The following is a 576716-nucleotide window of genomic DNA, read 5'->3' as shown; positions in this document are numbered from 1 at the left end:
GTTCCTTCGGTTAGAGACAACTTATATCAATACTAGCTCATAGATTTTGAGCAAAACGGAGCCGCATATCTCACTTATATGAAGGTTCAATCAAAGCTCTCCAAAATGCCATTTTTTGCCGTTTTTTCGAAAATATGTTTAAGTCTCCAATGACCCAGGTATGAACCAATTCTATCATTTGATATGGGCGTATGCTGGACACAAGGTCTGTGAAGTATCTCACGCCATCGTTGATGTTTTAGAAGCTTTCATCACATAGATATTGAACTTAACGTCCGCATGATAAAATTTAAAGGGATGTTTCCAATTCCTCTCTGGTAAGGTGAAAGTAACAGATAAAAATCATGTCCAAAGTGAAAAACTGAGTCTAAATAGATTATACAATACACGTAATGAATAATATTTATGTTTTATTCACATTTTCTATGTAAAAACTACCATAAAACATGATATAACGATTTTCGCATTTTTTTATGGGCCATACTGTAGTTTTACTATTATCGTTTTTCGCTTGAAGCGAATTGACCACGTATACCAATTGTTAAAAAAAATAATCGTTAGAAAGGACTTTTCGAGAAGTTCGGTAATCATTGTTTTACTTTTTACTTTTTATGTTTTTTCTTCCAAAAAATATTCTAAGAACTGACCAAAATTTTAAAAGTGTTCGAATATTTTTACAGAAATTTTCTCTAACGATACTTTTAAGCATTTCCCTGAGGATTTCCCATTGAGTTGCTTCAAGTAGTTCAGTATTCTATCTTGACCAAATTCTAAGGCAACATTACATATAGTTTCGTTGATTTATTCAAGAATTCGTTCAAGCTTTGCTCCTGAGATTTCTACAGTAGTTCTTTTTCCAACTTGATATATTTGTACGAGTTCTTCCAAGTTTTTTTTTTCTGGATTTCTCCGAAAATTCAGCTTGTAACTACCCAAACGACATATCTTCGAATTACTTGAGCAATTCAACCAGTGATTAGCCCCTCTATTAACAATATAATTCTGTGTCTAAAAGAAATCAAATCGCTGTAAAGCTTTTGTTTTTGGATTATATACTTTTGTTATATATTTTATTAAGTAAACTCTGTAAGAATTTCAGAAAAAAAATGATCTAAAGGTTTTATGATTCATCTCTAAAAGAATATCCATAATTTATGGAAATTTCTTAAGGATGGATAGAGTGGATGGAGTCATTCAAAAGTTTATATAAAAATCATTAAGTTATACTCGCTATATTAAAAAAAAGTCCTGATGGAATTATTCTCAAATTAATGTAGAAACTTGTCTAATAGAATCCACCGAAGTATTCTCAAATGTTTTCATGATAAATTACTGCGAAAATTGCGATTATCATGAAGTTCCTCAATAAATCTTTGGAAGAATTGCTAGCGAAGGATCTCTAAATAAATTCTGGTGATATCTTTAGAGGTTTTGTATTTTTCAGAGGAAAATATCTGGATGGATCAATGGAAAATTTTATTAAATGAATCCTGGAGATTTTCATTGAATAAGTTCTTCATAAAACCTCGAAGAAACCCGCAATTTTGTAGAAATTTACAAGCATATGATTTGTAAATAAATATTTGGAAAAATCGTTGTACTTTTTGAGAAGCCCTTAAAGTAGTTTGTAAAGTAATATTTGAAATAAATTATGTAATTTGAAAAATAAGCTCTAAGGAAGTATTTTTTGTATATTTCTTATTATTTTTCCAAGAACTACTTGTATCATTTCTAAATTGATGGGACTACTGAGAATGTTAAATACTTGTACCATCTTTTTGAAATAGAGGAGGATAAATTCCCGTAAGAGTTTATGAAGATTACTGAGAAAATCTTAGAAAATCGTTGGAAATCTCCCTGTTTCCGGTACAACTTATAACAGTCATAATGCTAAAGAGACTTTCGGCGAAATATCAATCGAATTTTTCGAAGTTTTGACAAACACACCCTTTTTAGAAATTTTCACGATTGTTTTTACATTTTAGTTTATATTTTTTTTCTTATGTTCTAGATCCGAGAAAGATCCTCCAGCACCGGACACCATCCGTAGGGATCTCGATCATCTTCTTGCGCCAATGTAGCCCGATGAAGATTTTAACAGCCATCGCAGGAACAACACTGACCGCAACACGTTAGTTTTCTGTGTTGACCGTGGCATGTTCACACTGGTGCCCTTCCGTTCATTGTGCGGTGGGTCTCATGATGGAAATGGTTTTCGTTGGTGTCGAACGGAATTTCCCTCGTTTAGCTCATTCTGAAGATCTTGCTGCCGTTATTCATTCTGCTGGTGCTTTGACTAGCACTTCGGTACCGATTCCACTGGAGGCCTAGCTACCGTGGGTCACCGATTGCTATTTAGAAAGGATAAAAAATAAACATATTATAGAATAATACTAGTGCAAAACACTTACCTTTACGAAAAGACCGATCACGGTCATCGATATCCCAGGAGGGAGTGAAGCTGGCGATTGAGTTCCCCCGGGTTTTGTGGCTCCGTCATCAGCCGGCAAAAGACGACACGGTTTTTTCAAGTTGGTACGGCAAAAAGCGGATGAGATCCGCAAAGGCACTTCCATAGAAAAACACCACTTTGTGCATCGCAGCTTTCTTCTTCGTGGCAAAATCAGATAACCAAAACAAAACAATAATTTAGACGGAGTAAATGCTATGTTCGAAATTCGAACTTACTCTGAGTAAAGTATCGTTTTATTCATATGGTTTTGAGTAAATGCTCAGAGACTTTACTTTGCTTAAATCGTGTTGAGCATGAGAAAGTACTCGGTTTTATTCATATGACTTCTTATTGTATACAACAATGCACATCGAGAATATTCTATGCAAGTAAACAAGGGTAGAGGACTATATATAGGGCGAAATTCTAAGTATCAAATCAGCGGATCGTATCCGCGGGAACAGCTACTTTTCCCCGAATGTCGGTTCCCCGAACGCCAGTTCCCCGAATGACCCGTTTCCCCGAAAAGTGTAGCAGTTCAATTAGGTGCTATAATAGTTTTCGGTGGCAGGATGGTGAATTAGAAAGAATGATAAGCAATCAAAAGAAGGAGGTATTTGCTAATTCTTGACTATTCACATGTTGCCAAAAATGCTGAGGACGGTAAAACTCGTAAGAACTGCCAATCAAAAATATAAGGGTGCATATCAGATGACCAGTACGTTCACCCCCTTGAAATGTTATGACAAATATGAGTGCCAAAATCTTTTCGGGAAAGTGGGCTATTCGAGGAAACAGGATATTCGGGGAACTGGCATTCGGGGAACTGGCGTTCGAGGAAACGACATTCTGGGAAAAGTAGCACAACCGTTATTTTTATATTGCAGTAAAACATCAGCAGGTTAATGTACAGCTGAAATGATGGTCATTCCTGGTGAACACTTCACGCATTGAACTGTGAACTTGATCAGCAAAAGGACACAAAGGGTGCAACTTGGTGCGCTTTGGCAGAGCAAATTCGTGGTTTTCTTCGATCATTAGAATCTATATATGGACACGTGAGGACCTTGATTCGATACGTACGAATCCTTCCCAATCATAGTACATAAACACTTGTGACATGGATTCCAACATACCTGGTGATGATAAATACCTTTGTCTCCAATTTTACTTGTGTTTTTGAAAACAATGAAACACATCCAACCATACCGAAACAAGAACCACATTTTTCAATTTTTGTTCAACCAGAGTGAACTGAGTGGTCCATAGTTTTTAATAAAATCTAATTGCATCGATAATTTATTATGATTTACTTGTGTATTTAATTTCGGTTCACTTATTGGAAATTGTTAATCATGTGAGCGATACAAAATTAACATTAATCGTCCGTGATAAACTAGAACACGATAAGGCTTTAAAGTTAAATATTTCGGAATAAAGTTTTGGCACTTGGTGCGGTTTAGCAGAACCTCGAGTATATTACAACAATACTTCAAAGTGACACGGAAGACCGTGTTGTAACAATCCGTTCCGTTCCACCAAGCTAACGGCTTTAGCGCCACCTTCAGATTGAAGGACCGTTACCTCTGTTCATAACCCGGTATGAGAACTCCTGCTCAGGGCAGGCCAAACAGTTTAGTAGGAACTTCTTATCCACACTTTGACCCAAACGACGCGACGCAAATTAACCAAACCAAAATTCTAAAAAACAAATAATAATAATAATAGGAGGGAATTTTTAAAATTATGTTGAACTATTAAACTCTCTACAATACTCAGCGACAGTCTTACGATGAATTAGAGCTCGAACAAATTCGTAAGAAATTGAAAAAAAAATAATCGAACACGGTCTGATAGAGTGGATTACCAAACTCGAAGTAATTATTAAACTTTATTAAAAATTCTACGGACCGAAAAAGTATTGTTTCTAAATAGTAAATTTAATGAGCTTTACAATTTGTATTTCGATTCATTTCAATTTTCAAATTATTGGGATTTTGAATCAAATAAAACTGGCTACGGACCGTGTGACGTCACATTTGAGCTATCTATATTCGCTTTCAAAAACTTCTTCATACGTTGCGCAATCGTATTTAATTAAAAAGGTCTGACCTTAATACTTATGACAGACATGTGATACCAAAACCACTGTACACCGTGATATCATATGTCTGTCACCCAGTATCACGGTGGTATCACGCAAGCATTTTAGTACCGTATCATGGTCTGCGGGCGTTGTACTGTACCAACGTACAGCAAATGGAAGTGCCATCAGCGCTTTTTCCAACCAGTAGCGAAACCGTGAACTAAAAATTTCCATTCGCTTGACGTTTATGAAATGTAAACATAAACAAAAATACAAAACAATCTAGCACTAGCGAGATGGTAAATGACGGATTTCACGCCAACTCGACAAAGGGATTGGCCGCACCCCTTCAGAATTCGATGAAGCTTTCTGGGTGTGAAGACTATGTGAAACTTAAATACTTTGCATATTTTGTTTTTCAAAATCGATCTAGACTAACATTTGGAAAGGGTCAAAGTTTTTAAACTTTTTTTTATAAACCCGTATAACTCGAAATCGGTAAGACCTACAAAAAAGTGTTGTATGGGGGATTGTCGTGAAATTTCCTGAAGTTTAAGAAAAAAATATTTGAAAAATAAAAAAAAAACATTTTTTACACTTTAAAAAAATATGATTTAAAACTTTAAAGTCGATTTAAAAAACGGCCATTTCAGATTTTGATCATCCTTAAGCAAAAAGTTCCGTAATTAAATTTACTAAAAGTCGTCCATACATTGCAAATTAGGCATATTTTAGGGAAAAAAGTTTTTCTTGCATCGAATTTTTTAAGTCCAAAATGAATTTATTATTTTTTTTTTATTTCGCTTTAAATAGTCTAGTAGAGTAAAGTGGGGCAAAAGTTCGAGTGGGTTCACTACACGTGCGTTTTACCGATATATGAAGCATCCGATGCATCGTTTGTCGTGGGACAAAGAGTTTGTCGGATAATGTTACAAGTTGCGATCAACTCGAATCATGCCGCATTCGCGTTATTATTTTTCGTGCAGACCATGTGCAAATGATTTCAGAATCATAAATAGCATGTAGAGTAAGGTGGGGCAAAAGTTCGACCTTAGTGGTATAATCAAAGTTTCCAGGAAAACAATAGCAGTTAAAACAAAACAAATACCATACAGTGAACCTTCAACATATTGGCTATAATTTTGCTGAACAAACTTGTGTCAAAATATTTACCCATTTTTAGTTATAACAGTCTTAAAATTGATTGTCTTATTCGAACTTTTGCCCCACCGGTGGGGCAAGAGTTCGAATCTAGTGTGGGGCAAAAGTTCGCTGGCTAAAACACAAAATATCGATCCTTTTATGACAGGCATACTTTACACAAGCCGTAAACTTAAGTTTGATGAAAAATACACACTAAATGTTCATCGAAAAATTGCCCAAAACCGGGTTAATTGTAATATACTCAAAAATAGCAGTTTTTCGCAAAACTAAGTGGAAATGTAAAATATTGTTGACAATTTTCACACGATCAGACAAATTTAACTAAATTTGAAAATAATATGTGGATTTTAGGCAATTTGCAAATTTTTCCGTGAGTTTATACATGGGTCGAACTTTTGCCCCGCTGATTCGAACTTTTGCCCCTCTATGGGCCAAAAATTGTTTTCAAGCATTTATGCAAAAACTAATACACCTCAAAGCAACCTTATGATAGGCCAAAAAACGCCCTTACATAAAATACTGAAAAAGATTTTATCTTCAATTGGTTCAATGCAACGAAAGTTTGACCAAAAATTACAATATTCACGTCGAAAAACAACAAACAGCCATAACTTTTCCAAATCTCAATCGATTTTTATGATATTTGGATTGAAAGTCTCTTACTTGAATAGCATTCGAACCACCATGACATTTATAAGATTTGTTTTAAATTGAGCTAGAAATTTTTTAAAAGAAACTCTTACCCCACTCGAACTTTTGCCCCACTTTACTCTACAAAGACAAATCACAAAGGAAAAACGAAAAAATCCTCAAAATAATAAAACTTTGACCCGCGAACGATTAATCGCTAGTGCACATACTGAACGATGCATTATTCGGCGAGCGCAGTTTGTTGTGATTACTTAACGACAAAAGGTTAATCGTTGTTGCTATGATCGCACGATAAAGAACATCCGCGATGCATCATGGATTTTGTCATGATCACTAGATTTCCATCCTTGGTTATAACTGAAAATGGGTAAATATTTTGACACAAGTTTGTTCAGCAAAATTATAGCCAATATGTTGAAGGTTCACTGAATGGTATTTGTTTTGTTTCAACTGCTATTGTTTTCCTGGAAACTTTGATTATTCCACTAAGGTCGAACTTTTGCCACACATTCAGGGCTGGTAGCAAAAGGTGGTACCGAAAAAAGTTATTTTAGTGACCAGATTTGAGAAATAAGTGACTAAATAGTGACTTTCGATTCTCGAAAAAGTGACTTAAAGTGACTTGAAAATCAGACCGTATTCAGTTTTATTTCAATTCTATTATACTGTTTTACGATCAATATCCAATATGATAGGGAACATTCAATATGATCTACTGTAGGTAATAGCTCTAGGTGAGTACCATATTTGGAAATTTGTATTGTACTTCCAAAATTTAAAGTTATCGCCTACATTTTTTTCAAACAGAAAAGTTAACATTTACGTAAATAATCCTTCATTAAGCAGATTTTTTTATTATTTTTTTAATATTTGTCTCATTTATCACCAAAGAATTTTATTTTGTAATTTTTAATAAAAATTTGGAACCTTTGTAAAATTAAAATTTTTCTCAATTCACAATTCCATCCAAACGCCCAAAAAATGACCTTCCTAAAACCGTAGGAATTGAATTCATTGTAAACTGTCTAGATCCCAAAACTTTCAGGATTCAGTCTAGAAAAATTATATACTTTAACGATTTTACCTAATAAAACCAATATTTTGTGTAACTAGATCAAGATTACGGAAAATGTAATACTTGGGCATTGATCAATATTTCAATATAATAAATGATCATAGAAGATCGAATATGATTGAAGTACTGCATAAAACCGCGTTCTTCAAACGCCGACTAAGGAAGAACAAATGGTTGACATAAGTCTTAGAGACAGTGAAATTTTCCACCAATAAGTTTAATGGGAGGTACTTTTGGTTGAATGAACATTTAGCATAAAGACGATAGGCTTAACAGGCTGTTCTTCTGAGTTATGCTGTTTAGGTAGCACTAAGCTTCTAATATTTCAATCACACTTTCATGATTCACTTCACATTGGGGGTTATAGTTAGTCGAATTGCAGTAAACTATGCAATAAAAAATATTTTCATGCCGCGCATATTATTGTCAAATATAAACTCTGTGGCTTTCAAAAAACCTCCTGCCGAAGTGAAACGAAAGCACCGAGAAGAGCATCCGACACCCCACATTTCTTTGAAGAAAGCATGCATAATTTCATGAACAATTCACTGAAATCTACAAATTCCTCTAACGCGTGAGAAAACAATCGTTATAAAAAAAACGACTTAAAAAGCCTGAGCCATTTTTTTTTCATATAAAACAATGTTCTGTTATGATTTGTATGGTCATGAAACGTCGAAAAATACATGGTTTTGTTTTTTACGCCGTTTATTCAAATAACGCGAATTTTACGTCGTTTTTTAAATAACACGTTTTTTTTTACGCGGAAGGTCGACCGACCTTAGAGTATACTCTAGCTAAGACCTATCCGGCCATTTTTAAAGGTCTGGTTTGCAAATAAAGTCTATCCTAAGAAGTATAATAAGTTTTTACTCTCAAATAGAATATTCAATAATTATTTTTTTGTTTTGCGTTTTAGTGTTAAATACATATATTATAAATTTTGTAAAATTTTAAGGAATCTATGTGCTTTATACCAGGATGGTTTGTTTAATAAAACGAGTTTTGAAGACAAAGAGAATAATTAGGATGCATATTTTAAAACGTAGTGTTGAAAAATAGAAGATAAACATCTAATTATCCACCACAAGATATAAAAATTCCTATTAAATGAGAATTCACGAGATGTTAAAAAAAGAATACCTTTAGTTTCATAACAATGAACTTACACCGTACTAATAATAATAACTATCAGACACGAATGCCATATGTTTGGTAAAGTGTTGTTAATAAAAAAAAATGAAAATAATACTAATAATAGCTTAGATACTATAACAAATTACGTGAAATTCAACGAAAGATTAACTTTTTTCCAAGCTTTTTTCGCAAGAAAACGATGGCCTAACTTAAAACAGCCTAGATTAAAAAAGTCCGATTCATAATTTTCTCACGAAAATTTAGTTCAAAATAGTTGAAAAAAGTGACTTTTTGACGAAAAAAGTGACTTTAGTTGAAATGGCTTTAAAAAAGAGACTTTAAAGTGACTGGCTTCAAAAAAGTGACCAAGTCACTGAAAAGTGACTCGCTACCAGCCTTGCACCTTACTCTATGATCATATTTTCAAGTGATAAATGAGCTTATGAGAAAATCAACTCTGTCTAACAATACGATGGGGTTTTTTTATGGTTGGAAAGATATCACAATAATATTTCATTTCTTATTTGGTCAAAGCCAATCTTAACAGCTGTTCTGCAATCCATGACTTGTTAATCTTATCATTTCGATCGTTGCACAGGTAATGCAGGATGCAGCATGCCTTTATGATCCGATTAACATTGTTAACATCTACTTCGAGTCCACACCCAATCTTTCGGAAGCGTGCTTTAAGATGACCGAAGACGTTTTCTATCACTCTCCGGCATATTTGGGTACTCCCACCTCCCAATATGACGATTTCTCAACCTGGAACATCAATAAATTGCCAATCATCGCTGCAGATGAATGAATTTAAATAATAAAAAACACTTACCATTGACCAAATTCTACGTGTTTTTGTTGGTGCTCCACAGGCTGCCATTTGAGCATAGAAATTTGATTTTCTTTTGAAGCGCATAGCCATTATTTTGCTTTTATTCCGCTTTTTCAGCAACATTTGTAATTTTAGATTATTTTCCTGAATGATATTCAGTATCTTGATATTTCTGAGTAGCATTTTGAAAAATAATCTGACTTGTTTATCTCAAATAAACAGAACTACAGTTTGTTTAGGTCAGAGCTGTCAAACGCAATACAATGTACGAGAGCAAAATACGTGTGTCACCCTCCCACTGTACGCGTACAGCATGGTATGAAAATCATTGTACTGGTATCACATGTCTGTCAGTGGTATAATATTCGCTGCGGCGCTGCTCCCACGTCGAACGATGTCGAGCAGTTCGAAGCCAGGATCCAATCCGATGAACCAGGCGTTTGCTAACGGTGTCACATGGGCCTACTCGTGCGTGGGTAATAGTGAGGTGAATGCGTCCTCACGCTTGGTGGAGATTCGAGCTGGGTTTGCGGAGCTCGCTACCACACGCCTTGGCGCTACGAGTTCGAGTTCCTTGGCTCACCGTACTCACCACTGTCGTCGAGCACGTGGTTGATTCGGGAAAACGGATGCTCGACTATTTGAACGCTGGTTCCGGTCTCGGCTTCACTAGGGGAAACTAGGAAGAATCCCAGATAAACCGCCCACGTTGGATGGGCTAGGCCTGTTCAACGCGGTCATAATTATTAGCACATGGCTTCGGTCAATTGGCTCACCAGCTTACCTGATTTGTATTCACTAAACTTTCTCAAATTTCAAACTTCCTCAAACGTTCCTAATAACTCACTAAATTCACTAAAAACATTCAAACACAAATTAAAAAGCTTAAAAATTATAAAACGTATCGCGCACTTACTTCGAATTTAGTCTAACTATTGTTCACAATCAACTTGTAGTTCACTAAGCTTTTCCAAAAATACACGTCTTAACGACTTGAACACTCCACCAGAAATGGGCGTTTAATCGCGAGTCGAATTGGCTTGAGCTCAAAATCCAAGGCGCAATAACTATCTTCTATTGTGCTTTTGTGTTCTTTTTAAACTCAGTTTTGTAGAGAGAGAGGCAGTAATTTTCCATTAGTCATTTAATTGCAATGGGGATTCACCTGTATTGAAAAACGTCACACCTTTCATTTTTCAAAATGGTTTGGTGAATTCGCCTAAATGTATGCATCAATAGCACATTGCTCGAAACCCGATATTGCTAAAGCTTCTCATATCGAAATATTTCAGAGAGGTTGATGACTTCAGATATAGGTGGCTTATTGTCACTATGAAAAGCTTTGGGTACACACAAAACATAAATCACGGAAACGGATAAATATTTAAGGTTACAATTTGCACAAACACATTTTTAAAAATTTTGAAAATTAAAAATTTTCAAAATTTTTAAGTCATATTTTACTATTTTAAATAATTATTTGTTATATTTATTGAAACTTGATGGGTCAACAAATTCGAACAGCGGGCTCTCAACAACTATGAAGACTTGCTTTCCTGTATTCTTATCTTCTAGTCCCTTCTTATCTACTCACTCATTCTAACTGACTCATTCCGATTTATCTAGATAAAATTATTTACAATAACCGATATTTTTACTCCAAAAATATTTGGAAATTGTGCTTACATCTAACCAAATTAACTTCCTTAGAAGTCCCAATTTACTCCAAAAATGTTTGGAAACTTAATAACCGATAATCCTAAGTTACTTCAGAAATTGTCTGAAAATATAAATTGCCTTATACAACTAAACCTTAAAACCTATCCTACCAATTTCACTCATTCTGCTCAACCTAATCACTCAAAACCATAAGCGCCCGATTTTTACTCTTTCCTGTCAACATAGCGTTTCAAACCATTACACTCTAACCGACTGATTTGACCCTACACATACATAAACAGCTAATGCAAAGAGAACTGTCAGAGGTGTAAAAAAAATGGAAAATAAAAACAAAAACAGCGATTATTAAAAGTGAGTTGAAATATATTTAAGTTAAAACGGAAATTAAGGCGAAAAAACTATTGGGAAACTATTGTAACTGTGCGATTGAAGTGGAATAAACTGTGGTGCTGTAGTTGAAAGCTTTAATTGAGAAAAATAACCGGATTGAGAATGAAGCTAGTTCGAATGATTTGATGATATGAATGGTACGACAAATTCTCTCGCGTAGTGGACGAACAACTAACTAATTGTTGATATACTATTTTAGGAGGACACAAACATTCAACATATCTTCTACGGATAGCAATGCTACTCTGAAAGTTAGGAGGTCGTAGGCGTTTCGAGGCTGTGATTAGACACTCGACTAACTTTCATTTCGCTGCGAAGGATTACTCAATGAGTGTTTTCCGAGTGTGGTCTGGGCATTAATCGAGCACCGTACATAGCTGTGTCTTCGAGCAGATCTATTTTTACCTGCTTATATTGCTGGAAACACCTCCGAAGAGTATTTTCTACTGCTGTAGGCACTTTGTTTATATGGGACCCACGTCCCATAGTCATAGCTGATTCTTCATGCTGATCATGTCAGCTACGAGTGGCCAACGTACGAGGAAACCAAAAGGACATCTCAGTACGTGACGATGAGCCGTAACACCGCTATGAAGCGTATTTTGATGAACGTTTTGGTGTATGCACTAGCCGGTACTAGAGCAGTCATAGCTGGATTTTATAATGTAAGGCTTATGCTTTCTGAATGAAAGAGCCATGATACGTTCCTGGTAACCGTTGCCCTAATAAATCTTCTAAAACGTAAGTGTTGGTCCCGATTCTTTCTTTTACTCGAGCTTTGGAAAATTTGTTTCCGAATTTTCCTACGTAGTCCTTAGACTTATCGGACAGGTGCATATTTTTACGATAAACTATATCTCCTTTATTGAACTGATGTCGCGCATTAGAACGGAGGTTGTATGGACGTGAGTATCGTTCGTATGCACGATGAAGATTAAGTCGGACAACCTCGTAGAGTTTCTTCATTTCCTCGCTCATTTTGGTAGGGTCGGGCTCCTTATCCGGACCTAGTTTCCTAAGGTGATCATATTCGCTACCATTGCTCACCATGTGCCGACCAAAATTAATGAAGTATGGACTAAATCCAGTACTCTCGTGCACACTCGTTCTAATTGCCATTGCGATGTTCGGAATAGACTCATCCCAGTTTTTATGAGAGAGTTGCTTATTCAAAGCACATCTAATTGCGGTGACAATTACGCGATTTACGCGTTCTGTTGGGTTCGGAGCTGGGTGGTATACCGGAAGAAGCCAATGAGTGACTTGGTATTTTTCAAGAAGCTTGAGAAAGGAGCTAGACTTGAACACCTGGGCATTGTCGGATATTAGTACAGAGGGTGCCCCGAACAACGTAAACACCATAGTTTCGAGAAATAAGCAAACTGCGGGAGCGGTTGCATTTCTCATGCACTGAGTAAGAACAAACTTTGAGAAGAAATCGCTCACAACCAAAACCCATACATTTCCATGCTTTGACCTTGGATAAGGACCAAGAAAGTCTAGCGAAATTACTTCCCATGGTCGAGAACATTCCTTAGGCTTTCCACACGGTGGTCGTACATTCAGGTTTGGCGTTTTTGACTCTCGACAAACTTCACAGGTATGACAAAATCTCTTGATAAAGCTGGACATTCTAGGCCAGTAGAACCGTTCTTTGACTTTACAAAGTGTTTTGAAGTATCCCAAATGTGCTTCTCCATGAATATCTCGAACGACCTTTTGACGTTCACACAATGGCACAACATATTTCCACCGAAACACTGGATCTTCAGGAGTCGTACTATTGGTAACAAACTTGTATACTTTCCCTTCAACGATCTTGAAGTCTTTGAATTTATCTGGAAATCGCTCAATTTGCGATTTGAGGCCATCAACATAAGGATCCAATCCAAGAACATCTAGTGCTTGAACACCTCGCGAAAGACAATCTGCGGGTATATTTTCGGTACCTTTTTTGTACTGTAACGTAAGGTCATACTTAGCGAGTTTTAATGCCCATCGGGCAATACGAGGGGACTTCGATTCAATGGACATTGTGCGTAAGAACGTTAAGCTCATCGCGTCGGTCTGTATTATGAACTTTGAGCCTTCAACAAAATGTTTGAAGTTTTCTATGCTCAGTAATACAGCCAGGCACTCTCGTTCCGTTGCGCTGTAACGGCGCTGAGTGCTTGATAGCTTTTTTGAAAAATAGGCTATCGTTCGTCGTTCTCCTCGCTGAATTTGTACCAAGACGGCCCCAATTGCTATGTCTGAACTATCCGTCTCGATGATAAAGGGTACGTCAAAATCGGGATTAGCCAGGATGGGCGCGGATATTAAGGCTTCTTTTAACTTTCGAAAAGCCACTTCGGCTTCCTCCGTCCATATAAACTGTTTGCGTCCTTTTTTCAGCAAGTTAGTGATCGGTGTTGTTATTTCGGAGTAATTTCGAATGAATTTCTGGTAGAAACCAGCAAGCCCTAAGAGGCGTCTTATATCCTTGACCGTTTTTGGTTGCGCATAATCTACGATGGGTTGGATTTTGGACGCATCCATCGAAAGTCCATCCTCAGACAAAACATATCCTAGATATCGAATTTGGCGTTGACAAAACTTCGATTTCTGGATATTAATAGTGAGTCCTGCTTGTTTAAGGCGCTGAGCGACTATCCGAATAAGTTGACAGTGATGCTCAAATGATCTGGACGTAATAATGATATCGTCCAGATATACATACACGAACGGTTCAAGATCACTTCCCAAAACTTTCCTCATGAGCCGTGCCATCGTCGCTGGAGCGTTTGTTAACCCGAACGGCATCACCACGAATTTATACAATCCTTTGTTTGTGCGAAAGGCCGTTTTTTCAGTCGAGGCTTTCTCTAACCCAACTTGGTAATAAGACTCCGAAAGGTCTATTACAGAGAAATAAGTGGAACGCTGAATCCTTTGGAGTATTCCGAGCATATTAGGGAAAGGAAAATCATCACGTTTGGTGCATGAATTTAACCTACGTGAATCAAGGCATATTCTCCATTTGCCATTGGATTTTTTTACGGGCAGTATAGGATTCAGGAAGTCTACGGGTCCTGTGCATTCCTCAATTACACCAAGTCGTAGCATACGATCAACCTCGTCGTCAATAACTTTTTCAACGACTGGCGACCATCTGTAGGTTGCCATTTTCCTAGGCGTACTTCCAGGAAGAAGTTCTATCGTATGTTCTAAAAGATGAGTGCGTCCTAATTTGCCATCAGTGGTTGCTGGAAGCTTATGAACTGCCTCAAACAGTTCCTGTTTTTCGACGTCTGAAAGCTGATGTTCAGTATCTATATCTGCGGGATTTTCATACGGGTTTTTCAAGACTTCAATAGTCGGCATGTCCAAACTTTCGTCCATTTCCGTAGGTATAGGTACAACTTCAGTTTCTGGTTCAATTTGAAAACAAATTGTACGGTCGTCGTCTCCAAAATAATTTTCGACCCACATAATCTCAAATAAAGAACACTCTTCAACAGATTCAACACCTTCACTGTCTTTTTGACTATGTTCTTGAGGGATCATTAAACGAAAATTGAACGCTTCCAAAAAGTCGATCCCGAGAATAAGTATTTTTGAAACTTCTGGTACAATGATTGTAGGGATTACTCGGGTTTTTGAATTGTATGTGAATGGTACGTTCACATAACCTAGGCAAGAATATTCGGTACTATCTGCCGTCTTGATTTTAACGTTGCATTTGTTTATGGGTAACCCCAGTTTCTTAATCAGGTCTACAGAGCTGATTATCGAAACTCCGGCGCCAGTATCGGCTAAACCTTGAATTTCTTCATCAAGAATCTTCACTGATAAATGAGGACATCTACGAAAACAAGTATTAATGTTATAGTTTTGCGAAAAGTACTTAAAATTGGACATGGGAACACTATCCTGATCTTTTTCGGTAATTTGGTTCCCCGAAACTACCGTTTTTACTCGTTTTTTGAATCTGCCGGTTCACGTGGTTTGAGATTATTTTTCTGAGGGCATTGATAGGCCGTTGTATTATTGTGACCACAAATGTGACAGAAAAGAGTTTTCCGTTGGCTACACTCTCTCCACATATGACCAAAGTTTTTGCAATTCCAACATAAAGGTTGGCCAGCTTCTTGACTTTCTGAGGTTATGCTGGATCCCGAGCTTTTATTTGCCTCCTTACGAGACATTTTAGGTCGAACAGCCATCACAGTTGCATCATCTTCCTCTGATACTTCCTCATAATCTTCAAGTTCCTCTTCAGCCAAGATTTGATTAAGTACCGCAGGTTTCATTGCGGGTTTGGTAAGAAACATGTTATTTTCCAACGAATCAAACTGATAACACAGTTGAGCTAGATGGTCAAGAGACTGTATTGGCTGTAAAGCTAATCTCCGTCTATACGACATCTTCATATTTTCCACTACCAAATCAAATTTTTCTTCGGCAGACATTTTACGAACCAACCTTTGCGACATGGCCTCGATGTCGGTTAAATAGGCGCTAAAAAGTTCGTTGGGTTTCTGCTTCCTGTTTCTCATATCTTCTCGAATCGCTCTATCCCTGTTGGGATTATCATACCGCATTTTCAACATCGCGGTCAGTGTGGGCCACGAATCTAACTTGTCATCGTACGCCGTAAACCATACATATGCATCCCCTTTGAACAACATGTGAGCATGCATACGTAATTCCTCTTGAGTCACTTGATAAGACCGGCTAAGGATCTCTATCTGCCGCAGAAAATCTACTACGGGCACGGCATTGCTATCCCCGGAGAATTTCGGCCATTTTTCAATTATATTGCACGTCTGATGCGGTAAACGCTGACGTAAATAATGATTTGGAACGAAGTTGTTACTCAAAGGATTTCCTGTACCTAGCGGTCCTAAAAAAGTCGAGGAATTCGGCGGTAGATGTACTTGTTGATTTAGAAGGTCATTTCGACGATAAGGGTTCGGAAACGGCTCAGGAGTAGTTGTCGGATACAACGGAGGTACCATAGAACTTGAAGAGACATTTGGAATTGGAGGTCTCCATTCCGTAGACGGATTCCCAACCTTTTGACCAGTATATGATGGAAATCCATGCACGTTCTTGATTGGGATTGATGGTTTGGGTTGAGCGAAGGAATGTGTTATAGGAGATTCTGCTTCCCTCGGCCTTCCAGACCAAGCGTACGGAATCTCTAACCCATTTTGTTCCTTCAAACCAACGGTTTTCAATCGACCTGCCAAATTGTCAACTACATCACTCGTCAGAATTTGGCTAATACAACTTTTGATATACGTTTCTATCTCCGAGACATGGACATACTCATTTAACGATATTTTCTTTCCAGTTTGTTCTTGAGGACTCAAAGATGAACTATCTCGTGACCCATCCACCGAAAAGCAGTCTTGCAACACGGGAGAAATGTTGGAAAGCGGCGGATTCTGACGAAGACTGGCTTGACCCATATCAGTTACAACGTTTGGTCGCTCGAAGGGATTGACTTCAAACGCATTCTCATCCTTCGGAATCGGAGTGGCCGACTTAGCTGGATCTCGACGATTCAACTGCACCTGAATCGAACTTTTGAAATGCGGTGATTCACATTCACCTCCCACGTCATCTTCAACCTGTGGATCGAACGCCTGTGGCTGTGGAACTAAAATAGGTTGAATCGCTTGACCCCTGAAAGCCTGCGGACCCGCCACCGGAAACGTGTGCCGTCTCGGATCCACTCTCGAACCGTCCATCGGCATGGGTGAGAATAGGATCAGATCCTCATTCAACGACTGCTGCTTTGGAAAGAAACCAAGTCTCTTTCCCTCAGCCAAGTCATCCCGACTTTCAGGCACCGAAGAAATCACGTTCGTCTCCTCAGGGCCGGTAACGAGAGTCATCAGAGGTACTGCCTGCCCAAGATTGTCCAGGTTGACACCGAAGTAGTTCAAGGCCATCTGAGACACCGCGTTCAATAGCATCCTCTGCTTCTCTCGTTGGTCGAAACTGATGACCCTATATCGACGAACTCGTTTGTGCAGATGTACCAATAGCGACAAACAGCCTGCACCAACTCGATTCTTAATCGCCAGCTCAATTTGCTGTAACTTTATCGGAATGCCCACATACTCGTCCTCAATGGAGTACCAAGTTTGCTTCACCTCCATGCCTTCGCTTTCTCGCAACAAACGACGCAATGTTCGACGTCGGGTTTCCAACGAACCATCAGTCGAATAGCCCCGAATACGTAGCTCGTAGTTAATCTCATCTTCTTCTAGACACTGTTCGTTAATATGATAGTAATTCATTTTAAGTTCAAATTCAAATTCAAAGTTCGCAAAAAAAAATCACGTATGACAGAAATAAACACGTACTCTACACCAAATACACACTAGCTTCTAATTCACTACCGATTCGTACGAGAGAAAATTCAAATGAAATTATAGTAAATGAAATTCAAGGAGATGTAATAACCAATTAAACTTAAGAATTCAAAAAAAAAATGTAACGAGATATACTAGAAGGCTTATGAAAATAAAACTATCAAATGGAAAGCTGTAAGCACAATACCAAACCTAGATTCCGACACCAATACCTAAACTAAGAACTAAAGAAAACTCAATGCAAACTAAACTTATAAGACCAATAAAATTAAACCTAAACTAGACCCAATTAGTATTCACAATCAAGTATGAATCGTGCTTCAACCAACTCCAATTTGAAATTCTATTAAAAGTTTTTCGGACAAAATCCAATTGAAAATTCTACTAACTGTTTTTCGAGCCCCACGTTGGGCGCCAAATTGTAACAATCCGTTCCGTTCCACCAAGCTAACGGCTTTAGCGCCACCTTCAGATTGAAGGACCGTTACCTCTGTTCATAACCCGGTATGAGAACTCCTGCTCAGGGCAGGCCAAACAGTTTAGTAGGAACTTCTTATCCACACTTTGACCCAAACGACGCGACGCAAATTAACCAAACCAAAATTCTAAAAAACAAATAATAATAATAATAGGAGGGAATTTTTAAAATTATGTTGAACTATTAAACTCTCTACAATACTCAGCGACAGTCTTACGATGAATTAGAGCTCGAACAAATTCGTAAGAAATTGAAAAAAAAATAATCGAACACGGTCTGATAGAGTGGATTACCAAACTCGAAGTAATTATTAAACTTTATTAAAAATTCTACGGACCGAAAAAGTATTGTTTCTAAATAGTAAATTTAATGAGCTTTACAATTTGTATTTCGATTCATTTCAATTTTCAAATTATTGGGATTTTGAATCAAATAAAACTGGCTACGGACCGTGTGACGTCACATTTGAGCTATCTATATTCGCTTTCAAAAACTTCTTCATACGTTGCGCAATCGTATTTAATTAAAAAGGTCTGACCTTAATATTCGCTGCGGCGCTGCTCCCACGTCGAACGATGTCGAGCAGTTCGAAGCCAGGATCCAATCCGATGAACCAGGCGTTTGCTAACGGTGTCACATGGGCCTACTCGTGCGTGGGTAATAGTGAGGTGAATGCGTCCTCACGCTTGGTGGAGATTCGAGCTGGGTTTGCGGAGCTCGCTACCACACGCCTTGGCGCTACGAGTTCGAGTTCCTTGGCTCACCGTACTCACCACTGTCGTCGAGCACGTGGTTGATTCGGGAAAACGGATGCTCGACTATTTGAACGCTGGTTCCGGTCTCGGCTTCACTAGGGGAAACTAGGAAGAATCCCAGATAAACCGCCCACGTTGGATGGGCTAGGCCTGTTCAACGCGGTCATAATTATTAGCACATGGCTTCGGTCAATTGGCTCACCAGCTTACCTGATTTGTATTCACTAAACTTTCTCAAATTTCAAACTTCCTCAAACGTTCCTAATAACTCACTAAATTCACTAAAAACATTCAAACACAAATTAAAAAGCTTAAAAATTATAAAACGTATCGCGCACTTACTTCGAATTTAGTCTAACTATTGTTCACAATCAACTTGTAGTTCACTAAGCTTTTCCAAAAATACACGTCTTAACGACTTGAACACTCCACCAGAAATGGGCGTTTAATCGCGAGTCGAATTGGCTTGAGCTCAAAATCCAAGGCGCAATAACTATCTTCTATTGTGCTTTTGTGTTCTTTTTAAACTCAGTTTTGTAGAGAGAGAGGCAGTAATTTTCCATTAGTCATTTAATTGCAATGGGGATTCACCTGTATTGAAAAACGTCACACCTTTCATTTTTCAAAATGGTTTGGTGAATTCGCCTAAATGTATGCATCAATAGCACATTGCTCGAAACCCGATATTGCTAAAGCTTCTCATATCGAAATATTTCAGAGAGGTTGATGACTTCAGATATAGGTGGCTTATTGTCACTATGAAAAGCTTTGGGTACACACAAAACATAAATCACGGAAACGGATAAATATTTAAGGTTACAGTGTTATTTTCCCTATCATTTGTCTCACTCTAACAATTTTCATCAAAACTTTGCAGAAGCAAATCTCGAGTTTTAGTTAACCGATGAAGCTGAAAATTGTATGGGTTATACACTACATATAGGGAAAGTGTACCAGTTATGGCCATAATGATTCCCTTTTTGGCCATATGGGAAATTTTGTCAACTTTCACATTTTAAATCTTTTTGAATGTTTTAACATCAAGATATATCTTTAATCTAACTTCTACAACACACAAAAATTTTCAAAATTTGAAGGAATTAAAGTAATCACCTATGGCGAAATAGGCAACCACTATGTCCATAACTGGTACACCTACCCTATAGAATATAGTGATAAATTCTTGGCATGGAGTAGTTCTTTAGATTTGCTTCTTCAACTGGATAGGGTGATTATAATGACGTCCAGTGCGGCCCTAATGGCAGTAATATTGCGAACAAATCGTCCAAGTGATAGTGATAGTGGATTTTTTACTTTGACTTTGTGCACTAGCAGAATGTTTAACATAGGAAGACCAGGAACGTTGGTCTGCTATTTTTTAAGTCTATTACATTTGATAACGTGAGTAGGGGGACAAGTCGTACTATTGTGGTGGTCATCTTTGGATTCGCAGATGTTCACTTTAATTTAAGATTGAAGCAAAACTGGAAAAATCAAAAAAGGAATAGAACGATAATGTATCTCATTTTTAAAGAAAACTGTATTATACTTAAAAATAAGAGAGTTAGATCTTTTTAATCAAAATTCCGCAATTGAATGAAATTTTCCAAATGATTTCACCAAAAAATTAAGCCACAGTAGTTGATTCACGTTACTCGCAAAGTATTTTATTGTTATTTTTACTTTCTGCCAATCTCGTGGAAAATCCTTACCATGGCTACGTGTTCGCTCGCTGAATCACAATGACTATAATTACACATACATATATCTGCGCTTAAATTAATCAATTTTAATTAGTCGGTATTAATGAAGGTGTGGGTTAAAAATTGATGTCCCACCCGGACGTCTCATCCGGTGGCTCGTCCTGATCCTTCGGGTACTCGTCGAAGTTGGACAGATCGGTGTCGGATTGGATTGGGCGCACCAGAGGAGCCGGTAGGGTGCGCTCCTTCAACCGCTGCCATTCAAAGCCCGAGAACCACCTGCAGAATGGAAAATGAGGAAAAATGGACGATTTTCGTTCGGCACTTCTATATGATTGATCCGTTTGTTGAAATAACGTTGGAATTAAATATACTCACGGATGGTTTTTAATATCGGCAATTCCGTTTTTGCCGTACCCGAGCCTCTCGGCTGGAATTTGTCGACAAAGTCTTTTAATCAACACTTGGGCTTTTTTCGGAATCCTCGACGGTAGCTCAATAATATCAATTCCTCGCAGAATGGCGTTATAGGTTTTCATGTGATTTTTTCCCCGAAACGGTGGTTTGCCAACCAATAGTTCGTGGATGAAAACGCCCAGTGCCCAGTAATCCACAGCTCTGTCGTGGCCTTTGTTAAGGATAATTTCCGGCGAAACGTATTCGGGAGTGCCCGCAAAAGTCCAGGTTTTTTGATTGGCACCGATGCGCTTTGCGAAACCGAAATCCACCTGAAACGGAAGTTGGTAGTAAGTTAGGGTTGTATTTACTATAAACAATGCAAACAGTTTTACCAATTTGATGTAGCCTTGCTCGTCCAGCATCAGATTTTCCGGTTTCAAGTCCCGGTAGATCATATTGCGGCTGTGCAGGTACTCGAAGGCCTCCACCACGCATCCGGCCATGAAGCGTGCCGTCCGTTCGTCGAAATGTTTACTCTTCTGTAGAATGGTCCAAACGTCGCCTCCCAGGCAGGCTTCCATGAGGAAGTATAAATACTTTTTATCACGATACGTTTTGTACAATCTGTGGGGAATTTTAAATGTAACATAGTAATATTTTGTAAAACACTATCTATTGAACATGTATATTATATTGTATTTTAAAGATTGATAATGTACATACAAGGTTGAATGGTTTTCGCATCATGTATTCTTTTAATTTCTTGCTTAATAATTCATTATAAGAATCACGTTTTTTTCATAGATTTTTTTTCCACTTGTAATTTTTATTGAATGAGATGGAAAAACTACTAATAAATTGTTCAAAAATTGCTGCAGAGTCAGTAATGCCACAAACTTCTCTAAACATTCTCAAAGCTATTATCTAAGATTCATTTAGGATTTTTTCAAAAGATTTCTAAGCAAAGTTAAGAAGTAAACCTTGTAGAATTTCTTTTAAAAATAAGCCCAGGATTCTAACAGACGTTGTGTTTGAAAATGCTCTGTTATGTGGTAGTTCCAATTATTGTTATAGTACCGAACATGGCAATCAGAGTGTCGTGTTTCTCATGTATACCTAAATGAGCTAGTGTGCCATGCGATATTTCATATCGCAGCTCACAGATTATGTGAGACACGAGATGCAGATACGTACAAAATATATCTTAGTGAGCGAGTCTCATGAGACATCTCGTGAGGCTCGTCACATGCGCTTACTAGGAGTATTTTTATGCAGTTATGTTTGCCCAGTACAATAACTCCACGGAAGCATACGACTTCGGTCTATACCTATGCTTCTTCGTTGGCCAGCCCAAGTTTTTCGATTCAAATTCTAGAATCTCAACCGCGTTGAACCACATCAGTCCTTTGCAAACTGCCTACGGGCAGTTTAATCCCTTTTCCTTGCTTCTGAAACCTTCGCCTGCGAGGCTCAAATGTACTGTCACATTGAGATTTTCTCATGAGACGGCGCATGAGCCAGTGCATATGTGATCGTTTGAGCTAGTACATTGCTACATGAGATCTAAAAAAATGTGTCTCACCATAGCACGTGCTCAAGCGCGCGATTATTTTTGTGCGCTCATGGCAAGCTGATCTCAAGCTCTTTATATGAAGCGCGTATACATGATGTCTGATGGCAATAGAAGAAAAAAAAGTGATTTATGTAATTGTTTAACTACAATATAACGTCTGATATTCACAGGAATGATGAAACTATTCATTTCTGATGTAAATTAGGTATTAATTAGAACATTAGATTCTTCCCCATTACCCCGAACGACATTACCCCGAATTCCAACTCCCCGAACGACCCATTACCCCGAAAGACATAACCCCAAATTCCAATATTATGAAAAATGTCATCAATACAATCATGTCAAGATAATTGTAAATTCGGGGAAATGACATTCGGGGTGATGGAATTTGGGGTAATGGTGCATTGGGGGTAATGGAATTCGGGGTAATGGGGTAGTATTGAACATTCTTACAATACTCTTCGAAAAAACAACATTTCGAAACATTGCATCACGCATAAGACTCCTTTTTAGCAGTTTACTGAGGACACCCATACCTTAATTTATGTTTTCATCCGGCAACACTACTTCAACCAATGAATGGTAGGTGTCTAGTGGGAACAAATGAACAAATTTAGCTGGTGAGCAATCATATTTACCGTTATGATTAGTAAACCATGTTATATAAACTATGGCGATAACTGATACTAAGTGTGTATGAGGGCTCAATTATGGCGATATTCTGGAGGCGATGTAACAGACCACATTTTTATGTCCAGTGAAATAGAAGTACAGCTATTTAACTGGTAACTTTCATGACGAGACGGTTAGGCAATATCTTCAAGTTTTGTGCTTAATTGCTAGGTTTTTAAAATTATACGGTCAAAAATGCCCGCAAGCAGCAGCGTTACTTTCATGAAAGAGAGAGTAGTTTCAGCTATAATCAAGTTTTGAAAGTTTGATCTTTTTTTTTAAACATCGCGAACTGGGAAGGCAATGTGTGCTTATTAACCGACAGTTTCTTTTTTCACCGCTAAAAAAAATCAAATTCAAATTGCGATAACTTTTTTGTTTCTCGATATGTTTGCACCATTTTTTCACAAGATCTCAAACAATTCTTCTAGTTTAAGAATCCGTGACGATATAATTCATTGGTGATCTAGTTTTGAAGATATTCCGATGTTCCTTGGGGGACCGACATTTTTCATAAAAAATATCTTTGGCGGCCATTTTGTTTTTGATCAATTTATCAAAAAAATAAAATGTGTACTATGAAATACCAGGTAATAAGGAGCTCTGAAAAAATCATACAAATCGGTTCTGGAGTCTTGGAGAAATCTGATAATTACGATATGTGGTTTTTTAAAGTTTTTAAGATCTTTATTTGGCCAGTGTGGTACTAGAAACATAAATGCTCATTACTCAAAGACGGCTGCATCAAATTGCTTCATTTTTTCACAGCATACTTGCATTAATATACAATTCCGAAGAGTTAATATCCGGAAACGGTAAAAGTGCTGTAGTCTGAGATATTTACGTGGGTTATGGCTACGCGTCGGTCCCCCAAGCAATTTTGGAATATCTCCGGATCCAGATGACCAGTTATCAATATCAACACATATTCCAAAACTAGAAGAGTTTTTTGAGACCATGTAAAAAAATGGTGCAAAGATATTGAGAAACGAAAAAGTTATCGCGATTTGAACATTTTTCTAGTGGTAAAAATTGAAGCTACCGGTAGAGGGGTTAATACTGTTTTGTAACATATTTTTAATTTGCACAACATCTCGACTACTTTTCGAAAATGTATTTGCTCCCATCAATGCAATGCGATTAATTGACTTAATATTAATTTAACATTTCTGGAAAATGTTATAAGCAATTACTGCATTACTATTTAGCGTTGTATTATCAATCGCACTGGATGGCATTTCAGATCATTTCGTATAAATAATCGATAGTTCATAATTGGTAAACTTTTATTGCGAATGCCAATAGTGTTCCTATTGTCATAATTATTAGAAAGACAACGATTTTATATTTTATATTCATATATATTTATAAACTAGTGGTCCCGGCAAACTTCGTCTTGCCATCAAGTAGGCTGTTAAAAAATGTCATGGAAGCTCCCATACAAAATGATGTATTAATACTCTCCCGTTTTACCAAATTTCCCGGGAACTTTCCTGATTTTTCCGTCACACGAACACGTCGGAACCCTTCAAGAACACAGCAGTGAAAGAATCGTGCAAACCGGTTGTCTTATTCTTAAGTCATTTCGTGACATACAAACACCACTCCATTTTTATTTATATAGATATATGTTATATTTTATTTTATATTTTATATAAATTGTTTCGCAAGGCTTCAAGTTAGAAATTAACATGAACAAGTCATGCAACGCTTTATTAAAGCGGCTAGAAATTTATTTTTATTCATGCTGGCATATTGCATCCATTATTGGTACACCTACCCGACATTTTTTATTGATCCATCTAAGAATTCTTCCATGAGTTTATCGTGATAAAATACTATAATACATTTTAAAATGAATTTACTTCAAATATGAATAAGGTTTCCGAAAATTTGCAGTAGTTACATGGAATTGCCAGTAATTTGCAAGGGCTTTGCGGGAATTTGTTTGCAGTTCGAGATTCGATAGCATCTAATAAGGAATTTTTGGGACAATCATGGGAACTCATTGAGCGCTCTTGGCAATGCTTTAAGATAATGTGTAGCCGCAAGACAACTCTGAGCCTCTATAGTTCACTGGGATGTCTTGAACATGTGTTCGTTGTATGTTGTTCTTGCCATATCACGTCAAAAAATGTACCAATAAGTTTGAATGGTGGTAGGTCATTTGGCATAAAGTCGTTTGGCATAAAGTCGTTTGGCATAATGGTCATTTGGCATAAAGTCGTTTGGCATAATGGTCGTTTGGCATAATGAGTCTGAAACCAAGAACTTCTTAAGATGACATTCGTTTTACGTTTCAATTGAATCTTTCTGATGACATCAGGCTTGTTGTCGGGTCAATTGATACAAAATGTCACTTTTTTTCAACAATCATCTTCTTCTTCTTTTTGGCGTTACGTCCCAACTGGGACAAAGCCTGCTTCTCAGATTAGTGTTCTTATGAGCACTTCCACAGTTATTAACTAAGAGCTTTCTTTTCCGAATGACCATTTTTGCATGCGTATATCGTGTGGCAGGTACGAAGATACTCTTTGCCCTGGGAATCGAGAAAATTTCCAACCCGAAAAGATCCTCGACCAGCGGAATTCTAACCCATGACCGTCAGCATGGTCATGCTGAATGGCTGCGCGTTTACCGCTACGGCTATCTGGGCCTCATTCAACAATCATTTGCTCTTGAATTAACTAAAGCATATTAGGCAAGTTATTGCCGATAGTATTTTATTATTTATCCAGAAATTACCCTTCTTTCAAATAATAATCCTTTTTTTGAATTCCGCTTTTGGAGTAGATTTTTGCACAGAAGATTTTGATATATATAGCACAAATTTACCCTTCTTTTATTTAAGCACAAAATTACCATTTTTTTCTTAATATGATGTAACCATAATTATAGGTATAAAACTGATTTGAAATTTAAATATATTTCGCCTTCTTTTATACATGGGCTGTTCTTTAAAGCTATATTTTAAGGATATTTTTTTGCTGACAACTGGTTGTGCTACGGTTCACCGAATGTCGTTACCCCGAACGCCAGTTTCTCGGATATCCCGCCTTCCCGAATAGCCTACTTCTCCGAAATGTTTGTGGCACTCATAATTGTCGTAACATTATACATTTCAGGGTGGTGAACGAACTGGCCATCTGATATGCACCCTTCTTTGTTTAATTGGCGATTCTTTTGAGTTTTACCTTCCTCAGCATTTTTGGCAACATGTGTATAGCCGAAAATGACAGAATACCTCCTTCTTTGAATTGCTTATCGTTTTTTCTCGTTCACCATCCAGCCACTGAAGGCTATAGGGCTCTTCACTGTTTTGATTTTGTATGAGATTTTGACTTTTACTGGTCTTGTTGTTTACAAATTTCACGGAAGAGTAAAAGGGAGAGGTACATTTTTGTGCAGAGCCCCATTATAGCACCTATTTAAACTGCACCACTTTTTGGGGAAAAGGGTCATTCGGGGAACCGGCATTCGGAGAAACGACATTCAGGGAAAAGTAGCAAAATCACTTCGATGATTCTGAACGCAATTATAATTCATTCGATTATGCCGCAATAATTTTTGGCGTCCAATTTTCTATTGGTTTAATCGTTAATTTTGCCTTCTTTTAATAATAGGCTGTTCTTTATATTAATACTGTTTTAAATGTTATTTTTTAGTTAAGCTAAATGTTAACCATTTTTATTTTTTGTTATTTATCAATTCTTGCAAGACGTGCTATTGAAATGATAGTTACTTTAGAACCTGCCAATATTCATCATCTTTTTTTTTTTTGCAAACACAAGATCTCTTTTTGAGATATGCTGGAAAAAAAATCTTTCACAAATTTTTTCTTCTTTCGATAATAGCAGTGTTTTTTATGTACCGTCGTTGGGGGTGACAATGGGTCAAAAAGGGATGTGTACGAATTATTTATTGAATAACTATCGGAATTTAACTCCAATCAACTTCAATTTTGGTGTGTATGTACTTTGATGGTACATTAACAACTGTTCAAAACATTGAAGAAAAATATTTATTCACAGCGGCACCACAAGTGAATGAAAAATGACACAATCTCACCCCATAGAGGGGGTGACATTGGGTCACTGTAATTGAAATAACTTGTTTTTGATAATATGGTTGCAAAACCATTCACAGCTGAAGAATATTGATGAAATACGATGCAAACAAGATGAAAAGATATCTAAGATGTTTCACAAGTATGATAAACGAACTTAAAAGAACGATTATACCAAAAAATTGAAGAGCTATGAGAAAAAATATGTAAACACAACATTCATCGTCAAGTTTACATAAATTTTCTATTTCTTTTCCTCGAATTGTCTTCAAAGTCTCATTCCCATTGCCATGAAGCCTATTCAGTTTCCCCAAAGGTTTTCAGTACACCAGTGATTATTTTAATTCTTCGCAAATAGTTAAATTTCGGAGCGACATTCCACGATCAATACATTTCAGGCAGATGTTGACGTCATAATCACGATATTTCAGTGTTCCAACACATTTGTACTTCCAGAAGATGTTTCTATAATATGAAAACACTGATAAATAATTAAATTAAAAAAAAAACAATCCATTTGATAAAATTTTACGATGTTGCTGCGCACGAAACACAGTTGCTGGATTGAGAAGTTGTCAAAATGCGTTGCATTGTTATTCAATGTACGGAATCCTCAAGTCGACTAGTTTGATGTTTCAGAGATGCTGTATTTAGAAAGAATAAACACGTTAATGAAAAAGAGAACTACAGGCACCGTAAAATGTCAAAACAGTGGAGTTTCAATTTCATTTACTGTCGTTCTTGCTTGACCCAATCTCACCCCCATTTTTGATGTTTTAGACACCGTACCGAAAAAAAATAAAATTTTTGTTGAAAAATCAAATAGATTCCGGAAAATACGTGTGAAGTGTAATGAAAAGACTTTAAACCTTCTACTAATATAACGGTAGAGGTTAAAGTACATGCGTGATACTTTGCACAGGAGAAATTTAATGTTGTAAATTTTATCTAATTTCAACATACAAGTTTATTGATATAGTAAACAAAAACTACTATTTCTAAAAATGTATATTGTGATGAATTATTGTTAATAATATGTTCCCTAACATATAAATTATTAATTTTAGTAATATCACCGTTATTAGCTGAAATATTTCATAAATCATATTTTTCCGTTTTGACCCAATCTCACCCCCAGACCCATTGTCACCCCCATCGACGGTACACTTTCAAAACTAAAATTAATGTTGAATCGTTCAAAAGTTTTGCCACATTTTTTTGAATGTGTTGTTCGTTTGAGCTATGTTGCATTAGAGCCTTAAATATTTTAAACGAAAAATAACCTGCTCTCGTACTAAGGCTATTTTTACAGTATGCTGTAAAAATAGATCTATGGATAAGAGCTTTTAATATTTTGAAAATAAATTTTCCCTTCTTTTACCAAGTAATCTTCATCAAGTGTTACGTACAAACTGGGAAAGAGCAGAGAAATATTCTATGCGCGTTCCCTTTATTAATAACTGCGAACTTTCTTTCAAACATGTATATCGCCACAAGCTCAACGATACTCTATGTTCTGGGATGTTGAGAAAATTATTACTTCGAAAAAATCTTTCACCAGATCCGTCACGAGCTTTATTTAGTTATGCTCTCTGCAATGTTTGACATTCATAGCTTGGGATATCCCTGAACGACCACGCTTATTGAGAGCCTACAAAAAATGTTTACTATGGGGTCGGTGATGTTGATCTCGGTAAAAACTTCGAAAATGCCGATATTCATTCTAAGTCAATCATTATGCCAAACGGCCATTATGCCAAATTGCCATTATGCCAAACGACCATTATGCCAAACGACTTTATGCCAAACGGCTTTATGCCAAACGACCTTATGCCAAACGACTTTATGCCAAATGGGGTACAATCGTTTGAATCAGCTTAAACCTCCGAAGACCTTTGTTTCAAGGAGTATAGCCCGAGCAGGACATGTGATGTGTTAAAAGTTAGCCATACAAACTAAGTTATTTCCAGATTAGAACATACATATGTTGCTTCGACTAAGTTATAACTTAAACTAAATTCGAATTTATTCTTAAGTTTAGTTGATTGAGGGTTAGAGTGTGTTAAAAAAGAGATAAAGTTAATCAGATAGATTAAAAAAAAAAACAAGGAGGCTTAATTTTCCTATTTTGTCGGTAGCTGTGATTAACAGCCATGCCTTCGTTTGTGAAACCTGATGGTTTTTCATACATTACAGATTTTTTATATTTCAGAAACCCAAATATGGCAGTTGATGTTTGCCTGACGAGTGCAATATTTATAACATTTTAGGCAGGTTTGTTGCTAAGACTGTCAAAACCACGTTTTATATATTAAAAATCACTAGTATTCACCTGAGACGAGACTCGTGAAGACGGTCATCTTTTTCTGGGATTGCTGAGTTTTTTTCTTATTCCACTTTGTGTTTATACTAATCTGGCGCAAACCGTTCAAACCCTCACATGAACCTCTCAGCAAAAAATGATTGCGTTTTCATCACACCGAATCATAAATAGCCTTTTGAGTGAAATTTCATGCCAGCAAACGTAGCAGACTTTAGAAATAGCTAATATTGTGTTCAATCTATCAGCAACTTTCGAAAAAACTGCTCCACCGACTGAGGTTTTTAATAACAGTTTATTTTGAATACAATACTTTACACTTTTGTAGCCGTTAAAACGGTGGGTTGCATTTGACGTTTCGTGACAGCGGATTCTGGGCTGCATATGACGTTGATATTTTTCCTCTTCGCGAGTCTCTCTCAGGTATTCACCATGAGCTTTTATTTAGGATTTCTACAAGAACTTGTATTTCTTAGTTTGGAGTAAATTCAACAGCTGAACTTATATCACATAGTTCCACAATCATAAATTGTTAACCCGTATAGGCCTGAGTGAAAGCAAAAATACTGAAACCCTCACCGCTCAGCGAATTCTTAACGGATTCAAATGATTTTTGTCAGTTTACTGGCCCACATATCTAGTTTCTGAAAGTGGCCAGAGGAACTCGGAAATATTTCTGAGGCCGGAGTTATTCCGGCGAGTCACTGGGTCAGGTCGGGTAAAAAAGGCTATTTTTGGTACATGTCAAGTTATCTTTATTTATTTACAATGACAATCATTTTAATTTGCATAAATCATTAAGATCTGATATTCAACATTATAAATGAAGAGTATTGCACCGTTTAAAATATACCTGATGTGGCCATTCGGATGTAATGCCCGGAAGAACCGGCTGTAGATTTGTTGGATACTAAACCGTTTCAACTCTCGAAAAGTAGGAATCAAACATAATTGTGCACTAAAATGCGTTCCCATAAGCTTAGCACAGATGTTCAGATACAAATTGGTCACTTTATTGTAAGTTTGAGGCGTCCCGGGACCCGAAAATGGCCGTTTGTAGGATAAATCAAATGCAGGACTCATAGTTATCCAATTCAATCGTTTCTCAAAAGGTTTACACTGATGTAATTTTCTTAAAATCCCGTCAAGTAGTGGCCACATTATAGCCAATTCCGGAAATTATCTGTGACTTGAAATTTGCCTACCTTCAGGGGCACAAACGCACAGTACCCTTCTCACCCGACCTGACCCAGTGATCCACCGGAATAACTCCGCCACGAGAATATTTCCGAGTTTCTCTGGCCACTTCCAAAAACTAGATATGTGGGCCAGTGAACTGACAAAAAATCATTTGAATCCGTTAAGAATTCGCTGAGCGGTGAGGGTTTTAATTTTTTTTCTGTCACTCAGGTCTATACGGGTTAAAAAGATTCCTCAGAATATGTGAAGCCAACAAGATATCCTTGGAAATTAAATTCTTTTAAAACAGTTGGAACCTTTTACAGCCATGTGGAAACGTTCATTCTAAGGAAATCTGGCATTTGGTCAACCTACCTCACGATAAACGGGCTATTGCAGCTCAGCATGATATCCTTTTCGCTGTAGGCATGTTCCTGTTGCTGTTGACGTACCATCTCAATCTTCTTTAGATACTTGAGAGCAAACGTTTTCTGCTTTTGGTACCGCACCAATTCGACCCGCCCGAAACCTCCGATACCCAAAGTGCCGATGTAGGTCAAATCGTGCAGCTGAATGTGGTCGTACTCTGAAAAGTTACATAACAAGTGTAAAATAAGGGAATATTGATTGTGTGTAACATATGTGATTTAGTGGACATTTGAAAATTATCTCGTGTGTATAAGAATCTAGTACAGTCGACTCTTAATAATTCGATATTGAAGGTACCATTGAGTAAGGGAAGTATTGAGCTATAGAACACAAAATTAGTCCAACTACGGATAAAGAGACCATCAAGGTAATCATGAAAATTTCTAATTTCTGCTGTGGTTCTCTGGCTATGAAATTCGATTTAAGGAGAGATGAATGTAAAAATCCTTCTAGATGCAAGTTTGATCATTAAGTTTGTCTGTTATTGCTAATAGTAACTTACCAGAAGATGTATTTTTATCACCGGAAATTCTGGGTAGGTCGTCCGACAGCTTTATCTCCCTCAGTTGCTCCAATCCACCAAGAAATTCATTAAAAGCTCTAGATTAACCAGGACAATTAGTTCAAGTTACATCAATGATTAAATAATAAAAACATACATCCTATTCAACGTCAAACATTCTGTTCCAGGGGGATTTGCAATAATACTGGCCAGTCGTCGATCTTCGTGAAGTAGGGCCTGTTCACCAAAGTATGCTCCCCGCTGCAGAGTACCGACCAGTTTATCCACTCCGTGCCGATCGGTTTTTATCACATTTACACTTCCTCCCCGGATGATATAAAACTTATCACCCGGATCACCCTGCTGAATGATCGTAGATCCGGTTGCATAGAACTCCTATGAAAAGTTTAGATGAATTTAGTATTTCTATCGTAGCTAACAAACAACCCCGACTTACCCTTTTCAGCAGATCCGATATTTTGTGCAACTTCTCTGTTTGAAGGTCCTTCAATATGGACACCGTACTCAAGAACTTGACATTCTCTTCTCGCTCCTTCCTTCCACTTTTCATCATAATTTTCTGGAACACCTTCCGTTCCAGCATCCAAACTTTGGCCTCCGTAGTGACTCGAATACTGGCGAAGCGCTTAGCTTTGTACAGAATAGCCAACTCGCCGAAGACGACACCCCGTCCGAAAGACTTGATGACCTTGTTCTCAGCCACTACCTCGTAGGTTCCATCTGCCGATACGAAGAAATGTGCCCCAATGTCACCTTCCTTGATGATGTAGCTGTTGGGTGGAAAGGCCATCGGGCTCATAGCGTCCGTAACCGCCTTTAACCGTTCCTCGTCCATCAGGTTGTTTAGAAATTCGTTAGCCGTAATAGCCTTCCGTATCAACAGTTCGTCTTCTGTTCGCTTCGGATGACTAGGAATGACAATTTCACGGGAACCCTTTACTTCGGTTTTGTCAGACAGAACACCTTCCTTGCGTACCTTTTTAAGAATCCCTGCCGTGCGACTGCTGTTCAGTTCTTCAATTTTTGGTGGAGGTAGCGAGTCCTCCGAATCTCTCTGAGTCGGAGTACCAAGAGTAACTTCTTTCTCTGGAGTTGGTGGAGGCATTCGTTTTGGTGGTGGTCCTGATGGGACCGGAGGTGCTTGCTGTGCTTTCTCGATTTCGTTGCTAACCATACTCAAAGGAACGGAAAGGTTTATCATGTCGTCTACCATGGAGGGTACTCTCGGTGGTGGCAACTTGGGAGGAGTTGGTTCCTCATCTTGAGAGGTGTCATCCTGAGTGTCAGGAATTTCTTCATCTTCGTCTTCTTCTTCGGAGCTGGTGACTTCTGGGACGGATTGAACCTTTGATTTCGACGGTGGTATCGTGTCGTAGTCATCGGATGTTTCACTCGCTTCCCAGGCTTGCGTTGGGATCGTCGAAATTTGCCTACTGAGTGACGATTTTGGTGGCGGGAGATTCGAACGGGGCGGACCATGTGAAGGTTGTGGACTAGCCCGAGCGGTTGGATGTGCATTTTGTCTAACGATAACTGATTCCTGTACTGGTTCAGGCACGATAGTACTTTTGCTGATACGGTTCTGAAGTTCTTTGATTTCTTTCTCCAGCTTAACCAGCTGATGGCGGTCATCATTGTTCGGGTGCTCTCGAAGCTTTGATTCAAGCGCCAGCTGGAGGAGTATTTTAGTTTGCTGAATTTCCTTGAGTAGCTCGAGATTAACGTTCCGGTCTGGTTCTTGGGAACTGGCACTAATGCGGTCTTTCACGGTTGGCAATGGAGTTTTTCGTTCGAATTGTGGCTGTGGAACTGACACAGGCCTTGCCTCCCATGGAGTTCCGTTAGGCACATTCAATCGCTCGTCTAAACTGCCCAAACCAGATTCTCGCTCTGTACCTTTCGGTGAAAATTTTCCTACGGATCTGGATGTACCATTGGCGATGGGATTGAACTCCTGCTCGTAGATTCTCCGACTCAATCGAACGGGCTAGAAACATAAAGCAATGTTGATTATTGTCAGCCAAATTATCTTCTAAGCTCTGAATAGCAAAACTGTAATTCAAAGAACGTAAATTATTCTAACAATCAAAATTCCATAGATTGCGAACACATTTCATTAATTTGTAAGCTCTGACGTCATAAGCTGATGGTTTTGGCGGATTTTAAAATCGCGTGCAGTGCAGCAGCGTGGTTCATTATCGCAGGCTTATCTCTCTTACGTCAAACCAATGCGCCACTATGTAGCTTCCAGGAACCAACCTATCAATCAAATGCATTGCGCGTTCTTTTGGGGGTGTGTGTGGGTGAGGAAAGGGAGTCAAGCGACGAACCAGCAAAGTTTAATTACTAATTGAAAACAATGAACCACAAAAACAAACCAACTCTTCTACTGGTGATCATCACAACATTTTAATTTAAGTCTTTTAACCACAGAGGAATTAGGCGTTTTGAATTAGAACTGACAATACTGTGACGTTCTTTTGCATGATGCGAAGCATTAGTAGATAAAACATAGGCTTCTTATTTTTTTAGGTGAAAATTTTGATTGATTTGTTTTTTTTTTTGTAAAAGAACTTCGAAAATTGTTTCGATTTTTTATCGTTTTGGAATCAAAATCATTCCAAACATTGAATTTATTTCATATTCTGCGTAAGGTGACATCAAAATCGTAATTTGATTATGTAATTATAAACATTTTAATAACAACAAATGATATTTAAGAAGCCGTAGAGGTTCGTAATTTTAGCAGGTGAATCAGATTAATCTGCTTATATCCCTTTCGGGAAGGACGATTGTTCAGCTTTATAAAAAAACTTTCTCGTGCTAAGTTGTGACAATCCAGAATGAATTGTGCACTTCATGAGGTGTTAATGTACCTCATTGGCAATGTATAATTGAAGAAGGGAAAAAACTATATGTGAATCCGAATCTGTACAAGTCATTTCAAAAAATGATGTCCAGCACAATCGTGCTGCTTCGTCCTGAAAGGGATATGTAGGAAAAATGCTTCCTAACAGATTTTATTCAATCAGGGGTTGGGTGGCTCCTGACTCATTTCAATTCTTAATTTCTAATTTTAATTTTATGGATGTTTTGCAGCTGGATTTTAGGCACCATCAAATGGAATTTCAATAACGGTTAAAATTGTTCTACACATAAATCTGTGAGTTTCATTACAACAAACGGTTTTAGATCAATCTTGCATGGATTACAACATCTTTTTTTTCTAGCATGGCTTTCTTCAATACTCGATTTATGAAGAAAACCAAAAATAATTACTTAATGGCTAAGTTCACTGAATTATATCGCACAAAATTGTGCAAATGAGTTTTATTAACTCCAGTGAGTGATTTACGCTGAACCCTTGGCAGGATAATGATGAGATAATATTTTAGACCGAATTTTCAATGAATTCTTGACACGATCTTCACCAATAGTATGACAGCATTCTCACAGAATATTCAACTGGGGTCCATAGACTTTAAGCCAGGATTTTATTTGAATAGAGTACAATAACTTTTGATAAAACTTTATTTTATTGAATAAAATTGTAAAGCGTGTTCTTGCTACTACTTTGACAAACTTCCCCGCCCAAAAAACGGGTATACAATATTTGAACTTTACTTTTAAAATTGGATCCAAATTTGAACCACGACACTCAGAGCGTTGCCTCATGGAGTCCCTGGCAAACCTCCATTTGTGCACCCCATAAACAAAATCATAGCTTAACTTTGTTTTATTTTGCATTAAACTAGTTTATCAAAACACCAAAAAATCAAAAGTATTCTTTTTGAAACTCTATACCTATCTCATTAGGCAGCTGTGCCCCGAATTCTAAAAAAAAAAACAAAAAAAAAAAAAAAAAAAAAATATATATATATATATATATATATATATATATATATATATATATATATATATATATATATATATATATATATATATATATATATATATATATATATATATATATATATATATATATATATATATATATATATATATATATATATATATATATATATATATATATATATATATATATATATATATATATATATATATACATATATATATATATATATATATATATATATATATATATATATATATATCACGGCGTGTATATGGGAAAGGTTTATCACAAAAAAATAGGCATCGCTAAATCTTTCACCATTCGAAAATATAGGTTTTTAGCTTTCATTCGACCCCAAAAAAATCCACCAATTTGAAATTTTTGTTCTTAAGAGTACATTATTTTTAAATGTAATCATTGCAAAAGACAGCTTCGTTGGATAAAAGTTTTATTTCCATATAAAATTTCCATATAAAATTTCATAAAATAAATATATATACATATCTATTGAGTTTCATTTTGTAAAAAACAAAACTGTCCTATGTGATTTTGAGGATTTATTGAGCTATAGGACACTTATTCGATCACATTTGTTGTAAGTTCGACTGTTCACTTATTCATACTGTGGAAGTATATCTAACCGAGCATTGTTTCTTTTCATGGTTAGAATACATTAAATTTATTCTTCTTTCTGGCATTACACCTCTGCTGGGACATAGCCTGTTTTCCATCTTAGAATTCGTTGAGTACTTAGTTATTGATTGAGAATTTTCTTTGCCAATCACCCATCAAGATTAAAAGTAGAATGGATCAACATTACAACGGCCTACGAAAGTAAATGGAACATGCTTAAACGCCCTGTTACCCAAGCCTTAGCAAAAAGCTTAAAAAAATCTCATTAAAAATATTATCCAGGCACCCGGAGTAAGTGACACTACACAGGTTTTTTAATAGTATTGAAGTTATTTTGATGTTTTTAGCTTGGAATTTCAAAATTTAATAAGAATATAGTGGAAGATATTTCCTGTTAAATCAAATCATAAAAATAATTCCACCGTGAAAGTGGTTTTCTGACAAGCAGAACAACAATAATACAATTTTCACAATTACTGCAGTAATTGAAACACGCAAGTAGCTTACAAACAAGAAAGTTTTACCATTTTATACTCCTTTTAGATTGATATCATATTCATATAATATATGTTTTCAACGTGAAATATGGTTAATTATGTGATTATTAGCAACGGTAAGTATTATGAGGAAGAATAAAAAGTTAAATTTCATGTGCCCACTTGCCCCGTAGAGTGAGTAACTGCAATTTACAGTAGATTTTTATGACTTTGTCCAAGGGTTTCAATATCTCGAAAAGATACCATCCAATTCGTGCAGACATCAGCGAATACAGGGTGCAACTTTTGCAATTTTTTTGGGCTATTTCATGAAAGCAACATCAATCAAGTGGCTGCATTAATTGGTCGTAGCAAAATGAGCTCCATACAGCATGCATTTTACATTACCTTTTAGAGCTTTTTCGGGGGTTTTGCGATGATAGCGACTGAAGAGTCTGCCTTGAGCTCTGCCTCTGTTTTTACAGTAGCTCCATAAACTTAAGTCAGGAGGAGTCAAATAAGGATCTCCAAATTCAAATCATGTGTCACTTTTTTATGTCAGATGTCCATGGAATTTCCGTTGCAGAGACATAATGAACAAACTTCCAAAGATATCGAATTTATCGACTGTTTCGTACTGTTTGAAAAAAAAAAATGTTTCAATGATTCTTTTGGTCTGGTCCAAACTGTTAGTACTTATTTGATCATGGAATGGCGTTTCTTGAATCTTGAACAGATTTTCTGTTCCTCAGATGTGGCATTTTTGCTTATTTATGAAGCCAGATTGTGCCTGTTGACCACGATATTTTCAAGGATATAACAGTTGAGTTAACACAACTGCAAGACTATTTTCAATTCAAAGAGTCACTATTTTGGCATGTTGTTTTTTTATATCATATTAATTGTGGAAAATATGGCAATATTAACCCAGCAGCAAGTGATATTGATTTGTAAAAATGGTTCAAAAGAGCTCTATTTCTTATCAATCGTTTGGCAGCGTCCATTTATTACGTAACGCTAAAATCGGAAATTTTTGACCACCTCACCCCATTCCCCTCCGTAACGTTTTTTGTATGGAAAAATTAAACGCTATTCCCCCCTCCCCCTAGAGCGTTACGTAGTTTGTGGAATTTTCAGGATGGTTGATTAGATATCATCGGTCGAGTATATTTTTCTTACACACAATATAAAAAAAAAACAATCATGATAGGCGAATCAAATTCTCAGTTAATGAGTTACCGAAGAACTCTTGTTTGAGAACCTGGCTTTGTTTCAATAGGGATGTAATTCCAGAAAGAAGGAAAAGAAAATAAATCTTTTCTAAATATGAACAGAAACAGTTATACACTAATACACAAATACACATTTAAATCCGAATGCCGATCTCAGCTGTGCAAATCTCGGTAACAGGTCGTTTGTTGACATCTAAGTAAAAGTGACGTTTGGTAACGGCACCCAAAGGTGCTGTTTTAAGTAAACTTGATGTTAGGCTGACATATCAGTTAAAATTAAATTGCTTACCGCTCAGCTGTGCGGATCTTGGTAAAAGAATGAAAATTAGTTGAACTCAACTGAGTGTGTCCTCCACTGTACGAGTCAGTGTCGTATCCCCAAGATCACATAGGACAGTTTGTCTATTAAAATATGTAATCTTATATATCTATGTTAAATCAACTTTCATTTCAAATTTGGGCTACCATCGAGCTTGAGAGATAAAAAAACTGTCTTTTACCATGATTATATTTGAAAATATTGTACTTCAAGGAACACTGTTGTATAGTTGATACTTGTCTTACTGTTAAGATTTTTTTATTTTGAGTTTAAAGAGTGTAAATCACGTAAAAAATTCCAAGTAATATTGTATATTGATAGTAAATAGTACCATTTCCATGTTTTTAAAAACAGTAGTATGAATATTGTGCTTCATTTATGTTTATAAGCCAAACATTTTGCGGCATTCATAGTGCTATTGAGAGGATCATATCTGTGTTATTGGTGGGCTGCTGAATGTTGCTGCTGACTGCTGCTGTTGTTGTTACTGCTGGTGGTTCTGGTGTTTTTTTTTTTTTTATTCAAGCGATAACTATAAGTATAATTGACCCTGATTTGTTGCTTATTATCTCAAACCGTGCACACAATTAGGTTCTGGTTTACTACGGCTATTGCGAATTGCATGATTGAGTAGTTCAGTACTGGATTAGCAGATTTAGTGAAATTAGAGCGAACGGGCGTCGTACACAATCTTGCCGTTGGTTCGTGCTTGGTGTATGGGTGCTGAAGTAGCTCTGTGAGTAGCACTTTGCGTGGTTCTGTCGATACTACCGAGACAAAAACTTTTTTGCGAATTTGTATGCAAGTTTGTTGAGTTTCGGTGGGTGATGGATTTAGTATTGATTGAGTAAATAGGCGTCATTCAAAGCTGGGCGATACTTGTTTCGGTTATTATCATTCAATTTTTGTTTCCATAAACGGAGTAACAATGGCAAAAAAGCAGTCTTATGGCACGTTCTAGCTTACAAAACCAGTTGTGATATATTATTTATGTTTAAAATTATTTATTTAATCGTTATTTATATATACTTGTAGTACACTATTTATTGTCTCACTGTTTTTGTACTCATTTTTTTTTATTTAAATTTTATTAGCAGTATAGTTTTTTGTTTGTAGTACTTACAGGTGAGTTAAGCGAATTTAATCCAACATAGTTTTTTTTTTGTTTATATTGGTGTGTTGTTATAATTTGGTGAATATGAACGATAAACAAAGTGTTTGTGTTGAATGTAATGAAGTAGAGAAAGATGTGAGTAAAATTATAACCTGTATGTATTGCTTCTCGGAAGCGCATTACAGATGTCGAAACATTATGGGAAAAGCGATCCGACGCATTAAAGAGAGGATTTACTTTTGCTCTACCAAGTGCTCTTGTCTCTATCAAAAGATTGTTGAGGTACAAAAAAACAAATCATTATTATTGGAATCACTGGTGACTGAGCTTAAGGGAACAGTTTCTGAGATTGTCTCCCATGAACTGAAGAATTTTAGGTATGATATAAAACAAATTACTAGCGCGATTGAAAGATCTCAATAGTTTCTCTCATCCAAATTCGATGCAATTGTACATGACTTCTATGAGTTGAAAAATGAAAACGAAACTTTGAAGCAGGAACTAGTTAAAATGAAAGAAATACAACAAACCTTGTCTACCACAGTTCATAACCTTGAGCATCAAACCGATAAAAGTAATCGAGATGCACGCTGCAACAATGCAGTAATTTTGGGTGTTCCTTTCAATCCAGATGATAATGTTTATGAAGTTGTGCATAAAGTTTTTGCTGGTTTTGGTGCAAACATTGAGCCTGATTCAATTACGTCAGTCTCAAGACTGTCATCAAAGAGTCTTGCTCCTATTCGTGTGGTTTTTAGGAGTCAAGCAGATAGAGAAGCTGTTTTATGTAAGTCGAAGGAACATGGGAAACTGTTATCATCCTCAATCGATCCAAAATTTGTGATTAACGGAAAATCGACAAATGTAACAATCCGAAATGAATTGACACCGTTAGCGATGGGACTTTTGAATGAGATGAAAGGATACAAGGACAAATTGGAAATTAAATATGTTTGGTCTAGTCGAGGAGGGAATGTCTTAGTAAAAAAATGTGAGAATTCAAAGCTGGAAATTATTAAAACTAGAAATGATTTGCTCAATATTGTGGACCGATATTCAGAAGGAAGAAACATCATGGTAAATGTTCATTCAGCTCCAAAACCATAAACCTTTTTTACATATTTATTGTTTTTCTTTGTTTTTTTTTGTGTTACTTTATGTTTAACAATGGCTAACACAATAAATTTATATCACGATAATGTCGATGATTTTAACTCAAATTTTTCAATGAATAATCAAAATTTTATTTGTATAGCACAGTGGAATGTCAGAGGATTGAACAACATGCAAAAATTTGATGACATACTATTATTTCTAGATAATTTACATGTTGCTATTGATATTTTAATTTTAGGGGAAACATGACTCAAAGCAGATAATTGTTCATTATTTCAAATACCTAACTACAATTCAGTATTTTCTTGTCGAGAATCGTCTTCTGGTGGTCTTGTTATGTATATTAGAAGTGGATTAAGTTTTAATGTCGTTAAAAAAATTAATATTGATGGAATGCATTTGATTCATAGTGAGATAAAAATCAATAGACAGGTATATGATGTTGTAGGTGTGTATAGACCTCCATCGTTTGATTTCATGAAGTTTCATGATGAGCTTGAGAATTTATTTTCATCTTTTGGTTCACGTCCCTTTTATTTAGTTGGAGATGTCAACATTCCAATGAATATGACGAACAATAATGTTGTCCTGAGATACAAAAGTCTACTAGAATCGTATGATTCTATTTGCTCAAACACATGCATCACTCGTCCAGCAAGTAAAAATACACTAGATCACTTTGTATGTAAAAAAGAAGAACTTTCAAAAGTAAGAAATGATACTTTTTTTTTCGGATGTTAGTGATCACTTAATCGTTGTCTCGTCTGTCAAGATAGATTGCTCTAGAGAATGTGTATTACTTACCAGAAGAATTATAAACAAAAGAAAACTGAATGAAATGTTTACCAATGCTTTGAACAATTTTATCTGCTGCGAGGACATCAATGAATCGATTGAAACTCTAACAACTTCTTATCAACAAATTTTACAGGAATGCACAAAACTTAAAAGTGAAAACGTTAACATTAAAGGTAAACACTGTCCATGGCTTGATCTGTATGTTTGGCAGTGGATAAAACTTAAGAACAAATACTTGAAAAAAGTTAAAAGCAATCCGTTTGATAATCACTTGAAAGAAATGTTTCAATATATTTCCAAAAAGACTGATATTGCCAAGAAAAGGTGTAAGCATAATTATTTTGAGAGACTTTTGAGTGACACTTGCCACGCCAAGCTTTGGAAAAATTTAAATGAAATTATGGGACGTAAAAAACAATCAGTCAAAATCGAACTTAATTATGAAGGACTCAGAACTTCGAACAATGAAGAAATTTGTGAAATCTTCAATAATTATTTTTCAAATATTGGAGAAAATTTGGCGAAATCCATCAAAAGAAATAATAGAAATCCAATGACAACAGTAGCTCGTATAGAACAAACCATTTTCTTAAAACCAACAAATATCCGCGAGGTAACAACTGTAATACATGAACTGGACGTGAAAAAGAGCTGCGGACCGGACAATTTTCCGTCAAGTATAATTAAATCCAATGAGAACAAATTTGCTGAAATCTTTTCAAATCTTTTTAATCAAATGCTCAATCAAGGAACTTATCCCAAATGCCTCAAAGTAGCAAGAGTTACACCAGTTTTTAAGTCTGGTGATGCAACTGATCCATGCAGTTATCGACCCATTTCTACCTTATCCGTATTCAGTAAAATATTTGAAAAACTGCTTGTGACACGGCTTCTAAATTTTTTGAACAAACATAATATTTTGTACAAATACCAATACGGTTTTCGTAAAGGATGAAACACTTCAACGGCTATTGTGGAACTTGTAAATTTCTTGATTGAAGGTATTGATAAAAAATGCACAATTGGGGGCCTTTTTATTGACCTTAAAAAGGCATTCGATACGCTGAATCATCAGATATTATTAGAAAAATTAGAAAGCTATGGCATACGTGGATTAGCCTATGATATTATTCATAGTTATCTCAATGATAGAAAACAGTTTGTAGCGGTACAAAATGCACATAGTTCTACGCGATTCATCAAAGTTGGAGTGCCACAAGGCAGTAATATTGGTCCTCTTTTATTCTTAATATACATTAATGATCTAGGTAAATTACCACTTAAAGGAATCCCTAAATTGTTCGCTGATGATACAGCGTTGTTCTATCCGAGCGTTAGCACATCGTCAATTATTAATTGCATAAATGATGACTTACAGCTGCTCAAAAGGTTTTTTGATTCAAATTTGCTCTCACTTAATCTGTCTAAGACCAAATACATGTTATTTCACTCGCCTAGGAAAAAAATTTTACCACACGTCAATCCAAAAATCTCAAACACAGAAGTTGAGGAAGTGTCAAGCTACAAGTACCTTGGACTGAGATTAGATCCTATACTTTCATAGAGGGAACACATAGAATCTACTACAAGGAAGGTCTCTTCCCTTTGCGGGTTGATGTACCGTGTAAGGAAGTTTGTGCCGAGGAATGCACTCCTAAGTTACTATTATGGATGTATTCACTCTCATTTGCAGTACTTAATCATCGTTTGGGGTCATGCAAGTAAATCCAATTTGCATAAAATACAAGTGCTACAGAACAGATGTTTGAAAATTGTTTATAATTTACCAAGGCTACATTCTACTGTACAATTATATGCCAATACATCACACAGTATTTTGCCACTGCGTGGTTTGTGCAAGCTGCAAACATGTTTGTTTATGTTTGATAAGCTTAAAAATCCAGATTTTAATTGTAACCTTACATTTTCAACCAGTAGTCATGTACATAATACTCGTTACGCAAGCAACATATTGCGCTCAAGAGCATCCACTTGTTTGGGTCAAATGCGAATCACTTTTTATGGTCCGTCTGTGTATAACGTCGTACCCGAACACTTAAAAACAATAAACAATCGTATACTATTAAAACATCACTTCAAATCAAATATCAACGAATTTTTATAAAATGCTGCCAGAACTGTTATTTGATTTGTTGTCAATTTTCTTTATTGCTCATCTTGTTTTAGATTTACACTCTAGTTAAATTATCTGTTTCATTTATTTATCAACTAATTAGCTTTTGTCGTTCAAGGGATCCCTTCAAAGGAATACTATTCCACTGGGAAATCCCATAGTCATATTTGTTGAACGTCGTTCTTCGCTCTCACCTTAGCATTGAAAGTTTACTTTTTAATTATGTTTATTATGTATAAAAAGATGCGTCCACTACCAGGGGGCTCATACTGAGCTTTTTGGTGTGGGGGTTAAGTGGAGGGTCGCACAAAAAAAAAAAAAAAAAAATCGGGATCCCTCGGTGGATTTTTTTGGAGAACCCGTCAAATGAAAGCTTAAAACCTATATTTTCGAATGCTGAGAGATTTAGCGATGCCTATTTTTTTGTGATAATATTGTTCTACCAGACACGCCGTGATATATATGACAAAGTGGTTTTGAAAAATTCTAATAAAATATACTATAGGTTAAACACTACCCGGACAACCAGAAATCGCATGAAAGTTCACGTTATAACTCGTTTATTCATACTAATTATATCAAACCCGCATAACACCGTGCAGCTGATCTGGCGATACTGGAGTAGCATCCACGGGCGGCCAATCAAGCTCAAGCTCAAGCAAGCCCAATACATGAGAATATGTAAAATAATTGTTTAATGATAATTAGCTCTTAAATCATTCTCAGGTATCTACAATGTTCTATCCCAGCAATCTCCTGTGACACTTCCAGCTTAAATTGCTTGGAGCGATTTAGAAATTTTATGCACTCTATACAGTTAAGGTACCGTGGGGTAAGTGGATACAGAAAAATCAATCGTTAACTTCATTGTTATGTACAGCTAACGTGAATAATGTAACTCAAACTTTTTTCTGTGGATAATAAATAAGAGACTATTATACTTCAAATCGTCATTTATTTCGATTTTTCTGATTGTTATGTATTGAGTATGGGAGACTTAAAAATTTGTGCCAAATGAACCACTTGCCCCACCATGGTGGGGTAAGTGGATCACCATTAATTAAAAATCTGTTCTCGAAACAAATGTAGTGTGATTATGTTTAATAAGAATGATATTACCCTCGTTCTTGTTATTAGTGCTAGTAATGTTACATTCTAATACTTTAAAATTAAAAAGTATCTTTATTTAATCAAGATATAATGAAAAGTATGTATGTATTAGTTTATACTAATTTGAACAAAAAAAAACATTGTAACTAGAAAAATTTGGAGAAAATTCATCCATTTATACGCATAAGATATACAGGAGTATTGTAGGATTATTCCTAACGATATTTTCGAAAAACACTCTTGGTTTAAAATATTAGTCTCATTTATATTTGAATACCAAACTGAAATCCTTCTATTTTATTTATGAATATATGTTTATCATCTGTCTAGAACAATTTATATGGTCAAATAAGGTACGATACTATGCTTTCGATTGGAAAATTAGTATATTTTGCTCTTTTACAACAAAGCTTAGATAAACCACGGAAAGTTTCGTGTAAATTTTGAAATTATTATTCTTTTTATATTTTTTTTTATACCAGAAAGGTTAAAAAAGCTTTTAGGTGGATTAATTCAAATTTTCTATGGTCAATTTGGCAAATTCAAGCTGGGAATGGAACTAAATAAAGGAAAACAACATTGTCGGATATTGAAGCTTATTAAAATTCATGTAAGCAGTCTGCCAATAGATGATAATTATTCTTGATCCACTTACCCCACCCCATTAAAAAGTAGGGGTAAGTGTACCATGTCCAATATATTTGTTTTTATTTACATAAATTACATATTTTTCATTGTGAATCATTCAATTAGAACTGAAATACCATGTGTCGAAAAAAATAATAGAATTCGATTTTAGACAGAGATACAATAGATTTTTGATTGATGGAAAACAATTTTCCAATTAATTACTTTTTGCAGCTAACAAGTTTGCTGGTGTTAGTGTACGTATAGTACCAGTTTTGCAATAGTATCAGTGTGGGCGTAAGAATATAACCTAAAAAGAAGCAATGGTGCGAAAACTTTCAACATATTCAAGTATTTATGCTTTATATTGACAAATGATCCACTTACCCCACTGATACACTTCCCCCACTGTACCTTATGCTAACGAATATCTGTGAAACATTGAAGAGGCGCCTTCTCATAATCTGTTTAAAAATTTCGCCAAAACGTCACTCATTTTGGCGCCCCCTGAAGGCTGGCGCCCTTAACGGGAGCCAACCTGGCCAACCGCACGCTACGGCACTGATAACACTATTAATTATGTTTGACATTCACTTGGTCGGCAAAGACCCCTTCAGGGGTTCATCTTTTCAACACTAAGGTTGTTCTCATCTAGCATTCCTAAAGGGACACGGAAAACAAACTACACCCAAAATTTGAGTTTAAACCAAGTGGTTTAACAAAATCTCAATAACCAGAAACCATTTTTTTAGGTCTAAAAACAAATTAAAACGTTCAAAAAATGAGTAAATATGTGTTTCTAGCCTTAACTTAAGCATTTGGTACTGAAATTTAAAAAGCGCTTTAGGACCCAAGTAACCCTCTAATACATTTTTTTTTATATTTTTTATTTAAATATAATTTTTCACTATCTAAAATCAACCTGAACTCAACTGAAAAGTATGAGCAAGATTCTTTTGAAATTCTGGACTACATTCTTAAAGATTCCAATGTAGGTTTTCGAAATGAGTATTGTGTGGGATTCTGGTTCTTACAATAGCTTGATCAGTATTTTTATACATTAAGTTGAGTTTTGGAAGTATAAGAAGAAATGTTTCATTTTTGTAAGCACGAAGAAAAATGTCCAAACCTTTTTTGAAATCGACTACCTATGACACGCAGGCTTCGCTGTTGGAGTGGCTAGTGTTCAAGATTTTAAACATTTTTCGGAAAAAAAAAATTGCAAACTGAAAACATTTGGTAAATTTATTAACGAAGGACGATAAGATGTAGGTCCTAGGTATATTTTGACTAACATGTAAAAACTTTCGTCATCGACAGAAGCATTTATATTTTTTATGTTTTTATAGTAATTCTCTCTTTTTCTCAATAAACCTTGAAGTATTGTCTAAAACTTTCTCTTTGTTGAGAATCATGTAGATATCAAGACTAATATGACTTTCAACAGCAGGAACGGAAAAAGCGTGGACAAGAGGTGTAAAAAATTGGCATTACACGGATATCTAAAGATCCCGATGAGCTTGGAGGATGGTGTCTTCGATAGAGTTGTTCAGCAGATTACGAGCTATATGGCGATGATAATACTAATTGAGAATTTATCCGCTAGGTGGCGCTACTGACAATTTTATTCAATCATCTGTATCTCAACAACCTTATCAGCTAGAAGGTTGGTGTCTTTAGCAAAGATGTTCAGCAGATCGAGGGCAAGACGGCGGCAATAACAAATATTTTTCTTTCTATACCAAAACCCTTATTAGCAAGAAGGTTGGTGTCTTGGGCAAAGCTGTACAGCAGATCAAGGGCTACCGCTAGGTGGCGCTAGTAATAAATTTTCTCCAATTTTCTATATCTGAAGATTCTGATTATCTAGCAGGTTGGTGTCTTCGGCAAAGGTGCTTTACAGGTGAAGCACTATCTGATGGTAAAGAGTTTAATTGAGATTTCGTACGACAAGCCGCGCTGGTAAAAACAATCTATGTTATGTATCTCAAGATCTTTATAAGGCAGAATGTTGGTGTCTTCGACAAAGATATTCAACTAGTTAAGGGCTATTTGGCGATGAAGATTTAATTATTTGGAATTGAACCGCTAGGTGGCGCTAATAACATTTTTTTTTAAATCTTCACTATCTCAATATACTCAATATACTGAAAAGCTAAAAGGTTCGTGTCTTCAGCAAAGTTATTCTGTCACTTGGCAATGGAATCTGAATGGAGATGGATTGATGGATGGATTTCTCAATATGTTTGCACCATTTCCTGACAAGTTCTCAAAAACTCTTCTAGTATAAGAATCTGTGTCAATATGTATCATTGGTCATCTGGATCTGAAAATATTCCAAACTTCCTTGGGAGCCCGACGAGTAACCATAATTCAATTTAATTTCTCTGGCTACAGCATTTTTATCGTAGTCAGAACAATACATTATGGAGAGCATGTTGTGATAAAATGATGCAATTTAGTACACCCGTCTTTGAGTTATGAGCATTTAGGTTTCTGGTACTACGATGGCCAAACTACAAGAAACATCATATCGCAATTTTTAGACATCTCCAAGAAAACTTGACCGATTTGTATATTTTTTCAGAGTAGGTCCTTATAACCTGGCATTGTATAGTTCGCATTTTATTTTTATTTTTTCATAAATTCACATAAACAAAAACGGCCACAAAAGTCTTTTTATGTGGAGAATGTATATCTTTAAAACCAGATCATTAATGATTAATATCGACACGGATGCTTAAACTAGAAGAGTTTTTTGAGAACTTGTGAAAAAAATGGCGCAATAAAATTGGAAAATTAGGGGGGTCTGTAGCCTTGAGGTTACGCTTTCGCTTCATAAGCGGAAGGTCATGGGTTCGATTCCCAGCCCCTCCACAAAAAACCCGTCCAGAGCAGAGCTCTCTCCTACCTGCTCGGTGTGAGAGTAAAAGAGTAGGAGAGAGTGAAACTAGATGTAAATATAGATAAGTTAAAAAATAGATCTGTATCGATAAAGGAGCTACATTTCAACTGAGTCCGGCACAGTAGTGGCCACAAGCACGGAGTGCCTATAAAAAACAAATAAAAAATTGAAAAACAAAAACATTATTACGATTAGAACTTTTTTTTGTGGAAAAAATGGAGCTGCTGGTCGAGGGGTAATTAACATAAATAAAAATTTCACTCTAAAATTAGTTGTCAACCTTCATTTGAACGTTTTTACTGTAGATACCAACATTTTTAGTTCATCAGGATCTTGATATATAGAATTCTGAAAAAAAATATTATTAGAGCTACTTAAAAGATGCATTTTAAAATAAATGTCTCCCTGTCACAACCCTTGATTTTTGCCGAATAACTTTGTCGACGACCTAGTTTTTTTTTTTTTCATTTATTATAGACATTTTACATCTAATGGTGCATTCGTGTCTTTGAATAAAAAAAAAACATTCATAATTCAAAACAATTTCAATTCACTTCACTAGCATTCTTCTTTCTTGATCGCGTTTGGTAAACTTTCCAATCCGAATCAACTTTCTGGCTACCCTGGTTGCAAGATCGCTTCGGTTCGTTTTCTTTCTTTGTACCATTTGGAGCCTCAGTTGACAACCGTCTCTTCCCGGTGGGCTCTGTTACCGTTGTAGTATCGATACCGCTATTGTGTCCGTTGTTGTTATCATCGTCGCTGTCGTCGTCGTCGTCGTCGTCGTCACCACTTGAATCCGTATGGGCCGACGGTAGTTCGCACTCGTTGTCATCGTTTGTGTTTTGCTCTTTACCAGAGCTGCGTGGTGCTTGAGATTGGGTCGATTTTTCGGCAACGCTCCATGATGTTCGTTGTTGATTCGCATCCTTCGGGTAACTTACGTAGCTACGCAAATTTTCTACGACAATGTATGACGGTAACGGCTTCTCTATCTTCATACGAACAACTCTAACACCATTAGGTACGCCCGAAAAATAATTCTTCCAAACGTCGTTTTGCACAGAAAGTACCTTGCCGTACTGTTGTAGATGATTGACGATGAGGGTGTTGAACATCTGTGGTGGCAGATCGTGGACCTTTACCGTAGTGGTAGGGCCATCCACATATACCGGGACGTAATAATCGACTCCTTGGTAAATGAACGAGTGTTGCAGATGGTGTAGCTTGTGTAGCCTTGGAGCTACGCTTGCGTTGTTCATCTCTATGAACACGCAGTTCTCAAGATGATGCAACTGGATGCTTTTTACGTCGGCCATGTCGAGTTTTAGTTTCTTTTTAAGGAATTCCTCGACCTGATCCAAAACTGGTCGCTTTGGCAGGACGCTGAAATCCACAACAAGTGAGTTTCTTCTGTGTGCAGACATTTTGCATAAAATGCAAAATTCTACAGTACAAGATACGCGAAATAACGTGAAAAACGGGAGCTCCAAAAAAAAAAAAAAAAACGTTTATCGCGTGTGATGAACGGTTGCCAACTGGACGACCTAGTGGATGAACACCAAAATAAAATATCTTGATTTACTGAATATCTTTGTCGAAGACATGAACCTTCTAGCTCATCGGGATCTTTAGGTATCCATGTAATGCTAATTTTTCACCCCTCGTGTCTACGCTTATTCCGTTTACCAGAATTACATTTAGTTATATTATTCAGATTTACAAAGTTAAATTTTGCAATTAAATGACCAAATACACGAGTAATAAGAATATTGACATCATTTTAAGATTCATCAGACCCTAATTTAGTAGATAAGGAAAATTTTTATTGTTTCATCTGCTTTGTAATATGATGATCAACTTCACTCCATTGAGTCATTTTAAATTTTTAGTATTAAATCTAATTTAATAAATTGTTAAATGTTTTTCATATGGAGATGAACCAGCCGCGGGCTGAAAATCTCCCTAATAAAGCTAATAATAATAATAATTGTTAAATGTTATTTTAAAAAACACATTGATTACATATACTGATGAAGATCAATAAAGTACAGATTTCAACGAAAGTTATTTAAGTATATTTGCATTCCAAAGCGTAACATACCAAGGTAAAATAATAATAAAGTTGTACCTGCATTACGGTTACATCAAGCTTCCTGAAATATTCCAATGTCTTATGGATATAAAAGTTTTTTTTTCTGTTCCTAAAACTTACCTACAGTGAGTCACAGTCAAAATCGTCCACCTTGAACATTGCCAGAAAAGTAATTCGTACTATTCATGTATAAAACAAGAATAAGAATTCAATGACTCGTTACGCTAGTTCGACAAGGGTCTTGATAATTGTATGCAATTCACGCAATTGAATATTAAAAGAATTAATTAAGCTCTAAATTTGTCAAAATAATTAATAACAAGGTCACAGTGAAAATCGTCCACCCAGCCGTAATGCATGAATTTTGGTGCAATATTATAAAGTTTTCATTCAAATCATTTCTTTAAGTCGTGCACACACATACACTCCCGTGCAAAAGTTTGGGTTCACCTCCTCAAAAACATACAAAAGTATTCTGTCCATATCTCTGTGATTACGCGTCTAATTGAAACTCTTTAAGCCGCATTCGAAAGGCAAAGAGTTATTCTTACTTCATATGTATTTTTCTCAATTTTTTTTTTGAATTTTGCATACTAAATTTTATTTTAAAGTTATGACATCTAAAAAAAAACACTGAAAAAACATTTGTAATTTCCTCAGCATTGGATCAACCAAAATTTTAAAAGAAGGTGTCATTAGAATCGCTATCTTATATTCTTTGAAGAGCACTCACGAATTTTTTGCGGAAAAATCTGAGAACTATTCAAAGTCATTGAAACTGTCATTCAAGTCATCGTGCAAAAGTTTCAAGCACGATCTGCTATGCAAGAATAAGAAAGGTTTAGTTTTTTAGAGTATTTCCATTAAAATGGCACGAAATACACATCAGACATCGTCAGATATAAGAAAACTTGTTATAAAACTACACAAAAATGGCAAAAATCAACTGAAAATCACCAAATTTGTTGGAAAAGGGCGTACTACAGCGTAGAGTATAATAAATCGCTACAAAATTGACCATTGAAGTAAAAACAAACCCAAAACATCGTTGAAGAAAATTTTCAATGAAGCGGTTGAGTGTTAGCTTCTTGGCCAGGTTAATGCTGACCCCAAGATAAGTGCACCGAAACACGCAATTGAAGCGAAAAAGTATCTCAGAAAGCATGTATCTCAGAAAAAATAAAAAATAAGCCAGGCTTCATGCCAGCATCTGATGTTAGTTACTTGCACTTTATCGACGGAATCATGGCTCAATACGTCTATCTTGATTTACTGAAGAAAAATCTAAAGCCTAGCGTAAAAATGGCTTTTAATTTACCTATCTACCTTACAAAAAAAAAGGGGGAATAGGGTAGAAGTACCAATTATGGCTATAGTACCAATTATGGCAATAGTGGGAACAAAAAGAGATTTTTCTTATTGTTTCACTAGACTATAATGATTATAATGACTATAATGAGGAATGATTAAACTATTTGTTTTTGATGGTAACTAAACCTTGAAAAGAACATTCGTGCAATAAGCTTCGAAAAAATGAACATTTGAAAATTTTGCCTCACATATATGTCACCTTCTTAGCAGTTGGCTAAGAGACCTCCGTTACGAAATGTATGTTTTCATCCGGATAAACTGTTTCAACCGATGAATGTATGTTACCTAGTGAGAACAAATGAATAAATTTAGCTGGTATGCAATCAATTCTACTGTTTTAAGTTGGAAATCGTGTTATTTCCACTATGTCAATAACTGGTACAAAGAGTGTATGAGAGCCCAATTATGGCAATACTCTGGAGGCGGTTTGTTTACATTTTTTGATCAGTAAAATAAAAGAAGTAAAGCTATTTTACTGGTGACTTCCACGACGGGACGGTTCGGTAAGGCATTATCTTCATGTTTTGTACTCAATTACTAAGATTTTTCAATCACACGTTCGAAAACGTTCGCGAGCGGAAGATGCTAATTTCATGATAGAGAGGGATTTTCAGCGACACTCGATTTTTGAATTTTCCCTCATTTTTCGTTAAAAATTGGCACTGGAAAGGTAATATGAGATCATTAATGCTGTTTTGTATCATAATTTGCATTTACACTACATTTTGACTTCTTTTTCGCAAATCAATTTTCTCCCATGAACCCATTGCAAAAAATTGATTTAACATCTATTTAACCCAAAATTTTTGGAAAATTTTATGAGCGATATCTTCATTACATATAAGCGTTGCATTATCATTCGCTCTTCATGGCGTTTGAGTTCATTTCGTGCAAATATTCGATAGTCCATAATTGGTACACTTTTATGTCGAATGCTAGGAACGCTATTGCCATAATTGGTACAAAGACAACGCTTTTTAAAATCCATTTTTAGAAGCTTAAAGTCAATTTAGTACTAAAACTGTTTAAATCAACAAATTCGCAAGACTTTAAACTAGTAATTGACACCAACAAGTCATGCTTGCGTTTTAGAAACGCGGTTACAACTTGATTTGTATTACTACTGTTGACATATTGCATCCATAATTGGTACACCTACCCTACATCTACCAGGATAAAAACCGAAAAATTGGTTAAAAAATGCCTATCAATCATCAATCTGCCGAGGCAATCTCCAAATCTCGACGTTATCGTGAAGTTTGGCTGGGATTGGCCATAATCTTCTTCAGTGTGCATAATTCAGTGCTTCTATTTATACATGGTCAATAACGGCGCCGGCCACGTCCTTGCAGTCAGGTGGGATTGGGGGAAGGAATGTTAGTGTGTAACCTTTGCTATTAGGAGACCGTGTTTGCCTCTGCATCTCCACAAAGGTTACTGGGATAGATGTTTGTTAATGGGGAGGATCGTTGGGCAGTGATGCATTTGAACGCGTTTAGTTCGCGTTCCAGTTCAATTTTTAGAACGGAGTGATCAAGTAGGCTTGCTCATTGTTCAGTTCAAAAATTTGAACGCTAGAGAGCAGAAAATTGAACGCAGATGGTTTTGTCAAATTTCACAGCATCTGAACGTGTCAAAGTTGTTTTGCAGGTGCTTAAAGCTAAAAATGCTATATTTATTATAATTGAATTGTACTTATCATCAATTCAAGAGATATATTCCAGATATAAACCTAAACCCATGCTTTGAATACCGTTGTAATGCATTGCGATCTGAACGGGCCGTTCGAGAGCAGCGACAGGCTCTGGCTCGAGAGTTCAATGTTTACTACGTTCTCGTTCAAAATTTGAACGCCCTCCGTTCATTTTTGGCTCGCGTTCTGTTCAAAATGCATCACTGTCGTTGGGTCACAGGATTCAATTTGATAAGCGATTAGACCATGATAAATAATTATTTGTGAGATATAAACATTAGAGTGGTTCAAAAAATCGTTTTTGCTCCACACCGCTCATTCGATTCTAGATCAAATTCTGAGTGTCCTCCCAAAAATTGGGCTCATTCGGATGAAAACTGAGACTGCACAAACCATTCAAAGTTTATATGGGAATTACTATGGGAAAAGCAAACAATTCATTCAATCGGTCATAGTGTTTGCCCATGTGCTGTTGGGGATTGGAACTACATTGATACTGTGAGGTACAATAATCAGCTACAACTTTGCCGAAGACAGTTTTAAAATCGGACGCCTCAGTAATTAGTTATTGATTTAAATCCAGTCACAAATTCTTCAGCAGTGCTCATTTAACTTCTGAACAGGCAACATTGCTGCACCTGGCGCGAAAGATAGCACGCACAAATCATGGCTACTATGTTTTACTGCATATATCCAGTGATGCCTGCAGAACAGTCCAATAATTATACCCAAAGTTTTACAACTCATTCAAAAATCAAAAACTAATTATTGGGGCGTCCGATTAAAAAACGGTCTTCGGCAAAGTTGTAGCTGATTATTGTATCACAGTATCAACGTAGTTCAAATCCCCAAGAGCACATGGGCAAACACTATGATCGATTGAATGAATTGCTTGCTTTTCCCATAGTAATTCCCATATAATCTTAAAATGGCTTGCGCAGTCTCAGTTTTCATCCGAATGAGCTCAAATTTTGGGAGGACACTCAGAATTTGATCTGGAATCGAATGAGCGGTGTGGAGCAAAAACGATTTTTTGAACCACTCTAATAAACATGCTTGTATGTAAATATAATATTTTAATTTGATATGAACAATATCTATGTAGAGAAAAATTATGCCGACACTTGAGGTGACGAACCTTTCAAAGTGTGTTGAATAAAGTGAACCTTTCACAAGTCTATACTTGTAGTGTCGAACCATTCAAAGTTTTTTTTGATAATAAAAATAAAGGTAAAAAGAAAAAGGAGTTTTGAAAAAAATAGACATAAATGGCCGGGGTTCTGCTAAACCGCACCAAGTGCCAAAAGCATTATTTTGAGATATTTAGCTTTAAAGTTTACTCATCTGCGAGTAAATCGCAAATGACTTTTTTGAAAATTTCACCGTTCACAAATGATTAACAGGGTCCAATAAATAACTCAAGACAAAATATTCAAAAAAATCTTCAAATATTTTCCTTTCATTAGATTTGATTTCAAATCAAGAGGTACTCAGTTCACTCTGGCTGAACAAAATTTGAAGAAAATGGTTTTCAGTTCGGTATGGCTGGATGTGTTTCATGATTTTCAGGAACACAGGAGAAAAAAAGAAAAATAAGGGTTCATATCATCGCCATGCATGTTGGAAAGCTTGACACAAATGTTTATGCACTATGAACGGAAAAGATTTGTAATTTTCCATAGAACTGGCCACAATGTCGTGGTATGAATTGGTACAAGCCAATTCGTATTCTAACGTATTCTATCGACTTTCTCTTGATGGATTATCTATTTCAACAGAAGAGTTATTGAACCAAGTCCCTCACGCATTCAAAGATTCGAAAAAGACAATAATGATGTAGTTAAAGAATGTGACGATCGAAGAAAACCATGAATTTGTTCTGCCAGAGCGCACCAAGTTACTCGCATTTAGCACACTTTGTCTGAACAAGTTCACGATAATTTATGTGAAGTGGATACCAGGAATGGCATGCATTTCATCATTCCCGTTGTACATGAAACTGCTTGTGCTTTATTGTTCAAAAATAGTCATGAAAGCTGAAAGTTGATTGATTTTATATGACTCCCTGTTAGGGACAACGTACAAAAATATTAATCGGGATTCGAACTCGTGTCCTTCGAGTGGTGATTAGGCGTGCTACCTCTCGGTCATTTTGAACTGTTGAATTGAGAGCGAATAAGTCTAAACAAGCTGTGCGTGATCTGATCAAGGAGGCTTGATGATGAAAACAGGTGAAAATGTCATTTTCTGAACAGCTAAAGCGCACCAAATGCTTCCAAATTATTCAGACAACATCAAATTTAAATGTCTTGTTATTTCATCACGGCTCCTGCATTAGGGTGGGGCTTATTTCCAAAAATCTTCCGTAGTCAGGATTTACAAAGTGGAAAATGATCATCGGTCCCAAAATAACATCCTTTGAAAAAATGAGAATTTTCGGTGAAGGTTTAGAGGTGGCGCAAAGGGCGTAAGTGCAGTTTTCCCATTTTAGAGAACTCTGAAAAATTTTGGTGTGCTTTTCAGCTTGTTTTGGTGATTTTAGGGCCCTCAAGGGCAAAAAATCACCTCAAAATTGCGATATCTCCACTCCTTTAGATGATATTTGACGAAATATATTTTATGCATGCGATTTCTGGCCCTTGAATAGGTTACGCTAACTGATTACTATGAACCCGAATAAGCATATGAATAGCTGAGGAGGATTCCTAGTAGAATGGAACAAAGAGCAAAGAAGAATGAGAGAAAGAACAAATAACACAGATACACTCTTCTGTGGGATGTGTTAAACAGGTGGAAGGGTGAAACTAGTGATATCTTGAGTGTAACTGAGAAATCTTGAAAAATCTCGATTTTACGCAATGGAGAAAAGTTCCAGTAGAAAACAATGATTATATTGACTTCTTTTTAATATTACTTACTTCTGAAATATTTCGAAATATTTTTTTCTTCAAGTTGGGGAAGAGCACCAATTTTTTACCCATCTCTAGTTTTCGACCCATGCATACGATTTTAGATTACTCTTTATGGAAGAATTGTAGTAACGGTTAAAATGTCCTCAACTCCATGGGAAGATTCAACATTATTCTGTTGGTAGATATAGATAAATGCATGTCCATAAATACACTCTACTGCTTTAGTTCAATGATCGATCGGTTGTTTTTTTTTTTCCTGAATGTTGATAGCAATTTATCGAAAGAGACCGTTGTAAAATATACATCCTGGAAATTCAGCCTCACGCAGTATTTATTAAATTCATAACAAATTTATGTAAGCCTTTATATATACATAGGACATCCTGTAAATATTCTTTCATGTAGCTCTGCCGCAATTCCTAAAAAACATATATCAGAACTGTGAAGACTTAATTTTGGTTTTATTCGAGAGGTTTTCTATCTGAAGTGCTTTATCTCTTGCATCTATAGAAGCTCGTGCACTAATTTAAATTTTGACTACTGATTTTTTTTCTTCTGATGTTGTTTATATACATCGATTTCAAATACAGGTGTAGAACAATGTATTGAACTTCTACTGCATTTTCGTTTGTCCGAAGTTATGTTGAAGGTGTTGTGGCGAAAGTGAAGTATTGGAAGCCCAAACGTAATTAATTGCTGAAATGGCATCATAATCAAGAAATTCCTGTGGGAATTCTAAAAGGAAGTGTTATTACTAGAGAGCAGAAATCGTTTATGGATTTACCTAATAACGATAAGCGGGATCTAAATCCGTATACCTAAGAAATGAATCTAAACCCTTCCACTTCATATAAAACGCCTTCTATTTGTATGAAGTGTTAGGATTTTGAGCCTGTATGGATTTAGGACACCCTCTGCAATTTCTTTCGGATTACAGAAGCAATTGCTGGAGTTATATCAACCGAATATTCTAAAATGCTAAATTAGTGTTAAACTTGCATATAGTCACATCTCATACATCCAACCGAGGTTCTGCAAGTCATTTTAATTTTAATATCATTAGTTACACCCTCCCACCTGTTTAACCCACTCCACCTTACATTCTTCTGTGTTCTTTGTTCTTTCTCTCATTCTTCTTTGCTCTTTGTTCCATTCTTCTAGCATACGAATCCTCCCCAGCTATTCATATGCTTATTCGGGTCTATAGTAATCAGTCAGCGTAACCTATTCAAGGGTCAAAAATTGCATGCATAAAATATATATCGTCAAATATTATCTAAAGGAGTGGAGATATCGCAATTTTGAGGTGATTTTTTGCCCATAAGGGTCCTAAAATCACCAAAACAAGCTGAAAAGCATACCAAAATTTTTCAGAGTACACTAAAATGAGAAAACTGCACTTACGCCCTTTGCGCCACCTCTAAACCTTCACCGAAAATTCTCATTTTTTCACAGGATGTTATTTTGGGACCGATGATCATTTTCCAATTTGTAAATCCTGGCTACGGAAGATTTTTGGAAATAAGCCCCACCCTACTCCTGCATGGACCCATCGATATATTATATATAAAGCGAAGGCAAGCGTTTAGCGAATGTTGATATCTTTTCTTCATACAAAAACACGATTTTTATATAAATGGTACTTGGTGCGGTGTGGTTGAACAAAACTTCAATGATATTAGATCAGCAACACTGTATTTACAAAGCCGTTAACTTACATGACATACTAAAATCCGTTGGTGTTGTTAGTGTATGTTGTCCGGAATGGCCACTTAGCAATATTTGAGGAAGAATTAAAAAAAATGCCGTCTTTAATCCAAATTCTAAATTACCTCCAATGACAAGCTAAGGTGTATGGTTCGCTCTGGTTGAATACAATTTAAGTTTTACATATCCTGCTAGAGAAAAAAATTGAATTTACTCAACGAGGGATGGTTCAAATTATTCGTTATCTTAAATGAAGATAGGTAATGATAATCTGAATCCTCTAGTGTAAATAACTCATTTTCGAAAAAAAATTGCGTTTGGTGCGGTTTAGCAGAACCCCGACAAAATAATGTATGAATCAGAGTTTATGTCGACACTCACAGTGACGAACCTTTCAAAGTTTATTGAAAAATCATATTTACGTCTCACCGTTGTAACGATTAAAGGTGCAGTCATACATATTTTATAGATTAGAAATAGTAGCATGAAACGAGCTCACCAATTGATCCGTCATCCTTGAGCAGCAACAATCCACTTTCAGCTTCACACGTTTGCTCGGCTATATAAAAGCACTCAGAGAAACTAGGCGCGCGACCCGAGAGGGAAAGCAACTGACGACTGCTCGGGCTTTCTTGACGCACTGCCCAGGAGCAAGCGTTAACGTCGAAAGATCAAAAAGAACTAATCGAACGCGACACTTTTTCACTTTAAAGCTCCCCCAAATCTACGCGACTTTTTACGGCGACAGCGACAAAAAATCGTCGCGATTTCGCTGTTGTGTCGCTGCAAGCACTCTTCTATGGAAACATCTTGACTAAAACGACGCGAATCGCTGCGAAATCGCGTCGCTGTGGCTTAGACGCGCTCATCGAACAGTGCGTGCAGCGAAACATCAGCGAAATCGCGACGATTTTTTGTCGCTGTCGCCGTAAAAGTCGCTAAGATCTGGGGGAGCCTTTACTCGACCGACGCGCGACATGTTTGATCCTGCCCTCATCACCGGCCCCCGCAGGAGCAAGCGTCAAGGTCAAAGAATCAAACACAACTAAGCGATCACGCCACTTTTTCACTTTCACTCGACCGACGCGCGACATGTTTGATCCTGCCCAGGGATGGGAAATGTACTGTAGCAAACATTAACCACCTCGACATTCACATTTTTCTACACGACCATCAAAATCCAAAGCAAACCATGACCGTTCAAAACAAAAAAATGTCACGGCTCTTCAAAACTGTAATCTTCTTCTTCGCAACGTTTTTTCAAACCCGAATGCGAAATAACTCGAGCACAGTAGTGACACGATATTTCCGGTTTTCAGGGTTTTGCATTTTTGCTCGATAAAGGCAGCATGAAATTGCTCTTGTTTATTAGTATCGCAACGGAATGATTGTGCTCTTGCTGTTAGCGCTAATAAATTTCAAATAGTTGAAAACACAAGCGAAATATTAGCGATTGAATTACACTGCGGAACACGTTTTAGTCTAAAGCACCAAAATACCCCTATTAACTTAATTAAAGATTGCTGAATCCATTGCCATTTTCAGAAATATCATAGCACGTCTAGTTTTTGAGATATTGGCTGATGAAAATGCTAAATTTGACTATTTCAATCAACTTGCATGCAAGTTTGCCAGCTTGTATGGCAATTTATTTGCTTAATTTGCCTCAGAACTCAAACTTTATGTATATAACAATACTTATCAACAAAGTTTTTAATAATTCCGATGCTCAAAATTTATTTTTTGTTGATTTAGAAATGTATTGTATTTTGCCATATAAGAAAAACGAAGATTTTCGAATGGAAACTGCAAGCATGTTGAGAAAATCGATTAAACCTCAATTTAATCGTGCAATTTCAACTAAATATCTGAAATGAAAGTTCAAGTCCTATTTGGCATGCTTGGTAGATTGGATGATAATATTTTTTGATAAATCATTATTTAAATTTGATGTAAACATTAATGAGACCAGTGTTTTATCCAACTTTGGCGACCTGTAGCTAAAAATTGTGACGTGCTGGAACATTTCTGAGAACGGCATTAGATTCAGAAAACCCAAATCTACCAGAGACACATCATTTGGTTCATGAGACACGCAAAAATGTCATTTTTGTTTCAATCATTCATCTCGAGATGGCTGCCCGAAAACGGTCATAGTGGAGAGACAAAAACAGTCAAGCAGTGTGTGAACCGTTGGCAGCGCAACACCTGATGGTATTGATGCTGCTGCTGCTTTGTGTTTTGGTTGACTGGCAGAATCGATGAACAAATTGTGATCACAGTTCCCAATCCTGCCCGCAGGAGCAAGCGTCAAGGTCAAAGGATCAAACACAACTCTCGAGAACTTGTGGCATCAGTTGGACGTTTAATCCAGGAAACATCAAATAACGAGCAGACATACTTTGAAAAGTGCGCTTACTATTGAATGGAATCAACTATAAATTGATATCGGTGGACGATTTTCATTGTGACTTAAATTTGAGGTTTAAATATACTTTATTATTTATGCATTTATAGCAAACAATCCTTATACAAGTTTAGGAAAATACTATCAACAAATTTATATGGCTTGCACGATTCATTGCTGATACAATTGTGTTGGCAGTAAGCCAGCCATTGAATTGCGTCAGATACTTATTGTTAATCTAAAGGGCAAAATAAACAGTATTTACTTAAGTACCTGCTTAAGATAGCAGGTACATAGGAACACTAAGACAGGGGATCATTAGGTTAGGATTCCCCTGTTTGAAGTGCTTCGGTGCCGTCAAGAGGAAAACATATGGGTATGGCTGATTCAATAAAAATGTGTTAACAATGGGGTTCACCCAATTATGTGACATACATGTTGGAAATCCAAAGGTAGAAAGAATCGAACAGAATAAAGATTGTAAAGTATGTTTTTCCTAATTTGCTGAACCACTCCATTCCATGATTGTTTGCTTGCTGTGATATATCAATCAATTAAATGTGTTACTGTTGCACTCAATCTGTAATCGCCTGATAGTTGCACTGTTCACATTTTTAAGGGTCACTGACAATTATGGTTCATTTGAATTGCATGTTTAGTAGGCTGACTAATAATTGTTAATGGGGAGTCGGATCCTATTATTTGAATCACTTTTCGAAGGCTATTGAGCTAATACTTGGCCACAATATGCGTCCCATTGAAGTCCTTATTCTTTCCAAGTTTCAGATATTTTTTGGCCGGTAATAACCCTGCATGCCAAAAAGAATCATGGAAGTATTCTAGTAGTTCTGCACCCTAGGTGATCCATAATAGAATGTGCAGATATAATATGTAAAAACTTGCACAATTAACATTTTAAAACTTGTGTCAATTTTAAAATTTAACGAAACTTTAACCTCAATTTTGATTTCAATGTGATTTAAAATTATGTTATGCTACATTCAGCCTCACGGACTTCGACCTAATGGTAACAATGGTTTTTCCAAAAATCATAAGGGTTTTGTCATCTGTTTTTCAACGTTAATTTCAACCATTTAACATTTTGAAGGTTGTTATACGTTAAAAAGAAAATTTAACCAATGATGAGCAAAATCTCATAATGCATCGTCCACAAATTACGCAACTCCTTAGGGAGAGGGAAGGAATAGGCTCAAGCGATACGACTCATACAAAATTTCTTGTATAAATGTATGGATCACTGTGATTATAATCAAAAATGTCTGTCATTCATGTGTCAACAACAAGTAAAAGATCCTGCATTTTCATATCTTATGCTATGTATAGTAGGAGTTGGCTGGCAATGTTTTCAATGGGAAGTAAAGTCCATATGAAGAAAAAAAACCCTAAGGAGATAAGGGAAATAAATTAATGCATCTGTGAGCAGTTTCGCCGATTCGTTCATTTCAATATAATTACTACTATTGCACATCAATCCCGCATGTGACTGTTACATGAATTTGTTTATTAATGCTTCATTCAGAAAAAAAATCGTGAGGAAGTTGGGCTTTAATTCTTGAACCATTCAACCCACCCGATGCAATTCCATTGACCATATCATGTCATCGTGACATGAAGGTGTCAATTCACGGTGTCAGATAAGATCAAAACCAGTGTACTTACAATTCAATAGCTTTGAGTGATTTTCGTGGTATTTACCGTTCACAACAATCCGAACTTCATTTTGTTTTTTAAAATAAACCATATCTGATGCAATGTATGTATAAGTGTACACGGAAAAAAAATCCGTTGCCGGATTCATGAACAAAAAGTCATGATTTTAAAAATTTTATGTTTCATGATATCATGATAAGAGTCATGAAATCGTGACTATGCAAGAATTCGTATGCTCAGGGCGTTACACAAATCTAACTGTCACTTTCTTCAACTTAGTCAACGTGTCTCGTGGAGATCGGTGATCTTTTCTAGTGAAATTTTGAAAAAGTTTAAATTCTTTGGAACCTTGTCATCATATCGATGACGTTCTTGGTGAAATTCTCGTAAGTTCCCACATTGTTTCACGACACAATCAATGTACTTACTTAATCCTGACTTTGCAGAACCGGGCAATGTTTGACTTTGAGCGAAGATTTTGCTGGACAAGCTCGTCGGCGATTTTAACTGTTCGGAAGTGATGCATACCCCACGTCCAATAACAGATCAGGTCACAAAAGGACTTCGGCAGTCGGATGTTCCAGTCCCACTTTCCACATCCGCAGAGTTGTTTAGGAGTGTTCCATGATTCATGCAATCCACAAGCCCAAGGGCCATTTACCAGTTCAATTGATTAACAACGTTTTGCGTACAAACCTAACCACCGAATGTTTGCGTTCCTGCTAAAGATGTCACACTCGTTAGGTTGACATTTGTGGAATGTTTTCACGGTTTATTACGAAACTATCGGCACAAAAGCAGTAACAATTTTAATCATTATTTTATTCGTTTACCAATGGCAAATATAAACTGGGATCTAAATTGACGTATAAAGTTTCGTTTTCATGAACTGAGTTCATGATTCAGGGATCCTGCTTCATGATTTCATGACTCAACTTGCCACTTTTCGTATCAAAAATAGGAATCATAAATGACAGATGACTAAATCCATGAATAGTGCTTATGTTTCGATGAATTTTATTCATGGTTCCAGCATACATGCTTCATGATTTGAGAATTTTAATTTCCATGTTTCTTCGCTAAAAATTGAAAACATAACGTACAGCCGGCGTTACGGTAAAATGTTTCATGATTTCAAGAATTTTGGTCATGGTGTATTTTCATAACATGAAAACACACTTTCCTCCCGAAATCATGACTCTCTCCTATTTTAGAGTGCCGCATTTTTACCAGTGTATAAGTGAAATTAAGTAAATTTAATCAGTCAACTATTTCTTGTGAATTTTCTTGTCTTTACAATGTCACGGGTTTTCTTATCCTTTACTTTAATGTAGCTCTTGAAAACAACACCTGGAGAAAATAAAAAAACTTCCTAAGTTCTATCATAAATTTCTGTGAGGTATGTACTTTAAATGAATTTTCATTAGTTTTTTTTCTGATGAATTACTTGAAAGATGACGAGTGTGGAAAAATTACTTGTGTAATCGCTGAAAATTATTGCAGGATTTTTTTTTGGAACTTAAATGGATATTTAGTGAATACTGGGTAGACCAAATCCCCAGGCAGACTTGATCGTAGTTTATTTTTTTTAATCTAAAACTATGTCAAAGAAGGACTTTCAATGCTATTTAGTACCATTAAGTAATATGAGATCAACTTTTTAATAAATTTCCCGTCTATTAAATAGCAAATTATTAATAAATAAACAAATTGTTTAAAAAAAATAGCCGTTTGCTAATTACTATGGTTGCATTCGATTTTGCTTGTCTGATCCAAACAATTTTGCTGTATTCAAAACAATTACTAATAAGTCTAAAATTTTAGACGAAACGTTAACTTATTAACGATTTTTAAACATCTCTACTTTTTCAAGAAGGCATGCATATTTTAAGTTCAGGTCGGACTCGATTATCCGGAGTATCGTTTTTTTTTCACTCCGGATAATCGAATCACTAAAAGAAAAATTAAAATCAACGATAAACGAACTTAAAGATGACTTTTTATCGTTGTTTTATTTATATCAGTGTTTCCCAAACTTTTTTTGACTTTCGCCCCCTTAAGGCCAACAAATTTCAGAATCGCCCCCCTAATTGAATATATATATGTATAAAACACCATTCTGCGTTGAATTTTTGAAGTTGGTCAATTTATCAGGTTTACTAGTGTAGTAATTTGATCGTGACTCGCAAATCAGTCCGATGCATTTTTGTCAAAATTGAGTTGATGTCATTTTTCAACGTATTGTCCATTGATGTTCCAGCTGCACTCACAATAACACAATATTTGTTAAGTAAGATTAGGAAAATCACTAAATCAAATTGTCCCGTAACGAAACGTATGCGCATATCAATCAGCGCAATTTAACGCAACGTGTTAAAAATAATTAAGGAACTAAAATTGAAAGAAAAAAAACTAATTCACCGAGATTTTATTTTAAATTCTACGGAACAAAAGCCATGAGCGTTTTTATTTGCACATTTTTCATCGTCGTTTTACCGGGCTTGGTGACTTAAAAACTTTAAAAAACTGATAAGACCATGTGTAACCAAACCATGTGTTCTAAAATGAATAATGTCCATTTTTTTGGTGAAAAACCAGATTCCACTAATAAAAACTTAAGCTGCCTAAACTTAAGTATTCCTACAAAAAAGTTACTAAATATTTTTTTTCTGATTTTGATATAAGTTCCAAAAATTCAACAGCTCCCACAAATATCTCACTTCAAAAACACCTCCAATAAAAGTGTGACTAAGAACTATTAAAATTTACGTTATCTTTTGATAAAATGTCAGTGTTTGATTCTTCTTTTAAAAACATTTTGTTTTTGACATTCATTCAATCTCATTACTAGTACTTTCGCCCCCTTTCTATGCGTTTTCGCCCCCCAAATTCAGTTTTACAAATTTTCGCCCCCCTAGAACCAAAAATCGCCCCCAGGGGGGCGAATTCGCCCACTTTGGGAATAACTGATTTATATGATGCAGTGGCGTCGCCAGAAATTATTTCTAGGAACGTTGGGGGGCTTGAGAAGCAAAAAAATGTTTCGACCGGCATACACAAAAAAACCTTTTTAAGGCGAAGTAGGCGTCGTTAATGATTGTTACTAATTGATCTCACAGGTTTCGAAATAATCAAAATCAGTTGGTTTTGCTCCGACACAGCTGAAAAAGTATCAGCATACTTTCTGCATGTACGTGTACGTGCACTTTATGAAAACAATATGAACTATGTGTGATAAGTTTTAATACTTTGAAATTGACAGCTGGAAAGTCATCATGGCTGCCAAAATGAATGACGGGCTACTGATCCTAAAGCCCCCTTTTTCTTACCTACATCCAAAACTGCAAAATCATTCATATTGTATATTGCAATACCAATTTATCTCAAATTTATGCATAAAAACTGAAAAACATGAATATCAAAACCCAAATTCCGGATAATCGAGTCTAAAATTCCGGATAATCGAATCCCGAATAATCTAGTCTCCGGATAATCGAGTCCGACCTGTATTCTTTATTCTTTATTTGTATAATTCAACGGACTATTATTTGTCTGATTGAATATTATCTCTAACAATACATGTTCTCTTAAGTTTAATATAACATTTATACAAAAGGCGACATAGACACGAACCTTAATCAAAGCACAACATCTCAAACGTAAATTAAATCATTACACGGAACGAAAACAAGCTACTGAATATCGGGCTTCCATGTACATTGTCTTTTTTGAAACTCCCGGAATTTGACATTTCGTGGCCATGTAGAAGACGGCAGTGGTTCTCCATTTACTGCTTAGTTCAATTTTGAAGGACACGTAATCCAGGCTAATGCAATCGACCCATCGCGAAACCAATGTTTTCACATTTTTGCATTCGTCGTTACAGGCACCTAAACATTGAGCAACCATCAACTGGACATCTTCCTCCGTTACGCTTCCATCGATATTAGTGAGCAATAGAGCGAAGTTCTCGTTTACGTCTGTTGATTCCGATAGCCGTTGTGAAGTATTCGGTGTATGTGACGTTTCGCAGCTTGTGTTCGGCACTGGTCCACTGTTGAAATGCATGGATGACTTTGGAGTCGAGTGTCGCATGATTGTATCCGGAGAACATTTTGCATTTGAAGTTGGAATGTGCATTATTGATTCCACTTTTGCTTTCAACTCATCAACATCACGATGAAGTACGCATGGTTCACTAGGTGGCTGTTGATCGATATGGACGCATGATCCAGATTGCTGCTCCTCTTCCCGTTCTTTTCTCCATTGTACGAACTCGTTGAGACATTCATCGCACAGCCAAAAACTGTTTTTGTTTGGAGGCGATACGGCAGCAAGTTGATCTTTGCTTAGACCAACACAAACAGCATGATACCTAAACTCTGGCGCACAATCCATTGCAGTGAATGAACGATCGGTCTTCCATTGCGTTTGGAACAAGGCACTTTTTGCAGTCCATGATGGTACTAGTTTTTTTGCGATTTTTTACCGGCGACGTCGACAACTACGTGGTTTTTTATATGCAAGATCCAAAATCGATTGATATCCGATGCTATACAGCACTAAAGAGAATTTTACTACAGCAATTACAACAGCAAATTAAACTGATTTCGGAAAGCAATTCAGAAACACCGACTACTACTCACGAAGCCGAAAGAATGTGTTGTTTCATCCAAACATTACTCTCCATAATAGCTTTCTTTTCTTCTGATACACCGTCTTAATCGGATCATAGCTTCTCGACCGGACAAAGTGGGCGCTGTCCAGTACTAGGGGATCTTCCCCTATGTGAATAACAGTAAAACATTACCGATATTCTTGAAACCTTAAATAACCAGCAAATATTTGCAATGCCCAAGAAACTCATAGACTTCTTCCCAAAATAGCATAAACTCATTACTGTAGATGTTGCTTGATGGGTTCATTTTTAAACAGGGTTAAGGCTTTTATCTAAAAATATTTTGTTTATTTATTTAGCGATGGAAGCGTTCAACCTTGCACACATTTCCTACACCTTATCATGACGACACCGGTAGCGACGCTTTACATGTTTAAAATTTTGAAAAGATAAGCCGACAACTGGTACCGATAATCAGAATGACACCGTGCTTTTCTCTCTAGGAGTAAAAGTCTTTAAATTTTTACAAAGCATGCATCTGGGTCATCAATTGTACTTTCGTCCTGATGACTGAATTACATAGCAAAGATAATTTAAATGACGTATTGTTCTTCTTTTCATTGTCATTACGTTCCCATTGAGACAAAGCCTGCTTTTCATCTATAATTTTCAACTGAGAGCTTTCTTTTCCAAAATGACCATTTTCGCATTCGTATACTGTGTTACAAGCACGTTGTTACTTCATGCCCAGGGAAGCCAAGAAAGTTTTCATTATGAAAAGATGCTGGACTGATCGGGAATTGAACCCAGACACATTCAGCATGGCTTTGCTTTGTAGCCGCGAGCTTTTCTCTTTTACAACGGATGTTACCACTAGCTAGACCACAAGACTAAAGCAAGCTCCGTTTTGGAATCGTTCTGAATATGTATGCATTTTTAGTAATATATGGAATTAAACTTGTTCATACGAACTCGTACGTTATTTTCAGTCGAAAATTTGACGAACATTGAATTAATTCCAATTCCCATCACCTCCGTATCTTCTACGCAACATTTGTGATAAAGATAGGTGGTTTCATAATTCCCTCCGTTGGGGAGAAATTCAACTCGAACGCCTGTACCGAACTATATGTTCTGTTTAACTCACCACAATGCCATCATCTGTCTTGCCAACGTCTGGTAGATTAAACGAACCGTGCTTTCTGGAGAAAAATTTCGCGAAGCACGCCATTAGAGCTTGCCTCCTCAGGCTCCTCAGCAGAGCTCTCCGATGACGATACAGGCTTCCAGTGGGATGCTGCTCTCGAATTACCTTGCGATTCCGTACGGCAATGTCCCCACCCCTCTTGTCAGAGATTGATTTTATTTATTCGCTCGTGAACGAGCACACGCCCGGTGGTTCATAAATTTTAATTTATTTACTCTGCTACCGGCTGACTGCTTCTTGTCGCCCACAGAGGAATACGCATATCATCAACGATGCACTAATGCAGGTACCGACCCATCATCATCACAAATTCACCGTAATTTTCCTGGCGATTTTTTTCTTTTCTTTGATTTTTCGCTCTCCAGTAGCGAACCAAAGGAACGGAAAAAATGAAATTCAAACAAAAAAAATCCCGCTAGAACGTACGTTCGACGCGACTCTTCGGGAGCAACTGTCCATCTATGGGTACAGGTGAAACACAACACTTCTTACACAACGCGGTACTTCACAGGCCGTTATTATCAGAAAAAAAAACTGTTATCAAATCTGTGCTCACCTTACGTTTCCTATGGCTGTACGCCCGGGATTTTTTTTTAATATCGAAGAACTCGTTTTGTGGTTACGCCCTTTGAATGGTATAAGTAAAAAGAAATCAATAGATATAAGAGATGTTTAAACGATTTTTCATTTAATGTGATTATCAGAAGAAACATACTACAGTGGGATTCCGTTTTTTGGCAACAAAGTCGAAATTTTCAGTTGCCAAAAACGGAACCCAATATTTTGATTTCAAGAATATCATTTGGACGTTGCCGAATAGTTTATTTCGAAGCAGATTTCCGTAGGATAGGACTATGCTATAAACCTAAAAACCCTTCATATATCGCCTGTCACTATAGGCGATCCATGCACATTTTATTGTCGAAATATCTTCAATGATGTCTTATAAGCTTTATGCATACTACTTGTACGCATAGGCCATGTGAAAACAATAATCGCATAACTGATCTTTATTCCTGAAATATACAAATCCTCAAAATAGTGCTAGAATACAGAAAAACAATACGTTTTCTTAGAAACGTACTTACACAAAAATTCAAGATGTTACAAAACTGAATTCATGGAACTTAACGAAACAGTATAGCATTTAAGCCCATGGGTCAAATATAACAATGTTCGGTAATTAGAAAACGGCTCTTTAATTTTTTTGTTTTGAACAGTTAGGCATCTTATTCTCTTATTGACTACAGACAAAAAGGCAGACAGAAACATCTGATATCAATAGGGTAACGACTGTTTATTCCGTTCATAACCGCTAACAGTTGGCGCCAGCGGCAAAAAGTACAGGCAACAACCTTTCGAACATTCAGTTTCTCTTACCGGCCGCCGAGCGGCGACACTGATGTTTGTATTCCTCTCACTGATCGAGCTACTCTAGATTCTCAAATTTCTCAAACTTTCAACACAAGCGCATAGAAGAATGGTAGTCGGAGAACTGTCAAAACGTATGGAAAATAATGAAAATCGTAAGGTACCCCGGGGCAAGTGGGACATAAAAAACGATAGTTCAAACACACGCTATGTCTGAACCAGACAATTATAAAAATCGAATGTACATCAGGTTTTTTCTCGCAAGGGATCAGTATTTGGTCTCTATTTTCATAATCGGAAGGTTTAAAAATATTCTATCGGTGAAATTTTTTCCATACATTTCGTATGGGCTGTAATGCAGTGAAAATGGGGTTTTCATCGGTTTTAGTATGAAAAATAGCTTAAAAGTGGAAAAAAATCAAAATTTCACCGATGGAATATTTTAAAACCTTCCGATTATGAAAATATAACCAAAATACTAAACTCTAGCGAGGAAAAACCCGATGTACATTTGATTTTTATAATCGTCTGGTTCAGACATAGCGTGAACAGATTGTTCAATATAATTTAAAAATGTCAATATTTTGCAAATCCAACAACACGGTTACATTTTGGCAACATATTTGCTTGGGTGTGCATGAATTTGATCGCATAATTTCGAAATTGTGAAAACCTCAGAAGAAAGATGGACAATGAGCCATTAGAGGCAGTTACCTCGCTAAACGGGGCAAGTGGGACACATCCAGTTTCATGTGTCAAACCACATCTGTAAGTCAACCATTGCAATAATAGGATTGATAAATCATAGATTTTCTTTTTTGAGTACATATTTGATGTACATAAGGGATCAACCATTAAATACATAACGTTTTAGGAAGAAAACGTAAATGTAAGGTTATGTCATATCACATTCAATTTTAACTGAAAATTCTTCACTTAAAGCGTAAAGAGGTATAAAACATGTTCAAATTATTTTATTTATAAGTTATCAATCAAAATGCAGCACGGTAACTTTCAATAATTGACGAATTTTTAAATACTTTATAATTATTTGTTATCACTGTTACGCATGGTGGAAAACCACTTAATGAGATGGAACTGTTTTCCACAACTACTGCACTTGGTAGAAATATCAAATATAGTTTAATAAAAATAGTAAAGTAATCGTTCTTATGATGTATTTTAAATTTTATCTCTGTATTCGTTCAATTTAAAATTCATATTTCAAAAATAAAAATAAATTTGAAAAATTAGTAATTTTTCCTCCCCATTCAAAGTAACGTAATATAGGATTGATTTTTTTTATGAAAATCATTCGTTTGAATGTTTCAGTGCCACTCTCTAGGAAAATGTTTGAAACGTGTAGGAACAATTTTGATAGGTCCCACTTACCCCGGGTATAAAGATATTTTGGGGTAAGTTAGACTATAGAAATTTTCATATGAAATGAAAACAAATTACCTGTTTATCGTAAGCAGCTTGTAACAATACTTAAAGTTGTAGCTTACCGATGGTTATTCGATTTATAGCACAATTATTTTTTGCGAGCCAATGCAGAACGTGAAGCGTGTTACAATTTATCAAACAAGTTGAAAATGTTGCTGAACTGACAACTGTTATATGGAGCACATGGTATCAAAAATAACAATATTTTTTGTACTAAATACTTTCCTCACAGATAACAGATATTTATGTCCGATTGTAAAACTGTGTAAGACAATTAATGGAGATTTTAAGTGGCAACACAAGTAGCAACATCGTGGTGGCGCTGTTATCGCTAAGTTCCCATGGTGATGTCTGTGGTGAATATGAAACATTTCAATATACCTATATTCACCACTGATTGCAGCGATACGTTGTGTGGCGGCGCTAGTGTTTTCAACGTGTTTAAGTTTCAATATTTACACAAGTTTCCAGAAGATTTTTGTTCTAGCATAAACATCTGTTATCTGTGCTTTCCTTATTATTGTATCTTCAACTTTCTAGAAGAATACCCCCTTCAAAAGCTTTTCCTAAACGAGCTATGACGGAGTGTCCCACTTACCCCGGATTCTCACTTGCCCCGGGGTACCTTAAATTGCTTGCAATTAGGAAACTGACTCAAAAAAGTAGTGATTAGAAATCAAGTGTAAAGTGAATACATAACCTTTTGTGTTTAGTTCATCTTCCGTGGTGCTTTCTTTGCTTCAGGATTTCGTTTTTAATACCACTGAAAAAGAGCCATCTATTGGCTTTTCAGTTTTGAATATCGCCCTATTGCTGTACATAAAAAACTATGACATTTTCCGTTGAAATGTGGATAAAAAATCATTGTAGATTTTTTTTTCTTTATTTACGAGATTTTCAGCCCTGGGCTAGTTTATCCCGGGGCTAATGGTTTGACTTCATTTCTGATGGAAGTCGGCACTATAACTTTTACGTTATAGTGTCCGTATCTCAGGAATGGAATTCGATCCCAAGTTCCCGGCGTGACTCTAGAAATAATTATAAAATGGTATAGAACGGTGATTCTCAACAAGGGCCGCATATGCACCCTAATATCCATAACTGTGGCCAAAAATTTCACATAAAACAAATTTCGATCAAAATCATAGTCACGCGGTCATGTACGCTCAATGCTGAAATCGGTGTAATTGGCCTGCGAGCCAACAGATGGTGGTAGTGTGTAAACGTCAAACACGAACAAAAACGATGCAAGCGCTGCTGGTGGCGGATTGTACACCTACCATATTTTTGAATCGACAGTTTAAATGGTGGCCGATGGACAATGATTAGAGTGTTACAAACAGTGGTTAGTAGTTAAAATACAAAATTTACACCAAATAAATAAAGACTACCGTTTTGTCTCAAATTCCGAACAGACTCATATTCCGAACACTCGGTTTTTGTATGGCGATTTGGATGAAATGTTTCGCTGAAATATGTCACCAAATAACAAGGAAATGGCAGTCAATTGCAATTCAATTTTAACGTCTCCAATATAATTTTTACCACGGGAGTAGTGGTGATTCTCTAGTTTGAGACCAGTAAAACAAGCTCAGATAAATTTATTTGCGAAATTATTTATTTGAATACGATTTAATCGTGCTGTTCGGAATTTGAATCAAGGTGTTCGGAATATGAGTCAGAATAAACACAGTGTTCGGCATTTGAGTCAAAATGTTGTTCCATACTTTTATGTTAAAACAATACAAAAAATAATCAAATCAACATTATTATTGGTACACCCAACAGCTAACAGTTAGACTTTACGAAGAAATTAAAATTTACACAAATATCAGCTAATTTATGCCAATCAGATGCATTTGAAGTCACCGTTGTTCTTAAGTGTTCGGAATATGAGTCAAAACGGTATAACAAATCCTAATATAACCAAAATTATTACAGAATGTGCTACTTTGGATGATGTTCACATCCAACTCACAAATGTTATGTCAAAAATATAAACAAAAACAATGTAACAAGTCAAGAACAAAGCCATCTGTTATTTTCAACTTTTCAAAAGAATTTATGTTACAATTTAGAGATTACCTTTTCTTTCGATTATAACAGTGCGATACTGAAGCCTTTGGGAAATTTTCCCCTATAGATTCTTGACAATGTTCTTGGGTAGCGTTTTCTGCACAAAACACAACAGAAGAGGTTAATATGGCTTAGTTATTGATTGAAGATATAAAAAACAGAGTCTCTCAATGTAAGATAGCCCCTTTTTAAAAGTAACTCGATGTTTGGAATGTCGCCTGGTGTTGTCTCTTACGAATGCGATACTCAATCTCTCTCTCTCTAAATTTGGACACTGAGATTGACTCTTGTCAGCCCTGTTGAAAATAACTATATCAAGAGAGAATTTAATATCAAATGCAGTTGTTATCTGTTGAAATCTTGTTTAAATTAGATTGTCGAAATACTTCTTGTATAATTTTCTTTTATTTCATTCACTACTTACACTGAATTCCCAATGATAATAATATTTGATTTTGCGATAGGACTTAAACATTAAATTGAATAGCAACATCATCATAGCAACCAATGGTGAAACATCGACGCTGGAACTAATGAACGATATCAATAATTAGAATGACCAAGAAGTGTGGAAATTTACTTAAATATTCATTTTACATATTTTTTGGGTTACATGGTACGGAAATCAGTAGTGGAACTGACATGCGGTTACTTTTTATTATGGAACAATAGGCCTTTTCATGTTACAGATCCGTCTATGCATTTGTTTACATCGGTGGAGGACCGGTGCTAAAACGGGCCTGTCATTTTCATAGAAGAAATGTCAAAGAGCTTCCCGATCAGCTGATTTGAGACGTCATTTGAATAGGCCTATCCGACATCTGCGGGCAGTCAATCATGCCCATACTCTTGTTCAAACATGCAGCATAGCATTTTAACACGATGGTGAGCGTAGAACTGATTGAGTTTTTTTTACTGATAATAACAGTCTAAGGAGCACTGTAACACACCTTTCATCTATCGCGGGATTCCGTGGGGGAGGGACACGGAAGGGCGGTTGAACGCGGGATATTTTACACTCGGTCTTGGTCACCGCCAGGTCTATTATCAGTTGTTTCAACAGCACACGATGACAACAGCAGCGGCGACCGACGTATATCACTGCAGCGCTGATAAGAGGGGACGCGACCAACCGAAGCAAGGTGTAACAACATCCCCCGTAGACTGGCTTACTTGAATGGTGCTCACTGGTGGGTAGTTAATTAGGAGCACGAAATTGCTGAACCAGTTCATTAATGATACCAACCAGCAGTCAGAAGGTGTTCGTTCAACGATCTTCACCGGGAGATAGCGTTCGACTCAACTTCGAACAGTTTGGCTACTATTCCTACCACACTTAAGGGGCCCTGGGGTAATATGCACCGTAGGGGATAAATAACTATCGGGTTGAAAATACTAGGCAGATTTATGAAACACTGTAAATGATTGACACACTGAAAGTTTGACACATTTTGAAAAAGTAAACAGGGTGCTGTAAGCAATGCACTCTTATTTATTATTCAAAAGCCTACTATAAATAGCATGAAAATTCGCATGAGGGTAGACAATAGAAATATTAGTAGTAGAACGCTAATGACGTGGTTGTCATCAAACTGATTTCAATTTTTGTTACCTTGAATTATGGTTTTTCATTGTTTGCTCTATACCATGATGTTGTTTTATTTCTTAAAATTAATCTGACATTTTGAGGCCCGGTACTCACGCTGTCAGTTCGTGGCAAACTAGATGTTGGTAACACGAACAGCAGCGACATTAGCATTCTTGGGTTAATGCTTCTACTGGGTAGACACCTATGACACTGAGCGTGCAGCGGCACAAGAAGCATGCATATTATTGATTGTACGAGAGTACTGATCTAAGCCTAACTTTCAACAACTGAAAGGGTAATGGAAATGAGATTAAATCCAGATACAACCTTCTGCAATTATGTTCATTAGGGTATCAATAAGTGTATTTGTCATTCTGGGCTCAATTGAACGCGATCAACTAGTATTGGGAACGAAACAGTGATATAAGGTCAATTTTCAATATATTTGAGACGAATATTCCATACAAACTTCAAATTGAATGCGCCAGCTAGCGGAGCAACCAATTGAGTTGAAATTTTGTGACAGCTTTTTTCTTACCCTAAGACTCATATCTAGGGGATGCCCCGTTTAGTTTTACAACTTTTTTGTTTAAGGGCCAGTCTAGTAGACATTAACCATCTAGTCTAGATTCGCGCATTGAAACTCTACATACACGTTGTTTCTTCATTTTGACCAATTTTCCTTAACTGGTGCATTGTACCCCAGGTTCCCCTTCCTCTTAGAAAGGTGAGTGGTATGGAAGGCATACTACCGGGAGTGGATTGCCATTTGGAAAATTAAATTCCAATCTATACGTACCGTCCTTTGCTTCGCTACAACGTGATGCGCTTTCTTACACGAGTAGCTCTTTTGATCTTATGTTCTGCTGATAAGAGATGGGTTGCTGACTGACAGCTGGTTCCTGTTTGAGGAGTTAATGTCGTCACTAAGGCCGAACACGAATGTAATTCAGGGGCTGGATGTAAACCCAGTTGAATCATTTTATTTAGGAATTTCAGGGCCCACAGATATGAACTTTTACCAACGTTTGGGTAGCTATGTCTACAAACAATGCGACCTTGGGAATCTACAAGGTACATTTAAGGGGCCTTCATTAGCCGAGTGGTTGGAGTCCGCAGCTAGAAAGCAAAGCCATGCTGAAGGTGCCTGGGATCGATTCCCGGTCGGTGCAAGGTCTTTTTGTGATGGCAATTTCCTTGACTTCGCTGGGCATAAAGTATCATCGTACCTGTTACACGATATACGAATGCGAAAATGGCAATTTAGGCAAAGACAGCTCTCAGTTAATAACTGAGCGGGCATAGGCGCTTAAACTAAGGCTCTAGGGCCAGGACATGAGGAGGAAATGCCTATGTCCCAACCCAGGAGAACAACAGGAGAACTAACTTTCTTAGCAACGCCACTCCCAACGACTTTACCTATAACCCTAAATTGAAACGGTTGGTACGGTTGTCCCCGTTTCATCCTTTAATGAATTGAAAATATTTTGGCTATCAGTTTATTCATGCGTGAATAACCTGATCGTCATGATTTTTTTCAATTATCTTCAACCCCAAAGTCTGCACAGTGGGCCTGGCCATTTTAATATTTGTATCATATCGCTGATATTCTGCAAATATTAATGCTGACAAGAAAATACCTGAATAATTTTAGGTATTTCCAGGATGCTTTTCAATATTGGCTGTGTAAGTGCTTAGATTAGATTAGATTAGCTTAGACAGCTCTCAGTTAATAACTGTGGAAATGCTTTTAAAACACTACGCTGAGAAGTCGGTTCTATCCCAGTGGGGACGTTAATGCCAAGAAGAAGAAGAAGAAAATCAATAAGCACACTCATAAGGTAACGGAAACATTTTGCTGAAGAATTATAGGTGAAAAAATTAACGACATATCGTGTAAACCCAAAAAAGATACTGGTGGGTCATCAATGTGTCCCGCTTCTGTTAAAGTTATAGATGTTGGCAAGACGCGAATGACCTATAAGGTTAAAGCGTCTATAATGAAAAAAAAAAATATATGGCCAACATCCACTTCTGAATTTACTTGAGTAACTCAGTTTATTTCATGAAATTCCATAAAAGTTAAGAGACACGACATTTTGATGCATTTCTTTCCACTATTGCGATATACTGTTACAAGCGCAAAGCATGTCATTCCAATCTAGACAAAATTTGTGCTTTGTGGTTAGACAATGCTTGTGCTTTGTTCATTAAACTTGTAGTAACCAGTAGTGTTCTTTAAACTAGTAATCACTTTTTATTATGGTTACACTAGTATAATGTGTTTTCAGCTTTATTGGCCCCATCCAAAATTAGAAATATTTGTGGTTTATAAAAAAAAATGTCTATTAGCTGTCTGGACAATGGAAGTTTCTTCATTGTTCGCCATCTGAAAAAGTTAGTACGGGGAATAACTGCATTAGAGTAACAAGCACTCAAAACAAAACTTGGCTCACTCCATCGCATAGCTCCTTGGGGCTTAAACTTTTCTAGATGAGGTGCCCCCCTCAGATTTATTTACTACTCTGAAGAAAAAGTAACATTATTCTATGCTTGAAGGGTACAGTTACTGGCTGCAGTATTTGGAGGAGCGAAATGAAAGTAATATACTTTTGTTCTGTAATATTATAACGGAATGCACACCAGCCCAACAATATCCCGGCTCGAAACCATTTCAAATTGCCGGAGTGGAAATTCGGTCCCAAAGTTCAAGCTTCACGATTCAATACATTTGAAGAATGACACTTTGACAAAGATTTCCGTTAGCATCTGCCAGTTTGCATCAGCGGCACGGAGTGCTTTTTCGTCAGCAAAACCAAAACGCATCCCGCGGAAAGACCTGTGCTCGGATGGAACAATCTATGCTCCCATCAGCAAAGTGTACATGTTCCAAAGCTCCCAGCTAGTGGTTTTCTATCCAACACACCGCCATTCATCGCAAGTCGTCGTCGGATGGAAGCTTGGTTCGGTGCCCTACTTGTTACAACAAATTTCAACCAGTGCAAATAGTTCCACCCGGAATTAGATTGCTACGAATTCTATTTCGCGATTCCGGCCACGATTACTCCATCCTTTGATGAACGTTTTTTGTTGCACCCGCAGCAATACGTCCGACGTCGGGATTTACCGAGGAGTCCTTGAAGATAGTTTCCGTAAAACGGGGTAGCTTCGATAGTTTTTAGGCAAAATTCTGATTAATTCTGTACTCTGTCTTAAATATGAAACCTTTATATGTTTAAAACAAGCTCTTGGTATATTAGCTGTCGATTGCGATTGAACAATGCACAGTGCACAGTGGTCCAGGAATCAGTTTTACACGGAAAGATGCATTTTGAGCTTTAGAATGAAACATTAGACAAAAACGGTCTTCTACAAAGTTGTTTGTATTAGTTAAGCCCTTTGTTTGGTGTTATTGAAAATTAGGGTGGACCACATTTTCATAGAAATTGTGTAACTAACTTTCTTATTTGTAGAAATTATATTATACATGCTTCAGCAAAGTTATAGACCATTCAATTTCAAGCAACTTTGCCAAAAATAGTTTTTTTGTATCTCTTAAATTGACTGATTTAGAGCTTTTTTCCAGCAGTGACATAGGGTGGTCCGAACAAAACTGGTTTTCTGGCTCTAGAGTTTTCAATTCAAATTTCTCATCAAAGTAGTCTATGAAACACTTTTAGAGCTTTGAAAAATGCGTAATTTGGTGAGTGAAGAAACTCGCTATCTCCTTCCGTTTAGGAGTTATTGTTGTTTTTCTCTCAAAAACATGCCTACTTTGATTGTGAAGTTTTCTGATTGGGGCAAACCTAAAAAGTATCTTTTGACGGCATTCAAAAGACAAAATAAAATTGTATATTATATCAAAAAATTACAGATGTGTTATTTTTGTAACTCTAATAAAATGCCTTGAAAAACAAAGGATTTCAAGCAGAAAAACTTCAATAACTTTTGAACTAAAATAGATATCATCAATATTTTTGCATGAAAATTTGCGTTTTGTTAAGTTCTTAAAGTTGTTTATAGACTGCTTTGACGAGAAATCTGAAATAAGAAAGATAGGGCTCTAAAACTATTTTGAAGATTTTTATAGTATGTATTTCTTTATTATTTGGCATTTTGAGCATGAAAATGAAATTTTAGACAAAAATGATCTTCTACAAAATTGTTTCTAAAAATGTAAGCTTTCATACTGTGTCATTTGAAACTAGGGTGGTCCACAATATCACACATATCATATAATCAACTTTTTTATTTGCAAAAATACTAGTATACGCTCTAAGGCAAAGCGGTAGAACTTGAAATTTTGATCAACTTTGCCAAAAAAAGTTTTTATGTAGCTCAAAATTTGACCAATCTAGAGCATTTTTTCCTAATCATCACAGGGTGGTCCAACAAAAATAAGTTTTTCAACTCTAGTTTTTTTAATATTATTTTCTCGTCAAAGTCGTCTATGAACGACTTTTAGAACTTAACAAAACGCAAATTTTCATGCAAAAATATTGTTGATATCTATTTTAGTTCAAAAGTTATTGAAGTTTTTGTGATAAAAAATATTTGACTTTCAAGACGTTTTATTAGAGTTACAAAAATAACACATCTGTAATTTTTTGATATAATACACAATTTTATTTTGTCTTTTGAATGCCGTCAAAAGATATTTTTTATGTTTGCCCCAATCAGAGAAATTCACAATCAAAGTAGGCATGTTTTTGAGAGAAAAACAACAATAACTCCTAAACGGAAGGAGATAGCGAGTTTCTTCACTCACCAAATTACGCATTTTTCAAAGTTCTAAAAGTGTTTCATAGACTACTTTGATGAGAAACTTGAATTGAAAACTCTAGAGCCAGAAAACCAGTTTTGTTCGGACCACCCTATGTCACCGTAGGAAAAAAGCTCTAAATCGGTCAATTTAAGAGATACAAAAAAACTATTTTTGGCAAAGTTGCTTGAAATTGAATGGTCTACAACTTTGCTGAAGCATGTATAATATAATTTCTACAAATAAGAAAGTTAGTTACACAATTTCTAGGAAAATGTGGTCCACCCTAATTTTCAATAAAACCAAACAAAGGACTCAAATAATACAAACAACTTTGTAGAAGACCGTTTTTGTCTAATGTTTCATTCTAAAGCTCAAAATGCATCTTTCCGCTTAAAACTGATTCCTGGACCATAGTGCAGTGGTCCAGGAATCAGTTTTACGCGGAAAGATGCATTTTGAGCTTTAGAATGAAACATTAGACATAAACGGTCTTCTACAAAGTTGTTTGTATTAGTTAAGCCCTTTGTTTGGTGTTATTGAAAATTAGGGTGGACCACATTTTCATAGAAATTGTGTAACTAACTTTCTTATTTGTAGAAATTATATTATACATGCTTCAGCAAAGTTATAGACCATTCAATTTCAAGCAACTTTGCCAAAAAAAGTTTTTTTGTATCTCTTAAATTGACCGATTTAGAGCTTTTTTCCTGCAGTGACATAGGGTGGTCCGAACAAAACTGGTTTTCTGGCTCTAGAGTTTTCAATTCAAATTTCTCATCTAAGTAGTCTATGAAACACTTTTAGAACTTTGAAAAATGCGTAATTTGGTGAGTGAAGAAACTCGCTGTCTCTTTCCGTTAAGGAGTTATTGTTGTTTTTCTCTTAAAAACATGCCTACTTTGATTGTGAAGTTTTCTGATTGGGGCAAACCTAAAAAGTATCTTTTGACGGCATTCAAAAGACAAAATAAAATTGTATATTATATCAAAAAATTACAGATGTGTTATTTTTGTAACTCTAATAAAATGCCTTGAAAAACAAAGGATTTTAAGCAGAAAAACTTTAATAACTTTTGAACTAAAATAGATATCAATATTTTTGCATGTAAGTTTGCGTTTTGTTAAGTTCTTAAAGTCGTTCATAGACCGCTTTGACGAGAAATCTGAAATAAGAAAGATAGGGCTCTAAAACTATTTTAGAGATTTTCATGGTATAATTTTTGTTATTATTTTGCATTTTGAGCATGAAAATGAAATTTTAGACAAAAATGATCTTCTACAAAATTGTTTCTAAAAATGTAAGCTTTCATACTGTGTCATTTGATACTAGGGTGGTCCACAATATCACATATATCATATAATCAACTTTTTTATTTGCAAAAATACTGATATATGCTCTTAGGCAAAGCGGTAGAACTTTAAATTTTGATCAACTTTGCCAAAAAAAGTTTTCCTGTAGCTCAAAATTTGACCAATCTAGAGCATTTTTTCCAAATCATCGCAGGGTGGTCCAACAAAAATAAGTTTTTCAACTCTAATTTTTTTAATATTATTTTCTCGTCAAAGTCGTCTATGAACGACTTTTAGAACTTAACAAAACGCAAATTTTCATGCAAAAATATTGTTGATATCTATTTTAGTTCAAAAGTTATTAAAGTTTTTGTGATGAAAAAGGTTTGATTTTCAAGACGTTTTATTAGAGTTACAAAAATAACACATCTGTATTTTTTTATATAATATACAGTTTTATTTTGTCTTTTGAACGCCGTCAAAAGATATTTTTTATGTTTGCCCCAATCAGAGAAATTCACAATCAAAGTAGCCGTTTTTTTGAGAGAAAAACAACAATAACTCCTAAACGGAAGGAGATAGCGAGTTTCTTTACTCACCAAATTTCGCATTTTTCAAAGCTCTAAAAGTGTTTCATAGACTACTTTGATGAGAAATTCGAATTGAAAACTCTAGAGCCAGAAAACCAGTTTTGTTCTGACCACCCTATGTCACCGTAGGAAAAAAGCTCTAAATCGGTCCATTTAAGAGATACAAAAAAACTTTTTTTGGCAAAGTTGCTTGAAATTGAATGGTCTACAACTTTGCTGAAGCATGTATAATATAATTTCTACAAATAAGAAAGTTAGTTTAATCATTTCTATGAAAATGTGGTCCACCCTAATTTTCAATAACACCAAACAAAGGGCTTAACTAATACAAACAACTTTGTAGAATACCGTTTTTGTCTAATGTTTCATTCTAAAGCTCAAAATGCATCTTTCCGCGTAAAACTGATTCCTGGACCATAGTGCAATGGTTTAACTCCTCTACCAACAGCTTCATTTTTTATCGTTGAAAAAATATTCAATTCGCAATAACTTTTTTGTTCTTCAATATTTTTGCAGCATTTTTCATAAGCTTTCAAAAAACTCTTCTATTTTAGAATATGTGTCGATATTGATCAATGGTCATCTATATTCGGAGATATTCCAAAATTCCTTGGGGGACCGACGCTTAGCCATAACCCACGTAAATATCTCAGGCTACAGAATTTGTATCGTTTTGGGATATTCACTCCTCGGAATGATACATTAATTCGAGTACTTACTTGATACTTGATGGGCAACAATTCCTTGCTATTGCATTGAATCTACGCCGAATGAAGAAACATTCTCCATTGAATCCGGTCCTGGGCCAATCTCTTCCAGACGCCTTGAACGTTAAGCGACCTTAAATCCTCCTCAACTGCAAAAAGCCATCTGGTGCGCGGCCTTCTACGGAGGCGACGGCCTCTTCCTGGTTCTCTGCTGAATATTAGTTTAGCTTGACGTTCCTCCGACATGCGAGCTACATGCCCAGCCCACCACAGCCTGCCGTGTTTTATAAGCTTAACAATATCCATTTCATTATAGACTTGGTATAACTCGTGATTCATGCGACGTCGCCAGATGCCATTGTCCAATTTACCGCCGAGTATTGTTCGCAGCACTTAACGTTCAACGACCCCAAAAGCTCTCCTGTCGACCTCTTTCAACGTCCAGGATTCGTGGCCGTACAGAGCAGAGGAAGAATTAGAGTCTTGTACAACGCGAGTTTGGTCTTTGTCTGTAAGCTGCGGGACTTTAGCTGGTCACAAAGTCCGTAAAAAGCCCGACTCGCAGCTGCAATACGCCATTTTACCTCGCGGGTAACATCATTATCGCAAGTTACTAGAGTTCCAAGGTACACAAATTCTTCAACTACTTCAAAAATATCACCAACCGTCACCACCTCACTACCAACATCACCTATGGGCCCACGATGTCTACCAGCGACCATGTAATTTGACTTTGTAATATTAATAATGAGCCCAATTCGCGTTGTCTCCCTTTTAAAAGGCACGTATGCCTTTTCCACGGCTCGGCGATCAATCCCGATTATGTCGATATCGTCTACAAAACCAAGGAGTATATACGAACGTGTGATAATAGTGCCATTCCTATCTATGCACGCAAGCTCTCCTTATTGCTCCTTCTAGCGCTATGTTGAACAATAGGTTTCAAAGTGCATCGCCCTGCTTCAATCCGTCTAAGGTTACGAAGGATGTTGAAATCTCATCCGCAACCCGTATACTTGATTTCGATCCTTCCAACGTTGCACGAATCAGTCTTATCAGCTTCGTCGGAAAACCATGTTCCATCATTATTTCCCACAACTCGTTTCTTTTAACTGAATCGTACGCCGCCTTGAAATCAATGAACAGATGCAGCCCTGTCGTCGTAAATTTTGAGCTTCTTAGTCGTCCCTTTTAGAGGGGGGCGTAACTATAACCCATAGGGCGCTTCTACTTCCAAGAGTTAATGGGGCGTTTCATAAGAAAATTTTCGCAGATACTCCAATATTTGGAACCTTCACAAGAGAATCAGTGTGCATTTAGACGATTGTGTTCCAATCCAATTAAAATAGGGATCGAAGAGATCTCCTAAGCTTCAACATTGTTTAGTTCAAAAACTAGGTCTGAGAATTTACCACAAATTATTTTAACAGATGTACGACATCTCTATATGTCAATGTTATACAAGAAATACTCAAATTCAGAAAAAGAATAATAGTTTCTTAATGAATTGAATTTAGTAGAAATTATCGAATTATTTTACAGGAAAAACATTAAATAACTCGCTGGAACTGTTTCATACAACAGACAACAAAACTTACCGGCATCATCTTTCTTTCTGGTGTAACGTTCCTACAAAAACAGAGCCAGGTTTTTATCTTCTCATGATAAGGAAATTGTGAAACGCAAATTATGAGCGTAAGATTTAGAAGAATCGACGTGTTGTATTTTTTTTTTGGAACTTTTGGTTCCAAAAATAGTTCGATAATTTTTAGAAGACTGATACATGACCGATATTTACTGATATTATCGTTTCATTTGTTAAACACAGCTCAAATTGATAAGAACATCATTCATTACTGAAAAATTAAGAACCGATTTGTATGAACATTTTTGCCACCACCTGACGTTTTAAAAAACGATCATGAGCATGATTGACCGCCCGCAGATGCTTCTCCGTTATTGCAAGAACAGCTGTAGGGGAAGTGGTGGTAAAATGAATAGGGGTGGTAAAATGAACACCATGCCTTTTACGGAGAAAAAACAAATTTCGATGAATTTTTATCACGCACGGACGATTTAGAGCATAAATATAAACGTTTGAGTTGAAACGGAGGTCAATTGAAGTGAAAATATCAACAAAAACTATGATTTTAGAAAACCACGTTTGAAAATTAGAACTGACGTAACTTTTAGGTCGGAAGACTTGAGGTTTTTCAGTGAGGTGAATATCGTTATGATATGATGTCAAATCTGATACCATTAGAATTCTTTTTGAATGGGTTACAATCATTATTGGATGTATTTTTGGTGGGGCAATGAAAATTTTCAGAAATATTTGTTTTGCCCACGTATTTTGCATGGTGTTCATTTTACCACCAATTGCTGTTCATTTTACCCACACAGTGCAGGTAAAGCGAACATTTGCATCGCTTTTTGATAGCGATGAAAATATGTGAAAATTTAGCTATTTCAGTCTGAATCCATGTAGCTGCTATATATTACATCCCTGTTTTTGATGTTGTGCGTTTGAACTATACAAATTCCTCGTTTTTCTATCAGAAATAAGATGATTTCCTTAAGGTGTTCATTTTACCACCCCTTCCCCTACTTACACGCTCCAGACGCTATTCGAGATCAGTAGCATCCTCAATGTGTAAGTACTGGTGCTCTCATTATTATAATAAACAATAGCGGCGCCGGATGCGTGCGAATGCAGGTCAATTTGGGATGAGAGAGATATGTTGACGTGTTACTTGCTTTATGGAAGCCGAAGAGTCCTCTGCACTTCCACAAGTAAACACTGGGAGTTTGGATATGGGGAAGGTATTCGTTTTGGTAAACGATAAAGATATAATTTTAAATGAATGCGTCTAATCGGATTTGCGGATTTGCTACGCGACCGACGCGCGTTATTTTTGATCCTGCCTTCATCGCCCGCCCCCGCAGGAGCAAGCGTCAAGGTCGAAGGATCAAACACAACTCCCACCTGACGTTTTAATAAATAGCGATAAGATATGATTAGAGAAATATTGAGTAAGGTCAGATCTCTAAACATTTTTTCTTAATTCTAGAATCATTACAACAACATTCATGATTTACGACTTCATCATTTTCAGGCATGATTGAAATATTATAAGCGACTGAAAACAAATTCTCAACGGGGTTACCCAGTAAACACAAACTCGTATACGATAGCGCATAAGAGTACAACTGTGGAGGCGATATACGTCCATGCGCCATAAGGCTGCATGCAAAATGTACGTATATCGCCTCCACATTTGTACTCTTATATCCCATCATATACGATGGTGTGTTTATTGGGTAGTGCTGAGATTCATGCACAATTTTTTACAAGGACAAATTGCATTAGTGTATCTTACACACTTAAAATATACAGATCACTGTAAAATTAAACCGCAATCGCAACAGCTGAAGGCTTGGTGAAAAAATCACCGAACGATCTGTAAAATCACTGAACAAAATCATTAAGAAAAACTGGGAGACGGCTCGACCGGGAATCGAACTACTGACCTACCAATCAGAAAGCAGGCTTGCTACCACTAAACCTGCTTTCACTGCTTATAAGTGATGTGCAAAAACTGAAACAAAAAGAGCTTGTACCTGCCAGAGCGGCTGTCGAACGATTTGACAGAAGGTGGGTAAAAATAATGCTGTTACCGAACTGTTCGTTAGTATTTCACAGGGTTATAGTAAATTTGTTTGTTTCACGGCTTTTTTCCGGTAAACTAGTAGATTTCACGGATGCTGTCGGTAAGATAAATGACTTCACAGAAAAATCTGTAATTTTGTTGTTTACAGTTAAAATTCGGTGATTTATTTGACAGGATACTGCGATTTATTCCAAGTGTGCACAATTGCCCCATACACTAATATTTCAGTACGTCAGTTGATGTACCGCGTAGAAAACCGCGTTATTCGAAAAAACGACGTAAACAAGTTTTAATGTTCTTCGAAGTTTTATGTTATTAAGTTTTAATGTAGAATATTGTTATGCATAGAAAAAAAATCTGGCGCAGGTTTTTCACATCGTTTTTCGTAAAACAACCGCTCAAAAATAAACATCGTGAAAAATATAACTGTATTCATAACTAAATTTTCTAGTTTTTAAACTGGTTTCATTAAATTCAGAAATAACGCAAATGCTGCTTCAAAATTTCAATATTCTTTTAACAACTCGTGCAGTTATTTGCATGTGGATCAACGAGGACTCCTGCGTTTCTACAAAGCAATTAACGGTTATCCTTAAACCACATTGAAGGAATAGTAGTCAAACAAGTTCATCAAAGAAAGGACATTTTCTTCTATTACTCATTAAGAAGGAATTCGCGCTTGAATTCGCCTACAGGTGCATACCATAATCGCCCTGCAGGACAACGATTTTGAACTTATCAGCATCATGAAATAATATAACCTTACGTAGATCCTTGTGGAACGAAATGCAACAATATATCCACAAAATTTTGAACTGTATTAAGACGTTAACATGTTCATGACCTCAGAAAAAACTCCGTGAGATAAGAACAAATTAATCCACAGCGCTGCAGCGCGTTGGTATAGTTTGTACATTTTTAATTAATACTCTGCAGGGTAATGAGATTAGAGGGTCTTGTTTCCCGGACTCGAAAAAATCCCGGGATTCGGGATTTTATTTTTAAAAATCCCGGGATTTCCCGGGATCCCGGGACAAAAATCAAATGCTTCCAAAACGACTATAGTAAAGTCAGAGCGGGATTTGAAGCAATGTTTACCTTTATAAAGTAGTTTCATAGTAACCGAACCTGTTTTTGAAGGTTAAATTGAATTCTAAAGCAAAAAACAATGCTATCTTAGATTTCATTCATCAATATTTCATATATCTGCAGTCGAAGTTAATGGTCATTTATTAAATATTTGTTTTTAATTATGAATCGTGGTTTACGGCTAACCAGCCGAGTGGAAGTTTAACAACTACCGAAAGCTAAACATAACATATATTTTGCAATTGGATTAAATGGACAAATTGATGTCGCAAAACTTCACATCAATTTGTCCATTTAATCCAATTGCAAAATATATGTAATGTTTAGCTTTCGGTAGTTGTCATTTATTAAAGTTAATTTGACACGATAATCAATTTTGATGCATAAAGTATATATCGGTATAGGTAAGGTACCGTGGGGTAAGTGGATACAGAAAAATCAAAAGTCAACTTCATGTTTATGTATAGCTAACGTGAATAATGTAATTCAAATTTTTTTTCTGTGGATAACAAATGAGGGACTAATATACTTCAAATCATCGATTATTTCGATTTTTCTGATTGTTATGTATTGAGTATGAGGGACTTAAAAAATTGCGCCAAATGATCCACTTGTCCCATCATGGTGGGGTAAGTGGATCACCAATAGAAAAAAATCTGTTCTCAAAACAAATGTGATGTAAATATGTATAGTAAGAATGCTATTACCCTCGTTCTTATTATTAGTGCTAGTAATGGTACATTTTAATACTTTAAAATTAAAAAGTATTTTTATTTAATCAAAATATATTTAAAAATATGTTTACATTAGTTTACACTAATTCGCACAACAAAAAATATTGTAACTAGAATAATTTGGAGAAAATTCATCCATTTATACACATAAATTATACAGAAGCATTGTAGGATTATTTCTTACGATGTTTTCGATAAACACTCGTAGTTTGAAAATATTAATCACATTTATTTTTGAATAGCAAACTGAAATCTTTTTATTCTATTTATGAATATGTTTGTATCATCTGTCTAGAATAATTTATATGGTCAAATAAGGTACGACAATATGTTTTCAATTGGAGAATTAGTATATTTTGCTCTTTTGCAACTCAGCTTAGATAAACCACGAAAAGTTTCGTGAGAGTTTTGATATTATTATCATTTTATTTTTTTTATACCAGAAAGGTTAAAAAAACTTTTAGGTGGATTTATTGAAATTCTCTATGGTCAATTTGACAAATTTAAACTGGGAATTAAAAAATAAAGGAAAACAACATTTGCGAATAATAAAACTTATTAAAATTCTCGTAAACAGTTTGCCAATAAATGATAGTAATACTTGATCCACTTATGCTTAAAATTGACGAATGATCCACTTACCCCACTGATACACTTCCCCCACTGTACCTTAAAGGTGATAACAATCACTCTTAAATTTTACCAAGAAGTCTTTTAAAATCTACTCTGATTTTGCAACTTATTTACATTGTTATATCATATGTAAACTTCATGCTTTTAAATTATTGGCATAATAGCCACGTTAGACGTTATAGCCACGTTGGGCATGTTAGATCACGAAAAGTGTAAGGTACACTGGGCAAATTAAAACGGTTAGGGTAAATCGCCAATTGTTGAACGGTCAAAATGCTCGCTAACTGTTGAACAGGCCATAAGGAATACATGGATTGTTCAACAATAGGCGACGTTTTAAGTCGTTCAACATTATGCGAATTGCCTGGAAGATGAACAAAATCAACCACCAAATCAATTGTTGACAAATAGAACAATCCGTAGAGAACCGTAGTTTATTGGAAATTACGTAACTAACATACCAGAGAAACACACAATTACGCATAAGTGACTTTAAATCTCAACAAAAACTCTTTTTGAGTAAGCTAAATGCAATATATAAAATACATTCTTGCATCAACAGTCATCAAAGGAACATGCCACTTGTTTTGTGCCATTATTTGAAAATAATATAACAGCACTTTCTAGTTAAACATGCAATTCCGGGAAATCCCGGGATTTTGGAAAATTTCCCGGGATTCGGGATTTTTTAGATCCCGGTATTTCCCGGGATTTTTGTCCCGGGATTCCCGGGACAAGACCCTCTAGTTGAGATGCACTTGGTTTCACCAAAATCTACGTAAGATAATACTATATTATTGGAGGGCGCTGATACAGCTCAGACATTTCAATTGTTGTGCAATAGGGCGTTAAGATGCACCTTATCTACATGAGACAAGGTCAATTTATATCGGGGCGTTGATGTAGCTTGACAAATTTGATTGATATCATACTGTGCGTTAAGATGCAGCTGATCTAAATAGGATAACATATTATTGCTCTAGGGTTCTGGAACAGCATAGATTTTTCTATTGTTAAAGGGCGTTAAGGTTCATTTAGAATCGGTGTTTACAAAGTTGAAACAGAAATTTTCTCACGAACAGACAAAAATTGTAAAACAACAAAAACGTCTGTTTATCATAGGTATTTTTTGTTTTTCTTGATTTGTTGATCATTAGAATGAAAACTGCTTATTCAGTTTTAACAAATGATCGATTCTTACTGGAGCCTCAAGATGACCTGATATGTGTGAAACAAGGTCAAATTACTCCAGTGCGTTGATAAAGCTTGGAAATTTTAATTGATGTCATAGAGGGTGTCAATACGCAACTGATCTACATGAGAAAATATCAAATTACTCCAGTACGTTGATACAGCCTAAGGTTGTGCCTGATGTCATACAGGGCTTTCAAATGCACCTGATATTATTAGGATAAGGTAAAATTTCTTTAGGGCGTTGATATAGCTTATAATTTTCATTTAATGTCCTAGAGGGCGTTGAGATGCAGCTGATCAACATGTGGCATAGTCAAATTACTCCAGGGCGTTGATACATATTGCTTATTTCTTTCAACACCCTACAGAACATTGAGATATACCTAATAAAAATGTGATAAAGTTTATTTTTTTAGGGCGTTAATACAGGTTGTAATTCTTAATTGATGTTCTAAAGGACATTGAGACGGCCTAATCTACGAAATATAAGATCAATTTATTTCAGGGCGTTGATACAGTTTGAATCATTCAATTGATATGTTAGAGGGCTATAATATACATCTGACTTACATGGGAAAAGGTCAAATTACCCCAGGGCGTTGATACAGCTTGACAATTTCTTTTGATATCATACAAGGCATTCAGATGCACCTGATTTAAATAAGATAAGGTTGAATTTGTTCAGGGCGTTGAAAAAGATTGGAATTTAAAATTGATGTCCGAAAGGGCGTTAATATGTCTGGATCTACGTGAAATAAATCAAATTACTCGACAGCGTTGGTACATGTTATTACATTTCTTTTGCTGTCATACAAGACAATACAATACAAGACAAGACAAATACAAGTTCATATGCACCTGATATTGATAGGTAAAGTGAAATAACTCCAGGGCGTTGATACCACTAAAAATTTTCTATTGATGTCCTACGAGGCGGTAAGATGCACCTCATCATACATAAGATAAGATCAATTACTTCAGGACGTTGATACAGCTTATAATTTTCAATTGATGTCCTAGAGGGCGTTAAGATGCACCTGATCCAAATGGGATATGGTAAAATTTCTTCGGGACGTTGATAGAGTTTGAAATTGTCAAATGTGAAAAAGTTAAATTACTCCTGGTAGTTGGTAGATCATGGCAATGTCTATTGATGTCATACAGGGTGTTCAAATGTATATGATCTTAGTAGGATAAAGTCACATTTCAAAATGCACTTAATCTTAATGAGATCGGGTTAATATTCTCCTGGAAGTTGATACAGCTTGGAATTTTAAATTTATGTCATAAAGGGCGTAACAATTACCGGATCTACGTGAAACAAGGTAAAAATACTCCAGGGCGTTGATATATCTTGACAATTTCATTGATGTCGTACAGGGCGTTAAGATGCACCTGATTTAAAAAGGATAAGGACAAATTATTCCAGGGCGTTGATAGATTTTTAAATTTTATATTGATGTCCTACAGGGCGTTAAGATGACACTGATTTGCATGCAAAAGGTCATAAAACTCCAGGGCGTTGATACAGGCATGATTTTTTTTTATTGACATCTTAAAGAGCGTCTGATTGTATCTGATTTCGCAAAACTCTGTCACATTGCTTACATTTTTTATTGATTTGGATGAAAATTGTAAAAAAAAATCTAAGAAAAGCTTCTTAGTCGTCGACTAAGCAGAACGACAAGGCTGAACAGATGATGAGTCTGCAAGTTGTACTCCCGAAATTTATCGAGGATCTGTCGCAGGGTAAACATTTGATCCGACGTCGATCGGCCCTCGCGAAAACCGGCTTGGTATTCGCCGACGAAGGACTCTTCAAGCGGTCTCAATCTGTTGAACAGAATACATGACATTATTTTGTACGCCGAATTGAGGAGCGTTATTCCTCGGTAATTGGCGCACTCCAATCTATGCCCTTTTTTGAAGAGAGGGCAAATGAGGCCATCCATCCAGCTAGCAGGCAGTTCTTCTTCCTCCCATATTCTTAGTAGTATATGGTGAATTATTCTATACAGCTGCTCACTACTGTGCTTGAGAAGTTCGGCCGGGTGCTCATCCTTCCCAGCAGCCTTGTTGTTCTTCAGCTCTTTTATTTATTTATTTATTGTCGTCAATCATGTTTGTAGACCGTTACAGAGAGTTTCTTATGCGCTAGTTACACTTCTACATTCAATTACCTAATTTTTCTTCTTAAGATAATGTGCGGAAGTATTGTTTTAGCTTCGCTTTGGACCAAGTTAAGTCTATTGAATTGTAATGTTTATTATAAGTAGTCATCATTTGGTTCATTGGCCCAAATTATGCATAATTAGTACGGTGATAGTTGATTGCAAATAGTTCTCGATGGCGTAAACGTCTGGATGGTACATAAAAGTTTAATTTAGATAATAATTCTGGTGAATCAACTTTATGGGATACAATATCGTTTATGAATGAAATCATTGCATATTCACGACGCTCTCTTAGTGTTTGAATATTAATCAACATACATCTAGCTTTGTAAGTTGGTAATGGAAATTCTGTCCAACCTAATTTGCGAAGAGCATATAATAAAAATTGTTTTTGCACCGACTCTATCCTTTCATCATGTACTGTTGAAAAAGGTGACCAAATTATGCTGCAATATTCAAGTATTGATCTAACATAGGCAATGAACAATGTTTTTATTGTGTATGGATCATTGAAGTTATAAGCGAAGCGTTTAATGAAGCCTAACATATTATTAGCTTTATTTATCATAGTGTTATAGTGATCAATGAAAGTAAGTTTTGAGTCTAAAATTATGCCTAAGTCTCTGATTCTATTACATTTTTCAACATTTTGATTGCCTAAAGTTATTGTTACATTGGGAATGTCTCTTTTCCTGTTAAAAGATATCAGGTTACATTTTTTTACATTCAGTTGTAGTAGGCTTTTCTGACACCACGTGTGGAAGATTTGTACTTCGTGTTTAAAAGTATGTATGTCCTGTGCAGTTTTTATTTCCAAATAAAGTTTCATATCTTCAGCATAGATTAATACTTTTATTTTGTCAAGAATAAACGACAAATCGTTCACAAACAGTATAAACAAAAGCGGACCTAAATGAGAGCCTTGTGGAACCCCTGAAGTGGCATGTATTGGAGTTGACTTTTTTCCTTTGAATTTCACTATTAGCTCGCGAGTGGTTAAATATGATTCAATCCATTTCAGCAATTTGGCTTCAATACCAATTTTTTGCAGTTTAAATATAAGCATGGGTATATCAACACGGTCAAATGCTTTACTAAAATCTGTGTATAAAGCTTCTACATGATTTCCATTCTCCATAGCACTCAATGAATAGTTTACAAATTCGAGCAAATTAGTGGCTGTCGATCGCCCTTTAAAAAAGCCGTGCTGCGCTGTAGTTATTCTGTTTTTGATTTGGATGAATACTTTTTCATTTATGATGGCCTCAAAGAGCTTCGGGATGCACGAAATAAGGGCAATGCCACGATAGTTAATAATATCAGATTTTTTGCCAGATTTGAAAATGGGAACAAGGTATGAGCTTTTCCACATCTTTGGAAAGACTCCAGACTCCAGTGACATATTAAAGAGCCAAAATAAGGGAGTAGTTAATTCAATTGCTAAAGTCTTCATGAAGATTGGTGGAACTCCATCTGGTCCATTTCCTTTGGTTACATCCAAGTTTTTCAAACCATTCAATATTTCATGCACATTTATATGACTGATACCAACATCGTTAGGAAATTCAGGATGGAAATCGAAATATTCATAATCACGATCAGCTTCAGAGTATGTTGTGTATACTTCTTGAAAAAAATTTGAAAATAAGTTGCATATATCTTGTGAGGTATGGCCAACCTTTTCATTAAAATACATTGTAGAAGGAAAGTTATTGGATTTTAGTTTAGATTTAACATAGTTGAAGAAATTCTTTGGACAGGTTTTGATTTCTTGCTCAGTTTTGGAGTTGTAGCTTTCATATGCCAATCGCATTGCTGAGTTGAGTTGTACGCTCATATTCAAATATACTTGTAAATTCTCTTGACTTTTATGCTTTTTGTAAATTTTATGTAGTTTCTGTTTACGATTCTTCAAATTTATTATTTCTTTATTGAACCAAACAGGATGTTTTGAAAAACCATTACACCTTCTTTTAATGATTGGTACTTCTTCTAATATTATTTTGAACAAACAGTTGTAGAAAACTTCTGTTGAATTATTTACATCATCTTTGCTTCTCAAAATCGATTGCCAGTTAATGTTATTTAATTTATTTCTAATGTTGTCATAGTTAGCTGAATTAAAGTCGAATATTTCCTCAAATTCATTGTCAATATAGAAATCTGTATTAGAAATAAACTGAGAAAATTCTATTGCCGTATGAAACACTTCATTTTTCCAAAGTGGAGTCAATGCCTCATTAACACAAAAGTCATCAGAGACGTTTGTCAGCAAGATATCAAGATAACAGTTTTGTTGATTTTTTACATGATTGATTTGATTAAGACCTAAGTTTGCAATTTTGTCAAATATAAACTGTAGCAATTCACTTTCTCCAATGACTGGGAGTAATATATAATCATTGTCCATATCTGGTATAAAATCAATGTTGCGTTGATTAAAATCACCGTAAATATGAATCTTAACTTCAGGGGGTAAACTAGACATAACATTTTCCGCTACACTAAAAAAATTATCGTATGTTTCTTTGCACGCATTGTTAGGAGGAAAGTATACGGAGACAAAAATATGTGTCTCGCCAGACAACTGCACTTTCGCCCACACGTGCTCAAATTCTTTAAATTTAGTGGTAACGATAATTTCAGAGTTCAATTTTGCTGAAACTGCGATTAAAACTCCGCCACCCGACTTTTTTTCAGACCATTGATAATCACGATCAGCTCTATAAACATTGTAATTATTTCCAAAAATTTCTTCACTCCGTATACTCTCATCCCAACTCGTTTCAGTTCCCAGAATAACAGAGTATGCGCAACCTGATACTTTACGATGAATTTCAGTCAATTTGGCTGCGCTTCTCATCCTGTTAAAATTTTGACAATAAGTTATAATTTCATTTGAAGTACCTGATGAGTTAACTGAAGAACTCGATGAGTTAATTTCATTAAAACTATCTAATGCTATCTGGGTCGTTTGCTTATACTCTACCTCTGAAGAACGCGTCAAGTTGTCATCTACTTCCTCTGAAGAGAGCGTCAAGTCCGACGAAAACACGAATGTTGGCATGCGCATGCTTCGCAAGGTGGTGAAGGTGGACTTTTCTGTGCTATGATGTGTTGTGGATTCGTGGGGCCGTCCGGTTGATAAGGGTTGAGTGTTTCCCGTTTTTCAAATCGAATAGTTGGACGATAATTAGATGGTGATCGAGAAAATTGATTTTTTGCCGCCGCAAGGAGTTCACGATCGGGTGGAAGATAATTTGCGTTCATATTTGATCTATTGCTGTTGTCGTTATCGTATCTACGACTGCCGAAAACTGTGCGGCGCGGGGCATTGGTGTAATTGTTGTTGCAATCGTTGTTTACATTATTTTCCAAACGGCTGTTTCTGTTGGTTGTAGAATTTCGAGTTGCGTTCCGCTTACGTCGCCTTCGAGCCTTCCCGGCCTGCTTTTGCTGATCCAAGCGGTGGAGTTGGCGTTTGTCGTATTCCTCCCAATTCGCTTTCCATACTTTCCTCGTACCTAAAAGTCGCCAGCCAGAGTTGTCCTCTTTTTTTGCATTCAATTCAGCATTTAAACTGGGAGGTGAATCCAATGTGGGGTCTAGTGATTCAACTTCGGTGCTGGAGTTCGTCATAATATTTGCTGATGTGGCTTTCAGCTCATTCAAAATATCTATTTCCAGTAATGGGTTGTTTCTCATAGGCTCCAACGAAGTTATGTCTAAGGTCAAAGATGCTAATTCTCTTACATCTTTGCTAAGACCTTTCACCTCGTCAGTGATATTGTTTGCTATTGACTGCACTGCCGTTGATATGCTTGATTTGGACGACTCAAGCGCAACATCAAACATCGCAGTGATGTGGTTTTTAACACCATTTACATTGCCAGCAAAACAACTGCTTTTTGCCGTCGCGAGCTGATTTTTGACATCGGTCACTAGAGCTTCCAACCGGTCAATGGCTTCATCGATCACGCCCAAACTGTTCGGTTGAATCGAACGATGGATCACCTCCGTGTTCTTGTTAATTTGTTCTGCTAGTTGCGCCTGTTGATCAGCAAGCGACTTAAACTCAAAGCTTGCAGTAACCATGGTTTGACATGAACTGCAGCATGGTAACACAAAGGATGAAGTGTCCATTCTTCTTTCCTTCTTCCGGAGCGATCCTCTTTGAATATTGACTCCCACGCAAGCAGGGTGGAATTTACGGGAGCACCCAATGCACGACCACATAATTGAGTCGGTAACGGAGTCCAACAAGCAAATTTCACAATTCATTTTCACAAAAACACTTTACACCGGTATCTGGCACGTACAAAAAAAAAAAGAAAAACGAAACGTTAGCAATAACAATTTAAATTAAAAGTGCGCGACCGGGAGCGATTAAAAACGCGTCCGAACTGATTGACGATCAATATGTATTAATCGTCTTCTTAACCCGTATAAGCCTGAGTGAAAAAAAAAATACTAAAACTCTCACCGCTCAGCGAATCCTTAACGGATTTCAATGATTTTTTGTCAGTATACTCGTTACATATCTAGTTTCTAAAAGTGGATATCGGGAATGTTCATGTGACCGGAGTTATTGCGGTGGATCACAGGTTCAGGTCGGGTAAAAAAAGACGATATTTTGGTACATGCCAAGTTATTTTTATTTATTTCCAATTGCAATCATTTTATTTGCATAAATTATTAAGATCTGATATTCAACATTGAAAATTAATAGTTTTGCACCGTTTAGAGTGCACCAGATGTGGTCACTCGGACTTGATGCCCTGAAGAACCGGCTCTAGATTTGTTAGGTACTAAACCGTTTCACCAGTTCGTCTGGCCACTTCTAGAAAGTAGATATGTGGGCCAGTATACTGACAAAAACTTATTTGAATCCGTTTATTATTCGCTGAGTGGTAAGGGTTTTAGTATTTTTGCTTTCACTCAGGCCTATACGGGTTAACCTCATCTAGGGATGGAGGCTCCACAGTTTGACCGTCGTTGTCGAAGTTCATTCTGTTCTCCGATGCTCTATCGTTCCCTCCATTCAGCACCATCCACCATCGTTTTATCTGTCAGCAAATCACCTTCACGGTCGTTGCACATGACGGGAGACGGCGCTGACTTTCTCCGCACGCCATTGGCAGTTTCATAGAATCGTCGCATATCATCCTGTTCCATACAGTTTTGCTCCTCGGCTATCACGTTCTCATCAAACTCTTTTTTCTTCCTGCGATGGATTCGCTTTTCGGCTGATCTTGCTTCCCTGTACCGCTCTCTGTTCAGTCTGGTACCAGACACTAACATCCGACGTCTGGCCACGTTCTTCTCATCCGTCACCCTTTGGTACTCCTCGTTGAGCCATCCGCTTCTGGGGCGTCTTCGAGCAGTACCTATCATTTCTAGCGCTGTTTCACTCACTACTCCATGGATTGCATCCCATAGATTGTTGAGGTTTTCGCTCACATTGACCTCACTTATCCGCTCGTCCAGCTTTTCGTGGTATTCAGCTGTAACACCGTCTGCTGAGAAGCGCTGGATATTGAATCGCATTGTTTGCTGTGGTCTTGAATTCACTACACTTGATAACCACGCTCAAATTTTACTGACAACGAGGTAGTGATCCGAGTCAATGTTAGGACCCCTGAAACTCCTAACATCAATAACATCTGAGAATTGTCGGCCATCCACCAGAATATGGTCTATCTGGTTGCAAATTTCACCATTTGGATGCCTCCAGGTGTGCTTTCGAATATCCTTGCGTGTAAAGTAGGTGCTGCTGACGGCCATCCTCCTGGCAGCAGCAAAAGTCACTAGTTGTAGGCCGTTTCCATTGGTAACGGAGTGAAGACTCTCCTCACCGACCTGCACGTTCGCATCTCCGATGACGATTTTCACGTCGTGTTTTGGGCACTCTCCATAGGCCTTATCAAGGCTTTTTGGAAAAATTTTCTGGCTTTTCAGTCTATTTTAACAATTTAAAACAACTGTATGGTTTCTTTCTCCAACGTTTCGGTCCTTATTGGACCTTTATCAAGGACTCGAAGTTTTATGTTATTTTTCGTCTATATGTTTGTTTGAACAATTAATCGTCATTGATGTTATTGGGTGTTCACGGTTCTATTACTACCCGGAAACAATTTTATTTTTAAAGAATTCTTTTCGTTATTTTTTTCGTTCTTTTTTTTCGATCTATCAGTAAAACTTATCAAGGCCTTCATAGAATGCGTCCTTCACGTCATCAGGTTTGTCGTTCGTCTGTGCATAGATGTTGATCAGGCTGTAGCTGAAGAATTTGCCCCGTATCCTCAGTACACAGATTCGTTCGCTTATCGGTTTCCACTTCATAACGCGTTTCATCTGCTTCGCGATCACTATGAAACCGACTCCATGTTCTGCCTTATCGCCGCCGCTGTAGTAGATGTTATGTTTGAACGTAGTGTTGGCGATGGGATCAACCGCCCGGAATTCACGTTCTCTAGATCTAGGCCACCACACTTTTTGAATGGCGGCCACGTCCACTCCAACCTTCTGCAGTTCACGAGCCAAAAGGCTCGCTCGTCCGGGTTCATTTAACGTCCTGACAATTCAGGTACCAAGTTTCCATTCATAATCCTTATTTTGTTGCCAGGTAGGGACTTGCGAGGACCAGAGTTATGTTGGACGCTCCTTCCTGGTTGTCGACTCACCATTTTACACCCATTAATTCGAGTATGTTGTGAAAAAATGAAGCAGTTTAGTGCAGCCTTCGTTGATTAAGGAGCATTTATGTTACTGGTACCACACTGGACAAATGAAGATCTTGAAAGCTCTGAAAACCTCATATCGTAATTTTGAGATGTCTCCAAGATTACTGAACCAATTAGTATGATTTTTTCAAAGTAGCTCCTTATTATCTTGCATTGTATAGTAAACATTTTATGTTTTTAATCATTTTATCAAAAACAAAATGGCCGCCAGAGACATTTTATATGGAGAATGTCGGTCTCCTAAGGAACATCGGAATACCTTCAAAACTAGATCACTAGATGATTAATATCGACACGAATTCTTAAACTAAAAGAGTTTTTTTGAAGTCTTGTGAAAAAATGATGCAAAAATATCAAAAAAAAAAGAAAAGTTATCGCGATTTTAATATATTTTTGGCGGTAAAAATGAAACTGCCGTTAGATGGGATAATGATGAGTTTTTAATGGACCAATAACACTGCGGAACACGTTTTTGTCTTAGGTACCAAAATACCGTTATTTACTTAAATAAGGGTTGCTGAATACAATGTTGTTCTCAAAATTATCATAACACGTCTAGTTTTTGAGGCGTTTCCTGTTGAAAAGGCAAAATTTGACTATTTCAGTCAACTTACATGCAAGTATGTCAGCTTGATACAATAAGAATCTTGAAATGATATTGAACCTTAATGATTATACGGATAATTTCTCTAGAGGTAGCCATTTTCGAATTATATCGAGTTTAATTCAAAAAATATCATTTGGCATTTTTTATTAGTTATTCGCGATTCTCCATCAAGGAAAATAAGTGAGTGGAAAGAAATATGGTATTTACTCTAGAAAACGGATTATTATTGATGGAGAATCGCGAATAACTAATGAAAATGGCCAATTTTAATATTTTTTGTATTAAACTCGATATAATTCTTCTAGAGAAATTATTCATATATTCATTATGGTTTAAAATCATTTCAAGATTCTTATTGTATCATCAGAACGTATTTAGTTTGACAAAAAAAGAACAAAATTTTGAAAATCGACCAAAAGTTTTTCTTAGAAAAAATTTTATATTAAAAAATTCTCCATCATGAACCTTTGTCCCAAACATCTGTTTACTATCAAGAACCTATGCTGGAAATAAAAAAAAATAAAATGAGGTTTTTGTGTCATTTAAAATTTTGTTGTAATTTTTGAATTTTTCATGAAAAAACATAAAAAAATATTTTTTCAGTGTATAATTTTTACTTGTAGGCCAAATGGTTCACTACAATGTCTTCATAGAACATTTTTCTCCTAAATCAACGGTTTCGGAGTTAGAATTTTTCAAATAAGTTGCATGCAAAGATTTATAGGCCATTTTCAAAAGATATTCTTGAGTCATAATTATCGATTTTTCTATGTAAAACACTAATTGTACCATACCAAAAACATGTGCAAAATTTGCTGCAAATCGAAGATGGTCGAGTTCTGCGACTGATCGATTTGGCATGGAATTCGTCACATGTCCGTTAGTGTCTCCGGTCATTACTTCCTCGGTGAGCGCATTCTGACGATGATCAGAAACTTTGGTACGATTACCATTGTCGAGCTTCCTGAGTTGATGTCATTTTCATCAATTGGACTCAATTGGACTGCTTGGAAAACATCATATCATTATGAAGTAGTCTCGTCAGGAAGGATGCTTCTCTGCTTGATAGGAAGACGTAGCTCGATGAACCTCTTTCGACGTGTAATCTTCCCCAGGCCAGGTGGACATTTCACTGCAAATTTCAGTTTAGCCTTTGCTCGACCTGAACAGAGCTTGGATGGCTTTCAAATGTCGCAGGTGGTGGTTTGACTGGTTTTTTTGTGCCATTTCTTCGTTGTCATTGGGTGATATAGACCTGGAGCACCGTCCGCCATGTTGTAAGTTCTTTCCAAGAACTCCACATATTCCGAAGTAGGCCAATCCTTTCTGGTTCGACGAATACAGGTCTCTACATAGAATCCCGGGTAAGTGAAGCGCATCAGACCATTTTTCTATGTCTTCACGTTCGCTGGTTACTTGGAAGGCTCCTTCTGAGCGAGCTTCATTTTGTTGGTAGCTGTTGTTACACACAACGACTTAGCAAACGATAGCCTGCCGTGCTTCTCTGTAATGGGTTCCACCTGGTTGGCCACAGTTAGATCTCTAATATTTCCACAGGATGCCAGGTAACGCTTCTTCTTCTTATTGGCATAACGTCCTCACTGGGACAGATCCTGCTTCTCAGCTTAGTGTTTTTATGAACATTTCCACTGTTATTAACTGAGAGCTTTCTATGCCTAAGTTGCCATTTTCGCATTTATATATCATGTGACAGGCACGATACACTATGCCCAGCAAAGTCAAGGAAATTTACATTACGAATAAATCCTGGACCGACCGGGAATCCAGAACCTTCAGCATGGCTTTGCTTTGTAGCCGCGGACTCTAACCACTCGGCTAAGGAAGGCTCTGAACTCCGTTTGTACAGCAGATGTCACCTCGTCAAGAAGTTGGGCCACACATGATTGGTCAGAAAGTTCCTTTCGAAAAATCTCTGATACTTCCTTGGCAGCCGGAGACTCGTTGGTAATCATATCAGAATACAGTGACACCATTTCGTACTGCTTAGGTCTACTTAGGGTGAAGTCCAGTTTATCGACGGAAGTCACAGTCACAGTGGTTCCATTTGTTTTACGACGCGGTCATAAATCATTTCACTCAATACACGGGTAAAAATGCGGCACTCGGAATAAGGAGAATGAGTCATGATTTAGGGAGGAAAGTGTGTTTTTATGTTATGAAAATACACCATGACCAAAAGTCATGAAATCATGAAGCATTTTACCGTAACGCCGGCTGTAGGTTACGTTTTCAATTATTAGCGAAGAAAAATGTCAGCTGGAATCCTCAAATCATGAAGTATGTATGCTGGAACCATGAATAAAACTCATGGAAACATGAGCACTATTCATGGATTTAGTCATCTGTCATATATGATTCCGATTTTTGTGCTGAAAAGTGGAAAGTTAAGTCATGAAATCATGAAGCAGGATCACTGAATCATGAACTCAGTTCATAAAACAGACATTATACGTCAATTTAGATCCCAGTTTATATTTTCTATTGGTAAACAAATGAAATGGTTAAAATCGTTGCGGCTTTTTTGTGGATGGTTTCGTAATAAACCGTGAAAACATTCCACTATTGTCAACCAAACGAGTGCCAAATCTTTAGCAGGAACTCGAACATTCGGTAGTCAGGTTTGTACGCAAAATATTGTTTCGCACATCAATTGATTTGGCAAATGGTCTCTGGGCTCACAAACTGCTGGTGAGTTGCATAACAAATGGTACACTCCTTAACGATACTGTGGATGTGGATAGTGAACTGGAACATCCGGCTGCCTTTTGTGAGCTGCTCTGCTATATGACGTGGGGAATGCATCATATCCGAACAGTTCGCCGACGAGCTTGTCAAGCGAAATCTTCGCTCAAAGCCAAACATTGCCCGGTTCTGCATAATCAGGATGATTATCAGGCTTGCAAGTATATTTTAGAACATTTAACAGCTCCGGCAGATTGATTGTGTCGTGATTGCTCACGGTAATTTCGCCAAAAATGGCATTGTCTTCAATTTAAACTCTAAAAAAACAAACATTTTTTTTTATAATTTCTCTAGAAAAAATCACCGATCGCCATGACACGCGTTGACTAAAGTGAAGAAAGTGACAGTTAGATTTGTGTAACGCCCTGAGCGTACAAATTCTTGCATAATAGTCACGATTTCATGACGTTTAGTCATGATATCATGAAACATAAAATTTTATGAATTCATGACATTTTATTCATGAATCCGAAAACGGAATTTTTTCCGTGTACCCGGTGGCAAATACCATTAGAAATTGACAAATTATTTATTTCTGACTGTTAAAACTCCGTCGAGGTTGATGTCGTAATTCATATCACTTCATAAATTCTTATTAGGATGCGGAGATCATAATGCGAAGGCTCTGTTATATGAATGATTATATGTGCATAAAACCGACTTAGCAATTATCTCTCCTTCCGTGTCCAAAATTAACTAAAGTAAGGTACCGCGGGGCAAGTGGGAACGAAAAAAAACGATAGTTCAAACAAATTGTTCAATAAAATTTTCAAATGTCAATATTTTTCAAATCCAACAACACAATCACGTTTTGGCAACATATTTGCTGGTGTGTGCATGAAACTAATCGAATAATTTCGAAATTGTGAAAACCTTGGAAGAAAGTTTTAGAATGAGCCAATGGACGCAGTTATCTCGCTAAGCGGGGCAAGTGGGACACATCCAGTTTCATGCGTCAATCCACATCAGTGAGTCAACCATTACAATAATAGGATTGGTAAGCCATAGATTTTATATTTTAGGTACATATTTGATGTACATAAGGGATCAACCATAAAATACGTTACGTTTTAGGAAGAAACCCTTTATTTAATAGTATGTCACCTCACATTTAATATTAACTGAAAATTCCTCAATAAAAGCGTAAAGAGGAATTAAAAATGTTCAAAATATATCATTTATAAGTTGTTAATTAAAATGTAGCACATAAACAATCAATAATTGACGAAATTATAAATATGTTTTGATTATTTATATGCATAGCAGAAAACCACCTTATGTGATGGAATTCTTTTCCATCACTACTTAATTTGGTAGAAATAACAAATAAAGTTCAAATAACATAGAAAAGTAATCGTTCTCATGATGCATTTCAAATTTCAGCTGTGTGTTTATTCAATTTTGAAGTCGTATTTCAAAAATAAAATAATATTTAAAAAATAAAGAATAACAACACTTTTCTCCTCCCTCTTATGCAATTACGTAATTTGAGGTTGATCTTTTTTAAAAAAAAATCATTTGTTTGAATGTTTTAGTGCTACTCTCTAGCAAAATGTATAAAACGTGTACGAAAAGTTTTGATTCTGTTTTTTTTTTTTTTTTTTTTTTTGATAGGTCCCACTTACCCCAGGTACAAATATATTTTGGGGTAAGATAGACCATCGAAAATTTCATATGAAATGAAAACAAAATACTGGTTTATCGTTAGCAGATTGTAATAATACTAAAAATTATAGCTTACTGATGGAAACTCGATTTAAAACACATTTATTTTTCGCGAGTCAATGCAAGACGTGAAACGTGTCACAATTTGTCATGCAAGTTGAAAATAGCGCTGAACTGACAACTGTTACATGAACCACATGGTAATAAAAATAACAATATGTTTAGTACTAAATACATTCCTTGTCATTGCATCTTCAACTTTCTAGAAGAATACCCCCATGAAAAACTTTGCCTAGTTGAGCTATGACGAAACGCCCCACTTACCCCGGATTCTCACTTGCCCCGGGGTACCTTATTTAATATCTTGAAAAGGATCATGAAATCTATACATTGAAAGCAATACATCAGAATTATGTTCTTACAACTTGAGAAGATTCCCTGCTCAGAGTTGCTTCACATGCTCAAAAGACTACGTTTTAGTATGTGGATATAGAAAGCTATTGAACACTTTTCTAAGTAGTGGAAATGTATATACCAAATAAATACTTGAAATATTTATTAATTGGTAAAGCCAATTTCACATCCAATCTATATCAAAACCAAATAACGAATATGTCACCTAATGTAATTAACCTTATGTTAACATTTTCATGTTGCTCCTCTCACACTTTGGCAAGTCATGTCATACATATTGAAATGGCTGTTGTACCATAACTAATATATTAGGATTTTATTGTCTCAGCGCCCTCACTAAAGCTACTCATAAAAATAAAGTACAATGTTGCAAGTGTATTCAAATTGAATTGAAGTATTAGTAGTGAAAATTTTGTTTTTTTATGCATTCATTCCAGTTAGCTACAATTATACTGGTATGTAGTAAATTGTATGAATATTTTTATCATTGCCTTTATTGGTAAAAACTAACAACTTTGAAGGCACGCTGCTAACTTATTTGCAAATATTTGCAGCTAGAACCTTCACAGGTTCATTTTCCTACTCGAACCTGATCATATGGTGGTAGAAGTATGATTGAATGTGATTAAGAACATATTCAAAAACGTACTGCAAAAAAAGTTATGTAGTTACCAAGTTAGTACATTTATATCCTCATTACTCACATCAATACTGACTGATAGATGTCACATAACACTCTTAAATGTATTGGAAGTGATAGATATACATCTGTATTAGGGTTCTGTAATCTAAACTGATTGAAAAATCAATTGATTTTGGTTTGCGAAGACAATAAACAAAGTGCTGAAATCGCTCAATTTTCAACGAATTTTTAACACATGAAAAATATACTCCATCATTTATAGCCCTACTATGAATATTATACAGGAACGCCATTAATGTTTATGTTTTTACAATCTTGAGATCATAATTGATCCATGAAAAGGTAAAGGAGTGACAAACAAGACATTTTGATTTTTGATTTATGGCCTATGGGCGGTACCACTGTGCAGTGTGGAAGGGCTGGTTCAAACTGGACGGGCCAGAAAACTGATCTTCTCTAGAACATGTAAACTGATCCTTCGTAGCAGGATCAACTTGATCGGCACATATCATTTCTCGGCTCGACGCCTTCACACCTTGCTGTTCGGACGACTTCTCCTGAGCCAACTCCATTGGCGTAGCTAGGATTTTTTTCTGGAGGGGGCCTAGGGGGGGCCTAGCAAGTTCTTGTTCAATAGACGTAATTTTGGTCAAAATAATCGCGATTTTCACAAATTTCGTAGTTTGCATAGATTTGTGTTGATTTACTTGCTTGTGATTTTGTCTCATGTCGTTGCCATTAATGATATTTGCAAATCTCAACTCTAACTATAAAAACTATCAATTCTTTGTCTAATCTAGTGAAAAAATCCTTCAAGAACTCTTTCAAAGAGCTCAGGAGAAATATTCCTTGTGATTCTTCATTGAAATATTCAGTTATTCAACCATGTGCTTTCAAGATATTCCTCTGAGAAATCATAAATTTTTTCCGAACCTTTGCAGTGCTTTCTCCAAGAACTCCTTTACCAGTTTTCACCGAGTTCCTCCTGAGATTCCCATAATAAAATCATTCCCGGGATCAGTAGGTATTATTCAAAAGATTTTTCCTGGAGTTTCCTAAGGCTTTCTGATCTTACTAAAAAAATCTCAAATAAGGCAATGAAACACCTTAGAAAAATATGTTAAAGAATCCCACCAGAGAATGATTTAAAAATTCTTTCATACATTTTTCCAAGAAGATCTTCTACGAACTATAACATATAAGTTCATATTGTCAGTTTAAAACTACTGGATGAGTTGTTCATTAATAATTTGTTTAAGATTTTCCGGAATTACTGAAGGTTTGTCCAAAAAATAATCAACAAAATTCTAGTATTGTTACATAAATTGTCATTAAGAACACCAAGCATGGAATTTTTCCACAAATTCTTCAGCGTATTTGCCTTTGTGCCTCTAAATCTTTTAGAAAATCTAACGAAAACTTTTCAGGGATTGCATGAAAAATTCACAGCAAAAAATATCCAGGACTTCATGCCAGAAAGAAAACATTAAATGATAGTTCTAAGGATACCTTCTAATATCTCACAAGAATTTCATACGCAATCGGACAGAATTCAAGTGGGAAAATGTTCCTAGCGATTTCGCAGAAATGTTCTCCGCAGATCTTTTTTTCTTCATTTTTTTTTTTTGCACATATATTACTTCAAGTGTTTCTTTAGTTTACCTTAAAACCATTTAGACTTTTCTCTCCGCATTCCTTCAAAACTTTATCGTAAGTGATGAAAATTTCTCCAAATATACCTACACAGGAAAATTTTAAAACATTCAAACATTCGTATAAAGTTTCTAGTGGACGATCATCTGCTCTTTCAAAAACCCTTCCGCAAAAATACTCAACAGTTTCCCAAGCAATTTTTCTAGGGGTTTCTTCAAAGAATTACGTAATTATTTCCTCTGAGAAGTCTTCCAAAGATTCTTTCGAAAAATTCACCAGAGATTCTTCCAAGTATTTTCAAGGGATTTTTTGAATAACACTAGCTATTCCTCTTGGGATTTGAAAATATCGTTAGATTTGCTAACAAATTTTGCAATTCATTTTTGAGTTTCTCAAACAATCTCATCAGAAATTCCATTCTTTTTGGTACTAGAAATTACTCCATATTTTTTTTCGAATGTCAATCCCGGGATGTATCCATAAATATTTAGAAATCTATACTCTATCCATTTTCATTCAAAACCCAATCCAGGAACACCTCACATTTTATTTGGGGATTTTCTTACAAATTACTTTACGAATAGTTCCAAACCGTATCAATTCACATCAGATTTTAAAAGTAACACATACCAAAAAGAAATTTACCAAGAAAAAATTGTTGGATAATTGTAGCTTAATCTGAATTTGGAAAAATTGCTAAATTCTTGTCTGAAAATTTGGAAATTCACTGAAGAATTTCTGAACCTTTTTGGCAAAATTTCTGACGCTATACCTCATAGAAAAGCTTTGTTTTGTTTTTGTAGGATTGACTACAAAAAATCTTATTCTTTCGTCTTTTGTAATGGACAATAGTATACGTCAAAACGGATATTATTTCCAATGAAAGTATTTGTATCGAACATCTAAAAAATGTTTTTCATGAACTCCGAAGATACTATGGCGAAAAAATTGATGTAGAAACCATTTTTTTTCTTACTCAAATAAATTCCAAACAAATTTCGTTAGAGAAACTATTTGTACTGGTATTATAATAACTGTAGAAGTATAACTAACAAATATTGTCGGTAAAATTCGGAAAGTAATATTTTACTGAATTTAAATCTTAAAAGAAAATTTGTTGAGGAATCCCTGATGGACTTTTATATATTATACGTATAAGAATTGCCGTTTACAAAACTCCTAGAAATTACCTTTATTTTAGATTCTTAGAAGTGTTATTTGGAGTATAAACAGATTGTTTACGGAAGTTCTCAAGAAAGCGTCATGCGAAGTAAGGAGAAACAACTAAATGTTGAAACAGGTAGAAACCATAGATGGAGAACGGAAGAACGAAAGATAAGTTATTATGTATAATCTTTTCGCTAGAGTTGAATCAATTCAGTTTAATTAACATTTATCTAAACATTACAAAAAAAATCGCAAGTATTCAGAATCTTTTCTAGGAAATCTAGCTGAGTTCCTTCTTTGGCTCCTGGATTCCCCCGAATCCTGCCCAGAGAGTTTCTTAAAACTCCGACCTTGTTTAGCACAATAATTCAATCCAAGACTCTGACTTTAATTGATAAAACAATGTTCAAATAAATTTTGCAGGGAAGATCTTTATAAATTTTTTAATGAATATTTTAACAAATCCCAGATGTTTAGCAAAATGTTTTCCACATATTCTTTTACCACTATGCTAATTCAGGAATCAAAATCATTCCTGTGGGTTTTCAACAAATTTCCTATTAAGATTCGAAGGCATGAAACATTTCAAAATCCTTTAGTAGATAACTCTTGTATAATTCGGGGTTCCGAACAATAATTTCCAGAAAAAAAAAACATTTAAGAACTTCTGACGCAATTTTGCGAAGTTCATCAAAAGTCTCCTATAAAAATAGTTCCTAAACATATATTTAGGAAATATTTGTAAAAAAAAAAATTGTAATTTGAACAAATTCGCAAAGGAATTTGTAGGAGAACGAAATATTTCAGTTAAAGATTTGACATAATCCATGTTTTTTGTTGGAGGAATTGCGAGGGAAAACTTTGAACTTTTGAAAGATATTAATCTTTTTTTTCAGCTCTATCTGAAGACATATTCCGGAATCCATTTGTGGATAAAAGTTAGACATGGAAGGAATTCACGTTGAAAATATGAACAAACAAACAAATATTGTCGACTAATTTTCAAAAGATAAGTAGCAAAAGTTTTGAAGTCATCCTTCAATTTTCCTTGAGGTATTTGATTAAACTAAAATTCTTCAAGCGAAATCGAATGATGGCTACAAAAAAAATTGCTACAAATCTTTTAGAAAGGTGTCAATTATTCTTTTTGTTTTATTTCTTATGAATTTGAAACATTACAAGTTTTCTTGGAGAAATGTAGTTTAGGGTTTAAGCAATAAGTTTACTCATACGAACTTTCTTTAAAAAATTGAAGCAAAATCAAAGAAATAATTTATTGTTGCAATAATAAACTGAGGTAGATTTTATTGGACTTTTTTATACCAGTAGGCGAATTCCGGCGCGTATTTTCTTCGAAGAAAAGAAAATTTTCTTGCTGGTGCGTAATGGAAGAAATTGTTCGGTGAATTCCGACCTACAGGTTAAATTTCTGCCATACATCTGAAAAAAACATAGTCAGGTTGAAAATTCTTGAAAAAATGTATTATGAATTAAGCTTTACTTTTGGCTAATTTTTTTATTTAAAAAATTCCAGCAGTATTTTATTATTTTTATTTTTTAATAAATTTTGTCGTACATTATACGAGTTGTAGTTAATACATAGATTTCTTAAGTGAATTTTAATAAGGGAAATCATTATCACCGGACACCTAGAGTTGCACATGGGCAATCATAACGCACTGAATGTGCAGCTTCATGCTATAACATTTAAACAGCATTGTTTGCATTATTCGAAATTACGATATTGGATATTGGCGATTTTTGTTACCACGGTATCTTTTATTTAAGCGGTAACCAAACGAGCGACAGCCGGACCTTTAATGTTTAAATTGTAGCGCGATTCAGACCTGCCACGCTGATGCTGTGAATGATAAGCGAGGTTTTCTCAATGTTGTTGCACAAAATAAAAAACCCTAACTACCGTTGATCTTTTTTTGTCTATAATAGAAGTCATGTAAATTAATTCAGAAGATTTTCCTTTATGTTATAATCATGCAAATTGTTTGTTTTTTTTTAAAGTTTTTTTTATTATCATCCAAAATTCTGGAGGGGGCCTGGATGTCTCTGGGGGGGGGGGGGCCTGGCCCCCCTGCCCCCCCCCCCTGTTCCTACGCCAATGGCCAACTCATGACGGTGTTTCGGACAATCACGCTAAGCCTGCTCAACGCAGCGCATGTGTTAAAACTACACAGAATGAGGCAACCAATGCAGGACTCTCTGGCTGAGTGAAAATTCTGTGTAAGACGCACTCATGCTATGTGTAAACGATGTGTTGGCCATTGACTGTGCGCGAATCGATTGAAATGGAGCTGTCAGTCATCTCCCACGCGGCAGCAAACAGTTGGCCATTGGAAGGATGCGAAGTTTTCCGGGATTTTTTCAGGCGAAAAGGCTGAAGATGGTCGCAAATGCGGAAGTTTTTTCCCCATTTGCTTCCGCTTCGGCTATTTGAATGAAAAAATCTCTGAAAATTTTAAAATTTGAATGTATTTTCAATGTTTTCAGAGGCAAAAACAAAAATGGAAGCATAGGTATTCCGCATTCCAAGCGTTCCTCCTCTGTGCGCATTTCACTCATTCGGTTTGTTTACCACCGTTTGCACAAAACTGTGTACAGCCCCCTTTGCACAGAATCTGTGCTGCATGAAGAGAGGCCGACTTTGAGTAGTCGGCACTCATTTTTGAGCGGATGAAGTTTAGCGTGTTGCTTCCTGCAGGAAGGATGGAAGCGTATTCCGCATTCCAAGGGGGGGGGCGCTCTATCTGATTTTCAGCCGTCACAACGCCTTTTCACGCTGGACATGTCAGAGCGCTTCTCATAGCCGTACGCTGACCGCTGTCTATTTTGGAAACTTTCTAAAGATACGCGTTCATTCTCACCCATTATCAACTTGCCAGCAAGGTGCGCGGATAGCTGATCAGTCATCATCAGTGCTTCGGTGTGAAGCTGGTCGAGCCGTATTTGCAGCTCATCATGGTCCTTGAACTTCGTCGTTGGAATCTGTTCCAGAATCTCCTGATGAAGGTTGATATAATATCGATAGTACATATCCAGCTTCTTCTCGTACGCTCGTCGGGATGATCTCGTCTTGGATAGGTCATCCTTGCCTCCTCCAGGTTACTGCTGATGTACGTAACCTTGCGGGCGACTTGGTCGCGTAGATGGATATGTTTCTGTATCTCGTCCATGTGACATGTCAAAGCTCTTGGTGAGTAGTAGCTCTTGGGGTAGATTGACCGGAATTGCTCACTGTCAGTCGGCTCACTGATCCAACACCTTGTTGATCACGGGACAGGACTACGGCCGTATCTTCTGCAAGTCTTGTTATCCAGGGAAATGAGGTCTACTTCTACTGATACCCTCGTTGATCAGCAGACGGCTTCGCTGTGGCAAGAATGTCACGCTTCGTACCGTTCTCTCGCAGATCTTCGACTGGTCGCCTGTTTGACCAGTAAAAAGCTGCGATACTACCAATCGACTCTTTGATCGGCGGGAAATTCTCTACCGGTCACCTGGATGGTCAAGGAAACGGATGCTTCTACTATGCGCCCCGTTACCCAGTAGCCTTTGATAGTACCGATCCGCTCGAAGATCAGCAAGAATCTCACACGCTCGGTTGTGACAGAGATTCCACACTATTTGGTATCCTCGCCGGCGGCAAGGATGTCACCATTGGCACCGATCGACTCGTTGATCGGCTGGTTTTCTTGTCTGGTCGCTTCGTTGACCAGAGTGAAAGGATCTACTTCAACTGATCGCCTCGTTGACTAGCAGAAGCCTAGGATAGCGAACCAGGGGCTGTAAGCCGGTTTCACTCCACGGACGGACCAAATGTTGAGGCGTCGCAGTGCCTCAAGTGGGAATTTCTTTCTTCGGTGAAAGAAACACGGGGTGGAATTACTTTTCCACTTATCACTTTATTCTCTTCACTTAACACTATTAACACTTGAGCTTTAGCCAGCTCACATTGTAGGTACATTTTAGATATTAAAATATCCCTTAAAATACTGACTAAAAATCTCGAAACTCGCCTGTAAATCACGAGATTTTTAACTTATTGGCGTGCTGCCTTCAGCAAAGTTGTAGGTTTTAGCAAGACCTACAGCTTTCTCATACACCACTTTTTGGAGAAATCCAAATCCAACCCAATTCCAATTCCAATCCAAACAGAATACATTTTTTAATACCTTTTCCTCACCATCACTTTTGTTTTCAATTCTTCTTTTTTAACCATATTTTGTTTACTTCTCTTCACTATTAGCCATACATTTATCCATGGTCATTCCTTGTTTTCCTTTAAATTTTCTATTTTTATATTTTTTCTCTGAAGCATATCTCTCTATATAAACGCATCTTTTTGTTTCTTTTTTAAAAGCATTTTTTTTAGCTCAATTCTTTCATCCACTCTGAGGATGCGATGCCATCCATGCATCTTTTTATGCTTTCCGTTTTCCCCAAAACTGTCAATCACAACTTATGGTATTCCTATTGCAATCAACATCAGTTATTTCACTTATTCAAATTCCTACAATCGGTTCCGAAATTAAAACTTCTTTTGCTACCGGCTGTGCTATTGTAGTGAACAAAAGATGATTGAATAAAAATCACATCTGATCGCTTCTACAATTGTCAGTAGAATTACGATAATCGTCTCTCTTTGTACGCGCTACCGGTTGAAGCTACGATGCAATTTCTCCTAATGCAACAACCATCTTCGCATCCGACGTCAACGACGCGTTGCCAACCAGTTTTCTTTTCGTTCAGTAATATTTTTCAGTGCAGAAACTCAAACCAGAGATAAAATGTTAATTTCCTTTTAGTATGTTTAGTGAATTTCAAACGATTTATGAAACAGGATGCTAATTTGAATGAGAAATTCGTTGTAGTATGATAAAACAAGTAATACTGTTTAATATGGCATGCCCTCTTCAACATCTAATCCTATTTCTCTCGCCGTTCCCTCACAGTACCTAGTACCCATCTAGTATTCATTGCTATCTTCTCCACGCATTTGCCATTCTTCGAGCAAAATAGACCGGCATATCGGTAAACAAATTAAATAATAAAATATGAAAATCAAATTTTCTTTGATAAAAATAACAAGTTAACATGCTATCGTCAAATCGAAGGTTAAGTTTTCGAATAAAGTCAAGCGATCACAAATCAGGTATGATTTGGTTGACATAGAGCTGTATAAACATTGCTAGATGAACAACAGTTGATGAATTTGAAGCCAATTTTGCAGTTTTTGCCTCTTTTAAGATGAAAAACGGAAACAAAACTGATCAATTTTTAATTTTGGGATACTATCAATTGATAACATTGAAAACTACATAACCCAGTGTTGCCAGGGTTTTTGGTTTTTCATGTGCTGAAAATGACCCACTACGAAATTTTGCCGTGGATTATTCTTTGGGACCCGCTCTACAAAAGTTACATGCATTATCAAAGACACTCCGTTTTACGGTACCTACCTACCGGTCCCAGTGCTTCATCCAGTCAGAAAACTGCACACGACCCATTCGCTGTCGTTTCCGAATTCCTCTCGTGGGGAAGTCAGTTCATTTTTCGTATTTTGAATGCAACAGAGAAGTTCAACCATTCGTTCGCGTGCCGAATGGAACCAATTCGATTATCGCGATGAAGTTCTTTCTATCCAGAGATGCTCGTTCTTAGCTGAGTCTCGATTATTTGCAATCGTTCAAGCTTCGCACGCTGGTCCAACTATAACTGCCTTCATTTTTCGCGAGGAAGCAGTTGGGTCAAAATGCCATTGGCAAACTGCTGCAATGATAAAATATTTAACATTTCCCGTTTGTTCACCACATGATGACACTAGCGGTGATAACGGCAGCCACGATGACGACGAATGGTGGTTGCGATTTTTCCGCAGGCGTGTGCCATTTGCGAATGATTGGAAAAATAGCGACCTGAACGTGATTTCCACTTGCATTCGATTGAAGATATTTGCTTTGTGCTGAACATTACTTGCCGCTGAGCAGGAAAACGACTTTTCTCCTCGCGATAGAGCAGCAGTGTCATACAGCATTGTCATGCTGGCATTGTCAGCTTTTTTTCGGATTTACTTCCAAATACTTGCTGATGGTGTGATATGTCATAAAATGTCAATTGATTTAGTTTTTGTAAGTTTTCTGTGAAGTTGAGTATTGAAATGGTGAAAATCTTTTTAAATTTGACATTCAATAAAATATTTTATATAACATAAGGAAGATGTATCAATCACTATGACTGTACCAATTATGTCACTAGTGAGACCATTTTTTTTTTGTTCAAATAAAATCTTCTTCTACTTCATGACCTTACGTTTCAATAATGAAACATAGCCTGTTTCCTTCCAAATATCAAAGAAAGGAAACCGTCACGTTTTGCCGGAAACTCTTAAAAATTGCGAACTTCTTTTCAAATGAAGAGAAGAAGCAAGTGTATTTTATTTATGACGACAAAACTGAACTTTTGTTCAAGGCCGTCTTAAAAGGTCTTTTAAGTGGTTATAGGTTATTACGCGTTGCAAGAAAAATTGAGATTCCTGGAAAATCGAAGGCAACTCATTGGAAAATTTTCCACCATATCGATCATAGTCACCCGCGACGTCAAATGTTGAATTATGTTTGTTTATGTTGCATGCTGTCAACGGATAGTTTTGCCCTGCGGTACCAAATTGATTATGTTGAATTTTTTTATCTCATAATTATGTTTAGAGATAACTAGAAATTCAAATATGAGATCCTGTGTATTCATGTTCTCTAATCCAGATCATTTGAATGAACGAAATAGCTTAAAGAAAGAAAGATGAGATGAGGTAAGGAGAGTAGTAAAAGTCATTTTTAGGCAAAAGAAAGTAAGGGAGAACAAGCAACTTATTTCTTTATGAGACGTAGGAGAAAATGCTCGATGAGTGATTAGTTTCCCCATAACAAAAAAGCCCGGGCCGTCTATTGACTTAAACTTCTCCAGATTGCAAAATCTCCTTTCTAAATCTAGTGAAAAGGCATGAATTGATTAGGTTTAACTGATTAGGATCATCTACTCCTATCCCGGTTAGAAACGGTAACTCAAACAAATGAAAAGGATTTAAATATCCACGCATTGGTTCACGAGGAGAAATTGCAGCAGTTGGACTTAAGTTTGACATGGAATTCAATCTAGGTACTCATCAGAGTAGCAATGCTTGCTGTAGTTCATTTGTTCTCTGCGGAAATTGCTCACTGCGCGTTATTTCCGCGAAGCAATCCAAATTTTTAAATTTCCCCGCAATATCTGAAGAAAACAAAAATGTGTATGTATGTGAATAAAGTAGTGACTAGCAGAATCAGTGGTGTTGATTCCCTTCATCCGAAAAATACAGTCCACCCCGACCCGACCGGAGTTGGCCACGGTTGATGCGTCAACATGATTTACTTGAATTGTCTGTAGTCCAAGTAAATGCAATGAAAAAGACAACTTAATCTCGCACTCGTTAGAAATGGTTGTCTCAGGAAAGTTACAAAATCAAATTCAGTTTTTCATTCATTTATTGGTTGTAAAATTACGCTGTGTACGATCTGATAGATAACTTTGGATTATTCTAATAATTAAAGATTTTTATTCTACAATCAATTCTGCCAAACACTATCTTTGTCTAGAAGTGTGTAGTGACGACTCAACATTTACCATTTAATATTATAAACCATTCAAACTGTCGTAAAAGTCCATCAGCCACTAAGCTTCGTCAAACACAATCCTGATTCATTGATCCCTGACTACCATTATGCAGGCATTAGAGCGAATACTGAGCCACCAACAATAAAACACACATCACGCGAGTAAAATCTCCAGCTTCAACCGGGCAAGAATCTTCCCGCAAAATGGGACCCGAGGCGGCTCCAAACCTGACGCGGAAACAAATTGAATCTAGAGCATCCATTACCCGGCTCTGCCACCGCCTAGATGGTTTATGGAGATCATTAAAATGGACGCGTGATTTTTTGCCCGAATGCGATAAAAATGACAGATGAGGTAAGTAAATGGTGCAAAGTGGTCGGGTGTGTTCCGGATGCGAGAAAGTTCCATCGCAGGTTCCGGGTGTAATTTTCCCCGTTATTGTTTCTTAATGCTGCTGAGCCGGAAGCAGACAGTATAACTGCCGGAATGATGACTAACTGCACACACACTGCCACTTAGTCGGAACTCGGTGATGTAAATGGCAAACATTTGTCACATCAATGGTCAATGGTTCTGGAACAGGATCAACTTAGTGTGAGTGATTAATTTCAATTTGATTTTAATGTAGGAAAATATAACAGGTCAAAGTACCGTTGCACGTTCTACGAATTTTAGTATAAACCTGCAAACAAGTTACATGCATTGGTCTAACTAAAGTAAATCTATATTGCAATCTAAGAGAAAACTTTCCGGTTCAACGAAAAGCTACCGCAGCTGTCACAACACTGATTTGCACTGCTAAATCTTCAGTAGGCTTCAATGATACCTTGGATACCGCCTTGATGATTGTTGTTTGTTGCTTTTGTTCATAGCGTTTTCTCTTTCAAGCATACTATGATTGACTAGAGCTTAGTCACATTTGAACACACGTAGACTAGCATACGCTCGTCATACACAGTTTGTTTTTGTTTTCCTAAAAGAAACTTGCACACGCTTTCCAGACTCATCAAAATGCATATGGAAATATTACCCAATTTGCAAAAAATATACCCGGATTCTGAGTGTTTTTCGAGACAGAGTGCATATTGTTTTCCTCTAAGGTTCACAACTACATCTACACTAAGGCACCCATACCATTGAGCGTGATAACCACTATTGTTTGCTTCATTGATGGAATGATTTCGAAGCCTGCGGTAAAAGTTTGACAGCTGCGGTAAAAGTTTGATAGCTGCGGTAGAACTCTGCGGCTACCGCAAACCGGAAAATTTTCTTAACAGCCCTAATATATAGGGTGATTAACGGCTTCGGCACCATCCGACTATTATCGGCAACCAAATTTTAAACGCCAAATACACAGTATTTTTCTATCAAAACACACCAGTGATAACATTCAGATGATTCTTTGTTCTGTTGCTTTCCGCCGACGATATTTCCGAGACTTCACAAACAATTTCGCCAGAGATGTCATAAATTCAAAGGAATACGCCTCAACCAAAATGCGACTGATTTGAAGCTGCCGAAGGGATTTGCCTGCAGTTCTTATGGAAAAGCTGCCGAAGTGAATGAGACTTCCGACTATAGTCACACTGACATGAGATGTTCGAAGCGTTGTAAAAACGTTCCCAGGTCTGTCGGTGTGAATCGATGGAGGATTGAGCTGCGCATAAATCTGAACAAGCTCTCTTCGTAATGGGGGTTTTGTCGGCCAAATCTGTTGAAAGTCGTCAGTCAGATGTGCTTATAATGCTTAAAATATTTCGAGCCCAATATGTTCTAGAAAACCACACAAAAAGAACAAAGCTGCCAAAACTACAACAAGTCACCCTACGCAGAACTATTTCTCTTCTGAGAATTTACGCACCCCAACTTTCTTTAATTCTTCGGATTGTGGACAGCTGACTATGACTGAATAACTGGAGCTAACACAATACAAAAAAATCATCGTCATTATATTGGAAATGAATGCAATCGAAGGAATTTACAAACCATATCAAACTTTATAGAACTACGATTGTGCATAATTATAAATATAAAATAATTTTAATTATTTGAAACTTATGATCAATGATATTACAGTCGCCTCTACACATCTCGATATCGAAGGGACCATCGAGATAGGGAGAGATCGAGATAAAGAACACAAATTTCTTTTCAGTGCAACAGCAACAGTACTTTTTAGTGCTAATATAAAAAACGGTACTTTTCAGTGCTTCTGAAATAGTACTTTCCCAGTGAACCACGTATCGTATAAGTATGTGCATCCAAAATCACATATTCGTACGTCAAAAATCAGAATCGCACAAGATGACAAATTGATCGCTATCAATCAAATCCCCAATACGATTCATAATCGACAATCTGTGTTGACAACAAAACATGTCGTAAATAGTGCAACTTAGAATCGCGTTAAGTTGTATAAACTGACAGATCATATATCAATCCAGAAAGCATCGTATGAAATCGCAATAACTTAGCAAAAATTGACACCCATACTTGGTATCTGCTGACGATGGGCATCAAAGAACAACACAGTATGTGTAGTAGACTGGACCACCTTAGTATGGGAGAAAAATAAAGTTGTATAATTCCACGGGGCACCCGCCAGGATTAGTCTTTAGGGTTACAGGAAGACTTCCTGAAAGTTTCAGCTCATTTGGTCGTTCCATGAGCTGGCGCAATTGAATTGAAGTTAATATGGGATTTTCAACTCCAACATATAGGAAACAGCACATCATCTCCTGTTTGAGTCAGGAAAATTGTTGATCGTGTTCAATTGAACCCAGAATGTAAAAAACACTACTTGATACTATAGCAAACAATATTGTAGAAGATTGTATGATGATTAAAATTGATAAAGTTGGTATTTTAACTATCTGAAATAGATTTGCAATATTGCTTAGTATTCCTTCAGCTTAGCTGGGTGGTAGCCACTAAGCGCATCATAGCCACCTATGACGCTGGGCGAGCTGAGGCACATGTCGCATGCATATAAGTGACTGTACGGGAGTGCTGATCTAAGCCTAACTTTCAACAACTGAAAGCTTAATGAAAATGAGCTTAAATCCAGATACAACCTTCGTCAACTATGTTCATTAGAGTATCAACTAGTGAATTTGTCATTCTGGGCTCAATTGAACGCGATTAACTAGTGTACGAGACGAAACAGTTGCATAGGGTCAATTTTCAATATATTTGAGACGAATATTCCATACAAACTTTAAATTGAATGCGCCAGCTGGGGGAGCAACCAAATGAGTTGAAATTTTGAGAGAGCTTTTTTCTTACCCTAAGGCACATATCTAGGGGGTGCCCCGTTGAATTTTACAACTTTTTTGTTTAAGGGCCAGTCTAATGTGTAGCTGTACATGAAACATGTATTAATATTGGCAAATAATGACCCATCTAACATGAAACCCTTGGTGGTTCAATGGTAAGATGTCCGATTCCTAATCCAGAGGTTTTTGGCTTGCTGGAAACTTTTTTTTTTATTTTTATCCAAATTTTGAGGCATCGTATTTCCGGTCGCAGAAAGTCTGAAAAAGTCGTGCCAAGTACGCATATAGCCTCCACTTTGGTATGTATATAGCTTTTTCATGCATTCTATACGATTGAATTGATTCATATAGAATGATGTATAACAAAAGTTATACCAACCAAAATGTTGACTGGGTTTCAGTACTATTGTTCTCTACTATTGATCCCTTTACGATCCTTGGTAAGACCCGTGCCTTCGATTTTTCGTTGGACCCGTTGGCGAAAGCTAGCGGTGTAATCCTTCTTGGACATCGTCTTGTAAAAAAAAACCTCTCGAAGTTCACGTCTTCTTTTGTTTATTCACTAAACATGGTTGCAACAACAAACAAAAGGAAGGGTGAATCTCTGAATTCACAACTTCCTTCCCAAAAGTGGGGTTTAAAACTGTCACTAAATGTGGGAAGAATGGTAGATAGGTCATTTCTCCGGAATGCGAACTGAATAATGTTGATAATTGCAAAATGAGCAATCAGTTTGATGCTCTAGACAAATTTTCCGAACACCAAATCGAAGCAGTCTCTAGCCCAGGCTCTTTGATTCAAGTGAAGCAAAGAGTGCCGCCTATCGTGGTCAGTTGTTCCGAATTTGGGGGATTTAGGCAGGAGATCTTGAACTCCATTAGGGGAATCAAGGTTTCCTTCCAAATCACAAAGAAAGGAAACTGTCGCGTTTTGCCGGCAACTCTTAAAGATCGCGAACTTCTTCTCAAACATCTTGAAGAGAAGAAGCAAAAATTGTTTACTCATGACGACAAAACTGAACGTTTGTTCAAAGTCGTCTTGAAAGGTCTCTCAAGTGACTATAAGTCACCTGAAGAGATCAAAAATGTAATAAATTATTTACTTGGATTTACCCCAGTCCAAGTAATTATTATGAAAAAGAGATCTTAATATGCCTTTCGTCGGAAATAGCTGTCTCAAGAAAAGTATTTAGTTCACTTTAACAAAAGTAATCTTAATAATATAGAAGCTTTGGAAAAAATAAGACTTATGTTCGATTTCCGTATGACATGGGAACAATTCCAGAAACCTGGAGGAAATTTTCAAAACTCCACTCAGTGCCGTCGGTGCCAAAAGTGGGTCATGGACCATGGTACAAAACGTTGCCGCACGGATGCTAAATGCGTGATTTGCGGAGATTCTTCTTACGTTTAGGACGTCTGTCCTGCGAAGGAAGATTCCAAAAATTTTGTATGCGCGAATTGCGGAACCATCAGTCTACCGATCGTCGAGACTCGTGTTTTTCGTTCCTGGAAGTCCCCAGTCAGAACAATGCTCATTTTTCAGTTAACGGTCGCTTGCAAATGAATCATACCCATCAGGTATATTATATTCAAGCTCATTCACAAGCTAATTTTATTCGGTCGGGTAGCCGTTTGAATCATTTTACTTCGAATAGATTTACCTAAGCAAGCTCCTTCGCCGATATTGCAGCAGACGGTTTCAGCATCAGATAATTTGAATCTTCCTACGGATTATCGTTCTAATTGTTTCAAACCATATGGAAAGACCCCTGTCGCCGCAGGTAACTCAAATTCCGTCTCTTCATTGACGGATAAACCCAACAAAAAATCATCAGAAAATGTACCTTCTTCTGGTAAAATGTCTTCCCCAGATTCGGATTTTTTTACTGAACAATGGCTTGTTGCTTTAAAGCAAATGAATCGACATATTATCTTTGTTATAAAGGAATCTATTACCACTATGAGATTGAGGAGAACCTTCTGTCAATCGCAGCATTGTTAATCATCTTGTAAATTATTTTATGTGCTCACTTACAACAAGCTACTTGGTTACCAATGGCTATTAGTGCGAGATCATGAATCAAGCGAGAAATTATTGACGCTATATTCAAAACTACCAGAATGGCTAAGGCAGCAAGTCCAATAGAGTAAAATTTACTAATAAAATTGATATCGGATTACGGTTCTCTAAATGGATTAAAATTAAATAAATGTTCTAAGTTGGAATGCTTTTTCTTTGAATGGTAGAGAGGACGAATTGATTAATTTTCTTACAGCTAATAACAAACATATGTTAGTTATTACTGGAACTCACTTGAAACCTGGGTTCAAACTCAAAAGAGATCCAAACTTTTTTGTTTATCGTACAGTCACCCCACAGTTATGGATCAACTAAGGGTAACTTTTCAGAATAAAATATGATTACAAATCATGGTGACGTTGTGCAAAACAAAACTACCTCTCTGGCAATGCAGAATATAGTTGTTTTCGAGAAAACACATCAAAATTCGTGGTTATTCACGTAGGTAAAATGTGTTCTGCGTAATTGCAACACTATTTGATGTTATATTCTCGGTTTAATCCAACTCTGATCCATATCTGTGTGCCATCCATAATTGTGGGGAAACTGTAATGATCGACTTGATTGGAGAGAGCGAGGGATTATTCAAGCAATCATCATTCATAGACATATAAAACATCATTTTTTTTCGTCATTTGAAGCCAAAGTTTTTGAAACTTCAGGTGTTTCTGTTGAAACGCAGCTCGGTAAACATACTTTTTATGGCTGCCAATTTGCCATTTCAATGCACTGGGCAGCAAGCAAATTTGCTTCAAACCGACTTGCGGAAATTGACTTGTAATAAGTCCAATTTTCGTAATTGGTGATTTTGATGCCAAACATCGCTTAGGCAACAATTCGCAAAGTAATTCCAACAGCAGATTTTTTTTTTTTGACGGGTGCTAAGTTAGTGGACTTATAAATGGTTTCTTTATCACCGCTTAAGCCTTTTCGAATTCGAACCAAATCTTAAAATGAGACTGAAGACAAAGCTGGGACTAAAAACAAGCTGAAACTGAGACCTTGGATCTTTCCTCGAGTAGCGAAGGATCCAAATCCTCCGGGTTGATGTTAGCCGTTCTCGGCCAGGAAGATTTGTCTGGCCAAGTTGGTCATGGCCACCACATTTCGAAGTTCTTCAGCAAATCAGGGTAGGGTTACCATCCGTCCTGATTTAGCAGGACATGTCCTTATTTTCAGCTTTTTAGGCTAAAATTGTTTAACAAATGAATCCGGTGAGTTTTGCAGATTTTTCTGAAAATACATTAAATGACCTGATTTTCTCAACTGATCAGATGGTATCCCTAAATCAGGAGTCATTCCCCTTGACAAGATGTCTGCTGGATTCTCCAGCCCAGCGACATGGTTTCAAATTCCTCCTCGAGCAAGGATGGAAAAGAATCGGCTCTAGTGACAAACAACACAGTATTTGAATGGTCCAAGACGGCCGTCGCTCTTGCAGCAACATGATATCATGATATCAAAACCTCACTAGGCGCGCGTGTCATAGATATATGGAGCATCCGATGAACTGTTTTCGTAGGACAATGGGTTTGTCGGATATTGTAACATGTTGTGTTTAATGTGAATCAATTTGAAATTCACGGAATAACTTTCTTACATACCATGCCCGATTGATAGGAGACAAATCGTGGAGTGAAATCAGAAAAATCCTCCAAAATTATGACTTTGGTTCGCAAACAATGGATCGTCAGCTCACAGGCCGACCGATTCATTTTTCGCGGAGCGAATTTTGTTGTGATGGCTTGACGACTAAGGGTTTATCGTTGTTGCTATGCTCACATGATAAAGAACGACCACGATGCATCATTTGTTTTATCATGATCATTAGATTTCCATCCTTGTCCTCGAGTGATGTGCTAAATTTCGGACACTATTGGCAACGAACATGTTCCACCGTGATGAAGGAGCAGCAATCTAGCACTTAACGATTGTTGAGTCAGTTCAAAATTACGGTTGAGCAGTGATTTTGATACCTCAAACGAGCATAAGCCTTCGTGGAAACGTCGCAGAACATGGAGCTCCACGGAAATTGTATCGCTTCCGGAAGCGATCCAACGAGGAACTTGAAGATGAGTAAGCCTTCCAAACTTCTTCGGAATTCTCTCCACCATTTCTGAAGCTCGTCGGGAAGAATATCGTTCCAGGAACACTTTGATCCCCAAAGATCCTGTTAGCTGAAACTAGACTAGGTTCAACTAGACCAAACGGATCGAAGAGCTCCGCAAAATCGGACAGGATGATTCTCTTGGTGAGCTCAGTAGCAGGATTCCACTGAGGCACAGTGAATCGGAATATATCTGATCTACATTGTTTGTTTTTTGTTTGTTGTTTGATCCCAAGAGATTTGACAGTGGGATTCGAAAGTTCGAGGTCCAAAGACGAGCGTTCATCTCGCAGATAGGGTGGGATTAGATCTAGCAATGTGCAATTCTTAATGTGAATCTAGCAGTACCCAGAACATGAACAAGGTCTTTCAAGAATTGGACTGCTTCCTCGATGCTGTCGACGCTCTTCAGCATATCGTCAACGTAAACGTCAACGTAGATGATCTTAATTGTAGCGGCGGGAAAATTGGCTTCCTCATCCTTCTCCAGCTTCTTCAGGCAACGTGATGCCAAATATAGCGCTGAGGATGTGCCGTACGTGACTGTTGCCAGGACGAAGAATCGAAGCGGCTTGGTTTAATCTTCTCTCCACAAAATGCACTGGAGTGGGTGGTCGATGGGCATCTTGATCATTCTATACATTTTCTTGATGTCAGCTGTCATTGCGTACTATCGTGAACGAAATCGAAGCATGAGAAAGGTGAGATCCTCCTGGGCTACAGGGCCCACCATAAGAGCATCGTTTAACGAAACTTCAGAGGTGCTTGCGCATGACGCGCAGTTTGGTTGTTGTGCTGTCGGGCTTAACTATCGCATGGCTGTGGCAAGAAATACGTGACCGGAGAGGTGCTCAACACTAGTGGTGAAATATCTTGCATGTGCTGCATCCGGAGGTACTCTACGTTGAACTCCATGACAGGATCGGCATCCAATTTTCGCTCTAGTGCCATGGAGCGACAAGTGGCAATGGCTTGGGTGTCTCCTAGGCGATCAAGCATGAACTGTTTCTTGGGTAGCTGAACGACGAATCTGCCACTTGAATCCCGTATCGTCGTTTTCTCGAAATGTGTTTCACACGCTGACTCCTCCAACAATAACGTGCTGGTGGTACGACACGTTTTCAGCTCAACATTAATGCTGGAACATTAATGCAAGGGTAAATGGTCTGTTTCTCAATATTTTTGCACCATATTTTCACAAGCTCTCAAAAAATTCGTTTAGTTTTAGAATATGTGTTGATATTGATAATTGGTCATCTGGATCTGCAGATATTCCGAAATTCTTTGGGGGACCGCCGCGTAGCCACGTGAATATCTCAGGCTACAGAATTTTTATCGTATTCCGATATTCACTCCTCGAAATGATACATCAATGCGAGTATGTTGTGAAAAAATGAAGCAATTTGGTGCATCCATCTTTAAGTAATGAGCATTTACGTTTCTGGTACCTCACTGGACAAATAAAGATCTTGAAAACTCTAAAAAACCTCATATCGTAATTATCAGATTTTGCCAAGAATACTGGACCGATTTGTATGGTTTTTTCAGAGTAGCTCCTTATTACATGGCATTGTATAGTACACGTTTTATTTTTTTGATAAATTGACCATAAACAAAATGGCCACCAAAGACATTTTATATGAAGAACGTCGGTCCCCCAAGAAACATCGGAATATCTTCAAAACTAGATCACCAATGACTAATATCGGCACGGGTTCTTAAACTGGAAGAGTTTTTTGAGGTTTTGTGAAAAAATGGTGCAAAAATATCGAGAAACAAAAAAGTTATCGCGATTTGAATATTTTTTTAGCGGTAAGAAATGAAGCTGCCGGTAGAGGAGTTCATAACTTTTTTCACACGCACCGGATTGCTTTGTGGTTTTTGACAAAGTTGTTTATCGTAAAAATACCTATCGGGATCTGTGTTCGGAATTTTTATAGAGGACAATGGGTGACCTCTGGCGATTTCTCTTTGTAAAATTAAGTTTTCCCATAGTAAATCCCATACAAACTTTGAACGGCTGGCGCTAATATATAGTTTCAACGATCGAGCTAAAATTTTGCACAGTTGTTATGGGAGCTAAATGCAATTCAAAAAGTGGACTGGAAAGAGATTTTTTATAAAGGGTGATGATCGTTTTTAGCTTTGATCAATGAGAACCTGCAATTTTCCCAGCATTGCAGTGAACGATGCTGATACAAAGCGATGCCAAACAACTGTTTTTCCCAAAGCGGCTTTCTCATTGTACAATAGGATTTTGATAAATCTTGTTCATTTATTGAAAATAATGCAATAAAATTGCATCTCACCGTATTCCCAATTCGTCGTATTGTTTTCATTTCTGTCGCAATCAGTTTCCAGATTCGACTCACAACTAACTGCTCACTGTGATATAGTGCGTGGTCAAAATACAACATGTCAACCCTATAATAATTTTTTTTACAAGAATATAAAGATCTACGGGCATCTCCCTCCATTCCTTCGGCATGATGAAATATATTAATTTCCTTTAAAATTTATTGTTCGCCATCAAAACTCAGCCCAAACATATAAACACAAATCCTTTTGATCGAACAATAATGACAGCTGCTCACAGTGCAGCGAAAGCAACACAATAAAAGGAACCGTTCTCTACGCCAAGCATTGCGCACACATTGATGCGCACAAGTTTTTGTTCTCAGTACGACGGATTGAACTTTGTTTACATTCCAAATTATTAAAATTTCGTGAATTGTAGAAGTTTTACGGCGTGTGATTGGAATGAAATCCTTCAGTGAAAAAGTACGAAGGTTCTCCATAGTGAAAATAAGTGCCCGGCGAAGTAAGTTACACATGGGGGCGGGAAGAAACTTGTATACCGTGTGGGACCGAAATCCGTACACTTTCATTATTTTTATATCGAAATGGATAAATATACAGATTCAGAATTATACATCTAATTACAATAAGTTATAAATTGTTGTTCATGCTAATTTGATATAAGTATGCCATGATTTGAAAATTATGAAAATCAAAATGTGATCGCTTATTATTGTGATGATTGGTTTGTGTGCCTTCTTAGTGATTTGCTAAGAAGAATAAGAATAGATTCCAACATATTGATAGTCGAATTTGTACTTTTTCTGATCCAACTGTTGATCACGATGAATTCTTATGGTGAGTATTTGTAATTTCGCTGGCATTTAACCATTTCTGAACACTACAATAACTAGTTTGGAGGATTATTGTGCTGTACGGATTTTGATTCATAATTTTAAATTGAATCTTAATCTGTACAGTGCAAAACTTTAACATATTTCATCACGTTTTAGCCAACAAATTGTATTGTATGAAGTTAAAATATAATGTTGATGATTTAAGAAGAAGCGTTGAAGCAGTGTAGAATAGCCAATTATTCCCGAAAGCTGCGAATTGTTCAGGTATTTTGAAAATCACCGTCACAGATGCGGATATACAGGGAATAGGCAAAATTTTGCCTAATCTCAAATGCTTATAACTTTACGAAACATTGATGAAGTTGGATGCATTCAGAATCAGTCGACGGAAAATTTGGTCTAGTTTCTGGAACTTGTTAGGCCATGCAAATTGGCCTTCGGACACCGGATATGTTCCGAATATTCCGAGATGCTGTATAGTAGGCCCTGGGGGAAGTGGCCAATTAGGAGCATGTCTTTAACCATATAAATGTGGGTGTCAAACTTCAAGATTATTGAAGGTAGAGCTCCCGGGAGCATTTTCAGAACCAGCGGCTGCTAGACCACTTTATGACAGGTAACAAGTGCCCCGGGAGATGTGGTCATGTTCCGAATTGGCCACTTCTCTAAGGGGCCCCTGGATTCTACTACACAGAAAAAAATCCGTTCTCGTATCCGTGAACAGCAGACGTGAACTCGTCAACAACAAAAATACACCGTGAACTAGATCATGTTTATGTGACCATTTGTGGTAGTTCATGGTGTATTTTTGACAGTTCACGTTTTTCAGAATTCTTTTTTGAGCGTGTAAATAGAGGTTTATTACTTCTTGTGGTTCGGAAAATGCTCCACATCCTCTAAGGCACATGGAACCTACTGTCTATGATAGACGGTGGCTCTAAAACTGCTTCCGGAAGAATGAATTTTATAAACTTTAAACTTTGTTTCCCAAATTGATATGATTCCATACATGTGTGAAATTGGCTACTTCCATCGGGGTACCTCGTACCTACTACAGTAATACCTCGATATAACGTAACTCGATTTTTATTTCCGTTACGTTATATCGAGGTTACGTTATATCTAAGCAAAATATTTTTTTTCCAAATTTAGTTCAACATGTATTGTTTGATAAGAAAATTGATCTTAATTTGATGTTATTGAAATAGCAGGCATTTTCAATATTCTCACATATTTTTTTTGATTTTTTTTTATTTTCATTCTTTTATTTTTACGTCTCTATTGCAGTAATCCTTAAAGAAATGTATTCCAGAAAAATCTTTGGAGGAATCCTTGAACACTCAGAAATACTAAATGAAATTCATGAATGAGATCTGTCTTTGATATCTTTGAAAAAAAAGTTGAGCGGTCCATGAACATTTCTACACACTTAAAAAAAGTACGGATTACAGTGAAATTTCATCGTAATCTCAACAGCTGAAGGTTCTGTGAAAACTCACCGAATAATCTGTGAAATCGTTGAACAAAATCATAAAGAAAAACAAGAAAATGGTTCGACCGAGAATCGAACTCTTGGAATCTGGAGAGCTTGACCAGTTTTTGAACGAAATCCTGAATATAGTTTGAAAAATAAAAAAATCCGTAGAAATATGCCTAGATGAATACTTCAAGAATTACTTGGACAACCCACTAAAAAAACAGAGAACTTTATTAAGAAATTATTGATAGAATCAATGAAATATTTCGTTTCACATAGAATCCTTGAAGAAACTTATGTAGTTCATAGAATGGATCTTGTATTAATATTTGGAGAAAACCCTGCAGAAACTCATAATGAAATTGCTGGAGATATTTCGAGAAGATTGTTTTTCAGGTTTCTAGAGAATTCCAAGAATAATTATTGGGTTGTTTTTAAAAGGGCCGCTACAAGAATTGATGAAAAATTGCTGGAATAATTATGAACCTCTAGACTCAGATAAGTCCACTTTATATCTTGGAGAAATAACTTGGTGCAAAAACACTAGATTTTGAAAATATATTGAAAAAAAAAACTATTGGACAAATTCGTAATCTTTAGAAAAAGTTATTGGATATATTCTGGAGAAATTCCTGGAGGAATAATTGAACCATCCATTGATGGAATTCAATGAGATCCCTGTCGGGAATATTAAAAAAAAATGTTTAAGTTTGATTCATGACTATCAGAAGGGTTTAAGATGAGTGGATGGAGAAATCCGTAACGAAATTACAGGAAAAAGATCAATTTTTTTGAGAAACCTTTCAAAGAACATCTGTTAGGAACTCCTAAAGCACTGACCAAATATTTCCTTATGAATTATAAGAAAAAAATATTATCAGATATACGTTAGGGTAGAAGCACCGGTTTTGGCCATACGCCAGTTGTAGCCATAGTGATATATACACCGTTTTACATATCCAATCAGCATGAAACCTTTTGTGTTCAGTAGATACCATTCACACGATAAAGCTACAATCATTTACCCGTCCGAATTGATTCAAAACATAAGAAAAACAAACCATGTTCCTTATAATTTTAACTCCCATACACTTAATTTGGCCAGAGCACTCCTAATTTGGCCACTCTCATGATAAATCAATGTGATTTAGGAAGCGAAGTTAAGTCGCTAGCCGAAACTGGTTCTGGTGGCCTATATTGACCAACGATATTTTCGAAGCGAAACGATGGTTTTAGCTCAAATCCGATATTTTACACACATAATATGAATTGAAAGCTTGCATTTCACATATTTGTAGTATAAATACGGCTTGCTCTTAGGCTGGCCAAAACCGGTGCTTCTCCCCTTCATGGATTGGCCCGTCAACACACAAGTCCAATCCGAGTTTGATCTAGTCTTTTTTGAATGCAAAGTCTAAATCAATAACTATCAATGTTTTCATAGAAAATTGCAATGAGTAGCAGGCTTGGCTTTAGAAGGAGCGTAAATGCAACAAAAATAAAAAAAGAATGATGCATACAAATGTACAACAATGACAAAATGTTGTTTTTTTTTTTAATTGAGCTTATATCTCACTCGTTATCGATATATGACTGTATTCAGTGATAGTATACGCTTGCATTACTCTGATTAAGTATTGGTTGGTGTTTGAATCTTGAAGAATGTTTATTGTAGTTTAAAATTCATGTTTATAATTTAAAAAAATGAAAAATAAAAAGGAGTTAAAAAAAGTTACGTTATATCGAGGTAAAAGTTACGTTATATCGAGTTACGTTATAAAGAGGTTACGTTATATCGAGGTTACGTTATATCGAAGTATTACTGTATATAGAGTTCATGGCAGCCGGTGGTTCTGGAAGTGCTTTCGGAAGCATCACCCTCGAAAATCTTAATATTTGATACCCATATTGAAGTGACTCCGGGCATATTTTGATTTGGCCACATCCCCCGGAGCACCTGGAACCTACTATAGAGTGGTCATGGCAATCGGTGGTTCTGGAAATGCTTCCGGAATTATCACTTTAAAAATCTTGAAGTTTGATGCCCATATTGATATGGTTCCAAATATGTTCCTAATTGGCAACTTCCCCCAGGAAACCTGGAACCTTCTATAGAGTGATCAGTGCGTCTAATGGTTCTGAATATGCTGCTGGAAGCATCATTTTGAAGTTTGATGCTCACTTGGAACAAGTGTACGGATTTTGATCCAAGACAAGTGAATTTACTTCCTGTTTTTTTAAGGTTTCTACTCATTTTCAGGCTCATTTTGGAATTAATTATGTCTTAAAAGATGTGGAAGTCATAGAAAAAGAGTAATCACTCTCTCAATTGCCTTTCACAAATCCAAATATTTTCAACAGGGGTTTTTTTATTTAGCTTAGTGCTTAGGTGTACGGATATTGGTTCCAAACGGTAATAAAGTGGTGTGACGGGTGTCGATAACTAAGCATTTCTCTCAAATCGTGTTCGTCCATGCGATTTCGGTGAAAAAGTGCAAAGTGGATAATTTAACGGAAGTTATTCATCGAAATACAGTAGTTTTGCTGCATTTTTGGTGTACAATTGTACGAACCATAACGCACGGTGTGTTTCGTACAGCAATTTCAAAACAAAAAATTCGGCATGTCTGAAATTTTGACACAAGAAAGCCATGATTTGCCCCTTTCATTTGCAACCAAAACGAAAATAATTGGTCGGGGGGTCTGGAACAATATTTTTTTTTCAATTTTTTACGGAGTTTGGGATATAACTGAACCTTAGTAAGGACCTTGGGTCGTTTTCGACCCATTTCAAAATTCAAATCATTGTAACTTTTGATTAAAATAACCTAGCAATTTGACGTTTTCTGACAATTAGGTATTTTTTTGTGGGATCATTTATTTTTGCGGAAACAAAAGTTGTGTACGTCCTCTTAGGGAGCTTCCATAAAATAAAAGTTACAAATTGTGACTTAGGGTCGTTTTCGACCCGAGAATTCAAACAGCTCGAAAAAATCAGTGTGTTGACTGAATTTAGTGTGTTCAGAATTTAGTTGGGCTGAAATGAAACACATGTCGATTTTCGGAAACCCATCCGGAGATCTGGAGTTGCGTCATTGTGGCCACCGGGAACCTGCTACATCTGAAAAAAAGTCCCTTTAGAGACCCTTACTTTGACAACCTGTAGTTTCGTAACTAAACAAGTAATCTGAAGCGTCCTCATATTGTTGAATAGGTATTTACGTGGACTGTAAATAGAGATTCTCAAATCATTCAGTTATTCATACCCGGTTCCGGAAACCCGGAAAATCCGAAAAGTAAGTTTCCATCACAGCTTTCACAAAATTACACTTGGAAAATGAATCTATTTTGCAGGTAAATTTGACTATCTGCCGTAGTGGAATATTTTAAGTTTGAAACGATGAATAATAACGCTAATGACGAAGAAGAACGAAACCCTAACCGTATCCCAAGCTAGTTCACAGAGTCAGAGCCAAATGTAATTCAGGTTATTCCTAAAAAAAACTTTATATTAGAGCATACAATCTAATCCGCGTGCTCTGTTATTATTCTACAATCAAGTTTCACCTGAAATGATGTCAACAACTGATTTAGTTCGAATTTTCATGTGTTTTCATACTCATTATCAAAGTTACCCCTATGCTGAAAATCACCAGTCTCCATTATGCCAGTCCTTGTTTTAAAATATAAATATAAAAACTTTAAGACAGAGTGACAACATAATCAGATTTTGTTCCAGAAAACTATTAATGTAACCCCGTTTGATGGTATCTGTTCATGGTTTTAAAGGTCCACTCAAGAAAACAACCAGGCGTTTTTCAAACCATTCGTAGATATTGCTATGTTATCCGATTGTTATTCGACTTTATTAGGCTGGTATAATCATAGATTTAACAAAGGTGTATAACATTTGCTTTTTAATTTTAGATCGTCTCATTGTTGACAACTTACCTCTGGTATTTAACAATGTGATGCATAAAGCACACTCGAGAAGAATTTAAAAAATGATTCATCACCATACCTCTAAAGGCAAATCTCGGTCATCAAATATACATTTTACAACTTTTGAATTATCCGGAACCGACAACAATTCCCCATAAAGGTTTTTATTTACTCTCTCAATTGTGCTTTATTGATGAACCAACGGAACACATAACGTTAACCTGCCTATTATGAAAATACCCGTTGCCTTGTTCACGTCCAGTGTGATACCGCCCCACGGATTGCATCGTAAAGTAAAATGATAAGTTCATGGAATCAAGCATGCTTGGTGCAAATATTTGCTCAAACGTTATTCCTACAGGTGGAATACAAGCAACAGCTTAATACCTACACTGCACGCTATCGATTACGATTTCCGTTGTATAGAGTGTGTTTCCCGGATGGCGAGTTGGTTAGATTACTATCAGTTAAGTGACAGCCACTCGCTCACAAGAATAGTGCTGATAAAGATCAATTGAATTCAAGTGTGGTTATCAAAAATCATGCGGTAATTATTTGTCTGATTTCGATGGATTAGTACGTAATATATCGATGTGGCATTTTAATGAACGAAGAGTTGAAGTTTATGGCTCAATTCAGATAACCGATACGTGGTATAACTCTTCACAATTATTGTTGGATGGATAATATCAATTTTGTTGAACACTGAGCCAATAAAGAAAAGTGATTAAAATGAGAAATTCAACGAACTTGAAACGAATAAATGAAACAATGCAATGTATCGGGATGCGAGGTAATGATTGCTGATTTTATTTGAAACGTTTCGTTAGTCGATTGGCGTAGCGGACCTTCGAGATTTTTCACATCAACGAATTTCATATCAAATCGTTCACTTACAGAAATCGATCATCTTTGATTTACAGGAAATTTTAAGCAAGTTTTCAGTATGGTAGACAAAGTGTTTTCCATAGATGGATCGATCATTTTGACTTGAGAATAACTTCTGAACATTTGCATGCAATTTATTTGAAAAATTGAAACTGTTGATTTTGTTGGATGTTGAATATGGAGAAATTATCGTAAACCACATGGACTACAAAAAAAATATACACTGAAAAATATTTTCAATTTTTATCATAAAAACTTCAAACATAAAACATAAACTTCACATGACACAAAATACCAGTACTAATAATTTTGAAATATAAACCATAGCATCCTAATCCAGATCTTAAAACAGATGTTTGAGACAAAGTTTGACGATAAAAGCATTTTTTAATAAACAACTTTTGTTCGATTTCCTAAACTTTTTTTTATTCAAATCAATATGTTTTTATACATCAGTTGATCATACAAATCTTGATTTTTTTTACCATAGTTGTAATCATGATCATTTCTCCGAAAGTAGTCATTTCCATGTTATTTCCAGTTCAAATGAACAGGTTGTTTCTACCGAGCGAATTCCTGATTACGCCACTCGTGGCATGATAACTCTTCACAATTATTGATGGAAGGATAATACCAGTTTTTGTTGAGACCAGAGTAAATAAAGATGATTGGATTATATTAAAAATCAAACAAACTTTATATGAATGAATGAAACAGTGCTGAATGCCTGGATGAGAGTGACTGACTGTTAGCTCTATTTCCAGCCATTCTCCAGTCACTACCAGTCCCAAGACAAACAATGAATAAATTATTCTGACACACCGAGAACCCTGTATTCGGTATTCTACTGGCACGGGGAAATAGCCAACGGATTACTGCATAATTCCCTGACAAATCCAATTGCTTTTCGCTGGCTCGCAGAGCCACCGAACCGACGAAAATCATCCAACCGACAAAGACACTGCTTCTCTGCAGTGTGTAGCACAATAATAGCACTGGGTGCTTGCGTGCGAAGAAAATTCTTGGCAGTTTTCAAAAATTCTGCCACTTTCAGGACGAGTAAAGATCTTACCGTCAAACGGGGTAACTTGCAACATATTTGTAGGCTGCTTGGGCACGTCACGTCAGGAGCACGACCATTAAAGTTGACTTCCTTTTCCCGATCAGCCTAGATAGCCGTGTAGTATCGGTAGCCTTTATTTCAACTGGCTAAGAATCAACACTACGGACTGTCTGTTCCGATGGTAAAAGTCCACCTCACAGGTGACCCCTAATTCATGGTGTAATGCGTACCGTGCCTAGGAATGAATAGTTAGGGTGTCTAAATAAATCTGTGGGGTAACAAGGCGCCCTCCACAGTATTGAGCCCTTCCTGTGCTACCTGTAGCAATGGTGCAGGCGACCTTGTGTTTCTCCGAGATGATCGGCTACCCTTCTTCAGTCTCAAGCCTGAGGGTAAGAATTGGGTTATGAATATGTTGTTATTTAGTTTTAATTATCACATATATGGATCCACATTATGCGTTTTACACAGTGTATTATGTGCTATTTCGCTTTTGGCGACTTTTAATAGATACCGAGCTGATTTTTGCGTACTAAGATAGCAAAAAGCTTAATACTGCCTAGTTTGGGTAGTGACTATGGTTAGGATAGCTAAGATCAATCTCCAGCATAACAGAACAGCAATGATCAATGCAGACTGATGCAAAATGGTACAGCCGAAGTGGTGTTAGTTCATGAACCTTCCTTTTGTAAGGAGAACGTCTATCTAGCTAACATTGTGGACCCAGTTTTTATATTCCTCCGGTGGGATGCTATCCATCGGAGTAGGCTAGCTTCACCGTCGGGAACTACGCCGAGTAGGCTCTGGATCGTCGGGGCGCTTGCAAACCGGAAGTCACCCCTCATCCGGAATCGCAAGACCGACTCGGCATCCTATCGGTCCACCCGTAGAGCATAACGAGCAGAGTAATTGAGTCAAGCGCACCAACGAACACAGTAACATCTATCGAACAAGTCTCACATGCAGGGTTGCCACATTTAAATTTGTATTTTTTCCTTGAATTATCTGTATTTCTGTATCCTTGAGAAAAATATCTGTATTTTAAATCTGTATCCCTAAAAATTGAGATAGTTGTGCATTTTTAACAAGGAATTGAAGAAAACACCAATCGTTTGGATCTACAATTCTGAATTGTCACATCTCAGCTTTAATGTACATGTTTATCAGAAATATATTTTCAATTTTGTTCAAAAATCGGTATAAATCCGTATAATTTTGGCAAAATTGTGTATACAGAATCTGCATATCTGTATTTTTTCCAAATTATCTGTAATCTGTAAATACAGATTCTTGGTCACATCATATTCGAGAAAATCTGTAAAATACAAATAAATCTGTATATGTGGCAACCCTGGTCACATGGTCCAGACCAGGGTTGCCACATATACAGATTCATCTGTATATTACAGATTTTCTCGAATATTTTGTGACCAAGAATCTGTATTTACAGATTACAGATGATTTGGAATAATACAGATATGCAGATTCTATATACAAAATTTGTGTATACAGATTACAGATTTTGTGGAAATATGCAGATATACAGATTCTGTATACAACATTTGGCCAAAATTATACAGATTTATACAGATTTTTGAGAAATATGAAAATTTGTATTTTTGAAAACCTTAAAATTTTATCTTTATTTGTCGATTCCGCAAAGTTACAAATGGTTGGTATTTTAATGAATTTCTTGCATAATGTTAACTTCTTTTTCAATTTTAATGCATACAGATTAGACAGTTTCACAAAAATTAAAATTTCTTGGATTCAACCAGTCACCCCCAAGTCCTAGTTTCAATACTAAAATAAACTACCAGACAAATTTTCATCCAATTTGGAGAAGATTAGGAGGTGCCTCAAGTCGAATTTGTGTTTTTTGGCTATATTTTACATTCAAAAATTTTTAACAAGAATTTGGAAAAATGAAAATCAGAGTGAATACCACTAGTTGAACGTATAATTAGTACTTTACAACTTTTGAGAACACTGTATGCTGATTAGAAATGGTTTTGACCTCATAAAATTGATTTCTGTTCATTAAAGTACCTGTAAAACATACATTTCTCTACAGTTTTTGTTCTACGAGTTTCTAAACCTCATGCCTAATCATAAAAGTTCAATCGTAGTATCATTCCTTTGTCATTTCTGAACATTATTGTAGTACAACATTTTTGTCTCCGAATTACAGATAAATTGTAAAAAATCGTCGGAAATACGACATTCCTCATTCCCCTGCATTTAGAGCTGCTGTCAAATGGCGCAATTGCTGACATGTTACATAATTGAACATAGTAGCTTTGCTTTTTCAATGATGGATGATGATTGAAGAAAACATCTAGCAAATGTCATCAACGCAGTCGTGTTTCAAACAACATTCTCATTTGATGCCAAGCAATTACATATGTGATATAGCCCCGAAGTCAAGCTTCTCGACTACCGATCTTGAGAATCGAAGTTCAATTATGATTCTTTTTTTCGAGTGAAAGCAATGTTTATTACCGTTTTGACTCATATTCCGAACACTTAAGGCCAACAGTGACTTCAAATTCATCTGATTGGCAAAAATTAGCTGATATTTGTGTAAATTTTAATTTCTTCGCAAAGTATATCTGTTAGCTGTTGCATGTGCCGATAATAATGTTGATTTAATTAGTTTTAATATTGTTTTTACGTAAAAGAATGGAACAACATATTGATTAAAATGCCGAACACTGTGTTAATTCTGTCTCATATTCCGAACACCTTGATTCAAATTCCGAACAGCATGAATAAATCGTTTTCAAATGAATAATTTCGCAAACAAATTTATCTGAGTTTGTTCTACTGGTCTCAAACTAGAGAATTATAACTACTCTGGCAGTATAAATTATATTGGAGACGGTTAAATTTAACTGCATTTGGCTGCCATTTCCTTGTTATTTGGTGACATATTTCAACGAAATATTTAAACCAAATCGCCATACAAAAACCGAGTGTTCGGAATATGAGTCTGTTCGGAATTTGAGACAAAACGGTATATGCAGCATAGAAAAAGGACTAAAGGCGCAAATCACTACTTGAGCATTTCTCTTCATTCACTTAGGAGTGGAAGATTTTTGTGAGTTCTATTGATTAAGACTCAGCCTGAAGATGCACTTTTGAACAATGAATCGTGATGGAATTCGTTGGCCTCAAGTCATTTGGTCCATTGGAAAAAAAGAACACTCTAAATGAACTTCCGTAATCAAACTCTGATCCTCAAAATCAGTAGTCGAGAAGCTTGACCTCGGGGCTATATCACATATGTAATTGCTTGGCATCAAATGAGAATGTTGTTTGAAACACGACTGCGTTGATGACATTTGCTAGATGTTTTCTTCAATCATCATCCATCATTGAAAAAGCAAAGCTACTATGTTCAATTTTGTAACATGTCTGCAATTGCGCCATTTGGCAGCAGCTCTAAATGCAGGGGAATGAGGAATGTCGTATTTCCGACGATTTTTTACAATTTATCTGTAATTCGGAGACAAAAATGTTGTACTACAATAATGTTCAGAAATGACAAAGGAATGATACTACGATTGAACTTTTATGATTAGGCATGAGGTTTAGAAACTCGTAGAACAAAAACTGTAGAGAAATGTATGTTTTACAGGTACTTTAATGAACAGAAATCAATTTTATGAGGTCAAAACCATTTCTAATCAGCATACAGTGTTCTCAAAAGTTGTAAAATACTAATAATACGTTCAACTAGTGGTATTCATTCTGATTTACATTTTTCCAAATTCTTGTTAGAATTTTATGAATGTAGAAAATAGCCAAAAAACAAAAATTCGACTTGAGGCACCTCCTAATCTTCTCCAAATTGGATGAAAATTTGTCTGGTAGTTTGTTTTAGTATTGCAACTAAGACTTGGGGGTGACTGGTTGAATCCAAGAAATTTTGATTTTTGTGAAACTGTCTAATACAGATTTAATATACAGATATTTTGTTCTAGGATACAGAAATACAGATAATTGAAATAAAATAAACAGATTTAAATGTGGCAACCCTGGTCCAGACGTGTGGCCGGCCCCAAAATGTGAGTGACGTTGAAGAGGCAAATTGGATCCAGATCTAATGAAGCAAGAGCGTCGCATAACGCAAAAGGTGAGTTGGTTATACGTGGTTGTCTGGGCAGATAGGTTAGGTGAAACTTTCTAACTTTGCTAGAAGTGCAAAAATTCTATAAAAAAAAACAGTGACTCTTTTACACAAATTTGTATACAATATCGAGAAATCATTAACCCAAAAGTACTCCTTCTTGGATATTGAGGGTGCCTTTGATAACGTGTTTTTCGATGACATATCGGAAGCTGCACGAAACCATGGGCTACCTATAATGATTACCTATTGAATTTATCAAATGCTCAAAAACTGACATCACTCTTGAAATTGCGACAAGCTGTTATTCGGAATTTGAGTGTTTGCGGATGCCCTCCAAGGGGAAGTCTTGTCACCTTTTTTGTGGAATCTCGTGGCAGATACGCTTTTGAGGCAACTCAATAATAGCGGTTTACAAGATCATTGATTTGCCTAGTCCTAGTCACCTCACTTTGAAGTCAGAGTCAAGAAAGCTTGCATGGCTTTCGCTCAGTACCGGCAAATGGTTGGTAGAATTTGGGGCCTCAAACCCAATTATATCAAATGGATTTACAAAACAGGTGTTCGACCAGTATTGGCATATGGATGTCTTGTGGGGTGGCAAAAAGGCAAAGTGAGAACAATCCAATCCAATTAGGCCCTCTCTAGAGATGTGCTTGATGGCGATGTCTGGTGCGTTCTCTATGACTCCCATGGCAGCGCTCGAGGCTCTTTTCGACGTTGTACCACTACAAATACATCTTGAACAAGAAACACTTTCTCGCTCTCATCGTTTATAGCTATTGGATTTACTGAAGAAAAATCCAGTGAATCGTAGATCTACACACATTTTTGTTTTCACTTTTAGTGAATACGGACAAAATTGTCCTTGCTCCAAGTGTTCTCACAATTGCTTGTAACATTCCTTACAGGACATTTACCGCACAATTTCCTTTACGGGAAGACGTATGGGTATTTGGGAGGAAGTATATCAAACAATATAGTATGTTATACTGATGGTCCCTTCTCAAAGGTACAGCTGGTGCTGGTGTATACTTCTCGTGAGCAAAGTTGGATCAGTTTAATTTACTTGGTAGACACTATACCGTTTCGCGGGCGGACATATTTTCTCTTAAATATTCATAGTGCTGACTCAATTGTGTGTGAAAGTTGTGATTCCAATTATAAAACTTCTTCTGATATGTAACTGTTCAGATTTCGTGCAACTGCGACTTCGATTAGTTGGTAAACAATTACTAAGTGAAAATGATTTCATAAATCTTAATCTTCAAGACATTATTTTATTCTGCTGTGGTAATGAGCTATAGGTTCTTTTTACGCTCATACGTTTTTTTTTTATAAAAGGTCAAATAGTATTTTGCTAAACAATTGTTCCTAGTTTTTTGTGCATTTTTAAACATTTACTGAACGTGGTAGTATGAACAAACAATTGCTTTAAGAGGAAAATAACCATCATCGTTTTACAAATTTTCAAAACCAGTTTTTTTGCTTAAAATAGAAGCAAAGTTCAAGAAAAATCTATCATTACATTGTCCTTGCTATCAGTAATGCAATGATAGATTTTCATGAGAATTTCTTTTGATTTGAGCGAAAAAACTGGTTTTCAATTTTCGATGATTGCTGATGATTGAATGATGGATTCTTGAGCCTTAAATTAACTTAAAACTTTCAAACTGTCATCTTTAGAGTTCTGAAGTTCGAAAGTGTTGCAAGTCACCCCATTTGACGGTATATAAACATCGGCAAATACACACACGCACATACAGTTACGATATCAACCATACACTTCCGGTCGTACGTATATACCATGAGTCTTAGTTAGGTCTGGTGAACGAACCTGGTGTGGCTGCCATCATTGTTTGTTCACACCCCTGACATAGTTTCTTCCTAGCCCAGCAGAGTTCAAGCTCTGTCTCGTTTCCATTCGGAGACGCTGGAATTGGGCTGCTCTAGACAAGGTGGAAGGAATTGCTTATCTGCAGCGACGACGTCGGTTGGGGTGTGGCATGCTTCCAGTTTCCAGTTAGCGTTCTATGTAGCAATGGAAGAAGAATATTCATATTGCAAATGAAAATGGGTGTCATTATCATTCGAAAATGGCATTCTATGAATTTTACTAGGAAATGGAAGAACGGCAATACAGCGGTAATATAACAGCTGGATGATTTTTTTTTTTATTTCAATTATTTTTTGAAGGGTGAAGAACCTTCTTATACTATAATTGAAGCGTATGCTAGGATAGGAACGAAAAATCACCATGGATCAATGTTTCTTCTTCGATCATCTTTTCTATGAATCAAGGTGACAAGAACCAAGTTTGTAAGATTTTTTTTACTCTAGAACGCTTGGCAGCGAGGCAAAAATGCATTCCGAGATGTCATATCTATTCGCAGAAAAAAAAAAACGTTAAGGCGCCGTCCACAAATTACATGAAGGGAATATTGGGATCAACTCGAGCGTTATGAACCATACAAACATTTTAAGACTTTTATACAAAAAAAAATACGTTACGGAGGGGTGGGGAGTTTGAAAATTTTCAATTTTGGCGTTTAGCTATGAAAATAAACCGCTGTCAAAGAACTCTGTCGGAGTAGTGTAAACGAGTTTCTGTTTGTATTAATAACCATGTTAATTCGAATTGGATTTGGAAATGTTTTTTAAATTTATAAATATCAATCAATAATGACAAAAAGCGGTTTTTTGCAGCATGTCTGCTGCATATAATTAAATCAAGAGAAATGCTTATTATTTCAGAACATTGCAACAAATTAAATTAATTATGGAAGAGATCCAGGCTAGACCTGTTCATATTTAAATAAATGTCTGGAAATCTACCGGTCAAGCAGTATTCGGAATTCTCATGCCAAGAACAATATCTGGTCAAATTTTCAGCTCATTTGATAAAGATTTCAGTATGCTTCAAGTTGAAAATGTGTTTTTGGGGTTATCAAAGGTTTGAAAAATCATAACTAGCATGTGGAAAATCAAAACCACTTGCTATTACCACTATTTGAAAGCTAATTCTGTTCTGTAAAAGTTTGTAGAACATGCTAATGAGATTAAATTGAGTTTTAACATTGTTTGATCCAAATTTGTTCTCAACAGTACCCAGAAATTACAGTTTTCTCAATATACATGGTATATAAATCACCCATTGACATTATTTTTTCAGGCCCTAGTCAACGGAAATCAAACATAATACATATATGAATACATTGCACATCAACAGCTTACATCTTGCTTAAGGCAATAAATTACAATAAATGCCCAAAGATCGAACACCGCATCGCAACCTGATGATAGTTAAATCATGCATGACACATGTACCGAAAACGAATGAATTGAACAAGTTAGCATTGCTTTTTCTTTCCGGGTGATGATTGTTTTGATCGCATTTCACTGATCATTTGGAACGATTTGAAAACAATCATCATCATCGACTGAGAAAAGGCAGTGCTAACGTGTTCATTTTTTGTATTCTTTGAAGCCCACGGTGGTGCTCTTGGCTCACCCACAGTGGATTTGCAAATATGCTTCATAATTACCTATTTTTTACAATTTATTTTCGTAAGATAAATGGTAACTTTGAACGGGATTGACTTTAAGATATGCATAGTCATCATGTCTGGAAATTCAAAATCCGAAAATTTCATGCAGGCATGCTTTTCAGTGAAAACACTTCCCGAAAAAAGAGATTTTCAAGAACCTCGAGATACAAACCTCAACCAAACTATGTTGAAACTTGCTCCAATTTTAGAATCGTGTTCGGCAAAACTTCATAGAATTGGATAAACTACTGTGTAGAGGTATTTTCGATAAATTTTGATTTTTTGCTCGGTAGTTATGATTTGTTAAAGCTTGAAAACAGCCCAAAAACACATAATTGATTTGAAGCACACCTAAATTGACTCTAAATTGAGTTAAATTTTGGCCAGAAGTTCATTACGCAATGGAAAATGAAAGTATTGGTTGACTGGGGAGTTTCTAGACATTTTTGAAAATATGAATAGGTCTAATCCAGGCACATGTTCCGAGTATAACCCATTGATCCAACTAAACACTTGTTTCTCCCTCATCGCACTGCGTTTCCCCTTTTTCTTCGATAAAAGATTTGTGCTGTCGCTTCTGCTCAGGTTTCGGTCCCAACGGCTGTTTGCGATTCTCGATTGAAGAGGCCTTCAGCATGGTAGCAAACTTGGAGTCTACCTTTCTCCGTAGTATCCGGGGACAACCGTCTTCGATGATCTTGCCATGCTCCAGAACGATGACCCGGTCGTAATCGAACAACGAGTGTAATCGATGCTACAGGATGAAATAGGGGAAAAGAAAAATCACAAATCATATAGAAATAACATAACAATGTATAACACCGGAACCTCTATTTGCGCAATGTGTCGGGGTTACGCGAAGGAAACCATTACGTGAATGGAATTTTTGTTACATAAATGGAATTCTTGCCTTTGAAATTCAATGTGTATGAAATTAAGTAGCTTGATATGAATTAAATTACAAACAAGACTTGTTTGGCAAAGCTTGTGAAAAGCTATGTCAGCCGTATGGTAATTTGCCTTGGTCCTTTTTGGTCAGTCACAAATTCCGTGGGAACCAGACTTTCAGATCAACAAGCGTAACTAGATCACTGGTTATGAACAACGTTTATACTCATTTAACTACATGAGAATATATTTTTTCAAGTTTAGAGTTCAACTACCATTTGTTTGTTTTGTTTTTTTATCTGTTATTTTTAGCCCTTTACGCTTCACTTCCCTTACGCTTCCTTAAACGCTTTACTTCCCTTACGAAGGAAGTCTTCATTATAACTTTTTTTAAGGTCATAAGTCATCTTGGTGATGGGATTCGATCACAGGTCCTCGGCGTGCAAGGCGTAAGTTCTAACTACTACACCAAGCCCATCCCTTTACCGTTTGTGGTTATACACAGAGAAAACGTTTGAATTTTTCCGATAGATGCTTTTACATGTCTGAATTCAATAGCTACAAGCATTCCATTGTAGCTATTGAATTCAGACATTAACAGAATGTTTCACTCAATCACTTTCTCTTTTGTTTATGTCTTGCATCGCATGAATAATTCCATTATTTTATTGTTGAAACGACTCTATATACATTATTACCTTGAAATGTTATAAACAGCTGTTACCAACAAGCGGATTTTAAATTTGATGCAAGGTATGGCTCTTAAATTTTAGGTAAACGTTGTGATTTTCTGCTCGTTTATACAGCGTATCCATTTCGACGATACTGACATTCAAAGATTTCAAAAATTCGCGACAGAAGATGAAAGCAAACTGATTATTTTGATTAAATTAAATTATTTCGTAAAGTTCAATCAACCATAGAAAATATTTGAACCAGTCCTTAATTAAATTGAATCGATTGAAATAGGTATGTGATTGAACAAAATTCAATATGATAATGATGATTGATCGACCAGCATATATGATAAATTAGCCATTTATTTTTTCCTCATGTAGAAACGAGAACTTATTTGAGTACACGACTTCAGATCGACAAGCGTAGCCGGGTGTTTTTTCGGGAGATTTTGAACAAGCTTGTAACGGGCTTATTTGACTATACTTTACCAAGTTTTAGGTTCATTCATGACTATCCAAGTAAGGTACACTAAGAGAAGTTAAAACGGGTGGGGTAAAATGAAATGCAAAGTCTTGAATATGATGCCAATAAATGATAGCAGATTTTTCTTCTTGAAAAGTGTGTTCCATCTGTTAGTTTTATGTTTCCCTAATTAAATTACTCATCATTAATAAATTTCATTATGATACCTTACAGTAATTTACTTGAAATACAGATCATCTGATTTACAAGCATGAAGGTCAGATTTCTGAATCTTGCAAATTAGGATAATAATCATACATGCTCATATATTAACCTTCGAGCTGTCGCGCTGTTGTAATTATATGCTATCATTTTATAATAAACAAGACATCTACCTACTCCAACCCAAAATGTATTCCTCAAGAATCTTCTTAAGAACAATACACGACAGTTTTTGTTTACAGTATGGCTCTTTATAATGCGGTGAAATAAACAAAGGTACATAGAAGTCGCACAACAATAAACGCACTATATACGGTTCGAGTAGACCACAATTTGAAATCGGTATGTCTCAAAATCCAGATAATTTTGAAACGTGGGATTTTCAGTAATGTTGTTCTGCAGGTGGAGCGCTATCTGATGGTACTTCATTTAATTCAGAATTTGACCGCTAGGTGGCACTAGTGCGCATGGAACTTTTACTCTTTTTCTGCAGATATTTCAAGATTCTGACCATTTAGAAGGATGGCATCTTCGGCAAAGTTGTTAAGTAAGTTAAGGACTATCATTGTTCGAGCAAGTTGACTCAAAATGTTTCCACCAGGCGGCGCTAGTGAGCATGAAACACTTTCTTTGCGAATACTTCAGGATCTTGACCTTTTAGAAAGATGGCATCTTCGACTAAGTTGATGCGTAGCTCGAAGGCTATCATTGTTTTAGCTAATTTCGAGCTTCAAGGATTGAACAAAGAAAGCATTTGAGCTACTGAACAATTTTTCCAAAGATGCCATCTTTCTAAGTAGTCAGGCTCCTGGATTATTCGCAAAACCAAGGGTAAAATCCCCTGATATTTCAAGGTTTGCTTTGGGTTTTACAAAATAGTTCCTGGTTCCAAAAATACTTAAATTTCAGATGGATTAAAATGTATAATCAAATAGTTTTGATTCAATAATGTTTCAAGCTACCTTTTTTTCTCAAATGCATACTGAAGCTATTTAAAGGTTGAACAATATCAAAGCTTAAGTTATAATCAATTGAATTGCATTTGATAATAAGATGTCGTCATTTTCATATCGTTTGTAAGAGCTCTGATCATCATTGTGAACTGAAAGGAGCTTTCAAGTGCATTCAGTATGCTTCACCCTTGATTTTTATTGTTAACTGCGTACTCGTGCGAAAACAGATCATGCAATATTCATTTTTGGCCCGCATTCGGTGAAGTAACCTCCAATGGTAAGGGCCATTTCGATACTTACAAACAGCTCAATGAGTGCAAGAAGAAAAAAAATGGCTTATGTTTGTGACAATATTTTACAATAAAAATTACGTTTACTTATGTTCTCAAAATTGCTACATATTTGAATAGGTTTATTCCTATCAGAGTGAACACAATTATTCGATAATATTCGGGATTCAACCAAGATGATTGATTTGTTTTTGTCTGGATAATTGAACCACCATATTTGCCTATAATAGAACCACAGCACTGGTTGAGATCCCGGTTAATCGAAAACTTGTCGACCTGTTGTTGTATTTGTATTTTTAATGTATGATGATTAAAAATAATTAGCTCTTATGCAAATAGGAACGTCCAAATAGGAACGATTAGATTATTACCGGCTATATTATAGTGGTTTTACGCCCGAAGAAATACTTTCAGAAATTATTGGAAAACTGCGTGGTGGCAATGCTTAGAGTTTCTACATGAAAGCGCTAGAAAAAGTTCCCTGGATTTGTTGTTATTGTTGATTTTGAAGAAATTCAGTTAGAATTTCTGCAAAAAATTCTGAAAGATTTCCTGAGCGAATTCTTGGAAGTATTTTGAATATTTTCAACAAAATATTGGAAGAATCTCTGGAATAGGAAAAAAAATGATGGTAAAATCCTTGCCATAACTCGATATACCGTTTTGTCTCAAATTCCGAACAGATTCATATTCCAAACACTCGGTTTTTTTATGACGATTTGGTTGAAATGTTTCGCTGAAATATGTCACCACATAATAAGTAAAGGCAGTCTATTGCAATTCAATTTTAACGCTTCCAATATAATTTATACCGCGGGAGTAGTGATGACTCTCGAGTTTGAGACCAGTAGAACACGCTCAGATAAATTATTTGCGAAATTATTCATTTTAATACGATTTATTAGTGCTGTTCGAAATTTGAATCAAGGTGTTCGGCATATGAGACAGAATAAGCACAGTGTTCGGCATTTGAATCAAAATGTTGTTACATACTTTTACGTTAAAACAATACTAAAACTAATAAAACCAACATTATTATTAGTACACCTACCAGCTAACAGTTAGCCTTTGCGAAGAAATTGAAATTTACACAAATATCATCCAATTTATGCCAATCAGAGGCATTTGAAGTCACTGTTGGCCTTAAGTGTTCGGAATATGAGTCAAAACGGTAAATTACCAGAATTTTTTTTTCAAGAAATAGCCTGATGAATTAATTAAGATTAACCAAGAATTAATTTTGATGATTATGTTCAGCAACACTCGTCTAAGAATCAGCTAAATATTTCCTAAACAATATCAACAAATCATTATTGATATGAAATACTTGTAATTAACTTCAAGGATTGATTTTGAGAATTTTGTAAATTGATTGAATTCATGTGACTCGTCTATAGTCATTGCACGCTCAAAAAAAGTTCTGGAAAACGTGAACTGTCAAAAATACACCGTGAACTACCATCATGTTTTTGAAGCATGGACCATGCTGGAAGAGGCCCTGCAAGCACTTGGAGTGTTCGAACGAAGGGTGCTTAGGACGATCTTTGGCGGAGTGCAGGAAAACGGTGTGTGGCGGCGGAGAATGAACCACGAGCTCGCTAGGCTCTACGGCGAACCAAGTATCCAGAAAGTTGCGAAATCCGGAAGAATGCGCTGGGCAGGGCATGTTGCAAGACTACCGGACAACAATCCTGCAAAGATGGTGTTCGCGTCGAATCCGGTTGGCACAAGAAGGCGGGGAGCACAGCGAGCGAGGTGGCTTGATCAGGTGCAACAAGATCTGGAGAACGTGGGCCAAAATCGAGGTTGGAGAGACACAGCCATGGACCGAGTAAATTGGCGTAACATCGTCAACGAGGTTTTATCAAACTAATTGATGTAACACTAACTAAATAAATAACCATCATGTTTACACATAAACATGATCTAGCTCACGGTGTATTTTTGCTTGTTTACGAGTTCACGATTTCTGTTCACGGATAAGAGAACGGATTTTTTTCTGTGTGTCGATCAAAGTAAGCATTAGACCGTCCCTTATTTTTTCAAAAATGCGAAATGTTTTAAGTTTGTAATTATAAAGTGCTCGTTTTGGTAAGAAAAAAAATCTGGTAAAAATTTGAAGTCTATACGTGGACGCAAAGTGATCCCCCAACGACTCTGGAAGTATTAGGAGTGGATGAACCCGTGCGCAAAATCGAGCTCGCTGCTCTAGTACACACAGCATGAGTACCATAAACCACCAGTAACAAATTTCCAGCGCGCGTTAATAATCGGCATAGAAGTCTGTTGTTTTTGGGATGATGCAAATATTACGTAACACAAAATTTGCCAATTATAGACCCCCTCCCTCCCGTTACCTGGGGGAGCTTTTTTATGAAAAATTTAAAATATTTGTATGGACCGCATTGTTTGAATTTCGATCAGAATAAGCCGATCGAACCATATTCGGAGAGAGTAACAGTTCGCGAACCCTAGAAGTTCGCAGGGTGTCCATCCATCCGGGAAATCCGGGAAAAGCGGGAAAAACCCGGGAATTACAAATGACCGGGAAAAATACGGGAAATATCCGGGAAATTGTAGAATACACCGGGAAAAGCACTAGAAAATTTTGCCAAGGGATACACGATTCAGTTGCTAGAGATAGATAACATATTTTTGACCGAAAATCGACGGTTTCAAGGAGAGATCTTTGGTATATTTTTGTTTTCACAACTTATATGATTCATTGTGAATTGCTTTGCGAATTTCTTGTTAAATAATATAACATTCTTTTAGAGAACATCAATGAGATCCTTGACACGTGTTTAGAAAGATTCTTAGGGATTCCTGACATAATTCTTGATGAGCTGCTTTATAAATTTCTATAAGGATTCATGAAACTTTTTTGATGACATGTTTTCAGGGATCCTAAATGGACCCTAGGCAAAAACCACTGAGAAAAAATAGTGCATTGCTAATAAGGTTTTAATTGTATGGTATAAAAGAGTTTTGGCGGATTTTCTTGAATTTTTGAGCTCAGCTAACATATTTTTGTGAAATGTTTTGAGACATCTAAGCGGTTTCCTAATGTCTGAATACGTTCATTAAAAATTTCTTTTCGGTACATTAATGGAGGAATTGATAAGGATTCTTAAAAATCCTTGTTTGTATTATTAACTTGCCTAAGCAATCCGTGACTTACGACCAGTTCTATAAACAGCACTGGTCAGCAGTCAAATGATTTATCTACACTCACCCGCTACCGTCACCTCTCACATAACGCTCGAGCGGTAGAATGAACATCGAGAAACATAAAAAACTGTGCAATGATTTTGAGTTTTTGCAATTGATCATGAATTTTGCATAGCTTTCAGAAATGTTTAATCATCAATAACAAGAGTATTTTAATTGCTTGTTATGTCGAATGAGACGCATAGATATAAACAAAACCGTACCGTTTTCTAGTGGACGCCATCGTGGTCAGCTGCATTCAAATGACATTTTTGTTTAGTACGTTCGTTTGATCGCTCGTGTTTCGAATGCTGAAGGCAAACGCCATCGAATGTCAACAAAAACGTATCGACTACCGTAATTTCTGGTGAAATCGATTATTTTCACGTTTTTTTCTGGCCTGCCCTTAAAAAATGTTTTCAATATCATATAATTAAATGCAAGAAAACAAGTACGACGGTGAACCTCAAAGACTCATGTACCGAAATTTTCTAACAAATGTGATGTTAATGCTCAAAATCATCTCTAAAAAATCATAGGATCCTATTTCGGGATGAAATTGATCACTTGTCAATCTGATTATTGTCAATGGTGACATCAACTCTACAGACTTAGTTTGGGGTTCCTGAATACGAGTATGCTTGCCAAATTTTTAACAAGACAATATTTATGGAAATAATAAATTATTAAATTTTAATGAGATACCACGGAAAACGTCTAAATGTAGGCAATTTCCAAAGGATTTTCCAAAGAAATTATTTTTTTCAGTAAAACGAGCAACCTGGTACGAATTTTCATGGTAAACTCTGACACCGTGCTTAAATCCTTGTTTAGAATTAGAAGTGTACGAATGTCTTTCACTACCACAAAGGTGATTCTTTAGTTTCACACTATTTTCATACAAACAAACATTCCCTAATGCAAGAAAAACTTCACTACACACAATTCGACAATTTTTAGAACAAATAACATATACGAGAAGTTGCATTGATTTCGGTGGACTATTACTACCGTGAATCGCAAGTCAGTCCCATCTGCATTTTCGTCAAAATTGAGTTGAGTTCAGTTTTCAACATATCTTCTAATGCTCTTTCAGCTACCCTAATTAGATAACAAGATTTCTTCGGAAAAAGTAGGAAAACAGCAAGTCAAATTGTCCCATAATGAAAAGTAACCGCATGTCAGTCCCACTACAGATTTCCTCACCATGTAGTACAAAAATGAACCGTGTTTTGGTCATCTTTATATTTTTCTCAGAAAGTTATCGTTGTGAATAGCAAATTGAGAAAGTTTCATTAACATTTGAACATGTTCCAATCCTCTGGAATTTTTTGAATATTCGTATAGAAGACGAGTTTGGAAACTTCACAGCCCATTTTCTCAATGCCTACTTTTTACAGATGGGACTGACTTGCGACTCACGGCAGATTAGTAACAAATAAAATTGCGTGACATGGTGATCAATTTCATCCGAATTTACGGTACAGCGATTGCTAACAACACTGCCTATGATAAAATCCTTATGAAGTCCATGACGAGATTTTATATGGATTTCAGCAGATTTACAGTAAAATACTCTTGCCTTTCTCAGTGTATTGTTTGTGAGATCCTTAATAAAATCATGAAGAGCTTTGATTCGATAAATAAATGGTATTCTTGGGCAGATTTTTGTTTATTTTTTGATGATATTCCGGGAAAAATCTTTGATATACTCCTGGGAAGATGCTTGTTTATGGTTCTTTTATTATTTTCTGCAAAACAATCAATTGATTTTTTTTTGTGAGTTCATGACTTAAAGATCTCTGTTGGATTTAACGAGACTTGATTCAGATTAAGATTATCTACAGGAATCTGCTATGGAGCATGATTCACGCATAATTGTGAAGACATTCTCAGTAGAGGATGGGCTGGCCATTATTAACATTGCTGATTTGTGAAATAATGATCTAAATTTAAGGCAGTTTATTTTTTTTTTATTTTTTCTGGATTTCCTATGAGTTCTATTGGGTGCACGGCGTTGTAGTAGGCTTTGGTGAATACATCTAAATTGAAGTAGGCATCGACTTAGACCATTGACTGACAATGACCATTACGCAATAAACTTGAAAAGAGAACACCTCAATCTTATTATTTCCTGCAGGCATACTCCGTATTTTGGCCCCTTCAGCAAACTTTCAGTTCTGACAACTCATGGAAGTTTGCGTAAATGCCCTTAGTCTTGGTCTTTTAGATTATTCAAAAACTATGTTTAATATGTTTGTTCAAAACCATTTCATAATTCACTCACTTTCAGATCAAATATCAAAACTTTGTTTTAAAAATGCCTAAACATATGAAGTTGTAGAACCATGATGTCATCCGGTTTTGAACTTTTGGGCATCCGGGAAAAATCCGGGAATTGAGTTCGTGGCACATCGCATTCGGAGAGCACTATGAATGTAAACATTCACTCTTCCGGTTGGGTCGTGGCACGAGAGCGTTCAAGAGCAGCAACTCTCACAGACTGCAACAGTATCGAGCCATTCGGGTAATTTATGTTTTACATAAAATTGGTAATAACTTTCATAATTTCTGGTGATGCAGCCTTTTACAACCTAACTATAATCTATTGGACCATTGAACACCCCTTTGGTTGCAAACATAGCACAGAAAATAACAAGTATTCGCCTCTGTTTCTTGATCAGAATGAGTGTGGGTCAGCGAATGTTACAAGTGTTGACACACAGTGATCGGAGCCAAACAGTGGGTGGTGTGTGTCTGTCTTGTTTTAGTTCATGGCTCTTTATCTTCCACGAACGTTAAATGTCATGTGTGTTGTATGAATGCAGGCGTATAAATGGGCTGAAATTATGTTCACTATTTGACGTTTTAGCGGTGCCGTGTTATTTAGATGTCCATGGAAACTAGTGAATTCGGCACCGCTCAAACGTCAAATTAGTGAACTCGTGCATCGGTCCATAGTAATCCAGTCACATAGAGTGACACCTGTTGATAAGCTCGAGTGACAGAGCCGAGTCGAGCAAAACTTTTGGTCGACAGTGACTCCAGTCGAGTAGTTATTGGTCGACTCGACTTATAAAATAAATCCGCAATCAGATTCAACATTTTCAAAATAGGTATCTAAGCCGCTTTTAACTGTAAAAAGACTCAGTTCTCGCATGCGTGCAATCGATTGAACAACAACGAGGAAAACAAATTACAAAACAAATATCTGTGAAGACCCCAGGGGCCCAAAGCCACGGTCTCCCGGGCTCCTCTGCCCACTTTAAAGCCCTAAAGTATCAAAAATAATGGATTTCAAAACTTTCAAAACATGCTCATTTTCTTTTTTGGGATCTTCAAATTTTCAGTTTCTTACAAAGCTCTGTGTGTTTTTAAGGCTATGAGGAATTCGATCGGCGGTTTTGGGGCTCCTAGGAGTTCGGGTCCCAGTGCGGACCGCACCCACCGCACCCCCTATCTCCGCTAATGCTGATACACTTCCCCCACTGTGTCATTATGCTGTTCATATATGCGAAATAAAGCAAAGACTATATAGCCGTCACACTAGCATCGAATTTGATAGAAATAAGTGAAAAGTTCGAAAGTCTGTTAGATCTTTAATTCATTATAGTAAATAAGAAACAAAATAACCTGCAAGGGATCCTCCATAAACCACGGAGGTATTATTTTTTGTATTTTTTATCCTCCTTCCCCTTGTGGTCATTAGCATTAGCATTGAGCATTTCGCACAAATTCGTAGGTGGTACAGTCCTAGACCATGAGGGTTGCCTCCTTCCCGTCCGTTACCAAAGTCAGAAATTTGGGATCAATTTCTATCTCTTAAACAAGATTGACGCATTCTCCAACGGTCGAGAGCTCTCCTTGCGAAAGCTGGGGAATGGGAAATGATGATTGATTGAACACCTACTTAAGAAAGATGCAGAGAACTCTACGACCTCTCATAGGTGTTACGGGATGTTGCGGAATATTGATGGAAAGGGTAGTGCCAAAGAATACATTCGGTAGACGTTCTGGCCGACAAATAGTTAATATTTACGCATTGTGATCATGCGCTGCTGATCATAACAAACTCACCAAATGCCTTTATCGAAACTCCTGCAATCCGTCGCACCTCTAATAATGAACAAAAGTGTAAGCCGTAACTTAGCACTGCCTATCCAATTGCACGCATCGCACGAAAAATCGACAAAAAAAACTTAAATGTTTGAATCAACACGCGTAACACACACCGAAGATAAAAAAACCGAGCCGCGCGAAACGAATTCAATGCTGAAGCCATCACAGAACACTCTCGAGCAAAACACAAGCTAATCGAATAAAAGTAAAGAAAAAGACAATACTCCACAAATCATCTTCAGATATGAACAAAAAAAAACACTTTTATCACTTTGAAAAACATTTTTCCACAGAACATTTGCACGTGGCATAGCACCATACGCCAAATCTTATTTTCACCAGCCGAATTCAGAACCTCCTCCTTCATCTCTTCAAATTTTAATTTTCATTTCTATGAACCGTAACCGTAACCTTTGAACAGACCCCCCCTAAACTGCCCATAAAGGCATAACTGTCCCATATGGAAAAAGTAGGCATTGAGAAAATAACGCTCAAAGTTTAAAGTTTGTCTTTTCATACAAATGTTCATCATTTTATAGTACATTTCTATAAGCCATATTCTTATTGAAATACCGCATAGATTACTTATTTTGCTTCTATTGATCAGCGAAAAATAAAAACTTGAACACAATTCACGTTTTGTTGTTGTTATTTGGGTTGAAAGTTCATAAAGTGACTGTTATGCCTTTATGTTTTTAATATGGGACTCCATCCACTTCATATTTTTCCACAACATTTTCAAACAAAGCGTGTCAATTTCTATATGCATAGTAAAATGTGTACTAAATCATGGATGATGCGACAAAAAAGGAGTTAGCTCAAAAATCAATATGGGACAGTTATGCTTTTATGGGCAGTAAACTTAACATGCAATTTATGGACGGCTCCACAGTATGGTCAAGGAATTGTTCATAAACTACGATGTTTCTGAAGAGATATCTTGTGGATTCTAGTATCACTAAAATCGCTTATTTCAACCATTTATATCACATATTCCATCATTTGCGATACTTTAAAAATTAGGAGGGTACAAAAAGGGGTGTCCATGCAAATCTTAGTACAACTTTTCATATTGAATTAAAAGATTAAAATATAATATGAGAAACCTTATAAGAGAAACGAAGAATTTTGTGGAGACAGCAAACATGTAGAAAAATCGGTTCAATCTAAATTTAATCGCGCAATTTCAACCAAATTTATTTCAAAATGAAAGTTTAAGACCAACATAGCATGCTTAGGGATGGTCCATTAATTACGTAAGACAATTTTCGAGGTTTTTCAATACCCCCTCCCCCCATGATAAGATTTTTTGTATGAAAATTAAAATTAAATTGTATGGCGCGTAAGAAATCTACTATCCTGTTTGGATGTAAACCTTATTCATAAACGTCAGATAGGTCAATAGGTGAAAGTCGTTATCTAATAGAGTTCAAAGGTAACCTAAAAACATTGAACTTAATTCACCATTATTGAATTAGTCCACATGAGTTTAAACCTTTTCGATTACTGATTACGTGTTTTGATCATTCACCCTGTACTGAACAGAATTCTTGGATAATTTAAAAAGCCATTGGACTCCAATCTTGATGAAAAATTGGTTACGCAAGTAGATTTGAAGTCCTGAACTCAAAGGAGTACTTGGATAACCGGAAATAGATATTGAACTTAAAGCATAATATAACCTATGTCGTTTTTGTTTTTAGGAACAGGATAGGTAATAAACAAACCAATGTCAAGCAAATTGTAGTTTGGTCGAACCTGAATCGGGTTGGGGTTGAAGGCTTGAAAATAAAATTTCGAATTCCAAAACGAAGAATTCTAAAACGTCGAATGCAAAACATGCATGAACACTAAGATGATCGTTTGGCTTAGTACAAGCTTCAATGTTCCGAGTATATAAAACATTTATAAGTATGTGCTAAACTAACGTTGCGTTACCTCAAATGCATACAAATTGTATTAACGTAATATAACCTAAATGGAATTTACGTGAACAGAATTTACGTAAATGGAGTTTTCAGTGTACTCAAATATCACAAAAACTAGTTACAGATAGTTTCATATATAAGTTCACTAAACGAGAACAAATAATGTCTCAATTGAATTACCGCAATCGTGAGCACCGTTCTTCCTTTGAAGGCTTTCCCAGCAGCATCCAGGACCAGTTTCTCCGTTTCCGTATCGAGGGAAGATGTAGCCTCATCCAGCACCAAGCAAACTGACCCTCGCAGGACGGACCGTGCCAGGCAGAACAATTGCCGCTGGCCAGCACTGAAAGTGGACGATTCTTCGCCCAGCCTGGTATCTGCAATTGAATTAATAAACGCTAGCTCTGGCGTTTATCTCGAAAAGTCAAAAATCGCAAATACCCACCCAATCCGTCCGGCAGTGCCACCACGACGTCCTTCAGCTGTGCCATCTCCAGACTGTTCCACAGGTCCAAGTCGCTAAAGTGCCCCCGTGGGTCCAGATTTTCCCGCAATGTTCCCCCGAACAGCATCGCATCCTGCGGAATGATGGAGAGTCGACAGCGTAATTCATCGCTGTGAATGGTACCGATGTCCACGTCGTCGATCAATATCCGCCCACCGACGATTTCCAGCACGCCGAACAGTGCCAGGGCCAGCGAGGATTTGCCGCTGCCGGTTCGACCGCATATGCCAATCTGAGTAAGGGAAATGGAGAAGAAAAAGAACACGCCCCGGAAATGAAAAACCGTCTCTTACGAACAAGTGCACTCTAAAACTGAATGGCGCTCTGTCGTCGTCGTTGCCGTTGTATCTTATTGGTTGGTCACTATAGAATAAAGTCAGTTCCGTATATCCAGCAACCTAACTGTTGCTTTTGAGTGCTTCAACCAATTTTTCAGTTGGTTTCTGTTTCTTTTTTAAATCTAAAAGCTAATTTTGGATCATCAATCAGAGGAAATAAAAATTAATGAATGGATGCCAAGCACAAACTATTTCAACTCTAAATTTAAAATATATGTATATATCAGCTCTCAATCCAGTCCAAACTCCACTCTAAATTCTATTTTATTGTTGTTTCAGATTTGTGCCAGTGAAACTTGTAGTATCGGTGACGGGTAGTCGTTACATGTGTATAGAGGGATTACGATTATTCAAATTGTTTCAATCAAAGCAGTCGGGAAATATATTCGGTCTCTTCTTGGATTGTGATTCTGGAAAACGGTTGTGTTTTATTTTACTCTCCGACAGTACATTTTGGCGACGATCGAAAAAAAAAATTGAAGAAAAGTTAATAGTGGATTGGTATTATATCGAGCGATTTCGTACTTAAAAGTTTAATTAAAGTATTGCTGAAAAACTGTGCCTAGTGAATAAAGTTAGGAGTTCGTCAAGCGTTGTTTCTGGAAATTGTATTTGGAAGTGAGAACAGTAAAGTGAGTATTTGTCGTTGTAAATGGATGGAAAAAGCTAGTTTGGACAAATTCAATAAAAATAAGGTAAGCGAAATGATATTATTTGCTAATGCCTGTAATAAAGTATTCTTTTAAAGTTCGAGATTTTTCTCGACTGAAAAAAATTTTTTTTGCTTGAGATTCTCACACGCTTGCTTACACATTCGTTACCATGGCAACTCTGTTCGGTAGCAACGAAGAAGGTAGCACTCAAATTATTTTCACTGGGTTCGATGAAACTGACATTCTAACAGGCCTTTTCGCGAGACAACTGATTTTGAACCTCTTTGATAGTTCTTCTATAGGAATGACAGTTCCGTGTGTGCATAGCTCCTCCACACCGATATAAACATGTATATACAAACCTGTTACATGAAAAGGTCTATGAGAAGGCAGTTGGCAGTTCTAAGTTGAGAATTGGTTGTGAAGTAAACAATCTATACTAGGCAAGTTATTGTTATTGTCTGAAATTTATAACAAATAAGAAAAGTGTCCAAAATTAAGATTGAGTAATTAATTAAATGAGTAGCAAGTAAGTGTTTACGGAAGAGCAGGAACAATAATGGAGAACATCGTGTGTGTGTGTGTGTGTGTTTTTTTTTTTTTTTTTTTTTTTTTTCATGCATCTCTAGGAGTTAAAAAATCTTCTCAAGACTGGCCTGTATTTGTTCATGCTCATGCCACAGTGTATGGTTTGGCACTGTGTGGGATTCGCAATGGGGCGCCTACCCACTAAAAAACAGTCTCCTAGGTACACCGTCACCGTAAAGAATTCTTCTCCGGCACCACCTTGCGGTATTACTTCGAAGAAGAGGCGACACATGCTACGCGCACCCTTCATTAAGCCCTTCGGCTCCATCATTAATTTGTTAGTTCCTAATCCATGCCATGCTGAGCCCTTCGGCTCCCATTAATAATTTGTTAGTATTCCTAGTTTGTGATCTAAATATGCCATATTCAGCCATTCGGCTCACGATACCATGGGTGCCAGAAACTCCCTGACGAAGGAAGTTCTCTCGGTGCTGGACGCATGCCATTTAGCACTCCAGGTTCTCGCGCACTATTCGGATAGTCCCCGGCGGTGAATCTACCCTACCCCGACGAAGACTTCCCCGGAGGTGGAAGTTCTTCCGGTACCGATGCTGCCCGGATAGGTGCCAAGGTCGATCCTGCGATTCCGGTTGGTGGATGACTTCCGGTTCACAGGTACCCTGACGACCAATTTGGCAAGACAATTTACACCGTCTTCAGCTCAAGGCTGCACAGACTGAACAATCACAAACATTAGGCAACGGACAACACGAAACACCCAGTAGCCCAATGATGAATTTTTCGTTTGACGAAAAGTTTCCACCGACTGGAGTGGGAATCGAACCCACACTTCATGGCACAATATGCCTAAACGACTGACGCCGCTAACCGCACGGCCACGAAGCCTACAATTTCCGGGGCTTTTCCACGATCTACTCGGTCTTGTCCCCGACGGTGGATCAAGCTTACCTACCGGTTGGGTGCCGAGGTCGGTTCGGCGATTTCGGTTGGAGACTGACTTCCGGTTCACCGGCTTGTTCCTCCCTCCACTTCCGCTGAAGCAATGACATTATTTTCGTCACCGCCATGTTCACCGCGTTCCACATCACCTCATCGCTACACATTCTATCCACTACGTTGTCTACGGTTACGTCAGCACCGCAGACCGCTGTCATCTCGCTACGTTCCGTAGCAAAACGTGGACACTCGAAAATGACGTGTTCCGGCGACTCCTCTACGACTGGGCACTCAGCGCAGAGCGGCGACTCTGCGTGGCCGAACCTGTGCAGATATTTCTTGAAGCAGCCGTGACCTGACAAGAACTGCGTCAAGTGGAAGTTGACTTCTCCATGGGATCTGCTCACCCATTTCGCCAGATTTGGAATAAGGCGATAAGTCCACCTTCCCTTCTCAGCGGTATCCCACTCGCGTTGCCATTTCACCATCGTGTCGGCTCGGGCAATCTTCCGGGCTCCTCTAGTACTACTAGCTTCGTAGCACTCCTTATCCTCTTCCAAAACGTAGCCGATAGGGACCATTCCGGCAATCACGCATACTGCCTCCGAAGATATGGTTCGGTAGGCACTCGCTACCCGCATGGCCATAAGCCTATACGTGCTGCTAAGCTTGACTCGGTTCCTCTTCGTCTTCATTGCGGTTCCCCACGCCGGGCTAGCGTACCTCAGGATCGACGTAGCCACGCTAGACAATAGCCTCCGCTTACTGCTGCAAATCGCCGAGTTATTCGGCATGATCCTGGACAGCGCCGTGACTGCCCTTGCTGCTTTCTCGCACGCGTAATCGACATGGCAGTTGAAGTTCAGCCGATCGTCGATCATTACGCCGAGGTGTTTTAGCTCCCGCTTTGAGGCTATGGTGTGTTCTCCCACTGTAATCTCAGCCTTCTGCACCACTTTTCGATTGCTGATAAGCAACAGCTCCGTTTTTTGGTGGGCTATAACCAGTTTCTTCTCGTACATCCAGTTTTCGACTGCGTCCACTGCTTCTGTAGCGAGAACCTCCACCCTTTCCAGTGAGTCACCAATGACCACAAGCGTGATGTCGTCTGCAAATCCAACGATTTTGACGCCTGTTGGCAGCCTAAGCGTCAGCACTCCGTCGTACATAGCATTCCACAACGTTGGACCCAGGATAGAGCCCTGTGGAACTCCCGCATTTACCGACCTCGTCTTCTGTCCTTCGCTAGTGCTGTAGCTCAAGACCCGGTTTTCAAAGTAGCTTCCTAGTATCTTGCACAGATAATCCGGAACCTTCATTTTATGTAACGCCACAGCAATGGCTTCCCAGCTTGCACTGTTAAAGGCGTTTCTCACATCTATCGTCACGACAGCACAGTAACGGTTACCTCTACGTTTTTTTGTCCTTGCTTTGTCGGCTGTGTCAATCACTGTTTTGATGGCATCTACCGTTGACTTTCCTTTCCGGAATCCATACTGCCACTCCGACAGTCCACGCTCTCCCTCAGTGAACGCCATCAGTCTATTGAGGATGATCCTCTCCAACAGCTTTCCGAGTGTGTCAAGCAAACATATCGGCCGAAACGAGCCTGGTTCACCGGGGGGCTTACCCGGTTTCGGTAGCAGAACCAGTTTTTGCCTTTTCCACTGTGCTGGGAAATGTCCCTCATCCAAGCAGATCTGGAGTGATGTCCGGAACATATCTGGGTTGGCCGTGATAGCTGCTTTCAACGCTACGTTGGGGATACCATCAGGGCCAGGCGCTTTCTTCGGCTTCATTTTCTTGGCCGCCTCTATGAGCTCCTCATTGGTAATGATTGCTCTTTCTTCACCTTCCTGGCCATACGGTGTCGGTGGCCAGACCGTTGGCGCGTGTTGTGGGAACAACCGGTCGACGATAATCTGCAACTTCTCTGGGCATGTTTCAGCGGGTACGGCTGGACCACTGATCTTGGCCATCGCTACCCTGTATGCATCTCCCCACGGATTTGCATTGGCATCGCGACACAACTCCTTGAAGCACGTTCTCTTGCTCAGCGAAATTTCTCTTTTCAGATCGGCTTTCGCCGCCCTCAGTGTTACTCTACGCTCTTCCCTCTCACCATCGGTTTTGGCTCTTTGCATCCGTCTCCTGGCGTGGAGGCATCTTTTGCGGAGGTTGCCAAGTCTCTCATTCCACCAGTATACCGGACGACGTCTGTATTTCGGCTCGACCTTCCGTGGCATGGTAATGTCGCATGCTCGTACCAGCGCAGCCGTTAACTCCTCCGATCTCAAGTTCAGAACCTGCTCTTCTCTTCTGAGGGCTTCCACGAAAAGCTCTTCGTTGAAACGTTGCGTTTTCCACATCTGCTCGTGAGGTGTACTCGCTCTCTGTGAGCATTGTGTTCTTCCACCAATTCTATACCGGACCTCCTGATGATCGCTATGAGTGTACCCATCGCAGACTCTCCAGTTCAGGCCTCCCGTCAACACAGGACTACAGAAAGTGATGTCGATTATTGATTCCCGGCCATCTCTACGGTAGGTGCTGGTTGTTCCTTCGTTACCCAAGTCTACGTCCAGCCTTGCCAGCGCTTCTAGTAGACTACGCCCTCTTGGGTTGGTGAAACGGCTGCCCCACTCAACTGCCCAAGCATTGAAGTCGCCAGCGATGACGACTGGTCTCCGGTCGGCTAGCTTATCGTTTAGCTCGTCCAGCATCTCGTTGAACTGGTCCAATGTCCAGCGGGGGGGTGCGTAGCAGCTACACACGTACACATCGTTAAGCTTTGCAATAACGAAGCCTTCGTCCGCCTGGAACACTATTTCCTGGATAGGATATTTCCCCATCGTCCAGATTGCCGCTGTCTTCGCCTTATCAGCGATCCAGTTACCGTTTCCAGCTGGTACTCGATACGGCTCGGCAAGGATAGCTACGTCACACTTCGATTCCGATACGGACTTCCACAGCAGCTGTTGCGCTGTGTCACAGTGGTTGAGGTTTAGCTGAGTTACCTCCACTGCGGTTTAGAATTTCTCGCTTGCTTGAAGGCCGGACACTTAGGGCCTCCCGTCGCGTGTCTGTTGCGACTTTTGTCCTTGCAGATCAGGCACCTTTGCTTATTGTTGCAATCTTGCGCCTTGTGACCTTCGTCGCCACACCATCTACAGAGCTTACTTCTGTCTGGTCCTTCGCAGTTCCGTGCCAGGTGGCCGTATTCCAGGCACCTGTAGCATCCCTCCGGTCTCTGGGAGATCTTCAGTGGACATACTGAACAACCGACTCGAATTTTCCCGACTTCCAGCGCTTTGTTGGCTGCGTCTACTGGGAGCTTTATGGACGCCGCCTGTGTACCAAGCGGTGCTCTTCTTAGCCGTACTGTCATCTGCACCGTTTCCAGATCGCACTGCTCCTTTATGGCGGTCCTCACTTCCTCTTCGGTGGTGATCCAATCCAGATCCCGCAATTGGAGTGTCACTTCAGGGCACATGGCTTTCACCTGCACCTTGTGTGTGTGTGTGTGTGTGTGTGTGTGTGTGTGTGTGTGTGTGTGTGTGTGTGTGTGTGTGTGTGTGTGTGTGTGTGTGTGTGTGTGTGTGTGTGTGTGTGTGTGTGTGTGTGTGTGTGTGTGTGTGTGTGTGTTTTTTTTTTTTAGTTTTAGAAGGTGGTAAATTACATTTACGAACTAACCCAGCGTTTCACGTTCGATATGGAGGCTAGTCATATCGAATTCGTCCATCGTGCGCCAGAGTGTCGGACTCCTTTATACCGACTAAAGTCCACCTTCGCCCACGAGCCATTCCCCCCGGAACTGCCTCTTGGCATTACTTCATGGGGGAGGCTATTGTGCTAAGCACTGCACTGCTCCTTCTTACGCTCCTGTACTTCCCTTGCTCTCTTCGTACTGCTGGCATCGCGCCAGGGCCATGTTTCTACTACCGCTTCTGTCATTGCTACGCTTCGTTGCTCTGCTGCGACGTGTTTGGGGCTGACATCTCGCCAGAGCCCTGCGCAACTGTTGCGCCTGCTGTTAATCCGCCGATTCTCGAGTTCTCCAGGTTGGACCAGTTGGATGCCGAGGTCGGTCCAGCGATTCCGGTTGGAGGGTAGCTTCCGGTTCACTGGCGCCCCGACGACCCAAAACTGGTGGTTGTCACGATCGCTACTCGGCATAGTCCCCGACGGTGGAGCTAGCCTACTCCAGCGGAGAGTTCCTAACGTAGGAATGTCTCCCGAAACCGATAACGTTACGCGTTTGTTCCCGCATCACTGCTGCTGACCGGTGAAGTGCCGAGGTCGATCCAGCGATTCCGGTTGGAAGATGGCTTCCGGTTCACTGGTGCCCCGACGACTTAAGCCGGTGACTCGCTACGGACTACTCAGAATAGTCCCCGACGGTGGATCTATCCTACTCCGACGAAGATTTCCCCGACGGCGGAAGATCTCCCGAACCGATGCTTTCCGGGCTGATGCCGAGGTCGGTCCTGCGATTCCGGTGGTGGGAAACTTCCAGTTCACAGGCGCCCCGACTACCATTTGCCGGAGCTGTTTCGCGATCTACTCGGCTAGTCCCCGGCGGAAGGACATAGCCTACTCCGACGCGATGTTGGTCGGTAAGTGCCGAGGTCGGTCCTGCAATTCCGGTTGGAGGATGACTTCCGGTTTGCAGGCGCCTTGACGACTTATTACCGATATTACGCTACGCCCGCTCTACTCGGTCTAGTCCCCGGCGGAGGATCTAGCCTACTCCGGTCGCGCCCGTTGGTCTCCTTCATATGCTCTCTTCAACAGGCTGACTTGTCAAGCGCCAAGGTCGGTCCGACGATTCCGGCTGCCCCAACGATTCAGAGCCATGTGCTGTCCGCTGTGTAGAGTGCCGCTGCTCCTCTCGCCATCTTCGTTGTAAAAGAGACATCATCTGAACGATAGTTCTGTTTACCGCGTCCCATTTCTCTTCGTCGGCACACATTCGTTGGACGATATTGTGCACATTAACGTCATTGCCGACGACGGATGTCATCTCGGCTCGCTCATGCTCGAAGCGCGGACATTCGAAGACCACGTGCTCAGGGGTTTCGTCAACATCGCCGCACCCGGTGCATAACGGCGATCTTGCGTGTCCAAACCTATTGAGGTATTTCTTGAAACAGCCATGGCCAGACAAAAACTGCGTCAAGTGGAAATTCACTTCTCCGTGTTTTCTGTTTACCCACGTCGACAGGCACGGAATTAGACGGTGGGTCCATCTACCGTTCTCAGCGCTATCCCATTGCTGTTGCCATTTCCTCATGGTTTCATCCCGGGCTCTTTTCCGAATTCCCCGCGTGCGTCGGTCCCTGTAGCACTCGCTGTCCTCTTCGAGTTGAAGGCTTATAGGGATCAATCCTGCAATCACACAGGCTGCCTCAGATGATATCGTACGATACGCGCTCGCCACACGCATGGCCATCAGTCTGAACGTACTGTTCAGCCGGGAGCGGTTCCTCTTCGTCTGCAGTGCTGTCACCCACACGGGACCAGCGTATCTGAGTACCGACGTCGACACGCTCGCCAGTAGTCGCTTCTTGCTGCTGCTGATCGCTGAGTTGTTGGGCATGATCCGGGATAGAGCTGATATCACCTTCACGGCCCTCTCACATGCATAATCGACATGGCTGTTGAAGCTCAGCCGATCATCGATCATCACTCCCAGGTGTCTGACTTCCCGCTTTGAGTCGATGGTACACTGTCCAACCGAGATTCTCGCCTTCTGCACTGCCTTTCGGTTGCTTATCATCACAACTTCGGTTTTGTGATGGGCTAACACAAGCTTCTTCCCTCGCATCCATTCTTCCACGGCGTCTACTGCTTCGGTAGCAAGTATCTCTACTTCCTCTAGTGATTCGCCGATGACTACGAGCACCACGTCATCCGCGAAGCCGACGATCTTCACACCCCGGGGGAAGCTCAGCTTCAACACTCCATCATACATAGCGTTCCAGAGAGTCGGGCCAAGAATAGAACCCTGTGGGACGCCCGCTGTGACTGTGTGTGTGTGTGTGTGTGTGTGTGTGTGTGTGTGTGTGTGTGTGTGTGTGTGTGTGTGTGTGTATGTGGAAATAGTGGCTTAACACTACACGGAGAGGCAACTGTGTGCCAATAAGGACAGAAACCTTATGTTTATTTTGAAGGCAACTGTGTGCCAATGGAAAAACTAGTTTTGTACTTTACGGGAAGGCAACTGTGTGCCAATAATGTTTATTTTGACGGCAACTTTGTGGTAGTGGAAACAATAATTTCACACTGTACGGAAAGGCAACTGTGTGCCAATGTGAATCAAGTGTATGATGCTATTGACGGCAACTGTGTGCCAAAAGACGGTAATTTTGAGTGGGCAACTGTGTGCCAGCGATAAGCTACAAACAAGTGTGAGTTGTTTGTGTGCCAAAGGAAGTGCTACATTTGAGGAAGATTGGAAAAATCGGTGGCAAATTTGAAGAGAAAACTGATGGGTAAGTAAAAGGGAAATAATTGCAATATATGAATTTTAAAAGAACAGAAAGATATGTTTTTACTTACACACCTTTTTATTGAGACAAATGATAAAACAATATTCTCATTGGGAATACTTAAAGTTATATAACGTGTGTATACAATCGACGTGTGAGAATTTCAAGTGAAGTGACTTTATTCAATGCAAATCTAATGCGAAAATTACGGAAAATAAATGAATTGAACTACTTAATGTTATATAAAACAGTAGTTATTTGGCAAAGCTGATTCCATCCATTTGCTAATTTCATTAAAGTGGATCAGATTAATTATTTGGAAATGAATTATTCATCCAGGATGGATACGATGCAGCGCATTCGACCATTTAATTTCGTTGCGGATAGGTCACAGTTACCTACAGCTTGGCAAAAGTGGAAGCGTGAGTTGGAGAGATATTTTGATGCAAGCGGAATAGTCTCGCAATGGGAGAAGCGATCTCAAATGCTACATTTGGCCGGTTCAGAGGTTCAGGAAGTGTTTGATCATTTGCCTGGTGTTGATGAATTCCCTCTTGTCTTGGCCGACCCACCGTATTATGATGTTGCGATTCGGCGCCTCGATGAGCACTTCGAGCCGATGCGTCGGAAGAACTATGAGCGTCATTTGTTCCGCCAGATAGTTCAAAAGTCCGATGAAAGATTTGCTGATTTCATTTTGCGATTACGTATTCAAGCAAAACGATGTGAGTTTGATCGTTATGATGCTCGAGAGGGTGATGAAAGAATCATCGAGCAAGTCGTAGAAGGGTGTAAATCGTCGGAGTTGCGACGACAGATCTTGGTGAAGGATATGTCTTTGGAGGAGATAGTGACACTCGGATCTACTTTGGCTGACGTACAACAGCAGGTGAAAGAAATTGATCGGGCTCCTACTATGTTTGAATCGCCAAATTTGAACAAGGTTTCATCGCGTATGGTAACAACGAATTTTACTCCAAGAAATAATCGTTTGGAGAAAGATTTCGGTAGATCAGCTCGAGGAACCATTGGATCCTGCTTTGCATGTGGTTTGAAAGGTCACTGGAAAGGAGACGTTAGCTGTCGAGCAAGGAACGCGAAGTGTGTTAAATGCAAAGGAATAGGTCACTTTGCCAATCGGTGTTTGAAGCGTCCGAACAGTAGCCAGGTTGACTATAAGCCCAAGAGAGTCAGAATGCTCGAAGAAGATAAGTCCGATCAAACCACGGAGGAAATTTTCTATGCGATGGGGAAAAATACGTTTGAGTTTGTAGTAGGTGGTGTGAAAATTCCTATGATCATTGACTCTGGGGCCGATGCAAATGTTATCACGGAAGACACATGGAGACAGGTGAATCGCGATGGTCTTAAGATATTGGCATACACACAGTCAGTCGATCGTAGGTTAACTGCTTATGCTACTAATAAGCCAATGGAGGTTACGGGAATGTTTCGAGCGTATATTCGTGCCGGTAAAAATCAAGTTGATGCTAAATTCTACATTGTAAAGAAAGGGCAGCGCAATCTTCTCGGTGATAAAACGGCAAAACAGTTGGAGGTTTTAAAGGTCAGATTTGACATCGCATCGGTGGCTGTTCCTGAGTCAACACATTTTCCGAAAATCAAAGGAATCGTCGTTGAGATTCCTATTGATGAATCTGTTCAACCGGCACAGCAAGGATACAGACGAGCTCCGATTGCTTTAGAGGGAAAGATACACGATAAACTCAAATCATTACTGGACAAGGATATAATTGAAAAGGTGCACGGTCCATCGGCGTGGGTTTCGCCGATGGTTGCAATTTTGAAAGGATCCGGCGAAGTAAGAATTTGCGTGGATATGAGACGGGCTAATCAAGCGGTTCTTCGCGAATCACATCCGTTGCCGTTGATTGAAGAGATTTTGGGGAGTCTTGGAGGTGCCACAAGGTTTTCGAAACTAGACATCAAAGAAGCGTATCATCAACTTGAATTGTCAGAAAAGTCACGAGGGATTACAACTTTCATTACAAAGTATGGCCTGTTCAGGTAAATGTTTCTTGTACTTAAGGTTGTTGGATGTAGAATTTAAAAATATAAACAGTTGAACTCATTTTGTTATTATATTTCCATAACTTTTTAGATACAAGAGACTTATGTTCGGAATTTGTTGTGCTCCTGAACTTTTTCAAAAAGTAATGGACACGATTGTAGCAGGTTTAGAAGGTGTAATAGTCTACCTAGATGACATTTTGGTTTTTGGTTCCTCGCAAAAAGAACACGATGCACGCCTAGAAGCTTTGATGAACCGTTTAAGAGAGTATGGGGTTCTTTTGAACTTGGAGAAGTGTTTATTTAGCGTTGATCATTTGGAATTTCTTGGCCATGAACTATCACCTGCAGGGATAAAGCCAATGAAAAGTCGTGTGCTGGCAATTCAACAGTTTCGAGAACCAACAAATGCAGCAGAACTGAGAAGTTTTCTTGGTCTAGTCACTTATGTGGGTCGATTCATTCCTCACTTAGCGACAAAATCTGAACCACTCAGATCTTTACTAAGAACCGGTAATAAATTTGTATGGGAAGATCAACAAAAACTGGCATTTGAAGAGATAAAGCAATCTATCTGTGACATAAGCCATCTTGGATTTTTTGATGTACGAGACAAAACCATTTTGATTGCAGATGCAAGCCCTACAGGACTTGGCGCAATTTTACTGCAAGAAGATGTCAAAGGCATGAGACGAATAATTGCTTATGCAAGCAAATCGTTAACAGATTTAGAAAGGAAATATTTTCAAACCGAAAAAGAGGCGCTTGCGTTGGTTTGGGCAGGAACCCGTTTCAAACTGATCACTGATTGCAAGCCGTTACAGTTTTTGTTTAGCCCTAGATCCAAACCATGTGCACGTCTAGAACGTTGGGTTCTGAAACTACAATCGTATAGCTATGATGTGTTGCACGAGCCAGGAAACACCAATTTAGCTGATTCGCTGTCCCGGTTGTCACAGGCAGACCATAATCCGTTTGATAGCGCAAATGAAAGTTATGTTCAGTTAGTCACAAAAATGTCCTCCCCGCTTGCCGTCAACATTGAAGATATCAAAGTATTATCAGCAGAAGATGAAACAATGCGTGAGGTTAGAGAAGCTCTGAACGGAAATTTTTGGTCAGAACGTGCTAAATTATTCAAGCCGTACTCCTCGGAAATTTGCGAGTCGGAAGGAGTGTTACTTCGGGGAGAGAGAATCGTTATTCCACACACGGTGTGCCCGAAACCGTTATTAACACAAAAAAATGTCCAAGAATTTAGCACCTACCATTCGAAAGATATAACATTCAAGCATCTTCTCCGTAAATTTAAAAATATTCTAACGAGGGAATCGAAAGTTATCGTTATTTGAAGATTTTGAACTATTTTGCAAAGGATATTCACATGCTACAAAATATTCCCCAACGGTGCATAATTATCAATTTGTGAACCAGCCAAGTAACCATCAGCTTTGCATTAAGCATTCAAAACATGTGATATCCAAGCATCTTATCTGTTAATTTCAAATCATTTCGACGAGAAAATCAAAAGCTACAGTGAATTGTATATTTGCGATTTTTTCTATGAAGTTTAAATAAGAGATTATTTATATGGCTTTGTTATATTAATTGACACAATTTGCGAATGAAAATGTCCATAGGACTGACACTCGGAATTCAAATGATATAGTAGTCAAGCATCTCCTCAGCTAGTTTGAGTATACTTTATCAGGAGACAACATAACTAAAGTACTTTGAAGTTTTGGGCCTATTATAAAGTCAATTTCGAGTATTGAATTGGCACGTTCAATATTTATATCACTACTGAATGCAACAAATTCTTATCAATATGTTAATCGCTATGATTTTGGAGCGTGATTGACTGCCCGCTTCTGCTTCTCCGTTATTACAAGAGCAACTATACTTGCACAAGGAGCCAACGAATGTTACTTAGGACTAGTTGCACCGCCTCAGTGTGTAAGTAATGGAATTCTCATTCCTTGTACTAAGCAATACCGGTGTCGGATGCGTTCGAATACAGGTCAATTGAGGTTATGGAAGAAATATTTACGTGTTACTATCTTTGAGGAAGCCGTTGGAGTCCTCTGCACTTCCACGGGAAATCACTGGGAGTTTGGAAAGTGGGTTATGTTACAAGATTCGTCTTGGTATACAAAACGCTTAATTACAATAGTCCTAGGGATCATCACATCATTTTCACTGATTATACCACCCTTGAAACATAATGAAGTCAACAACATATTCATTATATTTTTTTATATATTTATTATAAATAAAATAAAAAGTAATCCTTTCATATGTATAAGACTCTACTGAAGAATCAATATGACGATACCTTTCATGACGTACCATTCAAAGATTTTGCATGATACAAATCATGCAACATCAATCTAAGAAGTGATGTATCAGTATCTAAAGGAAAACTCGACACTTATAGTATCAAACAATTCAAGGAACTGAACCAAATATAAAAATTATTCTTTTTATATATTTTGAAAAAAAATGAAACAATGTTCATTTCGACAATAATTGACTACTAACTATTAATTAAACAAATACAAATATAAACGTATTCCCTTCGCTGTCATGAATAAAATGTGAATCATCATATTAATCCTATTTGAAATAGTAGCATAAAACGACTTACCAGTTGATAATCCAACCTTGACTAAGCAACAAGGAGCCATTTTAAAATTATTCGGGTTTACCAAAACGCTTATTTGGACAATAACGAAACCTTGACCAACAAAACGCGTGAAAACAAAATTTCGAAAAACTAGTTCATTTGCTTATGGTTTAACGATGAAAGGCAGTGTTCTTCAATGAAAGATACCGTAAGTTCGGGTGAAATTGATCACTTTTCAAGGTTTTTCTTGTCTGATTTCTATAATGTTGACAATGCCAAACAACTGAATGCAGGAAAACAAGTATGAAGGTAAGCCTCATTGACTCAAGTACCGAAATTTTCTAACAAATGTAATTTAAGTGCTAAAAAATATGTCTAAAATAAAAAATCGGGAGATCTCATTTCGGGGTGAAATTGATCACTTATCAATGCCATTATTATTAGTTTTCAAAACAACTTTACATAATAAATTTGAGCTCCCTGAATCCGAATATGCTTGCTAAATTCTTAACAATACAATATTTATAGAAATAATGAATGTTTAAATTTCAAGAATAACGCAAAAAACGCCTAAATGTATGCAATTTCCTAAGAAATTTCTTGATATATTACATAAATTCAATTATTTCAACCAAATCAACGAATTGGCACGAGTTTCGGTTATGAAATCTAGTTTGGGGATATATCTTTAGTATCCTCACAAACTTTCAGGATTATACCATGTCCAAATCTTTGTCTAGAACTAGAAGTTTATTGATGTTTGTCAACACTGCACCGTACAAGATTTTGAACTTTTACATTATTTTCATATAAATAAACATTTTTGAACGCAAAAAAACTTCACAGCACACAATTTGGACATACTTACGACAAACAACGTTCATTCACTGTAGGTTACATTGATATTTGTGCTCCATTAGGAAGAAATAAAATCGAGTGACACAGTGATCAATTTCACCCTACTGATCAATTTCACCCGAATTTACGGTACATTAAACTTGTATCTAATTTGTAGACTTAATTTGTATAGCAATGAGATAAAATGTACGTTGTAAACACTATTTTAGACGATTAAAAAAATCCTAATGGCTCCAAAATTTCAAAGTATTCTAGTTATGTTGTCTTTTGATAAAGTATTCTCAAACTAGCTGCGAAGATATTTGACTACTATATCTTTTGAATACCGAGTGTCAGTCCTATAGACATTTTTATTTGTAAATTATGTACACTTTTAAAACAAAGGTATACAAATGAGCTTTAATTTAAACTTCATAGAAATAATGGTAAATATACAAATCACCGTAACTTCTGATTTTCTCGACGAAATTATTTCAAATTTCCAGGAAATATGATTGGATATCACATGTTTTGAATACTTAATGCAAAGCTGATGGTTACTTGGCTGGTTCACAAATTAATAATTATCCACCATTGGAGAATATTTTGAAGCAGGTGAATATCCCTTGCAAAATAGCTCAAAATCTTCAAATCACGATAACTTTCGATACCCTCGTTAGAATATTTTCAAATTCACGGAGAAGATGCTTGAATGTTATATCTTTTGAATGGTAGGTGCCAAATTCTTGGACATTTTTTTGTGTTAATAACGGTTTCTGGCCCACCGTGCACATGTTCTACAGGGTCGAGTTTTGGAACTAGCCCATGAAGGACACCCAGGTATTGTTGTAATGAAACGGCGACTGCGTCAAAAAGTTTGGTGGCCAAACATGGACAAAGAGGTTGAGCGTTTTGTCAAGAGCTGTAAGGAATGCACATTAGTATCATCTGTTTCAGCACCGGAACCATTAGTTCGGACACAAATGCCAGACAAGCCCTGGGCTCATATCGCTGTTGATTTTATGGGACCGCTTCCGTCCGGCCATAACCTGTTAGTCCTTGTGGATGATTTCAGTCGATTTATTGAAGTTATTATAATGAGAGAAATTACGGCGAAACTAACGATTCAGGCGCTCCATGAAACTTTCTGTCGATACGGAATACCAGAGACTATGAAAACAGATAATGGTCCACAATTTGTTAGTGAAGCTATGGTTGAGTTTAGCAGAGAATTTGGAATTGATCTCATCAAAACAACTCCATATTGGCCTCAAGCTAATGGAGAAGTCGAGAGAGCAAACAGGGCACTTAAGAAGCGGCTTCAGATAAGTCAAGAAACCTTGAACAGTGATTGGAAGTGGGATTTACGAATGTACCTTTTAATGTACAATTCCACACCACACTCGACAACGGGAGTGGCACCATCAGCATTGATGTTTGGAAGGGTATTAAGGGACAAACTACCTGCACTTCCTTCGTTGACAAACAGATTAATCGAAGATATCAAAGACCGTGATAGAGAGAAAAGGATGAAGGAAGCTGAGTACGCGAATAAACGTCGTCGTGCTGAACCGAGCCACATCAGAGCAGGAGATACGGTGATTGCTAAACGCACAATCAAGGACAATAAATTATCTAGCAACTTCAACCCTGAAGAGCTAGAAGTTCTCTCAAGAAAAGGTTCCGATGTAACATTAAGGTCAAATGAAACAGGAAGAATCTTACAACGAAATGTTTCACATCTAAAACCAATCATACCCGGAAAGTCAACTAAATCGCAGGAAAAACATACTGAACCTCAAGAACAATCAGTAATGTCGAAGACAAAGGAAACTACTGAATCAAGAAGTGTACGGCCACAACGAGATCCTAGAAGACCAGAATATTTGAATGATTATATTTAAGTTAGATTTAAATTATAATATTAATGCAAGGGAGGAAATGTAGTATCGGTGACGGGTAGTCGTTACATGTGTATAGAGGGATTACGATTATTCAAATTGTTTCAATCAAAGCAGTCGGGAAATATATTCGGTCTCTTCTTGGATTGTGATTCTGGAAAACGGTTGTGTTTTATTTTACTCTCCGACAGTACAAAACTGTCCTGAGTTTATAAAAAAAAACTCCCGTAATTTAGATTACCAATTGATTTGATACCTTCAAACTTTTTGATTTATTCGTTTTGTTTATTTTCACAAAGTGTAACTCCATGGCGTAAACGAATTCATCGTTCCCTAATTATGCTTGCACTTCTTCCAGCACAGTGCAAAAGGGCAGAAGCCAGTCCCAATTTTGTCGTCCGGGTTTGACTGCACTTTATTTCACACTCGACAACGACCATCGTTGTAAACAGACGCCCCATTTACAACAAAGTACAAACTATATATTTTAAGGCACTTGTAAGCTCTGGCTGCAGGAGAAACAAACTGGTTGACGAAATAGATTGGGATGAGATAAGCAAAGTATGTAGTCATTTGCGCTGTTTTTCATCTCTCTTCTCATTCCCAGATGCCCAGCAAGCACCAAGCAAAGTAATTTGAATAATTAATTTTACCCTGTTTTGCGCAAACGCTAGACAGGAGTAAGCAAGAGCAAAAATGGGAAATGTGTTTTTGGGCAAGGATACAATCAACTTACCCTCTGTCCAGCCGGGATAGTCAAATTCAAGTTTGTGATTACGTTGTCCTTTTGACTCTCATATCGAAGCGAAACGTTCTCAAACACGATGTCTCCCTTCTGGGGCCATGATATCGGAACAGGTTTGTCTATGGGAAAAAAAAAAGCATGAGAATAAAGGTAATCTTACTTTGAGCAATGATTGACAATATTCAGAGACATTTGTTTGAATTAGGTGCACTGAAAGATTTATACGTTTGGAGTTGCTCGTGTACTTACATTTCCGTTTGTTTTTCTCTCTGATTCGCTCCTGGCTACTTTCTATATAGAACTGTATCCGTTCAACTGCTCCGATGTACATCTCCATCTCGGCAGCCAGTTTGACGACCCAGTTCAGGTAGATTGGAACCCACAATGCATAGTTGATGGCCAGCCCAATAAGGGACGAACTTGTCGATTCCGGACTCAAGCTCGCCGTTATCAGTGCACTCAGAACGGCAATGAACACAATTAATGCCCCCAGGTAATCGAGAGCAATTCCCAGCCATCGGTTGCTACAGTTCAGGATGACCTGGGCAACGTTATTGGCTTCCATGCGATGGAACAAGGTATCGGTGAAACGCGACTCCTGCTGGTAGGCACGAATCGTTGTCACACCGTCGATTGTTTCCGAGAAGTGCGAAATGATAGGCGAGTAGGTGATGCTTTCGATGCGTTGGAGTTCTCTAATTGGATTCGAAATAAAAGTGAAAGATGCAGTAAATTCAACACGGTCGTAATGAATTCAGGAGGGCCGATCAACACACATATATGGGTTTGATACATGAGAAGATGCCTCGAGATACACATGAAGGTATTCCAGCTGGATCTTTTAAATGAAACTGTTTGAAGGAAAACTACAGGAAAAATTTCAAGAGGAACTTCCGAAGTAATGAGACGAAAAATAATAAGGAAATTCTAGTAGAAACTCAAAAAAAATAAGAGAAGTATTTGTTCAAACTTTTGGATGAATTTAAAAAAAATGAGAAAAAAAATATTATAGTTTTATCATTATTGTTATTATTTCCCATATTAAATCACAACACTTCGCCTTAGTATAGTAATAAATCTTTGGGGAATTCAAAGAGATAAATAAAAAATTCTAATAACTAATTCGTGTTGATCTTAGATATTTGACTGAAAGTAATTCAACTGTGATTTTATGGAGTTCGCAGGCTAGGGAAATGGCGTAATCCTCCAGCGTATAACAGCTCTACAGCAATCTGTGGAGATCTTGATTTGTGGCGGAGCTGCACATGTGGTGCCTGATGATTCCTTCTTCTTCTACATTTTCACCACCGATTTGTCCAGATCGCATAGATGTTGCCATTGTCGTGGGAACAGGGGGGTCAGGCCACCTCTAGAGTCAAAAGTTCAAAGTTTCTCCTCGTGTTTCTCGCAAAAAACCATTGTTCCTGTCAAATCTCATCCTAATATATTTCACTGATTGGAAAGAATTCATTGAGAAATTTTTAATCAAATAAGAAATTTCTCAATGAATTCTTTCAAATGGTTTTCCCAAAATATTTACTTTAAATTCTTTCGCGAAGTTCATCGAAAGTTTTCCAGAAATGTCATCAAAATATATTACAAATTGCGTTTATGTTTTTTTTATGGAAATTTTGCTTCCCCCAAATTACGCAAGAATAATCTACGTTTTGAAGAAAAGTGTTTCGAAATGTCTCATGTCTTCGAATCTTCAGAGGAAATTAGTTGAAGAACCCCAGGAATACTTTTGCTTCCGAGATCAACATAGCGGTTGAAAAATTTGTGAAGCAACATTTAGCAAAATAGTTGGGAAGGGAGATGTGAAATATTAAGATAGTCAAAAATAAAAAAAGAATATTAATCTACCTCAAAACTTTTCTTTAGAAATAGTTTTATCGATTATAGGCAGAATCTACATTCTGAGATTGAACTATTGTGCAATTCCAGGGCGGAAGTCTTAGGGGATTCCGGAAGAATTCTGGGGAGTCGAGAAGTTAAGGACGGAATTCTGATAGATTTCTAGGATATTTTCTAAAGAATATTCTGATGAAGGAGAAACAAACAAAATGTTGAAGCAGGTAGGAACAACAGACGGAAAACAAAAAAATATTGATTATTTTTAATATTTTCTCTATAGGTGAAATCTAATTTATAAAAAAAAAAAATTTTCGAGAAGCTCCATCAGAATACTCTTGACCTTCGGGCTGTCGCGCTGTTGTACTTTGTACAACAGTTGTGATTTATATGCTATCATTTTGCAACAAAGATATCTATCTACACCAAACCAACATGTATTCCTCAAGAATCTTCTTAAGAACAATACTTGATAGTTGTTATTGACAGTATGGCCCTTTATAATACGGTAAAATCAACAAATGTACATGGAAGTCACATAATAACGAACGCACTATATACGGTTCAAGGAAACCACAGTTTCAAATCGTTATATCTCAAAATCCAGATAATATAGAATCTTGGGGTCTTTAGTAAAATTGTTCTGAAGTTGAAGCGCTATCTGATGGTACCTCTTTAATTAGGAATTTGACCGCTAGGTGGCACTAGTGGGCATGGAAGTTTTACTTTGTTTTGCAGATATCTCATGAGCCTGTCCATTCAGAAAGATGGTGTCTTCGGCAAAGTTGCATAGTATGTTAAGGACTATCATTGTTCAAGCTAGTTAATTCAAAATTTTGCCACCAGGCGGCGTTAATGAGTATGAAACTTTTGTTTGCAGCTATCTCAAGAACCTGACCACTTAGAAAGATAGTGTCTTCGGCAAAGTAGTTCAGTGGCTCAAGGGCTATCATTATTTGAACCAAAAATATGATATTTTGCCACCAGGCGACGCTAGTGAGCATGAAATGTTTGTTTTGCGGATACTGCAGGATCTTGACTTTTTAGACAGGCACCTTCGGCAAAGTTTCTCATAAGTTTAGGGACTATCATTATTTTACAAAATCTCGAACTTTAAGGGTTAAACAAAGAAAGAATTTGAGCTACTGAACAACTCTGCCGAAGAAGCCATCTTTCTAAGTGATCAGGCCAGGAGATATTTGCGAAACAAATAGTTTATGCTCACTAGCGCTGCCTGGTGGCAAAATTTTGAATCAATTAGCTCAAACAATGATAGTCCTTGAGTTACCGAACAACTTTGCCGAAGACGCCATCTTTCTAAGTGGTCAGGATCCTGGGAACTGCGAAACAAAAGTTTCATGCTCACTAGCGCCGCCTAGCGGTAAAATCCCGAATTTCATGGCTCAAATAATGATAGCCCTTGAGCTACTGAACAATTTTGCCGAAGACGTCATCTTTCTAAATGTTCACACTCCTGGGATATTCGCAAAACCAAGGGTGTTGTACAAAGTACAACGCGTGACTACTCGCGTTACAAAAATTCGCGCGACGACCGAAAGGTTAAGAAATTACCCTAGATATCTATCAGAATTCTGTCCTTGACTTCTGGACTCCCCAGAATTCTGGCAGAAAGCCTCTAAGAATTCCACCCTGGAATCGTACAAACCAATTACAACAAAATAAACGTTAATAGGGCGATATTCAAAACTGAAAAGGCAATAGATGGCTCAGTGGTAGTAAAATCGAAATCCTGTAGCAAAGAAAGCACAACAGAAGATGAACGAAACACAAAAAGTTATATATTCACTTTACACTTGATTCGTAATCACTACTTTTTTGATCCAGTTTCCTAATTTCAATTAATTTACGTTTTTCATTATTTTCCATACGTTTTGACAGTTCTCTGACTACCATTCTTCCATGCGCTTGTGTTGAAAGTTTGAGAAATTGGAGAATCCAGCGTAGCGTGATCAGTGGGTGGAATACAAACAACAGTGTCGTCGCTCGGCGGCCAGTAAAAGAAACTGAATGTTCTAAAGGTTGTTGTCTGTACTTTTTGCCACTGGCGCCAACTGTTAGCGTTTAAGAACGAAATAAACAGTCGTTACCCTATTGTAGAAGTTTCGAAAAATTGCAAAATTCTTTTACATAAGTACGGCTGAAAATCCATAAAGAATTAATTTGCAAAATAATGCAGAAAATTCCTTCAAATTTTGAATTCAGTTAAAACTTACGTTACGAATTATACCATAAAACATCTTTGGCAATGTTAAATACCGTCAATATTTTCGCGTTCAACTTTTACAGTTCTACCACAAAAAATAAAAAGTATTATCAAAATAGTTTGTTTTGGATTTCTGTAAGAAGGTAAAAATTTATATCTACATCAATCTGTTCGCCATGAAACTTCGGAGCTTATGATAAACATTTTCTAAGATGTTAAGAACAAATATCGTCAGTATTCCATCCGTTTTAACGCCAATGGTTGTCTTTCAGAAAAGGCGAAGAAAGAGAACAACAATTTTTGTATAAAATCCTAAAAAAAATTACTAACGCTTTTCTGTGAGGTATACAGTAATGACCCGATTTTGCCAGCCCCCGATTTTGTCTACCCCCGATTTTATCACCCTTTTTGACCCAATTTTATCTACCCCCGATTTTAGCATCCTTTGTTGCCGATTTTGTCAGCCTAAAATTTATATTCTTTTTAATTAAACTAAACACGTCTATACTGGTAATATTGGGTGCATAAATTCAATTATGACCTTGGCCACGTCTATACAATAATATAAAGGTCGAATTTTTGAAATTTAAAATTCTTAAAAATTATTCAAGAAACTTATCAATGTTACTTGGATTACGGTTAATAGAAAATTAAAGTAAAAAAACAATGTTTATATTAACAAAATTATTAAACTAAGTCCTTAAGTTAAAATAAAACTTGAAACCAGTCGAAAAAATTTATCCCGATTTTAGCTTTATCCCGATTTTGTCAACCCTAAATGCAACATGGGGCTGACAAAATCGGAACATTACTGTATATGTATTCAGGAATTTCGTCAAAAAGTATCAGAAATTCTACAGTGAGTTCTTGAATTTTTCGACAGGAAATTAGCAAACATGCGTTTCTCTAGAAATCTAAAATAAATTGGATATTGATATGAAGTGATTCGTAGAGTAATTTTCAAAGAGAAATAAAATTAAATTAAATGTTGAGGTATTCCTAGAGTAGATTTTGAACCAAAAATAGAGAGTGGATGGATTTATAGAAACTGAAAGATTGGCATTTCTTCAAAAATACCCAGATGAATCGCATGTGTTATTTGAAGAAAAAACTCTCAAAAATAATCTATAGTGAAGAAATCCTTGGACAAGCAATAATATAATTCTCTGAAGAAATGCTTGAACAAATTGCTAAAGAAACTCTTGAGATTTTTTAGCGGAAGAGCTATTGAAGGAACTGTTGGAAGTATTCTGCAATAAATTAATTTAATTTAATTTAATTTTTCTTAGGAAGGCATTTTTTAAGAAATTTTAAAGTATTATTAGAGAGAGAGAGTTTTGAAGAAATGAAGGAAGCAATATCAAAATGATTTCAAGAGAAATCTAAACAATTTTCTGCGACAAAAATTCAGATGGGCCTAGGGAGAACTTCTCTGAGAAATTGGTAAGAACATTTATACTATTGAATCATTTTTAATTGCTTATAAAAATCTTGTGGTATCTTTGAATAACATCTAGAAGAATCATTTAATGTTGTTTTACAAGAAAACCTGCAAAATTTCTGCAGCGAATTTCCGAGAGATTTTCGGGAAAAAATGCCAAATGCAGCTGCAGAAAGCCTAAAGCAAGAACCTCAAAATAAAAGTTTTAAAAAATTGTTAGTGAACTGAAGAAATGTTCAAAATAATTTCATATCAGAAAAGTTTAGAGAAACTTCAGTAAAAATCAGTTAAATAATAACTACTAATCCCGAGAATGATTTTCTGTGGAACTCCCAGGAGGAACTCAGTTAACACTGGTAAATAAGTTTATGTTAAGCACCCAATAAGTACGGAAATAACTATTAAAGAAATCTCTGAGAAGCACATGTTTCAAAATGTACCTGAAAATTCGTAGAAGATGACATGGGATTTTCATCGTGAATTCTTTGGAAGCATGTTCTTGAATGAGATTTTTACTGGAGTAGACAAAAAAAAATATTTTTCACAGTAAAAAGAGAAATTTACAAATCTGGAACCGTTTGAAGCTTTTGCAGTTCCGGACTCGGTGGTCCACTTTGCCGCAAATCCGGCACGGCATCCTTTTCTTCACCGGTGGACTCCAACTTCAACTTTCGGCGGTTATTTTTCTGTACTAAAAAAAACGCACCAAAAATATCGTTTTACACAAATTTGTTTTGTTTATTTTTTTAAATAATTTATTTTTTATCCAAAAATATTCCGTTTTGAGGCATTGTGCAAGAATTACAAACAATATGCTGCAAAACATATCCAAAAATTAAAAACATCAATGTTGCGGTTTTTAAGAACTTTTAGCTTAAAATTGTCATTTGAAAATATCGTTTATATTTTTTACCGTGCACTCTTTTTTCAATACTTAAGCATAAATGTTTTGATCAAACGATAAACGATTTAGCTACGATTCGCTCAATCAAAATATTTTTTTTCTGGAATGGAGAAACACGAAATATGCTTGAAAAGGGCCTATTTTTCTTTTTTTATTTGAAAATTTTATATAAATATGAGTATATCTCGAAATTTATGCAACCTAGAAAAAATTTACTTAAGAACTTTTCGATTGCAATTTTTCTGTACTTTCAAATAATCACATAAAAAATTATTGTTTTCCTCTATTTCGATTGTTTTTCAAAATCTGTAATTTTTTCAAATATCATAACTTTTTTGTCCATAATTCGAAAAATTCGGCAATAAATCACATAAGTTGTCCCCTAAAACATATCCAAAAATAAAAAAATCTTAACTGCGTTTCTGGAGAAAATCGATTTGAAAATTTTGTTTTTGAAATAAAAAATAAGCTGTAACTTTTTTTTACCGTGCATATTTTTCTCCATATAGTCCTAAGCTAAACTAACAACTTTGTAGAAGATCTCAAATCGATCGGACAAACCGTTTTCGGGTTACAGTTTTTTAAAGATTTACCATGCATTTTCCGATACGCCCTTCTAAAATATAAGGCGAGGTTCAAAATGGCAGTCTGAAAGTGCATAATGGCATTTTTGGTCATAAAGAATGTGTATGCAAATTTTCAGGCGATTCAAAAAATACAAAAATAATCGGGTTTGCGAAACGGCGTGGAACCGCTCAGTCTTCGAAATAATCCATCTTTTCTTTTTCTTCCAGGAAAGATGACCCTTGTGTCCTCGTCGGTTTTCAATATCTCATATGGAACACTCATCAATCTAATCTTATTTTGATTAATAGTTATAGATTTCCAAACCTCGATAAAGTTCTGAGATCTGAGATGTTAAAAAACCGGTGTTTATTCTTTGCGCACTTATGCACTTCACAGAATTGGCTAATCTTTAATTTGGTACTCTAACTAGACACAAAATCAACTTTAATTCTGAATACTATGTCTACTACTGTTCCTATGTTGACCATTTTATATTTAAGGCTGTGGACCATTTTATATTTAAGGCTGACAAGAAAAGGAATCGCCTATCTCGATGCGTGGAAAATTTCTTCCAAGAAATGGTCAAGAAAATCACATTTTTCTGATCGCAGTACGCAGTTGAAAAGAAATGTCACTTCAAAGGGGGCTCTCAGTAGGAAATTTCCATTCAGTCAAGGAATTTCTTTACTTTTCTTGAGCGAAACAGCATAGGGGAAGGGGTGGTAAAATGAACACCTTAAGGAAATCATCTTGTTTCTGATAGAAAAAACGAAAAATTTGTATAGTTTAATCGCACAGCATCAAAAATAGGGATGTAATCTATAGCAGCGACATGGATTCAGACTGAAATAGCTAAATTTTCACATATTTTCATCGCTATCAAAAAGCGATGCAAATGTTCATTTTACCTGCACTATGTGGGTAAAATGAACAGCGATTGGTGGTAAAACGAACACCATGCAAAAAACGTGAGCAAGACAAATATTTCGGAAAATTGTTATTGCCCCACCGAAAATACATTCATTAATGATTGTAACCCATTCTAAAAGAATTCTAAAGGTATCAGATTTGACATCATATTATAACGATATTCACCTCACTGAAAAATCTCAAGTCTTCCGAGCTAAAAGCTACGTCAGTTCTAACTTTCGAACGTGGTTTTCTAAAATCTTAGTTTTCGTTGATATTTTCACTTCAATTGACCTCCGTATCAACTCGTACACTCAGATTTATGTTTTAAATCGTCCGTGCATGGTAAAAATTCATCGAAATTTGTTTTTTCTCGGAAAAAGGTACGGTGTTCATTTTACCACCCCTGTTCATTTTACCACCACTTCCCCTACTTAGCTTTAAGATATATGTATTTCTCGCGTAACATTACTAAAGGACCTATGTACAAATGATAGATTCTCTCCTCTCTCGCTCTCTTTCAATTATAACAGTGGAATACTAAAGTTTTTGGGAAGTTTTTCACTATAGATCGAAAGTCAATTTCCTTGACTAGCGTTTCATACAAAAAACGCAACAGAAGTGGTTAATGTGACTCAGTTATTAATGAAAGAGAAAGTAAACAAAGAGAGCCTCTCAATGTTAGATAGGTCCTTTAGTAATGTTCCGCGAGATTTCGAAGTGTCTCTTTGTTTATTTACCTCTCTTTCTAACACAACATACTCAACTGGCAGTTCCTACGTCACTGGAAGGTGCGCAGCCAGATACAAAGCATCTAAAAGGGAGGTAGTTCAATCAGCCAGAATACTGCATCCGCCATGTTGAAATACCAGGTGACAGCTGGCGAACTTGTTTTGGTGAGATGATGCTGGTGATGCTAGAAGCTATGTCTCACACACTTTGGCTGAATGTTTGGATTGTTTTAAATCACTTATTATTGAATTAAGTTGAGGTCTTCCTTAGCCGAGTGGTAAGAGTTCACGGCTACAAAGCAAATTAGGCATAGATTATCATCGTACTTGTCACACAATATACGAATGCGAAAAAGGCAACTTTGGCAAAAATAGCTCTCAGTTAATAACTGTGGAAGGGCTCATAAGAACACTAAGTTGAGAAGCAGGCTCTGTCCCAGTGAGGACATAATGCCAAAAAAAAAGAAGAATTAAATTCTTCCAACAGGCTTGTATTCAAGATTAAAAGTTCAAAATCGCTCATAACATCATCTCAAACACAAAAGGAAACACAAATTGCGCTAGAAATGCGGAAAAAAAAATTCACTTCACCGTTAGGATTTGTTTTCTGTAGTAAACAGTAGCCTGGGACACGAATATATGAAAAATTAGATTCTCGCTCCAGTCCACTTTTTGGATTGCATTTATGTCCCATAACAACTGTGCAAAATTTCAGCTCGATCGGAAAAACTATATTTTAGCGCCAGCCGTTCAAAGTTTGTATGGGATTTACTATGGGAAAACTTACTTTTGCAAAGAAAAATCGCCAGAGGTCGCCCGTTGACCTCTATAAAAATTCTGAACACAGATCTCGATAGGCATTTCTACGATGAACAACATTGCCGAAGACCGCAAAGCAATTCGATGCTTGTGAAAAAAGTTATTAAGCATAGACTATTCGGGAATTTTGCCCGATTTTCTTATTATTGTTATTCCTTTACGTGTTAATCAACGTCGTCTTGCCAAAAGGTTTTAATTGAATAACTTTTCTCACAGGTGTCGGATTGTTTCGCGATCTTCGGCATTATTTTTCATCTTAAAAATACCTATCGAGGTCTGTGTTCAGAATTTTTATAGAGGTCAATGGGCTGATGGAATATGCAATGCTGTTTCCTCTCCGTGCAGTATTCGGTGAGTGGTAACCAAGGTGGCAACCCTGAATGCTACCCACTGCACCGTCGAACGAGCGCGCCAAAAGCGCATCATTGAGAAAGAGAAGACGAAGCAACAGCGCAAAGTACAGTTGATTTTTTTCATTCATCCGTTTATATTCAACCCGAGCAGACGTGCATTAAAGTTTATCTCGTTTCATTCACACAAGTGTTTCATTCCTTGTCCGGTTTCCTTTTCTTCGGTGTTTCGCTTCCGTTGTGCCGTGTCCACCTCTGCCCAACAGGTAATGGTCCCAGAGGAAATCCGAAATCTAATTTCCGGATAGTTTAGGAAGAAAGTGTGAGAAACTGTTTTCCTGTTTCGGGTGTTCGCGCCGCGTGTGATTGGATTTTGTTTCCTGCTGTGGTGATTCAGTTCGGAAAACAAAATGGCGGAGCAGAACAAGTTCGCGTTTGCCAGGCTGAGCAACCACAACTGGCAGATCTGGAAGTTCCGGATGGAGATGCTCCTGACCAGGGAGGAGCTCTGGTATGTGGTCGGCGATGTGAAGCCGGAACCTGTTACCGATCAGTGGACGAAAGACGACCGGAAAGCTCGTGCCACAATCGGTTTATGTATCGAGGACAATCAGTTCGGTTTAGTGAAAAACGCGAACAGTGCGAAAGCTTTCTGGGAACAGTTGAAAGCATACCACGAGAAGAACACGGTCACGTCGCGTGTGTCTTTATTGAAAAAGCTTTGCAGTGTGAATCTCGCGGAAAGTGGTGATCTCGAGTGCCATTTGGTAGTGCTGGAAGATTTATTCGACCGTTTGTCGAATGCGGGGCAACCGCTGGAAGAGTCGCTGCGGATCGCGATGATCCTGCGCAGCTTGCCCGACTCCTACGGAACATTGGTGACGGCCCTAGAGAGTCGTGCCGATGCCGATATCACCATGCAACTGGTAAAATCGAAGCTACTGGATGAATTCGAGAGGCGGAAAGAGCGATCTGGTGATTCGTTTGATATGAAAGCGATGAAAAGTGCAATGCAAAGTGTGGGTGGTGTTTCACAACGAGTGTGCTATTTCTGCAACAAGCCTGGCCATGTGCGTCGGAATTGCCGGCTTTATCTGGCGAAGCAGAAAAGCGGCGAAGACGAGAATAAGCCAGAAGAAAAATCGAGCGGCAGGCAAAATGCGAAGAAAGTGAAAAATGAAACCTGCAGTGCCGGTGTGTGCTTCATGGTGGCGGATGATGGACAGCGTGAATGCTGGTTTATAGACAGTGGAGCGAGCTGCCACATGACAAGTGACAAGAAATTTTTCACGACGTTCGAGGAGAAGGCTGGTCCAAATGTGATTTTGGCCGACGGCAAAGTTGCTGCCACAGCTGGATGCGGTGATGGTGTAGTGTTGTGTGTAGGTGGAGATGGAAATACAATCGAAGTAAAGCTGCGCGATGTGTTGTATGTTCCCTCCCTCACAAGTGGACTTGTATCTGTGGACAAGTTAACCGCGAAAGGATTTGTGGTGAAATTTCGAAAGGATGGCTGTTCCATTTGCGACGTCAGCGGTAAGGTGGTTGTTGCCGGAGAGCAGGCTGGATCCCTGTACAAGCTGAAGCTGGCGGAAGTCGCAAGGAAAGTGGAAGGTAAGGTGCACAATCATAACTGCCAACATCAGTGGCATAAGCGTTTCGGGCACAGAGACCCGGCAGTATTGTCGAAGATTGTCGATGGCAAATTGGGCGTAGGCGTGAAGATCACGGATTGCGGCATCAGACAAACTTGCGAGCCATGTTTGGAGGGTGAGTTGTCGCGGAATCCGATTCCGAAAGTAGCGGAAAGAAAGTCAAAGCGTGTTTTGGAGTTGGTCCACACAGATCTCTGTGGTCCAATGCGAACGACGACGCCTGGTGGAAAACGATTTCTGATGACGATGATCGACGATTTCAGTCGGTACACGGTCGTTTATCTACTGGAAAAGAAATCGGAGGCTACTGGTAAGATAAAGGAATATGTGAGGTACGTGGAGAACTTGTTTGGACGAAAACCACAAGTTATCCGATCCGACGGCGGTGGCGAGTACGCCAACGAAGAGTTGCGGCGATTCTTTGCTGACGAAGGTATAAAGGCACAGTATACGACTGCGTATACGCCTCAGCAAAACGGAGTGGCGGAAAGGAAAAATAGATCGCTACAGGAGATGGCTACAACGATGCTGATGGATGCTGGTTTGGACAAGCGTTACTGGGGAGAAGCTTGCGTTTCTGCTGCATACTTGCAGAACAGGCTTCCGTCCCGGTCAGTGGATACGACACCGTACGAAAAGTGGTGTGGTCGCAAGCCTGAGCTGGGGCATCTGAAGGCATACGGGTGTCCGGCATATGTTCATGTTCCAGGAGTGAAACGTGGCAAGTTCGAGAGCAAAGCGAGAAAGTTGACGTTCATCGGTTATTCGGAGCAGCATAAAGGCTACCGGTTCGTGGATACCGGAACGGATATGGTGACGATAAGTCGAGATGCGAAATTCTTGGAAATGCAGGATCCGAAGTGTTCATCACGGGAGAAAGTGAATGAAGGTAGTGAAGTTGAGTGGTTCTCGGGGGCACAACCTACCGAAGTAGACAATTTCGAAGGATCCGAGTTGGACAAAACTGAAGAAGAAGACTATTTTGATTTGGACAATACGGCAGGAGAACAAGATCCGTTGCAAGTGAAAGAAGAAATTCAAGATTCTAGTGCGGACGAAAATCCTGAAGACATGCGTCGATCCAGGAGGAGTAATCGAGGTGTCCCGCCTAGTCATCTGTCGGAATACGTTGTAGGCATAGCAAGAGCTGACGGCAGGAGCGCAAGAAGTCAGGAGGAGATATTCCGAGGAATGCAGCGAGGATCAGCATTGAGGAGGAGTGATGGAATATGCAATGCTGTTTCCTCTCCGTGCAGTATTCGGTGAGTGGTAACCAAGGTGGCAACCCTGAATGCTACCCACTGCACCGTCGAACGAGCGCGCCAAAAGCGCATCATTGAGAAAGAGAAGACGAAGCAACAGCGCAAAGTACAGTTGATTTTTTTCATTCATCCGTTTATATTCAACCCGAGCAGACGTGCATTAAAGTTTATCTCGTTTCATTCACACAAGTGTTTCATTCCTTGTCCGGTTTCCTTTTCTTCGGTGTTTCGCTTCCGTTGTGCCGTGTCCACCTCTGCCCAACATGGGCGACCTCTGGCGATTTTTCTTTGCAAAAATAAGTTTTACCATAGTAAATCCCATACAAACTTTGAACGGCTGGCGCTAAAATATAGTTTCTCCGATCGAGCTAAAATTTTGCACAGTTGTTATGGGACCTAAATGCAATCCAAAAAGTGGACTGGAGCGAGAATCTAAATCTTGTCCCACACTAGTAAACAGTACTATAAAAACGATGCATGCAAACAGCTCACCTGCTGTCACTTCCACCTTTCCCGCAGCTGACTTCACCTCGCACCAATTGACTGCTTAGATTGATGAACCTCCCTTCAAGAAACCTTGGCCAGATACGGAGTCGTCATACCGCCACAAGGTTGTGAGGCGCGTTGTGAACAATGGGGCTCTGTAATGTTTTGGTTTTGTATGGCATTTTGACGTTTACTGGCCTTGTTGTTTACAAATTGCATGGAGAAGTGAAAGAGAGAGATTGATTTTTGTGTAGAGCCCCATGGTAAAATTTCTCGCGTAACTTTTCAAAACGTCCTAAGTATCAAATGTAACCAAATCGAGATTATCATTGCAAATCGTTCATTTTGCACCACTTAGCAGCACACTAGAACATTCGTTCTGATATATTAGCAACTAGTGGTCCCGGCAAACTTTGTCTTCCCATCAAGTAGGCAATAGAAAGACCCTATGAAAACTCCCATACAAAGTGACAGATAAGTTTTCTCTAGTTTTTTTTTTTTTTTCAACTATTCCCGACAGTAATCCCAAACTTTTGCTCACACGAACACGCCGGAACCCTTGATGATCGCAACGGTGAAAGAATAAAGTAAATCGGCTGACTCGTTCTCAAGCCATTTCGTGACATACAAACACCATTCCATTTTTATTTATATAGAAGATAGATAGATAAATTAATCTACTGAAAGCTTAACAAAGTGATTAATGATTAAATCTGCATCGCTTTTAACCAATTGTAACATTTGACATTTGATCAGAAAACCAACCACATGCACTATATGTGTGTAGCTTAGTGTAATAGCTATCAACTGGTGGTTGAAGTTTTAAAAATGAGTCATCCAAAAATTAGGTACCGTCGATGGGGGTGACAATGGGTCTTCTAGGGGTGAGATTGGATCAGAACGGAAAAATATGATTTATGAAATATTGCAGCTAATAACGCTAATATTACTAAAATTGATTATTCATATGTTAGGGAACATATTATTACACCTAATTCATCACAATATACATTTTTAGAAATAGTAGTTTTTGTTTACTATATCAATAAACTTGTATGTTGAAACTCGATAAAATTTACAACATTGAATTTCCCCTGTGCAAAGTATCACACATATACTTTAACCTTTATCGTTATATTAGTAGAAGTTTGAAAATCTTTTCATTATACTTCACACATATCTGTTTGATTTCTCCACAAAAATTTCTTTTTTTTCGGTACGGTGTCTAAAACATTAAAAATGGGGGTGAGATTGGGTCAAGCATGAACGATAGTAAATGAAATTGCAAGTCCACTTGCTTGATATTTTACGGTGCCGGGTGTTCTCTGTTTTTATTAAGTTGTGTTTATTCGTTCTAAATATTGTCGCACCGTCACCAAACCGAATCGCGCCAGTGAGACTCGCGACGCGCCTCAACTCGTCACATTTTGAAATCGATTTTGTAGTGTGGCGCTGCGTAAATGTTGATCTTGATTTCTACCGGATGCATAATACAGCATCTCTGGAACATCAAACAAGTTTACTTGAGGATTCCGGTATTAAATAACAATGCAACGCATTTTGATAACTTCTGAAAACAAGGAACTGTGATTCGTGCGCAGCAACTTCGTAATGTTTTATCAAATATTTTTTTTTTTTTTTAATTCAATTATTTATCAGTGTTTTCATATCATAGAAACATCTAATGAAACTACAAATGAGCAATCCAGCTGAAAAACCGGGATTATGACGTCAACATTTTTCTCATAGCTCTTAAATTTTTTGGTTTAATCGTTCTTTTAAGTGGGTGTGTGAAACTGCGTTAAGTGTTAAGTTTAAGTGTGAAACATCTTAGGTATCTTTTCGTCTTGTTTGCATCGCATTTCATCAATATTTTGCAGCTGTGAATGGTTTTGCAATCATATTCTCAAAAACAAGTTATTTCAATTACAGTGACCCAATGTCACCCCCTCTATGCGGTGAGATTGGGTCATTTTTCATTCACTTGTGATGCCACTGTGAATAAATATTTTTCTATATTTTTTCGCACAGTTATTAATGTACCATCAAAGTACATACACACCAAATTTGAAGTTTATTGGAATTAAATTGCGATAGTTATTCAACAAATAAATCGTGCATAACCCTTTTTGACCCATTCTCACTCCCAACGATGGTATTGATTTTTCTTTAAAGTTGAAAAGTTCAACCATGATCTTTGAGATTTATAAAAGGATCCCATTGACAGAATATTTCTATTTAAATAACGTAATACAAAAGTCAACTTGGACATATCCGTCTTTATCCCATTCCCATCCCCAACGGCGCACAATGGTTCAGATTTTCAAAATAACTGGCGTATACTCAATTTCCAAACTAAATTTTAGATGAAAAACAAAATCATACATCGACTATTGCAGATAGTTAAGAACATATACTAGAATTTAAAAAGAAAAATATTTTTCTGCATGTTCGGACCTTAATTTTTGCTTCAAAACTCAACTAATTCATTTTTGCCAAAACCCGTGCAAATTTGAGTCGCAGCATATTTTTTTCTCGTCGATAATTCATTATTATAAAGATTCAGCATCTTCGTATGCAAATTCATATTTAAGTGTCATTAAACTTATTAAATTAATACTCATTGTTGTAGGAACTTCAAACAATTAGAGAAGAGTTTCTTTATACCGTACATATCACTCCCCGTCACTTCCCGCGAAGATATCTTGCCCAAAACTACTATCAAGACTAAGGAATCGATTGATGAAGATTCTTCTTGCCTAAGTTTGCCTAAACGATAGTTTTTTGAAAAAGTTGAGAGCCAATATATGTATGAAAAACAGCATTCTTGTTAGAATTTTTCTCTATGAGAACCAAAACATTGTGACTATGACCAAAATAGAGTCTTCATCCCTAAATCATGTTCAAAAATACTTTTAGTGGTTAAAAAAAAGAACATATTGCCATCTGCCATGATTTTTTTAAATCTAGACTTCGGTAATACTTATACCATTTAAATGGTTAAATTGTACACACATTTCCAATCGAATTATTCTAACTATAACGTTGGTTAAATAGTTTTAACAGTCATGAAACCTTTAGGTTTCGTCAGTTGTTTTAAACAACATTTACTATTTCAATCAACAACATTTTATTTTGATTCGATCTAGTATGGCAATGGTTTGGAACTGTATAAAAATAGTTGTAATTCATTGAATAATTTATGTCTTACATTTGAAAACTCAAAGCTAGCATTTCAATTTAACTTCTGAAGCAGTAACACCAAATGTTATTGAAAATACCCATCTATTGGTTTCTTTTTGGTGATTGATTAAAACAGGAAAAAAGTTAATGTACCGTCGTTGGGAGTGACAATGGGTCAAAAAGGGATGTGTACGATTTATTTATTGAATAACTATCGCAATTTAACTCAAATAAACTTCACATTTGGTGTGTATGTACTTTGATGGTACATAAACAAATGTTCAAAACATTGAAGAAAAATATTTATTCACAGCGGCACCACAAGTGAATGAAAAATGACCCAATCTCACCCCATAGAGGGGGTGACATTGGGTCACTGTAATTGAAATAACTTGTTTTTGATAATATGGTTGCAAAACCATTCACAGCTGAAGAATATTGATGAAATACGATGCAAACAAGATGAAAAGATATCTAAGATGTTTCACAAGTATGATAAACCCACTTAAAAGAACGATTATTCCAAAAAATTGAAGATCTATGAGAAAAAATATGTAAACACATCATTCATCGTCAAGTTTACATAAATTTTCTATTTTTTTCCCCTCGAATTGTTTTCAAAATATCATCCCCATTGCCATGAAGCCTATTCAGTTTCCCCAAAGGCGTACTGAAACAGTGATTTTTTTAATTCTTCGCAAATAGTTGAATTTCGGAGCGACATTCCACGATCAATACATTTCAGGCAGATGTTGACGTCATAATCACGATATTTCAGTGTTCCAACTCATTTGTACTTCCAGTAGATGTTTCTTTAATATGAAAACACTGATAAATAAATAAATGTTGACGTCATAATCACGATATTTCAGTGTTCCAACTCATTTGTACTTCCAGTAGATGTTTCTTTAATATGAAAACACTGATAAATAAATAAATTAAAAACAAAACAATCCATTTGATAAAATTTTACGATGTTGCTGCGCACGAAACACAGTTGCTGGATTGAGAAGTTGTCAAAATGCGTCGCATTTTTATTTAATGCACGGAATCCTCAAGAAGCCTAGTTTGATGTTTCAGAGATGCTGTATTTTGAAAGAATAAACACGTTAATGAAAAAGAGAACTACCGGCACCGTAAAATGTCAAAAAAATGGACTTGCAATTTCATTTACTGTCGTTCTTGCTTGACCCAATCTCACCCCCATTTTTGATGTTTTAGACACCGTACCGAAAAAAATGATTTTTTTGTTGAAAAATCAAATAGATTCCGGAAAATACGTGTGACGTGTAATGAAAAGACTTTAAACCTTCTACTAATATAATGATAGAGGTGAAAGTACATACGTAATACTTTGCACAGGACAAATTTAATGTTGTAAATTTTATCTAATTTCAACATACAAGTTTATAGGTATAGTGAACAAAAACTACTATTTCTTAAAATGTACATTGTGATGAATTATGTGTAAAAATATGTTCCCTAACATATGAATTATTAATTTCAGTAATATCAGTGTTATTAGCTGAAATATTTCATAAATCATATTTTTCCGTATTGACCCAATCTCACCCCCCAGACCCATTGTCACCCCCATCGACGGTAATGATAAACTCTGACGCAATAAACTGTCACTAACACCAAGTAAAACTGCTACTCGAAAATGTAATTATGAAATTCTGTACTCCACTCATCACTTCAACTTAGCATTGGTCGCTTTGTACACAAACAAGTATATCAAACTTTACATCAATTAGGAATAAATTTGACCAGAATCCTCTATTCGCATCCCTTCGGATGATTCAACCCTCCTGGGTACTGAATACCTAACATTTCTTCCAACCCTCTGTCATGTTTCAGAGCAAGAAATGAATAGTAATGTGCATATACATTCCTGGAAAGGAATCGTATCAAGTTCAATTTATTATATTGAGTAACAGCACATCTTCCGATGGACCTGGATTGCGTCTTCCCTCCTTCCCGAGCAAACATCAAACAGTTTTCCAAAGTTTTACACACGGCACCCACACTTCCGCTCAAAAGACGCGGTGTGTATCTGGCAGAGGTTTATCACAAAAATATTTTGTTTTAAGCATTTGTACTCAATTGGAGTGGTGCATTTCAAATTAACAATTCAAGTGGGCATGTAATAGTTATGTTTCCATGGTACCGCCGTGCAGGGTGACATTGGGCCTAGGGGGTAACATTGACCGCCTCTTTCGATGCATCTCATGGTTAGCAGGAACGCCAAAAAACTAATCTATGACCATCTATTGGCTATTTATAAAGCATTCTTTAAGCTTTTCACAATGTTTTCATTGTTCTGGCATTATCTTGCTGTAAAATATTGACCCAAAGTCACCCTTATGGACCAATGTCACCCCGCGTTACGGTAACTGATCCGTTTCCGTGAGTGTTATACAAGAATTATTGTGCAAGTCACGGAAATTTTACAACGAGTTTTGCTTTCCAGCTGTCGATTCAAAGAAGCGCAGTTTTGACATTGGGCTATTTGGGATATAGATGAATTCCACGTTAAATCGGTCAATCACCGAACTCGACCATCTTCGATTTGCAGTAAATTTTGCACATGTTTACGTTATGTTTATGATTGATCACCCGCAGTTGCTATTCCGTTATTGAAAGAACAGCTTGCACAGTGAACCAACAGACGCTACTCAGCACACTAAAAAAATCGTAGATTTACACGTAATGTATATTTAGAACAAAAAAAGTAGTATAGTCATGCAAACAGCATTACGAGGGTGACTGGGAGAACTTATTTTAGCGTTATGAAATTTGTTAATGAACTCTTATTATTATTACAGTTCCCAATACTTCAGGGAATACAAACTTAATTCTAAAAGTAATTTAAGGAACTCTCGCTGATTTTTTAGAGAAACTCTTAATTCAATCCTATATTTTCGAGTTGCGAAAGATTTTTCGATGTTTTTATATGTGATAATATTGTTGTACCAGACACGCCGTGAAGGCATACCAGTTCGAAGTTCGTTACTTGTAGTCGACCCACCCAAGTCTTGGGGAGCTTTCATCCCAGCCAGCAAGCATTCAGCAGGCGACAAAAAGTGGCGTGCAATCAGAAACACTCATGTATAAATAATGCCCGGGAAGTGGATCGTCTGTCGAAAGGAAAGCAAGCACCTCCCGGAAGAACACACCGGGACATGTAAACTTTTTGTTTCTGGGTAGGAGTGCTGAGTAGCCCTTGGTTAGGTTACTTCCATGTAGGAACATTGACTACACCTGGGCGAACACGCTTGTAGGAGGAGGAGAAAAAAAAGTTGCTATCGATGCAAAGAAACCAACCGACAAAAGTTCAATACCTGTTCATATATTCAGTGCACACAGAGGACTAATAGACTCATAAAATTAAAATAGCACCGAAGCAGAGTCTTCTCATGGAGGCAAACCCAGTTCAGGTGTACATCGATTCGACGATGGGTGGTCGATTGTAACAAATTGATTTATGTGGTTTTATTGGATTTTAATATTTTCGGAATGAATAATTGGACCAACCGAAAACGTTGCACAGTATGTCTCCAACCGAAATGCAGTGTACAGTGAATGAATAATAAATGAAAGTGGTGAGACCCGAAAAACACCGGTAGATTTACGATTATGAAGAACAATACCAACAACAGTAGTAGAAGAAGTAGTTGAGAGCGTTGGAGGTTCCCATTCTCCATGTATGCATTTTGGGAGATTTACTTTCATTACTTCAGCCAAGTCCATACCATGCCACTATGAGCAGTTTTAATATAGACTGGTGACCAAACATATTTTTCATATCATGTCTAATAGGTATATGAGTTTTATGATGAAAATTTGATATTTTGTTTAAAAAAAACAAGTTTTCGAGACAAACTACTGAAAAGGGCCTACTGTGAAATGTTAGGTTTTGTTACTAAAGATGCATGTAGGCCATTTGTGCGATGAACGCTGCTCTACCATTAAAAATAGTGTTTTCATTTAGTGCTTTTTGATCTCTACACGGGTAGAAATCAGAATCCAAAAACAAGATTATGACTCATGATATCATGATTCCAGCATGTTTTCGTCTTATGAAAATACACCATGATTTGGACTCATGATATCATGACTCAGATTGCCGTAACGCAACACACGCGTTAGGCTTTTGTAGCTGATTGCTCGGAATCATGATTCAAGCGCCAAAAATGCTGAGTCGCGCATCCGTTTATGATCGACAAAATAAAAAAAAAAGTTAAAAATAGCATACATTGAGATACGAGCCAAGAACCTTCCGATTGTAAACCACGTACTCTACCACTCAACCACTTCGTCATATTGAATTTAGAGTGATCGATACGAATGAGATGAAGCGAAGTGCGCCGCTTAGTGTTTTCACACTGGATGTTACGCTTATGAGGAATCATGATTACGACTCCAGGAACCACGATTTGTGATCCTGATATTATGACCTAACCTATTTATGAATTTCATGATTTGTAAATCATGGTGTGGGGATCAGATTTTTATCCGTGTATCCTTCAGTTTATATCTCATAGTACCTTTGTAAATAAACTTTAACCTGGGACAACTTTAGACAAAAAAAAAAAAGAAGAATGTCATGAAAACACTACACTTTCGATAAAAAAAAATCATAGAGTGGATGGAACAAAAGTTCTACCTGAGGGGAATAATCAATTTTTCCAGAAAAGAAATAAATACCACACAGGTAACCTTCAACATGTTGGCTACAGTTATGCTGAAAAACTTGTGGCAAAATATTTATCAATGTTTAGTTATAAAAGCTTTAAAATTGATTGTTTTAAACGAACTTTTGTCCCACCGATGGGGCCAGAGCTCTAATCTAGTGTGGGGCAAAAGTTCGCTCTCTGAAACACAAAATATCGATATGTTTATGACAAACATACTTTATACCAGCTTGAAACTTATTTTTGCAGAAAATACACACTAAATTTTCATCACAAAAATTGCCGAAAACAGAGCTAATTGAGTAGACTCTCCACATCTCGATATCTCTCCCTATGCCGACGATTGCTTCGGTCCCTGCATTCTGCATACGATTTCTCGATATCCTTCTTATCTCGATATCTCCATATCTCGATGTGTTCCTGTTGATTTTTGGTTCCCAATTTTCTCTCTACAACGGGGATTCGCTGGTCGGAACACGAATGCCTTCAATCTAGCGAATCCGACCCTTTAGTTGGACCGACTGACGGCTGGTGAAAATGCTCCAGACTAACGCATCTGGAGCGCAAATCGTCACGAAACGCACATATACATTCACATTTGTTCTGTATATGGAGACTTCAATGCGACGGTAGTCAGACGTAAAAACCAGTTTGACATCTTCCCTTGACATTTGAGTGCTTTTTATATGGCATTTTTTCCAACCAGCGGACATCCAACAATCGAGTCATTCCATGTAGCGGACCCCCAACGAGCGAATCCACACTGTATATGTCGATATGAACATTATCAAAGGTTACTAGCAATGTGAAGTTGAAGAAAGTGGGTGTTTGATTGTATTAGTGTAGTATAAAATCAAAACAAACATGGAGGGGAAGAGGGTTGACGTCATACTGTTTCAATGATATTCTGTGAGAGGGTGCAAAAGTAACAAAATGCTTCATATCGTGGAACGAGACAAAATTAGAACGAAAAAACTACAGTTAACACTTAAAAGTAAAAATCGTTCAAGTAGATTCCATGAAAAACGTTTTTAGGCAATGAATTCGCGGATGCAACCACTTTTCCCACTTTTCTTAGCCACATTAGATTGCATCACAACATTCAAGATGCATCCATGTATGACGCGAAATATTGGTAAAATCCATGTGCATCCATGAACTACCAATTGGTCGGCGTTAAGTCAGAGTGGACCAAGTGACATTTTTGATATTTCGAGAAAAACGGGTTCAAAGTCTTACGCTCTGTAATTTTTGAACTCGTTTAAATTTTGGTTCAATATTTCTACACGCCTTTATGTTACTTTCAAACAATATAATGTGAAGTGTTAATCATGAAAAATCATAATTCAAACCTCTAATAGAACGATTTTTTGATGGACTATGTGTACTTGGTCCACTCTGACTGAACATTTTCTTGGAAAATAACAATCATTTAATGCCTGCATGGTCAAATTGGGTGCATATCTCTAAGATAAACAGATTATCGAAACCCTTCGACACCAGTATCGTAAATTCTTAAATAATCCATATAGTAAATACCAAAATCAGTGGAATAACGATAGCTTGAAAATTAAGGTTTCGCAGGGTCAGGGCATTGAAGACCAGAAATATTCATATATGCGTTCAGTCAGGGTGGACCAAGTGAAAATCTTGAGTACCGACCGAAATATGCTGGCTGAATAAGCGGGTCCTAGGACATGCCATACATACACCATAGAACTACCGTAAACTTCTATCGGACTCTGAAATTGACTCAACAAAATGCAGTAATCAATCATTTTATTGCTTTTCAACACTTGGTCCGCTCTGTCTGCACAGATTTTGTTGTAATTTCTGACCACCCATCCGAATATAGTAAATGATCAAAAATCAAATTCAAATGCATGGAATTAAGTAATATTCATAAATTTCTATTGATGGATAAGTAGAAGAATGATTCGATGTCGGAAAATCAGTCAAATCTCATGAAATGTTTTTCATTTCCTCACATTTCTCAGCGCGCTGATGTTTTTCGCTGTACTGGTAATAAGCACTTGGTCCATTCTGACTGCACACTTTTATCGATTTTTGTTGATCATCCAAAGTAAATTTATTACATATCTCTCGCAGTTTACAGCATTCTTCATATCTGATCAAAGTGTAACGGAGGTAAGATAATTTCGCATCTAATGAGAGAATAATCCAATTTTCCCAAGTTTTGTACTTGGTCCACTCTGACTTAACGGCGACCAATTGTAGTTCAGTATTCATGGTTCTAGCTCCTGCGGCGTAGATTTCATCCTAAAATAAAACAAAAGTTAGAAATAAATTATATGAAGCACCTCCAGTGCCATCTTCCCGTGCAGATTTTTCATGTTTTTGTTTGAATAACAACTCACACAACAACCTTGGTTACGAAAGGGTTGCTAGTAACGAAGCCCCAGATACATTCGATAACAAACTGTATGGCGTCACACATAGTCACAATGCAATGGGTTGCTGTGTGAAAACACAAGCGGTGCACTAATACATGCAAACAGTTGTGTATTACATAGAATCATCTCCTCACCTCTATTATATCACATTGGTGTATTATACAGAATCATCTCCTCACCTTTATTAAAGCACATTGGTCTTTGAAGTGTCTTGTGATTTCGTGTGAATTTGAGGAGAGTGATGTGAACCGTATAGTAAAACATGCCGAAAACCACAAATCAGCAGGCCAGCCGGTATACTGCCCTTTCGGATATCGTACCCGGAAGCCTATTGCTACTAAAAACAGTTTACGAATCCACCGCATGTATGTTTATAGGATGAATCAAGTGCCTAAGTTGCCTTTGCCTGTTCCTAAACATTCCGACACTCTCAGATACGGAGATGGCAATTCAGAGCTCCATTGTGAATTTCGAGACATCGGGGAAGACAATGCAAATGCGGGAAGTGAAAGCCCTGGAATGGCTGCGGAAATTGTGCTCGGAAGTCTATTTTTCAAGCTATTTTCGAAATACCATGTACCAGATACAGCAATCCAGGAAATCGTGGAATCTCTCAGTGATCTTGGAAATCTTCAAGAAAAGGATTTGAGGGAAAAATGTGATGAAGTGTTTGATCAGTTAATCATTGGTGTGGATCAGAAACAGTATTTTGTAGAGCCGATCATTAATAGCTTAATGCTGAAAAAAATGTTCGGTGCCATTTTTCATATGTTCGTCCCGTGGAAGTGCCACTCCAAAAGGATAATGAGCATAACGAATGCTTTTTAGTATGTGCCAATACTGGACACCCTGAAAGCCCTTTTGTGTGATCCGCACATTTATAATGCAGCTTTCCGTGATAAACATGGTGTTCCTGGACTACACCGATGGCTTGAAATTCAATAACAGTTCCTTTTTTTTTTTCTAAGAAAACAGTGAACATTTTTATCTACCAGGATGCTGCTGAAGTTGTCGTGAATGCTATGGGGAATGCTACATCAAGATACAAAATGATTTGTGTTTATTTAGTGATTGGTAATCTTGATCCCCATTTTCGTGTGTTAACCGACAACGTGCGTCTTGTTCTTCTGAGTAAAACCAAAAATTTCGCGTATTTTGGTGAAAGTGTCAACGAAACCGTTTATGGATCGGTTTTTACAATGCTTAACGACAACTTGGGTGCTCACCAGATAGCCGGAATAACTAAAAACTTTTCCAGGTGCTCCTATTTCTGTCGGTTTTGTTATATGGATCATAATTCATTTACAAAAGACCCTCTATGCACTTCAGTTAGTAGGACCCCAGACTTAAAGATTTAGAAGCTATTATCAGCGATTCATCTAAAATTCCTTACCGAGGAATAAAGTCGGAATGTGTTTTCAATTAATTGAGGCATTTTAACATTTTTGATTTTGGCACAGCTCCATGTATGGCCCATGATCTATTTGAGGGGTGGGCAAATGTAGATTTGTGCTTTATTTTCAAAAGAATGATTTCAACTCCACTCATTTCTTTAACCTACTTGCCAGGCAGAGTTAAGAGCATTTTCAAATCTCTGAATGTAAGTACGCAAATCACGTTTAATTTTACTCGGAAAACGAAAAATATAAAAGGAAAGGCCTGTGACATATGGCACCTTATACAAATTCTACCATTCATCCTCAAAGATAAGCCACTTGATCACGATGACCCTCTTTATAAAATGCTACTTTTAATCTATAAAATTACCAACACAATAACATCACCGATCATATCAAAAACACAAGTTCGCTTGAAAGAAGATCTACCGCTTCGTCCAAAGCATCACTTCACCCTACACTATCCCCGTTTTATTTTATGGATGGGACCACCTATGATGTACTGTACTCTATTCTGCGAGAGGAAGCATTGTTTTTTCAAAAGATGTCTACGAACCACAATAAACTTTAAAAATGTCTTGAAGTTTTGTTCTGAACAACACCAGTATTTCCAAGGCCTTCTAAATCAATAAAATTTAAATTAAAATTTTTAATGCTAGTTTTATAGATTGTAATATATACATCGACTGTTGTAGGTTTCACTTTAGATCAAAGGTGACCAAAAAAGTAACTCAGCGTATTCCATTGCATTAGGTACACTGCCCACACTATTGTGGATCACCTTGTCACAATTATTAGTCACTCTAATCTACATACAATTTAAACGGGAATGACCCATAATAGTGGGTGACCTATGATAGTATAACCACTGTACTCATCAACACACTATTATTAGTCACCCACTATTATGGGCCATTTGCCTTTGAATTACATGTAACATGTAGAATAACAGACTCATAATCGTGAGAAGGTTATCCACAATAGTGTGGACAGTGTACACACTACTCAGACTGTTTTACAGACATCATTCCTTACACAAAAAATCTTCACTTCCTATCAGTAATAGCATCAATCGGTATTGGTATCGTGAATCTATCCTTGACATATTTGTATAGTATTATATTGTATACTATAGTATTGAACTGAGCTAGCAATCTCTAAAATAAACTCCTATTCCACTCGAACTTTTGCCCCACTTTACCCTATGGATTTGTTTCAGTGTTGTGCTCCAACATACCCAAACAGAAGTACAGTCAAGTCTCCTGTTAAACGCATTCTTATAACACACATTCATATTACGCGCACTTCTATAAGACACACTAGAGCGTTATAGCGTTATAGGAGACCCAGGGCTTATTGGATTTCATCACTTTGGGGGTGTTGTTGAATATCTCGCATGACGAAAGAGATAGCACAGTACTGTCTTCGGCGAAGTTTAGGTGCTAAGTACGTTCTACCTTTAAGATTTGAGAATCATTCTTTTAGTTGAGAACTTGTCCGGTAGGGGCGCTTTTTCTGACTTTTTTAGAAGGTTGGTGTCTTCGGAAAAGTTGTTAAGTAGTTCACGGGCTGACATGCGGTGGTCGTTTTGATACAGAACTACGCCACCAGGCGGTGCTAGTATTTAGTAACACAAGGGCTAACATTATTTGAGACGAAAGTTTCGAGAATTTGCTACCAGGAGGCGCTAGTGAGCAATGAATTTTTGTTTTGCGTGTAGCTCAGTAGCCTGACCACTAAGAAAGGTGGCGTCTACGGCAAAGTTGTTCATTAGCACAAGGGCCAACATTATTTGAGCCAAATGTTTCGAAATTTTTCCACCATGCAGTGCTAGTGAGCATGGAAATTTTGGTTTTGTTGGTAGCTCAGTAGTCTGACCACTTAGAAAGATGACTTATACGGCAACGTTTTTCAGTGTTTCAAGGGCTATCATTTTTCCTTGCATTGTCACGTTGATTTAAAAGTGTCTACAGAAAAATATATGCGGTGAATTATTTTTTACACTGGGATAAAAGTGTGGCTAGTATCCTAGTATATTCCTCCTTATTGGAAGTATTTTGGATCAATTATTTGATATGAGAAAGAGTAAGGATCCATTTACTACTCAAATCTATGTTCGTTAGCTATTTATACGAACCAAAGAAAATATATATATTTAATTTTATTACGTCATTGTATGAACGTCACATTTTCCAAGATATGGATTAGATAGTAATGAAGTTAGGTTGGAATGTCATTAATTACTAATAAATTTGGGAATCCATTCGCTAACAATATTTATGAGATTACTAGGACTGGCCTTATCTTTTTAGTTACACTCCAGTGATCCTCAGCCCTGTTTTTTCAACCATTTTTATTCCTGATAGTGGATAGTTTTCGTAATGGTTTTATTTGATGTTCTTAATAACTTTGGGAGTAGAACAGCTTCCTGAAGAAAAAAATGTACGGAACTTATCAGATTTAAGAGATAGGGGAACTGGGGGTAATATGCCCATAGGGGGGAAAACGCGCCACCCTCGATTTGGACGAACGGTGTGGTATAGAATACTTATATTCACCCTATGTTATAGAAAATGAATAAAAATGCTTCTCTTAATATATTTTATATGTTTTCTCAAGTAAATCGTAGAAAACGTATAAAAAAGGTTTTTCGCTATTTTTGTTGCAATTTTATGCGATCTTCAAAGTCATATTTTAGGTCGATAAATAACTAAATTTCTGAAACTATCACCGAGAGCCAACTTGTGCACTGCAATAGTTTGTATAACATGCAAAAAATATGTTGAATTTGTCCTTAAAAAGCTTATTGAAGGACCTAAACCTCCTTCCATACTGCCATAAAATGCAATCTTGGTGTTCCATTTGCTCAATGCCTACTTTCGTCGAATGTTACAAATATGCAGTTATGATAATAAATCTTCGAGCTGTTTAGTAGAATACCTATAAGTAGATGAAGAAAACCGAATTTAGTACTATACCATTTAATTCCACTAGAGTTTGTATCCTTTGACAGATACGCGTATTTCGACCTCAACTGTAAGGCCGTCTTCAGTGTCGTGTACTAGACTCGACTTGTCTAGTACACGACACTGAAGACGGCCTTACAGTTGAGGTCGAAATACGCGTATCTGTCAAAGGATACAAACTCTAGTGGAATTAAATGGTATAGTACTAAATTCGGTTTTCTTCATCTACTTATGCAGTTATGGGCAGTATACTCTTGTTTGAATATTTTAATAATATAAATACCCTTTTTCATAACGATAATTCAATACTATAAAAAAAACTTCTTCTCCCAAAATTTGTAGTCAATAGAGGCTTTTTTCTTTTTTTTTTTTTTTATCAGTATCGTTCCCAACATTACATTCATTTCTTAACTTTAGGTGTTCTGTGACCACAAAGAAATAAAACTAAATTAATCTTCTAGCAACATTTCATTTGCCGCAGCAGTACACGGGTAGAAATCAGAATCACATAATCATGATTATGCACCCAGATATCTTGATTCCAGTGTGTTTTCAATTTATCATGAGCTTGAAAGTCGTAACGCAACACAATTTTATGTTTTTGTAGCTGAGTACTCGAAATCATGCATCGAATGCTCGAAAATCACGACTAGCGCATCCATTCCTAATCTATTTATAGTTCTATCAGTCAACCCGATAAAATAAAAATAAAAAAACAACACACTACCAATTTAATAAGTTGAATTTTGAAGTTTGAGGGTTTTAAATTGAATCATTGTTTTATTTATATAGTTATTTCTGAAATAAACCATAAATATAGTTAATTTGCCATTATAACAAACCATGCATTTCGTTTTTCGTGTTTCTGAGATATATGTAAAATCGATGTTTTATGCTAACTAGTGCCACCTGGTGGTAAAATTTCGAAACTTTACATTCAAATAATGTTAGCCCTTGTGCTACTGAACAATTTTGCCGAATACGCCATCTTTCTAAGTGGTCAGGCTACTGAGCTATCCACGAAACAAAAAATCCCATACTCACTAGCGCCGCCTGGTGGCGTAATTCCGTATCACCAACTCTGAAACTGAAAGGAGCGCAGTAGGCCTTACCGCGAGCGGTCGTGTTTTGCACTGTTCGTCAAGTTTTGTTTTCGGGTTCTGTGTATCAGATTTTTTCGAAATTTTGCTGGTGGTTGAACTGATTTTCGTTTTTGCTTAAAAGTGCTGTGTGATTTCACTGGATCTTGACTGAATAACGGAGGAAGCATCAATCTGGTGAGTTTGATGTGACGATTAGTAGGATTTTCTGGATATGGAACGTCACGCGGTTTAGTTCACCTCTTAAACGGCTTTTGTGAAACACCACGCGGCTTTTGTCAGAGAGTATTGTTTGATCCTTGCTTACGCTTGCTCCTGCGGGGGCGGGCGATGAGGGCAGGATCAATCGTGTTGCGCGCCGCTCGCATAGCATGGTGGAATAGTATCGTGGGTCGCGGAACGCGTTAGTAGTGTTTGATCCTTTGACCTTATCGCTTGCTCCTATGGGGTCGAGTGACGAACATTTGTACGGCGTTCAATGCGTTTATCGAGTAATATCGCGAATCCGGTTAGCCGCATGCATTTCAAATTATATATTTATCGTTTACCAAAACGAATCCCTACCCCATATCCAAAATACCAGTGTTTACTTGTGGAAGTGCAGAGGACTCCTCGGCTTCCATAAAGCAAGTAACACGTCAACATTTCCCTCCCATTGACTAAATTGACATGCATTCGGACGCAGCCGGCGCCGTTATTTTTTATTATATTAATGAGAGCACCAGTACTTACACATTGAGTATGCTACTGATCCCGAGTAGCATCTGTTGGTTCCCTGTGTAAGTACAGCAGTTCTTGCAATAACGGAGTAGCATCTGCGGGTGGTCAATCATGCCCATGCTCATGCTCATGAACAACCCTCTGAAACTCTATGTAAAACAACTGCACTGTAATAATTCCCATACACGAGAAACTTCAAGCTATTTGTAGTTCGTCATCCAAATTTCAGCCAATTCGGACTACCAGAAGCTGATATACAGTACCCCAAACTTGGGCATTTTGTATGGAAAAACAGCATTTGGTTACTAACTTATGTCACTGACTGTATATTCGCTATCTGTCTGACAGAAGTAAGTACATGAAGTTCATGGAATCTGACAAAAATCAGTGAATGAAGCAAATTTCATTTGTAGAAATCGAAAAACAGATAAAAGCTGATAAGCATCCTAGGGGATAGTGTAAGAATCCCTTTCAAAATTATGTGATATTCTAGTCCAGAGACCAGAATATTTTGAAGAATCTACTCCAGAAATGTTGGACCATGTGAGAATAATGCCAAGGATTTTATAAAAATCATGCTCCTAATGCTGTCAGAATCTAACCACGTATTACTAGAATGACTTGGTATATTTCGAAATCCTTATCTTGTTTTAACAATATCTTGGTCAGAATATCCAGGATTTTGCAAGAATCGTGATTCTTCAGAATCAACCCGATAATCATTTCAAAATCCTACCTTGAAACCTTTGAAAATGCTAACCAGTATTCAAAAAGCACCTAGCTCAAAATTCTTTTAAGATTGTTTAAGATTATGTTAAAATTTACCATAGAGTTATATTGTAATTTTGCCCAGGATTTTAGGAAATAAGTGTTAGGAATTTTTCAAAAATCCGGTTCACTGTTTTATGAAATGCCAGTCGATTTCATAATTCTGCCTAAGATTCTGAGCAGAGTTGGGAAAAGTTCTGAGATTCACACTACAGTAGGTAAGCGTAGCGAATCACAGTCACCGGAGCCAGTGAAACTCACGCGTATCGCTACTGTAGGCAAAATGCCTTGAAAATAGCAAAACACCCGTTGCTAAGGGCAACCCAAAACTACTGTAGAAAAATGTTCTATTTCCCGTTGCATTTCCCGCATTTGCAGCCTTCAATGACACTCCAGATTTAGAAAATTCATGTACCCAACATAGGCTACTTGATGAGATTCACAATTTTGAACTACTGTATTAGGAGAGCCACGTGATTTTCGCAAAAATTCAAGCCTACTACTATTACCATTCCCAGCACTGATTCTGAGTGAATCACGCTTTCTGCTTTCCAGGATTCTGTGAGAGTATTTGCCTAGGATTCAGTGAAATTATGATTGACAACTTAGTCTTTTGGCAATGGGCTTTGTTCAGGATTCATTTATTGTTTAATGTTGAAGAAAGTCGTTGTGGAAAAATCTCAATAATATTAATCATATGAGGTACAGTGGGGTAAGTGGATCATTTGTCTATATTGAGCATGAATACTTGAATATGTTGAATGTTTTCGCAGCATTGCTTCGTTTTAGGTTATGTTGTTACGTCCACACTGATACTTATGCAAAACTGATACTACACCAACACTAACACAAGCAAACTTGTTGGCTGCATAAATCAATTAATTTCAAAATTGTTTTCCGTCAATCAAAAATTCATTGTATCTCTGCCTTAAATCAAATTCTACTAGTTTTTTCAACGCATTGTGAACATTTCAGTTCTAATTGTATGAATCAAAATGAAAAATATGTGAATTTTATAAATAAATATAGATATATTGCACATGTTACACTTACCCCCATTTTTTAATGGGGTGGGGAAAGTGGATCGAGTATTATTACCATTTATTGGCAGACTGCTTACGATAATTTGAATAAGTTTGAATACTCGCAAATATTGTTTTGTTTTTACTGTTTCTCATTACTAGCTTAAATTTGTCTAATTGACTATAGAAAATTTGAATTAATCCACCCAAAATTTATTTTAATCTTTCTGATATAAGAAAATATAAAAGAATGAATAATGCAAAATTCTAATAAAACTTTTCGTGGTTTAATGAAGCTGAGTTGCAAAAGAGCAAAATATACAAATTTTCCAATTGAAAACATACTATCGTACCTTATTTGACCATATAAATTGTTCTAGACAGATGATACAAATACATTCAAAAACAGAATAAGAAGATTTCAGTTTGTTAAACAAAAATAAATGTATCTAATATTTTTAAACTACAAATGTTTTTCGAAAACATCGTAAGGAATAATCCTACAATACTTCTTTATAACTTATGTGATTATATTAAAGAATTTTCTCCAAATAATTCTAGCTACAATGTTTTATTTTTGTTTGAATTAATGTGAACTAATGTATAAATATTTTTAATAATATTTTGATAAAATGAAGACAATTTCAATTTGTATGGTATCAAAACATAACATAACTAGCACTAATAACAAGAACGAGAATAATATCATTCTTAGTATACATGATTACACCATATATGTTTTGAGAAAAGATTTTTTTTAGTGGTGATCCACTTACCCCACCATAGTGAGGCAAGTGGATCATTTGGCGCAAATTTTCAAGTCCCTCATACTCAATACATAAAAATCATAAAAATCTAAATAAATGACGATTTGAAGTATATTAGTCCCTCATTTGTTATCCACAGAAAAAAGTTTGATTTACATTATTAACGTAAGCTGTACGTAATAATGAAGTTGACTAATGATTTTTCTGTATCCACTTACCCCACGGTACCTTATTCATAGCTTGTTTTTTCTTCCATAATGAACCTCAAATCATCTTATCAAGTCAAATTTATGCGTAGAACAATTTTAATCGTCTTAAAACTGAAGTCGACAATGCTTAAAAACTAGCTGTAGGGGGAGATCCCCCAGTACCGGACACTTAAGCCACTAAATTCAAAATTCGAAAAATATTGATTTTATGGGCTCGTGTTACCCATTTATGATAAATATTATCATTTTTATAGTGTACAAAAATAAATTAGGAAATTTAAATATGAATTTTCACATTGTATTTTGATGATGTATTTTAGTACCAAATTGATCGATCTTGAAAGGTGGCACCCAATACCGGACACGATCTAGAAATGCCTCGAATTCTGTAAATTTGAACATCATTGAATGTGTACACTATAGGAATAGTTTATAATTACCAATTCAATGCATTTGCAACATTTACAAGAATAATTTGAGTTTTTTCCTAGTTTGCAAGATGCCTATTAAAAACCTCTTTCATATATGATGAAAAATAGAACATTTTACGATGTTGTTCTGAATGTTCATTCTTCTTAATTTTATTGCATGTTTGATACCACGATCGACGGAACCCATGAAAAATGAAAGTATTTTGAGACACTGATGCAATTATTACAAAGATATCATATAACAAATCAAGCTGTCCGAAACTGAGGGACAGGAGGTGCTTAACCAAAACTGTAATTTGTCAATATTTAGTTCAATTATGGTACAAAATACATTCATACTATCAAATTAGGATTATGTTCGATCATGCTTGTGGGATCCAAAGTATTTTTTCACATTCAAAATAATTACTAAATAGGCTCAAAATTAAGAAGATTCGTCAATTTTTTAAAGATTTTCAAACTTTTCTACTTTTTTTAAAAGGCATGCATATTTCAAGGATGTGTTATTCTACGCAAACATTAGTCTACATAATAGCTTTCTTTTCTACTAATACATCATCTTGATTGGACCATGATTTCTCAATGTTCCGACTTTGTCCGGTATTGGGTGCTGTCCGGCACTGGGGGATCTCCCCCTAAATGCCTTAGATTTGAGATGAATAATTTGAATCATTCATAATTTCACGTAGTTAGAGATTCAAAAACAAAAATAATTTGAATAATTACCGAGTAAAAATATTAGCCTGGAACTTACATTGAAAACTAAAACAGTTAGTCTGGGTATGTTCTAACTGAATTGCTGTGATACTCAAATATGAGAAGAATCTTCGAACCTTTCGCGGGCCACACAAAATGCCCAAACCGTTGTGTTTGGATAGGCATCTAATTCTTCCGAAAGAGGTGCACTTTGCGAAAAAGGACCACGTGATTATTGAGCTGAAATCGAATTCAGGTTAACTTCTGCGTCCATGAGTCCTCTCGTGGCGTAGGGGTAACGCGCCCTAACTAGAAATCAGGGAGTCGTGAGTTCGATTCTCACTGAGACAACGTGTAACTTCTTCGCAAAACTTCACATCAATTTGTCTATTTAATCCAATTGCAAAGTATATGTAATGTTTGGCTTTTCTGTAGTTGTTATTTTTTGTTTTTTCTACAAAGTTGTTTTCCACGGAAAAACTCATGATTTTGCTGACATAGCATCAAGATATCTTTTAAAGTAACAAAGTTATCCATGAATTGCTCTTTTCTCAAGGGGTAGTTTAGGCCCCTATAATGGTCATCGGCACAAAAAGGCGTAGATAACTCTTACAAATCATGAAAGTACCATATTTCTTTATTCGGCAGTTGATAAAAACTTTTGTCTTTATGCGTCTTTTCATCGGTTTTAACTATCAAACAAATAAGCCTTTTTAAAAAGAATTCGACCGATAATTCAGTTACTTTAAGAGATAGAGAAGTGCGATATTCAGCAAAAACACTCGTTTTAAGTTATCTAACAACTTTGTATAAGACATGAAAAATGTAAAAAAGTCTTGTGGAAGAGTTACGACAACACAATGTACACAAAATTGTATGAAAAACTCGTTTAAATTATTTATATTCATAACTTTTTACTAATATTTTAACATCTTTCATGTACTCAACAAAATTGTTAGATATCTTAAAACGCGTGTTTTTGCTGAACATCGCCAACAGTTTTTTTAAAGGCACAAAACCGTAAATCCGTTTTGAGCATAATAGACTAAAATCCATTACCTAGAACATAATAAGGACTGTTCATTTTATAAAGTGGACACCTTATGCATGCTGTATCTTTCTTATTAATCAATGAAATTTCAATCGGTTTTTTGCACATCGTTCGACTAGTACTGTACAATGTTGTGATAATAAAAATTCTTCAAAATAATTAAATTTCACACGAATATGGAACAACGATTAGATCGGTCGATTTTTTGAGGTTATCAAAATCAATGATTGTAAGAAATTGGATGGAAAATTCGATAATTTATATTTTCTATTTTCAAAAAAGGCTTGTTCTTCGAAAGCATCATCAATCAGAAGCCTGATGGAAAAAATCAAGTTATTTTTGGAGCAACAATTTTACAGATATAATAAAATCAATTTTCCCGTATATTTTTAAAGAATTTTTTTTTAAATTTGATGGGAATTGATATGAGTAGAATTTTTTGTGTAAAAGTACGTCCTGACGGAAGTCCTAATATAGTATTAATATGAAAAATAACTTACGCCTTCATAGAGTTACTTAGTAAGTCCCCACGTCACATTCAAAGCACAACAGAAACACAATTGTTTTATTCTTAGAAGACCTATCAAAGTACATTGACAATCATAAAAATTGGCAACACTGCTGTAATAAAATCGATTTTATTTTCCACATATTATTTTCATAATATGTTATTCTGAGATTACCAATTGAAAAATTCGGAGAAAACTGTTTACAATTTGCTGTAGATCGATAAATATGCGTACATGATTTTAAAAGTATGAGACTTTTTAGTAAAACTACCATAAACAGTAAAATTTATACTTAAGACTGTAGTTTAATCTCACGATTTAGCTTTCGTTTATACTATTATACTAATATAGTTTCTTTAGTAATCCAAACTAGTTTTGAACACGCTTTTTACTTTTCTCTTTTGCTGGGAGTGAAAGGATGGTGTATCAGCAAATTTGGCCATAAATAGGTAAATCACTAAAGTTACCTAATGTCATAGAATGGTGGAATATAATTGATATTTTTAAAGCTTTACCTTTAGTAGAATAGTAAAGGATACAAACATACAATTTGTTCATAAAAATAAGGATTTTTGTTTTGCGAAAAATAATGTTAAACTTTGACGGACAGCTTTTTTTAAGAGTTTTTGGAAAAACTATTTAGCTCTTCAACCAAAAGCATTTTCAAAGATTTTATATTTTCATAGCATTTTAGAATAATAGGTCAACGATACACAGAAAACCAATTACGATTTTATCAATAAATAAAAAAGATATAGCATAAACAAAGTGTCCACTTTATAAAATGAACAGTCCTTAATCACAGTCGTATCCCCGAGAAAGTTTGCTTTCTACGGTAATATTTACTGAGAGTTTGCTTTGCCAACTGAACATTTTTGGAGTCGTATATCGTGTGACAAAAACAACGGGTGGATGTTTCATTAACCCTTCTACCGGCAGCTTAATTTTTCACTGCTGAAAAAATATTCAAATCGCGATAACTTTTTTGTTTCTTGATATTTTGGCTCCATTTTTTCGCAAGCCTTCAAAAAACTCTTCTAGTTTAAGAATATGTGTCGGTATTGATAATTGGTCATCTGGATCCAGAGATATTCCAAAATTCCTTGGGGGACCGACGCGTAGTCATAACCCATGTAAATATCTCAGACTACAGAATTTTTATCGTATTCGGATATTCACTCCACGGAATTATACATCAATGCGAGTATACTGTGAAAAAATGACGCAATTTGGTGTAGCCGTCTTTGAATAACGAGCATTTATGTTTCGGGTACCACGCTGGACAAATAAAGATCTTGATAACTCTAAAAAACCTCATATCGTAATTTTCAAATTTCTCCAAGAATACTGAACCGATTTATATGATTTTTTCCGAGTAGCTCTTTATTACTTCGCTTTGTATAGTACATATTTTATTTTTTTGATAAGTTGACCAAAAACAAAATAACAGCCAAAAACATTTTATATGGAGAATGTCGGTCCCCCAAGGAATATCGGAATATCTTCAAAACTAGATCACTAATGATTAATATCGACACGGAGTCTTAAACTAGAAGAGTTTTTTGAGATCTTGTGAAACAATGGTGCAAAAATATAGAGAAACAAAAAAGTTATCGCGATTTGAATATATTTTTAGCGGTAAAAATTGAAGCTGCCGGTAGAGGGGTTAAGATTTGAATATGTTCCAATCCTCTGGAATTTTTTGAATATTCATATGAAAACGATTTTGGAAACTTCACAGTCCATTTTCTCAATGCCTCCTTTTTGCAAATGGGACTGACTTGCGATTCACGGCAGTAAAGTGAGTCAAAATTTAATTGATAAGGTACCAACAATCACTGGTTACATTTGTAAATCTGGAGACCTTTAATTCAAGCAGTTCAAGAAGATATATTCTATATCATCTCAAATTCTATAAATATTGTCTACTAATATGGTTTGACTTAAACTATAATGTATTTATACTTTACAAAAAAAATATATGCACTAAGCGGCTGCGGCTAGACTTGAACGCATACAAATTTAATTATAACTCCTGCTTGATGGCCTTACCGCTAGTTGTCCAATATTGTGCTCCAACGTCGATGTGATTAGAGGTCGATATCCTCAGAAATTCAGATATAAAATTGGAGGTGGATCAATAATATTCCAAGGACGGAAACGAAGAATGATTGGTAAACATATTGAATTTTAGATAGTTTAGCTTAAAAACAATTCTAAGAAAATGTGAAGGATTCAATTCTAGCTTAGCACCTCAGAAAATGAAGCTCAATTGAGCTATCTTCCTTCAAAGCATCTCAAAGACGCTTCGTAGGATAATTTACTGCACATAACGTATGCCTATTCAGGGCAAACCAAATCCCATAGCAACAAACTTTACGTACAAATCTTACAATCCCATCAATGCTTTGCTCATCCCCAAGGTAACCCCCATTTGCAATAGATTTAAGCCTTCATTCTTACTGCCAAACGATACATTAACGCAAAGCTTGGGAGAATGTGACCGGTATGCACTCAACCGTTGGAGCTAACCTTTCCCATCTCACGGACGTATCGCCCACAATCCGGAAGCATCCCGAAGAACGCTGACTGCACAAAGCATAAATCTTGTTTTCTCACCTGGAGGAGCACCGGTAAAACTTCTGCACGACGTAGTAAATGCCACAAATTGGTATTGTTAACAGGATGAAATACGGCGTTACGACACTATTTATGAGCACGGCACAAAGGCACAGTAGGATAAACTGCAGCAGCTTTTGACTTGTTGCAGCGATTTTCTGTGGAATAGAGATAAGACAGCCGATATTGAACGATGCGGAATTGGAAACGAACGCACCCACTCACCTTGTCCACTACGGAGACGTCTATGCTCAACCTATTCATGATACGCCCAAGTGGAACAGTTTGGAAGAAATGGATCGGATTTTTAAGAACCGCTCCAATCAACTGCTGGTGTAGTCGCCTTCGGGCATTGCTTCCTGCTTTCTGCCCAGCAGGGAAACACACCACAGACAGAAGAATGCAGATGACCGACAGTACTGCATACACCCGGAAGTTATAGTCAACCTGGAAGTAGAGCAAAGAAAACGACACATTTTGACATTGCTATAATGCAGCGGTAGTTTGAATTTCAAAAAATGAAAATGCATTCCCCGATTGCGCGAATAGAAGATGCATGCCATTCAGATTCCAGACTAATGGGAAACATAGACCACGCTGCATTTGCATCTCATACATTTTGGAATGTCGCTTTATCGTCGTCATCTGAGAAAGACCGACACAAATACCTAATGCATGCTTGATTATGCTACACCAAAAAAGAAAACCGGAACCGAATGGAACGCATTTACACTGGTAAAGGAAACTTACTTCTGCCGGATCAACCCTATTCCGGTTGTCGAACGATTGCTGTTGGGTCCGTTCGGTCCAGCTCTGTAGCCAGAAATCAGTGTACACTCGGAGCCCTTGCTGGGCCAGGGCACTAAGGAAGAACGTGGTCACAATGTCCATTCCGCATGACTTCAAGTACAGCCAATATATCCGAGCTGGAATCTTTCCATATTTGCGCTCCTCGTCGTAGATCAGCCGATTGGAGACTTGCTCGCCATTGTTGAGTTCTGTATAGACGTAATGGAAATGAGTTTTAAGAATCGAAGAAAAAGACAGATGGGCAATGACAGGACCGTTTTTACTTTAATGTTTGTGATTTGGAAAGGATGTATGCGAAGGTTAAAACAAGCTTATGTGTCATTGGCCAAGGGTGAAAATTGCATCTAATTTCTCTGACTTTGACATGACGTGTAGCATACCATACCAAAAAAAAGATAATCGGCAGTTTGTACCCAGTAAACACACGATCGTATATGGTAGGATATAAGAGGACAAATGTGAAGGCGATATACGTACATTTTGCATGCAGTCTAATGGCGCATGTACGTATATCGCCTCCACAATTGTACTCTTATGCGCTATCGTATACGAGTTTGTGTTTACTGGGTAGGCACCATAGGTTGTTTTCTCAGAAAGTTCTTTTATATAGGATTTTCTAAGGAATCATCTTTTGAAGTTTTGATCTTTCACTTACACCAAGGAGTACCGAAAGACTATATGTTCGCTCTATAAATGGATTGCCGAGGGCTCATTCCCACCCAAAGGTCGTTGCCCCAGGGGAACCAGGTATCCGGAATAATCCAGCCTGTGGTGAACCATATACTCTTCAGACCAGTGATGCATATTGAACTGAACGCGAGCCAAAAGTGAACTGAACGCGTTCTAATTTTGCTCGAGAACCTAGCAAGCTTTGAACTCTCGTGCCAGATTCTGCACCTGCTCAAGAACGGCCCGTTCACTTCAAAATGCACAACGAAGCTTAAAACCGTACAAAACTACATCAGAACATATTGCGTTCATGACATTACAAATATATTGAACCATTTAAGTTTCCTAACATGTTTGCTAAACTTCCGCATTCAAATATGTCGTGTATCTGCCATGGAGACAGTTTCCATTTCACGTTCAGTTTTTAGCTCGCACGGGTTCAAATTTTTGAACTGCTCATTGTTCAAGCCTACTTGATCCCTCGTTCAAAGGTTTGAACTGGAACGCAAACTGAACGCGTTCAAATGCAACACTGCTTCAGACTAGCAAATTCATTAAGTTTGATATATTGCATGTACCAGAGCTACAAATTCAAAGCCACGATAAAGCTGGATAGCTGTGATGATTGTTTATTTATTATTATTAATGAACGGGCTAAGTAAAGCCCCAAAGATAAAATTCAAAATCTAATAGTACACGTTTTAAACATTTAACAAATGAAAATGTCAACACTAATAGCTTTCGCAAACAATAACATACAAAAATTGTCAAACTAGGAAGCATTTGAAAAAAAAAACGAACTAAATCGCCTACGGAGCAAACGGCGGGACAAATTTTAGACAAACAAAGTAGCAACTCTGTTGAAAACGCACTGCATGCCATTGATAGCACCGTGGGTGCTGTTGTTTGTTCGCTGTAGCGGTAGACCTGTTCCTGAGTTGGACATTTATGTTAATTTTATTCAAAATATACGGACATTCTATACGCCCCTGAAGTATGTCCGATAACAGTAACGCTCTTGTCGTACCTCTACGAACCAATAGTGACTCCAGATCGATCAATTGGCAACGAGTTTCGTAGCTAGGCATACGAAAAGGATCCGACCAAGATAATCGTTGCAGAGTATATCTCAAGAACCGTCGTTGAACAGACTCGATCCTTAAGATGCCGTTGTTAAAATGCGGAGCAAAACCAACCGAACAGTATTCTAGAATGGAGCGTGATAGAAAACAGTACAAAGATTTTAGACAGTAAATGTCCGTAAACAATTAGGCTGTTTTGAAGATTAATCCAAGTACTCGGAAGGCTTTACAAACGGCGTAGTCCACATGTTGTTTGAACGATAGCTGTACATCCAGGATAACTTCGAAATCCTTGACTTGGCTGACACGTTTAATTTTTTCTCCTGACAATGTACCGTTTTGACTCATATTCCGAACACTTAAGGCCAACAGTGACTTCAAATGCATCTGATAAATTGGCTGATATTTGTGTGAATTTTAATTTCTTCTCAAAGTCGTAACTGTTAGCTGTTGGGTGTACCGATAATAATGTTGATTTAATTAGTTTTAGTATTGTTTTTACGTAAAAGTATGGAACAACATTTTGATTCAAATGCCGAACACTGTGCTTATTCTGTCTCATATTCCGAACACCTTGATTCAAAATCCGAACAGCACGAATAAATCGAATTCAAGTGAATAATTTCGCAAATAAATTTATCTGAGCTTGTTCTACTGGTGTCAAACTCGAGAGTCATCACTACTACCGCGGTAAAAATTATATTGGAAAGGTTAAATTTGAATTGCAATTGACTGACATTTCCTTGTTATGTGGTGACATATTTCAGCGAAACATTTCAACCAAATCGCCATACAAAACCGAGTGTTCGGAATATGAGTCTGTTCGGAATTTGAGACAAAACGGTATATTTGTGCAATATGTGCTGTTTTTTACGCGAAAACGAAATAATTAAACACTTTGACGGGTCAATTCCATCCGATTCAGATTACACCAAAGCGCAAAGGCATTCTGATGTTAGTGGAGAAAATGGCAGTCGTCATTGGAACGAATACGGAGGTGCAGTTTGAGGTCATCCGCGTACGATAATCTTGGTCCTTCAATTACCAGGTTCACATCATTGAAATAAATCAAGAAAATCAATAGTCGTAAATGACTATCTTCCGGGATTCCCGATGTAGCCGCAAACAAAGAGAAATGTCGACATGAACGTGGCAGCTATCCTAGAAATACGTTGGATGAAAATCGAAGAACGTGAAACGTGTAAGTGACCGAATCTCTGTGTTGAGAATGTAGAGCAAGTTCTTCAACTATAGCCTTATCGGCCTACAGGAAACAACGAACCATAAGCCAAATGAAATCAATTCTATGAGAGGGTAGAAAAGGCCTAGAGAGAGTGCCTTAACATAAGATGTCAAGATAGTCATTGGCAACGCAAATGCGCAGATCGGAAAAGAACAAATCTTCCATAATGGCCTGCGGCTTGTAACCGTCAATGCTGCTAGAGGGATGGCAATCAGCAGTACCTACTTTGCTCGCAAGAATATCCGCAAATACACTTGGCGACACCCGAGTGGTGATGCTATTAAATAGACCACTGTGCTGTTTGGTAGGCGACATTTATCATATGTCATGGATGCCAGGACCTTTCGAGGCCCTAATCTCGACTCGGACCATTATCTCGTTGTAGCTATAATTTGGGCGCGGTTATCCAGCGTCACTAGTTCCAGAACTAACAGAATGCTATGCTTCAATATCCAACGCTTATCGACCGATGTGGAAGCTGCACAGTACCGCCAGCAGCTAGACGAGCAGTTGGGAGAAATCAACGTTTCTGGAGTTGTCAACATCCTGTGGGACCCTATCCATGAAGCTGCGACAACAATGGCGCTGGTTAACGACAAAGACGAAACGACTGATTTGATGAAAAGTGACAGACGTGAAAAATATAGTTAGAAGCCGTATGCTTTTGACCGGTACCCGGCAAACAGAGAGCCAAAAAAAAGCAAATTCACCGCAGAAAGAAAAGTCAGCACTAATAAAATGTGGTAGCTGAAGCCCAAGATAGCATGAACCGGAACGATATGCGAAGATTTTATGAAACGATGGTGATGGTGGCTGCTAGGTGGATGGAGCACTTTCAGCAGTTTTTGAACGGTGAAAATGGAAATGTTGCGACAAACAGGATGAACATTGTTGATGATGATGTCAATCCAGCTTTGGAGGAGAGGTTAAAGAGGCTATCAACGAGCTGAGAACTGTTAGGCTGCTGGGAAGAACGAGATCCCGGTCGAGTTTCTCAAGGGAGGACGAAGAAAAACCCATCGGTTGGCAGGGTGGACTTATATGCCCAATAACAAGAAAGGACACAGACTGGAGTGCCCATAGGATTTATCCTGCTAAATTTGGCGTACAAAATACTGTCACGCATCCTGTTTAAAAGACTGAGACTGCTCGAAGAGTTCTTCGTCGGCGAATACAAAGCTGGTATCGAACGAATCACGAGTTACATCAAGTGTATAAAGATGCGAATATTATTAAACGTGTAAAATACGGCATAATTCAGTGGGCCGGTCACTAAGTGCGAGTGTCGGAAGAAAAAAATATGAAATTAATATTCAGCAGGGAACCAGGTAGGAATACGCTGGCTGTACGCAGTGGAAGAGGACCTGGGCACCCTAAACTTTTTAAGAAACTAGAAAAGTATCGCCCAATACCGATGAAGCAATGGCGTGACGCTACGCTACAATACGCCCGACAATGACGTGACACTACGCTGTAGCCATCAAGGTACAAGGTAGATATATCACAAGCTGGGTACTCTCAATATAATGGCCCATTCAGTGGATTGCAACAGAGTTGTAACAGATTTTATTACTCAGTTAGCGAATTTCTTCTAACAAAATAATGTTATAGTTTTGGCTGGTTAGTAGTCAAAATTATTGAGCAGATGCGTGATAACACAGGAAATCAAACCAGCTTGTTCGGTAATTCAAAACGTATTAAAAGTATTTTTCTCTCCTCCTCTTAACAACTGTCAACGAACTTAACAAATGCCTACTTGATCTTGTTCATGATAATATACTTCCAACGCTCCTCCTCAAGATAAAGTTAGTCATTTTTTTCTACTTGTTCTTCCTTGCCTTACTAATATCAATGAATCATTGAAGGTAGTTTTTCTCAGTGCTCACCGCATCAAAACAAAGGCGCCACTGTATATGGAATTTAACATTGTGACAGCATTGCTGTTCTGTCAAACACACAAGGCTACGGTGGTGCCATATGGGGTCATGCACAAATTACGTCACGCTCCAAGGGGGGGAGGGGGTCGAGCCAAGCGTGACAAGCCTTACAAAATTTTCGGAGAACTCATACAAAAAGTGTGACAAAGGGGAGGGGGAGTGGGTCGAAAAAGTGGAAATTTAGCGTGACATAATTTGTGTACCATCCCTATATGCTTTCCATAGCGGACGTTTTGGTTATTTTAATGATCCATTGAATTTCATTACATGTTCAATCGGTACCAGGGTTGGGAAAAAATCTGAAATTCACTCTACAGTAGCCAAGCAAAGCCAATCACAGTCAGCGAAGCCAGTGAAACTCACGCCCATCGCTGCTGTAGGCAAAATACCTTGAAAATAGCAAAACACCCGTTGCTAAGGGCAACCCAAAACTACTGTAGAAAAATGTTCTATTTCCCGCTGCATTTCCCGCATTTAGAGCCTTCAATGACACTCATGATTTAGAAAATTCGTGCACCCAACATAGGCTACTTGATGAGATTCACGTTTTTGAACTACTGTACTGGGAGAGCCACGTGATTTTCGCGAAAATTCAAGCCTACTACTATTACCATTCCCAGCACTGATCGGTACAGCTCCCCAACTTTCTGGCCTACTTTGACCATTCTACCATACTTCATCCGTCTTAGCAACCATTGCTTTCGATTCACCTGTTCCATTTCTTTGAAGTCGACGATCATATTCTTCAAGCAGCTTTGTCTTCACAAAATTCATCATGAAAACTTCCATTCTCCCTTGTATCGCAGCAACGGTTTTCTCGTAGGATTCCGGAAGACTCGCTAGTACAAAAGCTACTTTCATATCTTCATCCATACGACATCCCGCGTTTTCAATCTTCTCGAATAACTGTTCCAAATCCACCAGATGCTGCCGCAAATCGCCTGCCTCAGACAGTTCTGTTTTGGACAGTTTCTTGATAAGAGTAATCTTACCCACCGATGAATCCTTGATGTAGTTCCGTAGTGTATTCCTAGCATCTTTAGCGGTCACAGTTTTTTTTTTCTGTTCGGAACATAAACCACTGCGACCAATATTTGATCTATTGTAGTATATCCCGTGTCCTTTGTGTAGTGCATGTCGTGTTACTTTGTCACTATCGAGAAGTGATAAAGTATTCGGTTTTTTTACAGTTGTCATTCTTAACTTGATCACAGGAAAGGATTCTAATTGAAAGGTTCCGCTTTTTAAGCCCTTCGAAGGGTGCGGTGGGTACACTCTCCGCAGGCGCGCCCCTTTATCAGTCAAAATCGGATCCCTTGATAAAGTCGGTCACAGTTTCCTGTATCAGCCTCAACTGTACTTCTTCTACTAGAATCCCGATGGTCTGTAAGGCCAAGTCGTCCTTTGTTTCCCATTCCGGCGATTTTTCCTTCACATCCGGCAAGTCATCCTCGACGTATCTACACAGTCCTTCACGTGTCAAAACTTGTCGTGCACGCAATATCCGGGTTTTGTAGTTATCGTAACCTAGCCTCTGGAAACCTATTTTCGTAAATTCCGTGCTATTGCTCCAAAAAACTGGTGAAAATGTACTACACACGCACTATCTTTTTAAATAATTTCCTGCAACTCTGGGCCCATAGCCTATCAGGTAGATGCGTGATAACACAGGAAATCAAACCAGCCTGTTCGGTGATTCAAAACGTATTTAATGTATTTTTCTCTCCTCCTCTTAACAACTGTCAACTAACTAAACAAATGCCAACTTGATCTTGCACAAGATAATATGGTTCCAACAAGAATAACAAAAATTATAACACAATTTATTCCACACTAAACAAACCGTTACCGAGACAAAATATGTTATGATTTAAACAAATATATTACACATTATGTTTCAAATCAAACAAAAATGTAACTAATATTGTTATTTTCCATAATTTAACTATAACAAAATTTGTTATTTTCGTTCCTATCAGATTTTTTTATAACAATTTGTGGGTTTAATTAAGTTTTGAATCAAAACAAATTTGAAACATATTTTGTTATTATAACTGATTTTGTTTTAATTGTGTTATAATTTCCTCCATCAAATCAAAGTGCTTATAAAAAAAATGAAACAAAATTTGTTATTTGTAGCAAACCTTGATGTCAACACCTCCGTTGGGGACTCGAAATTGAAGTGGTTCGGAAGATGTGGTAGCCAATTCCGATGGGTACTTTGAACAGGCAAAGAGATTTTGCTTCTGCAAACCTGTAGCGTCTTTTTTATTTGTATTTGTACTTCGTCTTCAATTATAAAAATTGTTCAGACTGTTCTTATTCTAATCTCCTTATCCTAGATTTAAAATGCGTCTTCGACATGCCAAAGTAATGTAATCTGCTTACTTCATTGTATGCTCTTAAACAAGAACTGTAGCTACTGTGTTGTCCATAGTTAGTTCCATGGAATGGTACACTAATCGCGGGATAGCTGCGCAGGTTTCGTGATGGAACAAACTGAAAGTTTGTTTGTTCCAAAAGCTCTGGACAATCGGTGTTTCCCTCAAGAACGTCAAAAACGAACAATCGTTGGCTGTTTTTCCGTCGATCTGACAAAGTCTCCAGCCCAATAAGCCTGCAACGCGCTTGATAGTCCGGTAAATTTACAGGGTCATTCCACGGAAGTTGGCGCAAGGCGAATCGAATAAATTTCCGCTGAACTCGCTCTATGCGGATGATGTGCGTTGCTTGGTAAGGAGCCCATATTGGTACTGCATACTCGAGAATGCTTCGAACCAACGAACAGAAGAGCGTTTTCAATGTGTAAACATCAATGAAATTTGATGTGTGTCTCCGAATGAATCCAAGAACCGAAAATGCTTTTTATATTTATATTTATAGTGGGGTACAAAAAAGCTTTAAAAACCTGGCCTGTTATGTGTGGGATTCACGTTAGGCGTGCTTACCCACTAAAAATTTTCCCTACTGCTCCGTGGCCTTCATCTTCCCTGGAACTATAACACGCTACTTCACTTCTGTGCTCATGCATTTTGTCAGTCTCAGTCTCTAGCTGTTCGCTGTTGGAGCTCAATGTCGTCAAAAACGCTACTCACTACGACATTTCTACGGTGTCTCTGTGACTACTTGTTTTGCTCAATAAGTCTTGGGCTGGCCTCGCGTCAGAGCCCTGTTGAGCTTCTACTGGACGCTCATGTGCATTTCGTTGCTCTACGACGACTCGCTTTCCACTGCTGCTTTTCGAGTTCTCCTGGTTGACCAGTTGTATGCCGATGTCGGTCCAGCAATTCCGGTTGGAGTATGACTTCCAGATTAACTGGCGCCCCGGCTTTGGGTCGCCGGGTCGCCAGTTTTGGACGATCAATGCTACTCGGCCTAAACCCCGATGGTGGTGCTAGCCTACTCCGGCAACACGCATCATTCGGTTCACGTCCCAAATATATCTGGAAACGCCAATATTGCTGCCCTTAGCGTTACATTGGGGATACCATCTGGACCGTCCACTATCAATTTTAATTTGTCGGAGCACATTTCAGCCGTTCTTACTGGGCCCTTTATCTTTGCCATAACTACTTGAAGGCGTTGCACAAGGATTTGCGTCAGCTTCCCGGCACAACTTCTTGTAACAGTTCGATTTACTCGTCACTATCTACCGTTTGAATGCGGTTCTGGCCAGCTGGTATAATCACGAAACCCTCGTTTGAGCGTTCGACTGATTCTTGGAATTTGCCTTCTGATATTTGGGGGATTTGAAGCCACCCGTCGTATGGGCGTTACAATCCTCCGCTTTGCACAGCATGCACCTAGGTGTCTTCAGACAGTCCTTGCCACCGTGAACTTATTCATCCCATTTCCTGCAGTGTTCAGACCTGTCCGGGCCTTTGCAGTTGATTGTCCGGTGGCCGAAATCCATGCATCTGAAGCATCTCTCCACCGAAATTGTCGCCCGAGGGATTAGTTTCAGCGGGTAGACCGACCATCCCACCTTGACTTTACCAGCCGTATGGACTGCGGTGCTCTTCTAGGTTGCATTGCACTATGGTCCAGGAATCAGTTTTACGCGGAAAGATGCATTTTAAGCTTTAGAATGAAACATTAGACAAAAACGGTCTTCTACAAAGTTGTTTGTATTAGTTAAGCCCTATGTTTGGTGTTATTAAAAATTAGGGTGGACCACATTTTCATAGAAATTGTGTAACTAACTTTCTTATTTGTAGAAATTATATTATACATGCTTCAGCAAAGTTGTAGACCATTCAATTTCAAGCAACTTTGCTTAAAAAAGTTTTTTTGTATCTCTTAAATTGACCGATTTAGAGCTTTTTTCCTACGGTGACATAGGGTGGTCCGAACAAAACTGGTTTTCTGGCTCTAGAGTTTTCAATTCAAATTTCTCATCAAAGTAGTCTATGAAACACTTTCAGAGCTTTAAAAAATGCGTAATTTGGTGAGTGAAGGAACTCGCTATCTCCTTCCGTTTAGGAGTTATTGTTGTTTTTCTCTCAAAAACATGCCTACTTTGATTGTGAATATCTCTGATTGGGGCAAACATAAAAAATATCTTCTGACGGCATTCAAAAGACAAAATAAAATTGTATATTATATCAAAAAATTAAAGATGTGTTATTTTTGTAACTCTAATAAAATGCCTTGAAAAACAAAGGATTTTAAGTAGAAAAACTTTAATAACTTTTGAACCAAAATAGATATCATCAATATTTTTGCATGAAAATGTGTGTTTTGTTAAGTTCTTAAAGTCGTTCATAGACGACTTTGACGAGAAAATAATATTAAAAAAACTAGAGTTGAAAATTTTTTTTTGTTGGACCACCCTGCGATGATAAGGAAAAAATGCTCTAGATTGGTCAAATTTTGAGCTACAGAAAAACTTTTTTGGCAAAGTTGATCAAAATTTCAAGTTCTACCGCTTTGCCTAAGAGCATATACCAGTATTTTTGCAAATAAAAAAGTTGATTGTATGATATGTGTGATATTGTGGACCACCCTAGTTTCAAATGACACAGTATGTAAGCTTACATTTTAAGAAACAATTTTGTAGAAGACCATTTTTGTCTAAAATTTCATTTTCATGCTCAAAATGCAAAATAATAAAGAAATACATTCAATGAAAATGGGGACGGACCTGGTGTAGTGGTTAGAACACTCGCCTCTCACGCCGAGGACCTGGGATCGAATCCCATCCCCGACATAGTCACTTATAACGTGAAAAGTTATAGTGACGACTTCCTTCGGAAGGGAAGTAAAGCCGTTGGTCCCGAGATGAACTAGCCCAGGGCTAAAAATCTCGTTAAAAAAAAAAAAAAAACATTCAATGAAAATCTTCAAAATAGTTTTAGAGCCCTATGTTTCTTATTTTAGATTTCTCGTCAAAGTCGTCTATGAACGACTTTAAGAACTTAATAAAACGCAAATTTTCATGCAAAAATATTGATGATATCTATTTTGGTTCAAAAGTTATTAAAGTTTTTCTACTTAAAATCCTTTGTTTTTCAAGGCATTTTATTAGAGTTACAAAAATAACACATCTTTAATTTTTTGATATAATATACAATTTTATTTTGTCTTTTGAATGCCATCAAAAGATATTTTTTATGTTTGCCCCAATCAGAGATATTCACAATCAAAGTAGGCATGTTTTTGAGAGAAAAACAACAATAACTCCTAAACGGAATGAGATAGCGAGTTTCTTCACTCACCAAATTACGCATTTTTTAAAGCTCGGAAAGTGTTTCATAGACTACTTTGATGAGAAATTTGAATTGAAGACTCTAGAGCCAGAAAACCAGTTTTGTTCGGACCACCCTATGTCACCGTAGGAAAAAAGCTCTAAATCGGTCAATTTAAGAGATACAAAAAAACTTTTTTAAGCAAAGTTGCTTGAAATTGAATGGTCTACAACTTTGCTGAAGCATGTATAATATAATTTCTACAAATAAGAAAGTTAGTTACACAATTTCTATGAAAATGTGGTCCACCCTAATTTTCAATAACACCAAACAAAGGGCTTAACTAATACAAACAACTTTGTAGAAGACCGTTTTTGTCTAATGTTTCATTCTAAAGCTCAAAATGCATCTTTCCGCGTAAAACTGATTCCTGGACCACTGTGCATTGGAGACAACAGTGCACCTCTCTCGTCGTCTTCAGTTGTGTCTCGTCCAGTTCTCTACATTCGATCACTGCCTCCTAGGATAAGGATAAGGCAACTTTTGATCGTCGGATCTTTTTTTAGCTCAAAGACCATATCTCCTTTCTGGGTGCGCCTGGTTCTTACCACGTTGGTTCAATGACAAAAGCATCGCCCTTGAACCTCTTACGAGGTGACCATCATTTTTTTTCTCCTTCAGTTCCTTTTTTCCTCTCCTTACGTGCTGCATTCTTCTCCTTTTGGACTTTCACGGTGCGCCATTCACTGCCGTTAATCTGCTCGATGATGCACTCATTGTCGCTTCTCTGCTTTTTAGGAGCTTCCTGTTCCCCTGGTGTATCCCTCGTCATTTTCTCCGAACGAGTTGGACTGCATTTAGGCGTCTCCTGTGAACCGTGCTGTTGCGTTCACCGGGATCAATACATTTTCGTCTTTTTCCGCTCTAATCCGTAATTTCTTCTGTCCGCGTTATGTGGCTGTATCGGCGGACTTGATGCTCGTGATCAGCTGTTTTATCCTAAGAGGGACATTGTTTTAAGTCTTGACGAATTCATAGAGTCCGTTGCCCTTCCCTCCTCCGATAACTCTGACTTCTCATGCTGCCGGTCATCTTCAACAGAGCTACTCCCCGACTTTGGTGTGAACAGTTGACTCATGAAGTCTGCATCTCGCTGGTTTGCCGGTGGTTCACTCGTTGGGCTGCATTTGCTAGTGCTGGCTGCTACCGTCCGTGGTATCACTGACAATCTCTGCATCTTTCCGCTCTTTGCAAATACTATCACGGCTTCGTTTCCTCCGCTAGATTGTCCATCCAAATCGATTATTTGCTCCATTTGATTGGGTCCCCCTTCAGGCCGCTATCTCCACTCGTTGTATATAGTCGCCTCTCGTGATGCCATGGTTGTCTTGCAAGCAGGGAGGCCATGTGTGCATACGATGGTTTTCTTCAAGTCGAGTCTAGTACACGACACTGAAGACGGCCTTACAGTTGAGGTCGAAATGCGCGTATCTGTCAAAGGATACAAATTCTAGTGGAATTAAATGGTGTAGTACTAAATTCGGTTTTTTTTTCATCTACTTAAAGGTATTCTACTAAACAGCTCGAAGATTTATTAGGAATGTTACTTCTGAGCATACTACTCACCGAGGTTGGTGACAAGTTTCGAACGTACATGAAGGCCTGCCAAGGTTTTATCAAGACGGAGGCAGTCTCCTCATAGTCCTATTCACTGTTTCAAGTTGGTGTCACCCTTCTGCATCCAGAGAGCAGTAGAGTATACTGCCAGCCTTCGACTGTTAGTCGACGTATCCAATCCGTAATTTGTGTCTTGTCCGTTGTTCTCCGCTGTGACCAGTATACCATAATCAGGATTTTACTGGCATCCATCCTAATGTTCCGGTTGGCACTCCAGAGGGCTAAGCCTCTTTGAAAGCGGTACCACTTGTTCAGGGCTACTTACAGATATGTGTTTTTTGTAGATATTCAACAAAGCCCACTGTTGAACACCCGCCTCATTCTAGGTAGACCATGCTTGAGCCCCTGGTCAGAAGGACCAGAAACTCAATTAATAGAAACTCTTTGTCTTAAGAACAAGCTTTTGATCTCCAAACAATGCGTCAATTTTCAGCCCAGCAATGTTATGTGCTGTACCAATATGGATTAGCTGTCGTAATACTAGAAAGAGAGCTCTGCAGAGGATTCAAAACAAAGTTTTGAAAATGATTCTGAAGTTTCCTCCCTGGTATAGTACCAATGAGTTACAAAGAATATCCAATATTGAAACATTGGAACAAATTTCGAATAAAATTATCGACAAAATCTTGCAATCTTCTATTGCCGCGATAAATGCGTTATATTGCTGTTTGCATTTGAGGTGCAAATCTTGACTAAATATCCCCCAAATGCGGTAACACAAACCAATCAAAGGACTCTTAGCAACGATTATCTAAATCACCGCTGACCTAGATAGAAAAACCAAACTTTGACATCGCATTTCTTGTGGAAAATCTTAACGCGTTTGGTGTTCCCGCATTTGATATTTGCGTTTCAAACGCACACAGCAATATATCTAGGTCCAGTTAGGTTAAGTGAATTGAAAGCGTTTTTTTTTCTCGAATAAGCAGCAACTCATCTGTAAACATTCTGAACTGCTACGACAAATGAAATGTAATATGTTGTTAACAAATGTTAATAAATGCCTAATTTAGTTTTACCAAATAAGGATGTCAGTGTTTTCTAACACAGAACATCTAGTTATAAGAAAAGAATGTAATGCTTGGAATAATACTAATAAAGAAATTAAAAAAATGATACACTGACAACATCTCTTCGAGTTTTATCCAAAATCCATTTCGTAGAACAAGATTTCGTACATATAACGCTGTTTTCATTAATTGTACGAATTATTTGTACTCGACAGAATTTCGCGATTCAATGACTTTACGAAATAATCGTAAAATGCACGATACACAATTCGTAGAAGTGTGTTTTCGTATTTTTTGTGTTTGTCTTTTACCTACGTTTCTCGCACTGGATGAAAATTCTCGAATACTTTTTCGTACAACCGTATTCCAGAAGAGTAAACAAACTTAGATTCAACTCTGAACCAATTCCACTTTTTGGTATAACATTGATATTTCGGAATCACGACGTAACCACGAATTTAAGCAAAATACTACTTGAGACAATCTTACACTGCACAGTGGTTCTGATACACGCTAAAGAAGCAAAGATGTAAAGAGCTTTGAAATAAAAACTGTCTTCTACAAAGTTGTTTATATTAGTTAGGCCATTTGTTTGGTGTTATTCAAAATTAGAGTGGTTCATAGAAATGAAGTGGCCGCTTCAATAAAGTTGCAGATCATTCAATTCAAAAATTAAAAAGGATTCTTTTCAACTTTTTCATTAACCGATTCATAGCTTTTCATTACGTTTTAATGTTATCCATGGAAAACTGGCGTCCTAACTCCAGTGTTTTCCAGTATAATATCTCATCAAAGTAGTCTATACACTCATAAAAAATCATGTAATTTACGTCTTTTGGGATGCACATAAAAGAAGCGAGCCGAATGACGTAAAGTTGTGTTGAATTTTAAATACATTAGTTTCAGTTTCGGGTAATCTCGAGCACAGTTCCATCGTTTTCGTGTCCTTTAACATGTAAAATTAGATTTTTTGTTCAATACATCTTCAAGGACACGTTTTTGTTTCGTTCAATCACTTACACCATGTGTCATTCAGTCATTACAGGAATAACGTCCATAGTAATTTTCATTATTTTTAAAAGTGTGATTTTTACAAAGCATCATCGAACATCTGTGATGGTATCTTGGAAACCATGATAATGACTGTTGTTTTCCGCTGTTTTTCAAAGCTTTGGGTTCTACAAGTATACTTTGCTACATTGGTTTCGTTCAATGATTCAATGGTTTTCAAGCCTGCGCGCAGCTGTGGTAGAACTTTGACAGCGGTACAACTTGGCGGCTACTGCAGATCAAAAAACTTTCAAAAGAACCACAATACATAAAAAATATAGATGTGTAATTTAGATAAGAGTTCAATAAAATTAACTGAAAACATTCAGAAAAACATTATTAAATTTATAGTAAATATAAAAATTGTAATACTAAAAGACTGTTTATATATACAGCCATTCCATGAAAAATCGATCTAGTGGGTCACCGAATTCTGTGAAAATTTGCTATTTTGTGCTTTATCCGAAATAACGATACACGTGTTTTTGGATTTTTTTTATTGGGGTGACCATTTCCAAAATAAAGTGACCAGAAGAATTTCGATTTTGTGAATTTTATTAAAAAAAAAATCATAACTTTTGAACCGCTTGACCGATTTTTAATTTTCTTGGACGGCGGCATGAAAGCTAATGATTTTGACTTTTCAAGTAAACTATAAAATTCACAAATAATGGTATTTTACATAAAAAAATCAATATTTTCCGTTTTTCCGTGTTTTGAAAGCCTTGGGAAAGAGGGTTTCTGTTCTCATTTTTTTATAAATAATATTTTTTTACATGAAAATATGTAAAAATTTCCTAAAAAACTGAATTTTCTTGATATTTTCATGTAAAATTTTTTTTCGGAGTTTTATATATTTTTTTAAAAGTTATCCTAATCTTAAGCTTTCATTCCATAAAAAAAAGATTGGAAATCGGTTGAGCTGTTCAAAAGTTATGATTTAAAAAAAAATCTATTCCGCTGAAACCTACAGTGTATACCAATGAAAAATGACTGAAATCTTATTTTCAAAACAATATATCTCAAGAAATAAAAAAAACATACATCGCTAAAAATTTAACAGTAAACGTAAAATTTACTAAACTTTCAAGAAATGAGAATGAGAACAGCAATAGCCCCTTTGGTCCCAAGGCCTTAAAAACACGAAAAAACGGAAATTATTAATCTTTTTTATGTAAAAAAAATTGTGAAATTTTATATTTTCCTTGAAAAGTTAAAATCTTTTGCTTTCATTTCGTCCAAGAAATTTGAAAATAGGTCAGACGGTTCAAAAGTTATGATTATTTTTTAAATAAAAAAAATGCATAATCGCGACTTTTATGGTCACCCTATTTTGGAAATGGCCACCCTAATAAAAATCCAAAAACACGTGTATCCTTATTTCGGATAAGGAATAAAATAGCAAAATTTCACGGAATTCGGTGACCCACTAGATCGATTTTTTCATGGAATGGCTGTATAACAAATTTTCTCACTCATCAAATTAAGCATTTTTCGATGCTCTAATAGTGATTCAAAGACGACTTTGATGAGATATCAGAATTCAAATGGCTGGAACCAGAAAACCAGTTTTCTAGAGACTACCCTATGCGAACATAGGAAAAAATCTATAAATCATTCAAACTAAGCCAAAAAACTTTATTGACAGAGTTTCTCGAAATTGAATGGTCTACCACTTTGCTGAAGCATATTATAGAATAATTTTCACAAATAAGATTGCTATTATATTTCTATGAAAATGAGGCCCACCCTAATTTTGAATAACATTAAAAAATGAGAGATAGGAATCATATTGCATTAATTCCTAATTACTTTTTTCTTCTCCCAATGGTGTGAAAGTAGTCTACGTTCATTTGAAAAAGTAATCGAGAATTGTTTAATATTACGAAACTGATCATTTAATCTACGAAAACATTCGTTGTTTTCTGCAACGAAAGGTTTCGTAGACACATTTCGTAAAATACAACATGACACACATGACACGACCGAAGCCGAGGGAGGTAAGAAGAAGCGCGCGTTCTGCAAATTCAACTACCGCTGGGTGGATCTGAACTAGCTTTTGGACGTGAAGCGTGATTTGCTGATGCACAACTGTGCCAATCGTCGCCTAAATCGTGGAACCCGCAGGAAGCCCGTGGCCCTGATGAAGAAGCTTTGTAAGGCCAAGAAGAACGCCCAAGTAGACTGAAATTTAGGTGGAGAAGATACGAAAATGATTCAAACACATATTCGTACAGTGCAATGTTTTCACAAGTTGGTTAAGAGCAATCAAATGATACTTCGACTTCGATCGAGACTTTGATGATATGATCAACTTCGAAATATTTCATCAATAATGAACCTCCATTATTGAGAAAGTATTTAAAATATATCTTTTGATCAAAATTTACTAACTTGATTCGAAGTACCCTGTACAAATATGAAGTCGAGTCACTGTAAACAAAAAGTAAACACAGCAAATCGTATCTTTTGTGGAATGCACGAACTCATTTCGTACAATGCACTAAAGCTCCAGCTATGTTTACGAAGATTCGTACTTTGCGTTTAATTGTTCGTTCTCAATACGAAACAAAAGAATTTCGATTACAAAATATTTAGTACAATATACCAATCATTGTTTGTTTTGATATGGAGCTTGATTTTTATTACGAAGCTGATTACATACATTTTACGAAACTGTTTCGTTGCAGAAAACAACGAATAATTTCGTAGATCACACGAATGATTTTGTTATATAAAACGATTCTATACCATTACCCGGAATGCAATTTACCGGAAGACCATTTACCGGAATGTACCATTTACCGGAATGCACCATTACCCGGAAAGCCAAATCTTCCATTTTAGACGACCTTTCATTGATGCGCAGTACAAATTATGTCACGCTAACCATGGACATTCTCGACTCCCTCGGTTTCATAAACACTATTTCAATATACATCTCCATACAGCTATGGTCCAAATATGTTTTTCTTCTTGCCGACGTTACGACTCAACTGGGACAAAACCTGCTTCTCAGCTATTCTAGGAGCATTTCTACAGTTATTAGCTGAGAGCCTATGCAACCGACCATTTTTGTATTCGTTCATAGTTTGAAAAGTATGTTAGCTCACGCTCTGAAACGTTATCAAATATGTCAACCAGAAATAATTTTGAACCGGCGGTATTCAATTCTACCAACCTCAGCTTGATTTTTCTGAATAACTTCACTTTGTCGCAACGTAAGCCTTAAACTATTAACGAATATCACGATACCAAAATTTGATTGACCATGTAATTTTGTTGGCGACCCAATTAGAAAAGAATCACCTGATATAGATCGGAAAACTATGTCTTCAAATTTAGGCTATAAAACTAAACATTACAGGCAAGGACAGAGAGAATGAAAAGATTTTTTTATTTTCTTTTATATCTGAGACCACTTGGAAGGTACCATAATTATAAATCGAAATCAAAAAAAGCCTAACAAATAAGGTAGGTTGCGTTTGAGTAAATGGAACATCCCAGCATTTAAAAATGTTTGGCGTTTTGATGGGTTTCTTATTTCCTTACGTTAAAACAGATCAGAATCCAATTTCAATATTGTATCAAAATTTAAAAAAAAACACACTTATCTTGCGAGGGAAGCAACATACAACAGTTCAATTCTCATGTCAGCTTCATGGTTTGGGGAAAGCTAAAAAAAATCAAGACGCAAACTAGGAGTGCCTTGGTGATTTAGAGTAGGGACACTATTCGCCATTGTCACGTCCATCTTTGGAACCTCAATAGATCTACATTTTCTTTGATTCTGATTGATTGTGCTATTTTTCTCCGAATGTCATAACTCTGAATGTCTGCACCCCGAATTCAATGTCAGTGTAATAAACAAGAAATAACAATAAGCAATCAAAATAATAAGATAGTTGGTCATTTTCGACTAAACACATTTTGCAAAAAAAATCGAGATCGGTGGAACTCGAAAGAACCGCCAACCAAATAAAGAAGGGTGAATAACAGATGATTCGAAATAGGTCATTCTAGAAAAAGGGATATACGGGGGATTTACAATCGGTTGATTGTCGTTTGCGGAAACGACATTCGGCGAATTGACACTTGGCGAAAAGTATAAAAAATTCTAATCATTGCTTATTTATTAACATTTGGACACTTTGAGAATCGACGGTGGAATATTAAACGTAAAGCTACATAGTTGTAGCCAAATTTAGCCAGTTCAGCCAAGACAAGCTGAAAATATAAGTTGAAAGAACAGCTTATTTTTAAAAGAAGGGCTAATCATTTATGAATATGGTACATATTGACATGATCAAGTATGAAGATATCTTAGACTCCTCTCTGGTGCTTATCGTTGGTAGTCATTTTAAATATTTTTAAGTTAACATACTAACCTGAATAACCGTAAAACGGTTACAAGGACGGTAATGAAACAAGTAGAGAAATGGTGATATAATTTTCCGTAAATGGTCCTTCCGGGTAATGGTTTTCCGGTAAATGGTTCATTCCGGTACATAGTTTTCCGGGTAATGGTCTTCCGGTGAATTGCATTCCGGGTAATGGTTTTCCGGGTAATGTCGGAGAACCATATAAAACAATATATATATTCAGTGTACTAATGTTTAAAAAAAAAAACAAAAATAACTTAACACCGCCTACCTTCCCAGTCATCATCATCCGTTTCCTCACTGTATCGTGAAATATTCGAGAAGAGCCTCTTCAGAGAATTGTGCATTCCATGGAGCGATTGATTGGGCTGTGATAAACTTCTTTCGAGGTCGGCATCAGTTTTCTTTGCTGGACTCCTGCAATAAATTGCATCCAATTAGCCTGAGAGTAGACGTCGGCCCTGCCGTCCCAGGCACCGACAGGGTCGAGAAACTGCTTCACCAGAGGGTGAGAAACCGATACAAACTTCACGGAGCCGATGGCGGTGGATAATTCCCTGGTAGGAGAGCAAGATCGCCGCCACCGATGACGATGTCGATGGCGAGCACGTCCGATGGTGCTCATTCTTCGGAGAAATTGCCGAAAGCCAAATTTGTGCAAATCTTCACAAGTGTCGGAGTAACGGAATCTGCAAACAAGAACACAAATATGCTATTGAGAGGGGAACCAGTAGGGTGAACCCGAGCAAAGTCGAATAACAACCGCGTTACTTAGGAAAAGCAGGAAACCATTATGTTTTTTTTTGTTATCAATGAGGAGAATCTTGGTATCAAAAAATATTTAGCTGTCCGATCGAGGATGTCATCGACTGTTGAATGACGTCAAATATTTGTGATCGTTATTCAATCTTTTTAACTAAAAGATAACAGAATGAGTCATCAAAGGAAGAAATTGAATATTTAACAGAACTAACTATCAACTTGTTTCAAATGATAACAAAATGATGTATGTTTATAGAATCATTAGTATGCGTTGTTGTTAACGCAACGTGTTATCTTTTTGTTATTCAACTTTGCTCGGGAATTGCAACATAATCCATGGGTGGTGGTGGAAGTGTGGGATTAACTTCTGCTACAAATTGGTCATAAAAATAATCTTCTTGAACCTTTCGCTGCTAGGTTTGTCGCTGGCTGTAACCGCTGAGGTTGGTTCCAATGGACTAGGATGGTCCAGTTCGGTGGGTGACTGCGGTGGATGGGCGCTGCATGCTGGGAGCAATCGACCATCGACAGTATGGTTGGGACTGTAAATGCCCCGCTTTGTTTGGAGAGACCGGGATCGAACGATATTGTTGCTGTAGGAAGTAGTAGAGGAGAATTAACGAAAATTTGCTAAGAAAAGTAAATATTGTAGTAAATTGGGTTTTGGTTTACTGAGTACTTTCATTTCCATTACACTGAAACCTCCATTTACGTGATTCCATTAACGTAATATTGAGTAACACAGGATCACAGGATCTTTTTTCTGGCTAAATTACGGGTGATTGATCTAATATTCGGTGCCCCAGGTATCTTGATCCTGGGTGTTGATTTGGAAACGATTTATTACGAGCCGTATTCTGGACTGAACCAGTTCCAATAGTATTCGGGGACCAAACGAAACCAATCTTATTCCGGACAGCTGAAAGTTTATACATATCCTTTCCACACACATTCCTTCGTACAAAACTTTCGTACCATACTGGAGTCTCAAACAAGTATTCGTGAAAACATCAAATTAATAATTCGGTGATATAATGAAACTATTTCGTATATTAGACTGAAACAGAGTTACTGTTGAAAAATTAAACACAAGATTTGAGTTTTATGATATCTTGGCGCGGTAAATGGCTGGGCATGGCGTACCATTGGTACCTCGCGTACCTGCAGGAATAAAATAGACCCCTTTGTGCGGTCCTTAGCCTCTTGCCCAGCAACTCCTATCCCTACCTCCTCGTGGTACTGGCCGGGGTACGAGTAACCTTGGGGAAGATCGGGTAACCAACCCCCGGTGGGAACTTTGGTCGTATGCTGACAGGGAAGGGGGGGTTTGCTTTTGCAAACCTGGAGCGTCTGTACTCCACGTTAGGAGCGGCTCACAACAGCGTCTGTTCCCCATGTCAGGGGCGGCTGATCATCGTCCGAGTGCCAGAGAAGGACTCTAAGCTAAACTGCGCACTATGGCCCTCCGAACATTTAGGGGGAATGGTCCTCCGGAAATCTAGGGGGTTGGTGTCAGGCCCTGCGAGCCAGCCGTAAAAACACATCAGCACAGGAACGTCAACGAGAGAATACGGACCGGAACAATCGGCAAAGACCACAGCGACGAAAATGGACTAGCGATTGGAAACTCGGTACGTGGAACTGCAAATCTCTCAACTTCATTGGAAGTACTCGCATACTCTCCGATGTACTGAAGACCCGCGGTTTCGACATCGTAGCGCTGCAGGAGGTATGCTGGACAGGAGCATTGGTGCGAACGTTTAGAGGTAATCATACCATCTACCAGAGCTGCGGCAACACACGCGAGCTGGGAACAGCTTTTATAGTGATGGGTGATATGCAAAGGCGCGTGATCGGGTGGTGGCCGATCAATGAACGAATGTGCAAGTTAAGAATCAAAGGCCGATTCTTTAACTTCAGCATAATCAACGTGCATAGCCCACACTCCGGAAGCACTGATGATGACAAGGACGCATTTTACGCGCAGCTCGAACGCGAGTACGACCGCTGCCCAAGCCACGACGTCAAGATCATCATAGGAGATTTGAATGCTCAGGTTGGCCAGGAGGAGGAGTTCAGACCGACGATTGGAAAGTTCAGCGCCCACCGGCTGACGAACGAAAACGGCCTACGACTGATAGATTTTGCCGCCTCCAAGAACATGGCCATTCGTAGCACCTATTTCCAGCACAGCCTCCCGTATCGGTACACCTGGAGATCACCTCAGCAGACAGAATCGCAAATCGACCACGTTTTGATCGATGGACGGCACTTCTCCGACATAACCGACGTCAGAACCTATCGTGGCGCCAACATTGACTCCGACCACTACCTGGTGATGGTGAAACTGCGCTCAAAACTATCCGTCATCAACAATGTACGGTACCGACGCCCGCCCCGGTACAATCTCGAGCGGCTGAAACAACCGGATGTCGCCAATGCGTACGCGCAGCATCTTGAGGCAGCGTTGCCGGATGAGGGCGAGCTCGATAGGGCCCCTCTTGAGGACTGCTGGAGGACAGTCAAAGCAGCCATTAACGACGCTGCCGAAAGCGTTGTCGGATATGTGGAACGGAGCTCAAGAAACGATTGGTTCGACGAGGAGTGCCAAGAGGTTTTAGAGGAGAAGAATGCAGCGCGGGCTGCAATGCTGCAGCATGGTACGCGGCAGAACGTGGAACGATACAGACTGAAGCGGAAACAGCAAACCCGCCTATTCCGGGACAAAAAGCGCCGCCTGGAAGAGGTGGAATGCCAAGAGATGGAGTTGCTGTACCGTTCTCAAGAAACGCGGAAGTTCTATCAGAAGCTCAACACATCCCGCAAAGGCTTCGTGCCGCGAGCTGAGATGTGCCGGGATAAGGATGGGAGCATCTTGACGGACGGACGCGAGGTGATCGAAAGGTGGAAGCAGCACTACGATGAACACCTGAATGGCGCAGAGAACACAGGCACAGAAGGTCAGGACAGCGAAGGCGATGGCTACGTCAGCACAGCGGATAGCGGAAATCAACCAGCTCCCACGATGGGGGAAGTTAAGGATGCCATTCAACAGCTCAAGAACAACAAAGCCGCTGGCAAGGATGGTATCGGAGCCGAACTCATCAAGATGGGCCCGGACAGGTTGGCCGCTTGTCTGCATCGGCTGATAGTCAGAATCTGGGAAACGGAACAGCTACCGGAGGAGTGGAAGCAAGGCGTTATATGCCCTATCTACAAAAAGGGCGACAAACTGGAGTGTGAAAATTATCGTGCAATCACCATCCTAAACGCCGCCTATAAAGTGCTATCCCAGATTCTCTTCCGTCGTCTATCACCTATAGCAAACGAGTTCGTGGGAAGTTATCAGGCAGGTTTCATCGACGGCCGCTCGACAACGGACCAGATCTTTTCCGTGCGGCAAATCCTCCAGAAATGCCGTGAGTACCAGGTCCCTACGCACCATTTGTTCATCGATTTCAAGGCGGCATACGATAGTATCGACCGCATAGAGCTATGGAAAATCATGGACGAGAACAGCTTTCCCGGGAAGCTCACAAGATTGATCAGAGCAACGATGGACGGTGTGCAAAACTGCGTGAAGATCTCGGGCGAACACTCCAGTTCGTTCGAGTCTCGGCGGGGACTACGACAGGGCGATGGACTTTCGTGCCTGTTGTTCAATATTGCGCTTGAAGGTGTCATGCGGAGAGCCGGACTTAACAGTCGAGGCACGATTTTCACGAGATCCGGACAATTTGTTTGCTTCGCGGACGACATGGATATTATTGGGAGAAAATTTGAAACGGTGGCAGATTTGTTCACCCGCCTGAAACGCGAATCAACAAGAGTCGGGCTAATGGTAAATGCGTCGAAAACAAAGTACATGCTGGTTGGCGGAACTGAGCGCGACAGGACCCGCCTAGGAAGCAGTGTTACGATAGACGGGGATACCTTCGAGGTGGTGGACGAGTTCGTCTACCTCGGATCCTTGTTGACGGCTGACAACAATGTTAGTCGGGAAATACGAAGGCGCATCATCAGCGGAAGTCGTGCCTACTATGGGCTCCAGAAGAAACTGCGGTCAAGAAAGATTCACCCCCGCACCAAATGCACGATGTACAAAACGCTCATAAGACCGGTAGTCCTCTATGGGCATGAGGCGTGGACTATGCTCGAGGAGGACTTGCAAGCTCTTGGGGTTTTCGAACGCCGAGTGCTAAGGACGATCTTCGGCGGCGTGCAGGAGAACGGCGTGTGGCGGCGAAGGATGAACCACGAGCTCGCTCAACTCTACGGCGAACCCAGTATCGTGAAGGTAGCTAAAGCTGGAAGGATACGCTGGGCAGGGCATGTTGCAAGAATGCCGGACAACAACCCTGTAAAGATGGTGTTCGCCACGAATCCGGTCGGAACAAGAAGGCGTGGGGCGCAGCGAGCTAGGTGGATTGATCAGGTACACCAGGACCTGGAGAGCGTGGGTCACAGGCGAGGATGGAGAGAAGCGGCCATGAACCGAGGGAATTGGCGAAATATTGTTGGCGAGGCTTTATCAAGATAATTGATGTAAAGCCAAATAAGTAAGTAAGTAAGATATCTTGTCTTTATGTTGTTCTTTTATAAAAATCTATTGAATGCTCGATTGTCGCTGAAACCAGGCCGCCATCGGCACACATCCTTAGCATTCCAATTATATATCACTGATCGCTAGTATATGCTTAAACTAAAGGATGGTCCTCTCGGTTTTCTCAAATTGATGGACCCCTCGTACGCCAGCTAGCCGAACAGTTTGCGAAAAAGTTCGTTTTTCGATAAATCTTAGGTATTTCTTCACGCGATATGTCTCATATTTCCCTAAGAGCAAGCTTAGTGGCATCGTATAGAGCAGTGATTCCCAAAGTGGGCGAATTCGCCCCCATAGGGCGATTTTCAGGCTCAAGGGGCAAAATTTTGGGGGGCGAAATTTTGGGGGGCGAAATATCCAGAAAGGGGGCGAAAAGGCTAACACGAGAGCATTTGAAAACAATTACTCGTAATCTTTTAAGGATTCACATCTGAAGGTTAATCAATTTTAAACTTTACTAATTCCAGGAATATTGTACCTTGGGTCGATATATCTACAATTAGGGTAATTTTAAAATGATGATAGACTACACTTGATAATTGTCAAACACATGTTAAGCATTCAGGTTTTTTAATATCATGTGAATTTTAAGAATGGTCGGTATTTGAAATTTTCACAAGGTCGGATGATTAGTCACAGATAACATTTGAAACACAACATAATTTGGATGTACAAAACATGTATCTGAAAATTTGCAAATGTCCAATATTTTATATAAGGATTTTTTAATGTGGGAACTTTAAGGTTAGGATGTTAATATTTCTTTCATTGATATCCAGCTTTTTGACCGAAAAAAAATCTACAATACCCATTTTGAAGGTTCGGTTGCACTCATTCTTATCATTTCTTATGGTACAAATCTTTAAGAGACAATTTTATTGGCGTTATAAAAAATACCCTTTTTATGTATAGCAATGAAATATGAGTTCTAACATTCTAGATTTTCATATATTTGTTCAGCGTTTTTGGATAGAATGAAAGAAAAAAATCGTATCCAGAAACGTCAAACATTTATTATTCACAATTTCTGAAAATTATTACAGTTATTTTAGAAATAAAAGATAAATCAGTATGAAATCACCATTAACGAATCATCCCCCAACTACGTCGAGAGTTGGTGCCTATGCGTATATTACATTAAAATAGTTTAAACTGGGCCAAACTTGAATCGAAAACTGATTCAGTAGCCTGTAATGCACGGAAAATATTGTTTAAATTGCTATTTTAAATTTTAATCTAGTAAATCATACCTAATAATTTTGGAACATCGATATTTAAGAAAATATGTTTAAATGTACCTAATAGTTATTGTGTCATGATTCTGTGGATATGCGAATCGAAGACATTTGTTTACGTACAGCACTTAATCAAAAAATAAATATATTGAAATCATATATCAGGGGGGCGATTCCAGATAAATGTTGGCCTCAAGGGGGCGAAAGCTGAAAAAGTTTGGGAAGCACTGGTATAGAGGAAGGATGTAGCTTTCATTTGAATTTAAAAAAAAAATAATCTCGTAAGAAAAATCGTTTTTTCACCATTATCGCACAGCTCGTTTTGAGTTCTTAGATCATCATCAGGTAGCTGAGAAAAAACTGAATAAGATAGGCTACAAAAACTAGGTGAGCAATGGTTTTTACCCTATGAAATGAATAATAAGAAAATGTTCAACGTATATGGCGATTAATTGTTTGATATTTGCTAAAGCGAAAAAAAACCTTATAAATAAATAAAACTTCATTATATGAGCCGAGCCCTGAAAGTGGTCTCTTTATAGACCAGATAATAATATTTTATGATCACAAAGACTGTTGTAAATTTGGTTTGAAAATTCTCTTATTTCATGATGTCACCAAGAACTCATATAATCATTTTAAGAAACCTGTCTAGAAAGATATGATTTGCTTCAGATCAGAGATTTTCAGCCTCGTGGAGGTTTGTCTTTTGTCAAAGATTATCGTTTTTCACATGGTATTCGATATTTGTCTCGATATATTACTTAGAATCTTGCATGAATTTGTACTCTCAGATTGCCGAAATGCTAAAATTCTCTCTGAACGTATACGAATTGATACACGAATGTACACGAATCATTAGTTTCCAGAACTCCTTTAAAGTTATTCCATATTCACAGATATTTTTAACTTGCTTCAACTTGCTAATCCTGCTTACTTTATATGTTATAATTAGGACCAAATAAGAGGGGCTTGTGGTTATCATACAGTCACTTTGTTTATTTTTTTGTGATACATTGACATTTCTAAGTGTCATATATATTCTGATCGGCATATTATTCTAAGTTGATTATATTTTTAGAGAGCTTCCTCCAGCGATTTCGCAAGGCGTTTCTGAAGGACATTGTTCTGCCTCCAATGATTCTGGGATTTCTCCAAGAGTCAGGAAAATTTTCCAGGAATTATTGCAGAGATTACTTCAATGACTCCACCAGAGATTCCTCCAAAGATTCTTTGAGCAATTTCTCCTTATATTCTTAGAAAATTCTTCCAAAGACCCCTCTAAAGATTTCTACAGGATTTTTTGCAGAGATGTGTAAAGGTTTTCTCTCTGGATTACACTACTACAATTCATTCATGGATTATTTCAGATCTTTCTCCATTGATTTCTCCAAAAATCCCTCAGGTAGTCCTTTCGAGATTCTCTAGGAATAATTCCTAAAATTTCCGTCAGAGATCGCTCGAGGGATCTATCATGAGTTTTACAGGAGATTCTACCAGAAATTCATTTAGGGATTCTACAAGAAAAAACTTTATAAATTCCTATTGGGATTTTTTAAGAGTTTCGTTCAGGACTTCTAGTGATTTACCTCGCTATATGAATTATTCAAAGGATTTTTTCAGATAATCCTTTCAGAGATTCGATTTGGGCCTCCAAAATTCGTCCTCCAAGAATTCATCTAGATATTCACTCATACATAAAAAATAATAATTTTTTTAGAGGTTCCTCCAGGAACTCCATTCCTGAAGTAGTTTTTTGACAAATCTCTGTATAAGTTCCTGGAGGGTTTTCTGACGCAGTCCCTGAAAAAAACATCTAGAAAAAAAATAAAGAGTAATCCCTAGAGAAATCCCCGGTTGAATTCTTGAACAACCCCTGGAGAAATTCTTGCAGGAGTATTTATTTTTTCAACGGCTTTTTTTATAATAAAGACTACGTAGATCGAAAGCTTATTTCATTAAAATATATACACACTCCGAAAAAATAATGTGATTTTACGTCTTCTGGATGCACATAATAGAAGCGATCCGAATGATGTGAATTTATGTCACATTTCAAATACCATAACATCTGATTCGGGAAATGCCGATCATAGTGCCATCGTTTTCGTGTCCATTAACGTGTAAAATTACATTTTTTGTTCAATACATCTACAAGGGCACATTTTTGTGTCGTTTTATCATTTACATCATGTGTCATTCAGTCATACTATGAATTACGTCCACAGTAATTTCCATTATTTTAAAGGGTGCAGTCAATTCTCTGCCAGCTTATCCCTGGAACAATTTCTAAAGAAAACCATGTACAGATTTTTATAGAGCAATCCTTGGAGAAATTTCTCAAGAAAAGGCTGGGGAAATCTTTGCAGGCATCCCTGTGGAGATTTTCCTAGAGAAATCCCTGGAGGAATCTTAAAAGAAACTACTACTAATTAATAAAAAAAAGAAAACCTGGACGCGTCTCTGGACTCTGGAGCAGTGTTGATAGACTCAAATCTCAATCAATACGCTCTCCCGTGAGAGCAAACTCATTAGAAATCTGCTTCGCAAATGCAAAATGATTTCAATTTTGATGCAAAATCTTTCAATCAACTCAAACCGTAAAAAATATTCAGTCGCAAAACCCGTCAAAAACTCGTGAAACCCGAATGTTGTTGTTTACGTTAGAAAGGATTACTATAATTTTACCAGACTAACAAGAAATTATTGCCGTGTGTGAGTAAACTGTGGAAATGCGAGACAATGAGTCAAAAGGGTGAGCCAACTCATCCATGATTTTTTGACAGCTGAGTTGCGTGATTGACAACTCACGCATGAAAAATCTCAAGCGTGAGTTATGAGAAATTGAGTTTTTCACAACTGTGGGGGAATCCTTGGAAAATCCTTGGGAGTATCTCTAATGAAATTCCGGGGAAATCCTTGAAGAGATAGTCCTTGTGTAACTCCTGGAGAAAGCCTTGAAGATATTTCTGTAAGAATCCTTGTAGTGATATTCCTGGAAGAATCCTTGGAGAAGTCTCCCGAAGATTTTCTTAAGGAATACCAGAAGAGAGCGCTTGACAAATCTCTGGAGAAGAGTCCGGAGAAAATTCGAGGTATTCCAATAAGAAACCCTGCAATAGATCCTGGATGAATCCTTAGAGAAATTCCTGGAAGAATACCAGTAAATATTTAACTGGAGGAATCCATGAAGGAACCACTGGAGACATTCCTGCGAGAACTCCTTGTGAAATCTCTAAGGGAATACCTGTTGATATTTTCTTGCTGGAATCCTTGGAAGAATCCCTTGTCTAATCCCTGCAGGAACTTCTGAGTGAATTACCGAAGGTATTCCTGGAGCTCTATCAGAACAAGTCTAAAATGTCTCCTAGCGAACAAAAGTTCTTTCTGGAGTAATCTCGGGCAAAAGCCTTAGTGGAATCCCTGGAGAAATCGCTGTGAGGATTACGGTAGAGATTGTCTTAGTGGAATTTCAGTTAAAACCCCTGGTGGAGTCTTTAAAAGAATTCCTGCAGGCTTCTCCTTTTTCTTCTTGGCATTACGTCTTCACTGGTACACAGCCTGCTTCTCAGCTTAGTGTTCTTAGGAGCACTTCCACAGTTATTAACTGAGAGCTTTCTTTGCCATAGTTGCCTTTTTCGCATTCGTATGTCATGTGGCAGGTAAGATGATACTCTCTGCCCAGGGAAGTCAAGAAAATTTCCATTTCTAAAAGATCCTGGACGGATAGAAAATCGAACCCAAGCACCTTCACCATGGCTTTGCTTTGTAGGCACGGACACTAACCACTCGGCTAAGGAAGGCCCCATTGCAAAAGACTAGGGTGCCCCAAAATTTCATTTTGTCGGAAAACTTGAGGGCTTAACCTCCAAACGGTAGGTAAAGGTGTAAGGGACCGTCCATAAATGACGTAGCATTTTAGGGGGGAGGGGGAGTCTACGATTTTGCTACGAACCATGTATTAGGTATGGGAAAATAGGCTACGATGGGGGAGGGAGGTTTCAAAAATTGGCCAAAGTATGCTACGTCATTTATGGACGCTGCCTAATAATCAAACTTGTGCATGGAGCGAACTCTGAGAAATGAAATTTAGAGGTTGCCCCGTTGAAAAAGTTTCTGAAAAAGTCCTGTTTTCAAGAATAATATCAATAAAAAATATTAGTTCATCAAAATTCAGTAAAATCCATTATTTTTATATTTTTTTTTTTGCAGATCCCTTGGAGTCTGAATTTTCAGGCAAAAATCATTCACTATATGTTTTGCACAAAGATTTTACGCACTGATTTTTTAAATATGTGAAAACTATGCTTTTTTTAGTACATTGATATTCCATATTATCAAAAATGGTCATCAAACTTAACGCTAGTATTATTTAAAACCCATGAAAATGGGAAGTTTTGTAAGAAAAGGCTTTGCCGAAGATATCATACCACTAATATTTGGCGTTTCAAAGTTATTCAAGTTTTGCTGAGGGCAGATATGTGACTTTTTTGTATGTTTTCAGAATATCATACTTATATGGTCCAATTTCGAACATGCATTCCTATAAACTGAAGAAAATCAAGTGACGCATCGTATCTGACATATAATCGTTGTTAAGGCTGGGTTTATCATTTGAAGGATAGGGTTAGGCAATTTTTATAGCATTTAAATTATTGGGTTCTATATATTCCTCCGCATGGCACTCATAATATTATGCAATTTAGTTTTAACAATTTTGTTGAAAACCATAACAGCTCATTATGGATCCAACAAAATCAAGGGTTACCTAGTTACGCCTGCAAATCTGACGACCTGGTTCGCACAGATTTTGTGGTACCGAGCAAACTAACATATAGCTGATATAGCTTTACACACTTTAGTATTTTAGCCCAATTTTTTGGTCTATTTGGCATTAGTTCATGAATTTGCATGTAAATAATATTTCGAGGCAGGGCTGGGAATGGCAAAAGCAGCAAGCTTGCATTTCGTGAAACTCATTTGGCACTCCTAACTACAGTAGTTTAAAAACGTGAGTCGCATCATGTAGCCTAAGTTAGGTGTATACATTTTCAAATCAGTATTATCATCACAGGCTGAAAATGGGGGAAATGAAACATTTTTCTATAGTAATTTAGGGGTGCCATTAGCATCGGATGTTTTGGTACTTTCAAGGCATTTCCCTAAGGGAGCGATATGCGTGAGCTTCAATGGCTCCGCTACTTGACTAATATAGTGTGAATCTCATGATGTTTCCCAATTCCATTTCGAAGGCGAGTATTCCATTTACTCAATAGAGTAAAGTGGGCAAAAGTTCGAGTGGGGTAAGAGTTTCTTTTTAAGATTTCTAGCTCAATTCAAAACAAATCTTATAAATGTCATGGTGGTTTGAATGCTATTCAAGTAAGAGAGTTTCAATCCAAAAATCATAAAAATTGATTGAGATTTGACAAAATTATGGCTATTTGTAGTTTTTCGACGTGACTATTGTAATTTTTGGTCAAACTTTCGTTGCATGGAACCAATTGAAGATAAAATCTTTGTCAATATTTTATGTTAGGGCGTTTCTAGGCCTATCATAAGGTTGCTTTGAGGTGTATTAGTTTTTGCATAAATGCTTGAAAACAATGTTTGGCCCATAGAGGGGCAAAAGTTCGAATCAGCGGGGCAAAAGTTCGGCCCATGTATAAAATCACGGTAAAATTTGCAAATTGCCTAAAATCCACATATTATCTTCAAATTTATATAAATTTCAAATTTATATAAATTTGTCTGATCGTGTGAAAACTGCCACCAAAATTTTACATTTCCACATAGTTTTGCTAAGTGCTATTTTTGAGTATATTACAATATTACCCGGTTTTGGGCAATTTTTTTATGAAAATTTAGTGTGTATTTTTCGTAAAACTTAAGTTTACGGCTGGTGTAAAGTATGTCTGTCATAAAAGGATCGATATTTTGTGTTTTAGCCAGCGAACTTTTGCCCCACACTAGATTCGAACTCTTGCCCCACCGGTGGGGCAAAAGTTCGAATAAGACAATCAATTTTGAAACTGTTATAACTAAAAATGAGTAAATATTTTGACGCAAGTTTGTTCAGCACAATTATAGCCAATATGTTGAAGGTTCACTGTATGGTATTTGTTTTGTTTTAACTGCTATTGTTTTCCTGGAAATTTTGATTATACCGCTAAGGTCGAACTTTTGCCCCACCTTACTCTACTCGTTTTAGTTACCATTCTATAAATAGAGGTTTCGGTGTGTTATTTCAGATAGGAGAATAACAATATGTTTATAAATTTCATCATGAAAATATTCATAGGGCACGTGTACCTGTTATGGACATAATGGTTCCCTATTTCGTCATACGTGAAGTTTTAATTGTTTTTTTTTTATATTTTTAATCATTTTGTTTGTCTATGTCTATTTGATATGACATATCTCGATGTTAAAACATTCAAAAATGTTCAAAATGTGAAAGTCTTCACGGATTCACATATAATTAAATAGCCACTGGTACTCTCTCCCTAGATAATTACACCAAAACCATTAAATTTCCTACCCTAATGCATCACGCTCCGCCGATTGGGAGTTGTCCTTCGCTGCGGCTGCCGCTGTTGCAACTCCATCGCTGAACCCCCGGACCACTCGATTACTTTCACCACCACCACTCCGGTACCGTTTCGAGTAGTGACGTCGCAGTTGGACATTCTCACCGTGGCAGCACTCATCGATGGGAAGTGGCAAATCGTGTGTGTGAAAACGTGATCCAAATAAGCTGCTGGAGCTGTGGCGCTGCTTAGCACTCGGTCGATAAAGCAGTGGCGCGTCCGGAGGCTGAAAAAAATGAAAGGCAAAAGAACAAACCAAGAAACATGTGAATGAGACGGTGAAAATCTTTACGAGCAAGCGGTCGTGAGAAAGTCGCCAAACAGAAAAATAAGGAAAAGGGTGTGTAAGGCTAGGGTGATTCAAATAAAAAAAATGGAAGTTCCATCTTTCTTACTACTTTTATGATGAAAACAGAGTCCTGTCAAACTTTATGCCATTTTTGTGAGGAGTTAAAGGTAGCATCGAAGGTTTATGTAAAAGTTTATATGAATATAACATTGAATTATAATTGGTAAACTGTCGTATTACACAAAACCTTATTACTCCGGCTTTCATGAGGAAAATTGCTGAACAAACAAAATAATCCTAACAGCTAATCCTAAACCCGATTCATGAAATCTCTGTGCAACTTCGATTGATCTGGTCAATCACGGAGTAGCAACTACGGATTGCAAGGTCGTCTTTGCTCATTTCTCATGCAATTTGAACCACCCTAGTGTAAGGCCGGAGCAGGGAAACAATAAAACATACCCAAAAGGACAAAAGTGGCACGAGTTCGATTCGAGTCTAGAGTGTGTGCCAACTGAATAAATGTTCCAAGCGCATGGTGGATAAAATTTCCCGACAGTCTGTAAGCGTGCCGGTGGTGCTATTGAAGCCGGGCATAGACCCGAGAGTCCGCAAGGAACCAAAGATCATTTGTTCCAATAAATTTGATACAGAAAGCAGCCCTTTGGTTGAAACCCCATTGTTGCAATCTTGGAACGATAACGGGTCTGCTTCTGCAACGAAAGAATGTGCGATTCGGAGTGGCTACTAGAGCTATCGATATCGCTTCTGAAGAATGGAAGGCAGATGTACTTCAAGAATCATAATTTTGTTCTCACTATGCGACAAACCTGCAACTGTCATCATACAATTATTGATATCATTATTATTATTATGAATCATTATGGCGATATGGGTTACTTAAAATGAATAGAATGATCTCACTTTTATTTTCTGTCAAATCGTTTCTTTGGATTCTGAATGATTATTATGGTTTGAACAATCAATATGAATGGTTTGGTTGGCATAATTTGTATTCAGATATGGGGTAAAGGGCTCTTAGATGATTCGTTTTATCATAAAACATTTGGTCCTTTGGGTTATGTGCTATTTGGTTAGTTTTTAAACTAAAGATTTGAAAGTAAATTTTGAGCTCAAAGAGCATTCAAAGGTCCCATGACGAAGCATTTAAGGCGAATAAACTCGGAATCCAAAGATGACCGTCACAATGGCCGAGTTGTACCCTGCTCACGTGTTTATAGACACTGCACAGGCAAACATTCCTGTTTTCTTATTTTAAGTTTTCCGCTAGTGCACAAATCAGAAATAGCAAGTTGGATGCTTGCTTTGTGAGATTGGATTCCAAGCTATGTCACCTTGAGAAAGCGATACTTTATTGGATTCTGAGTGTCCTCCTAAAATATTCGCTCATTTGATTCTTATATCTAGGTGTTCTGTGTTATTAGACAACACTATTATCCTAATTTCTCTACGGGCATGAGACGTGGATAATGCTCGAAGAGGACCTGCAAGCGCTAGGAGTTTTTGAACGACGTGTGCTTAGGACGATCTTCGGCGGAGTATGTGAGAACGGCGTATGGAGGAGAATGATGAACCATGAGCTTCCGCAACTCTACAATGAACCCAGTATCCAGAAGTTCGCCAAAGCTGGAAGGGTACGATGGGTGGGACACGTTGTGAGAATGCCGGACAACAATCCCGCAAAAATGGTGTTTACCTAAAATCCGGCCGGTAAAAGACGAAGGGGAGCGCAACGAGCTAGGTGGTTTGACCAAGTGGAGCAGGATCTTGAAAGTGTGGGGCGATCGAGAAACTGGAGGTTAGTAGCCAATGATCGAGTTAATTGGCGTAACATTGTGGCGCAGGTCATGTCTTGAAGGACGTAGAGCCAGCAAAAGTAAGTAAAGTATCATCCTTATTTGGTAACACAAATCTAAGATTTTATTAACATTTTGTTAACAACATGTTTATTTCATTTGCCGTAGCAGTTCAGATTTTTACAGGTGAGTTGATTTCACCTGCTTATAGGAGAAAAAAAACGCTTTGAATATACTTAACCTAACTTAACCTAAACATATAACGCATTAATCGTGGCAATAGAAGATTGTAACGATTTTTGTCTGAAATTATTGATTATTTTATTTGGCATTTGTTCCAATGTTTCAACATTGGATATTCTATGTAACTCATTGGTACTATACCAGGGAGGAAGCCTCAGAATCATTTTCAAAATTTTATTTTGGATTCTCTGCAGAGCTTTTTTCCTGGTTTTACAACAGCTAGTCCATATTGGTACAGCATACAACATGGCTGGCCTGAAAATTTGTTTGAATATCAACAGCTTGTTATTAAGACAAAGTTTTGATTTTCTATTAATAAGGGGATAACATTTTACATATTTATTACATTTGGCTTGAATGCCCTCAATGTGATTTTTTTAAGTTAAATTCTTATCTAGCATGAGCCCTAGATACTTAACTTCATCTGACCAATTTATTGGAACCCCTCTCATCGTGACAACATGTCTACTTGAAGGTTTCAAATAAAGAGGTTTTGGTTTATGTGGGAATATTATTAGTTGAGTTTTGGAACCATAAGGAGAAATCTTCCATTTTTGCAAGTATGAAGAAAAAATATCCAAACTTTTTTGCAATCGACTACAGATGACACGCAGGCTTCGTCCTTTGGCGGAGAGGCCTGTGTCATCCGTAAACAAGGATTTTTGACATCCCTGAGGCAACTCAGGTAAGTCAGATGTGAAAATATTGTATAATATTGGTCCCAAAATGCTGCCTTGAGGAACATCAGCTCTTACAGGAAGTCTTTCAGATTTGGTGTTCTGATAATTAACCTGAAGTTGATGTGGGCCATCATTTTGTTTAAAATGACCTTTTTAAAAAGATTACTGATGGAGGAAAGCAAATTGATTGGACGATAGCTAGAAGCTTCAGCAGGATTTTTGTCTGGTTTTAAAATTGGAACAATCTTAGCATTTTTCCATTTGTCAGGAAAATATGCTAATTGAAAACATTTGTTAAATATATCAACTAAAAATGATAAGCTACTTTCTGGATGAGGATGTAGAAAATTCCATCATCGCCAGGAGCTTTAATATTTTTGATTTTTTTAATAATAGTTCTCACTTCTTCCAAATCAGTCTCCCAGGAATTTTCGAAAACGTTCTCTTGATTGGGTATATTTTCGAAGTCCTGAGTAACTTGATTTTCAATTGGACTAATGAGTCCTAAATTAAAATTCTGCGCACTTTCAAACTGCATAGCAAGTTTTTGAGCTTTTTCGCAATTAGTTAGTAATAATTTGTTTTCCTCTTTCAATGCCGGTATTGGCTTCTAAGGTTTTTATTTTAAATTTTAGATAATTTCCAAAAGAGCTTAGAGCCAGGGTCCAATTGAGTAATCTTATTTTCAAAATTTTTGTTTTTTAATTGTGCGAAACGTTTCTTGATGTCTTTCTGCAAATCCTGCCATATAATTTTCATAGCAGTATCGCGAGTGCTTTGGAATCGCCTTCTCCTCGCGTTTTTAAGACGGATCAAGTGTTTAAGATCATCGTCTATAATCACGGATTCAAATTTTACTTCACATTTTGGAATTGCAATTCTCCTGGCTTCAACAATGGAATTTGTTAAAGTTTCAAGAGCATTGTCAATACTAAGTTTTGTTTGTAAGGGAATATTAACATCAAGATTAGAGTCAATAAATGTTTCATATATATTCCTGTCTGCACGAAAATAATTGAAAGCGGAGCTGATAAGATTGAGAATCGCTTCATAGGATATTTGAAATGTAACAGGGACATGATCAGAATCAAAATCAGCATGAATAACTAATTGACTACAAAGATCACTAGAGTCGGTTAAGACCAAATCAATCGTAAATGGATTTCTAGAAGAGGAAAAATATGTAGGGCCATCAGGGTATTGAATTGAGAAATATCCTGAAGAGCACTCATCAAATAAAATTCTGCCGTTGGAATTACTTTGAGAGTTATTCCATGACCGATGTTTGGCATTAAAGTCACCAATGACAAAAAAATTTTGACTTATTGCGAGTCAATTTTCGCAAGTCAGTTTGGAGCAAATTAACTTGCTGTCCAGAGCATTGAAAAGGCAAATAGGCAGCTATGAAAGTATATTTACCAGACTGTGTTTCAACAGAAACACCTAAAGTTTCAAAAACTTTAGTTTCAAATGATGAAAACAGTTCATGTTTTATACGCCTATGAATGATGATGGCAACTCCCCCACATGCCCCATCAAGTCGATCATTACGATAAACAAAAAAGTTAGGATCTTTTTTTAGTTTGGATTCAGGTTTTAAATAAGTTTCGGTAATAACTGCTATATGCACGTTATTAGCTGTAAGAAAATTAAACAGCTCGTCCTCTTTACCATTCAAAGAACGAGCATTCCAATTTAAAATATTTAAATTATTATTTGGATCCATTAGAAAAACGTAATCCAATAACAATTTGATTTGTAAATTTTACACCAACTTGGACTGCTTCAGTCATAGTGGTGGCTTTGAACATTGCATCAATCATTAGATTCAATTGTTCAGTTAGAAAATTAAAATCAGAGGCAGAAATATCACTTGAAGTGGGTACATTATCTGATGATTTCCCATTAGAATTTTCGGTAGACGAAGAAGCGGAGTAGGAGTTACCTGTGGCGGTAGGGTTTTTTTTTTCATTTGTTTTGAAACAAGTAGAATGGGTACTCATAGGGGAGGAGTTCAAATTACCTGCTACGATATCGGCAACAGATTTTCCGTGGGTAGATACATTCGAAATTGATAGATTCGAACGGCTACCCGACGGATTAAAATTTGTTTGTGAATGAGCATGATTATGATCTTCCTGATGGGTATGATTCCTAATCAAGCGATCGTTAACTGAAAAATGAGTATTGTTCGATACTCTACCAGGCAAATTCCGGAAACGACCGATATCGTAACGGATATTATCTTTCATCTGCCTGGCACGAGCCTCAACGACTCTTTTGCAAGAAGGACAATCCCATAAAAAAATGACTTATGATTAGCCCCGCAATCAGAGCATATGAACTTGGTGGTATCTTCCTTCACTGGACAGACGTCCTTGGCGTGAGAAGAACTTCCACAAATCATGCATTTAGCATCCATGCGACATTTTTTTGTGCCATGACCCCACTTTTGGCACCGACGGCACTGAGTGGGGTTCTGGTAACTTCCTCCAGGTTTCTGAAAAGGTTCCCATGTCACACGGACATCGAACAAAAGTTTTGCTTTTTCTAAAGCTTTAATACTATTTAGTTCTTTTTTGTTAAAGTGAACTAAATAAAAAATGCAATCAATAGCTTGGATGCCAGTACTTGTTTTAAAATTAAATTCTTTGAAACAGCATGCATAGATATTCCAATTTTCTTCGAAAAAACTATCAAAGTTACCCCGTTCTACGGTATATCGAAGCAATTCCTGAAGGAGTTCTGGAACAACTCCGCAGAAATTCCCAAAGTATTTCCGTGGAGGAACTGCGTAGTAATTCCAGAAGAAACGCAGGAATTTGTGGAGAAACCTAGAGGAATTCTTAAAATAGTTTCTTGGAGAGTTCTGTAGGGTAGTTTTTGCGGAATTTCTGAAGTAAGTTGAAGAGAACTTCTATAGAATGTATAGAGAAATCACTCACTGTATTCTTTTTGGATTTTTTTGTTTTTCAGGGATTTAACTAACAATGTCTCAAAAATATCTTAAGTTTTCGATTTCTTCCAAGATTGTTTTCAAGAAGAATAAAGATTCAATCAATGATAACTCTAGGTATTCCTACAGCAATTGTTTCAGAAATTCTTCAAACACTTAGATTCAAATAGTTTCAAGAATTATAAATCTTATAAGGAATTCGTATAAAAATCATTAAATAAAAAGTTATGTAATTTTACTACTGTTCAAAAAAACTCTGGGATAAATCAATTATGGATTGAGCATTGAGGAATTGAGGAACAACTGGAGACTCGCAGGTTTCTAGAGGAATCTCCAAAAGAGACATTTTCGAAAAACTGCCAAGCTCACAGCGTTCCAAAAACTTAAAATCTAAAATCTAGCAGCATAATCGTAGCAGAATTTCTTTATTGATTGGTCGTCAAGATTTAGTGCTTTGTTTAATCGCACTTAAGCACCAAACCGTCATTTTTTTTTTTCTTTATTTTTCTCCGTGCATATATATAATTTTTTACATCACCTGTACCACGAATTAATTATCGCCTGCTGTCACCTGCAGAAGTTAGTTCAAAAGTTCCGAACCGACGAGCTTATAGCTTCACTCTGCAGTGAACTGCTTAGGAGGATATCGAGGTGAAACCGAATAAAAATAAGTTTCTAAGAAAACATCTCAACCGACAGGTTTCAACTGGCGTTAGTAACAAAAAGCACCCTGTAACTATTTGGAGCCAAACGATGGAAAGTTTGTTTTAAGTTTCCACTGAGACGGGATGGGAGATGGTTGTAGGCTAGGGGGAAGTAGAGAGAGAAAAAAAACATACAGCAGAGTAAAGCTTCCTTTGCGGAAAACCTTTCCAATTTTTCTCGCTCCGGTGGACACGAGGAACTTGACATCGCTTTTGGTAGTTCATCATCCACTTCTCGCCGGCACACAGTGGCGGAAAGGTGGATCAAACATAAAAAATTTATATCGAAATTTCATATTCAAAACATTTTTCTTGTGTCTTGAATACTATAACTAAGAAAAAGCTAAATTTTCTACTCGATTGAACGTAAAATTGAGTTGTCTGGAATTTAGGAAGTTTGGACATATAAAAACAGTGCTTTTAATTTTATCACCTTTATGAATGAATGGAATGAAAAATTTTCAACCATGTGTCCTGTTCTGTATGACAGAGCTCAGCTCTATTGGATGATGACTTCATGAATGAGATTCAAGGTTTTATATGAAAACTATTAATAAATCATTCTATGATTTAAAATATGCTTCTTCTTCTTCTTGGCATTTACGTCCTCACTGGGACAGAGCCTGCTTCTCAGCATTTTTATGAGCACTTCCACAGTTAATAACTGAGAGCTTTCTTTGCCCAAGTTGCCATTTTCGCATTCGTTTATCATGTGGCAAGTACGATGACTATGCCCATGGAATTCGAGGAAATTTTCTTAACGAAAAGATCCTGGACCAACCGGGATTAGAACCCAGACATCTTAAGCATGGCTTTGCTTTGTAGCCGTGGACTCTAACCTCTCGGCTAAGGAAGCCCCCACGCATGGTATGTTAAAGTTAAATGAAATCAGTATACAAAAATTAGCAATTTTGGATACTTTTAGATATTTCGAGATTTTGTCAGAATTTTGTATAAACGATAGCCACTGTGCGGCATCGAGATGTCTTACCCGGTGGATGACACTGTACAAACAGGGAGGCGGTCGGCTTTCAGAGTTCTTCTTATTTACGGTTCTGCAACTCTTCCGAAATAAGAAACTTCTATCTGGGATTGTGTCGGCCGGTTTGTGTAGAGTGGCAAAGGTGCCCACACCAACCAGCACCGAGGGCCCAACTCCGGGGAGTTTATATTTATCTGCTGATAAATTTCATCGAGCATGAACAATTTTGAGGGAAAACTTTTTCATCTTTTCCACTTTGCGCGTTTGTTGGGTGCCAAAGTTGTTCTGTTAATTGCTCGTGGAAGAATTCGGGTCACTTTCAACTCCCGGCTCCTGATTCAGCTTTCGGCGACTTTGGAACTTAATCTTCGGCCCTAATTTTGCGGTTGAGTAGCATCAAGGCGGATTTGTTTTCCTGTGGCTGGTACAGAGCAAAGAGGATTTTGCGCGAGTTATAATATTCTGTTGAATTTTATATGGAGGTAGGTCCGACAATCCCTCTCTTGGTTGAGCAGAACTTTTCACAACGTTTGGGATCTCTGAGCTGATGCTAATAACATTTTCTGCGGTCAAATTAACTAAGGTACACCGGGGCAAGTTGAAACGGCTGGTGTAAGATGAAATGGCAAGGTATCATAGTGAAATTTAATAATAATGAGAAGTTCAATTACAGAAACATTAAGTTAACAGATGAGAGCAACTTATCAGAAAAAAATGGGATAAAATTTATAGGCATCATATTCAAAACATTGCATTTCATTTTGCCAAAGTGAGACTTAAAACAGTGCTGTGCACAATGTCCTCCGGCGAGACAGGGGGTTGGTGCAGGCCTTCCAAGCCAGTCGTAAAAATCATCAGTACAGGAAGCATACAATGTTAATTCGCACCGGAACAATCGGCATAGACCCAGGCATCGAAAACGGACTAACGATCGAAAACTCGGATCATGGAACTGTAAGTCTCTTGCATCGAGAAATTTTTATATTATCTAGGAGTAACTATAGATGAATTTCACGAAAAAATTCATGAAATTTTTAGGCCGAGTTTTTGAATATTTTTTTGTAAGCATCCCTACAAAAAAATCTGGTACATGGTACAAAACATATTATATATGATAAATTTCTGTGTCCCTACAAAAAATCCTGGTGTAACTCCTACAGAAACTTCTTTTCTGTGTCGAGATTACAATAGGAATCCTACCGCAGGTCCCCTAAAATCCTTCCTGATTTTCCTTGATTAAAATCTGAAGGATTCTTTTTCTGCGATTACGCAACAGATATTTTACGATTTCATCATAAATCACTTCATTGGGTCCTTAAAAAAATGTCAATAAAATGCCTCCCAATTTTCCAGCAAATAAATTTCCACAAGGATTGCCCCTAAAAACTGTCACGAATTTTTCAAGAATTTTCTCCAAGATTTCATCGGCAATGCGTTTAACGATTTCTCCAGTAATTAATTCTGCAATATTGTACGAAGATCTTCTAGAGGTGTTTACAAGATGAACTTCAAGAAAACCCACGACATATCTTCCAGAATTTTCAAATGATTGCAATCAAAGATTCCTATAAAACTTCCTTCAAAGGAATGTAACAAAATTTCCTTCAAGTATTCGTCTAGGAACTTCTACAGGAAATAATTCCGACAATTACCTCCAGAGAACGATGGAGTTAATGGTTAAGCGTTTCTTTCAAAAAATCTCACAGATCTACATTAGATGGTGTTTTTTCTGTGATAACTTCCTTTGATTCTTCCAATGCTTATTTCAGTGTTATCCACAGCGATTTAAGCAAATATTTTGTCATTGGGACTCGAACAGCAACTCTAACATCAACTCTTGGTAATTATAAAACTGTGTCCAAATCTATTAATCCATCATATTTCCTAATTGTATCATAAGAAGAACACAAATAATGAAGGAAACTCTGAAGGTATGATAACCATACATATGGTCCTGTTAAATTTACTTCAACAAAAAAAAAAAAAAAAACATTACAGAAACCCATATTGCGTGAAAATATTTAGTTTTTTTATTAGTATCATTTTAAACATTACATTCATTTCTTATATCTAGGTGTTCTGTGTTAGACAACACTATCATCCTAAATTAGTAAAAAAAGAGATTAAGATTTTATCAACACTTTTCATTTAAGTAGATGAAAAACCGAATTTAGTACTATACCATTTAATTCCACTATAGTATGTATCTTTTGACATATACGCGTATTTCGACCTCAACCGTAAGGCCGTCTTCAGTGTCGTGTACTAGACTCTTGTCTACTACACAACACTGAAGACGGCCTTACAGTTGAGGTCAAAATACGCGTATGGGATGGTACACAAATTATGTCACGCTAAATTTCAACTTTTTTGACCACCTCCCCCCCCCCCTTTGTCACGTTTTTTGTATGAGTCTTCCGAAATTTTTGTAAGACTTGTCATGCTTGGCTTAACCCCCTTCCCCCCCCCCACGGAGCGTGACGTAATTTGTGCATGACCCCTATCTGTCAAAAGATACAAACTATAGAGGAATTAAATGGTTAAGTACTAAATTCGGCTTTTCATCTACTTATAGATATTCCACTAAACAGCTCCAAGATTTATTATCATTTTTCATTTGCCGTAGCAGTTCAGATTTTTTACAGGTGAATTGATTTCACCTGCTCATAAGAGAAAAAAAGTTTTCAATTTACTTAACCTAACTTAATATAAATATATAACGCATTAATCGTGGCAATAGAAGATTGTAACGATTTTCGCCTGAAATTATTAATTATTTTATTTGACATTTGTTCCAATGTTTCAACATTGGATAGTCTATGTAACTCATTAGTACTATACCAGGGAGGAAACTTCAGAATCATTTTCAAAATTTTATTTTGAATTCTCTGCAGAGCTTTCTTCGTGGTATTACCACAGCTAGTCCATATTGGTACAGCATACAACATGGCTGGCCTGAAAATTTGTTTGAATATCATAAGATTGTTCTTAAGACAAAGTTCTGATTTTCTATTTATAAGGGAATATTTTTTTAAAATTTAAGATTGTACTTTGCACTGGTAGATAATAACTTAAGTTGACTTTGTTTTTTTTTTCAATACCACTTAGAAAAGTTTATCTTTTCGGCAGAATTATACATCATGCGTGGTCATCAAACTTCAGATGTTTTGACTGACAATGGAGAGAACTGAACTGCTAAACATAAAACAAGCTGGTCTATTCCAGTAGTCCTCAGCTTAACCGACTATACGGGTTGTGATGACCATAGAGATTTTACTACACTTAAATCTCTATAAGTACAACAACATATGTTTAAAGGTTCCAAGAATTGGCAAACATCATGACCTAAAACAACCCAGCAAGCATTCAAGAGGTCTAATATGGATATCAATAAATTTCAGAGACTCTATGGAATATATATCTTTATTTGAGAGATTTGCAGTTTTTTCGAGACCTCTGAGACCTTGTCAAAAAGTGTTCTCAGGGCTGCTCAAAACTGTTATCCTTTGAACTTTCGAAATCTCTTTTTTTATATGTAAGGAATTGAGTTTTTATATTTAAGGCTAAGTAGCCCGTCATTCGTTTTGGCAACAATGATGACTTTTCAGCTTGCATTTCAAAGTGATAAAACTCAGTCCTTGATAGTTTATATTGACTTGAAAAAGGATCACTGTACGCGCTAACGTGCATAAAGTATGCTGATACTTTTTCAACTGTGTTAGTGCAAAACCAATTGATTTTCTTTGATTCGAAATTGTGAGATGAATTAGCAACAATCATTAACGACGCGTACAAATTTCAATGACGGCCCACTTCGCCTTAAGGTATATCAAAGTTATAAGGGGTCGAAATGATATATTGTCCCTCAGTAATATTTTTGGGGGTCAAAAAGTACGTAGCCCCTCAAAGTTAGCGCCTAAACTATTTTTCTTGCAAGATTCCATGCAGCGACTTCTGCAAAACGGTTTTCTAAAAATCCAACTGTCCTGATTATGGTGATGTTTAACAACAAATTTTGGTACTTATTTAACCGATACCAAATTTTTTAACAGAGATCACGGCGGATGTGACCGAAATTTTGGAAACGTTTTAACGAGATCTCAATGAAAGGTTTATCGAGATTCAGCTAATAGTTACCAATATATCAGTTACAGAATGCTAGGCAATCTGTTTACCAAAGTATTTTTTTCAAATTTGAGTGTACATGTAGAAACATCATATTTTTGTGAAAACCTTGCATGTTATTTAAAGTGTTTCTGATAAAAATTGAAGATGATCTTTGGCAAGATCTTCAGCAGATGTCTGGAAATTCATCATGACGGAACTTTTTGTTATTATGAATGCTGTAGCCAAATTAAACATCAAATATTCTTCATCACAAAACAGGTTTATGGGAAAACTGTTCTTTAACCAATTTTATGTGTTGATGTATGGAATGTTAAAAATATCGTTAATTTTAGAGAGGGTGGGATGATTATTGTTCTTATCAAAATTAAATGTTATCAATTGACAAACGCTGGATTACCTCATAGAACTCCTCAGTGGCATGACTTCTCAAGAAACTTATTCGTGACACATTTTTGAACAACTTCCATCGCTCCCGAGCTGTTCTCCCCGGACTGCAATTAAAAAAGAAAAAACAAAATGTTCAAAAAACACACGAAATTACAGGTTTCGTCTAATATCCATGTGACCAATAGTTAAATACATAATGACAGACAAAACCAATCACATAGGTTTGGTCTTCCCATTACAGAGAGCAACAAAGTCGAACAACATAGCACCCAAACTAATTACCTTAATTGCGTCTCCTTGGACTGCTGCTCCTTGGCGATAATTGCATCCCACTTCTGCAGAATGTGTGAGTAATTGTTTTCGATTTCCGATAATGTACCTGTTGCTTCCACGGCGAAGGCCTCCACTGCAATTATCTGGAATTAGAACGAGAAAGCATGTCGCGGACACTCATTAGTAGTCAACTTGGGGAGAACAGCCGACGGATGGTCATCATTGTATCCTGTCACAATCGTCTTCCGATTGTGGCTAGAAGCAGTTCTCTGATAGAAATTGACGATTCAGTGTCAGACCCTCTGTAATTAATTTCGTCGTGGATTGAAACGCTTATCGCGTAATATAATCTAAGGCCATGGATGACAGCAGCCATTGCGATGTCAACTCGAGATTTGAAGTGATAGCGGAATTTTTGTACAGCATGTCATGCTTATTGTACTCTTCCAGCCTTAGCGGCTTTCTGAACACCGGGTCTGCTAAAAAGTTGCACCAGCTAGTATATTGTCATTAATACCAACTGCGCCAAATTGAGACATTACTTAATTTTCGATAACTAAAGATATTTTCTGACAAGAACGAAGGGTTCAATCAATCTTCCCATTATCATCGATGAACTGTATAATAATAGTGGGATGAAATATGTGCACCTTTGGATATATTTACTTCAAGTAATCACAGCTGTTCTCGAGAGAACACTATCGATCGACCAGGTTCACCAGAGAAAATGATAAATAAACAATGTTCATATTTATATTTACTCGACCAAGAAAAATAAAAATACTCACATTGTCCGCGCTGTACACCAGCTGCAACATCTGTGTCACCATCACGACGGTTCGCCTTTGCCGGGTCAGCATCCGGCGAATCCCATGGTCAAACACAAACTTGGCGACCTCGTTGTCCAGCGATGAAAGTGGATCGTCCTGTGGAAAACCGAAAAGAATTATTGCGGCACTCATCTAATCGTTCGATCTGTCCCAAATTTCCACACTTGCTCCGCATCGGTTACATTCTATTCGACAGGGTTTCTCAATCTCGTTTATGGTCTTGTGAGTTGGAAAAAACACAATCATCGAAATATAAACAGGATTTCACTAAATAAGTGCATGTGAATGTAAGCTTGTTAACCAATACAAAAAACTTGTATGTACCGAGTAACCACTAGCCCGTTAATTCACCGTTTTGGACTTACACTCCCGTGCATAAGTTTGGGTTCACCCCCTAAAAACCATACAAAAGTGTTCTGTCCATATCTCTGTGATTACAAGTCCAATTGAAACTCTTTAAGCCGCATTCGAAAGGCAAAGAGTTATTCTAACTTCGTATGTATTTTTTCAAAAACATTTTTTGATTTTTTATACTAAATTTTTACTTATTTTTACTTGCATGCTAGCGCGTACAGTGATACTTTTTCAAGTCAATATAAACTATCAAGACTGAGTTTTATCACATTGAAATGCAAGCTGAAAAGTCATCATTGTTGCCAAAACGAATGACGGGTTACTTAACCTTAGAGTCTTCTGAGAATTCATTGGGGATATATACTTTCTTCAAATTCAGCAATTAATTAAACACCGCAGGATTTTATTCAGAAAGTCTTTGAAGAAATTTCTCTTGGAACATTCAACAAATATTTCTTGATATTTCTATAGACTTCTACAGAAATATCAAGAAATATTGGATTATCTTCATGGTTTGATCAAATGCCCTGATATTGACCTCCAGGTTTTTTCTTGTTGATTCCTCTATGAATTTCCACAGGAAACATGATCAAAGCGGAAACCAGCTGTGCCAACATGTTTTGAAGATATTTGGAATTTTCAATGGAACTTATGGAGACCATTTTTAATTTTTTTGGGTATTAATATTTCATAGGAATCCCGGAGCATCATAAATATGAGTTTTCAAAAAATCCCTTACGAAATTTCGTGAAGAAATATTTTTATGAAATTTCCGACAACTTTATTGGCTATACATTTTGCAAAACTTTGGCGATATTTCATCAGATCTGTTTTTCGCTGGCATTATTTTCGACCCAATTACTGTTGAATTTCAGGAAGGCATATGAATTGCAAACATGTATTTTAGTAGAATACATTTTCACCACTATTACACTACATATTTATTCTGAATTTGAAAAGAATTTCTGCAAAAACTTTCGGAAAATTCGCGAAATTGTTGGCGATGCCAATGCACATTGCAGTTAGGGTGGTACTGAAAAATCAGTTTATCCTTGATAACTTTAATTACATAAATTTCTCGCAAAAACTTTGTTTCGAGCATTTTTAAATCTTTTAAATGCGCAGCTTTTTGCCGAAGAAACTACTGTTCTAGTTTCTGTAGAGCGTAAGAACTCAGTATCCCTAAAAAATTCACTCTCTCTTGCGATCGGGAGACCAATGTGCAATGGCCTAATTTTTGAAGGCATTAATTTTTCATCTTCTTTTGGGAATTCCAGGCGGTTTCTTTGGTAATCTATTTTGCGAAATGTATGAAGATGCCTCAAATTAAGAATCATCTATAGGTATTTTGTCCATTTGGTTTTATCGAAAAGTTTTCAAAATAATACTTGACAACATTCTAGTAGTTTTTGTGATAAACTCTCGTATCAATTTTTTGTTACAAGCTTCGAAAAAAAAAATTAGGAAAGACTCCAATCCAAGAGTTTTAGATAGTATAACCAAATAAAGATTAAGAAAATCTCCCCGAAAAAGTATAAGATATCTGATTTTATTTTCTGGAATTAGCTAAAAGTATGCCTTTATGGATGCTAGAGTTTATATGAAGAGTGTTTCCTTCAGAAATTCTATCAAAAATTTCTACAATAATAACATCTAAAATTACTGTCAGAAAAATGGCAGTAATTATTACTTTCTCAAATTTAATCAACAAATTCAGGAGTTCTGTAAGGCAAAACTCTTCCCAATTCTCAGCGAAATTCAAAATGAAATTTTAAACGAAGAAATTCATTCAAAATAATGAGATAAAAATTGGATCCATTGTAAACATTTTTGACACAACTAGAGTATTTTTGGTGGTGGAATTTCTTGAACAATTTTGCAGTGAAAATCCCAGAAGATTTCAACGGGATTCATTTGTAAAAAAATACCTGGCAAATTTATCGATCAAATACATCAGTAACTTTGGATGCTTTTTTAGAATTTATGAAATGAGAATATTTTGTGAGATTTATGGAAAATATTCGAAAAAATACAGAGCGAAATTTCTGGCAAAAATGCCGGTAAAAAACTCTAAAGTATACTTACTAGCTTTGGGTGGCGCTACGTCCTTGAAGACTTGAGCTGCGCCACAATATTACGCTAACAAACTCGGTCCATGGCTGCTAGCCTCCAGTTTCTTAAGCGCCCCACACTTCCAAGATCCTGCTTCACTTGGTCGAACTTCCTAGCTCGTTGCGCCCCTATTCGTTTTGTACCGGTCAAATTCGAGGTGAACACCTTTTTTGCGGTATTGTTATCCGGCATCGCCCATCGTACCCTTCCAGCTTTGGTGACTTTCTAGATACTGGGCTTATCGTTGAGTTGCGCAAGCTCGTGGTTCATTCTTCTCCTCCATACGTCGTTCTCACATACTCCGCCAAAGATTGTCCTAAGCACAAGACGTTCGAAAACTCCTAGCGCTTGCAAGTCCTCTTCGAGCATTGTCCGTAGAGGACAACTAATCTCCGTCGATCATCACCCGTCTGCCAATGCGAGCTCTACGTCGCTCGGTTCCTCCAGCCAGCAGATATTTCGTCTTCGATGTATTTACCTTCAATCCAACCCATTCTGCTCCACGTTTCAGCCTGGTATACTGTTAACCAGCTACCACCTGAAACGTAATTCCGACTATGTCCACATCGTCAGCGAAACAGTTGAACTGACTGAAGTTATTAAAGCACGTGACCCGCATGTTAAAGCCCACCCGTTTCACACACACACACAAACCTTCTAGCGCAATATTGAACATGAGGCAGGAAAGGCCATCGCGAAGTCCTTTGCGTGTTTCAAACAGGTCCGATAAGGCACCCGATATCTTCACACAGCACTGTACACTATCCATCGTTTTCTGGTTTAGTCTAGTCAGTTTCCCGGAAAAATCATTCTCGTCCATAATTTTTCATAGCTCTTCACGGTCGATGGAATTATAGACCGCTTTAAAAACGATTTGCTTTTGGAGGATGTGCCGCTATATAAAGATTTGGTCTGTTGTCGATCGCCCGTCTACAGAACCAGCTTAATAACTTCCCACAAATCTGCTTGCTAGCGGCGATAGACGGCGGAAGATGATCTGGGAAAGCACTTTATAGGCTGCGTTAAGAATGGTGATCGCACGATAGTTCTCAAATTCTAACGTTAACCTTTTTCCTTCCACTCCTCCAGTAGCTGTTCTGTAACCCGGATCCTGGCTATCAATCGATACATACAAGTTGCCAACCTGTCCGGTCCCATTTTAAAAAGTTCCGCTCCGATACCATCCTTCCCGGCTGATGTGTTTTTCTTGAGTTGTTCGATAGCATCCTTAACTTCACCTATTGTGGAAGTTGGCACGTCTTCCTTATCCGCCGTACTGCTGAAGCCATTCTTCTCGCTGCCTTGGTCTTCTGCCTCTGCATAATTCAGGTGTTCATCGTAGTGTTGCTTCTACATTTCAATCACCTCACGTTTGTCCGTGAAGATACCTCCATCCTTATCCCGGGACATTTCGGCTCGCGGCACAAAGCTTGATGCATTGATTGTCTTGTAGAACTTACGCGTTTCTTGAGTACAATAAAGCTGCTCCATCTCTTCGCACTCCAACTCTTCCAGGCGGCGCTTTTTATCCCGAAATAGAAGGGTTTGCTGTCTTCGCTTTTGTTTGTATCGTTCCATATTTCGACGGGTACTTTGCTGCAACATTATTCACCGCGCTGCATTCGTCTCGTCCAAAACCGTCTGACACACTTCAACCGTTCCGTCGATTTCCTTCCACGAACCCAAGTGCACCTTCCGCTGTTTTGATAATGGCTGCTTTGACACTACTCCAGCATTCCTCAAGAGGGTTTTCGGCGATCTCCCCCTAATCCCGCAATGCTGCTTTAAGGTTTCACGCGTAATAAGCTACGACTTCGAGTAGCTTCAGTAGTGCCAGGTTGTACCGTGGCGGGCGTCGGAACCGAATGTTGTTCACAACGGAAAGTCTTTTGCGCACTTCAGCCATTACAAGGTAGTTGTCCATATCGATTTTTGCGCCGCGAAAGGTGCTGACGTCGATAATGGCCGAGAAGTGTCTTTTATCAATCGAAACGTGGTCGATTTGCGATTCAGTCTGTTGGGGTGATCTCCAGGTGTACCAATACGGGAAACTGTGCAGGAATTATGTACTACGTATGGCCATGTTCCTTGAGGTGGCGATATCAATCAGTCTAAGGCCGTTTTCGTTCGTAAGCTGGTGAGCGCCCTATAAACTTCCCTATAATCGATCTGAATTCCTACTCCTGGCCAACCTGAGCGTTGACGATTTTGACTGGGCTGCTCTCGTATTCACGTCCCAGCTGCGCGTACAAAGCGTTCCTATCGTCATCGTCACTAGATGAGAGCTGTGCATGTTAATTATGGTAATATTGATGAAACGGCCTTTGATCCTCAACTTGCACATTCTGTTGTCAATTGACCACCAGACTATCACGTGCCACTGCATTTCGCCCATCACGATTTGCTGTGCTCGTGTCTATTGCCGCAGTTTTGGTAGACGGTATAATCATCCCTATACGTATGTATCGTCGACCTTTTCCAGCAAACCTCCTACTGCGCTACGATGTCGAACTTGCGGAATTAATTCGGAAAAAATCGGGTACTTCCCTAAAAATTGATAGACTTACAGTTTCATGATCCGAGTTTCCAATCGTTAGTCTTGGGTCTCCCAGACAACCAAAATGTACGTATAACGAAATCACCTGGAGGCTTTGCATGTGCAAAATCTCACTTATAAGATGTCGTGAAAAGGCCTTATACATACAAAAGTGGAGGCGATATACGTGCACTGCATATATTATGTGATTATTAAAAGCATACTATGCGAGTGTATAAATTTTCTACCGAAGTAACCTGTGATTTTATGCCACTTAACGTATGATAACAAATGTTGATTAGACAGCTGCTACGGATTGATTCGATTTACTTTGTACGAGTGTACGGGACAAAACAAAATGTACAAATGAACTCAGAAAAAGCGTTTTTTTGCGAGAAAGCTCATCAACCTGACGATGTTATCCAACGTGATTTGTGGATTTGATGTTATTTGTATGAATAAACGAGTTATTATGTGAACTTTTATGCGACTTCTGGTTGTCTGGGCTATACCGATTGTTCCGATGTGCATTTACATTGTATGCTTCCAGTACTGATGACTTTTATGACTGGGGTGTAAGGCCTGCGCCAACCCCCTGTCTCGCCGGAGGACCATCGTGAACAGCACTGTTTAGAGTCCCACACCGGCACTAGGATGATGATCAGCCGCCCCTAACATGGAAAACAGATGAGCTACACCCTTTCGAAGCAGGCTATCGATTAGATATAGGAAAAGTTCCGATAAATGCTATAATTAGGGAAAAAACAAGACTTGTTTGTGGTTAATTTGATACCCCAAAAATATGCATGAAAATTGTGGGTGAAAATCTCACCGTCTACACAATCTGTGCATAATGTTACCACAAATACACTTAATGTTGACTAACATATCGATGCCTGTCGATATTGAATATATTCTTTTATTTTTTTCATTTCATATTCATTTCTGGAGGATTCAAGGTTTCGGGGGCCTGCATCCCTACCTCTCCAGTTTCTACGTCAATGATTTTAAGATATCTTAGAGACAACTCAGTCGATATGTATGATTATTTTAGAGAAGCTCCTGATTGCCTGCAATTGTACAGCATACATTTTGCTTATAAATTGGCAAAACATAAAATTTTCATTTTCATTTTCATTTTGTAGCGTTTGGTGGGGCAACGAGAGCGCAAGTCAATCCAAAGCCAATGATAGGAAGGGTAATAGCTGAATAGTCTCCCGAGCAGAAGAAAATAACTACTGAATACCAAATTGAGGTATTCCATACCAGATAATTTCCAATACTTACAACCTAAATGAGCCCTGCATAAGAGGTAAAATAACTCAAATAATACCTTCTGCATGTTCTTCAAATACCTAGCTGATAATAAGATCAAGTATTGTAATACCTAAACAATATTTGATGGATTTTCATATAAAAGTGAAATTTTTCAATAGTAGTTCAATACCTCCAGCAGACTTCAATAGCTGTTCAATACCTCAATGAAGTATTTTTAATTGTTTTAAAGATTTTTTTTAATACCATTATAATACCAAATTGAGGTATTGTCAACTGAACAATAGCTAATTTTGGTATGATACCAAAATATGGTATGCATAAGTTATTGGGGAGTTATTTGTTCCTGCTCGGGCTATGCTGACCACGCAAACGCCATGGGAGAAGGAAAATAAGATTGGCTTGGGTGTTAGGTAAATAGGTAGACTTGACACAATAATGCTAATAATGCTGCAAAATGTAATGAATCTGTAGGTCAAACAATTCTATTGATTATTTTAGAGCCTACGAGCAAAGTGATTAAATATTGAAATAGTATTTTTAACATATACAAATCTATATGTAAGGCAAAAACAATATTTGAAAAAATATAAGAAAACTACTGATCAAATTTAATAAATTTGAAAAATAAACTTAGAATAGCAACATGATAAATGTTTAATTAAAAATATCAACTTATGTAGCGAAACAAGTAGTAAAGCAATCAATCAATCATTACGTAACTTCTCATCGAGACTAAGTGTATTGAAGTTTTGTTGAATGTCGTTGTTGTACTCTGTCATGTCATTTGTATGATAATCCCAAAATAAAAATTTATTTGTCAGCTTATTGTTTTTTTTCTTAATTGTTATTTGTGGTTACAGAAATTAGAATCCTCAATGTCTTCCAAATGCCTAAAAAATCAATTAAATTACCTGCATAACTATTGTTGGACCCCAGAAATGTTTCGTGTCTCCCAAGGTCTTTGAAGTCAATTTAGATGAACTGAGATCAAGTCTCAATCCTACAAGAGCACAAACCTAAAGAAACAGACAACCACTCACGTCGAAACCCTGATGGACTACTCACCAGCGAGTGACCAACCGACCAAGCCTACAGCCTGAGTGGCTGTTCGACTCTCCAGATCTGTGTTACCACAAAACTGAAGCCCGGCTTCGGTTCATCTTGACCCTAATGTCCCCATTGTCAAACGCGAACAATGAATGTAAAGCAGAGCCCAACCACACCCACTCTTGCGTTACGTTTTTTACATGACGGTACTAATGAGTATTTTCTAAGGAATTGTTTTACAGCATAGCTGAGCCGTTCGGTTAATAACGAAAACCTCGTAGAAGATTACAAACCGTCAATGGCATTTCCCATATACTAACCCACATTGCACATTCAAGGGTCTGATTGTGCTCCTAACCAGCTTCTCACCAGCTTGAAATTATATGTTCCTGGAGCATAAATGATTTCAATGAATGATAACCGTATTACGCAGTAGTTTGAATACGATCACTAAATCAGAATACAAAAAAAAAATCTGATTGCAATAAAAACTTTGCCATTGTTTTCAAATTCATGCAACCTCTAATCAACACTACAAACCACAGCGATCAAGTATCTAAAATCATCGCACCCTGGAAAATATAATTCCCCCAGGGATAAATTGGCAAAACATGAAATTGCAATCAAAACAATGTTATATGGAGAATGTCAGTTCTCCAAGTAATATCGAAATAATTTCAACACCAAGTGATTAATGATCAATATCAACACAGATTAATGAATGAATGAATGAAATGATGAATGAAAAAAGATGAGTTTTTGAGATATGTACAAAAACACAAAAAAAAGTTCTAACAAATAATATAAGTTTTGCAATAAAAACGATGTTTCCGTCAAAGGAGTCAACACCTTCAATAGTTTGAGAACCGCTGAGCGCGCGGTGCAAAAGCGCCCATCCATCCCAGTTCCGTTTCGATAGTTGTGCTTACTTACCATAATGACCACGCAGGCCGGCGAGTAGAGTGCCCTGGCAATCACGATCCGCTGGCGTTGACCTCCGGACAGCTTAATTCCCCGTTCGCCAATCTCGCTCATATCGCCATCCGGCATCAGTTCGATATCGGGCTTGAGTGCGCAGGCTTTCAGCACCCGGTTGTAGCGTTTTGGCCGAAAAGGCTCACCAAACAGGATGTTTTCTCGCACGTTGGCATTCAGAAGCCAGGGCCGTTGGGGGACGTAGGCAATTGTTGAATATCTGCAAATAATGATGCACACTAGATTTTCTCCCCGGATGCACAGTAAAAAAATGATTAATTTCGGCCGACGTTATTTTTTGGCTATGAATTATATAACTCTCATTTTTATCATTGGTGCTTTGCTATTGCATGATATATTTTGATAATTTTAAAACAATTTGTTTATCAAAATAATCATACTTGTCCGAATTGTATAGCTACAATAGGTCCAACTCGAAAATATTATCCCTAGTAAATGATTAATCCTTCTTTTAATGAGCATTTTTACGAAATCATATACATGTATCCTGTGTAATCCTGTGCAGAAGTTGCAGGAGCTAGAGATCACATAATCTTGAGTACAGTTATCATAGAATCTTCTGTTAGGTGCTCAGCAGCAAGTATCCTTGTTTTTTATTTCTTCAAAAAAGCTATGTTAAAATTTGTTCGATTTTATGAAAAAGAGTTTATTTGGTGAACTTTAAGAATTGGCCCCCATCAAAACCGTTTCTGTTCTGATATTTGGCAAGCACTTCAAAAAAAAAATTGGGCAGGCCTTTGTACACCATATGTGTGACGAATTTACAGCATGTAAATGCAGCTAAAATTACGTGATATTACAATTTATTTTTTGCTGTGCAGTAGGTATACGGAGAAGAACACACAACGAAAAACAAACGTCCAAGCAGGGCCATAAATTAGATGGGGCTTCTTGTTCGTACCGTGCGGAACTGATGGGACATTCCCAAACCGGTCGTAATCAATGACATAATGGGCTAGTGGTGTGATAGGATCTTGCGAAGATTGTCAAACGAGAGCAGCCCCGGTGGAATTTCCACCGTTGATTGAAGCAATTTATCAACGATTGGGGATGAGCTCCGTGCGATGACATTATTTAGTTTCGAAGCAAAGTGATCAAACGGTGATTGATGGTTTTAAGTTGTAATTATGTATGTATGAATAGTATGGTATAATTCCTACATATTATCTTTAAATATGAGTTTATATGCTTAGTAGAGCTAAAAAAGTAATCACAAATTTTATGTTTCACCTTAGTTTTGCAAAAACAAAACTGCTATTTAAGGGTATATAAGAATTACCCAATTTTGCTAAAATTTGTGATCTAAATGTTTTGTGAATGTTTATGCGAAGGGCTTGTTCTCAAAACGCTTAAATTGGAAACTTTGGACACCCACTCATCCCCTCGTGACAGTTTTTGTAGTGATACTCTACAAATGTTGTATGAGCCGTATCAATTGATTATTCTGTATCCTTTAAGGTGAAACTGTTTGGAATCAACTTCTAAGAGTACACTACAACTTCAAAGGTACAAATCTCACGAAGAAAGGATCCAACAACAGTGCACTTTTTATTTTTTGTGCACTGACAGAAAGCTTAAAATCAGAAGATCAGAATCGTTTTCCAAGGGGCTCAAGTCGGCCATTGTGCCGGCCATCTTTGTATTCCGAGATGTTTCACCTTAATCAAATTGAGATATCAAGTATTTTGTATCCTTTAATACATCCCTCTCAAGGCACAAATCCTGTTAAAAAATTAAGATGAGAAAATATGCTAAGCGTCAGGTTCTGATATTCTGAGATGAAGCAGCAAAAGCGTTGCAAAGCACACTAGCTTAGAACGATGAAAGATGTACATTGTATACTCACTGACTCCAAATTACTTCTCCGGACAGATGATTTATTTCCCTCAATAAAGCTGCCAGTAATGATGATTTACCACTGCCACTGCGGCCTACCACAACGGTGAGTTTTCCTAAGGGAGGCCAAAACGTGTCATGTGAATGTCCGTGGTGGATGTTTGTTTAAGAGCAATTATATGTATTTTAATGAAATAAAAATGAAGAAAAAGAATATTTTGTTTCCGTATTTCTGTTATTCGCAAACCATGACACAATGGGTGAAATCCGAACCGTAATAGAGCTGATGTAGAAGCCGCTGAGTTAAAATTTTGCAATGATTTATTTTCGATACAAAAATGCTCGTTTAATCAATGGGTGCAGCTTTCAACCTGTGCAATCCTCAGGATATAGTACATTTCTCATATTTTCCCCTAAAGTTGTGCCTTTTCCAGCTTGTGTTTGTATGTTTAAAATCATGCAAGATTACTGTTTTGTGTTATAAAAACTGGTAAACAACTGTAGAATTATTCATCTTCAGACGGATTTATCTATTCAACACAATTATAGGTACACTGTAACCTCAATTGACGTACTAGATCGGAAGTTCGTATATGTAATTGGTTCGTCAATTGAATCAGTTTGAAAAACGAGGAAGTTTAAGCCGTAAAATGAGATCTTGCCTTATGGAGTTGTAATAAATTAATCGTAAAAGTTTAAAGAACTTCGCTTCCTGAGAAAAAAAAAATTATGCTCAATAATATGACATTGAGTTTTTATGGATCTTAGTTAGCCAAAATGTTTGCAAATCTTCCAATAATTCCTTGATATTTGGGACTCTACCTGAGCAAATCGAGATCTACTCAATATAACTAAGCATCAGAACAGCTCTAAACACCAATTGTTTCATTGAGTACAACAGAAATTCTAGTTCATCCAAAAACTTCCTGGAATATGTACCTGTAGTGTACTGGCTTGTTTAGCGATCCTTCAATGTTCTTTTTATTTGGCACAGGTCCTTAATCATCCATAGAATAAAACTGAGTATTTTTATAAGTTGTACCGATGTACCCGGTCCTCCAAGGACTTCATCGAATATAGGCCTTAGGATCTACAAGCGTGATCAATATTTATAGTTTTTGAATATGGCACAGTTTCATCACCATTATTTTAATCATCGGAACACTATATTGGTTTGTACGGAAGCTTTTGGTCCTCCAAGGACTCCATTGAATATAGGCCTTGGTATCTACAACCGTTGTTGGTAAATGGCTGGGCATGGCGTACCATTGGTACCTCGCGTACCTGGAGGAATAAAAAAGACCCCTCGGTGCGGTCCTTTTCCTACTGCCCAGCAAATCCTATCCCTACCTCCTCGTGGTACTGGCCGGGGTACGAGTAATCTTAGGGAAGATCGAGTAACCAATCCCGGTGGGAAATCTGGTCGTATGCTGACAGGGAAGAAGGGGTTTGCTTTTGCATCTGCAAACCTGGAGCGTCTGTACTCCATATTAGAAGCGGCTCACAACAGCGTCTGTTCCCCATGTCAGGGGCAGCTGATCATCGTCCGAGTACCACAGAAAGACTCTAAGCTAAACTGCGCACTATGGTCCTCCGAACATTTATTTTATTTATTTTATTTGTCACTGTCTCGAATTATTGTAATCCCACAGACTGTTGCTTAATCTAAATCCTTAATCCTATTCTTAAAAACATACTTAGACACATTAAAATCGAACAAAGCACTAACACTATTAAACAGACGAAGGCACTCGGACAGCGGGTTGTTGAATCCATAAGACGTTCTATGCCGCCTGATGAGTAGCAAGTCCCGTTCTCGCAAATGGCGATTGGGCGCGTAGAATGGAACATTGTCGAGAAGCGATGAACAATCTAAATTCCCCTTTAAAAGGTCGAATACGAAAAGTCGCTGTAAATTGTTGCATCTGGAAGCAAGTGTCTCGATATCTATCAGTCTACAGCGGGCTGGTTATTCTGGCAGTTGACGAAGAGCATATCGAATAAAACTGCGCTGGACTCTCTCCAACCGGACGATTTGTGTCGTGACCACACACAAACTGCGTATTCTAAAATACTACGAACTAATGAGCAGTAGAGCGACGCTTAGGGGGAATAGTCCTCCGGAAATCTAGGTGGTTGGTGTCAGGCCCTGCAAGCCAGTCTTAAAAAAAATCAAGCAACGGATAATCAACGAGAGAATACGAACCAGGACAATCGGCGAAGACCACAGCGACGTAAAGGGACTAGCGATTGGAAGCTTGATACACACTTAATTGTGGAATTTCGTCTCGGTAAAACTTAATGACGAAATCAGTCGGTGAAACATATTTTTACTGAAATCTTGTTTGATTTTGACAGATGAACGATATTGACAGATTCAAATTGACGAAAATCGGTTATTTAGGTGAATAACTGAGGTTCGGTCAGCCATTCCATGAAAAACCGATCTAGTGGGTCTCCGAATTCCGTGAAAATTTGCTATGATGTTCCTTATCCGAAATAAAGATACACGTATTTTTCGGTTTTTTTATTAGGGTGACCATTTCCGAAATAGGGTGACCAGAAAAATCGCGATTTTGCAAAATTTTTATTTATAAAAAAATTATAACTTTTGAACCGTTCGACCGATTTTCAATCTTTTTGGACGAAATGAAGGCTAAAGATTTTGACTTTTCAGGAACAATATAAAATTTCATAAAAATTGTATTTTTTACATGAAAAAACTCAATAGTTTCCGTTTTTTCGTGTTTTGAAGGCCTCGGGACCAAATGGGCTATCGCTGTTCTCATTTTTTCTTGAAAGTTCAGAAAATTTTACGTATACTGTCAAATTTTCAGCGATGTATGTTTTTTAGTTTTTGAAATATATTTTTTTGAAGATAAAAAATCAGTCATTTTTCATCGGTTTCACTGTAGGTCTCAGCGCATTAGACTTGTAATGTTTAAAAATATTTAAACTTTTGAACAGCTTAACCGAATTCCAATCTTTTTGTATGGAATGAAAGCTTAAAATTTCAACTATTCAGACAAAATTGAAAAATCTGTTAAAAATATGTTTAAACGTGAAAAAATTTAAAAATTTCTAGCTTTTTTAGAAGTTTTCATATATTTTGATGTAAATTTTTTTTTTCAAAGTTTCCTTTTTTTCTATTTTTTTTCTGAAAAGTTGAGACCTCAAGCTTTCATTCCATAAAAAAAGATTGGAAATCGGTTGAGCTGTTCAAAAGTTATGATTTTTTTAAACATTACAAATCTAATGCGCTGAGATCTACAGTGTGTGCCGATGAAAAATGACTGATTTTTTATTTTCAAAAAAATATATCTCAAAAACTAAAAAACATACATCGCTGAAAATTTGACAGTTTTCGTAAAATTTTCTGAACTTTTAAGAAAAAATGAGAGCAGCAATAGCCCCTTTGGTCCCGAGGCCTTCAAAACACGAAAAAACGGAAACTATTGAGTTTTTTTTTATTGAAAAAACACAATTTTTGTGAAATTTTATATTTTTCCCGAAAAGTCAATATTTTTAGCCTTCATTTTGTCCAAAAAGATTGAAAATCGGTCAAACGGTTCAAAAGTAAATTTTTTTTTCAAAAATAAAAATTTTGCAAAATCGCGATTTTTCTGGTCACCCTATTTTAGAAATTGTCCCCTAATCAAAAAATCCAAAAATACGTGTATCCTTATTTCGGATAAGGAACAAAATAGCAAATTTGCACGGAATTCGGAGACCCACTAGAACGGTTTTTCATGGAATGGCTGCGGTAATCTATTTTGCCATAACCATCGGCAAACAAACATTTTCACGGCAAACCGCATCTGTCAAGATGGAAAACTCAGAACTGCGAAAGCCCACATGTGCTTGAAATGTTTATGACGTGAAAAAGACCATTTTAGGAGACGCCTGCATGTCAGTATTTATGTAATTCACTAAAAATTGTAATTATGTCGTAAAAATGATTCCATAACTGATCTCTTAAGTCTAGTCAGCAATTATTGACGTTAGTTTTATTATATTTGCAGGAAATTGTTCTTATCGGCATTGAGGTACGGCGGAAATTGCAGTGAGCAGAATCCACTTCACTCGGAAAAGGACTATTCCGGATAGAGAAAAGTGTTCACAATAATGTACTCCATGTATTTATTACTCCTATACAATATCTTTACAATAGATAATACATTTGTTTACCGTAAATTCGGGTGAAATTGATCAATAGGGTGAAATTGATCACCGTGTCACTCGATTTTATTTTTTCCTAATGGAGCATAAATATCAATATAACCTGCAATGAATGAACGTTGTTTGTCGTAAGCATTGTCAAATTGTGTGTTGTGAAGTTTTTTGCGTTAAAGAATGTGTATTTCTATGAAAATTATGCAAAATTCCAAAATCATGTATGGTGCAGTATTGACAAACATCAATAAACTTCTAGTTCTAGACAAGGATTTGAACATGGTATAATCCTAAAAGTTTGTGAGGATACTTACGATATATCCTCAAACCAGATTTCATAATCAAAATTCGTATCAATTCCGCTCATTTAGTTGAAATAATTGAATTTCTGTTAGATATCATGAAATTCCTTAGGAAATTGCTTACATATAGGCGTTTTCTGCGTTATTCTTAAAATTTAACTATTGATTAATTCTATAAATGTTGTATTGTTAAGAATTTGGCCAGCATATTCAGATTCAGGGAGCTCAAATTCATTATGTAGAGTTGTTTTGAAAACTAACAATAATCGTATTGATAAGTGATCAATTTCACCCCGAAATGACAACACCCGATTTTTTATTATAGAGATATTTTTTAGCACTAGAATTATTTTTGTTAGAAAATTTCGGTATTTGAGCCAATGAGGCTCACCTTCGTACTTGTTTTTCTGCATTCAGTTATTTGGCATTGCCAACATTATAGAAATCAGACAAGAAAAACCGTGAAAAATGATCAATTTCACCCGAAATTACGGTACTTATTAAAATTTATAATGTGTATTTATTCTTCTTATTCATAAAAAAACAATAATCCTTCACCGAATTTCGGTAATGGTGTGCCGAGATTTTCAACAATGGATTACCGATCTCTTCGTCACATTTTGACAGTTGGGTTGATTTTACATTTTACAGCATGTGATCGGGTGCTGGCCGATCAATGAGAGAATATGCAAGTTGAGGTTCAAAGGCCGGTTCTTCAACTTCAGCATAATAAACGTGCATAGCGCTAACTCTGGAAGCACTGATGATGGTAAAGACGCTTTTACGCACAGTTCGAACGCGAGCTGCCCAAGCCATGACGTCAAAATTATCATAGGAGATCTGAAGTGCTCAGGTTGGCCAGGAGGAGAAGTTCAAACCGACTATTGAAAAGTTCAGCGCCCACCGGCTGACGAACGGAAACGGCTTACGACTAATTGATTTCGTCGCCTCCAAGAATATGACCATTCGTAGTAGGGGAACTGGGTTTAAAATGCGCCGTTGGGGTAAAACGCGCCACCCTTGTTTTGAACGAACGACATACTTTGGGACGCTGTTTTTCACCCGAGATAATAGAAAATTTATTAAAATGCTTCTCTACATATATATTTTTAAGTGTTTTCCTGGCAAGAATCGTGAAAAACTCGAAAAAAAGTTTTTCGCAGTTTTCGTTGTAATTTTGTGTTATTTTCTAGGTCATTTTCCAGGTCGATAAACAACAAAACTTTTGAAACTATCACCGAGAATCGACTTGTGCACTCCCATAGTTTGTATTCCATGCGAAAAAAATGTTGAATTTATCCTTAAAAAGCGTATTGAAGGACTTAAACTTTAATCAACTCGTGGCTCAAAACGGCCACACCTATTTCATAACACCAAAACAGCCGTTTGAATTCAAATTCCAGCAAACGTAATGCCAAGCTGTAGTTACGTGCCAATTTGAACCTTACAAATGCACATTTTTCGAATCAGCATGTATACTAAAATCGAACAATAACATGTGATCAAACGCCCTTATGTATGCAACCTATTTGCAAGCATGATTGCGCATGCGTGCACGCGAACGACTAACGCCGAGATCAGGTGGCGCGTTTTACCCCGCAAAAAATAAAGATGCAGATAAGCAAGCATTTTAGAAAAATTGATTTATTAACTCCAGTAAAAATAAAATGGATCGCTGTTTCTACTATTTGATAGAAAACATGTTTGTCTATGAGATAGAATAAAAAGAGGCTTATAATAATGTTCTTCATAGCTAAAAACGCTTCCTTAGAGGGCGCGTTTTACCTCCAGTTACCCTACTAACTTCCAGCACTGCCTTCCATACAGATACATCTGGAGATCATCACAGCAGACAGAATCAAAAATCGACCACGTTCTGATTGATGGACGGTACTTCTCCAACATTATCGACGTCAGGGCTTATCGTGGCGCTAACATAGACTCTGACCAGTATCTGGGGATGTTTAAACTGGGCCCAAAACTCTCCGTCGTTAACAACGTACGGTACCGACGGCCGCCCCGGTATGACCTAGAGCGGCTCAATTAACCGGATGTCGCAGCTGCATACGCACAGCACCTCGATGCTGCATTATCGGATGAAGCTGGAAGAAGCCCCTCTTGAGGACTGCTGGGGAACAGTGAAGGTAGCCATCAACAATGCAACTGAGAACAACGTACCTGAGTGGGACGGAATCGACGGAACGATTGGTTAGTAGAAGCATTAACCTAAGAATGCTAATGTCGCTACTGTTTGTGTTACCAACATCTAGTTTGCCACGCACTGACAGCTTGAGTACCGGTCCTCAAAGTGTCAAATAAATTTTGAAATCATTCACTACAACATGGCATCGAACAAACAATGAGTAGATACATTTAAAGGTGATAATAAACTAATTCAGTTTTGTGAGAACAGCGCCATTAGCGTTCTACTATTTCTATTGATTGGTTCGACGAGGAATGTTGGCAGGTTCTGGAGGAGGAAAATGCAGCGCGGGCGGTCATGCTGCAGCAAAGGACCCAGCAGAACGTGGAACGTTATAGTCGGAAACGGCAACAGCAGACCCGTTTCTTTCGGGGAAAAAACGCCGCCTGGAGGAGACGGAGTGCAAGGAGATGGAACAGCTGTGCCGGTCTCGAGAAACACGTAAGTTCTATCAGAAGCTCAACGCATCCCGCAACGGCTTCGCGCCACGAGCTAAGATGTGCAGGGATAAGGATGAGAGCATTTTGACGGACGAGCGTATGGTGATCGAAAGGTGGAAGCAGCACTTCGACAAGTACCTGAATGGCGCTGAGAGCACAGGCAATGAAGGACGGGACAACGGAGGAAACGCCATCGTCAGCACTCCGGAGGATGGGAACCAACCAGCCCTCACTTTGAGGGAGGTTATGGATGTCATTCATTAGCTCAAGAACAATAAAGCTGCTGGTAAGGATGGTATCGGAGCTGAACTCATAAAGATGGGCCTGGATTTTTCTGCATCGGCTGATAGGCACAATCTGGAAAACGGAACAGCTACCGGAGGTATGGAAGCAAGGGGGAGTATGCCCCATCTACAAGAAAGGCGACAAGTTAGATTGTGAGAACTTTCGAGCGATCACCATTCTAAATGCGGCCTACAAAGTATTATCCCAGATCATCTTCCGTCATCTGTCACCTGAAATAAACGAGCTCGTGGGAAATTATCAAGCTGGCTTAGCTGACGGACGAACGACAATGGACCAGATTTTTACTGTTCGGCAAATCCTCCAAAAATGTCGTGAATATCAGGTCCCAACGCATCACATTTTCATCGATTTCAAGGCAGCATACGAAGGTATCGACAGCATAGAGCTATGGAAATCATGGACGAGAACAGCTCTCCCGGGAAGTTCACGAGACTGATAAGAGCAACGATGGAAAGTGTGCAAAATTGTGAGAAGGTTTCGGGCGAACATTCCAGTTCGTTTGGGTCCCGCCGGGGACTACGAAAAGGTGATGGACTTTCGTGCCTATTGTTCAATATTGCGCTAGAAGGTGTTATGCGGAGAGCCGGGCTCAACAGCCGGGGTACGACTTTTACGAGATCCAGTCAATTTGTTTGCTTCGTGGATGATATGGATATTGTCGGCCAAACATTTGAAAAGGTGACAGACCTGTACACCCGCCTGAAACAAACTGGATCTCTAATGCTGAGCTCCATCGTCGGTGCATCCGATACAAACTGAAATTCGACAACGAAAGTGGGGGTGAGTCGGCCACACTCTACTTCGGGCGGAAACGAAATCTGCAAACAAGCGCTGGATTGGAATCCAGCAGAACATCGCTGCCGAGGCAGACCCAGAGGTTCATGGCGGCGCAGCCTTAACAAAGAAATAATAGAAGTCGACGTTAATTTGACCTGATCGGTGTAAATTGTATTGAGTTGCGTCGATGTTCAGGACTTCCAAGGATTCCACGGAATAAAGGTCTTAGGATAAGCGTAAGCAGTTGTGTATTGATGATATTTATTAATGGTATAAATCTTATCTCTCTATATAAGTAAATGGATCAATATATTTATCTGCACTGTATTCTTGGTTCTTCAAGGACTCCATGTAATACATGGCTTAGGCTCTACAAGCGTAATCAGTGCTCTAGCAATAGTTTTTAGTTGTGGTATTTAATCTTAACCCTTCAAAAAAGTTATGTAAATTGAATTTACGTAAAAAATTTCTTCGTTTTAAGTAAGGTTTCAGTGTAATGCAAGTCGGGAATAGCACCCGTTGAACTGCGCAATAGTATGAATCTACTGGAATTGTATTATTAATCAAACAATCAGGTAATTTGCTGGTTGATCTTGTAGATCTTAAAGGCCTACCCTTCGAGATGTTTTTGATGACTTAAAACTATTTCTGTGATTTTCAATACTCACGGTTGAATCCTTCAAACATTTCTGAACGTGTACCAAATTTAAAACTCTTCAATATGTAACAAACTATGCTCATAGATTTGAAGATCTATATTTCAAAAAAATGTTGCATTACCCAGATTGTGGAATCATTCAAAAATTACATTCATCGTTCGGTGAAGGGGGGAGGGGGTCTATGTAAATGTGACAGTACATGTATTATGCATTGGAAAAAGCGTGACAGAGAGGGAGGGGAGTCTAGAAATCCCGAAGAACGATGGACATCGTATTTAAATCATCCCTATCCACAATTTATTTTAATAAGTGCATTGCAATTTAGATTTCATGAAACTTACTCTTTTGAAATACCAAGAGCATTTACTACATTAATAATCGTCCACTATGTTACTTATTACATATGTAGATTCACAACATTCATATATTGTAACACAATAATACAACCATAAAATCAGAGCAACATATTGCTCTGCACTTAATTGAACATACAAAAAAAATCAAAAGTTCATAAATCACGCTTGAAGATTTGGAAACTGTATTCCAGAGGTTTCTGGAGTTCAAGGCAGGTTTGAACAAAAATATGAATGATTATTTCAAGATTAAAGATTAAACACGTTTAAACCATAAAGATGAAGTTGAACATACTTCACATTATTTCAGCGAATCTTACCATTCTAATATATAATGTTCCAATCAATCGTTCTAAATTCGTAAATTGAGAACTTACAATTCATGTAAAAAAAGACTTCGTAAACTGAGGTTTTCGTGTACAGTAATGCTGGGCCAAAAGGGTAACTTTGGGCCACTATATATTTTTTTCAGCAATCTAATATAATAGAATAATGGAAACACTATCACAAGCTTCAAGAAAACGTTATAAATATCTACTAGGTTGTCATAGATTAACTTTTAAACGTTCATATTAGCCATGAGCTGCATTGAAAAAAGCGTTCAAAGCCACCCCCTAGGCCCAATGTCACATTCTACCCTATATCTGCTATTTTATTGTTTTATTTTTATAAAACCATAGAAAGTTCAGCAAAAACCGGATTTATCTGTTCATCAATAACGTATTTTACCTAATTATATTGGTGTCGTGCACTACTTAGACAATGAAGTGGTGCATTTTGTAATATTTAACCTTTTTTTTCAGCATTTGTATGCTTATTTCGTTGCATGTTCAATTATCGTAGAATCCTTCAACTGCAAACGAGATTATTCGTTTAACAAAATTGAACTTTCATTATATATCTGTTGCACAGTTTTAAATCTAGTAAGTGGTCCTGTTCAACGTTTTTCATCCGTACACGTTGATTCGTGTAGATTTTTTGGGAGGCGAAAATTATATTATTATAACTTAGCGTTCAATGTTCAAGAGACCATCGACTTATAGCATTATCGAGTTTTAGAATATATCGACCGATAAAAATCTTAATATAGAAGGAACAAACTTTACCTTTGTTCGAAATTTCTCTGAAAACTTCTGTAAGCTATCAACAATATTTTGGAAAGTATTATCCTTTTAAGATCACTCCTAAACTAATCACTTCAACTATCTATATAAATAAAAATGGAATGATGTTTGTATGTCACGAAATGGCTCACAAACGGGCTAACGGATTTTGAAAATTCTTCCATAGTTATGTTCCTGAAGTGTTCCGACGTGTTTGTGTATATAAAAAGCAAAGGATATTTAACGGGAAAGTTGAAAAAAACAGGATTGAACGGAACTTCCAGTTTGCACGGGGCTTTCCATGGCGTTTTTCAACAGCCTACTTGATGGCAAGACGAAGTTTGCCGGGACCACTAGTGATAAATAAAAAAGATAATAATAAAGTTTTCTCATTTTTTTCCAACGGATAAATCAATTTGCAGCTGTACGGCATTTGAACAAACCTGCTTCTCAGTAAAGTGCTCAATGAGCACTTACACAGTTATTAAAACAGAGAGTTTTCTTTTCCAAAGTTGCCATTTTCGTATTCGTATATCGTGTGACAGGTACGATAATAATCTATGCCTAGGTAAGTTAAGGAAATTTCCATTACGGAAAGATCCTGGACTAGCTGGGAATCGAACCAGGAAACATTCAACATGGCTTTGCTTTGTAGCCACGGACTCTAACCACTTGGCTAAGGAAGACCCTGTACACATATAGGGGAAAATGTTAAAAATGAACCGCTTTCTGAGGTCTGCACAGGGTAAAATCAGCACCAATCGATTTATTGAAAACATTATCATCATAAATTTACTATTTCAAGATTTTAATTCAGCTTTAAAAAAATCTGATTTCACCCATTGTGGCATCGGAGATACGTACCTTTGGGAATACTAAGCTGGTTAACTACAAGGACACTTCCAGAGTTCTGGGAATTTTCACTTCGGTCATTATTGCAACCCCACTGGAAGTGGCCATCACGCACGATAACAACCGGAGCACAATTATTGGGTTCCTCTGCACCGTCGTCGTTTTTCGGAACCGGCTCGTATCTCTCATCATCATTCCTTGTCAACTCGGCATGATGCGATTTTCGTCGTAAGCGTTTTTCCCTCAATCGTGGACAGGTAAACAATTGGCTTTTATTCGTTCGGGGAACCTTCGTTTGTGAATTCATTCTGCGGTTCATTTCAGAGCTATCATCAGTGTCATCGATAATCGTCTGTGAATTTTCACTTCGCCTTGCAGAAGGGACACCGGTGTATCTGAATGCCGTTTTACCTGTTGACACTGTGCCATCCATGCCGGGGAAAGTTTCAGTTCCCCGTAATTGCTCATCTGGCTCAATCTCACTTTCCCATTCCGATGATTCCGAACACTCGTTGTCAGCTTTTGGAGTTTCTGACTGGATGGTTGCTAGTTGGTGGAGAACGAGATACAGTATAGAAACGTGGTTGATTATAAATTATGGATTTAAATCTTCAGAACGTTTGTGGAATTTTGTAACATGTTCAGGACATTTTCAATACCACCAAGTGCGAATATATTGATCAGTAGCTTATATAAATCAATAGTTACGTTATCAAAATAAATAGAACTTATTTCTCTTCTATTGATCCCATTACGATCCTTGTTGGGACTCGTGCCTTCGATTTTTCGTTAGACCCATTAGTGTAAGCTAGTACTGGTAATCCTTCTTGGACACCGTCCTGGGAAAGCCCTTTTAGAAAGGCTCTTCTTTCGTTTGTTTACTAAACATGGTTACAACCATAAACAAAGACGTTTCTCCGGAATGCGGGCTTTCTTCCAAGGGTGAAATGGTTTATGTTGGTAATTGCATCGAAATGAACGAACAATCAGTTCGATACTCTAGACAAATTTTTCAAACACCAAATCGAAGCAGCCTCTAGCCCAGGCTTTTCAATTCAAGTGAGGAAGCAAAGTGTGCCGCCTATCGTGGTCAGTTGTTCCGAATTTGGAGGATTGAGGCAGGAGATCTTGAACTCCATTAGGGGAATCAATGTTCCCTTCCAAATCGCAAAGAAAGAAGACTATCGCGTTTTACCTGAAACTCTTAGAGTAAAGATGAATCGAAGCCAAACCTCAAATTTTCAAGAGCACAATTGTGGAGAACCGAACATCCGTTTGAGCTGAGGTTTGGCTTCAATTCATTTTCACCTTAAAGATCGCGAAGTTCTTCTCAAACATCTTGAAGAGAAGAAGCATTTTTTTTACTTATGACGACAAAACTGAACGTTTGTTCAAAGTCGTCTTGAAAGATCTCTCAAGTGACTATAAGTCATCTGAAGAGATCAAAAATGGATTATCCCCAGTCCAAGTAATTATTATGGAAAAGAGAACCTAATCTGTCAATCTTGAGAAAGGGCTTTCTCAAGAATATTATTTAGTTCACTTTAACAAAAAAAGATCTAAATAATATTAAGGCATGGGAACATTTCCAGAAACCTGGAGGAAATTACCAGAACCCCACTTAGTGCCGTCCGTGCCAAAAATGGGGTCATGATTAGCGTTGGGCAAATTTGACCAGAAAATCGATGTTACTAAATCGATTTGAATTCGATATGTCGAATCTATTCAACGATTTAATCGAAACAATTGAATCGATGTGTTGGAATTGATTCGATTTTCAAGCTTATATGAAAAAGTGCAAAAACAAGCTCTCAAAATAAAACGAAATTCAATTATTAAATTCCATCAATATAATAACGTTTGAAATTGGAAATTATACATTGAACGCTTCAAGGCCAGTTCATAACTGGGTTCATGGTTCATCAACTCATTAACAATTCTTATCAAATTAATCCTTTTGAATCGAAACAAAAAATCGAATGAAGAAAATCGATTAACTCGATTTTGAATACTCCTAACATCGATTCAAAAAATCGATTAATCGGAACGAAAAAATCGATGTTCGGAACATCGAACGTGCATATAGCAGTTATAGCATATAGCATATTTAAAACCTGGATCCAAACTTAAAAAAGATCCTAACTCTTTTGTTTTTCGTAATGATTGACTTGATGGGGCATGAGGGGGAGTTGCAATCATCATTCATAGGCGTATAAAACATCAACTGTTTTCGTCATTTGAAACTAACATTTTTGAAACTTTAGGTGTTTCTGTTGAAATATAGCTTGGTAAATATACTTTCATAGCTGCCTATTTGCCTTTTCAATGCGCTGGACAACAAGTTAATTTGCTTCAAACTGACTTGCGAAAATGTACTCGCAATAAGTCAAAATTGTTTGTCATTGGTGACTTTAATGCCAAACATTGGTCATGGAATAATTCACAAGGTAATTCCAATGGCAGAATTTTATTTGATGAGTGCTCTTCAGGATATTTCTCAATTCAATACCCTGATAGCACTACATGTTTTTCCTCTTCTAGAAATCCATCTACGATTGATTTGGTCTTAACCGACTCTAGTCATCTTTGTAGCCAATTAGTTACTTATGCTGATTTTGATTCTGATCATGTCCCTGTTACATTTCTAATATCTCATGAAGCGATTCTCGATCATATCTGCTCCACTTTCAATTATTTTCGAGCCAACTGGAATATATATATATATATGAATCATATATCGATAATCATTTTGATGTTAACATTCCTTTACAAAAAAAACTTGATATTGACAATGCTCTTGCAACTTTAAAAAATTCCATTGTTAAAGCCAGGGGCATTGCAATCCCAAAATGTGAAGTGAAATTTGAATCCCTGATTATAGACCACGATCTTAAGCTCTTGACCAGTCTTAAAAACGTGAGAAGAAGGCGATTTCAACGCACTCGCGATCCTGCTATGAAAATTATATGGCGGGATTTGCAGAAAGAAATCAAGAAACGTTTTGCACAATTAAGTAACAAAACTTTTGAAAATAAAATTTCTCAATTACTAGGGTCTAAGCCCTTTTGCAAATTATCCAAAAAAATTTAAAAATATCAGAAGCCAATACCAGCATTGAAAAAGGAAAACAAATTATTACTAACTAATTGCATAAAAGCTCAAAAACTAGATATACAGTGTGAAAGCGCGCAAAATTTAAATTAAGGACTTACTAGTCTATTAAAAAATCAAATTACTCAGGACTTCGAAAATATTCTCAATCAAGACAACGTTTTCGAAAATTCCTGGGAGACTGATTTGGAAGAAATAAGAACTATTATGAACAAAAAAAATCAAAAATATGAAAGCTCCTGGTGATGATGGAATTTTTAACATCCTTATCAAGAAACTTGGATTCAAAAAATTCCAGAAAATTAGAACATGTTCCAATTTTAATGAAACTTTCACAACTTGCTTATCATTATGATCTCTTACTGAGAAAAATATAAAGATGATCAAAACAAGTTGCATTTTTTCGAACAAATCATATTATTCCATTAATGCAGTTGAAAGAGCATTGGATGCTGAAAACATTGAAATGTTTAACAACTACCGAAAAGCTAAACATTACATATAATTTGCAATTGGATTAGATGGACAAATTGATGTGAAGATTTGCGAAAAAGTTACACGTCTTCTCAGTGAGAATCGAACTCACGACTCCCCGATCTCTAGTTGGGGCGCGTTAACCACTACGCCATGAGAGGACTCATGAACGCAGAAGTTAACCTGAATTCGATTTCAGCTCAATAATCACGTGGTCCTCTTTCGCAAAGTGCACCTCTTTCGGAAGAATTAGATGCCCATCCAAACACAACGCTTTCTATATATATCCAATGCCTAGCCCGAGAGCGCATTGTTTTTTAGATATAGGAATAGCACACTACACTAGCCAGCAACTGCGCTGGCTGAGGTTTCTATTGTGTGGGCTTCCAATGGGTCGCGACGTTCTCAAACGACCGGTTACGGAACATGAGTCCGTTGCTCGATAAATACTTGTTTTAATTATGAATCGTGGTTTACGGCCAACCAGCCGAGTGGAAGTTTAACAACTACCGAAAAGCTAAACATTACATATAATTTGCAATTGGATTAGATGGACAAATTGATGTGAAGATTTGCGAAAAAGTTACACGTCTTCTCAGTGAGAATCGAACTCACGACTCCCCGATCTCTAGTTGGGGCGCGTTAACCACTACGCCATGAGAGGACTCATGAACGCAGAAGTTAACCTGAATTCGATTTCAGCTCAATAATCACGTGGTCCTCTTTCGCAAAGTGCACCTCTTTCGGAAGAATTAGATGCCCATCCAAACACAACGCTTTCTATATATATCCAATGCCTAGCCCGAGAGCGCATTGTTTTTTAGATATAGGAATAGCACACTACACTAGCCAGCAACTGCGCTGGCTGAGGTTTCTATTGTGTGGGCTTCCAATGGGTCGCGACGTTCTCAAACGACCGGTTACGGAACATGAGTCCGTTGCTCGATAAATACTTGTTTTAATTATGAATCGTGGTTTACGGCCAACCAGCCGAGTGGAAGTTTAACAACTACCGAAAAGCTAAACATTACATATAATTTGCAATTGGATTAGATGGACAAATTGATGTGAAGATTTGCGAAAAAGTTACACGTCTTCTCAGTGAGAATCGAACTCACGACTCCCCGATCTCTAGTTGGGGCGCGTTAACCACTACGCCATGAGAGGACTCATGAACGCAGAAGTTAACCTGAATTCGATTTCAGCTCAATAATCACGTGGTCCTCTTTCGCAAAGTGCACCTCTTTCGGAAGAATTAGATGCCCATCCAAACACAACGCTTTCTATATATATCCAATGCCTAGCCCGAGAGCGCATTGTTTTTTAGATATAGGAATAGCACACTACACTAGCCAGCAACTGCGCTGGCTGAGGTTTCTATTGTGTGGGCTTCCAATGGGTCGCGACGTTCTCAAACTTCGGACTCATGTTCCGTAACCGGTCGTTTGAGAACGTCGCGACCCATTGGAAGCCCACACAATAGAAACCTCAGCCAGCGCAGTTGCTGGCTAGTGTAGTGTGCTATTCCTATATCTAAAAAACAATGCGCTCTCGGGCTAGGCATTGGATATATATAGAAAGCGTTGTGTTTGGATGGGCATCTAATTCTTCCGAAAGAGGTGCACTTTGCGAAAGAGGACCACGTGATTATTGAGCTGAAATCGAATTCAGGTTAACTTCTGCGTTCATGAGTCCTCTCATGGCGTAGTGGTTAACGCGCCCCAACTAGAGATCGGGGAGTCGTGAGTTCGATTCTCACTGAGAAGACGTGTAACTTTTTCGCAAATCTTCACATCAATTTGTCCATCTAATCCAATTGCAAATTATATGTAATGTTTAGCTTTTCGGTAGTTGTTAAACTTCCACTCGGCTGGTTGGCCGTAAACCACGATTCATAATTAAAACAAGTATTTATCGAGCAACGGACTCATGTTCCGTAACCGGTCGTTTGAGAACGTCGCGACCCATTGGAAGCCCACACAATAGAAACCTCAGCCAGCGCAGTTGCTGGCTAGTGTAGTGTGCTATTCCTATATCTAAAAAACAATGCGCTCTCGGGCTAGGCATTGGATATATATAGAAAGCGTTGTGTTTGGATGGGCATCTAATTCTTCCGAAAGAGGTGCACTTTGCGAAAGAGGACCACGTGATTATTGAGCTGAAATCGAATTCAGGTTAACTTCTGCGTTCATGAGTCCTCTCATGGCGTAGTGGTTAACGCGCCCCAACTAGAGATCGGGGAGTCGTGAGTTCGATTCTCACTGAGAAGACGTGTAACTTTTTCGCAAATCTTCACATCAATTTGTCCATCTAATCCAATTGCAAATTATATGTAATGTTTAGCTTTTCGGTAGTTGTTAAACTTCCACTCGGCTGGTTGGCCGTAAACCACGATTCATAATTAAAACAAGTATTTATCGAGCAACGGACTCATGTTCCGTAACCGGTCGTTTGAGAACGTCGCGACCCATTGGAAGCCCACACAATAGAAACCTCAGCCAGCGCAGTTGCTGGCTAGTGTAGTGTGCTATTCCTATATCTAAAAAACAATGCGCTCTCGGGCTAGGCATTGGATATATATAGAAAGCGTTGTGTTTGGATGGGCATCTAATTCTTCCGAAAGAGGTGCACTTTGCGAAAGAGGACCACGTGATTATTGAGCTGAAATCGAATTCAGGTTAACTTCTGCGTTCATGAGTCCTCTCATGGCGTAGTGGTTAACGCGCCCCAACTAGAGATCGGGGAGTCGTGAGTTCGATTCTCACTGAGAAGACGTGTAACTTTTTCGCAAATCTTCACATCAATTTGTCCATCTAATCCAATTGCAAATTATATGTAATGTTTAGCTTTTCGGTAGTTGTTAAACTTCCACTCGGCTGGTTGGCCGTAAACCACGATTCATAATTAAAACAAGTATTTATCGAGCAACGGACTCATGTTCCGTAACCGGTCGTTTGAGAACGTCGCGACCCATTGGAAGCCCACACAATAGAAACCTCAGCCAGCGCAGTTGCTGGCTAGTGTAGTGTGCTATTCCTATATCTAAAAAACAATGCGCTCTCGGGCTAGGCATTGGATATATATAGAAAGCGTTGTGTTTGGATGGGCATCTAATTCTTCCGAAAGAGGTGCACTTTGCGAAAGAGGACCACGTGATTATTGAGCTGAAATCGAATTCAGGTTAACTTCTGCGTTCATGAGTCCTCTCATGGCGTAGTGGTTAACGCGCCCCAACTAGAGATCGGGGAGTCGTGAGTTCGATTCTCACTGAGAAGACGTGTAACTTTTTCGCAAATCTTCACATCAATTTGTCCATCTAATCCAATTGCAAATTATATGTAATGTTTAGCTTTTCGGTAGTTGTTAAACTTCCACTCGGCTGGTTGGCCGTAAACCACGATTCATAATTAAAACAAGTATTGAAATGTTGAAAACTGAACTCAACTCAATTTTGACAAAAATGCAGATGGGACTGACTTGCGATTCACAGCAATGTCAAGTCGTTACAATCTTCTATTGCCACGATTAATGTGTTATATATTTAGGTTAAGTTAGGTTAAGTAAATTGAAAGCATTTTTTATTTGTTATAAGCAGATGAAAACAACTCACCTATAAAAAAAAAATCTGAACTGAAATCTGAATGTAATATTAATGAAAGCTTAAATTAGTTTTACCAAATTAGGATGACCAATATATACCACAGAACACCTAGATATAGGAAATGAATGTAATGTTTTGAATGATACTAATAAAGAATTTTTAATTAAAAAAAAACAACATATTTTTCAGTTATTATGCCATACAAACCGAGATTTTCTTATATTATTTTAGTTTTTTATTTATATCTACCTTAAATCATGCAAATAACATATTTGGACATTGAAACATTCTGTTTCAATTACATTCATTTGCAATTCTCCTCTACCCAGATACCTACCTACGTTTCATTTCGTTCGTGTACCCCATACTCACCACATTCCGGTAGATCAAAGCACTCGAAGTGCATAGCACCTTCCTGCTCCCATTTGGTGTCTTCTTCCTCCTCCTCCACCACCTCCTCCTCCTCGTCGAGCACCACATCCTTCGCAAAGCTCTCATCACCATTATCCTCCCGGTCGCGGATTACGGCAACTTTGCCCAGTAGTGGTTGTTTGCCCCTCCGGTTCAAATTTCGCCTCCCGCTGCTTTCCCTTCGAACCACATCCAGCGAAGGACGACCGGACGGCCGCGCAAGGATCGTTCGTACTTCCGGCCTGCGAAGAAACACCTCCAGACGCCCGGTGCTTACCACCGCCGATAGGATAATCGGAATCGTGATTGGAAAGATAAACAGTGGCACCGTCAGTTGGTTAAACAGTGCCAACGAAGCAAACAAACGGGCAGCGGTAAATTCGATCCTTCCGTCTCCGGCTGAAGACTCCGCCGAACTTCCGCCGTGCTCCAAGTGGATGAAAACGGCCACCGTCACGAACGTTATCAACACCGAGGATATATGCGTGAGCAGCACTGAAATCGGATTTACGGCGGTGGGTGGTTGAGAGAGAGTGGAAAAAAAATCGGAAAATATGAGAACACGGCTTGTTATGGCTTTCCAGTCACGGGTAACTTTTTAATTAGACTTTTGGGATTTATGCGGGGGTGTTTAAGAGGATGCCATTTTTTATTCAATAACGGTTTGGGAGGCGGAAAAATGGACCATGAATAAGGTGGCTTTAATCAATTAGATGGATGCAAATTGAATATTGACGTTCGGCAACAAGAGGGCAGGAGAATGAAGGCTTTAAACCTAGTTAGTTATACATTGTGTGAATACGGTAGATTTCATCAAGTCGAATCTACACGGAGAAATATTTTTACCTAATTTTTGAGTTTACTTTACCCAAAATTAAGTATATCGATTATAGTTTCAACCCAAAATCTCTCGGTTTTCTCTTTCTCCCACACGAATGTTGTCAAAAATAGAGAGAGCTGCATCTACCCACTGGGGGTACTTTGGCCCAATAAGCCAAATTTGGGTAAATGCAACTTTTCTTATGTTTGGGTCGAAAGAACTCAATTTTGCGTTAAATCAACCCAAAATTGAGTATATTTTTATAATGGAATTAAAGCCAAACTACCTAGTGGGGACCTTGGAAATATAGCCAAAATTGAGTTATTGGGCTCAACTATGGAATTGCGTTGAAACAACCAAAAATTGAGTTGAATTCCGTCTCCGTGTAGTACACGACACTGAAGACAGCCTTACCAGGTCCGTCCCACTCGGGCTCAGATTGAGTACCACTTCTAGTACTGCATTTGGTCCCTCGGTAGTGCAAAAGGTACCCAAGTTTGACAGATCGCAGTACACTTTTCACGGCATTCTAGATTATCTTATGAGCCACAAAATTTTAGGCAACTGCAAGGGACATGGGGGTCTTTAATTTGTCTTTGGCCTTACTACTGAGATCGACATACGCGTATCTGTGAAAGGATACAAACTCTAGTGGAAATACAGTCGCCTCTCCACATCTCGATATCGAAGGGACCATCGAGATAGGGAGAGATCGAGACATAGAACAAATTTTTAATGAATACTAGATTGAAAATCACTCCGTTACCAGGAAAATCAAAAACAAACAGACGTAATTTCGTCTTCGCAAATTGGTTTGAATCCCTAAAATCTAGTCTAGTAACCATTGATAATGGGCATATTGACATACGGAGAGAAAATCGGGAATGAAAATTACATCGAGATAGGGAGATATCGAAGATAAGGAGGATATCGAGATATGGAGAGTGAAAACAGGTCCGTCGCACTCGGGCTCAGATTGGGTACCACTTCTAGTACTGCATTTGGTCCCTCGTGCATCCGTAATAGACTGTTTAGCGAGAACCACAGAGCCTAAACCCCATTAGCATCCCTAATAGCCAGGGTAAGTGAAAGTTTCTAGCTTTCCAAGAAGTGCGATGAAAAAAGAAGATAGTCAGGCTACTTAAGAAACTCATGCTTCGGTCAACTCAAGGTCGAGGCTTGTTATCGCACATCAAATTCAAAATGAAGAACAGAATTCAGTCAATTCTGTTAACCTTGTATGGGTACCTGGCCGTCCTTCCATCGCAAGATATGAAATGCTTGATGAGTTAGCTCGCAATGTAGCATCGCATAACTTGCAGTTATTACAATTTCCAAGTGCTGGATGAAGCTCCAGATCAATTAATGGGCGACAACTCAGCATAAGTAGTACAGGAATAGTTTGGAGCCGGGTCGTCAAGCATAATTGTACATTTTAGCCATCTCCGAAGGTGGCAACGTATTTAACAAAAACGTTAAAGCAGATCTTGGTCAGAGCATTGACTGATCACTGCCGACACAGCTTGACAAGTATTTAGCGTATTAATTAAATTGCGCAAATGTTTACCGTTCTGATTCATTTGAGTACGATAGCTATTGAACTGCATAACAAAATCTTATACGATTAAACATCAATTTACGATTTTTGACAAAACGTGTCATCTACAAAAACTGAGGTCCATATCTATCTTGTATCTATATAAATAAAAATGGAGTGCTGTTTGTATGTCACGAAATGGCTTGAGAACGGGATGTCGGATTTTGAAAATTCTTCCATAGTTATGTTCCTGAAGTGTTCCGACGTGTTTGTGTATATAAAAAGCAAATGATATTTAACGGGAAAGTTGAAAAAAAAAACAGAATTGAACGGAACCTCAATTTTTCACGGGGCGTTTCAAGGCGTTTTTCAACAGCCTACTTGATGGCAAGACGAAGTTTGCCGGGACCACTAGTTTTCATATAAATAAGAGAAACAACTTTTTATTTTGAAAAATAATGACATTGATGTATGATTTTTATTCAATGATTATACTATTTAAGTTTTGCTTTCCGTGAGCTATCCAGAATTCGAATCAAATTGTCCGTAATATTATGCAAATATGAGGTTCGTCCGGAATAAGAATCATGTAAAGGCTTACTAATTTCTGTTAATTCTAGGTAAATCAAGCTGTGGAATCTGCATATTCACCTACCATTTAAATGATAACTTATTTAAGCTTGGAATCATTCAAAACGTTTGAATTTATATGCTGTTCAATCGATTCAACATCCTGAGGACTTAAGTGTCCATAATATGAGTCAAAGGGGTCATGCACAAATTATGTCACGCTCCAAGGGGGGGAGGGGGTCGAGCCAAGTGTAACAAGCCTTACAAAATTTTCAGAGGACTCATACAAAAAGTGTGACAAAGGGGGGGGGGGGAGGGGGTCAAAAAAGTTGAAATTTAGCGTGACATAATTTGTGTACCATCCCAAAACGGTAATCTTTTGATTCATATTCCGAGAACTTAAGTCCAACAGTGACCTCAAATGCATCTGATGAACATTAATTAGCTGATATTGTCTGTTTCATTCACAACAAAACGCGCCGCCAACTTTCGAACAGACTGAAAAAAATCATCGCCAGCAAACCAATCAAAGGAGGTGCTTTGCTTTTGTGTTGGCAAGACTGGGGAAACGTCAAATGCCAGAAAATAAATCAAAGGAGGTGATTTGCCATTGTGTTGGTAAGACTGGTGTAACGTCAAATTCACAGCGGTTGCTTGGCTGGCGACGATTTTGGCGACGGTTTCACCGGCGACGATTACAAATCATCGCGTCCGATAGGGTGCAAAATTTACAATATTTGTGAAAATTTCAATTTCTTTGCAAAACTTAAATAATATATATTTGGTGTACCGATAATAATATTGATTCAAATAGACCATTTCCGTGAAAAAATTTTATTGGCTCATATGCTTCCTGTCAATTTACTGAACAAACTTTCTTAAGGAACCGATATGTTTTGGAGCCTTTAACTATTAGAAAACAATGAAAAACTTGCGGTCCGGTAGTTCACCCCTCGGTCCCCTACAATTTGTTTCACCTCGAAAAAATGCAAACCCCTTTTTCCCCTATAGTTTTGACACCACGATGTGATGAATTTATGATTAGCTTTCCAACATGAATTAAAAAAAAATGTTAGCATGTTTAGAAAGATCTACCTTCATTTCTTCCTCGGCCTTATTCAAATCAGAAAAATAAGCTAATCAAAAGCAATATGGGTGTCTCAGCACAGTATTTATAATATAAAATAATAAAGAACAATCTTTATTCATTATTGTAGTTCGAAAAAGTAAGCTACTTCCAATCAAGTATACCAATATAGAAAGAAACCTTTCGCCCCCGTACAACAATAAAAAACGATCCGAGTTCATCACTTACTCATCATTGTCCAATAGCACGAGTCCCAGTCCAGATGCTTAAGCTCCTTCCGACGGGCTTTGGAAATCTTCTCCCGGAACACCCCCTCCCAGGCACTGAGTTTAATTAATTTTATTCCCAGCAATACTTCATTGATCCGTCTGAGCCGCTCGTCCGTACATTCCTGCAACGAGATTCGTAGGGTTAGTTGGGCAGAGCTAGTGTAGGCCTAAGACAAGACGTGACAGGTCAAAGTACAAAAACGAAACCAATTGCCTGTCAAAAAAGACCACTTCTCATTGGTTGTTTTGGCAAAAGCCTACTTTCACATCGTTGAGTTGGATTGCAACAGGGCACTTTGTTGCTAGCCCGGCCGTGTTGCTAGTTCATGGATTAAAGTTTGCATCAAATGTTTGGGAATTTTTCATGGAATCATTTTGTTTTTTAATCTACTTATATTCGATATCAAGTTCAAATCATGTGGTCATACAATACCAAAACATATAAAAAATACCTAATTTAGACCAATATAATGGATTTTGTGTAAATTTTCTCTAAAAATATCGCCAGTTTTGAATTTTAACCTGAATTTTAAAAAATATAAAATCCTCTATTGTAGTAAATGAATGAAACGTGCAAGAAACAATCAAATTACGCACAATGATATTTGAATTTGTTCACAAGATTTGCTTAAAAAGGATACTGGTAGCACTGGCAATTGTATCGTCAAGGTTATCGGCTGAAAAACAACGGGGCAGTCTTAGTTGAGCTATCACGTCCTGTCCTAGGTGTAGGCGGAAGGTTCGTAGGATTCAGTAAAATGCAATTAATGATTGTCACCCGAAAGAGTGGAAAAGACTATCAATGGAAGTAAATGTAAAGAAGGGAAATAATGTCAGAGATGCTTTATGCAACGTGAAAGTGAATACCTCTTAGGATCGTTCATTGTGAAAGGTATGTATATGAGACCATTTGTTATAACTTTTCACATACAGCGGGTGAGCTTTCGTTGATGTGAAAAATTTTTCCTTTAATGATGGGTAGTTGGAAAGTTTTTAATACAATGGGTGGCTTGTTAAGAGCTTAATTGCACAGTACCTTACCGAGGTTTTCTTTGAGTTGGCCGACATATATTTTCCAATTACAAATTGCAGAGGAGTCATCGTGATGATGCATACGAAAGATCCAATAATGGTGCTGACACCCAGCAAGCGATAGAGAAGGTACATCACTACGCCAATCTGTGAAAAGATAAAATTATCATGCTTGTAAATTTGGTAATTTAAAGTTTTATAGGTAGTTAAAAATGAATAATTAAGGGGGCAGGATCCGTCATTGATTTCGGAATTTTCAAAAGCAGTTTTTTCGTTCAAAATCAAAATAAAATACAGGAAAATGTGTTCACTGTATTCAATTCTCCAACCGAAACACATTGAACACATTTTCATCGAATAATTTTTAGTTTTGAACAGAAAAAATGCTTTTGAAGTTTCGATGATGACGATGATTACGATGACGGAGCGTTGATCGTTAAGCCGTATCTGCCTAGCAAATGTAATACAAAAATTGGTTTCAGCAATTCTTGACTGACTAACTTCGTTTTAGGTTCGAATGGAATCGTCTATGGATGTCTTGTTTTTCGAGGGTTATTGGTATTTCAGGAAATGTATATAGGTTCAACCTGTTTGTATATTTTCCAATACAGAAGTCATGTTAAAACTAAATTAAACACTGAGACCAGCTTTGGCCGTGAGTATTTCTTCGATTATTTATAGTACCTTCTTAGAGTGGTACGTTTCGTTTAACTTTTAGTTGAAATTTGACAGCGGGATAGTTATTTCTTCTCCGGTAAAAAATAACCCTGCTCTGGAGCATGGTTAAACTTGACAGTTTGAAAGTTATTTTCTGCTCCAGTGAATTTGAGAATAACTAATCATCTGTCAACGTTGTTCTGAAATAACTATTCGACTATAAAAGCTAAAATGGGTCGACCACGAAGTCCAGTTTAACCATTTGAGGGGGGAATAACTATCGAAATGTCAAATTTTAACTAATAGTTCAACAAATTGGTGAAACGGTTCACAACCTTAGAACCGGCCTAGTTTATTTTTCTTCTAAACTGTCGAATTTTGAGTGTAAAAACTCATCATCTTCAAAAGCCTACTCAGACATGGTCGTGAGAAATCATTTGTAGGATATTGTCCATTTAGGCCCAGTGACTTTGATGTGAACCAGATTTTTTTGATCTTCTGTGGTATACCCGTGTTCTTCCTTCAATGCATGTTGGTCAACTGTATTATTGTTCGTTTTGTTGACGAATAGATTGTCCTGCAAATTTTCAAAGTGGGGAAATAAATACTCACACGTCTGTTTATATGGCAATTTAGTAGAAGCACGCACCTTGCATGCAATGCACAATCCAACAGTGTACGTTACATGTGCGTTACGTGTTGGTTTAGTTAGCTATGACGCCATCCAATATATGGCAAACATGGTGGGAGAATATTTTGATGGGACAAAATTTTTTAGGTGTGAGTCTATTGGAGGGCAAAATCTCCAATACTATGGACCAATGCATGAGTTCACTATTCGACGTTTTAGCGGTACCGCATTATTTATGTGACCATGGAAACCAGTGAATTCGGCACCGCTCATACGTCAAATTAGTGAACTCGTGCATCGGTCCATTGAGAAATAATGAAGTAATGGTTTTTTAAACAATCATTGGGGATTTTGCCCTCCAATAGACTCACACCTAAAAAATGTGGTCCCACTAAAATATTCTCTCACCATTTTTGCCACATATTGGATGGCGTCGTAGCTAACAAAACCAACACGTAACGTACATTGTTGGATTGTGTATTGAATGCAAGGTGCGTGCTTCTGCTAAATTGCCATATAAACAGACGTGTGAGTATTTATTTCCCCACGTTGAAAATTTGCAGGACAATCTATTCGTCAACAAAACGAACAATATCATTCTTAAGTATTTTGCATAGAGCCTCTTCAGGAAAAGATACCACTATTTATACCTTTTGTAGAAAGCAGTTTGTCACCATCAAGCTCTCAAAAGCGGCATCAGGTTTGTCCACTAAGCTGGTAAAATGATACTGATTTTGACCATGCATCGGCACTCTATTGAACTATTGCTTCTACTTATACGGTCCAAAGCCATTTTTTGTTACTATGAACAGGTTTCATCACATTAGACATTCCTTAAACAAGAAGCTTGAACTCGGAAAGAACTCGTCTCATGAATTGAAACCAGCCTCAGATGCTGATTTAATCATTTTTCCACTTCGACCTCCTCATCTTCTAGGACAAATAGGTGGGGCTTAGTGGCTTGTTACTCTCTTATACTCTTCCAACCTAACTTATAATTATTAATAAGAACAGATACAGCAAGATCTTACCAGGTGATCTACCCGCGTTAAGGATTGTCTATTAATTACTAAGGGGTTATGGGGGGTTCAAAAGTAACATAGAGGTTGAATATTGACAAAAAAAGCACCAAGACAAAAAATGATGTAGCAGATAAACTACACGTCGACTCTTGTTGGTGTCTTCAGCGCATTTGGTCCTTTCGCTGAAAACGATTCTACCCCGTTTGGCATAAGGTCGTTTGGCATAAGGTCATTAGCGTTAGCAATTATACGGTACACTTCGCGATACACTAGATAACACTAACACACGGAAGAGGACAGTATCGTTGCTGAAGTAAATTGCCGCGTCTTATTCGCTTCTACAATAGGATAACGACTGTTTATTTCGTTCTTAAACGCTAACAGTTGGCGCTAGCGGCAAAAAGTACAGACAACAACCTTTCGAACATTCAGTTTCTCTCACTGGCCACCACGCAAAGACACTGATGTTTTTATTCCATTCACTGATCGCGCTACGCTGGATTCTCAAAATTCTGAAAAAGAGCCATCTATTGCCTTTTCAGTTTTGAATATCGCCTTATTCTATGAATTGAAAACGAGTGAAATAGTCACACTATTATTGTTCAAATAACTGTTAATTTACTTGCACCAGCCGATTTGCAATAGCATTAGCCGAATTGAAATGATGCGCGGAACCGAAAAAACGTGACAGTAGGTTTCAAGGCCATTTGGCTTAAGGTTATTTGGATTTTTACCAAGCTTGGCACCATTGAGCACATAGCAAAAAATTTCTGATTAGTTCTCAGCAGACTAGGAAGAGTACAAGACATTGACCATAAATGCAGAACGCAATTTTGATTGCGTTTTTATCTTAATGTTTTAACCTAAGTAAACTGAAAAAAGTCTAATATACAGAAAACTTTAAAATAAAACAAATGAAATCCTGTGTAAAGATTTCAATTGAATTAAATTAAAGTTTTGCGAAAAATTTACACGTCTTCTCAGTGAGAATCTAGGCTAGGCATGGGTATACATAGATAGCGTTGTGTTTGGATGGGCATCTAATTCTTCCGAAAGAGGTGCACTTTGCGAAAAAGGACCACGTGATTATTGAGATGAAAATCGAATTCAGGTTAACTTCTGCGTTCATGAGTCCTCTCATGGCGTAGGGGTAACGCGCCCTAACTAGAGATCAGGGAGTCGTGAGTTCGATTCTCACTGAGAAGACGTGTAACTTTTTCGCAAAACTTCACATCAATTTGTCCATTTAATCCAATTGCAAAGTATATGTAATGTTTAGCTTTTCGGTAGTTGATAGAATAACTAGATTATTTTTAGATTTCAGTACTGAGATTCTGATGTAAAATTCAAAAGTCTCAGAGATTCTTACAGAAATACACCTTCTCAAAGATACCAAAATAATTTCAAAAGATCAATAACCTAATCAAATACCGAATTTTTATTAGTTTTACAAGAATCCCAAAATTATCATAACAGATCTTGAATGTCTATCGGAATCCCAGAATTTCTTCACGAATTTCGGAATTCCAAAGGAAATCCGAAAATCTTGGATATCACAAGCCTCAGGTGAAGTTCAATATTATTTTATAAATACCGTAATCCGGGGTAACATTGATCATTTTTTTATTTTTGGATATTTATTGAAATTTTCAGTTGAAAATTCAATTGTTGCAAGTTTTACATTTTTAAAACAAGTACTGGCACCCATCGTTTGTCTATATACCGTTTTAGTTTACTGAAAGTTTTAAGCATGTTTAAAAAAAATATTGTATGTATCTTTTTTTTTTTGGTGATAAAGCCGGATTTGAATGCCAAACGATTACAAATCATCTAAGAAGGTAAAATTTATTAAAAATAACGGTTATAACATCTACAATTATTGTTGCATCATATTTTGAAAGAACAATCCATATTCGAACGAAGGGTAAATTTGTGATAAATATATCGAAAATCGAAATATGTGACTATTAACTGAAATCGATTTCAGGGTAATTTCCGCGTCCACGAGTTCCTCGTAGTGTAGAGGTAACGCACCTTATCTAGTGAACAGGGAGTCGTGAGTTCGATTCTCATCGAGAAGGCGTGTAACTTTTTTGCAAATTTCACATCAATTTGTCCACCTTATCTAATTGCAAAGTGTATGTAATATTTAGTGTTTTGGTAGTTGTTAAACTACCACTCGGTTGGTTAGCCGTAAACCTCGAATCATGATTTGAAAGCATACAACAGTGTTTTGTCCATATATCTGTGATTACACGCACAATTCAAACGGCGCTTTCGAAAGGCAATGTTCTTACTTCGTAGGTATTTTATCCAAAACCAAAACTTCAAGTCTATTCGTATTTTACATAATTTATGACATAAAGACAACTTTGATTTTTTTTCTGGAATTGAAAATTTTGAAAAATATTTGAAGGTACGTGAAAATCATATTTGTCAGTTCATTTCATTTTCAGCAGAAAGCGATAAAAATCTTAGGTACCCGTAAAACGCTAAACATAAGTTTTCTATCTATCTTTCGATTGGAACTAGAATACTACTTTTGGATGGCTTTCTCAGTCTGGAAGTCGAAAAACGATGTTTTTTACATTACATTTTTACATTCCCGACGTTTCGGCCGATGCGTTTTGGCCTTTTTCAAGGGGTGTAAGGTCTATCGTCTCCCATTATAAAAAGATTTTGAAAAAGTCGTTGCAGTGTTGTGTTGTGTTGTGTTGTAATATAAAATCCGTTGTCAAACCTAAAAATTAAAACGCAGACATGATAGAGCGCTCTCCGTCGCCAATCAGGCGACACTCTTTTTATAACGGAAGACGATAGATCTTACACCCCTTGAAAAAGGCCAAAACCCATCGGACGAAACGTCGGGAATGTAAAAAAACATCGTTTTTCGACTTCCAGACTAAGAAAGCCATCCGAAAGTAGAATTTAAAAAAAAAGTGCAAGACATTTCTGACGTCACGTCCCAACTGAGACAGGATCTTTCTCTCAGCTTACTGTTAATATGAGCATCAACAGTTATTAACTAAGAGCTGACTTTGCCAATTGACCATTTATGCATGTGTATTAGAGTGATGCAAATTTTGAAATTTTGGCTCCCCTATGCTCAAACGATTTATATTATGGTAGATAGCATCCTCCCAAAGTTTGAAATGTTTTTTTATACGGGTTTCCATATAGTTTCTTGTCGTGTTCTCTGAGACAATACAGGTTCTCGTACTCTAAAGGGCAAAGCATCTTCTGCTGTGGTAGATTACAGTCACCCCACAGTTATGGATAGCACACAGATATGGATCAAAGTTGCATTAAAACTGGAATATCTTCTCAAATATTGTTGGAATTACCCAAAACACATTTTACCTACGTGAACCATAAATCTATATAGCATCGCAATCAATTATAATATGCTTAAGCATATTTTTTCCATCCGTAGGAAATAAAATGTTTACCGTATTCCCAGAAGCATTGATTCATAACTGTGGGGCAATAAAAATATACCACAGTTATGAATCAACGATAAGACGATTCCGAAACAAACGCCAAAACGTATGCTTTCACTAACACACCATTCGTTTTCCTCGCAGATAAATTGCTGTTATAGTGTTTTGATCCATAATATGAGTCGATTTGATCCATAATAAGGATCCTCCTCTCCCACTGATCCACATCTGTGGGGTGGATATCGTTTGAAATTTCTAGCAAAATTGATACTTTTTCGTAAATAATCGGGAATTTTAAGGTGTATTCCCAAAAACAAATATACTCTGCAGTGCCAGGAAGGTAATTTTATTTTGTAAAGCGTCACCATGATTATTAATCACATATTGTTCTGAAAAATGACCCTTAGTTGATCCATAACTGTGGGGTGACTGTATGTAACGTCATCATAGAGTGTGTGAATTTGTTTAGAAATCATTTTCAGTATCCCTCCGGGGGTGCAGTAGTGAATTTTGATGCTCATCAATTCTTACAAGCATCCTTCCAGGGTGTTTGTATGAATCTTATCATCCTTACATGTTTCCTTTCCTTTCTCCTTGTTTGCCTAGTCCCTTTCCCATCGGGTAAGTGATGATTGGCTATGATGTGCGAGGCACAAATCTCCCATTTGTAGGGGAACGTGCCGCCTGAGCCCAAATTCTGATATCCCTATGTTCTACAGCAAAAAAGCAGTGTTGCTCTGAAGGTATTTAAATGATCATCTCAGCATGATTTAGACTTTGTTATCAATTATAACAAATTATCCTTACGTCCAATCAACATCTGGTCTTCGCAAAGTTGTAGCTGTGAAAAAATCGCATGAGCGGAGTATATTCACTTTTCCATAGATAATTATTACGAGCAGTTAGACGACTGAACACAAACGTTTGCTTTTTAAATAGTAATTTCCATATAAACTTCAAATGGCGTGTGCACAGCCTAATTTCTTTCAAATCTTCAAATTTTGGGAGAATGATTTCTATTATAATTGACACCGTTTAAGCATAAGGGAGCAAAAATTTCAAAATTTGCTCTATGCGCTGTGAAGTCGAGAAAATTTCTTTAACGAAAAGGTCCTCGACCAGCGGGATTCGAACTCACGACTCTCAGCTTGGGCTTGCTGAATAGCTGCTCGTTAATCGCTACGGATATCAGGGCCCCCTAAGCACTAAGTTATCTTACCACAGCTTAACTACCATGAGGCTAATTTCTAAAAATAAACTCAAGTTTGGACCATAGCTACCACTAACCCCCTCCCTCTCATTCACGTCTATGTTCATATTCTCTTTTTGAATCAATTCTCCCAAAATTTCATACCAACATATTGAGTAACCCTTCAAGCTTCTCCTAATCTCAATAAATGCCGAACTCATTTAATTACCCACTCATAACCCAATTAAAAAGGCTAGTCAGACCCTCAAATTCCCCATCATTTTACTACCTTATCCCATCCATCGTCGGACCGTGAAAGATCACATTAAACACCTCATTTCCCGAGGGACTAAATGCCGCTCGTCATGGAAGCATAAAATTGCTTTTGGAGGATTACGCCCCCAATATGCTTTTTACTAGGAACCCGCAATGCAGCGTACCTTATGTAGTATAGGTTGGTTTCCTATCGCTACCGGAAAAAGGGATGTCGTAATTTGCCTCATACATAGTGAGAGGGATCAGAAGTGTGCCAAAAGTGCACAATCTCCTTCCGAACGTCAGACGGTTGCCAGCCACACCTGCCTTTTCCAAGACGACGATAGCATCGAAAAGACCTAACCCAACCCAAACCTTAGCTGTTTACACTCTCAAATTAGCATCGTAAATGTTTACACATAGCAACATCGGATAGGATCTGCGTGTTTTAGCAGGAACCCAGATGGGAGAAAATGGAAGCACCACGCCGAAGATGAAAACTGCTTGCCACTTCGGTATCACATTTCTTAAATTCTCAGAATTTGAAGCTTTTAAGAGCATCAGAATTTCATGCAACTCTATACCACTCTGAACACAAATCTTCTGATTGAATACTGAAGTAGGTACCTACGTTTAAATGTATAGCCAACTGCCCCTAACCTGATATTCGGTATCTCTGTACAATATTGAGTTAGAGAAGCATAGTAACAATTAGTTTTCATAGCTCCCTTGACGGTATCTTGAACCACAGTTGTAATGATTTTATATTCTATAGCCTGATTTGCTGCTGACTAGTAATTTATTGGCCTTTATTGATGCATGGGAAATACTTGCTAGGAATCGATCAAGGAAGCCCTTTTTCTGTTTGCAATACGCAGTTCAAAAGAAATATCAATTCAAACGGGAGTCGCCGTAAGTCAGCAGCAAATCAGGTCGAAAACTCGATACCTCCCTAAGTTGAAAATCCCTTTATTATCAGTTTCAAAATTCGTCTCACAACTAACGGCTCACTGTGGTATAGTGATGAGTCAAAATACAACACTTCAACGTTATGAGAAAATGTTATGTAAAAATGCATACTAGAATATATGGATCTACGGTAATCTCGCACCATTCATTCAGCATGATGAAATATATTAATTTCCTTTAAAATGCATTGTTCGCCATCAAAAAACAGTTCATACATTAAAGCACAATTATTTTGACCGAACAATCATGACAGCTGCTCACAGTGCAGCGACAATAACAGGGTTTTCTGTGCCGAACATCGCGCACACATTGAAGCCCACAAGTTTTTTTCCCAGTATGACGAATTGAACTTTGTTTACGTTCACAATTTTATGCGGTCGTTGCGGGAATTTCAAAAAGTTTCACGAATTGAAGAAGTTTTACGGCGTTTGACGGGAAGAAAACCCTTCAATGAAGAAGTACGAAGGTTTTCCATAGCGTAAATGAGTGCTGGGTGAAGTAGGAAGCGGAAAGAAGTTTGTTTCGTAAAATAGTGTGGCTCAGTTGATCGCTAAGCATTTTGCTCGGATCGTGCTCCCATGCGATTTTGGTGAAAAAGTGCAAGGTTGCGTTTTTGAATTCATTACACGTTTTGTTTCGGCTCCGCGTTTTCCTCAATTCGGCCGATGAAGCTATGAAAAGACAGATAGTGCTATGCCACCCGTCAAGTACCGTAAAACGGGGTAACTTTGATAATGCCAGACTCTCAACATACTAAACGAAATATTATGCTTCTCGAGAATTTTTAGCATTTTGATCACTTTCTCTTTACTTCTTGTGTTACGCGTCAGGGTCTGGTACTAGTTGGGCACTTTGCGAATCTTTCCTAAAAACCGCAGACCCTCGAAAATGTTGCGTGCCGATCGATCATGCGCCGAGTTGTGATCAGTCAAAACGATTTAAAACGCCTGCAACTTGAAAACAAGAAGGTACGAACATTTATATTCCATATGTTTTTTATCGATTAAACAATTATGCTCGCTGTCCACCCAAGTAACCAGTAAGCACGATAATGCGGCACGGTAACAGCATTATATGCGCATATAGGGTAATCATATATAAAACCACGTGCGAATCGTCAGTTGTTTTCGCCAGGTTTTTAGGGCGAATATTTTGTGCTTTCGCGTACGCAGCCAGAGAGCTTTCGCGTATGCAGCCAAGCAACTTGTACACGGGGTAAATAAATGAATGAATGAAAACGGAAACCTCTAATAGTATGCAAAAAATGTAATAAAATGATACAGAAAGTACTTCTCCGTATCAGACATATTCGTTTTGGTAGTTTTCATCCTTTTGAGGACTTGCAATTGCCACATTTTGATCCTCGTTTTATGATGATGAAATTCCTCATTTTGCGTCTCGAACCTGCGACACTCGTATTGTTGAGTTGTTGTCCTGCTCATTTGCTCCTACGGCCACATAAGATGAAAAGTATTGGAAAGAAAAGTGACCAATTTAAACCATCACTTTTACCCGTCATAAAACCTGCAATTGTAGTAGTGAGAAGATTTATGTTTCACTCCCTCTTACCACTATATGCACACACAAAGCACGTGGTATATCTGTCAAAAAATGGATGGCATTTAAACATGCCCTGTATTCGAATATAAAGCCAATATAGTGATTATTTAATGCCTGTATGCATCAGGCTTAGAAGCATTAATGATGCTGTAATAGGGTTTCTATGCAGCGGAAGTGCTGTTATAAGGTGTGTAAGCATTTGTGGTGCTATTATAATGCATGTACGCATCTATGATGCTGATTAAGGGCTTATTATTAGTGCTTATGGTTACTTGGGCAGTTTAGGACTGGAGCCTTAAAAGTGATTCACTTCCTCGGAGAGATATTTTTACATTTCTTTATTTACTTTTTGGCTGGCGCACAATTCGGCGCAGTGGCCACCGGCGCGCAACTTGTTGGACAGTCTGCGGTTTAAAGTAAAGATTCGCAATAACAAAGTTCCTGTTAATCTGTTAAGCAAATCGATTGCAAAAGTAAAGAGTATAAATATAACACTTCATGTTAAAGCTATTTCCGTTGGAATCAAGTACATTTGAGGATTTATATGCAAATATGAAAAATTTATAAGATTTTAGCAATTTCGAAATGCTCTCAAACAATCTGTTCTACGATCACTATTTGATGAAGTCATAATGAATTCGTCACTTATACTTGACAGCCTAGTTATAGTAGAACTCGGTCTCAAAACTCTTAGCGAATACTATTTTTACAAACTGGGGCCATTTTTGTAATCTAAGTCAGAAATTTCCATATAGCGTTAAACGCCTGAAGATATGCAACGCCCTACAAATGTTCTGTAATTCATTCAATTTTGTTCGAGTGATGCTCCATTATCAAAGTTACCCCAAAACAGAAAACCGACTTTCGATTATATGAAAAATTATATATCCATTAAGAATAAATCTTTTGGAAATCTATCAACTGGAATCGATAGTTAGGATACTTGTTTTAAAAATATGAATTAAAATTCTTTGAAACAGCATGCATAAATATTCAAGTTTTCTTCGAAAAAACTATCAAAGTTACCCCGCTTTACGGTAATTAAGAAAAGTATTACTACCGTCGATGGGGATGACAATAGGTCTAGGGGTGATGAATTAGGTCAAAACGGAAAAACATGATTTATGAATGAAATGTTTTAGCTAATAACGCTGACATTAATAATTCATATGTTAGGGAACATATTATTACACGTAATTCATCACACTTTACTTCTTTGGAAATAATAGTTTTTGTTTACTATATCAATAAACTTGTATGTTGAAACTAGATAAAATTTACAACAATAAATTTCTCCTGTGCAAAGTACTAGTACGCATGTACTTCAACCTCTATCGTTATATTAGTAGAAGGTTGATGAAAGTCTTTTCATTACACTTCACACGTATTTTCCGGAATCTATTTGATTTTTCCACAAAAAAATATTTTTTTTTTCGGTGCGGTTTCTATAACATCAAACAAGTCCACTTGAGTATGCCGCGCATTAAATAACAATGCAACGCATTTTGACCAGTGCTGGGAATGGTAATAGTAGTAGGCTTGAATTTCGCGAAAATCACGTGGCTCTTCCCAGTACAGTAGTTCAAAACTGTGAATCTCACCAAGTAGCCTATGTTGGGTTAATGAATTTTCTAAATCGTTAGTGTCATTGAAGGCTCTAAATGCGGGAAATAAAAGTAAGAGGTTGTTTCCGAGATACGACCGTTAAGTTGACGTTGGATAACGTTAGCCTCTTCTATTTCCTGATTTGAGACTGTCACAAACTTATGAAACATTTCTACTGCAAAAAATCCAATTAATTTTCACACTATTTGTTGCATGTCAATTCTGATTTATTATAGACATTGTGTGTTATTATTTTGTGTTAATACAAAATAATCACTTTACATGTATTCAGAAGCTTAGGCGATTATATTGAAGAATTGTTTTTTAAGTGTATACTTCATCATTGCTAATTTGGTGCGAATAATTCAAAATAACTCTTTTGCATTGATTTTGTGGCCCTGAAAAGGGCCGTTTGGTTTGTTTGTTGGTTGGTTAACATTTCAACACTGATAGAACCGGTCGATGGAAGAAGAAGCCAGAGCGGTAAATCTTGCTCTCCAAACAAATATTCCGGGTGAACGTTAGATCCACGCATGATCCACTAAGATTGGTTGCTTTAGTGGGATCCGAAGCCAGTTTGAGGTTGAGGTACTTCTCCATGAAGTCCGCAAACTCCATGTTCTTCTCTTTGCTCATATCGATGTTGAAGTTGCCTGTCACGATGATTGGCATAGTCTCCTTGTGATACTTGAACAAGTTCCGCGCCATGAAGAACTTCTTCTGCTTCTTCGTTGTATCCGGGGAAATGTAGAGACAAACCAGTAGTGTCCGACAATTCATTGTAGTGATCTCAGCAGCGCAGATGTCACCATAATCATCTGACAAGCCCAGCTCTACATTATAACTGGTGCAGAGTTTGCGGATCGTGTGCGGCACAGCCATCGTTGTTGCTGAGTTGTTTTGATATATAGCGACACCTGCAACTCTAACGTTATTACGCTTAGCAGTTGTGATACAGGTGAATCCATTCAATACCGTGTGGCTTTGAGCACCATCCCATGCCTCGGAAAAGGCCAGGATATCCACCATCATCAGCACAGGATCGGCAGAGATATCGGATGCGTGTTCCACGAGGTTTTGAACGTTTAAGCTCATCAATCTGCAAGCAGACTTGCAGCGTTCGATGGCTTCAACGATTTCCAGGATGTCAAAGACCTCAGAAGGGCACGGTTCCTTCTCCCAAACTTCGGACATGATTGTTCACAAGTACAGAATGCAGTACACAAGCCACTTGATTTTAGATGTTGGTTCATTAATTGGCTGGATATATTGATTTGATGTCTGTGTTAGGGAAACCAATGGTATAAAGAGTGTAAAACTTGTCCAACCCTGTGTATGTTGACAATTCTCACAAGCCGAAATTTGACGATCTTTTCTTTAAATTGAGTGCATATATAGATTTAGCCACAGGTACCTATTTTCAATTTTACCAAAACCATTCTCCACGTCGAAGTGGAGGATTAAAGTGATATTTGTGATACATATAATAGGAAATATCGTTTAAGCTAACTCTTTATCAAAATGTTGGTGGCCTTGAAAAAGGCCGTTTGTTGTGAAAGATGATGTTGACGGTGTGACTGAAGGAAGGTCGAGGCCCATCAGATGACTCGACAGGACGGATTCGTTGTTGACTCTGAAAGAGTGGGAGAAAAGAGTTATATATTTCATAAAGTTTTGCGTTAAATTATATTTACCAGATGGTTGAGCCTTATATCACGGGTTGCAAAACATCCATGATATTTTGAAGAATGCATCAACAAAAGAATCAAGCATAATATTGCGATAGGTTGGTAGCCATGATCTGATATCCAAAATTAATCGGTACTTCGTCACAGAAACAGACTGTGCACTGGGAAGAGCTCAACTGCAGTTTATGAAACCTTCGAATAGACGATGTTCCACTGTTGGTGCTGAACGATTTGGAAGAGAACGACACGAATCACATATTATGCAAACCTTACATCATCAAATTACATTTACCAGATTATCGAGCCTTGAATCGCGGGTTACGAAACGTCTTCTCTCACGATGCAAGGATTTGCCAAAGAAAGCATATCGATGGACGGGTTGGAGATTTCAAAACCAGGCACAGCAAAACGGGAGGAAAGCCGACACTCTACCGTCATGAATGCACTGGCTGCAGGAATAGTTGTCGATGGGAACCATTTACTGGACAATGTTTCACTGTTAACGCTGAACGATGTAGAAGAGAACGAAAATAATTAGTTATTTTGTACATCTTAGCCTAAAAGACTATTTACCAGATAGTTGAGCCTTGTATCGCGGGTCACGAAACATCATGAAGAAAGCGCATTGATGGACGGAGTGAGAACGAAGTCAACGACGGGAGTAGAACTCAGAATAAGGCAGAGCTCAACTGGAGGCAGGCCGAGATTCTCAATTTGCAGACCGTTCAAATCTCAAGCACTGAGAGTATCGGTCGGTGGTATGAGAAATACGCACAGTATCTCTTGCACTGTATGCGAATGTTCCGGGTGAACGTCAGATCCAGACATGACCCTCCCATGGTAGTCGCTTGAGATCGATCTGAGGCCAAATCTAGGTGCAGGTATGTCCTCATGAAATCGATGAACTCAAGGTTTTCCGGCTTCAACACGTCGATGTTGAAATCCCCCGTTACGATGATTGGCATGGACGTTTTGCTGTACAGGACCAGATTACGCGCCAAGAAAAATTTCTTTTGCTTGATCGTGGTGCCTGTAAAAGAAAAGAATTTATTATGAAAATGAGAAACACAAACTCCGTTTTAGTCATACCTGGTGAAATGTACAACGAAAACAGTAACGTGCGAGTACCCATAACCGAGATTTCGGCGGCGCAGATATCACCGTACTTGTCTGCTTCACCCAACATTGCATCGTAGCTAGCACTGAGCTTGTCGATGGCGTGAGAAACGGCCGCGGTGGATGCTGCTGTGTTCTGGTAAATGGCCACACCGCCAGCTCTTGTTTCGTCACGTTTCTCCTGGGTGATGCAGTCAAATTCAGCCAGGACCGCCTGTGTGCCATTGTCCATCCATGTTTCACTCAGTGCAAGCAAGTCCACGGCACTGAGAACACGGTCTGTTGTAATGTCTAATGAGTGTGCGTTCAGGCTTTGCACATTTATACTCATCAACATAACAGCAGACGTGTTTGATGCTATTGTTGCCATAACATCCTCGCCGATGGTACGCAGACGGTGGTTATTTAAACGTCCAAGCTCTGTTCGGAGATCTCTGATTCTTGGCGTTACAGCGGCTTTTCCGTGGTGAAACTTGAAATCGTTGCTCTGGTTCGTCAGGTACAGTCCTTCGATGGAAGTAACCCTTGAAAGGCCAACGTAAACCAGTTGCTGCTCCTGGCTTTTCTCGTAGTTGTACACAACTTCTGAGAATGTGCCTCCTTGCGATTTGTGTACCGTAAGGGCACAAGCGCTCACAACCGGAAATTGAACCCTCTTGCACTTAACTCCACCATTGAGGCTAATGTTCGCTGATCGCTTGGCGATTGGGGTCCACTCAGCTTTCAGAACACCAGGCTTGGAGTATACCAGTGGTCTGGCCTTCACTCTCAACATTCTTCCAATGGAGTCGTTCTCAAATTTTATCCACAACCTAGTAATCTGCTGCTGAGTATCGTCTTCGTCGCGTTCGACGAACATTAGTTCTCCGATCGCACCGTTAACGATTCCGTCTTCAACGTCGACATTGGTCGTCAACATGTACGGAGTACCCACAGCAAGCCGCAGTAGGTACGGCAGGCAACCAGTCTCTGCTACACTCATCTTATGCACCTTTGTGCGAGCACCAGCCAGCTGAGAGTTGTCCTTGAAACCGGAATAAATGTCATCCGCCGTACATTCAGCTGCCTCCCGATCCACTAATGCGATGGAATTGTATCGCTCCACGTCGACGTTTCGATGGAACAAGCGGATTGCACGCGGCACGTGTTGCTGACACCACTCCGCTGTACGGAATCTGCTCTCAATGATGACGACTTCGTCCGGAGACAACTGCTCTCCATTACCGATTTTGGTAAGGATGGTGGAGAATTGCTCATTGGTTTGTCGCATAACCTGGACCAACGGGTAGAACTCGAGAGACTGCCATAAGACGGCACCGTGCATTGAGTTGACACTCGGCTTGAAGACTGGGCGTGCGTTTACTGGAGGTAGCTGACGAAGATCACCGCAAAATACAATCTGCATTCCACCAAACGGATCATCATAATTCCCGGTGATTTCCTGGAGTCGAACGTGGACGGTGTTCAAAACATCAGCACCAAGCATGCTGGTTTCGTCGATGATGATAGCTTTCACGTTTGCGAAAGCGTTGCGGTACAACTGCAATGCCTCAAAGCTTAGCTTCGAACTTTGCCTCCGAGACATGGTGATCCGAAAGGCGGAATGCACTGTAGTTCCTCCGATAGCCACAGCTGCTTTCCCAGTTGATGCGCAAGCAACATACGCATTATTCTGGGAATTGTGTGCTTGGCTAAAGCGATTCACGGTCTCCATGAGTATTCGCAAAGTGAACGTCTTGCCACAACCTGCCGGGCCTGTGAAGAATATCTGCACGGGTTTGATACTGTCATCGAAGCTGTGCAAACTGTGAATGATGTGCAAAATCAAATCACGTTGCTCCGCATTTGTTGCACGTACCATCTCACAGTACTCCTGCTTGGACATGACGTTTGCACGCTGCTTGACGACTGCCGCCATGGGTCCATTGGGCAAGTTATTTATGTCGTCATCGTTCGGTTCCATGCTGATGGTGCGAACGTACTCATCGCGCTTCTTGTTAGCAACCTCTTGCTGTACGTCATCTTCATCAGACAGACGGATATACTCGGCTACGACCTGGTCCAAGTTCAGCTCGCAGTCGTACTCCTTGTGTTTGGCGAGTATAGCAGCCTCGTTGTCTTCATACAACATGAGGAACTTATTGCGATCGAGTACATCGCAGACTTCATTTCTGAATGGCAGAAAGAGCAGCACCATCTCCCGTTTGTACTCAACTAGTTCCGACATGTTGTATCCACACCAACGCAATATACGGGGAAATCTGCGTATCTTGTACGTATTCTTCGCCCTTCTTTCCTCCGTATAAAGTGCTGCAAAATCCGCCAAGCACACCTCGTCCATGCCTTCACGTGCCTCATAGCGTTGTATAATGTTGAGGGTCCAAACATCGGTGGAGTCTTCTTCGAGTTCTTCTTCGTCCATTTGCTTCGTCCGTTTCCGCGACTTGATCCGCTCGTGTGGCCACATCGTCGGAATGAATTCCACCTATAAGATAAAATAAGTGAGAATTATCATGACCTGCACCAATATGTAACAAACAAAATAGTACCTTACGGCTAGCTTCCGACATCGGTTGCCTGAGCAAATACCACGCAGCTTCCTGGGCGGACATTTCCACGCTGTTGAGCATTTTGATGCTAACTTTCTTCAGCAATCCATTATAGTCGTGATCGGGATGCTCTTCCTGAAGCTTTATCAGCTCGCGGTGTAAACTGCTTATGCCCCTGTTTGTTTTGTTGACATACTCAACAACATAAGCAGCACACGAGAACTCCTCCAAGACAAACTGCAGGTCCATGTTGGAGCGCAGAATCTTACCAATCCAGGGATTGAAAGGGTTGGTCCAGAGTTCTGACATGGAGCGTTTCAGCATGACTGTCGGTCGCCGAATCGAGGAACGGATCACGTCAAGGTAGTACTCGTACGTGCAGTTGCGGTCAACAAGGAACGCTTCCATGCTATCGTATGCCTTGGTTTCGAGAGCATCCCGCATGCTCACAGCAGCTCTGCGCAACTGATCAAGTCGGCCATCTCCTGTTGTGATCGGGAGTAGTACCCTGGTCTGATCCATCGGCCAATATGGTATATTGAACCGGCACCGCTTATCATTGCGTTTGAAGCAAGTAAACGTATGCTTATGGACCTAGAAAACATTATACTCATAAGTAATAACTCATCACACTATACATACTTTCAATTTACCTGATTGCCATAAGTTTCAGTTAGGTCATCTGCACGGACGGAGCAGAGCATGTCGATCAGTTGAACAGTGGCAGGCATATTCTCTGACATGTCTTCCCGAGGATCGTTAGCCAACCAGAGAAGAATGTGAGCGTGCGGACTGCCACGGTGCTGGAATTCTATGCGTTTGAAATAATCAACAACATAGTACTTCCCAAACGGACTGTATCGTGTGGACGAGAGCAGCTGCATGATCACATTCACCAGTTTGTTGAAATATACACAACAGGTCACGGGATCCTCGCTTACGAGGGTAGCACGCTGTAGCGCAGTCAGCTGCTGCATGATATCTGCTACACCGGCGTCACTGGATCCGTTTGACAGCTTATGCAGTACGGTGAGCAAATGCGGCCATCGAATTTCATTTGCGCTCAATGTGAGGAACATGGTTGGCTTCCCCAACTGGCGGATCATGGCAAAGACATCCCGCTTCCTTTGCTGCCAGTACTGGATCGAGTTAGGGATGGATTTAAGGAAGGACAGATTACGCTCGATACATGTCTCCAAAAACTCCCGGTCTTGCAGCTGAGCGCGAGTTATGTTGGCCGTACCCATGCATTTGAAAGTGTTCTTCAATCCCTCGGAAACTCGCAAGCGCATGATCTTCATCGCCATGAAGAGGATATGCTCCGGCTTTGCTCCTCGTCGATCACGGCGTCTTATTTCGCTAGTAGCCATCATGAATGGCGTTACGCGAACTTCAGGATTGAAGGATCTTGGATATCCCAGATATATGTCCGGGAAGGACAACTCTTCCGCAAATTCATCATAGATGATGGATAGTGGAGTTCTGTTCTGGCCTGGCGCAATTTCGAGACATTTGTCCTCATTCCACAACAGGGTATGCTGTTGACCAATGAGAAGCTCAACCTCGTTCGATGCGTCGATAACCTCCAAATCGAAAGATGTATTTGCCGTTTGGGGTATTCCAAGTTGCTGTACTGGCTCGATGGCCGCCAAATGTTCTTCACTAAACGTAATGCCGTTTCGCCTATACAGCGGTGTGGCGACAAGGTAGTTAAGCCAGGCCTTAACCGTACCTTTCTTGACGTACCCGGACAAATAGCTTGACTTGTGTATCATGTGCTTCTTGATGCACACATTGAATGCACAGTCGTCGTCAAGCTGCCGTGGAAGCTCCTTCACCATCGCAGACACATCCACCGGAACGTTGATAATTTGACCAATAATGGCCAAACTACCTATTTAACAAAAATTATACAGGAAAATGAATAAAATATATCTATAAATAAAAATACCACTATAAACTACAAACCTGCTGCATGCCGCAGACGGCGCAGCTGCATAAAGCAGATTCTTGGTGAAACCAGTCTGGTGGTGATTGGATCAAGTGGAGGCAGATTTGACGGAAATTTTGGATATGTAAAGCCATTCGTCTGGGACAGTGTAGGGATCAGGCCACGTTTTAAGCTGCTTCGACAAGTAAGACACGCTGAGAATCCATCAACAGTTTCGAAATAGTTCGCTGCCATCAACACGGCACCATCGGCATTACTAAGTGGTTTGAGATCATTCTGAAACCAAATTCGTGCACACACGTCACAGGCATAGCCGAACTCGTTTTCGATGAAACGTTTCTCGAATTCTCGATCAGCACGATCCAAGTTGGGTTCTCCCTGAGTTAAATACAGCGAAGGATCCTCATCTTCATAGCGATCATCGCCATCGTCTTCTTCCGGGATAACAGGAACATCATTGGCTTCTTCTTCCATGGGATACGATGAGGAATCACGAAATGCGTCAAGCACCACTGGAATATCACCGACGTTTGATTGTTCTCGAACATAACGTGGTGATGGGGTGCGTACCGGAATCGTACGAGTGGTGTTGAATTCTCCTCGAGTAGAACGTGATAGGAGAATAACTTTTAGACACAGTTTTTGACAGCACAATAAAAATGATAAAATTTAAAGCAATTGTTAAGAAACGATGTTATACGATGCAGACAAAACAAGCCGCATCTTCTTGAATATTTTATTTCAAAATTACTCGAATAGCTGATTAACTGAAAGTATTCAACGGCTAATGGGAGTAAGTGGTATAATCCGTGTTGTAAGCAATCACTGTATTCGCCACGTTTTCACTGATATTCGGCAGCGCTTTCCTTAAACATTCACGACACAAGCGATTAAACGGATGTCGGAAAGAAAAATGTCAATTGAATGCACCGACCCCGACCATTTCGCTAGGAAATGTTAAGGTTTAGTTTGTTTCTGACATTTTTCGTAATAGGCTGTCGTGTGTTTCTCGATGTTCATTCTACCGCTCGTGCTGTGTGTAAGAGGTGACGGTAGCGGATGAAAGTAGCAAAATAAAATGACTGCTAATCATGGCAACGAAACGAACGTCGCGCAAAGTGTCGAATGTTTGCAGCACTGGTAGGGTACAATTCAATTGATAAATTAAACAGATATAACTTTAAGAATTTATTCAGCTCTGACCCCAAATATTAATAAAATATAATTGGATTAATACAATATTTCCAAATCATTTATTCAGTATTTATATAATATTTATTCAATAAACTTATTATCCTTTACCTTTTATTACATCAGAGTGAAAACTGTGGATTGATTAGAAAGACGTGTAAATGTGAAAAGCTTTTTAATCGATTGCAGCAACTAAAACAACACCTAATCGGTTGTTCCAGTATATGGGTTTCGTGATCAAGCCTCTCACTCTTCATTAACCACCCATAAGTATGTGTTCCGAAAATAGAAACGTCAAATCAATCAAAATCAAAATAAATATTTGAAAATAGAAAATATGATTGAAATTATCGCAAGTAAAGCACTTACAGACCGTTACCAGACACAGGAAAGAAAGTAACAAATAATATCGAATTACAGGGTCCTACAGTAAACAAAAAATTACTTAAAAGAAAATCCTTCAAAAATGTGTATTCTTATATCATAATTTCAGCGATTAGACTTTTAACGCTTTGAATGAAACGCAAAAGCCGGAAACCCAGATTTACAGAATAACATTACACTTCAATTCAGTGAAACGAACATAAGATATATCCTTATTTATTTCTATATAATTATTAATTATACTTTTGAATATTATATGCTAGATAGAACTAGTCGGGAATTCTCAACTACCTTTTAGCGGTACGAATTATTAATAACAATTAATGATAAATAACACTGCGGAACACGATTTTGTCTCAAGCATCAAAATACCGCTATTAACTTAACTAAGAGTTGCTCAGTCTATTGCCGTTTTCAAAAATATCACAGCACGTCTAGTTTTTGAGACATTGGCTGTTGAAAATGCAAATTTTCCTATATCAGCCAACTTGCATGCAAGTTTGACAGCTTGTATGGAAATTTATTTGCTTAATTTGCCACAGAATTCAAACTTCATGTGTTAAACAATACTTATCATAAAAAATCATAATATTGTCGGCGCTCAAAAATTATTTTTTGATGGTTCTGAAAATAATTGTATTGTGCCGTTTCAGAGAAACGAAGAATTTTGTATGGTGACTGCAAACATGGCTTTACATGTTGAAAAAATCAATTTAATCTAAAATTAACCGTGCAATTTCAACCAAATTATATCTTAAATGAAAGTGAAAGTCCTATTTTGCATGCTTGGTGGATAAGATCACAAAAAAGTTTGATAAATCATACTTTAAATTTTATGTAAACATCAATAAAACCAGTGTTTTATTCATCTTTGGCGACCTGTAGCTAAAAATTGTGACGTGCTGGAAAATTTCTGAGAACGGCATCAGATTCACCAACCACAAATCAACAAGAGACACACAATTTGGTTCTCTTGACAAGCCTAAATGTCATTTTTGTTACGCTGTGTAATCAGAGTAACAAGCGAATTCCCTACCTTGTCGCGAAGTCCCTTCACCAGCATCCCAAGCAGCAGATGAAGCAGCGTCGTCCTTGGCCATTCTCATTCTGGCTCGATAACACCGAGCCCTTTCTGCATCAGTTTTCGGTTGTTTCTTCGGTGCTTCGTCCGGTTGCTGCTCCTTTATACGCTTCCGCGAACTGCGCATATACTTCGCAGCCAAATGATCAGACATAGTATTCTGAATTCATTACTCACAGTTTCACAAAACTACACTTGAAAAAATATCACGCAACTTTGAATGATACTATCACGAGAACATTCGCAACAGAGTGCTTCGAGAAGCCCAAGCAGGACGGTTCGGTTTTGCGTCGTCCGATAGAGTTTGTTGACGGTTTCGCGCGTGTTTTCGTCGCCGGAGATTTTTTTTTTTCCCTTTGTTTTGGAGCGTCTTGCTGGGTACGTATTTGGGAAGGCCCAAGCAAGACGGTTTATTTTCGGGACGCCAAGAAGTTTTGCTGTCAGTGTCAGTTTTGTGTTCAGTCGAGAATGGATGGCCAACTGGTGAGTTCGTTTCATGCTTATGATAACACATATTTTCTTGAAAGCGTAACTTTTATGTAATATTAAAACAAACTTTGTATGGTTTGTCACTATAGGTGTCGGCATTATGCTTTTTTCTTATACAATTTGAATATACATATATTTTTCTCTTTTTGACATTATTAAAAATTATCCTTTGAATTGTTCGACATTGTGAATGTTGACGTATTTTCTAAAACTTCTACCATATCGAGACAAAATGCACAGTAATACTCATATGTAATTTTCAAACAAACTATGTATGGTTCGTCACTACAAGTGTCGGCATTATTCCTGTTTCATATAAGTTAAAATATATACATGTAATTTTCAGTTTTCGTCATTAATAAAAACGTCTTTTGAATTGTTCGACATTATAGATGTTGACGTAATTTTTCCAAAAACTTCTCGAGACAAAAATACAAAACTAGCTTTAAATACAAGTCGTATATTTCCCCCTTGTCCATGGATCGCATCACCGACCAGAGGTGACTCCCAGATCTTTTCCTTCCTCACTAATAAACACCCTTCCCGTGGTGATTGTGGAGATGCAGAGGTATTCTCGGTCTCTAGAAGCAACAATCATTACACCCTAACATTCCTTCCCCATCCCAACTGACTGTAAGGACTTGGCCGGCGCCGTTATTGATCAATAATATTAGATCTGCTAAAATTGCACTTCGAGAGTAAGCGGAAACTCCCATCCCTTATTCATTTGGATCGTAGTGCAATTCTTACCAGTTCCGATCAATCACGGAGTAGCAACCATTGACATGTACAGTCAGTTTATGCTATGCTACTATCACGAGAACATTCGCAACAAATTGTACGAAATAAGGTGAAATACAAATCCTTTATTGATATGGTATGTGAATTTGATGTCTGTGATAGGGAATATGCCTTTTGCGTGCAATAGATTATGGTGAAATAGTTCTACTTTTATGTTATTTATTGTTCAAGAGAGGCAGATTTGGGAGCTGTTAATAATCACATTGAACTTTTAGGCAAGAAGAGGAATGTATGACATTTTTATGATTCGATCCACTACGAATTTTATGAATGATATCAATATTTATTCAGTAATTTGATAAATGCACCATTTACACTGGCTCTGAGTGAAAAGCAGCCAAATTGGCGCTTCGCGCTAGGGGAAGATTCAAATTTGACGGCCATCGTTTTTCGGGGTTTCACCCTCCCTCCCCCAAATGATTGACATCATTTTTGAATGACCCCTAGTGAAATTATTAAATTTTATGGTCGCATAAACCAAATTGTATTTGTATTGTACGCCATGTAAAAATTCCATCAATGATCACTATTACCAAAATTTTAGCAATTTTCAATAGTGTACCTATAACAAGTAATCCATAGTTTTTTGCATTGGCATTGACACGTAGATAAATATGCAATCAATTTGAAGGATTAGTTTTCTAATTAACAAGGTAACAAATGCATTTGATATTTTTTTTCAAAATACAAATAAATCGCACTACCAAAAATTCAAACTGGAGCAGTGTTATGTAATCAGAATTCTCAGTTATGTCAATAGTAGAGAGAAATTTGCAGTAAAATTGGCTTCCCCGTTTTTGCCCGTGTGCCTTAATGCTAGCGGATGAGTTAAATCTGCTTCTCCGGCAATTGATTGTCTGCTGGTTCGCGCCGGACCGCAATTTAGTCAGTTTCTCGTCGTCGCGATTGGCCAACTCAAGATGCGAAGAGTGATGCTGGTTTTCTTGTCCACACACTAAGGGTGAGTCACGAATTTCGATAATAACTCAGCAGCGGAACATTCGGTAAACAAAATTTGTAGATATTGTTGGAATTTTACTGATTTTGGTAAAATGTTTACCGCAAATCACTAAAAATTTCACCAAAACTATTATTTTTGATTCACCGACAGTTCTGTTGCTGTGACTATTGCCAATAATGTTGCGTGAAATATTTTCGAAACTCTTTCAAAATTAAATTGTCGTCCTGAAAAGGACGGTTGGGTCGGGTTGGGTTGGTTTATCGTCGATCGCCATTTCATGCTCAGGTTTTGTGAATTCAGTGGTAGTTTTGCTGTCGGTGATGGGGACGATTGAGCTTCCAAATCTGTACAGCGTATGGCCCTGCCACTTCAGAGCGTAGCCGACAGAATTCTGGATGACTTCAGCACACCGCGGGTTTCCTCGTAGATGAGACCGGAGGTACGATTGACGTCGCCACGGCGAGCCAGACGGCGGATGGCGATGATGCAATGGATGTTGTCACGCTTGGCGCTTCCTTTTCCGAGGCCGGTCTAACTTCGGCAACGATTGTAACAAAACTGATGCTCGGCCGCCGGCTCGGCTGCTTTTATGCGGTACGCGATGGATGAATTCTTCTTGCTCGCTCGCTGTTCGCTGTTCGTCTCGCTCGCTCGCAAGAGAAGGTCATAAAAGGGACCGGCAGCCGCGCAAATTCAATCATTCGTTTGTTTCAATCCGTCCAGAGAACACCACTACGACGATGGCTGGAAAGCAGCCCCTCGCAAGCAGCCGGTCACGAAAGTCGCTCGCAAGAGCGCCCCAGCCACCGGAGGAGTCAAGAAGCCGTTTCGCTATCGGCCAGGAACGGTCGCTCTGCGTGAGATCCGTCGCTACCAGAATTCTACGGAGCTGCTGATCGACAAGTTGTATTTCCAGCGCCTGGTTCGTGAAATCGCTCAGGACTTCAAGAGCGATTTGCGATTACACAGCTTGGCGTCATGGCCCAGCAGGAAGCGAGCGAGGCCTATCTTTGAGGGTACTAACATGTGCGCGATCCACGCCAAGCGTGTCACCATCATGCCGAAGGCCTTCTAGCTGGCTCGTCGTATCCGTGGCGAACGAGTTTAAATTGAATTAGGACGCAATTTCAAGCAAAACGGCCCTTTTCAGAGCCACAACAATGTATTCCACGTAAAAGAGTTACGGCTTAAGATATTTCACCTATTATTAATTAATTAATTTATTTAATTGCCAATTTAAATTTCGGATGATTAGTTTTTCAACGGCAAACAAAGTTTTAGCTAGGTTCCCGTCGGGCGGCGGTAGCATTTTGCAGTTTTCTCTGTGCGCTTATTTGGTTTCGATCGACAATTTATTACCAAATCAAATCATCAACAAAGCTGTTGCTGATAAGTTTTAGCTTTCAATTTGACAAGTTTATACTGATCGCTTTGGCATGCATGTGACAAATGACTGACCAAAATATGAATCCATTCACCAGTAATGTCGCTCTTCACGGTGTAAAATTCTCATAACTCTCTTTCAAAATTAAATTGTCGTCCTGATAAGGACGGTTGGTGGTAGTCACAATCCATCGAACTGGGTTTTCATTCCATTCTTAGACAGAAACACACCAAAAGATTACCGAAGACGATTGAATTAAAATGCGGTCGTGCGCGTGCGCGTGAAGTGGAATTTGATTGGCTTCGACTGAACACGAGATAATAAAGAGAAGTAAGAAGAAGATCGAAAGGGGCGTTTCCCTTTGAATGACGAAAGTGGTTAAGATATCGCGCAATGATGTCTGTGTCAGGAATACACGAGAAAAATGTGCTTTTCTAGGAAAAATAAGACATGCTTCGATATTTCTCAATTTTTCAATAGTTTAGCCATGAGAATCAATAGTTTTCATTGTTGGAGTAGATTCGAAGAAAGATTTTCAATCGATTGATGCAAGAATCTAGAAAATCTATCCGGGCGTTAGTAAGTCATAAACAGTCAAAATCTAACACTTTTCGCGACACGAGCGATTTTCGCCTTTCGGAATTGTACCCCAGTATGTTTCCGTGAGACGTCATCCTACGTCAAAAGATATAGCTTAAACAAAGTGTCCGCTTTAAAACGTGAACAGTCCTTAACTGATTAATAATATAATCACTGAAATCTGTCCAAAACAACTCTTTAATCGTAATTTTGGCCCTGAAAAGGGCCGTTTTTGAAAGCTCTTCTTAGACTCTTCCGTACGTGATAGTAACAAGGATGTTACTACCGCGTCGGAAGACTGTCCTGTCGATACTTACAAATTGCATTTGTAAGTATTTCTTCCTTTTCCGTTGGCGTGCCTTCCTTTTGATCGTAGAAAGATTTCTACGATCAAAAGTCACGCGCTTCTTACGGACGGGACCTCCAGGTTGCGTCATCTCGGACGCTTGAAACGAAACTGATGGCAAACAGATGATGTCTGTATCTTTTATACACCCAAAATTTGGACCTAGGCTCCTCCCCTTCTATAGCCAATCATAGACATCATTAAAGAAGATTAATTGGCGAGATGGACCGTGATCGGTCTTAGCCGTCTAACTAGACATCCCAATGAAAAAAAAAGAAGATAACTTTTGCATCTGGCGGTACTGAGGAAAATTTTATCTTGGCTTTGGCAATGACGGCGCATCACAACGGAGATTGGAAAACATGCGAACGCAGTGACGACATCAGGCCTTATCGTTCAAATATATCGTTCCGTCACAGGGGGAGGGAGAGGGTCTTCCATAGTGTTACAGCCCTTATACACAATTTAAATCTTCCATACAAAAGTTGTTACATGGGGAAGGAGGGGGTCTAGAACTGGCACATTTTGGGTTATGTAATATTTGAATCATTCCTTAACAATAGAAAATATATTTATTGCATTCCGCCAGCACGACTCGGAAACATTCTCGATTTGTCGTTTTGTCAATTATTCATAACTAATCAGATATTGTATGATGCTACGAGATGAATAAATGTAAGAATATGGTAAACACATTAGCAAATATTACACAAATAACTCTTTAGGACACATTTGTTGGCACTGAAAAGGGCCGATTGAACTGTGAGAATCGAGTAACGCGGACACATTTTGCCAGCGAACAGGTTGAAATCCTCCTCGCCCGATAAGATTTGCGGTGGCGATGATGATGGGCGCTTGAACAAGCGGCTTGAGCTGATTTTCTTCAGCCATCTCGTAGCCAGCGATTTCACAAACCGGACACTGGATTTGCAGCAGCTTAAGGTGAAGATGAATCGAAGCCAAACCTCAAATTTTCAATACATACGTTTAAGCTGAAAACTTAATCGATTGGTCACTCGCTGGTGGTGACCAATCGATTAAGTTTTCAGCTCAAACGGGTTTTCGGTTCTCCAGATCCGTGCTCTTGAAAATTTGAGGTTTGGCTTCGATTATTCTTCACCTTAATGATTGTAAATTATTGATGCTGGTTTTCTTGTCTACACACTAAGGGTGAGTTACGAATTTTGATAATAACTCAGCAGTGGAACATTCGGTAAACAAAATTTGTAGATATTGTTGGAATTTTACTGATTTTGGTAAAATGTTTACCGCAAATCACTAAAAATTTCACCAAAACTATTATTTTTGATTCACCGACAGTTCTGTTGCTGTGACTATTGCCAATAATGTTGCGTGAAATATTTTCGAAACTCTTTCAAAATTAAATTGTCGTCCTGAAAAGGACGGTTGGGTGAGGATATCGTCGATCGCCATTTCATGCTCAGGTTTGTGAATTCAGTGGTAGTTTTGCTGTCGGTGATGGGGACGATTTAGCTTCCAAATCTGTACAGCGTATGGCCCTGCCACTTCAGAGCGTAGCCGACAGAATTCTGGATGACTTCAGCACACCGCGGGTTTCCTCATAGATGAGACCGGAGGTACGATTGACGTCGCCACGGCGAGCCAGACGGCGGATGGCGGGCTTGGTGATGATGCACTGGATGTTGTCACGCTTGGCGCTTTCTTTTCCGAGGCCGGTCTAACTTCGGCAACGATTGTAACAAAACTGATGCTCGGCCGCCGGCTCGGCTGCTTTTATGCGGTACGCGATGGATGAATTCTTCTTGCTCGCTCGCTGTTCACTGTTCGTCTCGCTCGCTCGCAAGAGAAGGTCATAAAAGGGACCGGCAGCCGCGCAAATTCAATCATTCGTTTGTTTCAATCCGTCCAGAGAACACCACTACGACGATGGCTGGAAAGCAGCCCCTCGCAAGCAGCCGGTCACGAAAGTCGCTCGCAAGAGCGCCCCAGCCACCGGAGGAGTCAAGAAGCCGTATCGCTATCGGCCAGGAACGGTCGCTCTGCGTGAGATCCGTCGCTACCAGAATTCTACGGAGCTGCTGATCGACAAGTTGTATTTCCAGCGCCTGGTCGCTCAGGACTTCAAGAGCGATTTGCGATTACACAGCTTGGCGTCATGGCCCAGCAGGAAGCGAGCGAGGCCTATCTTTGAGGGTACTAACATGTGCGCGATCCACGCCAAGCGTGTCACCATCATGCCGAAGGCCTTCTAGCTGGCTCGTCGTATCCGTGGCGAACGAGTTTAAATTGAATTAGGACGCAATTTCAAGCAAAACGGCCCTTTTCAGAGCCACAACAATGTATTCCACGTAAAAGAGTTACGGCTTAAGATATTTCACCTATTATTAATTAATTAATTTATTTAATTGCCAATTTAAATTTCGGATGATTAGTTTTTCAACGGCAAACAAAGTTTTAGCTAGGTTCCCGTCGGGCGGCGGTAGCATTTTTGCAGTTTTCTCTGTGCGCTTATTTGGTTTCGATCGACAATTTATTACCAAATCAAATCATCAACAAAGCTGTTGCTGATAAGTTTTAGCTTTCAATTTGACAAGTTTATACTGATCGCTTTGGCATGCATGTGACAAATGACTGACCGAAATATGAATCCATTCACCAGTAATGTCGCTCTTCACGGTGTAAAATTCTCATAACTCTCTTTCAAAATTAAATTGTCGTCCTGATAAGGACGGTTGGTGGTAGTCACAATCCATGGAACTGGGTTTTCATTCCATTCTTAGACAGAAACACACCAAAAGATTACCGAAGACGATTGAATTAAAATGCGGTCGTGCGCGTGCGCGTGAAGTGGAATTTGATTGGCTTTGACTGAACACGAGATAATAGAGAGAAGTAAGAAGAAGACCGAAAGGGGCGTTTCCCTTCGAAAGACGAAAGTGGCTAAGATATCTCTCAATGATGTCTGTGTCAGGAATACACAGGAAAAATGTGCTTTTCTTCGAAAAATAAGACATGCTTCGATATTTCTCAATTTTTCAATAGTTTAGCCATGAGAATCAATAGTTTTCATTGTTGGAGTAGATTCGTAGAAAGATTTCCAATCGATTGGTGCAAGAATCTAGAAAATCTATCCGGGCATTAGTAAGTTATTAACAGTCAAAATCTAACCACTTTTCGTGACGCGAGCGATTTTTCGTTTTTCGAAATTGTACCCCAGTATGTTGCCGTAAGACGTTATCCAACGTCAAAACATTTTTCTACAGTAATTTTGGGTTGCCCAGAGCAACAGGTGTTTTGCAATTTTCAAGGCTTTTTGCCTACAGCAGCGATGGGCGTGAGTTTCACTGGCTTCGCTGACAGTGATTGGCTTTGTTTGGCTACTGTAGAGTAAATTTCAGATTTTTTCCCAACCCTGATTTTGACAACTTCTCAAACCAGCAACTGTGTTTCGTGCGCAGCAACATCGTAAAATTTTATCAAATGTATTTTTTTTGGATTTAATTATTTATCAGTGTTTTCATATTATAGAAACATCTCACGGAAGTACAAATGAGTTGGATCGCTGAAATACCGGGATTATGTCGTCAACATCTGCCTGAAATGTATTGATCGTGGTATGTCGCACCGAAATTTAACTAATTGTGAAGGTTTAAAATAATTATTGTTTCTTTTCACCTTTGGGGAAACTGAATAGGATTCTTGGCAATGGGGATGAGACTTTGAAGACAATTTGAGGGAAAAATGTGAATAAATATTTTTCTTTAATTTTTTGAACAGTTGTTAATGTACCATCAAAGTACATACACACCAAATTTGAAGTTTATTGGAGTTAAATTGCGATAGTTATTCAATAAATAAATCGTACATATCCCTTTTTGACCCATTCTCACCCCCAACGACTGTATGTGTATGTATAGTGGAGGAATGATTTGTTTAGTATAAAGTTTAATTAGTGATGATTGAACGTGCGGTTGGAACCAATAGATAGTACTTCTTTTTTTCAAGGTCAATTTTTCACGATTGGGTCAGCAATTTGGCTGATGATCTGCCAGCCGGATTGATGTGTAGTAATGACCCGATGCTGCGATCGGAAAAATTAATCGATGTTATTGAAACCACGATGTTTAAAATGTGATTGGATTGATCCCTTAATTTAAATATGTACGCATATGATGTGTGGTCTTGTGATGACGATTGTTTGAAAGAAAAGGATAATAAGTGGCAAGATATTTGTTTCCATGGTGCAGACAGCGCCGAAGCCGCCTTGGATGAATTGGAACTGGAACAAAGAAACAAATACAGGAAACGATGATGGTTCAATGGAGTAAACTGGTAGGGCAAGTGTTCCCTTAGTTGTGGGTGTTCCTATAGTTGCGGTAGTGCCGTTTTCACTGATTTAATTAAATTAGCCACAGAACCGACACTGCCAATCGACATATTGGCTTGTTGATACACGAAATAGTTGAAAAGAGCGTTCAAATTGATTGAAACTGATGAAATATCACTAAAATTGCTAAAACTGTTATTGCTTGTACCAATAGTTGCGGTAAAGTGTTCCTATAGTGGAGAATCCCATAAGAAAACCACGGATACCGCAACTATAGGAACACAAATTAAAAATATACCACAACTAAAGGAACAGTGAACCAATAGTGGAGGTATTATTTTTCACTGACATGCCGTGGATTACTGCGATGAAACATTTTTTCTCATTAAGCCAATGGTCGTTACTTCCCGTTACAACACTAACATGTACATTAATTGCGCTTCTTAAATTTAGGTGGTTAAATGAAGTTCAATAGTGCTTAGTACCTCCACTATTGGTACATCTACCCTATATGCTACAAAATCTAGAATCACGAAACTTTGGTGAGAGATTTCTATTTTTATATTCGGGGTTGATTGGGATATTAACCCCTCTACCGACAGCTTCATTTTTTACCGCTAAAAGAATATTAAAATCGCGATAACATTTTTGTTTCTAGATTTTTTTGCACAATTTTATCACAAGATTTCAAAAAACTCCTCTAGTTTGAGAATCTGTGTCGATATTAATCTTTGGTGATCTACTTTTGAAGATATTCTCCATATAAAATGTCTTTGGCGGCCATTTTGTTTTGAGTCAATTTAACTAAAAAATAAAATGTGCACTATACAATGCCAGGTAATAAGGCGCTACTCTGAAAAAATCATACAAATCGGTTCAGTATTCTTGAAGAAATCTGAAAATTATGATATGAGGTTTTTAAGAGTTTTTAAGATATTTATTTGGCCAGCGTGGTACTAGAAACATAAATGCTCATAACTCAAGAACGGCTGCACCAAATTGCTTAATTTTTTACAACATACTCGCATTAATGTATAATTCCGTGGAATGAATATCCGAACACGATAAAAAAAAATTGTAGTTTGAGATTTTTACGAGGGTTATGGCTACGCGTATGTCCCCCAAGGAATTTTGGAATATCTCCGGATCCAGACACATTATCAATATCGACACATATTCCTTAACTAGAAGAGTTATTCGAGAGCATGTGAAAAAAGATTGTGCTACTTTTCCCCGAATGACCCGTTTCCCCGAATGCCATTTCCCCGAATGACCCGTTTCCCCGAAAAGTGTAGCAGTTCAAATAGGTGCTATCATAGTTTTCAGTGGCAGGATAGTGAATTAGAAACAACGATAAGCAATCAAAAGAAGGAGGTGTTTCGTCGTTTTCGGCTAGACGCGTGTTGCCAAAAATGCTGAGGACGGTAAAACTAGTAAGAACCGGCAATCAAATAAAGAAGGGTGCATATTAGATGACCAGTACGTTCACCACCCTAAAATGTATAAAGCTATGACAAATATGAGTGCCGAAAACTTTTCGGGGAAGTGGGCTATTCGGGGAAACGGGATATTCGGGAAACTGGCATTCGGGGAACTGGCGTTCGGGGAAACGACATTCGGGGAAAAGTAGCACAACCGTGAAAAAAATGTGCAAAAATATCAAGAAACAAACAAGTTATCGCGATTTGAATATTTTTTTAAGCGGTAACAAATGAAGCTGCCGGTAGAGGGGTGAAACTAAATACGCGTCAAGATCGAAGCGTTAAGGTGAAACATCTCAGAATCCAAAGATGGCCGGCACAATGGCCGACTTGTGCCCCTACTCACGATTTCAAAGGCACAAAACTGGAGAAATAGTTGGCAAACGTTTCTGATCTTCTTATTTTAAGCTTTCTGCTACTGCACAAAGACAAAATAAAAAGTGCACGGTTGTTGGATGCTTTCTTTGCGAGATTTGTGCCTTTGAAGTTTTAGTGCAATCTTAGAAGTTGATTCAAATCTGTTTCACCTTAAGCGAATTTGGGAAGTATTACGCATATCAGATATCCATTTGATATCAGGAATACCTTAATGCGTGGCTTATTGTATCCGACAACGTCCTTGGGATGTACGTGTATGTACAGGCATCTTTGAAATGGGTCACTGTTGGGTGAGTAGAGCTATAAACCTTCCATTTCCAGGGCTGAATTTATTTGAAACTATGAATAAAACTCCATGAACAGTTGGAAAAAAGTTTCTTCCATAAAAGCACTGCCGGCTCAGTGGCGATGGATTGTACAAACACACACACAATAATCAATTAGGGTGCCGGTGCCATTAGTAGACTACCTAAGCTATGAAAAATCATAACAAAATAACGAAAAGCCTTAACAGAGATCTTTTTGCGTTATCCGAAAGATTTCAACCTCTACTATATGGGAAAAATATAAAAAGAGTGATAAAACTATTTTTTTTAACATAAAATTACATGAGCCACTACTGGTACACGTGTTCCAGTAGTTGCGCTAGGGTTCCAGTATTAGACGTTTGGGAATGATACATGGAATTTTAAACAAAATGGTAAATTTTTACAAATGTTTTACATTTTTTCTTCGGAACAGCAACTAATATCTTTCGAATGAAGCATAAAGATCATCTCTGGGACTTTTCTTCATTTTTATACATCCATTTTAAAAACTGCTTCCATCCGTTGATCCACTACTGGAACACGACGGCAACTATTGATGCAAGGGAGCAAATTTTTTGCGTAAACTTAATTATTTATATGACTTTTTGATAGTATAAAAAGCTGACATTTGGCAAATCAACTAAACTTGAGGCGATCCATCCACGAAAAAAAAATCGTTTTATTCCATATCCATCGAAAAATGTACCGTAAAACGAGGTAACTTTGATAGTTTTTTGGAAGAAAATTGAATATTTTTGCATGCTGTTTCAAAGATTTACAATTAATATTTTTAAAACAAGTACTGGCATCCTAGCTATCGATTACAGTCGATAAATTGGCAAAAGATTTATTTTGAATGGATATATAATTTTTCATATAATCGAAAATTGGTTTTCTGTTTTGGGGTAACTTTGATAATGGAGTATGAATCGAACAAAATTGAATGAATAACGAGCATTTGTAGGACATTGCATACCTCTAGGCGTTTAACGTTATATGGAAATTTCTGACTTAGATTACAAAAATGGTCCCAGTTTGTGAATATGCTTTCGCTAAGAGATCTGAGACCGTATTCAAGTTCTATGATAACTAGGCTATCAAAGATAAGTGGCCAACTATTCAAAACTACATCAAACAGTGATCGTAGAACAGATTGTTTGTAAGCGTTTTGAAAATGCTAAAATTGTATAAATTTTTAAAATTCGTATACAGTCACCCCACAGTTATGGATAGCACACAGATATGGATCAGAGTTGGATTGAAACAGTAATATCTCATCAAATATAGTTGCAATTATGGAGAACACATTTTACCTTTGTGAACCATAAATCTGTACAGCATTGCAATAAATTACAATATGCTTAAGCATATTTTTTCCGACCGTAGGAAATAAATTGTCAACCGTATTCCCCGAAGCGTTGATTCATAACTGTGGGGCATTGACCACCATACCACAGTTATGAATCAAAGATAAGACGATTCCGAAACAAACGCCAAAACTTATGCTTTCACTAACACACCATTCGTTTCCCTCGCAGATAAATTGCTTTTATAGTGTTCTGATCCATAATATGAGTCGATTTGATCCATAATAGGGATCCTCCTCTCCCACTGATTCACATCTGTGGGGTGGACATCGTTTGAAATTTCTGTCAAAATGGACACTTTTTCGTAAAGAACCGCGAATTTTGAGGTGTATTCTCAAAAACAACTATATTCTGCAGTGTCAGTGAGGTAATTTTGTTTTGTACAGCGTCACCATGATTTTTAATCATATGTTGTTCTGAAAAATGACCCTTAGTTGATCCATAACTGTGGGGTGACTGTAAAAGCCTAAAATGTTCTTGATTAAGATGCAAAACGCTCTTACATGAAGTGTCATACTAATATTCTTTAGTCTTGCATTCGTTTTGCTTAACTGATTAACAGAAATTATGATATTTCATTTAGTATGCGGTGGGTTACGCACTATCAAAGTTACCCGCATTATCAAAGTTACCCCGTTTTACGGTACGTTTTATTCCATAGCCCAATCTTCTGGTACATTACTACCATTGGTACTGGCACCCTACAAAAGGCTATTCTTTTAAGGATTCCTAGTTAAAAAATTACGTACAGGACAATTAATTTGCAACTCTTTTGATTTACCACAAAAAAAAGGCTCTATTTTGGACGGCTTGATCTGAGTTATCAATTATCCACAAAGTACGTAACGCTCAAGGGGGAGGGAGGAGTAGGCTCAAGCATTATGGCTCATATAAAAATTTGAAATTTTCCATACAAAAAGCGTTACTGACGGGGCGAGGGGGTCAAAAATTCCCAATTTTAGCGTTACGTAATAAATGGACGCTGACGAAAAGGAATTTCAACAAAGGTGAAGTGGTGGAAAAATTATTTAGAGCATAAATTAGAGTGTTTGGGTTGATACGGAGCTCAATCAAAGTGAAAACATCTACGAAAATTAGATTTTAGAAAATTGTAATGTAATTTTAAGCCGAGGTCTAAAGGTTTTTCAGTGAGGTGAATGACGTTATGATATGATGTCAAATCTGACAGTTTAGGATTTTTTTGAATATGATACAATCATTTATGGATATTTTTTCTCAAATGAAACGGAAATTTTCAAAAATATTCATTTTGCTTACATATTCCCTATGGTTTTCATTTTACCACCAACAGCTGTTCATTGTAACCCACATAGTTCAGGTAAAATTAACATTTACACCTGTTTTTGCTAACGATTAAAATAAGTGACAATTTAGCTATCCCAGTTTGAATTCGTGTCGCTGCTTAAAATCCTTTTCTTGATGAGTGATAGAAATATACAAATTCATCGTTTTTCTATTAGAAACAAGATTATATCCTTAAACTGTTCATTTTATAACCCCTTCCCTTATATTTTCCACTGTCGTTTTCTATTACCGTAAAACGGGGTAACTTTGATAGTTTTTACGAAGAAAACTTGAATATATTTGCATGCTGTTTCAAAGATTTACATTTTATATTTTTAAAACAAGTACTGGCATCCTAGCTATCAATTACAGTCGATAAATTGGCAAAAGATTTATTTTGAATGGATATATAATTTTTCATATAATCGAAAGTTGGTTTTCTGTTTTGGGGTAACTTTGATAATGGAGTATGATTCGAACAAAATTGAATGAATAACGAACATTTGTAGGGCATTGCATACCTCTAGGCGTTTAACGTTATATGGAAATTCTTGACTTAGATTACAAAAATGGTCCCAGTTTGTGAAAATGCTTTTCGCTAAGAGATTTGAGACCGTATTCAAGTTCTATGATAACTAGGCTGTCGAAGATAAGTGGCCAACTATTCAAAACTGCATCAAATAGTGATCGTAGAACAGATTGTTTGTAAGCGTTTCAAAAATGCTAAAATTGTGTAAATTTTTTAAATTCGTATAAAAAGCCTAAAATGGTCTTGATTCGCATGAAAACCGCTCTTACATGAAGTGTCATACTAATATTCTTTAGTTTTGCATTCGTTTTGCTTAACTGATTAACAGAAACTTCGTTATTTCGTTTAGTATGTGGTGGGTTACGCACTATCAAAGTTACCCGCATTATCAAAGTTACCCCGTTTTACGGTACTGATTCAAAAGCGATAATGCTTTAAATAAAGTATCATAATTAATTACAACTCAGAAATGTGGACCTACGATTTCTGAATAACTACAGTCAATCACATGAGATGGACTTGACTCATCCGCCTTCTGTCCCCAAGCCAAAGATAAGTTAGTTAAATTCGCAAAGAAAGTTCAAATCCGTCAGAATTTGTTACCGTAAAACGGGGTATCTTTGATAATGCGGGTAACTTTGATAGTGCGTAACCCACTACATACTAAACGAAATATCATAATTTCTGTTAATCGGTTAAGCAAAACGAATGCATAACTAAAGAATATTAGTATGACACTTCATTTAAAAGCTGTTTTTATTTGAATCGAAAACAATTGAGACTTTTTTATACGAATATTGAAAATTGACACAATTTTAGCATTTTTGAAACGCTTACAAACAATCTGTTCTACGATCACTATTTGATGTAGTTTTGAATAGTTGGCCACTTATGTTTGACATCCTAGTTATCATAGAACATGAATACGGTCTCAAATCTTCTAGCAAAAAGCAAAGAAAGAAATGGAAAGAAATGGATGTTTTTGCCATCCTCTAGATTGATACACATGTGAACCATCAACGATACTTTAATCACAGACAAATAGACGTAACTCTCAGAACATTTTTTGTTTTTTCAAATCCGTCACACAGCCCAAGCTTACATCATCTGGTGAGCATTCTTCAAGAAATAAGGACAAGACCCGCAGAAGGTGCAAGTCATCTTATTTTTGGCATTACATCCTCTCTGGGACAATGCCTGCGTCTCAGCTTAGTATTCAATTCGGGCTTCCTCAGTTATCAAATGAGAGCTTTCTTTGCAATTTCGCATTCAAATATCATGTAACAGGCACAATTATACTCTATGCCCAGGAAAGCCAAGGAAATTTCCTTCAAAAAAAAATCCTGGACCGATCGGGAATCAAACCCATCAGAATTCGTCTGTTTGTCTGTGTTTCAACGTTGTTTTAAATTGAATACTGTAGCAGACGTTTTCTATTTGTTTGATACACTAAGTTGACAGTATATTAATTCATTCATTCCATTATCAGTTCTTCAAAACAGGGTGTGTGTTTTTATCTATAGAATACATATTACGCTGTAAGAGTTTATTATAGCTACATCAAATATCCGGGATCAACGATTCTTTCCTGAACTATTTTGATGAGGGATCGATAATTTTTAGGATTCTGTTTTGTTGGTAAAGAGGTTTCGTGGTGAAAATAATAACAAAAGGATGAAGTACAAAACAATCAAGATTTAAGCTCATTCCATTTATGCTTATTATAAGTCATTTTCATTTGAATCGCATTCAAAATAGAGTGACTAGGCGACCCATAATCGAGTGATCAGTGTGCTTTACTTTTTCTGATTTTGCCTACTTTCGTAGGACCTAATCTAACCAATCACTTTTCCTTTTACCTTTCACTTATGTTGTAGGTATTTCCTCTTTGCTTACGTACCACACTCTCGCTCTTCTGTGCACCGAAGAGTCGTTAAAAATCTACTTAGAATCCCATGAAAATTCCTCACGAATCTCTAGAAGCATCCTAGGATTCCTTTGAGAAAAAAAACTGGAAGCCTATAGAACCCCCTAGGGGTTCCTTGGAATACTTAGAATTTTGAAAATCGTTTAAAAACCTGAGACAATCAATCAACTAAAAACCTGTTGTAGTCTCTTGGAAGAAATCGGTAAATCACGATTAAACGGACTTTTATACGCTTCTTGGACCGGTATAGCCAATCAACCGAAGAAATATATTTGTATAAGCTCTAATAACAAACCCAGCTATAGGGTAGGTGTACCAGCTATGGACATAATGGTTCCCTATTTCGCCTTACGTGATAATTTGATTATTTCCAAATTTTTAATCATTCTGTGTGTTTTAGTAGTTTAATATCAAATGAATCTTGATGTTAAAACATTCAAAAATATTCAAAATATGAAAGTTTTCGAGAAAACACGTATGGCCAAATAAGGAACCAATACCAGACCTGGTACACTTTCCTTAGTTATGTCATTTTTTTTTTCATTTCGGTTTTGTTAAAAGAATAAAATGTACTTTTTTATTTTTATTTATGTTTGTATAGAACCACTGGTTTCACGACACAGGCGGTACTCAAATCATAATCGTATTTTTGCATAGCTTTTATATTATTTCCAATGGAGAAGAGACCAACAGTATTCGATTGAAAAAAAAAAAATTATTCGACATATTGAATAACTTGTCGCTGATTTACGATTCCAAGTTTATCAACTATCATCCATCTGCCATAAATAAAGAAAATTCAAAATCATGACGATATACGTTAGAATAGACAACTATTTCCGCCGTACATTTGAATGCAGTGAAAGCGAAGAAAAACACAGAAACCGATTTCCATCATAAGTAATCATGATCTATGCCAAATGCTAACAAACAAGTTTATAGCGGACGATATCTGCGATGGATGTCAAAATTGGAATTGATTTTCTTCTACAATGTTATCACGATTCAGTAAAGCTCGAAATGTTGGCATCATGGGAAAGCGGTCAAAAAGTGAATAACATAGATGGAATATTTTTTTCCGAATGATTGAATCCCACAAGCTAAATGCAGAGTCATCCACCGTATAATGAAAAAAATGTTCACATGCTGACACAGAAATACTCAACCCAGCTTACAATGTATTAACTCTTTACCTTCAGCGGGATAGCCCACACGTAATGTGCAATCTTCACGAATGCCATCACGTTAAAGGCATCATCGGACATTAAATTTGTTATGGTACCGGCATCGGTGGTCGCTGCAGAATTACCACCATCGCTGCCACCACAACCCTGTCGATTATCCGGAGCTCCCTTGCCGGGATGCCTCGCCGAGTTCTTCCGTTTTCCGTCGTCCTGTTCTGGTTGTTCCTGTTTTTGGTTTGCGGCTTCCGATGCAACGGCATTCGCCTGCTTTCCGATGCAGCCTAGAAATAGATCACTAAAAAAACATGAATTATATTTTTAGTGTTTCTCTTAAGATGGCTTATATTTCAATAAATGATCACTAAAACCATTATTAACGTAACTTATATAACCGTTAATTCGGTTTACGTAATCCCATTTACATAGTATAACGTAATTGGAATTTGAGACAATACTACACTTATTTGGCACATACTTATGAACGTTTTGTAAATTCGCAACATTGAAGCTTACATTAAACAAAAAAATCGTCTCAGTGCGCATCATACCTTCGTGCTATGCGTACACGAATTCTCTCTGCTCTTGGAAGCTTTTCAAAAACTACCTAAAGCATATAAACAGTACTTTTCAGTGCTACAAAAACCTGTTAGCGAAAGCTAGCGGTGGTAATCCTTCTTGGACACCGTCTTGGGTCTTTTTTCGTTTATTCACTGAACATTATTGCAACTACAAGCAAAAGGAAAGGTGAATCTCTGAATTCACATTTTCCTTCTAAAAAAGTGGGATTTAAAACTGTCACTACACGTGGCAAAAATGGAAGGAAGAACGTTCCTCCAGAATACGCGCTTTCTTCCAAGGGTAAAATGGTTAATGTTGATAATTGCATCGTAATGAGCAATCAGATCGATGCTCTAGACAAATTTTCCGAACACCAAATCGAAGCAGTCTCTAGCCCAAGCTCTTTGATTCAAGTGAGGAAGCAAGGAGTGCCGCCTATCGTGGTCAGTTGTTCCGAATTTGGGAGATTTAGGCAGGAGATCTTGAACTCCATTAGGGGAGTCAAGGTTTCCTTCCAAATCGCAAGGAAAGGGGACTGCCGCGTTTTGCCGGAAACTCTTGAAGATCGCGAACTTCTTCTCAAACATCTTGAAGAGAAGAAGCACTTTTTTTTTGCTTTTGACGACAAAACTGAACGTTAGTTCAAAGTCGTCTTGAAAATCTCTCAAGTGACTATAACTTATAACTTATATAGTCTATAAGTCACCTGAAGAGATAAAAAATGGAATAAATGATTTACTTGGATTTTCCCCAGCCCAAGTAATCATTATGAAAAAGAGAACCCAATCTGGCATAGTTCGGAAAGGGCTTTCTCAAGAATATTATTTAGTTTACTTTAACAAAAAAAAACTAAATAATATTAAAGCTTCAGAAAAAGCAAGACTTACGTTCGATGTCCGTGTGACATGGGAACATTTCCAGAAACCTGGAAGAAATTTTCAGAACCCCACTCAGTGCCGTCAGTGCCAAAAGTGGGGTCATGGAACAAAACATTGCCGCATGATTTGCGGGGGTTCTTTTCACGCTAAGGACGTCTGTCCTGTGAAGGATGAAATCACAATGTTTGTATGCGCTAATTGTCAATTTTCTTTTGATTGCCTTCGCGTATGCGAGTCGTCGAGGCTCGTGCCAGGCATATGAACGGTAATGTCCATTACGGTAACGGTCGTTTCCGGAATTCCGATGGTAGAGTATCAAACAATGCTCATTTTTTCATTTAACGATCGCTTAAACTCCTCCACTTCTCCTTTTTTATACTACGAGTAACCGTTCTAATTGTTTCAAATCAGATCGAAAAAACCCTGCCGTCACAGGAAACTTTTACTCCGCCTTTTCGTTACCAAAAATCCTAGCGGAAAATCATCAGGCACAGTATACCTACAGGGGATAGGCAAAATGATTGAGATAGGCAAAATTTTGCCTAAATTCAAATGCTTATAACTTTATGAAAAATCCTCCTGCTACGTGCTCCATTTACCGGAAAAAATCACTTATTTTATATATGTTCCTTTGTTTAAAATGTAATATTTTAATTTACTGATAAAAATCTTCAATGCTAAATATATTTATTTGTTTTGTAATATTAGAGCTAGTGCTAGAAGTTGATCCGCCATCGTAACATCACGACTTGACCGAATAGCTTGTTTAAATTTCTCTTCATTTTGCTGTAGTTTCTTCGTCGAGTAGTGTTTGATCTTTCGACCTTGACGCTTGCTCCTGCGGGGGCGAGTGATGAGGGCAGAATCAAACATGTCGCGCGTCGGTAGCGAAGTGTGATAAAGTGATCGGTTCGTTAGTAGTGTTTGATCCTTCGACCTTTTCGCTTGCTCCTGCAGGGGCGGGCAATGAGGGCAGGATCAAACTTGTCGCGCGTCGTTCGCTCAGAGAAATGTAAAAGCGCCGCGGATGGTTAACAGTGTTTGATCTTTTGATCGTGTCGCTTGCTTTTGCGTGGGCGAGTGACGAACACTTTTTTGGCGTACAATGCGATTATCGAATTATTTCGCGAATCCGGTTAGGCGTGATTATATCATGGATCGCATCACCAAACATTGGTGACTCCCAGATCTCACCTTATCCCACTAACCCAATGTCCTTTCCATGACAACCGTGGAGATGCAGAGGTGATCTCGGTCTCTAGTAACAACGGTAGTCACACTAACATTCCTTCCCTTCCCCGATGACCGTAAGGACGTGGCCGGCGCCGTTATTGACTTTGAAATTTGAGCTCTCGATTTGTGTACATTGAAGAATGGTAAGCTAATCCCAAGCCCCATTCATTAATTCCCTGTGCAACTTCGATTGTTCTGGTCAATCACGGAGTAGCAACTACGAATTGTACGGTCATCTATGCTTATGCTATGCTTATGCTATTTTGCTGTAGTTTCTTCGTCCGACGATTGTTGATTGGCACATCGCCTTGCAAGTACCTCCGAAACTCCGCAGATGTCGATTGTTCTTCCTCCTTAAACGCCTTTAAGACAGCATAGAATTTCAGTTCACTTCCGCCCTTCAGGAGTGAATTAAATTTATTGTGGTATCCCCCAATGGCATTCGTAGTACCGTAAAACGGGGTAACTTTGATAATGCGGGTAACTTTGATAGTGCGAGACCCACAACATATTAAACGAAATAACGAAGTTTCTGTTAATCAGTTAAGCAAAACGAATGCAAAAGTAAAGAGTATTAGTATGACACTTCATGCCAAAGCTATTTTCATTGGAATCAAGTGCATTTGAGGCTTTTTATACGTATATTAAAAATTGCCACAATTTTAGCATTTTCGAAACGCTTACAAACAATCTGTTCTACGATCACTATTTGATGTAGTTTTCAATAGTTGGCCACTTATCTTTGACAGCCTAGTTATCATAGAACTTGAATACGGTCTCAAATCTCTTAGCGAATAGCATTTTCACAAACTGGGACTATTTTTGTAATCTAAGTCAGAAATTTCCATATAACGTTAAACGCCTAGATGTATGCAATGCCCTACAAATGTTCGTTATTCATTCAATTTTGTTCGAATCATACTCCATTATCAAAGTTACCCCAAAACAGAAAACCAACTTTCGATTATATGAAAAATTATACATCCATTCATAATAAATCTTTTGGAAATCTATCGACTGCAATCGATAGCTAGGATGCCAGTACTTGTTTTAAAAATATAAATTATTATTCTTTGAAACAGCATGCACAAATATTCAAGTATTCTTCGAAAAAACTATCAAAGTTACCCCGTTTTACGGTACGTGAGATGTCTTTAACTAGAAGGTTTCGCATCGACCAAAATTTTGGAGGAAACCGTGGTACCGTCGTACTGGAGTGCTTCGTGAAGCCCAAGCAGGACAGTTCGGTTTTGCGTCGTCCGATTGATTTTTCTGACGGATTCGCGCGTATTTTCGTTGCTGGATTTTTTTTTTTCCCTGTTTTGGAGCGCCTTGCTGGGTAGTGCTTCGTGAAGCCCAAGCAGGACAGTTCGGTTTTGCGTCGTCCGATTGATTTTTCTGACGGATTCGCGCGTATTTTCGTTGCCGGAGAATTTTTTCCCCTGTTTTGCAGTAGTGTGTGTTCCTTTGACTGCGACGCTTGCTCCTGCGGGGCGGGTGATGCGGTCAGGATCGAACGTGTTACGCGTGGAGTGCAGTGAAAATGTGTATAGTGTTTTACGGAAACCCCAGTGCAGCGACGGAGAAAAACTGCTTCACATCCTGGTAAAATCGTTCTTTATTATTGTTTACTTTACTCACTTATTACCAATTCAAACTAAATACGTGCCAGGGTCGAAAATATAATTTTCGATTCGGGAAGTGTAAAAACATTGCATATATCCATTTGATATCTGGATGTTTTTATGCGGGGCTTACTGTAAATAAAAATGACCTCAGAATGTGTGTGTATTTACTGCCATTCTTGAAATGGGTCGTTGGAATTTCAGTAGAGCTATCACCTTTCATCTCCTGGGCTAAAATTGTCTGCAGATATAAAGATATCGAAGGGTATCATTAAATACATGCATACAATTTTCTTCCATAAAAGCACTGCCGGCCAGTGGGAGGTGGATTGTATCACACACACACACACACACACACAAACCGTGGTACCGTCGTACTGCTCTTATTTTTCCCAGCACATATTTTTTCTCGACATAATCGAGAAACGGCTGCATTGATTGAAGTGCACATACTCGAATAGCTGCCAAACCTTCAAGAACATTTTTGGGGTTTAAAAATGCCAAGGCTTCAGTTTGTTTGAATGTAAGGTGCATTCGAATACTCTTACAATATGTCCCATTCAAACCCAGCTTTTGCATACGCCGCCACCAGCTTGTAGTGAAGTGATAGCAGCCATATTTTGTTTGGAACATAATTATTTAAGAGGTTATGTAAACTGCATACTAACAGATAACCAATGGGATTATCTCAACGGAAAAATAAGCTGCAGTAGGACGAATTATTTTTTCTGGTTTTTCTTCGCCTTCTGATGCTTTCTTTTTCAATGCTTCTCTGTAACGGCTTGTTTCCAGTCTCAGAGGATGTGGAACATGGTTATGTTCTTTTGTTTCGATTACCATGTGGGTTCCATTAATTACTTCTGTCCGCGCTCTACCTCTGCATCGTTCTACGCCATCTTGACGACAACGTGCTCATAAGTTTCTCAAATCTTCGATTATATTTTCGAAATAAATACCTGATTAGTCTTGTGATACACAAATCCGCAATAGAGTAGTTGGAATCTTTTCCGACTAGTTTTAATCAACTCGCCCACATTATTATCCATTTCGACACCATCACTGCCACATTTTAAGATAATATTGGCTAAGCATAGGCAATTCACCATTCTTCTAAAAACCTGCTGTTCTTTTGAGTTTTATTTTACGCCAGCACATTGGGTGCCGGTGCCAATAATGGATTACCTAAGCAATAAATAATCATAACTAAATAACGAAAAGCCTTAACATAGATCTAAAATCATGGCATTAACAGATACATTTCAACCTCTAGAAAAAGAGTGATAAAATTATTTTTTGAGCATGAAATAGCTTGAGCCACTATTGGTACACGTGTTCCAGTAGTTGCGCTAGTGTTCCAGTACTAGGCGTTCGGGAATAGTTCAAGGAATTTGAAACAAAACAGTTGATTTTTTCATAGGTTTAACATTTTTCCCTCAGAGCAGCAACTGAAATATTTCGAATGTAGCATAACGATCATCTCTGTGTGTTCTTTATTTTTATGTATCTATTTAAAACACTGCCTCTGTCAGTTGATCCACTACTGGAACACGATGGCAACTACTGGTGTAAATGACCTTTTTTTAGTGAAAACTTAATTATTTATATGACTTTTTGATAAAACAAAAAGCTTTTGGAAAATCGACTATACTAGAGGCGATCCATCCACCAAAAATAGCGCATGTCGTTTTCATCGAAAATTATACGTTTATTCCATAGTACATTCTTCTGGTACCGGTACCCCAATTGGCCTCAAAAGGAACTCCCCAGTTGAGTTTAATTTTTCAATCTAAGACTTATAATTTCCGGTAAATGGTACATTCTGGTAAATGGTTCATTTCGGTAAAAAAAAATCCGGTAAATGGTCTTCCGGTAAATTGTATTCCGGGCAGTGAATCAATTGTCACCCAACACGCAGCAACAAAGACATTGTTATCTCCTATTCTTGTTGCAACAATTTTATTCCGCAACATCAGTTTATCACCACTTGAACAGAATATGACAATGATCGATCACCACGTTGATTTTCTGGGCTTCGCTTTGCAATTTTCGATAACTTTCTCTGTGTTAAATTTGGTGTTGTGTTTAAAATAACTGATTATTCGTATGTTCAAAAAGTTGCAACAATGTTGCGCCCTGTGATTGTCATGACAATTTTGCTTTCATTTGTATCCTAATCCGCAAAAGTTGGGATAAACGGTAGTCAGCGTGGTTGCATTTTTGTTTGTTTTTCGTCTCCTTTGATGACAATTTGATTAACTGATTCCGGGTAATGATATAGAATCCGATTAAACTACCAGCATCCGAGCGAAAAAAAACATGCCACTCATTTTTAGGGAGTCCAGAGAGCAATTCTATTAGAGAGAAGAAAAATACGCTCTTTTTTTAATTACAGGAAGGTATTGAAATTATTCTCATTTTTACTGAATACCCGTTACATTCATAAGTACAGTGCTGTTCTGAATAATAGCAGCGCATGTCGATTTTCATACAAAATGCTCAACTTTGACATGCTGTAGTTTTGTTCCCTTTCAAGCAATCGAGTTGAAATTTTCTCCACAGAACTACAAATATGCCCAATTTTGTAAACACAAAATTTCAAAATTTTCTAAGCCCCTGCCGGAAAGTGAGATACTAGGTGAAATTGTTCGAAAAAATAGCAGTTTTAAAAATTTGAACTTCGGCTTGACATTATAGTTTTAAATTGTATATCACTTACCATTGGAACAATCTCCTCCTACTTATCAAACCTACACCTACACCGAAAATATTTAAAATATTTGTAGAAGAAAAATTTTAAAATGAAAAACTGCTATTTTTTCGAAAAATTTCACCTAGTGTTTCACTTTTCGGCAGGGACTCAGAAAAAACTGAAATTTTGTAGTTACAAAATTGATCATATTTGTAGTTCTGTGGAGAAAATTTCAGCTCGATTGCTTGAAAGGGAACAAAACTACAGCATGTCAAAGTTGAGCATTTTGTATGAAAATCGACATGCGCTGCTATTATTCAGAACAGCACTGTATGTTATGTGTCAAACTCAATCTGCGTTGCATAATATTGCGTAAATGGAATTTTGGTAAAAATAAATTTTAGTGTTCAAATTTCCTCCAAATGGTCATATCAAAGGCACCGTTTACATTCTTACCGCTTACGCATCCTTGACGCCGATGCCCAGCAAGGACGATGCTGCGATGCACCAGAGGCACTGTCAAACTGTTGCTGATCATCGGTATCATCGATGGCATCAGGTATTTCATGTTTTATCTTTGGTTCTTTGGTCTTTTCCGTTGTGCGCTGTTTCTCCTCCTGTCGGTGCTGGATGAATAGCGTCGATTCCGGTGCCGATACCGGCGGTGTTGCGGTAGAAACATCTGTTTCGGGTGCAAAAGCATTCCCGCTGCTGCTGTCCTTGGTATCGATGTCAGTATCAGGCAGATTTACGTCAGCGGTACGATACATGTTGGTATCGATTTCAGGAGGCACGGAATGGGAGATGCGGTTGGGTCCTGTGAGATGAAAACATCGTAGATAAGTCAATCATTTTGTATGTACATTTTTCTGCATTTCAAATCTTATCTGATTTGGACTGCAGTCCCAAAACGTGGATTAATGTAATTAGAATTATAAAGCTAAACTATAGAACTTCATTTAATCTACATATGCCAAGAATTGGAATTTGAAATTGTCAGTCGAAAACTGCAATTTGTACTAAGGGGCTGACCATTAATTACGTAAGGGTTTATTGGTGGTGGGGGTTTGAGATTTGTTATGTGTCATATAAAGATATTTGATTTCCATACAAAAATCTTACCATTGAGGTTGAAAAATCACCAAAAATACAAATGCGCAAATCTCAATATAGGCAAAGAAAACTCTCAAATAATAACTGTTGAAGAGCTCATAAAAAAATAGACTGAGATGCAGACTCTATCCCAGTAGGGACATAAAGCCCAGAAGAATAAGAAGCCCAATTGTTTGTTATCTCAAGTACGTATAAGTTTTTTGTTTCCAAACGTAAATACCGTAAAATGGGGTGAAGTTGATTACTTTCGAGCGATTCTGTTCAATAACATCTGGTGGGATGCATGTACTATTACCCCAATATTTTTTAAACCAGTACTGCTTGGATGTTTATCGATTTTTTTAATCGTAATTTTGACAAAATTATATAATCACAAAAAAAAAACAATTTTAGAAATCAAAAAGTGATTTTTTTGATCCCGGGGTGAAGTTGATCAATTACTACGATAGGTTTTCAAGAGTAGAGATATGCTACTCAGTAAATTTGAGGTCACTGAATCTGAATCAAGTCTCAACTAATAGATTGGTTAAATTCATAATTAAACTTTGTGAATTACAGAACTACCCACGTTAAACGCCTAAAGGTAGGCAATTTCCTAGTAATTAGCAACCCGTTCACGAAAAGTACAATTTTTCCTCTGAACATTTTTATCTTCAATACTAATTCGCGACTGGGCTTAGAAAACAAATCTGGATATCCTATAATGCGACACTACAGAAATTTTGACAATTGCAATCAAATTATAGCTCTCTTGACAGAATATACACTCAGAAACACGGGTAGTCACAGAATGACTAAATTTTAATAATTCTCGATTACTTTTTCAAATCGACGTAAGTGACTTCCATACTGTTTTGAGAAAATTAATTCAGAAGAATCATTACCTGTCTTCTAAAACTGTTTTAAAATGAATCACCTTTTTGACATTTTTTCGCCGTGTACATTGCTTAAATTTTGCATACAATAAGCTCGCATTCAAAAACTAGAGACTTCCTGTTATTTCCCACAAAAATTGTATTACAAAATGATAAGCCTATTTATTCAGTTACTGTCGACGTTTTTGTACCAGTGTAAAATTGACTCAAGTAGTGTTTTGTTTTGATTCGTGGTTAAGTCACTTTGTCTCTCCATACAGCGGAGCGGCGAAAGTAGTGGTTAGGTAGCGAAAGTTGAAAATCTTACTTTCGTCGTTTTGTAAATCCGGAAAGTAAACGTTCTAAAAGTGAAAAATCGAGTTGGTTTAGAGCAAAATGTGTAGAATTTCGTCTGCGAAACACGTAGAATCGATAAAGTAAGTTTGTATACTTTTTTGACTTGAGTCTGTTTGAATAAGTTTTCGAAAATTTTTGACTATTTTCTATTTGCCTCTCTTTCATCCTGCAGGGAATTTTATTCCTATTTGTCAATTCACCTGGGTTGAAGCATCGCTAAGCTTCAACCCAGTCGAAATGACAGTTAGTATGAAAATTCACAGCAAAATGAAAGAGAGGCAACTAGAAAATAGTCACTAATGCATAAACTTTAGTAATTCTGTGACTATTTTTATTTCTGAGTGTACATGTAGTTTCAAGAATGAGCAACTTCTCCCAACTGATCAACTACACCCCGAATTGCGGTACCGTAAAACGGGGTAACTTTGATAGTTTTTTCGAAGAAAACTTGAATATTTATGCATGCTGTTTCAAAGAATAATAATTTATATTTTTAAAACAAGTACTGGCATCCTAGCTATCGATTGCAGTCGATAGATTTCCAAAAGATTTATTATGAATGGATATATAATTTTTCATATAATCGAAAATTGGTTTTCTGTTTTGGGGTAACTTTGATAATGGAGTATGAATCGAACAAAATTGAATGAATAACCAACATTTGTAGGGCATTGCATACCTCTAGGCGTTTAACGTTATTTGGAAATTTCTGACTTAGATTACAAAAATGATCCCAGTTTGTGAAAATGCTATTCGCTAAGAGATTTGAGACCGTATTCAAGTTCTATGATAACTAGGCTGTCAAAGATAAGTGGCCAACTATTCAAAACTACATCAAATAGTGATCGTAGAACAGATTGTTTGTAAGCGTTTCGAAAATGCTAAAATTGTGTCACTTTTAATATTCGTATAAGGGGCGGTCCATTTATTACGTAAGGCAATTTTCGGTATTTTTCAACCCCCCCTCCCCCCATGATAAGATTTTTTGTATGAAAATTAAAAATAAATTGTATGCCGCGTAAGAAATCTCAAACCCCCCCTACCCCATAAACCCTTACATAATTAATGGATCGCCCCTAAAAAGCCTCAAATGTTCTTGATTTAAATGAAAACCACAATTACATGAAGTGTCATACTAATATTATTTAGTTTTGCATTTGTTTTGCTTAACTGATTAACAGAAACTTCGTTATTTCGTTTAATATGTTGTGGGTCCGCACTATCAAAGTTACCCGCATTATCAAAGTTACCCCGTTTTACGGTACCTACTTTGTTTGTCCATTCTCTGTTGATTGTAGGTCTACGAAGTCATCTACTAAAGAAATTTAGAAACAATAGCGACACAAATGGTCAAAAATGTAATTAAAACATACATATTTGTGGCCGATTTTCTTATACAAACTTCAAGCTAGTTAATTAATGTAATTCACTCAAACTTCACAGTACCCTTGATTATTTGTAAAGGGTGTAATTTATAATGTTTGTAGTTTGATCATTGTCCGTCCATAATCTTCATGTTAGTTGCTAGTTGCTAAAACTACCCTTTTCTGAATGCCACACCAAATAATTCAATCGGTATTCAAATGAAGCATACCATCTCGAAATATTTCCATCATTATGATACTTAATTTAAAATATTTTCGCCTAGACTCACCTTGCTGGCTTCCACCGCTTGTTGAATCATCAATCTCGCCTTTATTAGTATTCGAAGCCACCTTTCCATCATCGGCGGTGTTCTGGTCAGAAACTTTTCGTGATTCGCGGGCGCCGTCGGAATAGAAACAGCTTGTACTGAGCAGCAAAGTTTTCCTATACACTAATCCCTGTAGGGCATTTTTGAGCTTGATGCCCTCCATATCCATAATATGGGTGCTCGCCTGGGAAAAGGTTCCTTGCGCTAACGAGGCCACCAGGACCACCACTGCGACAAACCATCCATTGGCTAGCAATTCGCTCCAGGTCAGAGGACCCAATTGAACCTTCTCACCCAGTATGGTGGTGCCATCTGTCAAAAGTGATTGATTCCCAAGATTAAACTCCGCCGGTAACGAAGAGTCATCCTTTGGAATTACACCGTTTCCCGGTCCTTCTCCGCCCCCTCTGCCAACGGTCAATGTCAACGATGAAGATGTCACGGGTTTTGCGATGTAATCGACGATATTGGATATGCAAAGTGGTCCCACCAGAGCACATAGATCGCCCAGCAGCTTAAAAACGCCACCAGCCAGAAACATTTGCCAGCAGTTGAACACGTAACAGCGCCAGAGGGCGTGGGTCGAAGTCTGTAAGAGAGAAAAACCGAGAGTCACATCAAAGGATTAGTGCGATTTCATGTTTTTGAGCGATGGTGACCAAGGAGGCGCAGTGGTGATGGGTGGAATCGGCGGAGGAAAGGACGAATTTTGGAAATAAATTGATTATGAGCACAGCAGCTGGTGAGTTACTGCCTTGTCTGTGTGTCTGTGATTAATCAATCGCACGTGCCTTCGGGAAGCTCACCGAGGGAATGATTGACATGGCGATACCAAGAAAATAGATTTTTTGCGTTTTCAATCCTTTGAATCTTAAGTTAGCCTTTCCTACCATCTGTATCATAGACATTCGATAAAAAAAATAGCAGTGAATTCGATTTTATATTAACAATTTCATGCACATTTTCAAGATATTTAGATTATTGCGAAGAATACGTTAATCGCCAATCCTAGCGATGCCAATGTGTTTATGAAGTAAAACCATTTGGGATTAGTTGTGCTTCAAATGCACAGTAAACTTCATCATTAATTTTCCTTCCAATTCACCCTTAGGTATATGTTGAAACGACAAGAAAATTTTCTTCAAGTTGCTGTTTTTTTCTTCCAGGCGCAAAAAGCCTACCAGGTCATTGTGTGGTTCTGAGAGCACGTATGCCGAAAGCACCGCTCAGTGGTAACCCTCTCTTAGCGATAATGAAATAGAGGCGGTAAGCTCCAAAATGAAAAATGATAACTGACCCAAAACGCTGCTGACCTCCTGAATAACGTGGCCGTGGACGTATACGACAGTCAAGCCAAACCAGCCTAGCCTTACCAACCGAAAACGAGAGGTATGAGTATGAGCAGAAAAGTTGTGTGGTTTTTCCGTGCTGACTACTGAATATGATTTATGTCGTTGGAAAACAGAGATTTTCCTTTCGGAAGCATCGAGATACAGAGGGACACAACCGACGGACGGCGTGAGGGGACAACATAAAAGCTAAAACTGGGCCACTATTCTACTGACCGGTTGGGAGATCTTGATAAACCAACAGTGGAGAAAGGGATTGAGTAGATACGGAAGTGCTGAGAAAGCAAAATGAACTGGATTTTTCAAAATTGCTATCAGATTCATACATACATAGAGCGAAGGGATGAAGGTGGATTCGTGTTGGATCTGATTCACACAGTAGATTATTGTGAAAGAGTAACTTTTGGGGTTTCTTATAAGATGCGATTTTATTACCTATTTTATTTTAATCCTCACAAACACTTTGAAAAATAATCATTGAAACAAAATCTCCTTAATAAAGCTATAATAATAATAATAATCATTGAAAACACAAAAAATCATGACGGATTCGCCCCCTTAAGGTCAAAAGCAAACTCACATTTTTTTTTAAATTACGAGATGTAAGTGTTAAAAATATTCTAAAGTGTCAAGGAAGAAATTTCGACCAATCAAAAAATAAAATTTTTAGAGGGTTGAGCTAGTGTAGTCGCAATTACATGCTCAAACGTATTACAGATAATTCTCCCTTACTCGATATTCCGTATCTCGATATCGAGTTAGAGAACCATAGTAAAAGTTGGTTTTCATGGCTAACTCGATGGTCCCTTGGATCGCAGTTGCATTGGTTTTGTGTTCTGTAACTCGATACCTACCTAACTCGATGGTCCCTTCTATTTATTTTATTATATTTCGAGTAAGGGAGAGTTAACTGTATTAAAAAAATAATAATAATAATTTACTGAAAAATTGGGGACTATATTGAAAGTTCAAATAGCGAATACTAAATCATCTTCACTAGACTGCCGTGAATCGCAAGTCAGTCCCATCTGCATTTTCGTCAAAATTGAGTTGAGTTCAGTTTTCAACATCTCTTCCAATACTCTTTCAGCTACACTAATGAAATAATATAATTTGTTCGGAAAAATTAGAAAAAAACAGCAAGTCAAATTGTCCCATAATGAAAAGTAACCACATATCAGTCTCACTACAGACTTTCACACCGTGGAACACAAAAATGTAACTTGTTTTGATCATCTTTATATTTTTCTCCGAAAGATATCGTAGTGAAAAGCAAGTTGTGAAAGTTTCATTAAGATCCTCTAGAATTTTTTGAATATTCGTATGGAAAACGAGTTTGAAAACTTCACAGCCCATTTTCTCAATGCCTACTTTTAACAGATGGGACTGACTTGCGATTCACGGCAGTAGAATTCACCAAATTTTTAATTTTTGGTCTCGAGCTCGCCACCTATATAGATTTATTTGTGCCTATGTAAATGTTGTTAATATACAAACATCATGATAAGTAGAAAGGATAGATTATTATAAATTATAGAAAAAAACACAACATCTTCCTAGTCTTCTGTCACATTATTTCAAAGTGATTTGATAAACACTTGATTCAACATTTTTTCATCTTGCAACATTGTATAAATTAGGGCAGCGATTAATCGATTGTTATCAAGTAAGATTTTCCAATTTTCATTTCGGTTTTAATTTTAAACTTTGAACATGCTCAAGACACAACCCCGTAGCAACACCCATCATCAGATCACAAAAACCACAAACAAAATTTACCAGCGGACAAGCCTCGTAATTAAGCTCCTCACAGAATCCAAGCCAGAGGTATTATGAATCCCACTCAGTGGACACCGTCGCTCCATTTCCCTGTGGATATCCGCCACCCCTAGTATTACAATTAAAACCCGTTATCTTTCCGGAAATGACTTCCTGTCTCCTAGAAAGGAAAAAGTCATTCCTTATGCCTTTGTCTGCGCAATTTTGTGTCTTTCCTCTTCGCAAAAGAAATTCCAAAAAGACGCGCACAATGAAGCCCCTCCTGTAGCTGGCTGAATCCAGAGCGGACGGTTGGTCGCCCCGTTTTCTACGAGTCTTGTGTCTCTAACGCACAACCCGTGCAGCTCAAGGATCAGCAGCGGAAGAAATCCTAAGAAGACGGTTAAATTATTACACGACAGTGTAATTAAAATTGTACGACACGAGAACGTGAGTCAGTTTTTCATATTTGAGCGAAGAAGGTCCGACCCGCGGTAGGGTTGACTAACTAACGGTGAACCCTCTGGTTGCCATATAAAACATCGCTAAAATAACTATCTTTTTGTTGTAATTTCCGTATGGATATTATAAAGGTAAGTAAATGATAGCTTTAAACACAAATGTAGCAAGAATCCAAAGATGGTCGTGTTGCTTTAAATTCTCATTTTAAAGGGCTCGGATCTCGTCATTCAGAAGACAGCTGATTTTTTCAGTTCGATACATTTGACGTGTTTCATAGGGACGCGCGTTTCGTTCTGGAGTTAAATGGATAACGTTGAAAATTGTATTGAAAAGAGCAAACCGATGCATAAGACAAATTTCACGAGCAGCAAATCAAAACAGATTATACGCTCTTCGATTCAAGTAACAAAGCAAAGGTTGTGGACAGTATTTTCAAAAATAATGGATTATTATTTAAACCTAACAACGATGAAAAGTTGTATTCGAACTTATTGAACACCCTGTATATATAAAACACACATCGATAGTAATCTTGCCATCATCATCATCGAAACTAGATATTAACAATGCTCTTGAAAATGTTTTACATTGTTGAAAGTATGGACATTACAATGCGGAAATGTGAATTGGAATTCGAATTTGTTGTTATTGATGATGATCCCAAGCTCTTGAACCATTTCAAAACGTAAAAAGAAGGCAATTTCAACGTACACGTGAACCTGATATGGAAACTATTTTTTTTGACGTTGGATAACGTCTTACGGCAACATACTGGGGTACAATTTCGAAAAACGAAAAATCGCTCGCGTCACGAAAAGTGGTTAGATTTTGACTGTTAATAACTTACTAATGCCCGGATAGATTTTCTAGATTCTTGCACCAATCGATTGGAAATCTTTCTACGAATCTACTCCAACAATGAAAACTATTGATTCTCATGGCTAAACTATTGAAAAATTGAGAAATATCGAAGCATGTCTTATTTTTCGAAGAAAAGCACATTTTTCCTGTGTATTCCTGACACAGACATCATTGAGAGATATCTTAGCCACTTTCGTCTTTCGAAGGGAAACGCCCCTTTCGGTCTTCTTCTTACTTCTCTCTATTATCTCGTGTTCAGTCAAAGCCAATCAAATTCCACTTCACGCGCACGCGCACGACCGCATTTTAATTCAATCGTCTTCGGTAATCTTTTGGTGTGTTTCTGTCTAAGAATGGAATGAAAACCCAGTTCCATGGATTGTGACTACCACCAACCGTCCTTATCAGGACGACAATTTAATTTTGAAAGAGAGTTATGAGAATTTTACACCGTGAAGAGCGACATTACTGGTGAATGGATTCATATTTCGGTCAGTCATTTGTCACATGCATGCCAAAGCGATCAGTATAAACTTGTCAAATTGAAAGCTAAAACTTATCAGCAACAGCTTTGTTGATGATTTGATTTGGTAATAAATTGTCGATCGAAACCAAATAAGCGCACAGAGAAAACTGCAAAAATGCTACCGCCGCCCGACGGGAACCTAGCTAAAACTTTGTTTGCCGTTGAAAAACTAATCATCCGAAATTTAAATTGGCAATTAAATAAATTAATTAATTAATAATAGGTGAAATATCTTAAGCCGTAACTCTTTTACGTGGAATACATTGTTGTGGCTCTGAAAAGGGCCGTTTTGCTTGAAATTGCGTCCTAATTCAATTTAAACTCGTTCGCCACGGATACGACGAGCCAGCTAGAAGGCCTTCGGCATGATGGTGACACGCTTGGCGTGGATCGCGCACATGTTAGTACCCTCAAAGATAGGCCTCGCTCGCTTCCTGCTGGGCCATGACGCCAAGCTGTGTAATCGCAAATCGCTCTTGAAGTCCTGAGCGATTTCACGGACCAGGCGCTGGAAATACAACTTGTCGATCAGCAGCTCCGTAGAATTCTGGTAGCGACGGATCTCACGCAGAGCGACCGTTCCTGGCCGATAGCGATACGGCTTCTTGACTCCTCCGGTGGCTGGGGCGCTCTTGCGAGCGACTTTCGTGACCGGCTGCTTGCGAGGGGCTGCTTTCCAGCCATCGTCGTAGTGGTGTTCTCTGGACGGATTGAAACAAACGAATGATTGAATTTGCGCGGCTGCCGGTCCCTTTTATGACCTTCTCTTGCGAGCGAGCGAGACGAACAGTGAACAGCGAGCGAGCAAGAAGAATTCATCCATCGCGTACCGCATAAAAGCAGCCGAGCCGGCGGCCGAGCATCAGTTTTGTTACAATCGTTGCCGAAGTTAGACCGGCCTCGGAAAAGAAAGCGCCAAGCGTGACAACATCCAGTGCATCATCACCAAGCCCGCCATCCGCCGTCTGGCTCGCCGTGGCGACGTCAATCGTACCTCCGGTCTCATCTATGAGGAAACCCGCGGTGTGCTGAAGTCATCCAGAATTCTGTCGGCTACGCTCTGAAGTGGCAGGGCCATACGCTGTACAGATTTGGAAGCTAAATCGTCCCCATCACCGACAGCAAAACTACCACTGAATTCACAAACCTGAGCATGAAATGGCGATCGACGATATCCTCACCCAACCGTCCTTTTCAGGACGACAATTTAATTTTGAAAGAGTTTCGAAAATATTTCACGCAACATTATTGGCAATAGTCACAGCAACAGAACTGTCGGTGAATCAAAAATAATAGTTTTGGTGAAATTTTTAGTGATTTGCGGTAAACATTTTACCAAAATCAGTAAAATTCCAACAATATCTACAAATTTTGTTTACCGAATGTTCCACTGCTGAGTTATTATCAAAATTCGTAACTCACCCTTAGTGTGTAGACAAGAAAACCAGCATCAATAATTTACAATCATTAAGGTGAAGAATAATCGAAGCCAAACCTCAAATTTTCAAGAGCACGGATCTGGAGAACCGAAAACCCGTTTGAGCTGAAAACTTAATCGATTGGTCACCACCAGCGAGTGACCAATCGATTAAGTTTTCAGCTTAAACGTATGTATTGAAAATTTGAGGTTTGGCTTCGATTCATCTTCACCTTAAGCTGCTGCAAATCCAGTGTCCGGTTTGTGAAATCGCTGGCTACGAGATGGCTGAAGAAAATCAGCTCAAGCCGCTTGTTCAAGCGCCCATCATCATCGCCACCGCAAATCTTATCGGGCGAGGAGGATTTCAACCTGTTCGCTGGCAAAATGTGTCCGCGTTACTCGATTCTCACAGTTCAATCGGCCCTTTTCAGTGCCAACAAATGTGTCCTAAAGAGTTATTTGTGTAATATTTGCTAATGTGTTTACCATATTCTTACATTTATTCATCTCGTAGCATCATACAATATCTGATTAGTTATGAATAATTGACAAAACGACAAATCGAGAATGTTTCCGAGTCGTGCTGGCGGAATGCAATAAATATATTTTCTATTGTTAAGGAATGATTCAAATATTACATAACCCAAAATGTGCCAGTTCTAGACCCCCTCCTTCCCCATGTAACAACTTTTGTATGGAAGATTTAAATTGTGTATAAGGGCTGTAACACTATGGAAGACCCTCTCCCTCCCCCTGTGACGGAACGATATATTTGAACGATAAGGCCTGATGTCGTCACTGCGTTCGCATGTTTTCCAATCTCCGTTGTGATGCGCCGTCATTGCCAAAGCCAAGATAAAATTTTCCTCAGTACCGCCAGATGCAAAAGTTATCTTCTTTTTTGACGTTGGATAACGTCTTACGGCAACATACTGGGGTACAATTTCGAAAAACGAAAAATCGCTCGCGTCACGAAAAGTGGTTAGATTTTGACTGTTAATAACTTACTAATGCCCGGATAGATTTTCTAGATTCTTGCACCAATCGATTGGAAATCTTTCTACGAATCTACTCCAACAATGAAAACTATTGATTCTCATGGCTAAACTATTGAAAAATTGAGAAATATCGAAGCATGTCTTATTTTTCGAAGAAAAGCACATTTTTCCTGTGTATTCCTGACACAGACATCATTGAGAGATATCTTAGCCACTTTCGTCTTTCGAAGGGAAACGCCCCTTTCGGTCTTCTTCTTACTTCTCTCTATTATCTCGTGTTCAGTCAAAGCCAATCAAATTCCACTTCACGCGCACGCGCACGACCGCATTTTAATTCAATCGTCTTCGGTAATCTTTTGGTGTGTTTCTGTCTAAGAATGGAATGAAAACCCAGTTCCATGGATTGTGACTACCACCAACCGTCCTTATCAGGACGACAATTTAATTTTGAAAGAGAGTTATGAGAATTTTACACCGTGAAGAGCGACATTACTGGTGAATGGATTCATATTTCGGTCAGTCATTTGTCACATGCATGCCAAAGCGATCAGTATAAACTTGTCAAATTGAAAGCTAAAACTTATCAGCAACAGCTTTGTTGATGATTTGATTTGGTAATAAATTGTCGATCGAAACCAAATAAGCGCACAGAGAAAACTGCAAAAATGCTACCGCCGCCCGACGGGAACCTAGCTAAAACTTTGTTTGCCGTTGAAAAACTAATCATCCGAAATTTAAATTGGCAATTAAATAAATTAATTAATTAATAATAGGTGAAATATCTTAAGCCGTAACTCTTTTACGTGGAATACATTGTTGTGGCTCTGAAAAGGGCCGTTTTGCTTGAAATTGCGTCCTAATTCAATTTAAACTCGTTCGCCACGGATACGACGAGCCAGCTAGAAGGCCTTCGGCATGATGGTGACACGCTTGGCGTGGATCGCGCACATGTTAGTACCCTCAAAGATAGGCCTCGCTCGCTTCCTGCTGGGCCATGACGCCAAGCTGTGTAATCGCAAATCGCTCTTGAAGTCCTGAGCGACCAGGCGCTGGAAATACAACTTGTCGATCAGCAGCTCCGTAGAATTCTGGTAGCGACGGATCTCACGCAGAGCGACCGTTCCTGGCCGATAGCGATACGGCTTCTTGACTCCTCCGGTGGCTGGGGCGCTCTTGCGAGCGACTTTCGTGACCGGCTGCTTGCGAGGGGCTGCTTTCCAGCCATCGTCGTAGTGGTGTTCTCTGGACGGATTGAAACAAACGAATGATTGAATTTGCGCGGCTGCCGGTCCCTTTTATGACCTTCTCTTGCGAGCGAGCGAGACGAACAGTGAACAGCGAGCGAGCAAGAAGAATTCATCCATCGCGTACCGCATAAAAGCAGCCGAGCCGGCGGCCGAGCATCAGTTTTGTTACAATCGTTGCCGAAGTTAGACCGGCCTCGGAAAAGAAAGCGCCAAGCGTGACAACATCCAGTGCATCATCACCAAGCCCGCCATCCGCCGTCTGGCTCGCCGTGGCGACGTCAATCGTACCTCCGGTCTCATCTATGAGGAAACCCGCGGTGTGCTGAAGTCATCCAGAATTCTGTCGGCTACGCTCTGAAGTGGCAGGGCCATACGCTGTACAGATTTGGAAGCTAAATCGTCCCCATCACCGACAGCAAAACTACCACTGAATTCACAAACCTGAGCATGAAATGGCGATCGACGATATCCTCACCCAACCGTCCTTTTCAGGACGACAATTTAATTTTGAAAGAGTTTCGAAAATATTTCACGCAACATTATTGGCAATAGTCACAGCAACAGAACTGTCGGTGAATCAAAAATAATAGTTTTGGTGAAATTTTTAGTGATTTGCGGTAAACATTTTACCAAAATCAGTAAAATTCCAACAATATCTACAAATTTTGTTTACCGAATGTTCCACTGCTGAGTTATTATCAAAATTCGTAACTCACCCTTAGTGTGTAGACAAGAAAACCAGCATCAATAATTTACAATCATTAAGGTGAAGAATAATCGAAGCCAAACCTCAAATTTTCAAGAGCACGGATCTGGAGAACCGAAAACCCGTTTGAGCTGAAAACTTAATCGATTGGTCACCACCAGCGAGTGACCAATCGATTAAGTTTTCAGCTTAAACGTATGTATTGAAAATTTGAGGTTTGGCTTCGATTCATCTTCACCTTAAGCTGCTGCAAATCCAGTGTCCGGTTTGTGAAATCGCTGGCTACGAGATGGCTGAAGAAAATCAGCTCAAGCCGCTTGTTCAAGCGCCCATCATCATCGCCACCGCAAATCTTATCGGGCGAGGAGGATTTCAACCTGTTCGCTGGCAAAATGTGTCCGCGTTACTCGATTCTCACAGTTCAATCGGCCCTTTTCAGTGCCAACAAATGTGTCCTAAAGAGTTATTTGTGTAATATTTGCTAATGTGTTTACCATATTCTTACATTTATTCATCTCGTAGCATCATACAATATCTGATTAGTTATGAATAATTGACAAAACGACAAATCGAGAATGTTTCCGAGTCGTGCTGGCGGAATGCAATAAATATATTTTCTATTGTTAAGGAATGATTCAAATATTACATAACCCAAAATGTGCCAGTTCTAGACCCCCTCCTTCCCCATGTAACAACTTTTGTATGGAAGATTTAAATTGTGTATAAGGGCTGTAACACTATGGAAGACCCTCTCCCTCCCCCTGTGACGGAACGATATATTTGAACGATAAGGCCTGATGTCGTCACTGCGTTCGCATGTTTTCCAATCTCCGTTGTGATGCGCCGTCATTGCCAAAGCCAAGATAAAATTTTCCTCAGTACCGCCAGATGCAAAAGTTATCTTCTTTTTTTTTCATTGGGATGTCTAGTTAGACGGCTAAGACCGATCACGGTCCATCTCGCCAATTAATCTTCTTTAATGATGTCTATGATTGGCTATAGAAGGGGAGGAGCCTAGGTCCAAATTTTGGGTGTATAAAAGATACAGACATCATCTGTTTGCCATCAGTTTCGTTTCAAGCGTCCGAGATGACGCAACCTGGAGGTCCCGTCCGTAAGAAGCGCGTGACTTTTGATCGTAGAAATCTTTCTACGATCAAAAGGAAGGCACGCCAACGGAAAAGGAAGAAATACTTACAAATGCAATTTGTAAGTATCGACAGGACAGTCTTCCGACGCGGTAGTAACATCCTTGTTACTATCACGTACGGAAGAGTCTAAGAAGAGCTTTCAAAAACGGCCCTTTTCAGGGCCAAAATTACGATTAAAGAGTTGTTTTGGACAGATTTCAGTGATTATATTATTAATCAGTTAAGGACTGTTCACGTTTTAAAGCGGACACTTTGTTTAAGCTATATCTTTTGACGTAGGATGACGTCTCACGGAAACATACTGGGGTACAATTCCGAAAGGCGAAAATCGCTCGTGTCGCGAAAAGTGTTAGATTTTGACTGTTTATGACTTACTAACGCCCGGATAGATTTTCTAGATTCTTGCATCAATCGATTGAAAATCTTTCTTCGAATCTACTCCAACAATGAAAACTATTGATTCTCATGGCTAAACTATTGAAAAATTGAGAAATATCGAAGCATGTCTTATTTTTCCTAGAAAAGCACATTTTTCTCGTGTATTCCTGACACAGACATCATTGCGCGATATCTTAACCACTTTCGTCATTCAAAGGGAAACGCCCCTTTCGATCTTCTTCTTACTTCTCTTTATTATCTCGTGTTCAGTCGAAGCCAATCAAATTCCACTTCACGCGCACGCGCACGACCGCATTTTAATTCAATCGTCTTCGGTAATCTTTTGGTGTGTTTCTGTCTAAGAATGGAATGAAAACCCAGTTCGATGGATTGTGACTACCACCAACCGTCCTTATCAGGACGACAATTTAATTTTGAAAGAGAGTTATGAGAATTTTACACCGTGAAGAGCGACATTACTGGTGAATGGATTCATATTTTGGTCAGTCATTTGTCACATGCATGCCAAAGCGATCAGTATAAACTTGTCAAATTGAAAGCTAAAACTTATCAGCAACAGCTTTGTTGATGATTTGATTTGGTAATAAATTGTCGATCGAAACCAAATAAGCGCACAGAGAAAACTGCAAAATGCTACCGCCGCCCGACGGGAACCTAGCTAAAACTTTGTTTGCCGTTGAAAAACTAATCATCCGAAATTTAAATTGGCAATTAAATAAATTAATTAATTAATAATAGGTGAAATATCTTAAGCCGTAACTCTTTTACGTGGAATACATTGTTGTGGCTCTGAAAAGGGCCGTTTTGCTTGAAATTGCGTCCTAATTCAATTTAAACTCGTTCGCCACGGATACGACGAGCCAGCTAGAAGGCCTTCGGCATGATGGTGACACGCTTGGCGTGGATCGCGCACATGTTAGTACCCTCAAAGATAGGCCTCGCTCGCTTCCTGCTGGGCCATGACGCCAAGCTGTGTAATCGCAAATCGCTCTTGAAGTCCTGAGCGATTTCACGAACCAGGCGCTGGAAATACAACTTGTCGATCAGCAGCTCCGTAGAATTCTGGTAGCGACGGATCTCACGCAGAGCGACCGTTCCTGGCCGATAGCGAAACGGCTTCTTGACTCCTCCGGTGGCTGGGGCGCTCTTGCGAGCGACTTTCGTGACCGGCTGCTTGCGAGGGGCTGCTTTCCAGCCATCGTCGTAGTGGTGTTCTCTGGACGGATTGAAACAAACGAATGATTGAATTTGCGCGGCTGCCGGTCCCTTTTATGACCTTCTCTTGCGAGCGAGCGAGACGAACAGCGAACAGCGAGCGAGCAAGAAGAATTCATCCATCGCGTACCGCATAAAAGCAGCCGAGCCGGCGGCCGAGCATCAGTTTTGTTACAATCGTTGCCGAAGTTAGACCGGCCTCGGAAAAGGAAGCGCCAAGCGTGACAACATCCATTGCATCATCGCCATCCGCCGTCTGGCTCGCCGTGGCGACGTCAATCGTACCTCCGGTCTCATCTACGAGGAAACCCGCGGTGTGCTGAAGTCATCCAGAATTCTGTCGGCTACGCTCTGAAGTGGCAGGGCCATACGCTGTACAGATTTGGAAGCTCAATCGTCCCCATCACCGACAGCAAAACTACCACTGAATTCACAAAACCTGAGCATGAAATGGCGATCGACGATAAACCAACCCAACCCGACCCAACCGTCCTTTTCAGGACGACAATTTAATTTTGAAAGAGTTTCGAAAATATTTCACGCAACATTATTGGCAATAGTCACAGCAACAGAACTGTCGGTGAATCAAAAATAATAGTTTTGGTGAAATTTTTAGTGATTTGCGGTAAACATTTTACCAAAATCAGTAAAATTCCAACAATATCTACAAATTTTGTTTACCGAATGTTCCGCTGCTGAGTTATTATCGAAATTCGTGACTCACCCTTAGTGTGTGGACAAGAAAACCAGCATCACTCTTCGCATCTTGAGTTGGCCAATCGCGACGACGAGAAACTGACTAAATTGCGGTCCGGCGCGAACCAGCAGACAATCAATTGCCGGAGAAGCAGATTTAACTCATCCGCTAGCATTAAGGCACACGGGCAAAAACGGGGAAGCCAATTTTACTGCAAATTTCTCTCTACTATTGACATAACTGAGAATTCTGATTACATAACACTGCTCCAGTTTGAATTTTTGGTAGTGCGATTTATTTGTATTTTGAAAAAAAATATCAAATGCATTTGTTACCTTGTTAATTAGAAAACTAATCCTTCAAATTGATTGCATATTTATCTACGTGTCAATGCCAATGCAAAAAACTATGGATTACTTGTTATAGGTACACTATTGAAAATTGCTAAAATTTTGGTAATAGTGATCATTGATGGAATTTTTACATGGCGTACAATACAAATACAATTTGGTTTATGCGACCATAAAATTTAATAATTTCACTAGGGGTCATTCAAAAATGATGTCAATCATTTGGGGGAGGGAGGGTGAAACCCCGAAAAACGATGGCCGTCAAATTTGAATCTTCCCCTAGCGCGAAGCGCCAATTTGGCTGCTTTTCACTCAGAGCCAGTGTAAATGGTGCATTTATCAAATTACTGAATAAATATTGATATCATTCATAAAATTCGTAGTGGATCGAATCATAAAAATGTCATACATTCCTCTTCTTGCCTAAAAGTTCAATGTGATTATTAACAGCTCCCAAATCTGCCTCTCTTGAACAATAAATAACATAAAAGTAGAACTATTTCACCATAATCTATTGCACGCAAAAGGCATATTCCCTATCACAGACATCAAATTCACATACCATATCAATAAAGGATTTGTATTTCACCTTATTTCGTACAATTTGTTGCGAATGTTCTCGTGATAGTATCATTCAAAGTTGCGTGATATTTTTTCAAGTGTAGTTTTGTGAAACTGTGAGTAATGAATTCAGAATACTATGTCTGATCATTTGGCTGCGAAGTATATGCGCAGTTCGCGGAAGCGTATAAAGGAGCAGCAACCGGACGAAGCACCGAAGAAACAACCGAAAACTGATGCAGAAAGGGCTCGGTGTTATCGAGCCAGAATGAGAATGGCCAAGGACGACGCTGCTTCATCTGCTGCTTGGGATGCTGGTGAAGGGACTTCGCGACAAGGTAGGGAATTCGCTTGTTACTCTGATTACACAGCGTAACAAAAATGACATTTAGGCTTGTCAAGAGAACCAAATTGTGTGTCTCTTGTTGATTTGTGGTTGGTGAATCTGATGCCGTTCTCAGAAATTTTCCAGCACGTCACAATTTTTAGCTACAGGTCGCCAAAGATGAATAAAACACTGGTTTTATTGATGTTTACATAAAATTTAAAGTATGATTTATCAAACTTTTTTGTGATCTTATCCACCAAGCATGCAAAATAGGACTTTCACTTTCATTTAAGATATAATTTGGTTGAAATTGCACGGTTAATTTTAGATTAAATTGATTTTTTCAACATGTAAAGCCATGTTTGCAGTCACCATACAAAATTCTTCGTTTCTCTGAAACGGCACAATACAATTATTTTCAGAACCATCAAAAAATAATTTTTGAGCGCCGACAATATTATGATTTTTTATGATAAGTATTGTTTAACACATGAAGTTTGAATTCTGTGGCAAATTAAGCAAATAAATTTCCATACAAGCTGTCAAACTTGCATGCAAGTTGGCTGATATAGGAAAATTTGCATTTTCAACAGCCAATGTCTCAAAAACTAGACGTGCTGTGATATTTTTGAAAACGGCAATAGACTGAGCAACTCTTAGTTAAGTTAATAGCGGTATTTTGATGCTTGAGACAAAATCGTGTTCCGCAGTGTTATTTATCATTAATTGTTATTAATAATTCGTACCGCTAAAAGGTAGTTGAGAATTCCCGACTAGTTCTATCTAGCATATAATATTCAAAAGTATAATTAATAATTATATAGAAATAAATAAGGATATATCTTATGTTCGTTTCACTGAATTGAAGTGTAATGTTATTCTGTAAATCTGGGTTTCCGGCTTTTGCGTTTCATTCAAAGCGTTAAAAGTCTAATCGCTGAAATTATGATATAAGAATACACATTTTTGAAGGATTTTCTTTTAAGTAATTTTTTGTTTACTGTAGGACCCTGTAATTCGATATTATTTGTTACTTTCTTTCCTGTGTCTGGTAACGGTCTGTAAGTGCTTTACTTGCGATAATTTCAATCATATTTTCTATTTTCAAATATTTATTTTGATTTTGATTGATTTGACGTTTCTATTTTCGGAACACATACTTATGGGTGGTTAATGAAGAGTGAGAGGCTTGATCACGAAACCCATATACTGGAACAACCGATTAGGTGTTGTTTTAGTTGCTGCAATCGATTAAAAAGCTTTTCACATTTACACGTCTTTCTAATCAATCCACAGTTTTCACTCTGATGTAATAAAAGGTAAAGGATAATAAGTTTATTGAATAAATATTATATAAATACTGAATAAATGATTTGGAAATATTGTATTAATCCAATTATATTTTATTAATATTTGGGGTCAGAGCTGAATAAATTCTTAAAGTTATATCTGTTTAATTTATCAATTGAATTGTACCCTACCAGTGCTGCAAACATTCGACACTTTGCGCGACGTTCGTTTCGTTGCCATGATTAGCAGTCATTTTATTTTGCTACTTTCATCCGCTACCGTCACCTCTTACACACAGCACGAGCGGTAGAATGAACATCGAGAAACACACGACAGCCTATTACGAAAAATGTCAGAAACAAACTAAACCTTAACATTTCCTAGCGAAATGGTCGGGGTCGGTGCATTCAATTGACATTTTTCTTTCCGACATCCGTTTAATCGCTTGTGTCGTGAATGTTTAAGGAAAGCGCTGCCGAATATCAGTGAAAACGTGGCGAATACAGTGATTGCTTACAACACGGATTATACCACTTACTCCCATTAGCCGTTGAATACTTTCAGTTAATCAGCTATTCGAGTAATTTTGAAATAAAATATTCAAGAAGATGCGGCTTGTTTTGTCTGCATCGTATAACATCGTTTCTTAACAATTGCTTTAAATTTTATCATTTTTATTGTGCTGTCAAAAACTGTGTCTAAAAGTTATTCTCCTATCACGTTCTACTCGAGGAGAATTCAACACCACTCGTACGATTCCGGTACGCACCCCATCACCACGTTATGTTCGAGAACAATCAAACGTCGGTGATATTCCAGTGGTGCTTGACGCATTTCGTGATTCCTCATCGTATCCCATGGAAGAAGAAGCCAATGATGTTCCTGTTATCCCGGAAGAAGACGATGGCGATGATCGCTATGAAGATGAGGATCCTTCGCTGTATTTAACTCAGGGAGAACCCAACTTGGATCGTGCTGATCGAGAATTCGAGAAACGTTTCATCGAAAACGAGTTCGGCTATGCCTGTGACGTGTGTGCACGAATTTGGTTTCAGAATGATCTCAAACCACTTAGTAATGCCGATGGTGCCGTGTTGATGGCAGCGAACTATTTCGAAACTGTTGATGGATTCTCAGCGTGTCTTACTTGTCGAAGCAGCTTAAAACGTGGCCTGATCCCTACACTGTCCCAGACGAATGGCTTTACATATCCAAAATTTCCGTCAAATCTGCCTCCACTTGATCCAATCACCACCAGACTGGTTTCACCAAGAATCTGCTTTATGCAGCTGCGCCGTCTGCGGCATGCAGCAGGTTTGTAGTTTATAGTGGTATTTTTATTTATAGATATATTTTATTCATTTTCCTGTATAATTTTTGTTAAATAGGTAGTTTGGCCATTATTGGTCAAATTATCAACGTTCCGGTGGATGTGTCTGCGATGGTGAAGGAGCTTCCACGGCAGCTTGACGACGACTGTGCATTCAATGTGTGCATCAAGAAGCACATGATACACAAGTCAAGCTATTTGTCCGGGTACGTCAAGAAAGGTACGGTTAAGGCCTGGCTTAACTACCTTGTCGCCACACCGCTGTATAGGCGAAACGGCATTACGTTTAGTGAAGAACATTTGGCGGCCATCGAGCCAGTACAGCAACTTGGAATACCCCAAACGGCAAATACATCTTTCGATTTGGAGGTTATCGACGCATCGAACGAGGTTGAGCTTCTCATTGGTCAACAGCATACCCTGTTGTGGAATGAGGACAAATGTCTCGAAATTGCGCCAGGCCAGAACAGAACTCCACTATCCATCATCTATGATGAATTTGCGGAAGAGTTGTCCTTCCCGGACATATATCTGGGATATCCAAGATCCTTCAATCCTGAAGTTCGCGTAACGCCATTCATGATGGCTACTAGCGAAATAAGACGCCGTGATCGACGAGGAGCAAAGCCGGAGCATATCCTCTTCATGGCGATGAAGATCATGCGCTTGCGAGTTTCCGAGGGATTGAAGAACACTTTCAAATGCATGGGTACGGCCAACATAACTCGCGCTCAGCTGCAAGACCGGGAGTTTTTGGAGACATGTATCGAGCGTAATCTGTCCTTCCTTAAATCCATCCCTAACTCGATCCAGTACTGGCAGCAAAGGAAGCGGGATGTCTTTGCCATGATCCGCCAGTTGGGGAAGCCAACCATGTTCCTCACATTGAGCGCAAATGAAATTCGATGGCCGCATTTGCTCACCGTACTGCATAAGCTGTCAAACGGATCCAGTGACGCCGGTGTAGCAGATATCATGCAGCAGCTGACTGCGCTACAGCGTGCTACCCTCGTAAGCGAGGATCCCGTGACCTGTTGTGTATATTTCAACAAACTGGTGAATGTGATCATGCAGCTGCTCTCGTCCACACGATACAGTCCGTTTGGGAAGTACTATGTTGTTGATTATTTCAAACGCATAGAATTCCAGCACCGTGGCAGTCCGCACGCTCACATTCTTCTCTGGTTGGCTAACGATCCTCGGGAAGACATGTCAGAGAATATGCCTGCCACTGTTCAACTGATCGACATGCTCTGCTCCGTCCGTGCAGATGACCTAACTGAAACTTATGGCAATCAGGTAAATTGAAAGTATGTATAGTGTGATGAGTTATTACTTATGAGTATAATGTTTTCTAGGTCCATAAGCATACGTTTACTTGCTTCAAACGCAATGATAAGCGGTGCCGGTTCAATATACCATATTGGCCGATGGATCAGACCAGGGTACTACTCCCGATCACAACAGGAGATGGCCGACTTGATCAGTTGCGCAGAGCTGCTGTGAGCATGCGGGATGCTCTCGAAACCAAGGCATACGATAGCATGGAAGCGTTCCTTGTTGACCGCAACTGCACGTACGAGTACTACCTTGACGTGATCCGTTCCTCGATTCGGCGACCGACAGTCATGCTGAAACGCTCCATGTCAGAACTCTGGACCAACCCTTTCAATCCCTGGATTGGTAAGATTCTGCGCTCCAACATGGACCTGCAGTTTGTCTTGGAGGAGTTCTCGTGTGCTGCTTATGTTGTTGAGTATGTCAACAAAACAAACAGGGGCATAAGCAGTTTACACCGCGAGCTGATAAAGCTTCAGGAAGAGCATCCCGATCACGACTATAATGGATTGCTGAAGAAAGTTAGCATCAAAATGCTCAACAGCGTGGAAATGTCCGCCCAGGAAGCTGCGTGGTATTTGCTCAGGCAACCGATGTCGGAAGCTAGCCGTAAGGTACTATTTTGTTTGTTACATATTGGTGCAGGTCATGATAATTCTCACTTATTTTATCTTATAGGTGGAATTCATTCCGACGATGTGGCCACACGAGCGGATCAAGTCGCGGAAACGGACGAAGCAAATGGACGAAGAAGAACTCGAAGAAGACTCCACCGATGTTTGGACCCTCAACATTATACAACGCTATGAGGCACGTGAAGGCATGGACGAGGTGTGCTTGGCGGATTTTGCAGCACTTTATACGGAGGAAAGAAGGGCGAAGAATACGTACAAGATACGCAGATTTCCCCGTATATTGCGTTGGTGTGGATACAACATGTCGGAACTAGTTGAGTACAAACGGGAGATGGTGCTGCTCTTTCTGCCATTCAGAAATGAAGTCTGCGATGTACTCGATCGCAATAAGTTCCTCATGTTGTATGAAGACAACGAGGCTGCTATACTCGCCAAACACAAGGAGTACGACTGCGAGCTGAACTTGGACCAGGTCGTAGCCGAGTATATCCGTCTGTCTGATGAAGATGACGTACAGCAAGAGGTTGCTAACAAGAAGCGCGATGAGTACGTTCGCACCATCAGCATGGAACCGAACGATGACGACATAAATAACTTGCCCAATGGACCCATGGCGGCAGTCGTCAAGCAGCGTGCAAACGTCATGTCCAAGCAGGAGTACTGTGAGATGGTACGTGCAACAAATGCGGAGCAACGTGATTTGATTTTGCACATCATTCACAGTTTGCACAGCTTCGATGACAGTATCAAACCCGTGCAGATATTCTTCACAGGCCCGGCAGGTTGTGGCAAGACGTTCACTTTGCGAATACTCATGGAGACCGTGAATCGCTTTAGCCAAGCACACAATTCCCAGAATAATGCGTATGTTGCTTGCGCATCAACTGGGAAAGCAGCTGTGGCTATCGGAGGAACTACAGTGCATTCCGCCTTTCGGATCACCATGTCTCGGAGGCAAAGTTCGAAGCTAAGCTTTGAGGCATTGCAGTTGTACCGCAACGCTTTCGCAAACGTGAAAGCTATCATCATCGACGAAACCAGCATGCTTGGTGCTGATGTTTTGAACACCGTCCACGTTCGACTCCAGGAAATCACCGGGAATTATGATGATCCGTTTGGTGGAATGCAGATTGTATTTTGCGGTGATCTTCGTCAGCTACCTCCAGTAAACGCACGCCCAGTCTTCAAGCCGAGTGTCAACTCAATGCACGGTGCCGTCTTATGGCAGTCTCTCGAGTTCTACCCGTTGGTCCAGGTTATGCGACAAACCAATGAGCAATTCTCCACCATCCTTACCAAAATCGGTAATGGAGAGCAGTTGTCTCCGGACGAAGTCGTCATCATTGAGAGCAGATTCCGTACAGCGGAGTGGTGTCAGCAACACGTGCCGCGTGCAATCCGCTTGTTCCATCGAAACGTCGACGTGGAGCGATACAATTCCATCGCATTAGTGGATCGGGAGGCAGCTGAATGTACGGCGGATGACATTTATTCCGGTTTCAAGGACAACTCTCAGCTGGCTGGTGCTCGCACAAAGGTGCATAAGATGAGTGTAGCAGAGACTGGTTGCCTGCCGTACCTACTGCGGCTTGCTGTGGGTACTCCGTACATGTTGACGACCAATGTCGACGTTGAAGACGGAATCGTTAACGGTGCGATCGGAGAACTAATGTTCGTCGAACGCGACGAAGACGATACTCAGCAGCAGATTACTAGGTTGTGGATAAAATTTGAGAACGACTCCATTGGAAGAATGTTGAGAGTGAAGGCCAGACCACTGGTATACTCCAAGCCTGGTGTTCTGAAAGCTGAGTGGACCCCAATCGCCAAGCGATCAGCGAACATTAGCCTCAATGGTGGAGTTAAGTGCAAGAGGGTTCAATTTCCGGTTGTGAGCGCTTGTGCCCTTACGGTACACAAATCGCAAGGAGGCACATTCTCAGAAGTTGTGTACAACTACGAGAAAAGCCAGGAGCAGCAACTGGTTTACGTTGGCCTTTCAAGGGTTACTTCCATCGAAGGACTGTACCTGACGAACCAGAGCAACGATTTCAAGTTTCACCACGGAAAAGCCGCTGTAACGCCAAGAATCAGAGATCTCCGAACAGAGCTTGGACGTTTAAATAACCACCGTCTGCGTACCATCGGCGAGGATGTTATGGCAACAATAGCATCAAACACGTCTGCTGTTATGTTGATGAGTATAAATGTGCAAAGCCTGAACGCACACTCATTAGACATTACAACAGACCGTGTTCTCAGTGCCGTGGACTTGCTTGCACTGAGTGAAACATGGATGGACAATGGCACACAGGCGGTCCTGGCTGAATTTGACTGCATCACCCAGGAGAAACGTGACGAAACAAGAGCTGGCGGTGTGGCCATTTACCAGAACACAGCAGCATCCACCGCGGCCGTTTCTCACGCCATCGACAAGCTCAGTGCTAGCTACGATGCAATGTTGGGTGAAGCAGACAAGTACGGTGATATCTGCGCCGCCGAAATCTCGGTTATGGGTACTCGCACGTTACTGTTTTCGTTGTACATTTCACCAGGTATGACTAAAACGGAGTTTGTGTTTCTCATTTTCATAATAAATTCTTTTCTTTTACAGGCACCACGATCAAGCAAAAGAAATTTTTCTTGGCGCGTAATCTGGTCCTGTACAGCAAAACGTCCATGCCAATCATCGTAACGGGGGATTTCAACATCGACGTGTTGAAGCCGGAAAACCTTGAGTTCATCGATTTCATGAGGACATACCTGCACCTAGATTTGGCCTCAGATCGATCTCAAGCGACTACCATGGGAGGGTCATGTCTGGATCTGACGTTCACCCGGAACATTCGCATACAGTGCAAGAGATACTGTGCGTATTTCTCATACCACCGACCGATACTCTCAGTGCTTGAGATTTGAACGGTCTGCAAATTGAGAATCTCGGCCTGCCTCCAGTTGAGCTCTGCCTTATTCTGAGTTCTACTCCCGTCGTTGACTTCGTTCTCACTCCGTCCATCAATGCGCTTTCTTCATGATGTTTCGTGACCCGCGATACAAGGCTCAACTATCTGGTAAATAGTCTTTTAGGCTAAGATGTACAAAATAACTAATTATTTTCGTTCTCTTCTACATCGTTCAGCGTTAACAGTGAAACATTGTCCAGTAAATGGTTCCCATCGACAACTATTCCTGCAGCCAGTGCATTCATGACGGTAGAGTGTCGGCTTTCCTCCCGTTTTGCTGTGCCTGGTTTTGAAATCTCCAACCCGTCCATCGATATGCTTTCTTTGGCAAATCCTTGCATCGTGAGAGAAGACGTTTCGTAACCCGCGATTCAAGGCTCGATAATCTGGTAAATGTAATTTGATGATGTAAGGTTTGCATAATATGTGATTCGTGTCGTTCTCTTCCAAATCGTTCAGCACCAACAGTGGAACATCGTCTATTCGAAGGTTTCATAAACTGCAGTTGAGCTCTTCCCAGTGCACAGTCTGTTTCTGTGACGAAGTACCGATTAATTTTGGATATCAGATCATGGCTACCAACCTATCGCAATATTATGCTTGATTCTTTTGTTGATGCATTCTTCAAAATATCATGGATGTTTTGCAACCCGTGATATAAGGCTCAACCATCTGGTAAATATAATTTAACGCAAAACTTTATGAAATATATAACTCTTTTCTCCCACTCTTTCAGAGTCAACAACGAATCCGTCCTGTCGAGTCATCTGATGGGCCTCGACCTTCCTTCAGTCACACCGTCAACATCATCTTTCACAACAAACGGCCTTTTTCAAGGCCACCAACATTTTGATAAAGAGTTAGCTTAAACGATATTTCCTATTATATGTATCACAAATATCACTTTAATCCTCCACTTCGACGTGGAGAATGGTTTTGGTAAAATTGAAAATAGGTACCTGTGGCTAAATCTATATATGCACTCAATTTAAAGAAAAGATCGTCAAATTTCGGCTTGTGAGAATTGTCAACATACACAGGGTTGGACAAGTTTTACACTCTTTATACCATTGGTTTCCCTAACACAGACATCAAATCAATATATCCAGCCAATTAATGAACCAACATCTAAAATCAAGTGGCTTGTGTACTGCATTCTGTACTTGTGAACAATCATGTCCGAAGTTTGGGAGAAGGAACCGTGCCCTTCTGAGGTCTTTGACATCCTGGAAATCGTTGAAGCCATCGAACGCTGCAAGTCTGCTTGCAGATTGATGAGCTTAAACGTTCAAAACCTCGTGGAACACGCATCCGATATCTCTGCCGATCCTGTGCTGATGATGGTGGATATCCTGGCCTTTTCCGAGGCATGGGATGGTGCTCAAAGCCACACGGTATTGAATGGATTCACCTGTATCACAACTGCTAAGCGTCATAACGTTAGAGTTGCAGGTGTCGCTATATATCAAAACAACTCAGCAACAACGATGGCTGTGCCGCACACGATCCGCAAACTCTGCACCAGTTATAATGTAGAGCTGGGCTTGTCAGATGATTATGGTGACATCTGCGCTGCTGAGATCACTACAATGAATTGTCGGACACTACTGGTTTGTCTCTACATTTCCCCGGATACAACGAAGAAGCAGAAGAAGTTCTTCATGGCGCGGAACTTGTTCAAGTATCACAAGGAGACTATGCCAATCATCGTGACAGGCAACTTCAACATCGATATGAGCAAAGAGAAGAACATGGAGTTTGCGGACTTCATGGAGAAGTACCTCAACCTCAAACTGGCTTCGGATCCCACTAAAGCAACCAATCTTAGTGGATCATGCGTGGATCTAACGTTCACCCGGAATATTTGTTTGGAGAGCAAGATTTACCGCTCTGGCTTCTTCTTCCATCGACCGGTTCTATCAGTGTTGAAATGTTAACCAACCAACAAACAAACCAAACGGCCCTTTTCAGGGCCACAAAATCAATGCAAAAGAGTTATTTTGAATTATTCGCACCAAATTAGCAATGATGAAGTATACACTTAAAAAACAATTCTTCAATATAATCGCCTAAGCTTCTGAATACATGTAAAGTGATTATTTTGTATTAACACAAAATAATAACACACAATGTCTATAATAAATCAGAATTGACATGCAACAAATAGTGTGAAAATTAATTGGATTTTTTGCAGTAGAAATGTTTCATAAGTTTGTGACAGTCTCAAATCAGGAAATAGAAGAGGCTAACGTTATCCAACGTCAACTTAACGGTCGTATCTCGGAAACAACCTCTTACTTTTTTTACTATTTAAGTTTTGCTGAATTGAAAGATATTCCCCTTCTAGCACTTAACCGAATAGCGCCTTGCGCTTTTTTACTAGCGCTGCCTTTCCTGTACGTTAAATTTAATGTCGGAAGTAGTGCACTGTATAGATCACACAGCAAAACAAAAATTACATTTTTGCGTGTCTCAAGAATTAAAATTATGAGTCTCTAGTAGATTTTGAGTCGCTGAATCGCTGATTCGCCGTGAGTGCGCTCTCCACAGGCGCGCCCCTTCATCAGTCAAAATCGGATCCCTTGATAAAGCCAAGAAATTACACCGATATTGTCCATGCATCAGAATCCTAGTCCTTACTTCTTCAAACTAGAGAACTAAATAAATATAAGATTTTTTGCATTCGGGTAATTTTTTCCATTGTCTCAAGATCATTCTCGGCAACTGGGAAAACCGAGACTTGTTCTCTTCGTTTGAAGCAGTCAGGATAGGGTTCACTGGTATATCTTTACCCCATAACGCACCATGAAAAGGTGATCTACCCGCGTTATGGGTCACACTTGTAACATTCGCTGACCCTCTCTCATTCTGATCAAGAAAGAGTGGCGAATATTTTCAATTTTCTTTGCTATGTTTGCAACCAAAGGGATGTTCAAAGATCCAATAGATTATAATTAGGTTGTTAAATGTTGCATTGCTAGAAAATATGAAATTTATTACCAATATTATGCAAAACATACGTCACCCGAATGGCTCGATACTGTTGCAATCTGTGAGAGTTGCTGCTCTTGAACGCTCTCGTGCTACGTACCAAACAAAAGAGTGAATATTTACATCCATAGGACTCTCCGATTTCGATGTGCCACGAACTGTTATGGTTCGCGAACTGTTACACTCTCCGAATATGATTCGATCCGCTTATTCTGATCAAAATCCAAACACTGGTCACAATTTTCAGCTACAGGTCGCCAAAGTTGGATAAAACATTGATATCATTGATGTATCTCATGTATAAAGTATAATTTATCAAACTTTTTTGTGATCAAATCCACCAAGCATGCAGAAAAAGACCTAAATTTTCAATTTAGATATAATTTAGTTCAAATTGCACGATAAAATTTAGATTCAATCGATTTTTTCAACATGCTTGCAGTCTCAAAATTCTTCGTTTCCCTTATATGGCAAACTACAATACTTTTTTGAATCACCAAAAAATACGTTTTACCATCGAAAATATTATAAACTTTGTTGCTCAGTATTGTTTTTCACATGAAGTATGAATGGTTTGGCAAATTAAGCAAACAAATTGCCGTACAAGCTGGCCAACTTGCATGCAAGTTTGTTGAAATAGTCAAATTTTACATTTTAAACAGTCAATATCTCAATCTCGACTTCAAATTTTACATTTTAAACAGGCAATATCTCAAAAACTAGACGTGCTATGATATTTTTGAAAACGGCATTAGATTCAGCAACCCTTTATTGAATAAATAGCGGTATTTTGGTGCTTGAGACAAAAACGTGTTCCGCAGTGTCATCTTACGATCAACGCAGCGCACTACTTCCGACATTATGTTTAACGTACAGGGGAGACAGCGCTAGTAAAAACGCGGACGACGCTATTCAGTTCAGTGCTAGTAGGGGTATAATTATTTTGAAAGTAAAATCTCTCAAATAGAATCTGGTTCTTGTCCAAAATTTTGCAAAAACGTTTAAAGACGATTCCGGCTGAGAGAGACTAGAATGAAATATTATTAATCAACACCAAAACTAATAACTTGCTGTGCAATTTGAAAGCGCAAACAATTTCAATTTAGATCGTACTAATTGAAAACACAATTATTCAGGATTTCAAAAGCATCCTCATTCAAGAGAACATTTTCGACAATCATTGGGGAGCCTGATTTGGAAGCCGTCAGAACAGTATGACTTTTAACGATGATGGAAGTTTTTTCCACAACCTCATCAAGAAGCTTCCAAAAAGAAACTTATCGTTTTGGGATGATATACAGTGAATCCACAATTAAGAATCACCCACAATTTATGAATCAGCTGCCTTTAAAAGACAAAATAACAGTAAAAAATAGCACAAAACATCACGGCAACATTTTCGCTTATAATTTATTTTGAGTAAAATTGTTTATGTGATATTTTGTGTTGATTTTTGGTGTTATTTTGTCATTTAAAGTAAGCTGATTCATAAATTGTGGACGATTCTTAATTGTGGATCCACTGTACTTAACAAATGTTTTCGGATGATATATTTTCCTGAAACATCAATCAGTTTGCTCTCCTCTGTTGATAAAATGTTTTAACAAAGAGATTAGACCCATATCACATAAATGTTTATTTCATTTTGAACAGGCCACAATAGGTAAACCTACCCCATGCGATACTCTCAGACTCTCAATGTGCAAGAAAAGCGACTCAGAGCTCTGTCAAGAAATTTCCCGTTCGAAGTCGAATCAGCATTTTGTTACACTTCTCTGTAATTAATCATGTCATCATTTCGCACTTTGTGTCACCAATAACAGCAGAAAAATAGTGCGATCCAGAAGCACTCTATTGGGTCGGGAGTGGATGAATTGGCATTCAAATCATATTATTATACAAAATTTAAATAGTCAATTTTAAAGAAGAATGAACGCTTCAAAACAAAGCAAAATGGATGATTTAAATGAAAAAGTCACGCACGGGGGGCCTTCATTTGCCGAGGGGTTAGAGTCCACGGCTTCAAAGTAAAGCCATGCTGAAGGTGTCTGGGTTCAATTCCCGGTCAGTCCAGGATCTTTTCGTAATGGAAATTTCCTTGACTTCCCTGGGCATAAAGTATAATCGTACCTGCCACACGATGTACGAATGCAAAAATGGCAAGTTTGACAAAGAAAGTTCTCAGTAATTAACTGTGGAAGTGCTCATAAGAACTCTAAGCTGAAAAGCAGGCTCTGTCCCAGTGAAGACGTAATGTCAAGAAGAAGAAGGCACGCACGATTAGCCAATTTAATATTCATTTTTCTTCAATTAAAAGTAATTTGTGGAGGCACTTCCGGTAAATCATTTATAATGAAATTTTAAAGGAGGAATATTTTGTCCCAAGCTATTATTCAAAAGTGTAAGCTTTTGATTTAGTGGTTCCATGCATTATGGGCCAGTCAAAACCTGCACACTTGTGACACCACGTTGTTTCAACGTATCCATTCACTCTTGATGATCACGGCACTATAGCGTGGGACATCAATTATAACAAAACATTGAAGTCCCTAATCGCACAAACGCCACGCACTCTCCCATTCCCGGAACGTACCTCGCTCAGCTTTGATTTATAATGGTCATCTCTGGAATCACACCTCAGCTGTCCCGATTAAAACAGATGATAAATTTCAGAGATGAACCTATTAAAACACCATTATATCTATGGAGAATAGTATATATAGTGTGAGTAGGGCGGTACAAAATTTATAAAGTTTGGAAATCCAATCTCCTATATACTTACCATCCTCACCAAAAAAAATACGGTTTTGTGAAATTTTCAGCTTTCTAGGTGGTGATTTAAAGTTGACAAAGACGATGTAGGTGTATATGGAAATTAGTAAGGAATTTTGAAAAAAATGTTCCGGGTTAGTACTGAAATGGAAGTTTACAATTATAATCCTATAGTGAAAACACATTCTTTAAACCATAATAAAGATATTTGCTGAAGAGAGCAGTTCAATCTTACGGATAAGAGAAGAGATATTCATGAGTTTGTTTGCTATTATTTAGCTTCATATGGGATAATGTCCCTGCAAACATCTACAAAAATCATAAACAAAATAAGCTCAAAAGGGGATTTGTTTCTTCAGCGACATCCTTCATTAAAGTTTTAAGAAGGGTTGATAAGTTTATTCTTACATTACAGTACTAACCTGTTTGGAACATTTTTCAATATTTCCTCGTAGTAATTTCCATATAAATCTACATTGTCTTTGGGCCACCTTTAAATCTCCACCGAAACAGCTGAAAATTTCACTCAACACTATTTTTATGGTAAGGATGGTAAGAAAGATATAAGAGATTGATCTTTCAAATATTTTTAAATTTTGAATCACTCTAATAATAGAGTCTAAATTTTATTTAGATTTTATGTCTTCGGCAGAGTTGTTCAATAGCACAATGGCTAACAGTTTGACAGTTTGAATTTTATTTGACAGCACTTTCACTTTGACAGTTCTTCTATAGAGATGACAATCCCGTCCTCCACCGACGTTACCAAATGCATAGACGGACCTGCCACATGAAAAGGCCTATTATAATATGTAAATGTAACAATAGAAGGCGTTGTGTTTTTATAGCCTTCTACCGTTTTGATTCATATTACGGACAGCTTCAAATTCCGGACACTCTACTTTGTATGGGAAACATTTCACACGAAATGTTTCAATTTTCGCCGTTCAAAAGTTCTCACTTTCAAGGCTCGTATTAACAAGCAGTTTCCATAGATATCTATTAAAATTTATAATACCCAACTTCCTCAGGCGTCTCTTTAACGATTTCATTTGATAATTTGACTTTTCTACATATGATTTGTTTGACCTGTCCGGAATTCGAATCGAAGTGTCCGGAATATGAGGCAAAAGTAAGTAAGCGTCCGGAATAAGAATCATGTATAGTCCACACATTTCTAGTTATTTAAAATTATTCATGTTTTGGAATCGAAATCTTCACTCACCATTCGAAAGTTAAGGGGCTTGAAAGTTCGATAACGCGGAGGAATTATGCGGAGTGATTTATTTTACATGCTTTTTTGTGAGTTATACTTCACCGAGGCCTTAAGTGTCCGTACTATGAATCAAAACGGTATTTCTTTCGAAAGAGGCCGCTTTGTGAAAGAGGACAACGTGATTACCGTTTTGATTAATATTACGGACACTTAAGGCCTTGGTGAAGTATAACTTAGCATAGAGCACACAAAATCAATCATTCTGTATGATTTCTCAGAGTTATCGAGCGTCGGAAACCCTTAACTATCGAATGGTAGGTAAAGAATACGCTTCCGCAACTTGAATAATTTTAAATAAATCGAAATGTGTGACCTTTTCATGATTCTTATTCCGGACGCTTCCTCACTTTTGACCCATATTCCGGACACTTTGATTCATATTCCGAACAGCTCACAGAAATCATTACTAGAAAAGTCGAACCAGCAGTTGAAGTCGTCAAGCCACTAAAGAGACGTCTAAGGTAGTTGGACATTATAAGTTTGCATAGATTTTTATGGAAAAAAGCTTATTTAAACGAGCCTCGAACGTGGAAACTTTTGAACAGAAAAAATTAAAACATTTCATGTGAAATGTTTCCTATACAAAGTAGAGTGTCCGGAATTAGAAGCTGTCCGTAATATGATTCGAAACGTTAACTTGTGTATCCATGAGTCCTCTCGTTTTTGACGCACCCTGTCTAGTGAGCAGGGAGTCGTGAGTTCGATTCTCACTGAGAAGAACTTTTTTTTGAAAATTGCACTTTGATTTGTCCATTGAATCCAATTGCAAAGTATATGAAGTAGTTGTTAACCTGTTGGAAATTATGGTATTGTTACAATAAAATCTATTGTATTTCAATAATATTTTTAATCGGGGGTAACAGTCAACCACACCCAAACCACCCGGCAAACATAGAAACCTATTAACCACTCACTCACCTTGAAGCGCTGATAAATGGATAGAAACTGATCGTAATGGAACCGACTGGTGTCCCCATCGGGGAGTTTTCCAAGATTTTCCAGCTCCAGTGGCTCGACGAAGCCCCGCCAAAGCAGCGGTGTTATCCACCAGAAAGTGATCCGTGACAGGAACGGCACCGAAGAGGACTTGTGGCCCTTACCCGTCATCGGCGCTGTCGCCGTATCTTTTGACATTATCAACGATATGTGCCGTCGACCGGAAGAGTTTCGCTGGAACGAGAAGAGAGGGCGGTGAAATTTGAAAACGAGCTTGCTAACTCATGGGATCTCAGTTAAATGCGATGGCAAAAGCAATTGACGAAAAGATTAATCGCTTTTGAGCGATTAAGTCGTTGTGGGGGATCTGACTTGGCAAAATGGATTTCAATGTGATAAGTGATTCTTGTAGAGCTTTTAAAGCTGAATTTATGATGATGAATGAGTAGCGCTTTCAAAAATTAAATTATATATAATTCAAAATTAAACCGTTACACATTATAAATTTTCACACGTATTAATGGTTATTGGCTTTTCAAATTAAATTTTTATTATTATCATTTATCTTTATTAGGTAGATTTTCAACCCTTGGCTGGTTCATCTCCGCGATTAAATTTTTATCTAATTTTTCCCATACGAAACGTCCTTGAGCTTTGATTTATTTCGCACGGCTTTTTTATACATTGTTGTTCCATAGAAATTCTTCATATATCTGTATTTTTTGGTCATATCTTATTTAAAAGCAAAATACAAATCTTATATATTCTCTTTAGGGCAATGAATACCACAATTCTAATGAAAGATCAGTGTTGTACTCAACAAGAAACTTTACTAATTCGATAATTCCTTCCGCATAACATATCACCTCTACGCTCTACCTTCGGTGCAATAAACTTTCTGAAATTTTCACGCTAATTACATTCCACCGGTATATTTTCAGCAAATACCAACTATGCTTACTAATGGCGATACCCCGACATAGTTGAGGACATTATACACTTAACCCGTATAGGCCTGAGTGGAAGCAAAAATTCTAAAACTCTCACCGCTCAGCGAATTCTTAATGGATTCAAATGATTTTTTGTCAGTATACTGGCACACATATCTAGTTTCTGGAAGTGGACACAGGAACGCGGAAATATTCCTGTGGTCGGAGTTATTCCGTTGGATCACTGGGTCAGGTCGGGTGAGAAGGGTATTGTGCGTTTGTGCCCCTGGAGGTAGGCAAATTTCAAGTCACAGATAATTTCCGGAATCGGTTATAATGTGGCCACTACATGACGGAATTTTAAGAAAATTGCATCAGTGTAAACCTTTTGAGAAACGATTGAACTGGATAACTATGAGTTTTGTATTTGGTTAATCTCACAAATGATCATTTTCGAGTCCTGGAACGCCTCAAACTTATATCAAAGTGGCCAATTTGTATCTTAACATATGTGCCAAGCTTGTGGGAACGCATTTTTATGCACAATTACGTTTGAATTCTACTTTTCGAGAATTGAAACGGTTTAGTATCCAAAAAATCTATAGCCGGTTCTTCCGGGCATTACGTCCGAATGGCCACATCTGGTATATTTTAAACGGTGCAAAACTCTTCATGTATAATGGTAAATATCAGATCTTAATAATTTATGCAAATTAAAATGATTGTCATTGCTAATAAATAAAGGTAACTTGGCATGTCCCAAAAAATAACCCTTTTTTACCCGACTTGACCCAGTGACCCACCGGAATAACTCCGGCCACAGGAATATTTCCGAGTTCCTCTGGCCACTTCTAGAAACAAGATATGTGGGCCAGTGAACTGACAAAAAATCATTTGAATCCGTTAAGAATTTTCTGAGCGGTGAGGGTTTCAGTATTTTTGCTTTCACTCAGGCCTATACGGGTTAAACCTCCATGAGTCGATGTTCCATTACTCGATATCGACTCATGGAACCATACTAAAAATCAAATTTCACGGTTACTATGATGGTCCTCTCAAACAGCTTTTCATAGCATTGCTGATCCATGACTCGATATTTCCATGAGTCGATGGTCCCTTCAATATCGACTCATGGAGGGATGACTGTAGGTGCAAACAGTGTTCAAAACATTTATATACGCCAGCACTAAATTATACAGTGCCACCATTTATGCTCTACATCTTATTAATGTACCCCGGAATAACGCCAACGGGAGCGATTGTGGTTGGGTGCATTATGATGCAGACAGGAACGCCGCACAGTGGCTAATAGCTGGCCAAAAATAAAAAAAAAAGTAAGAGGTTGTTTCCGAGATACGACCGTTAAGTTGACGTTGGATAACGTTAGCCTCTTCTATTTCCTGATTTGAGACTGTCACAAACTTATGAAACATTTCTACTGCAAAAAATCCAATTAATTTTCACACTATTTGTTGCATGTCAATTCTGATTTATTATAGACATTGTGTGTTATTATTTTGTGTTAATACAAAATAATCACTTTACATGTATTCAGAAGCTTAGGCGATTATATTGAAGAATTGTTTTTTAAGTGTATACTTCATCATTGCTAATTTGGTGCGAATAATTCAAAATAACTCTTTTGCATTGATTTTGTGGCCCTGAAAAGGGCCGTTTGGTTTGTTTGTTGGTTGGTTAACATTTCAACACTGATAGAACCGGTCGATGGAAGAAGAAGCCAGAGCGGTAAATCTTGCTCTCCAAACAAATATTCCGGGTGAACGTTAGATCCACGCATGATCCACTAAGATTGGTTGCTTTAGTGGGATCCGAAGCCAGTTTGAGGTTGAGGTACTTCTCCATGAAGTCCGCAAACTCCATGTTCTTCTCTTTGCTCATATCGATGTTGAAGTTGCCTGTCACGATGATTGGCATAGTCTCCTTGTGATACTTGAACAAGTTCCGCGCCATGAAGAACTTCTTCTGCTTCTTCGTTGTATCCGGGGAAATGTAGAGACAAACCAGTAGTGTCCGACAATTCATTGTAGTGATCTCAGCAGCGCAGATGTCACCATAATCATCTGACAAGCCCAGCTCTACATTATAACTGGTGCAGAGTTTGCGGATCGTGTGCGGCACAGCCATCGTTGTTGCTGAGTTGTTTTGATATATAGCGACACCTGCAACTCTAACGTTATTACGCTTAGCAGTTGTGATACAGGTGAATCCATTCAATACCGTGTGGCTTTGAGCACCATCCCATGCCTCGGAAAAGGCCAGGATATCCACCATCATCAGCACAGGATCGGCAGAGATATCGGATGCGTGTTCCACGAGGTTTTGAACGTTTAAGCTCATCAATCTGCAAGCAGACTTGCAGCGTTCGATGGCTTCAACGATTTCCAGGATGTCAAAGACCTCAGAAGGGCACGGTTCCTTCTCCCAAACTTCGGACATGATTGTTCACAAGTACAGAATGCAGTACACAAGCCACTTGATTTTAGATGTTGGTTCATTAATTGGCTGGATATATTGATTTGATGTCTGTGTTAGGGAAACCAATGGTATAAAGAGTGTAAAACTTGTCCAACCCTGTGTATGTTGACAATTCTCACAAGCCGAAATTTGACGATCTTTTCTTTAAATTGAGTGCATATATAGATTTAGCCACAGGTACCTATTTTCAATTTTACCAAAACCATTCTCCACGTCGAAGTGGAGGATTAAAGTGATATTTGTGATACATATAATAGGAAATATCGTTTAAGCTAACTCTTTATCAAAATGTTGGTGGCCTTGAAAAAGGCCGTTTGTTGTGAAAGATGATGTTGACGGTGTGACTGAAGGAAGGTCGAGGCCCATCAGATGACTCGACAGGACGGATTCGTTGTTGACTCTGAAAGAGTGGGAGAAAAGAGTTATATATTTCATAAAGTTTTGCGTTAAATTATATTTACCAGATGGTTGAGCCTTATATCACGGGTTGCAAAACATCCATGATATTTTGAAGAATGCATCAACAAAAGAATCAAGCATAATATTGCGATAGGTTGGTAGCCATGATCTGATATCCAAAATTAATCGGTACTTCGTCACAGAAACAGACTGTGCACTGGGAAGAGCTCAACTGCAGTTTATGAAACCTTCGAATAGACGATGTTCCACTGTTGGTGCTGAACGATTTGGAAGAGAACGACACGAATCACATATTATGCAAACCTTACATCATCAAATTACATTTACCAGATTATCGAGCCTTGAATCGCGGGTTACGAAACGTCTTCTCTCACGATGCAAGGATTTGCCAAAGAAAGCATATCGATGGACGGGTTGGAGATTTCAAAACCAGGCACAGCAAAACGGGAGGAAAGCCGACACTCTACCGTCATGAATGCACTGGCTGCAGGAATAGTTGTCGATGGGAACCATTTACTGGACAATGTTTCACTGTTAACGCTGAACGATGTAGAAGAGAACGAAAATAATTAGTTATTTTGTACATCTTAGCCTAAAAGACTATTTACCAGATAGTTGAGCCTTGTATCGCGGGTCACGAAACATCATGAAGAAAGCGCATTGATGGACGGAGTGAGAACGAAGTCAACGACGGGAGTAGAACTCAGAATAAGGCAGAGCTCAACTGGAGGCAGGCCGAGATTCTCAATTTGCAGACCGTTCAAATCTCAAGCACTGAGAGTATCGGTCGGTGGTATGAGAAATACGCACAGTATCTCTTGCACTGTATGCGAATGTTCCGGGTGAACGTCAGATCCAGACATGACCCTCCCATGGTAGTCGCTTGAGATCGATCTGAGGCCAAATCTAGGTGCAGGTATGTCCTCATGAAATCGATGAACTCAAGGTTTTCCGGCTTCAACACGTCGATGTTGAAATCCCCCGTTACGATGATTGGCATGGACGTTTTGCTGTACAGGACCAGATTACGCGCCAAGAAAAATTTCTTTTGCTTGATCGTGGTGCCTGTAAAAGAAAAGAATTTATTATGAAAATGAGAAACACAAACTCCGTTTTAGTCATACCTGGTGAAATGTACAACGAAAACAGTAACGTGCGAGTACCCATAACCGAGATTTCGGCGGCGCAGATATCACCGTACTTGTCTGCTTCACCCAACATTGCATCGTAGCTAGCACTGAGCTTGTCGATGGCGTGAGAAACGGCCGCGGTGGATGCTGCTGTGTTCTGGTAAATGGCCACACCGCCAGCTCTTGTTTCGTCACGTTTCTCCTGGGTGATGCAGTCAAATTCAGCCAGGACCGCCTGTGTGCCATTGTCCATCCATGTTTCACTCAGTGCAAGCAAGTCCACGGCACTGAGAACACGGTCTGTTGTAATGTCTAATGAGTGTGCGTTCAGGCTTTGCACATTTATACTCATCAACATAACAGCAGACGTGTTTGATGCTATTGTTGCCATAACATCCTCGCCGATGGTACGCAGACGGTGGTTATTTAAACGTCCAAGCTCTGTTCGGAGATCTCTGATTCTTGGCGTTACAGCGGCTTTTCCGTGGTGAAACTTGAAATCGTTGCTCTGGTTCGTCAGGTACAGTCCTTCGATGGAAGTAACCCTTGAAAGGCCAACGTAAACCAGTTGCTGCTCCTGGCTTTTCTCGTAGTTGTACACAACTTCTGAGAATGTGCCTCCTTGCGATTTGTGTACCGTAAGGGCACAAGCGCTCACAACCGGAAATTGAACCCTCTTGCACTTAACTCCACCATTGAGGCTAATGTTCGCTGATCGCTTGGCGATTGGGGTCCACTCAGCTTTCAGAACACCAGGCTTGGAGTATACCAGTGGTCTGGCCTTCACTCTCAACATTCTTCCAATGGAGTCGTTCTCAAATTTTATCCACAACCTAGTAATCTGCTGCTGAGTATCGTCTTCGTCGCGTTCGACGAACATTAGTTCTCCGATCGCACCGTTAACGATTCCGTCTTCAACGTCGACATTGGTCGTCAACATGTACGGAGTACCCACAGCAAGCCGCAGTAGGTACGGCAGGCAACCAGTCTCTGCTACACTCATCTTATGCACCTTTGTGCGAGCACCAGCCAGCTGAGAGTTGTCCTTGAAACCGGAATAAATGTCATCCGCCGTACATTCAGCTGCCTCCCGATCCACTAATGCGATGGAATTGTATCGCTCCACGTCGACGTTTCGATGGAACAAGCGGATTGCACGCGGCACGTGTTGCTGACACCACTCCGCTGTACGGAATCTGCTCTCAATGATGACGACTTCGTCCGGAGACAACTGCTCTCCATTACCGATTTTGGTAAGGATGGTGGAGAATTGCTCATTGGTTTGTCGCATAACCTGGACCAACGGGTAGAACTCGAGAGACTGCCATAAGACGGCACCGTGCATTGAGTTGACACTCGGCTTGAAGACTGGGCGTGCGTTTACTGGAGGTAGCTGACGAAGATCACCGCAAAATACAATCTGCATTCCACCAAACGGATCATCATAATTCCCGGTGATTTCCTGGAGTCGAACGTGGACGGTGTTCAAAACATCAGCACCAAGCATGCTGGTTTCGTCGATGATGATAGCTTTCACGTTTGCGAAAGCGTTGCGGTACAACTGCAATGCCTCAAAGCTTAGCTTCGAACTTTGCCTCCGAGACATGGTGATCCGAAAGGCGGAATGCACTGTAGTTCCTCCGATAGCCACAGCTGCTTTCCCAGTTGATGCGCAAGCAACATACGCATTATTCTGGGAATTGTGTGCTTGGCTAAAGCGATTCACGGTCTCCATGAGTATTCGCAAAGTGAACGTCTTGCCACAACCTGCCGGGCCTGTGAAGAATATCTGCACGGGTTTGATACTGTCATCGAAGCTGTGCAAACTGTGAATGATGTGCAAAATCAAATCACGTTGCTCCGCATTTGTTGCACGTACCATCTCACAGTACTCCTGCTTGGACATGACGTTTGCACGCTGCTTGACGACTGCCGCCATGGGTCCATTGGGCAAGTTATTTATGTCGTCATCGTTCGGTTCCATGCTGATGGTGCGAACGTACTCATCGCGCTTCTTGTTAGCAACCTCTTGCTGTACGTCATCTTCATCAGACAGACGGATATACTCGGCTACGACCTGGTCCAAGTTCAGCTCGCAGTCGTACTCCTTGTGTTTGGCGAGTATAGCAGCCTCGTTGTCTTCATACAACATGAGGAACTTATTGCGATCGAGTACATCGCAGACTTCATTTCTGAATGGCAGAAAGAGCAGCACCATCTCCCGTTTGTACTCAACTAGTTCCGACATGTTGTATCCACACCAACGCAATATACGGGGAAATCTGCGTATCTTGTACGTATTCTTCGCCCTTCTTTCCTCCGTATAAAGTGCTGCAAAATCCGCCAAGCACACCTCGTCCATGCCTTCACGTGCCTCATAGCGTTGTATAATGTTGAGGGTCCAAACATCGGTGGAGTCTTCTTCGAGTTCTTCTTCGTCCATTTGCTTCGTCCGTTTCCGCGACTTGATCCGCTCGTGTGGCCACATCGTCGGAATGAATTCCACCTATAAGATAAAATAAGTGAGAATTATCATGACCTGCACCAATATGTAACAAACAAAATAGTACCTTACGGCTAGCTTCCGACATCGGTTGCCTGAGCAAATACCACGCAGCTTCCTGGGCGGACATTTCCACGCTGTTGAGCATTTTGATGCTAACTTTCTTCAGCAATCCATTATAGTCGTGATCGGGATGCTCTTCCTGAAGCTTTATCAGCTCGCGGTGTAAACTGCTTATGCCCCTGTTTGTTTTGTTGACATACTCAACAACATAAGCAGCACACGAGAACTCCTCCAAGACAAACTGCAGGTCCATGTTGGAGCGCAGAATCTTACCAATCCAGGGATTGAAAGGGTTGGTCCAGAGTTCTGACATGGAGCGTTTCAGCATGACTGTCGGTCGCCGAATCGAGGAACGGATCACGTCAAGGTAGTACTCGTACGTGCAGTTGCGGTCAACAAGGAACGCTTCCATGCTATCGTATGCCTTGGTTTCGAGAGCATCCCGCATGCTCACAGCAGCTCTGCGCAACTGATCAAGTCGGCCATCTCCTGTTGTGATCGGGGAGTAGTACCCTGGTCTGATCCATCGGCCAATATGGTATATTGAACCGGCACCGCTTATCATTGCGTTTGAAGCAAGTAAACGTATGCTTATGGACCTAGAAAACATTATACTCATAAGTAATAACTCATCACACTATACATACTTTCAATTTACCTGATTGCCATAAGTTTCAGTTAGGTCATCTGCACGGACGGAGCAGAGCATGTCGATCAGTTGAACAGTGGCAGGCATATTCTCTGACATGTCTTCCCGAGGATCGTTAGCCAACCAGAGAAGAATGTGAGCGTGCGGACTGCCACGGTGCTGGAATTCTATGCGTTTGAAATAATCAACAACATAGTACTTCCCAAACGGACTGTATCGTGTGGACGAGAGCAGCTGCATGATCACATTCACCAGTTTGTTGAAATATACACAACAGGTCACGGGATCCTCGCTTACGAGGGTAGCACGCTGTAGCGCAGTCAGCTGCTGCATGATATCTGCTACACCGGCGTCACTGGATCCGTTTGACAGCTTATGCAGTACGGTGAGCAAATGCGGCCATCGAATTTCATTTGCGCTCAATGTGAGGAACATGGTTGGCTTCCCCAACTGGCGGATCATGGCAAAGACATCCCGCTTCCTTTGCTGCCAGTACTGGATCGAGTTAGGGATGGATTTAAGGAAGGACAGATTACGCTCGATACATGTCTCCAAAAACTCCCGGTCTTGCAGCTGAGCGCGAGTTATGTTGGCCGTACCCATGCATTTGAAAGTGTTCTTCAATCCCTCGGAAACTCGCAAGCGCATGATCTTCATCGCCATGAAGAGGATATGCTCCGGCTTTGCTCCTCGTCGATCACGGCGTCTTATTTCGCTAGTAGCCATCATGAATGGCGTTACGCGAACTTCAGGATTGAAGGATCTTGGATATCCCAGATATATGTCCGGGAAGGACAACTCTTCCGCAAATTCATCATAGATGATGGATAGTGGAGTTCTGTTCTGGCCTGGCGCAATTTCGAGACATTTGTCCTCATTCCACAACAGGGTATGCTGTTGACCAATGAGAAGCTCAACCTCGTTCGATGCGTCGATAACCTCCAAATCGAAAGATGTATTTGCCGTTTGGGGTATTCCAAGTTGCTGTACTGGCTCGATGGCCGCCAAATGTTCTTCACTAAACGTAATGCCGTTTCGCCTATACAGCGGTGTGGCGACAAGGTAGTTAAGCCAGGCCTTAACCGTACCTTTCTTGACGTACCCGGACAAATAGCTTGACTTGTGTATCATGTGCTTCTTGATGCACACATTGAATGCACAGTCGTCGTCAAGCTGCCGTGGAAGCTCCTTCACCATCGCAGACACATCCACCGGAACGTTGATAATTTGACCAATAATGGCCAAACTACCTATTTAACAAAAATTATACAGGAAAATGAATAAAATATATCTATAAATAAAAATACCACTATAAACTACAAACCTGCTGCATGCCGCAGACGGCGCAGCTGCATAAAGCAGATTCTTGGTGAAACCAGTCTGGTGGTGATTGGATCAAGTGGAGGCAGATTTGACGGAAATTTTGGATATGTAAAGCCATTCGTCTGGGACAGTGTAGGGATCAGGCCACGTTTTAAGCTGCTTCGACAAGTAAGACACGCTGAGAATCCATCAACAGTTTCGAAATAGTTCGCTGCCATCAACACGGCACCATCGGCATTACTAAGTGGTTTGAGATCATTCTGAAACCAAATTCGTGCACACACGTCACAGGCATAGCCGAACTCGTTTTCGATGAAACGTTTCTCGAATTCTCGATCAGCACGATCCAAGTTGGGTTCTCCCTGAGTTAAATACAGCGAAGGATCCTCATCTTCATAGCGATCATCGCCATCGTCTTCTTCCGGGATAACAGGAACATCATTGGCTTCTTCTTCCATGGGATACGATGAGGAATCACGAAATGCGTCAAGCACCACTGGAATATCACCGACGTTTGATTGTTCTCGAACATAACGTGGTGATGGGGTGCGTACCGGAATCGTACGAGTGGTGTTGAATTCTCCTCGAGTAGAACGTGATAGGAGAATAACTTTTAGACACAGTTTTTGACAGCACAATAAAAATGATAAAATTTAAAGCAATTGTTAAGAAACGATGTTATACGATGCAGACAAAACAAGCCGCATCTTCTTGAATATTTTATTTCAAAATTACTCGAATAGCTGATTAACTGAAAGTATTCAACGGCTAATGGGAGTAAGTGGTATAATCCGTGTTGTAAGCAATCACTGTATTCGCCACGTTTTCACTGATATTCGGCAGCGCTTTCCTTAAACATTCACGACACAAGCGATTAAACGGATGTCGGAAAGAAAAATGTCAATTGAATGCACCGACCCCGACCATTTCGCTAGGAAATGTTAAGGTTTAGTTTGTTTCTGACATTTTTCGTAATAGGCTGTCGTGTGTTTCTCGATGTTCATTCTACCGCTCGTGCTGTGTGTAAGAGGTGACGGTAGCGGATGAAAGTAGCAAAATAAAATGACTGCTAATCATGGCAACGAAACGAACGTCGCGCAAAGTGTCGAATGTTTGCAGCACTGGTAGGGTACAATTCAATTGATAAATTAAACAGATATAACTTTAAGAATTTATTCAGCTCTGACCCCAAATATTAATAAAATATAATTGGATTAATACAATATTTCCAAATCATTTATTCAGTATTTATATAATATTTATTCAATAAACTTATTATCCTTTACCTTTTATTACATCAGAGTGAAAACTGTGGATTGATTAGAAAGACGTGTAAATGTGAAAAGCTTTTTAATCGATTGCAGCAACTAAAACAACACCTAATCGGTTGTTCCAGTATATGGGTTTCGTGATCAAGCCTCTCACTCTTCATTAACCACCCATAAGTATGTGTTCCGAAAAATAGAAACGTCAAATCAATCAAAATCAAAATAAATATTTGAAAATAGAAAATATGATTGAAATTATCGCAAGTAAAGCACTTACAGACCGTTACCAGACACAGGAAAGAAAGTAACAAATAATATCGAATTACAGGGTCCTACAGTAAACAAAAAATTACTTAAAAGAAAATCCTTCAAAAATGTGTATTCTTATATCATAATTTCAGCGATTAGACTTTTAACGCTTTGAATGAAACGCAAAAGCCGGAAACCCAGATTTACAGAATAACATTACACTTCAATTCAGTGAAACGAACATAAGATATATCCTTATTTATTTCTATATAATTATTAATTATACTTTTGAATATTATATGCTAGATAGAACTAGTCGGGAATTCTCAACTACCTTTTAGCGGTACGAATTATTAATAACAATTAATGATAAATAACACTGCGGAACACGATTTTGTCTCAAGCATCAAAATACCGCTATTAACTTAACTAAGAGTTGCTCAGTCTATTGCCGTTTTCAAAAATATCACAGCACGTATTTTTACCAAAATCAGTAAAATTCCAACAATATCTACAAATTTTGTTTACCGAATGTTCCACTGCTGAGTTATTATCAAAATTCGTAACTCACCCTTAGTGTGTAGACAAGAAAACCAGCATCAATAATTTACAATCATTAAGGTGAAGAATAATCGAAGCCAAACCTCAAATTTTCAAGAGCACGGATCTGGAGAACCGAAAACCCGTTTGAGCTGAAAACTTAATCGATTGGTCACCACCAGCGAGTGACCAATCGATTAAGTTTTCAGCTTAAACGTATGTATTGAAAATTTGAGGTTTGGCTTCGATTCATCTTCACCTTAAGCTGCTGCAAATCCAGTGTCCGGTTTGTGAAATCGCTGGCTACGAGATGGCTGAAGAAAATCAGCTCAAGCCGCTTGTTCAAGCGCCCATCATCATCGCCACCGCAAATCTTATCGGGCGAGGAGGATTTCAACCTGTTCGCTGGCAAAATGTGTCCGCGTTACTCGATTCTCACAGTTCAATCGGCCCTTTTCAGTGCCAACAAATGTGTCCTAAAGAGTTATTTGTGTAATATTTGCTAATGTGTTTACCATATTCTTACATTTATTCATCTCGTAGCATCATACAATATCTGATTAGTTATGAATAATTGACAAAACGACAAATCGAGAATGTTTCCGAGTCGTGCTGGCGGAATGCAATAAATATATTTTCTATTGTTAAGGAATGATTCAAATATTACATAACCCAAAATGTGCCAGTTCTAGACCCCCTCCTTCCCCATGTAACAACTTTTGTATGGAAGATTTAAATTGTGTATAAGGGCTGTAACACTATGGAAGACCCTCTCCTCCCCCTGTGACGGAACGATATATTTGAACGATAAGGCCTGATGTCGTCACTGCGTTCGCATGTTTTCCAATCTCCGTTGTGATGCGCCGTCATTGCCAAAGCCAAGATAAAATTTTCCTCAGTACCGCCAGATGCAAAAGTTATCTTCTTTTTTTTTCATTGGGATGTCTAGTTAGACGGCTAAGACCGATCACGGTCCATCTCGCCAATTAATCTTCTTTAATGATGTCTATGATTGGCTATAGAAGGGGAGGAGCCTAGGTCCAAATTTTGGGTGTATAAAAGATACAGACATCATCTGTTTGCCATCAGTTTCGTTTCAAGCGTCCGAGATGACGCAACCTGGAGGTCCCGTCCGTAAGAAGCGCGTGACTTTTGATCGTAGAAATCTTTCTACGATCAAAAGGAAGGCACGCCAACGGAAAAGGAAGAAATACTTACAAATGCAATTTGTAAGTATCGACAGGACAGTCTTCCGACGCGGTAGTAACATCCTTGTTACTATCACGTACGGAAGAGTCTAAGAAGAGCTTTCAAAAACGGCCCTTTTCAGGGCCAAAATTACGATTAAAGAGTTGTTTTGGACAGATTTCAGTGATTATATTATTAATCAGTTAAGGACTGTTCACGTTTTAAAGCGGACACTTTGTTTAAGCTATATCTTTTGACGTAGGATGACGTCTCACGGAAACATACTGGGGTACAATTCCGAAAGGCGAAAATCGCTCGTGTCGCGAAAAGTGTTAGATTTTGACTGTTTATGACTTACTAACGCCCGGATATAGATTTTCTAGATTCTTGCATCAATCGAGTGAAAATCTTTCTTCGAATCTACTCCAACAATGAAAACTATTGATTCTCATGGCTAAACTATTGAAAAATTGAGAAATATCGAAGCATGTCTTATTTTTCCTAGAAAAGCACATTTTTCTCGTGTATTCCTGACACAGACATCATTGCGCGATATCTTAACCACTTTCGTCATTCAAAGGGAAACGCCCCTTTCGATCTTCTTCTTACTTCTCTTTATTATCTCGTGTTCAGTCGAAGCCAATCAAATTCCACTTCACGCGCACGCGCACGACCGCATTTTAATTCAATCGTCTTCGGTAATCTTTTGGTGTGTTTCTGTCTAAGAATGGAATGAAAACCCAGTTCGATGGATTGTGACTACCACCAACCGTCCTTATCAGGACGACAATTTAATTTGAAAGAGAGTTATGAAATTTTACACCGTGAAGAGCGACATTACTGGTGAATGGATTCATATTTGGTCAGTCATTTGTCACATGCATGCCAAGCGATCAGTATAAACTTGTCAAATTGAAAGCTAAAACTTATCAGCAACAGCTTTGTTGATGATTTGATTTGGTATAAATTGTCGATCGAAACCAAATAAGCGCACAGAGAAAACGCAAAATGCTACCGCCGCCGACGGGAACCTAGCTAAAACTTGTTTGCCGTTGAAAAACTAATCATCCGAAATTTAAATTGGCAATTAAATAAATTAATTAATTAATAATAGGTGAAATATCTTAAGCCGTAACTCTTTACGTGGAATACATTGTTGTGGCTCTGAAAAAGGGCCGTTTTGCTTGGAAATTGCGTCCTAATTCAATTTAAACTCGTTCGCCACGGATACGACGAGCCAGCTAGAAGGCCTTCGGCATGATGGTGACACGCTTGGCGTGGATCGCGCACATGTTAGTACCCTCAAAGATAGGCCTCGCTCGGCTTCCTGCTGGGCATGACGCCAAGCTGTGTAATCGCAAATCGCTCTTGAAGTCCTGAGCGATTTCACGAACCAGGCGCTGGAAATACAACTTGTCGATCAGCAGCTCCGTAGAATTCTGGTAGCGACGGATCTCACGCAGAGCGACCGTTCCTGGCCGATAGCGAAACGGCTTCTTGACTCCTCCGGTGGCTGGGGCGCTCTTGCGAGCGACTTTCGTGACCGGCTGCTTGCGAGGGGCTGCTTTCCAGCCATCGTCGTAGTGGTGTTCCTGGACGGATGAAACAAACGAATGATTGAATTGCGCGGCTGCCGGTCCCTTTTATGACCTTCTCTGCGAGCGAGCGAGACGAACAGCGAACAGCGAGCGAGCAAGAAGAATTCATCCTCGCGTACCGCATAAAAGCAGCCGAGCCGGCGGCCGAGCATCAGTTTTGTTACAATCGTTGCCGAAGTTAGACCGGCCTCGGAAAAGGAAGCGCCAAGCGTGACAACATCCATTGCATCATCGCCATCCGCCGTCTGGCTCGCCGTGGCGACGTCAATCGTACCTCCGGTCTCATCTACGAGGAAACCCGCGGTGTGCTGAAGTCATCCAGAATTCTGTCGGCTACGCTCTGAATGGCAGGGCCATACGCTGTACAGATTTGGAAGCTCAATCGTCCCCATCACCGACAGCAAAACTACCACTGAATTCACAAAACCTGAGCATGAAATGGCGATCGACGATAAACCACCCAACCCGACCCAACCGTCCTTTTCAGGACGACAATTTAATTTTGAAAGAGTTTCGAAAATATTTCACGCAACATTATTGGCAATAGTCACAGCAACAGAACTGTCGGTGAATCAAAAATAATAGTTTTGGTGAAATTTTTAGTGATTTGCGGTAAACATTTTACCAAAATCAGTAAAATTCCAACAATATCTACAAATTTTGTTTACCGAATGTTCCGCTGCTGAGTTATTATCGAAATTCGTGACTCACCCTTAGTGTGTGGACAAGAAAACCAGCATCACTCTTCGCATCTTGAGTTGGCCAATCGCGACGACGAGAAACTGACTAAATTGCGGTCCGGCGCGAACCAGCAGACAATCAATTGCCGGAGAAGCAGATTTAACTCATCCGCTAGCATTAAGGCACACGGGCAAAACGGGGAAGCCAATTTTACTGCAAATTTCTCTCTACTATTGACATAACTGAGAATTCTGATTACATAACACTGCTCCAGTTTGAATTTTTGGTAGTGCGATTTATTTGTATTTTGAAAAAAAATATCAAATGCATTTGTTACCTTGTTAATTAGAAAACTAATCCTTCAAATTGATTGCATATTTATCTACGTGTCAATGCCAATGCAAAAAACTATGGATTACTTGTTATAGGTACACTATTGAAAATTGCTAAATTTTTGGTAATAGTGATCATTGATGGAATTTTACATGGCGTACAATACAAATACAATTTGGTTTATGCGACCATAAAATTTAATAATTTCACTAGGGGTCATTCAAAAATGATGTCAATCATTTGGGGAGGGAGGGTGAAACCCCGAAAAACGATGGCCGTCAAATTTGAATCTTCCCCTAGCGCGAAGCGCCAATTTGGCTGCTTTTCACTCAGAGCCAGTGTAAATGGTGCATTTATCAAATTACTGAATAAATATTGATATCATTCATAAAATTCGTAGTGGATCGAATCATAAAAATGTCATACATTCCTCTTCTTGCCTAAAAGTTCAATGTGATATTAACAGCTCCCAAATCTGCCTCTCTGAACAATAAATAACATAAAAGTAGAACTATTTCACCATAATCTATTGCACGCAAAAGGCATATTCCCTATCACAGACATCAAATTCACATACCATATCAATAAAGGATTTGTATTTCACCTTATTTCGTACAATTTGTTGCGAATGTTCTCGTGATAGTAGCATAGCATAAACTGACGTACATTTCAATGGTTGCTACTCCGTGATTGATCGGAACTGGTAAGAATTGCACTACGATCCAAATGATAAGGGATGGGTTTCGCTTACTCTCGAAGTGCAATTTTAGCAGATCTAATATTATGATCAATAACGGCGCCGGCCAAGTCCTTACAGTCAGTTGGATGGGAAGAATGTTAGGGTGTAATGATTTGTTGCTTCTAGAGACCGAGAATACCTCTGCATCTCCACAATCACCACGGGAAGGTGTTTTAGTGAGGAAGGAAAAGATCTGGGAGTCACCTCTGGTCGGTGATGCGATCCATGGACAAGGGGGAAATATACGATTGTATTTAAAGCTAGTTTGTATTTTTGTCTCGAGAAGTTTTTGGAAAAATTACGTTCACATCTATAATGTCGAACATTCAAAAACGTTTTTATTAATGACGAAAACTGAAATTACATGTATATATTTAACTTATATAAACAGGAATATGCGAATTGTAGTGACGAACCATCTATTTGTTTGAATTACATATGAGTATTACTGTGCTTTTGTCTCGATATGTAGAAGTTTTAGAAATACGTCAACATTCACAATTCGAACAATTCAAAGATAATTTTTAATAATTCAAAAGAGAAAAATATATGTATATTCAAATTGTATAAGAAAAAGCATAATGCGAACCTAAGTGACAAACCATACAAGTTTGTTTTATATTACATAGTTACGCTTTCAGAAAATATGTTTATCAAAGCATGAAACAACTCACAGTTGGCCATCCATTCTCGACTGACACAAACTGACATGACAGCACTTTTGGCGTCCAATAAACCGTCTTGCTTGGGCCTTCCCAAATACTACCCAGCAACGCTCCAAACAAAGGGAAAAAAAAATCTCCGGCGCGAAACACGCGCAAGTCATTTCGAACCAAAAAGTTGCACTGTGAATGTTTCAGTATCATTCAAAGTTGCGTGATATTTTTCAGTGTAGTTTTGTGAAACTGTGAGTATGAATTCAGAATACTATGTCTGATCATTTGGCTGCGAAGTATATGCGCAGTTCGCGGAAGCGTATAAAGGAGCAGCAACCGGACGAAGCACCGAAGAAACAACCGAAAACTGATGCAGAAAGGGCTCGGTGTTATCGAGCCAGAATGAGAATGGCCAAGGACGACGCTGCTTCATCTGCTGCTTGGGATGCTGGTGAAGGGACTTCGCGACAAGGTAGGGAATCGCTTGTTACTCTGATTACACAGCGTAACAAAAATGACATTTAGGCTTGTCAAGAGAACCAAATTGTGTGTCTCTTGTTGATTTGTGGTTGGTGAATCTGATGCCGTTCTCAGAAATTTCCAGCACGTCACAATTTTTAGCTACAGGTCGCCAAAGATGAATAAAACACTGGTTTTATTGATGTTTACATAAAATTTAAAGTATGATTTATCAAACTTTTTTGTGATCTTATCCACCAAGCATGCAAATAGGACTTTCACTTTCATTTAAGATATAATTTGGTTGAAATTGCACGGTTAATTTTAGATTAAATTGATTTTTTCAACATGTAAAGCCATGTTTGCAGTCACCATACAAAATTCTTCGTTTCTCTGAAACGGCACAATACAATTATTTTCAGAACCATCAAAAAATAATTTTTGAGCGCCGACAATATTATGATTTTTTATGATAAGTATTGTTTAACACATGAAGTTTGAATTCTGTGGCAAATTAAGCAAATAAATTTCCATACAAGCTGTCAAACTTGCATGCAAGTTGGCTGATATAGGAAAATTTGCATTTTCAACAGCCAATGTCTCAAAAACTAGACGTGCTGTGATATTTTGAAAACGGCAATAGACTGAGCAACTCTTAGTTAAGTTAATAGCGGTATTTTGATGCTTGAGACAAAATCGTGTTCCGCAGTGTTATTTATCATTAATTGTTATTAATAATTCGTACCGCTAAAAGGTAGTTGAGAATTCCCGACTAGTTCTATCTAGCATATAATATTCAAAGTATAATTAATAATTATATAGAAATAAATAAGGATATATCTTATGTTCGTTTCACTGAATTGCAGTGTAATGTTATTCTGTAAATCTGGGTTTCCGGCTTTTGCGTTTCATTCAAAGCGTTAAAAGTCTAATCGCTGAAATTATGATATAAGAATATACATTTTGAAGAATTTTCTTTTAAGTAATTTTTTGTTTACTGTAGGACCCTGTAATTCGATATTATTTGTTACTTTCTTTCCTGTGTCTGGTAACGGTCTGTAAGTGCTTTACTTGCGATAATTTCAATCATATTTCTATTTTCAAATATTTATTTTGATTTTGATTGATTTGACGTTTCTATTTTCGGAACACATACTTATGGGTGGTTAATGAAGAGTGAGAGGCTTGATCACGAAATCCATATACTGGAACAACCGATTAGGTGTTGTTTTAGTTGCTGCAATCGATTAAAAAGCTTTTCACATTTACACGTCTTTCTGATCAATCCACAGTTTTCACTCTGATGTAATAAAAGGTAAAGGATAATAAGTTTATTGAATAAATATTATATAAATACTGAATAAATGATTTAGAAATATTGTATTAATCCAATTATATTTTATTAATATTTGGGGTCAGAGCTGAATAAATTCTTAAAGTTATATCTGTTTAATTTATCAATTGAATTGTACCCTACCAGTGCTGCAAACATTCGACACTTTGCGCGACGTTCGTTTCGTTGCCATGATTAGCAGTCATTTTATTTTGCTACTTTCATCCGCTACCGTCACCTCTTACACACAGCACGAGCGGTAGAATGAACATCGAGAAAACACATGACAGCCTATTACGAAAAATGTCAGAAACAAACTAAACCTTAACATTTCCTAGCGAAATGGTCGGGGTCGGTGCATTCAATTGACATTTTTCTTTCCGACATCCGTTTAATCGCTTGTGTCGTGAATGTTTAAGGAAAGCGCTGCCGAATATCAGTGAAAACGTGGCGAATACAGTGATTGCTTACAACACGGATTATACCACTTACTCCCATTAGCCGTTGAATACTTTCAGTTAATCAGCTATTCGAGTAATTTGAAATAAAATATTCAAGAAGATGCGGCTTGTTTTGTCTGCATCGTATAACATCGTTTCTTAACAATTGCTTTAAATTTTATCATTTTTATTGTGCTGTCAAAAACTGTGTCTAAAAGTTATTCTCCTATCACGTTCTACTCGAGGAGAATTCAACACCACTCGTACGATTCCGGTACGCACCCCATCACCACGTTATGTTCGAGAACAATCAAACGTCGGTGATATTCCAGTGGTGCTTGACGCATTTCGTGATTCCTCATCGTATCCCATGGAAGAAGAAGCCAATGATGTTCCTGTTATCCCGGAAGAAGACGATGGCGATGATCGCTATGAAGATGAGGATCCTTCGCTGTATTTAACTCAGGGAGAACCCAACTTGGATCGTGCTGATCGAGAATTCGAGAAACGTTTCATCGAAAACGAGTTCGGCTATGCCTGTGACGTGTGTGCACGAATTTGGTTTCAGAATGATCTCAAACCACTTAGTAATGCCGATGGTGCCGTGTTGATGGCAGCGAACTATTCGAAACTGTTGATGGATTCTCAGCGTGTCTTAACTTGTCGAAGCAGCTTAAAAACGTGGCCTGATCCCTACACTGTCCAGACGAATGGCTTTACATATCCAAAATTTCCGTCAAATCTGCCCTCCACTTGATCCAATCACCACCAGACTGGTTTCACCAAGAATCTGCTTTATGCAGCTGCGCCGTCTGCGGGCATGCAGCAGGTTTGTAGTTTATAGTGGTATTTTTATTTATAGATATATTTTATTCATTTTCCTGTATTAATTTTTGTTAAATAGGTAGTTGGCCATTATTGGTCAAATTATCAAACGTTCCGGTGGATGTGTCTGCGATGGTGAAGGAGCTTTCCACGGCAGCTTGACGACGACTGTGGCATTCAATGTGTGCATCAAGAAGCACATGATACACAAGTCAAGCTATTTGTCCGGGTACGTCAAGAAAGGTACGGTTAATGCCTGGCTTAACTACCTTGTCGCCACACCGCTGTATAGGCGAAACGGCATTACGTTTAGTGAAGAACATTTGGCGGCCATCGAGCCAGTACAGCAACTTGGAATACCCCAAACGGCAAATACATCTTTCGATTTGGAGGTTATCGACGCATCGAACGAGGTTGAGCTTCTCATTGGTCAACAGCATACCCTGTTGTGGAATGAGGACAAATGTCTCGAAATTGCGCCAGGCCAGAACAGAACTCCACTATCCATCATCTATGATGAATTTGCGGAAGAGTTGTCCTTCCCGGACATATATCTGGGATATCCAAGATCCTTCAATCCTGAAGTTCGCGTAACGCCATTCATGATGGCTACTAGCGAAATAAGACGCCGTGATCGACGAGGAGCAAAGCCGGAGCATATCCTCTTCATGGCGATGAAGATCATGCGCTTGCGAGTTTCCGAGGGATTGAAGAACACTTTCAAATGCATGGGTACGGCCAACATAACTCGCGCTCAGCTGCAAGACCGGGAGTTTTTGGAGACATGTATCGAGCGTAATCTGTCCTTCCTTAAAATCCATCCCTAACTCGATCCAGTACTGGCAGCAAAGGAAGCGGGATGTCTTTGCCATGATCCGCCAGTTGGGGAAGCCAACCATGTTCCTCACATTGAGCGCAAATGAAATTCGATGGCCGCATTTGCTCACCGTACTGCATAAGCTGTCAAACGGATCCAGTGACGCCGGTTGTAGCAGATATCATGCAGCAGCTGACTGCGCTACAGCGTGCTACCCTCGTAAGCGAGGATCCCGTGACCTGTTGTGTATATTTCAACAAACTGGTGAATGTGATCATGCAGCTGCTCTCGTCCACACGATACAGTCCGTTTGGGAAGTACTATGTTGTTGATTATTTCAAACGCATAGAATTCCAGCACCGTGGCAGTCCGCACGCTCACATTCTTCTCTGGTTGGCTAACGATCCTCGGGAAGACATGTCAGAGAATATGCCTGCCACTGTTCAACTGATCGACATGCTCTGCTCCGTCCGTGCAGATGACCTAACTGAAACTTATGGCAATCAGGTAAATTGAAAGTATGTATAGTGTGATGAGTTATTACTTATGAGTATAATGTTTTCTAGGTCCATAAGCATACGTTTACTTGCTTCAAACGCAATGATAAGCGGTGCCGGTTCAATATACCATATTGGCCGATGGATCAGACCAGGGTACTACTCCCGATCACAAACAGGAGATGGCCGACTTGATCAGTTGCGCAGAGCTGCTGTGAGCATGCGGGATGCTCTCGAAACCAAGGCATACGATAGCATGGAAGCGTTCCTTGTTGACCGCAACTGCACGTACGAGTACTACCTTGACGTGATCCGTTCCTCGATTCGGCGACCGACAGTCATGCTGAAACGCTCCATGTCAGAACTCTGGACCAACCCTTTCAATCCCTGGATTGGTAAGATTCTGCGCTCCAACATGGACCTGCAGTTTGTCTTGGAGGAGTTCTCGTGTGCTGCTTATGTTGTTGAGTATGTCAACAAAACAAACAGGGGCATAAGCAGTTTACACCGCGAGCTGATAAAGCTTCAGGAAGAGCATCCCGATCACGACTATAATGGATTGCTGAAGAAAGTTAGCATCAAAATGCTCAACAGCGTGGAAATGTCCGCCCAGGAAGCTGCGTGGTATTTGCTCAGGCAACCGATGTCGGAAGCTAGGCCGTAAGGTACTATTTTGTTTGTTACATATTGGTGCAGGTCATGATAATTCTCACTTATTTTATCTTATAGGTGGAATTCATTCCGACGATGTGGCCACACGAGCGGATCAAGTCGCGGAAACGGACGAAGCAAATGGACGAAGAAGAACTCGAAGAAGACTCCACCGATGTTTGGACCCTCAACATTATACAACGCTATGAGGCACGTGAAGGCATGGACGAGGTGTGCTTGGCGGATTTTGCAGCACTTTATACGGAGGAAAGAAGGGCGAAGAATACGTACAAGATACGCAGATTTCCCCGTATATTGCGTTGGTGTGGATACAACATGTCGGAACTAGTTGAGTACAAACGGGAGATGGTGCTGCTCTTTCTGCCATTCAGAAATGAAGTCTGCGATGTACTCGATCGCAATAAGTTCCTCATGTTGTATGAAGACAACGAGGCTGCTATACTCGCCAAACACAAGGAGTACGACTGCGAGCTGAACTTGGACCAGGTCGTAGCCGAGTATATCCGTCTGTCTGATGAAGATGACGTACAGCAAGAGGTTGCTAACAAGAAGCGCGATGAGTACGTTCGCACCATCAGCATGGAACCGAACGATGACGACATAAATAACTTGCCCAATGGACCCATGGCGGCAGTCGTCAAGCAGCGTGCAAACGTCATGTCCAAGCAGGAGTACTGTGAGATGGTACGTGCAACAAATGCGGAGCAACGTGATTTGATTTTGCACATCATTCACAGTTTGCACAGCTTCGATGACAGTATCAAACCCGTGCAGATATTCTTCACAGGCCCGGCAGGTTGTGGCAAGACGTTCACTTTGCGAATACTCATGGAGACCGTGAATCGCTTTAGCCAAGCACACAATTCCCAGAATAATGCGTATGTTGCTTGCGCATCAACTGGGAAAGCAGCTGTGGCTATCGGAGGAACTACAGTGCATTCCGCCTTTCGGATCACCATGTCTCGGAGGCAAAGTTCGAAGCTAAGCTTTGAGGCATTGCAGTTGTACCGCAACGCTTTCGCAAACGTGAAAGCTATCATCATCGACGAAAACCAGCATGCTTGGTGCTGATGTTTTGAACACCGTCCACGTTCGACTCCAGGAAATCACCGGGAATTATGATGATCCGTTTGGTGGAATGCAGATTGTATTTTGCGGTGATCTTCGTCAGCTACCTCCAGTAAACGCACGCCCAGTCTTCAAGCCGAGTGTCAACTCAATGCACGGTGCCGTCTTATGGCAGTCTCTCGAGTTCTACCCGTTGGTCCAGGTTATGCGACAAACCAATGAGCAATTCTCCACCATCCTTACCAAAATCCGGTAATGGAGAGCAGGTTGTCTCCGGACGAAGTCGTCATCATTGAGAGCAGATTCCGTACAGCGGAGTGGTGTCAGCAACACGTGCCGCGTTGCAATTCCGCTTGTTCCATTCGAAACGTCGACGTGGAGCGATACAATTCCATCGCCATTAGTGGATCGGGGGCAGCTGAATGTACGGCGGATGACATTTATTCCGGTTTCAAGGACAACTCTCAGCTGGCTGGTGCTCGCACAAAGGTGCATTAAGATGAGTGTAGCAGAGACTGGTTGCCTGCCGTACCTACTGCGGCTTTGCTGTGGGTACTCCGTACATGTTGACGACCAATGTCGACGTTGAAGACGGAATCGTTAACGGTGCGATCGGAGAACTAATGTTCGTCGAACGCGACGAAGACGATACTCAGCAGCAGATTACTAGGTTGTGGATAAATTTGAGACGACTCCATTGGAAGAATGTTGAGAGTGAAGGCCAGACCACTGGGTATACTCCAAGCCTGGTGTTCTGAAAGCTGAGTGGACCCCAATCGCCAAGCGATCAGCGAACATTAGCCTCAATGGTGGAGTTTAAGTGCAAGAGGGTTCAATTTCCGGTTGTGAGCGCTTGTGCCCTTACGGTACACAAATCGCAAGGAGGCACATTCTCAGAAGTTGTGTACAACTACGAGAAAAGCCAGGAGCAGCAACTGGTTTACGTTGGCCTTTCAAGGGTTACTTCCATCGAAGGACTGTACCTGACGAACCAGAGCAACGATTTCAAGTTTCACCACGGAAAAGCCGCTGTAACGCCAAGAATCAGAGATCTCCGAACAGAGCTTGGACGTTTAAATAACCACCGTCTGCGTACCATCGGCGAGGATGTTATGGCAACAATAGCATCAAACACGTCTGCTGTTATGTTGATGAGTATAAATGTGCAAAGCCTGAACGCACACTCATTAGACATTACAACAGAACCGTGTTCTCAGTGCCGTGGACTTGCTTGCACTGAGTGAAACATGGATGGACAATGGCACACAGGCGGTCCTGGCTGAATTTGACTGCATCACCAGGAGAAAACGTGACGAAACAAAGAGCTGGCGGTGTGGCCATTTACCAGAACACAGCAGCATCCACCGCGGGCCGTTTCTCACGCCATCGACAAGCTCAGTGCTAGCTACGATGCAATGTTGGGTGAAGCAGACAAGTACGGTGATATCTGCGCCGCCGAAATCTCGGTTATGGGTACTCGCACGTTACTGTTTTCGTTGTACATTTCACCAGGTATGACTAAAACGGAGTTTGTGTTTCTCATTTTCATAATAAATTCTTTTCTTTTACAGGCACCACGATCAAGCAAAAGAAATTTTTCTTGGCGCGTAATCTGGTCCTGTACAGCAAAACGTCCATGCCAATCATCGTAACGGGGGATTTCAACATCGACGTGTTGAAGCCGGAAAACCTTGAGTTCATCGATTTCATGAGGACATACCTGCACCTAGATTTGGCCCTCAGATCGATCTCAAGCGACTACCATGGGAGGGTCATGTCTGGATCTGACGTTCACCCGGAAACATTCGCATACAGTGCAAGAGATACTGTGCGTATTTCTCATACCACCGACCGATACTCTCAGTGCTTGAGATTTGAACGGTCTGCAAATTGAGAATCTCGGCCTGCCTCCAGTTGAGCTCTGCCTTATTCTGAGTTCTACTCCCGTCGTTGACTTCGTTCTCACTCCGTCCATCAATGCGCTTTCTTCATGATGTTTCGTGACCCGCGATACAAGGCTCAACTATCTGGTAAATAGTCTTTTAGGCTAGATGTACAAAATAACTAATTATTTTCGTTCTCTTCTACATCGTTCAGCGTTAACAGTGAAACATTGTCCAGTAAATGGTTCCCATCGACAACTATTCCTGCAGCCAGTGCATTCATGACGGTAGAGTGTCGGCTTTCCTCCCGTTTTGCTGTGCCTGGTTTTGAAATCTCCAACCCGTCCATCGATATGCTTTCTTTGGCAAATCCTTGCATCGTGAGAGAAGACGTTTCGTAACCCGCGATTCAAGGCTCGATAATCTGGTAAATGTAATTGATGATGTAAGGTTTGCATAATATGTGATTCGTGTCGTTCTCTTCCAAATCGTTCAGCACCAACAGTGGAACATCGTCTATTCGAAGGTTCATAAACTGCAGTTGAGCTCTTCCCAGTGCACAGTCTGTTTCTGTGACGAAGTACCGATTAATTTTGGATATCAGATCATGGCTACCAACCTATCGCAATATTATGCTTGATTCTTTGTTGATGCATTTCTTCAAAATATCATGGATGTTTTGCAACCCGTGATATAAGGCTCAACCATCTGGTAAATATAATTTAACGCAAAACTTTATGAAATATATAACTCTTTTCTCCCACTCTTTCAGAGTCAACAACGAATCCGTCCTGTCGAGTCATCTGATGGGCCTCGACCTTCCTTCAGTCACACCGTCAACATCATTCTTTCACAACAAACGGCCTTTTTCAAGGCACCAACATTTTTTGATAAAGAGTTAGCTTAAACGATATTCCTATTATATGTATCACAAATATCACTTTAATCCTCCACTTCGACGTGGAGAATGGTTTTGGTAAAATGAAAATAGGTACCTGTGGCTAAATCTATATATGCACTCAATTTAAAGAAAAGATCGTCAAATTTCGGCTTGTGAGAATTGTCAACATACACAGGGTTGGACAAGTTTTTACACTCTTTATACCATTGGTTTCCCTAACACAGACATCAAATCAATATATCCAGCCAATTAATGAACCAACATCTAAAATCAAGTGGCTTGTGTACTGCATTCTGTACTTGTGAACAATCATGTCCGAAGTTTGGGAGAAGGAACCGTGCCCTTCTGAGGTCTTTGACATCCTGGAAATCGTTGAAGCCATCGAACGCTGCAAGTCTGCTTGCAGATTGATGAGCTTAAACGTTCAAAACCTCGTGGAACACGCATCCGATATCTCTGCCGATCCTGTGCTGATGATGGTGGATATCCTGGCCTTTTCCGAGGCATGGGATGGTGCTCAAAGCCACACGGTATTGAATGGATTCACCTGTATCACAACTGCTAAGCGTCATAACGTTAGAGTTGCAGGTGTCGCTATATATCAAAACAACTCAGCAACAACGATGGCTGTGCCGCACACGATCCGCAAACTCTGCACCAGTTATAATGTAGAGCTGGGCTTGTCAGATGATTATGGTGACATCTGCGCTGCTGAGATCACTACAATGAATTGTCGGACACTACTGGTTTGTCTCTACATTTCCCCGGATACAACGAAGAAGCAGAAGAAGTTCTTCATGGCGCGGAACTTGTTCAAGTATCACAAGGAGACTATGCCAATCATCGTGACAGGCAACTTCAACATCGATATGAGCAAAGAGAAGAACATGGAGTTTGCGGACTTCATGGAGAAGTACCTCAACCTCAAACTGGCTTCGGATCCCACTAAAGCAACCAATCTTAGTGGATCATGCGTGGATCTAACGTTCACCCGGAATATTTGTTTGGAGAGCAAGATTTACCGCTCTGGCTTCTTCTTCCATCGACCGGTTCTATCAGTGTTGAAATGTTAACCAACCAACAAACAAACCAAACGGCCCTTTTCAGGGCCACAAAATCAATGCAAAAGAGTTATTTTGAATTATTCGCACCAAATTAGCAATGATGAAGTATACACTTAAAAAACAATTCTTCAATATAATCGCCTAAGCTTCTGAATACATGTAAAGTGATTATTTTGTATTAACACAAAATAATAACACACAATGTCTATAATAAATCAGAATTGACATGCAACAAATAGTGTGAAAATTAATTGGATTTTTTGCAGTAGAAATGTTTCATAAGTTTGTGACAGTCTCAAATCAGGAAATAGAAGAGGCTAACGTTATCCAACGTCAACTTAACGGTCGTATCTCGGAAACAACCTCTTACTTTTTTTTTTCATTTTCGCATTGCATGCTTGTTTGCTAAATGTTGCTAATAAGCCTTTGGCTGGCCAGCTACCAGCAACGTCCATACACTAATCTAATTACTACAAATTGAGCGGTTCAGGTGCGTTAGGAAAAATATGAAATTAGATACCACCGTCAGTCGATAGCAAGAAGTGCATTCGTTTCGTTCGAAGCATTCCGTCCGAAAATCGTCGCGAGTGGTCGAATTAGCCTTAGTTTTGTTATTTTAAGGGGAATGGATCTAACAAGTAGAATACCCGGTTTAGCGAAAATTCAATTGTGAAAGAAAAATAATTGAAGTCATGTCGGTGGTTTGGTGGGATGTGAGAAAATTTCGTTCAGAAGTGAGATACAGAGCGAAGCGTGATAAAGTGCAACGTTTATGATGAACAGCTCGTTTGGAATAATCAAGGAGTAATAGAAGTACCTAGCTACATACGTACATACATTTAAAATGTACATATACATCGAAGTTGCAAAGTATCAGCTGATATTAAATTAACTGTTGCCTCCAATCCATTAAATAGTTCAGATGTGCGAAAAATTTTTGCAGTGTTGTACTTACTGCTATTAGTATTAAACTCAAAAACTTTTTTTTATGGATTGAACGAAATAATACTAAAAAAACAACTTCACAAGAAAACTGATTTATTTAGATTTATTTTAAAGGAAATTTTCCAAAACTGGTAATACAGTAATGACCAGATTTTGTCAGCCCCCGATTTTGTCTGTCACCGATTTTATCTACCCCCGATTTTAGCACCCTTTTTGACCCGATCCCCCCCCGATTTTGGCATTCTTTTTTCCCGATTTTGTCAGCCTAAATTTTGAAATTATTTTAAATCAGAGTAAAAACGTCTATACTGGCAATATTGAGTGCATAAAGTCAATTATGACCTTCACCACGTCTTTACAATCATCTGAAGACCGAAATTTTGAAATTTGAAATTTTTAATAATTATTCAAGAAACTGATTTATACTAACAAAATCGTAAAACTAAGTCCTTAAGTTAAAATAAAACTTGAAACCTGTCGAACTTTTGACGTTGGATAACGTCTTACGGCAACATACTGGGGTACAATTTCGAAAAACGAAAAATCGCTCGCGTCACGAAAAGTGGTTAGATTTTGACTGTTAATAACTTACTAATGCCCGGATAGATTTTCTAGATTCTTGCACCAATCGATTGGAAATCTTTCTACGAATCTACTCCAACAATGAAAACTATTGATTCTCATGGCTAAACTATTGAAAAATTGAGAAATATCGAAGCATGTCTTATTTTTCGAAGAAAAGCACATTTTTCCTGTGTATTCCTGACACAGACATCATTGAGAGATATCTTAGCCACTTTCGTCTTTCGAAGGGAAACGCCCCTTTCGGTCTTCTTCTTACTTCTCTCTATTATCTCGTGTTCAGTCAAAGCCAATCAAATTCCACTTCACGCGCACGCGCACGACCGCATTTTAATTCAATCGTCTTCGGTAATCTTTTGGTGTGTTTCTGTCTAAGAATGGAATGAAAACCCAGTTCCATGGATTGTGACTACCACCAACCGTCCTTATCAGGACGACAATTTAATTTTGAAAGAGAGTTATGAGAATTTTACACCGTGAAGAGCGACATTACTGGTGAATGGATTCATATTTCGGTCAGTCATTTGTCACATGCATGCCAAAGCGATCAGTATAAACTTGTCAAATTGAAAGCTAAAACTTATCAGCAACAGCTTTGTTGATGATTTGATTTGGTAATAAATTGTCGATCGAAACCAAATAAGCGCACAGAGAAAACTGCAAAAATGCTACCGCCGCCCGACGGGAACCTAGCTAAAACTTTGTTTGCCGTTGAAAAACTAATCATCCGAAATTTAAATTGGCAATTAAATAAATTAATTAATTAATAATAGGTGAAATATCTTAAGCCGTAACTCTTTTACGTGGAATACATTGTTGTGGCTCTGAAAAGGGCCGTTTTGCTTGAAATTGCGTCCTAATTCAATTTAAACTCGTTCGCCACGGATACGACGAGCCAGCTAGAAGGCCTTCGGCATGATGGTGACACGCTTGGCGTGGATCGCGCACATGTTAGTACCCTCAAAGATAGGCCTCGCTCGCTTCCTGCTGGGCCATGACGCCAAGCTGTGTAATCGCAAATCGCTCTTGAAGTCCTGAGCGATTTCACGGACCAGGCGCTGGAAATACAACTTGTCGATCAGCAGCTCCGTAGAATTCTGGTAGCGACGGATCTCACGCAGAGCGACCGTTCCTGGCCGATAGCGATACGGCTTCTTGACTCCTCCGGTGGCTGGGGCGCTCTTGCGAGCGACTTTCGTGACCGGCTGCTTGCGAGGGGCTGCTTTCCAGCCATCGTCGTAGTGGTGTTCTCTGGACGGATTGAAACAAACGAATGATTGAATTTGCGCGGCTGCCGGTCCCTTTTATGACCTTCTCTTGCGAGCGAGCGAGACGAACAGTGAACAGCGAGCGAGCAAGAAGAATTCATCCATCGCGTACCGCATAAAAGCAGCCGAGCCGGCGGCCGAGCATCAGTTTTGTTACAATCGTTGCCGAAGTTAGACCGGCCTCGGAAAAGAAAGCGCCAAGCGTGACAACATCCAGTGCATCATCACCAAGCCCGCCATCCGCCGTCTGGCTCGCCGTGGCGACGTCAATCGTACCTCCGGTCTCATCTATGAGGAAACCCGCGGTGTGCTGAAGTCATCCAGAATTCTGTCGGCTACGCTCTGAAGTGGCAGGGCCATACGCTGTACAGATTTGGAAGCTAAATCGTCCCCATCACCGACAGCAAAACTACCACTGAATTCACAAACCTGAGCATGAAATGGCGATCGACGATATCCTCACCCAACCGTCCTTTTCAGGACGACAATTTAATTTTGAAAGAGTTTCGAAAATATTTCACGCAACATTATTGGCAATAGTCACAGCAACAGAACTGTCGGTGAATCAAAAATAATAGTTTTGGTGAAATTTTTAGTGATTTGCGGTAAACATTTTACCAAAATCAGTAAAATTCCAACAATATCTACAAATTTTGTTTACCGAATGTTCCACTGCTGAGTTATTATCAAAATTCGTAACTCACCCTTAGTGTGTAGACAAGAAAACCAGCATCAATAATTTACAATCATTAAGGTGAAGAATAATCGAAGCCAAACCTCAAATTTTCAAGAGCACGGATCTGGAGAACCGAAAACCCGTTTGAGCTGAAAACTTAATCGATTGGTCACCACCAGCGAGTGACCAATCGATTAAGTTTTCAGCTTAAACGTATGTATTGAAAATTTGAGGTTTGGCTTCGATTCATCTTCACCTTAAGCTGCTGCAAATCCAGTGTCCGGTTTGTGAAATCGCTGGCTACGAGATGGCTGAAGAAAATCAGCTCAAGCCGCTTGTTCAAGCGCCCATCATCATCGCCACCGCAAATCTTATCGGGCGAGGAGGATTTCAACCTGTTCGCTGGCAAAATGTGTCCGCGTTACTCGATTCTCACAGTTCAATCGGCCCTTTTCAGTGCCAACAAATGTGTCCTAAAGAGTTATTTGTGTAATATTTGCTAATGTGTTTACCATATTCTTACATTTATTCATCTCGTAGCATCATACAATATCTGATTAGTTATGAATAATTGACAAAACGACAAATCGAGAATGTTTCCGAGTCGTGCTGGCGGAATGCAATAAATATATTTTCTATTGTTAAGGAATGATTCAAATATTACATAACCCAAAATGTGCCAGTTCTAGACCCCCTCCTTCCCCATGTAACAACTTTTGTATGGAAGATTTAAATTGTGTATAAGGGCTGTAACACTATGGAAGACCCTCTCCCTCCCCCTGTGACGGAACGATATATTTGAACGATAAGGCCTGATGTCGTCACTGCGTTCGCATGTTTTCCAATCTCCGTTGTGATGCGCCGTCATTGCCAAAGCCAAGATAAAATTTTCCTCAGTACCGCCAGATGCAAAAGTTATCTTCTTTTTTGACGTTGGATAACGTCTTACGGCAACATACTGGGGTACAATTTCGAAAAACGAAAAATCGCTCGCGTCACGAAAAGTGGTTAGATTTTGACTGTTAATAACTTACTAATGCCCGGATAGATTTTCTAGATTCTTGCACCAATCGATTGGAAATCTTTCTACGAATCTACTCCAACAATGAAAACTATTGATTCTCATGGCTAAACTATTGAAAAATTGAGAAATATCGAAGCATGTCTTATTTTTCGAAGAAAAGCACATTTTTCCTGTGTATTCCTGACACAGACATCATTGAGAGATATCTTAGCCACTTTCGTCTTTCGAAGGGAAACGCCCCTTTCGGTCTTCTTCTTACTTCTCTCTATTATCTCGTGTTCAGTCAAAGCCAATCAAATTCCACTTCACGCGCACGCGCACGACCGCATTTTAATTCAATCGTCTTCGGTAATCTTTTGGTGTGTTTCTGTCTAAGAATGGAATGAAAACCCAGTTCCATGGATTGTGACTACCACCAACCGTCCTTATCAGGACGACAATTTAATTTTGAAAGAGAGTTATGAGAATTTTACACCGTGAAGAGCGACATTACTGGTGAATGGATTCATATTTCGGTCAGTCATTTGTCACATGCATGCCAAAGCGATCAGTATAAACTTGTCAAATTGAAAGCTAAAACTTATCAGCAACAGCTTTGTTGATGATTTGATTTGGTAATAAATTGTCGATCGAAACCAAATAAGCGCACAGAGAAAACTGCAAAAATGCTACCGCCGCCCGACGGGAACCTAGCTAAAACTTTGTTTGCCGTTGAAAAACTAATCATCCGAAATTTAAATTGGCAATTAAATAAATTAATTAATTAATAATAGGTGAAATATCTTAAGCCGTAACTCTTTTACGTGGAATACATTGTTGTGGCTCTGAAAAGGGCCGTTTTGCTTGAAATTGCGTCCTAATTCAATTTAAACTCGTTCGCCACGGATACGACGAGCCAGCTAGAAGGCCTTCGGCATGATGGTGACACGCTTGGCGTGGATCGCGCACATGTTAGTACCCTCAAAGATAGGCCTCGCTCGCTTCCTGCTGGGCCATGACGCCAAGCTGTGTAATCGCAAATCGCTCTTGAAGTCCTGAGCGACCAGGCGCTGGAAATACAACTTGTCGATCAGCAGCTCCGTAGAATTCTGGTAGCGACGGATCTCACGCAGAGCGACCGTTCCTGGCCGATAGCGATACGGCTTCTTGACTCCTCCGGTGGCTGGGGCGCTCTTGCGAGCGACTTTCGTGACCGGCTGCTTGCGAGGGGCTGCTTTCCAGCCATCGTCGTAGTGGTGTTCTCTGGACGGATTGAAACAAACGAATGATTGAATTTGCGCGGCTGCCGGTCCCTTTTATGACCTTCTCTTGCGAGCGAGCGAGACGAACAGTGAACAGCGAGCGAGCAAGAAGAATTCATCCATCGCGTACCGCATAAAAGCAGCCGAGCCGGCGGCCGAGCATCAGTTTTGTTACAATCGTTGCCGAAGTTAGACCGGCCTCGGAAAAGAAAGCGCCAAGCGTGACAACATCCAGTGCATCATCACCAAGCCCGCCATCCGCCGTCTGGCTCGCCGTGGCGACGTCAATCGTACCTCCGGTCTCATCTATGAGGAAACCCGCGGTGTGCTGAAGTCATCCAGAATTCTGTCGGCTACGCTCTGAAGTGGCAGGGCCATACGCTGTACAGATTTGGAAGCTAAATCGTCCCCATCACCGACAGCAAAACTACCACTGAATTCACAAACCTGAGCATGAAATGGCGATCGACGATATCCTCACCCAACCGTCCTTTTCAGGACGACAATTTAATTTTGAAAGAGTTTCGAAAATATTTCACGCAACATTATTGGCAATAGTCACAGCAACAGAACTGTCGGTGAATCAAAAATAATAGTTTTGGTGAAATTTTTAGTGATTTGCGGTAAACATTTTACCAAAATCAGTAAAATTCCAACAATATCTACAAATTTTGTTTACCGAATGTTCCACTGCTGAGTTATTATCAAAATTCGTAACTCACCCTTAGTGTGTAGACAAGAAAACCAGCATCAATAATTTACAATCATTAAGGTGAAGAATAATCGAAGCCAAACCTCAAATTTTCAAGAGCACGGATCTGGAGAACCGAAAACCCGTTTGAGCTGAAAACTTAATCGATTGGTCACCACCAGCGAGTGACCAATCGATTAAGTTTTCAGCTTAAACGTATGTATTGAAAATTTGAGGTTTGGCTTCGATTCATCTTCACCTTAAGCTGCTGCAAATCCAGTGTCCGGTTTGTGAAATCGCTGGCTACGAGATGGCTGAAGAAAATCAGCTCAAGCCGCTTGTTCAAGCGCCCATCATCATCGCCACCGCAAATCTTATCGGGCGAGGAGGATTTCAACCTGTTCGCTGGCAAAATGTGTCCGCGTTACTCGATTCTCACAGTTCAATCGGCCCTTTTCAGTGCCAACAAATGTGTCCTAAAGAGTTATTTGTGTAATATTTGCTAATGTGTTTACCATATTCTTACATTTATTCATCTCGTAGCATCATACAATATCTGATTAGTTATGAATAATTGACAAAACGACAAATCGAGAATGTTTCCGAGTCGTGCTGGCGGAATGCAATAAATATATTTTCTATTGTTAAGGAATGATTCAAATATTACATAACCCAAAATGTGCCAGTTCTAGACCCCCTCCTTCCCCATGTAACAACTTTTGTATGGAAGATTTAAATTGTGTATAAGGGCTGTAACACTATGGAAGACCCTCTCCCTCCCCCTGTGACGGAACGATATATTTGAACGATAAGGCCTGATGTCGTCACTGCGTTCGCATGTTTTCCAATCTCCGTTGTGATGCGCCGTCATTGCCAAAGCCAAGATAAAATTTTCCTCAGTACCGCCAGATGCAAAAGTTATCTTCTTTTTTTTTCATTGGGATGTCTAGTTAGACGGCTAAGACCGATCACGGTCCATCTCGCCAATTAATCTTCTTTAATGATGTCTATGATTGGCTATAGAAGGGGAGGAGCCTAGGTCCAAATTTTGGGTGTATAAAAGATACAGACATCATCTGTTTGCCATCAGTTTCGTTTCAAGCGTCCGAGATGACGCAACCTGGAGGTCCCGTCCGTAAGAAGCGCGTGACTTTTGATCGTAGAAATCTTTCTACGATCAAAAGGAAGGCACGCCAACGGAAAAGGAAGAAATACTTACAAATGCAATTTGTAAGTATCGACAGGACAGTCTTCCGACGCGGTAGTAACATCCTTGTTACTATCACGTACGGAAGAGTCTAAGAAGAGCTTTCAAAAACGGCCCTTTTCAGGGCCAAAATTACGATTAAAGAGTTGTTTTGGACAGATTTCAGTGATTATATTATTAATCAGTTAAGGACTGTTCACGTTTTAAAGCGGACACTTTGTTTAAGCTATATCTTTTGACGTAGGATGACGTCTCACGGAAACATACTGGGGTACAATTCCGAAAGGCGAAAATCGCTCGTGTCGCGAAAAGTGTTAGATTTTGACTGTTTATGACTTACTAACGCCCGGATAGATTTTCTAGATTCTTGCATCAATCGATTGAAAATCTTTCTTCGAATCTACTCCAACAATGAAAACTATTGATTCTCATGGCTAAACTATTGAAAAATTGAGAAATATCGAAGCATGTCTTATTTTTCCTAGAAAAGCACATTTTTCTCGTGTATTCCTGACACAGACATCATTGCGCGATATCTTAACCACTTTCGTCATTCAAAGGGAAACGCCCCTTTCGATCTTCTTCTTACTTCTCTTTATTATCTCGTGTTCAGTCGAAGCCAATCAAATTCCACTTCACGCGCACGCGCACGACCGCATTTTAATTCAATCGTCTTCGGTAATCTTTTGGTGTGTTTCTGTCTAAGAATGGAATGAAAACCCAGTTCGATGGATTGTGACTACCACCAACCGTCCTTATCAGGACGACAATTTAATTTTGAAAGAGAGTTATGAGAATTTTACACCGTGAAGAGCGACATTACTGGTGAATGGATTCATATTTTGGTCAGTCATTTGTCACATGCATGCCAAAGCGATCAGTATAAACTTGTCAAATTGAAAGCTAAAACTTATCAGCAACAGCTTTGTTGATGATTTGATTTGGTAATAAATTGTCGATCGAAACCAAATAAGCGCACAGAGAAAACTGCAAAATGCTACCGCCGCCCGACGGGAACCTAGCTAAAACTTTGTTTGCCGTTGAAAAACTAATCATCCGAAATTTAAATTGGCAATTAAATAAATTAATTAATTAATAATAGGTGAAATATCTTAAGCCGTAACTCTTTTACGTGGAATACATTGTTGTGGCTCTGAAAAGGGCCGTTTTGCTTGAAATTGCGTCCTAATTCAATTTAAACTCGTTCGCCACGGATACGACGAGCCAGCTAGAAGGCCTTCGGCATGATGGTGACACGCTTGGCGTGGATCGCGCACATGTTAGTACCCTCAAAGATAGGCCTCGCTCGCTTCCTGCTGGGCCATGACGCCAAGCTGTGTAATCGCAAATCGCTCTTGAAGTCCTGAGCGATTTCACGAACCAGGCGCTGGAAATACAACTTGTCGATCAGCAGCTCCGTAGAATTCTGGTAGCGACGGATCTCACGCAGAGCGACCGTTCCTGGCCGATAGCGAAACGGCTTCTTGACTCCTCCGGTGGCTGGGGCGCTCTTGCGAGCGACTTTCGTGACCGGCTGCTTGCGAGGGGCTGCTTTCCAGCCATCGTCGTAGTGGTGTTCTCTGGACGGATTGAAACAAACGAATGATTGAATTTGCGCGGCTGCCGGTCCCTTTTATGACCTTCTCTTGCGAGCGAGCGAGACGAACAGCGAACAGCGAGCGAGCAAGAAGAATTCATCCATCGCGTACCGCATAAAAGCAGCCGAGCCGGCGGCCGAGCATCAGTTTTGTTACAATCGTTGCCGAAGTTAGACCGGCCTCGGAAAAGGAAGCGCCAAGCGTGACAACATCCATTGCATCATCGCCATCCGCCGTCTGGCTCGCCGTGGCGACGTCAATCGTACCTCCGGTCTCATCTACGAGGAAACCCGCGGTGTGCTGAAGTCATCCAGAATTCTGTCGGCTACGCTCTGAAGTGGCAGGGCCATACGCTGTACAGATTTGGAAGCTCAATCGTCCCCATCACCGACAGCAAAACTACCACTGAATTCACAAAACCTGAGCATGAAATGGCGATCGACGATAAACCAACCCAACCCGACCCAACCGTCCTTTTCAGGACGACAATTTAATTTTGAAAGAGTTTCGAAAATATTTCACGCAACATTATTGGCAATAGTCACAGCAACAGAACTGTCGGTGAATCAAAAATAATAGTTTTGGTGAAATTTTTAGTGATTTGCGGTAAACATTTTACCAAAATCAGTAAAATTCCAACAATATCTACAAATTTTGTTTACCGAATGTTCCGCTGCTGAGTTATTATCGAAATTCGTGACTCACCCTTAGTGTGTGGACAAGAAAACCAGCATCACTCTTCGCATCTTGAGTTGGCCAATCGCGACGACGAGAAACTGACTAAATTGCGGTCCGGCGCGAACCAGCAGACAATCAATTGCCGGAGAAGCAGATTTAACTCATCCGCTAGCATTAAGGCACACGGGCAAAAACGGGGAAGCCAATTTTACTGCAAATTTCTCTCTACTATTGACATAACTGAGAATTCTGATTACATAACACTGCTCCAGTTTGAATTTTTGGTAGTGCGATTTATTTGTATTTTGAAAAAAAATATCAAATGCATTTGTTACCTTGTTAATTAGAAAACTAATCCTTCAAATTGATTGCATATTTATCTACGTGTCAATGCCAATGCAAAAAACTATGGATTACTTGTTATAGGTACACTATTGAAAATTGCTAAAATTTTGGTAATAGTGATCATTGATGGAATTTTTACATGGCGTACAATACAAATACAATTTGGTTTATGCGACCATAAAATTTAATAATTTCACTAGGGGTCATTCAAAAATGATGTCAATCATTTGGGGGAGGGAGGGTGAAACCCCGAAAAACGATGGCCGTCAAATTTGAATCTTCCCCTAGCGCGAAGCGCCAATTTGGCTGCTTTTCACTCAGAGCCAGTGTAAATGGTGCATTTATCAAATTACTGAATAAATATTGATATCATTCATAAAATTCGTAGTGGATCGAATCATAAAAATGTCATACATTCCTCTTCTTGCCTAAAAGTTCAATGTGATTATTAACAGCTCCCAAATCTGCCTCTCTTGAACAATAAATAACATAAAAGTAGAACTATTTCACCATAATCTATTGCACGCAAAAGGCATATTCCCTATCACAGACATCAAATTCACATACCATATCAATAAAGGATTTGTATTTCACCTTATTTCGTACAATTTGTTGCGAATGTTCTCGTGATAGTAGCATAGCATAAACTGACTGTACATGTCAATGGTTGCTACTCCGTGATTGATCGGAACTGGTAAGAATTGCACTACGATCCAAATGAATAAGGGATGGGAGTTTCCGCTTACTCTCGAAGTGCAATTTTAGCAGATCTAATATTATTGATCAATAACGGCGCCGGCCAAGTCCTTACAGTCAGTTGGGATGGGGAAGGAATGTTAGGGTGTAATGATTGTTGCTTCTAGAGACCGAGAATACCTCTGCATCTCCACAATCACCACGGGAAGGGTGTTTATTAGTGAGGAAGGAAAAGATCTGGGAGTCACCTCTGGTCGGTGATGCGATCCATGGACAAGGGGGAAATATACGACTTGTATTTAAAGCTAGTTTTGTATTTTTGTCTCGAGAAGTTTTTGGAAAAATTACGTCAACATCTATAATGTCGAACAATTCAAAAGACGTTTTTATTAATGACGAAAACTGAAAATTACATGTATATATTTTAACTTATATGAAACAGGAATAATGCCGACACTTGTAGTGACGAACCATACATAGTTTGTTTGAAAATTACATATGAGTATTACTGTGCATTTTGTCTCGATATGGTAGAAGTTTTAGAAAATACGTCAACATTCACAATGTCGAACAATTCAAAGGATAATTTTTAATAATGTCAAAAAGAGAAAAATATATGTATATTCAAATTGTATAAGAAAAAAGCATAATGCCGACACCTATAGTGACAAACCATACAAAGTTTGTTTTAATATTACATAAAAGTTACGCTTTCAAGAAAATATGTGTTATCATAAGCATGAAACGAACTCACCAGTTGGCCATCCATTCTCGACTGAACACAAAACTGACACTGACAGCAAAACTTCTTGGCGTCCCGAAAATAAACCGTCTTGCTTGGGCCTTCCCAAATACGTACCCAGCAAGACGCTCCAAAACAAAGGGAAAAAAAAAAATCTCCGGCGACGAAAACACGCGCGAAACCGTCAACAAACTCTATCGGACGACGCAAAACCGAACCGTCCTGCTTGGGCTTCTCGAAGCACTCTGTTGCGAATGTTCTCGTGATAGTATCATTCAAAGTTGCGTGATATTTTTTCAAGTGTAGTTTTGTGAAACTGTGAGTAATGAATTCAGAATACTATGTCTGATCATTTGGCTGCGAAGTATATGCGCAGTTCGCGGAAGCGTATAAAGGAGCAGCAACCGGACGAAGCACCGAAGAAACAACCGAAAACTGATGCAGAAAGGGCTCGGTGTTATCGAGCCAGAATGAGAATGGCCAAGGACGACGCTGCTTCATCTGCTGCTTGGGATGCTGGTGAAGGGACTTCGCGACAAGGTAGGGAATTCGCTTGTTACTCTGATTACACAGCGTAACAAAAATGACATTTAGGCTTGTCAAGAGAACCAAATTGTGTGTCTCTTGTTGATTTGTGGTTGGTGAATCTGATGCCGTTCTCAGAAATTTTCCAGCACGTCACAATTTTTAGCTACAGGTCGCCAAAGATGAATAAAACACTGGTTTTATTGATGTTTACATAAAATTTAAAGTATGATTTATCAAACTTTTTTGTGATCTTATCCACCAAGCATGCAAAATAGGACTTTCACTTTCATTTAAGATATAATTTGGTTGAAATTGCACGGTTAATTTTAGATTAAATTGATTTTTTCAACATGTAAAGCCATGTTTGCAGTCACCATACAAAATTCTTCGTTTCTCTGAAACGGCACAATACAATTATTTTCAGAACCATCAAAAAATAATTTTTGAGCGCCGACAATATTATGATTTTTTATGATAAGTATTGTTTAACACATGAAGTTTGAATTCTGTGGCAAATTAAGCAAATAAATTTCCATACAAGCTGTCAAACTTGCATGCAAGTTGGCTGATATAGGAAAATTTGCATTTTCAACAGCCAATGTCTCAAAAACTAGACGTGCTGTGATATTTTTGAAAACGGCAATAGACTGAGCAACTCTTAGTTAAGTTAATAGCGGTATTTTGATGCTTGAGACAAAATCGTGTTCCGCAGTGTTATTTATCATTAATTGTTATTAATAATTCGTACCGCTAAAAGGTAGTTGAGAATTCCCGACTAGTTCTATCTAGCATATAATATTCAAAAGTATAATTAATAATTATATAGAAATAAATAAGGATATATCTTATGTTCGTTTCACTGAATTGAAGTGTAATGTTATTCTGTAAATCTGGGTTTCCGGCTTTTGCGTTTCATTCAAAGCGTTAAAAGTCTAATCGCTGAAATTATGATATAAGAATACACATTTTTGAAGGATTTTCTTTTAAGTAATTTTTTGTTTACTGTAGGACCCTGTAATTCGATATTATTTGTTACTTTCTTTCCTGTGTCTGGTAACGGTCTGTAAGTGCTTTACTTGCGATAATTTCAATCATATTTTCTATTTTCAAATATTTATTTTGATTTTGATTGATTTGACGTTTCTATTTTCGGAACACATACTTATGGGTGGTTAATGAAGAGTGAGAGGCTTGATCACGAAACCCATATACTGGAACAACCGATTAGGTGTTGTTTTAGTTGCTGCAATCGATTAAAAAGCTTTTCACATTTACACGTCTTTCTAATCAATCCACAGTTTTCACTCTGATGTAATAAAAGGTAAAGGATAATAAGTTTATTGAATAAATATTATATAAATACTGAATAAATGATTTGGAAATATTGTATTAATCCAATTATATTTTATTAATATTTGGGGTCAGAGCTGAATAAATTCTTAAAGTTATATCTGTTTAATTTATCAATTGAATTGTACCCTACCAGTGCTGCAAACATTCGACACTTTGCGCGACGTTCGTTTCGTTGCCATGATTAGCAGTCATTTTATTTTGCTACTTTCATCCGCTACCGTCACCTCTTACACACAGCACGAGCGGTAGAATGAACATCGAGAAACACACGACAGCCTATTACGAAAAATGTCAGAAACAAACTAAACCTTAACATTTCCTAGCGAAATGGTCGGGGTCGGTGCATTCAATTGACATTTTTCTTTCCGACATCCGTTTAATCGCTTGTGTCGTGAATGTTTAAGGAAAGCGCTGCCGAATATCAGTGAAAACGTGGCGAATACAGTGATTGCTTACAACACGGATTATACCACTTACTCCCATTAGCCGTTGAATACTTTCAGTTAATCAGCTATTCGAGTAATTTTGAAATAAAATATTCAAGAAGATGCGGCTTGTTTTGTCTGCATCGTATAACATCGTTTCTTAACAATTGCTTTAAATTTTATCATTTTTATTGTGCTGTCAAAAACTGTGTCTAAAAGTTATTCTCCTATCACGTTCTACTCGAGGAGAATTCAACACCACTCGTACGATTCCGGTACGCACCCCATCACCACGTTATGTTCGAGAACAATCAAACGTCGGTGATATTCCAGTGGTGCTTGACGCATTTCGTGATTCCTCATCGTATCCCATGGAAGAAGAAGCCAATGATGTTCCTGTTATCCCGGAAGAAGACGATGGCGATGATCGCTATGAAGATGAGGATCCTTCGCTGTATTTAACTCAGGGAGAACCCAACTTGGATCGTGCTGATCGAGAATTCGAGAAACGTTTCATCGAAAACGAGTTCGGCTATGCCTGTGACGTGTGTGCACGAATTTGGTTTCAGAATGATCTCAAACCACTTAGTAATGCCGATGGTGCCGTGTTGATGGCAGCGAACTATTTCGAAACTGTTGATGGATTCTCAGCGTGTCTTACTTGTCGAAGCAGCTTAAAACGTGGCCTGATCCCTACACTGTCCCAGACGAATGGCTTTACATATCCAAAATTTCCGTCAAATCTGCCTCCACTTGATCCAATCACCACCAGACTGGTTTCACCAAGAATCTGCTTTATGCAGCTGCGCCGTCTGCGGCATGCAGCAGGTTTGTAGTTTATAGTGGTATTTTTATTTATAGATATATTTTATTCATTTTCCTGTATAATTTTTGTTAAATAGGTAGTTTGGCCATTATTGGTCAAATTATCAACGTTCCGGTGGATGTGTCTGCGATGGTGAAGGAGCTTCCACGGCAGCTTGACGACGACTGTGCATTCAATGTGTGCATCAAGAAGCACATGATACACAAGTCAAGCTATTTGTCCGGGTACGTCAAGAAAGGTACGGTTAAGGCCTGGCTTAACTACCTTGTCGCCACACCGCTGTATAGGCGAAACGGCATTACGTTTAGTGAAGAACATTTGGCGGCCATCGAGCCAGTACAGCAACTTGGAATACCCCAAACGGCAAATACATCTTTCGATTTGGAGGTTATCGACGCATCGAACGAGGTTGAGCTTCTCATTGGTCAACAGCATACCCTGTTGTGGAATGAGGACAAATGTCTCGAAATTGCGCCAGGCCAGAACAGAACTCCACTATCCATCATCTATGATGAATTTGCGGAAGAGTTGTCCTTCCCGGACATATATCTGGGATATCCAAGATCCTTCAATCCTGAAGTTCGCGTAACGCCATTCATGATGGCTACTAGCGAAATAAGACGCCGTGATCGACGAGGAGCAAAGCCGGAGCATATCCTCTTCATGGCGATGAAGATCATGCGCTTGCGAGTTTCCGAGGGATTGAAGAACACTTTCAAATGCATGGGTACGGCCAACATAACTCGCGCTCAGCTGCAAGACCGGGAGTTTTTGGAGACATGTATCGAGCGTAATCTGTCCTTCCTTAAATCCATCCCTAACTCGATCCAGTACTGGCAGCAAAGGAAGCGGGATGTCTTTGCCATGATCCGCCAGTTGGGGAAGCCAACCATGTTCCTCACATTGAGCGCAAATGAAATTCGATGGCCGCATTTGCTCACCGTACTGCATAAGCTGTCAAACGGATCCAGTGACGCCGGTGTAGCAGATATCATGCAGCAGCTGACTGCGCTACAGCGTGCTACCCTCGTAAGCGAGGATCCCGTGACCTGTTGTGTATATTTCAACAAACTGGTGAATGTGATCATGCAGCTGCTCTCGTCCACACGATACAGTCCGTTTGGGAAGTACTATGTTGTTGATTATTTCAAACGCATAGAATTCCAGCACCGTGGCAGTCCGCACGCTCACATTCTTCTCTGGTTGGCTAACGATCCTCGGGAAGACATGTCAGAGAATATGCCTGCCACTGTTCAACTGATCGACATGCTCTGCTCCGTCCGTGCAGATGACCTAACTGAAACTTATGGCAATCAGGTAAATTGAAAGTATGTATAGTGTGATGAGTTATTACTTATGAGTATAATGTTTTCTAGGTCCATAAGCATACGTTTACTTGCTTCAAACGCAATGATAAGCGGTGCCGGTTCAATATACCATATTGGCCGATGGATCAGACCAGGGTACTACTCCCGATCACAACAGGAGATGGCCGACTTGATCAGTTGCGCAGAGCTGCTGTGAGCATGCGGGATGCTCTCGAAACCAAGGCATACGATAGCATGGAAGCGTTCCTTGTTGACCGCAACTGCACGTACGAGTACTACCTTGACGTGATCCGTTCCTCGATTCGGCGACCGACAGTCATGCTGAAACGCTCCATGTCAGAACTCTGGACCAACCCTTTCAATCCCTGGATTGGTAAGATTCTGCGCTCCAACATGGACCTGCAGTTTGTCTTGGAGGAGTTCTCGTGTGCTGCTTATGTTGTTGAGTATGTCAACAAAACAAACAGGGGCATAAGCAGTTTACACCGCGAGCTGATAAAGCTTCAGGAAGAGCATCCCGATCACGACTATAATGGATTGCTGAAGAAAGTTAGCATCAAAATGCTCAACAGCGTGGAAATGTCCGCCCAGGAAGCTGCGTGGTATTTGCTCAGGCAACCGATGTCGGAAGCTAGCCGTAAGGTACTATTTTGTTTGTTACATATTGGTGCAGGTCATGATAATTCTCACTTATTTTATCTTATAGGTGGAATTCATTCCGACGATGTGGCCACACGAGCGGATCAAGTCGCGGAAACGGACGAAGCAAATGGACGAAGAAGAACTCGAAGAAGACTCCACCGATGTTTGGACCCTCAACATTATACAACGCTATGAGGCACGTGAAGGCATGGACGAGGTGTGCTTGGCGGATTTTGCAGCACTTTATACGGAGGAAAGAAGGGCGAAGAATACGTACAAGATACGCAGATTTCCCCGTATATTGCGTTGGTGTGGATACAACATGTCGGAACTAGTTGAGTACAAACGGGAGATGGTGCTGCTCTTTCTGCCATTCAGAAATGAAGTCTGCGATGTACTCGATCGCAATAAGTTCCTCATGTTGTATGAAGACAACGAGGCTGCTATACTCGCCAAACACAAGGAGTACGACTGCGAGCTGAACTTGGACCAGGTCGTAGCCGAGTATATCCGTCTGTCTGATGAAGATGACGTACAGCAAGAGGTTGCTAACAAGAAGCGCGATGAGTACGTTCGCACCATCAGCATGGAACCGAACGATGACGACATAAATAACTTGCCCAATGGACCCATGGCGGCAGTCGTCAAGCAGCGTGCAAACGTCATGTCCAAGCAGGAGTACTGTGAGATGGTACGTGCAACAAATGCGGAGCAACGTGATTTGATTTTGCACATCATTCACAGTTTGCACAGCTTCGATGACAGTATCAAACCCGTGCAGATATTCTTCACAGGCCCGGCAGGTTGTGGCAAGACGTTCACTTTGCGAATACTCATGGAGACCGTGAATCGCTTTAGCCAAGCACACAATTCCCAGAATAATGCGTATGTTGCTTGCGCATCAACTGGGAAAGCAGCTGTGGCTATCGGAGGAACTACAGTGCATTCCGCCTTTCGGATCACCATGTCTCGGAGGCAAAGTTCGAAGCTAAGCTTTGAGGCATTGCAGTTGTACCGCAACGCTTTCGCAAACGTGAAAGCTATCATCATCGACGAAACCAGCATGCTTGGTGCTGATGTTTTGAACACCGTCCACGTTCGACTCCAGGAAATCACCGGGAATTATGATGATCCGTTTGGTGGAATGCAGATTGTATTTTGCGGTGATCTTCGTCAGCTACCTCCAGTAAACGCACGCCCAGTCTTCAAGCCGAGTGTCAACTCAATGCACGGTGCCGTCTTATGGCAGTCTCTCGAGTTCTACCCGTTGGTCCAGGTTATGCGACAAACCAATGAGCAATTCTCCACCATCCTTACCAAAATCGGTAATGGAGAGCAGTTGTCTCCGGACGAAGTCGTCATCATTGAGAGCAGATTCCGTACAGCGGAGTGGTGTCAGCAACACGTGCCGCGTGCAATCCGCTTGTTCCATCGAAACGTCGACGTGGAGCGATACAATTCCATCGCATTAGTGGATCGGGAGGCAGCTGAATGTACGGCGGATGACATTTATTCCGGTTTCAAGGACAACTCTCAGCTGGCTGGTGCTCGCACAAAGGTGCATAAGATGAGTGTAGCAGAGACTGGTTGCCTGCCGTACCTACTGCGGCTTGCTGTGGGTACTCCGTACATGTTGACGACCAATGTCGACGTTGAAGACGGAATCGTTAACGGTGCGATCGGAGAACTAATGTTCGTCGAACGCGACGAAGACGATACTCAGCAGCAGATTACTAGGTTGTGGATAAAATTTGAGAACGACTCCATTGGAAGAATGTTGAGAGTGAAGGCCAGACCACTGGTATACTCCAAGCCTGGTGTTCTGAAAGCTGAGTGGACCCCAATCGCCAAGCGATCAGCGAACATTAGCCTCAATGGTGGAGTTAAGTGCAAGAGGGTTCAATTTCCGGTTGTGAGCGCTTGTGCCCTTACGGTACACAAATCGCAAGGAGGCACATTCTCAGAAGTTGTGTACAACTACGAGAAAAGCCAGGAGCAGCAACTGGTTTACGTTGGCCTTTCAAGGGTTACTTCCATCGAAGGACTGTACCTGACGAACCAGAGCAACGATTTCAAGTTTCACCACGGAAAAGCCGCTGTAACGCCAAGAATCAGAGATCTCCGAACAGAGCTTGGACGTTTAAATAACCACCGTCTGCGTACCATCGGCGAGGATGTTATGGCAACAATAGCATCAAACACGTCTGCTGTTATGTTGATGAGTATAAATGTGCAAAGCCTGAACGCACACTCATTAGACATTACAACAGACCGTGTTCTCAGTGCCGTGGACTTGCTTGCACTGAGTGAAACATGGATGGACAATGGCACACAGGCGGTCCTGGCTGAATTTGACTGCATCACCCAGGAGAAACGTGACGAAACAAGAGCTGGCGGTGTGGCCATTTACCAGAACACAGCAGCATCCACCGCGGCCGTTTCTCACGCCATCGACAAGCTCAGTGCTAGCTACGATGCAATGTTGGGTGAAGCAGACAAGTACGGTGATATCTGCGCCGCCGAAATCTCGGTTATGGGTACTCGCACGTTACTGTTTTCGTTGTACATTTCACCAGGTATGACTAAAACGGAGTTTGTGTTTCTCATTTTCATAATAAATTCTTTTCTTTTACAGGCACCACGATCAAGCAAAAGAAATTTTTCTTGGCGCGTAATCTGGTCCTGTACAGCAAAACGTCCATGCCAATCATCGTAACGGGGGATTTCAACATCGACGTGTTGAAGCCGGAAAACCTTGAGTTCATCGATTTCATGAGGACATACCTGCACCTAGATTTGGCCTCAGATCGATCTCAAGCGACTACCATGGGAGGGTCATGTCTGGATCTGACGTTCACCCGGAACATTCGCATACAGTGCAAGAGATACTGTGCGTATTTCTCATACCACCGACCGATACTCTCAGTGCTTGAGATTTGAACGGTCTGCAAATTGAGAATCTCGGCCTGCCTCCAGTTGAGCTCTGCCTTATTCTGAGTTCTACTCCCGTCGTTGACTTCGTTCTCACTCCGTCCATCAATGCGCTTTCTTCATGATGTTTCGTGACCCGCGATACAAGGCTCAACTATCTGGTAAATAGTCTTTTAGGCTAAGATGTACAAAATAACTAATTATTTTCGTTCTCTTCTACATCGTTCAGCGTTAACAGTGAAACATTGTCCAGTAAATGGTTCCCATCGACAACTATTCCTGCAGCCAGTGCATTCATGACGGTAGAGTGTCGGCTTTCCTCCCGTTTTGCTGTGCCTGGTTTTGAAATCTCCAACCCGTCCATCGATATGCTTTCTTTGGCAAATCCTTGCATCGTGAGAGAAGACGTTTCGTAACCCGCGATTCAAGGCTCGATAATCTGGTAAATGTAATTTGATGATGTAAGGTTTGCATAATATGTGATTCGTGTCGTTCTCTTCCAAATCGTTCAGCACCAACAGTGGAACATCGTCTATTCGAAGGTTTCATAAACTGCAGTTGAGCTCTTCCCAGTGCACAGTCTGTTTCTGTGACGAAGTACCGATTAATTTTGGATATCAGATCATGGCTACCAACCTATCGCAATATTATGCTTGATTCTTTTGTTGATGCATTCTTCAAAATATCATGGATGTTTTGCAACCCGTGATATAAGGCTCAACCATCTGGTAAATATAATTTAACGCAAAACTTTATGAAATATATAACTCTTTTCTCCCACTCTTTCAGAGTCAACAACGAATCCGTCCTGTCGAGTCATCTGATGGGCCTCGACCTTCCTTCAGTCACACCGTCAACATCATCTTTCACAACAAACGGCCTTTTTCAAGGCCACCAACATTTTGATAAAGAGTTAGCTTAAACGATATTTCCTATTATATGTATCACAAATATCACTTTAATCCTCCACTTCGACGTGGAGAATGGTTTTGGTAAAATTGAAAATAGGTACCTGTGGCTAAATCTATATATGCACTCAATTTAAAGAAAAGATCGTCAAATTTCGGCTTGTGAGAATTGTCAACATACACAGGGTTGGACAAGTTTTACACTCTTTATACCATTGGTTTCCCTAACACAGACATCAAATCAATATATCCAGCCAATTAATGAACCAACATCTAAAATCAAGTGGCTTGTGTACTGCATTCTGTACTTGTGAACAATCATGTCCGAAGTTTGGGAGAAGGAACCGTGCCCTTCTGAGGTCTTTGACATCCTGGAAATCGTTGAAGCCATCGAACGCTGCAAGTCTGCTTGCAGATTGATGAGCTTAAACGTTCAAAACCTCGTGGAACACGCATCCGATATCTCTGCCGATCCTGTGCTGATGATGGTGGATATCCTGGCCTTTTCCGAGGCATGGGATGGTGCTCAAAGCCACACGGTATTGAATGGATTCACCTGTATCACAACTGCTAAGCGTAATAACGTTAGAGTTGCAGGTGTCGCTATATATCAAAACAACTCAGCAACAACGATGGCTGTGCCGCACACGATCCGCAAACTCTGCACCAGTTATAATGTAGAGCTGGGCTTGTCAGATGATTATGGTGACATCTGCGCTGCTGAGATCACTACAATGAATTGTCGGACACTACTGGTTTGTCTCTACATTTCCCCGGATACAACGAAGAAGCAGAAGAAGTTCTTCATGGCGCGGAACTTGTTCAAGTATCACAAGGAGACTATGCCAATCATCGTGACAGGCAACTTCAACATCGATATGAGCAAAGAGAAGAACATGGAGTTTGCGGACTTCATGGAGAAGTACCTCAACCTCAAACTGGCTTCGGATCCCACTAAAGCAACCAATCTTAGTGGATCATGCGTGGATCTAACGTTCACCCGGAATATTTGTTTGGAGAGCAAGATTTACCGCTCTGGCTTCTTCTTCCATCGACCGGTTCTATCAGTGTTGAAATGTTAACCAACCAACAAACAAACCAAACGGCCCTTTTCAGGGCCACAAAATCAATGCAAAAGAGTTATTTTGAATTATTCGCACCAAATTAGCAATGATGAAGTATACACTTAAAAAACAATTCTTCAATATAATCGCCTAAGCTTCTGAATACATGTAAAGTGATTATTTTGTATTAACACAAAATAATAACACACAATGTCTATAATAAATCAGAATTGACATGCAACAAATAGTGTGAAAATTAATTGGATTTTTTGCAGTAGAAATGTTTCATAAGTTTGTGACAGTCTCAAATCAGGAAATAGAAGAGGCTAACGTTATCCAACGTCAACTTAACGGTCGTATCTCGGAAACAACCTCTTACTTTTTTTTTTCATTTTCGCATTGCATGCTTGTTTGCTAAATGTTGCTAATAAGCCTTTGGCTGGCCAGCTACCAGCAACGTCCATACACTAATCTAATTACTACAAATTGAGCGGTTCAGGTGCGTTAGGAAAAATATGAAATTAGATACCACCGTCAGTCGATAGCAAGAAGTGCATTCGTTTCGTTCGAAGCATTCCGTCCGAAAATCGTCGCGAGTGGTCGAATTAGCCTTAGTTTTGTTATTTTAAGGGGAATGGATCTAACAAGTAGAATACCCGGTTTAGCGAAAATTCAATTGTGAAAGAAAAATAATTGAAGTCATGTCGGTGGTTTGGTGGGATGTGAGAAAATTTCGTTCAGAAGTGAGATACAGAGCGAAGCGTGATAAAGTGCAACGTTTATGATGAACAGCTCGTTTGGAATAATCAAGGAGTAATAGAAGTACCTAGCTACATACGTACATACATTTAAAATGTACATATACATCGAAGTTGCAAAGTATCAGCTGATATTAAATTAACTGTTGCCTCCAATCCATTAAATAGTTCAGATGTGCGAAAAATTTTTGCAGTGTTGTACTTACTGCTATTAGTATTAAACTCAAAAACTTTTTTTTATGGATTGAACGAAATAATACTAAAAAAACAACTTCACAAGAAAACTGATTTATTTAGATTTATTTTAAAGGAAATTTTCCAAAACTGGTAATACAGTAATGACCAGATTTTGTCAGCCCCCGATTTTGTCTGTCACCGATTTTATCTACCCCCGATTTTAGCACCCTTTTTGACCCGATCCCCCCCCGATTTTGGCATTCTTTTTTCCCGATTTTGTCAGCCTAAATTTTGAAATTATTTTAAATCAGAGTAAAAACGTCTATACTGGCAATATTGAGTGCATAAAGTCAATTATGACCTTCACCACGTCTTTACAATCATCTGAAGACCGAAATTTTGAAATTTGAAATTTTTAATAATTATTCAAGAAACTGATTTATACTAACAAAATCGTAAAACTAAGTCCTTAAGTTAAAATAAAACTTGAAACCTGTCGAACTTTTGACGTTGGATAACGTCTTACGGCAACATACTGGGGTACAATTTCGAAAAACGAAAAATCGCTCGCGTCACGAAAAGTGGTTAGATTTTGACTGTTAATAACTTACTAATGCCCGGATAGATTTTCTAGATTCTTGCACCAATCGATTGGAAATCTTTCTACGAATCTACTCCAACAATGAAAACTATTGATTCTCATGGCTAAACTATTGAAAAATTGAGAAATATCGAAGCATGTCTTATTTTTCGAAGAAAAGCACATTTTTCCTGTGTATTCCTGACACAGACATCATTGAGAGATATCTTAGCCACTTTCGTCTTTCGAAGGGAAACGCCCCTTTCGGTCTTCTTCTTACTTCTCTCTATTATCTCGTGTTCAGTCAAAGCCAATCAAATTCCACTTCACGCGCACGCGCACGACCGCATTTTAATTCAATCGTCTTCGGTAATCTTTTGGTGTGTTTCTGTCTAAGAATGGAATGAAAACCCAGTTCCATGGATTGTGACTACCACCAACCGTCCTTATCAGGACGACAATTTAATTTTGAAAGAGAGTTATGAGAATTTTACACCGTGAAGAGCGACATTACTGGTGAATGGATTCATATTTCGGTCAGTCATTTGTCACATGCATGCCAAAGCGATCAGTATAAACTTGTCAAATTGAAAGCTAAAACTTATCAGCAACAGCTTTGTTGATGATTTGATTTGGTAATAAATTGTCGATCGAAACCAAATAAGCGCACAGAGAAAACTGCAAAAATGCTACCGCCGCCCGACGGGAACCTAGCTAAAACTTTGTTTGCCGTTGAAAAACTAATCATCCGAAATTTAAATTGGCAATTAAATAAATTAATTAATTAATAATAGGTGAAATATCTTAAGCCGTAACTCTTTTACGTGGAATACATTGTTGTGGCTCTGAAAAGGGCCGTTTTGCTTGAAATTGCGTCCTAATTCAATTTAAACTCGTTCGCCACGGATACGACGAGCCAGCTAGAAGGCCTTCGGCATGATGGTGACACGCTTGGCGTGGATCGCGCACATGTTAGTACCCTCAAAGATAGGCCTCGCTCGCTTCCTGCTGGGCCATGACGCCAAGCTGTGTAATCGCAAATCGCTCTTGAAGTCCTGAGCGATTTCACGGACCAGGCGCTGGAAATACAACTTGTCGATCAGCAGCTCCGTAGAATTCTGGTAGCGACGGATCTCACGCAGAGCGACCGTTCCTGGCCGATAGCGATACGGCTTCTTGACTCCTCCGGTGGCTGGGGCGCTCTTGCGAGCGACTTTCGTGACCGGCTGCTTGCGAGGGGCTGCTTTCCAGCCATCGTCGTAGTGGTGTTCTCTGGACGGATTGAAACAAACGAATGATTGAATTTGCGCGGCTGCCGGTCCCTTTTATGACCTTCTCTTGCGAGCGAGCGAGACGAACAGTGAACAGCGAGCGAGCAAGAAGAATTCATCCATCGCGTACCGCATAAAAGCAGCCGAGCCGGCGGCCGAGCATCAGTTTTGTTACAATCGTTGCCGAAGTTAGACCGGCCTCGGAAAAGAAAGCGCCAAGCGTGACAACATCCAGTGCATCATCACCAAGCCCGCCATCCGCCGTCTGGCTCGCCGTGGCGACGTCAATCGTACCTCCGGTCTCATCTATGAGGAAACCCGCGGTGTGCTGAAGTCATCCAGAATTCTGTCGGCTACGCTCTGAAGTGGCAGGGCCATACGCTGTACAGATTTGGAAGCTAAATCGTCCCCATCACCGACAGCAAAACTACCACTGAATTCACAAACCTGAGCATGAAATGGCGATCGACGATATCCTCACCCAACCGTCCTTTTCAGGACGACAATTTAATTTTGAAAGAGTTTCGAAAATATTTCACGCAACATTATTGGCAATAGTCACAGCAACAGAACTGTCGGTGAATCAAAAATAATAGTTTTGGTGAAATTTTTAGTGATTTGCGGTAAACATTTTACCAAAATCAGTAAAATTCCAACAATATCTACAAATTTTGTTTACCGAATGTTCCACTGCTGAGTTATTATCAAAATTCGTAACTCACCCTTAGTGTGTAGACAAGAAAACCAGCATCAATAATTTACAATCATTAAGGTGAAGAATAATCGAAGCCAAACCTCAAATTTTCAAGAGCACGGATCTGGAGAACCGAAAACCCGTTTGAGCTGAAAACTTAATCGATTGGTCACCACCAGCGAGTGACCAATCGATTAAGTTTTCAGCTTAAACGTATGTATTGAAAATTTGAGGTTTGGCTTCGATTCATCTTCACCTTAAGCTGCTGCAAATCCAGTGTCCGGTTTGTGAAATCGCTGGCTACGAGATGGCTGAAGAAAATCAGCTCAAGCCGCTTGTTCAAGCGCCCATCATCATCGCCACCGCAAATCTTATCGGGCGAGGAGGATTTCAACCTGTTCGCTGGCAAAATGTGTCCGCGTTACTCGATTCTCACAGTTCAATCGGCCCTTTTCAGTGCCAACAAATGTGTCCTAAAGAGTTATTTGTGTAATATTTGCTAATGTGTTTACCATATTCTTACATTTATTCATCTCGTAGCATCATACAATATCTGATTAGTTATGAATAATTGACAAAACGACAAATCGAGAATGTTTCCGAGTCGTGCTGGCGGAATGCAATAAATATATTTTCTATTGTTAAGGAATGATTCAAATATTACATAACCCAAAATGTGCCAGTTCTAGACCCCCTCCTTCCCCATGTAACAACTTTTGTATGGAAGATTTAAATTGTGTATAAGGGCTGTAACACTATGGAAGACCCTCTCCCTCCCCCTGTGACGGAACGATATATTTGAACGATAAGGCCTGATGTCGTCACTGCGTTCGCATGTTTTCCAATCTCCGTTGTGATGCGCCGTCATTGCCAAAGCCAAGATAAAATTTTCCTCAGTACCGCCAGATGCAAAAGTTATCTTCTTTTTTGACGTTGGATAACGTCTTACGGCAACATACTGGGGTACAATTTCGAAAAACGAAAAATCGCTCGCGTCACGAAAAGTGGTTAGATTTTGACTGTTAATAACTTACTAATGCCCGGATAGATTTTCTAGATTCTTGCACCAATCGATTGGAAATCTTTCTACGAATCTACTCCAACAATGAAAACTATTGATTCTCATGGCTAAACTATTGAAAAATTGAGAAATATCGAAGCATGTCTTATTTTTCGAAGAAAAGCACATTTTTCCTGTGTATTCCTGACACAGACATCATTGAGAGATATCTTAGCCACTTTCGTCTTTCGAAGGGAAACGCCCCTTTCGGTCTTCTTCTTACTTCTCTCTATTATCTCGTGTTCAGTCAAAGCCAATCAAATTCCACTTCACGCGCACGCGCACGACCGCATTTTAATTCAATCGTCTTCGGTAATCTTTTGGTGTGTTTCTGTCTAAGAATGGAATGAAAACCCAGTTCCATGGATTGTGACTACCACCAACCGTCCTTATCAGGACGACAATTTAATTTTGAAAGAGAGTTATGAGAATTTTACACCGTGAAGAGCGACATTACTGGTGAATGGATTCATATTTCGGTCAGTCATTTGTCACATGCATGCCAAAGCGATCAGTATAAACTTGTCAAATTGAAAGCTAAAACTTATCAGCAACAGCTTTGTTGATGATTTGATTTGGTAATAAATTGTCGATCGAAACCAAATAAGCGCACAGAGAAAACTGCAAAAATGCTACCGCCGCCCGACGGGAACCTAGCTAAAACTTTGTTTGCCGTTGAAAAACTAATCATCCGAAATTTAAATTGGCAATTAAATAAATTAATTAATTAATAATAGGTGAAATATCTTAAGCCGTAACTCTTTTACGTGGAATACATTGTTGTGGCTCTGAAAAGGGCCGTTTTGCTTGAAATTGCGTCCTAATTCAATTTAAACTCGTTCGCCACGGATACGACGAGCCAGCTAGAAGGCCTTCGGCATGATGGTGACACGCTTGGCGTGGATCGCGCACATGTTAGTACCCTCAAAGATAGGCCTCGCTCGCTTCCTGCTGGGCCATGACGCCAAGCTGTGTAATCGCAAATCGCTCTTGAAGTCCTGAGCGACCAGGCGCTGGAAATACAACTTGTCGATCAGCAGCTCCGTAGAATTCTGGTAGCGACGGATCTCACGCAGAGCGACCGTTCCTGGCCGATAGCGATACGGCTTCTTGACTCCTCCGGTGGCTGGGGCGCTCTTGCGAGCGACTTTCGTGACCGGCTGCTTGCGAGGGGCTGCTTTCCAGCCATCGTCGTAGTGGTGTTCTCTGGACGGATTGAAACAAACGAATGATTGAATTTGCGCGGCTGCCGGTCCCTTTTATGACCTTCTCTTGCGAGCGAGCGAGACGAACAGTGAACAGCGAGCGAGCAAGAAGAATTCATCCATCGCGTACCGCATAAAAGCAGCCGAGCCGGCGGCCGAGCATCAGTTTTGTTACAATCGTTGCCGAAGTTAGACCGGCCTCGGAAAAGAAAGCGCCAAGCGTGACAACATCCAGTGCATCATCACCAAGCCCGCCATCCGCCGTCTGGCTCGCCGTGGCGACGTCAATCGTACCTCCGGTCTCATCTATGAGGAAACCCGCGGTGTGCTGAAGTCATCCAGAATTCTGTCGGCTACGCTCTGAAGTGGCAGGGCCATACGCTGTACAGATTTGGAAGCTAAATCGTCCCCATCACCGACAGCAAAACTACCACTGAATTCACAAACCTGAGCATGAAATGGCGATCGACGATATCCTCACCCAACCGTCCTTTTCAGGACGACAATTTAATTTTGAAAGAGTTTCGAAAATATTTCACGCAACATTATTGGCAATAGTCACAGCAACAGAACTGTCGGTGAATCAAAAATAATAGTTTTGGTGAAATTTTTAGTGATTTGCGGTAAACATTTTACCAAAATCAGTAAAATTCCAACAATATCTACAAATTTTGTTTACCGAATGTTCCACTGCTGAGTTATTATCAAAATTCGTAACTCACCCTTAGTGTGTAGACAAGAAAACCAGCATCAATAATTTACAATCATTAAGGTGAAGAATAATCGAAGCCAAACCTCAAATTTTCAAGAGCACGGATCTGGAGAACCGAAAACCCGTTTGAGCTGAAAACTTAATCGATTGGTCACCACCAGCGAGTGACCAATCGATTAAGTTTTCAGCTTAAACGTATGTATTGAAAATTTGAGGTTTGGCTTCGATTCATCTTCACCTTAAGCTGCTGCAAATCCAGTGTCCGGTTTGTGAAATCGCTGGCTACGAGATGGCTGAAGAAAATCAGCTCAAGCCGCTTGTTCAAGCGCCCATCATCATCGCCACCGCAAATCTTATCGGGCGAGGAGGATTTCAACCTGTTCGCTGGCAAAATGTGTCCGCGTTACTCGATTCTCACAGTTCAATCGGCCCTTTTCAGTGCCAACAAATGTGTCCTAAAGAGTTATTTGTGTAATATTTGCTAATGTGTTTACCATATTCTTACATTTATTCATCTCGTAGCATCATACAATATCTGATTAGTTATGAATAATTGACAAAACGACAAATCGAGAATGTTTCCGAGTCGTGCTGGCGGAATGCAATAAATATATTTTCTATTGTTAAGGAATGATTCAAATATTACATAACCCAAAATGTGCCAGTTCTAGACCCCCTCCTTCCCCATGTAACAACTTTTGTATGGAAGATTTAAATTGTGTATAAGGGCTGTAACACTATGGAAGACCCTCTCCCTCCCCCTGTGACGGAACGATATATTTGAACGATAAGGCCTGATGTCGTCACTGCGTTCGCATGTTTTCCAATCTCCGTTGTGATGCGCCGTCATTGCCAAAGCCAAGATAAAATTTTCCTCAGTACCGCCAGATGCAAAAGTTATCTTCTTTTTTTTTCATTGGGATGTCTAGTTAGACGGCTAAGACCGATCACGGTCCATCTCGCCAATTAATCTTCTTTAATGATGTCTATGATTGGCTATAGAAGGGGAGGAGCCTAGGTCCAAATTTTGGGTGTATAAAAGATACAGACATCATCTGTTTGCCATCAGTTTCGTTTCAAGCGTCCGAGATGACGCAACCTGGAGGTCCCGTCCGTAAGAAGCGCGTGACTTTTGATCGTAGAAATCTTTCTACGATCAAAAGGAAGGCACGCCAACGGAAAAGGAAGAAATACTTACAAATGCAATTTGTAAGTATCGACAGGACAGTCTTCCGACGCGGTAGTAACATCCTTGTTACTATCACGTACGGAAGAGTCTAAGAAGAGCTTTCAAAAACGGCCCTTTTCAGGGCCAAAATTACGATTAAAGAGTTGTTTTGGACAGATTTCAGTGATTATATTATTAATCAGTTAAGGACTGTTCACGTTTTAAAGCGGACACTTTGTTTAAGCTATATCTTTTGACGTAGGATGACGTCTCACGGAAACATACTGGGGTACAATTCCGAAAGGCGAAAATCGCTCGTGTCGCGAAAAGTGTTAGATTTTGACTGTTTATGACTTACTAACGCCCGGATAGATTTTCTAGATTCTTGCATCAATCGATTGAAAATCTTTCTTCGAATCTACTCCAACAATGAAAACTATTGATTCTCATGGCTAAACTATTGAAAAATTGAGAAATATCGAAGCATGTCTTATTTTTCCTAGAAAAGCACATTTTTCTCGTGTATTCCTGACACAGACATCATTGCGCGATATCTTAACCACTTTCGTCATTCAAAGGGAAACGCCCCTTTCGATCTTCTTCTTACTTCTCTTTATTATCTCGTGTTCAGTCGAAGCCAATCAAATTCCACTTCACGCGCACGCGCACGACCGCATTTTAATTCAATCGTCTTCGGTAATCTTTTGGTGTGTTTCTGTCTAAGAATGGAATGAAAACCCAGTTCGATGGATTGTGACTACCACCAACCGTCCTTATCAGGACGACAATTTAATTTTGAAAGAGAGTTATGAGAATTTTACACCGTGAAGAGCGACATTACTGGTGAATGGATTCATATTTTGGTCAGTCATTTGTCACATGCATGCCAAAGCGATCAGTATAAACTTGTCAAATTGAAAGCTAAAACTTATCAGCAACAGCTTTGTTGATGATTTGATTTGGTAATAAATTGTCGATCGAAACCAAATAAGCGCACAGAGAAAACTGCAAAATGCTACCGCCGCCCGACGGGAACCTAGCTAAAACTTTGTTTGCCGTTGAAAAACTAATCATCCGAAATTTAAATTGGCAATTAAATAAATTAATTAATTAATAATAGGTGAAATATCTTAAGCCGTAACTCTTTTACGTGGAATACATTGTTGTGGCTCTGAAAAGGGCCGTTTTGCTTGAAATTGCGTCCTAATTCAATTTAAACTCGTTCGCCACGGATACGACGAGCCAGCTAGAAGGCCTTCGGCATGATGGTGACACGCTTGGCGTGGATCGCGCACATGTTAGTACCCTCAAAGATAGGCCTCGCTCGCTTCCTGCTGGGCCATGACGCCAAGCTGTGTAATCGCAAATCGCTCTTGAAGTCCTGAGCGATTTCACGAACCAGGCGCTGGAAATACAACTTGTCGATCAGCAGCTCCGTAGAATTCTGGTAGCGACGGATCTCACGCAGAGCGACCGTTCCTGGCCGATAGCGAAACGGCTTCTTGACTCCTCCGGTGGCTGGGGCGCTCTTGCGAGCGACTTTCGTGACCGGCTGCTTGCGAGGGGCTGCTTTCCAGCCATCGTCGTAGTGGTGTTCTCTGGACGGATTGAAACAAACGAATGATTGAATTTGCGCGGCTGCCGGTCCCTTTTATGACCTTCTCTTGCGAGCGAGCGAGACGAACAGCGAACAGCGAGCGAGCAAGAAGAATTCATCCATCGCGTACCGCATAAAAGCAGCCGAGCCGGCGGCCGAGCATCAGTTTTGTTACAATCGTTGCCGAAGTTAGACCGGCCTCGGAAAAGGAAGCGCCAAGCGTGACAACATCCATTGCATCATCGCCATCCGCCGTCTGGCTCGCCGTGGCGACGTCAATCGTACCTCCGGTCTCATCTACGAGGAAACCCGCGGTGTGCTGAAGTCATCCAGAATTCTGTCGGCTACGCTCTGAAGTGGCAGGGCCATACGCTGTACAGATTTGGAAGCTCAATCGTCCCCATCACCGACAGCAAAACTACCACTGAATTCACAAAACCTGAGCATGAAATGGCGATCGACGATAAACCAACCCAACCCGACCCAACCGTCCTTTTCAGGACGACAATTTAATTTTGAAAGAGTTTCGAAAATATTTCACGCAACATTATTGGCAATAGTCACAGCAACAGAACTGTCGGTGAATCAAAAATAATAGTTTTGGTGAAATTTTTAGTGATTTGCGGTAAACATTTTACCAAAATCAGTAAAATTCCAACAATATCTACAAATTTTGTTTACCGAATGTTCCGCTGCTGAGTTATTATCGAAATTCGTGACTCACCCTTAGTGTGTGGACAAGAAAACCAGCATCACTCTTCGCATCTTGAGTTGGCCAATCGCGACGACGAGAAACTGACTAAATTGCGGTCCGGCGCGAACCAGCAGACAATCAATTGCCGGAGAAGCAGATTTAACTCATCCGCTAGCATTAAGGCACACGGGCAAAAACGGGGAAGCCAATTTTACTGCAAATTTCTCTCTACTATTGACATAACTGAGAATTCTGATTACATAACACTGCTCCAGTTTGAATTTTTGGTAGTGCGATTTATTTGTATTTTGAAAAAAAATATCAAATGCATTTGTTACCTTGTTAATTAGAAAACTAATCCTTCAAATTGATTGCATATTTATCTACGTGTCAATGCCAATGCAAAAAACTATGGATTACTTGTTATAGGTACACTATTGAAAATTGCTAAAATTTTGGTAATAGTGATCATTGATGGAATTTTTACATGGCGTACAATACAAATACAATTTGGTTTATGCGACCATAAAATTTAATAATTTCACTAGGGGTCATTCAAAAATGATGTCAATCATTTGGGGGAGGGAGGGTGAAACCCCGAAAAACGATGGCCGTCAAATTTGAATCTTCCCCTAGCGCGAAGCGCCAATTTGGCTGCTTTTCACTCAGAGCCAGTGTAAATGGTGCATTTATCAAATTACTGAATAAATATTGATATCATTCATAAAATTCGTAGTGGATCGAATCATAAAAATGTCATACATTCCTCTTCTTGCCTAAAAGTTCAATGTGATTATTAACAGCTCCCAAATCTGCCTCTCTTGAACAATAAATAACATAAAAGTAGAACTATTTCACCATAATCTATTGCACGCAAAAGGCATATTCCCTATCACAGACATCAAATTCACATACCATATCAATAAAGGATTTGTATTTCACCTTATTTCGTACAATTTGTTGCGAATGTTCTCGTGATAGTAGCATAGCATAAACTGACTGTACATGTCAATGGTTGCTACTCCGTGATTGATCGGAACTGGTAAGAATTGCACTACGATCCAAATGAATAAGGGATGGGAGTTTCCGCTTACTCTCGAAGTGCAATTTTAGCAGATCTAATATTATTGATCAATAACGGCGCCGGCCAAGTCCTTACAGTCAGTTGGGATGGGGAAGGAATGTTAGGGTGTAATGATTGTTGCTTCTAGAGACCGAGAATACCTCTGCATCTCCACAATCACCACGGGAAGGGTGTTTATTAGTGAGGAAGGAAAAGATCTGGGAGTCACCTCTGGTCGGTGATGCGATCCATGGACAAGGGGGAAATATACGACTTGTATTTAAAGCTAGTTTTGTATTTTTGTCTCGAGAAGTTTTTGGAAAAATTACGTCAACATCTATAATGTCGAACAATTCAAAAGACGTTTTTATTAATGACGAAAACTGAAAATTACATGTATATATTTTAACTTATATGAAACAGGAATAATGCCGACACTTGTAGTGACGAACCATACATAGTTTGTTTGAAAATTACATATGAGTATTACTGTGCATTTTGTCTCGATATGGTAGAAGTTTTAGAAAATACGTCAACATTCACAATGTCGAACAATTCAAAGGATAATTTTTAATAATGTCAAAAAGAGAAAAATATATGTATATTCAAATTGTATAAGAAAAAAGCATAATGCCGACACCTATAGTGACAAACCATACAAAGTTTGTTTTAATATTACATAAAAGTTACGCTTTCAAGAAAATATGTGTTATCATAAGCATGAAACGAACTCACCAGTTGGCCATCCATTCTCGACTGAACACAAAACTGACACTGACAGCAAAACTTCTTGGCGTCCCGAAAATAAACCGTCTTGCTTGGGCCTTCCCAAATACGTACCCAGCAAGACGCTCCAAAACAAAGGGAAAAAAAAAAATCTCCGGCGACGAAAACACGCGCGAAACCGTCAACAAACTCTATCGGACGACGCAAAACCGAACCGTCCTGCTTGGGCTTCTCGAAGCACTCTGTTGCGAATGTTCTCGTGATAGTATCATTCAAAGTTGCGTGATATTTTTTCAAGTGTAGTTTTGTGAAACTGTGAGTAATGAATTCAGAATACTATGTCTGATCATTTGGCTGCGAAGTATATGCGCAGTTCGCGGAAGCGTATAAAGGAGCAGCAACCGGACGAAGCACCGAAGAAACAACCGAAAACTGATGCAGAAAGGGCTCGGTGTTATCGAGCCAGAATGAGAATGGCCAAGGACGACGCTGCTTCATCTGCTGCTTGGGATGCTGGTGAAGGGACTTCGCGACAAGGTAGGGAATTCGCTTGTTACTCTGATTACACAGCGTAACAAAAATGACATTTAGGCTTGTCAAGAGAACCAAATTGTGTGTCTCTTGTTGATTTGTGGTTGGTGAATCTGATGCCGTTCTCAGAAATTTTCCAGCACGTCACAATTTTTAGCTACAGGTCGCCAAAGATGAATAAAACACTGGTTTTATTGATGTTTACATAAAATTTAAAGTATGATTTATCAAACTTTTTTGTGATCTTATCCACCAAGCATGCAAAATAGGACTTTCACTTTCATTTAAGATATAATTTGGTTGAAATTGCACGGTTAATTTTAGATTAAATTGATTTTTTCAACATGTAAAGCCATGTTTGCAGTCACCATACAAAATTCTTCGTTTCTCTGAAACGGCACAATACAATTATTTTCAGAACCATCAAAAAATAATTTTTGAGCGCCGACAATATTATGATTTTTTATGATAAGTATTGTTTAACACATGAAGTTTGAATTCTGTGGCAAATTAAGCAAATAAATTTCCATACAAGCTGTCAAACTTGCATGCAAGTTGGCTGATATAGGAAAATTTGCATTTTCAACAGCCAATGTCTCAAAAACTAGACGTGCTGTGATATTTTTGAAAACGGCAATAGACTGAGCAACTCTTAGTTAAGTTAATAGCGGTATTTTGATGCTTGAGACAAAATCGTGTTCCGCAGTGTTATTTATCATTAATTGTTATTAATAATTCGTACCGCTAAAAGGTAGTTGAGAATTCCCGACTAGTTCTATCTAGCATATAATATTCAAAAGTATAATTAATAATTATATAGAAATAAATAAGGATATATCTTATGTTCGTTTCACTGAATTGAAGTGTAATGTTATTCTGTAAATCTGGGTTTCCGGCTTTTGCGTTTCATTCAAAGCGTTAAAAGTCTAATCGCTGAAATTATGATATAAGAATACACATTTTTGAAGGATTTTCTTTTAAGTAATTTTTTGTTTACTGTAGGACCCTGTAATTCGATATTATTTGTTACTTTCTTTCCTGTGTCTGGTAACGGTCTGTAAGTGCTTTACTTGCGATAATTTCAATCATATTTTCTATTTTCAAATATTTATTTTGATTTTGATTGATTTGACGTTTCTATTTTCGGAACACATACTTATGGGTGGTTAATGAAGAGTGAGAGGCTTGATCACGAAACCCATATACTGGAACAACCGATTAGGTGTTGTTTTAGTTGCTGCAATCGATTAAAAAGCTTTTCACATTTACACGTCTTTCTAATCAATCCACAGTTTTCACTCTGATGTAATAAAAGGTAAAGGATAATAAGTTTATTGAATAAATATTATATAAATACTGAATAAATGATTTGGAAATATTGTATTAATCCAATTATATTTTATTAATATTTGGGGTCAGAGCTGAATAAATTCTTAAAGTTATATCTGTTTAATTTATCAATTGAATTGTACCCTACCAGTGCTGCAAACATTCGACACTTTGCGCGACGTTCGTTTCGTTGCCATGATTAGCAGTCATTTTATTTTGCTACTTTCATCCGCTACCGTCACCTCTTACACACAGCACGAGCGGTAGAATGAACATCGAGAAACACACGACAGCCTATTACGAAAAAATGTCAGAAACAAACTAAACCTTAACATTTCCTAGCGAAATGGTCGGGGTCGGTGCATTCAATTGACATTTTTCTTTCCGACATCCGTTTAATCGCTTGTGTCGTGAATGTTTAAGGAAAGCGCTGCCGAATATCAGTGAAAACGTGGCGAATACAGTGATTGCTTACAACACGGATTATACCACTTACTCCCATTAGCCGTTGAATACTTTCAGTTAATCAGCTATTCGAGTAATTTTGAAATAAAATATTCAAGAAGATGCGGCTTGTTTTGTCTGCATCGTATAACATCGTTTCTTAACAATTGCTTTAAATTTTATCATTTTTATTGTGCTGTCAAAAACTGTGTCTAAAAGTTATTCTCCTATCACGTTCTACTCGAGGAGAATTCAACACCACTCGTACGATTCCGGTACGCACCCCATCACCACGTTATGTTCGAGAACAATCAAACGTCGGTGATATTCCAGTGGTGCTTGACGCATTTCGTGATTCCTCATCGTATCCCATGGAAGAAGAAGCCAATGATGTTCCTGTTATCCCGGAAGAAGACGATGGCGATGATCGCTATGAAGATGAGGATCCTTCGCTGTATTTAACTCAGGGAGAACCCAACTTGGATCGTGCTGATCGAGAATTCGAGAAACGTTTCATCGAAAACGAGTTCGGCTATGCCTGTGACGTGTGTGCACGAATTTGGTTTCAGAATGATCTCAAACCACTTAGTAATGCCGATGGTGCCGTGTTGATGGCAGCGAACTATTTCGAAACTGTTGATGGATTCTCAGCGTGTCTTACTTGTCGAAGCAGCTTAAAACGTGGCCTGATCCCTACACTGTCCCAGACGAATGGCTTTACATATCCAAAATTTCCGTCAAATCTGCCTCCACTTGATCCAATCACCACCAGACTGGTTTCACCAAGAATCTGCTTTATGCAGCTGCGCCGTCTGCGGCATGCAGCAGGTTTGTAGTTTATAGTGGTATTTTATTTATAGATATATTTTATTCATTTTCCTGTATAATTTTTTGTTAAATAGGTAGTTTGGCCATTATTGGTCAAATTATCAACGTTCCGGTGGATGTGTCTGCGATGGTGAAGGAGCTTCCACGGCAGCTTGACGACGACTGTGCATTCAATGTGTGCATCAAGAAGCACATGATACACAAGTCAAGCTATTTGTCCGGGTACGTCAAGAAAGGTACGGTTAAGGCCTGGCTTAACTACCTTGTCGCCACACCGCTGTATAGGCGAAACGGCATTACGTTTAGTGAAGAACATTTGGCGGCCATCGAGCCAGTACAGCAACTTGGAATACCCCAAACGGCAAATACATCTTTCGATTTGGAGGTTATCGACGCATCGAACGAGGTTGAGCTTCTCATTGGTCAACAGCATACCCTGTTGTGGAATGAGGACAAATGTCTCGAAATTGCGCCAGGCCAGAACAGAACTCCACTATCCATCATCTATGATGAATTTGCGGAAGAGTTGTCCTTCCCGGACATATATCTGGGATATCCAAGATCCTTCAATCCTGAAGTTCGCGTAACGCCATTCATGATGGCTACTAGCGAAATAAGACGCCGTGATCGACGAGGAGCAAAGCCGGAGCATATCCTCTTCATGGCGATGAAGATCATGCGCTTGCGAGTTTCCGAGGGATTGAAGAACACTTTCAAATGCATGGGTACGGCCAACATAACTCGCGCTCAGCTGCAAGACCGGGAGTTTTTGGAGACATGTATCGAGCGTAATCTGTCCTTCCTTAAATCCATCCCTAACTCGATCCAGTACTGGCAGCAAAGGAAGCGGGATGTCTTTGCCATGATCCGCCAGTTGGGGAAGCCAACCATGTTCCTCACATTGAGCGCAAATGAAATTCGATGGCCGCATTTGCTCACCGTACTGCATAAGCTGTCAAACGGATCCAGTGACGCCGGTGTAGCAGATATCATGCAGCAGCTGACTGCGCTACAGCGTGCTACCCTCGTAAGCGAGGATCCCGTGACCTGTTGTGTATATTTCAACAAACTGGTGAATGTGATCATGCAGCTGCTCTCGTCCACACGATACAGTCCGTTTGGGAAGTACTATGTTGTTGATTATTTCAAACGCATAGAATTCCAGCACCGTGGCAGTCCGCACGCTCACATTCTTCTCTGGTTGGCTAACGATCCTCGGGAAGACATGTCAGAGAATATGCCTGCCACTGTTCAACTGATCGACATGCTCTGCTCCGTCCGTGCAGATGACCTAACTGAAACTTATGGCAATCAGGTAAATTGAAAGTATGTATAGTGTGATGAGTTATTACTTATGAGTATAATGTTTTCTAGGTCCATAAGCATACGTTTACTTGCTTCAAACGCAATGATAAGCGGTGCCGGTTCAATATACCATATTGGCCGATGGATCAGACCAGGGTACTACTCCCGATCACAACAGGAGATGGCCGACTTGATCAGTTGCGCAGAGCTGCTGTGAGCATGCGGGATGCTCTCGAAACCAAGGCATACGATAGCATGGAAGCGTTCCTTGTTGACCGCAACTGCACGTACGAGTACTACCTTGACGTGATCCGTTCCTCGATTCGGCGACCGACAGTCATGCTGAAACGCTCCATGTCAGAACTCTGGACCAACCCTTTCAATCCCTGGATTGGTAAGATTCTGCGCTCCAACATGGACCTGCAGTTTGTCTTGGAGGAGTTCTCGTGTGCTGCTTATGTTGTTGAGTATGTCAACAAAACAAACAGGGGCATAAGCAGTTTACACCGCGAGCTGATAAAGCTTCAGGAAGAGCATCCCGATCACGACTATAATGGATTGCTGAAGAAAGTTAGCATCAAAATGCTCAACAGCGTGGAAATGTCCGCCCAGGAAGCTGCGTGGTATTTGCTCAGGCAACCGATGTCGGAAGCTAGCCGTAAGGTACTATTTTGTTTGTTACATATTGGTGCAGGTCATGATAATTCTCACTTATTTTATCTTATAGGTGGAATTCATTCCGACGATGTGGCCACACGAGCGGATCAAGTCGCGGAAACGGACGAAGCAAATGGACGAAGAAGAACTCGAAGAAGACTCCACCGATGTTTGGACCCTCAACATTATACAACGCTATGAGGCACGTGAAGGCATGGACGAGGTGTGCTTGGCGGATTTTGCAGCACTTTATACGGAGGAAAGAAGGGCGAAGAATACGTACAAGATACGCAGATTTCCCCGTATATTGCGTTGGTGTGGATACAACATGTCGGAACTAGTTGAGTACAAACGGGAGATGGTGCTGCTCTTTCTGCCATTCAGAAATGAAGTCTGCGATGTACTCGATCGCAATAAGTTCCTCATGTTGTATGAAGACAACGAGGCTGCTATACTCGCCAAACACAAGGAGTACGACTGCGAGCTGAACTTGGACCAGGTCGTAGCCGAGTATATCCGTCTGTCTGATGAAGATGACGTACAGCAAGAGGTTGCTAACAAGAAGCGCGATGAGTACGTTCGCACCATCAGCATGGAACCGAACGATGACGACATAAATAACTTGCCCAATGGACCCATGGCGGCAGTCGTCAAGCAGCGTGCAAACGTCATGTCCAAGCAGGAGTACTGTGAGATGGTACGTGCAACAAATGCGGAGCAACGTGATTTGATTTTGCACATCATTCACAGTTTGCACAGCTTCGATGACAGTATCAAACCCGTGCAGATATTCTTCACAGGCCCGGCAGGTTGTGGCAAGACGTTCACTTTGCGAATACTCATGGAGACCGTGAATCGCTTTAGCCAAGCACACAATTCCCAGAATAATGCGTATGTTGCTTGCGCATCAACTGGGAAAGCAGCTGTGGCTATCGGAGGAACTACAGTGCATTCCGCCTTTCGGATCACCATGTCTCGGAGGCAAAGTTCGAAGCTAAGCTTTGAGGCATTGCAGTTGTACCGCAACGCTTTCGCAAACGTGAAAGCTATCATCATCGACGAAACCAGCATGCTTGGTGCTGATGTTTTGAACACCGTCCACGTTCGACTCCAGGAAATCACCGGGAATTATGATGATCCGTTTGGTGGAATGCAGATTGTATTTTGCGGTGATCTTCGTCAGCTACCTCCAGTAAACGCACGCCCAGTCTTCAAGCCGAGTGTCAACTCAATGCACGGTGCCGTCTTATGGCAGTCTCTCGAGTTCTACCCGTTGGTCCAGGTTATGCGACAAACCAATGAGCAATTCTCCACCATCCTTACCAAAATCGGTAATGGAGAGCAGTTGTCTCCGGACGAAGTCGTCATCATTGAGAGCAGATTCCGTACAGCGGAGTGGTGTCAGCAACACGTGCCGCGTGCAATCCGCTTGTTCCATCGAAACGTCGACGTGGAGCGATACAATTCCATCGCATTAGTGGATCGGGAGGCAGCTGAATGTACGGCGGATGACATTTATTCCGGTTTCAAGGACAACTCTCAGCTGGCTGGTGCTCGCACAAAGGTGCATAAGATGAGTGTAGCAGAGACTGGTTGCCTGCCGTACCTACTGCGGCTTGCTGTGGGTACTCCGTACATGTTGACGACCAATGTCGACGTTGAAGACGGAATCGTTAACGGTGCGATCGGAGAACTAATGTTCGTCGAACGCGACGAAGACGATACTCAGCAGCAGATTACTAGGTTGTGGATAAAATTTGAGAACGACTCCATTGGAAGAATGTTGAGAGTGAAGGCCAGACCACTGGTATACTCCAAGCCTGGTGTTCTGAAAGCTGAGTGGACCCCAATCGCCAAGCGATCAGCGAACATTAGCCTCAATGGTGGAGTTAAGTGCAAGAGGGTTCAATTTCCGGTTGTGAGCGCTTGTGCCCTTACGGTACACAAATCGCAAGGAGGCACATTCTCAGAAGTTGTGTACAACTACGAGAAAAGCCAGGAGCAGCAACTGGTTTACGTTGGCCTTTCAAGGGTTACTTCCATCGAAGGACTGTACCTGACGAACCAGAGCAACGATTTCAAGTTTCACCACGGAAAAGCCGCTGTAACGCCAAGAATCAGAGATCTCCGAACAGAGCTTGGACGTTTAAATAACCACCGTCTGCGTACCATCGGCGAGGATGTTATGGCAACAATAGCATCAAACACGTCTGCTGTTATGTTGATGAGTATAAATGTGCAAAGCCTGAACGCACACTCATTAGACATTACAACAGACCGTGTTCTCAGTGCCGTGGACTTGCTTGCACTGAGTGAAACATGGATGGACAATGGCACACAGGCGGTCCTGGCTGAATTTGACTGCATCACCCAGGAGAAACGTGACGAAACAAGAGCTGGCGGTGTGGCCATTTACCAGAACACAGCAGCATCCACCGCGGCCGTTTCTCACGCCATCGACAAGCTCAGTGCTAGCTACGATGCAATGTTGGGTGAAGCAGACAAGTACGGTGATATCTGCGCCGCCGAAATCTCGGTTATGGGTACTCGCACGTTACTGTTTTCGTTGTACATTTCACCAGGTATGACTAAAACGGAGTTTGTGTTTCTCATTTTCATAATAAATTCTTTTCTTTTACAGGCACCACGATCAAGCAAAAGAAATTTTTCTTGGCGCGTAATCTGGTCCTGTACAGCAAAACGTCCATGCCAATCATCGTAACGGGGGATTTCAACATCGACGTGTTGAAGCCGGAAAACCTTGAGTTCATCGATTTCATGAGGACATACCTGCACCTAGATTTGGCCTCAGATCGATCTCAAGCGACTACCATGGGAGGGTCATGTCTGGATCTGACGTTCACCCGGAACATTCGCATACAGTGCAAGAGATACTGTGCGTATTTCTCATACCACCGACCGATACTCTCAGTGCTTGAGATTTGAACGGTCTGCAAATTGAGAATCTCGGCCTGCCTCCAGTTGAGCTCTGCCTTATTCTGAGTTCTACTCCCGTCGTTGACTTCGTTCTCACTCCGTCCATCAATGCGCTTTCTTCATGATGTTTCGTGACCCGCGATACAAGGCTCAACTATCTGGTAAATAGTCTTTTAGGCTAAGATGTACAAAATAACTAATTATTTTCGTTCTCTTCTACATCGTTCAGCGTTAACAGTGAAACATTGTCCAGTAAATGGTTCCCATCGACAACTATTCCTGCAGCCAGTGCATTCATGACGGTAGAGTGTCGGCTTTCCTCCCGTTTTGCTGTGCCTGGTTTTGAAATCTCCAACCCGTCCATCGATATGCTTTCTTTGGCAAATCCTTGCATCGTGAGAGAAGACGTTTCGTAACCCGCGATTCAAGGCTCGATAATCTGGTAAATGTAATTTGATGATGTAAGGTTTGCATAATATGTGATTCGTGTCGTTCTCTTCCAAATCGTTCAGCACCAACAGTGGAACATCGTCTATTCGAAGGTTTCATAAACTGCAGTTGAGCTCTTCCCAGTGCACAGTCTGTTTCTGTGACGAAGTACCGATTAATTTTGGATATCAGATCATGGCTACCAACCTATCGCAATATTATGCTTGATTCTTTTGTTGATGCATTCTTCAAAATATCATGGATGTTTTGCAACCCGTGATATAAGGCTCAACCATCTGGTAAATATAATTTAACGCAAAACTTTATGAAATATATAACTCTTTTCTCCCACTCTTTCAGAGTCAACAACGAATCCGTCCTGTCGAGTCATCTGATGGGCCTCGACCTTCCTTCAGTCACACCGTCAACATCATCTTTCACAACAAACGGCCTTTTTCAAGGCCACCAACATTTTGATAAAGAGTTAGCTTAAACGATATTTCCTATTATATGTATCACAAATATCACTTTAATCCTCCACTTCGACGTGGAGAATGGTTTTGGTAAAATTGAAAATAGGTACCTGTGGCTAAATCTATATATGCACTCAATTTAAAGAAAAGATCGTCAAATTTCGGCTTGTGAGAATTGTCAACATACACAGGGTTGGACAAGTTTTACACTCTTTATACCATTGGTTTCCCTAACACAGACATCAAATCAATATATCCAGCCAATTAATGAACCAACATCTAAAATCAAGTGGCTTGTGTACTGCATTCTGTACTTGTGAACAATCATGTCCGAAGTTTGGGAGAAGGAACCGTGCCCTTCTGAGGTCTTTGACATCCTGGAAATCGTTGAAGCCATCGAACGCTGCAAGTCTGCTTGCAGATTGATGAGCTTAAACGTTCAAAACCTCGTGGAACACGCATCCGATATCTCTGCCGATCCTGTGCTGATGATGGTGGATATCCTGGCCTTTTCCGAGGCATGGGATGGTGCTCAAAGCCACACGGTATTGAATGGATTCACCTGTATCACAACTGCTAAGCGTAATAACGTTAGAGTTGCAGGTGTCGCTATATATCAAAACAACTCAGCAACAACGATGGCTGTGCCGCACACGATCCGCAAACTCTGCACCAGTTATAATGTAGAGCTGGGCTTGTCAGATGATTATGGTGACATCTGCGCTGCTGAGATCACTACAATGAATTGTCGGACACTACTGGTTTGTCTCTACATTTCCCCGGATACAACGAAGAAGCAGAAGAAGTTCTTCATGGCGCGGAACTTGTTCAAGTATCACAAGGAGACTATGCCAATCATCGTGACAGGCAACTTCAACATCGATATGAGCAAAGAGAAGAACATGGAGTTTGCGGACTTCATGGAGAAGTACCTCAACCTCAAACTGGCTTCGGATCCCACTAAAGCAACCAATCTTAGTGGATCATGCGTGGATCTAACGTTCACCCGGAATATTTGTTTGGAGAGCAAGATTTACCGCTCTGGCTTCTTCTTCCATCGACCGGTTCTATCAGTGTTGAAATGTTAACCAACCAACAAACAAACCAAACGGCCCTTTTCAGGGCCACAAAATCAATGCAAAAGAGTTATTTTGAATTATTCGCACCAAATTAGCAATGATGAAGTATACACTTAAAAAACAATTCTTCAATATAATCGCCTAAGCTTCTGAATACATGTAAAGTGATTATTTTGTATTAACACAAAATAATAACACACAATGTCTATAATAAATCAGAATTGACATGCAACAAATAGTGTGAAAATTAATTGGATTTTTTGCAGTAGAAATGTTTCATAAGTTTGTGACAGTCTCAAATCAGGAAATAGAAGAGGCTAACGTTATCCAACGTCAACTTAACGGTCGTATCTCGGAAACAACCTCTTACTTTTTTTCCCATTTTAGCTCTTTCCTGATTTTATCAACCCTAAATGCAGCATAGGGCTGACAAAATCGGGACATTACTGTATGTTTTTGACATTGATCACAAAAATCGGACTTTTTTCTGAACAGGGCATTTGATTGCTAAGATGTCTCCCATAAGGTATTTTAACATCTTCCAGATACCATTTGAAGGTTAAGTTTTTTGACAATGTTAAATTTTGGTACACCTATGAGGATACCGGTTTTTTATATCCAGCTTTTAATAGCCAGCGTTACTGCGAGGGGTGATTCAGTTTTGTCACTTCTTGCCTTGGTCTTATTAGGCAATGTTTTTAAATTGTTGATCGAGCTGTCATTAATTTTCACTGTATTTGTTTTGGAGTTCAACTTGTTGTACTTCGAATAAACTTTTTTTTTCTCTGTTCGGATGCACCACTGCGGCCAGTATTTAGATTTATTGTGGCATTACCCATATCCTCAGTGTATAGTGCATGTCGCACTACTCCATTTCCATTGATAGGTAATGAAGCATCGATTTCTGTACAGCTCTTGTTTTGATTCCTCAGATATTGATAAAAATCGACTATGATGAAAAGGTCCCGCTATTTACACCCTTCATAGAATTTACATCTCAGCGAAGGCACGCCCCTTAGCAAACATAATCGATTAAATTTCTGAGGAATCAAATCGGTACTACTGATATTTGATCATGCAACGGAACTCTTGTCACATCCTTGTTTCGCTTTTAGTTTAGTCCCAGAAAAATACTTGAAAAAAGGGGCTTTTTGCTAGCAGCAAAACCGAATCAAGCTAGAAAATTTGTTTAGTAATCCGAATGCACGTGAGTCCTTGAAGTACCAAAGCTTAAAAGTTCTTGTTGAATTAATACTCATGAATCATGTTTTTTTTTGTTTTGAACGGTTATGGTTTGCTTTGGATTTTGATGGTCGTATAGAAAAATGTGAATGTCGAGGTGGTAAATGTTTGCTGTAGTACATTTCCCATCCCTGCTCATGATTGTTATCCCGGCTTCAAGTGTAGTCTCGGGACTGACCGACTCCGAGTCTTCAACCATCTGCTAGGAAAAATAGATTCAATTTAAGAAACTGTTGCCAGTAACAAGGACTTTGTACCGCGAATTCTTGAATTACCAGAACATATTAACCTAGCCCGACAAACAAGATGAGTCTAGGGTTCGAATTGGTAGATCTTACCCCGTAACGCACCACGAAAAGGTGATCTACCCGCTTTACGGGTAAAACTTAATTTAAAATTATTCATTTATTTCCCATAAGGTACTTTCTATTATACTATTTTAGGCAGCAGGCGAAGAACCTTTCACTCTACAAGAGGAAAAAAAAAATTAATGCTAATTAAAGGGAATTGAAGCCGAATCAAACATGACATATATTATTTTACACTCCATTTTTATCTATCCGGAACGAAGTCTAGATAGTTTCGGTTAAGTTATGTTTCCTTGAAAAACGGTACATAAATTATGTAAGCTTTTTGGAAAAAGGATACATCCTTTACATCCAGATGTAAGCCATGTCTAAATAATGGTTCTATGAGCAGTGTACTCTAATATGTTTGAGTGTATTTCTAAACAACCGATTCGCGCTGATTTTCTTCACATATACACGCATTATGCTTCGCTTGAATAGAGGTAATAAACTACCGTCAAACGGGGTGACTTGCAACGGTGGGGTGACTTGCAACACATTGTAATTCACAACTTAATTTCACTATAAAACCCTAATTTCAAAAGAAAATTTGTTTCAAATTGGTGTTTCAATACGTGTGACTCACAATTCAAGTAACGGCCACGATTAAAGCTATTATTATAAATATGTTTATACATTAAACATAATTCTTTTAAATGTCTTGAAAACTGATACTTGATGGAGGTTCAAAATCGTGACCTGAAAACATGAGACAGATATAATTTACAAAAGTAATACTCTACATGGAGTTTCTATAACTAATAAATGATAATAAGGACTGTTCATTTTATAAAGTGGACACCTTGTGCATGCTGTTTCTTTCTTATTAATCAATTAAATTTCAATCGGTTTTTTGCACATCGTTCGACTAGTATTGTACAATGTTGTGACAATAAAAATTCTCCAAAATAATTAAATTTCACACGAATATGGAACAACGATTAGATCGGTCGATTTTTTGAGGCTATCAAAATCAATGATTGTAAGAAATTGGCTGGAAAATTCGATAATTTATATTTTCTATTTTCAAAAAAGGCTTGTTCTTCGAAAGCATCATCAATCAGAAACCTGATGGAAAAAATCAAGTTATTATTGGAGCAACAATTTTACAGATATAATAAAATCAATTTTCCCGTATATTTTTAAAGAATTTTTTTTTTAATTCGATGGGAATTGATATGAGTAGAATTTTTTGTGTAAAAGTACGTCCTGACGGAAGTCCTAATATAGTATTAATATGAAAAATAACTTACGCCAGTTAAACGCTTTCGCTTCGGGTTTTCTTTTTAAAAAAGTAATACAACTAGTTCGATCGACGACCTAACTCCAACTGATTTTTATTTTATTCCAATCAATATATTACAGCTCTGATCTACTGCTTTGCCACTTGTTGTTGAGTCTATTCTGCTATCCGACTCGTTGTTTATTTTCGTTGCAACCGGCGTCTGTTGTTATTCATTACGGCTTCAGCCTGGTTCAATAGTTAACTCCTCCCGCCTTAGTGATGAGGTTCCATCTGAATCAATTCTGCTGGTGACAGGTTCCGAAAAATAGTTTGTTGATGTCCTGATTTAATTTCTTTTGAAATCTGTGGAAAGTTGTTGGTGATTGTTCTTGATGTAATTCCTTTTGAAATTTGAGGAAGGTTGTTAATGATGGTTCTCTTTCTGAAATAACATAATAGAATTGTTGATGCAATGATGAACGGGGAGAATGATATTCCTCCGATTAAAGACCAATGAGGCCAATGCAGACTTATGGATGATAAACGAATTTTACCCAATTCTTTCCTGGTCTGTTGTTGTAGTTTATGGAGATGTTCCAAACTAATATTGAGAATTTCTTGGTGCATCTTAATCTCTATTCCATTCAATGGTAATTGAATCGGTTTTCCTGGAAGTGTCTGGGTTCTTTTGTCGTACAGAACATTGTTTATGTTCACATGACAATTATTAAAATGGAGTAGGAAAGATCCGGAGAGAGTTCTGTTTGTTATTCCACAATTAGAGGTGAGGGTGAAATTCATTAATGAATTTATAAATAGATGTTGATCATCCAGATAGGTGATTTGCTTTGTAACTGGGTTTGTGGTAAAATTGCAAACTGCAGGATTTCCTTTCAGTAGTTGGGGTATACATTTCGAGTTACCCAAACGAGTTTCTCGACTTTCATAAATAGTTGGTTCAACTGAGTTGACCTGATAAATCTCGCTGTTGTGGATGAGATAGAATGGGTTTGGTATGTGTATTTGTTTCTGGTCAAAAACAATCGGGATGAGTTGCACTTTGTTGAAATTCCTTGAATCTAATTTCGGCATCTTGATGATGAGAGCAATCTCTAAGTCATTCGAGACTACTGATGTTGTGGCATATGAAATGGCTTCTATGGCTGAACGAGCTGTAATATTTTCTTTAGCTAAATCTGTGATTAATACATTTATTTCTGATTGGCTTAATATTTTTTCATTAACAATTCCTACTTTTGCTAAGGTTACGGTCTCAATTATTCGATACAATTTTTCTATAAGGTAGTTTAAATAAAACAATATTTTAATGCAATAAATTTCAATTGATTCTTTGTTAAAATGGCTGATAGCTATTTTTGTTTTAAGAAGAGCTTCTTTTAATTGTAAATTTAGTTCTCTATTAATTTTGATCTGGTCGTTATTATTTATAATTAAATTATTAATTGATGAATTAATTATTTTTAAATCATCAGCATCTGGACTTCCAGCTAGAAATTTCCAAGCTTTACCTAACATATCCCATCGCTTGCTTCGTTTAATTGGATCTATGCTTTTAAAGGCTAAATCTACTTCGTTGAATTTTTCAATTATTAAGTCAGAAAACTGGTTTTTACTAAAATTTCCAAATTGATCTTTAAGAGTTTTGGCTTGCGATCTTATTATGGTGAGATTGAAATGATGTATGTAATATCTATAGTCAAGTTTTATTCTTGCCTCACCATGATGAAAAATGAGAACGGGCTGATTTCCTAAGTCTGTCAAGTCCATGAAAACGTCATGTTTTGGGATTATTGATTGTGAGGATTGTGAGAAGATGGCCAGTATCAGTCTGAAATATTAAAAATGAAAATCAGTTATATTTATTGTTTCCTTATCTTGATGTCATTTTTATGAATTCTACGTCCATCTTGAGTGGTGATAGTGCTTGTCTTAACTTTGTCAATTTGGACTTGTTTATATCTTGGTTTATGTTTGAGTCTTTGTCTGGTTTTTTCAAAGGCTGTTTGATTTTCAGTAATGTCTATGTGTTTTGTTTTTTTTTTGTTATGATGTTTCAAATCATTATGGTGTTTTGTTAATAAATTCTGATAAACTTGTTCTGTTATTCGTGGTGTTCTGGGTGAAGGAAGAATAATTTCATGTGGCGTATATTTTGTAGAGGAATGTATTGAGGAGTTATATTTGTGTACAGAAAGGTTTATTAATTCAATTAAACCTTTATTAGGATTCTCAGCTTTAGTGATACGATATAATTCAAGTAGAGTAGAATGAAATCTCTCAACTTGACCATTCATCTCACTACGGCCGGTAGCTGTGATGTAAGTGGTAATATTATGTGTGTTATAGAAATTGACTAATTCTCCAGCCATGAAAGATTTTTCGCCATCCATCACAAGAACTTGTGGTGTGCGATATCTTAATAGGATTTCTTTAACAGCTGGTGTGACGTCAATTGATGCACGGGATTCTATGAATTTTATCTGAGCAAATTTTGAAAACTTGTCAATATAGGTCAGGAAATGCTGATTTTCTAAAAACATTACATCAATGTGTGCTATTTCAAAAGGTGCTCTTGGGATTGGGGTTTTTTGGATGGGGTATTTAATAGGATTCCTGTCATATTTGCATTCATTGCAAATTTGACAGTTCGTGACAAATTCATGAACTTTTTTACTTAATTTTGGAAAGAAATATTTTCGAAAAATTTTTAATTTATTTTCTTCTGCTCCTCGATGTGCTTGGTTGTGTTCGTTGCGAATAATATCCCATTGACCATCCTCTTCTGAAATGTCTTCAAGTATTTTTTGGGAAAAACGGATTTTTAAAATTTTATTTCTGCCAAAGTGTTTTATGTAAACCTCTTGTAGTTTACCCATTAAATTTTCAGTAGTAAACAATCCGTTAATCCTAGTATGATTGAAATGATTTTTGAGAACCTGTAAAAGACGATCTTCATTAGTATTTGAAATTGAAATTTCTATTCTTGTATAATTTGTGAAAGGATGGGTGACCGTTATATTTTCATTGCCTTCTTTTAAAATTACCTGATATTTAAAAACATTGACGGGTGATTCAGTTGACTCGATACAAAAATCATCACTACCTTCTGATGTATGTTGTGTGCCTGTCAGAGAACAAACTATTCTATTTAGGGCATCGGCAACTACATTAGCTTTTCCTGGTTTGTATATGATTTCATAATCGTGCTCCTCTAAATATGCCTTCCAACGTTTAAGTTTTGCATTTGTATTTTTCGGTGATAAGGCGAAGGTCAATGGTTGGTGATCTGTAAGAATTTTGAATTTTGCTCCGTACAAATAATTCTTAAACACTTGTAGGGACCAAAATATAGCAAGCATCTCTTTTTCTGGTACAGAATATTTTTCTTCTACTGTGGATAATGTACGAGAAGCGAAATGTATTGGTTTATCTTTACCGATTTCACCTTGAGAAAGAACTGCTCCGATGGCAGAGTCGGATGCATCTGTAGTTAGGATGAATGGTTTATTATAATCGGGGTATATGAGTATGTCAGATGAAGTAAGTAATGTTTTCATTTTACTGAAACAACGTCTCTCATTTTCTGAAAGTGAAATTTTTCTATTTGAGGAGGGATTTTTTTCCCCCCGAAGAAGGTTTGTAAGAGGTTTTGCAATTTTGGCGAAATCTTAATACCATCTTCGCTTATAACGTATCCCAAAAATTCAAGTTCTGAATGTAAAAATTCACATTTATCAAGTTGAATTTTAAGATTTGCTCCATTTAAAGTTTCCAATACAATTTTCAAATTTTTCAAATGTTCTTTTAATGTTTTTCCAAAAACGATGACATCATCCATGTACACATAACATATTTTACCAATATGATCTCTGAGTACATCATCAATAGCACGTTGAAAAATTGCTGGTGCATTTTTTAAACCAAATGGCATTCTGGTAAATTCATATTTGCCATTATTAATTGCAAAAGCTGTCTTTTCAATATCCTTTTCCCTCATTTTAATCTGGTGAAAACCAGAAGCTAAGTCAAGGGTTGTAAATATTTTTGTCCTTTTAGTTGATCCAAAACGTATCCGATTTCTGGCATTGGATATTTATCAGGAATTGTTTTTTTATTTAATTTGCGGTAATCAATTACCATTCGGAATTTTTTTTCTCCTGATGCATCTGTTTTCTTTGGGACGACCCATACTGGGGCAGTCCACGCTGATCGTGAAGGACGAATTATACCGTCTTCCAAAAGCTTATTGATTTGTTTCCTAACTTCATCTGTATAGGCAGCTGGGTAAGGGTATACTTTCTGATGAACTGGATATCATCAGTGGTATTAACAGCACATTCAACATTTGTTGTGCATGTTAATTTTCCATTGGGTTCGTGGAATACTGCTTTTAAGCTATCAAGAACGGAAAGTTCAGTTTGTTCTTCTTTGGAGAGATGATCTGTTCGAAAAATATTATGGGATGAATAGTTCGGTTTGGAATATATATGAAGTGGGATGACAAGCATTTTATTATCATGGTATAATGAGATAGTTTTGTTGTTGAAATCAATTTGAGCATTTAATGCATTTAATATTTCAGTTCCAATAACACCAAAGAAAAATGAATGAAATTTGTGTAACAAAATTTAGACAAATAATCAATTTTGGGATGAAAGAAATTGATATCAATTGCAGAGGTTGCATTAAATTTTCCATTAGCACTTGTGATATCTGAAGCATTGAAGTCGTATGGTTTGCTTTTTTTATAAGACCAAGCAAGTTTGGATTTATTAAATTCACATTTGCCCCTGTGTCAATTAGAAATGGAAATTCTCCATTTGTTGTTTTCAAGTTGATGTAAGGCAAGATAGGTTTCACCAACTTGGATTCCATTCTAAAAAATTCGTGGAACAAGCACCTTCTTCTTCTTCTGGTATGTTTTGAGGAGGATTTTCTGTCTGGATCTCTGCATCTGGTTGCCGTTGAGGATTATAATATTCATCATGAACAATAAAGGGATCATAATAATTCTCCATTTGATCATAGTATTTGTTTGAATCACATTCATAATGTTCAACATTGTTGTCTATTGGGTTAGCAAGCCTTGTGTAATTCGGCAGTGGAGGACGATGTGGAGGAGGTTTGTTGAAATTTATTGGTGGTCGATTACTATAATTGACCATTTGAGATCGAACGCTTTGGTCGACTTCCATAGGTATTGGTTTTTGTTGAGGTTTTGGCCATGGTCTAAGTGATGGTTGAAATGAATGATTAGGATTTGGATTAGGTTTCGGCCATGGTCTGAGTGGTGGTTGTAATGAACAATTGGGATTAAAATGATTCAAATTTGAATTAAGATGTAATGGTGAATAAAATCGAGATGAGTTATAAATCTGTTGTTGTCTTGATGCAGGAATCGAAGGATAATTTGAAATATTTCTTGGTGGAGGTACTGGTTTGCTTTGATTGGGTGAAGAGTCTAAACCTCTTGGTTTTGGAATTGGATGATTAGAATATTCGTTTCTGAACGGAGCTGATCTCATGTCCATATTATAATAGTCAAGACAGAATTGATATGCTCTATTTAAAGTTTTCAAGTCCGCTGTTTTCATTAAAACATTTAAAGGATGCTCTACTCCTCTTATAAATGAATCTAAAGCCTTTTTCCTAAAATAATCTATATGAGATGTTGCGTTTTGTTGCATATCTCTATCAATTTGAATTTGTACAATTGAAGCGGATAATAATTCGTTAACTCTACTGAAATATGAACTCAAAGTCTCATTGGAACTCTTTTTGATAGTGGTAAGTTCGTAATCAAGGGTTTGTATATCTCTTTTGTCTCGATAATAAAGAAGTAATGTATTCTTTATATCAGCCCATGAGAAGAATACGTTATTAGCATTTAATACATCAGATGCCTCATTTATTATTTTTCGTCTAATACTTCGAATTAAAATTCCATATTCTGCAGAATCAGTTGGGAGATCTTTAAATAAATCGAATATTCCTTCAACGTCAGTTATCCAATTAATTAAATCAGTCGGCTTTCCAGTTAAACGCTTTCGCTTCGGGTTTTCTTTTTAAAAAAGTAATACAACTAGTTCGATCGACGACCTAACTCCAACTGATTTTTATTTTATTCCAATCAATATATTACAGCTCTGATCTACTGCTTTGCCACTTGTTGTTGAGTCTATTCTGCTATCCGACTCGTTGTTTATTTTCGTTGCAACCGGCGTCTGTTGTTATTCATTACGGCTTCAGCCTGGTTCAATAGTTAACTCGCCTTCATAGAGTTACTTAGTAAGTCCCCACGTCACATTCAAAGCACAACAGAAACACAATTGTTTTATTCTTGGAAGACCTATCAAAGTACATTGACAATCATCAAAATTAGCAACACTGCTGTAATAAAATCGATTTTATTTTCCACATATTATTTTCATAATATGTTATTCTGAGATTACCAATTGAAAAATTCGGAGAAAACTGTTTACAATTTGCTGTAGATCGATAAATATGCGTACATGATTTTAAAAGTATGAGACTTTTTAGTAAAACGACCATAAACAGTAAAAATTATACTTAAGACTGTAGTTTAATCTCACGATTTAGCTTTCGTTTATACTAATATAATTTCTTTAGTAATCCAAACTAGTTTTGAACACGCTTTTTACTTTTCTCTTTTGCTGGGAGTGAAAGGATGGTGTATCAGCAAATTTGGCCATAAATGGGTAAATCACTAAAGTTACCTAATGTCATAGAATGGTGGAATATAATTGATATTTTTAAAGCTTTACCTTTAGTAGAATAGTAAAGGATACAAACATACAATTTGTTCATAAAAATAAGGATTTTTGTTTTGCGAAAAATAATGTTAAACTTTGACGGACAGCTTTTTTTAAAGAGTTTTTGGAAAAACTATTTAGCTCTTCAACCAAAAGCATTTTCAAAGATTTTATATTTTAATAGCATTTTAGAATAATAGGTCAACGATACACAGAAAACCGATTACGATTTTATCAATAAATATAAAAGATATAGCATAAACAAAGTGTCCACTTTATAAAATGAACAGTCCTTATGACATATTTTATTTTACGAAATTGTAACAATAACTTATTAATAAAAATCATTTTTATATAAATGTACATATGCGGGGTGAATGGCAACACTTAATTTCTAAGTAATTTAGAGTTTTATAAAAGTTAAAAACTTTTGTCTTAGGTCTACTTTATAATTAAAAGAGTAATAATTCATCAATCAACTACAAACACTCGTTGAAAATATTGTTCAGTTATGGTATTGGACCATGATGATTTAACGCCTCTTTTTCCCATACAAAAATCAAATACAATCTTCTGTCATACCATTCTGTGGGCGGGCCGGCCATTCAAAGTTCTACGAGGAATTTAGATTTTAGATGACGTTTAGATCATGGTTTTGGTTGATTGAAGTTGAAAAGTGTTGCAAGTCACCCCATTTGACGGTATAGAGGAAGAATGTTGCTGGCGTCGCTGCAGGAACATCTTTTGCTGGCGGAGATAGGCGGGGCTATAAATGTCAACGCGAAACAGTATGCAGTTTGACACTTATGTACCCGGTATGTTTCTGAGCAAGAACAAAGGGAACAGCAGCGACATTCGTCCTCTATAGTTTTATATCTCTATTTTCGCTTGAGAACATCAGAGAACGTCAGAATGAAATGCCCAAAGTATGTATGAGAACAATTATCTTTGATGATCGAAAATTTGTCTTTCCGGGAAACTGTTTTAACTTACCGGGGAACTGTTCATGGCAAGATACAGGAAGGTATGGTTAGGTCTACTGGCTCATGATACGTCTAAATGAACGCATCAACACGAGTTCACTAATTTGACGTTTGAGCAGTGCCAAATTCACTCGTTGCCATGGCTACATAAATAACACGGCACCGCACAAACGCAAATAGTGAACTCGGGCATTGGTCCAAAGTCGCGGATGCATACCGTTTTGACTCATATTCCGAACACTTAAGGCCAGCAGTGACTTCAAATGCATCTGATTGGCATAAATTAGTTGATATTTATGTAAATTTTAATTTCTTCACAAAGCCTTACTGTTAGCTGGTGGGTGTACTGACAATAATGTTGATTTAATTAGTTTTAGTATTGTTTTTACGTGAAAGTGTGGAACAACATTTTGATTCAAATGCCGAACACTGTGTTGATTCTGTCTCATATTCCGAACACCTTGATTCAAATTCCGAACAGCACGAATAAATCATATTCAAATGAATAATTTCGCAAATAAATTTATCTGAGCTGATTCTACTGGTCTCAAACTAAAGAATCATCACTACTCCCGCGATATAAATTATATTAGAGACGATAAAATTGAATTGCAATTGACTGCCATTTCCTTGTTATTTGGTGACATATTTCAGCGAAACATTTCAACCAAATCTCCATACAAAAAGCGAGTGTTCGGAATATGAGTCTGTTCGGAATTTGAGACAAAACGGTATAAGGCTGTCTTATCTGGTAATAATATTCTACAATCTCTGTACAGTAGCACTAAATTCGCAGAATGGTGTGAAATAGTAGAACGTTCAGTAAAACAAGGCATGAGTCCAAGATAGTTAACTTCCTCTGATCAAATTATTGCAACCCCTCTTATCGTTACAACATGTCTACTTCGTGGTTTTAAATAAAAAGCTTTTAGTTTAGTTGAGTTTTAGAAGCATTAGAAAACATCTTCTATTACTGCAAGTATGAAGAAAAATATGCAAGCTTTGTGGTAATGAAACTCGGTTTATGGACAAAAAGATGAAAGATAAAAAGGACAAAAGGTCGAAAATTGTTTTTAGACTTTTTGTCCTTGTGATCTTTGGCCATAGATTGAATTTAACGCAAATTTTGTCCAAAGTCATTTTTTTTTGAAAATATACAATATTGGACTCAGAATGAGGAAATGTTTGTCAGACTTGAAGTTATGATAATTATCATTATGATTATAATCAACCATTATCATTATGATTATATTCAACCCGAAGTGTACGATTTGACAGACAACTTTGAATTAAGTATCCTGGCGATGTATGTTAGAATATTTATAGTTTTAAATTTTACAATCAAGCGTTCATGCCAAACATTGTTGAATGCCTTTTCTATGTCTAGAAGAGCAAAGCTAATTTAATAGCCTTAAAACTGGTTGGAACGAATCAAATTCGTTACACATAAAAGTTAATGAGTTCGTGTCTATTTTTCAACTGAAAACATTAATTCAATAACTAATCAAGAACAATTAGCTACTTCATGGAAGTTTAATGATTAGCATATAAAACAAATCATTAGCGTTGGAACTATCAGATTTTGAACTTTACAAATAATAGTTCTAACTTCCTCCAAACCAGTCTCCCAACAATTGTCAAAAACGCTCTCCACGGTGCTCCCCTGACCGTTATTTTCAAACAAAAATAAAATGTTTATAAAATCTGTGCTCACCAGTTGTTTTATATAGCTTGCTGCATGTCTGAACCAAAATAAAAAAAATCGTAGTTCCCGTTTTGAAATTAAGCCATTTTTATTGTAAAGGTCCAAGAATTCAAAGGAAATCTGGGCTACTTGAATGTATGTTCATTCGTCATGATTGTCAGATAAAATATACCATCAACATCTTATTCAAAGTATTTTTATTTGATTATTTGTAACTTATCAGTGGATTTTTGAATGAGAAGATGGACGAAATTTTGATTTACGCCCTTTTTGAGATGTAACCATTAAAACACTAATTTTAAAAGGGTTGATCATGCATTCTAAAATAGTTGAGTATGTTTAAATGTGTTCAATGGCACATTGTACTTACATGCCGCCGAAGTATTTCACAATTAACTGATTCCATAGCCCAAGCGCTATAAGGCATTACGGAGCCAATATTCCATTATTATTATTATTTATAAAATATTCTTACAGCCCAACTAGCTGCCCCCTTGAATGCTCCAGGAAACTTTGTACTGCCCCAGAATTTGGAATTATGGGAATTTAACATTGTTACAGCATCGTTGTTATGTCAAACACACAAGACTACGGTGGCGCTATCTGTGCTTTTCATAGCGGCCGTTTTGGTTATTTTAATGATCCATTGCTGAGTAATGCATTATTGGCCAAACTATGGCACTTTAGACTTTTAGACTTTTTTAACATAAATGGTTTCCGCGTTCGCAATAACCGTTCGATCTGAGAAATTTGTACCTCAAATGAAAGCTTATCTGATTGATCCATGTATAAAAAAATCAAATTTATATTAAACTCTTTGAAATCGTTGCACGCAAAGGCAAAAATCAGCCCAGTCTGCGGGCCGCACCATTTTTTTACTTAACTGCATCTGTAGCGAAGAATTTGTCATAAAGTTGATTTTTTATACATGGTTTAGTCAGATATATTTCCAAGCTTTCATTTGAGGTATACATTTCTCAGATCGGTCTATTATTGCGAACGCAGCAAGCAAGAGCCAAAAAGGTTGGGCAGGCTTGTTCTAATCTAGACCATTGTCAATATATATAATATGTATAGCATACACTGAGGAAACGGAACGTATGAGGTACATAAGAATTTCTTATGGAATAACGACATAAGAAGTATTTTGTTCTTCATTCGAGAATCTTATAACATTCCACAACAGACTTATGAAATAACACTCATTACATAGACAGATATAATTCCATAAGAAACTCTTTTTGGATATCAAACGCATTGATCATTGACATTCATAAGACAATCTAATGGAGTACGATTTTCTTAACAATTTCATACGAAAATCTTATGGATTACGTGGAGAGATGCTAATAACAAAATATACACGATTGAGATTCATAAGCGCGCGTATGACAATGATTAGTAACACTTGTGAAAAACAGTCGACTTCCTATCAAAAATCACGTAAGAATTTCATACGAAATTCTTTTGGAATAAAGACATAAGAAGCATCTAATGAGACTCATGAGAAAAACTTGTGAACTTCCATCGATCATTGCGTTCATAATACAAATAGGTATAATATCATAAGATACTCTTATGAAGGATCATAGATATCAATTATGGAATTCTTTAGGACCATTATGTATTTAGAGAATCGCTCTTTGAATTTAGGAAAATAAAGATATTCATAAGATCTCTAATGATAACGACAAGAATTTCTTGTGAATATCGGACGTTTTGTGTTTCATAAGAATCTTATGAAAGAGAGAAAACCAGTCAAGAAATCAATTCACAAGCGTTCTCTTATGAAATTCGTTCGCAATTTCTGGCTCAGTGTACATTACTACATTTAGATGTTTCACAAATTTCAAATTTTACTTGTGGGTTTTCTGTACTTTTCGATCACACAAACACGTAAGAGTCCTGGATAAATACAATAGTGAAACAAATTATGAATCCATCAACCCATTCGCTCAAGCTAACTCGTGAAGAGGAACCCTCAATGCTTGAAATACGCTTAAGAAATGTCCGTTTTAATTTCAAGGTTTTATTGAATCATAACATTTGCAGTTATACATGTCTTCCTTAAAAATCAATACTCACATCTAAATTCTCTTAAGAAGATTCTACCGCATAACCCCAAATATCATTTCCCCAATTCCATCACCCTAAACGCATCATTACGCCGAATGCTATTGCCTAATATTCGAGGCAATGAATTACATTGCCACGTGATAATGGACTTCGGGGTAATGCCATTATATGAACTGGAACTCGAGGTGATGGTCCTCAGTTTTATGGTATTCGTGGTAATAGAATTCGCGGTTAAAGGGTATAATTTCAAAAAGATATATGAAATATGATAAAAACAGAATTGTTCATAGATTCTGTGTACGGTGTGCTGTTGCACTTCCAGTTTTGGTAACCGGAAAATCATTTCATGGTTCTATTATTTATCTGGTGGTTGGCCTACCATAACTTGGTTTGAACCCTATACAAACTGAAGATTTCTCTGTAAACTTTTGATTTATTCGGTCAGTTCGGTGAAGTTAAAACTCACCAGTTGCTGTAACCAGTGAAAGCAAACGAAAAAAACGTACTTTGGGTGCTACACAAACTTTTTCAAGCTGAGGAAGACAAACATTTTAAAATTAAGCTCTGTGAGTGCTACAATCTTGAATGAAATTGAACAACATAATTTCAGATGGTTTGCATTATTTTTTTACATTTTGTATCGCTGCTTTCTACGTCGTTACTTTCATTTTCTTCCATACACTATTTACACTGAACAACTTGATCAAGTTTGACGGATTGCTACCTATAACATAAAACTCAAGCCTGGAAGTGTTCTTTGGCGTATTCTTACATTTTGATGTGCAACATGTGCCAATGAGTTGCATGTAAAATAATTTGAATCGTGGGTACATGGACTTACCAAACTATCAAGAATTTTGTGCTACAAAAATTAATTTGGTGATATCATGAAATTGGCTCCGCAATGCCTTATAGCGCTTGAGCTTCGCCGGGTGTCCGAAATATATACTTTGAGGGTCCAAAATGTATTGGTGTGTCCAAAATAATGAACAACAGTGCTTCGCAATTCAATTATTTTTGACGTTTTTTGAATCCTACATGACCGTATGGTCATTTTTATCTGGAAGAGGATGATTTTCTCTACATTTTGGCATGTTTTTTGACTTGGTTACGCTGTGCAATTGATTAATTGAGACAAAAAGCTAAAATCAGTTCCGTAGGGGGTCCAAAATACGACCGTTACCCTATAGCTATAGAAAACGACTAGTGAGCTCAGTTTTTTTTTCTGATAATAACGGTCAGGGGAGCACCGTGCCTCTCTTGATTGGGAATGCTTCCGAAATCCTGATTATTATTTTGATATTTTGTTTTCCTCTCTCAACAACAGAACCTGTTCCTGATTTTTTTTTTTCAAAATTTTATATAATATCCAAAAAAAGCTTAAAAGTAGAATACAATTGTGATGTTTTTTCATTTCTCAGTTCAATACAACATTTTTCACTTCTTTTTGCAGAATCTGCCATATAATTTTCATCGCGAGTACGATGAAAGAAACTGAGTGTGAGTTACTAGTTGGCACAAAGCTGACAAGATTCGGGGAAGATCAAATCCATCGTTAAAGAGTTTTCAGAAGAGGTAAAACATGTAGGGCTATCAGGGTATTGAACTAAGAAATATCCTGAAATGCACTTGTCAAATCAAATCCTGCCATTGAAATTGCTTTATTCCACGAGCGAAGTTTGGCATTAAAGTCTTCAATCGCAAAAAAAGGCTTATTGCATGTCAATTTCCGCAAGCCAATTTCAAGCAGATGTACCCATATATGCAGTGTGTTGAGAAGTCAAATAGCTGAGAATGCATATTTAAGAAGTTGTGTTTTAACTGTGACAAACAAAGTTTTTTAGTTTCATAACGACGAAAAATAAATGATTTTTCGTATAGGTCAATGTAATAATTCCATCACATGCTTACAAGATCTCTTGTCTGAATCCAGCTAATTCGGCAATAGTGACCATTATTGGCGACACCCTTTGCTTTTTTACTTGAATAGAAGAGCATGGGTTAACATTACCCATTTCATCATCGGAAGGAAGCGTGATTTTTTCCTGTAATGTGTTCATGAGCATTTGTATGCATTATTTTAAACGGTTCATCTTCCATTTTTACTTGAATTTGAGTTCAAAAAGTTCCTGATGAAAAAGGTCCGGAAGTGGTGAAAACTCCATGGAAAAGTTGCTCAATCACAGTGTTGTAAGTGCATTGGAGCTATTTAATTTACTCTACCAACACTTTAATAAAATACGATTGCCCTAGCAGTGTAACAGTGATTGAGTTGCCTGATCTGGTCCAAACCAGTGCTGACATTTTCTCGGACGCAGTCCAAATTGAAGAGGAATTAGATTAGCATAAATCGTCCCATTGCCTGCGCTTATCCGGCGTCTGATTACGTCTAAAAGCAATAAAGCTTCCGCATAATGGATCACATGAGCGGAGTCGGATTGCGAGTGGGTCGGAAGCATCGTCATGATGCGACGAGATTTGCATAAAACTGGGGCTGCATTCTATCGGAGCGGAAAAATGGACTTTTGCTAGAGTTTAAAGCACACTGAGACCAACGACCGGTGCTTTAGTTTTTGGCGCAAACAAATTGGCGATTGCATAGAAACTTTTGCTGCACATGGCATGCGCTCTAAAGTTGTAGGAAAGTGGCCTTGATTTGGAGAGAGTAAAATAATTGTTAAAAATTAGCGTAGGTTTGGTGACAAGATTTCAGGAGCTTTTTCGCGCTTTAAAATAACCTCTATTCTTACCATTCAGATTGAGAAACCCTATTGTTGACGGTTCACCGCCTAGGCTGAATGGATCTTTCGTAACGATGCACACAGAAGTAATTTGGATTAATCATGGCCAAAATTATTTTTCCTCCTTAATGGTATTCCTATTACCTAAGGGATCATTCAAAAATGACGTCCATCATTTGGGTTCTACGAAAGTGTGACAGTACGTGTGTAAGGTATTGGAAAAAGCGTGACAGAGGGGGGGGGGGTCTAGAAATACCGAAAGACGATGAACGTCATATTTGAATCGTTCCTAATCTTCTTTTGCCGTCTGTATTGCAACGATTTTTGTTTAAAATTGTTAATAATTTTATTCGACATTTGTTCCAATGTTTCAAAATTAGATCTGCTTAGTAGTTCATTAGTACTATACCATGGAGGAAGCTTCAGAATCATTTTCAAAATTTTATTTTGAATCTATGGCCATGACTTTGTTCTCACTACTCCTCTATGGTGATGCTTGTTCCATCGAAATTGTGGAAATTCAATTATTAATTGCAAGCAATTGATCTTCGACTTCACCCGCAAAGCTCTACGCTTCGCACGGAAAGAGCATCATCGTGGCTTCGATTTAAATCCCTCCTAATGGATGGCAATAAACAAGTTGGTAATTGCAATGAATATCATTGACGTGCGTTGGAAAACGATACGTGAAGCACGCGCCCCAGGCATTTTGAACGTCATAGTTGATGCCATTCCCTGTACGCATTATTGGTGGCAGTCCGAGTGAGGAGGAAGCTTTTGGCAGCGTTCATTTATTACGTAACGCTAAAATTTGAAATTTTTGACCCCCTCCCCCCCGTCTGTAACGCTTTTTGTATGATTTTTTTTTAAATTTTTGTATGGGCCGTAACGTTTGAGCCTACTCCCCCCTCCCCCTAGAGCGTTACGTAATTTATGGATGCCGCCTTGCCGGTACCTATGGGAGAACTAGGCGTAAATTGCACCGTCGGGGTGAAACGCGCAACCACAATATCTCAAAGATAAAAAATATTTAGTCAAATTCGATCATTTCATACGATATCTCTATCAGTTTGAAGCCTCGAATACTTAAAGTTTGCTCAAAAACCATCGGTGAAACTCCAATTAGGCCGCATCAACTCAAACGAGACATAGAACTACATATTATCTGTAGCAATCATAGTATTCAATTTTTTGGATAGGATTCCTTCTATTTAATGATTGATTTTAGAAATTACTTTCTATGAAATTCTCGGTCAAAATTGAGTTCTTCCTTAGGGGCGCATATTACCCCGTCTTCCCTTAAGCATATTCGGAATGTGCAAACTTTCACTCCTCGCCATGGTCGCGTTTATGAGTGATGTTGTTTATGAACTGTTAACGGCTTGCAAACATGCTGACTATTGTCGATGATTCGGATGGAACCGCTGAGCCTGGGTATAGCGTAGCAACTTATTTTGATTTCAGTGAGATCGGTAAATCACTGCGCAGATTTGTGTTATAACCATCCTCTGAGCAAACATGAATCATGAGGATTAGTATGATTCGTTTTAGTGTGACCATTGCATCTTATGAAATATGATGCGTCTCCATCATTAGAATGCCTGCTGATGACGCAAAGCAAAAGAATGTCTTCTAACCTTTGCGTACCAGACACCTGTTTTTTTTTGGTATTTTCAAATCTTAAAAAAGCTTGATTTCTCACCAATTTTCTTCACCAGCTTCTGATAGAATCCCTGATAGGATTCCTGATGGAACTCCTGATAGAATCCCTAAAAGAACTCCTTATGATATCCCTACAAGAAATCCTGATGAAAGTTCTCCAGGAACTTCTGTTATAATCTCTGGAAGAACTTCTGATAGCATCTCTGGAAGAATTCCGGGTGAAATCTCTGAAGGCACTTTTTGATGGAGGAACTCCTGATGAAATCCCCAGAAGAACTCTGATGAAAGCCCCAAAGGTACCGTAATCCGGGGTAACATTGATCAGCGGGGTAACATGAATCGGGATGACTCATCTTGTTAAACGTTCAAATAAAGATTTATTGATGAAGCATTTTCGAACCATGAATGGTGCCTCTCTTTCGTATATTCATAAGCTAATGATAATTAAGGTTTTTGCCAAAATTGCGTTTAGTTCATGCGCAAATTTGTCAACTTTTTGAAACAATGATTTCTATCATTTTCACTGACACTACCGAAAATTCATGTCTCACACGAGTTCTGCAGACGATGTGATCAAGGAAAATGCGGGTGTTACTAAAAATGGCATCGCCGAAAACGATTCCGTTGTCTAATCTTTCATAAGTTTATTCATTTAGGCAACATTAACTAAATACTATTACGAATGTAGAATTTCCTGAGGAAATTGCCTACTTTTAGGCGTATTACGCGGTTCAAAGTGTTTTTAATTTTAAAATAACTCAAAAAGTAAATGACTTGTAAGAGTTTGGTCTTCATATTCGGCTTCAGGGGCCCTGATTTTAGTAAGTAACGACATTTCCAAGATTAGCGAACGTTGTTTACTTGGGTGATCAATGTTACCCCATATCAGCTGAATCAAAAAATCACTTAAAACATTTATTTAAACATGTTTAAATCTTTCGCAAAACAAAATAAAGTACATAGCTAGGGCGGTGGGTGCCAGTACTTGTTTTAAAAATATGAAACTTGTTACATTTGTATTGTGAAATGAAAAATTTAAGAAAAACAAAAAAAAATGATCAATGTTACCCCGGATTACGGTACTCTAGATAGAATCCCTATAGGAACTCCTTATGGAATCCCTGGAGGAATTTCTGATGATATTATTGAAGGAACTCCAGATGGTATCATTGAAGGAATTCCTGATGAAATCCCTTGTAGAGCTCCTGACGGAATCGCTATAGAAACTCCTGATGGAATCCCTGGAGGTATGCCTCATAAGATTCCTGATAGAACTCCTGAAAGTATCCCAAGAGGAATTCCCTATGATATGCCTATGATATGCGCAGCTCGTCGTGGGTCGTGGGTTCGAATCCCGCTGGTCGAGGATCTTTTCGTAAAGGAAATTTTCTCGATTCCCAGGGTATAGAGCATCTTCGTACCTGCCACACGATATACGCATGCAAAAATGGTCAATGGCACAGTAAGCTCTCAGTTAATAACTGTGGAAGTGCTCATAAGAACACTAAGCTGAGAAGCAGGCTCTGTCCCAGTTGGGACGTAACGGCAGAAAGAAGAAGAAGAATGCCTAGAAAAAGTCCTGAAAAAAATTTCTCGAGGAATTCCTGATATAATATCTGGAAGAACTCCTGATGGAATCTCTGGAGGAACTCTTGATGGAATCCCTGGAAGAAATCCTCAGTAGAACTCTCAGGGGTACTCCTGATAGAATCCCTATAAGAACTCCAGATGGAATCCATGAAGGAACTCCTGATGGAATCTTTGGAGGAATTTCTAAAGATATTCTTGAAAGAACTTCAGATCGAATCATTGGAGGAACTCCTGATGAAATCTCTCAAAGAGCTTCTGGTGGAATTCTTATAGAAACTCCTGATGATTTCATCAGGAATACCTGATAGAATCCCGAGAGGAACTCCTGATGATATACCTAGAAGAAATCCTGGAGGCACTCCTGACAGAATCTCTGGAAGAATTCCAGTAAAAATCTCTTAAGCAATTTTTGATGGAAAACCTGGAGCAACTCCTGATGAAATCCCCAGGAGAACTCTGATGGAAGCCCTAATGGTACTTTTGGTAGAATTCCTATAGGAACTCCGGATGGAACTCTTGGAGGAATTCTGAATGGTATGATTGAAGGAAATTCAGATCGAATCATTGGAGGAACTCCTGATGAAAATCCTTGAATAGCTCCAGATGGAATCAGTATAGAAACATCTAATGAAATCCCTGGAGGAATTCCTGATGAAACTCCTGATAAAATGCCTAGAGGAATTCCTTATGATAGGGTAACCAATATATTTTGGACCTCTATATATTTTGGACCCCCTGGGCCGTTTTCCTACAAATTTCCTAGATTAAATCAAAAGGCCAACTCAATTCGCAAGTCATTTAGAAAGATAGGACTATTTTGCACTTGCATCAACCATGTGTACATGGAAAATATATTTATTTTTTCTGAAATTAATTAAAATCAATCGGTTTATCCATGCAACCGTTACAACACGTTACACACAGAAACTGAAGCCGTCAGAAATTTTTCAAATGTAAGCAAAAACTTTTTTCAAATTTCTGGACTAAAAGCGTAGAGTTTGTTTGCTTATCCATTGTCAATCGATTAATTAGACTATGGGCAAGCATATTATACAACCATTATCGTGCACTTTGTCCTCAATCAATAATAAATGCCGGAGGTCCAAAATATATACTTTGAGGGTCCAAAATGTATTGGTGTGTCCAAAATAATGAAAACCAATGCTTCACAATTCTATTTTTTAGACGTATTTTAGATCCTACATGACCGTGTGGGCATTTTTATCTCGTAAAGGAAGTTTTTCTCTGCATTGTAGCATTTTTTTTGACTTGGTTACGCTGTGCAATTAGTTAATTACGACAAACAACCAAAATCATTCGACTGTTACCCTATGTCTAGACGAAATCCTGATAAAATTCCTCGAGGAACTCCTGATATAATCTATGAAGAAACTCTTGATGGAATCTCTGGAGGACGTCAAGGTGGAATCTCTGAAGGAAATTTTGATGGAATTCCTGGAGGAACTCCTGATAAAATCCTCAGAAGAATTCTCAAAGATACTCCTGAGCTCCTGATGGAATCCCTGAAGGAATTCCTAAATATATTATTGATAGAACCCCTGATGAAATCATTGGAGGAACTTCTGATGAATTCTCTACAAGAATTCCTTATGTAATTTTCATAGGAACTTCTGATGAAATCCCTGTGAAAATTCATGATACATTCCTTAGAGCAATTCTTTTTGATTCCCAAGGAGAAATCCTGATGGAATAACTCGAGGAACTCGTCCGGAGGAATTTCTGATAGAATCTCTGGAAGAATTCCAGATGAAATCTTTGAAGGAACTTTTAATAGAATCCCTGATGAAATCCGCAGTAGAACTCTGATAGAAGCGCTAAAAGTACTCTTGAAAGAATCCCTAGCTCCTGATTGGATCCCTGAAGGAATCCTTGGAGGAAATCCTAAAGATATTATTGAAGGAACTTCAGATCAAATCATTGGATCAGCTCCTGATGGAATTCCTAAAGAAACTTCTGATGAAATCCCTGGATGAATTCCTGATAAGATTCCTGATAGAACTCCTAGAGGAATTCTGAATGATATGCCTTGAAGAAATCCAAATAGAATTCCTCGAGGAACTCCTGATGTAATATATGGAGGAACTCCTTATGGAATCTCTGGAGGAACTTCTGAAAGAACTCCTGATGAAATCCCAATAAGGACTGTGATGGAAGTCCTAAAGATACTTCTGATAGAATCCCTGTTGGAGCTTCTGAAGATATCCTTGAAGGAACTCCTGATGGAATCATTGGAGGAACTTATGATGAAATCGTTAGAAGAACTCCTGATGGTTGGAGAGTTGGAGATGGATCTCTAGAGAAACTTCTGATAGAATCCCTGGAGGAATTCCAGCTAGAATCTCTGAAGGAACTCCTGATGTAATTCCTGGAGAAACTTCTTATAGAATAGCTAGAGGAACTCCTGATGGAATCCCTGGAGGAATTCTCACAAACTGTCAAATCAAGCGTGTGCTAGAATAAGGGCGTAAGTCGCATGATCGATTTCTCTTCGTCGATCCTCTCTTCTGTGAGTAAAGGTGACAAGATGCGGGATTGTCAGTATTTTTTCACCTCAGTACGCAAGATTGCATCGCTGCCTAGCGCCCTGAAATGAAAAAAAAAGCTGACAAATCCGCATCTTGTCACCTTTATTCACAGAAGAGAGGATCGACGAAGAGAAATCGATCATGCGACTTACGCCCTTATTCTAGCACACACTTGAAATTGGTTTGTCGAGCAGCATCACGCACGGTCAAACATAGCACCAACATACACGGAGCCACAAATCAACCCAACTTCGACTTCTTTTAACGCAATTCGGCTCTTCCGTGGGATAACCCAAATTTGGGTTAACTGACATATACCTATCATTAGGTAGTTTCCGTTTGACAACAGCGTTAGCTTTCGAAGTCTCCGTAGTGGGCAGCGTTGCCAACCTTCCAGATTTGTCTGGAATATTCCAGATTTTCGAGGCCCCATTTTACAAAAGTCTAGAAGATCCAGATAAAATTTGCAATGAATTTGTTATGTTTTGTAAATAATTTGTAAGGTTCTCCATATACGACATAAGAGATCCAGAGTTTTCCAGACAATTTTTTGAAAAATTAACTTAGCAACCCTGGTAGTGGGTAAAAACAATTTAACGTTAGGTAAACTCGAAAGAACCCAAATTTGGCTTATTCCATTGAACTTCGACGATGGGTCGTCTCTCTCTCTGTTTTTGACAACATTGCTGTTGCGAGAGAGGCAAAACAACCCAACCGTGGGTAAACACTAAATGCAGTTTACCCAAATTTGAGTATAAAGAACTTATTTTTTGGGTAATCTGATTTCTCCGTGTAAGCATCAACCTGGGGGCGGTGTCAAACCGTCTGGGGCCCATTCACAAATTTTATAACGCTGAAGGGGGTGAGTGGGTGTCTTCGTAGCGTTACAGCTCAAACCAAATTTGAAAAATCTTCATATAAAAAGCGTTACTAGGGGGTGAGTGGGTGTCGAAAACTGCCATTTTTAGCGTTATGAAATTTATGTATGAACCCCTGGGCGTCTGTGGGCTGGATAAGGAATTTTGCTGTTATAAGGTTTTGAAGTTTACATGTACACAGGGATGCCAAGTTAATTTTTCAAAAATCTGGAAGATTTTGAAAATTTGTCTGGAAAAGTCTGGATAGCTTATGTCGTACATAGAGAACCTTACAAATTATTTACAGAACCTTACAAATTCATTGAAAATTTTATCTGGATCTTCCAGGTTTTTGTAAAATGGGGCCTCAAAAATCTGGAATATTCCAGACAAATCTGGAAGGTTGGCATCGCTGCATGTACACGACGAAACACGTGTCAAATGTATGTACACTCCCGTGCAAAAGTTTGGGTTCACCCCCTCAAAAACATACAAAAGTGTTCTGTCCATATCTCCGTGATTACAAGTCCAATTCAAACTCTTTAAGCCGCATTCGAAAGGCAAAGAGTTATTCTTACTTCGTATGTATTTTTCCAAAAACATTTTTTTAATTTTGTATACTAAATTTATACTTAAAGTTGTAACATTTTTCAAAAAACACACTGAAAAATCATATCTAATTTCCTCAGCATTGGGTCGACCAAAATTTTAAATCAAAGTGTCATTAGAATCGTAATTTTATATTCTTTGATGAGACACTACGAAATTTTGGCGTAAAAATCTGGAAAGTATTCAAAATAAATGAAACAGTCAGTCAAGTCATCGTGCAAAAGTTTGGGTTCACCCCTCAGTATGATGCAAATCCTGCAAAAGTTTGGGATCATCTGAGTCACACGCACATCATTTTGTCAATATCTCTGGCATTTTTCAACCGATTTTAATAGTTTAAAGCTTTTTTGAGCTCAAATAATGGCGCGTACATGATTGGTTTGAGATTTCACAGATTTAAGTAAGTTCAGGTGAACCCAAACTTTTGCACGATACACCCAGCGATGCCAACCTTCCAGATTTGTCTGGAATATTCCAGATTTTTGAGGCCCCATTTTACAAAAATCTGGAAGATCCAGATAAAATTTTCAATGAATTTGTAAGGTTCTGTAAATAATTTGTAAGGTTCTCTATGTACGACATAAGCTATCCAGACTTTTCCAGACAAATTTTCAAAATCTTCCAGATTTTTGAAAAAATTAACTTGGCATCCCTGGATACACCATTCTGAGGGGTGAACCCAAACATTTGCACGATGACTTGACTGACTGTTTCATTGATTTTGAATACTTTTCAGATTTTTCCGCCAAAACTTCATGAGTGCTCTTCAAAGAATATAAGATTGCGACTCTAAAGACACATTGTTTTAAAATTTTGGTCAATCCAATGCTGAGGAAATTAGTAATGTTTTTTCAGTGTGGTTTTTGAAAAATGTCACAATTTTAAGTACATATTTAGTATACAAAGTTCGAAGAATGTTTTTGGAAAAATACATACGAAGTAAGAATAACTCTTTGCCTTTGGAATGCGGCTTAAAGAGTTTGAATTGGACGTGTATCCACAGAGATATGGACTGAACACTTTTGCATGTTTTTTTAGGGGGTGAACCCAAACCTATGCACGGGAGTGTACATACAAATTGGAATTGAAACTGCGAAAAGAAACCACGTGTGCCGGAACCCACCGAACCGCACTACACCCGATTCTGTTTTTGCACGGATTTTGACGTTAACTACGTCTTACGGCAATATACTGGGTGTCAATTGAAAATCTAAAATGTTGCGACCGTCACGAAATTATGTAAGATTTTGAATACTAATAATTCAGCCATTTATCGGTAGTTTTAAATATTTTCCCACCATTCGGTTGGAAATTTATACAACATGTTACTAAAATTAAGAAAACTTTTGATTTTTGATGATAGACTGTCGAAAATTTGGAAAATGTCGACCCCTTTCTTACGCAACCAAACACGTTCAAACACGTGGGTTGGGAAGCGCACTATAAAAGCAGACCAATTTCTGCTTCTTCGGTTTCTCGAAATAACACGGATTTTTTTTTTTCGCTCGGTTTCTTGGAATAACACGGTTGTTTGCCTATTCGAAGTAATTCTTGAGATTCCATATGAAATTCCTGGGATTTCCTAACCGGATTTTTGTAACGGGGCCCGAGAGTAGTTGCCGGAAATCGATGTCCGATGACTCGTCGGCCCCGTTCCAAAAATACCCATATGCATGGGTTCCAAGTGATTTTCCCAAACCGGAAGTCGCCATCTTGAATTACCAATTGGCACCGGACATCGATTTCCGGCACCTACTCACCAGCCCCGTTCCAAAAATACCCATAATTACATAGGTTCCAAGTGATTTTCACAAACCGGAAAGTCGCCATCTTGGATTCCCAAATGGCACCGGACATCGATTTCCGGCATCTACTCGTCGGCCCCGTTTCCAAAAATACCCATATTGCATGGATTCCAAGTGATTTCCCAAACCGGAAGTCGCCATCTTGGATTCTATAAATCTCAGGGATAACGGAAATCCCTCTGGAATCCTAAGAATTCCTTAAGATTCGCACAAATCCGGAATTACAAGAATCTCTTCGGAATTCATATAATCCCTATGGAGCTATTTTGCACGGTTTCTCGAAATAACACGGATTTTTTTTTGACGTTTTTTTTTTACACGCTAAGCATCCCCCGTGCAAAAACAGAATCGGGTGTATCTATTTGCTAGATGGGCGCTTCAACCTACAAGCTGCGGAGCCCCTTGAGAGACCCTGACGCTCGAAGGCGAACTGAACATGATTACCCTCATAAATGTAGAACATTGTTTTGTATGAAAAAAAAAAAATGTCTAGGGTTTCTTCTTCTTGAATTCTCAACGTTTTTAACGTCGTGTCACAGACAAACAGACGTAACACTTGGAACAAATCTCAATCAAAATCATAGTCACGAGGACATGTATGCCCAATGCTACAGTCGGTTTGTTTGGCTAACGGGCCAACAGATGGCGGTAGCGTGTAAACGTCAAACACATTGAAACAAGCCTTGAAGTAATGAGAACCATGAACAAGCTTTTAAATTTACTATTCCAATCACGATTGAGCTATCAAGAGAGCTTTTTATTTGCGTTTTATTCCCTCTCGATCCAACCGCATCGATAGCCGAGCGGTAAGCGTTCGCGTTTGACAATCGCAAGATCCTCGGTTCGATTCTGGCCTGCTGCAAGTTTTTAACAATGATATAGTATTTTTTACTGTCGAAATGATGCCATCAGGTCCGTCCGACTCGGGCTCAAATTGGGTACCACTTCTAGTACTGCATTTGGTCCCTCGGTAGTGCAAAAGGTACCCAAGTTTGACAGATCGCAGTACACTTTTCACGGCATTCTAGATTACCTTATGAGCCATAAAATTTTGAGCAACTACAAGGGACATGGAGGTCTTTAATTTGTCTTTGGTGCCATGGTAAACTTGAATGCACAAAATATTTAAAATAAATGCTTTAGTCTTTAGTTCTAAATTTAGTCTGTACAAATCAAGTGGCGTTGTGTATTTAATTTAACCCTCTAATATAGTTATTTCAACTGCAACGCTGTTCTCAGTGCACGAACAATATTTTTGAAACGACCGTTAAATGGTGGTCGATGGACAATGACGAGAGTGTGACGTCTGTTTGTCTGTGGTCGTGTTTTTAATTACCGCCATTTTTTACGTCGGATTTAGAATTGAAGCGTTTTTTACGTCGTTTTTTTTAAACTAACGAGTTTTTTTACGCGGGACATTGACCGACCTAAAAAAACTGCAAATAAAAAAAACTCGCGGAAACGCGTGTGCAAAAATTTCAAAAAAGTTGTATACCGCGTTAAAAAAACAACTACCGTAAAACGGGGTATCTTTGATAATGCGGGTAACTTTGATAGTGCGTAACACACCACATATTAAACGAAATATCATAATTTCTGTTAATCGGTTAAGCAAAACGAATGCTTAACTGAAGAATATTAGTATGACACTCCATATAAAAGCTGTTTTCATTTGAATCGAGACCATTTGAGGCTTTTTACACGAATATTAAAAATTGACACAATTTTAGCATTTTTGAAACGCTTGCAAACAATCTGTTGTACGATCACTATTTGATGTTCTTTTGAATAGTTGGCCACTTATATTTGGCAGCCTAGTTATCATAGAACTTGAATACGGTCTCAAATCTCTTAGCGAAAAGCATTTTCACAAACTGGGACCATTTTTGTAATCTAAGTCCGAAATTTCCATATAACGTTAAACGCCTATAGGTATGCAATGCCCTACAAATGTTCGTAATTCGTTCAATTTTGTTCGATGCATACTCCATTATCAAATTTACAGTCACCCCACAGTTATGGATCAACTAAGGGTCATATTTTAGAACAAAATGTGATTAAAAATCATGGTGATGCTTTACAGAACAAAATTACCTCCCTGGCACTGCAGAATATAGTTGTTTCTGCGAATACACCTCAAAACTCTCGGTTGTTTACCAAAAAGTATCGATTTCGCCGGAAATTTCAAACGATGTCGACCCCACAGATGTGGATCAGTGGAAGAAGAGGATCCGTATTATGGATCAAATCGACTCATATTATGGATCAAAGCACTATAACAGCAATTTATCTGCGAGGTAAACGAATGGTGTGCTAGTGAAAGCATACGTTTTGGCGTTTATTTTGGAAGCGTCTTATCTTTGATTCATAACTGTGGTATGGGTTTCAATGCCCCACAGTTATGAATCAACGCTTCTGGTAATACGGTTGACATTTTATTTCCTACGGACGGAAAAAAATATGCTTAAGCATATTACAATTGATTGCGATGTTGTACAGATTTATGGTTCACGTACGTAAAATGCGTTTTGCGTAATTGCAACTCTATTTGATGAGATATTTGCGTTTCAATCCAACTTTGATCCATATCTGTGTGCTATCCATAACTGTGGGGTGACTGTACCCCAAAACAGAAAACCGACTTTCGATTATATGAAAAATTATATATCCATTCAAAAAAAATCTTTTGGCAATCTATCAACAGCAATCGATAGGTAGGATGCCAGTACTTGTTTTAAAAATATAAATTATAATTCTTTGAAACAGCATGCATAAATATTCAAGTTTTCTTCGAAAAAACTATCAAAGTTACCCCGTTTTACGGTACGTAAAAAACCGCGTAATGTATTTGTCATAATTGCACATCACCGTCACTGTCAATGTATTTGGCGTTGCTTCCAAAAATGGATCTTCCACGCCGAGATGCCGAATCTATCTTTATGCTTATTATCTGCTTATTGATCTGCACTCGCATGATCTCGCGTATTGTGGCTGCCGCATGACGAACGTGTTCAGCAATACGCTGGCGAGTCATGGGGGCATCACAAGCTTTGAGTACGTATGGTATGGAGCAGCGTGCTTGATCCCGACCATTCGATAAAGTTGAACGGCAAATTATTACAAGCTACCAATTGTAGCAGTCCAAGGAAACCTGAATTAATGATGACCAACGTAAATAGTCATATTCATTTATAAAACCGACAACAAAATACCATCTTTTCTGTGAATTTCCACGGACAGTTTGAGCTTGCAAACTCTTGTTTTTTTTTGGACTGGATCTTCCTCAGCTGCTGCATCTAACTCCAGCTCTTTCATTGCAGCTGGGTGATGGGTTTGTAAGTGTCTTTTAAAATTTCCGGCGACAAGGTTTTGACGTTGGATAACGTCTTACGGCAACATACTGGGGTACAATTTCGAAAAACGAAAAATCGCTCGCGTCACGAAAAGTGGTTAGATTTGGACTGTTAATAACTTACTAACGCCCGGATAGATTTTCAAGATTCTTGCACCAATCGATTGGAAATCTTTCTACGAATCGACTCCAATAATGAAAACTATTGATTCTCATGACAAAACTATTGAAAAATAGGTAAATATCGAGGCATGTCTTATTTTTCATAGAAAAGCACATTTTTCTTGCTGTTATAAGGTTTTGACGTTTTGAAGTTTACATGTACCGTAAAACGGGGTAACTTTGATAGTTTTTTCGAAGAAAACTTGAATATTTATGCATGTTGTTTCAAAAAATTTTAATTCATATTTTTAAAACAAGTACTGGTATCCTAACCATCGATTCCAGTTAATAGATTTCCAAAAGATTTATTCTTAATGGATATATAATTTTTCATATAATCGAAAGTCGGTTTTCTGTTTTGGGGTAACTTTGATAATGAAGTATCACTCGAACAAAATTGAATGAATAACGTACATTTGTAGGGCGTTGCATATCTTTAGGCGTTTAACGCTATATGGACATTTCTGACTTAGATTACAAAAATGGCCCCAGTTTGTAAAAATAGTATTCGCTAATAGTTTTGAGACCGAATTCGAGTTCTACTATAACTAGGCTGTCAAGTATAAGTGACGAATTCATTATGACTTCATCAAATAGTGATCGTAGAAGCGATTGTTTGAGAGCATTTCAAAATTGCTAAAATCTTATAAATTTTCCATATTTGCATATAAATCCTCAAATGTACTTGATTCCAACGGAAACAGCTTTAACATGAAGTGTCATACTAATACTCTTTACTTTTGCATTCGTTTTGCTTAACAGATTAATAGGAACTTTGTTATTTCGTTTGGTATGTTAAGAGTCTCGCATTATCAAAGTTACCCGCATTATCAAAGTTACCCCGTTTTACGGTACCGTGATTACGGGTAAAATTGATCATTTTTCATGGTTTTACTTGACTGTTTTCAATTATGTTCTAAATGCCAAACAACTGAATGCAGGAAAACAAGTACGACGGTCAACTTCTTTGACACATGTGCCAAAATTTTCTAACAAATGTGTTTGACGTTGGATAACATCCCTCGTACAATTCCAAAAATCAGAGGGGGTTGTGTACAAGACACGACCGCATGACGTTAACTACGCCAAGTGATTTTTTGCATTTGAATTTTAGTCGATTTTCATAGTTGCAGCCTTCCTTTAGTTCAAACTCTAACATAATATCGTGACGGTCCCCACATTTTAGATTCTTAATTGACACCCAGTATATTGCCGTAGGACGTAGTTAACGTCAAAAGAAGAATGCGCGAAGAAGCAGAAATTGGTATGCTTTTATAGTGCACTAGCCAACCCAAAGGAATCGTGGAAGACAATATGAACGAGTTTGGTTGCGTAAGAAAGGGGTCGACATTTTCCCAATTTTCGACAGTCTATCGTCAAAAATCAAAAGTTTTCTCCATTTGAGTAAAATGTTGTATAAATTTCCGACCGATTGGTGGGAAAATATTGAAAATCTACCGATAAATGGCTGAGTTATTACCATTCAAAATCTTACATAATTTCGTGACGTTCGCAACATTTTAGATTTTCAATTGACACCCAGTATATTGCCGTAAGACGTAGTTAACGTCAAAAACGAAAAATTGAGCATGTAATGAAAAATGGTCAAGTTTTGACCGCCATTTATCGATAGATTTTCAATATGTATCCATCAATCGATCGGAAATTTACCTACGCGTTGATTCCAATGGAGAACACTAATGATTATTAGCAACAAACTATTGAAAAATCGTAAAATGTTGACCCCTTTCTTATCTAGCCAATTACGTTCAAGCACATTTTTAGTTTCCGCTTCCCACTACACGGAGCCAAAAATTACGTACGAATTATATAAGAGAACGCTTGTGAATTGCTTTCTTGACTGGGTTTCCCTCTTTCATTAGATTCTTATCAAACACAAAACGTCCGATAATCACAAGAAATTCTTCTCGTTGTCATTAGCGATCTTATGAATATCTCTCTTTGCTTAAATTCAAAGAGCGATTCTCTTAATACCTAATAATCCTAAAGAATTCGATAATTGAAATCTATGATCTTTCATAAGAGTATCTCATGATATTATACTCATTTGTATTATGAACGCAATGATCGATGGAACTTCCCAAGTTTCTTATGAGTCTCATAAGCTGCTTCTTATGTCTTTATTCCATAAGAAATTCGTATGAAATTCCTACGTTTTGATAGGAAGTTGACTCTTTTTCACAAGTGTTACTAATTATTGTCATACGCACACTTATGAATTTCTATCAGTAATATTATTCACTGAGGAAATGGAACGTATGAGGTGCATAAGATTTTCTTATGGAATAACGACATGAGAAGTATTTTTTTCATTCGAGAATCTTATAATATCCCATAAAAGACTTATGAAACAATACTCATAACATAAGCAGATATAATTTTATAAGAAACTCTTTTTGGTAATCATATGCATTGATCGTTGGCTCTCTAATGAAGTACGATTTCTGTAAAAAAAAAAAATCATGCCTAAATCTTATGAATTACGCGATGTCAATAACATAATATTATAAATAGAGATTCATAAGTGTGCGTATGACAATGATTAGTAACACTTGTGAAAAAACTTTCAGCTAATGGGACTCATAAGAAAAACTTGTGAACTTCCATCGATCATTGCGTTCATAATACAAATGAGTGTAATATCATAAGATACTCTTACGAAGGATTATAGATTTCAATTATGGAATTCTTTAGGACTATTATGTATTTAGAGAATCGCTCTTTGAATTTAATAAAAGAGAGATTTTCATAAGATCTCTAATGACACCGACAAGAACTTCTTGTGATTACCGGACGTTATGTGTTTCATAAGAAACATTCATTATCAAAGAGGGAAACCAATTCAAGAAAGCAATTCACAAGCGATCTCTTATGAAATTCGTACGTAATTTTTGGCTCCGTGTAGTGTAGCAGAAACCAAAAATGTACGTGGATCTAACGTTCAACCGTAATATTTGCTTCAAGAGCAAAAGTTACCGCTCATGCTTCTTCTTCCGTCGACTGGTTCTATTGTTGAAGTGTTAATCGAACCAAACATATAATAACACAAAACGTCCATTATAGGTCAGAATAGACATGTAACAAATAGTGTGGAAATTGATTAGATTTTTAGCAGTAGAAATCTTTCATAGGTTCGTGACGGTCTCAAACCAGGAAATAGAAGAAACTAACGTTATCCAACGTAAATTTGGCGGTCGTATCTCGGACACAACCTCTTACTTTTTTTTTGAAAATAGTAGCACTTTTGTGCACAGTCGATATCAACAGAGCACTGGAATATCAATTGGCCGTAAACACTTATTGTATCCACCAATTGCAGTTTTTTTTCTTTTTGGGTTTTCGGTCTACTAGACATTTTCACTTCTTGATAATGATCACACAGTTATACCGAATGATTCGATCGCACATCTCTGAAAGTGTCACACAATCGGATCGGAAAACGATAATGAATTACCGGTTACCACTGATGAATAAATCAAATATATGCGATGATGAACACACTTGCAATGGACCGATGCACAGGCTCATTACTTGACGTTTAAGCGGTGCCGAGTTATTTATGTGACCATGGAAACGAGTGAATTAGGCACCGCTCAAACGTCAAATTAGGCAACTCGTGCATTGGTCCAATTACAGTTGTTGGCAGCTGATGAGCTGTGTTCATTCAATGTTTGAGTTACCGTGCCACTTTTCAGTTCAGTAGGTGATGCCAAATCTGCTTTTCTGAGTGTCGATTCCATAAGAAGGGAGTGGTGATTGAGCGTTTTTTTGAGTTGAGCGAAAACATCCTTGACCGGCCTAATCAAATTCACCCCAGTGATCAATTAGCCCCGGATTACGGTACCACTGGAAAATGAGTAAAGAACCTTATAAAAGCATAAACTCAGTCAATTTATCGAAGGTGGTAAATTGAATATGATCTTCATATATATTAGTGTTTCAACATCCTTTGACGGATATTTGACGGTAATTTATTTTAGAATGCTGCTTTCCTTCTTTTAGCAATTTTATCACGCTGATTCGATCGGTTATTTTAAAGCTGATAGAATGATACTACTCCACAATCTTCATAACAGTTTATCGCATTTTCCCTCCCATCTGTGGGAAATCTGTGGTATTCCGTGTTGGTATTTTTCTCGGATTCATTCAACCACTTTTTCCATCAAATGTACGTGTACGTTCCTCGTTACTTATATATGCACAACGAGTAGCATGCAGTGCGGTAGGTAAACGTGCGCACAGGAGCAGAACTCTCGCAAAAAAGCGGAAAACATCATACCGTTTTGACTCATATTCCGAACACTTAAGGCCAACAGTGACTTCAAATGCATCTGATAGGCATAAATTAGCTGATATTTGGAAAAATTTCAATTTATTCGCTAAGTTCAACTGTTAGTTGTTGGATGTGCCGATAAAATTGTTTATTTTAGCTTATTTAGTATTGTTTTTACGTCAAAGTATGGAACACCATTTTGATTCAAATGCCGAACACTGTGTTAATTCTGTCTCATATTCCGAACACCTTGATTCAAATTCCGAACAGCACGAATAAATCGTATTCAAATGAATAATTTCGGAAATAGATTTATCTGAGCTAGTTCTACTGGTCTTAAACTTGAGAATCATCACTACTCCAGAGGTATAAAATAGATTTGAAGACGTTAAAATTGAATTGCAATTGACTGCCTTTTCCTTTTAATTTGATGACATATTTCAGCGAAACATTTCAGCCACATCGCCATACAAAAAACGAGTGTTCGGAATATGAGTCTGTTCGGAATTTGAGACAAAACGGTACAAGATGTAGAAACGAGAAAATAAACGTTTGTTTATTTTCTCACTCCAGAGGAAAACGCGTGCAAAGCAGCAGATAGGTTCCACCGCGAATCATTGACCACACCACGTTGTTACTAATTCTAAATAAGTACAGACAGCCATCCAAATAAATATGGGTGTGTTGTGTAGGTAAGGTATAGCCATCAGCGAGCCGAGCGTCCATTCGTCTTCCCCGGTCGAATCGCAGTAAACATGGCAAATTGTTCCAAGAATATCGATGCTAAAGATGTGCTTTGAGTGAGCGATGATTCCTCTAGAAAGCGATCGATACCCTATGTAGGGACTGTTCATTTTATAAACTGGATTTTATAAACTATATTAATAATATCTCGCGTTGAGTATCATACAGGCGTATCTGCAGTGATCGATTTCTCTTCGTCGATTTTATCTATGCATTATTACGCGAAATTCAATAGATTTTCGAAACATTTTAACATCGTACTTCACCGATAAAGGAAGATGAATACTTTCTACTTAGTCAAAAATAGCAGTAGAAAACAGTCGCCCGGCTAAATAATTAACTAAAGAGAAATCGATCACTGCAGTTACGCCCTTATGATACTGAACGCGAGATATGCTCTTTTCAAAACGTTGTCTAGGAAATATAAAAAATATGGGAAATGTCATATTGGAAAAATAATAACATAAACAAATTGACCACTTTATAAAATGAACAGTCCTTAGCCTATGGGGGTCGATATGCCATGCTGTTTGTGCAATAATGTGACGATGATTGTTTTGCGCTGTCTGATGCGATGACGCTGAAATGCTAATGTGGGTTTGATATTTTTTTGCAGGAAATCTCGTTCAGTGCGATGTTAGGAATGTTTTTTTATTCTCGTTTTGCTTGTCTTCTTGAAATCTGTTTCCGCTTTCGTTCCAATGGTTTGAGGAGGCCTCATTTTTGTTGGCTTGATTCATTCATTTCGATCAGTGCTTGACGAATGTTGGACAAATATAATTTTTTTTTTCTCTATTGAACTTGGTGGTTGGGTATTCCAGACGTTTTCAATTCAGTTCGTCATAGGGGTTTTTGAGAAGGTCTGAAATCGGCCACATTTATAAAAATTGATCAATGCTGTGCGTACACATATTTAAAGTTTGATTTCTACACTACTATTTTATCAATCAATTCAGTGCATTATTTTGTTTTCTTTATTAGTATTCCAAACATTACATTGATTTCTTATATCTAGGTGTTCTGTGTTATTAGACAACACTATCATCACTAATTTGGTAAAACAAATCTAAGATTTTATTAACATTTTGTTAACAACATATTACATTCCATTTGCCGTAGCAGTTCAGATTTTTTACAGGTGAGTTGATTTCACCTGCTTATAAGAGAAAAAAAAAACGCTTTGAATATACTTAACCTAACTTAACCTAAACATATAACGCATTGATCGTGGCAATAGAAGATTGTAACGATTTTTGACTGAAATTATTAATTATTTTATTTGAAATTTGTTCCAATGTTTCAACATTGGTTATTCTATGTAACTCATTGGTACTATACCAGGGAGGAAGCTTCAGAATCATTTTCGAAATTTTATTTTGAATTCTCTGCAGAGCTTTCTTCCTGGTATTACAACAGCTAGTCCATATTGGTACAGCATACAACATGGCTGGCCTGGAAATTTGTTTGAATATCAAAAGCTTGTTCTTAAGACAAAGTTTTGATTTTCTATTAATAAGGGGATAAAGACATTTTACATATTTATTTCATTTGGCTTGAATACCCTCAATGTGATTGAAAGTTAAATTCTTATCTAGCATGAGCCCTAGATACTTAACTTCATGTGACCAATTTATTGGAACCCCTCTCATCGTGATAACATGTCTACTTGAAGGTTTCAAACAAAGAGCTTTTGGTTTATGTGGGAATATTATTAGTTGAGTTTTGGAAGCATTAGGAGAAATCTTCCATTTTTGCAAGTATGAAGAAAAAATATCCAAACTTTTTTACAATCGACTACAGATGACACGCAGGCTTCGTCCTTTGGCGGAGAGGCCTGTGTCATCCGCAAACAAAGATTTTTGACATCCCTGAGGTAACTCAGGTAAGTCAGATGTGAAAATATTGTATAATATTGGTCCCAAAATGCTGCCTTGACGAACACCAGCTCTTACAGGAAGTCTTTCAGATCTGGAGTTCTGATAATTAACCTGAAGTGTACGATTTAACAGATAACTTTGAATTATTCTAACAATGTATGTTGGAAAATTAAAGTTTTTTAATTTTACGATCAAACCTTCATGCCAAACACTGTCGAATGCTTTTTCTATGTATAGAAGAGCAAGACCAGTAGAATAGCTTTCAGATTTGTTGGAACGGATCAAATTTGTTACACGTAAAAGTTGATGAGTGGTCGAATGTCCATGGCGAAATCCGAACTGTTCATTGGCAAAAATTGAATTTTCGTTGATGTGGGCCATCATTCTGTTCAAAATAACCTTTTCAAAAAGTTTACTGATGGAGGAAAGCAAACTGATTGGACAATAGCTAGAAGCTTCTGCAGGATTTTTATCTGGTTTTTAAATTGGAGCAACCTTAGCATGTTTTCATTTGTCAGGAAAATATGCTAATTGAAAATATTTTTTAAATATATCAACTAAGAATGATAAGCTTCTTTCTGGAAGTTTCTTGATGAGGATGTAGAAAATTCCATCATCACCAGGTGCTTTCATATTTTTGAATTTTTTAATAATAGTTCTCACTTCTTCCAAATCAGTCTCCCAGGCATTTTCGAAAACGTTCTCTTGATTGAGAATATTTTCTAAGTCCTGAGTAACTTGATTTTCAATTGGTCTAGTAAGTCCTAAATTAAAATTGTGCGCACTTTCAAACTGCATAACAAGTTTTTGAGGTTTTTCGCAATTAGTTAGTAATAATTTGTTTTCCTCTTTCAGTGCATGAATTTAATTCCCGCCAATGCGCGGGAACGGAATCGATTGAATTTTGTCAATTCTGAAGCTACAGCCTATAGTACTAGGCAGATTGATGTATGCAATTGGCCGTATTTCCATACAAAAAGGTCAAGTTTGGAGGTCCAGAACCCGACTTCTAGTGGTCCAATAGGGCGATATTCAAAACTGAAAAGACAATAGATGGCTCTTTTTCAGTGGTAGTAAAAACGAAATCCTGAATCAAAGAAAGCACCATGGAAGATAAACTAAATACAAAAAGTTATGTATTCACTTTCACTTGATTTGTAATCAATACTTTTTTGATCCAGTTTCCTAATTGCAAGTAATTTACGTTTTTCATTATTTTCCATACGTTTCGACAGTTCTCCGACTACCATTCTTCCATGCGCTTCTGTTGAAAGTTTGAGAAATTTGAGAATCCAGCGTGGCGCCAGCGCCAAAAAGTACAGGCAACAACCTTCCGAACATGCAGTTTCTTCCACCGGCCGCCGAGCGACGACACTGTTGTTTATATTCCACCCACTGATCGCGCTACGCTGGATTCTCAAATTTCTCAAACTTTCAACACAAGCGCATGGAAGAATGGTAGTCGGAGAACTGTCGAAACGTATGGAAAATAATGAAAAACGTAAATTACTTGCAATTAGGAAACTGGATCAAAAAAGTATTGATTACAAATCAAGTGAAAGTGAATACATAACTTTTTGTATTTAGTTTATCTTCCATGGTGCTTTCTTTGATTCAGGATTTCGTTTTTACTACCACTGAAAAAGAGACATCTATTGCCATTTCAGTTTTGAATATCGCCCTATTGCCATAGATGATACAATAGACCTTGACCTTGCTTTGATTACTTATAAAATGCTAGTAAAAGCTGTGATCTTTCGTCATGCCTGTCTATCTATCTGTATCAAATGCTTTACAAACAATGTTGCATAACATACAAGCTGAAGAACGAGTGGTATACCTGTAGGCGATAATTAATACATATGGATATAAGGTAAGCGAAGAAGAAAAGTACCGTAATCCGGGGTAACATTGATCGCCATGACCCTCCTCGTAAAAAGTTTGAATCAACATTCATCGATGAAATATTTTCAATGCATGAATGGCGATTCTCCCCCTTCTATTCATGAGCTAATGAACGTTGAGGTTTTCGCGAAAATTGAGTTCTGCTAATGAATGAATTTTTCAACTTTTGGAAACATTGATTTTCATGATTATGGATGACACGATTAAAGAACCATGTCTCACATGAGTTCTGAAAACAATATGAGCAAAAGAAAAACGATTGTTACTAAAAATGACATCGCCGAGAAAGATTCCGTTGTCGAAACTTTTATAAATATGTTCAGTTAAGCATAATTCACATATTACAATAAATAATGCAGAATTTCCTTAGTAAATCGCCTACCTTTAGGCATATTCCACAATTAAAGGTTTTTTAATTTTAAAAATAACTCAAAAAGTATATAACGAGCCTTCATATTAGGCTTCAAGGACCATGATTTTAGTAAATAATGATATTTTCAATATTACCGAACGTTGTAGTCATGTGTGATCAATGTAACCCCATATCAGATTAATAAAAAATTCACACAAACATATTTTTAAACATACTTTAAACTTTCAGAAAACAAAATACGGTATATAAACACGAGCAATGAGTGTCAGTACTTGTTTTAAAAATATAAAACTTGCAAGATATGCATTTTCAAATGATTTTTTTATAGAAATATTCCAAAAAATGATCAATGTTACCCCGGATTACGGTAATAATGAACATAAAAAGTAAAGCACACCTTTAAAGAATGTTGTCTTTGAATTTTTTCGTAATATTTCGATTTTCAACGCACCACAAATATTGACTCGCAGTTGCAAATATTGACTCGCAACGCGTTTTTGTCATTGGAGACTCTAATGCCAAACAACGTTTGCAAAACAATCCTTAAATCAATTATAAATGATTTTATATAAACAAGCTAGTAACATATCTAAGAAAAGGGGAGTGTTTTAGTTTTTTTTTGTTTTTCCTCTTACAGAAACTCTTATACAATTGAGGAGCAATTGAATACCTAATTTGGTGGTAAAATTTGACTCAACTATGTTAGACGACCATTTTTAACTCTTAATCCGTCTAAAAAAAATCGAGAAAAATTGTATTTTTAATGTACCGTAAAACGTGGTAACTTTGATAGATTAAAAAAAAAATGAATATTTATGCATGCTGTTTCAAATGGTTGTAGGACAAAAGGACGAAGGACAGAAGGTCGAATGACAAAAGGTCGAAGGACAAAAGGTCGAATGGACAAAGGTCGAAGGGACAAAAGGTCGAATGGACAAAAGGTCGAATGGACAAAAGGTCGAATGGAAAAAAGGTCGAATGGACAAAGGTCGAATGGACAAAGGTCGAATGGAAAAAAAAGGTCGAATTGACAAAAGGTCGAATGGACAAAAGGTCGAATGGACAAAAGGTCGAATGGACGAAAAGTCCAAATTGTACCGTTAAAAGGATTATGTTGCTAACATTTTAACCACAAATTCCTCCCTTCTCATCTGAAGTTTTTCCTTCTTTTAAATGATAGCTGTTCTTCAGAACTATCGTATGAAGAAATAATTTGTATTATTGCTATTATTTTCCAAACAAAAGATTCATTTTCTGAATGTCGGTTGTTATTATTTTGATACTTTAAAGCATAAAGAAATTATTATTAGCTTTTATTTGATACATTTTCAATAGAGATTTGTCCTTCTTTTAAACATTGGCTGTTCTTTTGGAGTTATGCATTATAGTGATTTAATATTGTTGTAGACACTTCTATCGACGATTATTCTTCTTTTATACATCGGCTGTTCTTCATGGATTTAACGTTTACATCTTTTATTTTCTCAATTGATATGTTGCCTTCTTATAAATGTCGGCTGTTATTCATGCTTGACAGTGTTTATGAGCATTTCAATTGCATTTCTAACAAAGGATTTTCCTTCTTTTGAAGTTTTGCTGTTTTAGAGCTATGCATTAGAGTTTCATCTGACTGTTGGTTTCGACTGATTTAAATTAGCATCAGGGAAAAATAATCATCCTTAGGTCTCAACTAGGGTAGAGTCTGCTCCTCAGCTACTCTAGCATTTACTGAGAGCTTTTCTGATAATTTGATCATTTGTGCATCATACTTTTTATTAGTAGACGATCTGCAACCCGAACCGTTAGACGATAATTCAAGGAATGTAAGTGTGATGTCGCATCACCGACGATCTGACATCTACCCATGCTCTGAATGGAGGTTTACAGAAAACACATACAGTCACAGATAAAAATATTTAAATTTCAATGTAGTGTAAACAGCAGAATATAGTAAAAATAAACCAAATTCATGTATTGTTACAGCATTACGTTTAATGTTCTACTAAAGATGCTAGAATGTTGAGTGCTCGTGTAAATGTAAAGTGCTTTCGATTGAAAAATAAGAGATTTATCGATGACATTTCAGTTTATTTTGATGCTTCAATTATGTGCATGAAAATAAACTGAAATTTACAACATAGTTTTAGCTGTGTTACTCTTGGACTTAGAATCTTTTCTCTTCCGAATCACCTGATGGGCTTACTACGAGGAGAGGCTATTTTTTGCAGCAGAAAAAGCCTAGGCAAACTGCTTCTCCTAGCCGCCTAGAACCCTCTGCTCTGCAGTCGACTCATGCCGGCACGCCATAGGTGCTATAATTCCAGTATAATCTGAATGACAGCCGCAGTTACTGAATTCCAGCACCCGGCATCCCAACACATAGCACATCGAGTGGCATGCATCTCAATGTACTTAGAGTTACATAATTACCAGGAGAACATAAATGAACTAACCAGTACCGCCTTTCAACGCATCAGAATCGTAGTGTGCTGCGCTAGAACCACAAAAATTCTGAAAGCGCGCGCTAGGAGAGATTCAACACATGCGCTGCTCGGTGCTACGCTCGCCATCGGTATCCAAAAAACAACTGCTCAGTAACGAAGAGTCTCTACAGCTATTTTTACCTTATTATGCAGGTGTCTAGATGGTCTACATGATACGGTCGAAGACGCGCACTCCGGAAGCTATAATTTCGATTCTCGTTTTAAAATTTTGACTTCACATCAATTATTGTGCTGTTTTTGAACAACGCATGTGACGAAGCGCATGTGACGCATTGAGAAATTACCCTAAAAAAGCGAGGAACACCAACGTAGGTCTGAAAATGTACAGTGCACGGGTGAGCATGAAAGGAATGTGGATCTTGAACATAAGGCTACAGCACGTAAACAGTAACTCTGGATGCACTACGACCTGGAAAGTCACCCCGAAAAGTTCGTTGACCAGCTGAAATTGAACCTCCCTCAGTATGGTCTTTCTGAAAATATGCGCGTATTCGTCACGTCTATTTGATCTGTAGCGCTTGTGATAACTTGCTTTTTTATCTAAATAGCCTTTTGTTTTTCCTAAATTGTTGTCCATTCGACCTTTTTTGTCATTCGACCTTTTGTCCATTCGACTTTTGGTCTATTCGACCATTTTTGTCATTCGACTTTTTGTCCATTCGACCTTTGTTCATTCGACCTTTTGTCCATTCGACCTTTTGTCCCTTCGACCTTTTGTCCCTTCGACCTTTTGTCCATTCGACCTTCTGTCATTCGACCTTTTGTCATTCGACCTTTTGTCCTTCGACCTTTTGTCATAGATTCGTTTCAAATAATTATAGTTTATATTTTAAAACAAGTACTGGCATCCTAGCTATCGATTGCAGTTGATAGATTCACAAAAGATTTATTTAGAAAGTATATAGTATTTTTATATAATCGAAAGTCGGTTTTCTGTTTTGGGGTTACTTTGATAATGGAGTATAACTCGAACAAAATTAAATGAATCACGAACATTTATAGGGAATTGTATACTTCTAGGCGTTTAACGTTGTATGGAAACTTCTGACTAAGATTACAAAAATGGTCCAGTTTGATTTTCGCTAAGAAATTTGAGACCATATGCAAGTGCTATGATAACTAGGCTGCCAAAGATAAGCGACCAACTATTCGAAACTACAGCGAATAGTGATCGTAGAACAGATTGTTTGTAAGCGTTTTGAAAATGCTAAAATCGTATCAATTTTTTATATTTGTATACAAAGCCTCAAATGTTCTCAATTCAAATGAAAGTTGCATTTACATGAAGTTTCATACTAATACTCTTTAGTTTTGCATTCGTTTTGCTTAACCGATTCGCAGAAACTATGACATTTCGTTTTGTATGTGGTGGGTAACGCACTATCAAAGTTACGATGGTTTGCATGTTTAGGATATTTTCTTAGTTTTGATAAAAGAATTAACCCGATTCCGGTGCTTAGATAAGAAAACGAGAAGAAAAAAAAACAAGAGAACATTAAACTACGATGACATTTTATGTTCAAAGAAGTCAAGGAACTTTCCACTACAAAAAAATCTGGACTGTTCGGGAATCGAACCCAGACACCTTCAGCATGACTTTATTGAATACTTTTCGACGTTACCATAAGGCTAAGAGCAAATGTTACATGTACTAATCTAAGCCATTACTAGTTGAAACTTAAAAAAATAGTTGAATTCCGTATAATTCCGTCTTCAAAATTTTCCTGGATGTAAAAACCGTTTCTCAATTTCCAGACGCAGAACTCCCGCTAATAATGGTTTGATTACATTAAATTTCTTACCGCTCCAAACACTCCAACCGTTCAATGCAATTCAACAAAAATATACAACCAAAGATCAGCACATCGGAAACTGACCAGCTCGCTCAGCCAGTCAGGCATTTGACGGTCCAGTCATCGCCAGATCGGTTCCCGTGAAAACATCTCCACGCGTTTAACCCGAACAAGTGAATTGTGATCGTGATCGTGCGTGAAAGTCAATTACACCGCGTGAAGACGGCAGCGTCGAAATCTGTTTCATGTGATCTGGAAATTTCATCGATTCACTCACTGCTCCAGATGCCGTTTGATGGCCGTTGCAAAATATACAGTCATCGCCGAAATAAGTGTCTACTTGTTTGTTATCACGCAAATTGTTGAAATACGTTTATTAATATGAAGTTTTACATATGATATATGAATATGAACCAAGAAAGTTTTTCATTTTTGGAATTACAAGATGAGTGCTCAACACTGAAAAAGTCTTTAAATCGCATACAAACAGGTCTAGATAAGCCACATATTAGAGTTAAAGGTATTTGCCTCGCCATACTAGTGATTTTTAGTATTTTCTTTGGCAAAGTGAAGTGTTAAAGTTCTATTAATATTTTTCTTACAATACTCTAATAATCCGTCCATAAATATAGAAGAAAAAAGTGTATTTGTATTCTCTTTTCGATGACGGCTTTGATGATAGGCTTCTGTTTTTTTTTATTTCAAAATTTTAGATGATTTCCAAAATAGCTTTGAGCCAGGGTCCATTTGTGAAATTTTATATTCAAAATTTTCGTTTCTTTAATTGAGTAAAAAGTTTTTTTAATTTCTTTCTGCAGATCCTGCCATACTATTTCATAGCAGGATCGCGAAAGCGTAGAATTGTCGTCTCCTCACGTTTTTAAGATGGATCAAGAGTTTAAGTTCATCGGCTATAATCACGGATTTAAATTTTAGTTCACATTTTGAGATTGTTATGTAATAAAAACTATTTTTGATATTTAGCAAAGAGATCGTATGTTAAATATGAAGACGCAATTTTAACAAAAGAACAATCCCTTTTTAACTAACGAATTTCGCCTATTTGCTTGATTTCAAACAAGTGGGCACTTTATTTTGGCGCTGACTGTAGCTAGTGTAATTTTGGAGGATTGATTCATCGATTTGTTTGCTAGTTAACCGGTGGCAATAAGTGTCAGAGCGGCGGAGTTTGTGTGATGTTTGGCTAACGAAATTCGAGCCAGTGCTAAAAATAATCCAATCGGAAAATTATAAATTCAAACCACAATGTGAAACAAAATGTCGCTAATTGTGCATAGGAAACTGGATCAAAAATAGTATTGATTACAACACAGGTGAAAGTGAAATATCTAACTTTTTTGTATTTAGTTTATCTTCCATGGTGCTTTCTTTGTTCAGGATTTCGTTTTTACTTACCACTGAAAAGAGACATCTATTGCCATTTCAGTTTTGAATATCGCCCTATTGCCATAGATGATACAATAGACCTTGACCTTGCTTTGATTACTTATAAATGCTAGTAAAGCTGTGATCTTTCGTCATGCCTGTCTATCTATCTGTATCAAATGCTTTACAAACAATGTTGCATAACATACAAGCTGAAGAACGAGTGGTATACCTGTAGGCGATAATTAATACATATGGATATAAGGTAAGCGAAGAAGAAAAGTACCGTAATCCGGGGTAACATTGATCGCCATGACCCTCCTCGTAAAAAGTTTGAATCAACATTCATCGATGAATATTTTCAATGCATGAATGGCGATTCTCCCCCTTCTTATTCATGAGCTAATGAACGTTGAGGTTTTCGCGAAAATTGAGTTCTGCTAATGAATGAATTTTTCAACTTTGGAAACTTTGATTTTCATGATTATGGATGACACGATTAAAGAACCATGTCTCACATGAGTTCTGAAAACAATATGAGCAAAAGAAAACGATTGTTACTAAAATGACATCGCCGAGAAAGATTCGTTGTCGAAACTTTTATAAATATGTTCAGTTAAGCATAATTCACATATTACAATAAAATAATGCAGAATTTCCTTAGTAAATCGCCTACCTTTAGGCATATTTCCACAATTAAAGGTTTTTTTAATTTTAAATAACTCAAAAGTATTAACGAGCCTTCATATTAGGCTTCAAGGACCATGATTTTAGTAAATAATGATTTTTCAATATTACCGAACGTTGTAGTCATGTGTGATCAATGTAACCCCATATCAGATAATAAAAAATTCACACAAACATATTTTTAACATACTTTAAACTTTCGAAAACAAAATACGGTATATATAACACGAGCAATGAGTGTCAGTACTTGTTTTAAAATATAAAACTTGCAAGATATGCATTTTCAAATGATTTTTTTATAGAAATATTCCAAAAAATGATCAATTTACCCGGATTACGTAATATGAACATAAAAAGTAAAGCACACCTTTAAAGATGTTGTCTTTGAATTTTTCGTAATATTTCGATTTTCACAACGCACCACAAATTTGACTCGCAGTTGCAAATATTGACTCGCAACGCGTTTTTGTCATTTGGAGACTCTAATGCCAAACAACGTTTGCAAAACAATCCTTAAATCAATTATAAATGATTTATATAAAACAAGCTAGTAATATTCTAAGAAAAGGGAGTGTTTTAGTTTTTTTTTTGTTTTTCCTCTTACAGAAACTCTTATACAATTGAGGAGCAATTGAATACCTAATTTGGTGGTAAAATTTGACTCAACTATGTTAGACGACCATTTTAACTCTTAATCCGTCTAAAAAAAATCGAGAAAAATTGTATTTTTAATGTACCGTAAAACGTGGTAACTTTGATAGATTAAAAAAAAAAATGAATATTTATGCATGCTGTTTCAAATGGTTGTAGGACAAAAGGACGAAGGACAGAAGGTCGAATGACAAAAGGTCGAAGGACAAAAGTCGAATGGACAAAAGGTCGAAGGGACAAAAGGTCGAATGGACAAAGGTCGAATGGACAAAAGGCGAATGGAAAAAAGGTCGAATGGACAAAGTCGAATGGACAAAAGGTCGAATGAAAAAAAAGGTCGAATTGACAAAAGGTCGAATGGACAAAAGGTCGAATGGACAAAAGTCGAATGGACGAAAAGTCCAAATTTGTACCGTTAAAAGGATTATGTTGCTAACATTTTAACCACAATTCTCCTTCTCATCTGAAGTTTTTCCTTCTTTTAAATGATAGCTGTTCTTCAGAACTATCGTATGAAGAAATAATTTGTATTATTGCTATTATTTTCCAAACAAAAGATTCATTTTCTGAATGTCGGTTGTTATTATTTTGATACTTAAAGCATAAAGAAATTATTATTAGCTTTTTATTTGTACATTTTCAATAGAGATTTGTCCTTCTTTTAAACATTGGCTGTTCTTTTTGGAGTTATGCATTATAGTGATTTAATATTGTTGTAGACCCTTCTATCGACGATTATTTCCTTCTTTTATACATCCGGCTGTTCTTCATGGATTTAACGTTTACATCTTTTATTTTCTCAATTGATGTTGCCTTCTTATAAATGTCGGCTGTTATTCATGCTTGACAGTGTTATTGAGCATTTTCAATTGCATTTCTAACAAAGGATTTTCCTTCTTTTGAAGTTTTGCTGTTTTAGAGCTATGCATTAGAGTTTCATCTGACTGTTGGTTTGACTGACTTTAAATTAGCATCAGGGAAAAATAATCATCCTTAGGTCCAACTAGGGTAGAGTCTGCTCCTCAGCTACTCTAGCATTTACTGAGAGCTTTTCTGATAATTTTGATCATTTGTGCATCATACTTTTTATTAGTAGACGATCTGCAACCCGAACCGTTAGACGATAATTCAAGAATGTAAGTGTGATGTCGCATCACGACGATCTGACATCTACCCATGCTCTGAATGGAGGTTTACAGAAAACACATACAGTCACAGATAAAATATTTTAAATTTTCAATGTAGTGTAAACAGCAGAATATAGTAAAAATAAACCAAATTCATGTATTGTTACAGCATTACGTTTAATGTTCTACTAAAGATGCCTAGAATGTTGAGTGCTCGTGTAAATGTAAAGTGCTTTCGATTGAAAAATAAGAGATTTTATCGATGACATTTCAGTTTATTTTGATGCTTCAATTATGTGCATGAAAAAAACTGAAATTTACAACATAGTTTTAGCGTGTGTTACTCTTGGACTTAGAATCTTTTCTCTTCCGAATCACTGATGGGCTTACTACGAGGAGAGGCTATTTTTTGCAGCAGAAAAAGCCTAGGCAAACTGCTTCTCCTAGCCGCCTAGAACCCTCTGCTCTGCAGTCGACTCATGCCGGCACGCCAAGTGCTATAATTCCAGATAATCTGAATGACAGCCGCAGTTACTGAATTCCAGCACCCGGCATCCCAACACATAGACATCGAGTGGCATGCATCTCAATGTACTTAGAGTTACATAATTACCAGAAACATAAATGAACTAACCAGTACCGCCTTTCAACGCATCAGAATCGTAGTGTTGCTGCGCTAGAACCACAAAAATTCTGAAAGCGCGCGCTAGGAGAGATTCAACACATGCGCTGCTCGGTGCTACGCTCGCCATCGGTATCCAAAAAACAACTGCTCAGTAACGAAGAGTCTCTACAGCTATTTTTACCTTATTATGCAGGTGTCTAGATGGTCTACATGATACGGTCGAAGGCGCGCACTCCGGAAGCTATAATTCGATTCTCGTTTAAAATTTTGACTTCACATCAATTATTGTGCTGTTTTTGAACAACGCATGTGACGAAGCGCATGTGACGCATTGAGAAATTACCCTAAAAAAGCGAGGAACACCAACGTAGGTCTGAAAATGTACAGTGCACGGTGAGCATGAAAGGAATGTGGATCTTGAACATTAGGCTACAGCACGTAAACAGTAACTCTGGATGCACTACGACCTGGAAAGTCACCCCGAAAAGTTCGTTGACCAGCTGAAATTGAACCTCCCTCAGTATGGTCTTTCTGAAAATATGCGCGTATTCGTCACGTCTATTTATCTGTTAGCGCTTGTGATAACTTGCTTTTTTATCTAAATAGCCTTTTGTTTTTCCTAAATGTTGTCCATTCGACCTTTTTGTTTCATTCGACCTTTTGTCCATTCGACTTTTGTCTATTCGACCATTTATTGATTGTGCGTACACATATTTAAAGTTTGATTTCTACACTACTATTTTATCAATCAATTCAGTGCATTATTTTGTTTTCTTTATTAGTATTCCAAACATTACATTGATTTCTTATATCTAGGTGTTCTGTGTTATTAGACAACACTATCATCACTAATTTGGTAAAACAAATCTAAGATTTTATTAACATTTTGTTAACAACATATTACATTCCATTTGCCGTAGCAGTTCAGATTTTTTACAGGTGAGTTGATTTCACCTGCTTATAAGAGAAAAAAAAACGCTTTGAATATACTTAACCTAACTTAACCTAAACATATAACGCATTGATCGTGGCAATAGAAGATTGTAACGATTTTTGACTGAAATTATTAATTATTTTATTTGAAATTTGTTCCAATGTTTCAACATTGGTTATTCTATGTAACTCATTGGTACTATACCAGGGAGGAAGCTTCAGAATCATTTTCGAAATTTTATTTTGAATTCTCTGCAGAGCTTTCTTCCTGGTATTACAACAGCTAGTCCATATTGGTACAGCATACAACATGGCTGGCCTGGAAATTTGTTTGAATATCAAAAGCTTGTTCTTAAGACAAAGTTTTGATTTTCTATTAATAAGGGGATAAAGACATTTTACATATTTATTTCATTTGGCTTGAATACCCTCAATGTGATTGAAAGTTAAATTCTTATCTAGCATGAGCCCTAGATACTTAACTTCATGTGACCAATTTATTGGAACCCCTCTCATCGTGATAACATGTCTACTTGAAGGTTTCAAACAAAGAGCTTTTGGTTTATGTGGGAATATTATTAGTTGAGTTTTGGAAGCATTAGGAGAAATCTTCCATTTTTGCAAGTATGAAGAAAAAATATCCAAACTTTTTTACAATCGACTACAGATGACACGCAGGCTTCGTCCTTTGGCGGAGAGGCCTGTGTCATCCGCAAACAAAGATTTTTGACATCCCTGAGGTAACTCAGGTAAGTCAGATGTGAAAATATTGTATAATATTGGTCCCAAAATGCTGCCTTGACGAACACCAGCTCTTACAGGAAGTCTTTCAGATCTGGAGTTCTGATAATTAACCTGAAGTGTACGATTTAACAGATAACTTTGAATTATTCTAACAATGTATGTTGGAAAATTAAAGTTTTTTAATTTTACGATCAAACCTTCATGCCAAACACTGTCGAATGCTTTTTCTATGTATAGAAGAGCAAGACCAGTAGAATAGCTTTCAGATTTGTTGGAACGGATCAAATTTGTTACACGTAAAAGTTGATGAGTGGTCGAATGTCCATGGCGAAATCCGAACTGTTCATTGGCAAAAATTGAATTTTCGTTGATGTGGGCCATCATTCTGTTCAAAAATAACCTTTTCAAAAAGTTTACTGATGGAGGAAAGCAAACTGATTGGACAATAGCTAGAAGCTTCTGCAGGATTTTTATCTGGTTTTTAAATTGGAGCAACCTTAGCATGTTTTTCATTTGTCAGGAAAATATGCTAATTGAAAATATTTTTTAAATATATCAACTAAGAATGATAAGCTTTCTTTCTGGAAGTTTCTTGATGAGGATGTAGAAAATTCCATCATCACCAGGTGCTTTCATATTTTTGAATTTTTAATAATAGTTCTCACTTCTTCCAAATCAGTCTCCCAGGCATTTTCGAAAACGTTCTCTTGATTGAGAATATTTTCTAAGTCCTGAGTAACTTGATTTTCAATTGGTCTTAGTAAGTCCCTAAATTAAAAATTGTGCGCACTTTCAAACTGCATAACAAGTTTTTGAGGTTTTCGCATTAGTTAGTAATAATTTGTTTTCCTCTTTCAGTGCATGAATTTAATTCCCGCCATGCGCGGGAACGGAATCGATTGAATTTTGTCAATTCTGAAAGCTACAGCCTATAGTACTAGGCAGATTGATGTATGCAATTGGCCGTATTCCATACAAAAAAGGTCAAGTTTGGAGGGTCCAGAACCCGACTTCTAGTGGTCCAATAGGGGCGATATCTCAAAACTGAAAAGACAATAGATGGCTCTTTTCAGTGGTAGTAAAAAACGAAATCCTGAATCAAAGAAAGCACCATGGAAGATAAACTAAATACAAAAAGTTATGGTATTCACTTTCACTTGATTTGTAATCAATTACTTTTTTGATCCAGTTTCCTAATTGCAAAGTAATTTACGTTTTTCATTATTTTCCATACGTTTCGACAGTTCTCCGACTACCATTCTTCCATGCGCTTCTGTTGAAAGTTTGAGAAATTTGAGAATCCAGCGTGGCGGCCAAGCGCCAAAAAGTACAGGCAACAACCTTCCGAACATGCAGTTTCTTCCACCGGCCGCCGAGCGACGGACACTGTTGTTTATATTCCACCCACTGATCGCGCTACGCTGGATTCTCAATTTTCTCAAACTTTCAACACAAGCGCATGGAAGAATGGTAGTCGGAGAACTGTCGAAACGTATGGAAAATAATGAAAAACGTAAATTACTTGCAATTAGGAAACTGGATCAAAAAAGTATTGATTACAAATCAAGTGAAAGTGAATACATAACTTTTTGTATTTAGTTTATCTTCCATGGTGCTTTCTTTGATTCAGGATTTCGTTTTTTACTACCACTGAAAAAGAGACATCTATTGCCATTTCAGTTTTGAATATCGCCCTATTGCCATAGATGATACAATAGACCTTGACCTTGCTTTGATTACTTATAAAATGCTAGTAAAAGCTGTGATCTTTCGTCATGCCTGTCTATCTATCTGTATCAAATGCTTTTACAAACAATGTTGCATAACATACAAGCTGAAGAACGAGTGGTATACCTGTAGGCGATAATTAATACATATGGATATAAGGTAAGCGAAGAAGAAAAGTACCGTAATCCGGGGGTAACATTGATCGCCATGACCCTCCTCGTAAAAAGTTTGAATCAACATTCATCGATGAAATATTTTCAATGCATGAATGGCGATTCTCCCCCTTCTATTCATGAGCTAATGAACGTTGAGGTTTTCGCGAAAATGAGTTCTGCTAATGAATGAATTTTTCAACTTTTGGAAACATTGATTTTCATGATTATGGATGACACGATTAAAGAACCATGTCTCACATGAGTTCTGAAAACAATATGAGCAAAAGAAAAACGATTGTTACTAAAAATGACATCGCCGAGAAAGATTCCGTTGTCGAAACTTTTATAAATATGTTCAGTTAAGCATAATTCACATATTACAATAAATAATGCAGAATTTCCTTAGTAATCGCCTACCTTTAGGCATATTCCACAATTAAAGGTTTTTTAATTTTAAAAATAACTCAAAAAGTATATAACGAGCCTTCATATTAGGCTTCAAGGACCATGATTTTAGTAAATAATGTATTTTCATATTACCGAACGTTGTAGTCATGTGTGATCAATGTAACCCCATATCAGATTAATAAAAAATTCACACAAACATATTTTTAAACATACTTTAAACTTTCAGAAAACAAAATACGTATATAAACACGAGCAATGAGTGTCAGTACTTGTTTAAAAATATAAAAACTTGCAAGATATGCATTTTCAAATGATTTTTTATAGAAATATTCCAAAAATGATCAATGTTACCCCGGATTACGGTAATAATGAACATAAAAAGTAAAGCACACCTTTAAAGAATGTTGTCTTTGAATTTTTCGTAATATTTCGATTTTCAAACGCACCACAAATATTGACTCGCAGTTGCAAATATTGACTCGCAACGCGTTTTTGTCATTGGAGACTCTAATGCCAAACAACGTTTGCAAAACAATCCTTAAATCAATTATAAATGATTTATATAAAACAAGCTAGTAACATATCTAAGAAAGGGGAGTGGTTTTTAGTTTTTTTTTGTTTTTCCTCTTACAGAAACTCTTATACAATTGAGGAGCAATTGAATACCTAATTTGGTGGTAAAATTTGACTCAACTATGTTAGACGACCATTTTAACTCTTAATCCGTCTAAAAAAAATCGAGAAAAATTGTATTTTTAATGTAACCGTAAAACGTGGTAACTTTGATAGATTAAAAAAAAAAATGAATATTTATGCATGCTGTTTCAAATGGTTGTAGGACAAAAGGACGAAGGACAGAAGGTCGAATGACAAAAGGTCGAAGGACAAAAGGTCGAATGGACAAAAGGTCGAAGGGACAAAAGGTCGAATGGACAAAAGGTCGAATGGACAAAAGGTCGAATGGAAAAAAAGGTCGAATGGACAAAAGGTCGAATGGACAAAAGGTCGAATGGAAAAAAAAGGTCGAATTGACAAAAGGTCGAATGGACAAAAGGTCGAATGGACAAAAGGTCGAATGGACGAAAAGTCCAAATTGTACCGTTAAAAGGATTATGTTGCTAACATTTTAACCACAAATTCCTCCCTTCTCATCTGAAGTTTTTCCTTCTTTTAAATGATAGCTGTTCTTCAGAACTATCGTATGAAGAAATAATTTGTATTATTGCTATTATTTTCCAAACAAAAGATTCATTTTCTGAATGTCGGTTGTTATTATTTTGATACTTTAAAGCATAAAGAAATTATTATTAGCTTTTTATTTGATACATTTTCAATAGAGATTTGTCCTTCTTTTAAACATTGGCTGTTCTTTTGGAGTTATGCATTATAGTGATTTAATATTGTTGTAGACACTTCTATCGACGATTATTCCTTCTTTTATACATCGGCTGTTCTTCATGGATTTAACGTTTACATCTTTTATTTTCTCAATTGATATGTTGCCTTCTTATAAATGTCGGCTGTTATTCATGCTGACAGTGTTTATGAGCATTTCAATTGCATTTCTAACAAAGGATTTTCCTTCTTTTGAAGTTTTGCTGTTTTAGAGCTATGCATTAGAGTTTCATCTGACTGTTGGTTTCGACTGATTTAAATTAGCATCAGGGAAAAATAATCATCCTTAGGTCTCAACTAGGGTAGAGTCTGCTCCTCAGCTACTCTAGCATTTACTGAGAGCTTTTCTGATAATTTGATCATTTGTGCATCATACTTTTTATTAGTAGACGATCTGCAACCGAACCGTTAGACGATAATTCAAGGAATGTAAGTGTGATGTCGCATCACCGACGATCTGACATCTACCCATGCTCTGAATGGAGGTTTACAGAAAACACATACAGTCACAGATAAAAATATTTAAATTTCAATGTAGTGTAAACAGCAGAATATAGTAAAAATAAACCAAATTCATGTATTGTTACAGCATTACGTTTAATGTTCTACTAAAGATGCTAGAATGTTGAGTGCTCGTGTAAATGTAAAGTGCTTTCGATTGAAAAATAAGAGATTTATCGATGACATTTCAGTTTATTTTGATGCTTCAATTATGTGCATGAAAATAAACTGAAATTTACAACATAGTTTTAGCTGTGTTACTCTTGGACTTAGAATCTTTTCTCTTCCGAATCACCTGATGGGCTTACTACGAGGAGAGGCTATTTTTTGCAGCAGAAAAAGCCTAGGCAAACTGCTTCTCCTAGCCGCCTAGAACCCTCTGCTCTGCAGTCGACTCATGCCGGCACGCCATAGGTGCTATAATTCCAGTATAATCTGAATGACAGCCGCAGTTACTGAATTCCAGCACCCGGCATCCCAACACATAGCACATCGAGTGGCATGCATCTCAATGTACTTAGAGTTACATAATTACCAGGAGAACATAAATGAACTAACCAGTACCGCCTTTCAACGCATCAGAATCGTAGTGTGCTGCGCTAGAACCACAAAAATTCTGAAAGCGCGCGCTAGGAGAGATTCAACACATGCGCTGCTCGGTGCTACGCTCGCCATCGGTATCCAAAAAACAACTGCTCAGTAACGAAGAGTCTCTACAGCTATTTTTACCTTATTATGCAGGTGTCTAGATGGTCTACATGATACGGTCGAAGACGCGCACTCCGGAAGCTATAATTTCGATTCTCGTTTTAAAATTTTGACTTCACATCAATTATTGTGCTGTTTTGAACAACGCATGTGACGAAGCGCATGTGACGCATTGAGAAATTACCCTAAAAAAGCGAGGAACACCAACGTAGGTCTGAAAATGTACAGTGCACGGGTGAGCATGAAAGGAATGTGGATCTTGAACATAAGGCTACAGCACGTAAACAGTAACTCTGGATGCACTACGACCTGGAAAGTCACCCCGAAAAGTTCGTTGACCAGCTGAAATTGAACCTCCCTCAGTATGGTCTTTCTGAAAATATGCGCGTATTCGTCACGTCTATTTGATCTGTAGCGCTTGTGATAACTTGCTTTTTTATCTAAATAGCCTTTTGTTTTTCCTAAATTGTTGTCCATTCGACCTTTTTTGTCATTCGACCTTTTGTCCATTCGACTTTTGGTCTATTCGACCATTTTTGTCATTCGACTTTTTGTCCATTCGACCTTTTGTTCATTCGACCTTTTGTCCATTCGACCTTTTGTCCCTTCGACCTTTTGTCCCTTCGACCTTTTGTCCATTCGACCTTCTGTCATTCGACCTTTTGTCATTCGACCTTTTGTCCTTCGACCTTTTGTCATAGATTCGTTTCAAATAATTATAGTTTATATTTTTAAAACAAGTACTGGCATCCTAGCTATCGATTGCAGTTGATAGATTCACAAAAGATTTATTTAGAAAGTATATAGTATTTTTATATAATCGAAAGTCGGTTTTCTGTTTTGGGGTTACTTTGATAATGGAGTATAACTCGAACAAAATTAAATGAATCACGAACATTTATAGGGAATTGTATACTTCTAGGCGTTTAACGTTGTATGGAAACTTCTGACTAAGATTACAAAAATGGTCCCAGTTTGATTTTCGCTAAGAAATTTGAGACCATATGCAAGTGCTATGATAACTAGGCTGCCAAAGATAAGCGACCAACTATTCGAAACTACAGCGAATAGTGATCGTAGAACAGATTGTTTGTAAGCGTTTTGAAAATGCTAAAATCGTATCAATTTTTTATATTTGTATACAAAGCCTCAAATGTTCTCAATTCAAATGAAAGTTGCATTTACATGAAGTTTCATACTAATACTCTTTAGTTTTGCATTCGTTTTGCTTAACCGATTCGCAGAAACTATGACATTTCGTTTTGTATGTGGTGGGTAACGCACTATCAAAGTTACGATGGTTTGCATGTTTAGGATATTTTCTTAAGTTTTGATAAAAGAATTAACCCGATTCCGGTGCTTAGATAAGAAAACGAGAAGAAAAAAAAACAAGAGAACATTAAACTACGATGACATTTTATGTTCAAAGAAGTCAAGGAACTTTCCACTACAAAAAAATCTGGACTGTTCGGGAATCGAACCCAGACACCTTCAGCATGACTTTATTGAATACTTTTCGACGTTACCATAAGGCTAAGAGCAAATGTTACATGTACTAATCTAAGCCATTACTAGTTGAAACTTAAAAAAATAGTTGAATTCCGTATAATTCCGTCTTCAAAATTTCCTGGATGTAAAAACCGTTTCTCAATTTCCAGACGCAGAACTCCCGCTAATAATGGTTTGATTACATTAAATTTCTTACCGCTCCAAACACTCCAACCGTTCAATGCAATTCAACAAAAATATACAACCAAAGATCAGCACATCGGAAACTGACCAGCTCGCTCAGCCAGTCAGGCATTTGACGGTCCAGTCATCGCAGATCGGTTCCCGTGAAAACATCTCCACGCGTTTAACCCGAACAAGTGAATTGTGATCGTGATCGTGCGTGAAAGTCAATTACACCGCGTGAAGACGGCAGCGTCGAAATCTGTTTCATGTGATCTGGAAATTTCATCGATTCACTCACTGCTCCAGATGCCGTTTGATGGCCGTTGCAAAATATACAGTCATCGCCGAAATAAAGTGTCTACTTGTTTGTTATCACGCAAATTGTTGAAATACGTTTATTAAATATGAAGTTTTACATATGATATATGAATATGAACCAAGAAAGTTTTCATTTTTGGAATTTACAAGATGAGTGCTCAACACTGAAAAAGTCTTTAAATCGCATACAAAACAGGTCTAGATAAGCCACATATTAGAGTTAAAAGGTATTTGCTCGCCATACTAGTGATTTTTAGTATTTTCTTTGGCAAAAGTGAAGTGTTAAAGTTCTATTAATATTTTTCTTACAATACTCTAATAATCCGTCCATAAATATAGAAGAAAAAAGTGTATTTGTATTCTCTTTCGATGACGGCTTTGATGATAGGCTTCTGTTTTTTTTTATTTCAAAATTTTAGATGATTTCCAAAATAGCTTTGAGCCAGGGTCCATTTGTGAAATTTTATATTCAAAATTTTCGTTTCTTAATTGAGTAAAAAGTTTTTTAATTTCTTTCTGCAGATCCTGCCATACTATTTTCATAGCAGGATCGCGAAAGCGTAGAAATTGTCGTCTCCTCACGTTTTTAAGATGGATCAAGAGTTTAAGTTCATCGGCTATAATCACGGATTTAAATTTTAGTTCACATTTTGAGATTGTTATGTAATAAAAACTATTTTTGATATTTAGCAAAGAGATCGTATGTTAAATATGAAAGACGCAAATTTTAACAAAAGAACATCCCTTTTTAACTAACGAATTTCGCCTATTTGCTTGATTTCAAACAAGTGGGCACTTTATTTTGGCGCTGACTGTAGCTAGTGTAATTTTGGAGGATTGATTCATCGATTTGTTTGCTAGTTAACCGGTGGCAATAAGTGTCAGAGCGGCGGAGTTTGTGTGATGTTTGGCTAACGAAATTCGAGCCAGTGCTAAAAATAATCCAATCGGAAAATTATAAATTCAAACCACAATGTGAAACAAAAGTGGTCGCTAATTGGAAAGTTTGGTTTAGGTGCCCCCGGGAGGAGGGCAGATCGTAAGTTTGAATGAAGCAAACGCCGAACAAAGGAGGAAAAATTCATAAAGTGAGTGGATGAAAACAGGGAAAAGCAGCCAGCGGTTGAAGAAATGATTTGTGATATTGCTGCGGCTGGTTTTCCACCGCGTTCGTCTGGTCGAATTCTGGGCTATGTTGCTCTTGTCGGGGGCGACAGCGGAGGAAGCCTCGGGCCAGAACAAACGGTGGATATTTGCCATTTAAATTTATCCAGCTTAATCGTGAATGCACTGGCACTGGCCGGCATAACAGGAGCTCTAATTTACGCCAGCTGGAACTTTATGGGCAAGTAAGTATTTGGTATATGAGTGTTTCGTATGCTAGGTTTTACCGCGATATTTGGTGATTGTTTTCAGATTGAATTTAGTTACGTGTAAATGCTTTAGAAAGTATCAGTGAATAATTAATAGCACCCTTTAGTATCAAAATTGTATCTAGCAATTCCCGTTAAGCATAGCATAGCATAGCATAGACTGACTGTACATGTCAATGGTTGCTACTCCGTGATTGATCGGAACTGGTAATAATTGCACTGCGATCCAAATGAATAAAGGATGGGAGTTTCCGCTTACTCTCGGAGTGCAATTTTAGCAGATCTAATATTATTGATCAATAACGGCGCCGGCCAAGTCCTTACAGTCAGTTGGGATGGGGAAGGAATGTTAGGGTGTAATGATTGTTGCTTCTAGAGACCGAGAATACCTCTGCATCTCCACAATCACCACGGGAAGGGTGTTTATTAGTGGAGTAGGAAAAGATCTGGGAGTCACCTTTGGTCGGTGATGCGATCCATGGATAAGGAGTAAAAATACGGTTTATACTTAAAGCTAGTTTTTAGTTTTGTCTCAAAAAGTTTTTGGTAGAAGATTTGAAATAAACGTCAACATCTGTAATGTCGAACCATTCAAAAGAAGTTTTTATTAATGGCGAAAAGAAAAAAATAAATGCGTAAATTTTAAATTATATGAAACAGGAATAATGCCGACACTTGTAGTGAAGAACCATACATAGTTTGTTTGAAAATTACATAAAAGTATTACTGAACATTTATGCCTCAAGAAGAAAAGTCTTTGGTAGAAGATTCAAAATAAACGTCGACATTCATAATGTCGAACAATTCAAAAAAATATTTTAAGTAATGTCAAAAAGTTTCTATGTTAGAATTGTATAAAACAGGCATAATGCCGACACTTGTAGTGACGAACCATACAAAGTTTGATTGAATATTACAAAAAAGAAACGTTTACATGAAAAAATGTGTTATCATAAGCATGAAACGAGCTCACCAGTTGGTAATCCATCCTCGACTGAACACGAATATCTTTTCGCACTCACACAGCGCGAACAGCAAAACTTCTCGGCGCCTCGAAAACGAACCGTCTTGCTTGGGCTTTCCAAAACACGCGAACCGAAAACCAAACTCCCGGCGTCCCGAAAACGAAGCGTCTTGCTTGGGCTTTCCAAAACACTGCCCAGCAAAACCCGCGAACCGAAAACCACACTCCCGCCGTCCCGAAAACGAAGCGTCTTGCTTGGGCTTTCCAAAACACTGCCCAGCAAAACCCACGAACCGAAAACCAAACTCCCGGCGTCCCGAAAACGAACCGTCTTCGGTACCAAACAATAATCTTGACTAAACAAGCCACTTTGGCAGCAAAATCTATAAAAAACCTAAAATTTAAGCGCATTATGCAGTGTTCGTGAACGTCACGAAAGGAGAACTCTTTAACAAAATGTATATCAAACAAAATAGGATGAAAAGCTTATTCTATAGGAAAACATGTTTACTTCACACAGCACGTAAAACCTGTATCTAGCAATTCCCGTTAAGAGCATGAAATAATCAAGAAGTTTAAACAAACAAATTCGGCAAAAACTAGTGATCCTTTATAAGATCTTATAAAGGATCACTAGTAAAAACTAAATGTAAAGCTATGAACAAATTGTGGACACTGTTCAAGGTAAAAATGAAATGCGCTTTTTTCCCAAGGCTGAAATGGATAATGTTGAAAATTGCATCGAAATGAGTAATCAGTTCGTTGCTTCAGACACATTTTACGAACATCAAAGAGACTGGTTCGATCCAAGCTTATCAATTACAGTGTGGGAGCAAAGGGTGCCGTCAATCGTCGTCAATCATTCCGAATTTGCTGCATTTATGCAGGCAATCTCAAACTTCATTAGGAGAATAAATATTACCATCCAAATAACATAGAGAGCAGACTGATGCATTTTCCCGGAAATCTTTAACCTTCTGTCTGTGCGAAAAAAAGTAACGTTGTCTGTGTTTCGGGGTCATATTGACCCCAAATTCCAATTGCGGTTACTTCGGTAAATTTAAACGGATTTTCAATTTTTCGAAAAAATCGAAAAGGGGATCATTGCGGGGATCTAAAAATTGCGATTGTTTTGAAAGTTTGGACGCTAAAATCTGAGAAACAGTTCTGTATAAAATTGTACTTTCTTCGGCACAGATTTGCAAAAGAAAAAGGGCTACTATATTACACACTGAGAGAAAGGAGACAACTCACTGACAGCTAACATGTTTTCTTGCCTTTGGCTTCTTTATTTAATTCTTGGGTTGTGAACAACGGTCAGATAAACTTATTTTGGTCAAAACCATGTTTTTCACTATGAAAAAGGATAAGAATACAAAATATATCAATAGTAGTTTTTTAACACACAACTATATTTAGGTAATCAACTTTTGAAAATATGATATCATTGAAAAACATTACGTTCATTTGAATTTTGATGGTTTTAACGCTCTGCTCTTCGAATGTGCGGTTTTTCAGTAACAGTTGGTGACAGGTTCCCTTGACTTTTAGGGCTTGCAATCAAAGCTTGCTGTCTTCTGTCTCTCAGATTACACATTGGTTAGTTGGAAATTTTACCGAATGATGGCGTTAGATGAAAAACATGGTTTTTTGAATCCCCTAAGCACTTATGGCGTTATATGACTAGATCTTAGGATGTTCCGAAATTCTGATGATTTAGAATATTGATGTCTTCCGCAAATTTGCTCATGAGTCTAGTGGTTATACACTACATGTTTGCTTAGTTCAACATTCTTCAACTAGGGGGCGCTAGTGAGCATTAAAAATTTAAATAATGGCCTATGAAGTTATGATAGAATGCTGTTGTTTCCGGAAAAGTTGTACGTTAGATACACTTAACGCTGTACGCTGCAACACAGCTTTTAAGCCAATATTATCAGTAAAATTGTTCGTTAGGTTCAGGACTATGTGCCTTTACGTTATTCTGCCATTGAAAGGTGGTAGTGAGCATTGAAAATTTAAAACTTTTTTATCTGCCGGTACTTTTCTATAAATCGGTACGGTAATAGGCAGCCCTTGCGGTACATTTCTGATTAGTTCGATTTTATAAAACTTCGGGGGAGCTAGTGAGCTGAATATTTGAAGATCTTGTGTATTTAAATACAGATAACTTAGTTGTAGCTATTTTCGGCGAAGTGTTAAGAATCTTGAGGCATATGGGTTTGAAATATTTTATGCTCATTAGTGCCACTTAGTGATACTATTCCGTACTACTAATTGTTCTTGGCTTAATCTGCAACTTTACTGAAAACACCAGCATTTGATCTGAATCCTGAGAAATATGAGTTCTTGGATTCTATACCAATACCCGGAATACCATTACCCGGAATGCAATTTACCAGAAGACAGGGTGACCAGCGCACCGTTAAATTGGGAAAACCGGGAAAAAGCAGGGAATTTCAAATCACCGGGAGAAAACCGGGAAATATACGGGAATTTTCATTACCACCGGGAAAATATTGCATAGGGTGCAGAGCTAGTTAGGCACTTTGGCATGGGGGATGGTTTTCTCGGCTTCTGAAACTTTTCAATAAGAAGCACTTCACTACATCGCATTTTGTGGCCAAATATGGGCTCAGTAGCTTTCAAAAGATCCCACCGCCGAAGTGAATTAAAAGTGCCAAGAATTGGATCCAGTTCCCTACCAAGTGATGTTTCAACCAGCCCAATCTTTATATTTTTTGAGGATTCCTACTTTAGCTGCTGGATTCAAATCTAAAGTTAATCAATAAAGTCAGGGGTAGTATTTTTAAACATATTCTTTATATAAATGTTACCACTTGCTCTAATCCAGTCAATAATTATCCAGTAAATCAAAAACTTGAAATGAAGAAACATCTTGCGAAAAGTTCTTTTTATTTATAAAGTTTCATGAAGCATTCCATGTTTCAAACTACAATTTTTGGGTGTTATCAATTACATTGCTCTAAGCAAGCTTGCAATTCGCTGAAGTTAAATTAATTGCATTTACAACTTTCTATGATTCAATACTTCTTTTTTATTAAATTTATACACTTTTAAGTCGAGCACTCGACACTGAAGAAGTCTGTAAGTCGCAGACGAAATAAGCCTATCTGTCAAGATAAGCAACATATTAGAGTTTAAAGGTATTTTCTCGCCTTACTAGTGATTTTAGTATTTTATTTTTTTTGCAAAAGTGAAGTGTTAAAGTTCAATTAGTAGTTTTTTCTCTTCTTTATTGCTAAAGATAAGTTGTTGGCATTTTACGAAAAATATTATTTCAATCATTTATCGGAAACGACTTATGGGAAAGTTTATCAAATTTTTCAAAAACATTCCCATCATATAAACAATGATCAAACTTTTTGATAACAAATCCTACAATTACTTAAAATGACCAACGTAAAATATCGTTTCATAGATCAAGCTGAAATTTAGCAGAAACAATATAAGCCCTGAAAATGCGCAGCCTGATTCCGTTTACCCCTAATAGGAATGTATTGGTGTATGACAAAAAAAAATCGTACTTAAAGTAGTTTGAAATGATAAAAAAATCGTAAAAATATACGTTTCTCAGCATATCATTAAACCGGGAATATTTTTGAAATATCGGGAAAATACCGGGAGAAAACCGGGAATTTGAAATTTACTTTTCACTGGCCACCCTGAGAAGACCATTTACCGGAATGTACCATTACCCGGAAAAACCATTTACCGGAATGCACCATCTACCGGAATGAACCATTACCCGGAAAACCAAATGTTCCATTTTCGACGACCTTTATCAGTACATTTGTATACAATTTTTATTCTCTTTCATTGATGCTCAGCACCAGGCTTCCGGATTCTACCTCACTCTCACGAATATTACGATACCAAAGTTTGATTGAACATGTATTTTTTTTCTGGCGATTTAACTAGACAAGAATCACCTGATATAGATCGGAAAACTATGTCTTAAAATTATGTCCTAAAGTTTTAATATTTAACGTTAATTGTTGAATTGTTGTTAAATATTTTTATTTACCTTATACATATTTGATGCCAAATTGACTACGTTACAATACAAATCGGATAAAACGCCTCACAAATATGGTAGGGTACATTTGAGTAAATGGAACATCTCAGCATTTAAAAATGTTTAAAATGTTTGAAGTTATAAAAATAAACGGACACCGTCTTCAGCCATGTAGCTGACTGTAACTTAACACTGGACAACGGACATTCATGCTCCAGTGGCACAGTCGAGAAACATTCCTGACGAAAACTTTCAATTGCTGAAGCGATAATCGAACCCACACTCGACACGATGCGCTTAAATGCCTGCCGATGAAAAGAAACACTGATCTTGTGAAGGAAGCGACATACAACAGTGCAATTCTCATTTCAGTTTTGTGGTTTGAGGAAAGCTAAAAAAATCAAGACGAAAACTAAGAGCGCTTTGGTGATCGAATGTAGGAACACTATACGCCATTGTGGCGTTTATCTTTGGATTCCGAAATATTGAACCTCAATAGATCTACTTTTTCTTTGAATTTTGATTGTGCTATTTGTCTTCTTCTTCTTCTTCTTTCTGGCATTACGTCCCCACTGGGACAGAGCCTGCTTCTCAGCTTAGTGTTCTTATGAGCACTTCCGCAGTTATTAACTGAGAGCTTACTGTGCCAATGACCATTTTTGCATGCGTATATCGTGTGGCAGGTACGAAGATACTCTATGCCCTGGGAAGTCGAGAAAATTTCCAACCCGAAAAGATCCTCGACCGGTGGGATTCGAACCCACGACCCTCAGCTTGGTCTTGCTGAATAGCTGCGCGTTTACCGCTACGGCTATCTGGGCCCCTCTATCTCTGTGCTATTTGTCTGTATCCCGAATTCAATGCCAGGGCAATACACTAGAAAAAACAATAATCAATCAAAAGCAGAAAAAGATATTTGATCATTTTCGATTAAACACATCGACATACTAAACCAAAAATCGGTGGAACTAGAAAGAACCGCCAACCAAATAAAGAAGGGTGAATTTCAGATGACCCGAAATGGGTCATTCTAGAAGAAGGGATGTACGGGGAATTTGCATTCGGTTGATTGATGTTTGCGGAAACGACATTCGGCGAAAAGTAGCACAACCAATCGTATTAAAAATTCTAATCATGCTTATTTATTACCAATTCGATACTTAGAGAATGTTAAAAGCAAAATTACATAGTTGTAGCCAAATTTAGCCAGTTCAGCCACGACAAGGTAAAAAGATAAGTTGAAAGAACAACTCATTTTTGAAAGAAGGGTGAATCATTTATGAAATGCAAATATATGAAGATGGTGCATATTGACATAATCAAGTATGAAGATATCTTGGACTCCTTTTCGATGCTTATTTGTTGAAGGAAGAACCTCCCCTGTCCATTATCGTTGGTGGTTATTTTAAATATTTTTAAGTCACCATACTGATCTGAATGACCGTAAAACGGTTAAAAGGAAGTTAATGAAAAAAGTCGAGAAATGGAGATACAATTTTCCGGTAAATGGTCATTCCGGGTAATGGTTTTCCGGTAAATGATTCATTCCGGTAAATGGTTTTCCGGTTAATGGTCTTCCGGGTAATTGCATTCCGGGTAATGGTTTTCCGGGTAATGTCGGAGAACCGAGTTCTTGATTTTAATGCTCACTATCGCCTCCTACCAACAAAATATGGAACCAACTAAACAAAACATTTGTAGCCTTTGAACAATTGAACAATTTTACAAACATAATTCAAACTTGAGATTTATGAGTTTGTAATAGAAGGCTTCAATCTACCCAGTAAACACAAACTCGTATGCGATAGCGCATATAACTACAAACGTGGAGGCGATATACGCACATGCGCCATTAGACTGCATGAAAAATGTACGTATATTGTCTCCACGTTTGTACACTTATATCCTATTATTTACGATCACCTGTTAACTGGGTAGTGGCAGTTTGTTGAGTTGTGCAGACATGCAGCGTATAAGCAACTGTTCTGAACTTATCTGTCTTCCAAATCATTAGTAGCTTGAGATACATACACTGATAGGCAAAATAAAGTGCCTCTGCACCACACACGAGCCCGCCGCTTTCGGTTAAACAGCTCGAGCTTCAGGAGCGCTACATCCAAAGAACGGTGACGCATGGAGGTGTGATGTGATGAAATGTGATGGTCTGGGGGTATTTTTCATGGAGTGGAGAAGGAAGCCTCGTGAAAACCGACGGAATAATGACGGCAGATTCCTACATCAACATCTTGCGGGAAAATCTGGAGGTTTCGCTGATCCAGACGGACCTCGAAGAGAAATTCATATTTCTCTAGAACAACGACCCGAAGCATACTGCCAAGAAGACCAAGTCTTTCTTCCGGTCTTGCCGGATTAAACCGCTGGAATGGCCTCCACAAAGCCCAGACCTCAACCCCATCGAGAATTTGTTGGCCATTCTCGATGCCAGGGTTGAAAAAACTGGTGTTACCAACAAAAATAATTATTTTGAGGCCTTGGAGCGCGCCTGGGAAGAACTAGAACCACAACACCTACAAAACCTGGTGAAAAGCATGCCGAAGCGCCTTCAGCAAGTCCTTAAGGCTAAAGGAGGACACATTAACTATTAAATTGCTTTTTATTTTCCTTAAATCATCTTTTCTGGGGCCAAGAAGAAAGTGGGCACTTTATTTTGTCACTATTTTTTTTTCCAATACAAATTTATTTTCTTTTTCTTTGAGTAAAATTCTTTTTTTTATCAAAATTTCGTAAGTGCAACTTTAAAAGAATATCAAAAATAAAATATCAAAAAAGATTTAAGTGTGTTAACTTTAATTTGAACCAAATCAATGAGAGAAATACGAAAACTGGTAAGGTGGGCACTTTATTTTGCCTATCAGTGTACTAGGCAGCATCCATTTATCATGTAACGCTAAAATTTGCAATTTTCGACCCCCTCCTTCCGTCCGTAACGCGTTTTGTATGAAAAATTTCAAATTTTTGTATGAACCGTAACGCTAGAGCCTACTCCCTCCTTCCTTTAGAGCGTTACGTAATTTGTGGATAGCGCCTTAAAGCGGTTCAAAAAATCGTTTTTGTTCCACACCTTTCATTCGATTCAAGATCAAATTCTGAGTATCCTTCCAAAATTTGAGCTCATTCGAATGAAAACTAAGACTGGTCTCGAGTTATGAGAAACTCCTCTAATGCCCAAGCATTAAAAAATGATTGAAGATTTAATTATTTTGAATCCTGTTCGACAATATATTTGCAACTTTTTCGATTTTCCATTTGAAATGGTTAATTTTGGCGATTTCATAGACTGATTTGAATCAAATTTTTACAGTTCTTCAGACATAACTTCAATTTAAACTAATCACGAATTCGATAGCAGTAACGGTTCGACGATTTTTTTTAAATTCAATAGGTAAATGAAATAATTAGAAAAAAATATATTTTCATTTTTTATGGTATCTCCAGCAAAGTTGTAGATTTGAGCTTTAAAGGCTGGCTGTACGAAAAATCACAAAAGGTGTATATTTTTGATTTATACAATTATATAAAATTTCAAATTCGGTGATGGTTTGGGCTTAGGTCCAAATGCCCCACAGTTATGAAACAACGCTTTTGGGAATACGGTTGACATTTTATTTCCTACGGACGGAAAAAAATATGCTTTAGTATATTGTAATTGATTGCGATGCTGTACAGATTTATGGTTCACGTAGGTAAAATGTGTTCTGCGTAAATGCAACTCTAATTGATGAGATATTTTCGTTGATCCATATCTGTGTGCTATCCATAACTGTGGGGTGACTGTACAATAAGATTTTGATCGATTATTGGCAATAATGCAATGAAATCATTACTTGCCAGTTTCCCTATTCGTCGTATCGTTATCATTTCTGTCGCAATCAGTTTTCAGATTCATCTCACAGCTAACGGTTCACTGTGATATAGTAGGTGATCGAAATACAACACATGAACGTAATAATAAAATATTTTACTAGAAAATACAGATCTACGAGCATCTCCCTCCATTTCTTCAGCATGATGAAATATATTAATTTCCTTTAAAATTCATTATTAGTCATCAAAATTCAGCCCAAACATATAATCACGGTGCAGCGAAAACAATAAGGGAAGTGGTGGTAAAATACACAGGTGTGGTATCAGTGCGCATCGTACCTTCGTGCTGTGCGTACACGAATTCTCTCTGCTCTTGGAAGTTTTCTTAAAAACTACCTAAAGCAATAAAACAGTACTTTTCAGTGCTACACAAACAGTACTTTTCAGTGCTAAAATTAAAAACGGTACTTTTCAGTGCTACTTAAACAGTACTTTTCAGTACTATTTTTTCTACTATTGATCCCTTTACGATCCTTGTTTGGACCCGTGCCTTCGATTTTTCGTTGGACCCGTTGGCGAAAGCTAGCGGTGGTAATCCTTCTTGGACACCGTCTAGGGAAAAAACCTCTCGAAGGTCACGTCTTTCTCGTTTATTAACTAAACATGGTATCAACAACTAACAAAAGGAAGGGTGAATCTCTGAATTCACTACTTCCTTCCAAAAAAGTGGGTTTTAAAACTGTCACTACACGTGGCAAGAATGGAAGAAATGACGCTTCCCCGGAATGCGAAGTTTCTTCCAAGGGTGAAATGAATAATTGTATCGAAATGAGCAATCAGTTTGATGCTCTAGACAAATTTTCCGAACACCAAATCGAAGCAGCCTCTAGCCCAGGCTCTTTGATTCAAGTGAGGAAGCAAAGAGTGACGCCTATCGTGGTCAGTTGTTCCGAATTTGAGGGATTTAGGCAGGAGATCTTGAACTCCATTAGGGGAATCAAGGTTTCCTTCCAAATCGCAAAGAAAGGAGACTGTCGCGTTTTGCCGGAAACTCTTAAAGATCGTGAACTTCTTCTCAAATATCTTGAAGAGAAGAAGCACAAATTTTTTACTTATGACGACAAAACTGAACGTTTGTTCAAAGTTGTCTTGAAAGGTCTCTCAAGTGACTATACATCACCTGAAGAGATCAAAAATGGAATAAATGATTTACTTGAATTTTCCCCAGTCCAAGTAATCATTATGAAAAAGAGAACCCAATCTGGCATTGTTCGGAAAGGGCTTTCTCAAGAATTTTATTTAGTTCACTTTAACAAAAAAGAACTAAATAATATTAAAGCTTTAGAAAAAGCAAAACTTTTGTTTGATGTCCGTGTGACATGGGAACATTTCCAGAAACCTGGAGGAAATTACCAGAACCCCACTCAGTGCCGTCGGTGCCAAAAGTGGGGTCATGTTACAAAAAATTGTCGCATGGATGCTAAATGCATGATTTGCGGAGGTTCTTCTCACGCCAAAGACGTCTGTCCAGTGAAGGAAGATACCACCAAATTCATATGTTGTAATTGCGGGGCTAACCATAAGTCCAACTTTTGGAATTGTCCTTCACGCAAAAGGGTCATTGAGGCTCGTGCCAGGCAGATGAAAGATAATATCCGTTACGATAACGGTCGTTTCCGGAATTTGCCTGGTAGAGTATCGAACAATGCTCATTTTTCAGTTAACGATCGCTTGATCATGAATCATACCCATCAGGAAGATCATAATCATGCTCATTCACAAACTAATTTTAATCCGTCGGGTAGCCGTTCGAATCTTTCAATTTCGAATGTATCTACCCACGGTAAATCCTTTGCCGATATCGTAGCAGGAAATTCGAATTCCTCCCCTGTTCGATCCATGGGTACCCATTCTACTTGTTTCAAATCAAATGGAAAAAACCCTACCGCCACAGGTAATTCCGCTTCTTCGTCTACCGGAAATTCCAATGGGAAATCACATGACATGTCTGCCTCTGATTTTAATTTTCTAACTGAACAATTGAATCTAATGATTGATGCAATGTTCAAAGCCACCACTATGACTGAAGCAGTCCAAGTAGGTGTAAAATTTACAAATCAAATTGTTATTGGATTACGTTTTTCTAATGGATCCAAATAATAATTTAAATATTTTAAATTGGAATGCTCGTTCTCTGAATGGTAAAGAGGACGAGCTGTTTAATTTTCTTACGGTTAATAACGTGCATATAGCAGTTATTACCGAAACGTATTTAAAACCTGGATCTAAACTCAAAAGAGATCCTAACTTTTTTGTTTATCGTAATGATCGACTTGATGGGGCATGTGGGGGAGTTGCAATCATCATTCATAGGCGTATAAAACATCAACTGTTTTCATCATTTGAAACTAAAGTTTTTGAAACTTTAGGTGTTTCTGTTGAAACACAGTTTGGTAAATATACTTTCATAGCTGCCTATTTGCCTTTTCAATGCTCTGGGCAGCAAGTTAATTTGCTCCAAACTGACTTGCGTAAATTGACTCGCAATAAGTCAAAATTTTTTGTCATTGGTGACTTTAATGCCAAACATCGGTCATGGAATAATTCTCAAAGTAATTCCAACGGCAGAATTTTATTTGATGAGTGCTCTTCAGGATATTTCTCAATTCAATACCCTGATAGCCCCACATGTTTTTCCTCTTCTAGAAATCCATCTACGATTGATTTGGTCTTAACCGACTCTAGTCATCTTTGTAGCCAACTGATTACTCATGCTGATTTTGATTCTGATCATGTCCCTGTTACATTTCAAATATCCCAAGAAGCGATTCTCAATCCTATCAGCTCCACTTTCAATTATTTACGGGCCGACTGGAATATATATAAAACGTATGTTGACTCTAATCTTGATGTTAACATTCCTTTAGAAACTAAACTTGATATTGACAATGCTCTTGAAACTTTAACAAATTCCATTGTTGAAGCCCTGAGCATTGCAATTCCAAAATGTGAAGTAAAATTTGAATCCGTGATTATAGACGATGATCTTAAACTCTTGATCCGTCTTAAAAACGTGAGGAGAAGGCAATTTCAACGCACTCGCGATCCTGCTATGAAAATTATATGGCAGGATTTGCAGAAAGAAATCAAGAAACGTTTTGCTCAATTAAGAAACAAAAATTTTGAAAATAAAATTTCTCAATTGGACCCTGGCTCTAAGCCCTTTTGGAAATTATCTAAAATCTTGAAAAAACCTCAGAAGCCAATACCGGCATTGAAAGAGGAAAACAAATTATTACTAACTAATTGCGAAAAAGCTCAAAAACTTGCTATGCAGTTTGAAAGTGCGCACAATTTTAATTTAGGACTTACTAGTCCAATTGAAAATCAAGTTACTCAGGAGTTCGAAAATATTTTCAATCAAGAGAACGTTTTCGAAAATGCCTGGGAGACTGATTTGGAAGAAGTGAGAACTATTATTAAAAAATTCAAAAACATGAAAGCTCCTGGCGATGATGGAATTTTCTACATCCTCATCAAGAAACTTCCAGAAAGTAGCTTATCATTTTTAGTTGATATATTTAACAAATGTTTTCAATTAGCATATTTTCCTGACAAATGGAAAAATGCTAAGGTTGTTCCAATTTTAAAACCAGACAAAAATCCTGCAGAAGCTTCTAGCTATCGTCCAATCAGTTTGCTTTCCTCCATCAGTAAACTTTTTGAAAAGGTTATTTTGAACAGAATGATGGCCCACATCAACGAAAATTCAATTTTTGCCAATGAACAGTTCGGATTCCGCCATGGACATTCGACCACTCATCAACTTTTACGTGTAACAAATTTGATCCGTTCCAACAAATCTGAAGGCTATTCTACTGGTCTTGCTCTTCTAGACATAGAAAAAGCATTCGACAGTGTTTGGCATGAAGGTTTGATTGTAAAATTAAAAAACTTTAATTTTCCAACATACATTGTTAGAATAATTCAAAGTTATCTGTCAAATCGTACACTTCAGGTTAATTATCAGAACTCTAGATCTGAAAGACTTCCTGTAAGAGCTGGTGTTCCTCAAGGCAGCATTTTGGGACCAATATTGTACAATATTTTCACATATGACTTACCTGAGTTACCTCAGGGATGTCAAAAATCTTTGTTTGCGGATGACACAGGCCTCTCCGCCAAAGGACGTAGCCTGCGTGTCATCTGTAGTCGATTGCAAAAAAGTTTGGATATTTTTTCTTCATACTTGCAAAAATGGAAGATTTCTCCTAATGCTTCCAAAACTCAACTAATAATATTCCCACATAAACCAAAAGCTCTTTATTTGAAACCTTCAAGTAGACATGTTGTCACGATGAGAGGGGTTTCAATAAATTGGTCAGATGAAGTTAAGTATCTAGGGCTCATGCTAGATAAGAATTTAACTTTCAAAAATCACATTGAGGGCATTCAAGCCAAATGTAATAAATATGTAAAATGTCTCTATCCCCTTATTAATAGAAAATCAAAACTGTGTCTTAAGAACAAGCTTTTGATATTCAAACAAATTTTCAGGCCAGCCATGTTGTATGCTGTACCAATATGGACTAGCTGTTGTAATACCAGGAAGAAAGCTCTGCAGAGAATTCAAAATAAAATTTTGAAAATGATTCTGAGGCTTCCTCCCTGGTATAGTACCAATGAGTTACATAGAATATCCAATGTTGAAACATTGGAACAAATGTCAAATACAATCATTGATAATTTCAGGCAAAAATCGTTACAATCTTCTATTGCCACGATTAATGCGTTATATGTTTAGGTTAAGTTAGGTTAAGTATATAAAAAAAAAAATTTTTTTTCTCTTATAAGCAGGTGAAATCAACTCACCTATAAAAAAAAAAAAAAAAACTGAACTGCTACGGCAAATGAATTTGTTTTACCAAATTAGGATGATAGTGTTGTCTAATAACACAGAACACCTAGATATAAGAAATGAATGTAATGTTTGAAATGATACTAATAAAAAAAAAAAAAACAGGTGTGGTAAAATGAACACCGTGCCTTTTACCGAGAAAAAACAAATTTCATTGAATTTTTATCACGCACGGACGATTTAAGGCACAACTCGAAGTGTTCGGGTTGATACGGAGGTCAATTGAAGTAAAAATATCATCGTAAACTCAGATTTTAGAAAATCACCTTTGAAAATTATAACTAAAGTAACTTTTAGCTTGGGAGTCTTGAGGTTTTTCAGTGAGGTGAATATCGGCATGACATGGTGTCAAATCTGACAGAATAGATTTCTTTTTGAATGGATTACAATCATTAATGGATATATTTTCGGGAATGCAATGAAAATTTAAAAAAATATTTGTTTTGCTCACGTTTTTTGCATGATGTTTATTTTATCACCAACAGCTGTTCATTTTACCCACATAGTGCAGGTAAAATGAAGATTTGCATCGGTTTCAGCTAGCGATAGAAATATGTGAAAATTTAGCTATTTCAGTCTGTGTGTGTCTTGTCCGTCATGCTGTCTACAGATTTTGATGATGGCGTCCCACTACGGTACATGCGTTTCGTTTTTGTTGGTCTTCACTGTTACTATAAAACTTTTTTGTTGGTATAAAAGCTCGCAAGGAAACAACTTTCGCCCGCACCTACGCTGTTTATAATGCTTTAATACGATAAGCAGTAGTGCGCGGGCAATAAAAACCGAGAAAAGCTTTATAAATAGCGTAGGTGCGGGCGAAAGTTGTTTCCTTGCGAGCTTTTATACCAACAAAAAAGTTTTATAGTAACAGTGAAGACCAACAAAAACGAAACGCATGTACCGTAGTGGGACGCCATCATCAAAATCTGTAGACAGCATGTCGGACAAGACACACACATACACAACAACAAAACGCAACCTCTAAATCCCAGAAGAAGGTGAAATATACACCGAAACGTAGGAAAGTAGATGAAAAAGGCGTTTTAGCTGCTTATCTAGACTGAAAGAGCCGAAAACCGTTAAAATACTGGTGAATTACAGTCGAGAGCAAATCACAAGATGATATCCTTCATTTTACCAACCCTTCCCATACAATCAAAGGAACTTTTTCCTACGCCGAGAATCGCGCGCATTGATGCGCACAAGCTTTTTTCTAAGTACGACGGATTGAACTCCGAATCTATTTCGGTAGGAACCCTAGAAGGACATTTCCAAAATATCATGCTCTGATACCTTTTCACGACTCAGGATTCATGATTTCCTACACAGAAGTGAATAAATGCCATGTAATGAATTATAAAGTGGTTCAGATATTTTTCGGACATTATGTGACAGATTTCGAATGGGGGTCAAATGACCACTTTTGGGACCACTTGCGCAGTTATCGAGTGACGGCTTGAATAACATGATTTTTCGCACAGAACTGAATATAAATCTCCTCATATGCTTCCTTTTCTGTTTGGCCGTACGATCCAACCGGAGTAAAGCTTTCTTCTAAACCTGCTGTTTTATAAGTTCTACGCATTAATGACCTTAGAGCTTTCTTGTAAAATTGGCCATTTGTCGTTTTTATGTGCACAAAATTTCGAAATTTAATTTGTTTAGGCCAAGTAGACGCGCTCAAAAATCACTAGTTTCAGTTTCACATTCAATACTACTTTAAACGATACGTAGTCCAATATGGTAGTATTCCTATGTTTTGGAACGAGCTTCACTACGTCATAACATCAAGATACAGGAGTCTTGAGAGTACGTGAAATAGGGAACGGACCTGGTGTAGTGGTTAGAACACACGCCTCTCACGCCGAGGACCTGGGATCGAATCCCATCCCCGAGTTAGTCACTAAAAAATTTTAGTGACAACTTCCTTCGGAAGGGAAGGAAAGCCGTTGGTCCCGAGATGAACTAGCCCAGGGCTAAAAATCTCGTTAATAAAGAGAGAAAAAAAAAGTATGTGAAACCATGAATCAAAATCATTCTCGGTGACACACTTATCAATATTCGATAGGTACATTTCAAATGTTTCGCTATCCGTTAAACGCGAAGAATTATTCGACAGATCGGTATGCACTGGTCTGCAAGAGATCTTCCTATTTGTTCTATCGAGAGATATGGGTGATGACACGAGCGTAAAATGTATCGGCACAGAAGGGTTTATTGGTTTCTGGATTAGGGGTCGTCCATAAATTACGTAACGCTCTAGGGGGAGGGGGTAGGCTCAAGCGTTACGGCTCATACAAAAAATGAATTTTTTTCATACAAAAAGCGTTACGGACGGGGGGGGGCAGGGGGTCCAGAAATTGCCAATTTTAGCGTTACGTAATAAATGGATGCTGCCTTACATTGGCAAGAGTATCGGCGATAGATCATTCATCTTCAATTGGTCGTAAGGATTCCGTGTTTGTGGTAACATCGGCATGTGTTTTCTCGCTCATCTTGCAGAGTAATACTATGCAAGCGTCGCAGATCCATGATATTTGTGGATAACGCACCCAAGTCGGTTTCAGTTATGCCTACACATGGAACCATTTGGCGCAATTCCCTTCACCCACTATAACTCACAGTCACTCTTGATAGAAAGATAACACTTCTCGCAGTTCTTCGCCATTGCACTATGGTCCAGGAACCAGTTTTACGCGGAAAGATGCATTTTGAGCTTTAGAATGAAACATTAGACAAAAACGGTCTTCTACAAAGTTGTTTGTATTAGTTAAGCCCTTTGTTTGGTGTTATTGAAAATTAGGGTGGACCACATTTTCATAGAAATTGTGTAACTAACTTTCTTATTTATAGAAATTATATTATATATGCTTCAGCAAAGTTGTAGACCATTCAATTTTAAGCAACTTTGCTAAAAAAATTTTTTTTTGTATCTCTTAAATTGACCGATTAAGAGCTTTTTTCCTGCAGTGACATAGGATGGTCCGAAAAAAACTGGTTTTCTGGCTCTAGAGTTTTCAATTCGAGTTTCTCATCAAAGTAGTCTATGAAACACTTTTAGAGCTATGAAAAATGCGCAATTTGGTGAGTGAAGAAACTCGCTATCTCCTTCCGTTTAGGAGTTATTGTTGTTTATCTCCCAAAAACATGCCTACTTTGATTGTGAATTTCTCTGATTGGGGCAAACATAAAAAATATCTTTTGACGGCGTTCAATAGACAAAATGAAATTGTATATTATATCAAAAACTTTCAGATGTGTTATTTACAAAAAAACTTTTTTTGGCAAAGTTCCTTGAAATTGAATGGTCTACAACTTTGCTGAAGCATGTATAATACAATTTCTACAAATAAGAAAGTTAGTTACACAATTTCTATGAAAATGTGGTCCACCCTAATTTTCAATAACACCAAACAAAGGGCTTAACTAATACAAACAACTTTGTAGAAGACCGTTTTTGTCTAATGTTTCATTCTAAAGCTCAAAATGCATCTTTCCGCGTAAAACTGATTCGAACCACTGTGCATTGTGACCAAGCGGTGGTGAAAAAAAAAACAATATACAGGTATGTTCCGTTTTTTATCACGTTCCGATTTTGTCACGCTCCGATTTTGTCAAGTTTCGATTTCGTCAACAAATTATTCCGTTTTTATCAACACACAAACATTTTTTTTCTGTTTTTGTCACGGTTCCGTTTTTGTCAACTGAAAATTGCCGATTGTGTTGATAAAAACGGAACATACCTGTATTTTCTTCGATTTGGAATCGTGAGAAAAGTGTAGGGTAATCAAAATCGTACACAGAAGAATTATTATAACCAACTATCAAGGACCACCATCTTTTGTATTTTTTAAGCATTAAAATCTGCACTATTGGTCTTCTGAAACAGAACCACCGAAAGCGATGTAAACTGGTCGACAACACTCACACATTCAACCATAATTTGCATCATATTATAGGGTAACCAATACATTTTGGACCCCTGGGCCATTTTCCTGCAAATTTTCCAGTTTAAATCGAAAGACCAATATAATCCGCATGCCATTTGGAAAGATAGGACCATTCCGCACTTGCATCAAGCGTTTGTGCATGGAAAATGTGTTTATTTTATCTGAAATTAATTTAATTTAATTGGTTCGTCCATGCAACCGTTACAACACGTTACATACAGAAATTGAACACGTCAGAAATTTTTCAAATGTAAACAAAAACTTTTTTCTAATTTCTGAACTAAAAGCGTAGAATTTCCTCGCTTTTCCATTGTCAATCGATTGATTAGACTATGGGCAAGCATATTACACAACCAGTCCCGTTAACTTTGTCGCCAAACGATAAAAAATTGCCGGGGGTCCAAATATATACTTTGAGGGTCCAAAATAATGAAAAACAGTGCATCACAATTCAATTATTTTCGACGCCTTTTGGATCCTACATGCCTGTATAGGCATTTTTATCTCGTATAGGAAGTTTTTCTCTACATTTTGGTATGTTCTTTGACTTGGTTACGCTGTGCTATTAATTAATTGGGAAAAAATGAAAAATCACTTCCTTAGGGGGTCCAAAATACGACCGTTACCCTACTCATGGCGAAAAATATTCTTTTGTCGTACCGTTTTGATTCATATTACGGACACTTAAGGCCTCAGGGAAGTATAACACAGCATAGAGTACACAAAATAAATCATTATTTATGATTTTTCTGCGTTATCGAGTGTCGGAAACACTTAACTTTCGAATGGTGGGTAAATAAAACGCATCCGCAACTTGATAAATTTCAAATAAATCGAAATGTATGCTTTTTCCATGATTTTTATTCCGGACACTTCCTCACTTTTGCCTCATATTCCAGACACTTTGATTCGAATTCCAGACAGTTCATCGAAATCATTATTAGATAAGTCAAATCATCAATTGAAATCGTTAAACCACTAAAAAGACGTTTAAGGCAATTGGGCATTATAAATTTTCATGGATATTTATGGAAAAAGGGTTTGCAAACATCGGATTGATGATCTGTTTCAGGGTTCCGGAATCAGCTTTCTAATATTCCATAAGTACTTGTAGATGGCCCTAGGTTGCAAGAAATCATTCAATTTCCATCATACTTCCGTGCGGGGTGACATTGGGCCTAGGGGATGACTTTGATCGCCCTTTTCAATGCATCTCATGGCTAGTACGTGTGTCAAAAAACTAATCCATGACTATCCAGTGGCTATTTATAACGTATTGTTGAAGCTCGCCACTCTGGCCTTAGTTTGCTGTAAAAATCTTGGCCCAAAGTTACCCTTATGGCCGAATGTCACCCCGCACGACGGTACTCAAAGAAAAAAATCTTGAAGATTGATGTGTCGTATGATTCGTTATGCCAGGACTGCCCAACCTTTTTGAACCGCGGGCCAAATCACAAAAATAATTTCGTGTCGTGGGCCAAATTAAAAAAAAAAAAACAATATTTGCATAAAGTCTGACAAAAGTAAATAAATGAAGTTCATAAAATCTGACAAAACTTCATTTGAAGAAATCGAAAAACAGAAAATTCCTTCTAGTCATTCTGCTGGATGCTGTGAGAGTTTATTTCAAAACTATTTTATAATCTCTTGCAGAATATTTTGAAGAATCAACTCCAATTTTTTTTCAATTCTGTGCAAGTAAAGCTCTGTATTTTATAAAAATTATTCTTCTAATTTTGTCAGAATCCGACCCGAAATGTGCTAAAATCCAGATCAAGCTTTTACGAAAATCTTGGACAGAATTTTCCGGATTTTACAAGAGCCGTGCCTAGGGTTCCTTCAGAATCTCACTCAAAAATCATTTCGAAATGCAACCTTGAAATCGTTGAGAGTGCTAAAAAGCAGTGTAGTGAAAAACTCAATTTCTCATAACTCACGCTTGAGATTTTTCATGCGTGAGTTGCCATTCAAAAAAATCATGGATGAGTTGGCGCACCTTTTTGACTAAATGTCTCGTTTTTCCACAGTTTACTCACACACGGCAATAATTTCTTGTTAGTCTTGTAAAATTATACTAATCCTTTCTAACGTAAGCAACAACATTCGGGTTTCAAGAAATTTTGACGGGTTTTGCGACTGAATCATTTTTTACGGTTTGAGGTGATTGAAAAATAAAAAAAGTGAAATCATCAAAATCTCAAGCGTGAGATTTGCGAAGCAGATCTCTAATAAGTTTGCTATCACGGGAGAGCATATTGATTGAGATTTGAGTGTGAGTCTATCAACACTGCTAAAAAGTATTTCCAGTAAATTCAGGCTAGAAGTCTATGGAGTTCTGGTAAAAAATCTGTGCCAATGTTATCCGAGATAATCGTTTCCAGAATTCTCAAAAAAACCTGTTCAAGATTTTGTAAAAAGCCTGTCTATTTATAATCCTGTCAAGGAATCTGCGTGAATAACGCCCAGGTATAGGTAAAATTTATTTCCAGGATTCTGTTATAATATTAGCCTATGATTTAGTGAAATTATGTATGGAAACATAGCCCTTTGTCCATAAGTTTTGCTTAGGCTGCATTTTTGAATGCCGATAGAAGTCGTAGTAGAAACATGGTTGAAACACACATAATTTGAGATTATGAATTAAAATTAAGTAGCTTAGAAGATTTAAAGGAAACAAAACAATTTAAATAAATTATAAAGTTGATATTAAATTGAAAATTAAAAAATTTCTAATTTCAGGTTGATAGGATAGTCAATGGGCCAAATTTGAGAAGAATCTTCGAACCCTCCGCGGGCCGCACAAAATGAGGTCGTACATTGGGCAGCCCTGCGGTATGCCAACATCGGATTGATGTGCTTTTCTAGGGTTCCGGATTCGGCTTTATAGTATTACGGAAGTACTTGTAGATGTTGAATACATTTACTCAATATGCATTGTATTACAATTATGTCACAAAATCTTGAAGATTGATGTATCGCATGATATGGTTGTGCTGATCAAAATTTGGTCCTCAACTGATACCCAAGGAACCAGTGTTAGGGAATCCGGAACCGGCCAGGATGATTCCAAATTAGTTAAAGAGTTCAAAAATACCAATGGTCTATACTGCCCTTCTACACCTACCTGACCCATGTTCTAGGTAAACCTTATGGACAGCGGGACAAATATGTGTAGAATGGCATTATAATTCAGTTCAAACACTGTAATTTAATGTGATTCGTGCAAAATAATTATGGAAACGTATTAAATGACCTTCCGGACAGACCCCTCGAACCATCCGTAAAAATCCGACACCGACCGGTCGACTGATGTCCCCAGTGCAGATTACAAAACTTGAATAGTGTTGTGATGTTATGTCAAAATTTCCTTGAAATCGAAAAGATCGAAAAAATGTTGTTGTAAAAATAGGTCAGGGTCGCAAAGGTTAAAAGAATTTAAATCATATTCAATTCATTAGCCATCAGTCATGCAAAGAAATTTGTAAATTATCTAACTGTAGATACACTCCGCAGTGAGACCATAAACTTTCCAATCGTATCACTTTCCTAAATGGGTGACGATTTTCTCAACTCCACCCCCTAGCGAGCAGGCGTTGAACTGAGAGGTGCTCTGTATTTCGATTTTTTTCCAAGAGCGTTAGAGTGGCTGATGCCGCCGTCGCCGCCACAAATATGTTATGCAAATCAAGCTCCCACATGGATTTGGCCATGAAAATAAAATCGAATCGATGAAATTAGGAGCAAGTGATTCCTGGGTTTTCTTTGAAAAGAAGCAACGTGAGAATGATAATGATCATTAAGGTTATTGGATGATGGAAAATTTTTACGAGCGGTGTTTTGCAACTGATACCATATGGTAGCTGTGGGAGGATGACTTTTCGAAATTGAAAGCATTGAGGAAGTAGCGTCAGAATCTTGGAAGGTGGGTGAGTGCTCATTGGAATGTGTAATACATTTAATGTTTGTTTAATTAGCACATAGCCGCGTAGTTCCGGCGTATAGAATAGAACTACGGACGACCTGTTCCGGTGGTAAGAGTCCACCAAACGGGGTAACCCCAATTCAAGGTGTGATGCGAAAAACCGTGCTGAGGAATGAATGGTCGAAGGGGTGAAAAAGATGTTCGGCCGTTAACGGAGCCTGTGGGGCACCTGGGCACCCCTCACAGTATTTTGTCCCTTACCGCGTTAATGCAGGGCTCTGGCGTTGTGGACCTCTTTTCCCGTGCTACTCGTGGGATCCAATCATGAATACAAATTTAAACCAAAATCAAAATAATAGTAGTAGTGCAGGTAGTAGCAGTAGTAGGGAAGCGAACCCCTTCGCAAGAAGTGGGTTAGCTAGGTCTCCGTTGAGGAGAGCGGAAGCAGGAGGAGGCAGCAGTGCACGTAGTGCCAGTGCTGGAAACCATATTTCATCCCCGGCTAACGCATCGGGTGAGGTTATGGATGGAGCGTGGTTGATGAGGGCCATCAATAAAAGTAGAGATGGGCTCTCTGCGATGGAAGTGGCTGCACAGCAGCTCGACTCCATAATTGACTTTGCGTCCTCGAAGTCTAACATCAGCAAGGACCTTAAGCAGGCCTTGTTCAGACTTCGTAAGTCAATGTTGGCGGCCAAGCAGAACCATGCTGAACCCATGGTGACTGTGGCTGCGGCAGAACCCGTGGAATTGAAGGTGCCGAAGTCTACCCAGACGGAGCCCTTCGTCTTCGCGGGTAGCCCCAAAAGTGCGGAAGCGAATGCTTACAACAAGCAATCGCAGAAGCGCGCGAGGCAGCCGTCAGGGGAGGAGCTACCCGGCGGCGCTCGCAAGGCCAGGCGGATATTAACCCCGAAAACCGGCAGAAGTGCCGGAAAATCGGACCCCAGCCAGGCGTCCCGGAAAGCCGAGAAGGGTGGGCCCGAAAAGGCTGGCCCCTCACGGAGTGATGGGAACAGGGGGTTGCGACCTTTAAGAGGTCCTCAATCACCACAGGTTAGGGCGGATCAGGGGGGGGACGCCCCCTGGACAACCGTAGTGAGAAAGAAGAAGAAGGAGAAGCAGGAAGTTCAGGAGCACAGGGATACCAGGCCTAAGAAAAGTAGGAGGGTAGGTGCCAAGCGCGAAAAGGGTGATGCGATCATCATCAAGACGGAAGAGTCCAAGTACTCGGAAGTCCTGAAGGCGATGCGCAGTGACGCGAAGCTCGCAGATCTTGGAGCCGACGTACGCAGTGTCAGACGCACTCGTACAGGTGAAATGATTCTCGAGCTTAAGCGCGACAAGGAGCGCAAGGGCGCCGCCTACAAAAGTTTGGCGGAACAGGTCCTTGGCGAGGGTGTCGAAGTGAGGGCTCTGACGCAGTCAGTGACTCTGAAGGTGATGAACCTTGACGAGATCACCAACGCAGAAGAGCTCGTCACAGCACTGCGGCAACAGTGCGAGATTCAGGTGCCCACCGCTGCCGTTCAGCTACGGAAAGGTCCGGCAGGTACTCAGGTGGCCTTAGTACACCTACCTGTGGCGGACGCAAATAAGTCCGCTAAGGTAGGCAAGATCAAGGTTGGTTGGTCAGTATGCTCACTGAACATACATGAGCAACCGGTGATCTGCTTTAGGTGTAGGGAACCAGGACACAAGTCCTGGGGCTGTAAAGGCCCTGATAGGACCAAGTTGTGTAGGCGTTGTGGTGAGGAAGGTCATAAGGCACTAGGCTGCAAGAACCCTCCCAAGTGCTTGATTTGTTCCGGCAAGTCCGTGAACAACAATCATCCAACGGGAGGCTCAAGGTGCCCGACCTTCAAACGAGCCATTAACGAAAAGTCACAGTGCAGGTAACGCAGCTGAACCTGAACCACTGTGACGCAGCTCAGCAACTGCTGTACCAGGCAGTTGCTGAGTGGGGGACGGACATCGCCATCATATCGGACCCATACCGAGTACCCGCCGGCAACGGCAACTGGGTCGTGGATGGATCCGGAAAAATGGCGGCGATATGGACGACGGGTAAATACCCCGTCCAGGAGTTGGTGTCTACTACCTACGAGGGCTTCGTGATCGCCAAGGTGAACGGGGTCCTCTTTTGTAGCTGCTATGCGCCTCCGAGTTGGTCGACCGAGCGGTTCACGCAGATGCTGGACTGCATGATGACCGTGTTGACAGGGCGAAGGCCAGTAGTAATAGCGGGTGACTTCAATGCCTGGGCCGTGGAATGGGGAAGCCGTATCACGAACCAGCGAGGTCAAATCCTGCTAGAGGCACTGGCCGTGCTAGATGTCGATCTGGCTAATGTTGGTACCAAAAGTACCTTCAGCCGAAACGGAGCGGAGTCGATTATCGACGTTACTTTTTGTAGTCCTGGCCTAACGAGTAGTTCGAACTGGAGGGTAGACAATGCCTACACTCACAGCGACCACCTGGCGGTTCGCTACAGTATCGACTACAACAACAGCAGGCAGCGCGTAGAGGAAGCGGCTAGGTCACGGCCAAGCCCTCGTAGTTGGAAGACATCGTACTTCAATGACGAAGTACTTAGGGAGGCGCTCCGTCGTGAGCGTAACCTACTCGGCCTAAGCGGGGACGAACTGGTAGCGGTGCTTACGCGTGCATGCGATGCGACCATGCCTAGAAAAGTCCATCCTAGGAATGGGAGACCACCGACGTACTGGTGGACTCAAGCTATTGCGAACCTGCGCCCTGCCTGCCTACGGGCCAGGAGACGGATGCAGCGAGCACGTACCGAGCAGGAGCGTGAAGAACGACGGGCGGTGTTCACCACTGCCAAAGTCGCGCTGATGTCCGAGATAAGGGCAAGCAAAAAGGCCTGCTTTGAGGGACTCTGTCAGAGTGCCAACGCGAACCCGTGGGGTGATGCCTACAGGATCGTTATGGCGAAGACAAGAGGTGCAATTGCTCCTACGGAGCAATCTCCACAGATGCTGGAGGGGATCATCGAGGGGCTCTTTCCGCGCCACAACCCTAGCCCATGGCCTCCTTTTGTAGGACAGCCGGGGATTGGGGCTGGCGATGAGGATAGAGTAACCGATGAGGAACTTGTAGGGATTGCAAAATCCCTAAGCATGGGGAAGGCACCAGGTCCGGACGGAGTTCCAAACCTGGCCCTCAAAGTCGCAATCTTGGAGGCTCCCGGTATGTTCAGATCTGCTATGCAGATATGCCTGGACGAGGGAGTATTTCCAGATGCGTGGAAGAGGCAGAGCCTGGTACTATTGCCAAAGGCGGGGAAACCACCTGGTGACCCGTCGGCGTATAGACCAATATGCTTGATTGACACGGCGGGGAAGGTGCTCGAGAAGATCATCCTCAACAGACTGTTGAGGTACACTGAGAGTGTAAATGGTCTCTCAAGCAACCAGTTCGGCTTCCGGAAAGGGAAGTCCACTGTAGACGCTATTCTGACGGTTAAGAAAACCGCTGAGATAGCACTCCAGCGTAAGAGGAGGGGGATTCGCTACTGCGCAGTAGTGACTCTGGATGTAAGGAACGCATTTAATAGTGCCAGTTGGGCGGCTATTGCCGATGCGCTCCTGCGTCTGGGGATACCCGAGTACCTGTACAAGATTCTCGGAAGTTACTTCCAGAATCGGGTATTAGTCTATGACACAGAGGTGGGTCGGAAGAGCTTTCATATAACCTCAGGAGTCCCGCAAGGTTCCATCCTGGGTCCGGTGTTATGGAATGTCATGTACGACGAGGTGTTGAGATTAAAATTCCCGGCGGGTGTGGTCATCGTTGGCTTTGCCGACGATATTACGCTGGAGGTCTACGGTGAATCGATCGAAGAAGTGGAATTGACTGCAGCCCACTCGATCGCAATTGTGGAGGAGTGGATGAGCTCCAGGAAACTGGAATTGGCTCACCACAAAACTGAGGCGGTTGTTGTCAACAACCGAAAGTCGGTGCAGCAAGCGGTGATCAGTGTAGGCGACTGCACGATCACTTCGAAGCGCTCCGTCAAACACTTGGGGGTGATGATCGACGATAAGCTTACCTTCGGTAGCCACGTCCATTATGCCTGCAAGAGAGCCTCCACAGCTATTGTGGCACTGTCCCGGATGATGTCCAATAGCTCTGCGGTGTACGCCAGCAAGCGGAAGCTTCTGGCCAGTGTCGCCTCGTCCATACTGAGGTATGGTGGCCCGGCTTGGGGCACGGCTTTAAGTACCAAGAGCTACCGTAGCAAGCTAGAGAGTACTTATAGGCTAATGTGCCTGAGGGTTGCGAGCGCGTACCGTACCGTGTCACACGATGCACTCTGCGTCATCACCGGTATGGTGCCTATTGGTATCCTTATCATGGAAGACATAGAGTGCTTCGAAATGCGCGGCACAAGAGGCATACGCAGGACTGCCAGACTGGCCTCCATGGTCAAATGGCAGCGTGCGTGGGACAGTTCCACCAAGGGAGTGTGGACTCACAGGTTGATTCCGAGGTTAGATATCTGGGTCAATAGGCGCCATGGGGAACTAACATTCCACCTTACACAGGTCCTTTCGGGCCATGGTTGCTTTAGACAGTATCTACACCGTTTCGGTCATGCGGGTTCTCCCGAATGTCCAGTTTGTGCAGGTTTAGAGGAAACGGCGGAACACGTTTTGTTCGTGTGCCCGCGTTTCCGCACAATGCGTGACCGCATGTTAGCCACATGCGGTCGGGACACGACTCTGGACAATTTGGTCCAGAGGATGTGTGAAGACGAGTTTGGCTGGAATGCCGTTTCATCGGCTATCACCCACGTCGTCTCGGAACTGCAAAGAAGGTGGCGAGTGGACTCGAGGAGTGGCTAGTGCAGACGCTGAACAACAGGTGGTCCAAGGGTTCGCAGTCGGCTACGTAGGTCAAACCGGTGCCCTACGGTCGAAATCGACCCTTACAGCGATTAAGTGGCCGCGGGGAGAACATCCTGGTAGCGCTGCTGTCGTGGCGCCGGCCTACTGGGTTGGTACGAGCCTCTGGTTGTTCGGGGCAGGTGGAGGCCCCTTCGTCAGCAATCCCAGCTGGTGCTAGCTGATAGGGCCTGAGCCTTCAGTAGGTCAAATTGCGAAGCCCGCAGTATCAGTTCTTGATACCTGCGGTGCAGCTGGGCGCGGGCGTAGTGGTTGACCCTGCCCGCTTTCAGCGGACAACGGGAGGTGAGGACCACCTGGGAAGCTGGCAAAGCGCCAGCATGCTACCTTGGTGGACCCCCCTAAGCGTGTCATCGATGTTCGTTGCTGCATGGCTACGCAGCTAACCTGGAGGATGCGATGTGCAATAGCCCCTCTCCGAAGCAATGCCTTCTTGGTGGTCCCGGAGAGACGAAGGGTTTGGCGGCAATGGAAATGGTTTAGTGGGTCGGGGGTGTAGTCCTGTTTACTGCTTGCATGTAGTAAATGGTCCCCAACCCCACACGGCGTCTGTTGAGCAGATTATCCCCCCATTGCTTAGAAGAAAAAAAAATTAGCACATAGTCATTGGTAGCACATATCTATCTAATCAGAGAATTACCTAAGAACTATAATCATACATATTAATGGTTTACGGCTAACCAGCTGAGTTGAAGTTTAACAACTACTCACTGAGAAGACGTGAATTTTCGCATTTATTATGATAGCAGGATCAGGATCTTAAAGGAATCAATAGGTATAAAAGGTATAGGAATCAATAGGTAGCATGTAGTTCTGCCTCACGGCAGCATGCACACTTGTTGTTACGAAATACCATTTTTTCTTCGTCGTTGTTTGGGGATGAACCTGCCTACGGCAGAAAATCCCTTCAATAAAAAGTAATTCAATCCAAATTCAATTCCTCGTCGTTGACCTATTAACATGTTTCAAGCATCGTCAAGGGCGCCTCATTTAAACCCCCACCCTATAGATTTTAATTTATTCAATGCTACGCTCTTATGCTTAAATAGTGCTTGTTAAATCGAATTCACAGTAGAACCTTTCCTTTTAGTACCCCTTACATATTCGAATAAAGGTTGTGCCTAGCCTATGCTGAGGACAACAGATTTACATTCTCATTCCTATTTGCTATCCGTAGTCTGAAACACAGTTTCGTACATTCATTTCCATTCAAATCAAGTGATGATTTACTGGTTAGTTAGATTTTTCATACCGCACCCAACCTATGGTGTAGTCTGTCGTAGTGTGGTCCTTTTGTTCCTTTCATGCAATTGCATTTCACGAAAGCTCTCCGAAGTGGTTTGACCGAACTCTGCAGACTCTCCTGGCCACAAGGCATTTATAGAACCATTTGGCATTGGCACCTTTGCTAGTTTGCCAAGCACACACCCCACAACGTAGTACTGTAAAATGGGATATCTTTGATATTACGGGTAACTTGAATAGTGCGGGACCTAAAAAGTACTGAACGAAATAACATAGTTTCTGTTAATCAGTTAAGCAAGACAAATGTTAAAGTAAAAATAAATAGTATAATTCTTTAAATCAGAAAAATTTTAGATTTCTAAAATCGATGATATCTTAGAATTGAATGCTTACAAACAATCTGCTCTACGGTCACTATTTGGTGAAGTTTTAAAGAGTTAGTCATTTATCCTTGACAACCTAGGTAGAGTAGATTTTGAGTTCGATCTTAGCAGAAAGTATTTCTACAAATTGGAGCTACTTTTGTAATCAAAATAAGACATTTACCTACAATGTTAAACATCTAGAGGTATGCAACGTTTCACATACTTCATTCGATTTTGTTTGCAATGCACTTATTTATATTCAAAAAACGATTTTTTGTAGCTTGGTTGTGTATTTCTATAGTTTTACGTGCCTTATAAAAGTTGCCCCAAACGACTTTCGATTACATTAAAAATGACAGGTCTATTCAGAATCTATCGTTGAGAAATCTTTAACCAATTTTAATCGGTAATTATCAGGTAAAAAGATTTTCTTCCAAAAAACAATCAATTTTATCCCGCTTTACGGTTAGTTAGCAATCGGTAGACTGTGTGTACCTTCGACTGGAACTCATTGGTTAGGCTTATTTCTAATGTGTTGCATTTGTTGGTTTTGTTTGTGTATCATTTCAGGCGTCATAATCTGCTGGCTTTGCATAATTTGCGGTTAACGCTCGTACTAGCATCAATTCTAGTCGGCATCTGTGAGGTGGCCCAACATAGTGTGATCATTCATCATCTTGGTCAGCTGGAAGCGGAACCTTCGAATGGAGGCGGCCATATTCCAAGGCCTAATGAGGATGCCGGTGGTCAGGGCGGTTTGGAAGATGGACTGCCCGAAGCTGAATCGAACAAGAATGCACACCATGAAGAGCTAAATTATGGGGTGTCCATGGAAACGGCTGTTATGGGCCTGTGTTCTTTCTGCCTAGGAATGGTTTCGATTATTGTGGGAGCAGTATTCGTGCGAGTGGTGGAACTTAAAGATGAATATGGTAAGGATATTTTTACGTTTTTTTGTTAAGTAAGTTTAGCTGAAATAGATAGCTTATTGTACTTGAAGAAACGATGAGCTCAGACATATTTTTATTCAGGGTTCTTTATCAAATCAAGTGTTCCGAAATGAGCGTTATTCTTTTGAGTTTCCTTAGAGGCTGTCTATTATTCAAGTAGTATTTTTATTGGATTTCCAGACCACCCTCTCCCCTAGTGATTATTTTTTCCGTACAAACATTTTAAAATTTGCGTGAACCGTGGCCATTGGCCAGACACCACACTCCCCCATAAATGACCATGTGTTTTATAGGGTTGTGCTACTTTTCCCCGAATGTCGGTTCCCCGAATGTCGTTTCCCCGAATGCCAGTTCCCCGAATGCCTGTTCCCCGAATATCCCGTTTCCCCGAATAACCCACTTCCCCGAACAGTTTTTGGCAATCATAATTGTCATAACTTTTTACATTTCAGGTAAGTGAACGTACTGGTCATCTGATATGCACCCTTCTTTATTTGATTGGCGGTTCTTAGGAGTTTTACCGTCCTCAGCATTTTTGGCAACATGTGTATAGTCGAGAAAGACCAAATATCTCCTTCTTTCGATTGCCTATCGTTCTTTCTAGTTCACCATCTTGCTACTAAAAACTATTAGAGCTCCTATTCCAACAGTACCACTTTTCGGGGAACTGGGTCATTCGGGGAAATGGCATTCGGGGAAAAGGGTCATTCGGGGAACTGGCGCTCGGGGAACCGACATTCGGGGAAACGACATTCGGGGAAAAGTAGCACAATCGTTTTATAGACGACCCCTTAGCTAGATAGTATGGATCACTGAAAGTAATTCTTTCGTCACTCAAAACAAAATACACCCAGCACTGTACATACGGAGCCACAAATCAACCCAACTTTGACTTCTTTTGAAGCAATTTGGCTCTTCCCTGGGATAACGCAGAATATTTGGAAGAAGAGGATACAGATGTTGAATATTTAGAGGATGAATACGAATAATCTCTTTCAGATGAATGATGTGTGCAGGATGGCCGAGCTGTAAACTTGCCAGTGGAACGCAATCATATTTTGCGTTGTTTAAGTTAAGAGTTTATGGTCCAGAGTGTAGAAGTCAGTGTAGATTTTGTAGTGTCGGATGCACGTAAGGAAAGAACGTCTGTTCATAAGATTCACAACCAAAACAAGAGACCTTTTATTCCATGTCTACTTCGATCTACAAATCTACACTTATTCAAATTTATCTCATGCACACCTACTATCAGTATCGTACAGATTTGAACGCAGGTTCATCTCTCCATCGGTAGCTTAGGTCAGTTGTAGAAAAAGTACGAATAAGATCGGTTCATAAACACGTTGTCAACCATTATTCGAATTGTTTTATTTGAAACCCGGATCCTAGTCTTCAGAGGCTTCCTTTGCCGAGTGGTTAGAGTCCGCGGCTACCAAGCAAAGCTATGCTGATGGTGTCTGGGTTTGATTCTCGGTCGGTCCAGGATATTTTCGTAATGGAACTTTCCTTGACTTCCCTGGGCATAGAGTATCATTGTACGACATGCGAAAGCGAAAATAGCAACTTTGGCAAAGAAAGCTCTCAGTTCTCATAACTGCTCTCAGCTCTCATAACTGTGGAAGTGCTTATTGAACACTAAGCTGAGAAGCAGGCTATGTCCTAGTGGAGACGTTAATGCCAATAAGAAGAATAAGAAGAAGAAGAAGAACCCCCAAGGGTTCCATGAGACGGTATCGAGTCATCGAACATCGGTTCATGGACGTTTCACTGTAGTTATTTTAACATCATCCTGCATATTGTTTATACTGTAGAGAAGGTATTGACCGTGATTGTTTTTCATATTATTTGTAATGGCTATATCGGTCATGCGACTCAAAGGCCAAGGGAGTCTATAGAAGATTTTTTACAAATGATGAAATGAATAGGTGGATAGCCGATGGACCGATATAGCTATAACAAATAATATATTGTTTATATTGACCGTTGTAAGAAAAATATCTTTAATAAATAACTTATCAACTAATAGGGTTAAGAGTCACTTGGGCACTCCCATGATTTACTTTAGCGTGGTTGGTTTTTCTCGCTCGAATCGTTTGTAACTATGCAATAAAAAGCACTTCAATACGACACACATTGTGGCAAAATATGAGCTCCGCAGCATTCAAAAAACCCCATTGCCGAAGTGAATCAAAAGTGCCAAGAATAGGATCTGGCTTCCTTATTCTGTTAGATTCTGCTAGTCGGGATATGCTGTCTACAAATCAAGTTTATATTGGGTTGTATGAGAAACTGAAGTTTCATGATTTCTTGAAAAATAGATGAATTGAGCATGAGTTTGAGCATGATTGACCGCCCGCAGTTGCTACTCCGTTATTGCAAGAACAGCTGTACTTACACAGGGAACCAACAGATGCTACTAAGGATCAGTAGCATCTTCAATGTGCTCTCATTATTATAACAAACATTACCGGCGCGGCTGCGTCCGAATGCAGGTCAATTTGGGAATGGGAGGGAAATGTTGACGTGTTACTTGCTTTATGGAAGCCGAGGAGTCCTCTGCACTTCCACAAGAAAACACTGGGAGTTTGGATATGGGACTACTACTCTTCTTGAAAAATAGATTAATTAGACGATAAACTCTGAAACCGTATCAAAATCTGTTTAATAGGCTGCTGTTGTTCTTTTTATTGGTGTGAAATTTGATGTGCCTGTTTAACATTTCCAAAAGTACGGGAAGATTCGACAATTTTGCATAAAACGACGTGACAGCTCATCAAGGTGGTGGAAACGGTACTGTCCCTTTAAATATGGTACGTATAGTCAATCAGTCTATTGTCTTTCAGCTGTCGGATCTCCACCTGTACTTGCTTTTCTTCTCCAGCTTTGTTCATTTTCAGCACAATAGGATATCCACACAGGCCTTCAGGATATACTGAAGGCATTTTTATAGTTTCAATGAACCTAAACATTTGTTATCAAAATTGCAGAGTGTTTTGGAAGATCTCAGGCATAAAAAAAATTGAACCACGTGATATCCAATGTCCAAAAATACAATAAAATAAAACATTAGGGTTGATCTAGGGGCTGATGGGTTGTAAATTTAATCGGAAATATTTAATAATCTTAATTTAAGGTAGATGAAAAAACCGAATATAGTACTAGGGTACCGGTACCAATGGTTGTAATGTACCAGTAGATTGGACTATGGAATAAAACGTACATTTTCCTATAAAAACGACATGTGTTATTTTTGGTGGATAGATCGCCTCTTGTTTAGTTGATTTGCCAAATTTCAGCTTTTTATTCTATCAAAAAGTCATATAAATAATTAAGTTTACGCAAAAAAATTGCTCCCCTGCACCAATAGTTGCCATCGTGTTCCAGTAGTGGATCAACGGATGGAAGCCGTTTTTAAAATGGATGTATTAAAATGAAGAAAAATCCCAGAGATGATCTTTATGCTTCATTCGAAAGATATTAGTTGCTGTTCCGAGGGAAAAATGTTAAACCTATGTAAAAATTTATAATATTGTTTAAAATTTCTTGTATCATTCCCAAACGTCTACTACTGGAGCACTAGCGCAACTACTGGAACACGTGTACCAATAGTGGCTCAAGCGATTTTATGTTGACACATTAGTTTTATCACTCTTTTTATATTTTTCCCATATAGTAGAGATTGAAATTTTTCTGTTGACGCCAAAAGATCTCTTTTAAGGTGAAGATGAATCGAAGCCAAACCTCAATTTTTCAAGAGTACGAATCTGGAGAACCAAACATCCGTTTAAGTAGAAAACTTAATCGATTGGTCACTAGCTGGCGGTGACTAATCGATTAAGTTTTCAACTCAAGCGGGTGTTCAGTTCTCCAGATTTGTGCTCTTGAAAATTCGAGGTTCGGCTTCGATTCATCTTCACCTTAAGGCTTTTCGTTATTTTGTTATGATTTTTCATACACTCTTAAAAATAACGAAAATCACTCCGGACGTAATTCACATTATGACTGAATGACACATGATGTAAGTGATGGAATGACGTAGAAATGGGTTCTGAAAGATGTGTGTGTGTGTGTGTGATACAATCCACCTCCCACTGGCCGGCAGTGCTTTTATGGAAGAAAATTGTATGCATGTATTTAATGATACCCTTCGATATCTTTATATCTGCAGACAATTTTAGCCCAGGAGATGAAAGGTGATAGCTCTACTGAAATTCCAACGACCCATTTCAAGAATGGCAGTAAATACACACACATTCTGAGGTCATTTTTATTTACAGTAAGCCCCGCATAAAAACATCCAGATATCAAATGGATATATGCAATGTTTTTACACTTCCCGAATCGAAAATTATATTTTCGACCCTGGCACGTATTTAGTTTGAATTGGTAATAAGTGAGTAAAGTAAACAATAATAAAGAACGATTTTACCAGGATGTGAAGCAGTTTTTCTCCGTCGCTGCACTGGGGTTTCCGTAAAACACTATACACATTTTCACTGCACTCCACGCGTAACACGTTCGATCCTGACCGCATCACCCGCCCCGCAGGAGCAAGCGTCGCAGTCAAAGGAACACACACTACTGCAAAACAGGGGAAAAAATTCTCCGGCAACGAAAATACGCGCGAATCCGTCAGAAAAATCAATCGGACGACGCAAAACCGAACTGTCCTGCTTGGGCTTCACGAAGCACTACCCAGCAAGGCGCTCCAAAACAGGGAAAAAAAAAATCCAGCAACGAAAATACGCGCGAATCCGTCAGAAAAATCAATCGGACGACGCAAAACCGAACTGTCCTGCTTGGGCTTCACGAAGCACTACCCAGCAAGGCGCTCCAAAACAGGGGAAAAAATTCTCCGGCAACGAAAATACGCGCGAATCCGTCAGAAAAATCAATCGGACGACGCAAAACCGAACTGTCCTGCTTGGGCTTCACGAAGCACTACCCAGCAAGGCGCTCCAAAACAGGGGAAAAATTCTCCGGCAACGAAAATACGCGCGAATCCGTCAGAAAAATCAATCGGACGACCACGTAGAAATGGGTTCTGAAAGATGTATTAAAAGAAAAATGTAATTTTACATGATGAAGGGCATGAAAATGATGCCGCTATGATTGACATTTCTTGAATCAGACTCCATCGTATTTAAAATGTGACACAAATCCACGTCATTTGGATCGCTTCTTTTATGTGCATCCAAAAGACGTAAAATCGCATGATTTTTTCGGAGTGTGTAGCTTAGGTAGTCCACTAATGGCACCGGCACCCCATACCATTTAATTCCACTAGAGTTCTAAATTCTATGTTTTTTTTTTCATTTACTAATAGGTATTCCACTAAACAGCTCGAAGATTGATTATCATCTTAATTTTATCATACACGAAAATGACAATCATAAAGGCCAGTGGAAATAATTTATTGCACACTACGAAAAAATCATGCGATTTTACGTCTTTTGGATGCACATAAAAGAAGCGAGCCAAATGACGCGAATTTGTGTTACATTTTATATACGATGGTGTCTGTTTCGAGAAATGTCAATCATCAATCAATCGGCATCGTTTTCATGTTCTTCATTATGTAAAACTACATTTTTCTTTGAATACATCTTTCAGAACCCATTTTTACGTCATTGCATCACTTACATCATGTGTCATTCAGTCTTAATGTGAATTACGTCCGGAGTGATTTTCATTATTTTTAAGAGTGTATGAAAAATCATAACAAAATAACGAAAAGCCTTAAGGTGAAGATGAATCGAAGCCGAACCTCGAATTTTCAAGAGCACAAATCTGGAGAACTGAACACCCGCTTGAGTTGAAAACTTAATCGATTAGTCACCGCCAGCTAGTGACCAATCGATTAAGTTTTCTACTTAAACGGATGTTTGGTTCTCCAGATTCGTACTCTTGAAAATTCGAGGTTCGGCTTCGATTCATCTTCACCTTAAGGCTTTTCGTTATTTTGTTATGATTTTTCATACACTCTTAAAAATAACGAAAATCACTCCGGACGTAATTCACATTATGACTGAATGACACATGATGTAAGTGATGGAATGACGTAGAAATGGGTTCTGAAAGATGTATTAAAAGAAAAATGTAATTTTACATGATGAAGGGCATGAAAATGATGCCGCTATGATTGACATTTCTTGAATCAGACACCATCGTATTTAAAATGTGACACAAATCCACGTCATTTGGATCGCTTCTTTTATGTGCATCCAAAAGACGTAAAATCGCATGATTTTTTCGGAGTGTGTAGCTTAGGTAGTCCACTAATGGCACCGGCACCCCATACCATTTAATTCCACTAGAGTTCTAAATTCTATGTTTTTTTTCATTTACTAATAGGTATTCCACTAAACAGCTCGAAGATTGATTATCATCTTAATTTTATCATACACGAAAATGACAATCATAAAGGCCAGTGGAAATAATTTATTGCACACTACGAAAAAATCATGCGATTTTACGTCTTTTGGATGCACATAAAAGAAGCGAGCCAAATGACGCGAATTTGTGTTACATTTTAAATACGATGGTGTCTGTTTCGAGAAATGTCAATCATCAATCAATCGGCATCGTTTTCATGTTCTTCATTATGTAAAACTACATTTTTCTTTGAATACATCTTTCAGAACCCATTTTTACGTCATTGCATCACTTACATCATGTGTCATTCAGTCTTAATGTGAATTACGTCCGGAGTGATTTTCATTATTTTTAAGAGTGTGTTGTATAGTAATTCTAAGCATGAGATGTTCGGAGGCTAAATTTTGTTCGCCTTTAACAGTCTCACTTCTTCCTTGGTTGCGTTGTTACGTTACACAGAATGAGTTTTTCAGACTTGTTGTGCTCTTACAGTTGGATCTCCAGTACGCCTTGAAATTAAAGCAATGGTATGTCGTTCTGAACACGATGTGTTCGATTTTCTTCTGTTGATGATCTTTTCGGATTGATATATCCCAGATATCCCTACATAGATTGGAACAATATTATATTATATGTTTACCGCACAAACCTAACAATTTAAAAAATTATGGAATGTTTTGTGGAAATATTGATATAACTTTCAGTAGAAAAGTTCCAATTTCGAACAATAAAAAGCCGAAAAGAAGAGAATTTTCGCTCAGCGATGGGAAAGATATGCGTAACGCAATGGAAAAAACATACATACTCCGACGAGACGAGAAAAGAATATCATCCACTGGCCATCGCAGGGAGCGATGTATACTACTGGAGCATTCCGATAACATCACCATCCGTGGCATATAGTCAACAACGCCCCAACCGAGAACGAGGTGTTTACATTTTGCATAGCGAGCGACCATCCATGTGGCGGTATGGTATTCGGCGCTGCTGCGTCCATACTTTTTGTAATCTCGAGCTTTCCAAGGGTGTGAAATAGCGTTCGGCTCGTAATAAGTTATTTACATCTCGGCATAAATTTTCAATCTGAAGTATAGTCATAAATTATGCAGACACACAGCAGACAGAGCAGCAAAGGCGCATTGAATGGTTGTCTCCCGGAGATGGCTACCAAACCAGCAGTGCGATTCGACAAGCTTCGCTGGGAAAAAGCGATGTTGTTATGGTAGAGTAAGGTGGAGTAAAAGTTTACTTTCAAGATTTCTAGCTCTATTTTTGACAATTATTATAAAATGTAATGTTGGCTCGAATGCTTTGCAAGTAAGATACTTTTACACAAAACATTAGTGAAATCTTATTCGTTTAAAAAATCGTTATAGCCATTTGTTGTTTTTAACCCTGAACACTGCAAGATTCGGCCGAACGTTTATTGAATGGAACAAAATCAATATAGAATATGATTTAAGATTTTTTGTAAGAGCGTACATATCTAGACCTATCATAAGGATGCTTTGAGGCGTATTAGTTTTTGCATAGAAGTTTGGAAACCATTATTGACTTATAGTGGAAAAAAAGTTCGAGCCGAATGGTATCTCGTGGAAATATTTGTGAACTGTCTTGAATTAACGCGAACATCATTTAACAATTAGTTAAAAGTATACGAGCCACAAAAATATCGATAATTTGACGCCACATTAGTCTAGAACTCTTGCCCCACCCGGTGGGATCGTTTAAGACCATGGTGACTTTAAGAAAACCGATTTTGAAATTATTGAAACAAATAATGGGTAAATCTTCTTCTTCTTTCTGGCGTTACGTCCCAACTGGGACAAAGCCTGCTTCTCAGATTAGTGTTCTTATGAGCACTTCCACAGTTTTTAACTGAGAGCTTTCTTTGCCGATTGACCATTTTTGCATGTGTATATCGTGTGGCAGGTACGATGATACTCTATGCCCTGGGAATCGAGAAAATTTCCTTTACGAAAAGATCCTCGACCAGTGGGATTCGAACCCACGACCCTCAGCATGGTCATGCTGAATAGCTGCGCGTTTACCGCTACGGCTATCTGGGCCCCTAAATAATGGGTAAATATTTTACGGAAATTTGTTCAGCAAAATTGGATCCAATATTTTGAAGGTCTATTGCGTGGTATTTATTCTTTTCAACCTATATAGTTTTTTTTTCTGAAAAATATTGATTATTTCACTCAGGTCAAATTTTTGCCCCACCTTACTCTACTCAGCTCGCGTGCGAATATTGGGCATTTGTTGGATGGAAGGACCAGCACAGTCGGGTGTACTCCCTTAACTCTTGAGAATTATACTAGAGATGTTTAGTTGGTTCTCATCTATATGTGACTCATCGTTTCAAAATGCTTGATTTTATTTTATATTTATCATCGTGTTATAGAAGTGTGTGAAGACAACATAGCAATTGCTCGGTTTTTATGCACACTTGAACATTCCTAAGCACCAATCATGGTCACTCATTTTTTACTTCTGTTTATTTATTGGCCCTGCAGGACTATTATATATCACCATGACGGTTCAAGGCGCTCAATGCATTGTGAAGTGGTGCCAATTTGAATACATCTATGGTGTCACGGACAGCGTAACGGCGCTGTCGACGTCGTTGACCCTTGGTTCGTCGCTGGTGCTGGCAGCACTTGCCATTGCCGATGGTGTTACGCTGTATCAAGAGGTGAGTATTTTAGTTATATTAAGAACTTTATTATGTATGTCAATTTGTTAAAAATATAGGGAAAGTGTACCAGTTATGGCCATAGTGGTTCCCTATTTGGCCATATGTGACATTTTGATAACATTCACATTTCATATGTTTTTGAAAGTTTTAACATCAAGATATATCTTAAATATAACTACTACAACACACAATACTTTTCGAAATTCGAAGACATTAAAGTAATCACGTATGGCGAAATAGGGATCCACTATGTCCATAACTGGTACACTTACCCTACTTAGTTATACGGGAGAAATTAAATTTACTTTGTAGCAAATGGGACCCAAATAACCGTGCAGTTATTTAGTATGACCATGCTGAGGGTCGTGTATTCAAATCCCACCACTCGGAAATGTTATCAGGTTGTAGTACTCTTGGGCACATAGTACTAAACTGAATATTAAAGTACGCATTGGTCGTTTTTCTATATTAAAAGGTCAATTTTTTGGGCTTGGATCTCGGCTTCTAGTACTCTTTTAGACTTTATTGCATCTCAGATTTGTTTACTACGGTTTGAAGGTAGCTCAAAATTAAGTGATCAGAAAATTCACAGCTTTTCATGAACACTTTTTTGAGTTATCGCAAGCCGATAAGAAAAATAAATTTGGTAAAACAAACAAGTTTGTAGAATAAAATTTTCAAATAAAACTATTTTACGTACTCAAACTCTCTGAGCGAATTAAGAAAGTAGATTCAAACATTGTAACTTTTAATTGCGCCCTAATTGCTTACCTTTTAACATATACGCCTATTTCAACTACCACTTGTAGTTTTCTTCGGTGTCAGTTACTCATATCCACTTAATTCTCTTCTATACAACTGATTGTTTTTGGAAAATTGTGAAAAATATACCGAGTTTAACTTAAAACTTGAAGACGAGATCCACTTTACAAATCCAGAAGTCATGGATGTAGCCAAGATTTCTATCAGAAGGGGAGCGAAAACAAGGGGAGGCCAAATTCACAAAATAACAATTTTCGACACTTTCCGCATCTTTTTCATGTGATTTTTCTATTTTTTTTTATGAAACGCAACATTATGAATTACGGATTGGAAAAGGATTGTTGTCGATAAAAGCCCAAATTTCCACTAAGGAAATCTCCGGTCGAAACTCTTCCAGCTTGTCATCAAGTATAAATTACAGACTTTCTGCAGGCTTCCTGTAAAGAGCTCGAAGGATATTATCAGGGATTTTTTTAGGATTTTATATCAAGATTCCTGTAGAGATTTTTTAACATGAATCCTTTCAGACATTTCTTCAGAAGCTTGAGACTCCCAGTGTTAAGATGGTGGAACCACAAACAAGACACTGTTTTTCAGAGCAGATTGAACGGCTATATTTCCGTTCATAAGCTTGAACTGAAAATTGCTTTATTAAAAATATTTGATTTAAGAAATTAATTATACTAAGTCACAATTATTAGTGCTGTTATACGCTTTTTAAATGGTGTCAAACCTGATAGATTTAATTGTGAGCAATTCTCGCTGAAACCAGGCCGCCATCGGCACCCATCGTTAGAATTCCAATTTTATGTCACTGATCGCTAGCTTTCGATAAAACTTAAGGGTGGTCCTTTTTGTTTTCTCAAATTGGTGGACCCTTCGTACGCCAGCTAGCTAAACAGTTTGCAAAAAAGCCCATTTTTTGATAAATCTTGGGTATTTCTTCACGTGATATGTCTCATATTTCCCTTGGAACACATACCAAACTTAATGGCATCGTATAGAGAAAGGATATAGCTTTCATTTGAAGTTAAAAAAAATCCGGCGGCCATTTTAAATTTCGCCGCCATCTTGAATTTTGTTAGAAAAATCGTTTTTTCATCATTAGCGCACCGCTCGTTTTGAATTCTGAGATCACCATCAGAAGGTGAGGAAAAAATGCGTAAGATAGGCTACAGAAACCAGGTGTGCAATGGTATTTACCCTATGAAATGAACGATTTTCTAAAACATGTTCCACGATTTTGAGGTATATGGCGGGTGCAATCAATGCAAACATCATTTTTGGTACAACAAAGATACAAGTTTTCAATAGTTGGTGTATTTTTCGAGTCAGATGAAGAATAGGAGTATTATTTTGAGTGAAAAAATCTGGCGGCCATCTTGGATTTTGACGCCATCTTGGTTTTAAGTAGTAGAATGAGTTTTCACCTTGATAACACTCAACATGTTGAATTTTAATGCCACCGTTACACTTACTATTCTTCTTGTTCTTCTTTTTCCTGACGTTACGTCCCTACTGGAATAGAGCCAGCCCCTAAGCTTCAAAAATAAATTAACAAGTAGAATTTTTTAACGCTTATTTGCCACCTGAATGATTGTTCTGCATATCTGCGAGTTGAAAAATAGCATTAATTCTTTCATTTTTAGACCAAATTAAAACCATTGATAGAAATGAACAATCTGTTGAACAGCTAAAATAAGATAAGAAATAAAGAATCTGTTCGTTTTTTAACGGAGATCTTTAATTAATTAAACATGAAGAGCGCTGAGATGGTAAAAAATCATTCTACTGCTAAAAACTAAGATGGCGTCGAAATCCAAGATGGCCACCAGATTTTCCAAACTCAAAATGATTCACCTGCGTTTCGGCATTACGTCCACATTAGAACAAAGCCTGCTTCTCACCTTTCAATTTCGCTATTTTTCACATGCATGTTGGGTGTTAGTAAAAACAATACTTTATGATTCAGAAAATCAAGGATTTTTTTTGCTTAAAAATTTAAGATTTCCATTCTAAATTAATGCACTTTTGGAAATGTTTTACGTTAAAACTACAGATATTACCACAAAACTTACTAATGTCCCATCGCACAATTTATAAACTTCATTCGATGACAAAAAAAGCATATGGTAAAAAAAAATATTTGTTTATTTCAATCAATGTTTTTGGAATCGTATTATAAAAGAAAATTCCTATTTAATAACCTGTATTTATAACTAATAAAGCTGAGTATCAGGCTCGGTTCCACTAGGGACGTAACGTCAGGAAAATGAAGAATAATAAGAAGAAGAGTATACGTAACCTTGTTGTTATTGGTAACCTCTAAATTCGACATGCTGAGTGCTATCAAGGTGAAAAATTCATTCTACTAGTCAAAATCCAAGATGGCCGCCAGATTTTATCACTCTAAATAATACTCCTATTCTTCACTCGACTCGTAAAATACACCAACTATTGAAAACTTGTATCTTTTTTGTACAAAAAATGATGTTTGCATTGATTACACTCGCCATATACGTCAAAATCGTGGAACATGTTTTAGAAAATCGTTCATTTCATAGGGTAAATACCATTGCACACCTAGTTTCTGTAGCCTATCTTACGCAATTTTTCCTCACCTTCTGATGGTGATCTCAGAATTCAAAACGAGCGGTGCGCTTATGGTGAAAAAACGATTTTTCTAACAAAATTCAAGATGGCGGCCAAATTCAAAATGGCCGTCGGATTTTTTTTAACTTCAAATGAAAGCTATATCCTTTCTCTATACGATGCCATTAAGTTTGGTATGTGTTCCAAGGGAAATATGAGACATATCACGTAAATAAATACCCAAGATTTATCAAAAAATGTGCTTTTTTGCAAACTGTTTAGCTAGCTGGCGTACGAGGGGTCCACCAATTTGAGAAAACAAAAAGGACCACCCTTAAGTTTTATAAAAAGCTAGCGATCAGTGACATAAAATTGGAATTCTAACGATGGGTGCCGATGGCGGCCTGGTTTCAGCGAGAATTGCTCTTGTTTAGATCGCAGCTCTTTCACTGTTAATCTACTTTTACTTTCTTTTGTTTTCTATCAAATATAAGAATGATCGTATCTTCCTATGGTAACCAACTGTCATTCTTGCGCGTCAACACCCAGTGTTGAACAAAATGTATTCATACAATACAGCTTTCTGTGAATTGCACAAAGCATCTATCTATTCCACTAATGACTCCTTCAGGTATTTCTTAGCACATAAGCATAGGTATTTCCTCCAGCTTCAAGAATTTCACCCAAACTGTTCTAGGTTTTGAGGGCCAGCTACTCTGCCTATTTCTTCTGGAATCTGAATGATCTTTTATTTTTAAAGAATATCTTGCTCAAGATATGTTTAGACCAAAACGCGAAGTACCAAAAACGATGTGAGGAAGAGCCGAAATGTATGCAGGATGACAGCCGTGCCAGTCCTCTGCTGCAAAAGCACTGGAAGATCTTCGAATCCGTTGGCAGTTCTGGACACGACAAAGGCGGAATTATCGCAGTTGAATGATCTGGAACAAGGTAAGCCCAAAATCGCTAGCCTTTTCCGCAGGCAGTCAAAACACAGTGTTCGACGAATTTCATCACGCACAGCAACTCCTATACAACCAACCACGACGTCTTCTACTAAAACCCAGCAATGTTGTCAACAATCAACCAAAACAAGGGAGCAATGCTATCACTGCAACGAAGGTTCACGCAAGCCTTCGTACAAGAAAAGGGGGGTAGAAAAGGGGATCTGGCGACACGGTAGTTTCCTACCGACCAATCTTCCTTCTCAATTTTGACTACAAGTTGCTCTCTCGTTATTTGAAATCCCAGGTAGAAAACGTGATAAAGGAGCACCAAATACTCAGCAATAGGGCACTTGCGAAGGTTTTTTTTTTAAATTACGAAAAAACATATGTGTATATTCAAATTACCGTTATGACTCGAAATTCAGACACTTAAGCACCGCATTACCTTCAAACATAATTTCAAAAATTAATGATAATTATTTCCATAAAGTACTGTGTGCTTTAACGTTGTTAAATGTTTATTATTTGGCAAAGTGTAATAAAAATAGCGATTATTTATTCAAAAACGTTTAAATATGCGACAACAAGAGATTTGTCTTGCTTCGAAATCCGGACTCTCATATAAGGTTGATTCGAAATCCGGACACTTGTTTTGATGAAATTGTTGCATATTTTGTAAAAAAAAAACTCACCAACTATGAATTACAGGATTTTGAACAGTTCACTACTCGTAATCACAAAAGTTTGGAGTTGTAAATAACTCTGAAGGTATTGCAATTTCAGACAAAACTTTCCATTTTACGGTTCACCGAAAAGCTACCGCAGCAATCACATCACTGATTTCCACTGGTCAATCATTAGTAGGCTTCTATGATACCTTGGATACCTCTTGATGATACCGTCGATGGGGGTGACAATGGGTCTGGGGGGTGAGATTGGGTCAAAACGGGGTCAATATGATTTATGAAATATTTCAGCTAATAACGGTGATATTACTAAAATTAATAATTCATATGTTAGGGAACATATTATTACACATAATTCATCACAATATACATTTTTAGAAATAGTAGTTTTTGTTTACTATATCAATAAACTTGTATGTTGAAATTAGATAAAATTTACAACATTAAATTTCTCCTGTGCAAAGTATCACGCATGTACTTTAACCTCTACCGTTGTATTAGTGAAAGGTTTAAAGTCTTTTCATTACAATTCACACGTATTTTCCGGAATCTATTTGGTTTTTCAACAAAAATTTTATTTTTTTCGGTACGGTGTCTAAAACATCAAAAATGGGGGTGATATTGGGTCAAGCAAGAACGACAGTAAATGAAATTGCAAGTCCACTTTTTTGACATTTTACGGTGCCGGTAGTTCTCTTTTTCATTAAGATGTGTTTATTCTTTCTCAATACAGCATCTCTGAAACATCAAACTAGTCTACTTGAGGATTCCGTACATTGAATAACAATGCGACGCATTTTGACAACTTTTCAATCCAGCTACTGTGTTTCGTGCGCAGCAACATCGTAAAATTTTATCAAATAGATTGTTTTTTTTTTAAATTAATTATTTATCAGTGTTTTCATATTACAGAAACATCTCCTGGAAATACAAATGAGTTGGAACACTGAAATATCGTGTTTATGACGTCAACATGCCTGAAATGTATTGATCGTGGAATGTCGCTCCGAAATTTAACTATTTGCGAAGAATTAAAATAATCACTGTTTCAGTACACCTTTGGGGAAACTGAATAGGCTTCATGGCAATGGGGATGAGACTTTGAAGACAATTCGAGGGAAAAAAATAGAAAATTTATGTAAACTTAACGATGAATGTTGTGTTTACATATTTTTTCTCATAGCTTTTCATTTTTTTGGTATAATCGTTCTTTTAAGTGGGTTTATCATACTTGTGAAACATCTTAGATATCTTTTCATCTTGTTTGCATCGTATTTGATCAATATTCTACAGCTGTGAATGGTTTTGCAACCATATTATCAAAAACAAGTTATGTGTCGTAGTGAATAAATATTTTTCTTTAATGTTTTGAACAGTTGTTAATGTACCATCAAAGTACATACACACCAAATTTGAAGTAAATTGGAGTTAAATTGCGATAGTTATTCAATAAATAATTCGTAAACATTTCTTTTTGATCCATTGTCACCCCCAACGACGGTACACTTGAAGCATACTATGTTTGATTTTTTTTGTTTCAATGATAGAATGATTCCGAAGCCTGCGGTAGAACTATGACAGCTGCGGCAGAACTCTGCGGCTACCGCAAACTGGAAAAATTTCTTAACAACCGTAATACTAGAAAGGTTAAAACAGTTATGGCAAAATTGATACTCTCCACTTCATGGCAACTATAAGATGCAGTTCAACACGCGCTGAAATGTGTGAGTATCGATACGCATTTCGTTCTTTTATTTGATGGCAATCCATCTTTGACTGAATGCAATTAGTTTTTCGTACTCACACAACGTGAACCGGACACGATTCTGTAAAAGTGCACCCCTACAATCATAATAGTAGGAAAAAAAACTTCTCTGTGTTCGTCACTTTGCTCAAATCAAGACCGCATCTATGGGAGCGGCCGAGGGGGGCATGGCTCTAGAGCCCCCACATTTCAGGGGTCCCCATAAACCTTGGCAAACATATTCATAGTTAAACTTTGACGAATAATAAGAATCAATGCAATAATACATTTTAGAATCGCATATATGACAAATAAGATTCATTTTTTGATAAATCCGGGATAATGGAGGAAATTTATGCAAATAAACTGACATAAAATAATTAAATAAAATATTAGAACATACAGAAAGGGATTTTGTTGACTTTACGAGAAACAAGAAGATTAATAAGGATTCAAAAACGATTTGGATAAATAAGTGGAGTGCCAACGGTTTTTTATTAAGTTCCCAATGATTACTAACGATAGTTTCTCAACGAATTTTAAAACTAGGCTCAAATGAAGATAAAGCAACAGGAAAATAAATTGAAACTAACTATCGATCTCACTGCAAGGCTGGTAGTGTTTACAAGTGCCTTGAATATAGGAAGACCTTTAGCTTGAAAAAAACCAGACAGGAACCACAAAAAATAGACAAAATAGAAAGCAAACAAACGTAACCGGAAATGAACCAAAACATAAGAATTTGATTCTTCATCAATCAGGCCAGACATTTCTCTTTGTTTGTGGTATTCTTCGTGACTTTACGACAGTGTTACTGCTCGTATCATCTATCGTATCTTCTATATAAATAAAAATGGAATGATGTTTGTATGTCAATAAATGGCTTACGAACGGGTCAACGGATTTGAATGATTCTTTCTCAGTTTTGTTCGTCAAGGATTCCGTCGTGTTTGTGTGTATAAAAATCCCAGGGAACCGTTCAAAACCGGGAAAGTTGAAAAAACGAACGCGAACGAAACTGTTATTTTATATGGGACGATCAAAAGCATTTTTCACCAGCCTACTTGATGGCAAGACGAAGTTTGCCGGGACCACTAGTTGTATATATTTTTTCAAGATTTTTTCTAGGAAGTTCATGACAATTTTGGTATTTTTCCAAAGGTTCAGAGATTATTCCGAAGATTTCTGCAGGAGTTCATTAAGTGACTATTTTCTGTGGAATTCCTCTAAGAATTTTAATGACGAATTTCTCCAAGAATTTTGTTTCGGATATCTCGAGATATAACCTTGATTTTTTCAAGGATAATCATTGAAATTAATTAAGAGATTCTCCAGAAATCATTATCAATATCTACCGAACATAACCAAATAATTTAAAAATTAAAAAAAAAATTGGGAACGTTTTTCAATAGAGTAAAGTAGGGCAAAAGTATGCCTGTCATAAAAGTATCGATATTTTGTATTTTAGCCAGCGAACTTTTGCCCCACACTAGATTCGAACTCTTGCCCCACCGGTGGAGCAAAAGTTCTTTTAAGATAATCAATTTTGAAACTGCTATAACTAAAAATGGGTAAATATTTTGACACAAGTTTGTTCAGCAAAATCATCGCCAATATGTTAAAGGTTCACTGTATGGATTTTTTTTTGTTTCAACTGCTATTGTTTTCCTGGAAACTTTGATTATACCACTAAGGTCGAACTTTTGCCCCACCTTACTCTAAATACTTTTTGTTAGAGATTTCTTCAGTCTACTTTACTTAGCTTAATTTATTCTTCTGAAAACTTGTCTGGAAATCAAAAATTATACTTTCAAAGGAATGTTTGGTAATTCCTTGAGGTTTTGTTTAATAAATTTGTCCAGTATTACCACCCAATATGTTGTTTTTTGTACAGGGTGTCCACAAATTATCCTTACAAACTTTGAAGACATGGCTCTATGCAATCAAGCAGAATATATTTAGTATTCTGGCATGGTTTAAAACAATAACCTATTATATTATCAGCTAGTAAGTTTGACACCCTTCCGATTTCAAATATTTGTGAAACCAAGGCAAATGCGTTGAGCTGTCTTAAATGGAGCTGTTTTTCGAGCTTTATGACGGAAGAGAAAAGTCCACAGAACTCATTGGATTTGAACAGTATGATTTTCTATTTTCAGTCTAATTTGAAGCCACTAAACTGTAGGTTGCTTCAAATAATAATGAGACATTTGGATTAATCTTTTTTAGATTTTAGGGAAAAAAACATTTCTAGTATGACTAGCGGCCCTTGGGAAAAACGCCTCCGAAAAATTCAAATTTGCCTATCTCAGTAAGAAGCAACAATTTCGAAATTATTAAAAGTTGTGTGTTGTGTTAACATATAGATGTATTTAAAAATGTACTTGGACATTGATTTTTTATTGCTTTCCATACGAGATCATCTTTCCCATATTTTGCTGTTCAGATAATTTACGGACACCCTGTATTCATATTTTTTTTATCTCTACAGCAGCTTTTCTTCCAGGGATTTTTTAATAAATTTCTCCAAAATTTCTCTAGGGATTCCCTTAGGAAGAACTTTCAATCAAAGCCGTATATTCTAAATCAGACCTCGATCAGTTCCAATAGAGCTCCATTCCAAGGTTTTCTCAAGAGACTTCTTTCAGAGACTTCTTTCAGAGACTTCTCCGGTGATTCCCCAAGGAAATTTTCTACAGGGCTTCTACCAGAGATTTTTCTGGTATTTCTTCATAAGTTTGTCAATTCATCCAAAGATCATTACAGTAATTCTTCCGTAAATTTGTCAAAGGATTACTTCGGGAATTTTCTGCAGGGATATCTTTAGAGATCAGAGGCGCGTCCATGTTTGGAACCATGGGTAGGACAAATGTTGGCAAATATTTTATGCACAGTGAAGCTACGAAAAATTTTACCCGAGGACTGGAAATTGAAATAACCATATTTGAGGGGCTCAAATGCGAAGGAGTATAAGTGACATTTTGATCGGTTTCGGGTTGAGTTGAGTTGAGAAAATTATACTGTTTCCAAGCGTTCTAACTATATTTTCAGGTGATTTTTCCGCTTAACAAAAAAAAGTAACATAAATCTTTGAAGACTAGCTTGTTTTTTTTACTTCCATACAATTTGTATAGGATGACAAATTGCTGAAAAAACTTAAAAGTAGTTTTTCTTAAAACTTGGTTTTTGTCACTGACCCCTCATTTTCATGCCAATTTCATATTATTTAAAATATATACATATATTTTTCTATTTTCGCTATAACTAAAAACATCTTTTGAATGGTTCGGCATTATGGATGCTGACGTATTTTTTTAAATCTTCTACCAAAAACTTCTCGAGACAAAATGCAAAACTAGCTTTAAATTGTATTTTTCCTCCTTATCCATGGATCGCATCACTGACCATTGGTGACTCCCAGATCTTTTCCTCCCTCACTAATAAATACCCTTCCCGTAGTGATTGTGGAGATGCAGAGGTATTCTCGGTCTCTAGAAACAACAATCATTACACCCTAACATTCCTTCTCCATCCCAACTGACTGTAAGGACTTGGCCGGCGCCGTTATTGATCAATAATATTAGAGCTGCTAAAATTGTACTTCGAGAATAATCGGACACTCCCATCCCTTATTCATTTCGATCGTAGTGCAATTCTTACCAGTTCCGATCAATCACGGAGTAGCAACCATTGACATGTACAGTCAGTCTATGCTATGCTATGCTATGCTAATATCTTGCTCAAGATATGTTTAGTCCTAACTTTATGAATTCTGCCTCGATTGATTAAAGGCATTTTGAATCGAATTGTAGCACGAATGCTTCATTGGATCCCTTTTTTGAGGATTTTTTCACAAAATAATTTATTGTATGCAATCACAAATTTATCACATTAGTTCAGAGATACCTCTTAGAATACTTTTGAGAGTCCATTTAGGGTTTCTCACTGTTTTTTTTTCAGAAATATTATAAGCATCTACTCTAATAATCTTGATACTTAACACTGATAAAAAATAAACTCCTCGAAACAGCGATTTTCTCAGAAGTTCTTTTTGTGTTGCCTTTATGCATCCTTCCAGAAATTCAATCAGCAGCTAATTCAGAGATTTTGGTCATTTTTTTCTAAAATTACACTACAAATTCACACAAATGGAGTTCAAGAAGAAATACTTTGAAGAATTATCTTTTCTGGATCAAATAATTAGGTTGTTTTCTGAAGGGAGCCTTGCCATAAGGTGTCCTTAGTAAAACTGCTAGTCGAATCTGTAGTGACCGTGACGAAGTTCAATAATCCCACTCAGAAATAATGATTTTGATTCCGAACCGACGGTTACTCCACGCAAAAGTTCTTTCAAGACTGACAACTTCGTCCTGCCTGTCGCGTTTTCACCTTCTCGCACCATCCATTTTATTCGTTTTCCTTCATCGCCCATTTACGCATACCACTTTACTCATTTACGATCATCATCGATTCCGATGTGACGCTCATTGACGTTCTTCGAACACTCTCACAAACTTCCAGTTAGCTGAATTGTACACGCATAATGAATTCTGAACAATTATACAGCTCATTCACTACAGAATCCTTTAAAGATTTCTGTAGGGATACTTCAGAAATGTATTTAAGAATTTGTGAATGAATTTTAAAGAATAACTCTGGAATATCTGCCACATTTTCTTTCAAATGACTTTGGCACTCTCACGAGTTATCGTAAGCATAGCATAGCATAGACTCTCGGAACTGGTAAGAATTGCACTTTGATCCAAATGAATAAGGGATGGGGATTTCAGCTTACTCTCGAAGTGCACATTTAACAGCTTCAAATGCTTAGGATGGGGAAGGAAAGTTTGTGTGTAATGATGGTTGCTTCTAGAGAATACCTCTGCATCTCCACAATCATCACGAAAAGTGTGTTGATTAGGACTAAGGGCAAAGACCTGATTTGAACCATGGATAAGGAGGAAAAATACGATTTTTTATTAAAACTAGTTCTGCATTTTTGTCTCGTGGTGAAAAGATATAGGTAGAAGATTAAAAAGGTAGGTTGACATTCATAATGTCGAACTCTTTAAAGATTATTTTTAGTAATGACTAAAAAGAAAGGTATATGTATAGGGTAAACGCTTCATTATTGGAGGTAGTGTGGCCAACCACGTTTCGAAGTAATAATTGATTATATGCTATTTGTTCATGCTGTGCGATACTAAGACGAAACAAGCAATCGAATAACATTCCAAAATTTTCATGATGCCTAAATTGCAACGTGCCAAAATCGAACGCTTGATTTTATTAAAACTTTTATCACCGTGATAATGATCATGAATTAAATATACCTATTTTGCACATGGCAAACCTCAAAAAGGCGCCCAGAAACATTGCTATTAACATTATTGGTGATCCATTTTTTGTACATGTTGCCAAAATTGTAGGGTTTTTTCCTATATATCGTTTGGAGTTACACAATGTCTGGAGAACCATTGGAACGAACATCTGTGGTGAAAGACTTGGCAGTGCTGCTCGACGCAAAGCTGTCGTTAACGGATTTGGATCACATGATTGATTTTTAGGATATCAGCTGAATTTCGAAACCCTTACTACTTATGAGCTCTTTATGTACGATTAGCCCTAGAGTCAGCATCTATTGTTTGGTATCCCTATACTGACAACTGGGGCAGACGGATTGAAGCTGTAAAGAGACGGTTTTTCAGATTCGCTCTTAGATTTCTACCCTGGAATACTCCAGAAAACTTGCCACCATATAAAGACCGCTGCCAATTGTTGGACCTAGAAATCCTCTCCTACAGACGAAGTATATCGAAAGCTGCCTTCATCGGGAAACTGTTCTTGAACGCCATCGACTCCCCTACTCAATTGAGGCCAATCAGCTTCAATGGTCTAATCCACAGGTGTACTAAATTTACTCGGTCTGAGAATTGTAACACTTGAGCGGGGCACGCTTCTGCATGCTCTCCACGCTCAAGTGTCAAAATTCTTGAACCGAGATAATTTAGTACACCGGTGGATAAGACCATGTTCCTCCTCGGTTACTTATCAGGTATCAGAAGGCCGGCTCCAAAGGCACGTTCCCCACCAGTTGGGAGATTTGTGCCATCGCCATATTTGAGCCTATTTCATCATCTACCCGATGGAAGAGAAAAGGGAAGGGAAAGATGGGAGGAAATAGGAGAGGGGTCCCTTGAAGAGGGAAGATCGCATAAGCGAAATGAGAGCGTGTAGCTCCATACCACAATGGGTTCGAACAGCGCGCTAAAAAGGGCAGTGCAAAACGCATGAGCGTAAAGAGAGCCTATAGCTCATTACCACAGCGGGTTAAGAATAACAGAATGTCCTGAAGATTCAGGCTTCTGAATTCAGTTTCACTTAATAAGTGTTTACCAAGTAATTGGAATCGCATTTGCGCAAAAACTGGACAATTACATATCAGGTGATACGAAGTTCCATAATCGGAGTCACAACTATCACACACAAATGAGTCAGCACGCTGAATATTTGCCATGTGATAGTTGAGTCGGCAGTGGCTTGTCAACGCTCTGACCAAGAGACTGCAATTCTGCTTTGACAGATTTGTTAAATACTTCGCCACCCTTGGAGATGGCTCAGTAATGTACAATTTTGTTTGACGTCATGACTCCAAACTATTTCAATATTGCTTGTGCTGAGTTGCCGCCCAAGAATTTATCTGAAGCTTCACCCAGCACTTCGAAATTGGAATAGCCGGCTCAGGGCCAATGAAGTCATGCGATGCTCCATCGCGAGCTAGCTCATCAGCCAATTCATTTCCAACGATGGAAGAATGGCCAGGTACCCATACAAGAGTTACAGAGTTGACTGAATTCAGTTCCTCAATTTGAGTTCGACATGCGATAACAAGCTTCGACCTTGAGTTGGCCGAAGCGAGAGCTTTTATAGCAGCTTGACTATCTGAACAGAAGTATATGACTTTACCCATTACGCGCTGTTGAAGTGCTGATTGCACTCCACGCATAAGAGCAAATATTTCCGCCTGATAAACGGTGCAGTTTCTACCAAGTGAGTAAAACTGATTCAGCCTTAGCTCACGAGAATATACTCCTGCACCAGCTCTACCTTCAAGAAGGGAGCCATCAATGTAACATACTATATTGTTTGATATACTTCTTTCCAAATAGCCAGACGTCCACTCTTCCCGAGAAGGGAATTGTGTGATAAATGTCCTGTAAGGAAAGTGACAAGCAATTGTGAGATCACTTGGAGCAAGGACAATTTTGTCCCAATTCACCAAAAGTGGAAACAACGAAGTGTGTGTAGATCTACGATTCACTGGATTTTTCTCCAGTAGATCCAGTACTCATAAACGGTAAGAGCAAGAAAGTGCTTCTTGTTTAAGATATATGTGTAGTGGCGCAACGTCGAAAAGGGCCTCGAGCGCTGCTGTGGGAGTTGTAGAGAACGCACCAGACATCGCCATCAAGCACATCCTTTGGAGATGGCCCAATTTTGATTGGATTGTTCTCACTTCGCCCTTTTGCCACCACACAAGACATCCATATGCCAATATGGAACAACTGTTGTGTAAATCCATTTGATATATTTGGGTTTGAGGCCCCAAGTTTTACCAAAGGTTCGCCGGCATTGCCCGAAGGCCATGCAAGCTTTTTTGACTCTGAAATCAATGTGAGGTGTCCATGAAAGTTTGGAATCTAAAATGACTCCGACATACTTTACTTGATCATTCACATTAATCTCAGTGCCAAAAAGACGTAAAGGTCGAATTCCATCGCGGTTTCGTCTTTCCGTAAACAGAACAATAGATGTTTTATTCGGGTTAACCGAAAGGCCATATTGGCGACACCAACTCTCGACTACCTGAAGAGCACTTTGCATCAGGTCGAATAGGGTGCTTATGCACATACCAACTATCAGAGCTAGATAGTCGTCGGCAAATCCATATGTTGGAAAACCGCTATTATTGAGTTGCCTCAATAGCGTATCTGCTACGAGATTCCACAAAAGTGGTGACAAGACTCCCCCTTGGGGGCATCCGCAAACACTCAATTTTCGAATCGCTGCTTGACGCAATGTCGAGAAGAGATGTCGGTTTTTGAGCATTTGATGAATCCAATTGGTAATCATTGTAGGTAGCCCATGGTTTCGTGCTGCTTCCAATATGTCATCGAAAGACACGTTATCAAAGGCACCCTCAATATCCAAGAAAACACCCAAGCAGGATTGCTTCTGAGCGAATGCTTTCTCGATATCGTATACAACTTTGTGTAAAAGAGTCACAGTGGACTTTCCAGATTGGTAAGCATGTTGATTGACATGAAGAGGCATGTTTGCCAAATAAACATCACGGATGTGATGATCGATAATGCGTTCCAGACATTTCAGAAGAAAAGAGGTCAGACTGATTGGTCTAAAACTCTTCGCTTCTTCATACGACGCACGTCCTCCTTTAGGGATAAACTTTACAGTAATATCACGCCAGGATCTGGGAATGTACCCGGTAGCAAACCTGCTTACAAGTAGCTTTTTCAAAACATGTTTGATAAACTCAAACCCCTTTTGGAGCAGAACAGGATAAATCCCATCCGCTCCTGGAGATTTGAAAGGAGCAAAACTATTAAGTGCCCATTGAATCGATTCAGTAGTTACGATACTGCGAGCCGAGGCCAGAGACTCGTAACTACATGAAATGCCATTTAGTTCATCCGTAGATGCTATGTCCACACATCCGGGGAAGTGTGTATTGAATAGACATTCTAAAACTTCTTCATCGGAAGAAGTAAAGTCACCATTAGGTTAGCGAATTTCGTTCACTTGGAAATCCTTAGATTTTGCAAGGATTTTGTTCAGCTGACTGACTTCACTCAAACTGGAAACATTTGTACAAAGGTTTTTCCAGACGGATCGTTCAGCAGAACGAAGAGCCTTCTTGTAAGCCTTGCGAGCCGACTTGAACGACTCTGATCCAGCTGAACGGCGTCTGTTCCAACTCGTTCTACATTGTTTCCTGAGTCTAGTCAGATCGGAATTCCACCATGGGGTCCCTCTTGTAGTCTTTACAGACCGCAGAGGACATGCTTCTTCAAAAGCTTCCATTATGTAGGATATTGTAGTATCAACGGCATCATCCAGATCACTTGGATTTTCAATGGACGGAGAATATCCATGAAGTTTTGTCGCAACCAATTCAATATAGAGTTCCCAGTTTGTTGATCGGGGATTCCTAAAACGCAAAATCTGCGCAGTTACATTTGAATGTTCAAAGAAGATGTAGCGATGATCAGATAATGATTCCTCATCTGATACATGCCAATTCGTCAACTCGTGATTCTATTCGAGCAGAGCGTTATGTCTAACACTTCTTCTCTATTAGAAACCATGAAGGTTGGGCGATTGCCTATGTTAAGTAATCCAAGGTCTGTACTACTGAGGTATTCCATCAGACTGGAGCCTCTCAAATTGATATCTGAGCTGCCCCAGATGATGTGATGAGCATTGGCATCACTGCCCACAATCAGCGGAAGGCCTTTTGTTACGCAGTGTACGACAACTCGTTTGAAGTCATCCGTTGGGGATGGTTCATCATGTGGTAAATATACCGAACAATAGACGTATTTCCTGTTGAGGTCACCAACAGAAACAACAATTGTGACAGCACATACATCTCTGGTTGTCAACTCAGAAATGAGTGTAGCAACGATTGCTTTATTTACGAGCACGCATGCGCGGGGCATGGAGCGCGAGTTTGTTTCAAGTTTGCTGAAAGTAGCAAAAACTGGGTCCACAAGGTTACCTAGATAGAAGTTTCCTCTACGAAAGTAGGGTTCTTGAACTAGCGCCACTTGGGCTGCACCATTTTGCATGAGTCTGCAAAGATTGATCGTTGCTGTTCTTTTATGCTGAAGATTGATCTGAGCTAACCTAACCGTAGCCACTACCCAAACTAGGATTAAGCTTTTTGCAATCTCAGCACGAAAAAGACCAGCAACAAAAAAACCAGATCGGTATCTATTTAAAGTCGCCAAAGGCGAAAGAGCACAGAATACACTGTGTAAAACGCATAATGCGAATCCATATAGGTGATAATTTAAATTAAATGTCAACATATTCATAATCCCACCCTTATTAAGCCTCAGGATAGAGATTGAAGAAGGGCAGCCGATTATCTCGGAGAAACACAAGGTCACCTGCGCCATTGCTCCGGGTAGCACAGGAAGGACTCAATACTGTGGAGGGCGCCCTGGTACCCCACAGGCTCCGTTTGCGGTTAGGTTTTATTTAGACCCCCCTAACCATTCATTCCTAGGCACGCATCACACCATAAATTAGGGGTCACCTGTGAGGTGGACTTTTACCACCGGAACAGGCAGTCCGTAGTGTTAATTCTTAGCCAGTTGAAACAACCGCTACCGACACTACGCGGCTATCTAGGCTGCTCGGGAAAAGGAGGTTAATATTGATGATTAACTCCTGACGTGCCCAAGCAGCCGGTATATGAATTTCGAAACCCTTACTACTTATGAGCTCTTTATGTACGATTAGCCCTAGAGTCAGCATCTATTGTTTGGTATCCCTATACTGACAACTGGGGCAGACGGATTGAAGCTGTAAATACACGGTTTTTCATATACGCTCTTAGATTTCTACCCTGGAATAATCCAGAAAACTTGCCACCATATGAAGACCGCTGCCGATTGTTGGACCTAGAAACCCTCTCCAACAGACGAAGTATAACGAAAGCTGCCTTCGTCGAGAAACTGCTTTTGAACGCCATCGACTCCCCCACTCTTTTGAGGCCAACATCTTCAATGTTCCTCCTCGGTTACTTAGGAATCGTGACTTTTTACGACTTGATTATCACCGAACAGATTATGGACAAAATGAGCCTGTAAGAGCAATGTGTAGCATTTCTAATAGTGTTGTCAGTGTGTTTGATTTCAATGTATCTGTAGATGTTTTTATAACTAGTCTCAAAATAATGTTTAATGGATTGTAAGATTTTTAATATGTTTATGTAGACTTAGCTGTCAGATGAATAAAGATGTTATAATAACAATAATAATTATTATTATTAGTTTTGTTGTTAAGTTCCTTGGTAGAATTGTGTAGATTTTCATAATAAAATTTTTGAGCAGATTTTTTGCAAGATCTCTTTATGTTCTTAAAGAAATCTTTGATTGGTTTCTGGTGAGATCTTCCAAAGTAGCCTGATTTTTAGGTGAACTTCAAGAATTTTTCACAACAAATTTACAGATAATAAATCGTCGAGCTGTTTAGTGGAATACCTATATTTAGTACTATACCATTTAATTCCTCTAAAGTTTGTGTCATTTGATTGATACGCGTATTTCGACCTTAACTGTAAGGTCGTCTTCTGTGTCGTGTGGACTAAGTCGAGTCTAGTAGACGTTTTTCGTTTTTTAAACTTACAAAATTTAAAAAAAAAAGTATTAACCTTCATGGCATACCAATTGATTTTGATTTTTCTCCCTCGGTCATGGAGGGATGGGGCTTTGCCTTTCTACGCTCATGATATTAGTGTATGAAGTTGAGAAGCATATTTTGACTTGATTGTAACGTACAACCTAAAAGAAGAAGAATTTATATTTTTAATCTTAGAAAACGGTGTTCGAAAAGTGATAAAAGCTTCTAACAGCTTTCAACAATAATTTTCAAGAGTAATTTAAAAGTGCGTTTTTACCTTCCTAGTTCAAAAGCCTCGTAGACCTGTGTAATGAATGATTTTTTGGAAAGTGAATTGCCTAACTAGTTAAAAATAGCTATAAATTTACCCACAATCGCATTACGGTTTTTTGCAAGCCCAAATCTCCGCCGATAAGTGAATTACAAGAGAAAGCCACTATCAAATTATTCTTTCGGGCCAGCCAGTTGGCTAATGACTTTTCCATGAGAATAAAAAAAAATACCCACAGTTATCTCACCCGAACCACAAGACTAGCTGTATAATTCACTTAATCCAGCCGAAAACTGCCATCTACCTAATTGCTCATTTCATGTAAACTATTTCCCGACGGATCGTCGACGACGTTGTCAGAACTTTCCGACTCGCTTACTGTCAAACTGTGCGCTCCAGACAGGGCGGACCACTGCATTCAGCTTTCCGTGGTGGTTTCCCGAGCGTGCGTCCCTCCGACCCACTTTATTCCAGCTGGCCGGGTGACATAATGACTAAACTTTTAATGTACGACAATCTAATTATAAATTATTTTCCACGTCATCGTGCTTGCCCCTTGATGATCCTTCTTCTGCCGCCACATACCTACTCAATCTTGCTTGACATGGCGGGGTACAGTGGTCGCAGCCCATACAAATGGTGGTCAAAAGAACAAATCTTACTCAAATCGTTTGAAGATCGCTATTCATTGACAATATATGATTTTTTATAACTCAGTCGCTGAAGCAAAAAACCTATTATTTCGGATACCTTTGGCAGAATCGGTTTAAAATAAGCATTTCTCGTTATTCTCATTAACAAAACCATATCAAAATAAAACATTATTGAAATGTAACTATTTGTATACTAATTTGAAGCAAAATATCGTGAACAAGTTTTTTGTAACTTTTCGGCAGCTGACGGTTGCAAAAAATGCGATCTTTGAAACATGTTATACACAAGGTAATATTCTCAAATGGTAAATTTATCAAAAACTGTTCAAAATAAATTAAAAAAAAAGTAAGAGGTTGTTTCCGAAATACAACCGCCAAGTTGACGTTGGATAACGTTAGCTTCTTCTATTTCCTGGCTTGATACCGTCACGAACTTATGGAAGGTTTCTACGGATAAATATCCAATCATTTTTTTACTATTTGTTGCATGTCATTCTGATCTATTATGGACATTGTGTGTTATTATTTGGTTGGTTCGGTTAACACTTCAACACCGATAGAATCAGTCGATGGAAGAAGAAGCATGAGCGGTAACTCTTGCTCAAAAATCAAATATTCCGGTTGAACGTTAGGTGCACGCATGATTGCCAGTCACGATGATTGGCATGATACTCGAAGAAGTTCCGCACCATGAAGAACTTCTTCTGCTTCTTCGTGGTATCCAGGGAAATGTAGAGGCAAATCTGCGAGTCAGTATCATGCCGAAGGACATCCAGCTATCTCGTCGTATCCGTGGAGAACGCGCTTAAATTGAATTGCAGCATTTCAAACAAAACGGCCCTTTTTAGGGTCACATCACAACAATGCATTTGACGTAAAAGAGTTACAACCTGAGAAATTTCATCTATTTTTATTAATTGATTAATTAATTTGTTTATTTATTAATTATAATTTTGGATGATTAGTTTTCAACGGAGATAAATGGCAAACAAAATTTTACCTTGGTTCCCGTCGCTCGGGTCAGGCGGCGGTAGCATTTTTGCAGTCTTCTCTGTGTGCGTATTTCGATTCAATCGACAATTTGCTGATTATTTTTTAGCTCTTTGTTTGACAAGTTGACTCTGATCGCTGTAGCATGCATTTACATGTAGGTAGCGACGATGACAACGGCATTATTCAAAGTAAGTAAAGTTTGTAAGGATGCTTAAAATACATCCCCGAGTCCGATTTCATCTTCTAATCTCGTACCAATCAGCTCATACGGTTGAAATAATTAAATTTCTGTTAGAATCAGAGATTTCCTTAGAAAATTGTCTACATTTAGGCGTTTTCATCGCAATTCTTGAAATTAACAATTTATTATTTCTTTAAGTATTGCATTATTAGGAATTTAGCATGCATATTCGGATTCAGGGAACTCATATTTATAATGAAGAGTCGTTTTAAAAAATAACAATAATCGCATTGACAAGTGATCAATTTCACCACGAAATGGGTTTCCTCTATTTTTTATTTAAGGGATGATTTTTAGCACTAAAAACCAAGGAAGGAAATCTAGTGATCATGATAAAACAAATGATGCATCGTGATTGCTCTTTACCATGCGATCAAAGCAACAACGATAAACCCTTAGTCGTCAAGCCATCACAACAAACTCCGCTCCGCGAAAAATGAATCGCTCTGGCCAGGAGCTGACGATCAATTGTTCGCGCATCAAAGTTTTAATTTTGGAGGATTTTTCTGATTGCACTCCACGATTTGTCTCCTAGCTTGTCGTTTTTAATCTGAAGGTCAATCGTGCATGGTATGTGAGAAAGTTTATCCGTGAATTTTAAATTGATTCGTATTAATCGCAACAAGTTACAATATCCGACAAACCCTTTATCCTACGACAAACAGTTCATCGTGGTGAGGTGTTGAAATCATGTTGCAGCAAGAGCGACGGCTCTCTTGGGGTTTATTCAAATATTACGTAACGCAAAATTTGCCAATTTTAGACCCCCTCCCTCCCCCACGTAACAACTTTTGTATGGAAAATTTTAAATTTTTGTATGGACCGTAACACTATGTAAAACCACCTCCCCCCTCCCCTGTTGCGTTACGTAATATTTGAACGAACCCTTGGACCGTTCAAATACCGTGTTGTTTGTAGTTAGAGCTGATATTTTTCCATCCTTGCTAAAAACACATATGTTAAAAAATGAGCTTAGGAGGCTGATCGTCGTACTTGTTTACCTGCATTCAGTTGTTTGGCATTTTCAACATTATTGAAAACAAACAAGTAAAAACATTAAAAATGATCAATTTTACCCGAAATTACGGTACATGTAAACTTCAAAACGTCAAAACCTTATAACAGCAAGAAAAATGTGCTTTTCTATGAAAAATAAGACATGCCTCGATATTTACCTATTTTTCAATATTTTAGTTATAAAAATCAATAGTTTTCATTTTTGGAGTAGATTCGTAGAAAGATTTACAATCGATTGACACAAGAATCTTGAAAATCTATGCGGGCGTTTGTAAGTTACTAACAGTCAAAATCTAACCACTTTTCGTGACGCGAGCGATTTTGCGATTTTCGAAATTGTACCCCAGTATGTTGCCGTAGAACGTTATCCAACGTCAAAAAAGAGTAAGGTCTATTCTTTTGAATGTTATCTGTTGAGCTAGATTTATTTAGTATTTATTTATTTAGTACAGAAACAATGCTTTTGTTGGAAGAATTTTCACAAAATTTGAAAAAATAGGGTCTTTTAAAGCTGACATTTTTACAATTTACATGACGTAAAACATTGTAATATACTTCAATCGATCAAAAATTTTGAGATAAAACTCCAAAAAAAAAAACATAAGGGAAAGAATTTGCAAAAGATTTTGACGTTGGATAACGTCTTACGGCAACATACTGGGGTACAATTTCGAAAAACGAAAAATCGCTCGCGTCACGAAAAGTGGTTAGATTTTGACTGTTAATAACTTACTAATGCCCGGATAGATTTTCTAGATTCTTGCACCAATCGATTGGAAATCTTTCTACGAATCTACTCCAACAATGAAAACTATTGATTCTCATGGCTAAACTATTGAAAAATTGAGAAATATCGAAGCATGTCTTATTTTTCGAAGAAAAGCACATTTTTCCTGTGTATTCCTGACACAGACATCATTGAGAGATATCTTAGCCACTTTCGTCTTTCGAAGGGAAACGCCCCTTTCGGTCTTCTTCTTACTTCTCTTTATTATCTCGTGTTCAGTCGAAGCCAATCAAATTCCACTTCACGCGCACGCGCACGACCGCATTTTAATTCAATCGTCTTCGGTAATCTTTTGGTGTGTTTCTGTCTAAGAATGGAATGAAAACCCAGTTCGATGGATTGTGACTACCACCAACCGTCCTTATCAGGACGACAATTTAATTTTGAAAGAGAGTTATGAGAATTTTACACCGTGAAGAGCGACATTACTGGTGAATGGATGTGATGGATTCATATTTCGATCAGTCATTTGCCACATGCATGCCAAAGCAATCAGTATAAACTTGTCGAATTGAAAGCTAAAACTTATCAGCAACAGCTTTGTTGATGATTTGATTTGGTAAGAAATTGTCGATCGAAACCAAATAAGCGCATAGAGAAAACTGCAAAAATGCTACCGCCGCCCGACGGGAACCTAGCTAAAACTTTGTTTGCCGTTGAAAAACTAATCATCCGAAATTTAAATTGGTAATTAAATAAATTAATTAATTAATAATAGGTGAAATATCTTAAGCCGTAACTCTTTTACGTGGAATACATTGTTGTGGCTCTGAAAAGGGCCGTTTTGCTTGAAATTGCGTCCTAATTCAATTTAAACTCGTTCGCCACGGATACGACGAGCCAGCTAGAAGGCCTTCGGCATGATGGTGACACGCTTGGCGTGGATCGCGCACATGTTAGTACCCTCCAAGATAGGCCTCGCTCGCTTCCTGCTGGGCCATGACGCCAAGCTGTGTAATCGCAAATCGGTCTTGAAGTCCTGAGCGATTTCACGGACCAGGCGCTGGAAATACAACTTGTCGATCAGCAGCTCCGTAGAATTCTGGTAGCGACGGATCTCACGCAGAGCGACCGTTCCTGGCCGATAGCGATACGGCTTCTTGACTCCTCCGGTGGCTGGGGCGCTCTTGCGAGCGACTTTCGTGACCGGCTGCTTGCGAGGGGCTGCTTTCCAGCCATCGTCGTAGTGGTGTTCTCTGGACGGATTGAAACAAACGAATGATTGAATTTGCGCGGCTGCCGGTCCCTTTTATGACCTTCTCTTGCGAGCGAGCGAGACGAACAGTGAACAGCGAGCGAGCAAGAAGAATTCATCCATCGCGTACCGCATAAAAGCAGCCGAGCCGGCGGCCGAGCATCAGTTTTGTTACAATCGTTGCCGAAGTTAGACCGGCCTCGGAAAAGAAAGCGCCAAGCGTGACAACATCCAGTGCATCATCACCAAGCCCGCCATCCGCCGTCTGGCTCGCCGTGGCGACGTCAATCGTACCTCCGGTCTCATCTATGAGGAAACCCGCGGTGTGCTGAAGTCATCCAGAATTCTGTCGGCTACGCTCTGAAGTGGCAGGGCCATACGCTGTACAGATTTGGAAGCTAAATCGTCCCCATCACCGACAGCAAAACTACCACTGAATTCACAAACCTGAGCATGAAATGGCGATCGACGATATCCTCACCCAACCGTCCTTTTCAGGACGACAATTTAATTTTGAAAGAGTTTCGAAAATATTTCACGCAACATTATTGGCAATAGTCACAGCAACAGAACTGTCGGTGAATCAAAAATAATAGTTTTGGTGAAATTTTTAGTGATTTGCGGTAAACATTTTACCAAAATCAGTAAAATTCCAACAATATCTACAAATTTTGTTTACCGAATGTTCCACTGCTGAGTTATTATCAAAATTCGTAACTCACCCTTAGTGTGTAGACAAGAAAACCAGCATCAATAATTTACAATCATTAAGGTGAAGAATAATCGAAGCCAAACCTCAAATTTTCAAGAGCACGGATCTGGAGAACCGAAAACCCGTTTGAGCTGAAAACTTAATCGATTGGTCACCACCAGCGAGTGACCAATCGATTAAGTTTTCAGCTTAAACGTATGTATTGAAAATTTGAGGTTTGGCTTCGATTCATCTTCACCTTAAGCTGCTGCAAATCCAGTGTCCGGTTTGTGAAATCGCTGGCTACGAGATGGCTGAAGAAAATCAGCTCAAGCCGCTTGTTCAAGCGCCCATCATCATCGCCACCGCAAATCTTATCGGGCGAGGAGGATTTCAACCTGTTCGCTGGCAAAATGTGTCCGCGTTACTCGATTCTCACAGTTCAATCGGCCCTTTTCAGTGCCAACAAATGTGTCCTAAAGAGTTATTTGTGTAATATTTGCTAATGTGTTTACCATATTCTTACATTTATTCATCTCGTAGCATCATACAATATCTGATTAGTTATGAATAATTGACAAAACGACAAATCGAGAATGTTTCCGAGTCGTGCTGGCGGAATGCAATAAATATATTTTCTATTGTTAAGGAATGATTCAAATATTACATAACCCAAAATGTGCCAGTTCTAGACCCCCTCCTTCCCCATGTAACAACTTTTGTATGGAAGATTTAAATTGTGTATAAGGGCTGTAACACTATGGAAGACCCTCTCCCTCCCCCTGTGACGGAACGATATATTTGAACGATAAGGCCTGATGTCGTCACTGCGTTCGCATGTTTTCCAATCTCCGTTGTGATGCGCCGTCATTGCCAAAGCCAAGATAAATTTTCCTCAGTACCGCCAGATGCAAAAGTTATCTTCTTTTTGACGTTGGATAACGTCTTACGGCAACATACTGGGGTACAATTTCGAAAAACGAAAAATCGCTCGCGTCACGAAAAGTGGTTAGATTTTGACTGTTAATAACTTACTAATGCCCGGATAGATTTTCTAGATTCTTGCACCAATCGATTGGAAATCTTTCTACGAATCTACTCCAACAATGAAAACTATTGATTCTCATGGCTAAACTATTGAAAAATTGAGAAATATCGAAGCATGTCTTATTTTTCGAAGAAAAGCACATTTTTCCTGTGTATTCCTGACACAGACATCATTGAGAGATATCTTAGCCACTTTCGTCTTTCGAAGGGAAACGCCCCTTTCGGTCTTCTTCTTACTTCTCTCTATTATCTCGTGTTCAGTCAAAGCCAATCAAATTCCACTTCACGCGCACGCGCACGACCGCATTTTAATTCAATCGTCTTCGGTAATCTTTTGGTGTGTTTCTGTCTAAGAATGGAATGAAAACCCAGTTCCATGGATTGTGACTACCACCAACCGTCCTTATCAGGACGACAATTTAATTTTGAAAGAGAGTTATGAGAATTTTACACCGTGAAGAGCGACATTACTGGTGAATGGATTCATATTTCGGTCAGTCATTTGTCACATGCATGCCAAAGCGATCAGTATAAACTTGTCAAATTGAAAGCTAAAACTTATCAGCAACAGCTTTGTTGATGATTTGATTTGGTAATAAATTGTCGATCGAAACCAAATAAGCGCACAGAGAAAACTGCAAAAATGCTACCGCCGCCCGACGGGAACCTAGCTAAAACTTTGTTTGCCGTTGAAAAAACTAATCATCCGAAATTTAAATTGGCAATTAAATAAATTAATTAATTAATAATAGGTGAAATATCTTAAGCCGTAACTCTTTTACGTGGAATACATTGTTGTGGCTCTGAAAAGGGCCGTTTTGCTTGAAATTGCGTCCTAATTCAATTTAAACTCGTTCGCCACGGATACGACGAGCCAGCTAGAAGGCCTTCGGCATGATGGTGACACGCTTGGCGTGGATCGCGCACATGTTAGTACCCTCAAAGATAGGCCTCGCTCGCTTCCTGCTGGGCCATGACGCCAAGCTGTGTAATCGCAAATCGCTCTTGAAGTCCTGAGCGATTTCACGGACCAGGCGCTGGAAATACAACTTGTCGATCAGCAGCTCCGTAGAATTCTGGTAGCGACGGATCTCACGCAGAGCGACCGTTCCTGGCCGATAGCGATACGGCTTCTTGACTCCTCCGGTGGCTGGGGCGCTCTTGCGAGCGACTTTCGTGACCGGCTGCTTGCGAGGGGCTGCTTTCCAGCCATCGTCGTAGTGGTGTTCTCTGGACGGATTGAAACAAACGAATGATTGAATTTGCGCGGCTGCCGGTCCCTTTTATGACCTTCTCTTGCGAGCGAGCGAGACGAACAGTGAACAGCGAGCGAGCAAGAAGAATTCATCCATCGCGTACCGCATAAAAGCAGCCGAGCCGGCGGCCGAGCATCAGTTTTGTTACAATCGTTGCCGAAGTTAGACCGGCCTCGGAAAAGAAAGCGCCAAGCGTGACAACATCCAGTGCATCATCACCAAGCCCGCCATCCGCCGTCTGGCTCGCCGTGGCGACGTCAATCGTACCTCCGGTCTCATCTATGAGGAAACCCGCGGTGTGCTGAAGTCATCCAGAATTCTGTCGGCTACGCTCTGAAGTGGCAGGGCCATACGCTGTACAGATTTGGAAGCTAAATCGTCCCCATCACCGACAGCAAAACTACCACTGAATTCACAAACCTGAGCATGAAATGGCGATCGACGATATCCTCACCCAACCGTCCTTTTCAGGACGACAATTTAATTTTGAAAGAGTTTCGAAAATATTTCACGCAACATTATTGGCAATAGTCACAGCAACAGAACTGTCGGTGAATCAAAAATAATAGTTTTGGTGAAATTTTTAGTGATTTGCGGTAAACATTTTACCAAAATCAGTAAAATTCCAACAATATCTACAAATTTTGTTTACCGAATGTTCCACTGCTGAGTTATTATCAAAATTCGTAACTCACCCTTAGTGTGTAGACAAGAAAACCAGCATCAATAATTTACAATCATTAAGGTGAAGAATAATCGAAGCCAAACCTCAAATTTTCAAGAGCACGGATCTGGAGAACCGAAAACCCGTTTGAGCTGAAAACTTAATCGATTGGTCACCACCAGCGAGTGACCAATCGATTAAGTTTTCAGCTTAAACGTATGTATTGAAAATTTGAGGTTTGGCTTCGATTCATCTTCACCTTAAGCTGCTGCAAATCCAGTGTCCGGTTTGTGAAATCGCTGGCTACGAGATGGCTGAAGAAAATCAGCTCAAGCCGCTTGTTCAAGCGCCCATCATCATCGCCACCGCAAATCTTATCGGGCGAGGAGGATTTCAACCTGTTCGCTGGCAAAATGTGTCCGCGTTACTCGATTCTCACAGTTCAATCGGCCCTTTTCAGTGCCAACAAATGTGTCCTAAAGAGTTATTTGTGTAATATTTGCTAATGTGTTTACCATATTCTTACATTTATTCATCTCGTAGCATCATACAATATCTGATTAGTTATGAATAATTGACAAAACGACAAATCGAGAATGTTTCCGAGTCGTGCTGGCGGAATGCAATAAATATATTTTCTATTGTTAAGGAATGATTCAAATATTACATAACCCAAAATGTGCCAGTTCTAGACCCCCTCCTTCCCCATGTAACAACTTTTGTATGGAAGATTTAAATTGTGTATAAGGGCTGTAACACTATGGAAGACCCTCTCCCTCCCCCTGTGACGGAACGATATATTTGAACGATAAGGCCTGATGTCGTCACTGCGTTCGCATGTTTTCCAATCTCCGTTGTGATGCGCCGTCATTGCCAAAGCCAAGATAAAATTTTCCTCAGTACCGCCAGATGCAAAAGTTATCTTCTTTTTTGACGTTGGATAACGTCTTACGGCAACATACTGGGGTACAATTTCGAAAAACGAAAAATCGCTCGCGTCACGAAAAGTGGTTAGATTTTGACTGTTAATAACTTACTAATGCCCGGATAGATTTTCTAGATTCTTGCACCAATCGATTGGAAATCTTTCTACGAATCTACTCCAACAATGAAAACTATTGATTCTCATGGCTAAACTATTGAAAAATTGAGAAATATCGAAGCATGTCTTATTTTTCGAAGAAAAGCACATTTTTCCTGTGTATTCCTGACACAGACATCATTGAGAGATATCTTAGCCACTTTCGTCTTTCGAAGGGAAACGCCCCTTTCGGTCTTCTTCTTACTTCTCTCTATTATCTCGTGTTCAGTCAAAGCCAATCAAATTCCACTTCACGCGCACGCGCACGACCGCATTTTAATTCAATCGTCTTCGGTAATCTTTTGGTGTGTTTCTGTCTAAGAATGGAATGAAAACCCAGTTCCATGGATTGTGACTACCACCAACCGTCCTTATCAGGACGACAATTTAATTTTGAAAGAGAGTTATGAGAATTTTACACCGTGAAGAGCGACATTACTGGTGAATGGATTCATATTTCGGTCAGTCATTTGTCACATGCATGCCAAAGCGATCAGTATAAACTTGTCAAATTGAAAGCTAAAACTTATCAGCAACAGCTTTGTTGATGATTTGATTTGGTAATAAATTGTCGATCGAAACCAAATAAGCGCACAGAGAAAACTGCAAAAATGCTACCGCCGCCCGACGGGAACCTAGCTAAAACTTTGTTTGCCGTTGAAAAACTAATCATCCGAAATTTAAATTGGCAATTAAATAAATTAATTAATTAATAATAGGTGAAATATCTTAAGCCGTAACTCTTTTACGTGGAATACATTGTTGTGGCTCTGAAAAGGGCCGTTTTGCTTGAAATTGCGTCCTAATTCAATTTAAACTCGTTCGCCACGGATACGACGAGCCAGCTAGAAGGCCTTCGGCATGATGGTGACACGCTTGGCGTGGATCGCGCACATGTTAGTACCCTCAAAGATAGGCCTCGCTCGCTTCCTGCTGGGCCATGACGCCAAGCTGTGTAATCGCAAATCGCTCTTGAAGTCCTGAGCGACCAGGCGCTGGAAATACAACTTGTCGATCAGCAGCTCCGTAGAATTCTGGTAGCGACGGATCTCACGCAGAGCGACCGTTCCTGGCCGATAGCGATACGGCTTCTTGACTCCTCCGGTGGCTGGGGCGCTCTTGCGAGCGACTTTCGTGACCGGCTGCTTGCGAGGGGCTGCTTTCCAGCCATCGTCGTAGTGGTGTTCTCTGGACGGATTGAAACAAACGAATGATTGAATTTGCGCGGCTGCCGGTCCCTTTTATGACCTTCTCTTGCGAGCGAGCGAGACGAACAGTGAACAGCGAGCGAGCAAGAAGAATTCATCCATCGCGTACCGCATAAAAGCAGCCGAGCCGGCGGCCGAGCATCAGTTTTGTTACAATCGTTGCCGAAGTTAGACCGGCCTCGGAAAAGAAAGCGCCAAGCGTGACAACATCCAGTGCATCATCACCAAGCCCGCCATCCGCCGTCTGGCTCGCCGTGGCGACGTCAATCGTACCTCCGGTCTCATCTATGAGGAAACCCGCGGTGTGCTGAAGTCATCCAGAATTCTGTCGGCTACGCTCTGAAGTGGCAGGGCCATACGCTGTACAGATTTGGAAGCTAAATCGTCCCCATCACCGACAGCAAAACTACCACTGAATTCACAAACCTGAGCATGAAATGGCGATCGACGATATCCTCACCCAACCGTCCTTTTCAGGACGACAATTTAATTTTGAAAGAGTTTCGAAAATATTTCACGCAACATTATTGGCAATAGTCACAGCAACAGAACTGTCGGTGAATCAAAAATAATAGTTTTGGTGAAATTTTTAGTGATTTGCGGTAAACATTTTACCAAAATCAGTAAAATTCCAACAATATCTACAAATTTTGTTTACCGAATGTTCCACTGCTGAGTTATTATCAAAATTCGTAACTCACCCTTAGTGTGTAGACAAGAAAACCAGCATCAATAATTTACAATCATTAAGGTGAAGAATAATCGAAGCCAAACCTCAAATTTTCAAGAGCACGGATCTGGAGAACCGAAAACCCGTTTGAGCTGAAAACTTAATCGATTGGTCACCACCAGCGAGTGACCAATCGATTAAGTTTTCAGCTTAAACGTATGTATTGAAAATTTGAGGTTTGGCTTCGATTCATCTTCACCTTAAGCTGCTGCAAATCCAGTGTCCGGTTTGTGAAATCGCTGGCTACGAGATGGCTGAAGAAAATCAGCTCAAGCCGCTTGTTCAAGCGCCCATCATCATCGCCACCGCAAATCTTATCGGGCGAGGAGGATTTCAACCTGTTCGCTGGCAAAATGTGTCCGCGTTACTCGATTCTCACAGTTCAATCGGCCCTTTTCAGTGCCAACAAATGTGTCCTAAAGAGTTATTTGTGTAATATTTGCTAATGTGTTTACCATATTCTTACATTTATTCATCTCGTAGCATCATACAATATCTGATTAGTTATGAATAATTGACAAAACGACAAATCGAGAATGTTTCCGAGTCGTGCTGGCGGAATGCAATAAATATATTTTCTATTGTTAAGGAATGATTCAAATATTACATAACCCAAAATGTGCCAGTTCTAGACCCCCTCCTTCCCCATGTAACAACTTTTGTATGGAAGATTTAAATTGTGTATAAGGGCTGTAACACTATGGAAGACCCTCTCCCTCCCCCTGTGACGGAACGATATATTTGAACGATAAGGCCTGATGTCGTCACTGCGTTCGCATGTTTTCCAATCTCCGTTGTGATGCGCCGTCATTGCCAAAGCCAAGATAAAATTTTCCTCAGTACCGCCAGATGCAAAAGTTATCTTCTTTTTTTTTCATTGGGATGTCTAGTTAGACGGCTAAGACCGATCACGGTCCATCTCGCCAATTAATCTTCTTTAATGATGTCTATGATTGGCTATAGAAGGGGAGGAGCCTAGGTCCAAATTTTGGGTGTATAAAAGATACAGACATCATCTGTTTGCCATCAGTTTCGTTTCAAGCGTCCGAGATGACGCAACCTGGAGGTCCCGTCCGTAAGAAGCGCGTGACTTTTGATCGTAGAAATCTTTCTACGATCAAAAGGAAGGCACGCCAACGGAAAAGGAAGAAATACTTACAAATGCAATTTGTAAGTATCGACAGGACAGTCTTCCGACGCGGTAGTAACATCCTTGTTACTATCACGTACGGAAGAGTCTAAGAAGAGCTTTCAAAAACGGCCCTTTTCAGGGCCAAAATTACGATTAAAGAGTTGTTTTGGACAGATTTCAGTGATTATATTATTAATCAGTTAAGGACTGTTCACGTTTTAAAGCGGACACTTTGTTTAAGCTATATCTTTTGACGTAGGATGACGTCTCACGGAAACATACTGGGGTACAATTCCGAAAGGCGAAAATCGCTCGTGTCGCGAAAAGTGTTAGATTTTGACTGTTTATGACTTACTAACGCCCGGATAGATTTTCTAGATTCTTGCATCAATCGATTGAAAATCTTTCTTCGAATCTACTCCAACAATGAAAACTATTGATTCTCATGGCTAAACTATTGAAAAATTGAGAAATATCGAAGCATGTCTTATTTTTCCTAGAAAAGCACATTTTTCTCGTGTATTCCTGACACAGACATCATTGCGCGATATCTTAACCACTTTCGTCATTCAAAGGGAAACGCCCCTTTCGATCTTCTTCTTACTTCTCTTTATTATCTCGTGTTCAGTCGAAGCCAATCAAATTCCACTTCACGCGCACGCGCACGACCGCATTTTAATTCAATCGTCTTCGGTAATCTTTTGGTGTGTTTCTGTCTAAGAATGGAATGAAAACCCAGTTCGATGGATTGTGACTACCACCAACCGTCCTTATCAGGACGACAATTTAATTTTGAAAGAGAGTTATGAGAATTTTACACCGTGAAGAGCGACATTACTGGTGAATGGATTCATATTTTGGTCAGTCATTTGTCACATGCATGCCAAAGCGATCAGTATAAACTTGTCAAATTGAAAGCTAAAACTTATCAGCAACAGCTTTGTTGATGATTTGATTTGGTAATAAATTGTCGATCGAAACCAAATAAGCGCACAGAGAAAACTGCAAAATGCTACCGCCGCCCGACGGGAACCTAGCTAAAACTTTGTTTGCCGTTGAAAAACTAATCATCCGAAATTTAAATTGGCAATTAAATAAATTAATTAATTAATAATAGGTGAAATATCTTAAGCCGTAACTCTTTTACGTGGAATACATTGTTGTGGCTCTGAAAAGGGCCGTTTTGCTTGAAATTGCGTCCTAATTCAATTTAAACTCGTTCGCCACGGATACGACGAGCCAGCTAGAAGGCCTTCGGCATGATGGTGACACGCTTGGCGTGGATCGCGCACATGTTAGTACCCTCAAAGATAGGCCTCGCTCGCTTCCTGCTGGGCCATGACGCCAAGCTGTGTAATCGCAAATCGCTCTTGAAGTCCTGAGCGATTTCACGAACCAGGCGCTGGAAATACAACTTGTCGATCAGCAGCTCCGTAGAATTCTGGTAGCGACGGATCTCACGCAGAGCGACCGTTCCTGGCCGATAGCGAAACGGCTTCTTGACTCCTCCGGTGGCTGGGGCGCTCTTGCGAGCGACTTTCGTGACCGGCTGCTTGCGAGGGGCTGCTTTCCAGCCATCGTCGTAGTGGTGTTCTCTGGACGGATTGAAACAAACGAATGATTGAATTTGCGCGGCTGCCGGTCCCTTTTATGACCTTCTCTTGCGAGCGAGCGAGACGAACAGCGAACAGCGAGCGAGCAAGAAGAATTCATCCATCGCGTACCGCATAAAAGCAGCCGAGCCGGCGGCCGAGCATCAGTTTTGTTACAATCGTTGCCGAAGTTAGACCGGCCTCGGAAAAGGAAGCGCCAAGCGTGACAACATCCATTGCATCATCGCCATCCGCCGTCTGGCTCGCCGTGGCGACGTCAATCGTACCTCCGGTCTCATCTACGAGGAAACCCGCGGTGTGCTGAAGTCATCCAGAATTCTGTCGGCTACGCTCTGAAGTGGCAGGGCCATACGCTGTACAGATTTGGAAGCTCAATCGTCCCCATCACCGACAGCAAAACTACCACTGAATTCACAAAACCTGAGCATGAAATGGCGATCGACGATAAACCAACCCAACCCGACCCAACCGTCCTTTTCAGGACGACAATTTAATTTTGAAAGAGTTTCGAAAATATTTCACGCAACATTATTGGCAATAGTCACAGCAACAGAACTGTCGGTGAATCAAAAATAATAGTTTTGGTGAAATTTTTAGTGATTTGCGGTAAACATTTTACCAAAATCAGTAAAATTCCAACAATATCTACAAATTTTGTTTACCGAATGTTCCGCTGCTGAGTTATTATCGAAATTCGTGACTCACCCTTAGTGTGTGGACAAGAAAACCAGCATCACTCTTCGCATCTTGAGTTGGCCAATCGCGACGACGAGAAACTGACTAAATTGCGGTCCGGCGCGAACCAGCAGACAATCAATTGCCGGAGAAGCAGATTTAACTCATCCGCTAGCATTAAGGCACACGGGCAAAAACGGGGAAGCCAATTTTACTGCAAATTTCTCTCTACTATTGACATAACTGAGAATTCTGATTACATAACACTGCTCCAGTTTGAATTTTTGGTAGTGCGATTTATTTGTATTTTGAAAAAAAATATCAAATGCATTTGTTACCTTGTTAATTAGAAAACTAATCCTTCAAATTGATTGCATATTTATCTACGTGTCAATGCCAATGCAAAAAACTATGGATTACTTGTTATAGGTACACTATTGAAAATTGCTAAAATTTTGGTAATAGTGATCATTGATGGAATTTTTACATGGCGTACAATACAAATACAATTTGGTTTATGCGACCATAAAATTTAATAATTTCACTAGGGGTCATTCAAAAATGATGTCAATCATTTGGGGGAGGGAGGGTGAAACCCCGAAAAACGATGGCCGTCAAATTTGAATCTTCCCCTAGCGCGAAGCGCCAATTTGGCTGCTTTTCACTCAGAGCCAGTGTAAATGGTGCATTTATCAAATTACTGAATAAATATTGATATCATTCATAAAATTCGTAGTGGATCGAATCATAAAAATGTCATACATTCCTCTTCTTGCCTAAAAGTTCAATGTGATTATTAACAGCTCCCAAATCTGCCTCTCTTGAACAATAAATAACATAAAAGTAGAACTATTTCACCATAATCTATTGCACGCAAAAGGCATATTCCCTATCACAGACATCAAATTCACATACCATATCAATAAAGGATTTGTATTTCACCTTATTTCGTACAATTTGTTGCGAATGTTCTCGTGATAGTATCATTCAAAGTTGCGTGATATTTTTTCAAGTGTAGTTTTGTGAAACTGTGAGTAATGAATTCAGAATACTATGTCTGATCATTTGGCTGCGAAGTATATGCGCAGTTCGCGGAAGCGTATAAAGGAGCAGCAACCGGACGAAGCACCGAAGAAACAACCGAAAACTGATGCAGAAAGGGCTCGGTGTTATCGAGCCAGAATGAGAATGGCCAAGGACGACGCTGCTTCATCTGCTGCTTGGGATGCTGGTGAAGGGACTTCGCGACAAGGTAGGGAATTCGCTTGTTACTCTGATTACACAGCGTAACAAAAATGACATTTAGGCTTGTCAAGAGAACCAAATTGTGTGTCTCTTGTTGATTTGTGGTTGGTGAATCTGATGCCGTTCTCAGAAATTTTCCAGCACGTCACAATTTTTAGCTACAGGTCGCCAAAGATGAATAAAACACTGGTTTTATTGATGTTTACATAAAATTTAAAGTATGATTTATCAAACTTTTTTGTGATCTTATCCACCAAGCATGCAAAATAGGACTTTCACTTTCATTTAAGATATAATTTGGTTGAAATTGCACGGTTAATTTTAGATTAAATTGATTTTTTCAACATGTAAAGCCATGTTTGCAGTCACCATACAAAATTCTTCGTTTCTCTGAAACGGCACAATACAATTATTTTCAGAACCATCAAAAAATAATTTTTGAGCGCCGACAATATTATGATTTTTTATGATAAGTATTGTTTAACACATGAAGTTTGAATTCTGTGGCAAATTAAGCAAATAAATTTCCATACAAGCTGTCAAACTTGCATGCAAGTTGGCTGATATAGGAAAATTTGCATTTTCAACAGCCAATGTCTCAAAAAACTAGACGTGCTGTGATATTTTTGAAAACGGCAATAGACTGAGCAACTCTTAGTTAAGTTAATAGCGGTATTTTGATGCTTGAGACAAAATCGTGTTTCCGCAGTGTTATTATCATTAATTGTTATTAATAATTCGTACCGCTAAAAGGTAGTTGAGAATTCCCGACTAGTTCTATCTAGCATATAATATTCAAAAGTATAATTAATAATTATATAGAAATAAATAAGGATATATCTTATGTTCGTTTCACTGAATTGAAGTGTAATGTTATTCTGTAAATCTGGGTTTCCGGCTTTTGCGTTTCATTCAAAGCGTTAAAAGTCTAATCGCTGAAATTATGATATAAGAATACACATTTTTGAAGGATTTTCTTTTAAGTAATTTTTTGTTTACTGTAGGACCCTGTAATTCGATATTATTTGTTACTTTCTTTCCTGTGTCTGGTAACGGGTCTGTAAGTGCTTTACTTGCGATAATTTCAATCATATTTTCTATTTTCAAATATTTATTTTGATTTTGATTGATTTGACGTTTCTATTTTCGGAACACATACTTATGGGTGGTTAATGAAGAGTGAGAGGCTTGATCACGAAACCCATATACTGGAACAACCGATTAGGTGTTGTTTAGTTGCTGCAATCGATTAAAAAGCTTTTCACATTTACACGTCTTTCTAATCAATCCACAGTTTTCACTCTGATGTAATAAAAGGTAAAGGATAATAAGTTTATTGAATAAATATTATATAAATACTGAATAAATGATTTGGAAATATTGTATTAATCCAATTATATTTTATTAATATTTGGGGTCAGAGCTGAATAAATTCTTAAAGTTATATCTGTTTAATTTATCAATTGAATTGTACCCTACCAGTGCTGCAAACATTCGACACTTTGCGCGACGTTCGTTTCGTTGCCATGATTAGCAGTCATTTTATTTTGCTACTTTCATCCGCTACCGTCACCTCTTACACACAGCACGAGCGGTAGAATGAACATCGAGAAACACACGACAGCCTATTACGAAAAATGTCAGAAACAAACTAAACCTTAACATTTCCTAGCGAAATGGTCGGGGTCGGTGCATTCAATTGACATTTTTCTTTCCGACATCCGTTTAATCGCTTGTGTCGTGAATGTTTAAGGAAAGCGCTGCCGAATATCAGTGAAAACGTGGCGAATACAGTGATTGCTTACAACACGGATTATACCACTTACTCCCATTAGCCGTTGAATACTTTCAGTTAATCAGCTATTCGAGTAATTTTGAAATAAATATTCAAGAAGATGCGGCTTGTTTTGTCTGCATCGTATAACATCGTTTCTTAACAATTGCTTTAAATTTTATCATTTTTATTGTGCTGTCAAAAAACTGTGTCTAAAAGTTATTCTCCTATCACGTTCTACTCGAGGAGAATTCAACACCACTCGTACGATTCCGGTACGCACACCCATCACCACGTTATGTTCGAGAACAATCAAACGTCGGTGATATTCCAGTGGTGCTTGACGCATTTCGTGATTCCTCATCGTATCCCATGGAAGAAGAAGCCAATGATGTTCCTGTTATCCCGGAAGAAGACGATGGCGATGATCGCTATGAAGATGAGGATCCTTCGCTGTATTTAACTCAGGGAGAACCCAACTTGGATCGTGCTGATCGAGAATTCGAGAAACGTTTCATCGAAAACGAGTTCGGCTATGCCTGTGACGTGTGTGCACGAATTTGGTTTCAGAATGATCTCAAACCACTTAGTAATGCCGATGGTGCCGTGTTGATGGCAGCGAACTATTTCGAAACTGTTGATGGATTCTCAGCGTGTCTTACTTGTCGAAGCAGCTTTAAAACGTGGCCTGATCCCTACACTGTCCCAGACGAATGGCTTTACATATCCAAAATTTCCGTCAAATCTGCCTCCACTTGATCCAATCACCACCAGACTGGTTTCACCAAGAATCTGCTTTATGCAGCTGCGCCGTCTGCGGCATGCAGCAGGTTTGTAGTTTATAGTGGTATTTTTATTTATAGATATATTTTATTCATTTTCCTGTATAATTTTTGTTAAATAGGTAGTTTGGCCATTATTGGTCAAATTATCAACGTTCCGGTGGATGTGTCTGCGATGGTGAAGGAGCTTCCACGGCAGCTTGACGACGACTGTGCATTCAATGTGTGCATCAAGAAGCACATGATACACAAGTCAAGCTATTTGTCCGGGTACGTCAAGAAAGGTACGGTTAAGGCCTGGCTTAACTACCTTGTCGCCACACCGCTGTATAGGCGAAACGGCATTACGTTTAGTGAAGAACATTTGGCGGCCATCGAGCCAGTACAGCAACTTGGAATACCCCAAACGGCAAATACATCTTTCGATTTGGAGGTTATCGACGCATCGAACGAGGTTGAGCTTCTCATTGGTCAACAGCATACCCTGTTGTGGAATGAGGACAAATGTCTCGAAATTGCGCCAGGCCAGAACAGAACTCCACTATCCATCATCTATGATGAATTTGCGGAAGAGTTGTCCTTCCCGGACATATATCTGGGATATCCAAGATCCTTCAATCCTGAAGTTCGCGTAACGCCATTCATGATGGCTACTAGCGAAATAAGACGCCGTGATCGACGAGGAGCAAAGCCGGAGCATATCCTCTTCATGGCGATGAAGATCATGCGCTTGCGAGTTTCCGAGGGATTGAAGAACACTTTCAAATGCATGGGTACGGCCAACATAACTCGCGCTCAGCTGCAAGACCGGGAGTTTTTGGAGACATGTATCGAGCGTAATCTGTCCTTCCTTAAATCCATCCCTAACTCGATCCAGTACTGGCAGCAAAGGAAGCGGGATGTCTTTGCCATGATCCGCCAGTTGGGGAAGCCAACCATGTTCCTCACATTGAGCGCAAATGAAATTCGATGGCCGCATTTGCTCACCGTACTGCATAAGCTGTCAAACGGATCCAGTGACGCCGGTGTAGCAGATATCATGCAGCAGCTGACTGCGCTACAGCGTGCTACCCTCGTAAGCGAGGATCCCGTGACCTGTTGTGTATATTTCAACAAACTGGTGAATGTGATCATGCAGCTGCTCTCGTCCACACGATACAGTCCGTTTGGGAAGTACTATGTTGTTGATTATTTCAAACGCATAGAATTCCAGCACCGTGGCAGTCCGCACGCTCACATTCTTCTCTGGTTGGCTAACGATCTCGGGAAGACATGTCAGAGAATATGCCTGCCACTGTTCAACTGATCGACATGCTCTGCTCCGTCCGTGCAGATGACCTAACTGAAACTTATGGCAATCAGGTAAATTGAAAGTATGTATAGTGTGATGAGTTATTACTTATGAGTATAATGTTTTCTAGGTCCATAAGCATACGTTTACTTGCTTCAAACGCAATGATAAGCGGTGCCGGTTCAATATACCATATTGGCCGATGGATCAGACCAGGGTACTACTCCCGATCACAACAGGAGATGGCCGACTTGATCAGTTGCGCAGAGCTGCTGTGAGCATGCGGGATGCTCTCGAAACCAAGGCATACGATAGCATGGAAGCGTTCCTTGTTGACCGCAACTGCACGTACGAGTACTACCTTGACGTGATCCGTTCCTCGATTCGGCGACCGACAGTCATGCTGAAACGCTCCATGTCAGAACTCTGGACCAACCCTTTCAATCCCTGGATTGGTAAGATTCTGCGCTCCAACATGGACCTGCAGTTTGTCTTGGAGGAGTTCTCGTGTGCTGCTTATGTTGTTGAGTATGTCAACAAAACAAACAGGGGCATAAGCAGTTTACACCGCGAGCTGATAAAGCTTCAGGAAGAGCATCCCGATCACGACTATAATGGATTGCTGAAGAAAGTTAGCATCAAAATGCTCAACAGCGTGGAAATGTCCGCCCAGGAAGCTGCGTGGTATTTGCTCAGGCAACCGATGTCGGAAGCTAGCCGTAAGGTACTATTTTGTTTGTTACATATTGGTGCAGGTCATGATAATTCTCACTTATTTTATCTTATAGGTGGAATTCATTCCGACGATGTGGCCACACGAGCGGATCAAGTCGCGGAAACGGACGAAGCAAATGGACGAAGAAGAACTCGAAGAAGACTCCACCGATGTTTGGACCCTCAACATTATACAACGCTATGAGGCACGTGAAGGCATGGACGAGGTGTGCTTGGCGGATTTTGCCAGCACTTTATACGGAGGAAAGAAGGGCGAAGAATACGTACAAGATACGCAGATTTCCCCGTATATTGCGTTGGTGTGGATACAACATGTCGGAACTAGTTGAGTACAAACGGGAGATGGTGCTGCTCTTTCTGCCATTCAGAATGAAGTCTGCGATGTACTCGATCGCAATAAGTTCCTCATGTTGTATGAAGACAACGAGGCTGCTATACTCGCCAAACACAAGGAGTACGACTGCGAGCTGAACTTGGACCAGGTCGTAGCCGAGTATATCCGTCTGTCTGATGAAGATGACGTACAGCAAGAGGTTGCTAACAAGAAGCGCGATGAGTACGTTCGCACCATCAGCATGGAACCGAACGATGACGACATAAATAACTTGCCCAATGGACCCATGGCGGCAGTCGTCAAGCAGCGTGCAAACGTCATGTCCAAGCAGGAGTACTGTGAGATGGTACGTGCAACAAATGCGGAGCAACGTGATTTGATTTTGCACATCATTCACAGTTTGCACAGCTTCGATGACAGTATCAAACCCGTGCAGATATTCTTCACAGGCCCGGCAGGTTGTGGCAAGACGTTCACTTTGCGAATACTCATGGAGACCGTGAATCGCTTTAGCCAAGCACACAATTCCCAGAATAATGCGTATGTTGCTTGCGCATCAACTGGGAAAGCAGCTGTGGCTATCGGAGGAACTACAGTGCATTCCGCCTTTCGGATCACCATGTCTCGGAGGCAAAGTTCGAAGCTAAGCTTTGAGGCATTGCAGTTGTACCGCAACGCTTTCGCAAACGTGAAAGCTATCATCATCGACGAAACCAGCATGCTTGGTGCTGATGTTTTGAACACCGTCCACGTTCGACTCCAGGAAATCACCGGGAATTATGATGATCCGTTTGGTGGAATGCAGATTGTATTTTGCGGTGATCTTCGTCAGCTACCTCCAGTAAACGCACGCCCAGTCTTCAAGCCGAGTGTCAACTCAATGCACGGTGCCGTCTTATGGCAGTCTCTCGAGTTCTACCCGTTGGTCCAGGTTATGCGACAAACCAATGAGCAATTCTCCACCATCCTTACCAAAATCGGTAATGGAGAAGCAGTTGTCTCCGGACGAAGTCGTCATCATTGAGAGCAGATTCCGTACAGCGGAGTGGTGTCAGCAACACGTTGCCGCGTGCAATCCGCTTGTTCCATCGAAACGTCGACGTGGAGCGATACAATTCCATCGCATTAGTGGATCGGGAGGCAGCTGAATGTACGGCGGATGACATTTTATTCCGGTTTCAAGGGACAACTCTCAGCTGGCTGGTGCTCGCACAAAGGTGCATAAGATGAGTGTAGCAGAGACTGGTTGCCTGCCGTACCTACTGCGGCTTGCTGTGGGTACTCCGTACATGTTGACGACCAATGTCGACGTTGAAGACGGAATCGTTAACGGTGCGATCGGAGAACTAATGTTCGTCGAACGCGACGAAGACGATACTCAGCAGCAGATTACTAGGTTGTGGATAAAATTTGAGAACGACTCCATTGGAAGAATGTTGAGAGTGAAGGCCAGACCACTGGTATACTCCAAGCCTGGTGTTCTGAAAGCTGAGTGGACCCCAATCGCCAAGCGATCAGCGAACATTAGCCTCAATGGTGGAGTTAAGTGCAAGAGGGTTCAATTTCCGGTTGTGAAGCGCTTGTGCCCTTACGGTACACAAATCGCAAGGAGGCACATTCTCAGAAGTTGTGTACAACTACGAGAAAAGCCAGGAGCAGCAACTGGTTTTACGTTGGCCTTTCAAGGGTTACTTCCATCGAAGGACTGTACCTGACGAACCAGAGCAACGATTTCAAGTTTCACCACGGAAAAGCCGCTGTAACGCCAAGAATCAGAGATCTCCGAACAGAGCTTGGACGTTTAAATAACCCACCGTTCTGGCGTACCATCGGCCGAGGATGTTATGGCAACAATAGCATCAAACACGTCTGCTGTTATGTTGATGAGTATAAATGTGCAAAGCCTGAACGCACACTCATTAGACATTACAACAGACCGTGTTCTCAGTGCCGTGGACTTGCTTGCACTGAGTGAAACATGGATGGACAATGGCACACAGGCCGGTCCTGGCTGAATTGACCTGCATCACCCAGGAGAACGTGACGAAACAAGAGCTGGCGGTGTGGCCATTTACCAGAACACAGCAGCATCCACCGCGGCCGTTTCTCACGCCATCGACAAGCTCAGTGCTAGCTACGATGCAATGTTGGGTGAAGCAGACAAGTACGGTGATATCTGCGCCGCCGAAATCTCGGTTATGGGTACTCGCACGTTACTGTTTTCGTTGTACATTTCACCAGGTATGACTAAAACGGAGTTTGTGTTTCTCATTTTCATAATAAATTCTTTTCTTTTACAGGCACCACGATCAAGCAAAAGAAATTTTTCTTGGCGCGTAATCTGGTCCTGTACAGCAAAACGTCCATGCCAATCATCGTAACGGGGGATTTCAACATCGACGTGTTGAAGCCGGAAAACCTTGAGTTCATCGATTTCATGAGGACATTACCTGCACCTAGATTTGGCCTCAGATCGATCTCAAGCGACTACCATGGAGGGTCATGTCTGGATCTGACGTTCACCCGGAACATTCGCATACAGTGCAAGAGATACTGTGCGTATTTCTCATACCACCGACCGATACTCTCAGTGCTTGAGATTTGAACGGTCTGCAAATTGAGAATCTCGGCCTGCCTCCAGTTGAGCTCTGCCTTATTCTGAGTTCTACTCCCGTCGTTGACTTCGTTCTCACTCCGTCCATCAATGCGCTTTCTTCATGATGTTTCGGTGACCCGCGATACAAGGCTCAACTATCTGGTAAATAGTCTTTTAGGCTAAGATGTACAAAATAACTAATTATTTTCGTTCTCTTCTACATCGTTCAGCGTTAACAGTGAAACATTGTCCAGTAAATGGTTCCCATCGGACAACTATTCCTGCAGCCAGTGCATTCATGACGGTAGAGTGTCGGCTTCCTCCCGTTTTGCCTGTGCCTGGTTTTTGAAATCTCCAACCCGTCCATCGATATGCTTTCTTTGGGCAAAATCCTTGCATCGTGAGAGAAGACGTTTGTAACCCGCGAATTCAAGGCTCGATAATCTGGTAAATGTAATTTGATGATGTAAGGTTTGCATAATATTGTGATTCGTGTCGTTCTCTTCCAAATCGTTCAGCACCAACAGTTGGAACATCGTCTATTCGAAGGTTTCATAAACTGCCAGTTGAGCTCTTCCCAGTGCACAGTCTGTTTCTGTGACGAAGTACCGATTAATTTTGGATATCAGATCATGGCTACCAACCTATCGCAATATTATGCTTGATTCTTTTGTTGATGCATTCTTCAAAATATCCATGGATGTTTTGCAAACCCGTGATATAAGGCTCCAACCATCTGGTAAATATAATTTAAACGCAAAACTTTATTGAAATATATTAACTCTTTTCTCCCACTCTTTCAGAG

The 576716-nt window shown here is 38.6% G+C and overlaps 3 protein-coding genes and 1 long non-coding RNA gene across 4 annotated transcripts; 1 reads left to right on the top strand and 3 right to left on the bottom strand.

The window, feature by feature from the left end:
* Positions 1-20590: 20590 nt before the first annotated feature.
* On the bottom strand, positions 20591-68414 carry LOC5577470 (cGMP-dependent protein kinase 1). The gene is made up of 8 exons (XM_021845712.1): positions 67877-68414; positions 32372-33922; positions 32072-32310; positions 31915-32012; positions 31359-31569; positions 21563-21794; positions 21150-21499; positions 20591-21050 (listed from the first exon to the last, which is right to left on the bottom strand). Exons 1-8 carry the CDS (start codon positions 67958-67960, stop codon positions 20888-20890), a joined length of 2928 nt encoding a protein of 975 aa, XP_021701404.1. The 5' UTR covers positions 67961-68414; the 3' UTR covers positions 20591-20887.
* A 72230-nt stretch (positions 68415-140644) lies between these two features.
* On the bottom strand, positions 140645-368049 carry LOC5577471 (ATP-binding cassette sub-family C member Sur). The gene is made up of 25 exons (XM_021845711.1): positions 367802-368049; positions 338222-338849; positions 334700-335060; positions 327270-327555; positions 288634-288771; positions 287552-287714; positions 283271-283804; positions 275725-276258; positions 264555-264660; positions 262646-262907; positions 254344-254481; positions 253565-253698; positions 253293-253386; positions 241048-241322; positions 229073-229261; positions 228434-228595; positions 228178-228323; positions 209110-209357; positions 208585-208806; positions 208360-208517; positions 170861-171306; positions 170603-170730; positions 153445-153736; positions 153180-153376; positions 140645-141003 (listed from the first exon to the last, which is right to left on the bottom strand). The coding sequence occupies exons 1-25, from the start codon at positions 368015-368017 to the stop codon at positions 140755-140757; spliced, it is 6306 nt and encodes a 2101-aa protein (XP_021701403.1). The 5' UTR covers positions 368018-368049; the 3' UTR covers positions 140645-140754.
* A 72805-nt stretch (positions 368050-440854) lies between these two features.
* LOC110676725 lies at positions 440855-442042 on the bottom strand. The gene is made up of 2 exons (XR_002500656.1): positions 441284-442042; positions 440855-441214 (listed from the first exon to the last, which is right to left on the bottom strand). It is a non-coding gene; the product is annotated as an uncharacterized LOC110676725 (long non-coding RNA).
* A 51878-nt stretch (positions 442043-493920) lies between these two features.
* On the top strand, positions 493921-534247 carry LOC110675192. The gene is made up of 5 exons (XM_021839601.1): positions 493921-494134; positions 495046-495533; positions 524284-524645; positions 533558-533736; positions 534215-534247. Exons 2-5 carry the CDS (start codon positions 495316-495318, stop codon positions 534245-534247), a joined length of 792 nt encoding a protein of 263 aa, XP_021695293.1. The 5' UTR covers positions 493921-494134; positions 495046-495315.
* The last annotated feature ends 42469 nt before the right edge of the window (positions 534248-576716 follow it).

The sequence above is a fragment of the Aedes aegypti genome, chromosome 2, assembly GCF_002204515.2.
Source record: "Aedes aegypti strain LVP_AGWG chromosome 2, AaegL5.0 Primary Assembly, whole genome shotgun sequence".
NCBI classification, from domain to species: domain Eukaryota; kingdom Metazoa; phylum Arthropoda; class Insecta; order Diptera; family Culicidae; genus Aedes; species Aedes aegypti.
This window is presented reverse-complemented; position numbering and strand designations above follow the sequence as displayed.

Excerpts from the sequence above, each read along its gene's own strand:
- LOC5577470 (XM_021845712.1), bottom strand. The coding sequence starts at position 67,960 with ATGGCGTGCTTCGCGAAATTTTTCTCCAGAAAGCACGGTTCGTTTAAT. Across the intron at positions 32,013-32,071 it reads TGTTTGACGTTGAATAGGAT|AGCTTTTAATGAATTTCTTG; the intron begins GTATGTTTTTAT and ends TGGTTAATCTAG. Across the intron at positions 21,051-21,149 it reads GCCGATATTAAAAACCATCC|GTGGTTCTCGGGCTTTGAAT; the intron begins GTGAGTATATTT and ends TCCATTCTGCAG.
- LOC110675192 (XM_021839601.1), top strand. The coding sequence starts at position 495,316 with ATGATTTGTGATATTGCTGCGGCTGGTTTTCCACCGCGTTCGTCTGGT. Across the intron at positions 495,534-524,283 it reads AGCTGGAACTTTATGGGCAA|GCGTCATAATCTGCTGGCTT; the intron begins GTAAGTATTTGG and ends GTATCATTTCAG. Across the intron at positions 524,646-533,557 it reads GGAACTTAAAGATGAATATG|GACTATTATATATCACCATG; the intron begins GTAAGGATATTT and ends TTGGCCCTGCAG.
- LOC5577471 (XM_021845711.1), bottom strand. The coding sequence starts at position 368,017 with ATGTCAAAAGATACGGCGACAGCGCCGATGACGGGTAAGGGCCACAAG. Across the intron at positions 262,908-264,554 it reads GGAGAAGTAATTTGGAGTCA|ATATTCAACAATTGCCTACG; the intron begins GTGAGTATACAA and ends CATTATTTGCAG. Across the intron at positions 229,262-241,047 it reads GCGGAGCGTGATGCATTAGG|CAACAATATCGTTCGATCCC; the intron begins GTAGGAAATTTA and ends TACTTCCTACAG.